Source organism: Pipistrellus kuhlii, unplaced genomic scaffold (assembly GCF_014108245.1).
Source record: "Pipistrellus kuhlii isolate mPipKuh1 unplaced genomic scaffold, mPipKuh1.p scaffold_m20_p_11, whole genome shotgun sequence".
Classification (NCBI taxonomy): Eukaryota; Metazoa; Chordata; class Mammalia; order Chiroptera; family Vespertilionidae; genus Pipistrellus; species Pipistrellus kuhlii.
Window position 1 is genome coordinate 5,860,629 of NW_023425416.1, and position 504,683 is coordinate 6,365,311.

The 504,683-nt window shown below is 43.9% G+C and overlaps 1 protein-coding gene, 2 long non-coding RNA genes and 1 pseudogene across 13 annotated transcripts; 2 read left to right on the forward strand and 2 right to left on the reverse strand.

The window, feature by feature from the left end:
• The first annotated feature begins 6,621 nt into the window (after positions 1-6,621).
• On the forward strand, positions 6,622-6,767 carry LOC118715826 (annotated as a pseudogene).
• Positions 6,768-10,433: 3,666 nt separating this feature from the next.
• On the reverse strand, positions 10,434-21,057 carry LOC123652037. Its single transcript, XR_006741065.1, has 3 exons — positions 19,650-21,057; positions 18,302-18,371; positions 10,434-11,105 (listed from the first exon to the last, which is right to left on the reverse strand). It is a non-coding gene; the product is annotated as an uncharacterized LOC123652037 (long non-coding RNA).
• A 9,817-nt stretch (positions 21,058-30,874) lies between these two features.
• LOC118715042 lies at positions 30,875-291,363 on the reverse strand. Of its 3 annotated transcripts, none has more exons than XR_006741062.1 (4): positions 290,935-291,363; positions 247,580-247,702; positions 175,372-175,441; positions 30,875-31,100 (listed from the first exon to the last, which is right to left on the reverse strand). It is a non-coding gene; the product is annotated as an uncharacterized LOC118715042 (long non-coding RNA). The 3 variants fall into 3 exon arrangements; XR_006741064.1 differs by lacking the exon at positions 290,935-291,363 and adding an exon at positions 257,116-257,385; XR_006741063.1 differs by lacking the exon at positions 30,875-31,100 and adding an exon at positions 146,200-146,521.
• ADAMTS9 (ADAM metallopeptidase with thrombospondin type 1 motif 9) lies at positions 287,927-443,562 on the forward strand. 9 transcript variants are annotated; one of them, XM_036430618.2, is made up of 40 exons: positions 287,927-288,822; positions 289,451-289,860; positions 295,231-295,393; positions 315,929-316,218; positions 318,681-318,764; positions 318,868-318,977; positions 319,901-319,941; positions 320,049-320,154; positions 325,086-325,232; positions 326,658-326,799; positions 328,973-329,089; positions 335,985-336,130; positions 342,835-343,016; positions 343,105-343,241; positions 344,644-344,761; positions 345,001-345,096; positions 353,614-353,780; positions 353,869-353,998; positions 355,054-355,180; positions 364,296-364,506; positions 365,032-365,196; positions 366,886-367,050; positions 371,737-371,859; positions 372,337-372,441; positions 372,570-372,737; positions 374,998-375,267; positions 379,725-379,886; positions 382,344-382,520; positions 406,342-406,509; positions 413,544-413,717; positions 422,989-423,162; positions 426,036-426,230; positions 427,208-427,340; positions 427,758-427,852; positions 427,950-428,044; positions 428,141-428,274; positions 429,821-429,912; positions 434,154-434,258; positions 440,208-440,302; positions 442,551-443,562. In XM_036430618.2, exons 1-39 carry the CDS (start codon positions 288,708-288,710, stop codon positions 440,295-440,297), a joined length of 5,829 nt encoding a protein of 1,942 aa, XP_036286511.1. In that variant the 5' UTR covers positions 287,927-288,707; the 3' UTR covers positions 440,298-440,302; positions 442,551-443,562. The 9 variants fall into 9 exon arrangements, with proteins under 9 accessions (XP_036286511.1, XP_045434911.1, XP_045434916.1 ...); XM_045578955.1 differs by having other exon boundaries at positions 328,976-329,089; positions 442,064-443,562; XM_036430616.2 differs by having other exon boundaries at positions 287,928-288,822; positions 442,064-443,562.
• The last annotated feature ends 61,121 nt before the right edge of the window (positions 443,563-504,683 follow it).

Here is a 504,683-nt window from a genome sequence, read left to right on the forward strand (position 1 = left end):
GCATTTTCATTTTTTATGTTTATTTGCTATATACATATGTGTGTTTGGCAAAATTGTGCCTAAGGCATGCTTGCATTAGGTCTTATTATTTGGCATCAGGGACATGAGGTGGAGGGTACAACTGAAGGCTGGCAATATTATGAAAACAACCCAACTATTTTGCATGGCCAAATGGGCCTACGGTATTTACCAAGTAGTGGTTCCTTTGTTGTAGACTTTATAAAACTAATATTTTCAGGAACACATTTTGGGAAAATGAGTTCTCTCAAACAGGAAGCTAACTTTTTTTAAAAAAATCTTGATTATTGAGAGTATTACAGATGTTCCCCCATTTTTTCCCCATTGGGCCCTTCCACCCTGTTGCCACCCTGCCCCAAGCCTTCAACACTCTATTGTCTGTGTCCATAGGTAATGTATATATGCATATAAGTTCTTTGGTTAATCTATTCCCATTCCTCTTACCCCCTTTGAGATTTTTGAGCCAGTCTATACCATGTTTCTATGCATCTGGTTCTATTTTATTTATCAGTGTAGTTGGTCATTAGATTCCATGTTCATTTATTTTTATTTTTAGATTCCATTGTCGATAGACATGTATTTATTGCCGTTCATTAATCATATTTTTATCTTCATTTTACTAAATGATTTTCTATTGCTGCTGCTTTTAAGTTTCTCTCTTTGTCTTTAATCTTTGGCATTTTAATTATGATGTGTCTTTGAGTGCACCTCTTTTGGTTCCTCTTGTTTGAAACTCTCTCTGCTTCCTTGACATTAAGTCTATTTCTTTCACCAGGTAGGGAAAGTTTTCTGTCATTATTTCTTCAAATAGTGTGAAAAGCCACAGCCAGCATGACTTTTGGGTTCAAAGGCTTTGAGAAAGAGCTGACATGCAAAATAAAACTCAAGACAAGAAATATTAATTTGGAATTATGGGCAGAAGCCAGGGAAATCTTAACTGTAGTAGTCAAGTTCTACTGAGTCTCAGTTCCCATTGGTTTTTATTTACTAGAATATACTATTGCCTTTTTAGGATTGCAAACAGACATATCAATGGTAATGTTTAGTAAACAGTAAGATTATCAGGTTGTGGGGAGTTTGCTTTAGGCTATTGAGTCAGCAGTAGATAATAAAATGCAAATATCCAACCTGTGAATATCAAAGAGCTCAAATTCAGCCTTCTGAAAGGACTTCTCACATTTATATTAATTACTATTGATCTTGGTTCTCAGCAAAATAGATTTCAATATTGTGCTCTCTCTCTTCTCCTTCTGGCACTCCCATAATGTGAATGTTGGTACACTTGAAGTTGTCCCAAAGCCTCCTTACACTATCTTCATATTTTTGGATTCTTTTTTCTTTGTTCTCTTCTGATTGGGTATTTTTTGCTTCCTTGTATTCCAAATAGTTGATTTGATTCTCTAAATCCTCTTGTCTACTGTTGAATCCCTTTAAATTTATGTCAGTTAGTCTATTCTTAATCTATTTATTTCAGTTAGTGCAGTGGTTGGCAAACTCATTAGTCAAGAGAGCCAAATATCAACAGTACAATAATTGAAATTTCTTTTGAGAGCCAAAATTTTTAAACTTAAACTATATAGGTAGGTACATTGTTATTAACTTAATTAGGTTACTCCTAAGCTGGCCTTTGCTAAAAACTCAAGGGGCCAAAGAGCCCCATGTGGCTCTCAAGCCACTGTTTCCCAACCACTGAGTTAGTGTATGCTTAATTTCTGGCTGGTAATTTTTCACGTTTTTGAAATTCTCACTAAGATCCTTAAAGTCTCATTAAGTCCATTGAAGCTCTCATTAAGATCTTTGAGCAACCTTTTTAACCATTGTTTTGAAATCTGTATCTATTGTTTGCTTGCTTCAATTTTATTTTTCTGTAGATTTCTTCTGTTTTTCCCCCCCGAATGTGACATGTTTCTTTTCCCATGCATTTTGTCTGCTTCCCTGTATTTGTTTCTATGTATTAGGTAGAGCTTCAATGTCTCCTGTCTTTTTTACTTCTCTAGTTGTAGGGCTTCCATTCAACCAGTATTCAGGTGGTTCTGAATGATGGTTATTCTGTAATTTAGTTGTAGTTTTGATGTGGTTGTGGGAGGCAGGATTCACCAGTGTTTACCTATACCACTATCTTGATGCTTCATGGGAGCTAATTTCTTAGATGGTATTTCCATCAGTCTTAAGTAGACAGGGACAGGTTATTTAGTTTTCTTTGTTTATTTATATTTTGATTTTCTGATTTATGATGTAACATATAAGCAAATTGTTGGACAGGCATCACAATGAAATCTCATTTGATTTTTCATTTAGTTCACTGCATTTATTGAAAAGAGTAAATTGAGGAAGTTTAGAGGAAATGAAAGACATGGGCATTCACCTATGCACTGATAGAAGATATGTGGATGAAAAATAAAGTTAGACATCATCTGGGAGTCTCTACACATTTAAATGCTCCCTATTTATAAAGTGACAGTTAGATGATTCACTAAAATGTTCACTTTCAGAAGAATGATGCTGTAATGTATATTCTAAGATAGAAACTCTTTTGTGGTGAGAAAATATACTGCTTTTCCATGTCATCTACAATTAGCACTCATCTAGTAATCAAAAGTAGAGCTGCATGTATACTACAAGGCCATTATAATAAAAACAAAACAACAACAACAAAAAAACTTAGTACTGACATAAGAATAGGCATATAGTTGAAACTGGTTTGGCTCAGTGGATAGAGTGTCGGCCTGTGGACTGAAAGGTCCCAGGTTTGATTCCAGGCAAGGGCATGTACTTTGATTGCGGGTACATCCCCAATAGGGGGTGTGCAGGAGGCAGCTGATTGATGTTTCTCTCTCATCAATGTTTCTAGCTCTCTATTCATCTCCCTTCCTCTCTGTAAAAATATCAATAATATATATATATTATATATATACTTAAATATATATATATTAAGTATAGGCATATAGATCTATGGAACAGAATAAAGAGCCCAGAAATCAACCCATGCAAATATGTTCAATTAATATTAGATGCCAGGATATTTCTTGGCATCTAGAAGGGTTTAGGTATCTGGAGAAGGGGCTGTTTGTAAATTATTAAAGAGACTAGACATGAAATATAAATTTAGAAGGCATTTTGGGGAGCAAGAGAAGACCTAGCTTCAGTAACCAAGTTCCCTGAATCTTTGGACCCCTAGCTTTTTATTAACACAAATTGCCCTAAAGCAAAGCAGATATATATACCAAAAGGTAAGGTTTGGTATACAATAGGCATTGTCAGGTTGGGGGTACTACCCTGGCTGTTCAACTGTTTGGCCAGCAGCAAGTAATAACATGTAGATTTTCAGGTTTGGGGAAATGCTTTTAGCTATTTCAGCAGGCAATAATATGATTCATCCCTGCTGAATATGGAAGCCCATCATCCTTTTGAGGACTTCTTGCATTTTATTATGCCCTGCTGGAATTAGCTTCCAGAAATTAGGCAAAGGAGGCAAGAGCATTCAATGGAGTGAAGACAGTCTACTCAATAAGCGGTGCTTGGGAAATTGGACAGGTGCATGCAAAAAAAAAAAAAAAAAAAAAAAAAGAAACTAGATTACCAGCTTACACCATATAAAAGAGTAAACTCTGAATGGGTAAAATACTTGAATGTAAGTCACAAAACCATAAAAATCCTGGAAGACAAAGGCAGTAAAACCTCAGACATCTCTCATAGCAATATTTTTGCTGATATAGCTTCTAGGGCAAGGGAAACAAAGCAAAAAGTAAACAAATAGGACTATATCAAACTAAAAAGCTCTGCACAACAAAAGAAACCAACAAAACCCCTCTATGGGAGAACATATTTGCCAAAGATACATCTGGTAAGGGGTTAATTTTAAAAATAAAGAACTTATACAGCTCAACAGAAGGAAGATAAGCAATCCATATAAAAATAGGAAAAGGACCTCAATACTCACTTCTCAAATAATACTTACAGATGGCCAATAGACATACCGTATTTTTCGGACCATAAGACGCTCCGGACCATAAGACACACCAGTTTTTAGAGAAGGGAAATGAAGAAAAAAAGATTCTGAAACAAATAGTGTCCTAAAATATTTTATGTGCATTAAAACCCAACATCACAGTCATAAACACATGTAATCAACCCTGTAAAGTAAACAGCAGCATTTAGAACCATTTTAGAGCCGGGCAAGCACACAGAGACCACACAGAGCCGGGCAAGTAAAAAAACTTTTTTTAAAAAATATATGTGTAGGCTATATTTGGACCATAAGACGCAGGGACTTTTCCCCCCCACTTCTGGGGCAAAAAAAGTGCGTCTTATAGTCCGAAAAATACGGTATATAAAGAACATTCAACTCACTAATCATCAGAGAAACACACATTAAAGTCACAGCTGCCAGAATGGTTACCATCAATAAATCAGCAAACAACAAGTGTTGGTGAAGATGTGGAGAAAAGGGAACATTAGTGCACTGTTAGTTGGAATGCAGTCTGGTGTAGCCACTGTGGAAAAATAGTATGGAGTTTCCTCCAAAAATGGAATAGAACTTCCTTTTGATCCACATCTTGGAATATATCCAAAGAATTCCTATACACCAATCAAAGAAATATATGCACCCCTGTGTTCATAGCAGTGTTATTTACAATAGCCAAGAAATGGAAACCAGCCAAATGCTCAAATAGATGAGTGGGTAAAAAAGCTGTGGTACATTTACACAACAGAATACTACTTCACTGTAAAAAGAAAGGAACACTTATCTTCTGTGACAGTATGGATGGACTTGGAGGTTATAATGCTAAGCAAAATTAGCCAGTCAGAGAAAGACAAACACCACATGATTTACATGTGGACTCTAATGAACAAATTAAACTGATGAAGAAAACAGAACCAGAGTCATGGATACATGGTACAGACTGACAGCTGTCAGAGGAAAGGTGAGTGGGGCTGATGGGATGAAAGAAGGTGAAGAAAAAAGCCAAAGAGCTTATATGCATAGCCCATGGGCAGACAACAATGTGGTCAGGGCCAGAGGGAGGGGAGGGTGGGGTCTGGGTAGAGAGCAGGAAAGTGGCAAAAATAATATCAAAAATAAAATAAAATAGAAAAATAAAAAAATTAAAATACATATACTCCAGTGAGGATTAAAAAATGAAAACTAAAAAAACAACAAGAAAAGTAGAGCTGCCTGGAATAAATACAGTAACTGACGTCTGCCCAAATCCTTTTGAAAAGAGGAAGTGGAGCCATTCTGCTCTTTGATACAAAAGCACATTGCTTTAAGATGGATTCCACAGAAGAAGCAAAATCCAAACAAAGCTCTAACCTACATCCTATGTAAGTGAGATTCCAAGCATGCAAATGGTGGGAGGAAAGAAATGCATTCACTACCCCAATTATTGAATGTCGTTTGGAATACGAATAGTAATTGTCCTCGATTTAGACAATTAATATGCACCACTTTTTTCTTCTTCCTTTTCATCTTTTTTTGTACTTGGATCTCAGTCATATTATCTAATATTTATTCCATTATTTCTTTTCTATGCAAGGTCGGTGTGTGTTATAAGAACTAGATCCATCTCCCATCAGCCAAAGCTATCAAGGGTGAACTATAATAGCAGTTCTCTCCATCTGGGCCAGTGGTCTCTTTCTAGACTTGCAATAAGACTTTCTCAAGTCTGTCCTGAGTTCAGACTTGAAAAGCCATCTAATTCCATCCATTGATTTTTCTGGTCCGTGCACTGATGCAATCAGTCACATTTTACAGCAATTTCTGCAAAGGGGACACTCCGGAGTCTCAATTTGTAGCTCTGAAGTTGCAGTCCTAGATATTCAGCCTCCACTCCCCACTCCCACCCCCATTCCTCCTGGACCAAGGCCTACCATGATTGTGTTGATCAGCCTAACCCTTTTCACTCTCAGACAGGGACCTTGTTTAACTTCTCTGTTTCTCTCTCCGCCCTCCCCAGGACCGGGGCCAGTGCTTCATCCAAGTAGACGCTAGATGCTTAGTGACTTGTTAAATGCTTTTGGAGGACTGTTTAGGGCACTATTGAGGGGGTGGGGAATTGGCTTTGCTGGAGCTGCACATGAGGGAGGAGGCTTGATTCTACAGGCTGGAATGAAGAAAGTGGGAGGAAGAAGGATGTTGGAAAAACTGGGGGAGGAAGGCACTAGGGGAAAAAGAAATGCAGAAGGGAATTTTGTATTCTGTCTTTGGAGTTAAATTTGAGACTTCATAAACATCAAGGCATTAAAAGCCACCTCATAGAAGTCTTACTGCACTGTCCAATGTGGTAGCCAGTAGCCACATGTGACTATTCACTTAAAGTTACATGCCCAGTGCTCAGCAGCCACATCTGCCTAGTGATGGCTGTGAAGGACAGCAGATGTGGAATGTTTCCGTCAGCCCTGCAAACTGTGTTGGACAGCACTGCTCTAGGCAGTGATAACCTTGTCATTTCCTTTCCCTCTTTGTTCATTCATTCTACAAATGTTAACTGAGCACCTATTTTGTTCCTGGCACTGCACTGTGTAACCTTGGGCAAGTCACTTAACCTCCCTGTGCTTTAGTTTAACCAGCTGTAAAATGAACACAAAATTATACAAAAATTAATCGCTTCTCGGCCTTTTGGCTAAGATCAAGTGTAGTAAATTATACAAAAATTAAATGAGTGTGTTTGCATGTGTGTCTGGGTATATAAATGTAAATACATATGTGTATATATGAGTATACATGTGTATGCACACACATATATATATATACATATATATATATATTCATATGTATCTAGAACAGTAGTTCTAGCAAATATACAGTGCTTGGTAAGTGGAAACTCTTATTTAGTAGCAGGTATTTATTACAGAATGATGAGCAAAACAACTGTGATTCTTGCTGTCCTGGAATTTGCCATTTTGTGGGGGTAGCAGATAATAAATCATTAAACAAATTAATAATTGCAAACTACATAAAAACTACCAGGGAAATAAATGGGATGAAGCAACAGAGAACAACAGAGAAAAAGCTCCTTAAAGGAGGTGACATTTAAGAGAGAGAGAGAGAGAGAGAGAGAGAGAGAGAGAGAGAGAGAGAGAGAGGAAAAGGACATCCATGCGGAGAGAGAAGGAGTGAAAACCCCAGGCATAGTAAAGCACACTGGAAGAAAACAGCATAGCTGTAACAGAGCAGGCACCAGAGGGGCTCCGGATAATTTTGGGAGAAGTAAAGAGCCGCCAGTTCACACGGGGTTGAAGCTAGTGGTAAAGCGTATGTCAGGGGGCATGGATTTATATTTTATGTAGAATGGCCACTCTGGGCGCTGTGTGAGGCACATATTGGAGGGGCAGGAATGAAAGCAGAGTACATTAGAAGGCTATTTTAAGAGATGAGGAGAAGGGAAATGATTTAGACCCGGGCAGTAGGCACGGAAGTGGGGAGAAATGAGCAGTTTCTAGATATATTTGACAGATAGAATTAATGAGACTTGCTGATAGATTACATGTGGTCGATAAGAGGGAGGCATCCCGGCTGATGCTCAGGTTTTTTACTTGATTAACTGGGTCAATGGTAGTTTCATTTCCTGAAATAAAGATGACCTGTATAGAACATTTTTTGAGGAAGAAAACAAAGACTTCTTGATGACAAGTGGTTTGCTAGATATGGAAGTCTGCTATCCAGATGAAAGGCTGGGTTGGAGATAGGCACCTGGGCATCATTATCTAATAGATGATATGTAAGAGTTAAAATACAAGACCAGTTTCTGGGATGATGGAATAAAAAGCACAGCAAACTTTCTCCCTGACAAAATAACAGTTTAACTGAAGAAAACCTGTCTGTCTGTCTGTCTGTCTATCTATCTATCTATCTATCTATCAACTATCTATCTATCATGTATTTATCCACCTAATAGTTATAGGTACCTATCTATTTATATCTATACATCTACCTATCTCTTTAGTAAAGTTGTAAAATATAAAATATTACATAAAACTCATACAAATGATACACATATATAAATCTCACCTTAAAGCCTCTGGACATTATTCTGACAACATACAGCAAATGAAGAAATAGTCATTTAAATAAATTTACTAAATCACAGTAAGAATAGAGCATCTGTAATATTTGAGCCATGAAGTGCCCCTCTCAGCTACATCTATGGAATCACCAAGGAAGGAGCAAGGTATCAGCATTTTTCATCCTCCTCCAAAGCCCCCATTGCAGCAGCTCTATTCAGAGAGAACTAGACCTCCGATCCTCCACCTAGCCCGTACTTGTGGGATATTCCAGACATGGTTGCCACCAATGCTGGACTTGAACATCTTTGAGCAGCTTCCTGGTAGAACAGGAATCCCATGCCAGGAGGGTCAAGCCAGGAAGAACAGGGGTCACCACATCTTCCAATGTCTACTTATAGAATAGGGTGTAACTCCTGGTGTAGTTGGGCATTCCCCTTCATTCTAAACTCTCGTGGAGTGGAATAGTACTTCAGGCCAGCAAGAGAGGCAGGCCACTGCAGCTCTTCCTGAAAGGGAGTAACTCTGTTTGAAGCAAAGCATGGTAAATCCCTTGCCCATGCCTGGTCTTATAGATCCATTGGTGGGAGCATGGTCTTATACATCAAAAAAAGTTACAGGTCTGATTCCTTGTCAGGGCACATACCTAGATTGTGGGTTCCATCCTCAGATCAGGGTGAGAGGGCATGCATTGGAGGCAATCAATTGATGTTTCTTTAGTTTAAAGATCAATAAAAATATATCCTCAGGTTAGGATTAAAAACAATTCCTTGCCTATAGTGTTGCCAAAAACATTGGGGATCTTGGTGGAGAGCAGTTAGGAGGATGCTCATGGTTTCACAATATTTGCAGCAATGAGTAAAAAAAAGTAGAGAAATCAGAAATTTAACAGAGAGAACCACGGAAAGAGACAACCAAGAAATGCCCTCCTGGGTTGGGAATGCTACACACAGTGACAGACTGCACCCAAGAGCAATCAGAATAGGACATGGGTCAGATTGGAAACATTTCCCAACCTGCACACAAATCCATCACTGAGGGAGGCACTGGCACTAGGACAACTTCTAATGAAAATGGTAGCTGAACAATAAGCTACTCCAACCCAGGAGCAGCTCCTAACATGGTAGGCTTAAAAATGAAATCACATATGTTACTAGTAGTCTGAAACTATGTGTATGCCAAAAGCTGTACTCTCTCTGGAGTGAATGGAGAAGGAAAATCAAAGCTACTAGTCCCAGGATAAACAGGAAGCAAAAGTATAAATCCCTTCACCTATAAAAGTAGTCTTGATGCTACTTACTAGCCAGTGATGAAGGCAAAAATCTAATTGCCAATAGAATTTATGCATAACCTTTGACCAATAAGTGGCATATGCCAACTCATGATTGACCACTAAATAGCCAGGTTAAAAAGAAAAAAAATAGAAAGATTGCACACTGGTGGGAAACAGACCTCACAGAGTTAGTTCAGCCAAATAACTGAACAAATAAATCAAGGAAATGGAAAACAACAGCAGCTGATATGAACCTCTGGGGGTAGGGACAGACCTGGAATCAATTCCAGAGCTTCCACAATATATTATCTCAAATGCCCAGTCTTCAACAAGAAAATTACAAGCTATTCAAAGAGCAGAAAAGTGTGACCTATACAACAGGGGAAGCAGGCACTGGTGACGATTTTGAAGGAACTCAGATGTTGAACTTAGCAAACAAAGATGTTAAAGCAGCCATTTATAAATATGTTCAAAGAAATAAAGAAGAGCATGTCTAGAGAATTAAACAGAGACATGAGGACAATGTCTCTCCCAATAAAGAATACTGATGAAAAAAACAGGAATTATAAAAATGAGCCAAATAGAAAATTTGGAGTTGAAAATTATAATAATGGAAATAAAAAATTCACTAGAGTTTAAAAGGAGATCTGGCAGAACAAAAAGATCAACAAATTTGAAGATAATCAACAGGGGCCACTCACTCTGAAGAAAACAGCAAAATATAATAAAGAAAAATGAACAGCACATCTGAGAAATGTAGGCCATCATTAAATCACATCAGCATGTATAATGGAAGTACTAGAAGAAAAAGAGGCAGCAAAACATTTTAAAAATAGCTAAAAATGCCTCAACCCCCCCCCACACACACACACACAAGAAGACCACATTCAGATACATAATTGTAAAACATTTGAAAGTCTAACATAAAGAGAACATCTTAAAAGCAGTGAAGGACAAATAACTCATCATATACAAGGAAACTCCAACAAATTGTCAGCCAAGAATCATCAAAACAAATGATTCTTTTAAAGATGAAGGCAAAACAAATACATTCCTAGATGATGGACTAGGAAACTTTTCTTTGAATAGCTTGTAATTTTCTTGTTGAAGACTGGGCATTTGAGATAATATGTAAACAAAAGCTGAGAGAATGTGTTGATAGTAGACCTGCCTATCACTTAATAATAAGAAATTCTAAAGGAAGTTCTTTAGGCTGAAAAGAATTGGTATCAGACAGTGATGTTAATTTACACACACAAAAACAAACAAACAAACAACCAAAAAAAAACCAACAACAACAAAGAGCAACAGTAATGGTAATTTTAAAAGACAACAGAGTGGTGTCTTGGAAGATGATGGACTAGGAAACTCCAGGAACCAGTCCTAACCCTGGGAAAAAAATACTATTGGAAAGGCACTAATAGTTGGAACCAGCTCTTTGGGAAATCTGGAGTCTTAATAATGTAAGAGGCTGAAAAATTTGGTGGATTTTACATTTTACAGAGAAGTTACCATCTTCCATCCCCCAGCCCGACAGCAGGTGGATGTGGGGATGGCAGCCTATGTTCCTGCTGTACCGTGAAGCTGCCAAGGTGAGCAATGAGCTCCTTGTCCTCCAAATATCAGGGGGTATATGTAGATCTGCCTGGAAGGTCACTTCAGGAGTTGGCCACTGTTTCAGCCTTTCAGACTGATGCAGTGTACTTACCTGACAGTGTCTGTCAGGGGAACTGAGAAAAACAGAATGTCTTCTTTTTCTTTCTTTATTGGTTCCATTCATTGAAGAAATTCTGGTTACACTATTAGTTGACTGTTGAAATAATAAAACAGAGGCTCCAGTGAGTGACCACACATGATAAGAAATGTAGTTCTTCTAAAAATAGTTTAAAGAAATCACTAAAACATCAGAAATTCCTGGAGAAGAAGGATAATATGATTCCTAGAGTCACCACATTATGATATTAGAAATGCCCAGGCACACAGTAAACAAACAAACAAAAGTCAGAAAGGTATGGGCTGTTCATAGGGGAAAATAGTCAATAGACACTGAACATACCTGACAAGAGCTTAAATGAGCTATGTTAATATATGTGAAGAGCTGAAGGAGCCCATTAATAAAGCCTTAAAGAAAATTGTGAGACTAATGCATAAATAAAAAATATCAATGAAGAGATGAAAATTCTAAAAGGAACAAAATAGAAATGCCAAAAAAAAAGTTGAAATAAAAAATAACTAAAGGGGTGTAATGGTAGATTTAAGCAGCCAAGTGAATCTGCAAGCTTGAAGATAAGGCAATTGAAAATACCAAGTCTGAAGAGAAAAAAGAAAGAAAATTTAAAAAAATGAATAGAGCTGAAGGCAGCTATGGGATACCATCAAGAGTAGGATTAAAAAGAAAGGAAAAGAAACTTATTTGAAGAAATAACAAAATAAAACTTCTAAATTTGATGAAATATATAAATATACACATCTAGTAAATTTAAAACTTTAAGTATAATAAACACAATGAAATCCTCACCAAGAAACACTCTAATGAAACTGTCAAAAGCCAAGACAAAGAATCTTGAAAGTAGCAAGAGAGAAGTGACTCATCACATACAAAATATTTCCAATAATATTAACAGCCAATTTCTCCTCTGAAATCATGGAGGCTGGAGACAGTGATATGATATATTTATAATGCTGAAAGGAAAAAGATGCCAACCAAGAGCTGCAAATCTGACAAAACTATCCTTTAATAATGAAGAAAAAATGAAGGCATTCCAAGATAAATTAAAGCTAAGGAAATTCATTGCTCTTAAGTCTGCCCTATAAGAAATACTAAAGGGAGTACTACAGGTAACAGTCCTATCACAGTAAAAGTGATTACATGAAAGCTAGTATTGTGTTTTGGGTTTGTTATTCCTCTTTTGTTTCCTATTTGATTTAAAAGACAAATGCATAAGATAATAATATAAATCTATGCTAATAGGCACATAATATGCAAAAATGTGATTTGTGACAATAGCATAAGGTAAGGTAAATAATTGGATAGGACCAGGGTTCATGTATGCTATTAAAGTTATGTTGTCATCAATTGGAAGTAAAATGATAAAAATTTAGGGTGTTGACTCTAATCCGTATGGTAACTACTAAGAAAATGAATAAAAATTATATAGGAAAAGAAGTAAAGAGGAAGTCAAAATGGTACACTAGAAAAAATTAATCAGACATAAATGAAGGCAGTTTGAGAGGAGCTGAGGAATGGTAATATGATATTAGCAGACATTTAGAAAACCAGTCACTACATGTCAGATCCAAGTCCCTCATTATCAGTACTAATTTTTAGTCTAAATGGATTTAACTCACCAATTAAAAGAAAACTATTGATAGAATGGGTTTTTTAAAATGTTCCAACTACATATATGTACAGAGACACTTTAGATTCAAAATACAAAGGATTTAGAAGCAAAAGGATGGGGAAAGATACACCATGGAAGTAAATATCAATGTAAGTGACACGAAGTAGCTATACTGATATCAGACAAAATAGACTTTAAAACCAAAGCTGGAAAAGGGTGAGGTCACGCAAAGAAAAAGAAAGGCTAGAATAGAAGGTTTTAAGTGAAATTCTGGAAATTCTCAAATTTAGAGGTAAGAAACAGGAAGGGTTTTGAAAGAGAAACCCCCAAGTGAGGGAAACCTCCCAAGCTACAAATTTTCCAGGCTTTCACAGATCATGCTGTGCTATAAACACACATGCTACAACCCTTCAGCATCAGTCCTGAGAATAGATGCAGTTGAACTTATCCACTCACTCTTTACCCACCCCATTTGACAAGTTACCAAATGAACAGTGACTTGTCCAAAGTCAGAGAAATATAAAACACACATCACCACTACCATCACCACCATTACAACCAAAAACAATGCAACATTATAGACACATTGTCTTTCTTCTCTCATACTTACTGTATTTGTTGTGTTTTGAGATCCTCCAAGGGAGACTTATAGGGTACAGTCTGCTTGGAACCCTGGTAGAAAGTTCTTAGGATTTTGAATCAATGGAATCAATTGGGGTTGATTTTAAGGTTATTATGATCTCTGAACGCATAATAATCTGGCCACTCAGTGTGTGTGTGTGTGTGTGTGTGTGTGTGTGTGTGTGTGTGTGTGTGTATTAGAGGCCCAGGGCATTAACTTTTGCATGGGTGGGGTCCGGCCAGCCTGTCCAGCGGGAGGGGACATGAGTGGTTGGCTAGTCTACCTGCTGGTCGAACTCCTGGTGGAGGGGACAATTTGCATATTAGCCTTTTATTATATAGGATATACACCAAGTAGCCAGATTATTATGAGTTCAGAAATCATAATAACCTGGCCACTCTGTGTGTGTGTGTGTGGGGGGGGGGGTGTATACATAGAGGCCTGAAGCACGAAAATTTGTGCACTAAGGGGGTCCCTCAGCTTGGCCTGCCCCCTCTCGCAGTCTGTGACCTCTCAGAGGGTGTTCACCTGCCGCCTTAGGCCTGCTCCCCAGGGCTGCAGATGGACATCCTTAAAGCTGTCAAGGAGGTGGGAGAGGCTCCTGCCACCATTGCTGTATTTGCAACCATCATTCTGGCTTGTGGCTGAGCAGAGCTACCCCTGTGGGAGTGCACTGACCTACCAGGGGCAGCTCCTACATTGAGTGTCTGCCCCCTGGTGGTCAGTGTGCATCATAGCAACTGGTCATTCCGTCCTGATCAATTTGCATATTATCCTTTAGTATATAGGATATGTTGTGTCATTGTAAATGACTGGTTAATTTCCTTGAATCTTAGTTTCCTCATCTGTGAAATGGAGAGAACCACGCTTGAAGGGAAGTATAATAATAAGAAATCAATGAGGAGCACAGAATTCCTTAGAGCTTAGCCTGTACAGCCAGAACCCATCAGATTGATTTGAAAACCACAATCACACTACCTTGCCCTTTGAAGGCACCATGAAACATCCATGATATAATTCCTCTGCAGTGAGAACTTACCTCTACAGATACAAAGAAGTGGCTTTGGAGAGTTCAATGAAAACACCATGCTGTGTTTCCAGTGTCGAAGAACTAGCACAAAATCTCCAAAGTTTCCGGCAGTGATCCTAATCGCAATACAGTTTTCATTAATATTTAGTATGGAACTAAGGTACAACTGCCATCTTGACATGAAAATGCCAGTGATTTTGTACAACACAGAAAACTAAAATGCTTGTGGCACTTAAGCATTTCATAACCTAAATGGCTAAAGACATTTAATATAGTTCCCTGTTTATTTTTTATTTGAGTAAACCATCTACAGTCAGATCCTCTCATTTTCAGGAAGTCAATGAGAGTTTTATTATAGATTAGCCTCATTATATCCTTTATAACTCTTTCCACACTCCCCCTCCCCTTGGTGTCCACTATGATGAGAATCTGACCTAAGTGTTACCCCAGATTCAACCACAGTAAAATCAGGCTGATTTTTTTTTTTTAAAGAACTATCATATACAGTAATCATTTTTATTTTATTTTTTATTTTTAATATATTTTTAATGATTTCAGAGAGGAAAGGAGAGGGAGGGAGAAACATCAATGATGAAAGGGAACCATTGATCAGCTGCCTCCTGCACGCCCCCTACTGGGGATGGAGGCCACAATCGGGCACATGCCCTTGACTGGAATCAAACCTGGGACCCTTCAGTCTGCAGTCTGACACTCTATCTACTGGGCAAACCAGCTAGTGCTACAGTAATCATTTTTAGAAAAACAAATCAATTTTACAATAAACATACATTGAGCTAACTCTGCTCATGATATAAGCTATGATATGAAAGAAGATTCAGTATTTTGAAACCACAGGACCCTGATGGGGACACAGCGTAGAGTCCCACACAACTTACAAATGTGAAGTGACTGCAATTTGGGCCCTTTTCCAGCTTTACCTGAGAGGGTATTAGCAGGTGCTTTTGATTGCTGATGCCATGGGAGATTGAGATAAACATTTTGTTACTTTCAACTAGTTTGCTATGTCATTGCACTGGGCTCCCGAGTTAACCAATAGGGTTCAAATCTGGGCAACCAGAAACAGTTACTATGCCCAGTGGATGCCCGAGATTTGAGTTATGATAAGTTATTTTTTTTAACTGTTGACAATAGAGAAAGAAAATTACTGTTGGAGTAGAAAGTTCTGCTTTCATGCCAAAGAGGTGAATGTTAAGATATGGATAAGTCTAAAATAGTTAAGGTGCTACCTAAAGTGATTTTGACTCATTATTTGACAGTATTCTCCAAAGAACTCTGTAAGTGAAGTTCTTAAATTCATTTTCTTGAAGGAAATTTTCTCTGGCTTTAGGTTGCCTAATGAAGAGTAAGGAACCTCATTACAGGTGTACCTTGCTCAATTGCACTGTGCTTTATTGTGATTCAGAGATACTGTGTTTTCTTACAAGTTAAAAGGTTTTGGCAATCCTGCATCAAGCAAGTTTATCAGTGCCTTTCCCCCCCAAAAGTATTTGCTCATTTCGTGATAATTTTTGCAATATTGCAAACTTTTTCATTGTTATTATATATATACTTGAGGCCCAATGCATGAAATGTGTGCAAGAGTAGGCCTGCCTTCCCCCAGCTGCTGGCACCGGCTTCCCTCTGGCACCAGGACCTGGGCTTCCCTTGGAGCCCTGGCTTCATCTGGAAGGACTTCCAGTCTAATTAGCATATTATGCTTTTATTATTATAGATATAAAACACTAATATGCAAATAGACTGAACAGTTGAACAACCGAACAAGCGAACAACCAGTCGCTATGACGTGCACTGACCACCAGGGGTTGTGCATGGAACATGGCAGGCATTAGCAGCAGGTGACAGAGCATGGAATATGGTGGGCATTGGCCATAGTGGGGTGGTAGAGAAGGTGAGCAGGGCACCAGACCAAGGTGGGGAGCTGGTCACTGTCATCGGGATGAGCCTCTGATGGTTGCTAAAAATTCTTTGGTCCCATACACTGCAGACCTGCCTGGCACTAGCACCTGCTGCTGGTGTCAGAGCTGCCATTAGCACCCACTGCCAGTGCCTGGTGCTGGTCCCAATCGCTTGGCACTGTCAGTGGGTGTGAATGGTGGCTGCTGGCCCCAATTGCAACCTCAGGGCTTCTCCACCTCCCCCTGCTCCTGAGGAGCAATCAGGGCCAGCGGCCACCTCTCATACCTGCTGCCAGAGACGGCCCCACTCGTACCCACAGCCAGCACCATAGCCGCCACTTGCATCTGCTGCTGGTGCCCGGGGCTGGTTCTGATCATTCAGCACCATCAGCGGGTGTGAGTGACAGCTACCGGCCCCAATTACCCCAATGTGCTTCTCCACCTCCCTCTGATTTTGAGGGGTGATCAGGGCAGCAGCCACTGCTCACACCCACTGATGGCACTAGCCCCACTTACACCTGATGTTGGTGCCAGCCCCAATGACTCCGCACCATCAGCAGGTGCAAGAGGGGCCAGCTCCGTTAGCATGTGGGAGAGGCAGTGGCAGGAACAGGGCTGCTAGTAGAAAAGGGACCAGGGGGGCTGTAATGGGAGGGGCTATATGGGGGCATGGAGGATGGGCCAAGACCTGCCCCTATGCCCAGTGTAGCCTCGCAGCCCACAGTTCCTTTTAAGGTGGACAAATTCATGCACTGAGCCTGTAGTATTTGTTATAATGATCTGTGATCAGTGGTCTTTGATGTTACTATTGTAATTGCTTTTGGTTGCCACGAACTGTGCCCATATAAAGAGGGTGAACTTAGCCCATAAACTTTGTATGTGTTCTGACTGTTCCACTTACTGCTGTTCCCCCATCTCTCTCCCTGTCCCCAAGTGTCTCTATTCTTGAGTCACAGCAATATTGAAATTAGGCCAATTAATAACCCCACAATGACCTCTAAGTGTTCAAGCGAAAGGAAGAGTTGCATGTCTCTCACTTTAAAGTCAGCACATCTGTTTAGGACATGGTTTATTGAACATTTTGAGCCCACTGTTGAGACTTACTACTCAGAAAGAAAAGAGATTTTTTTAAATATGACTGCTCATTGACAATGTACGTGGTCAGCCAAGAGCTCTGATGGAGATGTACAATGAGGTTAATATTGTTTCATGCCTGCTAACACAACTTCCATTTTGCATCCTTTTAGATCAAGGTGTACTGTTATTTCAACTTTTAAGTCCTATTATTTAAGAAACATATTTCATAAGCTTATAGATGCCTTATACAGAGATTCCTCTGGTGGATCTTGGCAATGTAAATTGAAACCTCTGGGAAGGGTTCCCCATTCTAGATGCCATCAAAAACATACATGACTTGTGGGAAAAGGCCAAAATATCCGCATTAACAGGAATTGAAAATAAGTTTATTTCAATCTTTATGCATGACTTTGAGGAGTTAAAGACTTGAATGGAGGAAGTGACTGCAGATATGGTCAAAATAGCAAGAAAACTAGAATCTCACAATAAAACTATTGGATTGGAAGTTGCTTCTTGTAGAGGAGCAAAGAAAGTGTTTTCTTTAGATTGAGTCTGCTCCTGGTGAACATGGTGTGAGGACAGTTGAAATGACAACAAAGAATTTGGAATATTACATAAACTTAGTTGATAAAGCAGCTGCAGGGTTTGAGAAGATTGACTCCAACTTCTACTGTGGGTAAACCAGCTATCACATAGCACCACTTGCTATAGAGAAATCGTTCAGGAAAGGGAAAGTTAACTGATGAGGCAAAATTCATTTTTGTCTTGTTTTAGCTATCCCAACCTTCAGCAACCACTCCCCAATCAGTGAGCAGCCAGAGACACCTGGGCCAGAGCCTCCACCAGCAATAAGATTATGACTCACTAAGGGCTCAGATGATGGTTAGCATTTTTTTGTAATAACCTTTTTGAAATTTAGTTATGTATGTATTTTAGACATAGTGCTATTGCACACTTAATAGTACAATGTAAACATAACATTTATATGCACTGGGAAATCAAATCATTCATGTGACTTACCCTGTTGCAATATTTGCTTTATTGTGGTGGTCTTGAACCAAACATGCAGTAGCTCTGAGGTATGCCTCTACTATTTAGAGAAGCAGAGAAAATGAAAGAGAGGGAGAAGAGAAAGAAAAGGTAATCATCATAAATTTCAGTGCTATTATTCATAACATCACCACTTTAGACTTTTTCTATAGCTCTAATTACCTACTTAAATGTGGCAGGTGCACCTGGCCAGCATAGCTCAGTGGTTGAGTGTTGACCTATGAACCAGGAGGTTCATAGGTCATGGTTCAATTCTTGATCAGGGCACATGCTGGGGTTGTGGGCTTGATCCCTAGTGGGAGACGTGCAGAAGGCAGCCAATCAATAATTCTCTCTCATTATTGATATTTCTATTTCTCCCTTCCTCTCTAAAATCAATAAAAAGTACATTTTAAAAATCTGACAGGTATTATTCAAAAATGATAAAATAAGTTTACTTACATTTATGGGCAAAATATTTTCTCACAAACATCATCTATTCTTGCCTGCATCTACGTAGTTTGTTCTTGTAATTGGGTATTTTCAGTTTATGAATATTATAATAAAGTATAATACCATTCTTTTTTTCAATGATATGCATCAGCTTCCCACAATCCACTTGGCATAAACAAAGGAAAACAGAGTTGACTTTTTAAAAATCAATCTAAAAACACAATATATTTTGATTATGGCCTAATCTTATCTTGAGTTTTCCTTATTACACTGTAAGTCCTTTATCCCTCAGATCTCTATTCATTAATACATTAGGCCAAAACCCAGTAATGGAGTCCTGCCTCCATTGGAAAGTGCCAGAACTAGCTTTCCATGCTGCAGATTACACTGACAATAGCTTTTGGGGAACAATACCATTTCTTCAACTGCTCGTTTTATCTGCTCAGCATTATCATCAACAAGTCCCCAAATTGGAGTGACTCCTGAGTGTGCACATTCCAAAAAATATATCATTGCATATTGTTTTGAACAATTGCCTTAAGAGCAAAAGCATTTAATCTTTACCCCACCCTTACCCCCCGGCCATTAACTATTTTATTCTTTCCAATAACCTTAAGGCATAGGCCATTGTAAAGAAAGTAGACATAGAAAAAAATTCCTAAAAAAAAAAAAGTTTTTTTTGTGGTAGCACGTTGCCAATGCCATGTTCTGATGGGAACAGATGATTTCAATGATTCATCTCTTTTGATGGTCAGTTACACCCCAGCGTGGCTGATCAGATCAATAGTGCTCCTTAATTTGCTGGGGAATCTGAGGCTGAGTTGAAAGAGGAACAAAATTATTTCCTTCTCATTTCAGTCAACCCAATCAGCCACAGGCCTCCTACCAGGTGATGGGATTGGCAGGGCAGTGGTGGCAGGAGTCCCACTTGTCTTTCCAGGCAGGAAAATCATCCTTGGGTCTCAGAATCACACCTCTTATAACTAAAAAGGAATGTAATTCACAGGTTCGATCAAAAACCCCTCTGAGTATCTGACAAAACAATGTATGGCATCTCTCTCTAAAACAAACAAAAAAACTTCTTCCAATTAGAGCCCACTGATAAAACTTAACCCCATTATTTCAGGTGAGGCAACATAAACCCAAGAAGGTGAAGTTAAATGCACAAGTTCACATAACTCCTAACCTGGTCCTCTTCAAATTACTCATTGCTGACCCTTGAGAGACTGAGGTAACTTCAGATCTCCTTCATCTGCATTAGGAAATGACTGTACTTTGGTTCTAAACATCCAGCAATATTTGTTGTCCTTCCATGTGCCAGACACTGTGTTATTCATGCTTCTTTCCCATAGCACAGATGTCAAAACCGAAGAAGAATCAAATGGCAGTCTTACCTGTTGCTCTTACCTGTTGAGAATATTGTTTTGCCTTTTATTTTCATCAGATGAAGGGAACAGACCTCGAAAGCCATTCTAATTCCACTAAAAACACTCATATTTCTCTGGTGCTCTGCAGACCCAGGCCAGTTCCCTAGCTGGTGTTGAAGGCCCATGCATACATGGGAACTTATGTCCAGACTTAACTTTCTAGGCCCCTTTGCTCAAAACAAACTATTTTGCACCAAATCATTGTAAAAACACCAATCAGCGCCATTGTTCATTCAAACAATTCTCACCCAGAAACATATTGTAGTTCCAACCATTTTTCAAAGCCTGGGTTGTATCACCTTTCCTCCCTGAATGCTATCCCAATTACTTAACTTAAAATGTCCCTCTTTCTCTTCTAAATTCCTACAGCTCATATGGCTATGCCAAATTGGCGGCTAATAGTTGACGGTCTTCTTTCATCTCTCTTCATGTGTATATGACTTAGCACTGCTAATATACTTAAGTTTTTTGAGGACAGCTAGCATGCCTATAGTTTATTATATACCCTGCCTCACTTGACAGATTTGTTCAAATGAGGGCTGGTAGAAATGGCCTCCCTTCAAAGAAATTCCAAATTATTTCTATTTTTAGTAGTTGCCTATTAACAGAAAGCCCAGTCTACCCACATATTGAAATCCTTGAATCTGCCTTGATTGGGGATCTTTTCGCCAAGAATACTCTCGTTTTTATTTTCTTCCAGAGTCCAGAAAACCTTGGAAGGCTGCCTTATGGGGTGATGGAATGAGAAACCAGACCAAACCAACTAGACATGGGTTCCTTCTATAAATGAACATTCCACAGCCCAAGACGGGGAGCATCTTTCCTTTTCACTGCTCAGCCCCTAAGTGTCTCCTGGTTATAATTAAGAACTTCAAAGTCTTCCAAACACCCTTTTAGAAATGACTGCCCCAAATGCAAAATGATGTCCAGTTAGATGTAAATCATCACATAACAGGGAGGAAGAGCCACTGAAAGCAGCCATCAGCACTTGAGCTGATCAGAAAGTCTAGTCTCTTGAGGATTTTCATTTTCTCATTTGTCATTCTGGACACTGAATTCTCAAGTGGCCAATTTGCTCTCTATTGGTAATCAACCAGTTACTTTTACTCTCATTCCCCTCTCTGGGGCTGTCAGACTCTTTGGAACAATCCATCACCCACATGAGCTAACCCTTCTGTGGTGGCAAGTGGGGGAGAGAAGCTTTTACCCTGGAAAAGATAAGTAGAAAACTATTTCACCATGTATGTTTCATTTTTAAACAATGGTCTCCCCGATGATGTCAGTACAATAATGACACCGCTGGGTAAGAGTGGAACAATGAAAGCTTGAGGGGGGAGAGAAAATTAGGCAATGGAAATGGCCTCCTGCTGTGAAGTTTGTTCCTCTGAAATGACTTATTCTTCCATTGTCTTTACAACTCCCCAAAGGAGCATCATCTTATATTAATTATTTAAGTTTGCAAAGGAAACTGCCTCTATGAAAAGTATAAAACCAGAAAGGAGAGCTTTAAATGTGTGTAACGCATTGGTGGTAATTCTAAGTGATTTCACCCACCAAAGCGGAGGAAAGGGCCTTTGAAGGCTGTTTTGTTTGAGGCAGAAAAGTACATGGTTCTTCCACTTGTTCCTGTCAGGCCTTTTGCCTTTTGGCATCTCACTCTGGTTTGCCTATTGTTCTCTCCTCCTCACTCCAAGTTGCCATCTCTGTCTCTGGGGAATCATTTCCTAACATGGTGGGGGGGATTTCAATTTTTCTGAGTTCACCCCAGGTGCCATGGGAAGGTTGACCCCATCACTTTTTGCAAATAAAACTGCTGTCACTACATTTTATTACTGAGTGTCTAGTTTGAGCTTCTCTCAGGTTTTCCTCAGTCCCTCTGAAGAACCTAATATCAGCCCTGAAGGCTGTCTGTGTTAACCGCAGCCAAAAGTTTATGTTTCCAAAGTCCATGTTCAACCTTAGAAAGACATCAGTGAGACACACACTTTGGCACTTCCTTTGCTCAGAGAAAACTCTTTATTCCTTGGAAGGGAGCTGAGAGTTGAATTGCTCTTGTCACTGTGACCTTGGAGACTCTGAATTGGGGCAGCAACATGATCTGAACCTTGAAATGTTTATCTTCATCCTTTATGCTTCATATAAACATCCACATATGTAACTTCACTATTAGGTGTGTCTATCTCTAAGGAGAATTGAAAGCGACTGAGAAAGCACATTTACACACCCCATATTGAGTTTGCTTGGTTTTCATCTGCTAATTCCCTCCACGCATGGCTGTGTTCACAACGGGTGATATCACCCAGCAGCTGTCTGGAACTAGAAACGAAAATGCTTGTAGAATTGCAGTCTCTTGTCTTACCTACTTAAGTCTGTCTCTTTTCCAAAATACCAAAACAATGAAAGAATGGTTGGCTTGCTTCGGGGAGAAATTATTCCTGTAATTTTAAATAAATTGTTTTACAACTTATTCTTCTAATGTTTTGTTGTAATTGTCCCTAATTCTAAATTTGCTTTCAAGAATCATTAACTATGATTATGTCAACATGAGCTCTTATATTTGGTATTTGGTGAAAGAGGAATACTGAGCTTGTAAAAATCAGTTTCCATCAACAATTTGTGAGTGGCTAAGGTGTGGAAGAATTATCCTTTACCTGCCCAGTATGCCTGGGTTGATCGGAATGAGAACTTAACACAATGAGCACAGACTTCTTCTACTTAATTAATCTGGTTATGTACTGATATCCCTATTATAGAGATAAGGTTTGTGTGCCCCATATTGTAAAAGAAAGGCCAGTATTTAATAGATCAGAGGTTTGGAGCAAGGAAATGTTTATTGATCAAAAAGGCCTAACTTGAGAAGCTGGGAGAACTAATTCTCAAGGTGATATCATTGTAATTAGCTAATCCTATAAAATAAAAGGGCAATATGCAAATTGACAGAACATCAGAACGACCGGTCACTATGATGCCCACTGGGCAGCAGGGGGCAGACTCTCAACGCCCAAGGAGTGAGGGCCTAAGACATCAGTTGGACATCCCTGAGAGCTCTTGGACTGAGGGACACCCCCTCCCCCCAGGGCATGAATGTCATTCACCAAGCCTCTAGTTATTACCGTATTTTTCGGACCATAAGACGCACTTTTTTTGCCCCAGAAGTGGGGGGGAAAAGTCCCTGCGTCTTATGGTCCAAATATAGCCTACACATATACTTTAAAAAAAAAGTTTTTTTACTTGCCCGGCTCTGTGTGGTCTCTGTGTGCTTGCCCGGCTCTAAAATGGTTCTAAATGCTGCTGTTTACTTTACAGGGTTGATTACATGTGTTTATGACTGTGATGTTGGGTTTTAATGCACATAAAATATTTTAGGACACTATTTATTTCAGAATCTTTTTTTCTTCATTTCCCTTCTCTAAAAACTGGTGCGTCTTATGGTCCGGAGCGTCTTATGGTCCGAAAAATACGGTATTAATAGGAAAGGAGCAAAGGGAAGACCGGATATTACAGGCATGTTCCCTGCCAAATATTGGGAGATGGGGACTGGACAAAGGGAAGATAGACATGCCCAGAGAGGTTGGAATGACTAGAGAAAGTGACTGCTGTCAATCACTCCTAGGGACAGAGATGGTTGGCCAGAATGGGCATGGCCATTGCAAGTATCTGAAGATTTGGGATACTTAATTCCCTTGTTAAGGTTAAAAACATTCAAACCTATAAAGAATTTTTGTGAGTTTATTTGAGCCAAACTATCAACAATTGCTGGGAAACAGAATCTCAACATATTGAAATAGTGCTCTGAACTGGAGGTGATCTCCCTTCCTCCAGTTGATGGACAGATGTAAATCCCACCTGTGGCCAGACATTCCTGAGCTCTGAACCACCAATCAGCACCTGCCAAATACCCTAACCCCCCATTCCTAAGTTCCTAGGTCCCTAATCACCAATCAGCATCTGCTGAGTGCCCTAAGCCCCGCCCCCTATTCTTAAAGGTGCTTGTAGCCCCAGCTCTCACTCTCTTAGTGGTAGCAGCCGGCAGGGGTACTCTTCCCTCCAATAAAGCCTGTGTGTGTCCTGCCATCCTGGTCTCAGGCTACTGTCTCTATTTAATCCATCAGGTGGTTTTATACATTCCAATTAAAGGAGGAGACATAAGTGGGTTACATGAAATCTCTTGGTGATAGATTAGGGAGGTGAGAGAAAAAGAGGGAGGGGAGAAGACCTCTGGGATTGGATAAGAGGTAAAATAATAGACATACTATACTTCTTTTAGCTTTGTACAGGATAGCTAAGAGTCAACAATTAACATGATAATAACAATAAAAGAATTGTGGTCTCTGTCCTGGCACCTGGCATTTTGTTGTGCCCTGAGGATTTAGGAAAAAGGGAAGTTACAAGTTATCCTGACTTTGAACTAGTACGTTATCTTAGATGCAACAAGATAATAGGCTCAGGAAAATTCAAAATTGATCTTTGTCAGGGAAGATACTGGCCTAAGACAAGACCATTCACTGTAAACTTCTTTTTAATTAAAGGTTTTAATGTCAGTTCGTCCTTTGTGGTTACTTTAAGTCTCTCAGTTTGGGAGGCTGCCACACAGGCCTTCCCTGAGTTAGTCAAGTTAGCATGTGGCCCTTTTTCGTCCACACCCTGAACAAAGAAGTTTGCTCTCTTGTGCTCTTAGTTACTCTTGGCACACTTGGCTCATGGCTAATGCTTGGCTTCCTGGCATTCTCCTGTGTGGCTCACAGCCATGCAGAACTCCCACTTCTCCCCCCACCACCCTAACTCCACCCCCCAACATACACACAATGGACTAATGGACTGCAACTAGCCTGACGCTGTACTGGACTGTCTCCAACATGGAAAGAAAACTCTGGACACTGGCTCTGCTTCTAGCTTTACTGAAACCCCAGCTATATTTCTTCTATAACTGGACTAAATGAAATGGGATTTTAAAATCCATGAAAGTAAAAATCACTCATTCTTCTGTGTGAGTTTTGGAAATTCCTTTTCTCCGAATATTTCACAGTAGCACCCAGTGGGGAAGAAGACTCCCACTTCTTCTGATAGCAAAGGTAGGATGGGTCAGGCAAATAGATGGGTTGGGACTGTAGATAGCCTGGCAATTTAAAGAGGGTATCTTAGAAAAAGAGGTAAATTTCTAAATCCCTTTGTTCCTGGTCAACTGCCATCAATCTGAGCAGGTTCTGGAATCACTACATTTGGTGCTTATTTTCTCACATCTTCCCTGAGAAAGGGACTGCTCCAGCCTCAAGCAGAATTCCTCCAGTTAATCAGCATATCTATAGCAGGAGCTGTTAGCCTGAAGGCCAACAGAAAGAGGAAGCATTTCACTGTTACATCCCTTAGTCCTACTTCAGGAAAACAGCTGGTCCTACCCTTTTATCATCACCAACAATAGCTTTATCACTAAAATTTTTATTTCTGAGAGAAATTTACTTTCCTACATGTTCTTCCACCCTCTTAAGTCTATATCATCAGTCTTATTCTCAGAAGTCCAAATATCCCGATTCTCCATCTTTTCCCCTATTTTGAGCATTGTGTTAACTATTTATTCCCAAAGAAGAGCACTTTTGGAAGAGCTAGACAGCCTCCAGCCAAAGTGTTTCTAAAATCCACAGACCCCCACTGGCTCACAGTGAGGATGTAGGAAATGTATAGACATTTCATACCACTCCATAGGTTTTCAAAAAACACCTAGATCAAGAAGCAGCAGTTATAAACTTTATAGCCATTTGACAGAATCTATGTATATAAAAGGCTAATATGCTAAGTGTCCATCCTACCAGTAGCTATGACATGCACTGACCACCAGGGGGCAGACACTCAATGCAGGAGCTGCTGAGTTGCAGTGACTTGCCAGCAGTGGTTCTTGGGTGATGCACCACAAAACCAGAGAGAAAGGAGCCTGATTCCTAGAGGGGCTGTGCGATTCTACCTTTGGGTGTGGGTTATGGTGTTGCTGGGGCAACAACGGCCCTGAATCTGCACACTTGCATTTGTGTTCCATACCCTTATGACAGCAACTTTGCAGAGCGCCCTCTCGCACTCTGGGACCCCTGGAGGGATGTCAGAGAGCCAGTTTCAGCCGGATCCCCTCAGGCCAGGCTGAGGGACCCCACCTGCTGGAGGGATCCTACTCACTTCGCAGACATCCTTCGAGCCAAGGTGCCACACCAGGTTTGCCTGGCCAGGGAGGGACCACAGGAGATTGGCTTCTGGCCCGTCTCACTCAGTCCCACCCCACTGACCACCTTCTAATTAGTTTCCTTTCATTGAGCACAACTCCATGCACTAGATCACTAGTAATGTAATAAAAACCAGGGCTTATATTTTGCCTGTCTCTTTATGCAATTTTTAGCCCTTTTCTTTTTATTGTATTTTTAAAACTATATTAACAGGTAAATGATTAGAATTAAAGCAATACAACTGGTCCTTCACTTCTGATCATCTGAGAGGAACCAATCTAGATGATCTAAGACCCTTATCAGATTTTGTGCTTGACTATTTGTAGCTGCTAACTGGGCATTCCTGTGAGAACTGATCTTCCACGTGAGGTCCAGCTCTCCCTACACAGGTAGGAAAACATGTCTACCTGAGGTCGCTCACCAGACTTTGTCTCCCACTCCCAAAGCACCTTTCCTTAGAATTAGAGTTAACACAATGTGTCTCTTTGGGGCCCCAGTCTTGCAAATGTCAGTGAGGCACGAATGCAATAGGAAAAGCTTCCCTGTTGGAGCCCAACATCTTGTGTGAAGAGTACAGCAGGCTCTACATACACCATAGAAATTATTTCCTGTTTCTAATATAGAAGTTGACACGCAGAACTGGACTTTTCCTCCTCTTGTGCCAAGAAGTCTGTGGATGTCAAATTTTCCTGCTATGAATGGGTACAAGCTGTGATGTTGCCTTTCAAGGACTTCCACTGGCCAGAAGAGGAAAAGCACGAACCAAATCCCCTCAGAGAGAAAGTGCCTATTCACACAGTGGTAGGTCTTGAACATGGAAGCTGCCTCCTTCCTCCCAGGAACAGCCTGGTCTCTTGCTTACTATTTGAGTTAGGATGTATGAATTAGCACGACAGGAAGGCTTGGCAGAAACAGCATTTGGCATATTCACACTTATCCCATGAGCACTTGCGGAAAGAATTAGCTATGAGCATTTTCCTGGAAGACAGCATTTCCCTGGTTCATTGATTGTAGCTTTAATTTACAACAAATGCCTTGAAAATGGGATATGTGTGACATTGTAAGCCTTCTATAAATTCTAATAACAAATGACCCAAGGCTCATTCTCAATTTTTTTCCATTGCTTCAGAAATTGGAATGGAAGACATAATACACAGAACCTTACAGCTAGAAGGGCCCTTACAGATGAGCCAGCAAACCTCACTCCCATTTTATAATGCTAAAATTGAAATTCAGAGAAGGCATGTGACTTCTCATCTTGCCAAATATGAGATTCAAAAAACACAGATTAGATTTTAGGGTTTTATGTTTTAATTTTTTTTTTGTAAACTATCGAAGAAAGTAAAATACATGTACAAAGAAGTTACAAACCATAACTGTAAAACTCAACAAGTTTTTATAAACTAACCATTCCCTTAACTGGCTCATAGACTCTGGCACTCCCCAAAGTCTCCACAATGCACCCTGTTTACTGCTACCGGCCAAGAGTAGTAGTTACCCTGCCTTCTAGTGTGGTATGTTGTATGTGCCTGTCATTGAATGTCATAGAAATGGAATTATGCAGGAGAGATTCATCAACATTGTTGCATATGGTTTTAATACATTGATTTTTATTGCCATACAGTATTCTTTTGTGTGAGTATAGCACATTTAGGTGGTTTTCATTTGCTCTTAATAGTGATGCTAAAACTATTCCCATGTATGTCTTTTTGTGAATATATGTGTAATTGGTGGGGATTAACTCATACTTTGTGCCTAATGATGCTCCCAAGAAATGTTAATGGAAGGAAGGGACAGCCTCTGTGCGAGTCTGTGCTGTGCAGGGCTGTCACTGCACCTCTGTCTGTGCCAACCATCCAACGGGAACCCTTTAGGGATTACGGCAGCCATAGCAGTGATTTATGGTTGGGTCTGTTTGCAAGGATTCTCAGAAGTCAAAGTAAATAGTCACTTTCTGTTTTATTAATATTAAAATGTGTTTTGAAATTTGCTTTTATAATTACACAAATTATATGTAAGTACATTCTTATTCTATAAACATACTTAACAAAACAATCATGGCTCCAAGGACATTTGTCTGTTTTCTTGATCACAAAGCAGCATCAGTGCCTGGCACAGAATGTTCTACCAGTGTTTCCCAAACTTTTGACATATGTTTACCCCTTCTATAATTTTTGTAATGCTGAGTACCCCTCATACTCATGAGAACGTAGAATTAGGCGCAGTTAGGCACGGTGCAGTGCATATCCCCACCAAACTCTGGTGCAACGCGTACCCCCACCAAACTCTTCCCATATCCCTGGGGGTACGCATACCACACTTTGGAAAACACTGTAGACAATACTTGCTGAGTGAATGAATGTCCGGTGGTACACATGACCACTGGGTCATCCCTGGAGCTTCCCCAGAGCTAATCTCACTTCTGAGTTTATGTTTTTCCATTTCTTTCTATACATTGTGTGTATGTATCAGGGTGAGGGGGGTGTTAATAACATGTTTGGGTTTTTACCTGAAGCATTTTTATTATCAGCGCATAGCTACTTTTTTATGAGCTACCAGTGTAACATTCCATGGTATGGATGTATAACATTTCAGCTATCTCTAGTTTTTTGACAGCAAAATGATGGTGCAATAAACATTCTCATGAATATGTATAAACATTTCTTAATGGTAGATACCCAAAAGGAATTGCTGGCTCACAGGGGGTGTCCATTTTTAATACTTCCAAAATGACTGTTCCAATGCATATTTTCATCAGCAGAAAATACCTGTTTCTCCTTATTGTTGCTATGATTAATATTATCCAAGTTAGAAATTTTTGACAAATTAATATGTGAAAAATGTCATTTAATTTGCATTTTCATCCCTATTCCTGGAGTTGGGCATCTTTTCATATATCTGTTGATTAGGTTTGGGTTTGAGTCAGCCTGCTGCGAAGAGCATGTGTATAGTCGTAAATCACTTAGTGGGTGGCTGAGGCCTGCCAACCCTCATCAGGGCTGCTTCTTACTGCTGAGTTGCTTTTTATGCTGATCTCAAGGCTGTCCGAAACCTAGACAATCCCAGGTGTGTCTTCACCCAAATGCTAAGACTGCAAAAGAAGAGATTTAAATAAATCTTCAGCATCCCACAGGCTGACGAGGAATCTTGGCCAGTCCACTGTACTGGTATAAGGTACAAGGGCTTGGAGACTGGATTTTCCAGTTAATTATCTTAGTGCTTTTTCTTTATAGATGAGAGCTAGGAGGAAAAAAATCAAGTTCTTCTATCAGACTTATATATCTTTGCCACCAAAATGGAGTCTAAATTCTGAAAAGTGCTCTACGGGTTGTGATATTTCAACTACACCTGCAGTGAGCTTATTTATATTCCTGCATGTGGGCTCATTACCCATTCAGTTCCTGACAAGCATTAAGAGCAGATGTTCTGGAGGCAAATTGTTCAAATGCTGGTCTTTGGTGGCTTAAATAGTGGTGCAGCTCTGGCTGGATGCCTCATTTCATTGGAGCATCATCCCATTCACCAAAAGGTTTTGTGAATTCCCAGTCAGGGTGCACATGGGAAGCAACCAATTGATGGTTCTCGCTCACAAAAATATTTCTCTCTCTTTCTTTCTCTCACTCTCTCTCTCTCTAAAATCAATAAAACATATCCTCAGTGAGGAATATTTTATTTTAAGCTAGCATGTTTCTGAAGCTCACTTTCTCTGTTTTACTAGTATTAATATTTGCAGTAATAAAAGAGAACAAATAATAAAATCCACTTTGTATAATTATCAAGAGGATTAATTGATCAGTAAATGTAGGGTGCATAGCACAGAGCCTGGCATATATTAAGTATTCATTAAAGGTTGTTGTTCTTGTTGTTATTATCAGTATGGTTAGTTTTGACTGATTCATACATAGAGCAAGGTTTAAATTAGAGCTTAGTTCTTTTCTGCTCTTATGCTGGGGAAGAAGATCACATCCATTTACTGCTATCACACCCTGCACACCCACTTACTGCTATCCCCTCACATTGGGTAGAAGTCACATGGGCCTCTGATGTTGACTTTATACCCAGCTTTTTGCAAGATTTAGCCCAGCACTTGCAAATGAGGAGCATTTAACAAATGGACCCACCAGACCACTAAATTCTAAGTGAATTCTTACCCAAAGCATGAATTGATTCAAGTGTGCTCAGACCTTGGCCTCATGAGCCCTTGGCTGACATTTCTGTTTGAAACCTGACACCTTGCCAGAAAGTTTCTTCAGTTTGAATAAAATGAAAAGAAGGACTTAATTCCAATAACAGATGGACCCAGCAGGGCCAGCAGTTGATTCGGATTTTTTTTTTTTTTTTTTTTTGTCCTACAAGAACTCTGCCTTATAGGCTGTGACTAAAGACTGCTTTACGTATGCCTATCATTCAGGAGAGAGTAACCAGAGGCTCACAGGAGATTTGGGTGAAATGAAATCACACCCCAGCTGCTTTTTCTCCTCAGCTTCCTCAAAATTCCCATTCTTTGAGGTCCAGCCACTTTTGATTTTGGTGATGAGACTGATTGAATGTCAAGGCATATGCTGGGGTATCATTTGAGAAAAGCTGGAATGCACTTACCACACTTACTCCAGACCGGGTCTTCCATGTGGAACTCCTTCCTTGTGAATTCTAATGAAGTAAGATGCATCCTTGATTAGAATAGTCTTTCAAAGCGCAGTGTTCCTGGGGAAAATACATTAGGCTATTGTTATTCCATCAGTTCTTCATTTTTTTATTCATTTCCACATATTTGTGAGTGCTTACCAGGTGCCTGGGACTGCTGTGAACCAAAGGGATCATAGTTAGCAAGGCAGACATAGTCCTCTTGGTCCTTATTCCGCACATAGCTCAGTCAGGGGGAGATGGATATTGGACAGAAAAACACATCACAGTGTGATGAATGTGATGAAGTCTCCAGGAAGAGCCTTGGGGGATGAAGGGTTGGCCTTGACTCTGCATGACCTGGATCATCTCTCGCTCTGTGTGGGCCCACAGGGTCATGGAAGGCCTTCTTGGATGCTGCTCTGAGTGAGAATTTTACCTTCTGTGAGGTACCAGTACATGCAACCAACTCAGAGCCCAGAGTAACCCACTAAGTTCTCATTACAGTGTCTCTCTTAGAGTCTCTGACACAGAATCACATTGTAGATGAGACTGAGATAGTGTATGTGGTGAAACAGCTGTGATTGATACTACAGGAACTGTCAGCAAGGAAGTAAGACCATCCCATCCCCCAGATTTCTGGCTTAAAACCCACAGGGACCAGCTCTATCCAACATGGGTGACCAATTTCACTTTATGGTAACCCCAGGCTCATTATGTGCACACTGAAATACACAAGCATGCTGAAAAACACACCCCACACCCCACAAACAGAAAGCCCACATAAGGACACAAAATGGCCAATGGAGCTCTTCCAAGAAATCTCTACTATTTACTTACTAGAAAAATCCTGAACATTCCTTCCCCTTATCAAATGCCTTACCCCTGATTAAAGGAACCTCAATAAAGGAAGAAAGTGTCACTAAAAGGGGGCTGCTTGGTCTATGGTATAGCATACTCTCTGTCCCACTTCTTCACTAATAACTCATTTTCATTTTAGACTCTGTGTTGTCTCATCTTGGAATTCTTTCTGTGTGAAGCCAAGAACCCACACTAGGTCCCCAGACATCCAGAACGCCTGCATCAAGCCACCTTGCAATGAAGCTTCTCCGCACATTTCATCCTGAAATAATCTAAGTTGAGATAAAGAGAGAAAAGGGGGAAAGGAGGAAGAGAGAGAGACAGAGAGGCAGAGAAAGGACCCTGAATAAACAGAGACAGGTAGATGTGATCATACTGTTAGTCTTCTGAATGAATCTGGTACTAAACATTCATCCCTTGTCACGATAGAAACAAGAATTTGGCTCAGGGCACCTGGGCTTGAGTTATACTCTTGTCATTCACCATTTCTGACCTTGGAAAGTCATTGAACTTCTATTGCCTCAGTTTTCTCATTTGGAAAACAGGGTTTAAATCACCACAGTCCATTAACTGGATTGTTTTGTCACTGGAATGAGATTGAACAAGTCAGCACTTTCAGAACATAAAAATGTTAATGAATACTAGTTGCCATTGTTATATATAAATATTCAATATATGTATGTACAGTGGGTACAAAGGGCAGAATCTATGCTTTGGGATTGGCTTGGGATCAAAGGGTAGACTAAGGATGTAAAACTCTGGACTGAGCAGAAAAAAGATTCTTCCTCTTCTTCCTTATTATCTCCAAAGTCTATTTCCTTGATGCTCCTAACTTTTCCAAGTACTTACACATCAGTCATTTTACATTCATGCCTTTTAAGAGACCCACTTCTTTCGCTCACAGACTTCTCAGTGGATGCCATTTGACATGACTGCATTGTTGCCCTTAATAGACAAATATATTACAGGCTGGAGAAATCTGTATTGTGCAAGTAATGTCCTCTTAGACCACTGAGATCCTAATCTCCACTGGAAAGAGAAACTGCAGTGTGAGGAGATTAGGTAATACTTGGGGGAGATCATTCATGAAAGCCACACTTGCCAAGTCAAGAACAAGACTGTCAAGTCTATGAATGGTTCCTTCAGAAGCACCCTGGAAAGATGCTTAGCCTCTTACCTCTAGTGGCTGGGGTGCCACTTTCCTATGTGAAAAAGCAGCCCCAGGGAAGCTTCCAGAAACCACGTGTGTTATGACATTTGCCAGTGGTTTATCTCTTCAGGAATTGCTTCTCCACATCTGTTTGCTCTAACTATTAAAGAATTAGATTTCAAAATCATGTGTGGAAACAGAAGGACATTCGAGGGAGCTGCTACATGGAGGGAACACCATTGGTCAATTGTGTCACCTCCAGTTGTGAACACCCAACCCCAGCAGGAGAGCAGCCTTGCCCCTGAGGGAGTGACCAGGGGGGCACTCAATGCTGTGCCTCCCTGCCCAAGCCCCCAAGTTCCCCACTACTCATCAGCATGGTGGTGGTCAGAGAGCAGGGGATTTGGAGTTCAAGGAGTCAAGCTGAAATCCCAGCCCCATCATTTATTAACTGAATAATTTTGAACAATATTCTTATCCTTTCTGGGCCTCAGTTTCCTCATTTGAAAAACAAAGTTGCTATTGTGATAGAGTCATTAAAGAAATTCAGTGGGCATTTGTGGATATAGTGACCCATAGCAGGTACTTAATTGGTAGTGGTTGTACTAACTTATTCATTCGTGTTAGGGAAGCAGAATGAACATAGTATAATTTAGACCTTCTTAAAGTCTTTCCTTCTTTCCCCATGTGACTTAATCACTGAGGTCTTCCTGATCACCTATGTAAAACTGAAAACCTGTATCACAGACTCTTCCCCCTGCCCTTACATAGTTCCAGCCCATACCCCATCCTTTTGGCATTGCCCTGTTTTTCTCACTATCACTTCCTAGCAAATCACATGATTTACTTAGTGTTTAGAATTGTTATTTATGGTTTGTCTCCTCCTAACAGCACCTACATTTACAAAGCATGGACTTTTGTAATATATTCTTTGCCACTAGAAAACAAACATGACACATATTAGTGCTCAATACATATTTGTTGAATGAATTAAGGCCGTAGAATCATCTGGTTGGGCTGCTGCCAGTGCTAGTCTTTTCTTGTGCTGGTGTTTGTGATCTTTAGCAAATTAATCCCAGCCTCAGTTTTCTTTTCTGTAGGATACTGACAATGCTGATTAGGAATGCTCAGAGTAAAAGGAATTAAATGAGATTATGTCTGTAAAGTACATGATGTAGCATCCAAGGCACAGTAACTTCTAACTACTAGTAAATGAAAGCTATTAGAAAATTTGAAAAGCTCTTGATGTCTATGCTAATGTAGAGAAGGAAGGCATCATCCAGAATCATTCCCAGAAACATCTACCCCTAGACTTGTTCTGAATTCCCTTCCCCAAGAATGTGAATTTCACCACCACTCTGAGCCCCACCAGTTGCCAACTTCCCCCCATATCACAGCATGGTGGCCAGTGAGGAAATCCAGATATTATCACCTGGATTTGGCCCCATCATGTGTATGTTTGACTGGTTCTGGGATCAAGACAATGAATGTTGCTTCCACAAACCTGTCACTAGCTACTGTGGGAGCCAAAGCTATAGTTACTGCCCTCAAAGAGGTTATGGTCTAAAACATTCTCAAGAGAGAACCAAGGAACACCATGTGAATACTCATTATAGTCTGAAAATGTGTGTGTCTGTGCACATGGATTGCATCAGTGGAGGCTGGGAGTATGGAAGAACCAGTTGGGTTTCCAGCATATGTTTGTGGGCAAAGGCAGCCTGCCACTTTTTCCTAGCTTCCCTCAACCCAGTATGAAACCTTACAAACTGAAAGCAACTGCATAGGATGGTCTGAACATAATTCCTAATTAAAAGCAGGTCATAGCAAGTAGTTAAGTCCTAGGCCTGTAGCTTCCTTGACAATGGCCACTCTTTAGCTTAAGTGAGCCTGTCTGTTGTCTTTCTGCATCTAAGGCAACAGACCTTTGGAATGTCAGGATAATTTCTATTTTCCGGATTCCTCAGGGCACAACCACAGCACCAGAGCAGAGACCACAGAGCCCTCATTGTTACCTTGTTCCCCGAACACCATCTCTGTGTGCTGAACTGTGAATTAGTAACTCTTGTACCCACCAGTGTAAAAGAATTAGTGCCTCTCCGTTTTACTTTTATCCAATCCCAGAGACTTCCCTGCTCTGCATTCTCTCACCCCCTTAATTTACCACCAGCAGAGTCCATGTAATCCTCCTTATGGCTCTTCATTTGATTCTAATCCTATATAATAGAAGCCTAATATGCTAAGTGTCCGGTTTTTCAGTCATCTGTTCAACCAATCAAAGCATAATATGCTAAGGCCTCTCAACTACTGACTACGATGTGCACTAACCACCAGGGGGCAGGTGCTCTGACCGGTAGGCTAGCTTGTTGCTGGGGTCCAGCCAATCAGGACTGACTGAGATGGGCCGGACATGCCCTGGAGCCCTTCCACGGCCCCTCCCCGGCTGACCAACCTCCTGCATCCCTCCCTGGCACCTATCATACACCAGTCAAGTCCCTCAGGTTGGCCTGCACCCTCTTGAAATCTGGGATCCCTTGGGGGGTGTCAGAGAGCTGGTTTCGGCCTGATCCTGCAGGCCAGGCCAAAGGACCCTAGTGGTGCACGAATTTGTGCACTGGGCCTCTAGTGTCTAAAATAAACTGCTAAACTGTCATTGTCAGGGACATTTTCTTAATCCATTGAGGTTTTTGCTTCCTGACAACTGTCAGATTGGCTCAAATAAACTCATAAAAATTTCTTTACAGGTTTGCATGGTTCTTATGTCAACATTTATAACAGCCAATATTTGATGCATGTTTACTACATGCCAGATGCTTCATAACTATCAGTCATTTGTCACATAGCTGCTTGTTTGTTCTGCAAAGTCTTTGACTGTTAGGTGCATATGGGCACTGTGGCTGCAGCAGTAAAAAGGACAGATCAGTCCTTTCTCATGAAACTTAAATGCTGATGGCAGACACTGGAATCATTCCACATATAGTTAATCATTATCAATTATGTATTTGGTCTCTCAAAACCCACCTATTAAACCTATTACGGGATGGTCGGTGTTATAAAGGAGAAGTTCGGGGTGCTCCGGGGTCAGTGTGTCTGAGAGGGACACGTGGGGAAGCTCAGCCTGGACTCCCACAGAGAAGTGACTTGAACCTCACACGTGAAGGAGGGAGAGTTCGTAACTGGGTCCCTTTTTGTGGACGAAGTATCTGAGGCTCAGGTCACAGTACTTGTCCAAACAACCACAGTGCATACGTGATGGACCCCAGATTTGAACCCCAGGTTTCCTAGCTCCCTGTGGGGCGGCCTTCCACCAGGCTAGTGGTGTTCATAGACTGGGACGCATGTCAAAACGGCCCAGGCTTTTTCAACATCTTTGGCGTGCTAAGTTCCACCAAAGATACGATTCAGTGGTCCCGGCTGAGCCGGGGGGTGAGGGGCGGTGAGAGCCAGTGCAGAAAGCGGCCGGGGTGTGCTGTGGCTCTGCGGCAGGGAAAGCTGCCTTCGTGCCCTCAGGTAGCACTAGCGCCCTGCCCCTGCAGAATCAGGGGTCTCCTCCCGTCCTGCCTTGCGTGGGGCTGTGGCTGTCAGCACTTCAGCCTCGCTGACATCACCTGGAGTGCTTTACAGTCTTCCTGTGTCCGCCTCCTCACAACAGCACCAGAATCTCTGCTGAGGAAAGGCCCCAGACAGGTATTTACTAGAAGCTTCCATATGATTTAGCTTAGATAATCTCAAAGGTCCCTTCTGATTTGGAATCTTCCACCTCCGTGAAGTCCTTCATCCCCTCTTTCCGAGGATTGAGGCGGTGCAGAAGGCGGCCTGGGGGTGGGGGGGGGTGGGCTGAGGGGGGCTGGCAAGGAGGGGGATGATGCATTGCCAAGACCTGCTGCTCTGCTCTGGCGGCGTCTCTGTGAACATACTGACTTTTTTCCTGACTTGATTTATGTGGTGTTTGGAAAGCAGCCCCCAGAACTGGCAGTTCTCCCCTCAGCGCTATTAACATAAATATGCGCACGGGGCCTTCAGCTCCTGCTTCTCTGTGTAAATGAGGCTTAAGGGGCCCTGAGCCCAGCTGAGGAGAAACCAGAGGAGAGGAAGTGTCCTCAGAGGCACAGAATGAAAGGGGAAAGGACACGTTGCTAAGAGACAGTGTCAAGCTGGGCCAGGGATTAGCAGCCGGTATCAAAGCCAGAGCTTCCCACTGCCTGTCCTCCAGCAGGGCCTTTCCTGGGGCAGAATGAGAGATTATTAGAGCAGCTCTCTTCCAATCGGGAGGACCAGGCCCCTTCCTTCTTGGTAGGAAGAAAATATTGGGTGGGAATCAAGTGATTTAAATAAACATGTTAGGGGGTCAAGTGACACTAGATTGTGCTGTGGGGCTTCTCAGAGTCCAAGAGCCGGTAGATTTGGAGACTCTTAGGGCGGTAGGCAGTCGCAGTGCCAGCGAAAATGTTTACCACCTTTCATTTTGAGGGAGCAGTGCTTTCATAAAGGGTCTGAGAAACTGGTATACTGAACTACTGCGGGAGCACCTGATGTTCTGTGCCAAGAGTTTTACATGGATTCTTTCTTTTCATCTAAGCAACACTGCTGAGTTGGGTATTTTGTTTCCTTCTTTGTGCAGGTAAAGAAATTAAGAGGTAAAGTACTTGCCCAAGATGACACAGGTGGTGGGAACTAGAAGGAACCTGGGTTCTGGAGTTAAAATCATCTGGATCCACAGCCTGTTTCTGCCATTTGTTGGGTGGACACTTTTTGACAAATGAATTAAGGTCGCTGAGCCTTAGTTTCCTTATTTGCAAATTGGGAAGTATAAACCACAGTTTTGCAGAGATTACAAATAATCTTTGTATAGTGCTTAGTAGGTGTCCCATAGATGGCTACAGATATCATCATCATCATCGTCATCTAATATTTAACTAGAGGTCTGGTGCATGAAATTTGTGTATGGTAGGGGGAGAGGCAGTTCCTCAGCCAGGCCTATATCCTCTCACAATCTGGGACCCCTTGGGGGACCTCTGACTGCCCAATCCCATGTGGGATTGGACCTAAACTGGTAGTTGGACATTCCTCTCTCAATCTGAGACTACTGGCTCCTAACCGCTCGCCTCCCTGCCTGCTTGATAACCCCTAACCACTTATCCTACCTGCCTGGTTGCCCCTGACCACCTTTGCCTCAACCCCTGCTGCCATGGCTTTGTCCTGAAGGATGCCCAGAATGACTTCCAGAAGTCATTTGGCTGTCTAGTCTAATTAGCATATTACGCATTTATTATTGTAGATGTTAGAAAAAGGAGTTTATAAGTGGTGTCCAGAAAAGAATATGTGTTTTGGTCAAAGCCCAGCCACAGGTCAGTAAATGGTAAAACTCTCCTAGAAAATGGAAGTCCTTCTGCTGGTCTTCAGGTTAAACTTACTTATTCCTAATTGCCAGCAGGCAGAGCTCTTCCTACTGAGTTCATAAAGAGGGAGGAGGCACATTTGGGGGCCTTGAGGGTGAGTACTTCTGGGGAACAGGGGCTGGGGGAAAGTTTGATTTGTCTGGCCATCAGAATTTCTGAGGTGCTTCTGGAATCAGGTTCCTAAGTCCAGGCCTGTAGATTCTCAGTCCACAGGTCTGTGAGGCCCCTGCAACTATGTACCATAGGGACCTTCCAGCTAATTCTGATGATCTCAATCTGCCATGAAGGCTGAAGGGACACCACCACCCTCCACCCCCACTGATAAGTTACCCAGCAAGGACTCAGAGGAGAGTTACTTATAATTATTTCTGGAAAACAGAGAGTCTGTGGCCTTTTCTTGTACAAGCACCCAAAAGCGTTCAAACATCTTGGTGTTTGAGGGACACATTTTCCCCATGTTTTATGGTTTGTACAGTGGCCTGGGTATTTGGTTCATGTGGTTATAACAGCATACTCTTGGGCACCAAGCAGGCCTGGCTTCAAATCCCAGTGCTGGGATGGGGAGACATAGCACTAGAAAGCCAGGAGCTGCTGAATAGTTAATGTTTGTGCCATCACCTTCAGGGTGCAAGTGAGAAGCCAGGTTGGAGAAATAAAACTCTGAATTACATTTTAGTAATTGTTTTCAGGGCAGCAGGAAGTAAAAACCTTTTAATATCCTTGCTTATTAACATACTAGTGATCCAGTGCACAGATTTGTGCACATTGAAAGGAAATTAATTAGAAGGTGGCTGGTGGAGAGGACTGGGCGAGACAGGCTGGACACCCCTAGAGCCAACCTTCCTGGCTCACCACACCTGGGGTGGTGCCATGGCTCTAAGGGCATCTGTGGAGTGAGCACGGTCCCCCTGGCAGGTGGGTGACACCATAGCTTCAGGTCACTGTGTTTGTAGGGCAACAAAATGCATCAAGAGACATTTAGATCAAGTGTTGTTTTTGTTTGTTTTTTTTGAGATTTCCTGGCATGTGTTTTTGAGTGAATGAATGACTTAAGAGATCCAAATATACCCATCAGTCTTGCAAATGACATTAGCCAGCATTCATTAAATACTTACATCAAGCACTTGGTCCTCAGCCTGACCTACAGGGATTGGGCTGAAACCAGCTCTCTGACATCTCCTGAGGGGTCCTGAATGCCAGAGGGCAGTCTGCAAAATTGCTGTCGCACAGGGTGTGGAACACAAAGACAAGTGTGCAGTAAACCAGATTCAGGGCCAACAGTGCCCCAGCAACAACATAACCCATGGCTAAAGGTGGAATCACATAGCACTGAAAGGAATCGGGCTTCCTCTCTGGTTTTGGGGTGCATCACCTAAGAACTGCCGCTGCCAAGTCACTGCAGCTCCGCTGCTCCTATATTGACCATCTGCCTCTTGGTAGTCAGTGCACATCATAGCTACCAGTTGGATGGGCACTTAGCATATATTAGCCTTTTATATATAGAGATTTTTCTTTGCTTGAATACATTCAGATGAATAACATATTAATATCTGACTATAAATTAATCCCCATTAATTTAGGTCTCTATCAAGTAGACCTAAAACTCACTGTAAGATATATTTAGTAATGATGTCAAGTCTCCTGAATATTTACATCAGTCTTTTTTCTTAAGGGAAGAAAAAGGCTAACCTTGGCTATTGTTATCAGCTTATCATTTTAATATACTCACTGATATATTGCATATTTGGAAAGAAAATTCTTTGTTAAGATATCACTGTAATTAAGTATTCACTGAAAAAGTAAATCCCAGTGCTGCCTTGTTCCAGCTGTGTAACCAGGGAGAGAATTCTTCATTTCCTACACCCTAGTTTCTTCCTCTTTAATTTAGGGCTAATGATAGTGTCCATTATAAGGGGATGGTAGGAGCAGTAAGTGAGAGAACCCAAGTCAAGTACTGGTCAATGGTTGCCTATAGAAAAGGCTTAGTTACCAGTAGCTGTCATTGCAATTATTTTGTCCCAAAACAACTTACTTATTATCAGTACAGCTATGGACAAGTAACTGTGCCTTCAGGAACCTTATTTAAATTCATCCATGAAACAGGAATAACTACATCTACTCACAGTGTTGTTGTAAACATTAAATGAGATATGACCACATGTGAACCACTTAGCACTGTGCTTGACATAAGTATTTAATGAATGCTGGCTAATGTCATTTGCAAGATTTATAGGTACATTTGGATCTCTTAAGTCATTCATTCACTCAAAAACACATGCCAGGAACTCTCATAAAAAACACTTTATCTAAATGCTTCTTGATGCATTTTGTTGTCCTACAAACACAGTACCCTGAAGCTATGGTGTCACCACTTTTTGAGGGCATCAGGGATGAGGTAGGGTCCAGGAGGCAGATGTTGCAAAGCACATCCTATACCTAGCAAGTGCCACAGCCCCTCTGCCTATGGGGTGATGTCAGGGCAAACTACACCTCTGCCACTATCTTGCATAGGTACAGTCTTCCCCGTGGCAATCATCGGCCACCATGCGCTATGCAGAGTACCAAAGATGGGATGATAAAAGTCTAGGTGTGATCTCTGCCCTCATGATTGCTATAGATAAGAGAAGGGACTCCCCCTTTCCTTGAAGTACAAGGGCTTGAAGTAAGGGAGTATATTTGGTAAATGCCTAGAAAGTGGGAGACAGAAAATGGAATGTTTACAGAACTAAAGACAGTAACTATGGCTAAAACATAAAAGGAGAGAAATGAGATTGGAGGGGTAAATCTGGGTCTAACATGCAGGGCCTTCCAAGCCAAGACAAGGACATGTTAAGGATGTTGGGGACCCATTGCAATGTTTTGGGCTGGATGTGACAAGATCAGATTTGGGTTTTAGAAAGATTACTCTGACTTCTAATATAAAAAAAAAAGTGTGTGTGTGTGTGTGTGTGTGTGTGTGTGTGTGTGTGTGAGATGTGTAATGGATATTTAACTTTACTCATGTCCAATGCCACAATAATGGTTCCATCCTGTTGAGGTGAACACAAGGGCAGTGGGACAGGTAGGAGAGCCGGAGAATGTAATGCCAACATGGCCATCACTTACCAGACATGTGACTTATCAGGTATGGTACCAAATAGAGACATTGCACATGATTTTTGTGATGGCAGGTTTCTATCATGACCACCATGCTAGACCTCCTGGTAATCGTACCCCTATGCAATCCTCTCCCCTGGAGTGTAGGCTGGATCTGGTACTTCCTTCTACCAAAAGGAATATAGAAAATGCTCTATGATGTTATATCCATGACGAGGTTACAGAAGGTTGTGACTTCTTTCCTGCTATCACTCTCTCACTTGCTCTCATGAGGCTCCCTATGGTGGGCTCACATAGCAAGGAACCGAGAGCTGCCTCCAGTGATTGGCCAATGATGATTGAAGGCCTCCATCCAGCCACCTCTGGGAACTGCAGCCTGCAACTAGCCCCTGAGCTGGGCGGCAGATCCAGCCCTGGCTTCCCCAGGTGCCTTGATTGTAGCCTGTGAAAGACCCTGAAATAGCACACACTATGAAACTGTTTCAGGTAACCAAACTCAAAAAAAAAAAAAAAAAAAATTGTGAGGAAAGAAATGTGTTTTAAGCCACTTAATTTTGGGTTCATCTGTTACACAACATCATGGAACAAAGACACTGTTATATGATGTCCCAGAAAGACACAGTATTGCTGAAACCGGTTTGGCTCAATGGATAGAGCGTCGGCTTGGGGACTGGAAGGTCCCGGGTTTGATTCCCGTCAAGGGCATGTACCTTGGTTGCGGGCATATCCCCAGTAGGGGGTGTGCAAGAGGCAGCTGATCGATGACTCTCTCTCATCGATGTTTCTGACTCTCTATCTCTCTCCCTTTCTCTCTGTACAAAATCAATAAAACGTATTTAAAAAAAAAAAAAAAAAGAAAGACACAGTATTGAGCAGGGGGAGAGACAAGCATTGACAAATGTGACTGGGAGACCTTAATAGCCAAGGAGATAAGGAAAAAGAAAGCATGGAATCTGATAAGGAAGCAGGCTGAGTATCTGGGGTGGGTGGGGTAGAAAGGGTAGGGATCAAGGCTTCCATGGCTGTATGTATGCATATGATGCAACCAATTTAAACTCCAGTTACTGCTGCAGGTGGGAAGTGTGATCTTTTGAGGATGAATAATGCAATCTGTTTTTATTTTCTATTTCTTGTTTGATTTTTGGTCGCAGTCTTATGATCCTGTGCTTCTAAAAACTCCTAAAGGCATGTATTAGTGAATTCAGCACCTGGCTTTGCAGTGCTGACCCATATTCTTCCTTCCCTTTCTCTGGATTTTGTTACCATGATGCACTCTCTATGCCCTTCAAGTGCGTCTTTTCCACGCATTATCTGTTGTCTTTGAGTAGAATTGGGAACAATGCACTATGACTGAGGCGTGTGAAGTTAGTGTCTGGGTAGAATCAAGTTCAAGTTCTTCCCTTGCTTGACTTTCTTACTTGTGAAAGAGTCACTCTGTACCCAGTTTTCTCTCCAGCTTAAACTTTTCCCATTCAGCACAAAGTAGCAGTAATATCAGTTTGGAGTCACCATTTATTGCTGTGTGGCTTTGAGGAGGTGACTTAAGCTTTCTGAGTCTGTTTCCTTTACTGCAAAGTGTAGGTAGTAGTAACTTTCTCTTGGAGTTTTTGGTGTATTTAAGGCTCTGAGCAAAGGCTTGGCATGAACCCTTTTGGAACCTTGTTAATGATGCGAGAAGCTGCTCACCCATGCAGGCGTCTTCAAACTACGGCCCGTGGGCCACATGCGGCCCGCAGAGGAGTCTGATCCGGCCCGCCAGGTTTTTTAGGCAGTGAGCGCAGCCGAGGTGTTACAGTAGGAATTAGTAGTTCATATAGTCTGGCCCTCCAGCTCTCTGAGGGGCCGTGATCTGGCCCCCACTTTAAAAAGTTTGAGGACCCCTGAAGCTTTCTTACCTACTTGGCAAATCCAATTCACTCTGGAGGCTGCCAGGCCAGCTGCTTGAGACATGTCATAATAGCCTGGGGAGACAATTTGCTTTCATAGAGACAGGCAGAGAGAATAAAAACAAGACAGCCAGCAGCGGCCCAGCACTGAGCCAGGACCATTTGGTACTTGGCAGCAGCAAGCTGAGGTGCTCCGCCCAGAGAGTGTCTCTGCAGGACCTCACAAGCTCATGGCCGTCCTGAAGCCTGAGTGCTAGGGAAGATGTCAGGGCCCCAGGGCACCTGTACCGGCCTCTTCCAACTCCACATTGCCTGAAATTACCTCGCTCTGAGTTTTTCATGCCACCAAGGCCTGCATCTCTTTCTGTCAAAAGCAGTTGACTTTTCTCTTGAGGGGGGTTGAACAGGTGCAGGGCGGCCTGAGAAGAGCATGCAAGACTCTGACTAGCTGTCCCCGGCACCTCATCACACTGACACTTAGAGAGGACCTGGTGCTGCTGCTGGCTTACGGGTTACAGCACAGTATTGAGGTTTGCTGAACAGAGCTCCTGCCCTCCCACTTTGGATGGTGATGTGATTGGCTCTGTCTCATTGTTGAGCTAACAGGTGGCTACTGATCACCTTTTAGGGAGGCCCACCTTGCTAACCCTCTCTAAGCAGCTCCTCTCTCTCTACCCCCTGCATCTCAATAACCCATTACATTTAGCACAATTGGCCATTATTCTGTTTCTCTATATTCATCACAGTAAGTTGTCTATGCTCCCTATTGGAATACAGCTCAGTGTGGTCAGGAAATTCAACCAGTCCACTTATTTATATCTTTTGTTGTTGTTGTTGTTGTTGTTGTTGTTGTTAATCCTTAGCCTCGGATATTTTTCCCACTGTTTTTTGTTTGTTTGTTTGTTTGTTTGTTTGTTTTAATAGGGAATGGTAGGAATGGGGAGAGACAGAAAGAGAGAGAAACATCTGATGTGAGAGATTGGTTGCCTTCTGCACCCGCCCTAAGGTATGTGCAACTGAGGTATGTGCCCTTGATCAAAACTGAATCTGTGACCCTTCAGTGTGAGGGCTGATGCTTTAACCACTGAAGGAAACTGGCTAGGGCATTCTTATCTATATCTTTATCCACTCTATGATGAATGGGTTATTATCATCCCCTTATTACAGATGAGGAAACTGAGGCTAAAATAAATCAGATAGGGTTCCCTAGTTAGTTAATGATGGGACAAGAATTCAAATCAGAGAATATGAGTGTGGTGTCCAATATAGCAGCCACTGCCACATGTGGCTACTGAACACCGGAATTGGTGGCTAGTCCAAACTAAAATGTACTGAAATTGTAAAACGCAAACTGGATTGGAAGACAGTACAAAAATAAAAGAGTGTTAAAATATTCCATGAATGATTTTATGTTAAGTATATGATAAAATTTTATGTTTTTAATATATTGGATTAAATGGATTAAATAAAAACAGAATATTAAGACTAAATTCACTTGTTTCATTTTAGTTTTTAAAATGTGACTACTAGAAAATTTAAAATTATATATGTGACTCATTTATTTCTATTGAATCTCATTCATCTATATTTGCAATCACTTCAACCGATTAAATCCCTTTAACTGATTCAACTGTCAGGTCCACTGACATTTCAGTACAATCTGAAAAACATGACACAATGTTACCATTAGTGTTAATTCTAACACCAAAATGCAGACAGTCATCAATTTAAAATGCCCTCTTCTGCTTTCTAAAGTTCATTTGTTAAAAAAGAAAACAAACAAAAAACAACAACACTGCCTTTTAATTTACTCGCTTCCAGGAGGCATTCCTTAGTGCAGGCCACTGGGGTGGTTGCTTCCCCACGCAGTTAGCACCTGCCTTGGTGGGGGAGTGGCAGAAACCCGACCTGAACTACCAAAGGACTAAAAGAAGGTCATCCTCGGGAAGAATCTTGAGTGGCTCAGGTTTGAAGGAAGAACTGAATGCCCAGGACGCAAAACCTACACCCTTCTTCTCTTGATTTGATCTCTTTTCTGGGCTCCATTTCCTCAGTCAGCTTCCTCCATGGACAGAGGCAGGTTTCGTGGCAGCTTCCAGGCTCATTCTCCCCGGATTCCTCACCAGATTCACCCGGGTGCATCTGTGTCAGCTCCAGGGAGGATCCTCACATTGGGGGCCCTCTGGTACGAACCACAGGTGGGGGTGATTGGCTAAACTGGGTCACATGCTTATATAAACTACTTATGGGTTAAACCACTTGGTAACCTCCATTAGAACCAAAAGCTAAGGAAGGAATGTTTCCCAGATTAAAGGGGGTTCTTGCTTGATGAAGGGAGGTGTGCTGAGCAGAGACACTGTCACAGTGGCCTTGTGGCTGCCATTGTCTTCTCTATGGGACTGAATCTGAGAAATAATAAAAATATCTGTAAAAGTAATAATGAACAAGCTGGTAATAAAGTTCCAAGATTTTAGAGAAATTTGACAGCACAGATATACAAGTTGTTTTGCAGGTGGTATAAAGGAAGTATGTAAGCAGACTCAAAGACAGATGTCCCTTTAAAGGGCCTGCCTTTGGCCATTGTGACTCTCCATGTTCAAAGCAGCAACCCTGAATGCAGAGGTACCGGGGTAATGAAGGGACTCCACTTGTCACTGCTGGAATGCTCATTTGTTGAGTGCTACTAGTGAAGAGCACAGAATTAAAGACAGTTCTGCTCTCCTGGACAAACAGTCTCAGCTAGGTAATATTTCCTGTTGAACATGCCACCAAAGAATCCCTTTCTAGAAATAGAAAACACTCCCACTTACAGTCAAAATGTCTCCCTTTTTCTTAGAAAATAGATTCACTGGTTTCTAAAAAAAAGTGCATCCGTTCATTTGGGGCTTACCATTCACCACCACCTTCTCAGCTTTATGACAGCTCTCAGTTTATTGTCATCTTACACCCGTCTCCAATGCCCTAAGTCATGGGAGTTGCATTTGGATACATTTCATTAAAATTTAGAAAAGTGGGCTTTATGCCCTGGCAAGTGTTAATCAATGGTTAGAGTATCAGGTCTGCACACCACAGGGTTGCTGGTTTGGTTTCCCATCAAGAGCATGAATCTGGATTGCAAGATCTGACCCTGGATCGCTCGCTCTCTCTCTCTCTCTCTCTCTCTCTCTCTCTCTCTCTCTCTCGTGCGCGCGCGCGCTCTTTCTCTCTCTCTCTTCTTCCTCCATCTCCTCCTCATCAATGGAAAGAAATATCCTTGGATGAAGGTTAACAAAAAAGAAAGAAAAGAAAAATGAGCTTCAAAACTTGAAACATAATTAAAATTGAATATGCAGACACTAAAGAGACGATAGAATAAGGTAGTCCATCCATGCCCAGAGTACTCAATGGATATCTTGGAATATATACCTGTATTTGCTTCATAAAGAAATATTTTTCAAAGAATGTGCTCACATTCATTACTCACTCTGCTTTATTTTTGGAAAGACGTAGAATGAGTTGCCCTCTTGTTTTCTTTCTGACTGCTTAGTTTCATAACGACAAAGAGATGAAATTCTAACTTTTCCACTCAGATGGAAGGGTCTTGTCTAAACTATAAGAGCCCAAGAGCTGCTGTTTGCTATGCATGCCTGAAGCATTATGAAAATGAGAGTCAGGTTTCTTGGCTGGCAAGACCTGGTTTGGAAGAAAAGGGCTGGGGAGAGGGGTTGTCTTAGGTGGTAATTCAGGCCTGGAGTACATTGTACATAATCACCATATTCTTAGGAAACCTCTGAGCTTGTGTTTCCACTACTTCACCTTCCCTGTGCCTGGCGGAGGCCCACGACAGGTGGGCACAAGAGACTGCCTTTATGTAAGTAGTTTAAGTAGTTTCCTTTAGAGGGTGGGACTCTGGGGCTTTGTCTGTACCGGTCCTCATTACATAGTCTTTCTGATTTGGGGCACACTGATGCTTTACACAGATCACTAAAAACTAGTTCTCTTTTGTGTGTAGCCTCTGGAATGAAGATCGGAACAGACATTTTAAAAAGTGGGGAGTGGAGGTTGGGGTACATGTTTTCCTCCTGGGAAGCTTTCATGTTTAATTAAATCGGTAAATTAAACATTTTTATCCATCTCATTTTAAATCCCAGCCAACTAGAGGTGAGCCTGCATGTCTAGCTTTGCAGGGAAAGGTGACTCATTGTTGTAACCGAATGGGAGGGAAGAAAACACACACAAAAAAGCTCTCCTTGCTGCAGAACACAGAATGTCATTTCTGGGATGGTAATTTTTAGTTAAACAGTACCAGTTTTCTCTTAAAGGGACCATTACATGGTTTTGCTTTTGTTCATTTATGATTATTATGTCTGAGGTTATTTCAGAGCATGAAGTAGATCATCCATGCATGTATTATAGCTGAGTACCCCTGGCACTGATTTGCCTGTGTGAAATGACAGCTATCATGCAATGGTCATATAATTTAAGTGCCTACTTTACAATAGTTCTTCAGTTGCTCAGTTTAATTTCAGACATTGAGAGCAAACACAGCTTTTATCAATAAACTCTGTTATATTTTCTGTTTCATTTCAGATTTTTTTTTTCTATAGATGTAAGAGAGGTTTTCTTATCCCAAGACACTCTATACAACTTAGCTTTGGAGTTTTCTTGGGTATCTGGGAGATAACGTGCATGTCTTTGTCAGGAACTGAAAGAAAAAATAATTTGATATTAAATGATGAAGACTTCTCTCAACAATCAAGTACTGAGTGAAGTGAATTACAATTATTGGTAACTCCCTAAGTATAGGCCAGACAGTTCAGGATTCAGAATACACTATTATGTTCACATTGAACATGCTGTTTCCTCTACTGACTACTCCCTCCTACTCATCATTTCTCAGTTTAATATCACTTCCCTGGCACGACCTGTCTAATTTTAGTTCTAGTGGCATCCTATAATTTTTCTTGTGAAAAAAATTATAATTAATTAATTAGGTTACATATTTACTAATATAGTCTAGCACTGTGTCTGACACACAGTAAGTACTCTATAAATATTTTGTTGAAGGAATCAGTCATATACTGATGTTCCATTTAATCCTAGAGAGAGGGTCTCAAGCTTAGAAATAACTAGGAAATGGATTCAAGCTAGAGCCTAGATATACTTGAGAGGTCAAATTGTCCACCCACTGCCTCACAACCTGGCCTTCCAATTATTCAAAACTTCCAGACCTTCCCAGGCTTTGATTGCCAAGAGTCCATCTCTCTCCAACATTGCTTCAAATAGGCTCTAACCACCATAATGTGTTGGTGCCTATGGTCGCCAGACTTTAAGATGGTCCCTAATAATACTCACCTCCTCTTATTCAGTCCATTGTATATTTGCCTCCACATTGAATCAGAGTTGGCTCATACTCAGTTCCAAGGCTAGTGTATGATTTGAGGCTGTCATAAAAAGCAGTTCTTTCCAAACTTCAAGCACCTGATCTTGAGTCCAGACACAGTCAACTGCATAAATCAGTTAATTCGTGGAAGACAACACAAAACACAGATGGCAGTAGAAATGGTGGAAAGAGGGGAGATCTCCTCTTGGCATGAAAAGTACTGTGTTGTGCAGGCACCTCACACCTTGCACATTTGTCCCACTTTTATCACTGAGTACTTCCATCCTCCTTTTCACTCTTGTTGCCAAATAGTATTTCTTCCTTGTGCCACCCTCGGTCTTTTAGACACCACATTATACCCCAGGCTTCAGGGTCAGAAGTCATATGATTTGTCTTTCATATAAGTTTATCTTTATTTTCTTATAACATGACCATTATAAAGTTACCTACCAAATGATACAGAAATATTTAAAGCAGAGAAAATTATTCAGTTCACTATGGTTAATAGTTTTTGGTCTTTATCTTTCAAGACTTTCATGTTCATTCTTTTTTCTTGTGAGCAAATATCCTATATAATAAAAGGGCAATATGCAAATTGACTGAATGACAGAACTACCAGAATGCCTGCAGCCCCTTACCCCAGCAGGCGCACCCCTGATCTGGACCCCACCAGTGTACAAATTCATGCACCAGGCAATATATATATATATATATATATATATATATATATATACACACTACTTATTAAGGTATTTCATTTATAGAAAACATATATATATATATATATATATATATATATATATATATGTTTTCTATAAATGAAATACCTTAATAAGTAGTATTATGTAACTTTATAAAAATCTCAGTAACATATAATATCTAATAAAAGAGTAATATGCACTCCAATACACAAGATAGCTGCCCCCATGTGGACACAAGATGGCTGCCACAAGATGGCCAGCAGGGTGAACAGTTGGGAGGGATCAGGCCTGCAAGGGAGGGCAGTTAAGGGTGACCATGCTGGCAGAGGAGGGAAGTTGGGGGCAACTGGTCCTGAAGGCAATGGCAGTTGGGGGGGACCTAGGCCTGCAGGGGAGAGCAGTTGGGGTGGTCAGGCTGGAAGAGGAGTAGTTAGGCATCAATCAGGCTGGCAGGGAAGTGGTAAGGGGGTGATCAGGCGGGCAGGCAGAAGCAGTTAGGGGCAATCAGGAAGGCAGGCAGGCAGGCAAGCAGTTGGGAGCCAGCAGTCCTGGATTGTGAGAGGAATGTCCGACTGCCAGGATCAGGCCTAAATGGGCAGTCGGACATCCCTTGAGGGGTCCCAGATTAGATAGTGTACAGGCTGGGATGAGGGACACCCCTCCCATGCACGAATTTCAAGCACCGGGCCTCTAGTTATGGTTATATTTAGAGAATAGGGGTGACTCACATATACTGGATTACTTAGGTGCCAGACTCTATGCTAAGCATTTCACATTAATTATCTATAGAATTCTACGGGACAAGTACTGTTAATGTCCCCACTTATAGATGGGGAACTTGAGATTGAGAAAATGAATGTAAGTGACTTGCCTAAAACCACACAGCTAACAAGAGATGAGCTCAGATCAGTCTTCAGAGTTGGGCTTCAGAGTCTAAGTCTTAGCTACTACCCATGTCAGTGTTTATAAACCCAGATCTCATTCTCATAATGGCACATGATACTAACCCCCTTCAAACATGCCTCCTTCCTACACTGGCTGTCTGCCCTAGACCTTGACATATTTCCCTTTCCTCCTCCAATCCCCATACCCAAGCTAGTCACATTACTGCTTCATTTGTGGAGTCTGAATAGCATTTCCCTTTTCTCAGGGTGTACTTAATCTTGATAATCTGGTTCTATGCTGGGTTTGACCCATTTAATGTTAAATGGGAAAGTTGAGGCTTAACATATTTTGGGGAACCTATTTGTGAGTCTACAAGTTCTATTCTTTTAGAAATAGACATATTTGAAGGTTAATGTTCCCCTTTTCCCCTTCTTACTCTAATTTTGATTCTGCTCGTTCCTAACAGGGTTTGTGGTCTCTTCCTGAGCTTTCACTAACTGTGCCTTAGTTGTGTCCATACAACTCTTAAATCCTTTTCCCAAGAAAGAAAAGCATCATGATTTATGGGCTAGAGGGGAAATGGGGGAGAAACCAACTGGGCTTGGGGTATGGACTGGGCAGCCAGGGTGGTGGCTTGTTTCTGTCCTAAATACACCATGAGCCAGGGTCCTCCCAGGTACCAGGTCATCCCACTGGGAGAGCGCCCTGCCTGAGGGTAATACCAACTCCTGGAGGGAAGCGGGGTTCCTGGCCTCACTGTGGGCGTGGAGTGGAGAGCAGCTCTCCTCTGTGGGAAGCAATAGACCATCACACAGCGTCAAGACTTCGCAGACGGTGGCTTCTCAACTGGCTTGGTGGCAGAGAGCCTCAGGCCCTTCTGGGGCACCTTCTCTTTTCCTCTCTAAGTAGCGGTTGGGCTGTGGCCTCTGAACCATCACAGGGCAGATGCATTCCGTTTCTGGGAGTTACCACACAGTCTTTGGGAAGTAGCATTCATCCCACAGCATGCAGAATTGACTAACAGTGGTGGCTGTCCAGAGAAACTTGTGCAGAAAGATTCCAGACTCAAAGGGAAGAGGTGGGAGCATGTGCTTCAGGTATGTATGGTCAGAATAGCCTGTGGAGTCATATAAAACTGGGGTGCTGGCTCAGCGGCTCACTCCCTAGCTGGAAGCTAAACCTTGGGGAGGTTTTGGAGTGGCACCTAAAGCAGAGCAAGTGAAGCAGAAGTGACAGCTACTGTGATGTGATTGGCATTGCTGTTCTGATGTACTAGTCTATTGGACTGAAATGATACTTGAGTATCATTGCTTGTAGTAACGAAGATATGTGGATCTGCTACCTACCAGAGAGCTTTCAGGCAGTGAGGTAGGCATTGCCTCTTCCCTGTTTGCACAGAGGATGTAGGCAAGGCCAGAGAGATCACTGACTTGTCTAAGATGGTGCAGCCAGAGCTGAGACTCGATTCTGTCTGACTCTGAAAGGAAGGCTGCTTCTGCACGTCAGGCAGCTGAGATCTGCCATGTACAGACTGGGAGGATGGCCAGGAATTCAGCAATCGCACCATTTGTTAGATGTGTGAGCACTCTCAGTTCTAAAACGTACTATCTGAATAATCAAAATAGTTTCAAGCATATTATCTCCTTTGTTTTCACGGCCTCTGAGGTGGGCAGAGCAGGTGTGGTTGCCACCACGGGGCAGAGGAGAGAGGTCGGAATCCTGGGAGGTGACATGCCTGGCTCAGAGGCACCCAGCAGAATGAGGCACTGCAGCGGGTATGACCTTTGTCCTTGGTTTCAAAGCCCATATTTGTTTCTGACCCATGGCATTTCCTTTGTAAACACATTCCTCCATTATAGCTCCCAACAGGGTCTGCTTTAGTTTTTATTAAATTAAGTGTGGTGTCCTCATCCAAAGACAACTTGACTGTTCTGTCTTATAAAAGTTCCCCCTGCATTGGCGCTTTCTTTCCAGTATATCTTAAAGATAATAAAAACAAATAATTCACAAATCCAGGGGAGAAATTAGCAAAACAAACGTTGCTGTTATTTTTGAGCCACAAGCAGAGCAAGCTCGCGCCGTAATTGCTAGCAAATGTTCCGTAGCCTATATTATCTCATCATGCCGCTCATAAGCAGTGGCCACCTCGCCCCAGAGTTTCTTTAGGAATCACAGGTATAATCCTCTCTGTGTTATTCCAGTGTTTTCAGGTTTCAATTACACGTGCAGCGGTTACTTGGCAGCCGAATGTCTTCTCTGCACCTCTGCATGGATTGCTGAAGCTATTGTGGGTGCTGCATGTGCCGAGACATCGTTAATGTACACTGCTCATCCTTGGTTTGCTTTCCTCTTTAAAAAGGGGCAAGGCAGTTAGATGTTTATGGAAAATGCTGGGTTTGGAGACTTTAAAAGGAAAGTGCTTTGAAAGACCAGGCAGGAGTCCAAGCTGACCTAAGGCCAGCATCTCTACCAAGGCTGATGGTCTGAAGCCCAGCAGCATAGAGCTGAGCTTGAAAAAAACTGTCAGGTTGTGGACATCATGGCGAGCCCCTCGCCCTCAAAATCCCTTCCCAGGAGCAGACAGGCAATGGCAATTCTAAGTATCCAGGGGTCAAGGCAGCAGAAGTTACTCTTCCCGTTCTCAAAAATCTTAGATGCTAATCATAGGCTGGAAAATTCATAACAGGATCAGGACAAAAACAGTGCTAACATTTGTAAGACCCACTTTCATTTTTTAATATATATTTTTTTGTTGATTTCAGAGAGGAAGGGAGAGAGAGAGAGAAAGAGAGAGAGAGAGGGAGGGAGAAACATCAATGATAAGAATCATTGATAGGCTGCCTCCCATACAACCCCCACTAGGGATTGAACTGGCAACCCAGGCATGTGTCCTCGAACAGAATTGAACCCGGAACCCTTCAGTCCTCGGGCCACTATTAGAAATATAAAAAGAAGCATTTGCCCAGCTGGAATGGCTCAGTGGTTGAGCGCTGACCTAGGAACCAAGTGGTCATGGTTCGATTTCCAGTCAGGGCACGTGCAGGAGGCAGCCGATCAGTGAAATGATCCTCTCTCATCACTGGTGTTTCTATCTCTCTCACCCTCTCCTTTCTTCTCTGAAATCAATTTAAAAAAATTAAAAAAAGAGAAACATTGGCTCTTTAACTTCTTGGCCCATTTTTGAGGTTATAGTTGTAGGTGCCCTTTTCGCCTCCTTAACCTTCCTGCCCTGCCCCATCTTTCCATCCAGAAAGCTTGGAATCTACTTCTCTGTTCTTCACCATCAAAAGCTTCAACAATATTAATCATAAGTCTCAGGAAAGAGCATCTTTCAGCAGAGTGGGCCTGGCCCAGCAGCCAGCCTGCCGCGGGTCAACTCCATGCAAACCACACAGATTGAAAGAAATGAGTGCAATCTGAGAGGGGTTCTCTAAAGGGAGGGATGCAGGCAGATGAAAAGTGTACATCCTCTACTCTGTTATGTCCACCTGCTTTCTGTTAGACTGTTTTTCTAAGTGATTTTAAATGAACCTACATTGTTTTATAAGACTTAACAGTTTAAAAAGTTGTTTTGAAACATACTGTGATGTAGAGGAAAGAAATCTGGCAATTCTAAGCATCCAGGAGACCTTACTTCTAATATTGCTAACTGCCTTCCAAGTGAATGGATGTCGGGAAACAGCCAGTGTCCATGGAGCCTACTACCCTGGCCATACTTAGTGGGACCAGAGATATTCACCCCAGCCTAACCATAGAAACAGCACCGTCCTGTTTCTGTGTATTAACTCATTGAGTCCTCACAAATTCCATATAAAGGTAGGTACTATTAATACCCACCTGTTACAGATGAGGAAACAGGCACCCAGAAGTGAGGCAATCTGCCCAAGGTCCATGTCAAGTTCATCCTCACACTCAAACAGAGTATCTGTTGAGGGCCGTGGAGAGTAAGGTCCTGGCAGGAGGACCCAGAGGTAAAGGGAACAGCGGAAGTGGAAGGTGAAGGCAGTGAGATGGGGGAGAGAAACTTCTTCTGAGAGAAGGTCCATATACCCAGCCCTCAGAGCTGCTGTTATGCTGAAGAACAAGAGGCCATTGTTTCAGTTCTTCATGAGCTGTTTTCCTGTCTTGCTCACTCCTGTGTCTCTTGACAATTGTGCTCCATCATCTGATGTAGTGTTGTCTTCCTGAGCCTAAAATAGCCCAACTCACAGGTGAATGTTTCTTTTGGCACCAGCTACACTCTGCCTGGCAGTACCAGGAGTGGCTATGTTTCTTCCCCTACAAGAGAGCACCTAGAGGGAAGGGCCCAGGCCTTACTCACTGACTGGAAGCACCCTTCTTGGCCCCGGCAGGTGCCCAGTAACAACGTGTGAAATAGAATTGCGGCTCTCTGGATGACAGAGCTATGATATTTCTGTCCTTCCCTTCTCCTGACCCTGGTCCTGCCAGAGAGTGAAGACTCTGCCTTTGACCCTGCTAGGCTAAGTGCACTCCTGAGACCTGGTCCTCAGGGCCAGGCGTGGCGGAGCCTGTGTCTGCACCTCTGGGGACTGTTGCCTAGAGTCACCGAATGGCAGTTCGCAAGAGGACCCAGGGAGGTTTGGGGGGGCTGGGTTGAGGGAACCAGTGAGATCAGTTGGTGTAGACTCAGCAGATTTCCTTCCACCAGGAAGTGGGCTCAGTGACACTGGTTCCTCTTTCTTTATATTCCTGCTTTTGGGGACAATAAATCGACATTTAGCTTTTAGGAACTGGTTTTAATTTGTGAGGCCACTAGAGATTTTGGTGGGAGCGGCTGAAGAATGGATGAGACCATTAGGATGTCTGCCTGGAGACAGAACTCGATGAGTTTCTTTCAAAGTTTTCTCGGGAATGTAGACACCTGGGGCCATCATTTGGTGCTCTGCTAATGTTCCCTGATGCTTTTTGAGGTTGTTTCCTTAAGAACAAGGGAATGGATGGAAAAATATACCACATTTCCACCCAACAAGTTCCAGCTGTATCCTGCCTGGTCAACCTTTTCTAGCCACATTCCAATCCTCATGATACTCCCCGCCTTCTTTCAGTTTCCACCTCAGGGCTTTGCACTTGCTGCTTCCTTCTGGCATGCCCTTCTTTCTGTGCCAAGGAGGTGTCAGTTCACATTTTACTTCCTCAGCAACCTCAGTAATTCTCCCCACTGTTCTCTCTCCCATTTTCCTCTTTTATGTCCTCATAACCCTGACCACCATCTATTATTATTTTCTCTGTTGGTTTGTTGATATTATATTATCTAACTTGGCTGGGGACATTGAATGTCTATGTGTTTGTCTACGTTTATATCTCTATCTCTATGTGACCACTCTAGCCTGTGGTGGACATAGCCTGTGCCCTTGGCTGTGGGAAAGACAACTTTTCTTTTTCGAGTTAGAACCTGATCCTAAGTTTGGATCCTTAGAAGGTTCTTCGACGAAGCATCCCTATAGTTATGATTTTCCATGGCTATTTCTGCTGAGCCTTGACATTTGTATGTTTGGTATCTGGTGACATTTATGGGAATTCCCTTTGACATTTTACCAACTATAGCATAGCATTGGTTCTGTGCTTCCAGCTCAGTGATAGCTTCTTGGAACTTATAGAACTTCTTCTATGTCTTGGGGGTTCTGTTTTCCAAATTTTGGTTCTCAGTGTTATTTCTACCAGTTGTTAATGGATGTCCTGCATGGAAAATAAAAAGGTGGAGGGGGACACCTGTGTAGCAGATAGTAATTCCCATCTACCTCCCCTTAGCATTCACCCTGAGCATGACCATAGGAGTACTTTCTCACAAGCTCCTGCTATTCTTTGCCTAAGCTCATTCTCTGGTTGCCATGCAGGGCATATTGGAAGTGCCAGGGAGCTAGTAACCCAGAAGCAGCCATCAATTAAAAAATTTTTTTTTATTGATTTCAAAGAGAGGAAGGCAGAGAGAGGCGGCGGGGGGGGGGGGGGGAACCTAGAAACATCAATGATGACAGAGAAACATTGATCAGCTGCCTTCTGCACACCCCCCTACTTGGGATTGAGCACACAACCCAGGCATGTGCCCTGACCAGGAATCAAACTGAGACCTCTTGGCTCATATGTAGCTGCTCAACCATTGAGCCACACCAACTGGGCAATACATTGTGAATTTTTAAGTCAATTTTTGCTTAGGAATCTTTTACCCTGTTTCCCTGTAGTAGGAGAAGCTATGCTCTGTGGCTACAACCTGGCATTTTTGTTTGGTGACAGTTCTGTAGACCAAAAACTACATATTGCTGAAGAAATGTGAATGCAATAGTCCCTCCTCCATAGCAATCCACATAATCTCCTGGCAAAATTGTTCAAGCTTCTGTTCTAAAAGTAATATAGACCGGAGAAAGCTTCAAAACCTCTTCCTTTCCACGGTTACTCACCCGAAGTCCTACAATTTAGCTGAGCAGTTTCATTCATCTCCTGTCCTTCCTCTTTGTCATGCCCAAAGCCTCAATTAGAAGCTAGCTGATGGGAACTGACCATATTGATGTTTAAAGACTTGAGAATGATGTGTCACTAATGAGTCAATTATTCACACTGTGGGGTGCAATACATCCTGAAGCCTTAGTCTAGCAGTAGAGATGGATATTGAATTCAGAGTTACTGAAAGAATTGATCCCCATAGATGCTCGAAATGAAAATGTAAGTTGCCAAGAGAATATATAATGATTTCCTGGAGCAACTGGCATTTAGGGGAGATGTAAAGAGTGAAGAGGAGGGAGGAATATCGGAGATGGTGCTAATACTGGGAGTGGGAAATAGCTAGGCATTAGGGAAACCAGGTCTCTGATAGCTGGAGGAGACAGGTGTGAACACAGTCAGACCAAGCGAGTACAGGCCAGATCAAGTTCATGTAATCACTATGTGAACTTAGTAAACATTCCTTAGCCTTTGTATCCTCATTTGCAAACTGGGAATATTAATAGTACCAGCTGATGGGGTTCTAGCACTAATTAAAATTAATACAGGTAAGGTCCTTAGCTAAGTGCCTGCTTCATAACAGGTACTCAATAGATATAATAGCATTAATTTTTTATGTATTCATGCTAATTCAGTTGGTTAGTAGAAGAACTAGAATTCAAACTTCAGTCTTCCTTACTGAAGCCATCTCTACTTACTTCCATAATATATTTTTTGGTTTAATTTTGTATGTTTCTCAAAGAGGATTTTGTGGATTAGTAGGTGACATTTGAAGATCAAGTTTTTGAAAATATATGCAAATGAAATATATAGGAAAAAAGGTCACAAGATTTTTTATTTTTTTTAAAAATATATTTTATTGATTTTTTACAGAGAGGAAGGGAGAGAGAGAGAGAGCTAGAAACGTCGATGAGAGAGAAACATCGACCAGCTGCCTCCTGCACACCCCCTACCGGGGATGTGCCCGCAACCAACATACATGCCCCTGACCGGAATCGAATCTGGGACCTTTCAGTCCGCAGACCGACGCTCTACCACTGAGCCAAACCGGCTTCGGCAAAAAGGTCACAAGATTTTTTTAGAAAGAAAACATATTCTGAAAAATTCTATACACCATTATCCCACTTTTATTTTCTTAAATATTTAATTAGGAGACTTGACTTCTAAAAATAAAAGTGGTAAAACATTATTGTCAGTAATAGAATTATAGGTCAATTTCTGAATAAATTTAAAATAAAAGCTTTTATAATTATTTTCCCAAAAGGTTAAAAACCTGGTACAGTTCCAAATTTTCTTCCTGGACAAAATCTAAGGAATTACTCATTTCCCTATTTTAAAAAAATGACATATTTAGGACCCACCTCCTACCAGGAATTGACTTAAAATATTGTTAATCATGCTTGAGAAAGAGTTAAATCTAGTTGTCTCTACATCCGGGTCCACTTTAGAGAGGAAAGGTTGCTTTCCTGTTCCAGAGGAATGTCAATGCAAAAGTACAGGAGTGGTCCATTTCCAGTCCTGGCAATGAACCTGTGCTCAGACCATCTGTGGGTGATACAGGAGAGTGTAGCTGGGAACCTTTGCAGCTGAGATATCCCTTTGGAACTTCAGCCACTGCCTGTGAAAGTGAGGCCAGCCCTTTTGATGTCTCTGCACTTCCTACCAGTCTTAATGTGCTTTCTTCTGTAAATCCTTGGTTATAAGACTCCTTGTCCAGAGCACCAGAGCTGGGAAGAAGCACCCATATAACATCTGGCTGTGAAAATCAGCTGGCATTATGTCCCACCCTTTTAAAGGGCCAATACACAACATTTTGTTCACAGTCACTAAGTCTGGGCTCTGGGGGAGGGAGGACTGATGGGACTTGAGTCAGGTGAGGAGAGTCTGGTTTTTGTGGCTCTGTTGAGAGAGCTAAAAAGACGGCTACCTGGATCCCTGTGCTGAGTCTCCCTCTGACACACAGACACCATCTTTCTTAGGTGGAGCATTCCCCTTCATACAGCAGCAGCCTGGGGCAAAGCACCAGCCCCAGCCTCTAGACTCCCTCTCTCTCCCCACCCTGTGGAGCTTACAACCTGCTGAGGAGTCAGCTACTTTGGCTAGGGTGCAACTAGTGAAATTGAAGCATTAATAAAAATACACTCCCAACAAACTTAAGTCCTGGACCAAATGGCTTAACAGGTTAATTTTACCAAATATTCAAAGAACTAACAACTATCCTCAAACTATTCCAAAATTTCTTAAGTGGAGGGAAGACTCCAAAGCTCAAGAGGTCAGCATTATCATAATTCCAAACCCAGATAAAAACATTACAAAGAAAGAAAATTATAGGCCAATATCCCTGGTAACCATAGATGCTAAAATCCTCAACAAAATATTAGCAAACCAGAACCAGCATTACATTGAAAAGATCATACACCACAATGAAGTTGGATTTATTCCAGGGTGAAATGTTGGTTCAATATCCACAAGTCAATAAACATGATACACTATATAAACAAAATCAAGGATCAGAACTACATAATCTTACCAATAGATGCAAAAAAAAGCTTTGATAAAAATCCAGACTCATTTATGATAAAAACTCTCAGAAAAATGGGAATGGAGAGAACATATGTAAACATAATAAATGCCATATATGACAAATTCACAGCCAACATCATACTTACTGGGCAAAAGCTACAAATGTTTTCCTTAAATTAGGGAACAAGACAGGAGTGTCTGCTTTCACCATTCTTTAATGAATTGGTAAAACAGAAGAATACAAAATAAATATCCAGAAATCAGCTGCGTTTTTATACACTAACTAGAGGCTGATGCACGAAATTTATGCGAAGGGCTTGGCTCTCTCAGCCCACGGCATTATCTATTGGTAGTTCCAAAAGGTCATTTAGCTGTCTGGTCTAAATTAGCATATTAGCTCTTTATTATTCTAGGATAATGAACTATGAGAAAGAAAAACTAAGAAAACAATCCCATTTATAATTGCATTAAAAAAAAAACCAAACAAACCCAACACCTAGGAATAAATTTAACTAAGAATGTAAAAGACCTATACTCTGAAAATTATAAGACACTGAAGAAAAAAATTGAAGAGGATACAAATAAGTGGAAGCATTTACCATGTTTATGGTTAGGAAGAATTAACATTGGTAAAATGTTAATTTGTACCACCTAAAGCAATTTATAGATTTAACATAATTCCTATCAAGATACCAATGGCATATTTCACATATTTTGGACCAAATACTCCAAAAATTTATGTGGACCCACAAAAGACCCCAAATAGCAACAGCAATCTTGAGAAAGAAGAAGAAATTTGGAGGAATCACTCTACCTGCTATCAAGCTATACTAAAAGGCCATAGTAATCAAAACAACATGGTACTGATATATAGATCAATGGAACAGCATAGAGAGCCCAGAAATAAAACCACACGTTTATAGTTAATTAATATTTGACAAAGGAAGCAAAAAATATATAATGGGGTAAAGATAGTGTATTCAATAAATGGTGTTAAGAAATTGGACAGATACATGCCAAAAAAAAAAAAAAGAAAAAAAAAAGAAAGAAAAGAAAGAAAATGAAACCACCTTCTTACACCATTCACAAGAATAAACTCGAAATGGATTAAAGACTTAAACGTTAGACTTGAAATCATAAAGATCTTAGAAGAAAACATAGCTAGTAAGATCTTGAAAATTTCTCATAGCAATATTATTATTTTTTGATATATCACATCTGGCAAGAGAAAGTAAAGAAAAACAAAAACAAACAAACAAACAAATGGGATTATATCAAACAAAAGGTTTTGCATAGCAAAATGAAGATGTTCTCCCACATATTCACCAATGATACATCTGACAAGGGATTAATATCCAAAATGTATAAAGAACTTATGCAATTCAACACCAAAAAAATAATCCAATTAAAAAAATGGACAAAAGACTTGAAAAGACACTTCTCTAAAGAGGACATACAGATGGCCAATAGACATATGAAAAGATGCTCAATGTTACTCATCATCAGAGAAATGTAATTAAAACTACAGTGAGAGATTACCTCACACTTCTCAGAATGGCTATCATTAATCAACAAAGAGCAAGCGCTGGCGAGGGTGAGGAGAAAAGGGAACTCTGGCACACTGTTGGTGGCAATACAGATTGGTGCAGCCATCGTGGAAAGCAGTGTAGAATTCCCTCAAAAAATTAAAAGTGGAACTGCCTCATGATCCAGAGATTCCACTTCAGGAAATTTATCCAAAGAAACCCAAAACGCTAATTTGAAAGAATATGTGTACTCCCTATGTTCATTGCAAGTTTATTTACAATAGCCAATATTTGGAAGCAACCCAAGTGCCTGTCAGTAGATGAGTGGATAAAAAAAGCTCTGATACATTTTACACAATGGAGAACTATTGGGCAGTAAAAAAGAATGAAATCTTACCCGTTGAGATAGCATGGATGGCCCTGGAGAGCATTATGGTAAGTGAAATAAACCAGCCAGAGTAAGACAAATACCATATGATTTCACTCACATGAACAAAATAAACTAAAAATTAAAATAGAAACAGACTCATAGATACAGAGAACAGACTGACAGCTATCTTTGGGGTGTGGGGTTTGGAGGCTTGGTGATAAAATATTGTACTAAGCAAAAAAAACAAAAAAAACACAAAAAAAACAACCCACAAAAAACACAACACTCATAGATACAGACAACAGTATGATGATTTCCAGAGGGAAACTGGGATGGGAGGAATGAGAAGAGAATTTAGAGGGGATAAATAATAATGGAAGGAGACTTGAGGTAGTGAACACACTATATAGGTTATTGTTATGTATTATGGAATTTTACATCTGAAACCTACATTTCACCCCAATAAATTTAATTTTTTTTTTTTTTTTGTAGCTGCATTAGCTTCTTTGGCTTTCTCAGGGATTTATCTCAAATGGTTAAGGCAATTTCCAGAGTGCTTTGGACCCAGGACTGGGCTTGGATAACACCTGGGAAGTATTGTGAAATTCTATATGCACCTTGGTTTTTGTCCCAGAGACAAAGCATTAGCACCAAGGGCCCGTTTCCCCTTTGCACTGTGTTAGCCACAAACATGCCACAGGCATGCTATGGGGCAGACCCAACAAAGCATTCCTTGGGCTTTTCAAAGAACACAACACATTATCCCTTCAGGATCTGAAGTCCATCTTTAAGCATCCATCCATTCTTCTGTGCACATACATCATCGGATCAAAATGTGACACAGACTTAATAATTCTGGGCTGAAAAGATGTTTGGCAAAGCACCTTCAGCAGTACTGAGTCAGAATGTTGATGCAGCACATGCAGCTTTAATGCAGACGAGGATGCCCCCCCTAAAAGAGAATTAAGTATTCTTGCCAAACTGCCCTCCACACATCCTCCCCAAAAGATTTAGCTGCAGTTTCTCATCCTTTGTTCCCAACAGTTACCTTTTATAGCAGCCTAAAGAGTATCCCAAATAGACTCATTTATTAAGTGCCTACCAGGTGTCATAGATTGCAAAGGCGTGCCTCAAAGAGGAGAAACTGGTCATTTTTCTAGCAAGCAGATTCTTGGCAAATGTTTCGGAGGTAAATCAGGATTTATTTGAAACTTCAGATAGGGGATGTGGGCTCCAGATGGTACTTGTGAGTGAAATCTCTTAAGGAAAACAGAGCTGACCTCAGAGTATAAGGAGCACGTTTGTGCGATCATTAGACCATCTGTCACCTGAGGACACTGGAATCATGTCTTTCATAGGAAACCCGGAAAGCTATGTGCCTCTTTTTGAAGGTTTCAGTTCTGAAAGGATGTGCTTATGAGGCTCTCAGTGATTTCAGAAGTTGGACCCCCAGGGTATGTAAAAGGTACGCTAAAATCCTCAAGAACTCATGGTCCCCTTCAACACCATGACCAATCACTGCATTACAATAATAACTAATAGAATATTTCCATGTGTTGGTGTAGGAAGTATATATCTGGAACTCTGGAATTCCAGTGCAGACCTCCTTGGAAGATTCCCAAATCTTTTGGTGGGGGGAGGGGAGATAAAAGGAATATTTGGACTCAAGAGCACAGTGTGGCATATACTTCCATCCCTTCCCTCCTGGATTACCTTTTGCCACCATCCGAGATTCTCTTAGGCAAAGCTGGGTGCCTCTTTGTTTTCTTTTTTTTTTTTTTAATATATTGATTTTTTTTTTTATAGAGAGGAAGGAAGAGGGATAGAGAGCTAGAAACATCGATGAGGGAGAAACATCGACCAGCTGCCTCCTGCACACCTTCTACTGGGGATCAAATCCTCAACCCTGGCATATGCCCTGATGGGGAATGTAACCAACCTTGGTGCCCGGAACCAACTGAGCCACACCAGCCAGGGCACAAATTCCTCTTTTTTCTTAGTGTAGTAGTTAAAAATATGGATTTGGGGTTCAGAATGTCTGGGTTGGGTTCATGATCTTGTGTAAATCAGTTAACCTCACTGAATTTCACTGTAATTATTTACAAAATGTGGATAATTATTTCATAGGGCCATTGTTTTAGTTAAGCAAATTAATATATGTGAACTGCTTAATGTAATAAATGCTTAATAAATATTAGCCATTGTAATTATTAACCAATAACATTTAGCATTTGATAGTCAAGTAAGTTTAAACTAAACATATTTTCCTAAATTCAATCCAACAAAACTCCTTCTGGGTGCCCACTGTGTTGTGTGGCAGACTTGTGTACAAGGGGGCAACTTTAGGAAGTTGAATGGTCCTGTCACTGAAGTCTCACAACTAAAAGTAAAAGGGAAGCAAGCAGTTGAAACTGTGTAATACACGCTACTAGAGTCTAACCAGGTGCTGTGGGAGAGACATCCATAGATTTTTAGTGCTGATGGTGGTCACTTGGTAGAGACTGGTGCTTTGGAAAGCTGCGTGGGAAGGATTCCGAGGCTAAGTCCAGATTCTTCGGAAGGGAGCACTGTCATTCACTAGCACTGCCGTCCACTAGCACTGCAATCCAGAAATGAAGTTAGGGGACCGTGGTTCAAGTGACACACACTAACCATCACAACTTTACCTACTGAAGGAAGGATAACGGGGAAGATGGTAAGGAAAGATATTATAGATTCTTGAGCTGAGCTAAGGAATCATATAAAAAAGCAGACACTCTGGGTATAAATCTGGGCTTTGCTTTCTTAGCTTTGGGCAAATTACTAAGCAATTTTAAGTTTCATTGATCACTAAGTTAAATGGAGTTAATAATACATTCTTATTGTGTGGATTAAAGATGAAAACACCTAGCAAAGAGCCCAGCCCTCAGTAGGTTTTTCACAAATGATATTAACAAAATCATTGATAATGATTGAAGGCTCAGCCCCTTCCACCCCCTCCCCATGGCTGGCTAGGAGTGACCTGGGTGCTGAGGAGGTTCCTGGGACCCAGGTATGTATGCAAATTAACCACCATCTTTATTGGGTTAATTTTCACACTCACTCTGATTGGCTGTGGGTGTAGTGGGAGTACCATCAATTTACATGTTTCTCTATTATTAGGTAAGATACACACATACACACACACACACACACACACACACACACACACACACACACACTAGTGGCCTGGTGCACAAAATTCATTCACATTAAAAGGGGATTAATTAGATAAAATAATTTAATATTGCTATTTGCCCTTCCTCTATAATAGAAGTGACAGAGATGAAAGAAAATTAGTAAAATGTATATGAATACCTTCCTCCTATCAGAGTCTGGGGCACACCATGGAACCCAGAGTCAATTCCCTGCCCCACCCACATGCACCTCAAAATTGCGTGAGATCCAGACCTATGGGGGTATGGCTTGAGGTCCCACATCAAGCCCTGCCAGGTAGGGGGAGACGCAGCCTCATGTCCCCCAGCCCAGCACTGGGAGGTGGGCACAGCCTCAGGTCCCCCGTCAAGCCCTGCCAGGTGGTGGGTTCCGTCTGAGGTCCCCCAGCCTGGTGCCAGTGTGGGGGCACAGTTTGAGGTCACCAGGCCTGGTGCTGGGGTGGGAGGGCGGTGCAGCCTGAAGTCCCCTAGCCCAGCACCAGGAAGGGAAGTGCACCTTGAGGTCCCTCCTCAAGCCCCGCCAGGTGGGGGGCATGACCTCAGGTCTCCTGGCCTGGTGCTGGGGCATGGGGTGTGGGGTGTGGCCTGAGATCCCCTGTCAAGCCCCATGGGGGCAGGGGAGGACTTAGCCTCAGGTCCCTGCTGATTGCTTGTTAAGGATCCTTATGGGAACTTGGCCTCAACTGTGGGTGCAGCCATCTTTGTGATGGAGTGATATTCAATTTGTTTATTCCCTCATTATTATTTTATTAAATATATTTTATTGATTTCTTACAGAGAGGAAGGGAGAGAGATAGAGAGCTAGAAACGTCGATGAGAGAGAAACATCGACCAGCTGCCTCTTGCACACCCCCTACCGGGGATGTGCCCGCAACTGATATACATGCCCTTAACCGGAATCAAACCTGGGACCTTTCAGTCCGCAGACCGACGCTCTACCACTGAGCCAAACCGGTTTCGGCTATTCCCTCATTATTAATAGAAATATATATATATATATATATAAGTAAAATTGATTTCAGAGAGGAAGGGAGAGTGAGAGAGAGATAGAAACCTCAACCATGAGAGGGAATCATTGATCAGCTGCCTCCTGCACACCCCCTACTGGGGATTGTTCCCTCAAACCAGGCATGTACCCTGACTGGGAATCAAACCATGACCTTCTGGTTCATAGGTCAATGCTCGGCCACTGAGCCATGCTTGCTGGGCTTGGCCACAATCCTTTGACACAGATACTGTTATCTTCCTAAAGTTTCAGAGACAATGTATGGTTTAACTTAATTTCAAAGATTTGACTCTAGGTGTTTCTCACTCCAAACCCCATGCCTTTTGTTCCTTCTACTTAAGGTCTACAGTGCCTCCAAATGCGTACATTTTTATTTGTAAATGGAAACATTTTAAAGTTTGTTGTTTAAGAACTCAACAATTTAACTTTGCATAGATCTCACTATATCTGTTCTTTCAATTCAGACTTTTATGGATAAGGTTTGGTTAAAGCAGAGCACCTGGGGTTGCCCACAGACTGATGACACATCACAGACACAATAAATGATGACCATAAGAATGAGTAATCAATGGAATAAAAACATTTTGTCCAGTACAGGTTAGTATGCAAATATCCACATTATGATTTCCAATAACTCTGTTGTTTTCTAATGTTTGTAACCACCAGATTATTTCACAACATTTTTGGGAACTTGGCCCATCCTTATCAGTGCATTATCAGCTCCATGTGAATAATTGAGCACATAATGTGCCCAAAGTTAATGACTGCCCGCCCTCTAATGATTTTTAGAGGTGTGGATCACTTCCTTTTTGGTTAAATGGACAATACTTTTGGAAATTAGTTGACCCATATAAATGGATGTATTTCTCAGCAATACACTCCTATCTATCTGATTTTCAAATCAATTGTCTACCATAAAAGGAGACATCTGAATACCAGGAGTGAAGATCAGAGATTCCAAATAAATTAAACTCACAGCTGCCTTATCAAGTCAGATGTTTACAAAAATGCAGTCTGAAAACATACATTACCTAATGAAGCACATCTGTGACAGAGTCAGCCATGTGGGATAATAGATGTTTAAGCCTTTCACAAAGAAAAAAGTCAGCCCCTTAGTTTCCTTCTAACTCAAGGACAAGTGTTGAAATCCCTTGTGACTATTCTCAGCATAAAAAGCCATCTAGCCTTGGCCAGTGTGGCTCAGGAGGTTCAGGGTTGATTCCCCATCAAGGGCAAGTACCTGGGTTGTGGGTTTGCTCCCCCCCGTCAGAGCATGTGTGGGAGGCAACCAGTCCATGTGTTTCTCTCACATTGATGCCATTCTCTCTCCCTCCATCCCTTCCTCCCTCTTAATCTCTCTGGAAAGCAATGGAAAAAATATCCTCAGGTGAGGGGGAAAAAGCAGTTCTGTTCTGTTCTAAGTATATGCTTATCTTGGATACTTGGCATGGTCTGGGGATATCCATAAGTTTCTATAGATACCATCTGTAGGTGAGCAACTGTCATACAGGCTGACTGCAATACAACACGCTGAAAAAACACCTCGGAAAGATTCTGGTTCTGGTTAAGATGGAGTAGGCGCACTTTCCTTTTTCTCTCTCACTGAATACAGCCCAGAACTCTGGACAAAGGCATCCAACTGTGAGGACTCTGAAAAGTAAGCAGATCTCCAAGTAAACAACCAGACCCTGAGTTTACTGGTCTTTTACTCCCAGGTCTCCAGTCTGGGCTCAAAGGCGACATGAATCCTGAAACAGCACTGGGATGCAGAGAGAAAGAGCCCCAAGAGAGGCCCTTGCTTCTGGCCTTGAGGGATGGAGAGAAGGGGGCCCTCTCTGTGTTTCCATCCTCTCCTTCTCCAGCCCACAGGGGGCAGCTTCCTGGACAGGTGGCAGCGGTGTATGCGGCCACTTATGGCCTGAGCCAGGGGCACCTCTCTGAGCTAGGAGCTATGGTTTGAATTTGTGGGGAAACAATTACTCTTTTTTTCTCTGTCTGCCAGCCCAGAGCAGACCCATGGAGAAGGGGTAAAACACTTGCTATCTAGCAAAATAACCAGGAAGGTGACTTCTAAGAGCCAAAGAGAATACAATAGAGACAATATCTTTTGTCTAGCTTAATCTATGCAATATGCTATCATTTCTACAGATAACCAACATGGAAAATATCAACAAAATAGTTTGTTTTTTTTATTGGTGCTAAGTCTTCAATATCCACTGGCTACATGTGGCTACTGAGCAGGGAAGACATGGCTAGTCCAAAGTGACTACTGAGCAGGGGAGATGTGGCTAGTCCAAACGGAAATGTGCTATGAGTGCAAAACACACGCCAATCCTCCTTAGAATATATTCTTAAAGTCAATTTCACCTATTTCTTGTGGCGGACTGGCACGGCCATGGCATACTCTGCCCCACATTGGGCATCTTATGTGCCGCACCCACTCAGCCAGGTTTGGTGAGCCCAAGGGGGGTTGTGAAGGATTGAGAAAAGACAGGGAATAAAAACTGGGTCTCTGCGGGATGCTTCCCTCTCTGATGGAGAAAGACAGCACCCACAAGCCAATTCTTTATTTTATAGCCAGATTCCACAAGACAAAGTAAGGGCATGGTCAAGATGTTTACAACATTCTCGTGGGTTTCTATCCTACTCAATTACATGCACCTGATCAAGCTTTGTTTACTTGCAGCCTATCTCACTCAGCTCGTGGGGCCACTTGTTCGGACCACAGGTTCAAGCTCTTGGCTATAATTGTGCTGGGAGGGCTCTGCCCTCCAAGCTGGGACTTGTACGTGGCAATGAGAGAACTGTGCCCTCTCATTAGTTCAGGGCTTGAACCTGTCCAAACACTGTGGCTGCTCCCCACAATTTTCTTTAAGTGACTACTAGAAAAAGTAACCTTAGGTATCTGACTCACATATTTTTGTTGGAAGCACTGCTTTAGATGCCGAATTTCCTCTGTAAGACCTGGAAGGAAAGACTGACCCAGGCCGTGGCCCTCAGGGGCAGCTTCATGGAGGTCGAAGGCCTTGGGAGTTGGTTAGAGTTGGAACAGGTGGTGGCCCAGAGGTTCGCCTTCCCATGGAGCAGGCAGGGCTTGTGGTGTGTGTGGGAAAGCCAGGGGAGTAAAGGGAGGGCAGACACCTGAGCCCCCAGAGGGTAATTCCTTCCAGAACTTGCTCCCTATAGGATCTGAGGCTGGCTGAAATCTTCTGAGCCAGGGAGGTCCCCCAAAGGGGAGATGGCCAGAGGCAACCTTCTCAGAGCTGCAGGCCAGGGGCCGGAAGACAGTATGTGCAGTGCTAATCGGTGATTCTCAGCTAAGTAAGTTTGCACATTAGATTAGCACAAAGGCTCCTGAGATAAAAATCTCTTCCCAGGCCAGGCGCAATCAGGGCCTGACACCCACATTTTCTCACTAGGAAACTATGTCTTTCTGGCTTGATGAAGGGAAAGCTGTTTTAGGTGACTGCCTTTCCCTCCATTATGCTGCATTGAGTGTTGAAAAATAGCAATTGTGGCTCATGTTTACAAAAGGCATCCCAGGTGCTTGGGACTGTACCGGGGGCTTCATGGGCACCATCCCATTTAATGCTCCTGACAACCCTATTCCACAGGCATTATTGTTACCCACTTCACCGTGAGTAAAGAGGAGCTCAGAAACACACTGACACAAACCACTCATGAACAGTGAGAGGTGATGGGGATCCAGTGCTGTCTGCCTCCTACCAAACTGCCACTCTCCACAGGAGCAGGGCTGGCTTCCCAGCTGCTTCCGTCTGAAATGTCTATTCCAAGCTCAGAGCCAAGCAGAAGCGACTCCTTTTCCAGCTGCTGGAATTGAGCACCTGCATAGAGATGCTGCTTGACTGTGCCCCTCTTGTGTGAGGGCGAAGTTTCAGTACAAATGCTTGTTTCACTATGTTGAGCCTGGCAAGGACACCTGTGCCACTGTGTCCTGGGAAGAGTCTTGTTCATGGCAAAGGAAGCTTCGCATCACAGGTAAAGGACTGATCCTCACTCTCCGTTCTGACCTCAGAGGCTTCGCACTGACGCTGTGCGCTCTGCTCCAGCACTATGAGTGCGTGCCAGCTCCCAGGGCCATGGGGTCTGGAACACACCATCATCTTCCTCAGCTTCGTGCGGGGGCCAGGCACAGAGCCAAGGCTCCGTCAGTGCAGGTGACTAAGACTGGATGCCAGTTTCCTAGCCACCTGTCCCTCTACTGCCATAAATGTGGATTAAACTTCCCGTGTCTTAGATCAGGTGTAAAGTATGAAGGAAGAACATGCTGCCAGTGCCTGTTCCAGGAAGGCGGGAGCAGTTATAAATACACGGTGAGGCACAGCCCGAGATGAGGCAGCCAAGGACTCAGTGTGGGAACCGCGGCCGCGGGAGGCTTTCCAGGAACTCTTCCTGAGCCGCCTGCCATGTAACCGCCTGCCATGTGAACCGCCTAACCCAGTGTTGTTCCAACTGCGGATCATGACCCAGGTCAGGAAATCACGTCGGTGAGTCATGACCAGAACTTTACAAAAAAGCAAAAACGGAATAAAATCAAATGAAAAATAGCAGAGTGCAGTACTGGCTCGAGTGCTTAGTGTTCATTTGGAGGGTTGCACCTCATAAGGTTTGAAATACTTTGCCCTTTCCTCTGATCTCTGAGAGGGTGCTCGCTCCTATACATCTAAACCCATCAGCTCCTGTTGAATAAAGTCTTCTGTTCTGCTAGGGATGCGTGCGTAGGACAACTTCCTCATCTTCAAAGAAATCCTACCCTTCATTTTTCTATCGTGTTTGTTCCTACGGGCAGTGCTTCATCATGAGAATAACAGCTAACACATATGTAGACCAGACCCAGTATTAGGCAAATTGTATCAACATTTATAAAATTCTCCTCTCTTCCCCTTCTAGCCCATAATAACCCCACAAGGCAGAGTTCGTCATTTCCCTTGCACTGACGAGAAAAAGGGTCAGGGCAAGGGATGACTAGTCACTTGCCAGGAAGTGATTGAGCTGGGATTTGAAGCCACCTCTTCTGACGCCATGCTGTGTAAACCCTCTATGCTATAGCAAATAGTTTCTCTGTAAGATGGATCTTTTACTGTGGAATTACATATTCTAATCACCCAGAGTATAGGCAGTAAAGCTCCAGTTTGTGTCCTTCACAGTGAATCCTTAAGTTTGTACTAAAAATTTTCTAGATTTTTATGGTGGTAAAATACACACATAACATAAAATTTATGATTTTAACCATTAAGTGAAAAGTTATGTGATATTAAATACAGTTATAATGTTGTGCTACCATCACCACCACCCATCTTATCAAACTGAAACTCTACACCCATTAAATCATATCCCATTCCCCTTTCCACCTAGCTTCTCCACCGTTCTCCTTTCTTGTTTTTATGGTTTTGACTACTCTGAGTACCTAATATAAATAGAGGCATACAGTATTTTTTTGCCATTAGCATATTTCATTTAATGTCTTCAAGGATTATTCATCTTGTAGCATATGCCAAAATTTATTTCTTTCCTGAAGGTTGAAAAATATTTCATTGTATGTCTATACCATAGATGCTTATCCATTAATCTGTCAATGGACACTTGGATTACTTCCATGTTTTAGCTATTACGAATAATACTGCTATGAACATGGATGTACAAATATCCTTGAGATCCTGCTTTTAGTTCTTTTGGGTACATACTCAGACAAGGAAATGCTAGATCACATGGAAATATATTTTTGAGAAAGCACTGTCTATTTTCCATAGCAGTCACACCATTTTACATTCCCATCAAGATTCCAACTTCTCCACATCCTCTTCAGTATGTTATTTTGATTTTTATAGTAACATACTAATGAGTATAAAGTGACATCTCATAAATTTGATTAGCATTTTCCTCATAATTGGGGATGTTGGGCATCTATTTATGTGCTGATTAACTACTAGAGGCCTGATGTACGAAAACTTATGTAAAAGGGTAGGCTTTCCTTCCCCCAGCTGCCGGCACCTGGGACCTGGGCTTCCCTCCCAGCCCCGGCTTCATCTGGAACGTCATCCAAAAGAACGTCAGTCTAATTAGCATATTACGCTTTTATTATTATAGATTTGTATGTCTTATTTGGAGAAATATCTATTCAAGTCCTTTGTTCATATTTTAATCAGGTTATTTGTGGGGTTTTCTTGTTATTATTGTTAGTTCTTTATATATTTTGCATATTAACCTCTTATCAGATTTAGAATTTACAAATATTTCCTCCCATATTGTGTGTTGCTTTTTTACTCTGTTCTAGTGTCTTTTGATGCATAAAATTTTCTATTTTTGCAAAAAGAAAATACCATGTGTTTCATTATCTACTAAGAATTTCAAATTCTTCCTTTTTTTGTTAAATTTTCTAATTTTTATGAAGTCCAGTTTGTCTCCTTTTTCTTTTGTTGCCTGTGCCTTTGGTGTCATATTTAAAAAATTACTGCCAAATTCGATGTTGTGAAACTTTTGCCCTATGTTTTCTTCTAAAAGTTTTATAGTCTTAGGTCTTACATTTAAGTCTTTAATCCATTTTAAGTTAATTTTGCTTTAAGTGTTAGGCAAGGGTTCAACTCATTCTCTTATATCAGAATATAAAGTTTTTCTGGCACTTTTTGTTACAAATACTCTCTTTGCCCCAATTGAATGGTCTTGGCATCCTTATAAAAAATTATGCACATATTGTAGTTTTTAAAGCTAAATTTGCAATGTGGCAGTATGGATTTAAATGCTCAATAAGATGGAATTACTTGCTGTTCTCTGTCTATAGAGGCTTTTAAATTCTCACTTCACTTATTTTAGAAAGATAGGGCTGTGTATTTCCTGGTTTTAGATCTAACATGCTGTTTTCTCACCTCAGTTCCATTTGTTGAGTCCACCTCTCTTCACCTTCATTGCCCATCATAGTTGTCCACCACCCTCTCTGGCCAGACTTCCTATAATAGCCTCCTACCTGGGCTCTTCAACTGAGTCTCTTGTGATCTTTTTGAAATGCTCATGGAATTTCAGTGGTTTCTCTTCATGCTTATGTTATTTGACCTCCCTCTCTTGTGCAGCCTCATTGTGGATGCTGCTCATTGCTCTTGTAATCAAGCAGCTTCCTTTCCATTTCTCTGAGTTGCCTTCTTTCCTCCTGCCACAGGTCTCCACAAGTGCTATTCATCCCACCAATCTACTCTTCAAACCCTGTTCCATTTTTCTAAATAACTCCTGCCGATTCTTGATATCTCCACTGATTTTATTAGCTCCCAATGGAAGAATTCCTTGTCTTCCTTATTGACAAATAACTATTACATGATCTCAAAAAGACATGAATCTTTACTTCATAACACTATTCACTGTAATTTTACATTTATGGGTGTGATTTTTTATTTATGCCTATCTCATCCACTGGACAATGAGCTCCATAAGAATAAGCATTGTGTGTCTATCTTTTGCCCCAAGTGTCCAGCTCATGGAGTAGAGAGTAGGACATTCAACTTACTTGACCTGCTCAGAAGCAGGTGTGCTGAAAGTTCCAGGTGCTCAGGTTTGGCCATTAGCCTCAACTCAGAGGGAGGTAATCACGGGTAAATCTCTAAGGATTAAAGAGTTAGGTTTAACAGTACAAAGAGCCTTCTGAGTATAAATGTTGATGTCTCGAAGCCCTGGTATTTATGGTTTCTCCTTTATTTAGTTTGGACACAGAAATTCCTCCATCTCCTTTGGGTACTGTCATTTCCTTGTTTAAGAGTTTAATTAAATCTGCACCTAACATGCTACAAACATTTGGTGGGAAAGGGGTGCCTGGTTTATGGCACTGAGGAAAATGTTAACTGTGCACAGCTTAGCATAGCCACAGGATTTACTGTGTGTATAGTTCTAGAATGGATTTGCATGGCCTCCGGTAGCCTGGTCCTGAATTGCAAGCCATGCATTTCCCAAGGGATCTAAGGATAGGAAGTAGAAAAAAAAAAAAAAAAAAAAAAAAAAGGCACGATAATTCTCCGTGAGCAAAGGCATCTTTTTGCAGACAAGCCACTGGGATATACGGAGGGGACACTATTAATAATAATGGTAGTAATAATAATTATAATTACAGCTCTTATTGAGATTTTGATGTGCTAAGTGCTTTGCCTACATTATCTTATTTAATATTCACAGAGGGACTTGAAGGTCAAGTTCATTTTTCCAGACCACACATGGAGGCACAGGTGGTCAAGGATCTGAAACTAGGTGATATCTTCCAGTCCCATTGCTGGTGGACACTGCTTCACATGACCTCTTTCAGTATTTAACCATTCCTTTAGCAAGACCTTTATTGTGTGAATTGTGTGATGGGCACTGGAGATTCAAAGGAAGATGAGCCAAAGCTGGTCCCTGGTCTAGAGACATCCACACCCTTTAAGGGACATGTCTATCTCATCCCCTCCTTGCTGACATGGGCAGTGCTTGCTGAGAACTGGCTGGAAGCCAATCCTTGTACCTGTGAACTATCCCTAGGCAGGTGCTATTTATTATACCCTTTCTACAGATAAGAAAAGGAAGGCCAAGGTATAGTAAGCTGTCCAGAGGTCCGCAGTGCAAACAGAGATAGTGCATTGGTGTTACCAGATGTCTGAGCCTTTCACTAAAACACTACATTACAGACACATGGAGAATGCCCAGAGGAACGGTTGTGACCCTTGAGAACGTAGGGCAGGAGGTGCTTAATTCTGCCTGGAGCAGCAGTGACTGCTTCTGAACAGTAGGATTTGTAGGGAACTGTGCCCTCTGCCCTCCTAAATACATTCCACCGTCGGCAACAGTATGAGTGGGAAACCAAAGTCAATGAGGTCCTAGAGGACATATTCGTGTTCCATGTGTAGAACTCTCTTACACTTATTCCAGACTTATGGCCTGCTTGCGAAGTAATGCATCCTCACCATTGCAGGTATAAAGGAGGCCAGGGACACCTGCAGAAACTCAGTCACTGGATTGAAGCTATTAGATCAGGGTGTTGGGTTCAGCTGTGCATAGAACTGGTGGGTGACTTGGTTAGACACAAATCTGGGTCCTCCCACCAGACATCCTGGTTTGGGGCTCAGCACAGGAACTTAGGAATCTGCATGTAGAGAGCGGCTACAGTGTTTGGACAGGTTCAAGCCTTGGACCAATGAGAGGGCACAGTCCTCTCATGGCAAAGTCACCTGCAAGTCCCAGCCAACAGCTCTAGTTGTAAGCTTGAACTTATGGTCCGAACACATGACCCCATATGCCTGAGTGATGTGGGCTTGATAGAGTTCAGGTGCATGTGATTGAGTAGGATCGAAATCCATGAGAATGTTGTAAACATCTTGACCACGTTCTTACTTTGCCTCGTGGTATCTGGCTATAAAATAAATACAGACAAGGCTTGTAGTCCATAGTGCTGTCTCTCCATCCAAGAGCAGCATCCCACCAGGACCCAGCTTTCAGTCTCTCGTGTGTCTTTTCTCAATCCTTCACTGCCCCCTCTCAGGGTCATTGAACCTGGCCGAGCTGGCGGCACATAAGGCATCCTGGGGCTGAATATGCATGGCTGTGCCAGCTCACCACATCTGCATTTTTCCCAGGTCCCCTGGTGATTCTGAAGGGTCTGGTCATCTGAAGTCATACTGCCACAAGTGGGCCAGGTGACCTTTACAACATGTCTCAACACTGAGCTTCTCTAAGCAAGTGTACATCTTACAGACCATTCAGCTCCTAAATAGGGTTGACAAACCTTTTCTATGAAAAGCCTGATAGTGAAGAATTTAGGCTCTGCAGGTTATAGGGCACATGTGTCAAACACAAGGCCTGCGGGCCAAATCCGTCCCGCCAGGCCTTGCAATGTGGCCCGCACCGCGCTGTCATCACTGCACTCCGCTGCATTTCCATCACAATGACAGTTTATGACTGTTCAGTAAACCATTCGGCCCGCGATTTAGGCTGGATTTTAGATTTTGGCCCCTTCTCTGATTGAGTTCGACACCCCTATTATAGGGTCTCTGTCACAGCTCAAATAAATGACCAAGTAATATGAAAGCAGCATAAGCAATATGTAAATGAATGGGCATAGCTATGTTCCAATAGCATTTTATTTATTTTTTTATTCATTTATTTTGAAATATATTTTTATTGATATTTTACAGAGAGGAAGAGAGAGGGATAGAGAGTTAGAAATATCAATGAGAGAGAGTTATCGACCAGCTGCCTCTTGCACACCCCCTACTGGGGATGTGCCCGCAACCACGGTACATGCCCTTGACCGGAATTGAACCCCAGACCTTTCAGTCCGCAGGCCGACGCTCTACCCACTGAGCCAAACCAGTTTTGGCTCCAATAGCATTTTATTTACAAAAACAGCTGATGGACCAGTTTTGGATACAGGCTGTAGTTCATCTATTCCTGACCCCTGAAAATTGGTGCCATGTAAAAATGCATTTGTGGAAAACTGCAAACTGTGTCTCTCTTCATGAACAAGCTTGGTGCAGAGCAGCATCTTAAAGACTCCATGGAGGCCTGAGAAGCCAAGATATCTGCTTAATTTAAATGGTTGAATCACACACCCCTCTCATTATGAAATACCTCTTTCCATCCACTTACAACTGGTGTTCCAGAGAACACACTTTGGGAACCATTAATTTACATATCAAAAGTGACTGGCATATGTAATAACTGTTTTCTGAGAAGTTAGAAAGAAAACTTCCCTAAAATACTTGCATCATTCAGGTGACTGGTGCCTAAATTTAATCCATTAGAATACAGTCTGTGTGTGCTTAGGGTGCTGAGCCCAGATTAAAATGCAAACATTTGCCAAAACCAGTTTGGCTCAGTGGGTAGAGCGTCAGCCTGTAGACTGAAAGGTCCCGGGTTCGATTCTGGTCAAAGGCATGTACCATGGTTGCGGGCACATCCCCAGGGAGGGTGTGCAGGAGGCAGCTGATTGATGTTTCTCTCTCATCGATGCTTCTAACTCTCTATCTCTCTCCCTTCCTCTCTGTAAAAAATCAAAATATATTTTTAAAAACAAATAAAATAAAATGCAAACACTCCCAGCATAGAGGAATTTGTCAAGTTCCTTCTTCAGAGGCAGCTTTCAATGCCAATGATGGGAGAAGACATGGAGATATTTGGAAGGGATCAAAAAAAAGACATCTTATAAAGGAAGAAGAGGAGAGGTACTTAATAAGGTGTATTAAGTACTTCCTGTATGCCTACCCTATACTGAGGCCTTTATCTAGATCTATGGTTCTTAATGGGGCACGTGGGACTGTCTGGAGATACCCTGTTGTTGCAACTTGGGTAAAGGGTATAGTAGTGCAGTTATTGGGAGGCCACGGATGCTAAATATCTTACACCATCCAAGACAGCCTCACTCCCATCCCCAACAGAGAATTACCCAGCCCAAATGCCAATTATGCCATCACAGAGAGAGTCTGCCCTACATGATCTGTTTCCATATAACAACTTTGAGAGGTAGATGTGTTGGGACCTTTAAGAAATGAGGCAAAGAGGAAATTTCAGTGTCTTTCCTCTGTGCTCCCCATCATTAGTGACAGTGTGAGCCCACACTCTTAAAAGCTCACATTCAACCACCTGTAGCAAAAGCAACAACTGTCACTTGCTTGGGTGGGCATGAATAGCACATGACTCCAAGAAGCCCTCCCACAGTGCCTCCATATCACCATCCCCTTTGGCTATACCCCTTCCATTTGCTGCCCTGATTTATTAGGTATGCACATATCACCAACGTTATCCACTCCCCCAAAAAAGATCTCTGATGACCACTAAGGAACTCCCTACTGAAGTTTTGCATTTCATCTGGTGCCAATCTGGTACCTATTGTCTTAGTTTCACCCTCTGTAAATGAGGATGATAACAACTCTATAAGCTATAGGTGAAGATTATGCTTGGAGAGTTGGGGGATCCAAAGAATGCAAAACTGCCAGGGAGAGTAGCTGAGGGTGATGGGCTGTAAGGAGGAGGTAGATTCCTGGTGGGTTACAAGCCTGCTGGGCTCCAGTTTTTCCCAGCAGCCTGAAAAAATGCTGCAGTGTGTGAGAGGGGGCTTAAGAGGGGGGTCTGGACAACATCACCAAAGGGCAGTCACTACCCTGATATCTGGCCTGGGATGAGTGGGGCTGGAGTGCATGCGTGCCAACACGTGACACAGTTCCAAGTTGAAAATCCCTAGGCTGAACTCTCTCCAAGAGGGTGGTCAGAACAGACAGGACTGGGACTTCCGAAGAAACCTCCTTAGGGCCTGGCTGGGCTCCTGGAACCATGACTTATTCTTCTCTCTGGTAATCAAGAAACATGAAGCCCTTGTACTTTCTTCTTATCACTGCTAAACTGAGTAGTCATTTTAGATAGCTTGATTAAGGAGGTTGTATCTGGGGAGATGATGTCCCATAGATTATCATAAAGCATTTAAACCAATACTCAGAAAATAAAAGCAACATGACGGCATGAGTATTTAAGATGGTACATCATGGCACCCAGATTGGGGTTTGGCAGAGAGTCAGGCACTCTGGCTGTGGAAGACTCTGGCCTTCCCCTCACGCTCTCTCATCATCCGCTCCCTTTAGAGAGGTCAACTCTTTTGCTCTCTCTCTCCATCCATACTGACCCTGGTTGCTCAATTATTTCATAGTGAGGTCAGACACTCCTGGAAACAGAATGACAAAACAGAATCCACACCATGGTAAAGCTTCCTTTTCAGAACACCAGGTCCTCAGAAGGGAGTGATCACTGATGCTGTGGTCACAAATGCCAGGAATGGCATGTCCCATAAATAGCCACTCCCCTCTTCCCAATGATTAACAAATAAATGTGATGTCAGTGTGGTTTGAGGGTATCTGACTGGGACTTGAATAGGAGACATCAAGGCACTGCCCAAGGGGTCTCATGGGGGCTGACTGTCACATCTGAGTGATGTGAGGTTGTTCAGTTATTTCATAGCAAGAGATATGTCAGATGTTATGGATATTTGTGATAAATCATATTCTACTTGACTAGTCTACTAAATCCCATTCCTCTTTGCTTTTCTTAAGTCCTTTCTCTACAGAGTTTTTAGAAAGGCAATAAGGGGAGTAGAAAGACATGATTTGAAGAAGATAAAAACCTGAGGTTTACATCTTGACTCTGCCACTCATTAGCTGGGTGGTTGTGAATCAGTCACTGGCTTTTCTAGGTCTTCATTTTCTTAACAGTTCAATATGAAAATATTACCTATCTATCATAATTGAATTCTTGTGAGGAATACAGGAAATAATATATGTTAAATGCCAAGAATACACTAGGCACTCAAATGCTGAGTTTTGTTTTCAATCCAATAGAAATGAAATTATAGTGATGCTCCATGAGATCTCCTTCTTCTACTTAAAGAAGGAGAGCTGCTCCTCATATACCTGATAATGAGTAGCAAACATCTTGATTATAATTTCAACTTGTCATTTTTTCCCCTTAAGGGACCTCTGACCATTCAAAGTAGTAAGATAGAGTGCAAAACAAGAACAAGGGAGTCCCATGGTTAATGGGCTTATAAGAATCCAGATTTGATAGTAGGTAAATTACTCTTAAAAGAAATTTACAAACATTGGGTTAACAGTCCTTAGGAGTGCAGTTGACTTGTTTCACGTTAACATTTCCTGGTTTCTTAAAACCAGTGACTCAGACTGGGCTGTCCTCTTAGCCTAGGAAATCCCTAAAGTGGAAACGGGGGTGGTGGTGGGGGGTGGGGAGTCCCTTTGTGATTTTCTCCAAATGAATCAATCATCAGTGATTAGAGCTAATTCAATCTGGATTCCTTCAACTGTGTCACCTTGAAAAGTGGAAGCACCCTTGCCTTTCCCTTTTCCTTTCTTTGTTCGCCAGCCAGCCTGGACTTAGAGGTACACCACACCTACTCACCTCTTACACAAAGAACTTCAGCGTTTGGAAGTTCCAACATCCTCCCTAGGGGAGAGCCCCGAGGAACCTTTCCCTCCGCTCCCACTGGCCAGCCTTTTCTGGCAGGTGCCAGTTGACTAAGTTTTCCCTTTGTGTAATTTTCGGGCTTTGCTTTTCCTCTCTTTCAGTAACCCCTGATTATCTAGGCAGTAATCATTGTTCCTTGGAGTCAGCAGGCGCCTGGGTAGCAAAAATCCCACGAGCCAAAGCTGATCTCTAGCCTGGAGGAAACTAGTCCTCATAGTGAAGAAACTCTGACAGTCTTTGGTTAGTTGTGTTAAAGGCAAAGAGAGCTCTATGTCCACACCTCCCCAGGCTTTCGTGCTGCCTAGAAATCTCTGGGAGAAACCCTAAGCAAGGGAGGCCTCTGGGAGGAGTAGGTTAGACTGGCTCTTCTGATGGTCTATTTGAACTCTTCGGGAATGAGTTGGGGGGAGAGCAGCTGTATTCTTCCTTCCCATTGTTCTGCTTTGCTTCTGTCCCAGGGAGCAGATAAAATTCTGCTCTGAGGAGGCAAAGTCAAGCTGGGACAGAATTTTTCAATTCACCCCTAAGTGTTTCCATTCAGCCAACCACCCCTGAGCCCCGGCTTTGAGGTGCAGAGCTGGGTCAGGCCCAGGCCCTGTGCTCTTGGAGCTGCCTCCCAGGAAAGGAGATGGGCATGAAGAGACTTAGTTACAGCACCTGCCTTTTCCAAATGTCAGCCCAGTCCTCACAAATAGGCTGAATGAACACACCCAGCCTTCAAAAGTACCCCCTAAGACCACAGCACGAGGGCTGCCCTCTTATAAGACTCTTCTTTAAACTTATGTTGTCTCTATTTTACTCAGCCTCATCCTACACAACTCTGTGAAATCATGGTCTGATGCCTTAGTTATATTATTACAAATGCCCATTAAAATAAATGCATAAGCAAATAAACCTGTTCCTGCTTCACACACACAGTGGGCCTCACATCCCAGCAGTAGGTAGGTGCCCGTGGGGATCTCTGCCTGGGGTGCTACGAACAGGTGCATAGCAGAGGTCTCCACAGCTGATGCCATGGAGCAGGCAGGGAGAGGGTGGGAGGCAGAGAGGTAGAGAGTGGGAGCAGAGGACTTCCCTGAAGATTCTGAGCTGAGATTCAACACATAAATGGGAGTTTGCTAGGGACTCTTGGGGAAAGGGTACTCCAGACAGAAAGAGCAGAGAGTCCTAAGCTTGAAGTGTGAGGGAAAGCAGTGAAGAAAGGAGAAAGAGATTCATTCATTCATTCATTCATTCAATATGCATTTTATGACCACTTACCTTCAAACCACATATCTGTTTACTCAATAGTTTTCTAAGTGGCCTATAATATACCAGGAAGTGTGATAACTGGTGTTGTTCTCATGTTGCTTGTAATCTGGTTAAACAGCAATATATGCACATACACACACAGCTATCTAGAGACAAGCACTCAAAGAGAGTATGTGATTTGGACCCAAATAGCAGCACTGATAAGTCACTTGCTGTGCGTTCAGAGGAGAAGGGCTTCCTGAGAGTGAGGATGTGGAAGACTAAGGTAGACTTGGGCATGGGCACGTGGAGGAAAAGTTCAGTCAGGTGACGTAAGCCAAAAGGGCCAGCTGCAGGGACTGGAACAGACTGCACTGGTCTCCACTCCTTGGCTTCTAGAATGAAGTTGATGCAGCCTCTAACTCAGTTTCCTACCCAGCACCCTGAAGGAGGTTAAGACAGACATCTGTGACTGTCTAGTCATTGCATTCAAATGTTTTTGTGAATTCACTTCTGCATTTTTCCAGGGGAGAGAATTTCTAGTTTTGATCAGATGCTCCAAAGAGCAGCTCAAACTTGCTTTGGAACCTCGGGTCTTTCGGATGTGCCCTTTTATTACACACATCTCTGTTGGTGCTTATTTAAATCTTGCTCCTTTATGTTTCACTACAAGGGTACAGGCCCAGGATGACTCAGTAGAACCAAGCCTCCCCAGCGAGGTCAGACCCTCAGGCCCACACGTGCTCTTAACCCCCACGATACTCTGCTCAGTCACGTCGCACACAGAACGAATCTGCACACCTCCCCAGCTGCATTCTCCTCTCTGCTGTGCGGGCTTCTCACAGTCTCAGCCTGCACAAAGCTACTCCAAGTCGTTGGCCCTGGTCACTGACCTTGACTAGCATGTTAATTGTCTCCTCCTGACACCTGACTGTCCTAACCATCATGTTCTACCTGTAAGAGCCGGTCCCTCAGAAACTGTGGGAAGTAAGCCTGTGTTAAACGCTGCTGGCCCTTCCCATCTTTCTAACATGGTGTTTCATTATAGTGGCTACACATGAGTCCCATGTTCAAGAACAGCAGCAGTTCCATTTAAAAATCAATATTTATATGAATCTACTTGCAAATGCACTGCTTATACATAACTTTTAAAATTACTTTTTATTATACAAAAGTAGGGAGCACATTATAACCAAGTCCATGTTCCCATCTCCCAGTGTCATGTATGAACTCATGGCCAGTCCTGTTTCCCCTCCGCCCCACTACTCACTGTCCCCATTTGGATGATGTTGAAGCAAATCCCATATATCACCTACTTTCACCTCAAGTTTCTCAGTGTGATACGGGACTTAGAATAGACTTTGTCACAAATAGCATCTGCCACGTGTCAGGGCATGGAAAATGCATGTACTGCACAGCAGCGTGTGAAAGCCTTTGACTTACAATGGGCCTTGGGGCACTTCTGTTTGTTAATATCTACAGGATACCAGTCTTTTTGATCATGAAGTCTGTCACATTTTTCACAATCAAAATATTGTTGCTGTGAATTCTAGTTGCTGTCAAGTCATTTCAGTGCAATTAACCTCCATCAAGGGTGTTCTGCTATAAGGTATGCTTTTAAAAGATGCGTTTGTTCCAAAGCCATTTTAGGGAACAATTTGGGCACAGCCAAATTTCATGCCTGCTTGTGTGTGATTCCATCCCAGAGATACAGGGTGATTGCAGAAAACTGCACCCTACTGAACTCTGCTGCATGGGACAGACACAAACAGGCATACACACACACACACACACACACACACACACACACACACCTCAGTCATCCAGCATCCACTTCCATTCAAACCATCATGTGGTGTTAAAACTTTTCGTCCAGTTTCAGTACCTGCTTCTGCCACTTCACCATTGCCCACAAGCTGCCATCTGCCAACATCCACTCCACTGGCAATCGCTAGGATTTTTCAAGGAAATGTACAAAAAAAATTTTTTTTGCATTATATATGCATTTTTAACCATTTAACCTGGGTAAAATTGTGTGGCTGTTTTTATTAGATTCATATATATTTTTTAATGTGTCACTGGCCAGTTTTTGAGTGTTGGCTCCAGGGTTCTCAGTATTGCTCTCTTGGCATTGGACTGGATGATTCTATGCAGTGGCCTGGCCCATGCTCTGCAATAGAGTCAGCAGCTTCCTGGCCTCACACACTAGATGCCAGGGCACCTCCTCTGCTTCATCACCCTCCCCCCAGTGTGGACATTGCAAATGTCCCCTGGGGGAGGGGCAAAATCCCATGAAACTCTGAGACTTTGTGAGTGAGAACCACTGCTACAACCCACTTCCGAGGGCCTCGAGGCCTTTGGCACAGCACTTTGTACAGCATGATGGTGTTTAAGAGTAAGTCTTGTCCCAGCAGAATTGATGGGACTAAGAAATGCACGCCTCCCCTGGGTCCTCCTGAGAATGCTATTCACAGCACCTTGGTGGGTTCTATTCACTTTGCACTAAGCTCAAGATGCAAATTCCTACATTAAAGGAATCACCTCTGGCAATGTCTTTACTTTCAAAGTGCATAGACCTTGAACCATACAAGATCTTATAACAAAAAACTAGAGTCCCGATGCACAAAATTCGTGCAAGAGTAGGCCTTCCTTCCTCCAGCTGCTGGCACTTGTTTCCTTCTGGCACCCAGGACTCGGGCTGCCCTCACTTTATATGGGAGGTCATCTGAAAGGACATCTGGAAGGATGTTTGGTCTAATTAGCATATTACACTTTTATTATCCTATATCATGGTCAGCAAACTCATTAGTCAACAGAGCCAAATATCAACAGTACAATGATTGAAATTTCTTTTGAGAGCCAAATATACCTTAAACTATATAGGTAGGTACATTGTTATTAACTTAATTAGGGTCCTCCTGAGCTGGCCTTTGCTAAAATCTCAAGGGGCCAAAGATCCACATGTGGCTCTTGAGCTGTAGTTTGCTGACCATTGTCCTATATAATAAAGATGTATTATGCAAAAAGTCGTTATGCCCTGAAGCATAACAACCAACCACATAATGACTGGATCACAGATTAGCAGGAAGGTGGGGCAGCGAGCTGCAGGAGGGCGGCCTAGAGCTACAGGAATGGGCAGAGCAGCAAGGTATTGGGGGGAAGAGGCATGGAGAGAGCTACAGGAGGACAGGGCAGCAGGCAGAGAGCTACAGGAGGGCAGCAGCGAGCTACTGGTGAGCTACTGGTACACAGATTTATGCACAGGGCTACTAGTTATAGATAATATGAACAACAATAGCTACCACTTTTGGATACTCCTTAAAACCCAAACACTGTGCTGTAAGCATTTTATTCAAAGTCACATTTAACCTTCACCAGAGCACAACCCTGACCGATGTCTGTCAGCCCATTTAACAGGAGACAATTCTCAGAAACTGAGGCCCTGAGGCATGGGTGACTTGCCTGAGGTCAGCTCTGCAGCTTGGGGTCCAGAAGTCTTGGGACACAATTCCTCCTACTCTGAATTCTAATTCTCATGCCTCTGGGGCCTCCTTAATTAAGGATATCAGCAGCTATTTACCGAGCATCTACTTCTTAACCAAGGTAGTGACTGATAATAGAGCAAATTGCTTAAAGGCCAACTTACTCCAACAAAGGGTCTAAGCTCAATAAAAATGATCTCACACCATGCATGAAAGCCTTGTGCTAATGCTAAAGGTCAGGTTCTGGAAAAAGAATTACCCGGAAGAATCTTCATGTGTCTTTGACCCACCAGCATATGCATGTGTTTCTGCAGAAACACAGTGGAATGTGCTAGAGCAAATCAGGAGGCACCATTGTTGTCTATGAAAACTATGATTACCAGTGACTTCTGGGCTCATCCTTTAATTTCAACCTAACTTTGGCATTTTCCACCACGAACACGTATTAGACGTGTGCGCGCGTGCGTGTTCCATAAAGCAGGTTGAGCTGGGTGCAATTTTCTGTCTCACCTAGTGCTTCTCCAGGATGCAACCAGGCATAAGCAAATATACAACACGTTTGTAAAGGGAAAATAGAAGACCAAGATAGCACAAGAGCTAATAGAAGGGGAACTAGACAGTTAATGAGTTCAAGTTGGATTAAATACTAGAATAGAGGGCTTGCAGATGTGATTACAAAACCACTGTCAGCAATCTTAGAGACATTGGAGCCTGGGAGCCAGGCCAAAGAACTGGAGACAGGAATATGATATTCTAGTTTTCAAAAATGTTGGTTCAAAAAACTAGAAGGCAGTGAAGCTAGTATTTGGGACCCGATTATGAAACACACCCTTTAGGAACATTTAGGGAAGAGTAGAGCCAGAGACGCTGAGAGCTTCAGAGGTTCGAGTCATTCTGGCCCAACTCTATTTCCTTTCTTGATCCTTTATTTTTGATAGACCAATAAAATATTCCAGACATCACGCACTTCGATTCCAGCAGGAGCATTTGATAAACAGATGTGGGCTCGTGGAGAGATGGATGGTAATCTGATGAGCTGGAGGCATGACTAACCAAATTGTTCGTACAATTCGGTGCTGAGCCTTTGCACACAGGTCATGTCACATGGATGCCACCGCTCTTCCCCCTTTAGGGCTGGAGACATGGAGGCTTGGAGAGACTGATACATTGTTGGAGACACAGCACAAAAACAGCAGAGTTGGGATTTGTTCTTTCTAACAAGTAAATAGGGATTGAAATTAGGGCTTTAATTGCACACAGCAGGCCTTTATCTCACATAATATATTGACCTGGAAGACGATGCAGAGCTGAGAGTTATCAGATGGACATGCAGCTGTGTGCTTGGCTACCCCGTCTTCGGTCCCCCAGCCTGTCCTTTGGCTGCAGGAGTGGCCTCTGGGACTGGAGGGCTGAGACAGGGCCAGAGAGGCACGGGCACAAGTAGGAACCAAGCTCCAATCCCCTTTTTCCAAACATGTATTTGCAAAACTCACCATGAAGTTCTGCCCTTTCAGGACTTCCCATGGACATTCTGCCCTAATAAGAAAGAGGCCTTTGGCCCACTTTTTTCACCCGTTGTCTTGGCTGCAAATAAATCTTTGGGGGGCCGTGGAATTCCTCTTGTCTCTGAAAATAAAAATAAAGGGTTTATCTCTTTGTTACATTTTCCCCAAGAGTATTTAGCTCTGGAAATTGGAAGGAAGAAAGGGAGGGAGGAGAGAGAGAGAGAGAGAGAGAGAGAGAGAGAGAGAGAGAGAGAGAGAAGAGAAGAGAAGAGAAGAGAAGAGAAGAGAAGAGAAGAGAAGAGAAGAGAAGAGAAGAGAAGAGAAGAGAAGAGAAGAGAGAGAAAATGAGATAGTGGGAAAGAAAAAAAGGAGGGGGGATGCAAAGGAATGTAGATGGAAAGAACGGAAAGAAAAAAAGAATGAGCAAAAGGGGCCTTGTGCTCGTGTGATACGATCACATTCTTTCTAAGGAAGTGGGGAAGTGAACGGGGTCAGTCTCCAGAGCTGCTCGGTGTGGGACACAGTGTAAACAGGCCGGCCCCTCCTCTGGCCCCCAGGAGGCTGCGGATCTCACTGGAGCCCTAGCGTCTTCGTGGCCAAACCACCATGAACTCTCGGGAGTCTCCACTAGCTGAGTCAGCAGGAGCAACCCAAGGAATTTGTTTCCATTTTCACTCTTCTGAGCTCCAAGAGCAGAGGGTGCAGGTGAAGGGTGATGTCCTGGAACAGTCAAGGTCCGCTCCGAGGAGGAGACTGGGACACAGTTCTCAGATCCTTCCTGACCCATGGAGATGACTTTGTGGTGACATTCTTAGCCAGCGCTGTGAAATGCACACAGTGAGGGTTTGGCCAGGGATCTAAGTCAGGGCTCAAGTTCTGCTGGCTGACTTTATTTTCTTCTCGGTTAAGAGTATATTCTGGCATGTTTGCACCAGTGGAATGCTCTGCAGTTATTAAAAAGAGGATACAAACTACAGAACAATACTACTTGGCAGGAAAAGATGAAAGAGATATATTGGTTAAAGGAGCACAGGGTCACATGACACAATTAAATTAATTATCTTTGAATGCTAAGATTGTAGGTGATTTTTAAATCTTACATTTTTATACTAATAATCATTAGCCTATGTGTACAAACGGTTTCCTGTGCAGTGGGTGCCATGCCAGGTACAGGGGTGGGCAAAGGTAAGTTTACAGTTGTAATACAAGTAAATAATGCAATAATTAATAAGTAATAATGTGAGAATTAACTCTATTACATTCTCACAAATGTAAACCTACGTTTGCCCGCCCCTGTATTTCACTTGAATCAACTCATTGGCTTCTTGCAATAAACCTATGAAAGAGGTACTGTGATCAACCTCATTTCACTGATAAGGCAGCATAATTAGGATCCTTGCCCAAGGCTTGAAGCCAGAAAGTGCCAGAAGATAGCACATAAGCCTACACTAAAGCCCATTCTCTTAGGCATCATTTTTTTTAAAACAATAAAACTATTTTAAAAAATGTATCCTGACAATTGCCTAAATCAAATTTTGAACAAAATGAAGCTATTTAAAATGAATTGGTAGACAATTTATTGGTGATGCAAAATGTTCCTGATATTCCATTATATGAGAACACTGGGTAATGGTAGCATTCTGTTATTCTATTATGTGTAACTATGTATGAACCTAGAATACGTGAAAGCATATGTACTGATGCTTTTTGATAGTAACTGCTACCCTTACAGTGTTGGAATTAGGATAACTCAGATTTTCTTTTGGTTGGGGGTGCTGATCAGGGCCCTGATTGGGCTGGTTGGTCACTGCAATGCTCATCATACAACTGATCATTCTGGCTGTTTCGGTCATTCTGGTTGTTCCATCGTTTTGGTTGCTTGGCTTTTATATTTATAGATTTTTGAGGAATCTCCATACTGTTTTCCACAGTGGCCTCATTGTAATTTTAATTTATATTTATCTGATTAGTAGTAATAGTGAACACCTGCACACCCCACACCAGGGATGTGCCCGCAACCAATGTACATGCCCCCGACCGGAATCGAACCTGGGACCCTTCAGTCCACAGACCGACGCTCTATCCACCGAGCCAAACTGGTTTTGGCTATGAATTCTTTATAAATTTTGGAAATTAGCCCCTTATCAGATCTATCATTGGCAAATATGTCCTCCCATACAGGGTTCTCTTTTTATTTTGAGGGTGCTCTCTTTTGCTGTGCAGAAAATTTTTAGTTTGATGTAGTCCTATTTGTTTACTTTTTTCTTTGTTTCTCTTGCCCTAGAAGATATATTGGTAAAAATTCAGCTACATGAGATGTCTAACATTCTACTGCCTACCTTTTCTTCTAGAATTTCTATGGTTTTGTTATTTATATTTAAGTCTTTTATCCATTTTAGTTTATTCTAGGTGTAAGTTGGTAATCTAGCTTCATTTTTAAAATATGTACTTGTCCAGATTTCCCAGTACAATTTATAGAAGAGACCGTCTTTACTCCATTGTATGCTCTTGCCTCCTTTCTCAAAAATTAAATCAACTGTAATGGCATGATACAACTTATGTTTTTTTTGTGTGTGTGTGTGTGTTTTGTTTTTTTTTTTTTCTGTTCCATTGATCTATATGCCTATTCTTATGCCAGTACCAGGCTGTTTTGATCACATGGCTTTGTAGTACAGTTTGATACTCATATTGTGATGCCTCCAATTTTGTTCTTCTTTTTCTCAAGTTTGCTGAGGCTATTTTGGGATATTTTATGGCTCCATATAAGTTGTTGGAATACTTGTTCTAGATCTGTAAAATATGCCATTGATATTTTAATAGGGATTGCATTAAATCTGTAGATTGCTCTGAGTAGCATGGACATTTTAATGATGTTAATTCTTTCAATCCATGAACACGGTATGTGCTTCCACCTGTTTGTATCTTCCTCTGTTTCTTTTTTCAATATCCTGTAGTTCTCTAAGTACAGGTCTTTTACCTCCTTAGTTAAGTTTATTCCTAGGTGTCTTATTTTGTTGTTGTTGTTGTTGCAGTGGTAAATGGGGTTGTTTTTTGTTAGTTTCTCTTTCTGAGAGTTCATTATTACTGTATAAAAATGTCATTGATTGATGGGTGTTAATTTTGTATACCACTACGTTGCTGAATTCAGTTATTAAATCTAGTACTTTCTGGTCAAGTCTTTAGGCTTTTCTATGTACAATATCATGTCATCTGTGAATAATGAGAGGTTTGCTTCCTCCTTTCTAATTTGGATGCCTTTCACTTATTCTTCTTGTCTGATCACTGAGGCTAGGATTTCCAGTACTATGTTGAATAAAAGAGTGAAAGCAGGCATCCCTGTCTTTTTCTTGTTTTTAAAAGAAACACTTTTAGTTTTTGCCCATGGAGTATGATGTTGGCTGTAGGTTTGTCATATATGACCTTTATTATGTTGAGGTATGTTTCCTCTATTCCCACTTTGCTGAAGCATCCATTTACAAAAATGGGTGCTGGATTTTGCCAATTCCTTTTTCAGTGCCGATTAATATGATCATGTGATTTTTATACTTCATTTTGTTTATGTGATATATCACATTTATTGATTTATGAATATTGTACCAGCCTTGCATCCCCAGAATAAATCCCACTTGGCATGGTGTATGACCTTTTTGATGTATAACTGCATCCAATTTGCTAATATTTTGTTGAGGATTTTAGCATCTATTGTATGTTCATCAGAGATATTGGCCTGCAATTTTCTTTCGTTGTAATTCCTTCATCTGGTTTTGGAATTAGAAAAATGCTGGCCTCATAAAAAAAAAGCTTGGAAGTCTTCCCTCCTCTTGAATTTTTTGGAATAGTTTAAGGAGGACAAGTGTTAGTTTTTTTTAAATGTTTCATAAACACGCCTGTGAATCCATCCAGTCCAAGACTGGGAGGTTTTTAATACTGCCTTAATTTCATTAGTTGTTATTGGCCTATTCAAGTTTTCTAATTCTTCCTGACTGGTATTTGGAAGATTGTATATTTCTAGGAATTTGGTTATTTCACCCAGGTTGTCCAGTTTGTTGGCATATAGAAGTTCATGGTATTTGCTTACAATCCTTTGATTTACTATAGTGTCCATTGATATATCACCTTTTTCATTTCTGATTTTATTTATTTGGGTCTTCTCTCTTGTTTCTTATTTAAATTTAAATTTTTAAAATATATCCCATTGATTTTTTTACAAAGAGGAAGATAGAGAGAGATAGAGAGCTAGAAACATTGATGAGAGAGAGACATCGACCAGCTGCCTCCTGCACATTCCCCATCGGGGATGTGCCTACAACCAAGGCACATGCCCTTGACGGGAATCGAACCTGGGACCTTTCAGTCCTCAGACTGACGCTCTACCACTGAGCCAAACTGGTTTTTGCTCTTTGTTTCTTTTTAAGTCTGGTATTGAGTACCTATTATATGCAAGATATTGTTCCAGGTCCTAGGGAAGCACCAAACCACCAAAGTGACCAAGTCCCTGTCCCTGTGAACTTGACTTTATACCTTTCTATCACCTTGCCAGCATAGAGAGCACCTACTCTTGCTTTAAGATGCAGAATTTTAGACCCCCCTACCCCCTTAGAGACTTCCATGATCATCTGGAGGAGAAGGATTAGACACAGTTTTCTCAGACTTCATTGCATTTTCTTGGCACTTATTTTTCTATTATATAACATATTATACATGTGTTTATTTATGTATAATTTAGTTATTTGTTTATGTATCTTTTTCTCTAGAACATGAGTTTGAGAGACCTGGGTTCCACCCCTCAATTACCTATGTGACACTGGGTCAGTTATTTAACTTCCCTGAGGCCCAGTTATTTTCATTATTGTTATAGTGACATTAAAGTTTAACTCAAAAAAAGTGTTGTGGGGTTTACAAAAGAAAAAAAACTATTCATACAAAAATGTGTGTGAATGTTTATAGCATCTTTATTTGTAAGCATACAAAACTAGAGGCAAGCTAAATGTCTTTCAACGGATGAATAGATCATCAAAGTCCTACATTTGTACTATGGAATATTACTCAACAATAAAAAAAAGGATGAGTTTATACAGGGAACAACATGGACGAACATCAAATACATTATGTTGAGTGACAGAAGCTATGGTAGAATCCAAAGACTACTTATCATATAATTTCATTTATATGACATTCTGCAAAAGGCAAAACACAGGGAGAGAATGAAGACCGGTAGTTGCTGGGGGCTGAAGTGAGAGGAGGTGTTGACTACAAATGTGACTTTTTGAGTTGATGGACAATTTCTTGTCCCTAGATTGTAGTTACACAATTGTATTCATTGGTATAAACTTATATAACTGCACACTATAGACTGTTGGATGGATGGATGGATGGATGGATGGATGGATGGATAGATGGGCAGATGGATGGATGGATGGATGGATGGATGGATGGAAGAAAAAAAAGGAAGGAAGAAAGATGCACATAAAACTTTAGGGGATTCAATACCTCTGAACCATTTACTAATAGAAAATAGAAACCAGTGAATAAATTATTATCCAACAGTTCACATGACCTGCCAAGAGATGATCCCACAAGAATACTATATCACACATGATACCAAGAGTTATCTAACTTAATAATGCACACTCATATTTGCTTGCTCTTCTTCCTTGCTGTATTCTATTTTGTCTTCATTTCTGCTTTTTGGTATTGTATTCCCTAATAAAATAGCACAAAAGCTTTTACCCCTGACTTTGCATTCAAAGGAACTTAGGCTAAGGCACTAGGCATGGCCATGTCTTTATGTTCTTGCCAATAGAAGTGGGAGCAGAAATGCTATGTGCTGCCTTTGGTCCTGGGCCTTCAACCTTTGGACACACTCTCCTTCATATCCCTTCCTCCCCTTTCTATGAAATGGAACCTATACTATAACCCAGATTAAAACAGGTAGACAAATTCAGCCTCCTAGTAGATAGTAGAGCAATCATATGGAAGGAACTTTGGTTCCTGAATGATCCCCTGGAGAAGAGACCCTGTCAACATGGACTGTTAAATGAGAAACAAAGAAATCTCTATGTTCTTTAAACCACTGTATTTAGGGAGTTTCCTTTGTTATAGCATAATCTTTGCCTAAACTAAAATGGGGGATAATATCACTTTTCAGTTACTCTTTATGATAATGACTCTTCTAAAAACATAGTAATTACATATATTATTATTGAAATTGTGATACTTTTAGGGGTAAAGGAAGTGCATTACTTCTTGTGTACCCTTGGTGAACATGTATGATTATTTCATGTATACTTATGGTGAACATGCATTACTTGTTTAATGAAATAGGCTTTCTTTTCTAAGATGCTGAACAGAACATACTACCCAGAGAATCAAGTCCCTGGGTCAATAAACAGAGAAAGTGTGCCCTTGAAATAATTTGCATAACTTACAAATGGTAAAAAGGCTTGCAAACCCTCTTTATGAGGACTAAATCCTTATCCACATCCTTTTTCCTATCATTGCAAATCCTGTTGCTGAGCAAGTTAAGATTATCATTGAACTAAAACCTTTATACCTCAATTTGACCCTGTACTTTTTGTTTTGTATTGCTTTCTAATACCTTCCAAGGCTACTGTCCCTTCACTACATGAGGCAATATAGTGTGAGATAGGCTTATAGCAGGCTAGCTAAATTTCAGGCAGGATAGTAGGCACACAAACATTTACAGAACCACATTATTAAAGTTACAAAGCAGTTAGTTGGAGAGAGGAAATGTTAGCACTCAAATACAAGAAATTTTTAAACCATAACCTGCCGTAAATATTCTCCCAGGGACAGACCTGAGGAATCAGACAGCTGCATCTAGTTAAGGTTCCTCTGTGTCACCCCTTCTCCTCTGAATTGAACCAACTCTACAGAAAGCAACAGCAGACCCTTTATAAAGCTTCCCTATTCCCAGCAAGGGACAGGAGTGCAGAGCGAAGCAGAGAGCCCACTGCCATTGAAACTTTGACCAGCTGCTTTTTCCTTATTTCTCCCTCCTCTGTGCACACTGAAATGTCCCTCCTTCTTTATCTGTTTGTAAGCAGTGGATGGGATTGTCATCATCATATATTCTACTTACTGAATACCTGCTATGCTCTAAGCACCCTGTTAGTAATTTTATTTAAATTATCGCATGTGATCCTTACAAAACTTTAATAAAGTAATTATTAATTGTCCCATTTTACTGATGATAAAACTGAGGATTAGAAGTTTAGGAGAGTCACATAGCTAGTAAATGGGATCTTGTAAACCTTAAGCCTCTCTTTTGAAAGACATTTTTGCCATAGTGATAAAACTTCAGAATCATCGTAAAGTAGGTGCAAGTATTTTTCACCCCCTTTCAACTCCCTCTTTTTAAGCTGTGGGAACACCCAGTTGAAAGATCCAAATAAATAATCCCCTCTCCCCCAAGCTGCATTTCAGACAAGCAAATAACAGGAAGCTCTTTATATGTGGGTGATCCTCCCCAGGCTCCTTGCTGACTCCAGAGAGATAGTGGCAACTCTGGACATGTTAACACCCTGGTGTTCTCAGAAGGCCAAGTGCATACACTAGGCTTCTCAAAAATAGGCTACATATTAATAATTTTTCAATTCATTAAAACCAGAAAAAGAAATCATTGCTATGATTTCATAGCATTTTGAGAGGGACGAGAAGCCAAATTTTATTCAGACCAATAGAGTAAAAAGATTGAGATCCCTGACTTTGTTAGGATTAAGTAAACAAGGTGCTTGTTTTCTGAAAACTAAAAATATATTCTTTGGATCCTCTTCTTCCTGAGTCCCTGGGACATGCCTTGAGTTTGCTGTTGAAAATCTAAAGCATTCCAGTTGGCAGGACAATAGACTTCTCTCCGGGTGGACAACTGTGAGTTGAGTTTGGACAATGATTGTTCTGCTTCCAGAAAGTCCGGGGGGGGGGGGGGGGGAGAGCAGAGAGAGGGGAAGGGGACTTGGACAGGAACTCAGGTGTTAGCCACCTCCTCAGGGGGCCCTCCTCTGCCAGGCTCTGAAATTCAAGCCTGGAACAGACCTCGTACTGACTTTTCCCCAAAGTGTGACCTTAATTAGACAGGCAGAGACAAGGGTTTTTTCCATATACAGTTCTTCTGGATCTGAACTCCTGGCTCAAGAGAATATGCACATGCCACCTCTAACATGTGGTGAAACTAGAAAGCAGTCAGTTGTTTTTCTTTCCATAGCCTTTATTCATTTCCAGGAAGAGAGGCTGCATAAAAGGGGAATTTAGGATGTTATTTGGCTTAGAAGCAGGTTTCTAGAAAAGAACGTTACTCTAGGGGTTTTCTATGATAGGTAAATTTTTCTCCTTTGCTAAATGAATAATTAATGTTTTAATATGAAATTCACCCTTAATTTAGCCAGTTTGTATGCATAAATACCCATCCTTTCTTTCTCTCAAAGCAAATGGATCATTTTAACCTACTAGGAAAGTGGTCTAAAATAAGTAAATATTTGGGTAGTCCATTGACATTCACAGAGCACATTTGAAATGAATTAATTTGCCTTAGATGAGAAACAGACGTTAATGCTGTTTTGTCTTTGCATATCTTCTGAGTTGCTTAGGTTATTGTTTCAATGGCAGCATTTACTAATGAAGGGAAGAACGTTGCCAGAACTAGGGCAGAAGACTAGGATGGGCCTCCTGTAGAGAGTGGATCGCAACCACTGGAGTGAATAGATAAATTAACCATATGTTTGACTCCAGGTTCTTTAAACCTAGTTACCCCCCCCCCCCCCCCACACACACACACCCGTCCAGAAGCTGACCCTGCAGGCTGCATCTGGGGCTCCATGGCCAGCTAGCTTCAAGTTGGTTTCAGCTAGAGAGTGGGGAAGAGAAGCCAAGGTATTTCTGTCCCCTTCGCTTACGGTTTTGGGTTTTGTCATCCCCTCTGGCAGTAACTAAGGCTATCATTTATCTCTTCAGCTCAAGGGATGGTTGTCTCAGCTCAGAGCCTATAACAAATTAGCATGGACCCTGTGCCTAAGCAACAGAAATGTATTTTCTCACAGTTCTGGAGGCTCAGAAATCCAAGATCAAAGGCCTGGCAGATCTGGTGTGTGTTGAGGGTACTTCCTAGTTTGTAGATGGCCTTTTGCTGATTGTATCTCACAAGATGAAGAGCGTAGAGAGAAGCAAGCTCTCCTGTCTCCTCCAGAACAGCATTAATCCCTCATGGCCTAGCCACCTGCCAACGGGCCCCCTCCCAGTACTATCACATGGGGGTTAGATTTAACATATGAATTTGGGGGACACACATTCGGTCCATAATAATCATGGCAACTATTGGGCTTACTAGTCTCTGGTGCCTCACACCTCTTGTTTCCCGTGCTCACACCTCCTGTCATCAACACCCTGTCACTGCAGCCAGCTTTGGGGATGCTGTGTATAGCCAGGATCCTGATAAACCATGCAGCTGACTTTTCCTTAATAAGCCTAAGAAATACTAGGAATTGGCCTCCTTGTGATCATCCCAAAATTTATAATCACGATGGGAGCCAACCCTCGCTGAGTGCTTTCCAAGTTCCCACGCACCATGCTGAGCATGGACACGGAGCCGGGAAGTGGTGGCTGAACACGTTTCTCAAAAGAATAGGCTGCAGGGGACAGAAACCACTTCACAGCCAAAGGTTATTTAATCCCAAAGAAAGTGATCCTTTAAGGAATAATATTAGATCCTACTTTTATTAATACTGAATATTCATAAAAAATCATCTTAAATAATCCTTTGAGGCACGGGTGGGGAACCTTTTCTTCTGCCAAGGGCCATTTGGATATTTATAACATCCTTCTTGGGCCACACAAAATTATAAACTTAAAAGCCAGCCTGCTATATTTGGTCAAACATTTAATTAACTCACTCCTAACGCCTTTGCATGGCCAGACTTAGTGATTTCTCGGGCCTTATTTGGCTGTAGGCTGGACATCCTTCACCCCTGCTTTAAGGGCCCTGGATAAACGTGGACAAGAAGACTTTCAGCAAAAAGTCTTTTTCACTTAATACTTGCTACCGATATCCTTACCATTGGTCATCACTAGCTCACAGTGCTCATCTGTATCTCTCCTCCTCTCCTGGCTTTTCCCAGAGGATCCACAGGCACACACCATGATAACTCCATGGCCACCTGCCATGGCAGCCCACAGATTGGCTCTGGGTCCCCTGGGGCTGGGGAAAGGGAAGGACTCCCAGGAAAACTCAGGGCTGCTTTGGGTTTTGACCCTCTTAAGACTCCTTCTTTTTGCTGATGTGTTTACTTATGAGCTTCCTGTCTCAGGGGTTCTCTCTATTTTAACAGGTAAGTTGTTTTAAAATATATGCATTCTGCTAGAAGAAAGAGAAAGTGAAAGAAGTCAGGACAGGATTGGGACAGGGGGGTGAGAGGGGTTTGGTGTGATTGTGTCATGCGTGGCATCTTTGTTCTTTACTCAACAAAAAATATCATCCAAATTGCAAGTTCTGGTTAGTTTTTGGGGGGTGTTGGTGTTAGTGGTGTGCATATGTTTGTACAAGTATGTGCGTCACTTTTTCTGATGCTCTTGATTCTTGAAAGTCAAGAGTGAAGGCTTTTCCTACTAGTTTTTGGGGAAAATGAACCCACAGCCTGTCATCTATCACACATGCCATGCTTTCCCATCTGGGATACGTGTGCCTCAGATGGTACACTGAACTTACCAAGAATAGGCAAAATCAAGATAAACGCACAACATCTTTACTGGAAGAATGTGAGAAGAAATTAAAATGAAATAAATCATGGCTGAGAGTGCAGAATTCACATGAATTTTCAAGATCAGATGGGGAGGCTTTAAATAGAATGCTCCTGAATTCCCAGGAGTGATAATAATAATAGCTTACCTTTATGGAGCCAGACATTATCTAATTTAATGGTCACGTCTATGGCCATACCACCCTGAGTCTACGGCCATACCACCCTGAACACGCCCAATCTTGTCTAATTTAATGGTCATGTCAGCCCTATGATCTACTTGCTATGATTTCCACTGTACAGATGAGGAAACTGAGATGCTGAGAAATCCGATAACTTGCCCACGATCACACAGCTATAAGAGGTAAAGTGCTGACTTAATACTAAGTACTAAATTGCCTCCCTACATATGCAACTTTTGCTTTAGTTTTAATTATGTAGCTCCATGTGCTTTTTAATTTCACGACATAAAACCTACAGTATTACAGAAAGTAAAAAGGAAAAACTTACCATCTTCTCCAACTTTTCTATTTTGTTTCTACTTTCTTCCTGTGTATGATCCTGGCATTAGCGTCTATGGACCTTGACCATGGCTTCAAAACCTAGACTTGGAATCTCAATACTGTGTTGCTGAAAAAGCTAAGAAGCACTTACATAAATTTTGCCAAAAGAACAATCAGCCCAGCATTTAACTTAGACCCTACTTAAATCATATTTTTACTGGGTACATCTGTCCAATTCCTTTGTCGGAGTATAATTCTTTAAAAGTCAGAAACATAGCTCCAGCTGGTGTGGCTCAATTGGTTGAGTGTCTTCCCATGCACTGAAAGGTCTCCAGTTCAATTCCTGGTCAGGGCACATACCCAGATAGCAGGTTCGGTCCCTGGTCAAGATGCATATAGGAGACAAGCAATCAAAGTCTTTCTCTCTCTCTCTCTCTCTCTCTCTCTCTCTCTCTCTCTCTCTCTCTCTCTCTCTCTTCTATAAAACATATTTTAACAAAGGTTAGAAATATAATACATACTCTCAAGTACATAGTGGGCACATGTCAAAGATTTCCTCTAACTCAGTAGTAAGGTACACAGCTTGGCTCCGAGGGAGGACATGTCAGCTCTCTCTGTCTAATGGTAAAGCTGGTTCTAAGCAGGTATATTTAATCAGTTTTTTAAAAAGGCCGATCCTTTTTTTAAAATTTAAATTATTATCTGTGTACATATTTTAACATTGCCCCCCCCCTCCCATACATAACCTCCCTCCCCAAAGTTTTGTGTCCATTGGTTGTAATAAATTAAATAAATAAATAAATAAATAAATAAATAAATAAATAAATAAAAAATAAAGAGTAAGTGGAAGGGGCTTAAGACAAAAATAAATAAATAAATAAAAAATAAATAAATAAAAAGGCCGATCCTGACCAGTGTGGCTCAGCTAGTTGGGCATTGACCCAACCCAAAAGGTTGCTGGTTCCATTCCTGGTCAGGGCACATGCCCGGGTTATGGGCTGGGAACCCCAGTAAGGGACATAAAGGAGGCAGCCAATCTGTGTTCCTCTTTCAAATCGATGTTTCTCTCTCTCCCTCTCCTTTCCTTTCTCTCTCTAAAAATTCTGGAATAAGATTGAAAATTTTATATAAATTTGATTAATTTTCTTCAGGGCAATAAACTATAACCTGAAGAACTGTCTTTTCTTATAGACAAAAAAATAAAAATAAATTGGAATCTCTAGGGAACAGATGCTAGTTTCAGTTTTCCGTCCTCTCCCAGGTGACGGTTGTATAGCCTGGGCTCTAATGTACAGGATCCTTTGAGGCACAGAGGCCTTGTCTTAGAAGAGCTGTACGAGGTAACCCTCTGCAGTAACACATGCCCCATCTGTGCTGGCAAACAGCCGACCCACTAGCCTCGGGACCCATTGGACCCTTAGGATGTGGTGAGAACTGAGGAACTGACTTTCAAACTTTATTTAATTTTAATTCCGATTTCACTTTAAGGCGCTCTATGCGACCAGTAGTTACTGTATTGGAAAGCATCAAATGACCCTGGGGTGGGCTATTCAGGATGGTTCATATGACTTTGAAAAGACTCCCAGTAATCTTTCTGCCTTATTTCTAAGTTTGGCGCATTTTTCTTAACACCTTCGTCTCTTAACACCCTCCATCATTCTTTACTTTTCTTTCTTTGCTGTGAAGAGCAGGCAGGGAGCAAACTGTTTACAGGCTGCTGCCCGCCGATGGCTGCTGTCCAGCTCTGCGATCAGCTGATGGCCCCTGGGAGGATGGGCCCCTGCGGGCGGGATGCATGTCCGCACAGCTGAGGACGCACGGAGGGAGCTGACGTGTCCTCCCACGGAGCCAAGCTGTAAATGTCACGAGAACAGCCTTTGAAAATGGTTCTCATCGCCTTTTGCCATCGCAGACAACCCAGAACAAAGTGTTCCCAAACGTTAAACTTTACTATTCTTAATGGCGGGGAGACTTCTGGTAAGGAGACTCTAGGGCAAGCAGCTCACTAGGTCACTTGGTTATCAAAAAAGCTCCCAAAGGAATAGGTTCATGTAACCTCTAAAAAATGTCATCTCTAGGATAAGGTGATGCAAGAGAGATTTTTGTTGGTTTATTTTGGAAAAGCTACTTAATGAAATGGATGGTTTTAAAGGAGAGAAAGGGAGAGAGAGAGAGAGAGAGAGAGAGAGAGAGAGAGAGAGAGAGAGAGAGAGAGAGAGAGAGAGAGAGAGAGAGAGAGAGAGAGAGAGAGAGAGAGAGAGAGAGAGAGAGAGAGAGAGAGAGAGAGAGAGAGAGAGAGAGAGTCATTTACTCTCAGCTGCACTTTACTAAGAAGGGGACAATTACATTGATTGTGTCTTAAAGAAATGTACTAGGTATGTGTCACCTGCTGTATCCAGCCATTTTAACCTGTTAAAAGCACTTCAGGGTGAATTCCTAGGGCCTTCAACTACCCATTGATGGAGTTAATCCCCCTTCAACACCCCCCTTCAGGTACCCCTGACTAGTTTTGTACTGAAATTGCCAACAGCCTAGAGTTCTGCCTTGGATTTGCCAGGGGCCTATCACTGAAGGGGACTCTGGGCATAAGGACCCAGTTTGGAATCACTTTGCCAGCGCTGGCACCTTCTATAGCTTTGTGCTTTCTTTACTCTTCCCATCTTTCTTATTCGTTCAAGTATCAGAAGCCTTTACTGGAAGATGTAAATCAGAAAAGGATCCAGAAAAGGAAAATTAAAAAGAAGAATCACAATTACTACCAAATTATCTTGAAATTTCAGCCTTTTAATTATTTTTTAAGACCTTGTATTTAAAAAAGGCTTATAAAAACACATATAAACTAGAATGCCCACTTTTTAAGGTAAGTGAAGGCTATCTAGAAATAGGCTTATTAAATCATATCTGTTCAAAAGATTTCTGAAGTATATGTTCACCTTAAACATAAAACGAATCACATTTATTTTAATACCATCCTATATAATAAAAGGCTAATATGCAAATTAACTGAACAGTGGAACAACCAGTTGCTATGATGCCCACCAACCACCAGGGTGCAGACATTCAATGCAGGAGCTGTCCCCTAGTGCTCAGTGCACTCCCACAGGGGAGCACAGCTCAGCCAGAAGTCAGGGGGGGGAGCCTCTCCTGCCTCCATCTATGGCAGTGCTAAGGATATCCAAATGCAAGAGGGTGAAGTCCAGGCTGAGGGACCCCACTCCCCCACAGTGCACATATTTCATGCACCAGGCCTCTAGTATACTATATATCTGTAATTCACCATTTTTGATTCGAGTTTTCATTATAATTTACCTTTTTGGATAATGGAGATTGAATTGAGCATTTAGTAGTTTGCGTATATCTTCTTAAACTCATTAGGGAAATCTTTTGAAATCAACTTTTTGTTGTTATCTTGTTTTCTTTCTCAATAGAGCTAAGTCTTAAAGAGTTTTTACTATAAGCTAGCCAATATGTCTCTTAATGTTCACAACATTGAGTTAGTAGCAGTTTTTCCCTTAGTAAAGATGAAGTAGCTGAGGCTTAGAAAACTTAAGTGACTTACTCTGGTTACTCAACTAGTAATATGGAAACCATGACTAAAATCTATGTGTGTTTAGCTGCACAGACTTGCTCACAGCTCACAAAAGTCAGATGTTACAGATTAGGTAGTTGTTTTGGCCTCTCCAAGCATCTATATTTGTATTTACAAAATGAGGGTACTAATACTTCCCTTCTGAGCGTGGGGTACTAGACTTACTAGTATAAGAAATGCTAAATACATGTTTTATTATTCTTATATGTTCATTAGTTATTAAATTCTCTGGTGAATTGGATTCTAATTAATTGACATATTATGCTTAGAGTACAGGTGGGAAATCTCACTACCTACCATAGCAAAGAAATTCTTATAAGACCTCCTGGCTTTGGTCTTCACCCAGTGTGACCTAGTTATTGAATTACCACAAAGAATTCAATTGAAGGTGGTATGGCTAATCAAATGGCCAACTCACAGCCCCTTGAACTGACCCCAGTTTTGACTTTTTTACTTGCTTCACTGGATGATTTTCTCACCCGCCTTTGAGATGGTCTATCACACATTGCTTGTTTTATATCTGTTTAGGTAGTGAAGTAGGACAATTAGGATGACTTTGAAGGGGCTCACAGTAATATTTCTGCCTTACATCAAGTCTTGTGTGATCTTTTTTTTTTCTGAACACCTTTTCCTCTTCTACATTCTATTTCTATCCAGCTGTTGGAGTGGCCTTCCTAATTTTGAAAGGGACTTTTTGTGATGTGAGCAAAATGGACTTTGTGGAGATGGGTTCTTTATTGGCTTGTGTTCTCTGAAAGCAAATAATGTACTTGGGGTAGGGAGATGCCAGGAAGAGGAAGCCTCGTCCTCCAAAAGTGGCCTTGCCAGCACGGCATGTTTTTGAGGAGCATTTAAAGCCAACATTTCAAGAAATTGCACCACATAGTTCTGCTATTTAACTTTACATTGTCGTTTTTTCTATGAAAAACCATCCTTTCTGAATTCAAACAATGGCTTCTTTAAGGAAAAGTACAGAGAACAAGATAAAGTCACTTAAAGCTGAACTTCCAGGCAGCTTTGCTGAATATTTGTGATGTTTAATCTTTAAATCTCTCTCATCTGGAATTCCATGGAGAAATCAGACAGCGTCATCTAAGAGACAAATCAGTCAAACATATCCACAGACGTTATCAGAGAATCTGATCCTTGCCTGCACAGTCCCCAGGGAGCCACTTCTGAAGATACGGATACACAGTCTGCCCTATCAAATAACTTCCCATTGGTAAGGATCCTGACAGTTGCTACCTATATAAACACTTGCAAAGCAAAACAAGGGTTGCCAGGGACTGGCTGGGTTGAGGGGAATCATTGCTAGCCAAGCCATATTCTTTACTCTCAATTGATTGGCCCTCTTTGCTTCTTTCCCTTAAAGTAGTTTTCAGCAAGTAAAACAAAGGGCTTAAGAAAGTCACAACACTAGCTACAAACTGAAGACTACTTGGTTCTCATTTTCAAACACCTGACCCCAATTCTGAGACATGCTGACAATAAGTAAAGAGGAACAATGATTAAACAAAAAAAATTAAATAATAGAACAAAACCCAGAAACATTTAGCTTGGAAGCCACATCAGGGGGAAGTTAAATAAAATATATGGTCAAAGAAAGAAGTATTTATCCTATAAATCCTACTTGTCACCATTATAAATTTGGTATGAAAAATCCCAGCCATGTGTTTAGGACACAGTGATAGAGACAAGTGAAGATAAACAACCCACTCATCTGTTTTCAGTTAAAAACATACTCAATTTTCCATATTAAGTACTGTAGGTCTGTTTAGAATGTAACCAACACATGCCTCTTCAGGAAAAGCAATTCAGGGGGGGGGGAAATTAAGCCCTTTAAGAGAACACAATGTGTAAAGAAGACAAACCATCGGAAATTTGATGAAGCTGACCCCCCCCCCCCACCCTGCTCCACCTTTCTGAAAGGGGAAGGATATCTTGATTGTTCTTGGTGACTGTAAAACATGGATCTACTCCTATCATGTTTCTTACTGACGATGCCTCAGAGGATAGGAAAAAGATCAAACTTATTATAGAACTTTCTCATTTGATTGATGCAGGAAAGCTGCTTTGAATTGAAGGCTATTTTAGCTAAAGAATTTACACCAAACTTCTTGGCCCACACGAAGCCTGGGACTGGTGGGCCTTAAGGATTTCTTTCAATATTTCTCCTCCTCTCAGCTCTACGTCCACATCAGAACTATCTGTACCATGGAGAAACAACATAAGTAAATCATGTAATAAAATGACCTTTCCAAAATCACGTTTTGGCAAGAAGATGTTTTTTACAGCTGTCTCTTCCCTCTAACTTTAGATGACAGCAACAGTGGGACTTTGACAAGCCTTACCAGAAGTTTGACATCCTGTAGAATTCAGTCCTAGGGAAGCTAGCTTCAGCATGCTTCATTTTTATATTTTTGGCAGCATGAAAACACATATGGCCAATGAACATTATTGTGTACAAATAACAACCTTACCTTCACCTTCAGCCTTAGCATTTGCTTCTGAGGAGAACAAAATTGTTCCAGGAGAAAGACTTTGAACAAGAATCCCAGAGGGACTCTCTCTTACTTTCCTTTCTTTCTTCCTTCCTTCCTTCCTTCCTCCCTCCCTCCCTCCCTCCCTCCCTCCCTCCCTCCCTCCCTCCCTCCTTCCTTCCTTCCTTCCTTCCTTCCTTCCTTCCTCCCTCCCTCCCTCCCTCCCTCCCTCCCTCCCTCCCTCCCTTCCTTCCTTCCTTCCTTCCTTCCTTCCTTCCTTCCTTCCTTCCTTCCTTCCTTCCTTTTCTTTGTTGATTAAGGTATTACATATGTGTCCTTATCCCCCCATTGCCCACCCACCCCTCCACTAATGCCCTCACCTCCCTGGTGTCCATTGGTTATGCTTATATACATGCATACAAGTCCTTTGGTTGATTTTTCTCCCTTACCCTCACCTTCCCCTACCCCTATGAGGTTTGACTGTGTGATCAATGCTTCTCTGTCTCTGGATCTATTTTTGTTCATCAGTTTATGTTGTTCATTATATTCCATAAATGAGTGAGATCATGTGATATTTATCTTTCTCTTACTGGCTAATTTCACTTAGTATAGTGCTCTCTAGTTCCATCCATGCTGTTGCAAATGGTAAGAATTCCTTCTTTTTTACTGCAGTGTAGTATTCCATTGCAGTTTTTTAATCCATTTATCTGCTGATGGGCATTGAGGCTGTTTCCAAATCTTAGCTATGGTGAATTGTGCTGCTATGAATATAAGGATGCATATATCCTTTCTGATTGGTGTTTCTAGTTCTTGGGATATATTCCTAGAAGTGGGATTCCTGGGCCAAATGGGAGTTCCACTTTTAGTTTTTTGAGGAAATTCCATACTGTTACCCACAGTGGCTACACCAGTCTGCATTCCCAGCAGCAGTACACGAGGGTTTTTCTCTGCATCCTAGTCAGCACTTGTCATTTTTTTGATGATAGCCATTCTGACAGATGTGAGATGATACCACATTGGCGTTTTGATGTGTATCTCTTGGATTATTAGTGACTTTGAGCATGTTTTCATATGTCTCTTGGCCTTCTGTAGGTCTTCTTTTGAAAAGTGTCTATTTAGGTCTCTTGCCCATTTTTTAATTAGATTTTTTATCTTCCTTTTGTTAAGTTGTATGAATTCTCTGTAACTGTTGGAGATTAAATCCTTATTGGTGATAACATTGGCAAATATATTCTCCCATGCAGTGGGCTTTCTTGTTGTTTTATTGATGGTTTCTTTTGCTATATAGAAGCTTTTTATTTTGATGTATTTCTTTTGTTTGTTTATTTGCTTGGTCAAGATAGTTGATTGTGTTATCCTGGGAATTGAACACAGTGACATGTCCATAAGAAAAAGGACTGAAAAGTGGCATGCAAGTCCTCCTTTTCAGCAGTGCTTGTCCTCATAAATGAGTGGGCAAAACATTGCTACTCAGGGGTTCATTTTCTATAGGTGGCAGTATTTCATGGTATATCTGACAGACCATACTATTTATCAACACAGCTAATCCACATATCAAACAACATTTCCAATCTGTTTCCAGAGTATGGTGTATCCATGTTAATTAGCAGAAAGGTCAGATTCACAGAAACACATGAATATGAAAAGGGATTGGTTAGGTTATGAAGGATGAGAGGGGCACATCCAGAGAGTCATTGCCACTGTTTTTTCAACTATATTGATTTTCTCATTCACTCTTACTGGGCTCACTTACTGGACACTCAGAGCAGAGCAAGAAGTCCAAATTTTTTTTTTTTTTGAAAACTCTACACTTTCTCTCTCTCTCTCAAAAGGCAGCTGTAGAATGTTCTGGCTCTTTTGCCTTTCCAGTCACAGTAAGTTCTTTTGGAAGGAGGTGGGGAATGAAAAGAAGGATCTCTTACCCTTGAGACAGCATAAAGAGATCTGGAGAGCATTATGCTAAGTGAAATAAGCCAGTCAGAGAAAAACAAATATTACATGATCTCACTCATATGTAAAATCTAATGAACAAAATGAACTGGCATGGAAGCATGGAACAGACTGAGGAATCTCATACGGGGGGAGGGTATGGGATGGTGGGAGTTAATTGGGGAGAGGGGAAGGGAGACATCTGTAATACTTTTAAGAATAAAGATAAATTAAAGAAAAATCAGTAACATTCACTTCATTTCTCCTCTCTTAAAGTGACCAGTCTAAGGATCATGGATTGGAAACCAGGTATTCCCTTCTCTTTCACCAATTCTTCTATTTTTCTCCTCAATTTGTCATCTTCTCCACATTCTTCTAATCCTTCTAACTCTTTCCTTTCTCCTTCTTTCACATCTCTCTCCTTCAACCCTCAGCCTGCAGAACATTTTCTCATCTTCCAGCTTAGAAATTGGATCTGCTTTTCCCCTCAGAACCCAGAGTAGACATGACCAACCAGGCTCCACTGGGTGAGACAGTGCACCCCAGTCTTTCTATTCCCACCTCTGCCTGTGCTGTCACCATCACGGATCCACAGCTCCTACTTTCCTGCACTAGTTCCACTATGAGTTGTTGCAAACTCTACATGAAAAAAGTGGCACAGATGAATCAAGTCTTATACAACTGAAAGGAAGTTGGCCACATGTATTAGCAAACAACTACTCCATAGAATCAGAAATATAACTTTGTTTTTGTTTTCCAGCCACTCATTATAAATATACACCTATCTATTGTTTTCACTTTCAAATCAAGTTATGCTCAGGGTTTAAATGATGGTAAAAATGATTTAAAAAAATAAGTAAGATGAGTTTTTAAAAACCTCAGTGACAACTATTGAATGTGCCATAGAGTAGATACAAATTTTATTTAATAAAAATGCTTCTCTCCAATTAAAGGAGAATGATCTGATGGTTAAACTCTAGGTTAAACTATATAAGTTTGCCAATATTCAACCATTTTTGAGGTACAAAAGTGGAAATTTTGGGTGGTTCAATGTAATAGTTAGGATTGTAGTTTTGGCTAAACATTTCTACAAAGTTTTTCAAGGCTTGGAGAGCCCATAAGACTTGAACCCTGGTTCCTGTTCAAATCCTTTATGACTCCTCAGACTTGGAGCCTTTCTTTCTTATATTGGTGATGTGTTAACCAATTTTAGGTTAACCGCTTAAGTCAGGTCTGCTGAGTATCTGAATTGCAACAGAAGAATCAAAACCTTTACCCAAAGATATACAAGTCTAACAACTATACTTTAAGACATTATTGTGAATACAGAAATGATATTTTTTGGAATCATATATTGTTAAAACTGAAGTCAACTTTCAGTATTATTTTAACAAGTCCTTCGTTAAAAAATAAGACTGAAATGTAGGTACCCCAAGGGCATCAGGATCAGACCTTCCTAAGATGGCTGATGGTGCAAGGTTCTTACCTCTGTACTCTCTTTACTTATTTCTGTTCTACACCCTCCTGCCTGTTTTCTAGTGCTTCCCTCATCCTTACTTCAACTTCCAGCTTTACCTCTGTCAACAGAGAGAGTGGGAGGAAGGAAGAAGGAAGGCCAATAAGGAAAATTGAGCCTACCTTTTCTCATTCTATAATTATCCCTTTTTATTTCCAGTTGGAAACACTTGCTACAACCTTCGCATCAACCTTGAATATCTCAGAAATGTTAGAAAACATGTTTAAAATGAACCTGTACATAGCTGTGCTCTGAAAACCAGGAAGTCATAAAAGTGAGGGATCCCTGGAAGGTAGAAGGTGAGTGAAATCAGACCAAGGAATAAACTAAAGCCCAATATGTACCAGGAAAGTCCATTAACACTCTGCCAAATCCCAAATTTCATCTTCTCCTCTCCACACCCAGGTAAATCTGCATCTGTTTCTCCCTCCATGAAGCCTTCTTTAACTGAGAATATAAATGTATATATTTCAGAGAGGAAGGGAGAAGGAGAGAGAGAGAGAGAGAGATAGAAATATCAATGATGAGAGAGAGTCATTGATCTGCTGCCTCCTGCATGCCTCCTACTGGAGATCGAGATCACCCTGTCCAGGAATTGAACTGGTGACCTTCTGGTGCAAGGGTCGATGCTCAACCACTGAGCCATGCCAGCTGGGTTCTTAAAGGTGTTTTGAAGAAAATGTGTTTTTTTTTTTCTAATCATGCCCGCATACAAATATTATACCACAGGTATATAGTATATCTGTTTATGTACTACATGTACATCTGTGCTTTATGCATAAAAAAAGTAAGATTATTTTGTCTCTCAAGAGCCAGTTTGGCCTTTTCGGGGTGATTTTGCCCCCCTTGAGAATGTATGTCTTATATCCCAGGTTCATGTGAATACTTTTAAGCTGCTGTGAGGGGGACTCTAACAGTCTCAAGTCATACAATGGAAATGGCCAATATGTGTGCATCTTTGGGCTTTCAGCTCTGGGTGGGCAGATACAATGTCTGTGAACAGAATCTTTTTTTTTTTTTTTTTTTTTTTTAATGGATTAGAAGAAAAAATTACAGGGGGATAAAAACCAAGCACCCATATATGGCTTAGCTATGTTTTTTCCTTGTTTTATTTATCCTCACATCCTCAGGACATGCTTTATAGAGATAATAACCTCTAAGGAGTCCACAGAATGTAGCTACGAGCACAGAAGGAAGTCACTGTGGTGGGTTTCTAAGCTCTGAGATGATCCTCTCGATATCCCAGCCCTGTGTAATGCCTTCTCCTGAGTGTAGGACAGACTTACTGACTCACTTCTAACACAGGATTTGGAAGAGTAATGGGATGTTCCTTCCAAAATTAGGTTATAGAAAGACAACTTTCCATCTTGGCCTTATTTCCATTCTCTCCACACCTCCGATCCTGCTCCTGTCCTGCTAGCTCAGTCACACCTTAGGTTACCAAACCCTGGCTGATGCCTGATTGCAGGCTTATGAGGGACCCTGAGCCAGAACCAGCTACTAAATTGCTTCTGATTCCTGACCCACAGAAAATGTGAGGTAATGCATATGTGTTACAGGCCCCTGGGATTTGGGTTAACTTGTTATGAGCAATAGATATCTAAAATTCATTTTACCCTGTTTTATTTTTTTTTCCTTCCTTCAAGATTATTTATTATCATTTGTTGGCTGATCCAACCATTTTATTTCAGATGGCCATTTCTTTCAGACAGACAGTGGAGGTAGGACAAGCAAAAATAAATACCAACACATCAAATCAGAATCCAGTCCCTTATTATTGCTATGAAAAGAGAGATAACATTTTATGGAACATAATGTGACTGGTTCAAATAGAGAAAAGTCATCATAGTCAGTTGTCTTTTTAATTTATTTTTCAAACATTTGACTATATAAAAAGACTTAATGAATTCCACTCTCAACATTTCAAAATTTAAAATTTAAAATTATTTAGATACAGTTTGGGGAGTTTACTATCTTTGAGTTTACTATCTTGAAATTTAAAATTATTTAGATACAGTTTGGGGAGTTTACTATCTCACAAATATATACTGTATATTATATATGTACATAAAGAGTAAATATTTCATACACACAGACACACACACACACACACACACACATATATATATAATGTATAGAGAATAGTAGAATAAGATTGTAAGGGGAATGATTACCAGCTTGTAAGAATTACTTTTTTCCAAAGTAGTACCTTGACCTATATTCAAATAGCTCTTACCTGTTCATCAAAATAGGTTCACATGGTTCTATTTATACCCAGTTCATATCATTTTATATTTCCCATACTCCAGTTTGATTTATTCATTCATCCATCAGCTATCAAAAAGATAATAAGACTTTCCTCCTTTAAACACATGCTTAAATTGACATTTTATTAATTCAGGATTCTCTCTCCCTTCAGTAACTAAATTAGTGAGTTCTTCCTTGGAGACACTTTTACTATCTTTCTTATGTTGGGCCTGTGGTGTTGGACTGGTTTGATTGATTTGTTAAAAACTTACTTCTTTTAAAAAAAAAAAATAGGCAGTTAGAATATTTCTCTGGTGAATACAAAATCAGAAAAAAAAATTGCAGAAATTTTGACGGATCAGTTCATTTTAAGAAAATATTTTGTGTAGCAAAAGGGTGAGAAGATGTCTCACTCATAGTCTGATTTAATGAATTAATATAGCAACAGTACTCAGACCATAAAAAATGACACTCCCATGCCCCATGTTGTCCAATGCAATGAGCAGATCCGAAGTGTGAGAACGAGTATATTCCTGACCATTGACCTGTGTCTATAGGAGGACCGGTGACCAAATCTTTGGAATTCTGCAGACCTGAGTTTAAAACCTGGCTGCACCTCTTCTTAGCATGTTCCCCAAACCCTCTCAGACTCAGTTTTCTCATCTTCAAAATGGAAAAAAATAATACCCTCTTCATACTGCTGTCTTGACGTTTAAGTGAAATGAATTAGGTAATGCTTAATTCTTAACCTGGGGCTGAAACATAGTGAATGCATAATAAATGGCCAGGTGATTATGGGAATGATGAACCTAAACTCTTTCTAATAGACAGATGACCTACCGGTATCAATTAGTGAAAAATCAAATTGAAGAAATAAACTATTCTGTTTCTACTCCTCTCTTTAATGCATTAGTTTTAAATCTTTGGAAATTTCCTTCTTATGTGTAAAATTTGATTCATATCATTAAATCTAGTTATAATTTTATATTCAGAAAGCTTTACTCACCTTAATCTCACAAACCATGAAAACTCTCAAGGATTAAAATAAATTGATGGTTGTGTAAATCCATTAAAAAATACCTGTTTTGTTTTGTTTTGTTTTGTTTTGTTTTTTCCAAGGAAAGATAGGCACAAAGTTCTCAAATATTCATTTAATTATTTTTTCACTCTACTCACATGGTAGTCTGAACCTGGTACATTGCTAGAGTCAATTGTCTAAATGTGCCTATTTAGACATTTGAGGTTAAAACTTGTTACTTTACTGATAGTTACCTATTAATTTGTTTTAGTCTAAATGTTAATAATTAATCTGTTTGATTTCATGATAATTGATCTAAATGTGACTCAAATTTCCTAGAGAAATGTTAAGAGCTTCCTCAGAATTGCCTCACAGTTCCATACACACTCACCACCATCCTGAATAAATCAGGCAATGAGGCTGAAAACTGGTTTTGTGTGCTCAGAGTTTCATTTGTTTTTTGAGAGTTTTCAAGTCCTCAGGCTTTGTTGTCAGAACACATCAATCAAATATGTCACAGTTTCTAGCCTCCCAGTTATCCACCAGGGAAACCCACTTCGTGGTAGAGCACGGGAATAGCAAGCAGCAGGTTTCCAGGTTTCCTGAGGCCGCATCAGCCAATCTAAACATCTTTCGTTACCCAGGCAGTCGAAGCATTGCAGTCCTAAAAGCCATCTAATGTGCTTTTATTATCTGCTAAATGCTGTATTTATAGTGTTAGCCCTATGAAAACCCTATGAAAATGTGTTCTATTTTTCTTTTTACTCCTTTACCAATGAGGAATATTAAGCATTGAAAGCAATATTAAGAAGTGAAAGCAACTTACCCAAGATCCCACCCAGACTATACACCTAGGCTTAGTCTAGAGCAGGGGTCTCAACCAGAAGGACTTTACTCCTCCTTCCCACACACATTTGATACCACCTGGAAACAATTTGGGTTGGTACAACTAGGGGAGGAGGCTTCTGGTGGCTACTGGGTAGGGGCTGCTAACCATCCTCCCATGTACAGGGCAGTGGCCCGCAGCAATTGCCCAAATGTCAATACCGCCGAAGTTGGAGAAACTGGCCCAGGGTCTCCAGAGCTGCCCAACAGAACTTTCTGTGATGATGCGAATGTTCTCTCAAACACTTGAAATGTGGCTAGTGTGGCTGAAGGACTGAGTGTTCATTTTATTTTGAATAATTTAAATTTAAATAACTACATACATCTTTTGGACAACATGGGACTTACTTGTTATATTATTGCTTCTTCACCTAATGTCATAATGTTACATAATATCATAGAGTAATACTTGTTTAGGATTCCTGTAAGAATTAAGTAAGGGTAAGTGTACAATTGGACATTAGCTGATATTTAAGGAAGTAAGTAGTAAATCCACATTATATGATAATTATATTGTTATTATATACTAGAGGCCCAATGCAGGAAATTCATGCAACAGTAGGCCTTCCTTCCCCCAGCTGCGAGCACTAGCTTCCCTCTGGAACCTGGGACCTGGGCTTCCCTCGTAGCCCTGGCTTTGTCCAGAAGGCTGTCAAGTCTAATTAGCATACTATGCTTTTATTATTATAGATACACATATATGAAGGAAGCAATTTACAAAGAAGGATCTAAACAGCTAGTTCACAAACTATTAAAATGCATTAACAAGAATATCTCTGAGTCCCTTCTTGATCAAATATAAGAGACTCCTTTTGCCAGATCAATGAATATCTTAAACTGCTAAATTAAGGAGTAATTATAGCAGAATTCCTTCCCTCTCCCACCCACCATCAAGACCAGGTTTCTTTAAGTATCAATACCCCAATGTTGATAAATATGGTTTGATCTTAAAGAGTAAAATTTCTGTGAACTTTTTGGAAGCACGTCTTTCCATGGCTTCTAGCGTGAAGGCCTAGCCCCTTCTGCTGTTTGAAGAGGCCCTGGAAGACAGGCAGCATGGCCCAGCATGCTCTGTTTACATAAAGACCCAGCGGACATGGTGGGCATGCTAGTGACTGGACACCTGAGACTGACAGCTGGGCCTGGATTCAGGTGTCTGTGCTGAATAAGGTGACCCCTTAAGCCTCAGGGTTGGCACTTGCTTATAAAGATCTGTGTGCACAAACTTGACATTGGAGCCAGGAACAGTTAGTTTCTTCTGGCACCAACCATCTATGTCATTAGCTTCATTCCCCTTGGAACAGGGTCTGAACTCAAAGGAAACAAAGTTCAAACCCAAGCATAGTCAGAATAAAAATAAATAAGATCACAGCCTTCCTTTTCTCCCTTTCCTTGGGTTTTAACTTATATATCACATTTTTAGAGAGGCCTACCCCATCCAGCATACATATAGACTAGATTTCTTACCTCACAATGATGTCTTGCTTTTATCTTACTACCTTTTTCTTTTTTTCAAAAATACTTTTGAGAATTAGCGATTACATATTTACACAATTAGCTACTTAGTTTCGCTGTGTTTCCCTCCCTAGACAACAAGCTCTGGCAGGGAGGAGACTACCTTTGTCTTATTCACCATGGTATTTCATAACGCAGCACTGTGTGGCACCTAGTAGGTGTTTAATATGTATTACCCTATTTCCCCGAAAATAAGACAGTGTCTTATATTAATTTTTGCTCCCAAAGATGCGCTAGGTCTTATTTTCAGAGGATGTCTTATTTTTCCATGAAGAATACGGTACACATTTATTGTTAAATGAAAGTAAAGGAAATGTATTACCTGTATACGGTACGGTAGTACGGTAGTTATCAACACAAACCAGACAAACTGTGAGTGCTACAGTATCAAGAATTTACTCATTTACTCAGTGACAATCATGTCATCATCTTCTGGAACATCATCATAACAATCCAATTCCTGAATTTCCTGGTGAATTTCTTGTGACTCCATTTCTTTCAGAATCAGTGGACCAAATCTCTCATGTTTAGCAATAGCACTGTCTTTACATGAGTACTTCTTGTCAAGGTAGCCTGCTCGCAGTGCATTTGCAATGCAACTGTCAGTGATTTTCTCCCATGAATTTTTCACTCAAGTCACAACTTCTTGCAGTTTAGGTTTCACAAAGTTTTCACGCTGATTTCTCTCCATTCTATTTTCAATGTAGTCATTAATTTCCATGCGCAAATTGTCTTTGAATGGCTTGTTTATTGCAATATCAAGAGTCTGGAGATAGGCCTTATTTTCAGGGGGATGCCTTATATTTCACTCAGAAGGAAACCTGTAAGTAGGTCTTATTTTCAGAGGATGTTTTATTTTCAGGGAAACACGGTAGTTGGATGAGTGGCTACATGAAAACAAAACTGAGTTTAAATATCATTGACTACTCTTCTGGTCAGTGTAAGTTATAATAAATGCAGGAAAAAGTAATAAAAAAATATTTGTCTATATTCCTGGGAATGAGTGATCCCAATTTGTGATAGTCTTCCTGGATCTTGGAGAATATTGGTTCAGAAGCATTTTCGAAAAAGTATTTGTCCCCTTTTTCCTTGAATTCAGGATCCAGGCATGAGACCTCTGAGGTGGGGTCACCAAAGAGAAGGATTATATTAGCAATTACATGAGAAATGTCAAGGCCAGGCAGAGATCCAAGCGCCCATTGGTTCCTGAGGCTTTCCCTCGACAAGAGCACAAGAGACTGTATTAGCTGCCAAGCACGCTGTTACTGTGGTTGTCCCTCTTTGAGGCCTCGAGTGTACAGTTGCTGAGAACTTCTTCCCTTTCACAAACATTGGAAGGAGCTTCCAGTGTGTGCACATTGGAGCAGAGTCAGGCTGAGTTATAGAGAACACCAAGGTGATGAAATTTAGGCTTGTGGGGTTCAGTTCCCATTGTGGACACTTACTGGTGACCTTGGAAATGCGAGGCATCCTCCTTGAGCCTGCGGTCGCTCATTTGTGATCTAGGGTCCTAAGAGCACATATTCCATACTGTTGAACTTTAAATGAGACCTCCTTGGTAAAGCGTTAGCACAAAGCCTGGCACATAAAAAGCACTCAGTAGACATGAATCATACATGGTGATTTTAAAAAACATGGCTCCAAATCCTTTGACACTCCTCACAGGTGGAGTTATGTCCCCTCCTCTTGCATCTGCATGTGCTGGGACTGCTTCAACCCTAGGAATACAGTGAGGTGGACACTGCCTAAGCTGGGTCAAAAGTACATCCGCATCTATCTGTTCACCGGAACCCTGACCCACCGGGAAGAAGTCCCACTTACCTGAGGCCGACCTGTGAATGTAATGTAAATACCTGTGTTTTGCGATGGTCTTAGGTGACCCTGCTAGCGGTTCTTGAGAACTGCTGCTGTAGAGCCTAAGACCATCGGAAAACAGCTATCTACATTACAATTCATAACAGTAGCAAAATTACAGTTATGAAGTAGCAACAAAAATAATTTTATGGTTGGGGGTCACCACAACATGAGGAGCTGTATTAAAGGGCCACAGCACTGGACTATAACGATCAAATAGAGGGGTTGTCATCATTTCAAGCCACTAAGTTTTGTGGTCATTTACTCCCCAGCAATAGGTTATGGAGCTTCACAATTAGCATTCATATCAGTAATTAAAAACAATTGGGGTCGTTATTTACATCTGTTCCCATTAAATAATAATCCTTAAGAGTTATTTTCAATAATTGAGTAGATCCTTACCACTCCTGCCACCTTGTATTCATTCACTCTCTGGTAACTGCGCTGCCTCCAAGAGAAGCCCAAGCTGCTGTATTGTTTCCCTTCCATTGTGAGTGCCTGTGAGCTCCTAGAGGGAAGGCCCTGCCTTGGGAACATGTTTCCCCAGGGCCTGCCTCGCTCAGAAGGGACAGGATCTGGTCAAAGCCTAGAGCTCAGCCACCTGCCGGGAGAGGGCCTCCAGTCCTCACTCCCCATAAAGTTCCTTACAACTTAAAGACAAAAAGATAGAAGGAATGGGGAGCATTTGGGTAAACACTGTATATATTCCAAGTCTTTAATTTATTGATTACCAAATATCACTTATTGGTTTGGCTCAAGACAAATAGACCTGCTTTCTCATTATTTTGGTTATATCTGCTGTTTTCCCTCCTGAACATCTTGTCAGCTTTATTTTTGTTTGTTTGTTGAGATTGGGATCCTCTAGTAATCCCCAGAGCTAACTGTGCACTGCAGGCTCATCTCAGGCTCCTCCCGGTGACTCTGCAGGTGTCAGCGAGACCAGGGACCCGCAGCCTTAATGAGCTTACAGGGCGGCCCCAAGGAGGTGGCCCGTGTGCTCAGCCAGCATCGGGAACACGGACCTAAGATTAGTTACGCTGCTGTTCCTTCTAACTCCTTTTCTCAAGAGGGCATCTCGTACACACAATGTGCCCTTCCAGCAGCAAACTGAAGTCTGGTTAAAGCACATGTCCAGCTGCCATTCCCATCTCCTTTTACGGTGCCCTGTTTCTCCTCCTCTGTCCCCTTGCCTGGCAGTTAGTATCTGACCCCATCCTGTTCACCAAAGGAGCTCTTTGTAGTCAGAGGATGAGCAGCTGGTGGCTCCTTTGAGGGGAGGAGATTGCAAATGAGGGTGATAAATAAAGCTGTTCTCTGAAAGAGGCCCTCTCTTTGGCACATTTTGTACTTTCGCTACCAGAGGGGGAAAACTGAGGCTCATTCATGAGGGAATAAATGAGTGGTCTAAGGATCACTCGGGAGAGCAGAAGCTAATCCTCTTTGCATGTAGGGTTTTCATCTCTGTTTATGAATGCCACAGCATGTGTTCCTAAAACACCATTCTTAGGCAGAGGAGACCTGTAATTCCGGCAAAATTATATTTCCCAATCACCTCGATTTAGTATACATTTTAGACAGAAGGGAGATAGCAGAAAACCAATCCTTAAACACACCTGTGAGATGCTTCGAATGGCACTTTGTGAACGAATTGCCCTTTCTCTCTCTCCCCAGTGATGCTATCACAGCTTAACGGGCACTAACACAGCTGTTCGCAGCTGCAGACAAGATGCTTGAAACAGCACAATGTCAACCATGTGCCCTCAGTGCTGCGGCGTCACTGATTGCCTTTGAGGACGGACTGTGATGTAGTGTTCTAGCAAGAAACCAATCAGCAGGTCTAAAAGAGATCTAGAGGTCAGATTTAAGGGATGACATGAGTTTCTATGTGAGATTCTTCTCCTGGTTAGCTACCCTGGCCCCTGGAAACATATCCAGTTGAGCGCTAATCTTATGGTGAGTTTGTTTGTAATGGACCTTGAGAATAAAGTGAGCCGAGGTGGAACAAATGGTCTCATTATTCCACGGAGAACCACAGCCACACTCCACTTCTCAGCTGGGCCAGCTGACGCCAGGATGCTCTTTACAAGCCAACGCAATGCCATGTGACAAAAGAAGCTTATTGAGCACCTACTGCGTGCCAAGCAAATGTGCAGAACTGCCCCCGCTAAACCCCAGAAAACAATAAAAAAGTTTCATTTCATTAGAATGTAAGTTTCATGTCTTGCTCCCGAATGCCATTAACATTCCTGGACCAGTTCAGATGTTCAATAGATGTTGAATAAATGAATAAATAATGCACTCAGTAAATCAATCTCATAAGCCAACCACATAGATTGTAGCAGCTGCCCAGAGGGCTATACCAAGAAGATTCCAGGCCATATCCAAGCTCCAAGGGAAATGTGAGCTGATTGATTAACCACATCGCTCAAGGTCAGGGAGGCGTGCAATCAGGTGTGCCATGTTTTCATCCTTCTGGGTCTAAACATAGAGCTAAAGCTGCTCATGCCCTCCCCCTCGTCCCCCCAAACCTTCTCTCTCCTCAATTTCTGGAACAAGTGGAGTGGCTTTCAGGGTCTAATCAGAAATATAAATCATTCGCATTCACAATTTCCCATCTCTTCCAAATCTATCTTTTTCTACTCAGGAGAGTAGTTACCACTGAAGGAAATTCTATTTTACCCCACTGTGGCTCTATCTGGCAGGAACAGATGAAAGGCAAGGCAAACTGAAACCTTTGAAAGAGCTGAGAGGAATGGGGCTTACATTCTCTTGATTTAACTTGTGCACACAAGGTCCACCTAATCCTCAGCGTGTAGGACTGTAACTGACCAGTATGTTTGATTCAGACAGTTTTCAGCCCCTCCAGTGAAAAACCACATAGGCCTTTTGTTTCCTTGACTTCACAGTTCAGGAGTTTTTTTGTTTTGTTTTTTTTAATTGTCCAGTGCATCTTGCTAAATAGAAAAACATGAAAATATGTAAATGTGAATGTCAGAATTAATTAAGTTGTCGTGTTGCAATTTGCTCTATCAAAGCTAGAGGAAGAGGTTTTGACATAACTTCCTAGGGGAAGATGTTGTAAAACAATGCACATTTTAAATGTTATCTTGGAATTCATAAAGGGTCCATCTAAATTGACCTGGGATCCTTAGGGTGCTACCTGACCTCCCAGGAATTTGGCAGAGAAGTTTCTCCAACATCCAATGAATAGCTACCAAAAGCAAGCAAGCGTGCCTGTCTTTGGGCAAACGGGTCCAAAGGTTTGACAGCAAAACCCAGCCAATCTTTTTCCCCACACGTTTCATTTGGTTTGCATTTGTGAAAACAAGTTGTATTGCTTTATTAATGGGGAAAAAAATTAATATGAATATAAGTAGATATTAAAAAAAATAGAGGCAGTGTTTCTAAAACATCTTTCTTTGAGATTAGAAGAAAATGAACCAAAATATTCAAAAAGTGGATGTCTTTAAGTAGAATTAGAAGCAATTTTATTCTTTAAAGATAAGCAAGAAAAATGAGGGAAGTAAAAGGAAATAATTTGGTTGATATTCAAATTGTATAAGAAGTTATTCCTATAAAATTAAAGACATGTAATATTAAGATTCCCATTTTTTGTTATTTTTTTTCTGGAAATTTTTGTTAGAGATGTAGTAAACAAGGATAGGAGAAAAATCAGCTTTAATTATGTCTAAATTTAGGAGCTTATCTTTTGGGGGGATATTTGACCCTGAAACAAAAGGTGAATATTCATATAATGGGCAGAGATGACACTGGGAAGCACAGACAGGCGTTAGTCAGACCTGGTCTCCGTCTCCATCTTTTTGAATATTTTACAACAAAATGAATATATAACAATGATGTAACTGATATTCTAATACTAAAAATGTGGTATAATTCATTAGACCCATTACTAAACATTGGGAAATATATGAAAATTCATTCAAAAATTGCCAGTGTTTTCACTTACATTTCTTTAAATGCCACTAAGTAAGCATTGTGGCTAGTAGCCTAGACCAAGGAAAGTATGGAATCCCTTAGCAGTAAACTGGAAACAATGAAAACGGGAACCTATAGAAATATGGCAAACTTGAAAGAAATTAAATTTCGCACAAAGCAACAGTCTCAAGATCTAATTAGTGCCCCCAAGAGATCAATTTTTCAATTAGAACTTGATTTCAATGCCAGGGGCATGAGAATGAATTTGTAAAATGTGTTTCCACCACCTTTTGTGCTTGAGATTTCCAGTTACAAAGAAATGCAAGAAGAAAATAAAAATCTATGACAAATGAGAGAATCCTGGATAATTCATTGAGAATGAGAAGGACATAATTTGGGTTCTAAAACCTAAGAAGTGAGTTTTAAAAACCTCAGCAGACAATGGTTAAAAGGGGCCGGGGTAGGGGCTGGGGGGTGGGATGGGGGACGTGATGTGATGTATAAACAATTTCTGGATGCTCAGAGTGGGCCTTGAACCTTCTAGGTATCTGCTGGCTCCAGGATTATCACAAAAGACGATGGGATAACACTGCTGATTCGGCAGGATTATACACTGCAGTCTTGTTTTGGGGCTTCGCTGAGGTTTTCCTGCTCCATTAAAAAAGGTAGGCAGACTCTTGCTGGTACGGCTCAGTTGGTTGAGCATCATCCCATGCACCGAAACATTGCCAGTTTGATTCCCAGTCAGGGCATATGCCCAGGTTTCCAGTTCAGTCCCTGGTCGGGGTGTGTGTGGAGGTAACCGATAAATGTTTCTCTCTCACATTAATGTTTTCTTCTTTCTCTCTCTCTTTCTCTCCCTGCCCCCCCTTCCTTTCTCTCTAAAATCAATTTTAAAAAAAAAAGTAGCCGACCTTTGTGTCCTCGTGCTTCAGAGGATTTGGACTGAGGTCAGAAAGTGGAATTCCCCTCAGGAGAGCCCTGGCTGCCTGGCTTTGTTTCCAAAAGTCTGCTTATTGGGCCAGCTATTTTGAGGCCTCCATTGCCCATAACCGAACCTAATCCTAATTGACGTGAAAATTACTTCCAACCTGAATGACTGGTGGTTCGGAGTAACATTTAATTTGATTTTAGAGAAATCATGTTATGTTATTTTTGCACACCAGAGTTTGGGATGTAATTCCTATTCCTGCCCTATTAAGTTTGGAAGAATTTACAGTTCTCCTGGAGATATGCTCGGTGCTTCTAACATTCTGGTGTGAGCATGACTCACCTGAAGAGCTGGTTAGAATGAAGATCGCTGGGCCCTTCCCCAGAACTTCTCATGCAGTAGGTCTAGGGTGGGACCAACAATTGCATTTCTAACAAGTTCCCAAGGACTGTTTTAGACTAATTCTCAAACTATCTGAGGTAAAGGACACGATTTATTGTATTTTGTTTTGTTTCAATATTCAGTGTGTCCTAGACTGATGCTTTTTGTAAAATACTAGAAAGATGAAATAATAAAAATGTATTCAAATCCAAGTGACATCTAAAAAAATTGTTTGGATTCAGCATGTGTGTGTGTGCAGAGACATAAAGTTACTCTGCAAACTGCATTTCCAAAGACTATCTCTCAATATCGGTGCTTACCTCCTTGTGGGCAGGCCACAGTACGTCACAGACAGGCCTGATCCACGCCCCACTATGGCAGTCAGGCCTGCCAGGGGCCTTGGATGCTTCCAGTCCGAGAAACTCCTGTGGTAGAATCCAAAGACCCCAAGGCAAGGCTAAACCCTCATTCGCTCCACCCACATCCCAGCAGGGAGTGGCTAACAGTCCTTTTCTGTTGGTCATGGGATGGACAGGGGGAGAGGGAGATCTGTTTCAGAGCGCTTCCTCGCATTGCTCACAGCAGAGCCTGGTAGGGGAGCTTCTACAGGAAAACTCTTAAAAAGAAGTTGACAGCAAACAATCAATGTCATCAAATCGCCCTTCCCCACTATGGGACCAGTCTCCTTTGAAAAATGCTATTTATCCAACATATTTGGCAACATATTTTGAGCACTTGCTATGTGCAGGAACAATGATAAATTGTAATGAATTTATATGCTTTACATGTATGATGTTATTTAAATTCTCCACCACCACACAAGGCAGGTGAAGTGATTGTCCCCATTTTCAAAGGAGAGAGAGAGAAAAAAAATAAGGCCCAGGAAAGTGAGACAGCTGCCTGAGCTCAGACAGTGGGAAGTGGGCATTAAACCAGGCCATATATCTAACCAGCCGTCCTCCTCAGTGCACTCGGCTTCCCCTGCAGAGCTCAGACAGACTCACTGACTCTATGCGCAGCAGCCCAGAGAGGCGCCAGCAGACCCGCTTCCATCTGCCTGTCCGAACCAGCCAGGGCGTAGGAGAAGCTCTGCTCCTCTTTGGGGACCAATGAGTTGTCATCCATGATTTCCTTTAAGAACTGGTTTTCCTCAAGGCTTAAAAGACGTTTTATGGAAAATAGGTTTGGGGTCAAGTAAATTTAGGAAAGACTGCGTAGAATCATCCTCTCGGAGATTCACATTTCTGGCTTATTAAAGGCTCAGAAGGCCCTATGGTGAGATGGTTTTGATTTATTTAACCTGGCATTTTCCAAAAGTCATTGAACAGAAATCCATTTTCATATTACTAATAGTTTAAATAACTGGATATTTATGGATACAGTTCTGGAAACAATATCATAAAGTTTTTCCAGTTCCAAAATTCTGTGAGTCTGTGAATGGTATTCTTATTGATATAGAATAGGAAAAAAAAAATGCCAATAATCATAACAAGATTAATACTAATAGCTAAGCCTATAGCTGTCATTAAACTCTGTGCTTCTGGGTTAGAAATCCAGGCACTATTTTAAATGTTTCACATATTAATTCATTTAATCCTTATAAACGCCCTATCATAATAATTGTAGTCATTATTATCCCCGGTTCACAACCAATGAAACTAAGGCCCTAAAAAGAATAATTTTATGTCTCTCAAAGAGAATAATTTTTTAGACAGGTTTTTTGACATGCCCTACAGAGAGAATCTAGAAATGAAATAGAAGCAAGCCCATATATATCTTTATTTTTTGCCTTCTCTGCTTCATTTGCATATCAAAGAACTGTAATGTGACTGTAATAGGCACTGCTTAATGTCTGACTTTCTTTGACTCTACCTCTGTTTAACTTAGTTCACAGTCATTATCCTCTTGATCAAGTTACAGACAAAAGCAGCCTTCAAATTAGGCCTATTAAGATTTGTTTTTAATGAGGAGATAATTCCTCTAACAACACAAGCCAGATTTGGCTAGGTTCTGATTACACAATCAGACCATTTGCAGAAAAGAAAAGCAGATTTTTGCCTCTTCTTCGAATGAGTTCAGCCAGCCTTGATTAACTTGATGCCACTTAAAAGCACATAGCAAATGTAATATTTGGGACTTGGGACTGATGAAGCAATCACGGGGCCTGTGCTCAGTGGGAGAGTTTCTATTTCAAGGATTTGAACTTCTTGGAAGGCAAACACTCAGCTAACGGTATTGGAAACCACAGGAGGAAAGACAGGTCTTTCCTACAGATCCGAGCTGCCTTGCTTTCCTTGAACTCACTTACCAATCCCTTTGTCTTATAGGAATAAATAAGTACCTGTGGGACTTGAGTAAAACAAAGTGATAATTAGCCCCACCACTGTGGGATTCTTCTGAATGCCTTCTATTTTCCTGTTCATTCTATCGATATTAAATAATTCAGAACAATCTTCTGCACATTCACTTTTAAAATGCCTTTCTGCAATCACTTCTAGACACATTTCTATCCTTTGCACACTCATTCTTGTAAGTCTGAGGTTAAGAAATCTTTATTTGGCCAAAACCAATTTGGCTCAGTGGTAGAGCGTTGGTCTGCGGACTGAAAGGTCCCAGGTTCGATTCCGGTCAAGGGCATGTACCTTGGTTGTGGGCACATCCCTGGTAGGGGGTGTGCAAGAGGCAGCTGATAGATGTTTCTCTCTCATTGATGTTTCTAGCTCTCTATCCCTCTCTCCTCCTCTCTGTAAAAAATCAATAAAAATTATTTAAAAAAGAAATCTTTATTTGTACCTTATTAAATACCTCAAGCAATCATTTCTTTACATTTAGAATCTACCTAATACATCTATTTGTCTGAAACTCTTACTAACAATGTGTAACAGGTCCAATATTAGTCCAAAGCCTCTCCCCTCTCACTGCAGCAGTACTGTGAAGATATGAGCTAAGCCTCCTTAAAGATTTAAAGTTGTTGAGAAACTTTAGATTTTCCAAGTTGCTTGCCCAAAATGGAACTTAGCCTGAATGTCAAGGAATAGCTCTTAAAAACAGGCAGGGGGTGTAACAATATTTTAGCAAGAACAACAGTCACTAGCACTACATGTGATTACATGTAGAACTGGGACTGGTTGAATGACCTGTTTGTTTTGTATAGCATGGCAGAAACCAGCTCATAGACTTGGGGCTGAGTAAATGAATCATAAGAAATGAAATGGCCCAAAACAAGAGGCCAAGGTCTAACTATAATAGTTGAATAGTATCAGCCCCATCACAGCCTAACACTTGCAAAGACACACACTCTCCTACTCACACATATGACGTATACAAAGCAAATGACCAGTTACTGTGGTCTCTTTTTCAGTTCTATAAATACCCCCATTCATTTCCCAGTTACAGTCCTTGTCATGCACTATCCTGGATTCCCAGAATGTTTTTTACCCATTTATATTGGCCACTTCTATTCTTTTCTTTCTTAGCTCAAATAAATCATCAGAGAAGTTTTCCCAGAGTACACTTTCTAAGGCAGGTCTCCCAACCCCTGTTATTCTCCACATCCTCTCCTGGTTTATCTTCAAACATAACACTTATTTGATTTATTGTTTTATTATTTTTAAGCCTGCATTACAGTATATGATCCTTAAGAGACAAAACGCCTGTTTTGCTCACTGCTATATTTCCTATCCATGGAGAATATGATAAAATTGGCATTTTATGTTTTGTTTGCTCAGAAGAATGAATCTTTTTAGTCATATCTCATTGTGAATTTCACTTCCTAATATAAATTTCCCTCACTGGAGGGGAAGTTGAGTTTTATGTGTATTCCAGTTCCTTCATTCTCTGACCCCATATATTTTCAATGTGATTTTACCTATTGCCTCTCAATGAGTATTGTAGGTAAAGACATTGGAGAACCCTCTCCTTTGAGGCTTCACTTAATATTTCTCCCAGATGAACTTACTACCTCACAAAAGGACTCTTTGTCTTTGGAGTTTAGCCGGCTCTTTGTCTCGGCCGGTCTCCAGCACCACAGGAGTAAAATGTCAATGCTCGCTATTTAATCAATGTTTTATTCTTGGCTTGGATTTCAACAGGGGGGATGAAACAGCAATTCAAATGTCATTGCAGGTATATTTCTGTCCCTTTTCAATCCCTTGTCTATGTTATGTGAATCTCAATAATTTATAATTTATTTTCAAGCTGTACAAATTCCATGGAGAAATGTGCTATTCATTTGCTACAAGACACAACAGCTGTGCTGACACTACACCAAATCTGAAACTACTACCCCTCACCCAACTGAAGAGGTTGTTTTACTACAGTCAGCTTTTTTTTGTAGTCAGTTTTCAGACTTTATGGTACATAGAATAGTGGTTCCCAAAGTTCATTATGTGGAACACTAATCTATAGAGATAGTTTGCTACCTCACCCCAATACAAAATGGTTTTAATGGGCTAAATTTGAGAAAATTTAATGGGCTACGCTTTGAGACCTGTTTCAAAATCAACTGTTTAATTTGGTTTAATTTTTAGCAGCTTCTCAATTTAGTTGACTGTAGCAGTGGCTCACAAGCTGTGGTCCCCAGCCCACCTTGGAACTTGTCGGAAATGCAAATTCTTGGACCCCATCCCAGATCTACTGAACCCAGAAGAGCAAAGGGGAGGCCCAGCAACCTGCTTTCTCAAGCCATCCAAGTGAACTTGAAGTAGGCTCCTTTGAGAACCACTGAACCATGGAAGTTTTCTATGGGGACCACCTCCTAACATCCTAAGGGCACTGTATGCAAATCACCTGGGAAACTATTCAGTAGGTCTGGAGTTCTGCCCAAGACTCTACATTTCTCATAAGTTCCCATGACATTGATGCTGCAGGTCTGTGGGGAATACTTATAGTAGCAAGACCATAAAGCACTTCCAAACAAACCCAGAGCAGGGATGGCTGAAATACATGGGGAAGAGTATCTGAGTAGGTTTTTACAATAGAGATCATGGGCAAAATGCTTCCTACTGCCCACCTAACCAGCACTCCTCCCACCGTCCATGGGCCTTGTTGGAATATGGGTGGAATGGCAGTAGGATGTTAGGATACACCTCACCTGGCCAACTACCTACCACAGCAGGTGTTCAAAGACAGGCACATGGCAAAGGAAGAGGTGAAGTCTAGAGCATGGGAATTTTTCTTCCACTTATAGGTAAAAAATTAATTATGTGGTTCTTAATAGCTAGCATAACCACTGTGAGATTTAGTTTCCTCACTGGTCAATTGGAAATACAATATTAATAGCACCTCTTTACTATTTGTAATAAAAGTTAAATATGACATTCTTATAAAATACTTGTTCTGTGGCACATAGCAAGTACTTAATAAATGATGATGATGATCCCATATAAAACAGAAACATCCTGAACTCAGCCTCATAATTCAATGGGAAAAAGGATGTGAAAGAAGAAGTGAAGTCATTTTCTTTTTCCTCTATGACTGGGGAATGCAAATTATATATTTTCATTTTGATTCTCTTCTTACAGCTTCAGGTATCAAACATGTATCTAGTCATCCACCAACTTATTAACTATTGGGTTTGTACTGGAATTGCTACCCATGCTTGTTCTTTTAATATGACTGGGATAAAATAGACTTGTGTAAGGGCTTAAAGCTTTCCCTTATCTCAGAATATTCCAAGGAAGATTTACTATTTGTCTGGGCTCTATGCCTTTTGTTGTGTGGATCTAGGCAATCAGCAAGGCAGCAACATGACAAGAGGTTAAGGAGATCTAAACTAGGAAAACCAGAGAAGCACATGTGCAAGAAGCGAGTCCGTGGGCACCAATGCACCAGCAGGAGGAGGAGATGGAAACCAGCCAGGGCTGGGATTTGGGGTTGAGTTAAAGAGAAAAGAATAGAGACTGTGAAAAAGCAACTGCAGTAATAAGAGAAACTAATAGCTGGTTGAAAAGAGAGTTAAAGGCATTTCAGGGGTCACAAACTGTACTATCTGTTCCCACATCTCTTTGGGATTTTTTGACAAAGACCTCGATTTATTTTCATTGATTTTTAGATGTCATGCTTATTACTTTGTTAACTGTGACAACATGCTGAGACTGACTTTAGGTAATTTTATATTACTGAAATAACATGTGTTTTCATATTTTATAAATATAAGTATTTATACATTTATAATCAGAAAGAATAATGCCCCCTGTCTCCACCTTCTTTTCTCTCTCTTCCTCTCTTTCCCTCTCTCTCTTTCTTCCTCTATATTTCCCTCTCTCTCTTCCCTAGTAAAGGAACTATTCCATAAAATTGTAAACATCCAGACTTGTCCAAATTAATGATTCACAATTAGGGGCAATTTCACCCACTAAGGGACATTTGGCAAAATCTGAAGACAATTTGGGTTATCAAAACTGGGGGTGTTATTAGTGTCTGTTGGGTAAAGGCCACGGATGCTGCCAGTACCATCCCCCATAACAAGGAACTGTCAGGTCCAGTTGTTTATAGTGCCACAGATGAGAAACTCCCCTAAATTATTAGAAAATATCCTTCCTTAATGCCAATTTACAGTGTGTAATTTGAATAATTCCTCTAATTATAATTTGAACACTCCCAATAATCGTATTTCTAAAGGAAAAACATTCTATATATCAGGTAAGAAACATTAACTATTCATAGGAAATTTCCTTTTATCTTATTACCCATCACAGTAAATACATTTGATAAACTACCAATAATCTCTGGAGACTCCAATTATAATAAACTCAGGTAACTAATAAATAAAATGTCTAATTCTACAGCATCAATTACTTTTGAAATTTCCTTGACAGGAACAAAATGTACAGTGATTTTTATGTAATTTGAATGGCCAAAGTTTTCCAGTAAACTGGCATCAGGGAAGGAGCTGTTGCTCAGATTTGAGAGACAGTGAGGTCAAAGGGAAAGGGCCTGTCTGTCGTCCTAAGCTCAGTTCTAGGTCCTGCGGGGCCTTCGTGAGCTCATGTACTTGAGGGATTCACATCACTTATCTGAAGCTCAACGGCCTCAGGTCAAACTGAGTAGGAATTGGATCAAGTATTCTCTGAGTCTCTTCTGGTTCCCTCCAAGCTCCGAGAGCCTCTCCTGCCTGAGAAATAATGCCTTTCCGTTGACCTTGGAAAGACTATTGAATAAAGTTCAGGTCCGCCTCAAGCTCAAGGAAGTGCTTGTGCTCTTTCTCAAACAAAACAAAAAAAAAATACAAGGAGAGAAAGGAGGACGGTATGGCACACTGCCAATGTTAAAGAGAATATATCTAAATGGAAAGTTAGCATTTTCCCCTACTGAGACAAATTTGGATCCAAATAGAATTTGAAAAATAGTAAAAAGTAGATTCCCACAGAAAACAATGAATCAAAACTAACTAACATCTGTTGAACTACTTTTTTTTTTTTTTTAAAGTCAGGCCAAACCATATTAAACTATGGCTGGGATTTGTTCACTCCCCTTATTCCTCCACGCACACCCCCCCTCTTTCAACAACAAGTAAAATAAAAAATTTTAAACAACATAAAAACAATTTGCATTGACTTCACTATAGCAGAATGTAAAACAAAGCACATCTTTGAAGTTCCCAGCACAGATGGCAGGTCCCATTCTCCCATGGTAGATGTGAAGCAAAAAAGTGACTGAACCGCAGGAAGTTGAGGAGACCACAAATATCTGACACCACAGAAATGGCCCCGAACTACCACTGAGAAACATGAAATACATTAAGTCTATGTATCTTTCTGAAGCAGCCCATTTCTGGACCTTCTGAGGGAAGGTCTTCTTTGAATTTGAACTTGTCGGTACATTGCAATATGTATCAGCAATAGAATGTGTTCTCTTGAGCCCCATGTTGCAGGCGTCTTCAAACTACGGCCCGCGGGCCACATGCGGCCTGCAGAGGAGTCTGATCCGGCCCGCCAGGTTTTTTGGGCAGTGAGCGCAGCCGAGGTGTTACAGTAGGAATTAGTAGTTCATATAGTCCGGCCCTCCAGCTCTCTGAGGGACCGTGATCTGGCCCCCACTTTAAAAAGTTTGAGGACCCCTGTGACTTAGGGGGAAGGATGGGATAGTGCTGCTTTGTTGATGCCTACCACCTGGTTCCCATGGTGACTTGTAGCAGACGTTTGTAAGAAAGCTTCCTCAAGTGTGGAGTCATATTGAGCAAGCTTGTTTGACCTCAACACATAGTTAGAAATATATTTTACATCATTACCCAGTACAAACACATGTGCACACGCACACACACACTCGCAAAATACCAAACTTCCTCTGGTCACTCTTGTGTTTAGATCTGTATAATAGCCCCTCTGTCCACACCACCAGCTCACTGTTCCTACCCCACTTTCTGGGCTTATTTGTCGATGATGTCTACACATCACTCAGGCCGGAAAGCCTGCCCCTCTACACTGGGTCTGATCCCTTGCAACAATAACACAAGCTACATCAGTGCATATAGAAAAGGTGAGCAAACCATGCAGGAACATAATTTTGAATCTCTTGATTTATCTCAGAGCATCACAGAATTTTTTCAGCAAAAAGACACCATAAAAATTATTAAGAGCAGTGGTTGCCAACTTAAGCTTTTTATATATCAACTAGAGGCCCAGTGCATGAAAATCGTGCACTCTGGGGGTCCCTCAGCCCAGCCTGTGCCCTCTTGCAGTCCCAGAGCCCTAGGGAGATGTCTGACTGACAGTAGTTGGACATCAGTGCTGCTGTAGAGGCTGGAGAGGTTCCCATGGGAGCACACTGACCACCAGGGGGCAGTTCCTGCTTTGAGCTTCTGCCCCCTAGTGGTCAGTGTGTATCATAACAACCGGTCATTCAGCCGTTGGATTGATTTGCATATTAGCCTTTTATTATTTAGAATGAAAGCTACAATCTGTACCTAAGTAATATGGCTCAATATTATAGAAATCTCAAGGGGGAAATTGTCCAATTACTTGTAATAAGACTGAAGAAACAAATAAAATTATCAAACTTATATATGATTTCAATTAGAGAAAAATAGAAAGATCATTGAATATACTAGTATCTTCAATTAATGCTGTTTGGTGATTTTAAATCTCTCATATCATGGGACAACTAACTTTTAAGGATTCTTAGTAGTTTAAAAAATAAGCCCAATCCCTTAAATTTTACAAATCTAGAAATTGAGCTCCAGAGATGGCAAGTGGTCTTTCTAAGCCCCGATGGTGTGTGAAGGCACAACTAGAATGAACTTTCACAGCCTAAAACATAGACCTCTTCTCTCCATGCATATATCATTACCTCATCAATATGCTCTGAAGGTGATGCATGATCCAGAACCTCTGTCGGCAGACAGTATAACAATCCAACAAATAGGAATCAGGACCCACTGGACTCACAACTGCAAAGGGTTCATCAGAAACTACAAAGCTTAATTCTACACAATCCTTGGCTTCAAGACCTCAGATTTAATAGCAACTGCATTCATTCTCTTGTTTAGCCTACAACACAGTTCTCTGGGGTAAATGTCATATTATTCTTATTTTGTAGATGAGAAAGTCCTGTTGCCAAACAGTGATTCAGAGCCTGATGTCCCTGTCTTTGTGGTAGATTGAGCAGGTACTTTGAGAACTCAGAGGAAGAAAGGATTGAGTCTGGTTGGGAGATTTTGTAAGGTTTCCTAGCAAACGGGGGTTTGAAGCATGTGATGGATTTCAACCAAAAGAGATTCAATGAAAATACTGGCTAAAGAAGATGAAATCAAAGGGCAAAAGAAGGAAAGTGAAGAGAAAATTCACCTTTGGAAAATATTATAGGTGGAGTCAGACAATGGAGGCCTTGGATGCCACTCTAGGAAGCCAACGGATACCAGGGCATGTTCCATAGAGCACAGTTCCTGTGGGATATTAATAGGTGCTAAACACAGTGTGATATGGCCAGCAGGTTTGGAAAATGCTGGATTAAAAGAGTTTGGCAGGTTCTTTGCTGCAGGACCGCTCGGAGCCTTGAATAAACTAGTGTGCATTATGAATATCCAAAAAGGGGTAAAATTTACAGCATTTCCCAGATTTGTTTATTCACAGAGTATTCATTGTATTATTATTTTTGTCTTATAAAGCAGCTGACAGACTAGTGTTCCATAAATAATACTTTGAGAAACAATGAACGGTATTTGGGAAAATTGATCTGACCACAGTGACAAAGCTTTCAAGAGGGAGGTGAAATGGAGATTAGAAGAGCAGGTAGAAGACATGGTTTGGGTCTTGGCTAGGGGTCATGATTACCTGAAGGTAAGTCTGAAAGTGGGAATAAAAGTTCACAGGTCAATGTGCATGGTAAAAACAAACAAATAAACAACAAAAAAACCAATACATTTTGGAAACAATTGAGAAATATTGGACACAGATTGGGTTTTAGATGATTTTTAAGGACTTATGATTAATCTTAGATGTTATAATAGCAGTGTGGTTATTGCTTAAAAAAATCTTTACATGTTAGAAACATATTGAAGTATTTATCGGTGCAATGATTTACTTTAGAAGAATGCAGTTTTTAAAGAGGATTAGATGAAACAAGAATGGCAAGATGTTGATAAGGTTGGTGAGTTATATTATTTTCTTGGCTTTTGAGTATGCTTGCATATTTTCATAATAGAAAGTTACAAATGAAATCAATGTGGGAGAGATGGGGAGGAAACATTCTTCCCATCTTACCTTGGGCTCCCTGGGAAACTGGCTCCCAGGTGAAGATCTGCATGCCGTGCTCTGAGTCAACTCCTGGACACTGCGCACAGCAGAACTGGCCCCAGGAGGCACTGAACTGCAGGGCAGTCCCAGTGAAGGCCTCAGGCGCTCCAGCTGGGATGGTCCTGAAGGTGACTGATGTCTGGGAACCAGGACTATGCAGACCTCGCCCCGTCCTCCACCCACACACCATGTTGACCCATCAGTGGATTGTGAGCTGTCCCTAGGGAACAGGCAAAACCTAGGACAGTTCCCAGAGAGGAACTCCTGTAGCCAAGATTCCAACCTCTCCGCAATGGAGGTCCCACGAGCCTTATTCCTGAAGGGAAATCTGTGCAGACCCCTCACCCCCATGGCACCCTCCATTCCTCATCCCTAAACAGTCACAACCAGGACGTTTCTCTCCTGTTCTCATGCAGTTGATGATTGTGTTTGTGTGTTGTTCAGTTGGATATTATAAAAACGTGACGTATTTGCATAAAGAGGGCGTGTGCTGACAAGAAATATATCTATTGCTTTAAATTCATCTTGCAAGTGGTTTTCATTGAGCTAGCAGGAAACTAATGTTCTTTTAAAACTTTATTAAAATCATCTGGATATACTCAACCTAATAAAACCAGAGTACATGCCGCTGGACTTCCTGTAGGTTTAGATATAGAGCAAAAAGAAGCTTAAGCAATATGCTACTTTTAAAATTGTATAGAAAGATAGGTTACTGCAGAAAAACAAACAAAAAAAAAAACAAAGTCCTTTATGAAACAGGTTCACACCTCTCACCCCTGCTCCATTCCCGTTGGCGTGAGTGTGTGGGCCCTCGGCATTCCAGGCCACTTGGCCTCTCCGTCCTGTCTTACACATCGGCGCTGTTTCTCCGAAGCTCTGCTCGGTCCTGCTCAGGTCAGGAATCACCTCTCTGTCCAGGAGGGCCAGTCCGAAGTGAACCTTTGCAAAGAGCTGTCCACCCCAAGCTGAAGAATAATTTTGATTTTCTCTTCCAAAGAAGCAAATTGAGCCTTCATTATAATTGGATCCTACTTAATGAAGGCATTGTAATGATTAATTAGAAATAGGAGGGATGAGGTAGCCAATTTTTAATGATGTCACTCATGGGGCCAGGACTCTTTCTGGCGAATTATGAACTTTTACTGACTTTTGGCAAAAAGGGGTCAAATAATTTACACCCTGTTGTTGACTTACTTTAGAAAAACACCACCACTATTCATTAAGGATATAGATTCATGGAAATTTGCAAAAAACAAACAAAACAAAAAAAAACACCCCTCTCCCCAATCCAATATGGTTACATTTGACCCCAGGGCTTTGAAATGCAAAGGAAAACACCGAACACAGTGGGGCAAAACTGTGTGGCAACAGGGAACAAGGAGGAAGTCTTGAATAGTATTATTCTGGCCAACATACACAAGCTTAACCTATGGCCATGTGCATTAAAGATAAGTATTTTCAATATGTGAAAAATTAATGTTCCAGAGCTCTTACAACGGTTGTTTCTTTGTGAAACGGAGCATACAAAATATCTTTAAAAAATGCAACCTTTTGGTAAAAAGATTGCTTCTCCTCTTTTGGCTTATGCTACTATTTGGAAAGGCCCCTAAAGGAATTAAGCAAATGGGCAAATAGTTATAGGAGAGCCAACCAGATTCACAGAAGCGTGGAGATGGAAGTGAGGGAGACCAATTTTTGTTCTGTGTGAAACAAACAAAATGTCTCTTCTCCTATTTTCTTTTCTTGATCTTTAAAAAATGTAAAGGCTCATTGCTCTTTTCTTGGTTAGCAGATTAAGTTTTAAAGAAGGCTCCTCTGAAAACCAACATACCACAAGCCCAGTGAAAGGGGCTCTGTGAGTTATCAGGTGAATGTTGTGTCTGGTGTCCAGACCAAGATAACCAAGCCTCATAGGGCCTTGAATCAATTTAATTTTGATGAATGACCAGTTTAGTAAATATTATTTACATTACTACACAAGTCAGGTCTGTTCCATTCATGTTTGAATAACCTACATGGTCTGCTGTAAAATAGCTTCTCACGTAATCTTCCCAGCCGCTCTCCCCACTGTTAATGCATAATTGGGAGGTAATTAGTAATGAGGGAACTTCACTTTTGAACTAAAAGTGAAAACATAAGTGGACTGTTCAAGAATCTAGAATTGCAGCAATTCTTGAACCACAAGACCCCAGAACTACATTCTCAACAATCTACAGTGGTGATGGTCTCCCAGTTTAAACTTTGCTTCTGCTTTTTTTTTTTTTTTTAATGGCATTCTTAAATACAGAATTGAAATTTTTTCAAGCATAGTACTGTTCTTTAGCACTTCACTCTTATTTGCATTTTCTTTCACTCTTCATCCACATTTATATTGATTTATCCATTCACACACTCATCCATGCTATTGTATAAGTGTTTATTAAGCTCTTAATGTGGGTTGGTTAGTGATTTAGATCAGAGATCAGCAAAGATTTTCCATAATGAACCATGTAATAAAGGATGTAAGCTTTGAAATTTGCCACAACTACTCAGGCCAGCCATTATAGGGCAAAAACAGCCACAGACAAAATGTAAACAAATCAGTCTGGTGGTGTTTCAATAAAACTTTATTTACAAAACAGGCAGTAAGTCAAATTTGGCAGCTAGCCACAGTTTGCCACCAGGCCATGAGGCGATAGAGGTAAACAAAACAGGGCGAATCATTGAACATACTCTGCAATTGAGGGAGGCAGTCAATAAATAGCAAGTAATTTCTGAGCGAACTAGTGCAATGAAGGGGGCTTGCACTCGTCACCTTAGAATCCCTATAGACCACATGTGTCAAACACAAGGCCCGCGGGCCAAATCTGTCCCGCCAGGCCTTGCAATGTGGCCCGCACCGCGCTGTCATCACTGCACTCCGCTGCGTTTCCATCACAATGACAGTTTATGACTGTTCAGTAAACCATTCGGCCCGCGATTTAGGCTGGATTTTAGATTTTGGCCCCTTCTCTGATTGAGTTCGACACCCCTACTATAGACCTTCAGTGAGTGGCTCTGCTCTACTCAATACCATGATGTGAATGTTTCCTAAGGAGCTTCTCAACCGCATCTTTACTGATGCTCCTGGCCTCACAATATGCTGCCAAACCCGCATCTGCCCCATAATTTACTTACTCCTTCCTCTATGTTGTACATTTAGCTAACCCTAATTTATGAGCTTAAGACTAAAGGAAGCAAATAAACCCAGGTGTTCATCTTATAATGAACTTTTTCTAAGTTCTTTGCTTCTGCTTTGGATAAAGAAGCCCAGCAATCCTAGGTCAGGAAAAAGACACAAGTGAGGAAGGTGATGTACAATGTGTTTGCCCCATGCTAAGGAAATTCCTGTTGCTGGTGGGTGTCCTGCATTTCTGGGTGGTCCTGAAAATCAGGAAGCAGAAGGATACAGTGCTCTGAAGGAAGGAGCAGACACATGGGGATATACACTTCCTGTTCAGGGCCTATGTTTTGTTGCCAGACAACAGCCCTCACGATTAGAGCCAAAATCTTGCACAGAGAAAGATCTTCCTGTTCAAACCCATCAAGCACTGATTGATGCTTATTGGATGCAAAGCACAATCTGTGGCCCTATGCTAGTGAGGTAGGGCCATGTCATAAAAGCCCCTTCTTTCCAGGTAGAGACGGGAACCTACAGAGACAGGACAAATTCAAGGCCAACTGAGTGGAGTGGTGAAATATATGGGAGATAATCCCTTATTCCCTCTGCTCGGTGTTCAGCATAGAGAAAGGGTGTTGGACCCCTGCCCCAGGAAGGGAATGTATAAGGCAATACTTCTCTTTCAGAAGTACTTACTCCTCCTTTTCTCCTCCCTCAGGAGGAAGAGTAACCTCTCTGGAAGATAATGTAGAGAAGCAATGAGGTCTTTTTCAGATACCAACAATGGCAAATATATATAAGACTTACTCTGCAGTGGATAGAGCATCAACCTTCAGACTGAAGGGTCCCGGGGTTTGATTCTAGTCAAAGGCACATGCCTGGGTTGCAGGCTCAATCCCCAGTAGGGAGCATGCAGGAGGCAGCTGATCAACGATTCTCTCTCATCATTGATGGTTCTATCTCTCTCTTCTTCTCTGAAATCAATAAAAATATATATTTTAAAATAACTAAAATAAAATACTGTTTTCTCTTAAAATTGTTTCCCAATGAATATAAGCTAAAGACCTAGAGTAACTGAGTGGCATACTTTGGCATGATTATAAAGAAGGCAGAGGGAAACCTTTGTGAATATGTTGATATTCGCCTAATAAATGTTAGAAGTGAATTAAAAAAAAAAAAGACTTACTCTGTGCAAGATACCAGCATGTTCATGTATTTAATCCTCATGACAGTTGCATGAGGTAGTACTATTATTGTCCCCTTGTCAGGGGTGAGGAGACTGTGTCACCAACCCTCTGAGAGACTTGTGTTGCTGCTTAGCTGAGGAGTAGCACAGCCAGGTTTACTCATGCACTTTAACTCTGGGATCTGTGTTCTCAGTTTCTCTGCTCCATGATTTACCTGAGGAAGGGGGTGTTCTACTCAGTTCTTCCATGATACAAGCATTCTTGGGTCCGGGCAAGGTCCAGGCCTTGCTTATACCCTCTCTGTCGCTGCTAAAGGCACAAGAGCAATTGTTTTTACGCAGATATACAAGTATTCTTGGGTTATATGTACCGATTGCTGTATTTGGCAGAAATGTGCAGAAAAACCAACCCATGTTCTTGAAATCAGCAATATCTTAGAGGGTTTTAATTAATTCAGAGGGAATTAATTTCCCCCTGAAACCCTCTACATAATATAGCTATAGCTATAAATACTAGCCATGGTTAAAAGCAGCTAACAAAAATTATGACATACCAGGCGTTGTACTAAGTATTTTAGATATGTGTTGTCTCTTTGCATCTTCACCACAATCCCAAATGAGTAGGTAATGGATGTTATAAAAGATAAAAGAGGGATGAAGTTTTAAGTTATCTTTAGGCTTTTGCTAAATAAAAAGATAATGACTATTTTATTGGTTACATGGCATTAATAAGGCAAACCCAACATTTGATTATAATGGTCTCTGATGTTAATATATAATAATTCTAATTTTCATGTAGTCACTCAATAGTTGATATTTAATGTTGCCTGATAGCATTAAAGGTCAAAAGAATTCAGTACTACCAGCCAGCAAAAAATAAATAACTAAAAGAATGAGATTAGGTAACATATTTCATTTAAAAGTTGATTTGATCTGTTCACTTCTTCCCACATTTTTGTTGTGCCCTAGACAAGGCACTATCATCTCTCACTTGTGCTACTGAAACAGCCCCCACATTGTCAACCACATATTCTTGTCCATGTCAGATTTTCTCCATAACGCAGATGCAGGACCTTGCTAAAAGTCACATCCACTGTCTGCCAGTGGATGAAGACCAAAATTCTCAACAAAACCTAGATATGCTATTCAAACCTGTCTCTGCAGCCTCATCACCTCCAACTCTCATTTCTGCACCAACACTGTGGCCACCTGGTGTCTGGTTCAAGTCCTTGGCTATCCCATACTCTTTTCTTACCTAATTATTGCCCCCTTTCTCTGAAATATTCTGCCATATCTCACTTTTCCCATCATAAATAATCATCCTTCTTAAAGGTTGCTTAAAGGTTGCTTCCTCAAAACTTCTTCCCTCCCAGTTTAAAGTAGTAGGTATACTCTTAGAGTTCCTTACCCTAGCCTGTCCCCATACTTCATAGGACCTATTTCAGTTTGTGTGTATTAGTTCTTGTAGTTACTTGTTTTTTTTGTCTGAGTTTGCCTAAACTAGTGGTTGACAAACCGTGGCTCCTGAGCAACATGCGGCTCCTTGGCCCCTTGAGTGTGGCTCTGCCACAAAATACGGCCTGGGCGAGTCTATTTTGAGGAAGTGGCATTAGAAGAAGTTTAAGTTTAAAAAATTTGACTCTCAAAAGAAAGTTCAGTCGTTGTCCTGTTGATATTTGGCTCTGTTGATTAGTGAGTTTGCCGACCACTGTCCTAAACTAAAGATCCATGAGATTAAGAACCAAGCCTGTCTTGCTCACTGCTCTATTCTCAGGGCCTACCACATGCCTGGCACATACTGACCCAGTGTGTATTGTTGAGTCAGGGCCACTGGTTATGGCTATGCAGGCTGTGTACTGCCCAGCTCCAGGGACACCATCCACATAGATAGCAACATCAATAGTGCTGCTGAAAATGCACCACACAGCAGCCCTTATGGAGCGAAAGGATGAATAAATGAATAAATAAGTAGGTATATAAATGAAACCATTGCTATGGAATTGCATTATTGAGAAAAACTATACTGATGTCCAGTATTTCCTAAAAACTATAAAATCTCATCTGATTATAAATACTATTTTGCACATATGTCACACGGAAGCACTTTTTTTTGGCATTTTATATGCTCTGAATGGGATCTCTTTTACCCTTATTTGAATTCCACATATATTTTTCATAATCTTGAACTTGGCCTACAACCCTCCAGATGCCAGTATTAAGTCCCACTTTGTTTTTGAATTGTACAGGGACCTCATTTTTGACTTGCAGGTGAAAAATAAGAGCTGAAGCTGCATTTCATTTGAGAGTTGAAGTACATTTTTTAATGTCCTATTTTAATTCAGTGAAGCCCTTGAGTAAAACCTGCAATGTACTATAATATGCTGGTAAAATATATGCAATCACCAGGAGAAGATGAAAGTGACATTCAAAAGTAGGTTATAGATCACAGTGCTGATGCTGCGTTAGCTGGCACAGGGGACTCTGGTGACTACATGTCTATTGGAAATAGTAAATCTTAGCCATAGTGCCAATCTCCAAACTTCGCCGTACACTACATTCTGTTTATGATTTCAGACTTCCCTGCAACAAAACCAAGGCATGATTCTTGTTAATGCCCAATATAATAAACTTACAAAAAATAGTGGCTTAAAAATAAAATGGAAATTCTGCATGTATTTGGGTTGGGTGTACATGGTTTCTTAAGACCAAGAATTGCTATATCATCCCCAATATTGGGACCATTTCACTTTATAATTCATATTCCTGTGTTTCTCAAAGAGGCTGTAAGTTCTCCAAGGGACAAGACCTGTGTCTCAAATTTGTCGTCTCTAATTCACACATACTCAGCAGTGCCTTGCATATACACGGTTCATGGGTCTTGATATTCAGAGGATGACAATAAAATTATTAAACTAAACTTATTATTAAACTAAAATAATTAAGCCAAACTTAAAATTGCACACTTGCACACATCACCACATTGGTTTTTTAAGCGAGGATAGCATTAAGTTAGGCAAGTTCTCATCTGCCCTAAAACCTATGAGAGGGCAAATGCCCTGATGCACCACCCAGAGACTCCTTCATGAATGAAGGTCTTGGTCTCCCAGAAGCTGGCAGTGATGCCAGAAGGCAGCTATTGGTTGCTTATCCCCTTTGGGGAAAGACTTCTAAGGGACAGCCTCAGCCAATAACTCACCAACACGAGTGGAGAAAGGTTGGGCCCCCTCTCTCCTACTCAGTACAGTGCTGCATAATGACCCAGCTTTGGAGCTTCCTATGGGATCCACTGAGGCCTTTGCTAAGATTGCAACACAGGCGACTTCTCCCAAGGCCCCATCCTGCTCCCATCCCCCACCCATCCACAGGTATTGATCCTAACAGCACTCCCTAATTAAACTCCTCAATGCTAATATTTGTCCCATAGTGTGTTTTGCATGAAGCACAAAGTATAACCCAGGCCTCTGTGTTTTCCTCCTTTGGACAACCTATTAGCAAATGACATGATTGTTTGAGAAAGGGATGATCGTGGTAGCAGCTGCAGTAGAGGCTTGAACTCACTCCATCTGTGTAACACAACAGGCCTACCTCCCGGCCAGGAGTGACAGGCAGCGTTTCCCCACATGGCATGGGAATGCTGCTCCCAAAACAACATTAGGAACTTTGGAAATTTTGGTGGTGGAACAAGCACACACTTAATTAAAGGCGGTGTCAGAGTTCTTGCATTTTTTAATTTAACTCCAGAAAACTGTTTTTCTTTAATGCCTGGTTGTTGTTTATTTATATCTAACTCCCCAAAATATGCACCAGTAAGACAACCCTTTAGGAAACCTCCTAGGCGTAGAGGATTAAAAATCCTATTATAACAAAATATAACTATTGATGACACTCCAGTACAATTATATTGAATAATGTATTGATGAGGCTCTTTATCACACAGAAGTCAGCAAACTGCAGGCTGAGGGAGGAATCCAGGGCACAGGGGGTGAAATTGGACCCATTCATTCATTCATTCATTCCAAGATTGTCTGTGGCTATTTTTCAGAGCTGAGTAGTTGTGACTGACCATGTGGCCCACAGTCTAGCATTCATACAGTTTGGCCCTTCACAGAAACACTTGGCTAACTTCTTCTCTAGTATAGAGAAGCCTTAGTAATCCCACCATAGTACAATATTATATGGAATAATAAAATATTGTTGAAAGAAGTACTCTGTGTGTACACACACACACACACACACACACATACATATGCACACACACAGACATTATCTCATTATTCAGATGAGAGGTGAAGTTTTGCTTTTTTATATTTTCTATAAGAAACAAGCCTTGCTTTTTGAATAAGAAAGCCAATAAATGCTATTTACCATGTAATTTGTGTTTATCTTCAAAACCATTTAGAATCTGTCATTAGCTAGCTGTCTATAGAAAACTAATTTATTTCCAAAGTCTAGTTAGAGAGAAACCTTGCATGTGTGCATACTGATTTGTTTCACAATCCCACCCCTGTCCAAGGAAAATCTGTAAACAATGCAACTTAGAGAAGTTTGTCCAGCTACTGGATTGAGCATCCAGTTGGCCATCAGAAGTTTAAAAAAAAGAAGAAGCAACAACACCCTAGGTTGTTTTGTGACAGCTGGCTCCATTTGGTAACATTATGCTAAGAAATATAGTTTATTCAGCCTCTGGTTTGAAATGCTTTTTAAATTCTCCCTTAGATTAGATAAACAACCTCCATTTTTCCAAGACAGGCCTTTTTTGCACTATAGAAATGACATAATGGCCAGTATAGTAATGCAGCTAACCATTATTGAGCAATTAAAACAATATTTGTATTTTAGAAAGAGAAGGGAGAGGGAGGGAGGGAGAAAGGGAAAAAGAGAGACAGAGAAGCATGGATGTCAGAGAGAAACATCTGCCTCCTACACTCAACCCAGGCATGTGCCCTTTTTGTGCATGGGATGACACCAAATCAACTGAGTCACACTGGCCAAGGTCGTTATTGAGCAATTTTAAAAAGAAGTAGCAAGATTCATGCTCCTTGCTTTTTTTTTTTATCAGCATCCTCTCAATAAACAGATAAGAAATACTCTATTAATCTATGGTTCAGTTGAGGAAACAGCCTCAGGTAGGTTGAGTGGGTGGCCAAGGGTACCAGCTAACACCTGACTTAGCCAGAAGTCAAGACATCCATCTCTGACTTTAGAATTCTGAGTCCTACTCACCCACCTGTACTGTTCGCTGACCATTTGTTTGTTCCCAAGACACAACAATATCCCCAGCATCCATGTCAGTGGAAACTCAGTGAACATCTTAAGAACATCCAACAGACTCTCTTTGGCCTATTAAACAAGGGCCAGCACGTGGAAGTGGGAAAGGTTCCATTAAGAAGCATTAGACCATGATTGTCACATCTCAGTTTTGGGACAGTATATTCAGAGCTGATATAAAACATGAGCAGACTATTTTTTTTTTTTTGAAAAATCAAATATTATTCTTATCTATAATTATCTATCTATCTTATCTATCTATCTATAAAAGACTAAGTGACATTACAACTGGTTGACCAAACGACCAGTTGCTATGTCATGCATTGACCATCAGGGGGTAGATGCTCAATGCAGAAGCTTCCCCTTGGTGATCAGTATGCTCCCACAGTCAACCTCCTACGGTCTCCCCACCCCAACCCCCCACCTGGCTGGCCCCAATTGGCCCCAATCACCAGCTAGGCCAGAGTACCCCAGTGTTCATGATTTCATGCACCAGGCCTCTAGTAAAAGCATAATATGCTAATTAGACTGAACAACCTTCCGGATGACATGGCTATGACACCCACTGGTGCCAGGCCAGCCAAGGTAGATACAATGCGATTGGTTGGGGGCCTGCCATCACCACATGATTGCCCCACAAAGGGAGGCTCAGGCCACTGGCCATTGAGGCATTCAACTGAGGGGCTCCACAATTGCCCCAAAGAGGGAGGCCCAGGCCACTGACCCAGCAGGCTGTGGTGGGTGGGCGGGGCCTCCCTCTGTGGGGGAAGCCTGGGTCTGGGTGCCAGAGGGAAGCCAGTGCCGGCAGCTGCGGGAAAGAAGTCCAATTCTTGCAGGAATTTCATGCATCGGGCCTCTAGTTTTAAATAACAATTTCAAGAAACTTTTATATAACATGTTACAAACCAAAATTGATTTCTTTACTCAAATAAACATTAAATTTTGTAGAGAAGTTATATTTGCTTAACCTGATATTACATATTAATATCATATAGAAAAATATCAGAATATGATTTATATTTCCATTTTTCCACTTTCTTAGGCATTTTAGGGGCTTTTTTGTTTAACTGTTTAAGTTAAAGCAATAGTGTTATTGTAGGTTTGGCTTAGCAACCATGGATTTGTGTCAATGCTAGAAAATGTACATATATTCACAATTGAACCTTTCCTGTTACTCAACCAAAGTAGAATGGGTCTTTGAGATTTTGAAATTAATATTACTTATCCAAACCAATAAAAAGTCAATGATAGCCCTGCCAGTGTGGTTCAGTTGGTTGGGCATCATCTATGCACCAAAAACTTGCCACTAGATTCCTGGTCAGGGCACAGGACCAGGCTCTGATCAATGTTTTGCTTTTGCATCAATGTTTCTCTCTCTCTCTCTCTCTCTCTCTCTCTCTCTCTCTCTCTCTCTCTCTCCCTCCCTCCCTCCCTCCCTCCCTCCCTCCCTCCCTCCCTCCCTCTCTCCCTTTGTCCCTCCCTTCTTCCTTCCTCCCTTCCTCTTTCTCTCTCTCCTTCTCTGTCTCTCTCCCTCCCTCCTTCCCCTGTCCTTTCTATCTAAAAGTCAATTTTAAAAAATGGTATTTTAAAAGTCAATCACTGACAAATCTATTTTATAAAATTATGCATTTTGTATTTTTCCATTAAGCACAAATATAGAGAACATAAAGCTTGGGTTTAAAAGTGAAATTTAAAAGCTGTCATAATTTCCCCTCAATGTATGGAATTTGAATTTCCATTTAAAATACACTAATAGGTGAATTAAAATAAAATATATTTTAAAACCCTTAAAATGCCATCAGAGTAGACATTTGACAGAAGAGAAACCCCAGATTCAGAAAGTTCAAGAAACTTACCTAAGGTCACACAGCCGTAAAGGAGCAAGGCTGGGAAGGTAATTTAAATATATTAATTTATCAACCCCAGCACTATTGATGTTTTGGAGTGGACAATTCTTGGTTGTGGGGCTGTCCCAGGCACTGCAGGGGTGTTTGGCAGCAACCTTGGTCTCTCCTCACAAGATACCAATAGCTAAAACCGGTTTGGCTCAGTGGATAGAGTGTCAGCCTACAGACTGAAAGGTCCCGGGTTTGATTCCGGTCAAGGGCATGTACCTTGGTTGTGGGCACATCCCCAGTAGGGGGTGTGCAAGAGGCAGCTGATCGATGTTTCTCTCTCATCGATGTTTCTGACTCTCTATCCCTCTCTCTTTCTCTCTGTAAAAAAATCAATAAAATATATTTTAAAATTTTCTTTAAAAGGATACCAGTAGCATTTGCCCTCCAACAAATTATCACACAGATGTCTCCAGACATTGCCAAGTTTCCCCTGCTGTAGAACCACTGCCCTTGAGCTTCTGTCCTAAGCACAAGGCCTGCCCTTCAATGCAGGTCAAGGCCATCCTGCAGGTCAAGATCACACTTGCAGCACACGCTCCCAGCAAGCCTGCCACAGTCTGTGCGCACCTGGGCCTCAGCCAATTTAGTTTCTCCCTCATTTTACTTAGGAAGGAAATGCCGGGCGCCCACAATCTGTGGTGGTTTGGGATATGGACCCAAAGCAAAAATTAATTTTAAAAATAATGAATTGCCCTGCTCTCATTACGAGAAATCTGAGCCAGACTGGATCCATGTGCTAGGAACGAGATTGTTCAAGAGGAAGGGTGGTGGGAAGACTAATTCAAGCTCGGAGTGCTCACCATTTCACTTAGATTTAATTTGATGAAGAAATAGAATAAGAATAGCAAAGTCATCAAAGATGATGGCTTTCCTTTATGACCCTTGGCACCAGAACAAAGAGCCTATTTTTGTGGCTTTTTTGGATTTCCAGAATAAAGGGAATAAAAATGTTTAGGTAATGTTTGGATGGTTTAGAGACTTATGTACATTAGTGATAGGTCAATTAATATCTGCACAGTTCAAAGAGGCAATTATTTCAATTTATAAATCACTTCAGAGGTACAGAGCTGCCATCCATTAATGTGGTTTTTACAAATAAGAGCGCTCATTGTTACGTGTGTTTGTGTGTGCGCGCGTTTCCACCCCTGCAATTCTATCTGGTCTGAATTTTCCGACCAGATCGCATGCCTCTGTGATTATGTATTTTTCTCCTGAGCACTGCCAAGTGCATGGAGCGCTGTATCTGCAATTTGACCCCTGGCTGAGACCACCCTATTTTTCGAGTTCTCACTGTGCTGAAAGATACCACCACACACAAGGTTGCTTCCAGGCCCGGCCTTCTTACATTACACTCTAATTGGGGAGCCAAGACTCCCTGGGGGGTTCCAGTGCCTCTCGGTAATCATTCAAAAAGGGGAGAGGGCCTAAGTGATTTCCAGGCGCAGTGGGCTTCTCTGACACTGTGATAGTTGGTGAAAAGTCTCCAAATAACAACTTGGAGCTTTCCTTTGAAGCAGCACAATAAGCATCTCTTCATTTTAGTTTATTTTTTTTAATTATGAAGTGGCAGCAAAGTACCAAGCATAGTGCTCAACACTTGGGGTACAAGAGTATGCAAGACAATTGCAGTCTGCTGGGCGCAGAAGACAGATCTGGACGTGACCTGCAGTCTGTGAGAGCTGCAGTGGCGAGGGGTAATAAGATGCTGGAGAAGCCCAGACTGGAGAAGGTGTGGTGGTTAGGGAAGCTACCCGGAGGAAGTGACCTTTACCTCAAAGCTGAAGGATGCTTAGGTGTTAGTTTGGTGAACTGGGGTGTTCCAGGCAGAGGGAAAAGGCCCAGAGGCAAGAGACAACTTGGTGATTTCTGGAAACTGAAGAAAAATGGCTGGAGTCTAAAGAGAAAAGAAAAGTGAGGGACAAGCAATGAAGCTAGAGACATGAGGTAGGCAGGATTATAAAACATTTTCCAACTCATGCTACGAGTTTGACTTTCTCCTAAGAGGTGTAGGCATGTGATGGAAATGCATGAAGCTGTGGGAAGTTCTGATTAGATGGATGAAAAGTAACAGGAGGAGAGAGAAAAGGCTGGGGATGGGATGAGGGAGTGGGGACAGGAAGGTGGCACATGAGTCCATCTCAGTGGACTCAGAGCTGGAAAGAAGGAGCATAGAGATGATGCTTAATAGAAATAAGAGAATTTAGTTAATACTAAAAATATCGAGCAAATAATAAATTAACTGACAAACTTTCCTATTATATACTTGTGAGCCAGTGCATGAAATTCGCCACGGTGGGGGGATGTCCCTCAGCCCGGCCTGCACCCTCTCTAATCTGGGACCCCTTGGAGGATGTCTGACTACCATTTAGTCCCGATCCTAAGGACATCCCTCTCGCAATCCGGGACCACTGGCTGCCTGCCCAATTGCCCCTAATCACTCTGCCTGCTGGCCTGCTTGCCCCCAACTGCCCCCCCCTCCAGCCTTCTTGCCCCAACTGCCCCCCACTGCCAGCCTGCTCACCCCCAAACTGCCCTCCCCTCCTGGCCTGATCACCCCTAACTGCCTCTGCCTCAGCCCCGCCACCATGGCTTTGTCCGGAAGGATGTCCGGAAGGTCTCCCAGAAGGTCTTCAGGTCTAATGAGCGTATTACCCTTTTGTTAGTATCCATGGCCTTTCCCTTTGAACTCAGAGTACTTCCATTACAAAAAAGGGACAGTTGTATAATGTAAAATTATATAAACTATATTTATGCCCTTATTTTATTAATTAAAAATCACAAGTATATATTAAGCGTCTCCTACATGCCTGGCACTCTTCTTGTGTTAAGGAAACAGTTGCAGACCAGAGACCATTATGACTTTCAGGGAGGATTTTAGTGATGGAGACAGACAGTGACAGGAATTCAAAGCACAGAGAGTCATCAATACTGTGAATATGAGACATTATAAGATCACAGAGAAAGCCATGCCTGCCTGAAAGGACTGCCTGGGCAAGTGACATTTCAGCTGAGATGGAACACGGAGACGTGAACCCTGAGTAGGTCAGTGGGTCAGGCATTCCAGATGAGGACACAGCCGCGTCCTTGAAGTGTGAATGATCCAGACCTCCTGGGGAAGGAGGGACCACGCAGAAGCCATCACGGAAGGCCATGGTAAGGCATCGGGACACTATCCTGGGGGAAGTTTAGATCTTACAGTCTATCCCTTTTCTGATCAGATGTTATTACATCCATCCCAATAGTGGGAACAAATAGTCCATCTTTGAACTGTGGCACATCCCGGTTTTCAAGGATGAAAATGTTTAATTATGAGATTTCTACTTTCTTCCTTGAGATGATATATTTCTGGTGCAATCCACTTTGTGGGGCAGAACAGACCAGATGGCCTGAGTAACAGCCCTTAGTGAGGGCAAGACATGTTTATGCCTAAAGACCAGCTGCCAGGGACCGGCCCGATGTCCAGGCCCCTTCTCAATGGGAGAGCAAAGCAGTGCTCCATGCTATTCCCATGCTATTCCCCACGTAGAGGAAATGCATTCAGTTGGGAGTTTTGCTATGTGCTGCCTGTTGCCTCGTCAACAATTCAGTTCCTTAATCACAGAAAAAGTGTTTAGAAAACCGAAGCAATGAGGAGAGGAACATCATCAGGAATGAGTGTGTTCCAAGGACTCCCTTGTGCATTACCAACTCTCCTCCTGCATTTACAAGCAGAGGGATGCGGTGCTCGCCTGCTTCCACTGCCTGCTGGCCATTGGCCTCAGTTTCCCCAGTCTGTAAAGTGGGGATAATCACACTTGGCTCTGATTGAGCTGAGAGAAAACTGGGGAAGTGACTGGTGCTCTCCTTGGGATACATTTCCTCACTTGTATTTACACAACAGCTTCGCTCCAGTGGGCTCCGCTTGTTTAGGACAGAATATCAGGTTCACAGGCTCCAAAACACAGCGCTGACACTTCCCTGGAAGCCACCACCCTCCACTGGCAATGGGGGCAGGATGTTATTAACTTGCTTCATTTCATCATCACCAAAGGGAGGCAGTTCATCAAGATGCTGTTTATAAGGAAACCCGTGACATTCTCTTTCTCATGGAAGACTTATCTGAAGGCTCGTGTTTGTCACTGAGGTAATATCAGCATCCAGTAAAATTTAAAAGTGCAAAACAAGATGAGGGTTAAAGCAGAAGGCTGAGAGGGGGAACTGTTGGAGGAATCCTATCTAATAAAGAGGGAATATAGTAATTGACTCTTATGCCATAGCAAATATGGCAGCACACACAGCCAATAAGGAGGGAATATGCTAATTGACTGCCCTGCTCTCAAATATGGAGTTGCCCACAGCCACAGGATGGCAGTGCCCAGTCCCCTCAGCCCCGCCAGGGCAGCAGGCACGCAGCAAGTCTGGGCCCACCCCCAGGCAGGACTGGCCACTTCACTCACCTGCCTCTGGAGTTCCCCAGCCCCCTCAGTCCCTCCAGCCACTCAGGGCCGGCCCGAGGTGCAGGCAAGCCTCAGATGTTGGCTGCCCAGCTGCCCAGGGCTGGCCCAAGGCATAGGAAAGCCTTTGGATAGTGGCTGCCCAGCTGCTCAGGAATACCCGAGGCTCAGATAACCAGGGTTAGCCAAGGCTTATGCTGCCAGCAGTGGCAGCAGCAGAGGTGTGATGGGGTGTCACCTTTCCCTGAACACCAGGTTGCCTCCCACCTGAGGGCTACCAGACTGTGAGAGGGGACAGGCCAGGCTGAGGGAGCCCCCACCCCCACCCCCACTCCAGTGCATGAATTTTCATGCACCGGGCCTCTAGTGAAATTATATTTGGCTCATCTCTGCTAAGTTACATTATGTTATTATGAAAACATTATCATGGTATTACAAAACATTTGTGAATGTACCATTTAAAAATTGTTTGTATTCTAGGCATTATTTCATCACATTAAAATGGGGCATGTTTACAACTTGTGGCAGAGATGTTAATAGCTTTCAGCATTGAACTGCATTTATTTTGAAATTTTTCAAATAGTTCGTTTTTGAAGAAGGTATCTTCAGTGTAGTTCTTCCCAGCTTTTCCTTCTGAAGTTATGTTTCATGACAGCCCATCTCAGTAAACAGAGGCAGTGGGAGGCCCTGTGACGCTGAAAGAAATGCAGATGGAATTGCTGTGTAATGAATGGCTAAGGTTGCTAAGACTACACATGCAGGGAAATGTACTCAAGAAAATGACATTGTGTTTCTCTGGAATTAGAAAGACTGGGGTTCAATTCCCACCTCCATCCCTTACGGTGATGTGACCTCAGGGCAAGTTACATACCCTTCCTAAGCCTCAGTTTCCTTATCTATAAAATGGAGATAAAAACAATGGAATCTAACTTATAAGCTGTAATTCAATTTAAATAGTATTAGGTCTAGTAATAATTAATGTCATTTCTAATACTTTTTTAAATCGAATTTATTTAAACAATACAACAAAATTTAATCAACAATATAGTTGCCGTTGTTTTCTACTACTTGTGCCCAACGCTCAGGAAGCATTTTAATCCCTCTGTTGTAAAATTCTTGTGATTTTGATGCAAAAAATTCGGTCAATGCATTTTTGAGGCATTCTTCATTATTAAATTTTTTTCCAAGAAGAAAGTTTTGCAAAGAACGAAACAAATGGTAATCAGAAGGAGCAATATCAGGAGAATATGCAGGTTGAGGGAGAACTTCCCATTCCAACTGGCGCAGTTTTTCAGCAGTGATTCTTGCAGTATGCGGTCGTGCGTTATCGTGGTGAAGAATTACGCCCTTCCGATTAATCAGCGCGGGTTCTTTTTCTCTTAAAGCTTGGGCTAACCTTTCCAATTGGGCACTATACACTGCACTTGTAATGGTTTGGTTAGATGGTAAAAGTTCATAATGAAGAATTCCTTTAAAATTCCACCAAACACACAACATCACTTTTTTCGCATGCAAGTCAGGTTTTGGCGTGGACTGCGGAGCCTCATTTTTGTCCAACCATTGAGGCTGCCTTTTCAAATTAACATACAGCACCCATTCTTCATCTCCAGTAACAATTTGCTCTAAAAACGGCAAACAGTTTTGAAGAGAGAGGAGCGAACTGCAAATTGTGACTCTTTGATTACGGTTGTTGTCGGTCAACTCATGAGGAACCCATTTTCCAAACTTTTGGACTTTGCCAAGTGCACGCAATTGATTGAAAATTGTTTTTTGTGAACAATTTAAAGTTGTCACAAGCTCTTGTTGGGTAATTTGAGGATTTTGCACCAAAAGAGCTTGAAGAGCTTCTTGATCAAAATTGGACACACGGCCTCGACCACTCTTGTCATCTAACGAAAAATTTCCCTCGTGAAATTTCTCAAACCAACGCTGGCATTTTCTGGCGCTAACTGCATCTTGACCAAGAGCACTACAGATGTTTTTTGCAGCCTCACTGGCTTTTCTTCCTAATTGGAACTCGTAAAGCATGCAGTGCCGAATATGCTCTTCATCCGCCATCTTCTTAGCCCTAGTTTTGTAACAAAAACCAAACCAAACACAAACTTTTTCAAGCAAAACTTGTTAACTGCACTTCACACGTTCTGTAGATACCACGTGTTTGAAGGTTATGTCAATACAAGTCAACACCAAGCAAGATTTTAAACGAATGTTTAAAAACGACATTAATTATTACTAGGCCCGATATAAGCCTCAGAAGATGGCACCTGATACTTAGTAAGACTTTAAAAAGCAGCTTCCAGTTAATAAAAAAAAACTTTCCCTGTCAAGTGTTGGGGGGAGTTAAAGCCATTTAAACACAGGCACAGTACCCATTCTAGATCTTACCAAGTACCTAGAGCACATGTGTCAAACACAAGGCCCGTGGGCCAAATCCGTCCCGCCAGGCCTTGCAATGTGGCCCGCACCGCGCTGTCATCACTGCACTCCGCTGCGTTTCCATCACAATGACAGTTTATGACTGTTTAGTAAACCATTCGGCCCGCGATTTAGGCTGGATTTTAGATTTTGGCCCCTTCTCTGATTGAGTTCGACACCCCTAACCTAGAGGAAGACAGTACTATAGCAATTTGATAGGAAGAAAAGTCTGTTACTTTTAGTAGGCTGCTTTACCAACCCACACTTTTTTAAAAAAAATGAATATTCTTATTGATTTCAGAGAGGAAAGGAGAGATAGAAACATCAATGATGAGAGATTATCATCAATCAACTGCCTCCTGTATGTCCCCTACTGGGTATTGATCCTGGGCCTGTGTCCTTGACTGAAATCAAGCCAGAGAGCCTTCAGTCCGCAGGCTGATGCTCTATCCATTGAGCCAAACCAACTAGGGCACCAACCCACACTTTAAATTCCTCATTCATAAAATAAAAGATTTAGACTAGAATCAGTGTTTCCCAAAAGTAATCACTCTTACACAGCCTTCAAAGTTTTAGCCATGGGGTGTGTGTGTGTGTGTGTGTGTGTGTGTGTGTAAATATAGGCCTGAAAAGAATAAAGCCATATGCATAGATATTCAGTATACCTGTAAATGTTAAATAAATCTGTAATTTAATATAGGCATATTGGCTTTAATTTAACAGCATAAAATATCATAGTACTCATCCTCCTAATGTGTTACTGTGGAAGATCCCATCACTGGAAATCTGACTCATCCTTGGGTGCATTTGGGTACCATATCTGTACCGAATGGATTACCAGTACCACACATCCCTTAGGCTTATCCAGAGAAGAAGAAACAGCTAGTAACCTCTTAGTTTCAAATACACATTAATATAGATACACATGAAACCAATAGGTAGAGTGTAGTAACTGAGAGCACAGATCCTGAAGCCAGACAGCCGGTGTTCAAATCCCATTTTTGCCACTTACTTTGTGGTGCTGGGCAAGTCATTTAACCTCTCTGTGCCTCAGTTTTTTCATCTTTAAAATCAGGGTAACAAGAGTGCCAACTTCAGTGTGTTATTATGATATCTTAGGGGAGTCAATATATGTAAGGTGCTCAGAATACAGAATAGTACCTGTACCAACACTTTGTAACCGAGCATGTCTGCTAACATGGGCAAATATATCCCACTTTAACAGACACCATCTTGGACCATCCCTATATTCCATTTTGGTTCTGAAGACTTGAAGGAGTCCCGAAGGAAGTCTGAGTCCTATTTCTCTTTACTTGGAGTACACACTCTGGCTCAGATGTTTCCTCCTATGAAATTATTATAGTTCTGTCTCCCTCAGGTACTTCCTAAGCATGGTTAGGACTAAGAAGGGTACTGTGTCTGTATTTGAATGGCTTTATCTCCCCCCCAATACTTGACAGGAGATGGCCCTTTTATTAACTGGCAGCTTGTGGCTGCAGCCTGAGCAGACGAGCAATGTGAGAACCAAATGCCGGTTGGTGACGCTCCACTGCTTAAGCAAAACCCCCCGAGACGGAAAGCCGTTCCTCTTGTGATAGCTTCTCTGCCAACAACATTGAAGAAAATTAGACGTAACGTAAATTCCATATGTCCAAATATATTACCATTCCATTTGGCCATAAAAAGTAAGTCTCTCTGGTCTCCCATATCTGAAACCCAAATCGTTTATATCTCAAATTCATATCCTTCCTCTAAATCTTCACACACCTGCATCATGTTGACATCCAAAATAAACACAATTCATTGAAAAATGTGAGATTTCTGTACAAGAAGAAACTCCATGAGGATAAGAAAGCCAGTGTGCCCAGAGATGGGAAGTGAAATATGCAGACGGAGGTAGCGTGGCAAATCAATTCCTGCCTTTGTTCATGTTTAGAGAGATTCAGGGGACAGATCAAGTGTTTAAATTACTCAAGCAGAAGTACGATCTGTTCAGTTATTATGTCTCAGATGTGAGAGTTTTTGTAAATCACAATGACCTGGTAATTACACTCTCAGATACACCCCACAGCTTTTTACAGACCAAGAGCCCTATAGCTTCAGGCTGACTTGGGTCAGGTCCCCTCTGGCTGGACAGACAGGTCGTGTGCTAGAGCTGGACATATCTAAACGAAGACATAATACCTACAGAAAAAGGGGGTGTATGGATGGAAGCCAAGTTCAGTAATGGTTTTATCCAATGATGGTTTTATTTGGTTTGGAAAGAAATGACCCAAAGGCACATGTCTGGTTGGATTTCACTTTGGTATCCAGCTGACTGGGACAACGCTGTTCTCATCCGAGGTTACCTAATTCCCTGGAACCCATTTGTAGTGAAGTGACCATGGCTGTGATTATTGTGTCCATTCCTAACAGAATGTGGTAATTTTTTAGATAGGAAAGTTATAATATATATTTTATGCTACTAAATGAAAAACCACCCATTGAATTGGCATCATATTGGGTTACAGCTAGTGTCGGGTTGTTTAATACACTCCTCCAGTACTTTTGTTTGTAATCTGAATCTATCTTATGGACCTAGTTCAGTTCAGATTGTTAACTAGGATGAGATTATTCTTCTGTCTTACTACATCATCTTTACACCAATTTCCTTTCTGGGATGAACTTTTTTTGCTCTTCCCAGCCTTCCCAGACCTGGGTAGGTAAGACTGTGAAGGGTTCTCCATGGCACTGGTTCTTGATTCTGGATCTTTAGACCTACTTACACCACCTTCTAATAAAATGCCTATTTTGCCTAAATTAGGCTAAACCTGTTTCTCTCTCTTGCATCCAAACAAGGTCATCTAATATACGAGAGAGAGAGAGAGAGAGAGAGAGAGAGAGAGAGAGAGAGAGAGAGAGAGAGGAGAGAGAAGGAGAGGGAGAGAGGGAGAGGGAGAAGGGAGATGGAGCAGGAAGGGAGATGGAGAGAGAGAAGGAAGGAGAGGAAGAGGGAGAAGAGAAGAGAGAGAAGAAGAAGAAGGAGAAGGAAGAAGAAGAAAAGAAAAGAAGAGAAAGAGGAGGAGAAAGGAAGAAGAGATGAGAGAAGAAGACAGAAAAGAGAAGAGAGAGAGAGAAAGAGGAAAGTGAGAAGAGGGAGAGAGAGAGAAAGAGAAGGAGGAAGAGAAAGAAGAGGAAGAGAGAAAGAGAACGAGGAAAGAGAGAAGAGAAGAGGATGGAAGAGGAAAGAAGAGAAGAGAGAAAGAGAGAAGGAGAAGAAGAGAAAGAGAAAGAAGGAAGAAAAGCAGAGAGAAAAGAACGAAGAAGAGAAGAGAAAGAGGAAGAGGAAGAGGAGACAAAAAAAAAGAGAGGAAAAGAGGAAAAAGAAGAAAAGGAAAGGAGGACAAGGAAGAAAAAGAAGAAGAAGAAGAAAAAAAAGAAGAAGAGAAAGAGGAGAGAAGAGGAGAAGAAGAAGAATGAGAGAGAAGAAGAAGAAGGGGAAGAGAGAGAGAAGAGAAGAGAAAGAGAAAAGAAGAAAGAAAGAAAGAAGAAAGAAGAAAGAGAGAAAGAGAAGAGAAGAGAAAGAGAGAAAGAGGAAAGAAGAGAAAGAGAAAGAGAAAGAGAAGAGAAAAAGGAGAAAGAAAGAGAAGAAGAAAGAGGAAAAAAAAGAGAAAGAGGAAAAGAGAAGAAAGGAAAGAGAAAGAAAAAAAGAAAGAGAAAAAAAAAAAGAAAAAGAAAAAGAAAGAGAAAGAGAAAGAGAGAAGGAGAAAAAGAGAAAGAGAAAAAGAGAAAGAGAAAAAGAGGAAGAGAAAGAGAACTCACTGTGCTAGGCACTATCTCAAGCTGTAACATGTACTAATACTTTCATGTTACAAGTTTATAAAAGCACCCCTCTCTGTTCATACTTTACCACTTATGTTTCTATTCTCTGCTCAGTGTTTTGTTTTGTTTTTTCTAATGTATGAATTTCTTTCCAACACACCTTATGAATTTCCTATTAAGTCTCCCCCATTAGAATGTAAGCTCTCTGCTGATCTCAAGTGCCCAGGACATCTCTCACACATGGCAGGGCTCAATACATGTGTCTAATTAATTAAGTAATAAGTTAATGAGCTACATGCTATTAGTTGCTTTGTTACAAATATTTCCTTAAACCTACAACCTCCTCCCACTTTCCTAGCGGGACATGTTTCGGTAAGTGTTCTCCTCTCCAAAGCCTTTTAAATGTGGGCTGGACTCTCACATCGGTGCTCTTGCCCAGCAACAGGGGACTAGATCAAAATGACCTCCTGAGAGCCGTCTGGCCCTTGACATTCTAATTCAATTCCACTTAAATGTCCTAAAAGTAATTTGTGAAGAAATTCTTTTCCTCCGCCTCTCTGGGCTGGAGTGCACATTTACCTAATTGTTTCCTTGGTAGAGTGGCCGAACTTTAAAGGAGCACTACGTCAGCTCTCATGCGTTTCCTCTGAGCGCTCACTTATAAAACCAAGAGACTAAAGACTCCGCTCTCTAGGGAATTAAATTGCATTCAAATAAGATTAAGGATTTTTGACTCACAAAGGCAAGGACAATCAGAGGCTAACTAAGACGAGGCAATTGTTCAGCAAACTAATCCAGCCCTGTTATTCACAAAGGGACTCTCACAATTGGTCAGGGAAGACGAATGCTGGCAAGGAATGGAAGGGGCAGGCTGGATGGAGTTAGGGGAGGGTTCTTCCTCTAGGGGTGAAAGCTTTCTTCCTCGGGTCATGGATGGTGAATCTGTGTATTTTTACTCAGTTTAAGTCAACTGTGGCTCTATGTCCTCCCGCTGAACTGGATTGGATTAGAGAAACCCTTATGTTAGAGTGTGAACGCCAAGCACAATGGTCAGCTCCTCCAAAGGACAAGGGAGGAAGCGAGGTAGAGAAGATGGATATTTGTGACTTTTGCTGATCCATAGGAGTGTCTCTGTCACCCACTGATTTTGGAACAGGGGTTCTTAACCTCTTATAGGCCATGGACACTTTAGTTCTAAAATGTGTAAAGAACATAGGATTGCAAAGCAAACTAATTATGCTGAAATCCAAATTACATTTTTCACAAACAGATCAGTAATACATATATTTAGTAACCCATTAAATATCACAGCTAGCAGGAGGACTGATAATTACCATAATTTTCAAGTGATAATGAATTTAAATGATAGTTTGAAGTATCTTGACCACTGTAATGTATCTACAATTTATGTAAGTGGTAATGTCACAGGTACTACTAGTAAGCCTGTCTGTTGCCTACATTCAAAATTGAAGGAAATGTTAAATTTCAGTTAGATGTTACCAAAAATGGCGATGTAATTTCCTGAATGTCCCCCAAGTTCTACCCCTGGTTACGAACTCCTGGAACAGAGATTACAGTGAAACAGCCAAACACTGTTTGTTGGCTCAGATCAACAATGAGGAAGCCCGAAAAGAAGGGAAAATATCAGCACCTGCCATGTGTGTTTGATGTGTAATGAAATGGCTCTTTAGACAGGTGGGCAAAGAGCCACAAGAGAGTAGTAAGAACGCTGGCATCACAGTGTCCAACATATCCTGGTTTGCCCATGACTGTATCTGTTTTAAAATGAGAATCCCAGGCCCCAGCCAACCTACATGGCTGGTGAGTACTTTGGAGTCAGAAATAACAGAGTGATCTTGGTCAATCTGTTTATTTCTCTCAGCCTCAGCATCTCAGGCTCCTAGTGAGAATAAGAATACCTTTCCTACAAGGATATAATAAGGATTAAATGAGGTTATGTATATAAAATGCTTAGTGCGGTGACTGTCACAGTATAAACAGTCAAGAAAAGCAGCTATCATTACTGCTGCTGCTGCTATTGTTACAGCATTAACTCCCTTCTCTCTCTGCAACTCCACCCCCTAGAAAGAGGCTCACCTTCCTCTGTGCCCATGTAAACTATAAAGTCTCCAAGGCCCATTTGAAAGTCTATTTTTTTCATGAGGAATTTGCTAACTTCCCTGCAGGGATGAAATGATGTATCAGTTGAACCGTGTGACCTTGACAGTGTTATAGGTATAGTTCGGTGTAGTGTGTGCACACACTGGGCGCAGGGTGTGGCATGCAGGAGGCTGTCTTCTTCCTTCCTGAATGATTCTGGTATGCCACCAGCCTCTCCTTAATTCATATGCTACAGTCTTCCCAGGTTCCAAGGAGATTTCAGAGTTCGTATCATTATATTCTTTCCAATTAAGGTAAGTTATTAAATGCTTAAGTAAAATGATTGTTTAACCCTCAATAACCTGCATGTAAAAATTTCACAAATCTAAAGGAAAAAGTCTTTGTTTTTGGAACTATATTTGTGCTATCGGTAGATACAATTGCCATTGTGTGCCCCTCATTTTCTGGCAATGAATCATATACTATAATACTTGCATCATTCTTCATCTTTTTTTTTTTTAAGTGTCTTTTATATATTTTGAAGAGGAATGGAGAGGGAGAGAGAGAGAAACATCAATGATGAGAGAGAATCATTGGTCGAATGCCTTCTGCACACACCCCCACTGGGGATCCAGCCCGCAACCCAGGCCTGTGGCCTAACTAAGAATTGAACCATGACCTCCTGAATCATAGGTCAATGTTCAACCACTGAGCCACATCAGCTGGGCCGTTCTTTAGCCTATGTGCGTGTCTTAGGCCTGATCTTGACCATGTTATATTCCCCTTCATATTTTAAAATATCCATTGTTACAAAGAAATACATTAATTGTGACTCAGGGGTTTGGAGTATCATCCCATACACCAAAAAGCTGTGAATTCTACTCCTGGTCAGGGTTCATACCTAGGTTGTAGGTTTGATCCCCAGTTGGGTTGAATATGGGAGACAACTGATGGATGTTCTCTCTCACATAGATATTTCTCTCTCCCGCTCTCTCTCTCTTATAACCTCTCTCTCCAAAATCAATAAAAACATTCTCGGGTGAGGATTTTAAAAAATGCATTAATTGTCGATAATTGAAAAGGGGACATTAAATGTCATAGAAACTGAATGAAAAATTTATATCATTAAAATTTGGGCTGAAAAAAAAATATAATTAAAGATGGTTTCTTTTGCTGTGCAGAAGCTTTTTATTTTGATGTGATCTAATTTGTTTATTTCCTCCTTAGTTTCCCTTGCCCTAGGGGCTAGGAGATGTATCAGCAAACATACTGTTATGAGAGATGTTTGAGATTTTGCTGCCTATGGTTTCTTCCAATATTTTTATTATTTCATGGCTTCCATTTAAGTCCTTTATCCATTTTGAGTTTATTCTTGTGTATGATGTAAATTGGTGGTCTGGTTTCATTTTTTGCATATACTGGTCCAATTTTCCCAACACCATTTATTTAAGAGACTGTTTTTACTCCATTGCATGTTCCTGCCTCCTTTGTCAAGTGTTAATTGAGTATAATGGCTTCAGTCGATTTCTGGGTTCTCTGTTATGTCTCCTTGGTCAATCTATCTGTTCTTCTGCCAGTACCAGGCTGTTTTGAGAACAGTGGCTTTGTAGTATAACTTGATACCTGGTATTGTGATCCCTCCAACTTTGTTCTTCTTTCTTAAGATTGCTGCAGCTAATCAAGGTTTGTTGTTGTTGTTGTTCCATATAAATTTTTGGAATATTTGTTCTAGTTCTGTGAAATACACTTTTTGTATTTTAATAGGGATTGCATAGCATCTATAGATTGCTTTGGCTAGTATGGAAATTTTAATTGATGTTGATTCTACCAATCCACGAACACAAAGTATTCTTCCACTTGTTTATATCTTCCTCTATTTCTTTTTTCAATATCCTGTAATTTTCTGGGTACAGGTCTTTTACTTCCTTGATTAAATTTATTCCTAAGTATCTTAATTTTTTTGTTGAATGGTAAATGGAATTTTTTAAAAAGTTTCTCTCTCTGAGAGTTTATTATTGGTGTATAGAAATGCCATCAATTGCTGGGTGTTAATTTTATATCCTACTTTTCCTTTATTAAATTTAGTAGATTTTTGGTAGAGTCTTTAGAATTTTCTATGCACAATCTCATGTCATCTACGAATAATGACAGTTTTACTTCCTCCTTTCAATTTGGATGCCTTTTATTTTTTCTTTTTGTCTGATCGCTGTGGCTAGGACTTCCAGTACTATTTTGAATAATAATGGTTAAAGTAGAAATCCCAGTCTTGTTCCTAAAGGAAATGGTTTTAGTTTTTGCCCCTTGAGTATGATGTTTGCTGTATGTTTGTCATATATGGCCTTTATTATGCTGAAGTATGATCCCTTTATTCCCACTTTGCTGAGAATTTTTATCAAAAGAGGGTGTTAGATTTTGTCAAATGCTTTTTTGTGTCAATTGACATGATCATTTTGTTTATGTGATGTATCACATTTATTGATTTGCCAGTATGAATCTCAAAAGGAGCCCACTGCATGGGAGAACATATTTGCCAAAGATGTATCTATTAAGGGGTTAATTTCCAATATATATAAGGAACTCATACAACTTAACAGAAGGAAGACAAACAATCCTGTTTAAAAAACAGGCAAAGAACCTAAATAGATACTTTTCCAAAGTGGACCTTCAGGAGGTCAAGACATATGTGAAAAAAAATGCTCCAAGTAATCATCAGTGAGATACAAAATAAAATGACAATGTGGTATTACCTCATTCCTATCAGAATGGCTACCATCAATAAATCAGCAAATGAAAAGTGTTGGTGAGGATGTGGAGAAAAGGGAACCCTAGTACACTGCTGATGGGAATGCAGCCACTATGGAAAACATTATGAAGTTCCCTCAAAAAATTAAAAATGGAACTGCCATTTGACCCAGTGACCCCACTTCTAGGAATATATCCTAAGAAACCTGAAACACCAATCAGAAAGAATATATGCATCCCTATGTTCATAGCAGCACAATTTACAATAGCTAAGATCTAGAAACAGTTCAAGCACCCATAAGTACAATAGATGAGTGGATATAAAGACTGTGGTACATATGTACCATAGAATACTATGCATCTGTTTTAAAAAAAAAAAAAGTTGGATTTTTTTACCCTTTGAGACAGCATGGGGGGACCTAGAGAGTATTATGATAAGTGAAATAAGCCAGTCAGAGAAAAATAAGTATCACATGATCTCACTCATATGTAGAATTTAATGAACAAAATAAACTGATGAACAAAATAGATCCAGAGACACGGAAGTATGGAAGAGAATGCTGAATCTCAGAGGGAAGGTGAGAAGAAAGGGGGGTGGGAAGTGGTTAACCAAAAAACTTATATGCATATATGCATAGCCCATGGATACAGATAACAGGATGGTGAAGGCCTGGGAGAGATGGATGTGGGGTGGAGGGGGTCAATGGGGAAAAAAAGGGGGGGAGGATATCTGTAATACTTTCAACAATAAAGATAAATTTTAAAATACATATCATTAAAGAGAAGGCTGCCAACTTGATCTATAGAGCAGCATGTAGCAGTCCAGCCTCATGTGCTGAATCAGCAGGTGAACTGTGGCTAGGCAGAATTAAGATGTGTTGTTTATATAAATACTAGAGGCCTGGTGCAAAGATTCATGCACTGGTGGGGTCTCTTGGCCTGGCCTGAGTCCTCTCACAATCTGGGATCCCTCAAGAGATGTCAGAGAGCCAGTTTCACCCCAATTGCCACAGGCCAGGCTGAGGGACCCCATCAGTACATGAATCTATGCACCAGGCCAGTTTCGGCCTGATACCCACAGGTCAGTCCAAGAAAATCCACCAGTGAACGAATTAGTGCACTGGGCCTCTAGTATGCATATAAGATCTTTGGTTAATCTCTTTCCCCCTCCCTGTTTCCTTCTGAGATTCCATGCCTTTGTATTGAGTGTCTGCCCTCTGGTGGTCAGTGTACATCATAGCTACTGGTCAAACAATCAAGCAGTCGCTTAGGCTTTTATATATATAGATACTCAGGATTTCAAAAATAGAGTACTCTGTTTTTGAATCCAGGATTTCAAAAACAGAGTACTCTGTTTTTGAAATCCGGGGTATTTATTAAGTATGTAAAATATATTAATAATTTTTACATTGATTATATGTTGAAATGATAATAATATAGACATATTAATTTAAACAAAAATATTAAAGTTAATTTCACCATTTCTTTTGAATTCTTTTAGTGTGGCTACAAAAATATTCACAAACTTATATGTGAGATAACCCAAATTCATCAACAAATGAATGGTTATACAAAATGTGATATATACATACAATGGAATATTATTCAGCTATAAAAAGGAATGAAATGCTGACAGATGCTACAACATGGACAAGCCTTGAAATTGTTATGCTAAGTGAAATGTCAGGCACAAATAGACAAATATTGTATGATTCCATTTATATAATAGGTAAAGTCATAGAGAGGGGAAGTTTAGCAGGGGTGACTAAGGCTGGTAGGAAGGGAACAAAAAAGTATAGCTTCTGTTGGCATGCTGAGAAAGTTCTGGAAAGGTTAGCGGTGATTGTAGCACAGCATTCTGAATGTCTAATGCCACTGAATTAGACACTTAAAAATTCTGAAATTGTAAGTTTTATGTTATGCATATTTTACTACAATTTTAAAAGATCTTTTGTGGCTCACATGTGTGGCTCCTGGGATATTGCCTTTGGATAGCGCTTCTGAGAGCTCAGCAGAGGACCAGCCAGCGTGCTCTCCCAGCTGCATGCTGGTAGTGTTTGAGTGCTCCACCTTTGGAGTCAGAAGATGTTAGGATTGGAGCTCCAGCTCTGACCCTGATTGGCTAAAAAAAAACCCGATCATCCCCAGAATCTCTGACTACTTCAGTTCCCCCTTCTGCAAAATGTGGATTATAAAATGTGCCATATAAAGCTGTTTTAAGTCTAAAAGAAGATATGTATACAGTATGTTTCTACTGAAGCACAAGCAATGAATAAATTGTCACTACAAATGAAAGAAAGGTCTTTCCTTTTTTAAAAATCCTCACCTAATGATATTTTTTCCATTGATTTTTTTAAGAAAGTGGAGAGGAGAGAGGAAGTGAGGAGAGAGAGAGAAACATCTATTGGTAGCCTCCTGCACGCTCTCCAACAAGGGCCAGGGATGGAGCCTGTAACTGAGGAATGTACCCTTCACCAGGAATCAGACCCATGACCCTTTGGCCCGCTGGCCAATGCTTTATCCACTGAGCCAAACTGGCCAGGGTGGGGTCTCCCCTTTTAATAGATACCTACCTATTCTGCTAATGTTTAAGGAATAACCCAAAAGGCTCAACAGCATTTCACTTACCTGGGTGAAAGCCTAGGCAGGAAATGTGGTCCCCCTTTTGGAGACGGTGGGGTAAGAGTTCAGTTCTACTTTATAGAAATTGCATTTGTTGTAGAACCTCCCTTCCCCTGTCGTCTACATATTGTCATCGTGATTTGATATACGCAGTCCTAAAATGTCTACAGTGGGGCAAAAGTATGCACTGAAAATAAGCAAGGTTATGGCGCAAATAGGGTTGGGGCAACCACTCAAAGTCTACACACTTTTGCAACCAGAATACTTGCAAAACAACTGGTCCATGGGGCAATAATTCTGCCCACCAAGTGAACAAGTTGGGATGCCTGCAGGCTGCCATGGTGCTACTAAAAATGCATACTCTTCACCCACACAGATTATGGGGCAATGCGGGCAGTGTGTTAGCCATAGCGGGACTGGCAGGTGCTGGGACAACACGATGGGAGTGAAGCTCTGAGCAGTGGGGCTGTCATCCTTGTGGGCACGGAGGGAGGGCCAGGCGCCTTGAGCTGAAAGCCGAGCAAGGCTGTGAATGCGCATCCTTGAAGAATGAGCCCCAATCTTGGGGACCTGTGATAAAATATTCTTTAAAAACAACTGGGATGTTTCCTCGGCCCAGAGCAGGCCAAGTTGAGAACTGATTGGCTGAAGCTTTCAGTTGGACTCTTGCAGTGCAGTTCCCTTGCCTCGGGAGAAAGAAACTCACATAGGAACCACACAGGACAGCAGTTCCCTCTCATAATAACACATGGCCTAACTCTATATTTACATGTCTATATTTTCTGTGTACATACATGATCCAATTTGATATTCACAACATATCTACACAACTGGTGCTATTATACTCGTTTTAAAGTTGATTACCTTGCTCAAATATCATACAGTAGCATTAGAATTCTCAGTAAATCTGTTTATTTCAATGCCAGTCCATCCTCTTAACCATTGTGCCACATTGCCTGGTCATTTTAGGCTATTCAGTTATGACAAATGGGACCAGACTGTTTAGCAGATTTTAGGTTCAGCCTTGCCTAAGCTCAGCTCTTAGTAATCTTCCACTGCCCTTTCTGAATTCACTTCATACAGTATTAGTGAAGGTAGATTAAATGATCCAGGCATATTTCTTCTCTAAAGTGATGGGAGGAGTAGAAGGCATAATGTCATCTGCTAAGACCTCTAATGCTGAGGCTACTATTTTTGAGTTTATCTCCTATTAGAAATAAAAATCAAAATCCTTTGGCTGTAAGTTTTCTGTGCTAAGGTTTCCAATGATGAGGTCCATGGAAGGGTGTCCAAGCAGGTCAGTTGCTGTTAGGATTCATCATATGCAAACTAGTCTTGAAGGCTAGCAAATAGATTGACGGGAGAGATTGTTGATGAAACTCAGAACTTATTTCCTATCCTGGTATATTCAGTTAATCAGTCCCAGAGCAGCCGCACTGGTTATAAAGGTATCAATGTTTCTGAAGTACTGGGTAAATAGCCACTGCCCGTGTTCACTAAATGCTCCATCTACCACTTTAGTTCCCCTGGCTCCTCCCCTGGATCCCCCAAAACCTCCTCCCATTTCAAAAACAAGATGCCTAGCTTCCTGGGAGTAGAGGGGGTCTGGTTCTTCACTGGCATCATTCTTTCTGGCCGGGCCAGCACCTCACCATACTGCGGGTTAACATTTTGCACACGCCCTGACTGACCCCCATTCTATGGCTGAAGCACTGGCTTATTCCTGACATCAGTTGCCCATCGTTATATTGATGGGAGAGGGAGTAGAGATGGAAGTGAAGAAGTGGAAAATAACCTGACCCTGCTGGATAATGTATCTATTGTTTGAGTATAGGAATATATTTTCAAAAAGTAAATTCATTTATAGGAATTCTCTAAATCAATATTTCAAACTCTTGTGGATTGGCAAAAGTTTTGTTTTGTTTTGTTTAATTTTGTTTTGTTTTCTGAACGGCCAGGGATGTGTAAAAATATTAAGTTCAAAGATGAAGCTGAAAAACTAAAAAGGTTCATCCTTATCTTGTCTGATTGCTCAACTGCACATTTGAAATCACAGGCTGTTCCTGGAAGGCATTCAAACTTGACACCCCATTCTAAAAACAGATAACATCTTCTCGGTTCTATTAGTTTTGCTCATCAGAGAAGAGCAATACCCATCTTCGTCTATGACTTGAGCTATGATGTTTCTGTTTTGTTCAATAAATGGATGCAAAGCTACATTCAGAGGTAGCCAATTAAGATTAAACATTTCACCAGGTCTAACAGATCTACTTACTTAGATTTGATTCATCTCTATTTTTATTACCAGTGAATGTTTCTTGATGACTATTTTATATCTTCTTAACTTCACCACAGACAAATGCTCATCTCTTTCCCTTGTGCTTTTTCTTCCCCTGAAGAGACATGATAGTGAGTCATCACCATTTCCATGCGTCTTGGCGTCCACCTGAGAGCTGAGGATAGAATCTGGAGCACTGGGGCAGCTTCTGGCTTTGGGCCATATCCCTGAAACATTCAGGTTGAGATCCAAGGCCAAGGGGGCAGAGGCTGGTCTGAAGTAACTGAGGAAACCACCACTGGTGCCACTGACTTGGAAGCTCCTATTAGCACATGACTTCAGCTCAGGTTCAGGTGCCCCTTGACTCACCACCCTGCACCCTATTGTTAACTATGAAAGGAGCTCCCTGGAGCCAAGATGTTATTTTATTTTGGTCCTTTGAGTCATTCCTCTCAGTGACCCTACAAGAGGTTTCAGAGAGCCCTGGGATTTGCAGAATAAATAGCAATCCCCAACCTCTAATTTCCCCCCAGCCGATCTCTTGTAATTATGCTAGTGGTGTTAAGTTGATTGCATGTCTTTAGCATATTTACTGAGTAGCTATTATCCATAAAGCACTTATGAGAGTCCTGGTGGGATGCTGATAGGTTTTGGAGTTCCTAGGTTTGGGGATGATACAGACAAGAAAGTTGCCTGGGGTTTAGTGATTTTAGTACATAAAGTAAATCAAGAGTTATTTGTCTCTAGTAGTTATGACCAGGTCACTGAAGGTATGTGGGGAGGATACGTTCTGAAAAAGGCTACAACATTGTTAACACTTTTAATTATGTTTGGAGCACACAGCATTATAGAACCAACTGAGTTGCCTTATTGAAATCGTGTCAGCTGCCATTCAGGGACTCAGCCAGGCAAGGAAGTTCTTGGGAGAGTTTGCTCATTTCTTTATTCAGGTTGTTTGTCTGTCAATGTAATTTTAGGAGTATTCTTTCAATGAATCCAGCAGTCATTAATCCTAACAAACAATAGCTTTAATTCCAGACTATCCTTCATCACATAACAGTGAAGGTAGAGGACAGTGGGGGATTTTCTAGCTATATTTTTACTTCCCTTCTAGAATGTAGTTTTGAGGAAATACAGGGGCATTTGGCAGGAAGCAGAAGATATATTCATTTTTCAGATGAAAAGCCTGGGTATTATTTATTAATTAAGCTACACTAAAAAACATTTTAACACTTAGAACCAAGAGGGTGTTATTTTATTTTGTTGCATATTCATATTTGAATTTAAACAGCACTTCCTTATGTTTAATATTTTAAAGGTTTTGTAGATAAAGGGAAGAAATTTGCATTACTTAGTGGTTAACTTTGTATTCTAGCTGATGTGGGAGGGGATAAAAACACACACAGAACTTGCCTGGTAAAGCCACACACTGATATTTGTGCCAGGGATAGCAGTCCATGTTTCAGAACATCAAGTGTGGCTTAGTTGGTTGAGTGTCATCTGTGCACTGAAAGGTTGCTAGTTCTATTTCTGGTTAGGGCACATGACTGGAATGTGGGCTTGATCCTCAGTAGGAGGTGTGTCAAAGGCAGCTGATTTGTTTCTCTCTCTCTCCCCCCCCGTCCCTTCTCTCTCTAAAAAAAAAATCATTTTTTTTTTTTAATTTGGGCTTAATATGAAAAGAATGAGGAGAGGCTGATCTATGATAAAATGTTTCATTTCATCCCACAGAACCCAGTGGTATTCCCTTGAAAGACAATTCCACCCAGCCGGTGTGGCTCAGTGTTGACCTATGGACCAGGAGGTCATGGTTCAATTCCAGGTCAGGGCCCAGGTATGTGCTCAGTCCCCAGTGGGAGACATGCAAGAGGCAGCCGATTAATGATTCCTTCTCATCATTGATGTCTCTATCTCTCTCTCTCCCTCTCCCTCTCCCTTCCTCTCTGAAATCTATATCTATATCTCTATATCTCTATATATCTCTATATCTATCTATATCTATATCTATATCTATATCTATATCTATATCTATATCTATATATATTAAAGGCCCAGTGCATGAAATTAGGCACAGGATGGGGGGACGTGGAAGGATGTCCCTCAGCCCAGCCTGCACCCTGAATAAGGCCTTATATATTTTTATGTTAAACTGCCTATTTAGGCCCTATCCCACATCCCTCTCACAATCCAGGACTGCTGGCTCCCAACTGCTCACCTGCCTGCCTTCCTGATTGCCCCTAATCGCTTCTTCCTGCCAGCTTGATCACCCCCTAACCACTCCCCTGCCAGCCTGATTGATGCCTAATTGCTTCCCTCCAGCCTGGTCACCCCTAACTTAAGGTGACCAGATGTCCTGCTTTTGGCGGGACAGTCCCTATTTTTAACAATTTGTCCCGCATCCTGCAGCATTTTTAAAAAGTCCAAAAGATTTAAAAGAATCTTTCCAAAAATCAGGACTTTTTAAAAACTCTGCAAGACATGGGACAAATTGTTAAAAATTGAGATTGTACTGCCAAAAGCGGGACTTCTGGTCACCTTACCCTAACTGCTCTCTTCTGCAGTCTTGATAACCCCGAACTGCCTTTCCCTTGCAGACCTGTTCCCTCCCAACTGCTCTCTCCTGCTGGCCATCTTGTGGTGGCCATCTTGTGTCCACATGGGGGCACTCATCTTTGACCACATGGGGGCAGCCATCCTGTGTGTTGGAGTGATGGTCGATTTGCATATTATTATTTTATTAGATAGGATAGAGGACTAGTGCAGTGGTAAGGGCTGGCTGGTTTGCCCTGAAAGGTGTCCCAGATCAGAATGGGGATTCCCTTAGGGCATGGGGTGGCCTGAGCAAGGTGCCTGTAGTGGTTTGCAGGCTGGCTATGTCCCCTGACAACCCAAGCAGAGGCCTTGTATCTGGGATTTATTTATCTTCTATAATTGAAACTTTGTACCCTGAATCAGAGGCCAAGGCAGGCCAGGGCTGGGGAAACTTTGCTTCCTCCATCACCAGAGGCAACTCAAGCCTCCTGCTCTCTCCAGCTCTGTGGCTGCCACCATTTTTGTTGGGATTTATTTATCCTCTATACTTGAAACTTTGTAGCTCTAAGCAGAGGCCAAGGCAGGCCAAGGCAGTTGGAAAGCTTGGCTTCCTCCATTGCAGGGAAAACCCAAGCCTCCTGCTCTCTCTGTGGTTGCATCCATCTTGGTTGGGTTAATTTGCATACTCACTTCTGATTGGCTGGTGGGCATGGCTTGTGGATATAGTAGAGGTATGGTCAATTTGCATATTACTCTTTTATTAGATAGGATTTTGTGTGTGTGTGTGTGTGTGTGTGTGTATGTGTGTGTGTTTAAAAAAAAATACAATCCCTTGTTATTTAAATGTGTGAATCAAACATAAGGTTTGGCTACCCCAAAAAACCTGAGAAAACAAGCTTATTTATCTATCATTAACATTCAGTTAAGAATCCAGCATATCTATCTAAAGAGTTAAATGAAGAACAGAAAGACCAGAGAAAGAAAACGTGATCTTTTTATTTTACTGTTCTAGCTCTCTTCCTTCATCCATTTGCCCCATCTTCTCATCACTCAGAAGTCAACTGCATGAATATTAAGTAAACAGCCAGCAATCAATTCAGTTGTCTACCTCTAACTAATCAAAAATATTTGCCTCAGTTATCTATTGCTGCATCTAAAGCTTGGTAACTTAAAACAGCTATTTGATTTGCTCATGATTGGGATCAGCACTTAGGGCTGGGGTCAGATGGCTGCCTGCCTGTAAGTCTCATCTGGCATGTCCAGCCGACTCAGCTGGACCACAGGTTCTAATGGGGCTTCATTCCCATTCATGGCATTTAGTGCCGGCTCTAAATCACAGTTCATGTGATTCCAGATAGAAAGTCTGAGCTTTCGCATATTGAAGCATCAGAGAGACAGGCCCCAAGGCACAGGCTTTTCAAGCCTCTGCTTGCATCACATGTTCTGATGGCCATTGGCCAACGCTAGTGAAATGACCAAGCCTGATCAATGTGGGAGGCCTACAATCATGAAGTCATGGTTCATTGTTGGCCACACCACAAAATGCTATCCAAGGAGGCAAGAATCAATGGCAGGAAAACAGCTTCTTCTAACTGACCTCGGAAGTGCGGCCGGGCTACAAGGCAGACTGGGACACTGCCTCTGGTTTGACTTCTGAGAATACACAGGAGAATGATGCAGACAGGTTTCTCACACACACTGACATTCTCAGCCCTGTGCCTGAAAACTGGCTACTAAAAAAAAAAAAAAAAAAAAAAAAAAGAAAGAAAATTGGGTTTTTCAAAACATGTACTTCCCTAAGCCAAGCTATGGACAAAGTGACTCCATTTTTCCTCAATTTCTCATTATGATTATCTAAATCTGTTTCTAGCTATTTCCAAAGCACGTGTTATACACAGTAAAAGAAAGCAAAACAAACAAAAATTTTGCTCTTAATGGAGCTCATGGAGGGCTCTTGCTTTGAGCAGAAAGATCTGAATCAAATGTTGGGGGATTTGATCACTTAAAAGTGTTATCAGTGTCTTGCTCCTAGAATTTCAAATACCCACTAGCCCGAGCAGCTCAGCTATGTTCCAGACATTCTAAAACACACTTGCTTCTAAGAGATATGTCAAATGGATCATCTGTGAGATCAGAGAGTCACAAGTTGGAAAGGACCTCAGCAGCTTTCCCTTTGCCTCGTCAACTTGTGGTCTAACTTATTCAAGACAGATGGACCATCATCATATTTTAGCCTCATACTGATGTTTGCTTCATGCCAATTCCTCTGCCTTGCACACATCCTTTTTCTATGATATAAAGGAAACTGTAATATCTGGATTGCATAATCATTTTATAAACCTACATAGGATAAATGGAACCTGGATGTGTTTCAGGACTTGGCTAAATTCAGTACAGATCTCAGTTTTGAGTGGGGGAGAGAGAGAGAATGTGTGCTAACCATTCATAGGCAACATACCTTCCTTGATCAAGCTAGTTATTTTATTTAGGATGCATACACTTCTCTAAAAACTCTTCCTATGTATATGATAGCATCAGCAGCAAGTTACATTGCATGAGTGTTTTTTGTGCACCAGACAATGGACTGGGTGCCTGGGGAGGTCAGCATAGATTGTGTGTCAGGCTGGCTCATGTTGAACAGTAAGCTCACCAACAAATGAGGGGGTATTCAAAGATAAATCAGAGGCAATATGAAGCCCTTAGAGACCAAGCAAATGCCAGTTCTATTATTTTATGGCAAAATGGAAAGTGACAAAGCAGGAAGATTTGCAATGCTTCTTATACTTGTGGAGGGTTTTTTCTCTGAAAAAAAAAAATGGATATACAAAATTTTTCACATAATTCCAGGGACTTTCCAAGAGACTCTGAAACCTAACCTAGCCATGGGCACATTGGACTTCTGTATGAAGAATAGGAGAGAAAGAAAAATCCATATTTTTATTAGGAGCTTCTGTGTGGCAGACACTCAGCTCACATATCACTCCACCTTCACAGAGGCTATGGAAGACAGGGCTTGTGACTCTAGTGAGCAGATTCAGAAATTGCAAACACTTTGATCCCCAGGAAGTTACACATTTACAGAGATCATACTCCCAGCAAGCATTAGCAGGGGCTCAAATTTCTTCTCCTTGTCTACCCAGTCTTAGCATTTGAGTCAATCACAAGATATCTCAAAACACAACAGGGACAGGCATTTTGATGAGAACTCATTTACTAGTATATCAAAAATGACCTAAATATCCCACATTAATTACCGTGAAATGTGTCATAGTTCACCCCTAAATGTAGTACAATAAGTAAGTCATTTTTCCACAAAGTATTTAATGACATGAAGGAATATACACAAGGTTGCAGAAGCAGAATTCAAACATGTATATTCAGCTATCTGTGTGTGTGTGTGTGTGTGTGTGTGTGCCTATGTATACACAGGTACATATATACAGGGTGTCCCAAAAAATGTGTACACACTTTAACAGCTGACTCTATTACATTTTGAAAATAAAATATTTAATAAACACTGCCTTTATAAGTATACATTTTGGGGAACACCTTGTAGATACAGGGTTGTGCAAAGTAGTTTTATAGTTGTTCATATGGAAAATAATAATGCAATCTATATATATAAAGCCCTAATATGCAAATAAACCTAACGGCAGAACAACTGAACTGAACAACTTAACAACTGAACAACCGGTTGCTATGATGTGTGCTGACCACCAGGGAGTGTGCGTGGAACATGGTGGGCATTGGCTGCAGTGGGATGGTGGAGCAGGTGAATGGGGATGCCAGACCAAGGTGGGGTGTCAGTCACTGTCATCGAGGCAAGCCTCTGGTGGTTACTGAAACTTCTTTGTTCCTGCGTGCCAAAGCCCTGCCGGGTGCTTGCACCTGCTGCTGGCACCTGCCTGGTGCCAACCCCAATCTCTATCTCTCAGTGCTGTCAGCAGGTGCGAGCAGGGCCACCACCCTCAGAGTGTGGGAGCAGAGGCAGCAGGAGAGAGGCTGCAGGTAGACAGAGGACCAGGGGCCATGATGGAAGGGCTGGGCAGGGTTGTGGAGGATGGGCCAAGACCCACTCCTGTGCCCACCACAGACTGTCGGCCCACAGTTCCTTTCAAGGTGCATGAATTCATGCACTGGGTCCCTAGTAATTAATAAACAATAATACAAGAATACACTATTTTTCATATATTCACAACTGTAAACCTACTTTTGTCCTATTTCTGTGTGTGTGTGTGTGTGTGTGTGTGTGTGTGTGTGTGTGTAGAGAGAGAGAGTGAGAGAGAGACAGAGAGAGAGAGAGAGAGAGAGAGAGAGAGAGAAAGAGAGAGAGCACTCATCAGGCCTCATCTTCTTAGTGAGAACCAGACTAAAAGCAAAGCACCCTGCAGCCCCCATTCTCAGCAGAACCCACCAGAGACTATTGCTGGCAGGGCTGACCACAGTGGATCTCAGCCTCAAGGAATATTCAGAGATGTGTACATTTGTTTCCATAATCACCCTAAATATTTACATTGTTCTTATCAGTAGATTACATTACATATTTATTTACAACTATCACTTGCAGTGCTCTCCCCTGATTGGGAAATGAAACAGCTGTTTGGCACTTGCAAGAACATGGCCCATTCCTCTGACTGATCACTGAAAGAGAGCGGATTATAAGTGTTTACTCTGGGATTTCTGAAACAGAGCTGACCAGTTGTAGGCAGAAGGAAAATTATTTCCCAGGAATCTTCTGCAGTAGAGATTCTAGATATATGGGAAGGAGTGATGAATGAAAGAGCAGACTCTTGGGGTTAAATGGCATTTGTCACTAATTTAATGAAACTGGGCAATTGTGTGACTGGTAACCAATTTGAACTGCACTTTTTACTTGGTCACAATCCTCAGCATTGAGTATGCAACGGTGATTATGCAATTCTGTGGAGTCACTGATGCATTTGCTAACTAGTTGGCCAGTGAGTACTTCAGAGGAAACCTCTTTAAAACTGTGTATTCCAAAGCAGGGAAGGGGGAACCCACCTCTTTGAAGTTATTCTTGCCACTAATTTAAATAATAAAAACATAAAAAATAAAATCTCATGTATTTCTATAGCTAATTTGTATTCTATTATTATATTGCTTGCAAATGTAAAAGAAAGACAATCCAGTGTATTTGTTTGTTTTTAATTAAACCAGATGTAAAGCCAACATTTTTTCTTGTATGTAACGATAAGAACTATAAAGCACATGGTGAATATTGGAATTTTCTGGCATTGCCCACATAATAATGTATTGCTTATATGTGAAAAAGTGACTATAACTTGGAGAAAAATAAAAGGAACCTTAAGAAGTTCACCCTTAGTGCAACTATGTTAATATAAGAGGAAACAGTTGTGTTTACTCATAGTTTAGCTAGTTAACAGTATGGGAAGTTAAATTTTAAAATCCCATACGAATAGTTTATTGTATACAAATGTGGTCAGTTAAAACAAATTTTAAAGCATGGCAGATTTAAATAGATTTGTGTCAACATAGCTTTCCAGTCCACCATTATCATCAAATTATTTCACATTATATTCAAGGACAAATGGTTTTGCACCCAGTGGTAAACACAGTTTAGCACTCTACTTTGAAGGGTAAGGGGTTGTTTGTGGAGTGCGGAAATAACTTAGCACTCTAGTTCATGGAATTAGACATTTTTGAATAATAGCCAAAGGGTTCTTGTCAGTGTCAGGAATTTACTGAATACACACTTTCACTTTTCAAAAGTGGGCCTGGAATCAAACTCTTAATAGAATGAGATAGCAAATCTGTGTCATAGACTCAGAAATGGGTTGAGGGCTCTTCTTAGAATTTCCACATACTAGGAATGTTCAAATGAGTCATTAAAACTAAACTTGGGGCCAAGCAGTCATGGTGGGAAAATGACCACTTAAAGATTGCTAGCAGAGCCCTGGCCATTGTGCTTCACTGAGTTTGAGCCTTGTGGATTCAATTCCCAGTCAGGGCTCATACCTAGGTTTTAGGTTTGATCCCTGGTTGGGACACATACAGGAGTTAACCTATCGATGTTTCCCTCTCATATCAATGTTTCTCTTTCTCTCTCTCAAAACAAATAAGTAAATAAGTAAGTGACTGCCAACAGAAAAGACAAACATGTTAACCTTGAACTAGTGATGGAGAAACTAGGCATGGAGCAAGACATGGCAGAGTGGTTTCCAATGGTGTTTTCAACCTAACAATGCTGATTAGACAGGGTTCTTCTGGTTACATACGTTGTGACCCAGAACAAGCCACACCCTTTCTTTAGTGAATTATCTTATCACTGCAATGAGTACAATAGCTGCCTGTACTTCCACTGGATAAGTAGCATTTAATACGGCTGTATGCTCCATTTATTTCTGTGATTCTTTGCTTAATATTTATCTCCTCTTTTAGAAATTAAGTTCCTTTACATTAAGGCTCTGCTTATCCTTACATCCCCAGAACCAATCACAGTAGGATTTGTTGAATAATACTTTGCTTCATTGGAAAATTATGAAGTGCAAATGAAAAAAAAAAAATGAGTGTTTAACACTGTGCCTGCACAGTAACCTTCAGTACAAGTGAGATACCATTATTACTATTGTTTTTATTATTGTTATTATTTGCATTAGATCAATGCCTGTTAAATAAAATAATAAAGGCTCTTTTAGGATAAACTCTCAGATAATTTGATTAGGGGAATGCTAAGATACTACAATTTATTACTTCAATTTGCAGTAGTCAAGTCTAAGGAAATTACTAAAGCTTGGGTTCTTACCCAGAATGGCAACTGATCAATTTACATAGGAAGATAGATTTTCCCCTAGGGACCAGGAATTCCTGAACTCAAGATAGTTGAAACACATAATCAATAGTAGAAGGTTGTGAGCTCTGAATCAGCACAAAAGACATTGTCTACATTGTCTTGTGGGATGTAGGATACAGGCTGGAGATTCACCCTGATTCCACCATTCTAGTAGCTTTCTAGTGGTTGAAAAGCCCAAATAACCCAAATATAAGGTCTCTCTCCCTTCCCTCCTTCCCTCTCTCTCTCTTTCTCTAACTTTCTCCCTCTACCCTTCCAGAATGAAAGATGTAAGTGCTGACTGATGTGTCCTATCTATAATGTAATTTTGAAATTGAAAGGGACCTTGGACAACACCTATTTCCCTAAACCCGACACCTATATTATAGATGGCAGAAATGAATCTTAACCAAGTGGCTTCCCCATGGTAACATAAATTGACTGTAACAAAGCAAGAACCTCACTCCAGTTTCCCAGTGTTGAGTTCTCTCAGCTTTACCTAATAATCCCTACGTGGGAATCTTCCTATGACTGTGTTTATCCATTGCATAATCTTAGCTTGTATGTAATTAGCTGGTATTTTTATTACCTTAAAGAAAAGTATCTCTTTCTAAGCTTAAATCTTAAACTTGTACAAAACAGCATCAGAAAGGATGCAATAGTACTGTTAAAGATTGGTAGGCTACCTCCTACTGTCATGAGGAAATACAATTACTTAAAGTAGATGGTAGAGTCGAAACCAGTTTGGCTCAGTGGATAGAGCGTCGGCCTGCGGACTGAAAAGTCCTAGGTTCAATTCCAGTCAAGGGCATGTACCTTGGTTGCGGACACATCCCCAGCAGGGGGTGTGCAAGTGGCAGCTGATTGATGATTCTCTCATCGATGTTTCTCTCTATCCATCTCTCTTCCTCTCTTTAAATAAATCAATAAAATATATATATATATATATTTTAAAAGAGTAGATGGTAAAATAAAAGGGTATTAATTGCTAAGACTAGATATTTTTCTAAATAAATTTTACCTGAGACTAGAATTTTTAATAGCCAGCAGGGTATGGATCAAAGGCTTCTTGTTTATTAATAGGTTACATATTTCTAGGCATTAGTTTCTAGTGAAAATTGGGATTTTACCTTCTGGATTTGTATTGATTTGTGTGAATATATTTAACAGAAGTCTATAGAGTAAATATAGGGTACAAAATCACTGTGATTTATATAATTAATTCACTAATACAAATTTAATATTGTAATAACATTTGCATGCTCACCTATCAGATATTTTATGAAAAATGAATAGAGAAAAATATGGTATTCACTGCTAAAATAAGGAGAAAATATTCCGAAAAAACAGAAAAGTAAACTAAAGTCATATTCTCTTAAAGAACCGCAAGAGTCATCTGTCAGTTAAACCACAGGGAATTGCCATTTTGGAGTCAGAAAACTCTAGAATAGTAGCAATTACTTATGATTCAACTTAATAGTTGGCTTAGACTTGATTGGTCTTGGATGGTATAAAGGTGATCTGATTCAAAGGTATGCCATGGAAACTTGACTCCAGATCTAATTCCACACTTTGTCCCTTTGAACCAATTTACATTTCATAAGCCTAGCAAAGTTGTTCTTATAGGATTTGGTGTGAATATTTAAAGAAAAGAGTGAAGTTTTTCAGCTTAGAAAATGGCTGAAATTCTACATGGAACAATTTGAAGCCCCAAAATTATAAAAACCCAGGAAAAAATAAAAAATCTAAACAGACCAATTACTAGCCATGAAATTGAAGCAGTAATAATAATTTTTTTTAAAAAGCTTCCTACAAACAAAAGACCAAGACCAGAAACTTCAGGGGAATTCTACCAAGCACTCAAAGAAGAAGCAATACCTATCTTTCTTAAACTACATTCAAAAAATTGAAGTGAAAGAAATGCTACCAAACTTATTCTAAAAAGCCAGCACTACCTCATTACCAAAAGCAGACAGAGGCATTGCATATACACACAAAAATTTAATTACCAGGCATTATCCTTGATGAACATAATGCAAAAATTCTCAACAAAAGATTAGCAAACCTGACTCAGAAATACATTAAAAAGATCATACACATGACTAAATAAGATTCATCCCAGCAGTATAAGAATAGTTCAACATCCATAAATCAATCAACATGATACATCACATTAACAAAATAAAGGATAAAAACCATATGGGCTTAGCTATCATAAATAGCACTGCTATGAACATAGGAGTGCATATATTATTTCTGATCGGTGTTTCGGATTCTTAGGATATATTCCTAGAAGTGGGATCACTGGGTCAAATGGGAGTTCTATTTTTAAATTTTTTTCAGGAAACTCCATACTGTTTTTCACAATGGCTTCACCAGTCTGCATTCTCACCAGCAGTGCATGGTGAGAATGTATTGATGATAGCCATTCTGGCAGGTATGAGGTGAAATCTCATTATCATTTTTAATTTGCATCTCTCTGATGATCAGTGATTTGAGCATTTCTTGTATGTCTCTTGGCCATCTATATTTCCTCTATGTTCATAGCAGCACTATTTACAATAGCTAAGATCCAGAAACAGCCCAAGAACCTATCAGTAGGTGAATGGATAAAAACGCTGTGGTACATTTACACCATGGCATACTTTGCAGCTGTAAAAAAGAAGGACCTCTTACCCTTTGAGACAGCATGAAGGGACCTGGAAAGTGTACTGCTAAGTGAAATAAGCCAGTCAGAGAAAGATAAGTATCACATAATCCCACTTATATATAGAATCTAAAGAACAAAATAAACTAACAAACAAAACAGATCCATAGACATGGAAGCATGCAACAGTCTGACAAATCTCAAGGGTGGGAAGAGATTAAGCAAAGAACATTATGTTTATACTAGAGGCCTAGTGCATGAGCCTGGGTAGGGGGTGTCCCTCATCCCAGCCTACACCCTTCTCCAATCTGGGACTTCTTGAGTGATGGCTGACCTCCCTTTTAGGCCAGATCCCGGTGGGCCTAATCCAGGACCGCTGGCTCCCAACCACTCACCTGCCTCTGCCCAATTGTCCCTAACCACTTCTGAATGCCAGCCTTATCACCCCTAACCATTCCCCTGCCAGCCTGATTGATGCTTAACTGCTCCCCAACCAGCCCAATTGCCCCTAACTGCCCTCCCCTGCAGGCCTGATTTCCCCAACTGTCCTCCCTTGCTGTCCTGGTTTCCCCCCAACTGCTCTCCCCTACTGGCCTGGTCTCCCCCAACTGTCCTCTCCTACTGGCCAGGTCTCCTCCCCCAACTGTCCTTTTCTGCAGGCCTGGGTCCCCCACAACTGCCCTTCCTGCAGGCTATCTTGTGGTGGCCATCTTGTGTTTACATGGGGGCAGCCATCTTTGACCACATGGGGACAGTCATCTTGTGTCTTGGAGTGGTAGTCAATTTGCTTATTACTCTTTTATTAGATAGGATATATGACCCAGGGACACAGACAACAGTTCAGTAAAGACCTGGAGGGGACCTGGATGGAGGGAGTCAATGGAGGGGTAATTAAAGGGGACATTTGTAATGTTTTCAATAATAAATATAAATTAGTATATATGCATGTGTATATATATATATATATATATATATATATATATATATATATCATACATATTTAAAAAACCATATGATCATCTCAATAAAGGCAGAAAAAAAATTTACAAAATTCAAAATCTTTGTATAATAAACACTCCCAATAAAGTCAAGTTGAGGAACATCTCAACATAATAAAGACTCTATATGACAAATCCATAGCTAATAACTCAATGAAAAACTTTAAGCTTTTCCTCTAAGATCAGGAAAAAAACAAGGATACCAACTATCACCACTTCAACATAGTATTGGAAGTCCCAGGCATAGCAATTAGACTAGTAAAGTAAATAAGATGCATCCTAAGCAGAAGGGAAGAAGTGAATTATCATATGCAAATGAAATGTAAACCCTAATGACTCCACCAAAAAAAAATTAGAACTAATAAATGAATTCAGTAAAGTTATAGGATACAGAATTAATATACAGAAATCTGTTGCATTTTTATATACCAATGACAAATGATCAGAAGGAGAAATTTAAAAAATAATCTTGTTTTCAATTGCATCATAAAGCATAAAATACCAAAGAGTACATTTAAGCAAAGAGGTAAAAGACCTGTATTCTGAAAACTATAAAACACTGAAGAAAGAAACTGAAGAGAATAAATGGAAGGATATACCTTGCCTGTGAAGTGAATCTTAGTTGACTAAAGAGCGTAGAGCCAATGATGACATATAGTCCATGAAAACCTGTAGCATGGATTGAAAGGATTAATATTATTAAAATATTCTTACAATTGAAAGCAATACTATACATATTCAATGCAATTCCTATTGAAATGCCAATGACATTCATTTCAGAATCAGAACAACTAATTCTAAAATTTATATGGGCCCTAGCCAAGTGGCTCAGTTGGTTGGAATATTGTCCCATACACCAAAAGGTAACTCATCCATGTTTCTGTCTCACATTGATGTGTCTCTCTGTCTCTTTCCATCCTTCTGTCTCAAAAAAAAAAATCTATATCCTAGAGTGAGGATTAAAAGTAAAATTAATATGGGACCATTGAAAATCCCAAATAGCCAAAGAAATCTTGAGAAAGAACAAAGTGGGAGGTATTACACTCCCTAATATCAAACTATACAACAAAGTTACAATTACAAAAACAGTATGGTACTGGCATAAAAACAGATATATAGACCAATGGAACAGAATAGAGAGCCCAGAAATAAGTCCTTGCTTATATAGTCAATCAATCAAAGAAAAAGAAAGTGATTCTATACAATGGGGTAAAGGCAATCTATTCAATGAATAGTGTTGGGAAAACTGATCAGTTACATTTTTAAAAAATTGAAATTGGATCACTTTCTTACACCATATCAAAATAAATTCAAAATGGGTTAAAGGCTTAAATGTAAGACCTGAAACCACAAAACTCCTAGAAGAAAACATAGGCAATAAACTCTTTGACATTGCTCTTAGTAATATCATTTTTAATATATCTCCTCAGGCTAGGCCAGAGGTCGCCAACCAGTGGACCATGAGATCTGAAAGGTTGGTGAACTCTGGGCTAGGCAACAAAAGGAAAATGTAAACAAATAGGAATATACAGCCTAAAAGGTTTTGTACAGAGAAGGAAACTATTAAGCAAATGAAAAGACAACCTACTCAATGGGAGAAGATATTTGCAATTAATACATCTATGAACCAGGAAGCCCTCACCAAACACCAAGTCTGCTGCTGACATGATCTCAGACTTCCCAGCCTATAGAACAGAGATGAATTTCTATTGTTTAGAAATCACCCAGTCAATTATATGTAGTTATTGCAGTTCTAATAGACAAAGACATGCAATAAAGGTTCTAGGTCAAAGGTGAGAGAGAGAGAAGGAGGAGGAGGAGGAAGAGGAGGAGGAGGAGGAGGAGGAGGAGGAGGAGGAGGAGGAGAAGGAGGAGGAGAGAGAGAGAGACCTGCATGATAAGAACCATGACATCTCTACAAGAAAGGAATCTGGGGAATAAAAGCTCTGATTTACTCTTTCCCACCTCCATCTCCTGTTGGCCTCTTTTGCTGAGCTCACCATTGGCCAAAGGACTTGAAAATCTGTCCACACAATCCCTAAAGGCTGGCCACCTGGTCACTGGGCAGAGTGGAGAAGGGTGAACAGTAGACCTGGGAAGGTAAACAGAAGTATCCAGCACAACTCCCAACATTTTTACAGCCCAGTCAGAACACAACTTTGAATTCTGTAGCTAACAAGTAAGTGGTTGCTAGACATGCATTAAAGCAAAGCAAATTCATGTTCATATTGGAAACAGTGTGAGTGTATACCTAAAAATGGGAAGAGAGAATAACTTGTATTTATTGGATGTCTGTGATATCCTAGACATCATTTTGGGTGGTTTGCCTATAGCATCTCAGTTAATTCTCGGAAGGACAACATGCCGTATATACATATGCCATCATCGTACAGATAAAAACACTAGCATCAAACACTTCAATGACTTCTCAAATGTCACACGATAGTTTGTGGCTGAGATGGTATTCTGACCAGGTCTGACCAAATTCCAAATCCCTGTTCATTTCCCCACTGCATGAGAGGTGCCCAGGATTGTCTCTAATTTGAGAGCTGAAGGCTGGCATGCATGAATCTTCAGTTAGTGCACATATATTGATGCCAGGCCACAAGGGTCAGAAATGTCACGTCTGCCAACCAACATGCCCTCAGTGCACACTGGTCTAATGTCTTCAAAAGTGTGCCACCCTTTTAGAAATCTCACAGTGTGTTTGCATATTGCTCTCTCTGCCTGGAATATCCTCTCCCAACCTCCCCTCCCCACCATCTTCACCAATCAAAATTTACTTATCCTCAAGGTACAACACAGTAGTTATCTTTTCTGGAAAAAAAAAACCTGATTTCCAGATTTCTTAGAATTAATGGCTTCCCATCTTTGTTCTCCAAATATCTCATATAGAACAACTATTCCCATTAGGTTTTTATGATAACAATATGCATGAGCGTGCATGTGTGTGTGTGTGTGTGTTTCTCCTTGTTCCTTAGCCTGTGTAGTTGACATTTGTGGGGTTTTCCTACATATTTCCCTGAGTTCTCTTTGGGGAGGGACACCTCCTCCACTCTCCATCCCTGTGGTTACTTTGGTGCCATTTCTATTACAACTCCAAGAGTGCCCATGTGACCCAGGGTTGGCAGGCCAGAGTACAACCTCCACCTGGACTCAGTGATTGGCTTGGGAATGGGTCCATGACCAATCACAGCCAATCAAGGCTAATCCTTAGACTTCTACTGGAATGAGTAAGAGAAAGGAGTTGGTGGAACAGATGGCAGGAATCTTTTTCTTTTTGTTTTTGTTTTAATTTGAATCAGACAGCATAAATTCTGGAGCCAACATATAGAAGAGAACCCGTGTATTAGTGAAGTAGGCACAGAAAAAAACTGGAGAAGAGGCCAAATCCTGATGGCATTTGCTTGAATTGCTCGATTTACCTGGTGCTATTCCATATTTTCCTAAAGTATATAAGCTGATACATTTTAAGTTTCCAGATACTTACAATCCCGAACTCCTAACCATAACTGCCTAACAGACCATCTGGTGTGTTGGAAATGCTCAGAAGTCATTCATTGAAATGATTAAATTGAGTCCTTGGGAACTGCTATTTGTGCATGTATCTACGTCTGGAAACCCAAATCAAGAAGACCTCAGGGTCAGACTCCTCCATTTGGTCTCGGGACTGGACTTGAAAAGTGTCTGCTACATACAGAGAGAACTCACGTTCAGTTCTTCTGGCGCACGTGACAGAGGGAAGGTGCTGAATAATGTGTGGGGTAGCCAGGGCCAAGCCTGATGTCTTCAAGGTGTTGAAAACTTAGGATGAGCCTGCTGATCTTTTCAACCCATCTGCTAAGCTGCTCTGGGGATCACTGGACACTGTGTGTGTGTGTGTGTGTGTGTGTGTGTGTGTGTGTGTGTGTTTGCCAGGGTGGGGAGCGCTGGAGAAGGAGGCGGGGTCAGTGTTTTGAATATTATTTCCTACTTTGTAGGAAAAATAAGAGTAAGATTTTCCTTTCTAAAATCCTGTTATTTATTACTCATCCCTTTTCATCTGTCCCTGGGCATTCTCTTGCAACCATAGTAGACATTTTATTTTTTTAGTCTCTGAACTACTCAGAATCATTTCTCTAGTTTTCACCTAGTCCAAAGCAATGGGCTCAAATAAGCCAGACCAGACCGGGGGTGGGAGCCTGAAGTGAACTAGGTCAGCTTTCCCGGGAAACTGGAATTAGAGCAGAGATAGAGAATGGTGTTGGTTCAGTCAGTCCATGTGCCTGGAACTACAACATGTGGCCTTGGGAACTGTGGGTGGGCATCTTCCTCCACCACATGGGATGAGGAGCAGGGAAGATGAGGCAAAAACATGAAGCAGATGTGTAGATATGAGCAGACAGGGAGTGTGCTCTCTTGCTGTTCCTGCCATCCCTCTGGTTAAGTATTCTAGAATTTTCTGAGCCCTCACTGCATTCCTGCTCACAATTTCAGTGCAACAACTTTGAACTCTGCATCTTTATACTATATCGTCATTTGTGTGTGTGTGTTTCAAGTAACCAAAAAAAAAAAAGCCCTCAAAAAATTCATAAGATGGGGAATTACCTAGGCATAAAGAAATATCACGGTTAATAGAAACAAAACAAAAATTACCAAGCAGAATTGGCTACAGTCATCCTAAAACTATTAAAGAAGAGAAAAAGAAAACTGCTCAGCCGGCCAGCTGTGCAGAACTGAAATAGAATGGACTCATTCCATGGATTCACATAGTTGCTGAAAGCGAATCTCTTCTGCAGCTGAGCCATGAAATGTATTCCCAGTTATAAATCCCTTTCCAAGTCCTGTCCCATGACGCCACGAAGGTGTCTGCACGCAAGAGCAACTCGCAAGCCCAGAGATGTCATGTTTGCATCAGCACTGGCATGTAGACAAGTGTTTAGATGGCCCAATAAGTAAGTGCCTCTGACCAGTATGACATACATCTGGTGATGTGACAGCACAGCCCAGCCTTTCTGCAGTGGTTCTCAACCTTCCTAATGCCGAGACCCTTTAATACAGTTCCTCATGTGGTGGTGACCCCCAAGCATAACATTATCTTCATTGCTACTTCATAACTGTAATTTTGCTACTGTTAATGAATTGTAATGTAAATATCTGTATTTTCCGATGGTCTTAGGTGACCCTGCTAATGGTTCTCAACCTGTGGGGCTGCTGTAGAGCCTATGGAAAACACAGATTCATTAACTATAGTAAAATTACAGTTATGAAGTAGCAACGAAGATAATTTTATGGTTGGTGGTTACCACAACATGAGGGAATATATTAAAGGGTTGCAGCATTAGAAAGGTTGAGAAACACTGCTCTATAGTATTGGGAAACCCCAGCTTGGCCCATTAAAGAGAAACAGGCATGATTGTTGTGTCAAAACACATTATTGTATTTTATTCTGCCATTTCATTTGTGTATTGGCAATTTATGAAGCTCAAGAGATGTTAGGTTATGAAATATGCATTTCCCGCTCCTTTTTGTTTTGAAAATATGTGCCAAGAAGTAGACAAAGAACATAAGCTTCTGGCTAATTCTCCCCACCCCACAAATGGACTAGCATCCTCATCAAAAGTGTTTATCCCCGCTCTTTTTGTTTCAGTCTGTTTTCTGAGCAAACTAGCTATTGAAAAAAGAAAAAGTAAAAGAAAGCATGTCCCTTTTACCCAAAAAAAGAAAAAGAGATGACCTTTTCCTTACATTAATTAAAAGATGGTTGTCCACATTACTTTGCAAATATCTGGACAAAAGTACAGCTGGCACATTATAAAATCTGCAAATGATTTTAAATGGGCACATGCCATTTTCCTTATGGGTGACAGTGGATCAGACAGCTTGACTCAGCACAGCATCAGTGAGGGCCAGGAGGCAGTAGAGAAAGTGCATTTGTGAGAAAGGCAGAAGGAGCTGTGAATATAAACATCAATCTGAAATGCAGATGCAGTGTGAATGGACAGGTGGGCCTGGAAAACTCGCTCATCAAGCCGCACCCCCACACCCACCCCCCGCCTGCGTGGACAGCCAGTTAGACATCGCATCCCTGGGTGGAAGTGAGCACTGAGCTATTTTTAGTCCCACGAGTGGAGGTATTGTGTTTCAAAACAGATAGTCTTTTCTTCCAGAACTTTAATAACACCACACCTGGCATAAGGTACTCAGTCTGGAATGACATTCAAAATAAGAATAATAACTTATATGTAATATTTCAGGCTTTTTATTTTCAAGAAAGAAATGCAGACACCTTTGTTTTTAGCAATTCTTAGCAATATAGACCTGCTTTATTGCCTAGGATCACTTTGAGTGTATTAGAAAGAAATTCGGATGCCTCGTAAGCACCCGAAATTAACATCTTCAAACCCAAGCTCTAGTGTCCTCCCCGCCACTCCCAGCAAACCTGCCCTTTCTTCGGGGTCTGAGTTATTGGAATTCTATCCTTCCAGTGACTCAGGCTTCAGAGCGATCCTTGATTCTGCGCCTTCTCTCACACCACACAGCCCATCCTTTAGCAAATCCTTTGGCCCCCGCTTCAAAACACATCCAGATCCTGCCGAGCGGCATGATCTCCATTGCTGCAACGCCGACCCAGGCCGCCAGCAACTCCTGCCCAGTCGGGCTCTCTGCTTCCATCAAAATGAAGTTCAGATCATGTCACTTTTCTTCTCACAAGTCCCCAGTGGCTTCCCAAATCAGTGTGTCAACGCTAACAATGCCCCTGTGGTCCAAGATCCCTTACCTTACCTCCTCCCCTGTCTGCTCACCTGCAGCCACAGCGGCCCCCTTACGTTCCTATAACACACCGGGGCAATGCTGTCTTTGTACCCATGATTCCTTCTGCCTGGAATCCTCCTGCCCAGATGCCCACAGGGTCCACTCTCTCTGTCTTCACTCGGAAGTCACCTTTGCAATGAAGACTTCCTATCACCCCAATGAAAATTCTACTCACATTCACAGCACACACCCTACCCCCTCTCCCTGAGTTATCTCTCTTCCTTGTACCTCTTATCAGCGAACAAGCTAGGTATTCTTGTGTGTTTCTTGTTTGTCTCTTCTCTGATGGACACACCCAAAACATACATTCCTGCCGTCCTGTGCTCCGTCTGTTTAATTCCCACACTCAGAAGAGTGCTGATCGCACAGAAGGGGCTCCATAAATATTTGCTGCGAAATGGAATGCAACTTGATGCCTGTTGGTATGTTGGCAATGCTTGCTTTCATAATCAAAACACTTGATTAGAGCCAGTAAATTCTAGAAACATCTAAGTTCAAATCCAAAAAGCAAGCTCGATGGCAGAGTGCATTAGGCGTTTAAAACAGCGTCCTTTGTCTCCCAGTGCATGCGAGCTGCACTCAGAGCTAACCAGCATTGTTTCCTAAGTTGGCACCAGTTTCCTGGCAGAAGGCTGCTCTATTGTATTTCTCATCATAGGGAATGGATCTGCACAAGCATGCAGGCCCAAGCTGAGGGATTCTACTAATAAGTTTGAGAAGTGAGGAGAGGGTTGCTCAGAAAAGTGAACTGAGCAGAAAGAATGCTCATCCCAGGATCAGACAGGAGCAAACACCATCAGGCACTGACTTGTTTAGCACTGACAACCACCTTAGGAGATAGAGATTTTTATTCCCATTATATAGATGGGAAAACTAAGGCTGAGGAAGTGGGAATAATGTTCCTAAGGCCCTTCATGTCCTAGAAGATGGTGGTGAGACCCCAGGCAGATCTGGCTCACAGTCCACATTCTTACACATGGCCACCAACCAGGAGTAAGCACGCTTTTTGGTCTCAGGACCTTCCTTCACTATTACAAAGAGTGAGGACTCCATATAGCTTTGTTTATGGGCATCATACCTATCAATATTTATTGTATACAAAATCTAAGCTAATATATTTAAAAATATGTCTTCATTAATTCATTTAAAACTAACAATAAACACATTCTATGTCAACATAACACATTTTAAGAGAAATAATTATATTTTCCAAAACAAATAACATTTGGCAGAAAGAGAAGCATTGTTCCACATTTACTGTCTGACTTAATAGAAGACAGTATGGTGGTCATGCCTGCTTCTGCCTTCAGTCTGCCAAGATATGTTGTGTTGATTAAAGCATATGAGGAAAATCTAGCTTTGTGGAGAGTGGCTACAGTGTTTGGACAGGTTCAAGCCTAACACTAAAGAGAGGGTACAGTCCTCTCATAGCCACGTGCAAGTCCCAGGTTGGAGGGCAGAGCCCTCCCACCACAATTATAGCCAACAGCTGTAGTTGTAAGCTTGAACCTGTGGTCCGAACACGTGGCCCCACGTGTCTGAGTGATGTGGGCTTGATAGAGTTCAAGTGCATGTGATTGAGTAGGATCAAAACCAACAAGAATGTTGTAAATATCTTGACCTTGACCTTACTTTGCCTCGTGGCATCTGCTATAAAATAAAGACACGGCTTATAGTCTGTGGCACTGTTGCTAGCTCTCCATCAGAGAGGACAGTGTCCCACTGAGACCCAGCTTTCATTCTCTTGTCTGTCTTTTCTCAATGCTTCACTGCCCCCTCTCAGGTTCACCAAACCTGGCTAAGCTGGTGCAGCACATAGGCACCCTGGGGCTGAGTATGTCATGGCTGTGCCAGCTCACCACATAGCTTCACATACATCTTTGACTAGAAGAGAAGGAAACAGTTCAATAGCTATTTCAGGTAATAACTGCTGTTCTTTGATAGTACACAAACTTGAACAGGTCCTGTTTTTGTAGAGGCTAATTATAATGTAGAATCTGGAACTATATTTATGAACTTCATCCTCTGTTATAGTAAAACCCATTTGTATTTTCAATGGTTCTCCTACCCAGGCATGACTTTTTAACCATATGACTAGACCCGTGGTCAGCAAACTGAGGCTCTCGAGCCACATATAGCTCTTTGGCCCCTTGAGTGTGAGTCTTCCACAAAATGCCATGGCCTGGGCGAGTCTTTTGAAGAAGTGGCATTAGAAGATTGAGTTTAAAAAATTTGGTTCTCACCAAAATAAGTTTGGCTCAGTGGATAGAGCGTTGATCTGCGGACTGAGAGATCCCAGGTTCGATTCTGGTCAAGGGCATGTACATTGGTTGTAGGCACATCCCCGGTAGAGGGCATGCAGGAGGCAGCTGGGTGATGTTTCTCTCTCATCAATGTTTCTAGTTCTCTATCCCTCTCCCTTCCTCTCTGTAAAAAATTAATAAAATATTTTTTTAAAAAAAATTTGGCTCTCAAAAGAAATTTCAATTGTTGTACTGTTGATATTTGGCTCTGCACTAGACAGTTGGAAGATACTAGTTCACAGAGTTTTAGATCTTCTAAAAAAATTTTTTAAACTAGTTCATTAATGTCACTGCTTTCATGTTAAAAATACTTTAAGAAAGTTGACAAGATCACGATGGCAGAAACAAGTTTCCAATATTTTAACTTTTGCTTGAAAACCCCGACTCTATTAAACACTTGCAGGTTATTGTCCCAGAGGCTTTTATGATCTGGATATCGCATATGTTTCCTGTTACAGTTTTATCTTCTGAAATGTCATTGATTTGTGTGTGTGTTTCACAGAAGTTCTCATATCTCTAGGGAAAATGTTACTTCCACTTACACAATTAATATCATTAATAACAAATTGAATCTTTTTCTGAGACACCAATAGTATTACTCACCATTGCTTTTGAGCCCAAAGTGCAAATGTCAACACAATAGAAAAGGTAAATAGTGTGTTGGTGTTATTGTGCAAAGGGTTTTGACCACACAGTCCCCTGAAGGGCCTTGGGCATGATGACTGATGGCAAGTCCACAGCTCTAAGAACTGCTTCACAAGGTGAATGCCCTCTCACAACCCTATGCCCCTCTCACAAATGGTGCCTTTTTAACTTCTCCAAGCTGCACTTTCCTTACCTGTCACATGCAGGTCTGAAAACTTACAAACTCTGATCTTACAAAAGTATCTTGAAAATTTGAGATGATCATCTGTTAAGCTTGAAAAATAGTCGCTGCCATGACCATTGTCCAGGCCACAGCAAGCCATTGGCAAAGCTGGATCCCAAACTGCTATTGCCAACCTCACCCAGAGCTTCCCAGCCACATCCATCACCATCCATCACCTCAGCAGGAGCACCCTGGCTCCTCCATGCACTTTTACAAAAAGGAGTAAAGTGGGCACACTCTGTTGATTGAATTGATTCAATGGTCTCCCTAGATGATAAACAGAAGCAGTTATGTGGAGGCATTAGGAATATGTATGACCTGCTTTTGGGTCCTGAATTTGCTCTGTCCTAGATGTGTGACCTTGTGTGTAAGTTTTCTGAGCTTCAGTTCCCTCTTCTGTAACATTGGATGATAATAGCTCCTACCTTACAAGGTTGCTATGAGAATGAAATTAGATAATGCACAGAAATAATAAAGTACCAGCCCAATGTAAATGCTAAACAATGGTTAGCTATTTGTTGTTATAACTATTATTGTTATATCTTTCTAGCTCAGCTCAGTATCACTTCCTCAAAGGGCCTCTCCTGACCAGCAATGAAGGTACCCACTATAAGATCTCAACACTCCTTCTTTGGGTTGAATATAGTTGCACTATTATATTCAACTAGAGGCCTGGTGCATGAATTTTTTGCATAGGGTGATGGGTGTGTCCCTTAGACCAGCCTGCACCCTCTCCAATCTGGGACCCCTCGAGAGATGTCCAACTGCCCGTTTAGGCCTGATCAGTCCAGGACTGTTGGCTCCTAACTGCTTGCCTACCCACCTTCCTGATTGCCCCTAACCTAAGGTGACCAGATCATCCCACTTTTGATGGAACAGTCCCGATTTCTAACAATTTTTTCCGCATCCCACAGCGTTTTAAAAAAGTCTCAATTTTTGGAAAGATTGGAAAGATTCTTTCCAAAAATCGGGACTTTTTTAAAATGCCACGAGATGCGGTAAAAATTGTTAGAAATCAGGACTGTCCCACCAAAAGCGGGACTATCTGATCACTTTACCCTAACCACTTCTGCCTTCCAGCCTGATCACCCCATAACCATTCTTCTGCCAGCCTGATTGCCCCTATATACCCTCCCCTGTAGGCCTAGTAACCCCCAACTGCTCCCCCTGCAGGTCTGGTCCCTCCCAACTGCCCTCCCCTGCTGGCCATCTTGTGGTGGTCATCTTGTGTCCACATGGGGCAGCCATTTTGTGTGTTGGAGTGACAGTCAATTTACATATTGCTCTTTTATTAGCTAGGATAGAGGCCTAGTGTATGGGTTGGGGTCAGCTGGTTTGCCCTGAAGGGTATCCTGAATTAGGGTGGGGGTTCCCCTGGGGCAAGGGGTGTCCTGTGGTGGTTTGTAGGCCAGCCACACCCTCTGGTGACCCAAGCAGAGCCCTGGTATCTGGGGTTTATTTATCTTTTATAATTGAAACTTTGTAGCGTTGAGTGGAGGCCAGGGTGGGCAGGAAGCTCGTTTTCTTCCAATGCCAGGGGCAACCCAAGCCTCCAGCTGGCTCCAGCTCCATGGCTGCTGCCATTTTTGTTGGGTTAATTTGCATACTCGCTCCTGATTGGCTAGTGGGCATGGCTTGTGGGCATAGCAGGTGTACGGTCAATTTGCATGTTTCTCTTTTATTGGATAAGACTAGAGGCCTGGTGCATGAAATCCCATGCACGGGGCAAAGAGGGTCCATCCCCTCAGCCTGGCCTGCACCCTCTCCAATCTGGGACATCCCTCTCACAATCTGAGACTACTGGCTCCTAACTGCTCACCTGCCTGCCTGCCTGATCACCCTAACCACTCTACCTGCCTGTCTGATTGCTCCAAACTGTCTCTGCGTTGGCCCCAACCACAGTGGCTTTGTCCAGAAGAATGTCTGGTCTATCCGGTCTAATTAACATATTAACCTTTTATTAGTATAGATATGTGATTATTTGATGAATATTTACCATACACACTAGTCTCTAAGCTCAACAAAGACAGGGATGGGGTCTGTTATGCTCATTATTTTATCCCCAACACTCAGCTCAGTGACCAGCATAAAGCATTCTATAAATACTCATTGATGCCAAAGCCGGTTTGGCTCAGTGGTAGAGCGTTGGTCTGCGGACTGAAAGGTCCCAGGTTCGATTCCAGTCAGGGGCATGTACATTGGTTGTGGGCATATCCCCGGTGGGGGGTGTGCAAGAAGCAGCTGGTCTATGTTTCTCTCTCATTGACATTTCTAGCTTTCTATCTCCCTTATTCTCTTTAAAAAAAAAAAATAATAAAATAAAATAAAATATATTTTTTTTAAAAAAAGAGAGATCTAAAATAAATAAATAAATAAATAAATAAATAAATAAATAAATATTCGTTGAAGAAATTAATGAAATAATGAATTCACTAGCCTGTTATGAGAGAGAGAAAGAGAGAGAGAGAGAGAGAGAGAGAGAGGGAAAGGGATAAAGGGAGAGATGGCAGGAGAGGGGGTTAGAGGAAGAGGAGGAGAGAGAAAGAAAAGGAGAGAAAAAGGAAATAAGGGAGAGGAGACAAGAGGAGATGAAAGGAGAGGAGAGGAAAGGAGAGGAAGGGGGAGAGGAGGAGACGGGAGAGAAGACAATCACTAAACTTCCTGGGTAAAGCAGGGCTCCCTTCCACAATCCCAGGTCTCATTACATTCACAATACAAACATTATTACAAATATTACCATTTCTAAAAGCCAGCTGCATTTTAACTTTTTTCAGCCCCCGCCAGGCCAGGCTGTTCTTATTTCCTATTCACATATGATTTTTTCCAGAAGACTGTTTTGGCCTCAGTTGAATAATTTATTTCAGACACTTTACATTTAAAATATTCTCTGGAGGAGACAGAAACACCATCTGTGCCCACTCCTGGAAAAACAGCCCCACACCATGGAGTGGGGGTATCATGTTTGTTACAGAGTCGCCAGCTTCGAAAGCCTGCTGATCCACCACAACCTCAGAAAGAGGAAGGAAAACATCAGAATCTCTTCTCCTGTAATAGCACCAAAGCAGCTCATTCCAACCTCCTAAAGAGATTCTGTGGCACTATGTGTGGGACCCAGTTGACCCCTGAAAAAATTACAGCCTAGCTTTTTAATGAAAAGGTTTTTATTTTTAGAATCGGTGCCCATTTTTGAATGGTAAAGCCCACCCATAGTAATATACAAGAACTCAAAGAGATCCAAGGAATGGCTCCTTTGCCTGTGTTTGATCTTGCGCCTTATGTGGGACACAATTTCAAAATTCTCTTTGCAGCAGGTTTGCCGCCCCCCAGGAGAGAAATGGGCCTGGCCAGAGGCAACTCTTTGACTGCAGTGTAGCCTTCTTCTATCAGCGCATTGACCCGAGACCTGAATCTGAGCGGGCCGATTGTGGATGACATTTGAATTTGCTGCCACACATTCTCCCAGGCCTTTTACTTACCTGGACTCTGCTCTCTGACTCTCTCCCTTCTCTCTCCTACGGATATAATGAATGTCTGCCCTGAGAAACAATCAAGTTGTAGAATGTGTAGAATTAATCCCTAGAGTGGGTCTGCCCCTCTGGTTATGACGTCCCCTCCCCTAATTGTTCATTTGGGTTCACACAGGGTCAACCCATACCCTCTTATGTTGAGAAGAGGATGACTGGAGTTAGGGTACAAGACAGATCCAAGCTGAAATGACAGCCTGCCCTGATGGTCTAGTCCAATGGTTATCAACCTTTCTAATGCCGTGATTCATAACAGTAGCAAAATTACAGTTACGAAGTAGTAACGAAAATAATTTTATGGTTAGGACCACCACAAGATGAGGAACTGTATTAAAGGGTCTTGGCTTTAGGAAGGTTGAGAACCACTGGTGTAGTCTAACCAGGGTCCCACAGGGCCCATTGTCCCCATCTGAAGACACAACCATCAGAACCATTGGCTCCTTGGGAGAGGGCAGTCCCAGCCCAGTGTGATGTGAAGAAACTGTGCTTTGGAGTCACATAGCTCAGCCTTGGAATCTTGGCTCTCCTTGGAAACGTGCACTCTATTACCTAAGCCTGATTTTCCTAATCTTGAAAAAAGTAGACATTATCACTGGTCTTATGGGGTTTAAAGGAGATTTTGTCACGTAATGCCCCTGGCATGTGGACAACGCTCAGGAACTGTTAGGTGGCCCTCCCTCTCTACCTCTTTGCTGACTGTACCAGGATATATTCCCTTGTTCCTAAAAATGCTACTGGGAAAACGAAAAGAAGAAATGGGGGAGGAGCAAAGGAAAAGTGGGGGGCGGGGGGAGAGGGAGCTGGTATTTTTCTACAGTGTGACTTATAGGAAACTTGGCTGTGTAACAGCTGGAGAAGTAGTGGGTACAAGGAATTCTCTTTTTCAATGTGAACCTACCATAAGCTGTTTACTGTTTGATTTTTCCCATTTGCCATTTTAGCATTATTTATCTTTTAAAATTCCTCAGTGCCTCTCCCACACTTTTACCATTGAAATGAACGCTTTCTGCCACCCACACACTTCAGCATTGGTCCTAACTGGTGCTGGAAAGAGGGCTCATGTGGCTTTCAGTCGAAGCTTTGTGAGTTGCTCTGGTGTCACTTGAACCCTGTCCTAAGAAGCCACCCTCTTGCATCATACTTGGGCTACTCTATCAGAAAAGCAATGTCAAGGAGAGGAAAACACTCAGAAATTGATGAGGAGTCCAAAAAGCAGTCTTCATCCATGGAGCTCTTGGTGCCAGGCCCAAGACAATCTCTAAATTGTGATGGAGAGGACAGCAGGCTCCGTGTCTTCCCGGGATTTTTGCAGCTCAGAATTCAGCTGACAGGAGGCTCCCTCCCTGTAGTCCAGTCCTCCAAGGCAGTATTGAGGGATGAAGTTGGCTTGCCCAGAGGGAGGGCATGAGGGGGAAGCTGTGTGGACTGGGAGACTAAATTGAAAGTTAAGGGCAGTTCAGCTGCTACAAGCTTCATCAATGTGCTATTCCTGATGCTACCTGATTTAGGCATCATTCTATTCCAGAAGTCCCTACCACTTGAATGTTACATTACAGTACACTTCTATAGAGCCTTAATTTGTTTTATTATGCCCACACCACCACAGTCTCACCATACCTTAATTTAATGAAAAATGGCAAGACCATTTCTTAACTACTCATCATGGGAATCACCTGGGAGTCCCGATGCCCAGTTCATACATCATATCAATTAATTTGGTAGTTAGACTAGCATCAGATTTTTAAAAAATGGTTTTTAGAGAAAAGAAGGGAGGGAGGGAGAGAGAGAGAGAGAGAAACATTGATCAGTTGCCTCTTACATGTGCCCCAATCAGAGATCAAACCCACAACCTGGGCTTGTACTCTGACTGGGAATTGAACCCACCACCTTTTGGTGTACAGGATGATGCTCCAACCAACTGAGCCACATGGCCAGGGTAGTTTTTTTGTTTGTTTGCTTGCTTTTGTTTTTGTTTTAAGCATCCCAGGTAATTCTAATGTGAAATCACATTAGAATTTTGAGAACTAATCATAGTTTAATGGTGGTGTGAGTGAATGGAGAGTGAACAGACCCTCCAGCAGGAGTCTCGGTTTTCATCGGTCTTTGCACCAGGCAATGCAAAAATCCTCTGCTCTTTTTCACATTATCTTATGAGACACTCCAGGTAAAGTTATATTTGCTAATCATATGAGTGGCAAGTGTCCCAGAAAGTATTGTAGATAAGCCTACAGTCCTGATCTTTTAAAATTCTTCACAAACATGTACACTCACCTTCTCTGTACCAAGCACAATGCAAGTTGTTAGTGATGGGATGATGGTACTAATATAATTAGCAATAGCAACCAGTATTCACTGTGTACCTATTCTTAGCAGGTCCTGTGCTAAGTGCCATAAACATATTTTTAATTTAATCATCCCATAAACACAGAGGTTTGTACTATTAGCATTTCCTTAATGTGAATGAGACTCACCCAAAATTATACAGCTAACACATTTCAGAGGTGAGACTCAGCCAGAGACTTGAAATCTCACTTGGCAGCAAGAGAGAGGTCAGTGGTCGGCAAACGGTGGCTCAAGAACCACATGAGGCTCTTTGGCCCCTTGAGTGTGGCTCTTCCACAAAATGCCACGGCCTGGGTGAGTCTATTTTGAAGAAGTGGCATTAGAAGAAGTTTAAGTTTAAAAAATTTGGCTCTCAAAAGAAATTTCAATTGTTGTACTGTTGATATTTGGCTCTGTTGATGAATGAGTTTGCCAAACACTGAGGTAGGAAAAGGAGATAGTGTCCCACTTTTTCACCACGATTTTTATTATTCTATTTTGGTGTTATCAGAGCAAACTTCATGATAGGCCCATGGTCTTTTTACACAATCTTTGCTATTAGACATTTCCCTGCTCTCTCGGCCTGGTTTAGAAAATGGATATAAGATGACTGTGATATAATGTATTAGTGGCTGTCTGAAGTGTCGTCAGAACACAAATAAGAGTAATTCTACTGAGGTGGAGAAGATGGTGTCAGGGAGGCTTACAAATAAGAGAGGGCATTTTGGGGAGGAGCTTGCTTGGCAGAAAAGAAAGGAGCATGCCAAGTGCAGGGAATGGGAGGACAAACACACAGGCATCAAAATGTGAGAAGTTCTGGAGAAATGATCAGCCTCTCTCAGTGGTTCTCAAACTTAAGTGTGCATTGGAAGCACCTGGAGGCTGGCTGGGCCCAGTTCCCACCGCTGATTGGGTAGGACTGTGAGAGACCGAGAGTTTGCATTTCTAGTGAGTTCTCAGGTGATTCAGATCCCTGTTCAGGGACTACACTTTGTTGAGAGCCCTGGTCTGCATAGGAGGATCTTCTGGAAACCCCCACAGTGTGTGTGCAGGAGAGGCATGCCAAAGTCAGCAAGACTTGCACCAGAAGAAAATCCCCCAAAGAGAAGAGAATTTCTTCTTTTCCTGCAAGGAGTGGTGGTTAAGTTTTACTGTTGGTTTTGGGAGCAATTCATGCTGAAGCTGCCCAGTGGGAGGAAGCAGAGAAACCACAACTCGGGGCTGACAGAGGGAGGCTGGGATTTTATTGCATTTCTGCCCCATCAGTGCCCCTATTCACATGCTAGTGTGGGCCTGCGGCTACAAACTTGAAGCACACTAGCTCTTTTGTTGTTCCAGCCAATGTTTGTGCCCGATTTGCAGGGAAGATGGCATTTTTCACAGTCCTGCCTCCAGTTTTGGACCTGTGTCTGCCGACCATAGGTGAGTTCCTGTTTTATCACCAAGACGATTTATTGACCGCCAGTGGCCACAAGAAGCAAAGGACGTGTGGGGACTGCTCTCCCATCCAGGGAATGGAGAGGGTGCTGGAAGGCCAGGGTAAGTTGGATGGGGTTGAGACAGATGACATCCTTTTGAAATTCTTCCTTTTCCTCCATTTCTAATTTAATTAGCATGCTTTGCTTCTTTCATTTTCCAGGATGAAAAATCTAGGTTGCTCTCCAACCCTTCAGAGAAAGTCCTGCCTCCAGTACTAGGAGCTCTCTCTCTCTCTTTCTCTCTCTCAACCCCTGACCCACCTGGGACCAATGCCAGCTAGATCCAGAGATCATATTTGTCTCATAATTTGGGAACATGAAGCATCACCCCACTCTTCCCACTAGGTCTCTTGGCTGGCTGAAGGCCAACAGCTGTGCATGTCACATTCCCAGTGGGGGCCCTTCCAGACCCCAACCTTACTGCTAAGATTGACACCGGAGTGCGGATTGACTATCAGAGAAAGAGAAAGAAAACCAACTGGTGTTGTTTGGATTCTGTGTTCCATCTTTGCTTTCACTTCCCATGCAATTACCCATTATTCCATGGCAATCTTCAGGAAAGATGCCTACTTGGTTACTAGCCAGTATGGTACTGGAGACACGGGGTTTTCATTTAGGGATATTCATTTTCTAGAATCTAGATGTTGGCCAGGAAGGAGGAGAAAGATGGACTAGGAAACAAACGTGACTGGACGTGTGAGCCTGGTGCCCCAGGTGCCGGAGCCTGTGCTCTGTTTCGGGGGATGGGAGCTTTATTGCCAGTCCTTTTGATGGGACTCTGGCTTCCTTTCCAGAGATGAAGTATTTTTGTCCTCATGTCTCTTGTCCCTCACAAGGACCCAATTAGGAGAGATTGCCTCAACAGAGGAGGCTGATTAAATTCACAGATTTATTTCAAAACCACTCGGGGAATTGTAGAAAATGAATTTCACTGCTGAGCTTCCTTGCTTAAACACACACACACACACACACACACACACACACACACACTCACAGAAAAGCAAACTGCGAGCCTGCACCTTGCATTATCCACCTCCTGCGGATCATCAAACATTCATTCTCTGCATGCAGAGGCAAGATGCGGCTGCCAGGCTCCCCGTGCCTCCGGGGCAGGCCCTGGCTCTGTATTCACGGGTCACACACAGGGGAAACCCTGACCCAGGATCAGGCGGGGTAGACAGAGGCCTGTTGTCTAGGTGAAAAGGGAGGACCATCCTTTGCACTTAGTGTGAGTAGGCAGTTCTCACTTTCACTGGGGTCCCAGAAAAGCTGGGAATAAAATCAGATTTTTCCATAGAAATGAGGATGGCATTAAGGATGCGTTCCTGATCCAAAAATCTGATGCCCTGAAAGTTACAGAAATAACAACAAGCATTGCTTTCAAACTTAACTTTCTAACCAGGATGTTCAAGATAGACACCCCCATCCAGAATCCACGGTTTTACTTATTTAAGGTGGCATTTCTCAAATTGTTTTTTGCAGAACACTAACCTCACGGGCGGCCCTGGAATAAAAGGTTTGGTGTGGCCAAGTTGGGACAGCACCGCCTACTCCATGCCCTGATCCTTAGTCCTTTTTGACCTCTGCAAAGTCACAGTGAGCTCTCAGTGAATGTCTACCGGAGCCAACCCTTACCAAGTGCTTCTATTTTTTATTATTTTGTTTGTTTGTTTAAACTATTACATATGACTCCTTTTCCCCCCGATTTGCTTTTATATTTTTCATCTCATCAAGTCTTCAAACGATAATCTCTGACGTGAATACTAATCTATCCCAGTTTACACATGAAGAAAGTGAGGCTTGGGTAGTCCCATGTGTTATCCTCCACTTAAAGGTGAAAAGGCAGCCGAAACTGATTTGGCTCAGTGGATAAAATGTTGGCCTGTAGACTGAAGGGTCCCAGGTTCGAATCCCTTCAGGGGCATGTACGTTTGTTGCGGGAACATCCCCAGTAGGGGGTGTGCAGGAGGCAGCTGATCTATGATTCTCATTGATGTTTCTAGCTCTCTATCCCTCTCTCTTCCTCTCTGTAAAATAAATAAATAAATAAATAAATAAATAAATAAATAATCAATAAAAAAAATATATATATTTTTTTAAAAAGTGAAAAGGCTGGGGCTCAGACCCCCATTCCTGCTCTCAGTCTATGCTCTTAACCTCTCCGCTTGAGCACTTTTCCTGCTCATAGACTTCTCCCAGCACAGTTTCTATATTTTCTTCTTAGGCATTTTTTGCACAAAGGAGTCCACTCCTCGCTGTGACAGTTGGTCACCTGTGTAGTGTGTTTAGTTTTTTTTTTTTCTTGCCATCACAGGGAGCCAGCTAGGGTATCATTTCAGGATTTCTCTTCCTCCGCCATGGACTTCCCTGCCTGGGTCTCCTTAGCCTTTGTAAGACTGCTTAGAGCACGGGTTAGTGGGTTTTCATCTGCATCCTTGACAGCTTATGGATAAACAAAGATGCAAGAGAGACAGGCTGTGTCTGTGTTTATTCACCCTGCCTTTGGCAAAGAGTTTGCCACTGCAAAATGATGGAAGTGAGTAAAAAGCAAAAATAAAATGAAAAATAATGCCCACAGGACACTTAGCTCTCAGGATTGAGATTTCTTGCTCCATTGGATCTCAACAACTATTAGTTGATAAGCTGTGTCATCTGAGAGGTGTGAGAGGGGAGGGGGAAGGACAGAATAAAACTATCCTAGGTCCCACAGTGGTCGGCAAACTCATTAGTCAACAGAGCCAAATATCAACAGTACAACAATTGAAATTTCTTTTGAGAGCCAAAATTTTTAAACTTAAAACTTCTTCTAATGCCACTTCTTCAAAATAGACTCGCCCAAGTCGTGGTATTTTGTGGAAGAGCCACACTCAAGGGGCCAAAGAGCCGCATGTGACTTGTAAGCTGCAGTTTGCCGACCATGGCCCTAGGTAATGGGTCATTAAACCTGGAAGCCAGGATGTCCTCCAATCACCTTACCAATACCAGGGTGAAGCACAGAGAGCTGATCCACCGGGCCCTAGCAGAGCCAAACACTGGACACTGAGAATCGCAATGGAGGAAGGTTGGCTATTTGATCCTGAATGGCACCACCTAGGAGAACAGGAAGCCAATGTCAAAGCCTGAACCCCTTGGTAGCCTATAAGATACAGGTCATATAAGGCAAAATCACAAGGCACCATGGGTTAGGGATTGGGATGTGCTGGGAGCTGAGTCATCGGAGGTGAGGTGAGGGTGATGAATCTTCAGGTGGTGAGGACAGCTCTGAGGTCTGTTCCCTCTCTCTGTCTTTTTCATGGGGAAGTAGCCTTAGGGCTGAGCCATAGCCCAGGTCAGGATGCTATCTCTATCCTGCCTAAGGTCCAGGCCCAGGATCCTGTCTTCTGCTACCTCGGGGGTTGCTGATTACTGGGGAAAGGCTAGGTCTCTGAGGGGTATAGACTCAGAGAGAGATGATTTCTAGAACTAGGATTTAAAGCTAAATTAAATCAAAGTCAGAAGGACCATCAGTATCACTGGCACTTGTTCAGGAAATGGACTTTCTGAGAGTGGAGAGAGGAGAATGTGAGGCAGAGACAAAAGGTACTGGAAATGGTGTTCTTGGTTCCGTAAGATTGCACAGGGTGCCTAATCGCTGCCATCAGGCCTGACCCCAATTAAGTTGCTTCCTGGACTGTGACTCCTAAAGTGCACATGTGATAGGATTTGCCCTTCCTCTGCCCCCTTGGTCAGTCAGGAATAATTTAATGAGCATCTACACTGTATTCAGCATTTCCTCTACACACAAAGGCCAGTTGCCTGGGGTGGTGAGGATGACGTTTGAGGAAGTTTTTTGTTTGAATGCTCTCCACGGTTTATCTCCTTCCCTATCTTTAAAGTCTTACAAGGAAGAGCCCACTATTAGTTGTGTTTTACTGAAGAGCAAACTGAGGCCTAGAGAGGAGAAATGACTTGTAAGAAGACACACAGGTAGTCAGGGGCAGAGTCTGGACACAAACTCACTCCCTGGCATTCTAAAGCCTGTACCTGCGTGACTGTCAAATACCAGCTCCTCTTCGTATGGCCCAAGTGGACTCTGTTCAGGAAATGGAAATAAAGAAAAATCTTTGCTTCGCTGAAACAGGTTTGGCTCAGTGGATAGAGCGTTGGCCTGCGGACTGAAAGGTCCCGGGTTTGATTCTGGTCAAGGGTATATACCTGGGTTGCGGGCACATCCCCAGTAGGAGTGTGCAGGAGGGAGCTGATCGATGATTCTCTCTCATTGATGTTTCTAATTTTCTATCCTTCTCCTTTCCTCTCTGTAAAAAATCAATAAAATATATTTTTTAAAAATGTTTGCTTCATGTATTAAAAACAAATGATATTACTAATCAAGTAAATGGGACCTCAGAAGAAAAAACAGGAAATCATTTATTTTAGGGAAAACACGAAGTCTATGGATATAAATTACTCTGGATAAAATGCTAAGAACACCATTGTTGCCTCAGCCTAAACAGACCTTCTCTAGCTTGCCTGTGATTGAAATGCTGGAGTTTGCTCTTCATTTCTGCAGCCTCGAGGAAAGCACTTGAAGCCGGTCTGCATTTGCTTCTTTCAATCAGCTCACACAGCGGGCTCCCTTTCAAAACATAGGGGATGGCTAGTAATCTCTCAGGATCATGAAGATGCGGTGAAGGGGAAGTGAGAGGTAACTCCATTGCTTTCATTCACGGAAAGCTTTACATATTAAGCAGAAGCTATTCAGTAGTAAACAGAAGTGAGCTATCCAACCATGAAAAGCCAAGGAGGAACCTCCGATGCATATTGCCAAGTGAAAAGACGACACATTGTAGGAGTCCCACGACTTGGCATTCTAGAAAAGGCAAGCCTGAGGAGACAGTAAACTATGGGATATGGAAGTGTAGGGCAGCGACCCTATCCCATGTGAGACTGACAGTGAAGTTATGTCATTGTACATTTGTCAAAATCCAGAGAGTACAATGTAAAGAGAAAGCCCTCATGTAAACAATGACTTTAGTTCATAATAATGTATTGCTGTTGGCTCATCAATTGCACACGGATGTAAGATGTGAATAATGGAACTGTGGGGCGGGGAGCAGGCTGAGGGAGGAGATGGGAGTTGTACTTCCCACTCAATTTCTCTGTCAATAGTAAAACTGGTCCAAAATTTTTTTTTTTTTTTTTTTTTTTTTTAGCAGAAGAGAATCGCACTGTTTTTTAGCATTGTGGCATCTCTTTAGATGACAGTCCTCACCTCACAATGCCTCAGAGACCAACCAGCTCTGCCCAGGCTGCGATGACCGAGGGTAGATGAAAGGTCAGGTTAGATGTCTCCCTGGGCTGGGAAGACAGAGCAGACTTTGTGTCACAATAGAACTCATCCCCTGGAACAGGGAGATGGCAGGAGATAAAACAATACTCTTTATCACCAGCAGATTAACCAGCAAGACGGGATCTTTCTATTTATCTTATAGGCTCAGAGGACAATGGGCCTTCTGTCCTTACACCTGGTGAGGGGAAAGGCGCCCCCGGCAGAGAGCTGGTGGGGTTTACGCGAGGCCATGCCGTTCAGATTTCATACCTGCGCCTCTGACAGTGCATCCCGTTTCATCATGTGCCTTCCAGCCACGGTGCTCAGAAGCGGAGCCATCAGCTTTCAAAGGGCAAGAAGCAGACCTGTGGCTTGTTTGGGAAGAATGCTAGAATGTAGACATCCCTGTTGGAGAGCAAGATAACAGAGTTGTGGCGTGTTTCCCCTCTCAGTCAGACACTGGCCAGGAGGCCAGGCGGGCTGCTCCTTCTGTGTGCTCAGTCCTAGCTAAACACCAGGCTCAGAGCAAGTCCACAGAGACAAGGCCTGCTGGACGAGTAAACCCCCAAGACAGAGCACATCAAAATGATTCATCAAGATGAACATCTTGTTTTTCCTGCTTCATTACAGTTTCCAGTCACATCTTTGTGGGCACATGTGTGTTGATAGTTTTCTTCATTCTAAATCCTTGTTTGGAAGGGGACCAGCCAGATTTGACTGCCTTCACTTGGGAACAAAACCCCCAAATTTCTGTGGGGCAACCAACCTTCCTCCTATGGTTAATGTGGGAAGTTTGGATTTACTACTCCCTTTTGGCTCAAGGGGATGGTCTGTGGCCTGGGCCCAGCCAGTCAGAGCTCTGTGTCCCTTGGCCTCAGTGGACTTCAGAGAAGGGCACATACCTCAGGCTGGGCCATGAGACCTGGGATTCTGCAGCCATGATTTGAAATAGAAGCGTTCTTCGTCTGCTGGGGTTGAGAAATTGATCAAATGAAAGCCTAGTTGCTAGTTGGCTGGGAAAAATCTCCCTGAAAATAAAGCCAAAGAGAGTAGAGATGGGTTGAAAGCTGGAGAGAGAAATGAAAATATTTAAGCAACTTGAACTAGCAAAGCCTGAAGTCAACACATTTCCTGGACCTTTCAGTAAAATGGGCCATTAAATTCCCAAGATTTCAACCACCGTATAACCAATTGTAATTTATCATTGTACCCATTTCCCACCTCACATTGAAATTTTGTCTGTTAGAACAAAAAACAGTGCCTGGAATTACGGCTTTATGATTGTAAAAATGACTGAAAGAAGCTCAATCATCATTTAGCCTGATGGGAAAACTGAAGTTGAGGGAGATGACATGGCGAGTCACAGGAGCGGCCCTGAAAGCCAGCTCTGCCACACACACTGCCTTGTGCTCATTAACAGATGGCACCGCCTTCCCAGAGGCACCTCGGTTAAACTGCCCAAACATTTCCCACTCTCCCCATTTCCTGCAGTGGTGAGAGGGGGCAAGGGCATGTACCTCATACCTCACTTGCAGGCTTGATCCCCGGCCCCTGGGTGAGAGTGGGGGAGGGAGGCATGCATGCTGGAGGCAACCAATCCATGTGTCTCACATCTCTGTCTGTCTCTCTCTCTCTCTCTCTCTCTCTCTCTCTCTCTCTCTCTCTCTCCCCCCCCCCCACTCCACTCTCTCTTAAAAAAAAAAAAAAAAAAAAAAAAAAAGAGGGAGAGAGAGAATTAAAAATAAAAGAATATGTCCAGACCAGTTAGCAAATTGAACCATCCTGAGACCAGCCCCTTCTCCCCTCAGGACTCTGGGACCTCTCCACAATTTAATTCAGAAATTAAAGGGGTAATGTCTGTCCCTGTGGCCAACTTCCATTCTCATTAGTCACACCACTCCTCAGAGCCCTTCGTTAGCACAGAGCCAGCACATAGACTGTTTCCCTCCAAATAATGGCAACTTCATAGGTGAATTGCAGGCCACATCTCAGTCATTTGGGATAAAATTGTTATCTCAAATATAAGTTAGATGAAAGCTAATTATGCCAACTGTGCCCAAGACAACATGGGGCCAGAGAGGAGAAAGTTCAGCCCTGGCACTGGGAACTCTGAGGAAGCTTTTTCATCCCTTTCGGTGTGTCCTTTCCATAGAGATGGACATTCAGGCACCTGAGTTGTCAGCCAGGGGCAAGAAGGGTCTGCCCTCCCACTTCCTACTGTGGTTGTGTGTGTGTGTGTGTGTGTGTGTGTTTAAGCATTAAGTTTTTTATTTTCTTTTTTTAAAAGCCTCACCTGAGGATATTTTTATTGATTTTAGAGCAAGGAAGGGAGAAATAGAATAAGAAAAATTCATCAATGTGAGAGAGAAACATCGATTGGTTGCCTCCTATACGTGTCCCAACTAGGACTGAACCTTCAACCTGGGTATGTATGTGCTTGGAGCTGGAATGGAACCCATGACCTTTTAGTGCACGGGATGATGTTCCAACCAACTGACCGTCCTCTCAGGGCCCTTGTTTTTGGGTGAATAGTGGAGACTCTCTTCAAGTATTGGGAGTCCTATCAACAACAAAGGAAATGGAAGGAAAGCAAAGCTTTGAAATGAGAGACATCAGGCCGAGGCTCCTTCTGAAGTCAATGGGAGGTGAGCTGCTCTCTTGACTCCTTAGCAACAGAGCAGGACAAACTGCCGATGGACACAAAGCTCCGCTGCCTGGAATCCCCAGCATGTGTCACCTGTGCACGGCTAGCCAATCTGCACACCTATGGTCTGCCTTTATGAGATGATGAATACAGAGGACGCACTCAAGCCATTTGAACATCTGCTTCCCTTCATGCCTTACCAGCATTTGCAGATCACCAAATAATTTAAAAATATGAATTGAAAAGCATATTCATATTCTACCCACCAACATTTTTTTTATGGTCCTGACATCACTTTAGTGGTAGCCACAGTTTTCTTGTATGATGTTTGAAGCAAGAGATGTTCAGTGGTTTAAGGTATATATTTTTAAAAAGCCAGAAAATTCCCCTCCATCTAGTTATCTCCTCCTCCTTCTCTGCATGTTGGCTTAGAGATCATTCTCTGTTCCAGTCTCCTCCTCAACTAATTTAGGATCTCCACAAAACCTTTGGATTTCCTTTTGGTAGCTTTTATTATATCTGTAATAATTTTCTTAATGCCTACCTCCCTCCCTAGACCCATAAGACCCCCAAGGATTGAGGCTGCAAACAGCCATCAGCCCCTCACCCAAGTTGGCCAGGCACCCCAGCAGGACCCTTCCCCCACCCCCATCCCCTCCCGCTGAAATGGCTGTGGCCAGCCTGCAAACAACCATCAGCCCCTCACCTAGCTGGCCAGGCACCCCACCCTGATCCAGGACACCTTTCAGGGCAAACTAGCTGGCCCCCACATATGCACCAGGCCTCTATACTAATAAAAGGGTAATATGCTAATTAGACTGGAACACCTTCCAGGAGTTCTTCTGGACAAAGCCATGGTAGCAAGGCCAATGAAGAGGCAGTTAGAGGCCAAGAGGGGAGGGCAGTTGTGGGTGATCAGGCTGGTAGGGGTCAGGGTCGTTGGTGGTAAGCAGACCAGCAAGGGGGCCAGTTGGGGGCGAGCAGGCTGTCAGTAGGGATCAGTTGGAAGTGATCAGGACAGAGGGTGGGCAGTTTGGAGTGAGCAAGCAAGCAGAGGGGACAGTTGGAGGTAAGCAAGCCAGTGGGGAGGAGAGGTGGGGAGAGCAGGCCAGCAGGGGAGGCAATTGGGGGCGTGTACATTGGCACAGGGGGCAGTTAGAGGTGATCAGGATGGCGGGGGTGGAGGGGTGCATATGGAGGCAAGCAGGCCAGTGGTGGGAGGCAGTTGGAGACAAGCAGGCCAGCAGCCAGAGTGGTTAGGGGTAATCAAGCAGGCAGGCAGGTAGGTGAGCAGTTAAAAGCCAGCAGTCCCAGATTATGAGAGGGATGTCCGACTGCAGTTTAGGCCCAATTCCTATAAACCAGCAATAGGACATCCTTCAAGGGGTCCCATATTGGAGAGGGTGCAGGCCAAGCTGAGGAACACTCCTTCACCACCATCTCCACCCTGTGCCTGAATATCATGCACCAGGCCACTATTATTATGTTTCTATAGACCTTGATAAAAAAAAAATCAACCACCCACAAATTTAAGGAGTATCTTACAACAATTTAGTTATACTACATTAAGTATCCAGGTCTAATATAACTATGGCCTGCTAGAAATCATAGTACATTCATGTTATTTTATTCATATTATCTCTATTTGTGAATGCTTATGATATATTAAGTATTGGTCTGGATCGAACCCGAACACTTCGCACTTAAGTCCATGTGCTAACTCATTAAACTCATTAAACCCAAGAAAGAGACACATTGTTGCAATAATTAATGAAGAAACTAAAATTTAGAGAGTTTAAATAATTTGGTCAGTGTGTGTGTGTGTTAATCCTCACCTAAGGATATTTTTTCCATTGATTTTTAGAGAGAGTGGAAGGAGGGGAAGAGACAAAAAGAAACATCAATGTGAGGGAGACACATCAATTGGTTGCCTCCTGCATGTGCCCTAAGTCCAGGGATCGAGCCTGCAACCAAGGTACATGCCCTTGAATATAATGGAACCAGGACCCTTTGGTCTGTGAGCCAATGCTCTAATCACTTCACAAAATGGCTAGGACTCACATTGCTTCTTAAGTAGCAAAACCAGGATTTTAAAAAAATATAATTTTATTGATATTTTACAGAGAGGAAGAGAGAGGGATAGAGAGTTAGAAACATCGATGAGAGAGAACCATCAATCAGCTGCCTCCTGCACACCCCCTACTTGGGATGTGCCCGCAACCAACGTACATGCCCTTGACTGGAATCGAACCTGGAACCCTTCAGGCCATAGGCTGATGCTCTATCCACTGAGCCAAACCAGTTTCGGCAAAACCAGGATTTGGTTTCACTCCCCCTGACACCAAATCTATTGTATTTAGCCACCTATTTTGCAATATTACCATCTGCATAAAACATTGGCTGTATATGAATTGGTTATATATCTATATATATTGATATCTATATATCTATATATATCTATATATCTATACACACACACACTAGTTTGGATTTTTATAATTTATTTTTCAATTACAGTTGGCATACACTATTATATTGTTTCAGATGAACAACTTAGTGGTTACACATTTATATACTAGTATTTACGAAGTGATCACCCCAATAAGTCTAGTACCTTCTGACACCATAACTGGTAACTAATATTAAGGTACTATTTTAAACTAAGTAAAGTGTTTCTATTTCCCTTAGCATGCCTTCTTCCTGTACATAAACATAGATAGTTCTTCATTAACTCCTCTCCCCAAGGCAAAATATTAACAATAACCCTTCAGGGTCTAATCTGGACATAACAAGCCAACATTTCCTGCAGCCTGTAAATTCATCACTCCCATGGCCACCTTGCTTTATAGGTTTCTGGAAGAATTGGCTATAAAAATAACCATAGTATTGACCATGTCACAGGACATAGGTCCATGCATTCCTGTTTTACTGCTGACCAGAAAAGTTCCTCTTGGCACAGTAGGAAATTGATGTTGCTTCCTTCACGTGGTTGTGGCCCACTGTATGCAAGGAAGGAATATGTACAATTGTTTTATGTTGTACCTGACACAAAAGTCTTTATTGTCTAGTTATTGTCCAGTAGATCCATTAGGTAATTATCTTGCTTTTAAAACAAAAACAAAAAAAATATCTCAGAGGAACTGTGACCTCAATTTATAATCTCAAAATCATTGGCACTAAACTTTATGTAAGTAACTAACCTAGGAATTACAAAATGAAGTGAACCAGTTTGTATAATGTATGATGTTAGCTCATAGATTTTGGAAACCTTCCCTTAAAGGTCCTTACTATGATACCTTGTAACAGTGTCTTGAACAGCTCAGTCCCAGTGTTTGGAAACAAGAAGATCCCTGTCATTTCTAGTGCTTGTGAGCCATACATTTTTAGAGAATGTAGGATTCATCAGACCGTGAACCAATGCCAGGCCAAATGGCATGCATATGCCAGAAACCTATGTTCTTCTTTCATATTCTCATCTCAGTATCTGGCACCACCATTTCCCAGCTAACCAAAGTGGAAATGATTCTTTCCTCTTTTATTTGGTCCCCATATCCAATCACTCTTTGAGTCCACTTCCATACTTCCTCAATAGCTCTCTAATCTGCTTGTTTCTCTCCACCTTCACTGCCATTCCACCACCATGGACCACCTATACAGCCTCTACTTAATCTAATTGAACTTTTCTGCCTCTTGTTCTTTATGAGACAAAAAGTCTAATCATGTCACTCCCTGGCTTAAACTATTGGATGGCTTCCCGTGGCTCTTAAGATAAGGCCCAAGTCCATTGTTCAGCTTACAAAATCAATAAAAAATAATTTTAAAAGTAGCCGGGATTCACATAATATAAGTTCAAAAATAAATGAACTAGCATTTTATGCACAAAACTATTAAGTAAAAAAGCAAGGCTTAGAAGAATATGAGATAGTGTAATAGTAAACTAATATATTGTTTGGAGATAGATTAGATATAGAAATACTAGTAGATATAGACATATGGACATATATATAGACATATGGATATATAGATATAAACTAGGAGAGGTAGAAAGGGAATGATGAACCCCAAATTAAAAATAGTCCCCCTTATCCATGGGGCAAATGTCCCAACACCCCCAATGGAACCATGAATTGTACTAAACCTACATATACTGTTTTTCACTTAAAGGAAGCAATTCATGGCTTCTCCTTGGCATATCTGAAACCAGCATCATTGCTCTTTCACTTTGGGGCCATTAGTAAGTAAAGTGAAGCTCACTTGTACACAACCACTGTGACTGTGTCAGTTGATCTGATAACTGAGATGACTACTAAGTGACTAACTGCCAGGGAGTGTATACAGTGTGGAGATGCTGGAAATGAAGTAGGACAGTTGCAAGATTTCATCACGCTATTCAGAACAGCATGTGGTTTAAAACTTATGAATTGCCTATTTCTGGAATTTTCCTTTTAATACTTTTGATCCGTGGTTGACCGCAGGTAACTGAGACTATGTAAGCGAAATAGTGGATCAGGGGGCACTGCTGTACTTTCCTGGAAGCTCCATGAGTCAGGGTTTTTATCTCCTTTTTAAAATTGTACTGTTTTGTAGTACTTAGCACAATGCTAGACACATAGTCACTCTCATAAATACCTTTTAATGAATCCATAAATGAGGAGACAGGATTGGCATGGGAGTTACAGCAGGATTGGTAGAGTAGCTCCTTAAGCTGGACAATGGGTACACCCTGCATGTCTTAACAGTATTCCTTATATGCAGCTGTCTCCATTATGAACTATATAAAATATATTTAAAAAATTTAAAAATACACTACTGAGATTTCATATTGAGAAACATTACCAGGATAAGTATAAAACAGACAGCTTCACTCCACCCCCGGGACCCAACTTATTCCTGCCTCCGCCTTGGTCCTCATGGGGGTCACAGGACCAACCTCATAGAGGTTGGTTAACCCTATAGTTTAGGTATAAAACAGGTTAAAAAGAAGCATTTTTACATTATTATTTCACATGAAATAGCATATTGTATGTCCAGCTTTGTGCCTGCATGAAAGCTAGTGAGTGAAGAAGAAAAAGAGCTAGCTAGCTCCATCGGGGGCAATCTGAGATCATGGGTGGCCTATAAGTAGGAGTAGCATTTAATTATTTATTTCCTTTCTTTAACTCCAAAGAGAATTTTCATATTATGTGCAAAAGTCTCTTTTAGATGAGTCAGTAAAAAATACCTATACCAAGGCATCTCCAAAATATAATCTTAGTAAAGGGGGAAATTGCCCAATCTAACCACATGAGATAGTCTGCCAAAAACAGTTTTCTCACTATTGTAAGGTTCAACTGGAGATCAATCCTATTCTTTAGTTTCCTTTACAATTTTATTTTTGTCTTTCAAAAATAAGCCATCTGTTTAAACAGCTTGGAGGATGGATGCTCTTATTAATGTGCCTATTTCTGCAGAGTATATTTTAGTTCATTCCAGCAAGTTCTGGCTGAGTGCCTATGATGTGCCTAGCACCTTATGAAAGTGGAGGCCGCACTAGGTTCTAGTTCACAAACAACTCAAAAGAGCTCCTGGTTCACAGGTTGATGTTCAACACTGAGCCATGCCAGCCGGGCTCTATTCGATTTCAAAAGGCAATTGTACATAATTAAAAAGAAGGACAGAATGTATAAAATAATTCAATTATTAAATATCTCGCACAATGTTAATACAGTTAGAAACAGAGAGGCAATTCAACTATTTAAACAGAAAGCAAGAGAATGATGGTCATGGTATACAGGGTCAAGTGGAACAAAGCGGAAGAACACAACCAGTGTAGCATATGGGTAAATGTTGGTTACTGCAAGATCTTAGCTTTTGTTTTGGGTGGTGAATTTGGGATGGTTATTATGGTATAAAATAACTAGCAAAACAAAGTAGGTCATTCAATGACCAATGACATCTGTGTCATTGAATAGGGATCATAGTTAATCTAATTCTGTGCATCCAAGGTTCATAACAAAGAAAACAAACACCACTTGTTATAAAGAGAAGATAAACATTAAAAATGTAGAACAATTTTATACAGAGAGGAAGGGAGAAAGAAGAGAGAGACAGAAACATCCATCTGTGACCATGGTTCATAGGTCGATGCTCAACCACTGAGCAACACCAGCTGGGCTAGAAATCCATTATATCACATCAATTTTTATTCATGTTACTTATATTTAAAATTTTTCCCTCTAGTTTACCTTTATATTCTTTATTTAAGATGTATTCATGTATTATATTTAATATAGTCATATTCATCAGTCTTTTTCCTTTATTTTTGTGCCTTTATCTTATTTAAAAACTCCTTCCCTATCTCAATGTCATAAAGGTATTGTCTTATATTCTTTTCTAATCATTTTAAAGTTTATCTTTAGCTTTTTTCTTTAATCCAAGAACAATTCATGTTTGTAAGTGGAGTTAAATAGAAATTGAATTTCATTTTTTCCCATATGGATGAGAAGTTATCCCAGATCCATTTATTAAAATGTACAGCTGACTATACTAGAAAAAGCACCTTGATTTCAGAACATTGTTGTTTCTGTGAACTATGCTCCAAGTGTTGGAGGTCTCCATTATCTTAGTATTTATTATGTGTTTCCCCCAAAGAAATGGCCTCTTTCAAAGCTAATCTCCTCAACTAATCTCCTAACAACTTCTGCTTTAATTTTGGCTTCTCTCCCCTCATTATGTTAACAGTATTTGTCAGTCATTACCTCATAAGTTGTTAGCTGTTTTAAAATCACCCTCATACCATACCAAAACAATACAAATGGAGAGCTAAGTAAAATTACCAATCTTGTAAAAGATACGGGGATCTTCCAACTGAGCAGAATTGCTCTAATCATTCCCAAAGATAAGGACAGATGGTGAAATGGCAAAATTAGACTATTTGGTAGCAAAAGAAAGGCCTGTAAGTAAGTAAGATGGCACTATAGATGCCTCAAAAGGGAATCACTTTAACATCAAACTTAGGAGGAGTCCTTGAGAAAAAATGAATAAGGCCTTATATATTTTTATGTTAAACTGCCCATTTAGGCCCTATCCCACATCCCTCTCACAATCTAGGACTGCTGGCTCCCAACTGTTCACATGCCTGCCTTCCTGATTGCCCCTAACCTCTTCTGCCTGCCAGCCTGATCACCCCTTAACCACTCCCATGTCAGCCTGATTGATGTCTAACTGCTCCCCTGCCAGCCTGTTTGCCCCCAACTTCCCTCCTTTGCCGGCCTGGCAACCCCTAACTGCCCTCCCCTTCAAGGTTGATCACCTCCAACTGCCTTCCCTTGCAGACCTGGTCCCTCTCAACTGTCCTCCCTTGCAGACCTGGTCCCTCCCAACTGTCCTCTCCTGCTGGCCATCTTGTTGTGGCCATCTTGTGTCCATATGGGGCAGGATCTTTGACCACATGGGGGCAGCCATATTGTGTATTGGAGTGATGGTCAATCTGCATATTACTCTTTTATTAGATAGGATAGAGGCCTGATGCATGGGTGGGGGCCAGCTGGTTTGCCCCGAAGGTGTCCTGGATCAGGGTGAGGTTTCCCTTGGGGCAGGCGTCCTCAAACTTTTTAAAGTGGGGGCCAGATCACGGTCCCTCAGAGAGCTGGAGGGCCGGAGTATATAAGCTACTAATTCCTACTGTAACACCTCGGCTGCGCTCACTGCCCAAAAAACCTGGCGGGCCGGATCAGACTCCTCTGCAGGCCGCATGTGGCCCTCGGGCCGTAGTTTGAAGACCCCTGCCTTGGGGTGTAGAGTGGCCTGAGTAAGGGGCCTGTGGTGATTTGCAAGCCGGCCACGCCCCCTGGTGATCCAAGCAGAGGCCCTGGTATCTGGAATTTATTTACCTTCTACAATTGAAACTTTGTAGCCTGGAGTGGAGCCACGCCCCCTGCTTGCTCTGTTGCCATTATCCATATCTGTTGGGGTTCATGTATCTTCTATAATTGAAACTTTGTATCCTTGAATGGAGGCCTAGGCAAGCCAGGGTATGTGGAAAGCTTGGCTTCCTCTATTGCTGAGGAAACCCAAGCATCTCAACTGCTCTCTTGGTTGGGGTTAATTTGCACACTTGTTCTGATTGACTGATGGGTATGGCTGGCAGGCGTGGCTTGAGTGGAATGATGGTTAATTTGCATGTTACTCTTTTATTAGATAGGATTTAAATGGCCTTAATATATTTTGGATTATATATATAAGTTCTGTCAGAATCATGAATTCATAACATTTCCCCCAAGTAGCTTTCCCCTTGCTTTTCCTAATCCTATCCTTTGGAAAGCAAAAGTTTTTAATTGTGATAAAGTCCATTGTTCATTTTTCTTTTATGTTTAGTCTAAAAAATGTTTGCTACCCCAAAATTACAAATCTTTTTTCCTATATTTTAGTCTAGAAATATTATAGTGTTGACTTTTTCATTTAGACTTAGGACTTATTTTGTATTAATTTTGGTATATGGCATGAGGTAGATATCAAAATTCATTTTGTAATATGAATGTCCAGTTTTTCCCACATCACTTATTAAAAACAACTTTACTTCCCCATATAACTACTTTGGAACCTTAGCCCAAATCTACCTGACCATAGGTGTATTGGTTTATCTCTAGACTTTATTCTGCTCCACTGATTAATATATCAATACTTTTGTCAATACCACATTCATGTGATCATATTATAAAATGCCTTAAAATCATGTAATGTCACTCTTCCAACGTTGTTGCTTTTCAAAACTATTTGGCTATTTTTGGTCATTGGCATTTTTATGTAAATTCTAAAATCAACTTATCAACTTCCAAAAAACATTTTCTGGAATTTTTACTAGGATGCCATCCTATATAATAAAAGGGTAATATGCAAATTGACCAAACATTGGAACAACGGGTCACTATGACATGAACTGACCACCAGGCTGAAGGCTGGCTAGTGCAGCGTGGTGGCAGGAGTCTCTCCAGCCTCTGTGGCAGCACTAAGGATGTCTGACTGATGGCTTAGGCCTGCTCTCCACGAGAAGCACACCTAAGCCATTATTTGGACATCCCCCGAGGGCTCCCACACTGCGAGAGGATGCACATCAGGCTGAGGGACCCATGCCCGAGTGCATGAATCTCGTTCACTGGGCCTCTAGTTTACTATGAAGAACTCTATGTGCAGCAAAGCAGAGCTGTTATGTAAGTCACAGCGAGTGTTGTGGATTAGCTCTGTCAAGAGCTAATGAAAACAAGAAGGCAGAACCCAGCAAGAGACTTATTCAAAATACATAGAGATAAATATAGCAGCAGCCTTGATTAGCTTCCACTCTTCTGTGTTGTTTTGTTCAGGCACTCTAAGTGCTACTTTTAACACATTATGTAACTTAGCATTCACCCTGGTATTCCCATGTTTAGATGAGGAAACTAAGGCTCCTAGAAGTGATGTAATCACCCTCGGGTCACACAAGAAGATGCAAAGCAGGCATTTGAAGTGGACACTCCAACACCAAACACTGAGTGCTGGCTTTGTTCTGTGCTTGCCAGGGTCCTTCTTTACCAAGTCAGATTCACGGTGACCAGCAGCCCCACTGCTCTTATGCTATTGGTCCCCGTCAGAGTGAATAAGGTTTCAAGTTTAAACAAATCTCAAGGAGGGTCTCAGTGCATTAGCATGGTCACATGCTCACCTCCAGACCAGGGGTCAGAGCACTGTGGTCAGATACTGTACTTTCCCATAAGAAAGGAGGTGGGCATTTTGGCGTTAAAACAAAAATATTCTCCCATTTCACATACAGTACCTCCCAAACTATTGTTTAAAAGACATCTGTGACACTGCATCATCCACTAAAAACATAGTACAAGCCTGAGAGAGACAGTCTGGTCTGTTGTTCAGTCCAGTATAAGGAGGGGCACCAGTCACTGGCAGCAACGTAATGGAAGAGACTGGAGTCAGGGTGCGCTGGCTCTAAGCCCCAGCTCAGTTTCCCCCTCTCTGCATCCTCAGGTCGGCCAGTCAAGCCTTTAATTTTCTAGCTGTAAATGCAGCGGTTCTTAGGAAGAGTTCCCAAAGGCCCTCTGACTCTAGGTAGCAACCATTTCCTTGGTCTAATCTGGATTTTGGAGAGAAATTCCTAGATAGCCATGTAAGGGAAACAACAGGCATTTTACTGCTGTCCTCAGTCCCCATGCCTCTTGCCTAATCTTTGTTTGGCCTCACGGCGCTGGTTTTGCTTCTAGGACCATAAATCCTCTAGTTTTCAGTCTGATTTTCACAGCGGCCACGGGGAATGTATGTGCTGGGTGCCATGCCCAGCTGCACCCAGCCAGAACTGCATGGAGGGCAGATAAAAGACAGGGCAGTGCTCAGCCAACCTGACTCTGTGTGGTGGAAACCAGGGTAAAAAGACAGATTTTAGTAGAAATGTGGTAATGGTCAGTTTCATTTGGTTGGTGAGGATGGGAGTGTCTTAACCATTTACAACCCAAGCTCCCTTTTAATAAACCTAATAAAGACGCCACACCAACCCAGAGCTTCTGAAACCTTGGTCAAGGATGGGGGAGGTGGTGGGGAAAGATGCTCACCTCTTCCTCCCTCTCATTACTAAGATGAATGGCAACATTTGTGAAACTTTACTCTCCCTCAATTGTATTACAAAAACTGTACGTTTTTTAAAATGTTTCCAACAATATTGACTATGCTTTTATAACCTCTCCTTCCACTTCCTCATCCCACCCATGGAGGGTCTGGCATGCCCCCCTCTCCCCAGGGAGAACTGAACTGTAGTTGAGGACCACAAGTAGAACACACTAATGATCCTCACTTAGCACAGGCTATACTTTTATTTCTTTTAATACTTTTTAAAAATACATTTTATTGATTTTTTTTACAGAGAGAAAGGGATAGAGAGTTAGAAACATCCATGAGAGAGAAGCATCCACCAGCTGCCTCCTGCACACTCCCCACTGGGGATGTGTCCACAACCAAGGTACATGCCCTTGACCGGAATCGAACCTGGGACCTTTCAGTCCGCAGGCTTTATCCACTGAGCCAAACTGGCTAAGGCCCTACTTTTTTCTTGATAATGTTGTCTTTTCGTAACTTCCTCAACATCATTTTTGAACCTCAGTTCCCACCTGTGGGAAAGATACACAGTGACAACTGCTAAGATGGTTGTGGAAATGCCTGGGATCATTTTTGGACAGTGCTCAGCCCACCGCCTGCCATATAGTAAGTGCTCAATGCATGTGAGAGGCCGCCCTCCAGGAGGTGCAATGCACAGCTTCATCGCTGCCAATCATACTACGATGGACAAGAGCCTCTGCGAGCAACTCCCATGTGGATCTCTGTCTGTCTGTTCCTGGTGAACCCTGTAACTGCCCAGGCACAGGGTGTCTGATTTACCAAGAATCCTTCTCTGCTCCTGCTGTATAATATCATCCGCAGAGACAGGAAGTCCCGACTAGCCAAGTATGCAGGATCAGGCCAGCAGGATCAAGTCCAAATGATCTCCCAAGCCAGCTCTTGCAAAGGAACAGCATTTATGACCCACAACGAAGGGGAGTATGGAACTGAAGCGTTCAAGGAGGGCCATGTGAGGTTTCCTGCAAACTCTCCAGACTCCCAGGGAAACAGTTTATGTCGTTTTAAATATTGGGTGTTTAGATTAGAATTAGCCTGAGAGCCGCGCGCTGCTATTATTGTAAAGACCAGTGCCCGGGGAGAAGCTCTATCTCTGTTTGTTTGGACTTGAAGCAAACGCCTGCCCTGCAGCCTGCGGGCTGTTAAGTGTTTCATAATGGGGGATGCTTCAGTACTTGGAGGAGACGTGTGGCCACAGAGACAAGATGAAATGATGGAGCAAGTTGAGGAAGCAGAATCTGGAAATCTTGCACTTTGTCACAGGCTCCTGAACCATGTGTTTTATGGCATGAAACACTCAAGGCAGAATGTGACATGATAGAAAATAAAGGGGCCTAGGACCAAATAATTTTAGTGTGGAGGACTCTAGTTGGGCTACCTGGTTAGAGAAGATCAAATACCTCCAGCAAGGGGGAAGTGTATTTCCCAGATGCATCCCTCCATGCCCACATCACCACTCAATTCTCTTTACTAACTACCCCATGGGTTGCCACCCATTGATTGGCAAGGTTCGCCTTTCTCAGCAGGAAATACCTTAGCCATTCAATGAATTTCATAGGACATGCATGCTTACCTAGAATGTGCTAGATGAAGGGATGGGAAAAGATCAGAAGTAAAAATAAGTTTTTGTCTTCAAGGAGCACAGTGTTCAGTCAGAAAACTGCCAGAAGAGGACATTATTGGGAAATTGAAACTATATGCTCTACCAGTGATGCTCACATAGGCCTGAGAGTGATGGCCATAGAGATAAAATAAAACACAAATGATCAAGTTATAACCATATTACATTTAGTCTAAAGAACCCAGTGACACCAAGAATTCTGCATCAAAGCAGAATTTTTTGCTTTGAGAAAAGACACTGCAGGCACTTCCAAAGGAGGTGTTCCTCGGTGGTTTCACAAGAAACTGTTTTCACTTGCAAAGTAGCAATTTACATCAACGAAGTAAAATCACTTTGCCGCAGCCATTATGTCCATGAGGAATTAATTGATGAATGAGAAAGTCATGCTTTACTGGAAGTTAATTCATTTAGTGAGCTCAATTTGTTTGGGAGGAAATATGTCCAGAGAAAACTTTAAAAACAAAAATCTTTCCCCCAGTCTCATTCTCTAATCGCCTGATCTTTCATCCTTCAAAGCAATCACCAGTTTCCAATGAAAAGAGCAAAATGGTTGAATTTATACCCGCTTAAAAGAAAAGTTATCCTCCGAGCTTAATATGTTTGCCATATTTTAAATACTGATTTAGTTGAAAAGACAAGAGTGGAAAATTTAAAATATCTATTAATTCTAGATTTGGGTGAGGAACTGAAAACATAGCTTCATAGTGTCCCTAGTGCACGCTATGCTTGGCTTGTTTGTAGATTTCTGTTGTTCTCCGCTGTGGCCCTCGGGGGTTCTCAGAGTGGGCAGCTGAGCAGGCTCACGGAGCTTGCCTCCCGGTGCTTGGGTAGAGTAGAGAGCCTAGTCCCTTCCCTGGGAACTAAATCTTGTACTTTGTGATCTAAAGAAGAAGCATCAGTTGACCACTTTAATAAAAATGGTCACCATTTCTCAAGTACCTGCGATAGGCCAGGTAGATTTACTTTTTATTCTTCAAAGTCTGATGGCCAATCAGCAGCAGAGTAGGATTGGAAACTCTGAGTGCTAGCTCCATGGAATCATAACTATGTAGGTGGAAACAACAGGTTTCATGTTCATGTTTTGTTTACTCCAAAGCCTGGCCTCTAAGAAGAGAAACCTGCAGTATTGAGTCACTTCAAGAGGTGACTTAGTATTTGCTTAGAACGAGAGTCTTCTGTTATAGGCTAGCAAAGACACCACTGACACCCCTAGCAGATCCTTCAGTACAGGGCCTCATGCTGGGAAATGTGGGGCACACAGACAGGGAATCCATGGCTTGTAATTAAGTCCAAGAATGAAATAAGCATGGATCAATGATCAGCTGGCTACATACATGTACATCAGGGATGAGGCGTGCTCATTTATTTATTCACTCAGCGAGTATTCATTGAGTGCTGCTTTTTGAGCAATGGGGCCTGTGTTGACTCATCTGAAAAATAAGGACAATGATTTCCTTGCCTGCTTCCCCAGACTATTGCAAGGCCTCTGTGAAGAATGTGTGCAATCACTTGGATGGCTATAAAGTGTCCCAAACAGCAATGACTGTGAGGCCACCCCACACGGGTTCAGAACCTGCTGAGTTTGAATTTTTCTGCTGGTGACTTAGGGCAATGTGAGCCCTGGCTATAAGCCCCCATCTCTTTTTTTTAATATATATATTTTTTTATTGATTTCAGAGAGGAAGGGAGAGAGAGGGAGATAGAAACATCAGTGATGAGAGAGAATCATTGATCAGATTCCTCCTGCACACCAACACTGGGGATTGAGCCGGCAACCCAGGCATGTATCCTGATGAAGAATCAAACCATGACCTTCTGGTTCATAGGTCGACACACAGCTACTGAGCCACTCACTGGGCACAACCCCCATCTCTTAAGGGAACCTAGAGAATGCTTGTTCCTTTACAAAAAAAGAACCTCATGAACACTGTCATCAGAGGGGAGAAGGACTCTGTCCCCTCTGCCACTCACTGTTGTGAGGTCTTGGGTGTACTAGTATCACTGAAACTCTGAATTTTGGTTTCTTCACCTACTATATGGAAGTATCAATATCAAGCTTATAGAGTTGTTATAATAATTAGGTGAGAATATGAGTGTAGAGTCTCATGCATTGAAACTACCCCCTAAATTGTATTAGTGGTGTGTTGGGAATGCATGGCTCCTGCCAATAAGAATGTACAGTCCAGTCCTGTTTTTCACCAGCTCTTTAAACTTGCTCTGGCTGCTGTGGCTCTGTTGGTTGGGCACTGAAAGGTTGCTGGTTCAATTCCCAATTAGGACACAAGTCTGGATTTTGGGCTCGATTCCCAGTAAGGGATGTGCAGGAGATGGTCAATAGATGTTTCACTGTCACATGAATTTCTCTCTTTTCCTCCTTTCTTTCTTCCCTCTCTTCCTCTTTCTTCCTCAAAAAATCAATAAAATTGGTGAAGGTAATCTTCAAAAAATTGGGAAAGCTGGAAAGAATGCATAGGGCATGCTAGCTTCATCAACTCTCACCTGCCCTATCAACTTCTCTTTATTAACTGCTGTCCCATAGCAAGATAGAAAGGCATGCTTAGCTGGGCAGAAAGTGTAGACTATTCCAGATGGTCCCTTGTGACCCCTTCCTCAGTCAAGCCTTAGGCCTCCAGTGGGGCACATCTAACCACTTCCTCCCGTGGTCCCCTCCAGGCAGCCAAGAAGAGTCCATGTCAACCCTCTTTCCTATGTCCCATACCTGATCCTTGGAAGGTTTCAGGCATCCGTTCCCCAGCATATTCCGGAAACGCAGGCCCATGCCAGCACAGAATAGCTGGTTGGCTTTTCTCTAGCCTTTGGATTCCATAGAAAGAGGAGGTCCCTGGACTACAGTCCCCTTAGTCAAGTTTTTTCAGGCCTGAATCAAACACTAGTCATATAAGTCTCCCACACACAGGGAATACATTTCCAACTTTCCCAAGTGCCTTTCAAACCCGTGTTTCTCTCACCAAGCTTGTCATCAGAACAGGTGTCAGCAAACTACTTCTGTAAAGACCAACACAATAAATATTTCAGGCTTTGCAAGCCAGTCTCTGTCAAAACTGCTCAGCTTTCCTTTGTGGTGCCATAGATGTGGGCCAGATCTGAACTGCAGACCATGGTTTCCTGACCCCTGGGTTTGCTTTTAGAATTCCACCCACCAAAAACAGAGCAAAATGAGGAGTCATACAGGATGCTCCAACTGTCACTCTACAAACCTCTTCACCACTCTGTTCTCACAATCCCACTCGACACACTCTGGCCTCTTTTGAATCCTCAAAAACGGCGTGGGGTGGGATGAAGGGTAGTCTGCCAAGAGTGCTCGGTCAGCATGCATTGGGCTTGCTTTTCAATATGGGCGTGTGGATTTGTGTTATTTTGGACCTGTCATTCTGACACCTCAATTGAAACTGAGACAGAAAGAGTTCTCCACGCCTGGAATCGGTGGTTACAGGGCACAAAAGAAATAGAGTCAAATGAGAAATGCTGGCAAACTCTGTTTCCTCTATTTGCTCACTCACGCTGCTGATGCAGAGTGATGGGGAAGAAGCAAACTCACTCTATTTAGCTATCGCAGCTAATCTCTCCCCTACAAGGGTCACTTCTTCCCATTAGCCACAGTCATTCTTTGGGATGTTGACGTTGTGGCATCTTTCAAGCTCTGACTTTATCCACAGGACAGAATCTAGCTCTAGGATCAGTTGTCATAATTATTTATGGGGCCAAGATTTTTCAACTTCATGTAGACTCATTTTTGCATATTTTCGACAGCAAGCTAGTTTTAAGTATACAGGGTGGAGCAAAATAGGATTAGAGGTGTGGGGTTGTGAATCAGAGTTTGTTCTTGTTTGATTTATTAATGATTGTATGATTTGCATCCCAACGCTACTTTTGGCCCGCCCTGTATTTAAGTAGCAGATGTACAGATACTCCTGTGGAGGCTGCACTTGCAGAGTGGACGCTTCAGCATCAAGCTTCTGTCAGCTTGGATTGTGTTTCTAACCTTGGACGCTCAGGGATTGACATTAAAGAAGAGAGAAGCTCAGCTTCCGATGAAAATGATAAAGTCTGGGTTTCTTACCCCACCTTTTCCTTCTATAAGCATGGCTCTGTAATAAAACTGTAGTTCATCATGAGGATGTAAATGTGCGTCATAACAAGGGAGCGGCTTCTGGGCCACATTTTTATGTGAACATTCCTGCTTCAGAGCCACAGAAGATCTGCCTTCTGACACGTTCAAAGCGCAGAGGACATGTGACCTCATTCATTTGCTCCACATTTCCAGGGGTCAGGAGAGAAGAGAAATTGTCTTTCTCCCATTTTGCAGGTGATGGAACTGATGTCCAGAGAGGTTTTGACTGAGTGAGGAGCACAAGCAGGTAAGAGGAGGCTGCAAACATTGCTTTCATTTAGGGGATCGTGACAGCTCCTCCAAACAGGCCCACAGAGCAATTTCTCATGGGTAAGTGTACTTACTGCAACGTGTTTTCTAAAACATTATTAACATTCCAAACCTGTGAAGCAGTAACAATATTTTCCAGATTAGAGTCAGGATTTTCAGGTTCAAAGAGACCCCAGGGATCATCAAATTCTATTCATTCATTTTACTTTGGGGGGGAATGAGGGAAACGGAGCTGCTCTCAGGTTATCCACGTAACTGGCTGCAGAAAGACCAGGCCTCCCTGTGACCTTTTTACTGACGCAGGCTGACATACACTTCCTCGCTTGGTGCTGATGGCAGACATCAAAAATTTATCCCCTGCACTTTCCTGCCAAGCCTAGTAGTTCCAGTCTCACAGTCCCTCTAAACATAGCACCCGAGCAGTCATAACTAATTAGAGTTCACACTAGAAATAAAACTGTTTACCATCCTTAATATAAAATACTAAAAATTACATTTAATATTATTTATAAGCATATAGTGCATGCCAAGCATGGTATGCACAGTATGTAACAGCAACTTCACACCAACCCTCTGATGTTGGCCCTGTTAGAGAAATAAAAACTGAAGTTTCAGAGAAATTAAATGTTACTCAAGATCATCCATCCATTAAGTGGCAGATCAAAGATTTGAATCTAGGTCTTTAAAGAATTTATATGTAGATGTAGATAGATAGATGTGCATATGTAAATTTCATTTAAAGGTTTTCTATATCCCAAGTTACTCCCTTTTTTATTTTTTAATAAAAATTACATATGTTTAAGGTATGAACATGATTTGCTATACATATACATAGTAAAATGATAACTATAATCAGGCTAATTAACATAATCTTCTCACATAGCTATCATTTTTTATGTGCTGAGTGTACCTGAATTTACTCTCTCAGCACATTTCATTGTTCAGTGTGTATAGTCATCATGTCTCTTCAATAGATCTCTGGACTTACTCATTCAACATTATTGCAATTTATACCCTTTGACCAACATCTCCCCATTTCCACTGCCCCTCCCAGACCCTAGTACTCTAGTAGCCACTGTTCTATACTCTGCTCCTATGAGTTTGCCCTTCCTAAAAAAAAAATTTCTTAGGTTCCACAGCGAAGAGAGATCATGTAGTATTTGACTTCCTCTGTCTGGCTTATTTCACTTAGCTTAATGTCCTCCAGGTTTATCCATGTTGTTGCAAATGGCAGGATTCCCCCACTTGAAATATATATAATCACCAGGTGTCATGTTTAAGCTTCCTTGTTTGGTCGCCCTGCCTACCCCTATGTCCCATACCTCAGCTTATCCATTTCCAGACCCCTTACACAAAGTCTTCTGCTTCCCTGTCCCCCCATGAACAGGAGCAAATTCAGCCCTCCTGAGTCTGACATTTTTAATGGAGCTGGCCAAGCCATTCATTCAACAGACACTTCTGCTGTTTCCATTACTTGGCTATTGTGAATAATGCTACAATGAAAATGGGAGTGCAGATATCTCTCTGATTCCTTTCATATATAAACTTGAGGCCCGATGTACAAAATTCGTACAAGGGACTTGGCCCTCACAGCCCCAGCTGTCTCTGTCCTTGCAGCCCCAGCTTTGTCCAGAGGGTCGTCCAGATGGTTGTCCAGACAGCTGTTCTGCTGTTTGGTCTAATTTGCATATTAGCTCTTTATTATATAGAATATTCAGGAGAGAATTGCTGGATTGTACGATAGCTCTAGTGTTGTTTATTTTTTGAGGCATCTCCATACTGTTTTCCATAATGCCTACACCAATGTACATTCCCACCAACAAGGCACAGGGTTGTCTTTTCTCCACATCCTCACTAACACTGGTTATCTTTTGTCTCTTTGATGATAGCCATTAACAGATGTAAGGTGACATCTCATTATGACTTTGATTTGCATTTTCCTGATGATTAGTGATGTTAGTACCCTTTTCATAATTCTGTTGGCCATTTGTATGTATTCTTTTGAGAAATGCCTGTTTGGATCCCTTGCCCATCTTTTAACTGAATTATTTGTTTTCTTGCTATTGAGTTGTTTTGAGTTCCTTATGTATTTTGGATATTAATACCTTATGATATGTATGGTTTGCAGATATGTTCTCCCAACTCATAGACTATCTCTTCATCCTGTTGTTTCATTTCCTTTGCTGTGCAGAAGCCTTTATGTTTGATGCAATTTGTTTATCTGTTACTTGTTATGTTGCATGTGCTTTTGGAATCATATCCAAAAAATAATTGCCAATGTTAAGGAGCTGTTTCCCAATGTTTTCTTCTAGTATTTTGTGGTTTACAATTTTACATTTAATTCCTCAATCTATTAGAATTGATTTTTGTGTAAGAAGTGAGATAAGGGTTCAGTTTCATTCTTCTATATCATAGTACTCCCTTTTGAATGCAGTTTTTATATAATCTTCATCCTATTTTTTCCTCTTCATTGATCTTAACTTTGGATAGTGGATTTCTTTCTCCTTGCTGAATTTAACAGTAAGATCAGATGCTTCACGTTCCCTGAGTTAGAAATACAAAGCATCCCTATCTTTGCAATATCCCCTCTGCTGTAACTTGCTGCAGGTTAGAAATGGCCTTTTTCTGAAAGGCATACTTGGTGAAATAATAAACTACCTTTTGTGAGGGATTTGTTTGGCCCTGCCTGCCCCCATGTCCCACGGCTCACCTTATCCATTTCCAAACCCCTTGCACAGAATCCTCTGCTTCCCTGTCCCCACATGAACATGAACAAATTCAGCCTTGCTATGTCTGGCATTTCAAATGGAGCTGGGGCCAATTTGAAAAAAAAAAAAAAAAAAAAAAAGGCATTCCAGCATTTCCCAGTGATTTCCCAGCAAAAAGATTAAGAAGGATTTATAGCAATTTTCAGTTATATGTAAATGCCACCAGGGTAGCCTAAGAAACTAGACATAAATTCTAGAATCCTTTGGCTTTATCTTCCTAAATCAAAAAGAAAAAAATAATAGTAAGACAGAGACCCAGGGGAAGTACAAGTTACCCGGCCGGCCTAAGTGGTTTTTTAACTGTCTCTATATTAGTTAATGGTCCACCCACATCTACAAGGGTAAAGTTCAAGGAAGCTCACAACCAAATGCCCTTTTCTGGACATAGAAATAAATCCTTTGAGATGATCTTTCCTCATCAAATGTGGCCAGACTCTGGTAACCCAGCCTGGCTCCTAGATTGGAACCTGGGAATTCCTATTAATGCCCCACAACATGAACACATGGCCTTAACCTGCTCAGGAACCAAAAGGACCCAGTGTTTAAACACCACTGGCGCATCTCTGCAGCATCTATTTGAAGTCAAGGCAAATAAATGGCCTCCAAAGATGCTCTGAATGAATAAACCGCATCTATCTTCCTGGTAGAGGGGATGAAAACAAACATCCTTAGTGTTTGCAAATGGAGAGCTGAGATTCTAATCCCTCTGGCAGAAGCCAAGCACTTGGCCGGCTTCTAGACGGTAGGTATTTGAGCGGTTTCAGATGCTTGGTCATACCTGGTTTCCTAGAAAGATAAACGGACTCCAGCCTCCCACGGGAGCTGACTGCGCCTGCTTGCTTTGCCGATGTAAAATGTAAGCTACTGAGAAGAGTCCATCCTATCTGGAGGCACAGGCCTCGCCAGTAAACAGTTTGCTCTGCACCTTGTTAATACTATGAGGCATTTAATGTAAACGCTGAATGAGTCAAGCCCTGCACGGTGTTTAGAAACACAGCTGCACCCCCAGGTGTCATGTTCAAGCCTCCTCGCTTGGTCTCCATCAAAATCATGTAGCAGTAATGTGTTGGGAAGAAAAGGTAAATAGTTCTTGGTTTCATAATTTGTATACAGCTGTGTTTGTAAGCATGTGGTTGGTGGGTAGGCAAATGCCATTTGAGAGTCTTTGGTTCAATGTTGTGGCTGCCATCGCTTCAGAAGCCCTGTGTCCACACAGAGTGCTTGTGACTGTGATCAGTGTCAGTATAGACAGCATAGCTAACTAATCACAGTTTTACAGTAAGTGCCATTGGGATCCCTCCTCTTTTGTGGAGCCGGGGCAGGGGTGAAGGAGAGGGGAAGGTGGGAGAGCACTCTCTGTTCAATGATGCTGAAAGAGTTCTCAGAGGACACTGCAGTGGAGGTGGATATCTGGTTTGTTTCACCAGCCAGAGATGACAGAGGACATTCCATTCCAGCAGGGGCATTTAAAAGCACAGCATAGATGTTTAACTGTGTGTAATTGGTACACTGCATCTCCATCGGCTCCTTCCTAGTGTTTTCTGGCTTTCCTTTCTGTATGTTAATACTATGTATGTTAATACTATGCTCCAATTATGAGAGTTCTGTCCTTGTGAGCAGATGCCATACTTGTTGTCCTTCATGACTTTTTACACTCTATCATTGTGCTAGAGTGTGGTATGAGTTTAATAATTATTGATTGAATTAAAATTTGGTCCTCGACCTACGTACGTCTTTTCCTCTCCTTTCCATCCCTGCTCTGTGAACTATTCACATTTGCCTCTTGTCTGCTGTCAAGATATGACTCATCCCAGAAAGGAGCCCCACAAACCTTTGATGGAAGGAGAGATGGAGCACCTTGGTGACACCGGTGGCAGTCACCATGCCCACAGCTCTGCAGACACAACTCACTTTGTTGTATGCGAGACATTTGCGAACAAAACTATGACACCCAGGTACAGGGCTGACCACTTCCTGTGTTATCTGACTTAGTCATCCCAACAATACATGAAGTCAGGACCAGCACCTTTACCGTGCTGCAGGAGATAACAGAGGCTCAGATGGGAATCTCTTGCCAAGGTTCACAGGTTCACATGAGCTTGTCGCTGGGACTCGGGAGACCCATTTCTGCATGTCTCACTTCAGACCCTGAGTTCTCAAATCTATTCAGCAGTGAAACCATTATTTAAATTGTTTCATCCCATAGAAAAGAAGGTCCTAGCTAGACTTCTCCCTAGAGCCCACCCCTACCTCCACCCACCCAACCCCACACACACGTAGATCAGAGCAAGAGAAGCAGGAGGAAGAAGGTGGAGGGAACAGGGACAGGGGACAAGCCTTGGTTAGTAGCTGCCACTGGCTCATGTTTATATCAACTTTCTCTGCACCGCTTTGCTCCTATTGAATTGCTTCCCTACACTGATAGCTGCTTAGTGAAGTGCAAGTTCATTAAGTGAAGTCCAGAAGAGAAGGTGGAAGTTGCTGGGGAATTATTATAGACTCATCTCTGAAGGGCTTGTGCTGCTCTGCTGTGTGAGGTTATTCCTGCCACTGCTTCCCAAATTCTGAGCGAATAATGGAGAACTGTGTGAATACGTTGCCTCTCTCGGCTTCTGATAAGATAGTGCAGTGGTCGGCAAACTGAGGCTCTCGAGCCACATGCGACTCTTTGGCCCCTTGAGTGTGGCTCTTCCACAAAATACCACAGCCTGCTATTTTGAAGAAGTGGCATTAGAAGAAGTTTAAGTTTAAAAAATTTGGCTCTCAAAGGAAATTTCAGTCATTGTACTGTTGATATTTGGCTCTGCGGACTAATGCATTTGCCGACCACTGGGGGAGTGGACTCCCGCCAGTGCTGAGGAAACTGTCTTAGTGAATCACAAGTTTGGCCTCCAATGCCAGCCAGGTGTGTGGCCAATGGACCTTTGACCCCTCTGAATGGAACTTGGACCATCTTCAGGGGAGGGTCCAATCCATATCAGCTAATATTGGGGTTATCACTGAACACTGATAGGGATTGTTGAACCAGGTTCCTGGGTGGGAGGCCTGCCTTATGGCTGCAAGGGCTGGTCTGCGCTTAGAAGCTCAGGGTCTGAGGTCTCTGTCTGGGGAGGCAAGGATTTGAAGAGTCTCAAAGGACTTAAGTTTGGAAATGTTTTAGTACATTTTAAATTTAGTAACTATGTACAAGTGAAGGAACCAAAAATATGCCTCTAGCAAGAATGTCTTATTCTTTTAAATAAAGAAGAGAAGATATCACCCTAAATACATTAAGAAATTATTTAATTGCAACTTGAAAAGAAGAGATAACAGTTAATTATTTTGTAAAAGCATATCATACTTAAAGGAATAAACAGGAAGTACATATTTTTCCTCCTCCTGACTTCCCAGGTCTGATCTATCTATCCTTTCCCATGTCCGCTTCACAGCATGACCATTCAAGTCCTTTCTTACAGGCTGATCTTCTTGCCAGGAAAAATCAATGCCTTCTCTTTCTGCGCATCCGCAATGCCCTTGCTGCACGGGAAGGAAAGTCACTTTGAGAAAAGGGCAATGAGATTCCCTGCGTTGGGCCCAGAATTCTGTTCCTATTAAGTTAAACTGTTTATCCAATTCCTGCCACTTAGATTTCTGTCTGCAGGCCGAGGGGGCCGCACGTGCCAAATGCAGACACGGCCTCTTTGCCTCCCACGTCCCCTGCTGCCGCCCACGTTACCCAGCAGGGCAGGGCAGCCCTGAGTGGAGAAGGACCAGTCCTCCCAGAGCACAGGGCCATGAGGAGGAGTGGGTATCCCAAGGCCACTAGGGCACAGACAAGATGGCTTTGGACATTTATACTGGTTTGCTTCCAAGAGTCTAAATATTTTGAGAGGTGGATGAGGGAAGCATCGGAGGGAAAGGAAGTGGTCCTTTTTTCCCACCCGCTAAGCTACTGCAGAGCAAACTTCCAGAAAAGCAACCCCAATGAGCCCTCCCCTGCTTCAAACCTCCCAGGCTCCTATGACTTCAGAAGAATCCTAACGTGGCCAGAGGCGATACGCTTCCGCTCCAGCCACTCTTACAGTTAGTTCTGCAGAGCCCAGTTGGGCCAGAGGGCACGAGCTCCCTTATCTCCCTGTCATGGCCAGAGCGGTCCTTCTGCCTTGGCTTACCCTGCTTCCTACCTAGCCTTGTTTGGTTACCTTTTGTCGCTTGAGTCTCAACTCCGGCATTGCCTCCCCTTTGCTGCCTCCCCAGATCACACCACCGCCCTCATATCTGGGATGGGTACTCTGGTCTATGTCAGGGACTGGAAAGATTTCTCTAAAGATCCAGACAGTAAACTCTAGGCTACTCAGTTCTGCCATTGAAGCATGAATGCCTACACAAATGAGCAAGTCTGTGTTCTGGTAAAATGTCATTGACCTAAACGGATGGTAAGCTGGATTCGGCCACAAGCTGCAGTTGCCAACTCCTCCTCTACATTCCCATAGCTTCTTAAGCTTCAGTTTATCAAGACCCTAATCAGAGGCCAGGGACTGCACCTTGCAGCTCAGCATTGAGGGGCCAGGGCCCCAGGTAGGCATGGTGTGTGGCAGCTGACATGAATGTGCGGGTGAAGGAACAGGGAAGGCTCCATCAATCAACCTCTGTGACTACGTCATTCTTCCACCATCAGTCCTTTCTCTGTGAGACACGACATAACATATTTCCTAACACACCAAAGCTGTATTATGGCAACAAGGGCTAGATTAGTTAGTCTGAAATTTGTCTTTTTCTGTCCTCTGAGGGGGAAACAAGGACACGGGAAATGTCTTCCTTTCAAATCTTAGGCCCTGACTAGCTGGCTCTTTTCAAGATTCCAGATTGTACTTGGTAACCCTGCCAGCTCCCAGAATCCTGGCAGGGTCTGCGGAGCATCATTCCTTGGGCCTGCACAGAGGGCCCGCAGCAGTCTGACCTCTCCACTATCTCTCTAGGACACATTTCTGTCCACTGCATCCAACTAGCAAGCCTGGGCCATTCCAGGCATGACTTTTTGCTGTTTCTCTAAAGCAGTGACAATTAGCCCTGGTGTTTGGACAGCCCTGGGTATCTCTAGGGACCTTCTGGGGAGAGAGGGAATTCCCTTCCTTCCCCCAGTAGTTCACAACCAAATGAATTTTTAAATGCTCCAATTCTGCAACCACTGAAACCATCACCCTGAGAACAAAAGCTATACATGCCCTGCAGCTGACTGGAGAGGCAGAGGGAAGGAGAAGGGGATTAGCAAAAGACAGTGAACTTTTGTTCTGCTTTCCTGCCCAGCCCACACGCCCTTTCCTCTAGTGTAGGGGTGTCGAACTCAATCAGAGAAGGGGCCAAAATCTAAAATCCAGCCTAAATCAAGGATTTACTGAACAGTCATAAACTGTCATTGTGATGGAAACGCAGCGGAGTGCAGTGATGACAGCGCTGTGCGGGCCACATTGCAAGGCCTGGCGGGACGGATTTGGCCCACGGGCCTTGTGTTTGACACATGTGCTCTAGTGTTTTCAGGCAGAAAACCTCCTCTATCGCTCAGTTCTCCCAGTCTGGATGAGATAAGACCAAGCACTAGGATCCAGGGGTGGGTGTACGATTGATTCAGGATTTACAAATCTGTGTACTCCATTTCCCTGGTCATGGAGACTGAGACAGCGGGAGAGACTTCTGACTCCAGTCAGGCTGATCCAAACCAAGGCCGGTCCTCCTGATGAAAATCCCAGGAAGATTTAGGTGAACTGAGAGGAAAGTACATGTCAGGGACAACTGGTATCCACTTAGTCAACAAAGAGGGATGCAGAGCTGGTAGATAGGGTGCCCATGACTTTATTTGAGCCCTTGATTCAGCCTTAACTAGAGTTTAACATTTCCCTGAAATTTTCACGAGTGTGAACAACAACAACAAAAAATCCTTGTTTTTAGGTAAGTCAGGTAAAGTGAGGTTTCCAGTTCTTGTGGTTAAAAGAATCCTAATAGAAATGTTTATACACTCGGAGGAAGTGAACGTAAAGCACAGCAAGCAATTGTTTGAGCCCAGAGGTGGAAGTCTTAAGTCCTGCTTTGTAAAACAAATCATCCTTCTGGGAAATCACAGTTTCTTCAAATGCTTCCAACCTCCCATATCTCTTTGGTCAACCAGTAAGCTATGCTTAATTAACTATGTATCTGTTTGCACTTACCAAGGTGACAAAAAAAAAAAAAATTAGGTAGAGGTGAACAACAAGTGTTGAAGGGTCAGGGAATATAAATTGGCATATTCTCTCCTGTGGGAAATTTAGCAACGTATTATTTATATCCTTCCACCCAGAATTTCTACTTCTGCATACTTATACTAAGGAAATACTATAATTAAAGATATGCACAATGACTTGCCACACAAATGTTCATGTACCTCAGCATTATTTAGAACAGTTTAAAATTTAAAACATATTAAACATTCATCTGTGTGGAATTGGCAATTAAATATGGTATTTCCACCAGAAATTCCAGGAATGGCTTAGTTTGGGCTGATGTGGTTCATGGACCTATCCCTGAACTAGTCTCTACAGTCAGGAAGACAAATTACTGTCCAGTAAGGAACACTTCTATGCAACCATTAAAAATTATATGTTCACATTTGTCTAGATTTGTCAAAACTCCATGTACTTCAAATGGGTGGATTTTATTGTCTTTGCATTTTATTGTCAATGAAGTTTATTAAAGCAAAACAAAAGATAAAGTGTATTTATAAACATGAGGGATTTTTATTTGGTCAGAAAATGAGTCAGATCATGGCTGTAGTACACAAACATATGACACATATGAACAAAAGTAAATCTAGAAGAATATTCTCCAAAATAATAAAACATTTTCTGAGTAGTGGGCTTAGAGATGAATCTTATTGTTTTTAAGTCATTTTTGCTGGAAAAATTAAAACATGCTGCTGGTTTAAAAAAATTCACAGTACAAGTGGAACACCAAGTAAAATAAGTCTATCTCCTTTAAATAACTTTTTAACAGTTTCTTGGATCTTTTTCCAAAAATGTTTCTGCATGCACAAGCACATACATGAGTATCTGTGGGTTTTCTTAGTATAAATAAGCCTTTTAAGGATACAAATGCAATACATTGTTTGGCACCTTGCTTCCTCCCCCTTTTAATTCAGTCTAAATATCATTTAATATTATCATTTATATAGAAATCTGTCATCTTTTCAATTGACTGAAAATTATTCCATTATAGAAATGCCCTATGATAGTTAATCAATCACTCTACAAATGAACATATAGATCAAGCATGTCAAACAAACTTGCAGCCCTCGGGCCACATGCCTCATTTATTTGGCCCCTATGAGCCTTTGCGTTTGACATGCTTGATGTAAATGGTCCTAAACCTTGCAAGTCTCAAGGGCTTGTGTTCTCTTCCTTTAATGTGCCTTCCATGTAAATATTTTCCATGATCAATGCCTGAAAATGAAATTGCTAGGTCATAGGATATATACATTATTATCTTCATTGCACATTCTATAATCTATATTTTCTAAAGTTACATATCTCATGAGTAATTTTTAAATTATTTTTAAATTATCTCTCTCTTTGGAGAGCCCACAGTTCTTTCAAAAATGAGGATTAAGTGCAACTGCTAGTATTGTTCACTTGATCCTGAGAGAGAGGGGCCCTGTTCTGGACTTGAGGTGCCATGCCCAAAGGGCACATTCTTATCAGTTTGCTTAACTGAAGAGGATAAGGGCTGGAATCTTAAACAACAGCTTCAATATATAGTTCATCTCACGGCCAGAAAATCCCAGGACTCATTCCCAGAAATGCACACCCATTTAATAAAGCAGCCAGCAAAGACAAGCCATTGGCTGAAAGAAATTAGAATGTATCTCTTATATCTTTTGGCATCAAAATGCCCTCAGAGAGGCAAAATGGTCAAGAACCCATAAAACTTTCATAGGCTATTAAGAGTGGCATAGCAGTCTCGGTGGAGGCTAAGAACAGAAGAGGTCAATTTGCCCGGGAAAAAAAAAGAAAAGAAAAAACATGGTTGGACTGAAATTCCATAGATTTTATTGTTTGGACAGAACAGCTTAAAGTCATTATAGAATCTGATGGCAAAGCAGTGTAAGTGAGCCAGGGTTGACGCAACATATAAGTGACAGGCAGACAATTCTCATTGCAGCTGGCATCTTAGTAGAAATCTGTTAATTGTGTGTTCAAAGATAACATCAGGAAAGGGCATTAAAACAACTGTCTAAACAGGATGAAACGAAGCATATTTGGCATGTTTTCTCAACAGACAAGAGGCAAACGTTGGCAACTTCTGTCAAATGGCAGGAGATGCGTTTGCTTAGAACACCCAGACACGGGATTAAAATGACGCAACCCGACTAATTGTTTCCCAGTCCTTGGTATGCTTGTAAGTCTGATAACCTTCTCCAGCTTGTTTAAAAATATATTGTTTTGCTTTGTGATACCATCTCTAAAAATCATTTGGTTTGCAGTATGTTTACACTGACACCAGAAACTAATCTCACAGAGTGAATGTACATGAGGAAATAACCCAGATACTGGATAAAATACATTTAAAAGTCAGGAAGGAGGAGGGTAGTAAAGGTTTCAAAGCAATTGATAGAATGAAGACCATCAGTTATGTGTGCATTTTCAGTGCTGTCCAATGCAAGGGCAGTACACTGGCTATGCATAACTGTATATAAAGTGAAATGTTAAATTCACTTCCTCAGTCACACTACCCTGTTTCCCCGAAAATAAGACAGTGTCTTATATTAATTTTTGCTCCCAAAGATGCGCTAGGTCTTATTTTCAGGGGATGTCTTATTTTTCCATGAAGAAGAATACGGTACACATTTATTGTTAAATGAAAAAAAAGGAAATGTATTACCTGTATATGATATGGTAGTACGGTAGTTGTCAACACAAACCAGACAAACTGTGAATCCTACAGTATCAAGAATTTACTCATTTATTCAATGACAATCATGTCATCATCTTCTGGAACATCATCATAACAATCCAATTCCTGAATTTCCTGGTGAATTTCTTGTGACTCCATTTCTTTCAGAATCAGTGGACCAAATCTCTCATGTTTAGCAATAGCACTGTCTTTACATGAGTACTTCTTGTCAAGGTAGCCTGCTCGCAGTGCATTTGCAATGCAACTGTCAGTGTTTTTCTCCCATGAATTCTTCACCCAAGTCGCAACTTCTTGCAGTTTAGGTTTCACAAAGTTTCCACGCTAATTTCTCTCCATTCTATTCTCAATGTATAATAGTTGTTAATTTCCATGCACAAATTGTCTTTGAATGGCTTGTTTATTGCAATATCAAGATAGGCCATCATTCCTGAGGGAATCATTATCTGATTTATTTTTTTCCCCCTGAAGAAATGTCTTCATGTCTATAGCACGGTGAATGCTGGCTGCATCCCAGACTAGCAGACCTCTTTGGCTCCCTTGCATAACAAGCGGCAGCATTAAATCGACCCACTTCCTTATAACTGCTTGTGTGGCCCAGGCTTTTTCATTTTCAAGAATAAAAACGCCCAAAACACGTTCAATCTTTTCCTTCCTTGCCCTTAGAAATGATTAAAGGTGGGATTTTAGTGCCATCCAGATGAATTGCCAAAATACAGGAAACACGTGCTCTTTCCTAAGCTGTGGAGGGAATGTATGCTAAGGAGCCACCCCCCTGTTCAATTGTTGTTTGAGATGATTGGCCCATAAACACTGCAGTTTCATCCATAGCAATCATGTTGGAAAGATTGTATTTAGAGAAGTCAGCATCATCAGTAAAGGACTTGAATGCAAGTGCTCGCTTAATAACTTGAGTATCTTCCAACCTAAACAATGTTGTACCAGTAGATCTTCTTAAAGACAGTTCACTACGCTGAAGGAAATTATCCAGCCAGTGTTGTGATGCTTTGAAGTCTTCAGGGACTATGTCAAACTGTGGTGCCATTGCAAGGGCAAATTCTTGAATCTGAGCCCTATTCACAACCAAAGCCTTTGTTCTCCTGTCAACAACCCATTCACAGATCAGGTCTTCCAGCTCGGAAAATAATGGTTGCCGACCTGATCCACACTTGCGCTTTTTAGCATTTCCCTTGTCCACTTGTTCAATGAGGTTACCATACTCTGCTTGCCATTTTCAGATATTCAACATCTTCTCTTTGCAAAAAGCAGTAAGATTTTGGCCCCAAGAGTCTTCCACGGTTCCTTTCTTATACTCCATGGAGTAGCTTTTCCTTTTTGCGCTCATTTCTAGGGGTAAAAAAAAGGAATTGAGGTATTAAGGTGGGGGGAAGGGGATCACTTAAAATGACACAGGGGGGATTAGAGGGGGGAATAAAAATGGCACAGGAGAATCATAGGGAGGGATTACCATTTTAGTAACCCCTTTTGATCCTCCTGTGCCACGGAACACCTTCACCAGACATCCCCCCCTACCCCTTTATCAGACATTTACCCCCTGGGGCCTGCCTGGGGACTGTCACTGGGGCCTGGATCTGGGCTGGAGCAGGGTCTGCCACTGACTGAGAACCTTCAGTCATCATGAGGGCGGTCACGAGTATCAGGTAGTGTCACCAGAGACAGACCAGCACTCACCACCTTCGTCGTGTCCAGTCTGCTCTAATCCTCCTGTTCTTCTACAGGCATCTGCGAAAGTCTCCTCCTCTCTCCTGCCCCACACTCACCACTTACTCTGACCTCTGCTCAGCCTCCACACAGCAGTGACGTCAGGACTCCAAGTAACGTCACTGGTTGCTAGACGCCAGTCGGAGTGGCCCTAGCTACCAGTTTACGGTAAATTAATTTTCATTCTGAGACAGAGCCTAGGGGGGGGGCCTTATTTTCGGGGGAATGCCTTATATTTCACTCAGAAGGAAACCTGTAAATAGGTCTTATTTTTGGAGGATGTTTTCTTTTTGGGGAAACACAGTAGTCACATCTTAAGCCCCAATAGCCATATGTGGCCACTGGCTACTATACTGGATAGTGCAGGCCTGGAACATTTATTTCATCATAGAAAGTTTTGTTGGACAGCATTGGATTAGACCTTAGAAACAATTCTCAAAGACTATTCTTCAATTTCAACCTGTCCAGTTTCCACTGGTCCCACTAGTATTTCTGAATGTTACCTCTAGTCAACTCTATCTTATTTTCTTGGTTTGTGTGTAACCTGGTGAAATAATCCTGTCTAATAAACAAGTAATATGCAAATTGACTGTCACTCCAACACACAAGATGGTCGCCCCTATATGGTGAAAGATGGCTGCCCCATGTGGACACAAGATGGCTACCATAAAATGGCCGGCAGGGGAGGGCAGTTGTGTGTGATCAGGCTAGCAGGGAAGGGCAGTTGGAGTTGACCAGGCCTTTAGGGGAGGGCAGTTAGGGTTGACCAAGCCTGCAGGAGAGGGCACTTGGGGCGATCAGGCTGGCAGGGGTGGGAAGTTAGGGGCAATTGGGCAGCAGGGGAGCAGTTTGATGTTGATCAAGCTGGCAGAGGAGTGTTTAAGGAGTGATCAGGCTGGTAGGCAGAAGTGATTAGAGGCAATCAGGCAGGTAGGTAAGTAGTTGGGAGCCAGTAGTCCTGGATTCTGAGAGCAATGTTGAACTGCCCATTTAGGCCCAATCCCACTGGGGGTCCTGATTGGAGAGGGTGTAGGCTGGGCTGAGGGACACTCCCCCATGCACAAATTTCATGTGCTGTGCCTCTAGTATAAAATGATGAAGCTTTAGAAGGCACAAATGATAGCCTATCTTCCATGTCTAATAAATACCTGGAATATAGTCAGTGCTCACTAAGTGTTTATTGATTGACTGAATGATTTAAATAAAGAAGGGAGGAAAGCATCTTACACCAGAACAAAGTTTAATTTTCTAGACAAAGCCTCTTACTTGAAAAATAGGTACCAAATAATAGATGTGAGTCTGAGCAGGGGAGTTAGACATTAAAAAAAAGCGTTGCTGTCAAGCCTGAGTACAGTTTGTTTAATTACACTTTTGTATTTTGAAGTCTTTCCTAGTTAAACACTGGGTCATTCTCTACCCCCTCACCCCTAAGGGAAATGGAGAAATATCAACCCAGAATGCTACTCTAAATCTCTCTTTTTTACCATAATCCTATTTTATTTTGCCTTCACCATCCATTAGCCTTCTTAACTTCAGCATACTTTTATAAAACAGTATAATCTTTCCAAGTTTCAGATTCTAAGATAACTGCTTCATGGTGGCATCTATGGAATCACCTTAATTTTATCAGAAAATCACTTCATCAGGCAGGTTGCATTTATGACACTGTCCTCTACAGAGAAAATCCATGCAAGGTCATGGGATTTCCTGGCAAGGAGGAAGCATGTGGTTCTCAAAAGAACACAGGCCTTGCAATGTCTAGACATGGGTTTGAATTTTGTCTCTGTTACTAGCACCTGTGCAAGTTATTAAGCTTCTCAGTATTTGTTTCCTCTTTGATGCAATTCATTTTGGAGAATCATTGTTAAAACTCAAAATAATGCCAACACTGCCTCCTTCAAAGTGGCTGACTCATAATAGGCCCTTAATAAATAACAGCTACTTTTACAATTATGATTAATAAATAATATGGATCAAAGAACATGGCCTTCCTCACATGAACATTTTTTTTTCTAACTTTGTCCTTAGATTTCAAATACCAGCTAATTCTAAAGCCTCCCACTGCCAGCAAATGGGTAAAACTATTGGTTTTTGTCTCTTATCCACTGTTTTTCCTTAGATTGAGTAGCAGGGTGTGGTAGGAAAGTTCTAAGGTGACTTCCATTAACTCCCTAATGTTAGTCTCATGATTACACAGTAAATGGGATTTTGTTGTTGTGATTAAGGTTACTAATCAGTTGGTCTTGAAAGAGGGAGATTATCTGGATGGGCCTAACCCAATTACTTGAGTTCATTAAAATCAGAGAGTTTTCTCCAGCCAGTGGCTGAAGGGAAAAATCAGAGATATTCAAAGTATGAAAAGGATATGATGTAAGAAAGATATTCTGTTGCTGGCTTTGAAGTTGGATGGGGTTGAGGGGAAGGGACCTGGGAATGGCCTCCAGCAGCTGACAGCAAATTCCCACATGACAACCAGCAAGAAAAGGTTGGTCTCACAGATGCAAGAAATGATTCTGAAATGACGTTGGAACTAGATTCTTCCAAGAGTCTTCAGATAAGACTCTGGTCTGGCTGACACCTTTAATCTCAGCCTTGTGAGACTCAGGTGGAGGACCTGAGACTTCTGATCTACAGAACTGTGAGCTGACAAATGAATGTTAAGACATTACATTTCTGAGATGAACATACAGGAAGTGGACGTGGGGAAAAGCAATTGAATGAAAGGGACCTGGAGTCAGCTCAGGAGTGAGAAAGGAAAGAAGGTAAAGTATAGAGACAGGGCGAGAAGGAATAAAAATGCTCTTGTGAACTTTACACAGTAAATAAAATTTTGTGGAAGTAGAGAGGCCAACCTGAAAAGTCCTAATATTGCCTTGTTATTTGCCTAAGGAAGGAAAGAATAGTTTTCCTTATTTCATAACCTACAAAGGGAAAAGACACTAAGATGCTGAGGACAGCATTAAACATGAATATGGCCATCAACAAGCCCAGAAGAGAACCCTGGAACCTATCCTTCCCTCTTAGCCCTCAGAAGGAACTAACCCTGCTGACATCTTAATTCTGGACTTCCAGTTTCCAGAACTGAGACAATAACTTCTGTTGTGTAAGCCACCCAGGCCACAGCTTGTTTGTTTGTTTGTTTGTTTGTTTGTTTGTTACAACAACCCTCAGAAACTAATACCAACATTTGTTTTAGTCTGCTAGGGCTGCTGTAATGAAGTACCACAGGCTGGGTGGCTTAATCAAAATAAATGTCAAAAATTATGTGTTGGCAAGACTGGTTTCTTCTGAAGCTGTGAGGAAGGACCTGGTCCAGGCCTCTCTCATTGGCTTGTAGATGGCCACCTTCTTCCTTTGTCTGTTTATATAATCTTCCCTTATCAGGGGTCCTCAAACTTTTTAAAGTGGGGGCCAGATCACGGCCCCTCAGAGAGCTGGAGGGCCGGACTATATGAACTACTTATTCCTACTGTAACACCTCGGCTGCGCTCACTGCCCAAAAAACCTGGCGGGCCGGATCAGACTCCTCTGCGGGCCACATGTGGCCTGCGGGCCGTAGTTTGAAGACGCCTGCTAGGTGCATCTCTGTGTTCAAATTCTCTTTTGAAAGAATTCATAATGGATTAGGGTCCACCTCAATGACCTCATTTTAATTTGAGTGTCTCTATTAAGACCCTATCTCCAAATAAGGTCACATCTGAGGGACCAGGAGTTCAAATTTCATCATGTTGAATTTTGGGCAACATATGATTTTTAAGGAAAATATGATACCCTTATAAATATTTGTGGTTATAAATGAAGGTTGTGGCAGGCAAAGCCTCATATTGGGATAGTGTGTCCTGAATCAAATCCCCATAGCTCTGACTCTGTGACCTTGGACAAGTCACACTATTTCTTCATACCTGCTTTTTCATCTTTAAAATGATAACCTAACATTCAGTTGTTTCATTTTATTCTTTCATTCTGTATTTACTGAGGTACTTAGAGCTATTTAGAAATGAGACAACTTAATTCAACTATCATTTACTGCATCTTTTATGAACCAAGCACTCTGCTGGGTTATGAGGATAGAGAAATGGGCCTGGAACAGCACTTGACCTAAAAGAAAAAAAACCTCAAGATTTTTCAACTGCCAAATAAAAGAAAGTCAACCCATTATCTGTGTGAACTGGGTATATATTAACTCTCCTTCCAACTCTAAAGTCACTGCATAAATTTGGGATCAGAAGAATGAAAACATAGCTGAACTGGAGAAATGGGAAAGGAGCTCAACTGTACTGATGACTGACTACCCCTCAGGTACTTACCGTATTTTTCGGACCATAAGATGCTCCAGACCATAAGACGCACCAGTTTTTAGAGAAGGGAAATGAAGAAAAAAAGATTCTGAAACAAATAGTGTCCTAAAATATTTTATGTGCATTAAAACCCAACATCACAGTCATAAACACATGTAATCAACCCTGTAAAGTAAACAGCAGCATTTAGAACCATTTTAGAGCCGGGCAAGCACACAGAGACCACACAGAGCCGGGCAAGTAAAAAAACTTTTTTTTTTAAAGTATATGTGTAGGCTATATTTGGACCATAAGACGCAGGGACTTTCCCCCCCCACTTCTGGGGGGAAAAAAGTGAGTCTTATGGTCCGAAAAATACGGTACCTCCATCCACCTCTTAACTCTGAAATTGCTCCAGGCAGAATTTTTCAAAGAAAAACCAAGTCTCAGAGCAAAAGGCCAGGAAGAAAACTTTAACCCACTCAACAGTGTTATGAAAAATGTCTCAGCATAGTGGAACCATCTATATCAAAATAATACTGGAAAATGTTTGTTAAACCTCTATCCATGAATATAAAAGCCATGAATACCTGAATACTAATTGCGGCTTTGCATTCCATGAGAAAAAGTTTAAAGGCAAATCCTATGCAGACACATAAACAAAAGCAGAGCAAACACTGGAGAAGATCAAGGTTAGATTTAGAGCTGGCAGGTTGATCTCTGCCTAGGACCTTTCTATTATACTTACTGCTGAGAGAAGAGAAGTGATCTATGTCTTAGTTACAACGTGAAGATACATTGGACCCACTAATGGGTAATTTGGGAAATAACTGTGATGATGATAATGCTAATGAAATAATAATAGCATTCCACAGTGACCTTGGCTAGGTTATGGTTCCAGCCAGCTTCCTCCAAGCCCAACCATTTAGCTTGCACTGGCTCTCAACTGCTGATCATCATAGCATCTGCATTCATTCCCAGAGCTGTCAGGGAACCTCCTACCTTTGAACTAAGTAAATAAACATGACAGTGAACCCTTCAACAAATGCCCACCCATGGTTATTATGAAGGCTTTGGGCCAGTTTGTTCTAAAACTGCAGACAGATTTAAGGGGCCTCTGCCATTTTACTGGAAACTGATGTTGAATGGGAAGAATTATTGGGGCCAGTGATTGTAAAATAATAAATACAAAGGACATGGGAGTCAGGCCCTAACCCACATGAAGCTGCCTGGCAGGTTGAGGAGCAAATCTACACACACAAACATGGCAAAAGCCTACCACGCTCTTGTCATCCCAGCCCAGCTATTTATAGACACTCTTCAGTGTTAGCTCATTCCCATGCTCTATAGCTACCTGGAAGTAAAAACAAACAAAAAAATTACCTTTTATCAGTACATACAGACAAACCTTGGGTTGCTTTTTCATTGCCTGGGAACAAACCTGGGGTCAGAAGTTTAAAAATAGCTTGAGTGGCAGTCATTTCGTGAGCTAGAAATATGACACTCTATTGGCTGTTGTCTGAGGAGGGAGAGGTGAGGCACTCGCCTTTATCTTCTTCCTCTCCTCCTGCTCATCTTCATTTTCCCCATTGTAAGACTTTTTATTTGGGGCTGCATATCCAAACAGATAGCTGCTTACTGTCATGCTATTTATCTTCAGTGAAAGGTTGAAGAAAGTACAAAACACACCCTCCACAGCTGTATTTGCCAATAATTTCTGGATCCACTTGGGGCTGATCTCATCCTTATCCTCCCTCCAGCACCGTTCAAAATAATGGATGGTGTAAATTCTCTCCAGCAACGCAGGCATGAACAGCAACATGCTGTGGAAGGGATTTTTGCTTCTGTCTGATTAATAGGTGCTCAGGAATCAGCCCTTCCATTGTTTTCTTTAGGGGGTGCGTGTGAAGACACCACAGTTTACTTCTCTCATGGGGTTTCACCTAATAGATGGTACCACTGGGCTGCCGAGATGTAGGCCTGGGGCTAGATTAGCCAGCCTGGATTCTTGCTCAGTGAAGAGGGAAACTCCTTAGCCTCTTCCCAGGCTGTTCCCTTCCAGAGGTAGGCGTGGCATGAGGGTTAAATGGCACAATGCTGGAAGAGCCATTAGCAAGTGCCAGGCACCTGTAAACCACGCTGCTCATCCAATGCTCCAGGACAACCACGAGGCTCCCTGGGAGCTACTCAGCTCCCAGAGTGAGCTCTTCAGTCTGTGGACATTGAGGGCAGAGAGAGTTTCCAATTGCTTAAGGAAGGTGGGAGTATTTTAGGCTTTTCATATAGACATGATTAAGAAAAAAACTTGAGTATAGACACATAAAAAGTGATCATGGGCTTGCTCTCCTGGTTAGAACTGATCATGCTGTCTAGACAGGGTCAGATTGTCAAAAGGAACATGGTAAGTTTGGGGAAAATCCTTATTTCTACGTCAAATTGTCAAACAGGATCATCAGTGTACAGTGGTTCTCAAAGTACTGTTAGTCCCTGCAGCAGCAGCACCTAGGAACTCATCAGAAATGAAAATTCCTAAGACCCACACCTGCCCTAACAAAGAAGAAATTACAGAGATGGAGCCCCGGAATTTGTGTTTTAACAAATCACCCAGGTGGATGTGAAGCATGGCAGGAAACACTTACTTTATCCTCTTCATGTGTGGGTCCCCTTTTCACTACTATTCTTAACTTAAAAACAAAAATTAAGAAATCATGACTGTAATTCTCTCTTCTCATTAAAATGTGTGTATGTGTGTGTGTGTGTGTGTGTGTGTGTTGATTTTAGAGAGAGGGGGAGGGAGAGGAAGAGAGAGAGAGAAGAACATCAGTATGAGAGAGAAACATCTACAGGTTGCCTCCCACACGCAGCCGCAACTGAGGATCAAACCCACAGCCTTGGTATGTGTCCATATTGGGAACTGAACTGATGACCTTTTGGTGCACAGTGACACTCAAACAACTGAGCCAAACAAGCCAGGGCTCTTCTCATTTTAATAATACTTTATACTTTTTAGTTTTTCTCACTGGAACATAATTATTTTGTTTAGTTCCTTTCTCTTCCACTAAGCAGTAAGCTCCTTTAGCACAGGGGCTGTTTTATTTGTTTTGGTTTCCTGCCCTCTCTAGAAAATAGTACCTACTAGGATCTGGTACAAAGTAGGAGTCAAATAAGTATTGAAATAATGGATGGACCAATAAGTGAATAAATAAATATGAATATGAAAGAAGAATATTAAAAAAAAAACTTAAATATATATCATATATATATATATATATATATATATATATATATATATATATAAATCTTTATGATTGAGAGTTTTACAGAAGTCTCTATATTGCCCCCCTCCACTCAATTCCTACCCTGCCCCAGGCTTCACTACCCTATTGTCTGTGTCCATAGGTAATGCATATATGCATATAAGATCTTTGGTTCATCTCTTCCTGCCCCACCTCCCTTTCCTCTGAGATTTGTCAGTCTATTCCATGTTTTCATGCCTCTGGTTCTATTTTATTCATCAGTTTTGTTTTCTTTTTCATTAGATTCCTTGTTTTGTTTATTTTGATTTTTAGATTCAATTATTGATAGATATGTATTTATTGCTATTTTATTTTTCATATTTTTATGTCTTCTTGTTCCTCTTTCTTCTCCTCCTCCTCTTCTTAAAAAATACCTTTCAACATCTCATTCAATATTGGTTTGGTGGTGATGAACTCTTTTAGCTTTTTCTTGTCTCTGAAGCTCTTTATCTGACCTTCAATTCTAAATGATAGCTTTGCTGGGTAGAATAATCTTTGTTGTAGGACCTTGCTATTCATTACTTTGAATATTTCTTGGCATTCCCTTCAGGCCTGCAAAATTTCTTTTGAGATATCAGTTGACATTTGTATGGGCATTCCTTGTAGACAACTAACCACTTTTCTCTTGCTCCATTTAAGATTTTCTCTTTCTCTTTTACTCTTGGCATTTTAATTACAATGTGTCTTGGTGTGGACCTCTTTAGTTCCTCCTGTTTGGAACTCTCTGTTCTCCCTGGACTTGTAAGTCTATTTCTTTCACCAGGCAAAAGAAGTTTTCTGTCATTATTTCTTCAAATAGGTTTTCAATATCTTGCTCTCTCTCTTCTTCTTCTGGCACTCCCATAATGTGAATGTTGTCATTTGAAGTTGTCCCAGAGACTCCTTATACTATCCTCATTTTTTTTTTTTATTCTTCTTTTCATTTTGCTCTTCTGGTTGGGTGTTTTTTGCTGCCTCATATTCCAAATTGTTGATTTGATTCTCAGAATCCTCTACTTTACTGTTGAATCCCTGTAAATCATTCTTTATTTTAGTTAGTGTATGTTCAATTTCTGACTGGTCTTTTTTCATGTCTTTGAAATTCTCACTAAGATCCTTAAAAATCTCACTGAGTTCCTTGAAACTCTCATTGAAGTCCTTGAGCAACCTTATAACCATTGTTTTGAACTCTGTATCCAGTATTTTGCTTGCTTTCATTTCCTTCATCTGTTACATGTTTCTTGATATCTGCATTTTGGCTGCTTCTCTGTATTTGTTTCTATGTGTTAGGTAAAACTGCTGTGTCTCCTAGAATTTGTATAGTAGATGCCCTGTAGGGCCTAGTGGCTCAGCCTCTATGGTCATCTAATGTGGGCTTTCTAGGTGCCATCCTGTGTGGGCTATGGGCACAGTCTCATTGTAGTTGAGCCTGGATTGGTGTTGGTTGACCTCTAGGCCAATTGGCTGTGAGGACCAGCTACAACTACAGTGGAAGAGCTGCTATTCAGGGGACACCCTTATGGAGCAGGACTTGCTTCAGAAGTGCTTTGGTGCTCATTGAGTTTGTCCTTTGAGTTTGTCACTTGTGGATTTGTAGAGTTGTAATCAGTCTGAAGCTGTCTACTAGGTGCATTGGCTCTGGGGCCTCCTAGGAGGTGCAAAGTCAGCCACTGCCTGGGACCACTGGAACTACAGGGCAATTTGTAGATGGCTGCTACTTGTATTGGGCTTGGACTGCCCAGGTGAGGCCAAGCTGTGAACGAGGCAGGCTGGTGCTAGTGCCAGGTCTTAGGCCTTTTATTGATAGGTATGGGGCATGCTGACACCAGCTGTTTCTTGTTTGAGAGATTTTAGAAAAGTCTGAAGCCTGAGCCAGGACAGCTAGATATCTTTCTTCTTTTTTAATCTGTAATCTGGGCTAAATTTGTAATACCCATTTTTTTTTTTTTTTAATATTTACAATGGAACAAGCTTTGTGCTAAGAGCTTTACATACAATTTCTCATTTAACTTTTAAATGAATCCTTCACTGATGGTAATTTATCTCCAGTTAACTAGCATGTATTCTGAGATCAGCAATTATTTGCTCAAAAGTATACAGCTCATTGCTCAGCTCTGGCCTAGGTGATTCCACAGCCTGCCCTCCCTGAAAAATTTTAGCCAGTGTACTGAAAATTTTAAACATATTCTTTCCAGACCTAAATTTTTAAATTAAGGGGAAGAGTCCTCTGAATGTCCCATGTTTGTTTGCACCCTTTTCATTGCCTTGGTGGTAACAACAGCACCTGCAACTGCTGAGTCAGGAACTGACTTTAGGATGAGGGGTGGATTATCTCCAATTCCTTTGTTGCATAAATACCAAGCTCAGGAAAAGATACATGTGCTAATAAAACTTTGCCTATTTCCCGCTATCAGGGGATTTTCTTTTATCCTATTTCAAGTGGGTGGGGATTATCTTCACATTTCAACTTTGAATTCAGAAATGCATTCTTGCTAAATCAGACACCTCTTTTTCTTTGAAAAGAAAAGTGGAAAGAATTACAAAACACCATAATGAGATGATGGTGCAAAATATTCAGCCTAGATTAAATTTAGTGGGGAGGTACCACTATATATTTAGATCTGTCAAATTACATTCCTGAAACATGCTGTGTTAGGAACTGCTAGCTGTTCCCTAATACTTGCTTTCCCTTTCTCTATAGTAAGAGATTGCTGATTTTAAGTTGGGTATCTAGCCACCCAAAACAAAGACTGTACTTTTCAAAGTTAGTGCTATTTGTCTAAATTCTGGCCAATACTCTGTAAGAGGAACCTTCTTGAAAAGTCTGCTGCTGTGCTTCCTTTGCACCATCATTTTTATTCCTTATTCCCTGATGGCTGGAATTTTAATATGTTGGCTGAAGGTAAAGCTGCCATCTTGAACCATGAGGCAACCTTGTCAATAAAGGCCGAACACAGTGGAACAATAAGATAGAACAAGTCTGCTGAAACAGGTTTGGCTCAGTGGATAGAGTGTCGGCCTGTGGACTGAAAGGTCCTGAGTTCGATTCCAGTCAAAGGCATATACCCTGGGTGAGGGCACATCCCCAGAGGGGGTGTGCAAGAGGCAGCTGATCAATGATTCTCTCTCATCGATGTTTCTAACTCTCTATCCCTCTTCCTCTCTGTAAAAAAAAAATCAATAAAATATATTTTAAAATTAAAAATAATAATAATAATAATAATAATAATAAAAAAGAACAAGTCTGGATCCCTGAGGTAATGAAATAAAACGTTCATTATCTATAATAATAAAAACCTGAGCAACCATTGCAACTGAATGAATGACCGAACAGGCTGCATGGATGGGGCGACTAGGTCAGCAGAGGGATTAGTGAGGGATGACCAAAGGACTGAACAACAGGCTTCTTGGGGTGATCAGGCCCACGGGGGGGGGGGGGGGGGCAGTTGGAGGTTACCAGGCCATCAGAGGAGTAATGAGGAGTGGCCAGGACAGCAGAGAGGGGCAGTGAGGGGTGACCAGGCTGGCGGCGGGGGAGGGGGCAGTTGAGGATGACCAGGCCAGCAGGAGAGGCTGTTAGGGGCGATCAGGCAGGCAGGCAGGTGAGCAGCAAGGAGCCAGTGGTCCTGGATTGTGAGAGGGATGTCCGACATCCCCTGAGGAGTTAAGGATTGGAGAGGGTGCAGGCTGGGCTGAGGGGACACTCCCCCACATACAAATTTCATGCACCGGGCCTCTAGTAACTCCATAATAACTGCCTACCTCCAGATTTTGAAATGAGAAAGAATACATTTCTATGTATAAGCCTTTGTTATAAGTTTACTTGTTAAAGGCAAACCTAATCCTAACTTACATACATGCCAATAGCATTAGACCCAATAGTAATAATGGCTAGTCTGTAAATATGAATGTCAACCTTATACCAACCTGTAACAGGATCCAGTTATCTTTCTATTAAGATATAGGAAGTTTATACAACTGCCACTTCATTTATGATGGAAATAGTGGTCATCTCTTAAGGGCTGAGGAATTACAGAACCAATAGATGAGTGGAAACACACACACACACACACACACACACACACACACAAAAATGTTCAACTAATGGATAAAAGGAAAGGAGAGTTACCTAAGAACTAGAGAAATAAGTGAACAAATAAAAAGTTATGTTAATAGTTCAATAAGAAGTGGAATTTGAAAGTAAGTTTGGTTGGCCCTTTAAGATCTAGGATTTACCTTCTATACCTGAGAAGACAGTGAGTGAGGTTGGGGACCTTATGAGATGACTTTTCCTTGCCCTCAAACATAGATCTTGTTAAAAGAGCAGATCCTGCTTCATAAGGGCTCAAGACTCTTCTAACAAGCTCCCAGATGATGCTCACACTGCTGGCCCACCACTAGACCAGGCTCTGAATAGCAAGGATCTACACAACTGCCAAAGAGATCTCCCTAAAACCTAAATTAGATCATCCCAGTCCCTTGCTTAAAACCCTCCCATGGCTTCCCACTGAAGTTCAAGTAAAATCCAATACCTTATTATACCTTTGACACCTTCTGTGATCTGGCCCCTGCCCACATCTCTTGGCTGCATTTCAACCTGCTCCTTGCCTTCTCCACTCCCAGCTACACTGGACTTACCTCTGCCTCTCAAATATGCCATTTTTATCTCAGCAACTTGTTTAATTTTTTTTTAAATGACACTTATCAATATCTGAAATTCTGATTATTCTAAACATATAGTATGTACTACTGCATTCTCAACACCTAGCCCAAAGGCTCCTACAACATAGATGCTCAATACACATGAATGCCACAAGCTAAAAGCTGGACCACAGAAGTAGAAAAAATAATTGACCCTGGAGCACAAAATGCTGGTGGACAAGAGGCTGTGGATAAATGAGTGATAATGCCATCCTCTGCAATATACATGCAGAGCCTGGTGTCTTAGAGGAACTGACTTCAATGTAAGTGAAATCCCTACAGCATATAGCACCAGAAATGAACCCGAGTCCCATGCAGACGATTGACCCCCAGCAATGTCTGACACAACAAAAGCCCATGACAACAAGTGCAGTTGGGCACCCTTTGGTGTTTGTTGTAAGAGCCGGAGCTTTTAGGACCCAGGGAAGCGCTTTTGTAATAGTGATGATTTCTGTGGCAAAGGACTGAGCCAGGGTCATCCCAACTAAGACAAATCTCTGATGTGACACCATTTCCCAACCAAGCCTCCGGAAGAGCGAAGACACCATCTCTTTCTCCCGTTCTCTGCTTGCAATGCTATAAAATCCAAACAAACATGTACACTCGGAAAGGTTAGCCAGCTCATGCCATGGAAAATGGCCATCATGTGTTTCCTTTCAACTCACCCCTGAGTCCCTCCTCAAGGGTGGAAGTAAAACATTTTGAAGGTCTGAGAACATTCAAAATAAGCCATCATTTCCAAGTAACGGCTGCCCGTGCTATGCACATAAATAAAAATCCATCCTAAAGTTAAACACATTTATAAGACCTTTGTAAAGACTTTGCCTTTTCTCTATAAATGTCTGAAAAGATTAATTAAGAACAGGATGACTCATCCATCTAGATTGATTAAACGTATATTTAAGGGTCAGACTAGAAACAATGCCTAGATACATTAACATACAAATTGTCCACACTGATTAGTCTATTTATTTTACTTGCTGACAATATTTCTGGAATTAAGTCATTGTTAATCTAGGTCTGGAAGGAGAGACAGGACCACCCTATTCCCCATCTAAGAAGTCTTCTTCTCTCACCTCCCAGTACTATCATGTTCCCTCCAAATTTCAGGCTCCTTTAACACTTGGGTACCACAGTCTATAGGGAGAGATACCGGAAGCTGCATCCCAAGCGCAGCCCATGGCTTCCCACTAGCCTTCTGAACAATGTCTCTGCCTTTTCGGAAATTCTTCTTTTTCACACTTTTCTTTTGCATCAGAGTACATTCTCCAAGATCCTTTGGGAAAGTGATGTACTCTGTCCAAAAGCAGAGCATTAAATATGCTGTGTCTAAGCCTAAAGCGTGATCGCTAATGTTGGGTGCTAACCAATTTCAATCTACGGTATTACGGGTGCTGTGCTCTTTATTTCAATTAATATTAGAAAAAGTCCTCAAGGGGCTGGGGATGTAAGTATCCACATCACATTCTCACAGACAAGTGAAATGGGTCCAGAGAAGCTAGAACATGTGGCGATGTTCATCTCACTGGCAGTGATGAAGACCATGGCACAACCTGGTAGGAGCGGCAAACCTGTGCACTTGTACTTGCTTAGCTCCTGGGCCTGTGGTCTCACAGAGGTTGTGAGATCTGTCCAGCAGGACTGCTGGGCCCCCGTGTGAGCAGCTGACGACTGAGAATACATGGTCATCCTCAGCTCTGTTACCATCTATGTCCCTGGAAACAAATCACCACACACCGTGTGCCCAGCCTGCTTATTGATGTTAGGACACAAATTCTTTGGGTACTTTTCCTCTGACTGTTCTTTGGTTATGGTGGCCAATTCCCTGGTACTTACCTGAGCCATGTTTATTAATATAACTGCTGGGAGGTTTTTAAAGAACCAACCATACTTCCAGACTGAACACACAGTTCTAGAAAGGTCTACAAAAGTCTACCAGCACAGCTCTAAAGGTAACAAGGCACTTTGAGTAGAAAGTAAAATGAACCAGGATCCAATATTCCTCATCAAAGTGTGCAAGATTGGGTTTGGTGCAATGGCCACCTCACCCCTGGTGCTGGGCAGCTTCCCAACCTTCTCTGAGGCCTTTTGTCTGCAAAAGGAGGTGCTTGAGAATATTAAGTGAGATAATAAAGGCAAAGCACAAAGACTGTAGAAGAATAAATGCTTAGTCAATGAAAACTATTATTATTATTGATCCCTGCCTCAGGTTCTATATAAAATAAGCAATAATGATGGTCATTGCTCACCATTTATTTATTATACCATACCAGGCACGTTCGTTCGTTCTTTCTTTCTTTCTTTCTTTCTTTCTTTCTTCCTTTTTTTTTAAAAATATATTTTATTGATTTTTTACAGAGAGGAAGGGAGAGAGATAGAGAGCTAGAAATGTCGATGAGAGAGAAACATCGACCAGCTGCCTCTTGCACACCCCCTACTGGGGATGTGCCTGCAACCAACGTACATGCCCTTGACTGGAATCGAACCTGGAACCTTTCAGTCCGCAGACCGATGCCCTACCACTGAGCCAAACCGGTTTTGGCCATACCAGGCACTTTCTATACCTTAACTCACTTAACACTCACAGCAATTCAATGAGAAAGGGCTGTTGTAACCCTATTGTACAGATGGGTATGTTGAGGTCCAGAGAGGTATACTTACTTGCCCAAGGTCACACTGCCAGTCATTCTCCACTGAAAGCAGGCACCTGAACTCCAGAGCACGTGTCTCTTGCCCATATCCGGTATGTGGGCGTAGTTCACAGCCACAAACCCAGTGATGTCTGACATGAACTCTTGAAACAGGAAAGCAGGAGAGGCGGGTTCATTTAGCTGCCAGGGCCCTGCTTGTTTCCCTCCCTACTCTTCCTCCCACCCTACACCACTCTGATTTTTTTTTTTTTTAAATACTCACCTGAGGACATGCTTATTGATTTTAGACAGAGGAGGAGGAAGAGAGAAAAACATTAATGTGAGAGAGAAACATTGATTAGTTGCCTCCCTGGCAACTAATGCCAGACTGGTATGGAACCCACAGCCTTGAGGTGTGTGGGATGAATCTCCAACCAACTGTGTTACACCAGTCAGGACCCACTCCTTGATTTTTTAAGCCATGTAGCTAAGAAGAAAATAGAGGAGAGGTTTGTTCCACCAGGGTTCTTTCTCAGAGCCTCTCGACAAGTTTTAAAATAAAACGATGATGTCATGATTAAGACAACAAGAGAAATAATAGAGAAGCACTAACATGGTTACAGTAAACTGTGGCTCAGGCCCTGCATTTCTCCATTTGAGCCCATTGCCCAGGTTCACTCTCCCCAGAAGAGAATAAAGTATCTTCGGTGCCTCTCCTCTCCCTTCCCACCTCTAATCACCCACCTCCTACAGGCCTCCAGTTTCACCCAATTGACTTAAGCTCATCCATCAGATTTCAGCTTAGGCTGCACTTCCTCCACAGGCCCTCCTGGATTACCATGCCCGGCCCCTCTGCCAGGATTCAGTGCAGCATCTCTCATAGTTTTGTAATGCAATGCTTGTAGGCTCCATGAGAAAAGGGGCTAGTCCACTAGGTATTCTTCCACATCCTGAGTCTTGCCTTGTGCTTGACATGTAATTAGACATGTCAGTAGACATGGTGCCAGGAGAACTACAAAGCATGCCACTTCTTTTACGGTTTGAACTTGTATAATGATAATTTGAAGACCAAATGTTTCATGACCTGAACAATTGCAGAAAGGTAATACCCAGTCTATTTTCTCAGGCCACTCAATAATTTGGAAACCCAGAGAAGGCTTAACAGTGCTTACTACTGGAACAGTCTTTCCTACAGGGACCTCTAGTCCCTCCTCCAGTCATTTAAACTCATTCCACTTCCTCTGGTTCCCTCAAAGGGAATGCTTGGGGACTGAATTATAATTATGACATTTCCCTTCAGCTTTTCCTCTTTGGAATTTAATAACTTCAGCTTCTTAAACTTTTCTTCATAAAAATCTATTAATACTATTCATTGGTTTCTCACTTTTTCATATTACTCATATCTTAGCACTTGCTGTTAAATATCACAAAGAAAAAAATAATTCGAGGCTCACTGAGGGCTTAAAGACAAAAAAAAAGAAAGAAAAACTCAATGATTATATCTATAAATTGAAGAGTAAAATATGGCTTTAATAATAAAAATTTGGTCTCAATTAGTCTATTTATTTATTTATTCATTTATTTTGTTCTTTGAGGCTCATGTTTTGAAACATGTTCTACTTCCTAAAAGAGCATGCTCTAAAAAGGAGAGATGATGTGAAGCCCATGGTTTGACATATAAGTCTTTACATTAAATCATTAGAAATCATCCCACATTTTCCAGAATGGTCCCATTTTAAATATTTGGACCCATTTTTCCATAAATATGGTCAACATGCAAGTAACATATAATCTCTAGGTAATGATGTTATAATCAGTAGGAAACATTAATTGCAGCCTCCCTCTGTAGTTGGGACTATACTAGGTATTCATAGATACTTTATCTTCTAATCATTAAAACATCTCTGAAATAGATGCTACTTTTATTGCCATTTTATAGATGAGGAAACTGAGGCCCAGAAAAACTTAGAATCACCAGCCTGGAGGTGGAAGAGTAGGAAACCCAATAGAAAGTGTTCTGTAAGCTCTAGTCACATTGCTTAAAACTCTGGGAATATTAATTTTTGGTTTTTGTTTCTCTATTTGCTTTTTCATAAATGATCTGATCCAGTTTTGTGCATATAGTAGCTTCATAATAATTCTTTGATATTTGACCTTTCATACTTTGTTGGCAAGACTATAAATTGGTTCAATCACTTTGAAAATCACTTTGACAACACCTAGGAGTATTAAAGATGTACAATATCCTAGGGCCTGGCCATAATTCCCTGGGCAGTATGGCAGGTTCAACTGGTCAACTGAGCCAACCCCCTTCCACAGCCCCACACTATCCAGAAATTCTCTCCCAGTTGGCTGAGGGTTGAACCACATGATCCTGTTCTGGCCAATTGGGTGTAAGTGAAAATCATTAAGTGAGGCTCCTAGGAAACGTGTTTACAGAGACAATATGACCAGATGGCTTTCTTGTACTTCTGTTCCTTTCCCTTCTTCCTGACCGTAACATGACACAATGCCTGGAGTTGCTGTAACTATTTTGTGACCGTGAAACAGCAAACCTGAGGATAAAAGTGTATCCTCTCAGGACAGCAGAGCAGAGAGAGGGACCAAACCTGATATCCGCTTACCTGCCATGCAGCCTTGGAATGCCTGCCTCCAGGCTATTGTGATTTTAGGAAGAGGAACCTCTGAGGCCACTAACTCACTGTTGTTGGATTTCTTTTCCCAGCTCTCCAGAGAAACTGTCACACCTGTACACAAAATGACATGAACAGAAAAATTACAAAAAAGTTAGTGCCCATCACAAGAGAAATGGATAAATCGTGGCATCTTCATGCAATGAGACACCACATCACAATTAAAAGGTAGCGATAATTCTTGAAACCAACTTCCCATTTCCCTGTACTGAAAAGGCTGTGTTGAGGAGAGAACTTCCCATAAGCTCTGAAGAAAGGGTAGGATGAAAAGATTGAGCTAGGCAGTAGTAGTGAAACAGTGTTATGAACTGAATTGTGTGTCTCCTCAAAACTCATATATTAAAATCCTAACCACCAATGTGACTGCATTTGGAGGTAGGACTCTTAAGGAAATAATTAAAGTTACATGAGGTCATAGAGTGGGGCCCTAATCCAATAAGTCTGATGTCCTTACAAGAAGAGGGAAGGCCATGTGAGACACAGCAAGAAGGTGGATGCCTGCAAGCCAAGGAGAGAGGCCTCAGGAGAAATTATCTCTTGAATTTCCAGCCTTCAGACGAGTGAGGAAATAATTTTTAAAAATATATATATTTTATTGATTCTTCACAGAGAGAAAGGGAGAGGGACAGAGAGCTAGAAACATCAATGAGAGAGAAACATCAACCAGCTGCCTCCTGCATGCCCCCTACTGGGGACATGCCCACAACCAATGTACATGCCCTTAACCGGAATCAAACCTGGAACCTTCCAGTCCGCAGACCGACGCTCTATCCACTGGCCAAGCCGGTTTCGGCTAGGAAATAAATTTTTGCTGTTTAAGCCATATAGGCTCTGGTATTCTGTATCGCAGTCTGAGCAGACTACTAGAACTGAGGTTGTCAATAGTGACTGGTACTGTATTCACTGAAGAAATTGGTGAGGATGAGGTAGAGTGAAGGGGAAGTGGGTAATTTCTGGTGGTTACAAAGCCTAAGGAGCACAGGAGCCATTAGTGGACAGCAGCCAGGGAGGCCAAATTTCTTCATGTCTGTTTCAGTCCTTGCAACAAAAAATAATTCTGTCTCTTAACTATCCCACAGGACATTCATGTAGAGGAGAAACCTGTGTATAAGTAATTATCTAAGGTTATGAAAAATGCAAAAGTTTGGGGAGCTAGGAGATATTATACACTGAATCCCCTAGGAAAGTAACTACTATGTAGATGAAGACAGGATTGTGCTTTGTTTTCCTTAGAACTTTGCCAAATGGAACTCATCACCATTTTGAAAAAAATTTGATTGCTAACAGTAATGCTCCTAAAGATGTTTGAACTGTCCACACACCATATTACATCAGGGTTCAGTCATAGCTGTTGTATATGCCAAGTTGGCAAACCATGGTGAGCTGGCTAAACCCAGCCTGCTGACTGTTTTTGTAAATAAAGTTTTATTGGAACACAGCTATGCTTGTTATTTATATACTAGAGGTTCATACTCTGGAGCAGCAAAGACCTTGTTCCAATTTTGGACTGAATATGGTATAAAACTGTCAGGATTTGCCTAACCTCCTGACCTCATTCCCCAACAAGTTACATGAGACAATATAGATAGCAAGTAGAGTGTGTACTAGTTTAGAAGACTCTGGAATTAAAAGGTAAACTGTTAGCAGATATGGACATAAAATTTTCTCCCATCTTTGAATGCACCTCACTTTGTGATAGGATGCTGTAGTAGGGGTGTCGAACTCAATCAGAGAAGGGGCCAAAATCTAAAATCCAGCCTAAATCGAGGATTTACTGAACAGTCATAAACTGTCATTGTGATGGAAATGCAGCGGAGTGCAGTGATGACAGCGCGGTGCGGGCCACATTGCAAGGCCTGGCGGGACAGATTTGGCCCGCGGGCCTTGTGTTTGACACATGTGCTGTAGAGCCTTCCATCAGAAGGTAGTCTATTGCCCTGACTGGGCTGGGCTGATGACTTGCTTTGAGCAATGGAATATAACAGAAGGGACACGTGTGACTTTCAGGCCTAGGTCTCAAGAGGCCTGATAGCTTATACCTAAACTCTCTGGAACTTGCAGCTCCATGTGATGAAGTTTGGTTGAGCTCAGGGACCAGCATAGTTGAGCTCATGAGCCAAATCCACCCCACCACCTGCTTGTGTAAATCAACTTTTACTGGAAAGCAGTCATGCCCATTTGTGAATGTAGCATCTATGACTGCCTTCACATTATAACAACAACGTGGAATAGCTGCACCAGGGACTAAATGCCCCACAAAACCAAAAATATTTCCTGCCTGAGCCTTTACACAAAAGTTAGCTGAATCTTGGTCTAGCTGCCGGTGGATGAGGCCAGACGGAACAGGGAGGTGCTGTCCCAGCGGAGGTCTCCCTAGAATAAGCAGCTCCCAGGTAAGCTACCAGACTGGTACCACCACATGAGTGATCCCAGGTGAGCCCAGCAGAACAGTCCAGCTGAACTCAGCCCACATTGCAAACCCATAACATAAATACATATAATGGTTGTTGTTTTAAGCTGCCAAGTTGTAGGGTAGTTTATTCTGCAGCAAGAAGTAACTAAAAATGGCTCTGCCGTTTGATGTATGTGGTAGACACTTTATTCCCAGCTCGAATTATTTAGGATCACCGCTTCATGCAAACTGGCTGGCTTCTAACTACCAGTATCTGGATCTTTCTGCCTGGGGGCTTTCTCCAAAGCCCTGGCAGGGACTCTGTCCAAGTGGTGAAATTAACACTCCATCTGCACCCTACCCTTTGTCAATGATCAACAGAATTCGGTATAAAAAACTGTCCAGCTCCCTCATGCTCTAGAAGGGATAACTCCGTACGCTATTTCCAGGCTTCCTCACAGGGTGGCATTCTGTTCTCCAACTGGCTTGATATCACATTCTTTATTAGCAGCCAGCCCTTGTGTCTATTTTCCCCATGACTTTACTGGTATTTTCTGAACATCCCAAATAAGCCACATTCACTCAAATCCTTGTCACACGCTGTATTTCCAGTCAGTATGCAAACCAAGAAAACACTGAGCATAACCGTAGACAAGTTTCTTTTTCTCTAAACCTTGGTTTCCTTACCTGTAAAATAGAAATAATAGGAGTATTTCTGTCCTGGGAGGTGGTTGTGCTTAACTTGAGATAAAGTCTGAGAAACACCCAGCTATGCTCTTAGTGGTGACAACACACTTTGGCTAACTCCGCATCCTCTGTGCATTGGCTCTGGTGTTGGCCAAGGCACTTCGAATGACCAGGCTACTAACTGGAGGACTTTCAGACATCAGTGCAGAGAGGAAGAGAGCGCATGTGTTCAGCTGCAATGTGCTGGGGCTTCTACTGGTTTCCAGTCACGTCTCAGTTGAGAAGTCTGAGTCCCATGCCTCAGATCCACGTCTGGAAGACACTGTGGCTCCTGACTTCTGCGTTGGCACACTAGGCTGGAGCCTGCTGCGTTCCTGGCCCCAGGGACCCATCCCCGACAGGAAGGAGGAACGTTGTCAAGGAAGTGTGCAGACCTGACTTCAGACAATTAGAAAAACATCACTCTTCCTGACCTTGGAAGGTGAGCATGAATTCAACTGCAGCCTTAAAAAGACATGGGGTAGGGGAGAATGTTTTTCTTTTCTCCTTTAAGAGAGGAATCTGTCTACGCAAAACCCTCCACTCCTAAAAGCCTATAAATACACACCCAAACCTGGAGAAAAAATTAAGAGCATAACTTCTGCCTCATGCACAAAACATTCCATTTGCTCTATCGAATAGCTTCTGTTCTCTTTTGAAGGTTAACTCCTTAACTCCCCTTCCTCTTGACCTGCCCCCGGCCATTCAGGGATGTTTAGGGGAAGGCTGGACTGGGAAGCTGCTCAGATACCTGTGCAAATCCTCACATCCATGTGAAGGGACTCTGTCAGGCTGAGGCAAGTCCTTTCCAGTGCAGAGTAGTGCACACACAGCTCTGGATCACGGCTAGCCCCAGAATGATGGCAACGTTACAATTACCCTGCAGGACAGGGATGGAAGTGACTATTTTAGAACCTGGAAACATCTCAACGGCCTCTTGGAGTCAGATTTGGGAAAGTCCCTTTTACCACGGTTGTCTTCTTTCATGCAATAGGATGTCAGTGGCGGGGACATTTCCTACCAGAAACATCAAGGGATCCATGTAGACTTTGGAGAAGCTTGAAAGGGTGCTGTGATTTGCAGGGCTTGACTCTGGCTGGAAATGCTATTTTTCTTTCGGAAGAAAATATTTTCATTCTGGGGTTTGTAGAGTCAACACAATTAAAATAGCTTATGGCCAGATGCTCTCCAATCACAAGGCATCAAACCTTTGCAAGATGTCTTTGCACAATCCACACATCTTTCCAAGGCCTGTGCTGATTAGATGCTTGGGGATGTCTGTGGTAAAAAATAGAATGTGTTTGGGATGGAGCTAGAGACCTCCATGGAGCCATTTAACTTTAGGTCATCCAGCTTCTCAGAGATTCTCAGGGCCTCTGTTTCCTGATCTGATACTTAGACCGAACGCTTCCTTCCTCCCCTCCCAGAACTTTTCTTGCATTGAAATGGAGAACAAGTATAATGACAGCACCAAAAAGCCCAGGATGTAGTATGTGCTCAAGGAATATGAAGTCCTATCACTAGAGCATCTCTTGAAGTTCTCCAACTTGTAAAAAAAATGAAAATATGAAAAAAGGGAAATCAAACAGAAGCTATTGATTGAGCATAGACTCTCTAACTAGACAACTTGGCTTCAATGACCTTTGCTATGTCCCAGGAGGCAATTCATCTTTCACTGCCCTGGTTTCCCCAATTATAATACAGTACAAGGACCCAGTAGCATGTAGCATTAGATGAGACAGTTCATACAAATCCAACACAAAATCTGGGAGTCAGTAGCCACCAGTAAAATATATTTGCTTTAATTAGCATCATAATTATATTTTTAAACTATTGTTATTGAAGACTGATCTTCTTTCATGTATAGAAATGCAGACTGTCAATCACAAAGCACAGACTTGATGCCATTCAGAAGGATGCAGGGCACTTGGTAGCAATTAGGGTGACTGCAGGAGAGCACGCTGTTCCAGACCAGTACACCTGTATGAGCGTGGTCTCATAACCCCATCAGTTGGATGAAGATTGACTAAATAGACCTATAGACCTATTACAAATTTTAGTTAAGGTATTAATGTCTATGAAGGCCTCTATTAAAAATAAGTTGGTTGGGAGATCAAGTTATCTAGACCAACCACACTTTTTTTTTTTCTTGTATCTTAAGTAAAGTTTTTGAATACAAGTCCAGGGCTGATTTAAAGCTCAACACCCCTGATATTGCCCAATAACTTGTGTATTACCAGCATTTAAGTACCTGCTCTCTATGTGATACTTATCAGATTTCCCTGTATCACCTCATTCGATCCAAGGAGATGTACTCTTATCATCCCCACTTTAGGGATGAGAGAACCAAGCTCATAGAGGATATGTAACATGCCCATCATCTCCCATCAGTGTGTAACATCTGGGAAACTGAACCCAAACCTGCAAGAAATTAGAGTCTCGAGTTGTAGAGCTGTATCTATGCCGAAGCCCTTTCTTTTGGTCTGCCCTGACTGGCGGGGCATGCAGTAATGAGAAAAGATATGCAGAGAGAACACTTCATTCGTGGATTCCTTCCTGTCCCAGGAAAACTTAGCTGGGAAGTGCTAAGCAGTGAGTAGACTGACAAAAAGTTGATTTCTTAGTCCATCACAACTAGAAAGCAGCCTAACAGACAGAAGAGTCAAATACACCAGGGATGACAGCAATTCGAAGGCCTACAATGTGGACAGGGGATTTTCACTCTCCCAAGGGCTTGCCCCACGTCCTGTCCTGGTCCCTTTAAGCTCTAATGGAAAGGCAGAATGAACATAACCACTACTGGAAGTGTAAGCTATAGAAGGACTGGCTAGAAATAAATTGATTTAGAAACCCTAATATACAGAACTCAAATAAGAATGAAGCTCCATGCCAAAACCAGTTTGGTTTAGTGGATAGGGTGTCGGCCTGCGGACTGAAAGGTCCCAGGTTTGATTCCAGTCAAGGGCCTGTACCTTGGTTGCAGCCACATCCCCAGTGGGGAGTGTGCAGGTGGCAGATTATCAATGTTTCTCTCTCATCGATGTTTCTAACTCTCTATCCCTCTTCCTTCCTCTCTGTAAAAAAAAAAAATCAATAAAAAATATTTTTTTTTTAAAGAAAAAAGAATGAAGCTCCAACCAAGGGCATTACATGTGTGCTAAATACACATTGGTTCAGTGAACAGCACAGTTATATTTCCTAACTTCTATTTTTTAAGTAAAAATGGTTTTAAGGGACTCCAATCATCCTTAAAGTGTATGTCTGTGACACACATTAGGAAATTACCCGGAAGAAACACTTCATTTCCAGAGGTCACTCGGTTGCTCACACACTGGTAAACAGTTCTTATTGCATGTTGGGGGACATCCAAACAGACCTTGGCAATAATCTAAAAACTCAAGCTGAGGTACTTGCTGGACCTGAGGAATTAAGCTGTGTAATTCATTCCAAATTCATATAGCAGTGATGTTTCAAAACATCTACTTTTAAAAATAGCATTGCCCTGGCCAGTGTTGTTCATGGCTGAGAGTGCTTGCCTGTGCACCAGAAGGTGGCAAGTTCAATTCCCGCCGATCAAGGGCACATACCTGGATTGAAGGTTTGATCCCCAGTCCAGATTGGGGCATGCATGGTGGCAACTAATTGATATGTCTTTGCCACATTGATGTTTTTTTGCTCTCTCTTTGCCTCCTCCTCCCACTCTTTCTAAAATTCAATGGGGAAAAAAAAATGTCCTCAGGTGAGGAATTAAAATAAGTCAATAAATAAATAATCATGTGGTATGCATATAAGTTCTTTGGTTAATCTCTTCCCACATCCCTGTCCCCTCCCCTCTAAGATCTGTCCATCTGTTCCATGCTTTTTCACCTCTGGACCTATTTTGTTCATCATATTATTTTGTTCATTAGATTTCATACATAAGTGAGATCATGTGATACTTGTCTTCCTCTGACTGGCTTATTTTGCAAAAAAATATAATAATTTGTAATGCACTGTAAGTAGTGTGGTCTAGTAATAGGACATAAATTTAAAGCAATATAATTAACTTCTTTCGATCTTGTCAGTATCTCTAAGGAGCATTGAATGAAACCTCATTTGATAATTATGTCAAACATCTACATTTGAAACTTTTTGTGAACTTGAGACTTGGTCAAATGGCCCTTGTGAGTCCACTGAGCAAGGCTAAGAGATTAATACCTAACTTACAGATGAGGAAACTGAACTCTTGCTCAAAGTCAACCAGAGGGATAACAGAACTTGTGTTCAGGCCAAGGTGGGTGTTTATGGTTGTTGTTTTGAGCCTAGCCTATGAATTTTCTAGACTGGCTTCTTAGTAATAAAAACACCTTCCCTCACAAAGTGGTCTTACATGTCACCTGGTAGCTCAGACCTTCCTTTAGGAAATACAACTTAATTTAATGGGGTGCTAGGGAGAAATTTTGGGATGTACCCAGTATATATAGAGTTTCTGATCAGTTCACTTGCTCCTAAACTTATCCTTCTGTTTTATGAGATTACTTTTTTTTTAATTACTATAGCAATAACTACAGAGGTGAGGGTCAAGGCTTTGATCCGTGGAGGGGTCAGTTCCCTTTATTCAAGTTCTAAGATATTATTGCTATGATTGGTCCCACTCCATGGGCAGCCCCATTGCAAGTTAGAGTGGAACTGGGTGGATGGATCAGTGCAAACCCTTTACCAGGGAGCTAAGCAGCAGTAGTCAAATCTCCATTCCTTCAGCCAAAAGCCACTGTGAAATTTCTAAAACATGAAATTTCTAAACCATGCTAGATGTCCAACATAGCATAGGACACAGTGAATGGTTAAAAAGTAAGCCTTAGTCTTATTCAATGTTAATCAACTATCACGAGTCTCTACAATATTCCTGACACTGTGTTGGATACAGCAATGAGCAAGGCAGACATATCTGTGGAGCTCATAAACTAGAAACTACAGTAAGTCTACTCCTACAATAATAAGTCAATATCATCTTGTGATGAGTTATTATGTAGTGGGTACAAGGATAAAATACCATTCTTGTTCTTAGGATCCAACATATAAAATTAGGAAAAAATAGGTATACTCTCAAACATGAATATATATTCAAATATTATATATTCAAATATTATATATATATTTGAATATATATAGGCACAAGTTTACAAATGTCAGGGGGGGGGGGGGGGGAAGCAATCAGGGCAATCCAACAACCTGAAGGGAGAGCAGAAAACAGTGAAGTTACAGCTCTACTTTGTAAGGACATATTCATGCAGTGTGAAAACCACTCCATATATGACGAGTAGATGTCTGCAAGACACTATTTTGTTACATACTCTATCTAAGCGGGTTTAATATCCTTAAGTGGTAGAATTTCAGCATGAAATGAAGACTGACTCAAAATGCCCTGAGAAGAATCAGAGCAACATGCTAGCGTTTAGCACTAGTCTCTAAGTCTTGGCTCCCGCATTGTCTAGGAATACTCTTAATCTGTAGCTATTCCAATTTAGCAAAATGTGTCATAAAATCCTCACTCAGAAAAAGCCCTAACAAATTTTAAATGAAGTCAAGATTTAATTTTTAGTTATGTGTCTCATCATATGACATTTTTATTTAGAAATGAGAACACCAATGATTGGCTTAAAATAAAGTCAATCTACTGTTTTTATTGAAAAGTTCATTCTTCAAATTTTAGACATTCTGTATTTTAAACATGATCACATTTTATTATGGGCTGGAAGTTATATGTTCAATGCAAATAATGAAAACTCTGGGGCATAGAAATGGAATTGTTTAGGGGATATATATTAGTAATTAATGTTTCTCTGCTTTAAACTACTTCCCCTAATCATTTTGGTGGCAAGGCTGATTAAAATTGAATTTTAAAATAAATTAATTGGTTAAAATAGTAATTAGTTTTTACTGAGCTCTTCTGATTGCCTAGTTCTATTGTGCTCAGTGTGTTGCAAGCATATCTCACTTAATTAGCACAACACTTTGAACTTAAAAACTGCTCTGAAGTGAGAACAATTTTTGAGCTGCTAACTTTAAATGGCATCATGGGAAAGGAACATCCCAACTCCTGAATACTGTAAAATTTTTATTTATTTTATTTGGCACCCCCTAGTGTGAAGAATGGGAAGAACAATTTCCAACCAGAACTGCTTTCTTATGTCATTCATTCATCACTCATTCATTCCTCATATCTGCATGGATTCTCTATGATGTATTATACAAGACACTGTGATGGCTGCTGGTATTATGTAAGGAATAAAATAGACCTGCTCCTGCCTTCAAGAAAATTGTAGACTAGTATGCGACAAAAATAAGATAAAAGTGTGCAATTACAAACCATGATGAAGACACTGATGGAAAAACCTGTGATGGGGCCCTTCACCGCTGAGTGTTAAAGTTGTGTGCAGAGCTCTCCAAGGTGCAGGTGTGAGGTGCACAGATGCTTGATGTTCTGGGGAAGAATGCACTGAGGCTGGCGCACAGGAGGATGCACAAGACTGGATTGGAGAGAGGACCAGGGCAGGTTGGGAGTGTTTGTTCTAAGTGTGAAGGAAAGTGGGTAAAAGGTTATGGCTGAGGTGTGAACCAATGGGACTCATATGTTGTGGAGACTTCTGAGTGCTCTGTGGAGAGAGGCTTTAATGTGCCTTATTCCTCTGGGGAGAGACCACTAAAGAGGCTTTGAAGAAGTTGAAGTAGGAGATAGTCATTTCAGCTTAGTCAGTGGTTCTCAACTGGGAGAGATTCCCACATCTGGGGGCATTTGACAATGTCGAATGAGGGGTCCCAGGGGCACCCACAGGGTAGAGAATAGGGGTACTGCTAATAATCCTACAGTGGACAGGACAGCCCCCACATCAAAAAGTTATCTGACCCAAAGTATCAACAGTATAGGGGGTGAAAACCCTAGGCTGGAAGTTTGGCAATAGTGATAGAGATAAGGCGATTAATTTAAAAATCTCTTAAACTATTAAATGAATGAGACTTAATAAAGGATGAATATAGAATGTTGGGAGAAAAGGGGGTATCAGGTATAAGTCCCAGATTCTGGCTTGAAAATTTTGGAGTGACATTTATTAAGATGAAGGGAACTGTGGGAGGAGCCAGATTCAATAAGGAAGAAATAAAAAAAACTCATCTTTGAATTTGTCAAGTTTGAGGTGCCTGGGGATAGCCAAGACACATCAAATAAAAAGTTGGCTTCCTGAAGCTACAGCTCAACCCTCATCATAACAGTAACTGGATTTATTGAGCAGTTATAATGTGCCAGGCATCATTCTCAGATTTTTTGTTCATATTTTATTAATCCCACTGACAGTAAAAATCAACTTTCATCCTTCAGACCTTCCCGGTGTACACTTAAGTTTCCACCTTATAAGCAGAGGTTATCGTTCTAGTCTTCAAACGTTTTCCTTCACTGTAGGAAACAGATTGCTGAATACTAACAGTAAATATTATGCCTTCCCTGATAAAACAGAATGTGTCAGTAAGATAAACTACCATCCCATCAAAGATATTCAAAATTATATTTATCACTTTTCAAAAGCTTTCATCATCTTTTATTTTAGAAAATACCCTGGAAGTATTCATCTTCTTTATTTTCTCTGGTTTGGGTAAAAATAACAAAAATTCTCCCCAAAGAGAACACTATTTAGGAAATATAAGCATGATGTCTAGAAACAGTTAAGCGTTCCAAGAGCGCCCCTGCCATTTAATATTCTTTCAAAGCCACCTGGCCCTCCATATCCCCGGCCAAGCGATACAACGTCTTCAAAACCCACTCCCAACCTCAGCAGATGCAGCTCCCCGAAGTCAGGAAGCCTGAGGGGCCTGCGCCCCCCGGCTACGTTACATGAGATGTAAGTCACTCTGTGATCCCCATGATGGATGTCTGGGAGCAGTTTTGCTTATTTAGTCTGAGAGAAAGAATCTTAAATAGCAAGGCTATGAAAGCTCACATTGTTCCAAGGAGCCCCACTGCAGTTATAAGGTTCAGCTAGACCTCGGGAAAAATGGGACTCCAGTTAGGAATTTGTGAACAAGGCCAATTCCTGGTAGGAATTGTAACTGGGCCCAGGCCTAGAGTTTCAGGTCAGCTCACACTGAACTGGAAAATAAAGTGCCTTATTCAGCGGAGAAGGAACGACGCGGCTCACCATCTGGGAATACAAGTGAGTCGTGATCCCCTGGTGCCTGGGGCAGCCTTTCAGAGTTTCCTCCAGCCTCTCACATCCCCGCTCCGCTGGGAACCCAGGAGGGCTGTCAGGTGGGAAGCCGTGCCAGGCCCGAAAGCCGCCTGTCGTTACTGAAGGTGCCCATCCAGCTGCAGAGAAAAATAAGATTTTTCCTCTCACACTGCCATCTATGTTAAGGTATTGCTGGGTTCTAGGTCTCCAAAAAAAAATCTAGAATTTTTCGGTCTGCATTTGGCTAGAGCTAGACCATCTTGAAAAGCCCTTTCTTTGAGCCGCCAGGGTTTCCTGTACCTCATTACACAGCTTCCTCAGCTGTTCTAAAAGCGGCTAAGGGTTTTTTTCCTCAGGGAAGGAGGAGGGCCAGGAAGCTGAGAAGCGAGATAAAAAACACAGTTCTGGGAGCACTGGCCCGTCTCAGGCCCTCGACTGAAATGAGCCACATGTGCTGAGCAGTTAATTCAGGCACCTAGATATTCTCCCCGAGCCTTCCTCGTGTCAACAGGCAAGGGCAGCCGATCAAAGAAACAGCTCTCCCTGGTTTCTATAGCTCCCCAAACGGTATTTTACAGAGAGACCATGCAAGGCCTACAGAATGCTTTTTAAATGGAACTTCAAGGCAGAGTATGTACTTGTCTAACTTGCAACATGTTCTTTCCTCTCTCACCCATCTTTCTGGAAGACAGTGCCCTTTTGTGGGAGGGGGGGCATCCATGATATTTGCAATTCCTCAAAAATATATAACTGATAAATGCTTAATAAACAAAATGCAAGTCTACCAGTGAAGAAAGTACATTACTAATACACTAAGAAGATTAAATTCTGCTCATTGTGAGACCTACATTCCTTCCCCTTCCACTTTCTACCCACATTTTAAAATGTGTTGACTCTTGCCGAAACTGGTTTGGCTCAGTGGTAGAGCGTCGGTCTGCGGACTGAAAGGTCCCAGGTTCGATTCCGGTCAAGGGCATGTACACTGGTTGAGGGCACATCCCCAGTAGGGGGTGTGCAGGAGGCAGCTGGTCGATGTTTCTCTCTCGTCGACGTTTCTAGCTCTCTATCCCTCTCCCTTCTTCTCTGTAAAAAAATCAATAAAATACATTTTTAAAAAATATGTTGACTCTTAGTTTTGTGTGTTGGGTAGTTACAGTGAATATCAGTAGCCACTGCAGGACATCTGTATCCCGTTGTATGGCTGGAGACTAGTCTGACATGTGGAGAAAGAGAATTACCTTGACGGAGCTCATGGTCTGGGCCAGGCACCATACCAGGTGTTTACACCTGGAGGTTAGCTCATTTAACTATTAATGTATAAGAAACTCATATGCATTTTCTCACTGCTGGCAGATACTTTTTAATCATGAGAATAATAATGCTTATGAAAGAAGTGTAGGCACAAATGAAAATGAATGGAGGCTAGGGGAGAAGAGCAGTCATAGTCCCGTTCCCCAAAAGTAATCACTTCCGTGCACTTCCTCAGTACATTTTCTATGGTTAGGCTTAAAAAAACAAACCCAACTGGAACGATACTATATGTATAATTACAATATACATACTCTACATGTAATTATGCATAATTGCAGTAATAATATACATACAGTGATTTAAAATTATTCTTTCAGTTAATACTAAAAATGCTTTTTGATAGTGTGCAGTTATGTTCTTCTTAAACAGCTGCATTTTATTCTATCTACAGCTGTATCATATTTATTTTAATTATTCTGAGGTTGAACATGGACATTTTAAGCAACTTACAAAGGTCAAGAGGAAAAAGAACTTGCACTGTCATTTTAAGTTAAAAAGAAGAAATCCAAGTTAGGCCATGTAAAGAAATAAAAAGCTTTTAAAATATATATGAATATTCTTTAATTTAAATATTATCTTATAGGCCATGCATGATTGAGAATTTTATTAAGCATATTAAAGTACTCTCAAATTAATAAATGTGACTGGTACATTCTCACATCCCTTCCTCTGCCCTCCAGTAACTCTATGGAAACATAGGTTCCCTGAGTTCTGTATGTCATTTTAAAAGATAACTAAGGCCCAGCCGCCACCGTTATTAACTAGAAGGTCATGGTTTGATTCCAGGTCAGGGTAGGTAGGTAGGTAGATAGATAGATAGATAGATAGATAGATAGATATAGGCTCAATCCCCAGTGTGGGAGTGTGGGGAGTGCAGGAGGCAGCTGATCAATGACTTTCTCTCATTGTTGACGTTTCTGTCTCTCTCTCTTCTTTCCTCTCTGAAATCAATAAAATATATATTAAAAGATAACTAAGAACCTAAAGCAAGCCACTGTTCTCTCTTCAAATATGAGTTTCCATGCCCATTAGCAAGATCCTTTGGCAGAAATAGTTATTTGACTTAGAGTGACTTGACTTAGTGTACTAGAGTCCTCTGACTCTAAAAACGAAATGCCACAGACTGGGTGGCTTAAGCGACAGAAATGTATTGCCTCACAGTTCTGGAGGCTAGAAGTCCAAGATAAAGGTGCTGTCAAGGTTGGCTTCTTTCTGGGGCATCTCCTCAGCTTCCTGATCATGCCTCTTACAGTGTCCTCACATGGTCTTCCCTTTGTGTGCCCAGGTCTGAGTCCAAGCTTCCCTTCAGTTGTATTGGATTAGAGATTCCACATAGAACCTCATTTTATCTTAATTATCTCTTTAGAAACCCAACCTCAGTGTACAGCCACATTCTTAGGCAGAGGGGGTTAGGACTTCTACATGTGAATTTGGGGGACAGGGGCATAATTCAACCCATATCACTGAACAAGATTAGCAATGACAAGATCTCTCCTTTTTTCTTTCTTGCTATGATGTCTGATTAACAAAGGACCTTCCTTTAAAAAAAGAAAAGAAAAAGGAAAGGGAAACAGATGTAGCTCCTCTCCAACACTCCCCCACCCTACACCACCAAAAAAGAAAAAAATATATTTTTGAACTTATTTCTTTCACTTGAAGTCTCCAAACACATATCTGCATTTGGGCATGTTTTCAAATCTTAGGCAAGATCTCAGATTAGCAAGGGGCACAACTTTTGCATTAAATTTCTTTTTTTAAAAGTCACTGATTTGCTGCAATTTCAGAATAAAAAAGAAACAAAAGGAGAATGCTAATAAAAATACTGCTGCTGGTATTTGGTGGGAGTGGATGAGAGGTGGACTTTACACAACAAAAATTTATTCTCTCACAATTCTGGTGGTCAGGAATTTGAAATCAAGGTGTTGTCAGGACTCTGACCCCTCTATAGGCTCCAGGGGAGAATCCTGCTTGCCTCCTTCTTGCCACTTCCAGCTTCTGGTGGCTCCAGGTAACGTTGGCTTGTGGCTACATCACTCTAGTCTCTGCCTCCAGCTTCACATGGCTGTCTCTTCTGTGTTTTTCCTTCTGTCTTTTATAAGGATGCGTGTTGGATTTAGGACCCACCCCCCTGCAAAGACCCCTTTTCCAAATGAGATCACATTCATTGGTTCCAGAGGACTTGGATATATATTTTGGCAGCAACAATTTAACCCACTCTTCCCACCAAGAACCCTTTCCCTCGGCTGATCTGGCCTGTCACCATCTCTTGCTTGTCCATCTTGCTTTTTTCCCATCCTCTGTGCATGCCATTCTCACATCTCTGTTCCTCTTCTTTTCATGGACACCCACTTGAGACACAGCCAGAGATTGGGATTGAACCTACAACCAAGGTATGTGCCCTTGCCTGGGAATCAAACCTGAGACCCTTCAGTCTGAGGGCCAAAGCTCCAACCACTGAGAAACCAGCCAGGGTGAGGATACATTTTAAAGCAGCTTCCTGGTACCTGATGCCACAGAACCACTGCTCTTCGATAATATCCTGACTGCCTGTCCCACGAGTGTCCCAAACCAAAAATAAACACTATTTACTCAGGATTTGATCATAGAATTTCCTTCTAAATCCAAACACCCAAAGTCCTTCCTGAAAGGTGTCCCAAATAAGACATAAAATAAAAAATACTTAACTGTGCAAAGATTCTGTTAAATACCATCCAAATAAACCAGTGTAAGAAAGAAGTAGATTTTAAGCGAAAATAGTCCAGGGAAGGCTCTTCTTTGAATAAATGGCCACTGACTCTTTTATTTTTGCAGGAGACACAGTGAAGGATTTTTTATCCCTCTCCATATCTTTTTGTGAAATCTAATCCTGTTTTGCTAGAGGTTGCCTTCCCTGTTCAGTTTGCCATGTGGTGGGGATGGGAGTGCATTTTAACCCAGCATAGGGCTTTCTCAAGTTTATTAACATAGTGCTGCCTAGGAAAGTCAGTCCCTCAGTGACTGCCCAGGCTCCCAGATGAAATATCCACTTTCCCTGTGATATGTTGTTATAAATATAATGCCAGAAGATTATTATATTTTGGACTAAGTGACTGATTCTGAAGTATCTGGCTCTACTGACATGAAAATGAAAGACCACCAGCACTGCGAACTGGAATACATTTGAAAAACCTACTTCCCTTTCCTGTGGATGGTGAGAGCATGGGCTGAATGGAAGGAAGGTTCTCTGTGGGTGGTGAGAGTAAGGGCTGAATGGAAGGCTCTCTGTGGATGGTGGGAGCATGAGTTTAATGGAAGGCTCCAGGGTCTTTTCATATTTCATGACCTTGGGCTACCAGGTTCACCTGCAGGGACCTGAGAGGGCCTCCCCTTTGGTTAGGAGCCTGCCAACAATGGATTAACCCAGGTGACAGAGATGAGGACCCTGTGCTCTTGGAGTCTGCTAATCCATAAAAATGTAAAAAGAGGAACCCCACCAGCCATATCAAATATGGTCATTTCAGGCTGATTCTCTTTCTCCTCCTCCATTGCCCAAGGAAACACTCGAGGGTGGGTGGACTCAGGAAAATGTCTGGGAAAACCACTCAGGCGCAATCAGCACAATGCAATTTAAATCAGCGGTAAGGTAACTGTTAAAGCTCTGTGAGGTCAGGGTCTGATTAAATAAATGAAGAATTGAGTGAAAGAAGGAAAGCTCCATAGAAAAAGAACAGGATTTGGATTTTAGAAGCCTTACATATGAATCCCAAGAGATCTAATTCTATAATTATAATGGATGATTAAAAAAAAAAAGTCTGTGTTCCCTACACTATACTGAATATTTCAATCTTCACTTTTCTTCTCTGAAATAAATGATCAATGTTTCTAAGACAGTTCTCTGAGTTCCTGATTTTTGGCTGACCAGTCATCCCAGTTTGCCTAGAACTGACAAGGCTCTCAGGCTATGGGATTTATGGAGCTAAAACCAGAAAAATTTTGGCAAAACTGGGATGAGCTAGTCACCCTGCACTGAACTAGTTGTTTTTTTTACTCATTTTTATCTCATTATCTGCAAACTACTATTAGATATGAATGTACTTTTTTATCCTATCTTATAGATAAGGCAATGGGAGCTCAAGTATGTTAAACAACAAGTATGTTAAACAACAAAAACCTAGGACTTATTCAGGAGCCCACATCCTAGCTATCATGAAGCTACACTGCCTTGCATCAGAAACATGGGAACCATAGTAACACAACTTGTAGGTCTCACCTGGTTATTGAGATAGTGATAATTAATTTGTGTTGCATTTTGTGATAATTAATTTATGTGTTGCTGTTTGCAAATCCCTTTCTCATTTAACCCACAGTGAAGTTAAGCCATTAAAACTATGTTACGGTCAACTCGGGTTGACCCTCCATCAGGAATTTTGTGGCCCATTACTCTGGGCTCTGGTCAATCATTTTCTCACTCCTCTTTTTAGAGAAGACACAGAAAATAGGAGAAGAAGGGAGAGGGAAATTAATCTTCATCAGCAAGTTATTTCCTCCAAATGCATTTTTAAATCATTAATAAAACAAAGCATTCCTTTCCCCAAAGTTTGTGCTAAGGTTGAGAGAACTTTACCTGAAAAATGAGTGCAGGCCTTCCCTTCAAGTGGTGGGCTGTAAATTGCCCATCAGGCCTAAGGACTCATGGTTGGGTGAACTCCTTTTATTTATCTGAGAGTTGCCGAATCCCAAGGTTATATGCAACAGGAAATTTAATAAGCTGAGGGAGACAGATGCATTCAACAAACCTAATGAAACTTTTCCCAATAGTAGGTCAGGCAAGCTTATATCACTTAATTGAAAATAAATGCCTTATAAATGAAGCCTACAACTATGTACCAGACTCTTGAAGAAAGTGTAGAACACTAACTGATTTTCAGCTGCAGTTGATGATGTATTGTACTTGCAATACGAGATGATAGTGTGGGTTCTTCTTGGCTCCCCACTGCCCTTGACACTGGGCATAAGCAGCTGGCCTTTCTACAAAGCATTTCAGCTCAATGCTTCTGTCTTCCTCAGCCTTCTCCTCAGATTTGACTTTCCTGAAGGACCTTGCCTCCATGCCTTTATGCAGGCTGTGGCTTCCACCTATAACTTCTTCCTATAATATTTTCACCTCCACCTGTGGAGCCTGATATGGACATCGGGGTTCTTTTGTATATATTTTGTTTTGTTGGTTTGTGGTTTGGGTTTTTATTATTCAGCACCCATTTCTCCTCTTTTCTTCTTCCTCCTCCTCCTCCTCCTCCTCCTCCTCCTCCTCCTCCTTTTCTTCTTCTTCCTCTTCTTCTTCTTCTTCTTCTTCTTCTTCTTCTTCTTCTTCTTCCTCCTCCTCCTCCTCCTCCTCCTCCTCCTCCTCCTCCTCCTCCTCCTCCTTCTTCTTCTTCTTCTTCTTCTTCTTCTTCTTCTTCTTTTCTTCTTCTTCTTCTTTTTTCAGTTTAAAGCACTCATTCTTGTCCAAGCTCAATTTGGTGAAGCTAAGCCTATCTTCGACCCCAGAAGTGGGTTTGCAATCCAGACCTGGCCATACAGAGTCCCGTTCATAAATTTTGCTGGGCTTACTGGGAGGCAGGCACTCTCTTTTTGCTCAAGGAATGGTAACAGGGGTGGGGAGGTGCGGGCTGGAAAAGCTGGCGCTCATCCCTGCCTACGTGAGGAAGAAGCTGACCTGAAAACACAGTCAGTACGAGATCACACAGCCAGGACCAGGCACAGCATTGTCTCCATGGCCTGGGCCCACCTGTGCCTGAAACAGAGACCCTGGGTTTGTCCAGTTAGCCAAGCCAACACATTTTTTCTATTTTTGCTTAAACGAGTTTGAGTTGGACTTGTGTCACTGAAAACAAGCTTGATTTTATAAAACCGTACCCATAATTATGGTTCATTTCAAAGATCATCAAATTCCTAAAGTTTCCTTGCCTCAAAAGCTTTATTAGCAACAAAATAATTTTTAAAACTTATGATCACCCCAAAATAGCTTCACACGTATTTTGTTCAGAGGTCAGAAAAAGTTGAATCACAAAAGGTAGAAAAGACAATAGTGGAGAAAAATAGGCATAAACATCTTTATTTCTACATTGTTAGCGATGTGATTACTGTGACTTAAAATCTGTATACAACTCTTGTCTGATAGTCGGCAAGATAGAGACTGAAAATTAGGTGCCTGTGAAAAAACTATAAATTCTTCAGGAAAAGGACAATGACCAACTCTGGGCTTTCCTGGATTTGATCTGGACTGGATTTGATCCCTATTATGTGATTCTGGGATGAATTCCTTAATATTTGCAACCCTCCATTTCTTTGGATCTAAAACAGTACAGATAACTATTGCCAAAGGATGGAGCGAGAAAAGAGATGCTGTGTGTTAGTTAGCATACATGTCCAGCTGCTGTCACCAAGATCCAGAATATTACTGCTTTAAACAAGAAAATACCTTATTTTCCTCCCATGTAATAAACGAGGTACAAGTACTCTGGGGCTGGTATTGTGGCTGCACAGTGTCATGGACCCAAGGTCCTTCTGCCCTGTGACTCTTCCCTCCACCCTGGGGAGTTTTCATCTTTAATTGTCTGGAATGGCTCAGCTCCAAGGTCTCATTCCACCCGACAGAAAGGGGAAAGGAGGAGCGGAGGGCTGCCCCTTCCTTCAAAGACACAAAGTTTCCCACGTCAAGTACTCCCATCCCAGGGGACAGACACAGGCACTGTTTGGTATGGGAGAAGTTAGGAAATACATTGTTCATTCTCAGCAGTAATAACTCAAATAAGTTAGGAGCTTTAATAAATTATTGTTAATTTTAGAAATGAAGTATTAGGAGACATCATAGGACTTACTTAAGCCCCTAGCAGATATTTTGGCACACATGATAATGTCTTTATCCATCCCACCCTTATTTTAAAGATGTGTTTTTATTAGTTTTAGAGAGGGGGAGGGGGACAGAGAAACATCTATCGGCAGCCTCCTGCATGCCTCCTACAGGGATCAAGCCTGCAACCCAGGCATGTGCCCAGCCAGGAAATTGAACCGGTGACCTCTCAGTGCATGGCATGACACTCAACCAACTGAGCAACACCAGCCCGGGCTATCCATCCCCTTTTCGTTACAGGTGTATTAGGAATTCAGAGTTGCATTCACTTCTTGTTAGTGGCCTTGTTAATTGGAGAAGTCCTTTTGGAAAGCAGCATACAAATGCATAGGAAGAATGATAACCCAACTCAAGGATTTATTCAAATGCAATAATAGAAGTAAAGTTGCTACTCCAGTATTACTCAGTAGTCTACAGGAGTAGACCGTAAGCCATCCCTTCCCCGCTTTGACATCCACTAGCCCGGGCCAGTGGTGACTGGATTAAACATTTTAACAGGCTGGTTCCTGGGAGGCAGGTCTCTGGCAGATATTAGATGCAGGAGGTATTTGGGGGTCAGTACATGTGGGGAAGTGAGGTAAACAGAATGCAGCACCAGAAAAAGTGAGCTGCACAGCCATCATTCCGTGTGAGCTGCCCTAGGAAAAGACACACGACTTGGGGTGAAAGGTTATATTCAGGCAAAGACAAGTCCCGGGGAGCTGGCAGCAGTCACACTGCGGTGTCTGGGAGGAAGAGCACCTCGGTCCCGAGTGGGGTTTGCGGCCGGGTAGTTGGGCATCTCCTAGAAGGGTCAACACCGACCCATGGTGAGCCAGCAAGGTACTGACTGTTGTGTAGGAGTCTGAGATGGGAGACAGAGAACCGGAAGTGGGGAGGTGAGTTCACTGTAGTGTTGAAGCCAAAGCCACACACTCATATGATCCTCAGACCAACCTGGTTCCTGCCCTTCTTAGCATCTGGTTGTTGAATGGGTTTAATTTGTTCCTGTTACCAAAAGAACCTTAAAAAAATGTATCAATATGACAGAATATCATGCATAAAAATGATAATAATGTGACTGTGATAGTAAGGTCAATGACAAAAATATGCCCAAGGTTTACTTTTAGGTGAAACTGTGAGAACAGAAAATAATATTTCTCTGTGGAAACACTAGTCAGTAAAAGTAGCAAATGCATCCAAGGACATGATAAAACAGTGCAAAGGCAATCTACACAATGGGGAAAATTTTTTTCAAGTCATATCTGATAGGAGAGTCTGGTATCTATAATTAGTATCAAGGACAAAAAGATAATCAAAATGGGAAAAGAACCTGCATAGAACATTCTCCAAAGAAGATAGACCAATGGCCAACAAACACAGGAAGTGATGTTCAGCATCATTAGTCAACGAGGGACATGCATATTGAAGTCACAGTGGTACCACTTCATCTACACTAAGATTGCTGATTTAAAAAAAATGAAAATAGCAAGTGTTGACAAGTGTGACTTGTTTTTCAGATATATGATATACTCATCATACTGCAACTTGTTTTTTTTCCTTCAACAATTTTTGAGATCTTGCCAACTGATGCCTGCCGAGTTCACGCCTTTGAATTGCTGCACCGTGTTCCACCACCACATGCCACACCACAGTCTGAAGGCCATGCCTCTGCGAATGGTAGTGCCCCTCTTGTCACTACTGCAAACAGCGACTCCATGAGCATCTCCACAAGTGGTTCTGGTTCACGTGAGCAAGTAGTTCTCTGGGCACACCAAGAAGTGGAAAGATTATGCCGTTGCTTCTTTGACAGGACATCTTGGCCTTAACAATAAGGACTCTCTGAAGGTTGTGTACTCTTATTTTTATCTGGTCAGCACAACCCCACACAGAGCCTGCCAGCTAATAACTGCCTTCCATGACACTTTATCTCTTCATTTCTCTGCCTCCTTGCCTATCTGTCATTTAAAAGATTGATGCCCTAACGTCTTTGGTCTTGGCCTTCTCTTGTTTCTCCCATCTCTTTCCCTTGGTCAGAAGCTCTTGTTCCTACTGCACAGTAGAAACAGCTGGGGAGCTTTTCCATGTCCAGTGCCCAGGCCTCCTTCTCAGAGGCTCAACTTCATGGGCCTGCAGTGGGGAGGGTCGGAGGTACGCATGCACATGGCCCTCCATGCCATACTAATGAGATGCTAGAATGGAGCGTCATTGCCTGGGCTCGTGGTTCTTCAAATGGGGTCTCCAACCACCAGCACCAGCCTCAGGACTACTTACTGAATCAGAAACTGGAAGATGGCCACCCAATGTGTATTGTAGCAATCCCTCCAATGATCCTGAAGGGTGCTAAGGGAAATTTGAAAAACACTGAGCTGGGTGATGGCATTAATCTCCCTGACTTTATAAACATGTAGAAGACTTCCTTTTTCTCATCTCCATCTTAGACTCCTCTCCTGGACATTCCACTAGGTGTCTCCTAGCATCTCCAATGCTCCCACCTGCTCCCACATTACCAAACGATTTTTCCCTCAGCATTTTTCATTCCCATGAGTGGCATCAAATCCTCCAAGATGCTAGAGGCAGAAATGTGGATTTTTTAAATATTTAAAAATACATAATTCATTCATGTATCTTAAACCACAGAAGTTATAAAAAAGGAAACAATGTAAATCTCCCTCCCACCCTTATCTGTTATGAACTGAATTATGTCTCTTCCCTCCCCCCCCAAACATATATGTTGTAACCCCAACCCCTAGTGTGACTATTGTATATTTGGAGATAGGGCCTTTAGGGAGGTAATTAGGGTTAAATGAGATAAGTGTGTGTGTGGGGGGGGTCTTTATAAGAAGAAGCAAAGACACCAGGAGTTTGGTGTGCAGAGGAAAGGCCTCTGAGAAACCAATCCTGCAGACAGTTTGATCTTGGACTTCCAGCCTACTGAACTGTGACTTCCAGCCACCCAGTCTGGGATATTTTGTGACGGCAGCCTATGATGGTTAATTTTATGTGTCAACTTGCCTGGGCCACAGGATATCCAGATATTTGATCAAACAGTATTCTAGGTGTTTTTGAGACAGTGTTTTTGCATGTGAGAAACATTTAAATTGGTAGACCAAATAAAGAAGATTGCTCTCCATAATGTGGAATGGCTTCATCCAGACAATTGAAACCCAGAATTTTTTTTTTTTAAACTGACCCTCTCCTAAGAGAATTCTCCCTGTCTGGTGGCCTCCAAACTTGGACATTGTCTTTCTTCTGCCTTCAAACTTGAATTGAAACAGGTTTTCCTGGGCTTTAAGCCTGCCAGCCTCTGGACAAAACTAAACCAGCAGCTCCCCTGGGTCTGAAATTTAGACCGGACTAACCCACCAGCTCCCCTGGGTCTGGGACTATAGACCGGACTAACCCACCAGCTCCCCTGGGTCTGACTTAGACTGGACTAACCCACCAGCTCCCCTGGGTCTGACTTAGACTGGACTAACCCACCAGCTCCCCTGGGTCTGAGTCTTAGACTGGACTAACCCACCAGCTCCCCTGGGTCTGGGACTTAGACTGGACTAACCCACCAGCTCCCCTGGGTCTGGGACTTAGACTGGACTAACCCACCAGCTCCCCTGGGTCTGAGTCTTAGACCGGACTAACCCACCAGCTCCCCTGGGTCTGGGACTGAGACTGGAATTAACCCACCAGCTCCCCTGGGTCTGGGACTTAGACTGGACTAACCCACTAGCTCCCCTGGGTCTGGGACTTAGACTGGACTAACCCACCAGCTCCCCTGGGTCTGGGACTTAGACTGGACTAACCCACCAGCTCCCCTGGGTCTGACTTAGACTAGAACTAACCCACCAGCTCCCCTGGGTCTGGGACTGAGACTGGACTAACCCACCAGCTCCCCTGGGTCTGACTTAAACTGGAACTAACCCACCAGCTCCCCTGGGTCTGGGACTTAGACTGGACTAACCCACCAGCTCCCCTGGGTCTGGGACTGAGACTGGACTAACCCACCAGCTCCCCTGGGTCTGACTTAGACTGGACTAACCCACCAGCTCCCCTGGGTCTGGGACTTGTTGACTCACTCTGCAGATTTTGGCAAACAACAAGCATTGCTGAGGATGAGAAGAAAAGGGAACCCTTCACACTTCTGATAGGAATGCAAATTGGTTCAGTCACTGTGGACAATAGTATGGAGAGTCCTCAAAACATTAAAAATAGAACTACCATATGAACCAGCAATCCCACTTCTGCATATCTATCTGAAGAAATCCAAAACACTAATTTGAAAAATATATGCATCAATATATGCATCTTTAAGTTCATTGCAGCATTTTATATAATTGCTAATATATGGAAGCAACCTAAATGTCCATCGATAGATGACTGGATAATGAAGAGGTGGTACATATATACAGTGGAATATTACTCAGTCATAAAAGAGAATAAAGTCTTACCATTTGCAACAACATGGATAGACCTAGAGGGTATTATGCTTAGTGAAATAAAAGATTTCACTTATATGTGGAACCTAAAGAACAAAATGAACAAATAAAAGAGGAACAAACTCATAGATGCGGATGGTTGCCAGGTTGGAGGTGGATATTGGGTAAAAAAGATGAAGGAATTAAACCATACAAATTTGCAGTTGCAAAATAGTCACGGAGATGCAGAGTATAGCACAGGGAACCTAGTCAATAATATTGTAATAACTACCATGTTTCCCCGAAAATAAGACATCCTCTGAAAATAAGACCTAGCATAACTTTGGGAGAAAAAATTAATATAAGACACTGTCTTATTTTCGGGGAAACAGGGTATGCATAGTGCCAGAAGTGTACTAGATCTTTCAGAGGGATCACTTCATAGGTTATAAAATGTCTAATTAGGGGTGTCGAACTCAATCAGAGAAGGGGCCAAAATCTAAAATCCAGCCTAAATCGCGGGGCGAATGGTTTACTGAACAGTCATAAACTGTCATTGTGATGGAAACGCAGCAGAGTGCAGTGATGACAGCGCGATGCGGGCCACATTGCAAGGCCTGGCGGGACGGATTTGGCCCGCGGGCCTTGTGTTTGACACATGTGGCTCTAACCACTAAGCTGTACACCTGAAACTAATATAATATTGAATGTCCACTGTAATTAAAATAAATTTTTAAATAAATAAATGTGGCCCTAACCAATTTGGCTCAGTGGATAGAGCATCGGCCTGAGAACTGAAGGGTCCCAGGTTCAATTCTGGTCAAGGTGATGTACCTTGGTTGTGGGCACATCCCCAATAGGGGGTGTGCAGGAGGCAGCTGATCGATGTTTCTAGCTCTCTCTCCCTCTCCCTTCCTCTCTGTAAAAAATCAATAAAATATATTAAATAAATAAATATATGTGTGTTTGGCTGTGTGTGTGGGTGTGTGTGTGTCTGTGTATCTATGTATCTGTGTGTCTATGTATCCTCTTGGTTCTGTCTCTCTGGAGAATTATGACTAAATTTCAGCCTTAGCCAACTAACAGATCTCCCTCCGACAAGTTCCCAATCTCCCTCCCAGGATAACCACTGTGCCTAGGTTCTTATGTATCTGTTCAGAGTTTCTTTAACTATATAAGGAAATAAAAACATTTAATGTTATTTCCCCCTGCTTTTTACACATACACAAACACACACCAAAGCACCATTTCTTTTACAGATGCATTGTGCTTCATTGTATGCATGTATCTTATTTAATCGGTCCTCCATAATTTATATCTTTATTTGTGATTTTTTGCCATTAGGAATGATATTGAAATTAATAAAGAATCCTGTGCATGTCATTTTCCACATAGGAAAAAATATCTGATGCATAAAATGCAGAATGCTAAGTCAAGGAGTATATGATTTTGCAGTTTTGACAGATGTCAAATGACCTTCTAAGGGGTTGTTCTAATGTACTCACCCAACAACAATATATAAAAGTCCCCCAAAGACTTAGAAATTGACCATATTCATTAGGATTTTGCTTGATAGCTGGAAAACTGGTACTATGTAGTTTTAAAATGAATAGTCTTTATTATGAGTAAAACTAGTATCTCATCACAGGTTTGCACCATTTACATTTCCTTTGCTGTGAGCTGCCAACTGACACCTCTTATAGGTTTTCTTCTGGATTAAAGAAAAGGCTCCTTTAAGTTATGAGCTGAAAATATTTTTCTCAGTTTGTCACTTGACATTTGATTTTTGTCATCAGAATTTGTTTTTGTTTGTTTTATAATAAAATTGTTTCAACTTTTTCTCTTGTATGGCTTGTAGATTTTGAGTCATAATTAGTAGACCTTTCTTATACTTCAAATATAATTATTCACTCCTGTGTCCTTCTAGATCTGTTTTGGTTTATTTTACCTTCAACTCTTGACCCAATTTATATGAATCAAGTATATATTAAAGTATGAGGGCTCCGGCCAAGGGCTCAGTTGGTTGGAGCATTAGTCCATACACCTAAAGGGTTGTGGGTTCAATTTCTTTCGGGTTGGATTTTCCCAGTCAGGGCACATACCTGGATTGTGGTTTGATGCCTGGTCAGGGTGGGTATGGGAGGCAACCAATTGGTGTTTCCACATCAATGTTTCTCTGCCTCTGTCTCTTTCTCTTCTCTCTCTAAAATAATAAGCATGTCCTCAGGTGAGAATTTTAAAATAATTTATTATAATAAAGTATGAGGTATAGATTCAACTTTATTATTATTGTTGCTACTACTACTACTATTATTATTATTATTATTATTATTATTATTATAGCATTGAGTGGTCCATATTTTCCCAATTAGTTTCAGAAATATTTTCATAGTTAGATCTATTTCTGGATTTTCCAGTCTCCTCTGTTGGTTTTTCTGTTCATTCACAGTCCAGGATCACCTATCACTTATCGAGGCTTTATATTACATTTTAACATCTGTATTAGTAGATTCTCCACAACGCTTTTCATTTTTAAAGTTCTCCAAGCTGGCTTTTTGTTTGTTTGTTTATCATCCCAAATAAATTTTGGCTCAATTTGTCTCATTTGAGCAAAAGAAAATAACAGAAAGACATTGTTGTTATTTGTATTGAGATTCCAAACATTTGTAAACTAGTTTAGGGAGAGCATCACCTTTGTGGTATTAGCATCACCTTTGTCATAAGAATATGGTATTTCTCCATCTCCTCACATCTCCTCTGAAACCTTCATTTAGTGTTTTAAAATATTATCATATAGTCAACGCACGTTTATTTTTCTATTTCTATTCTCTATGATTTTGGTGCAATTGTGTGCTGAGTTTTTATCCTTCTATATGGTTGTGTGTGTGTCTTTGTGTGTATGCATTGGTGCATGTATGTGTATTATGCATAATAATATTGGGACTCAGTCCCACTACAACATCCTTCTTCACCATGTCCTGTTGATTCTCTTTCTAAAACACATTTCTTATGTGTCCAAGTCCTGCCACCTCCACTACCAACCACCCTAGTTCAAGACTCTAGGATCTTCATTTGAACAACAGCCTCCTTGACTCCATAGTCTAAGGAGCCAGAGGGATCTTTTCAAAACAAACAGAGCATCTTGGAATCCCTTTGCCTAAAACATTTCCATGGCTTTCCTTGCACTCTGAATAAAATGGCAGCTCCTCGCTGAAAGGCCCTGTATCACCCTGCCCGGCTCATGCCCAGCCCGTTCTCATTCACTTCCTCCTCATTCACAGAATTCTAGCCACTGGGCTTCCCTGGCTACGAAACACCCCTACCTCCTCCTCAGACCCTGCCCTGCTGTTTTCTGCAGGAATAGGTTTCTTCCTGTTCTTTAAGGAGCTGGCTCCTTCTCATTCTCTAAGTCTCAGCTTCCTTTCACTTCTCAAAGAGGCCTTTTCTGCTCACCTACTCTATCTCCCTTTAATCTCCTTTACAAAGCTTAGAGCAATGTTTAATTACATACATGTTCCTGGGTGTACTCTTTTTGTGTTTCTCTTTCTCACTAGATTGCAAACTCCTCTGCTATCTACAAAGTGCCTGGCATAGAGTAGTTGTTCAGTAAATATATGTTGAATGAATGAACAAATGTCTTCTCTGTGTATATAGTCAGGGGTGGAGTAAGCATATAATTTTTCCTGCTATGCACCTACTATTCTTCATTCACATTTTAAACCCACAGTTACAGAATATCAAGTGCTTATATTTCTAAAAAAAGACACAAGCATTCCTCATATTCCCTCGAGTCTGACTTAACTAGTTTATATCTCTTCCTAGTGTTTGTTCACATACTCATATATATATATATATATGATTATTTTAAAACTCACCCTGAATGCTATAGAACAAGCGCAAGCTAGCCCTGACCGGTTTGGCTCAGTAATAGAGCGTTGGCCTGCACACTGAAGGGTTCCTGTCAAGGGCATGTGCCTTGGTTGTAGGCAAATCCCCAGTGGGGGGCATGTAGGAGACAGTTGATTGATGTTTCTCTCACTGATGTTTTTGACTCTATCTCTCTCCCTTCTTCTCTATAAAAAAAAATCAATAAAATATATTTTAAATAAATAAAAGTATTAAATCAGAGTGGGTATTTCATGGTTTAAGAAAGACAGAAAGAAAGAAAGAAAGAAAGAAAGAAAGAAAGAAAGAAAGAAAGAAAGAAAGAGCAAGCTTAACCTATACATCATTTATGAGTAAACAAATGCCCATCATATGTATATGTATATGTATATGTATATGTATATGTATATGTACATGTACATGTATATGTATAAAAAGCAACTCTTTAAAAAAAACAACTACTTTTCTCATTAAGAAAGTTACTTGTTCTTGTTGTAAAAATATTCAAACAATATGGAACTGGGTATCATAGAAATGTAGAAAGTATAAAATATTTCCACAATTCCCAGTTCCAAAGATCAGAGTCATTGATCCTAATTTAATGTATGTCCATCTTTCTAGACTTCCTTCTGTGCAGATTCTGTCCTGGCCCAGGCTGATGTTGTTGCTGTCTTATTTTGGTTTTGCTACTACAGGTCCCAATTAGATAAATAACACAGTGACTTGCTTGTTTAATAAGTCATGTGTATGTTTATGTGCTAAAAGCAAAACAAAAACAAAATAAAAAACAAGCCATCTCTTCCTTACTCTTTAATAATTGCCTAATTTCATTGCACGTATTGTCTCCTGATCGTGGATTCCCTTCCATTATTACCTGATTAGTGAAGTGGGGAGGAGAGGGTCTTGAATTGTACGTTTTGATTTTGGGGACCTCTGCCACTCCTGGACACAAGGACTAAAGCCCCTGCTGAGCAAGCCATTTCTCTGCTGCAATCTCTGTCTTGTTGGGAAAGACACCATTGAGCCAGGAGAAGTTCTGTGAGGCCCAGGTCTATGTTCAGAACTAATGAACTGAACAGTCGGCTGTCGGAGTGTGGCCGTACACAAACTGATGTGGGTGAACACGTGTTGGTGTTGTAACCGGAATGCCAGCCCCACCAGCACTGTGAGGAGTGCCTGAAAGGAAATGACAGAGCCAAACACTTGCTCTTTGTATCGGCACCTCTTGCACTGAGCCCAGCGGTAGCTGAGGCTTATCCAGTTATGCTTGCCATGAATGTCACCTATGTGTATGGTCAGACCTGTTTTTAATGAAAAAAAAAAAAAAAAAAAAGCCGATTATTTTGCCAACATCTGATAGGGACTTGACTAGGCACTAATTGCTAGGTTTACATTTCAGGAAGCATCCTATTTTGTGTTATCGGTGCCAAGTAACACCAAGGCAGTGCACAGCGAATATACTATTTATAACTGGGATTGATTTGATGTCACATAATCTCATTACCAGGTCAAGGTGATCCATGGCATGAATCTACGTTTTTGCACATTGATTTGGAAAACAAAGGTATTCTCCCCGGGCCCCCAATCTGTCTCCATTGTCCTGGGCAGTCACTCTTTTGAATAGTTCTTTGAAAACCTTCCTTGTAGTAGGCCTCCACCTAGACTTACCACGGGAAACTGAAATCCTGCACCCTTTCATAACTCCAAAGCAGGGCCCTGGGCATGTGCTGTTTGTACAGTAAGGGCCACACATGGTCTAAACAACACAAGCATACTGAGCTGACCAAAGGGCCATGGGAGTTTAAAGGAATGGTGGTAGCACTAAGATCACTGAAGAGCCAGCCTTATTAATTAGACAAATGAGTGGTTTGGGGGTGTAGGAAAGACACTGTCTTCAACCGCATGTGACCTGCTGCCCAGAATGCAACACATGTGACTGACATCCTAACTCAGACTTCCTATTGGCCTTCTCTCCCATTTGGCCTGATGTCTGAGTGTCCGCTTTGTGTGACTGTATCCCTAAGCATCACCATTCATCCTGGATTAAGCTTAAGAAAGCACCAAAACATATGACAGTCAGTATAATGTTATGACCTGGAAGTCAGAAAGCCTGGCTTTGCATACCCACTCAGCTACTCTCTAGCTGTGCAACCTTGGCAGGCAGATTCCCCCGTCTGTGCCTTCATTTCCTCCTCTAAAGAGTGGGCTCATGGCATTCCCATGTCATGGGGCTGTCAGAACTTCATATAGCATTACCCACTGTGCCTAGAAGTAGGAAGCAATCACTAAGGTTTATCATTATCATCAAATACCATTAGGACAGACAACTAACTAAGCATTATCTGGCACAGAAAATTACTATTTTGCACATGTAAAAATGGTTTACCATATAAAACAGGCTTTAAAAAAATGTTCTAGCTATTTTTTTTAAATTCAGCCAGAAAAAAAGATTAGTGGTTGAAAGACTGCTAAATTGAACATATGTGAAATGCTAATTTAAGTAGAGTGTGAGGGTGAGTAAAGCTGTTTTAAAAAATGGAAGAAAAAAAAGGACAAAAAGGCTAACAGCAAAGTTGAGTGGGAAAAACACACAGTGGAAGAACAAGTTTATGCAAAGTTTGTCCTCCTTCTCAGAGGAATGGAGGCTCATGATGGGTGGGATGGAGGGAAGTAGCTGAAGAGGAGTGGGAGGCTGCCAGCACCCTTCTCCATCACTTGAGTCAGGATCCTCCCTGGCAGCTAGGTCCCATGGGACTGCTGATTGGAGCATTCAGAGACCACTTGTTACATGCAGCCACTGTGCCGCTGTGTTCATAGGTCCATCCATTCTCAGGCAGGTAACTATAGTTACCCTGTTTTTGACATATGGAAAGGATATGGGACCTGCCTACAGTGTCGGTCTCTTACTGGCCAATGCTCAGCATCCTGAAATAGCCTTTGGGGAAAGCCCAGCTCTGGAAATGTCTACTCTGGGAGTGTGTGTGTGTTGGGGGGGTGGGGGTAAGGGGAGAAGAATCTTGAGATTCTGATTAAAGCAGGACTTGTGCCCCATGGATAATGATACTGTCAGACACAGAGATGACCTCAGTCATTCCTGAGATTTCATGTGTGTGTGTGTGTATGTGTGTGTGTGTGTGTGTGTGTGTGTGTAAGAATACTTTTATAAATTAAAAGAAATGCTCTAGAAACAATTTTGTGGTGATAGTTAATTCATCAACTTAACAAATATTTATTAAGGGTTGATTAGGTGCCATCAAGGGGATACAGCGGTGAGGGAGACACATTTACCCCTAACACAGGACACTAAGCAACAACAAAAAGTGTGGAACAAACTAGGACAGAAGTTCAGGGCTCAGTGGGCACGTAGCATCCTGGTGAGCCTCAAAATACTCCAAGAGTTAGCAGATTCCATGCCAGTGTTATCACCAACAGCTACCTATGTTGAATATGCCCTTTTAGGAAATGGTGAAACTATGTCTGCACACCTTGTTTTTTTTGTTGTTGTTGTTTTCATTTCATTTCATTTTATTTTATTTATTTTATTAAATCTTTATTGTTCAGCTGAAACCGGTTTGGCTAAGTGGATCAGAGCATTGGACTGCGGACTGAAAGGTCCCAGGTTCGATTTCGGTCAAGGGCATGTACATTGGTTGCGGGCACATCCCGGGTAGGGAGTGTGCAGAAGGCAGCCAATCTATGTCTCTCTCATTGATATTTCTAACTCTCTGTCTCTCTCCCTTCCTCTCTGTAAAAGATCAATAAAACATATTTTTAAAAAAATCTTTATTGTTCAGACTATTCCAGTTATTTCTCTTTTTTCCGCCCATAACTCCCCTCCACCGGGTTCCCACCCCACCCCATGCACTTACCCTTCCCCGCAACTGTCCTCACCCATAAGTGTATGATTTTTGTCCAGTCTCTTCCCACACCCCCCACAACCCTTTACCCCCAAGGATTATCAGTCCACTCTCTTTTTATGTCCCTGATTCTATTATATTCACCAGTTTATTCTGTTCATCAGATTTTTTTTTTATTCACTTGATTTTTAGATTCATTGTTGATAGGTGTTGCTTTTTTTTTCTTCCATAATTTTTATCTTTACCTTTTTCTTTCTTTTTAAAAAAAATATTTTTAATATATTTTATTGATTTTTTACAGAGAGGAAGGGAGAGAGATAGAGAGCCAGAAACGTTGATGAGAGAGAAACATTGACCAGCTGCCTCCTGCACACCCCCGACCAGGGATGTGCCCGCAACCAATGTATTGCATATATGCCCTTGACCGGAATCAAACCCGGGACCCTTCAGTCCGCAGACCGACGCTCTACCACTGAGCCAAACCGGTTTTGGCATCTTTTTCTTTTTCTTCCTCTTCTTAAAAATACCTTTCAGCATTTCATGTAATACCGGTTTGGCGGTGATGAACTCCTTTAGCTTTTTCTTATCTGTAAAGTTCTTTATCTTACCTTCAATTCTGAATGATAGCTTTGCTGGGTAGAGTAATCTTGGTTGTAGGTTCTTGCTATTCATCACTTTGAATATTTCTTGCCACTCCTGTCTGGCCTGCAAGATTTCTGTTGACAGTCACATGGGTGCTCCCTTGTAGGTAACTAACTGTTTTTTTTCTTGTTGCTTTTAATATTCTTTCTTTGTCTTTTGCCCTTGGAATTTTAATTATGATGTGTCTTAGTGTGGTCCTCTTTGGATTCCTCGTTTGGGGTTCTCTGCACTTCCTGGACTTGTAAGTCTATTTCTTTCACCAGGTGTGGGAAATTTTCTGTCATTATTTCTTCAAATAGATTTTCAGTATCTTGCTCTCCCTCTTCTTCTGGCACCCCCATAATTTAAATGTTGGTATGCTTGAAGTTGTCCCAGAGGATCCTAATACTATCTTCATATTTTTGGATTCTTTTTGCTTTTCTGGTTGGGTGTTTTTTTGCTTCTTCATTTTTAAATCATTGACTGGATTCTTGTGATCTTTAGTCTGCTGTTGGATCTCTGTATATTATTCTTTATTTCAATCAATGTATGTTTAATTTCTAGTTGGTCCTTTTTCACATTCTTGAGGGTCTCGCTAAATTTATCAGCCTTTTCCAGAAAATTCTTGAAAAACCTTATAACCATGGTTTTGAACTCTATAACCAGTAGTTTGCTTTCCTCCATTTCTTTCATTTATGTCTCTACATTTTGGTTGTTCCCTATGTTGATATAGTGGCTTTGTGTGGTAGATGTCCTATAGGGCCCAGTGGCTCAGCCTTCCCAGTTACCTGAGGTAGACACTCTTGGTGCACTCCTTTGTGGGATGTGTGCACAATCTTATTGTAGTTAAGCCTTGATTGTTATTGGTATCACTGGGAGGAATTGACCTCCAGGCCAGTTGGTTGTGAGGATCAGCTGTGTCTATGCTGGGAGAACTTCTGTGCTGGAGACACCCTTATGAGGCAAGACTTGCTTCAGTGGGACTTTGGTGCTCACTGAGTCTGCCCCCTGAGTGTGTCCCTTATGGATCTGAGGAGTTGTATTCTGGATGGTCCTATTTTGACCCCTGGGTACTCTGACTCTTGGATCTCCAAGGAGGTGCTAATTTAGCCACTGCATGAAGCCACCCAGTAGGAGCTATGAAGAGATCTGCAGATTCCTCTTTTTTGTTTGGGTTTTGGAGGTGCTCAGAAAAGGCCCAGCTGTGAAGCAATGCAAATTGCTGTGGGACCTTGGTCCTTCTTTTGGATGTTCTGGGTCTCTCTAACTCATCTGCAATTTGTTAGGTAAGTTTAGATTTCAAAGACCAGGCCATTCATATGCAAAAGCATCTGCACAGCTGGGGTGGGGCAGAGTCTCAGGGTGGAGCAAACAGCAATGGCTTCCCGTCAGTCCTGCCCTAAGAGGCCCCAGTGTCACAGTATCCCTTGGTAATTGCTGCAAGATCTCTGAGAGAAGGCCGCCTCTGAGTTCCGGCCTATGCCAAACAGTCCAGTTTCTCCCCTTATGAGTCTGGGATCCAGAGTCTTGCCTGGAACTGGAGTTCAGAGGAATTGGGAGCATTCCTCCCTCCCTCTCACTAAAAATTAGTGAATGTCCTCAGATGAGGATTAAAAAACACTCAGAGTTTGGTGAATGTCTTTAAATCACTAGGCTACTCTGATTAATGGAGATCATAAGCTTTGGAAGTAACCTGACCCTAATTCAAATCCCAACTCAGCACAGTCTGAATTTTAGGCAAGTCCTTTAACGTGCTGAGTCTCATTTTCATCACATGTAAAATGGGGAGAATAAAACCCAGTTGGCAGGACTGCTAGGAGGATTGAATAATTAGGAACTCAATGAAAAAAAATCTTATGTTATTGTCATTAACAGTATAACTTCACTGTTATACTTCTGTATACTCACAGAAAATACTAACATTATGTTTTCTGTACATTATTCTTTGCTTGAAGTCACTATTTGGAAAACTTTAAAAAAATACAGTAGGAGGCATTATTTGCAAATATCTTCTCCCATTTGGTTGGTTACCTTTTTGTTTTGTTGATGATTTATTTTGCAGTGCAGAAGCTTTTTAGTTTGATGTGGCTCCATTCATTTATTTTTGCTTTCCTTTCCTTACCTTTTGGGTCAAATTCACAAAATAACCTGAGACCAACGTCCATAAGTTTAGTGCATATGTTTTCTTTTCTGTATTTTATTGTTTCAGGTCTTAAATTCATGTCTTTAATCCATTTTGAGTTAATTTTTGTGTATGGAGTCAGGCAGTAGTCTACAAGGGCCTAATATCCAAAATATATCAATAACTCATATATCTCAACAACAACAAAAACACCACACAAATAATCCAATTAAAAAATCGGCAGAGAACCTGAATAGACACTTTTCACCAAGAAGACATACAGACAGCCAACAGAGATATATGAAAAGATGCTAACTTCACTAACTATAACTTCAAAACCACATCACCTCACACCTATTGTAATGTCTATGATCAATAAGACAAAAATAAGTATTGGGGAGTGTGCAGAGAAAAGAAAACCATTGCACACTGCTGGTGGGAATAGAATAATAAACTGGTACAGCCTCTCTGGCAAACAGTATGGAGATTCCTAAAAAAAAAAAAATTAAGAATAGAGATACCATATGATCCAGCAGAATCTCATCTATCTACTTGAAAAATTTGAAATGACTTACACACACACACACACACACTCCTATGTTTACTGGAGCATTATTCATAGTGGCCAAACATGGAAACAACCTAAGTGTCTTTCAACAGATGATTGGATAAAGATGTAGTACATATGTACAATGGAATACTACTCAGCCATAAAATGATGGATATAAAACAAAGCAACAAATGAACAACAACAACAAAAACAACTCAGAAGGTAGAGGCAGAGAATAAAGAGAGTAAAGGGGTCAAAATTATGGTGACAGAAGGAGACTAGACTTTGGGTGATAAGCACACAATGCAATATACACGTAATGTATGGTAGAATTGTACACTTCAAGTATATGTAATGTTACCCATTAATGCCACCCACATAAATTTATTTTTTAAAATACTAGGGCCATTCACCCATGTGGTCAAAAAAGATGACATGGTGTTTTCCCACTTGTACTCTGCAAACATGAAACTGGATCAGAAATCACACTGCCCCAGGTCACAGAATTCTGCCACAAAATCCCTGCTTGTACTTGGCTCACAAATCCATACCATGGGCTTGTCTACTTCTAGACGCCCCACACTGCTGACCACTCAGGAAATTATTCCCTTTCATTCTGGCCCCCTGCTCCCTCCTTGGCATTCAGGTGTGGGTTTCCCTCTCTGTGAAATCAGTGGCCTTGCTTCAAATCTCCTTCCTGCTGTTTTCAGTGGAGTTCTGCAAAGTCACATGTGATAGCATCTTTCATATTTCCAGTGACCAGATTGTCTCTCCCTAGTGACTAATGTCAATCACCACTCCCCTGAGATCCAATTTTAATGAGGAGTCTCCACTTAACCTACAATAACATTCAATTCCTGTAAAGCCTGGGAGACAAAAATGGGCTAAGAACTGTCCCTCTGTTAACTCTGGGTAACCTCAGAAAGCTCTGCTTTTGCCCAGTGGTTGAACATTGAGCTATAAACCAGGAGATCAGAGTTCAAGTCCCCATCAGGGCACATGCCTGGGTTGCAGGCTTGATCCCCAGTGTGGGATGTGCAGGATGCAGACAATAGATGATTCTCTCTCATCATTGATGCTTCTATCCCTCTCTCCCTCTTCCTTCCTCTCTGACATCAATAATAATAATAATAATAAAGCTCTATTTCTTTCAAAGCAAACCCTTGTGATGGGCCAACTTATTATAGAAACTATACCCTCTCCCCCACTCAGGTAATTTGATACTCCTATTTATAGGACCAACCTCCAAATTGCACGTTCGTGTGTGTGTGTGTGTGTGTGTGTGTGTGTGTGTGTGTAATAAAGAAGTCATTTATCACAGTTGAACCAAAGTAGAAGGATTATATTTATTCAATAAACTTTTTTTTTTTGAGAACCTACTATGTGCCAGACCTGTTCTAGCTGCTGAGGAAAAAGTTGTGAAATATCAATGAAATAGCTAAGAAGTTATCATAAAATATTCAGCATTGGAAAAAGGAGTTACAGAGCCAAAGAAAATTATACATTCAAAAGAAAACTGAGGCAATTCTATAGGTTATTTTAGCCACCCTCCCCCAAACCAAACCTCCCCAAACCCAGCAATCTGCTGATCATTTATTCATGATATGTGATATAATAATTATGAACTTGAACTAAGCTGCTGAAACAGAAGTTGAATTATGTCTCTCCCTTACCTAGTAGTCAGGGAACCCCTGTCAAATTATTTCACATCTTTAGGCCATAAAATCCTTACCTGTATCATGAAGTTACCAATGGCACCTGCTCATAGAGCTGTTGTAAAAATTACATGTAATGCTTATATTAGCATGCAGTCTGACACAAGGTAAGTACTACATAAAATTTTATTATTATAACTGTTATTATTCAGATAAAATATCTTTAATCTTAATTATTTAGATAGCTCAATTGTTCTATTCATGTCTTATGATTTCGAACATCTTCCTAAGACTCTATGAGACTTGTGTACAGCTGTAAATTCAGAGGCAAGATAATATACTTGAGAAAGGATTAGTAGACTGACTGTCCATGAGAAATTCAGAAACTCGGCCTCTTGGTTACCTCCCGAGGTCACCAAGAGCTACTTTGTATTTCCCTTCCCTTCAGCTCTTGTGGAATGATTGGGCTGTATCAACAGCAATTTTAAACAACAGTAAACAAAGTCCATCCTTTAAAACCAAATCCTAGAAAGTAAGCTAAAGAGAGAATAAACAAAGAAGGCTTCTGTCCCAACATATTAGAACTAGCTTCTCTTTATCAGGAGTGGTTCAAATGAAAATAGAGGGAAATTGTTTAATAGGAAATATTGAAAAGTGCTACTTTTAATCCTTTATAAACTTTAATTTTTAGTTGTGGTATAATTGACATATAACATTATTTTAGTTTTGGTTATATAACATAATAATTTTATTTAAGAATATATTGTGAAATCATCACCAAAAATTTTCATTTCCAATGATGAGATCTTTTAAGATCTACTCTCTTAGCAACTTTCTAATCTACAATAGAATATTATTAACTATAGTGACCATGCTGTATATTACATTCCCCAGAACTTATTTATTTTATAACTGGAATTTGGTACCTTTTGACCATCTTTACCCATTTTGCCCACCCCCACCTCATGCAACCACTAGTCCACTAGTCTATTCTCTTTATAAGTTCATTTTTTAAATTTTTTCTTTAGGTTCCAAATAATTAAGATTATATGGCATCTGTATGACTTATTTCACTTTTCATAATGCCCTTAAGGGTCCATCCATGTGGTCATAGAAGGTAAGATTTCTTTTTTTATTTTATTTAAATATATTTTTAATGATTTCAGAAAGGAAGGGAGAGGGAGAGATAGAAACATCAATGGGAGAGAATCATTGATTGGCTGTCTCCTGCACGCCCTCTACTGGAGATTGAGCCAGCAACCAGGGCATGTGCCCTAACCAGGAATCCAACCTGTGACCTCCTCCTATTTCATAGGTCAATACTCAACCACTGAGCAGGCTGGGTTGCTGCTGATACAATCCAATCATTTCACTAGAGCTGAAAGGAAATAGAAAGTGTTCATCCATTCAAGAACACTTAGGTTATCCAATGCCATGGGCATTTTAAATAATGCTTCAATGAACATGAGGGTGCAGGTATCTTTCCGAATTACGTTTTTTTCATTTCCTTCGAATAAAAAGAAGTGGAATTGCTTGATCATATGGTACTTCTAAACTTTTATTTTTTGGCAAAACTTCTATACCGTTACCAACAGTGTACAAGGGTTCCCTTTTCTCCACATCCTTGCAACACTTATTTTTCATCTTTTTGATAAAAGCCATCCTAATAGGTGTGGGGTAGTATCTCACTGTAGTTTTGATTTGCATTGTTTTCTTTGAAAAAAAATTCAGATCCTCTTTCCACTTTTTAAATCAGTGTGTGTGTGTGTGTGTGTGTGTGTGTTCTACTACTGAGTTATATGAGTTCTTTATATACTTTGGATATTAACCCCTTTTCTGATATATGTGATGTACACATATTTTTTCCATTCCATAGGTTGCCTTTTGTTTTGTGGCTGGTTTCTTTCGCTGTGCAGAAGTTTGTCAGTTTGATGTAGTCCCACTTATTTTTGCTTTTGTTGCCTTTGCTTTTGGTTGGTGTCAAATCCAAAGTATTATCACCAAGACCGATGTCAAGGAGATCACCCAGTATATTTCTTCTAGTTTTATGATTTCAGGTCTTATGTTCAAATCATTGATCCACTTTGAGCTAATTTTTGTATATGATGCAAGAAAGCGATCCAGTTTCATTCTTTTGCATGTGCGTGGCCGTCCAGTTTTCTCCAAACCATTTGTTGAAGAGATTATCCTTTCCCTATCATACATTCCCAGCTCTTTTGTCATAAATAAATTGACCATGTGTGCATCGGTTTACTTCTGGGTTCTCTATTCTGTTCCATTCGCCTAAGTGCCCATAGAGGTGCTATGCAGCAATTTTATAGTGTGAGTTCTACAATACTTTCCCTGAGAATCAGCTAATAGTTTGATTTATTGATATTTTTCTGTTCCTTGGTAAGCTCTCAGCAACTCCCTGATGCTGTGATTATGAGGAATTTTATTTATAAAGAGAAGAAAGATCTTATATTAGAAGAAATGTGTTTTAGTGAATTACTTGGAAGGTTTAAGACAAATACTTAAATGTCATCTCTTAAAAATCTCTTACTGTGTACTACTCAGGTGTTACTATTTTACTGTCTTTATGCATCATTGCATACACCCAGGAGTTACACATTTCAGGAAAAACAGTTGGACAATGGCAATGGTGGTCAGTCCATTCGGATTAACAATTTCTTTAGGCTCTTCCAGTCTTGCCACATCATTTTCCCTTCTACCAGGAGAAATGTGTGCATTAATATTTCCAGGGTAGTGGACATTTCTAGCCTATTGCTATTTGGCCCCCGGTATTGGCAACCTTAAGTATTTTCAACCCTGAGTGCCAGCCTACTAAGTGACAAGAAACTCTGGTTCTGGCAAACTTGGGCAAATGCACATGTCATACCTTTCCCAAAATTTGTCATTTCCTTTCTCTTGAAATCAGCACAGCCCATCTTCCTGAGGCCTGGTAAAGGAAAAGGTGCTTTTGAACCCTCGGGATTAGACAATTTACACACAGACTCACACCTTCACAGACTGGCATCCTCCCTCTCTGGCTTACTTTCTGACTTTCCAATTTGGATGGCAGGGTGGAGGTAAGGATAGTTCAGCTTTGCGGGGCTGGAAGCATCTCTGGCAGAAAGCATGCATAAGTGACTGAGAAACCCCTCTTAGGCTGGTGCTTCCCCTCTGGGGTCAGGACTCTCCTCTGGCATTCGCCCCCACCCCCTGCCCTCCACACCTCTCACCCCTCCCCCTCCCTGGGCAGTCCCAGCGCCAAAGTCCCCGCCCCCTCTGGCTTCCAGGAGTGGTTCTTAACCTTTTTTGGGTTGGAACCTACAGAAAGCCATGGACCCTCTCAGAAGGGGATGAGTCTGGGGGAAAGTTTTTCGAAACTTTCAGGAGGCCAAGGACTTGAAACACACCCCCAACTGTAAGATTAGGAACCCAGTTCCTAAAATTCCTGGCTTGGGGTGATTAGATAACAAATGTAGTCCTCAGTAAGACCAAGAAGCGAAGGCGCTTCTGCACTGGGCCACTTTCACTTGTGAGAAACCAAAAAGAAAGGGTTTGGAGGAGAGAAGACCGGGGAGGAGAGAAGAGGAAGAGGACTGTTGCAAAAAGATGGGAACATAGGAGAGATAAAGAAAAAAGGAAAGAGAAAAATGCGGGGAGTTAGAGGAGCGCTGAGGAAGGAGTGGAGACCACGGAGGGGGTGGGGTGGAGGGAAGCCGATTCCCAGCGGCCTGGAGAGCCAGCGCGGCGGAGAGAGGAGATTGGAAGGGAAAGCAAACGGGGAGGAGAGAGGGCAGAGGAAACGAGAGACCCGGAGAGGGACTGCGGGCGCCAGGAAAGAGACCGCAAATCAGCTCTCTCCCCCGGGTCCGGGAGTCCCCGCAAAGCTCAGCTCCACGCGGCAGCCCTGACCGCGACCCGCAGCCCGCGCGCTCCCGGCGCCCCCGGCCGCCGCCTCCGGACGCCGAGGCCGGAGTCCCGCACGGCCGGGCCCGCGGGGCCGCGGTCTGGAAGGAGGCGGTCCGCACTCCTCGGCTTTCCCCACCCCTCCTCCTGGAGGCGGCACCGGGGTATTTGAGCGGCGGAGGACCTGCGCCCCCCCCCCCCCCGCCTCCGCCCCCCATTCAAGACGCCGCTCCGCTATCCGCGCCAGCACAGGGCGCCGCCGCGCCTCGGAGCGCACGGTCCGCGCCTCCTCCTGCGCGCTCCCCGGACAGTATGCTGCCGAGCGGCGGGGCCGTAGTCCTCCCAGTGCTCCTCCGGCGGCTCCTCCGGCGGCCCGGGCGGCTCGGCTCTCGGCAGGCGGCGGCGGTGCTCAGTCGAGCGCAGGCGGGACCCTCGCGGCGGGACCTCAGCGACTCCTAAAGCCCAGCCCCGGCGGCGGGCGCCGGCCTCCGCGCTCTCCGCGGCCGCCGCAGCCGAGGGGGCAGGTGGGAGGGGGTGAGGGCGGCGGGGGAGGGTGGGGAGCACCATGCAGTTTGTATCCTGGGCCGCCCTGCTAACGCTCCTGGTGCGGGATCTGGCCGAGATGGCGAGCCCAGACGCCGCGGCGGCCGTGCGCGCGGACAGGCTGCACCCGAGGCAAGGTAACCAGGCTCCGGCCCCGGCCCCTCGGCCCCTGTCCCCTCCGGCCCCTGTCCCCTCCGCCCCCGGACCCTCCGGACCCCCCAGTCTCCTCGCCCGGAGCGGGCACCACGCGGCGGGAGCCTCTGTCCTTTTCCTAGAAAGAATAATTTCCCGCTTCGCAGCCTCTCCCTTCTCCAGGTCATCCCCGGCCAATTCGCAGAGAGTGGCATTGGGGAAGGAGCTGATCTCCCACACCCTCTGCTTCCAGCCCGATCTTCCCCCTCCCCGACCTCTGTGCCCCTAACCACCGTAACTTAGTAACTGAGGGCAACGGCTAGCAGCTTGTTTTATTTTGCTGAGGGTTGTGTCAGAGTCTGACATTACTTTTAGTTTGTTGACTTGCTCACTTTTCCTGGCTCCTAAAGTTGTATCCTCAGCGTCTTGCACGTTTCCTGGCTCTTCCTAGCGCACAGTAGGTGCTCAGCAAATATGTGTCCGCTGACTGAGGGTGAAGAGGTTGAGTCAAGTGGGAAAAGAAAACCCCCCGCTGGGAAGCCACTGAGGACAAAGCCCCCCTCACCTTTATTTTAATTTAATTTGAAACTTTTGGAAAACGGAATGACCGGCTGTGTCTGCTTCTCTCCGCAGTGAAGTTACTGGAGACCCTGAGCGAATACGACATCGCGTCCCCCGTCCGCGTGAACGCCCTCGGGGAGCCCTTTCCCACCGACGTGCACTTCAAACGGAGGCGCCGGAGCGTTGACTCCGCCGCTGACCCCTGGCCTGCCTCCTCCTTCTCCTCCTCCTCCTCCGCCGCCGCCGCCTCCTCCCGCGCGCACTACCGCCTCTCCGCCTTCGGCCGGCAGTTCCTATTCAACCTCACCGCCCAGGCCGGCTTTATCGCCCCGCGGTTCACCGTCACCCTCCTCGGGGCGCCGGAGGAGAACCAGACCAAGTTCTATTCCGAGGACGAAGCCGAGCTCCAGCACTGTTTCTACAGAGGCCACGTCAATGCCCAGCCCGAGCACACGGCGGTCATCAGCCTCTGCGCCGGCATGGTGAGTGGGCACCCCGCTCCCCGCGCCCCTCCCGCTGCTGGGAGAAGTCACTGCTCTCCAGCCCGAGACCCTCCCTGCGCGGCCTCCGCTGGGGCCTCGGTGTGAGCTGGGAGCCTGGGGTCGGGGTGGCGAGCCCAGGGCGTGCGCCTACACTCCAGAGGCGAGCGCGCGTCCGCCCCCTCGGGGTTCGGGAATTGGGGCGCTTTCTAGGGTCCTGACCCTGCTCAGCTGCGCTTGGTGACGGCTGGGAAGTTGGTTTCTACACTCTGGTCGCCCTGGAGCCGCTGAGTGTGGGGAGGGCCCGACTCCTTATTGGTGCGCCGTGAGCTGGGGGTGTGGGCAGAGGCTCCCCGGGCCTGGGTGCAGGGACTTCCCTCCGTGTCTCGGGGAGAGCCTTGCGTCATCTGGAGTCCGCGCGTCCTCCCCCGGCCTTTTTTCACGCGCCAGGAACCTCGAGGATCACCAGGATTGACAGGGAACAGGTCCCATCAGCGCTCGGGGGCGGGCAGAAGGCGGCGCTGCCTCGGACACTGAATTAGGGAGGAAACGGGTGGTGGGGTGCGGCGCAGTCCCACTCTGCACCCTAGCGGTGGGGTGGCACGGAGAAGCAGACAGATTGAGGGAGAGGCGGAGACGTCAGTTTTGGGGGGGGCTTCTGTCACTCCTTGGAGTTTCCCTAGAATCAGAAAAGGGAGCCTGCGCCGCGCGTTTCCCCAGAGAGGGAGGGCTAGAGCGCGGGCGGCCACTTCCCTGCGTAGCCAAGCACAGACTCAGCCTGGGATCCAAGCTGGTGTCCTGACTCCCCATCCCCCACCACGCTTACAACCCCCTGCCCCATCGCCCCCCCCTCCCCCCCACACACACACCCGTGGCATTTGGGACCCACAGTGAGCGTCTGGCCGGGCGGACGGCAGTCCTTGACTTTCTCAAGCCACTTGCGTCGCTGCCACGCGGTGTGACGCAGACGCTTTCCCGGGTCAGGCTCTCCCGCGCAGGGCGCCCGAGAGATGCGTTAGTCCTCCCTCCGCACCCGCACGCCCCTGTCACCTCTAAAGTGGGAGCACGGAGACTTACCCTCCCTGGTGCTCGGCTACCCCTCTCCTCCGCGCTGCTGCTGCGGTCCGGCGAGTCCGGCGATCCCCGGGGGAGGTCGCATCCATCTCCGCCGCCGCTCAGCGGAGGAGCGGGGTGGGGAGCCTGGGGGGAGGCAGGGGGAGCCTCCGGGGTGCGGGCGTCAGGATGAGCCCCCTCAGCCCCCAGCACAGAGCCGCGGGGCGTCGGGGAGACTGGGGTGGGCGGAGACGGAGAGAGGGTGCTGGTACGCCATCGCTGCCTGCAGACCTAGGTAGGCTGGAGCCCAGGAATCCTTCAGTTCTTCCAAAGGTTCCAGCCGGCCGGTGTGGGCATAGTTCGGGTGCCGGAACCAAGGACATGCATGCAGAACCCAAGACTGTAACCCCGAATTTCAGAGCCTAAGGGGTAGGGCTGCGCCCACACGTCCAGTTTGTAAACAGCCGTTACTCCTCCCCTTCCCCGCCTCCACACCCACGGAGTGGCCCCTGTGGTTGTAGGAATATTTTGCTGCGCAGGCCCTGCGTTCCTATTGGCAGGTCAGGCAGCAGCTCGCACGTGGAGCTGCGAGTGGTGGTAACTCAGGCAACCTGGGCCTGCTTCCTCAAAAACGGTGCCTAGACCCTGATAACCCTGTTTATACTGCATGTCATTTGCGATCTGCCTCATTTGGAGCAGGGGGCAGTTCTAACATGTTTGCACACGGCATGGCAGTGGTTAATCTATCCCCCAAACCTTTGCCACTTTGTCTTCCTTCTGAAACTTGTCTTTCTCCCCCTCCCTTCCCCTTCCCCCAAGACTTCCCCTTACCATTTTCTGTAGCTGTGGAATTGTGATGTTCCCAGTGGCCTAAAATCTCCCAGGAAATCTCCTAGGAAACCTTTCCCTCTTCAGAGTGGACCATGCTATTTCTGCCTCCCCCATCACCACACACACACACACACACACACACACACACAAACACCTCTCTGGTAAAATATCAATTTCCTTGAATTCCATCTCAGACGTGTCTCTTACCTTTTCTGAGCATCTCTACCCTAACTCTAACCCTCTTCACTTCTCTGCCCTCATTAGGACTGATGTCTAAGAAATATTTGTCTCCGGCTTTTCCTCAGACTCTTCTCTCTTAAGCTCTGCCACTAACAAACGAATGATCATCAAGTGCAAGGCCACATCGTTCTCCTGCTCACCAGCTCTGCACAGCGCATGCCCAGTCACAACTGTGAACTCCTGGTCCTTGAGACCATCTGCAGTACTTCTCACCCCTCTTCCTCCGGCAGGCCCAGGGGCATCTCTCAAGCTTCCCTCCACAAGGCCTGTATTTCAGGCAACCTGCTTTTGCTTCTTTTTCTGAATTTCCCTCCTATCCGAATCCTGCCTCATTGCCCTTGGGCCTCCAGATTTATTTGTTCACCTCACCCAGCTTCACCTTCTCAATGTTGAAGTGTAACTTCAATGTAACTTAGATATCTTCCTTCCCAGGAAACGTCTTCCTGGTCCTACGGATTGCTGTCATGTCTCCCTCTTCACCTTCATAGATGCATATGTGCATGTGTATTTCTCTTATGTTCTTGTATGCGCTCCCCTGTATTATAATTATAGTTATTGGTAGGCTTCTGAGCAGCACTCCCCTGTGGGAACCAGGGTCAGCTCCTGCATTGAGCATCTACACCCTGGTGGTCAGTGCGCATCATAGGGACTGGTCGTTCTGCTGTTCGGTTTATTTGCATATTAGGGTTTTATTATATGGGATAGCCTGTATGTTTGAATAAATGTTCACTTGACCAAGAAAGAATTACTCTTAGATCAAGCAACTACTTGTGAATCAACAGTAACATTAATTTGGCTCCATATAGGTACCATTTATTGACCTCTTATTATGTGTCTTGCCCTGTAATGAGTGCTTTATATAGCATCATCTCATACAAAACCCTCACAACAATCCGATGCTCAACTCATTTTACAGACGGAGACAGTGAGGCATTGAGAGTTGGAGGCTTGCTCAAAATCTCATACTCACGAGTGGCACAGCTGGGGTTCCCACCCGTCTTTCTGACCCATGCATCTAGCCACTCAGAGACTGAATCTGTATCCCTAAAGAGAATGTCATTTAAAAAGGCACTGCACTGCCCTGGCCAGCGTCACCCCATGCACCAAAAAGTGTGGGTTTGACCCCTGGTCAGGGCACATTCCTAGGTTGCAGGCTCCATCCCTGGTTGGGGTGCACACATGGGGCAACCAATTGATGTTTCTCTCTCACATCCATGTTTCTTTCTCTCTCACTCTCTCTTTCTAAGCATCCATAAAGACACGTCCTTGGGTGAGGATTTAAAAAATAATAGTAAAGATAACATAAAAAGGCACTGGACTGAAGATGAGATTCCTGAATTCTAGATTCAGCTCTGGCTCTGTTCAGCTGCTCTGCACCACCAAAGGGCAGCTGTGGACAAGCCGCTTTCTCCCTCAGTTTCCCTTTCACCAGAGGGGCCCGACCCTCACCAGATGAACTCTCGGGTTTTCCCCCAGCACTTGTGGCCTGTGTCCAGTAGGCTTTACATATAGTAGTATCTATGCTGCACTGTGTTCAGGGAACACCAGAGTTGAACATTGGAAACAGAGAGAGCTTCCCGGGTGAGAATACATTTGTTAAGTCACTTGGCCAGAAACCAGCTACTCTTTTGCTTACTCTGTGCACACGAGAGCTGTTCCCCTTTGGAGCTAGTGGCCCCCTAATTCATGTAGAAAACTTAAAAACAAACAAACAAACAAACAAACAAAAACATAGATGCTAAACCTTACCCCTGGAAATTCCAGTTTGCAGATAAGGGATAATGCTCGGAATCTGAATTTTTAAAAAGTTCCCAAACAATTTTGAAGCTTAGCCGGGTTTGGAACCTGCCCAGGCCTAATGCTTCACACACTTCATCATGCATAAGGATGCCGTGGAGTGCTCATTCAAATTCCAGCTCCGCCCTGCCTGCCCTGAGGTTTTGATTCAGTGAGCCAGATTTGGGGTGAGGCGTGATTATTGGAATTTCTAACACATTTCTGGACGATGTTTATAACCTTTATGGACAGTCATTTCCTTTGTCTCCAGGGAAAGGTAAAGGTCTCTGTTTTTCCTTTCCTTTTTTTCCCTACCGTAGTGCAGGAAAGGAAACAATGGAAGATGAAAGAAGGGCTTGACTTCTGACACATTACACAGCATGGGGAACTTTTTCTCGCTCTTGTAACGTTTTGTTTGGGTGGGTCACCCTTGAGGCATCATTCCTCATTGCAAAGTGTGGGTATGTGAGAAGGGGAGGAGAAACACTTGCCTCTTCCAGAGCACTTAGGATGATTGGCAAACACAACTGTATCCTGGCGGGGAGAGGCTACCATCACAACAAAAACCACTCATGTATTCTAAGCCCTTACAAGGTGTCGCTTTGCTGAGCACTTGAAGTGCATTATCTCATTTAATCTGCAGGATAATCCTTTATAGGAAGTATTTTTATTCCTAATTGAACAAGGAAGCTGAGGTTCAGCATTTAAGAAACTTGTCCAAGATGGGTGGGTAGGCGGCTGTGCTGGGGCTGGGACCTGTGACCTGTGCTGGGCAGCCTGGCCCCAAAGCCTGGTGGTACCGAGTCACTCCCTGCAGCAAAGGGAAGGCTGGGGTGCCGAAACTAACTTGGCTCAGTGGATAGAGCATCGGCCTGCTGACTGAAGGGTCCCAGGTTCGTTTCCAGTCAAGAGCATGTACATTGGTTGTGGGCACATCCTCGGTGGGGGTGTGTAGGAGGCAGCTGGTTGATGTTTCTCATCAATGTTTCTAGCTTTATGTCCCTCTCTCTTCCTCTCTGTAAAAAATCAATAAAATATATATTTAAAAAAAGGGGAGGCTGGGAGAGACTCATGTGCCAGTGTCACAGGTGGCACCACCTTGAGTGCCATATGCTTCCTGAATTTGAAGTCATGACAATGCTACCATGGGTCAGCTTTTCTCTTGGGCTCAGACGGGTCCCTAAATTTCCAGGCTGCCTTCACACAGAGATACATGTCTTTCAACAGCCTGGAGAAGGGAATGTGTGATTAGAACTTCCTTAGAGACGGATTTGGTGAGCAGTTACAATATAGTCAAGTCAAGGAGAAGGTACCGGTATGGCTGAGAATGAGAATAAATCGCTTCTCCCAATGTGTCCGCAGCGTTTTCAGTTTAAGCAGCCCTCAGGGCAAAGGGATGGGGTAAAATGGCACCATCTCCACTTTCAAAAGTTTCGTTTTTATGAAGTCAACCTCCCATCTCTTCCTTTGCAGCTGGGCACGTTCCGGTCCCAGGACGGGGATTATTTTATTGAGCCACTGCTGTCCGTGGATGAGCAGGAAGATGAAGATGAACAAAACAAACCCCACGTCATCTACAGGCTCGGCACTGCCCATGGAGAGCCCTCCACGGAAAGGCACGCGTGCGACGCCTCAGGTATTCCTGTCTTCCTTCAGCGGAGGACACCCCCCCCCCCCCCCCCCCGTGAGGGCTCCTTGCCCTGCTGCAGAGATGGAGCTCCTGCATAGCCTAAAGCACTGCCATTGCCACCGTCTTTTATTTGATCTTCAAGTGGGATTGGGGTACCCCCATTGTACAGATGTGAAAGCTAAAAAGATCCTTAGCACCTTGTCCCAGGTAGCAGAGCGAATAAGTGACAAGGCCGGGATTCAGACTCAAATAGCGGTGACTCTGAGCCCAATCTGGGCAGAGCTGCCTCTTTGGTTGAATATGGCTAAGCTTAGTGATGTCCTAGGCCAGGAGCCGTCAACCTTTCCGACCTCATGGACCACCAGTGGCCTGTAGCCCACTGTCCTAGGCTGTTAGAGCCCTATCTTTAGTCAACATTTGCTTGTGTTTCTTGTGTTCTATTTATTTTATCATGTGAGGTTACAGATGGAACTCAGGAAAACTATGTGTTTCCTGGGATTTTTCCTTAAGCTTAGCTCATGCTCTGTGGCTTCAGGAAAATGTGATGGAAGTGTGGGTCGCACGGTAGGGTTTCTTTCAGATGAGTCTGTGCCCACAGCTGATGGCCTTCCATCCTGGCCAGGCGCACTGAGGCTGCATGCTGCCTGGGAGGTGGGCAGCATTCTCACCGCCACTGCACCTGGCAGGGATGCTGAGGCTTTCAGAGATGACACTTAGGATCTCACAGCTAGACCATAAGGAAAACCCTTGTTTGCTTGTCTTATTCCATGGTTCATTTTCTCTGTGCAGGTGTGTGTGTGCGTGCGTGCGTGCGTGCGTGTGTGTGTGAGAGAGAGAGAGAGAGAAGGAGAAGACTTAATAATGCCTTTCAAAATACCCTCAAGGTTTATTTTTAAATTAACTGTCCAAGTCAATGGACTTTGGATTGATTTTCTGGGCTAGAGGACAAGTCATTGTCAAATCTTATTTAAACACAAAGAAGAGGGAATCTAAAACGGTGAAGATTAAGAACAGTGGGAGATGCCTTGCTTTTTCATAAAAGCTTGTTTGGGTTCTGGCCATTGTTGGTATCGGGGCCGTTAAGGGCCACGTTTCAGATCACCACGGCCGGCCTTTATTTTTCCTTCTGACTTGGCTTGTCAGTGACCAGTGTGGTGGGCCCTTCCTTCATTCCAGCAGCTTTGACTGTCCCTCCCAAGGCTGCTGCTGGACTGGCACTCTGGTTTCTCTCCTCCAGCTGCTCCTGCACCCCTTCTTTCAGCTCAGATGCAGGGGCTCACAATAGTTGGGAGAACTTTGGAGTATGGCACAGTTGCCAGCTGCTATTAGAGAGATGGGTCAGCAGGCATGGCACCCTTCGAAACCAGGTAGCCTTCACACAGGAAGTGAAGATAGGTGGGGGGTGAGAGAAGACCTCTGGTCAGAGAGAAAAACATCCTCTCAGTAAGTCAATGCATTTAGCTTCAGGGATGCCCCCTGCCCCCCAACCACAAGACTGGGGTAACCAAGAGTAACCAAGTGGCCTGCCCACGGGAGCCATTCAGGGACCTGTGCTCTTTTGTAAGCCCCTTTCTGCCCATCCTTCCCTTGGCATTTCCAGATGAAACCCCACGTTCTGTCACATGAACACTCTCTATTTGACCCTGAACTTTGCACAAGGGGATGTAGTTGTCCTTATCAGTGAGTAGACATGCTTTCTGATAGGTGAGTGGAAGGCAGGGGAGTGGGCCAACAGGAAGAAGATTGTCTTGTTTGCCTGGGCATAGAAGACGGTGTGTATCTGTTGCTAAAATACCTCTGTCACCCTCCCATCTCAGCAAGGCCAGGTTTTTGTTTCTTAAGGCATTTAGGAATTATACACTTATTAACCCCCCAATGCCACTTCTATGGAAATAATCGGGCAATTGTGTAAAGATATTGTTGGGGGAATACTCAGTACAGTGTTATTTATTATAGAAAAATGCTAGGCACAACCCAAGTGCCCATGGGTAGGGGGTGAGGTGTGCATTTGATGGATTCCTATGCAGCTTTTAACAATGATGGCAGAGATGTATGTTAACAAACACAGAAATATGTATATTAAGTGAACAGGCAGTAATGATTCCATGTATATGGTATGACATCATTTTTTAAAATAATGCAGTGTGTGTGGGTGCATGTGGGTGTAAAGAAAAAATCTGAAGCCAATAGCATGAAAATATTAAGAGGAATTATTTCTGTTTGGCAGTCTTTTATGTTCTTATATTTTTGCCATGATTCTATAGCAGTTTCATAATCAGAAAATGGAGTTTGAAAAGAAATGGGGATGGTGACATGTAGTTATTGGGTAGCCCCATAGCCCTTGTGTCACCAGGGACCAACAGCCAAGCCCAAGATCCTATGCTTGCTTGCTTTCTCTTTTTCTTTTTGGGAATGAGACTGTCAATGCCACACAGATAAAAATCCTGCTTTGTACCTACTTCTTTGGAACACTGAGCTGGTCAGAGCTGAGGGTTCCTTGCCACCTCATTAAATTCCTTGTACCTATTGTATTGACCTGGAGATTACCATGGTTTAGTCTCCATTAGGGATTGGGGACCTGTTACCCCATTAGAATGTACTGTCACTTTTTAGTTAGATCCCCAAGGATATTATCATAAAGGCGGAAAAATATGCTAATTAAAGTCATCATTTGTTGGTCTCATAGTATCTGCATATGGATGGGGTCTCAGAGCTACACATGTGCCATAGATTATCACATGTAATCCAGTCATCAACACTGTGGGGTAGGAATCATTTTCCTTACTTTACAGTTGAGAAAATGACCGCTCTAAAGACACACAGCTGGTAGAAAGTGGGCTGACGTGAGCCCGGATCAGATCCCACTGTGGGCCAGATTGCCCCGAAAACAATGGAAGAAGCTGCCTCTAAAAAATGCATTTTTACTTAAGATTTCAGAGCATCCTTTTTGACTTCCATCTAATCTAATCTCTAAAGGACACTAACGATGGCTAATATTTGTTGAGCATGCGTTTTGTGGCAGGCACTATTACCCATGTTTTACGTGGATTATATATTTTAATCCTTACCCCTAGCCTGGATTGATTTTGCAGTTGGGAAAATAGAGACACAGAGAAGTCCATGAATTTGACTTACCCAAGGTCACAGAGCTCATAAACATAGCCTTTTGTTTGTCCCAGTCTCTTTAGAGCACATGTGTCAAACACAAGGCCCGCGGGCCAAATCCGTCCCGCCAGGCCTTGCAATGTGGCCCGCACCGCGCTGTCATCACTGCACTCCGCTGCGTTTCCATCACAATGACAGTTTATGACTGTTCAGTAAACCATTCGGCCCGTGATTTAGGCTGGATTTTAGATTTTGGCTCCTTCTCTGATTGAGTTCGACACCCCTATCTTAGAGGATTCTTTGGCCCATCCTGCTGTTGATTCGATTGTATTCACATATGAATTGCCTTTTCTGTAGGATTTTTTAAGTACCTTCCCAGAATTTGATTTGATGTGAAGAGGGCTGCCTGGTGCCCGGAATTCCCACCCAGGCTAATGAGTCACCAGGGCCTGGGTCTCCAGCACGCCTCAGTCGGAGGGGAGGCTAGTTACACATTAACCTCTTGAATCCATTAGTAATTTAGCATAGATTAACTGATCAGGTTAGCTGCCCGGAGAGTTGGGCCCAAATGGAGTGAGAGACAGAGCTGAGGAGCAGACCTCTGAGGGGGCTTTGAGTAAACAATTCTGGGACAGCTCAGGGGTTGCAGGCAGTAACGGAAGCTCTGGCTGACCTCACAGTCCCGGCTGGGTCCCACCAGGGCAGTGGTGGTTGGCTAATTAGTGATTTCTGTGAGAAGCTAGCCAGCCTCCATTTTCCCACACACGCTCAAGCCCTCAGACCCTTCCCCCAGCCCCTGGGCCTGTGCACTGGACAGGCAACAGGAGGGGCCATGGTTGCTTCCTTTATCGCAGAGCAGCTTGCTCGGGGGGGCAGGTGTGCCAGTAACTCCCATTTCACAGCTGAGAAGACTGACTGGGAGGGTCAGTGGCCTGCCACAGTGTGTACAGGAAGCAGGGGTGCTCCAGCCAGGACTGGCTCACCGTTCAGGACAGTTCCTGCTATTTGGGGTCTGTTGTGTTGACTTAATTACCTTTCATTTTCCCCATTTTGTTCCCCCTCAGCCTTCATACCTTTTTATCTTGTTTATGTTCCTCAGTGACTTGATTAATAAACAGTCAATATAAGCAATGACCTCTAAAAGCCTTAGTAAGTTATTAGAAAACTATTATTTTAAATAACTGAATTCTTGAGCTTATTTCCTCAGCTTTATCTTCTTTGCGGCATATGTATAAAAATTGCTATTTTTAACATTGGAAGCTATAGAGTAATATGCCAACGAAGTCATTAAAGGAGAAAACAAAAGAAACCTCTAATATAGGAACAGTTTCTTCTCTCATCTGTTCTCATTTATTCATTGAACTTTTCATTTTATTTTTTTGCTTTTCATCTTGTTTTTTTTTTTTTTAAAGCATTTAAAAAGTTAGAGGCAGTGGTAAAGCAAACATACCCTCAATATTTAACAATGACAAAACATTTTCCACATTTGCTACTTAATTTTCCTGTTTGCTGGAGTATTTTAAATTAAATCCAGATATCATGACATCTTCTCTCTAAACACTCCAGTCTACCTGTCTGGATGATGAAGATATTTTCTTTTTTTTAAAATATATTTTTATTGCCGAAACCGGTTTGGCTCAGTGGTAGAGCGTCGGTCTGTGGACTGAAAGATCCCAGGTTTGATTCCGGTCGAGGGCATGTACATTGGTTGCAGGTACATCCCCAGCGGGTGGTGTGCGGGAGGCAGCTGGTCGATGTTTCTCTCTCATCGACATTTCTAGCTCTCTATCCCTCTTCCTTCCTCTCTAAAGTCAATATATATATTTTATTGATTTTCCACAGAATATATATATATATATATATATATATATATATATTTACTTTCCTCTCTAAAGTCAATATATATATATATATATATATATTATTGATTTTCCACAGAGAGGAAGGAAGAGGGAGAGAGCGATAGAAACATCAATGATAAGAATCATTGATCAGCTGCCTCCTGGACACTCCCTACTGGGGATCAAGTCCATAACCTGGGCATGTGCCCTTAACTGGAATTGAACCTGGGACCTTTCAGTCTGCAGGCCTGCCCTCTATCCACCAGGCCAAACCAGTTAGGGCTGAAGATATTTTCATATATAACTGTAACATTATTTATGATGGTGAGATAAATCAATGATAATTTCTCCATATCACCTAGAGAGTTCCTATAGTAAATTTTTTCTAATTGTCCCCCAAATGCCTTTTTTTGTCCTTTTGCTTGGATTGTGATCTAAACAAGATTGCCATTGGTTATGTCTCTTAAGCAACTTCACTTGTTGTTATTGTAGTTGTTAAAGTTGCCATTTTCGTTTTAGTCTTGCTCCCATGGCTCCTTTTCTCCTTTCTCCTTGGTTGACTCTTTGCTTGGCCTTTGTCACCATAAGGTTGGGCTGTGTTTACAACCATTTGAAAGAGCAGAGTCAGCACCCCAACCCAGAGCAGGTATAAGAACTCCGCCAGCGGAAGGAGCCCCTGTCAGTAGCTTCCCTGAGCACAGAGGCACTGTGGCAGGTGGCTTTTCAATGCAGTGTCTGGCAGCGGTCACCAACTTTTCAGATGTCGTAAACCCCTGTTAGTGACCACTGTACTCAACTGAAAATCATTAATGAATAGGAAGCATTCTGAGTATCATGAAAAGGATGAGGAAATGCAAGGTGTGATGGTTTGTGCATGTGTGGGCTGTGGGCTTTGAGAAGGAACAAAGTCATAAGGAGTGTAAATGTGGGCCAACCGCTTCCTTCTGTATCAACCCCCACTTCTCACAGGACGTGGGACGGAAGACAGTTGGCCTGTGGTGCCTGGAAAAACTTCCAGTTGATGTGATTGGCCTCAGCATTTTCCTGTTAGTTTTTGTTTTACAAATCTTTTTTTTATTTTCTAGGTCTCTTTCCCCAAGTTTCTAGTAAGGTATTATATAATTTACATGCACTAACGATCATCCTTTCTAGTGTCCAGTTTTGCAAATTTTAGGAAATATATATAGTCATGTCACCATCATCATAGTCCACACAGAGAGGGATTCCTGGTGTCTTTGGTGGTCAGACCCCCTTTCTGTTTCTGTGGGTTAGCCCCTTCCCAGCTGTCATAGAAGCAGAATCGCTAAGCATAGTGCTGCGGTTCACCTGGGCAGCCTGCATCAGAATTCACCTTTTTTCATTGTGAGCAGTGTTCCTTTGCATGAATACACATACCACTGACCCAGCTGAGGGACAGTTTTGACAATTACAAATAAATCCATGCGTTTTCGTTTCACTTGGGTCAATACTCAGGTGGGAGATTGCTAGGCTACACAGTAAGAATATGTTTACCTTCCTAAGAAACTGCCATCTGTTTTTTAAAGTTGTGGTGCCATGTTGCAGCAGCAGGGTATAAAAGTTCCACTTTTCTGCGCCCTCACTAGCATTGATTATTGCCAGCATTTGGTTTTGCCTTTTCATTTTAGCCCTTCTAATGGATGCATAGTGGTATCCCCTCACAGTTTTAATTTGCCTTTCCCTGATGACTAAGCATCTCTTCGTCTGCTTATTTGCCACCCGTGTATCTTCTTTGGCAAAGAGTCTAAATCTTTTGCCCACATTATAAAGAACTGGAGTACTTATTACTGAATTGAGATTTCCTTATATATTCTGGATATAAGCCCTGCATCTGCTATGTAGTTCAAGTGTCTTCCCCCAGGCACATGCTCGGGGTGCCAGCTGGATCCCAGGTGGGGGAGAGGCTCGGCTCTCCTTGTACTCATTGGCAGACACTATTGCGCCCATGGCTTCCTTACCTGAGTGCAGACATTGCATGCAGCACAGACAGAGCTGTCATTATGATGCTGACCAAGCGCAGCATGGGACTCGGGACTCGGTAGAGAGTGTGTTCTAGATCCAGGTGAAGAGAGATGGACTAGAAAAGGCTTGTTTGTGACTTGTTCCTGAAAGCAGTGTCTGTGCCAACAGAGAAGGCGCTGTTGTTATTACTTCTCATCTGAATATGCAGACAGCTTCCCGCGTGCTTTATGCTGGGCATGTGCTCTCTAGCCTCACAGCGAAGCAGTTACAGAGGAAGCTTTGGGTGCCCGAGGATGTGACTGTGTCCTCTCGCACACAGCATGCACCGCACACAGAGAAAGAGAAAGCCGGGGCAGTGAGGCAGGAGGAGCAGTGGTGTGACTTCAGCTCAGCCCTGTAAGGCCGCTCCTGGGGGAAGAGGAATGGGACACATGACCCCGTGATCTCCCCGAGTCTCTATCTTGTGCTTTGGGGGCAATACAAGAATTTCCCCAAAGGTTTCCTAATCCTTGCATTTGATGCTGGTCCATTGTAACAAGTCGGATGAGAGAGAACGGGAGTGGTTGACAGACTGTTATCTGTTTCAGCAGGCCCCAAATAAAAGCTTCACGGTAAGTGAAGCTGTACTTCCCCTGAGGGTATTTCACTTCAGCCACAGCCACTTCTTTCGTGTTGGTCTCCCTGTTGGGCTTACTCTGTCTCTTACCTGCCCCCCCTGTCGCTGTGTGGTTATTTCCCCTGAGCCCTGAGCCACAGTGGCCAAGAGAAGAGCTTCTTGAGTTTTGCTCCTTTCGAATCCTAGGACTTTGTTTTTCAGCATTATTCACCTTTATCTTTTTTAAAAATATATATATTTTATTGATTTTTTATAGAGAGGAAGGGAGAGGGAGAGAGAGTTAGGAACATCAATCAACTGCCTCCTGCCCACCACCCACTAGGGATGTGCCTGTAACCAAGGTACATGCTCTCGACCAGAACCGAACCTGGGACCCTTGAGTCTGCAGGCCAAAGCTCTATCCTCTGAGCCAAGCCAGTGAGGGCCATCTTTGTCTTATAAATATAAGAACTCATTTTTTTTTTTTTTAATACTAGGGGGAGTTTGGAGAGAACTTCTACCCCAGTTCGTCTCTTTATGAATAAAGAGATCAAGACTTGGGATTTCAAAGGGATTCGCAGTTGGAGCTGGAGCGAGTGGAAAGGTGGGCCCGACAGGCCTCCCACTTCCCAGTCCCTTTCTCTCTTCAGGCTGCAGGTCACAGGAAAGCCGGCTGGGAAGGTGCTTAGAAAGAGGATTTGCCAAAGTGCCACTCCAGCCCTGGCCAGTGTGGCTCAGCTGGTTGAGTGGTGCCCCTCATACACCAGGAGGTCATAGGGTTGATTCCCAGTCAGGACACATGACTGGGTTGGCGGCTGGATTCCCAGCAGGGGGCGTGCAGGAGGCAACTAATCAATATTTGTCTCTCACATCGATATTTCCCTCCCTCCACTTTCCTCTCTCTTTAAAATCAATAGAAACATTTTTTTTTAAAAGTGGGAGTCAAATGACATATTGAAAGTGCCACAGGATTTAAGTATAAGAACAATTAAGAAGAAACCAAAGGGATCATTTTGGTTATCTTAAGGCTGTGGAGAAAGACAACAGACTTTTAATTCATTTAAGGAATTAAGTTGTTACAGGAGAGCTGAATTTACAGCCACTAAATGTTTGAACTGGCCAGGTGCTGTGGGCCAGTGACTTGTGGCTGGGGGGGTTCCTGACCAGGCGCTGGGGGAAGGTGGCCTGTGGCTGGGGGGGGTTCCCAGGAAGCTCCACTGTTATCAGAGCACAGTGTGCCCTGAAGCTCCCTTTACCATAGTGGCTGGAACACCGGAACAACACCGGCATCGGGATGAGAAAGGGTTTGGTACTGCCGACTGATGTGCAAACTTGTCCTCATCCTGTGGGAACTGGGAGGCTGTCCAGCAAAGGAATGTGGGAGATATGCTCTCCAGAAGCTGCTAATTTTTAAAGAGACCTTGCCCAAGGGCTTTTTAGTCTCTGATAAGGGAGTGATACCTAGACCCACCACAGGCATCTGTTCCGCCTCGGGCCACCCAGGAGCTGCTGTCAGATAGCAGGAGGCCCTGGAGCCACTCCATTCGCACCCAAAATGGGTGCTACCCTCAGGAATGAGTCACCACAGCCGACACCATCAGTGTGTATCAAGCCCCAGGCCCTGTTGCTGCATGTTCCATGTATGAAAGCCTGTAACTCCCCTCCTGGGGAGGAACTATTTGTATCCCATCTCACAGATGAGGAAACGGGGACGCAGAGGGCTAAAGTGATTTGCCAAGTTCACACCGATTGAATGTGGAGCAGCTGGGATTTGAACACTCATCTCTCTGACTGCCAGGCCCCAACTCTTATCTATTCACTCTGCAAACACCGAATGCCTGGAATGCACCGTCCTATGGAGCAGCCAGTGGCCCCATGTGGCTCCTGAGCCCTTGAGATGTGGCGAGTGCCACGTGTTGTAATGACAATGTGTTGCATATTAATACATTGACTTAAATAGAATCATAGAGTATTAAAATAATTTCACCTGTTTCTTTTGGCTTTTTCTTTCAATGTGGCTATTAGGCATTCTTAGCTCCCAGGTGTGGCTTACCTTTTATTTCTCCTGGAAAGTGCTGACCTAGAAGATCCCAAGGCATGTTGAAAGTGCAAGGGGAGGGGAGGGCCTGTGGGCAGCTGGCACCCGCCAGCCAGAAGGGCCTCACTCCCCTTTGCTTAGCGATGGAGTGAGTCAGAACCAGCATTCCCCAAAGGGCATTTTGCAGGGTATTAATAGCAAAATCAAACAGCCTCTTAGTAAAATATAGATGTGGGTATGTTCAGCATTTTATAACTTCAAATAGAGGTTCTTTAAATACTTTCTCAAGTTGTTTCAAGTGTGCCTCAGTTTCCTCATGTGCCTTGGAGGCAGCAGTCCCCACTGTGTCTGGGTGCCGTGAGGAATGACAGGCTAACCCACTTGAAGTGCTTAGAGGAGAGCCTGACAGGGTGAGTTGGCTCTGAGGTAGTGGTCATCTCACCATCACTGGCCGGAGGAGCAGCAGGTGCTGAGGGAGGGTGTGCAGCGGGGCCTTAGGACCTGTGCCCCAGCTCTGGGCTCTGAGTCAGCAAATTTAACTCCCAGGTAGCAGGAGGCACCTGCCCCTAGGAAACTGTGATGACCCTCAGACCTGGCTCCCGCCACCCATCTCCCAGCACAGCCCCTGAACTGCAAGAAGCTTCTCACATTCTTCTTCCCTGAGCAGCAGCAGGCAGTGCCCTCCTCCCATCCCTCCCTTCCCAGGGTGCTGGGTCCCCTCACCTGCCCCACAAACTGGCCAAGGTCTTGGGAGTGCCCTAGTTCATGGTTAAATCAATGTAAACTGGCTTCTTTGCTGCAAGATTTCTCAAAGCTCTTAAAATGCTAATGTGCCTGGGAGAGGTCCCAGGTGTGAATGCGCTTAAACGGTTTTTGCAAAGCTACCTGGTTTGTTTTTGGAAATATCTTCTGGGACTAATGTCCTGGAAACCACTCAGGGAAACATAAAGGTTCTGGGAGCCAAAAAGAAGGCTTAGCAATATAATCTCTTCCTCCACTGCCCTTTGCACACATTTCATCAGTAGTGAGCATGGCGGGCCATCAGGCATGGGCATGCCACACACACGCACACACACACACACACACACGCACGCACGCACGCACGCACTCAAGCACGCACAGAGCTCACAGTGATGTACATGGGGACTTGATCTAGTGAGTATCCAAGATTCATTGTTGTTTTTAAAGCTAGCAAATTGAGGGCCCTTTTTAAAAAACTAAACCTTGGTAGTTTCATTCATGCCCTTTAAAGCTTTATAAACACAGAACAACCCTGCCTCCCTCAGCACCCACCACCCAGTTTTTGGAAACACATTGTTCTGTATTATTAGAACATTCATTGTTTTATGGCTGTTTTTGTTTTTCTGTTTATCTCTTCCTCCGCTGTTTATCCACCTTCCACCCACCCGGAAGACTGCTTCTCTGGCCTTCCCTGTAGGCCTCGCCAAGCAGCTCTAGGCACAGGCCCAGAGCCCAAGCTTAGCTCTGAGGGCAGGGAGCTGGCTCGGCTTTCTCTCTTGCTCTTGTGTTATCAGCCCTTGGAGCCAGTTGAGAGGTGCAGATGTTTGCATTTGTTTACATGGAATTACATCGCAGACTATGCCTTCTCACTCTCAGTCCTCATGTTGAGAGTGAGAAGACATTGCTACCTAGATTGAAAGTTCTGTGGAGGCAGGCCTGGCCTTTTCTGTCTTCCCTCTCCTCCCTCCCTTTCTCCTTCCCTTTCTTCCTTCTAACTCTCCTTTCCCATAGAAGGTTCCTTCTAAAGTAAAGTTGTTTTGCTTGAGAAACCCTAATGTCAACATACTGATTTATGAGGGGAGGGTGTTGCATGCTACTAGTAAAACAGTACCAGCAAGTAATGACCACGTGAAATATTTCAAGGTTCCTCCCTGTGTGTCACACACACAGCTCTAGGGGCATTATATGTGTTTTCCCTTTGCATCGGCAAGGTGAGCCTGAGAGCATGTGCTGTATTATCCTCATTTCACAGGGCGGGAAACGGAGGCTTGGAGGCAGGCTGGTGAGCCAGGGCTGGGTGGCTCTAGAACCACGTGCAATGCCCAGGGCTGTGCTTCCTGTCCAGCTTCCTCCTGGCTGCAGGCTGGGCCTGGACGGAGCAGAAGGGACTGGCTCTAGTCCTCCCCGTGGTCCTGGCTGAGACTGTGCTACCCACTTTCGCCGTGAGGTGGCAGGTGGCAGGTTGCCTTGAGAAGTTCAGTCAAATTTTGATAAACCTTATAAAAACAGAGGGCAGCAATGAACTTCTCAGCTGTCACCGTTAGCATGCACACTCCAGCCTAACTGCAGTTGGTGAGAAAGGCTGGATGAGTAACTGCTGAACAAGCCCAGTACTTGGGAATGGAACATGCATGGTGCTGCCTGGCACTGAGAAAGTGAAACTCATTTAAACACTTTTACCAATAAGTAAGCGAATCTTCAAGGTTTTGGTTGTGAAGTTTTTAAATAATGATATCATCTTACATTTTTATAATGGTTTCTCTTTAAGTTTTATTCTTGTTTTGTTGTCTTGTTCAGCTTATCTACAGCTCAGTGCCTTTCACAAAGTAGGTGCTCAAGAAGTAATAATAATTAAATAATAAAGTCAATTTATAATCCACAAGGGATTTTCCATATACTTTCTCACTTACTTTAAAAAAAACAACAGCGTTAAGATGGAAGCAGATATTTTTATGCTAGTTTAAGAGGTCATGAAACTGGGACTTAGAAAAGGTCATTTTAGAGTATAAACAGCTTCTATCTTTGACATTGTTATTTTAAACCAGAAAATTGTTTTTAACAGCTAGTTGAGAGGTCCATAAGTGGTTCCTTTTCGTTCTAACTTACTTTATGACTACTAAAAAGAGGGGAAAAATCACCATATTTATTGGTTTCTTTCTATGTGGTAGACACTGTACCTGTATGATCTACAGCTGTTTTTCAAAACAACTCTACGAGATGGTACTGTTTCTACCCATCTTCACATGTGGGAGAGGGAGGGTGGTGAGTCTCACTTGCCCAATGTTAACCAGATCTTGGAGCTGGCTCCCCTCGGAGCAGGCGATCTTAAAACCCTGGCTGTCTATGGAGTCAGCGTCACCACTTCCCCTCATGGTCAAACAGTTGTCGCATCCTTGGAATAAAACGTAATGGCTGAAATGCCTCTGACTTTCATTAGGAAGCACAGTATGGCCAGTGGGAGCTTCTAAACATGCCTGGATTTTGTTTCCATGAACATGCACATGTGAGGGTTCAAATTGCTAAATAATGCAAATGTGCGTTTGATTTTTAGAGGTACCACATAGCATATTCTTTATTAAGTCTCATATTTTAGAGCAGTTTAAGTTCACAGGAAAATTGAGATGAAGGTACAGAAATTTTCATACATCCCATCCCCACATGCACAGCCTCCCCACCCGTAACATCCTTCACCAGAGTGGTACAGTTGTTACAACTGATGAACCTACACTGATGCATGATAATCGCCCAAAGTCCGTAACTTACTTACGATTCCCTATGAGTGCTGTACATTCTTTGGGCTTGGACAAATGTTGATTGACATGTGTCCATCACTCTGTAGCCCCAACCCCCAGCTGTGACTGATCCTTTTCTGTCTCAATTGTTTTGCCTTTTCTAGAATGTCACATGATTGGGAAATTACAGTATGCAGCCTTTTCAGATAGGCTGCTTTTGCTTAGTAATGTGCATTTAAGTTACCTCCAGATCTTTTCATGTCTTGATAGCACATTTCTGTTTAGTCCTGAATAATATTCCATTGTCTGATGTATCACAGTTTATCCATTCATCTGCTGAAGGACATTTTGATTGTTTCCAACTTTTAGCAATTATGAATAAAGCTGCCAGAAACATCCATGTGGTTGTTTTTGGCTGACACAAATATTCAGCTTCTTTGAGTAGATACTGAGGAGTGAAATTGCTACATTATATATTAAGAGTATATAAAGAACTTTTATAAGAAACACCTAACCTCTCCTACAACGTGGCTGTACCATTTTGCATTCCCACCAGCAATGAGTGAAGGTTCCTTTGCTTCACATCCTCTCCAGCATCTGTGCTGGATTTTGGCCATTCTAACCAGTGGGTAGTGTTATCTCATTGTTGGATTAGTTTTCATTTCCCTGAATACATATGATGTGGAGCACATATCTTTATATGCTCATCTGCCATCTGTATATCTTCTTTGGTTCAACTTGCTACTTTAAGATATGAACTAGATCAGATTGCTCACAGCTATTTAATGAAGTAAACATGATTAATTATTGAGATGTTCTTAAAGAAAAGAACCATAAAAAAAGATTTCCTATTTCTGAGTGGCACATTGGAACGTCAGAAAGAGGCATGAAAATGGTGCAGCCACTGTGGAAAACAACTTGGCAGTTCCTCAAAATGTTAAACATTGTCATCATATGACCCGGGAGTTCTCCTTCTAGGTGTCTGTCCAAGGGAATGTAAGCCTGGCCACACAAAAGCTTGCACACACATGTTCATAAAAGTGTTATTCAGTTGAGTTGTTGTACCCATATGCCCACCAACTGGTGAATAGATCTACAAAATGTGGGACAGCCACACAGCGGAATAGTATTTGGCAATGAAAAGTGATAGAGTGTTGATACATGCTACAACATGGATGAGCTTTGAAAATATGCCAAATGAGGGAAGCCAGACAAAAAAGCCATGTACTGTATGACTCCTCTTGTATGAAGTGCCAGAATAGGCAAATTCATAGGCACAGTTCATAAGTACAAAACACAGTTTAGTGGTTGCCAGATGCTGGAGGGAGAGGGAGGATGGGGAGTGACTGCTAACGAGCACGAGTTTCTGGGATACTGAAAATGTTCTAAAACTTGATAATAGTGATTATTTCACAGGTCTATGAATACACTAAAAACTACTGAACCAAATACTTTGAAGGTGTGATATACAAATTATATCTCAATAAAAGTAATAATAAATGTGTGGAAAGGAAGATAAAAAAATATACAGATCAGCCTTGGCCAGTTGGCTCAGTTGGTTAGAGCATTGTCCCATGCACCAAAGGTGGGAAGTTCGATTCCCAGTCAGGGCACATATCCAAGTTGTAGGTTCAATCCCAGGTCAGGATGCGTGCATGAGGCAACCAAGTGATGTATCCCATATCAATGTTTCTTTCTCGCTCTCCCTCCTTTCCCCCCTCTCTTCCTTTCTTTTAGAATTAATGAAAAACATATCCTCAAATGTGGAAAACAAGGATGAAATTTCATTATGTAGCCCATTCTGATAAAACTATTCCCAAATAGCAATCCAAATTAGAAATATTTGCCCCAATTCCATTATGCTAAAAGATCATTAAAGAGAAATGTGGATGGCTTCCTTTCTAACTTACCATGTGTCACTTGATAGAGATCATTGTCTGTTCAGAGGCAAGAGAGTTGAGTAGGTTTAAATTATAATTTTTTTTAATTCTAAGTAAAATTGTTTATGTTTGTAGTCATAGTGAATATTTGAATCTTCGAAGCTCATACTATTTTTAATGCTAAAATGATTAATGTGATAGAAATTAGTTGGGCTAATTAAGTCAATTAATCTGACTAACTCACTAGGATAAAAGATCAGTTGGATAAAAGATAGGGAAATGTTATGTATTAGAAGAAGACATATCTACTCTGAAGAAGTAATTTTATTCCTGCATTTTCATGTCACAGGTTACTTGTGAATGGAATGTCTTCCAGGCATGTTGGCCTTTACATGGATTATGCTGTGATAGAAATTGTAGCCTTTCGCTGGTTAATGCCTTCTTTCTTTCTTTCTTTCTTTCTTTCTTTCTTTCTTTCTTTTTCTTTTTTTTTTCCCCCCCCAACTTTGCTATTTAAATAAATGTTCTTTATTTCCAAGGAGGGACCTAGATCATCCTTTGGTTTTCTCATGTCCAAAGCCCCCCTGATGACTCTTGAGACTACATATTCCCCCATTAGTGGTCAAAAAGAGTAAATTCTGCACAGCATTTCTCACTGTAGGTATATATCTAAGTAACAAATAAGTCAGAATATTTACAGGAAACATTAAGTATTTACTTTTCACAACCTAAGTGACATATTTTCTTTTTAAAACAGCTTTATTGAAATACTAGTGGCCCAGTGCACAATATTCATGCAGGGAGGGGGGGAGTTCCCTCAGCCCAGCCAACACCCTCTCCAATCTGATATCCCTCTCACAATCTGGGATCACTGGCTTCTAAATGCTCACCTGCCTGCCTGATCACCCCTAAACTCTCTGCCTCCCTGCCTGATCCACCCTAATTGCCTCTGCCTGCCTATCTGATTGCCCCCAACCGCCCTCCCTGCCAGCCTGATCTTGTTCCCAGCTGCCCTCCCCTGCCAGCCTGGTTGCCCCCAACAGCCCTCCCATGCAGGCCTGATCACCCCTAACTGCCTCTGCCTGCCTGATCACCTCTAATTGTGCTCCCCTGCCTGTCTGATCTTGCCCTCAACTGCCCTCCCCTGCCAGCCTGGTTGTACCCAACTGCTTTCCTCTGCTGCCAGTTAATTTGGTTCTAATTGGTTGGTTCCTATGCCAGTCAGTGTCAAAAGCTCCACCTCCTAGGCTGCCATTGGCTCCTCACAGTTCACACAGACTTGGTTCTGATTGGTCTATTTCAATGCCAGTCAGCGTCTCTGGGCCTATCTTTGGGGCTGATCAGAGAGGTGGGGCTAATCAACAGCCCCTGCAGAGGCCCAGAGGGAAACAGAGGCATGACTGCTGGCAAAGTCTAGAGAGAAAGAGAGAGGCAATGGCTGATCAACATGTGCCACAGAGGCTGAAGATCAGACTCTACCTCTCTCTCTGGGCCACTCTCCCGGCCTGATCCAAAGCCCCCTAGGCAGTCAGTGATGGGTCGCCATGGCAACCCAGCACTGATGGCAGGACTGACTTCCAGTGTTCGGTAGAAGCTTTGGTCATTTTGGACATTATGGACCCTGGGTTTTTATATTTTAGGATGACTTCCATACCTTATTATTCACTCATTTAAAGGGTCCAATTCAGTGGTTTTTAGTGTTCTCAAAAATATGTGCAACCAACATCAAGTCAATTTTAGAGCATTTTTTATCACTCAAAGAAGAAACCTTGTATCCTTTTGCTATCACTCCACTATGTCCCCACTCCATTTCCATCCTTAAGCAACTGATTTACTTTCCCATCTCTATAGATTTCCCTGTTCACAATATTTCATGATTACAATCATGTAGTAGGTGGTCTTCTGTGACTGGCTTCTTTCACTTTACTGATAGGATTACGTTTTTCAAAGAGTCTTATAATAAAAAAGTGTCAGTTCATTAGGGGAATTTAACAATTATGAGCATTAGATGCACCTCAGAATAGAGCACCAAAATACATGAAGCAAAAACTGACACGAAGGAAGACATTGATAATTCAGTAATAATAGTTAGAAACTTCAATACTTCATATTCAATAATGGGTAGAACAGCTATGCAGAAGATCAGCAAGGAAATAGGAAACATGAACAGCACTGTAATCAGCTACACTAGCAGATGTCTATAGTACACTGCCCCAGCAGTAGCAGAGGCCGCATGCTTCTCACTGTACAGGCATATTCTGTAGAACAGACTATATGCTAGGTCATAAAAAGCCTCAATAAATATAAAAGGACAGAAATAATACATAGTATTTTCTCTGACCAAAGTGGAAATGAAATTAGAAGTCAATGACAGGAAGAAAATAAAAATACCGAGTAACTAAAACTATGTGGAAAGCAAGTGTCACACTTCTAAATAACCAGTAAGTCAAAGGAGATGTCATAAAATACTTCCAGATGAATAAAAATGGATTTATGGGAGGCAGCAAAAGCAGTGCTTAGAGGAAAATGTATATCTATAGGTGCCCCTATTAGAAGAAAAACAGATATCTCAAGATAATAATATAACCTTCTGTGATAGGCAGCTAGACAAACTAGAGCGGAGAAAGGACAATAGGCCAGGTACAGAAGGTCACTAGGTTAGAAAGCCTCAAGTGCTTAGCAACAGGCAAAGTGGGGAAACAAGGACCTTGCCTCCATCCAGGATAACCTTTCCTCCCCTAGCATATCGCTGGTCATGTGGTTCAGACCTGACCTTTAATATCGCTGATCATGTGGTTCAGACCCTTCCTGACCTTTCTCCCCTGGCATGTTGCTAGTCATGCAGTTAGATCCCCTTAGAGGTCAAATGACCCCCATCAAATACCTCTAGCCTCAGTCGTGTTTCAGCTCCAGGCCCAGAAAAGCAGCAACACGAGATAAGTGACACTCTACCTGTGTTGACTAATTGACTAATGACCCCCTGCCCGGGTGCCTACCAGTCAGTAGAGACCTTGACCTGGAAAGGAAATACCTGGAAAGTTGATGAATAGTCTCCTGGGATCCTCTCTTGAGAAGTCTAGATAAATACCCTCAAGGCAGAGAGCCCACTTGGGCTCTCTCTGCAGAGCACATCCGCATTCCCTTTCCCCTTTTCCTTCTCCCAGTTTTTTTGCCTCTCTTTCTTCTAAGCTCCAAGGGCCCTTCTTTTGCCTCTGTAACCTGTTTTCTAAAGCCCGTTACTTCTATGGCTCACTTCTATCTCTGTGACTTTCTAAATAAACTGTCTCTTATAGTTTGAGTCTTGGCTCTGAATTCTTTCTTAGCAGAATCTCAAGAATTATTGATAAGATTGCTGAACCAAGGTCCTCTCTGACTCCACCTATCTATCACCTGTTGCCATTTTCACAGCTGCCAACAAGTCCACTCAAGACACTGTAAAATGAAGAGAAAATTAAACCTATAGCAAGCAGAAAGAAGAAAATAGAGCAGAAATTAATGAAATAGAGAATAGAAAAATGAGACTTTAAACATTTGAAACTTCACTGATTATAATAAATTGTATTAAAATATTTACAGAAAACGTTAAACAGGGATTATTATTTTTTTTACAAAATATTCAATAATTGACATATTTTCTTATGTATTTAAAACTATCAGATTCAACATAGCTTTTTACATACCTATTATAACAGTGGCTCTCAACCTTTTTAATGCCTTGGTCCTTTAATACAGTTCCTCATGTTGTGGTGACCTCTAATCATAAAATTATTTTCATTGCTACTTCATAACTGTAATTTTACTACTGTTATGAATCATAATGTAAATATCTGTGTTATCTGATTGTTTTAGGCGACTCTGCTAGTGGTTCTCAACCTGTGGGTCGAGACAGAATGCACATGTATTTTGCAGAACTGCAAAATACACATCCTGGCCTAAATTGATTGTTTTAGCAATAAGTTACAAAGATGAAATATTTGCACCCTTAAAAAAACCAAGCCACTTATAGTTTAACTTTTTTGGTGTCATTATACATGTTTAGTGGTGTAAGAAACTGTCTTAGGTAAGCATACTTCTTAGTTGTACAACTCTGTAGACTGTTTTAGACTACAGCTAATGGCATTTGAAAGGGTACAGAACAGGCCCCCAAAGATGTGCCCCGTGGGCACTTAAATTATTTTGAGCTGAAGGCACTTAAGACCCCACAGGCTCATAAGGAATGTTTCCCTCTCCCTAAAAGATCTATATTAAGGGCCTTGTACATATTAGAGTTATCAGCAGAAATGACTTTATGATCTATGCATAGGGCAGACAAAAATGTAACTACTCAACATCTGCTCCTCTTATGTTCCAGTGATTGACTTTTCTCCCCTCTGAAGCCCAAGGCTCGTTACCTCCTCCTTAGCTCAGAATGTCATGTATATCTCATTTTATCTTTTTGTCTCTGAATCTCTCATGTATGTGGGGGGTCTCTGACTCTCTCATGTGCATGAGGTTCCCATACATATGCATGTAACTTAATTTGGCTATCTTGTTAATGTGTTTCATGTTAATTTAATATCTAGGCCAGCCAGAAGAATCTAGGGCAAAAGGAAGCTTTTTCCTGGCCCAAACACAAGCACATTAATACAGTGATAGGCAAGATAACTGAATCATGCTATTACTCAAAGCATATTGTGGCAGGCTCTTTTATGCTTATTCTGTGTATTGTGTGATTGATGGCTTTGAAATGGAATATTCTCACCAGCAATACAAGCTGCACGCCTAGACTGAGGCTAGTGCTTCTGGAAGCATTAACATAAATATAAATCACCTGGAGATCTTGTTAAAATGTAAATTCTGATTTACAGAGAGTCTGCATTTCTAACAAGTTGCCAAGAGTTGCCAGTGTTTCTGATCGAAGGACCACCCTGTGAGCAGTAAGCTGTGTAGAACCCTGAAGGGCGGGCATGAGTTGGAACTGACCAGAGCTATCTGTCGTTGTGCATCATGGTCCCCACTATCTGTTCACACTCTCTGAGTTTAATGAGCCTTCTTAAATGAGCTCTGAAATTCAGAGGCGCTGAGTAGCAGTGTTTCTATTCTTAAATTTTGCATATCATAATGATTAAATGTAGTAATAGAATAATACTATGTCTACCTTGTCATGCATTGTCTATAGTTCCTTTGTGTTGTCTTTTAGGCTGCCCACCCCTCAGACCTCTTTATATTGTATCTTAGTGAATATCTGAAGTGGCGTATAGGAAACATCTCCATTTCCATTCTCTAGAGCTCTCTGGCTGCCATTGGCCCTTACTATATCTACTCCAAAGAACAATGAATAGAATCTGCTTAAATGCCAGCAAGACTTTGGTTACCAAATGAAAAGAATCATTTGCAGTTGTTAAACTCAGGCCTGATTTCTTTTCTAATACCTTAAGGGAGCATTTCTGGAAACTTCAGGGGAGCCTAATTTCACGTCCTTAGTCATTTAGGTGAGAGTCCAGATTGAGGTTCACTGGCAGAGTCCAAAGTGTGTTGAACTTGATTTTATATGCAATTTGACAGTAGCGGCATTATTTCAAGATGTGTCCTGTTCAGTTCTTAATATGAAGTGGCTTGAAATGTAATGCATGCCTTTGATTTGTTACAGAACACAGAGATAGCCACAGTAAAGACAGGAGGAAACCGAGAGCAAGGGAACGGGGAGGACGGAGCAGCCTGGCCGACGACCTGGCAGTGCTCAAGAGCGGCTTCCAGACAAAGGTGCTCTCTGCCTCTGGTAACAAGACGGACAGTGCGGGAGAACAGAGGCCCCACAGAAGAACAAAGCGTTTCATATCCTACCCACGGTTTGTAGAAGTGGCGGTGGTGGCCGACCGAAAAATGATGTCATACCATGGAGCAAACCTTCAGCACTACGTTTTAACTTTAATGTCCATTGTAAGTACACATAAAAGCCTGATTTATGAGCCCCTACAGGTGCCACTGGGGCATGGGGGGCTTCCAGGCAGGGCTTTGGAAGACCATCAGGGCTGGCATTTCACCGACTCAGGCAAGTGACTGGAAAGAACATGAGATTATTCATTGGTTGCTGCTTTGTGACAGTCATGGCTATCAACATTGAGGGTTTGTTCTGTGATCATTTGACAGTGTACTTGTTTATTTAAAAGGCATAATTTCTAAACCTTTGGGAAACGCTGCTAGGTAGGATTATCATCCCTATTTTATGAAACCTCAGAGGAGTTGGGTCACTGGCCTATGGTCGGATGAAGGCTTGGAGACTGATGTGACATCTAGCTGGTCCAGCTGCCTACAGCAGCAGTCTTTGTCTGATGTGAGCGTGTACAGCCAAGTGTGAGGCTAGGCTTTTGATGCTGGCTGTGAATCAGTCACCGAGGCTCTTCCCCAGGATTCTAATTAGCCCTTGGGTGGGGCCTAGAAATCTCTCACTCTATGCCCATTTTTTATGCCCATTTTGAATTGAAAGAGCAATATATATATTTGCATAATTAAAAAAAATCTAACATAAAAGCCCATTGATGAAAAATAACTTGTTCTTGCCCTACCCAGTTTGGCTCAGGAGATAAAGTGTTGACCTGTGGACCAAAGAGTCCCAGGTTCAATTCTGGCCAGGGCATGTAACTTGGTTGTAGGCTCCTCCCCAGCCCGGGCCCTGGTCCGGGTCATGCAGGAGGCAACCAATCAATGTGTTTCTCTCACATCAATGTTGTTTCTCTCTCTTTCCCACTCTCCCTAAAAATCAGTGGAAAAGTATCCTTGGATGAGGATTAACAAAATAAAAAAGTCATTGTTTCCTTAAAAAACAAAACAAAACAAAAAAACTTGTTCCCTACTCATGCTTCTACCCCTTCCCAGAAGCAATCACTAGTAAGCTTTTTTGCATATGTTTCTAAACAGCTCTGCCCCATAGAGATATAATGTGAGTCACATATATAATTTTAAATTTTCTAGTAGCCTCATGAAATAAAACAAATAGGTAAATTAATTTTAATAATGCATTTTTATTTTATACCCAAATATTACTTCAAACATTATCAATGAGATACTTTAATATTTTTCATACTAAGCCTTCAAAACCCAGTATGTTTTATGCTCACTGCACATCTCAGCTGGGACTAGCCACGTTTCTAGTGCTCAGTGACTATTCGTGGCAAGTGGCTACCGTATCAGATGGTGAGGCACTGAACACTTGTCAAGCATATATGTATGCATATACAACTGGTTCTCAAACAGAAACGCAGAATTGTCCTAGACTCTTTTACACATTGCTTTTTTTCTTGAAATATTGGAGGTTGTTTCTATAGCAGTCTCTATGATCTTGCCCCCATTCACTGAACCTAAGATATTTGAACAGGAATCTGCTTTTTATATGTTCCACAAATGAATATGGAAAGCAACCATGTTTATGGACATTACTTTAGAGTGTCTTCTTCCCCCTCCCTGACCTGTGGCTCTCCTCGTCTTTCCCTCACTGCTGTGAACCAACACCCCCCCCCCCCCCCCGTGCTCTCCACCCCACACCAGAGCCTGCCTCCCTCCACCCTCTCATTACCTACCTCTGCCACCCTCAGTCCTATCTATGCCAGCCTTCTCATGTCCTGGAGCAGAGAAAGAAAAATCTAATCAGACTTTACACAGACTCAACTCCATTTCCAACCTATAAATTCAGACCTGTCCTAAGAATTCCAATTGTGAGCTTGGACTTGGGTCAAGTTGACAGAGGTTGAGAGTTCTGGCTCTGCTGCTCGCCACTGTATATAGTCTTAGATGAGTTAGTTAATTTCTCTGAGCCTTTGTTTCCTCATTTGTTGAGTAGAGGTTAGACAAATGCCTAGCACAGGTATTACTGGGACTAAATGCAAATGCATGTGCGGTTTTCAGCACGGTCTAGTCCACAGAAGCCTTCAATGAATTATGAGAAGCCTCTCATAATTTAACAATATGGATGAAAAAACTAGGTCACCAGGTTGTGGAGAACACAGATGTTAGGCATGCAGAGCAGCAGTATCGGCAAAGTCGTGGTCAATGTGAGATCCATAATTTTGCAATCAGGGACTTCAACTGGGATGAAAGAGCTTGATGAAAAGTTAATATTCAGTATTTTGGCATAGAGCTATTAAGATGCATGGCCATGAGATTTTTAAATAAATTACCTTAAAATTTAAATGTGTTATAATTTGTTATTATTTAAAACCTTCATCTATAAATAATTTTATGAAGATAGTTTTAATGAGTGTTTGATGAATGAATGAAAATTCAAAACTGAAAAACGCATAAGTTGCATGAAATATAAGACTTGGTGGAGCCGCACATAAGAAATGAATTGCTTGCTGTTTACACAGAGTTCACAATTAACTTTGCAAAATTTATCTCGGTTGCAGGTAGCCTCTATCTATAAAGACCCCAGTATTGGAAATTTAATTAATATTGTTGTTGTGAACTTAATTGTGATTCATAATGAACAGGTAATCAAGTTTTGTTTTGTTTTTCCTTCTTTCTTCTCTCTGTATCTGAAATGGAGTGTGCAATCGGTACAACCGACCAACCATAATTCTTTTCTGTGCTCAGGAAGGACCGTCCATCTCTTTTAATGCCCAGACGACACTGAGGAACTTCTGCCTGTGGCAGAAGAACAATACAGGTGGGATCCAGTACGATACCGCCATCCTGATAACGAGGTATGCAGTCCTGACGCTCCTCACCTCACAGTTCCCAGGCAAGGTGATGGCAGGTGCATGCTCCTGGCAGCCAGCTCCCGGCACCAGGCTGTTCAGCCTCAGCACCCTTGGCCGTTGGGAGCAGATAACTCTGTCGTGGGGCATTCTGTGCATGTTAGGATGCTTAGCAGTGCCCTGGGTCTCTGCCCTCCACTGACCAGTCGCAATGGTCCTCTCAGTTGTGCCCACCAACAGTGTCCTCAGCCCACAGAGCTTGCCAAAGGCCCTGTGAGGGTGGGGATGGGTGGGGGTGGTGAGGGGAGCATCGAATCACCCCTGTTGGGAACCACTTACCCGGAGGTGCTGAGTGGACAGTGAAAGTGTTGGGCAGGTCCGAAAGGAAGTGGCCGTCTAGGGGGCCAGCGGCTCTTCAGATGGAGCCCGTTGTTACCAGGCTGGGTACAGGCCAGGGCTGCCAACTTCTCTGAATTTGCAAGGAGTCAGGGATATGCATGTGTCTTTGAAGTGAACTCTCCCAATGTTTAAATCGTAGCTCCTACTTAGAAAACATTCTCAAACACTGTGTGGGGCAGCGAAGAGGCCTGCTGGCTCGGGCTGCCCACGACCCGCCTTGGATTCCCTCCCATGCACGCTCTCAGGGGCAGAGAGGAGAGGCCTGTTGGTCAGGAATCTTTGTGCATAAACTAGAATCACGTCCTCGGTGTGTGAGGAAGAACCTGGTGAGAAAGGGTTCAGCTGCTTCCAGGCCGCTCCCGAGGCAGCGGGCGGCCTGTCCACGTGGCTTTCTATCCTGAAAGCAGTGATTTTGTAAACCCCTCCCTGGACGACGGGTAGGCTGTGAGTCCTAGAAGGCTCTGAAGTGGTGACGGGTACTGATGTTTCCTCTCTGGCGTCCTCAAGGCCCTAATGTGCTTTCCTTTCAGACAGGACATCTGCAGAGCTCAGGACAAGTGTGACACGCTAGGTGAGTCAGCTGTGAGATCCTCTGCAGCGCCCACTCTTTCTTGCATGTTTTCCCTCCTTATTCACAACTGCCTGTTCAAGTAAACCCTGCTTCTTTCCTTCCCATAGGTCTGGCTGAACTGGGAACCCTCTGTGATCCCGCCAGAAGCTGTTCTATCTGCGAAGATAATGGAATGAGCACGGCTTTTACCATAGCCCACGAACTAGGCCATCTGTATGTTTCCTTTCCTATTTCCATTGAATTCACAGTGACCTAAAACTCCTTCCTTCGCAGCAGTGAGCCTTTCCTTGCCTTGTGAGGGTGAGACGCTTGTTGGGTCACAGCAGAATCTGCAGGATGGATGCCCTTTGACCCTGGGAGGGAGAAGTGACTGGTTCCAGAAAGTTGAGTGAATGCGTGTACCCTCGTTGGCCCTGTCCCCTGTGGGTCTTTGGTTTAATTACACACGTTTTCTATGAAAATTCTAAATATTCTCCCTTCCCGCTGGGAATTAGAGGAGGGGGGCTTGACATCTCTGTGGAGGAAGGTCCATCATTGCCCAAGCTCATGAGATTTCTCGCAAATCCAGATCCTCCCTGCTTCTAGTTATATGCCTACAATTCAGACTGGGACACCCCTCTGTCATGGGAGAGAATGAACAGAGAGAGAGCAAGGAAAACACTAATTTTGGTTACTACGTGGTCATTATGTAACTGGCTTTTCCTTTTGTTCTTTAGAGGCAGAGTATGGTTAGAACGTGTGGCAAAGCAGTATAAATTTGCCAGAAATTTTTCTGCTATTTGAGCTGCATCCTTTTCTTTCCATAAGTAATAATTCAATTACTTACATCTTTTTGAAATCATTTTCTCTGCTGTCTCTAGTGGAGTTGTATATGAATTTTCATGTCAGATGTTAACTGTGTAACTAAAATCACCTGTTAAGCGAGCTCTGCCCTCCCCCAGGCTTCCGAGGGCTCCTCTGTGCAGTGTGCGGTGCTAGGCATAGAGCAGGCGGATAGATGGGCATCTCTCCACCTCAACTCAACATGGAAAGGATATTTTCAAAACTAGCACCTTTCAAGCATGTTTTAAGAGCATACTCCTTTTCTTTTCTCTGAAGGGGATGCTATCAGATACCCAATATTTATGGCGCACAAAAGGCTTAGTTTTCTGCTAAACAGCTGTGGTGGGTGGCCAAAGTCCCACTAGTCATCTTCCTCTCTGTCCTTTTGGTTTCTCAAATGCTCTCATGAAAACGCAAGGATTTCTTGGAACTCAGTTTGACAACTACTGATCCCACCAGTGTTTCCCAAAGCACAAGGATTTGAACACCGTTTCCAAAAGAATGGTCGGTGAAAACAAAAGGCATTTTGTAGTCGTGATATTTTTGATTTTTCAATTACAGTTGACTTTCAGGGTTATGCTCTATTAGCTTCAGGTGTACAGAGAGGTTAGAAGAGCATGTACTTTCCAGAGTGATCTCCCTGCCACTTCAAGAGCCTACCTGGCCCCAGACTAGTTATCTCATACTATCATAGTTATCATGATATTAGTGACTGTAGACCCTATGCTGAACTTTATATCCCTGTGACTGTTCTATAGCTACCAATTGGTACTTCTTAATCCCTTTACCTTTTCACCCAGCCCTTCACCTTTCACCCCACTCCTTCCCCTCTGACAGTTGTCAGTCTGCTCTCTGTACCTACGTCTTTTTCTATTTATTTGTTCATTAGATTCCACATATAAGTGAAGTCTTTCTCTGTTACACTTATTTCACTTAGCATAATAACCTCTAGGTCTATCTATGCTATGAGAGAGAGAGAGAGAGAGAGAGAGAGAGAGAGAGAGAGAGAGAGAGAGAGAGAGAGATATGCGTTTTGTACAAGTGATTTAAAAATAATTTTTTTACTGAATTTATTTGTGTGACATTGGTTAATAATTATATAGATGTTACATATACAATTCCACAACGCATCACCTATATATTGTACTTTGTGTTCGCCACCCAAAGTCAAGACTCCTTCCATCACCGTTTATCTCTTCTGTACCCTCTTTTACCTCCCCCACATGCTTCTTTCCCTCTGGTAATCACCATACTATTGTCTGTGTCTATGAGTTGTGGTTGTTGTTTTTTGCTTAATCTCTACCTTTTTCACCCAGTCTCTCATCCCCCACCCACTCTGACAGCTATCATTCTGTTTGCCCTCTGTATCTATGAGTCTGTTTCTATTTTGTTTGTTAGATTTCACATATAAGTGAGATCATGTGGCATTGGTCTTTCTCTGACTGGCGTATTTCACATACTCTCCAGGTCGCTCCTCAGATTGTGACTAAGATCAAGTGTAGTATCTGTTAAGCTTTAGCAGTCATGTGATTTAAAAAAACATGTTTTTCTAGTCTATCCCTGGTTAGAGTCATAAGGCTAAATGGTATAAAATAAAGACTCTGACAAGTTCTATAGTAAACTGTTGATTTTGTTTAACTCAGTTTTCTCGAACCTATTGTAACAGAATCTTTTAGGAATATTTGTTTACTTTACATAAAATGTAGTACATTTCTTTGGAACTTTAAGTAGGAGGGTAGATTGAATTGTGAAGAATAGGTGGCATTTCAACAGAATGGCTGTTCCTTTCCTAGGAAATGGGAGAGGAAAAGTTACAGATAGGAAAGCATTCAAAAGCGGAAAATTTCCATTAGCAGACTAACATTTCTCCCCAACATATGGCTAAGGAAAGTGTACCATTTGAAGAAATATTATTAATTTCTTTCCAACAAGAGCTTATAAACTTCTTTTAGACTGTGTATAATGTTGACATTTTGAGGAAAGTGAGAATTTTGAGTAGCAAAAACTAAATTATTGTCAGCTATTGAGAAAATTTGATGCATAGATAACAAATACGTTCCCTACCCAAAACCCAAGTGGGCAGCATTGCTAGAGGGGCTTCTATTTCCATGATGTCCGTTCGTCCTCACCAGGTGCACAGGTAGTGGGTGCTGTTTCTCTGGGCTGGACCTGGCGGGACTAAGCTGGGGGACCTGCTCTCAGGCTGAGGTCGGTTGGGAGCCAGATGCCAGGTTCTGGACTGAATTGTCCCACATTCTGCTTGACTTGAGAAGGCATGCTGTTTCCCTACCTGTGATGTGGGCACAATACATATAGATCCCATCTCAAAAGTATCAGAAAGTGAAATATGAAATAATTGGTGATGTGAGTTATTAGTTAAATGAAAATCATATTCCTAACCCTTTAATGAATACTTTTTGTTTTGATGCTTTGTCTCCTGTAGTTAGGTTTACTCACAGTGAATGAAAGAGAAAATCGCAGATTTTCTACTGAACCTTTTAACAATTACGTGTTAAGGTGTTTCAGTCAGTACTCTCTGATTATAAAAATCCCAACAGCTATTGAGTGTGTGTGTGTGGGGGGGGGGGGGGGATTGCTCTTGTATCTGTTGAGTGTCATTGGATGCTTCATAAAACATCCCTCCCCTCTCGCACAGGAATGTCCATAGACACAGAGTGGAAGAGGAAGGTGGGGAGGTAATCCAGTGTCTTCTGGATATAGAACTCTTTCCATAATATTCCTGACAAATCACAACTCATCTAACAGGAGGGACTATAGTTTATATATACTCCAAAACAAGAGGTTTTAGAAGCAGACTAAAGTAGAGTCCAATCCCAGTTCCCATATTTTAGTAGCCTTATGATCTCAATCAATCAATTAAACCTCTACAACTCAGTTTCCTTACCTGTAAAACATGGAGAGTAATTGTATTATTCATTGGGTCAAATAGGTAATTAAGTGTGTGTGTGTGTGGGGGGGGGGCAGGGGGAGCATCTAACACACTGTCCTGTATGTTTGAATGCAAAAAATCAAAAGCAAAAAACGTTTTGGTTATTATTGGTTAGTAAGTGCTTAATGAATGAATATGCATTATTGCCTAGCCCCTGCTTTGAGCAAATGTTCCTGATATTTGAATGAATATCTGATTACATGATGAAATATACTGGATTTTGTCAAGGTCTGGTGGGGCGGGTCAGGGAGGGGGAGAAAGTAAACACCAGCAGAGAACCCAACAGCTTTAGATGCTTGGTTTGGGTTGGCTTTGGTGGTACAGGTAGTATTACTGACTATGCAGCTGCAACTAGAAACCTGGGCAGTCGTTCTTTTAAGAAAATGGATTTGTGCCCTAACAGGTTTGGCTCAGTGGATAGAGCATCAGCCTCCAGAATCCCAGGTTCGATTCCGGTCAAGGGCCTGTACCTTGGTTGAGGGCACATCCCCAGTAGGAGGTGTGCAAGAGGCAGCTGATCAATGTTTCTCTCTCATCGATGTTTCTGACTCTCTATCCCTCTTCCTTCCTCTCTAAAAAATAATAAAAATTAAAAAAAATCAATAAAATATATTAAAAGAAGAAAATGGACTTATAAGCATTAAGAACTCCTTTTATGTTCAAACAAGACAGTTTGAGTTTTTCTGTCTCACAATTTCCATTAGGCAATTATTCCATCTGGTAATTATTGTGGGACTGAAATGTTTTTTAATATACATTTATTGATATCAGAGAAGAAGGGAGAAGGAAAGAAAGTTAGAAAGATCAATGATGAGAGAGCATCATTGATCGGCTGCCTCCTGCATGCCCCCACTGGGGATTGAGCCCACAACCCAGGCAATGTGCCCTGACCAGGATCAAACTGTGACTTCCTGGTTCATAGGTCTACACTCAACCACTGAGCCATGCCTGCTGGGCATGGGACCCAAATTTTTTAAAGAAAAAGAAAACCAAACACATGAGAAATCAATGGACTGGACCTCCCAGACTTTTATCTCAGCTTTTACTTTTATATGAAGCAAATCTATACACTTTTGATTCACTGATTTCCATATTTCAAGATGAACTTGTGAAGTAAATTTCTCCCTAAATGCTAGATTATTCAGATGCATCAAACTTGTGATTGGAGAAAGTCATGCAGACAGGACAGCCCTCTGAGCTTGATGGGTAGTTATCAAGCTGAGAATGGTATGTTGATCATACAACTGATGTTTCTGGAATGACAAATGCTTCCTATTAGTTAATAAAAATGTTTTTGGACAGGTGCATCAATGATAACAGCCCGATCCCTTGGTATTTATTGACATTCTTGTCCTTGTCTCGTTGGCCTTAGGTTTAATATGCCTCATGACGACAGCAATAAGTGCAAAGAAGACGGAGTCAAGAGTCCCCAGCATGTCATGGCTCCAACATTGAACTTTTACACCAAGCCCTGGATGTGGTCAAAGTGTAGTCGAAAATACATCACTGAATTTTTAGAGTAAGACTTGAATTTTCTTGTAGCACAGACTTCTGGTATCTGGCCTTCGTGTAGTAATCTAATTGTGGGAAAGAAAATGTAGAGCTAAGCACTTTTTTCCCCAGTTGTTTTTTGTTGACATTCCTTGGAGGAGGAAAAAAAAATACTCTCTGCATCTGTGCAGTTCATGTCCTTGCCCAAGTTCAGAAGATTACAGACTGAGCTAAAAAGAAAATTGGACCTTACAGAGAATGTGTAAATGTTGCTTTATTTCTGGTAAAGATAGGAAATCTGATCCGATCTTAGAGGAGGGACCATGAATGTGATTATATGATGAAGAAAGTCCACAAATATTTATGGGCTTTAACGTGGTCATTTTGGCTTGGGGAGGGGTAGGATCGTGAGGCAATCCCAAAGAAGTTATCTGGATTGATGAAAATTGCAGCACACTTTCCTGTTGTTGAATGGAGGACATTTCTCTCTCCCTCTGTCTCTTTCTCTCTTTCTCTGTCCTCTCTTTTCTTATTTTGTTTTTTGAGCTTCCTGCCAGGCTGCTCAAAGATCCAATTACATTATACAGTATCCCTGTGTCTCGGATTTATTGCTTTTCTCTCCCATAAGTACGAGAGGTTAATTGATTGTCCGGAGGTCACTGGGTGTATATTTCTGCAACCACAGGAAAGAGAGGGCTTTGTTAGTCAGAACTCACTGGGTGTGAATTTTCCAGAAGTGTTTGTAGAAAAGTCAAAAGGGCTGGAGGGCTGCTGGTTTTCCTCTTTAACCAGGTGGCCTAAGGTGTTTCTCAAGATAGTTGTTGATTAACTCACTCATCTATTCAATGAACCTTTACTAAACATCTGGTGTTATGGAAGATGAAAAAGACACTATCTTTGCCCCTAAGAAGATTAGTCTTTTGGAAAAGATTATAACAAAAAGATAATTGCCCTGATATGTGATCAATGCTGTAACAGAGTCATATTTCCTACTAGCTGGGTTGTATACATAGCCAATCAGAGTACAAACAAGTATACACCAAATTATATAACTTCAGCTTCTAGATTGAACCCTGGGTAAAAGAATAAAACAGATATAAGAAAGGAACTGTCATGCCCTCGCTGGTTTGGCTCAGTAGATAGAGTGGCAACCTGTGGACTGAAGGGTCCCAGGTTGGATTCCAGTCAAGAGCACATGTTGGGGTTGCAGGCTTGATCCTCAGTGTGGGGCGTGCAGGAGGTAGCCCATCAATGATTCTCTCTAGTCATTGATGTTTCTGTTTCTCTCTCCTTCCCTTCCTCTCTGACATCAATAAAAATATTTTTTTTAATTAAAAAAAAAGAATTGTCCGAACTACCATTACAATGGCAGATGGCTTTCCCTTTCAACTGGAGGTGTTGACAAGCCGTGAGTCACCCATCACACTCACCATCTGTATTTTTGCTTTCATAGCACTGGTTACGGCGAGTGTTTGCTTAACGAACCAGGATACAGAGCCTACAGTTTGCCTTCCCAACTGCCAGGCCTCCTTTACAACGTGAATAAACAATGTGAATTGATTTTTGGACAAGGTTATCAGGTGTGCCCATATATGGTAAGTATTTGGGGGTTGATTCTGGAATTCTTTTTATTCAGAGTTTTCCATTAGATTTTCACCCGAATATAAACCACCCATAGGAAAGTTGAGAATGGTCCATTGACTCTTAATGGTAGTAGAAGTGATGATAGTGATAAGTAGTCACAGTGCTCACTGCTAGATGGTGCTTTCCCTGCACTTCCTTGGGATAGTCCAACAGAGAGATGCTCACTGAGGACAGGGTGCAGAGCTGGTGGTGGTCAAGCTCAGCCCTTTTCTCTCCTGATATGTGATCAATGCCCATTGACCTGTTAGTTGACCTTTATTATAGGAATTCTTCTAGATTCAGTAAAAGTAATTCATGAGACACAGCTGTTTCCCTGTTTTAACTCATCAAAGCTGTTTCTGTAAAATCATGTTGGTTGGTAGCTCAGCTGGTGGGTGTGTGGCATTTTGATGTAAGTGTTGTGGCCACGTGGACCAATGATATGATCCCATGGCTCTCAGATTTCAGAGGAGCTGAACTGTGCTGCTTTGGGGTGCCCCATTCTGTCTCACTGGGTATATGTGTTCGTTTTGCTGGGGGAAATTTTAGAAATAGCATGGTTGGGAAGTACAGTGATTCCATGGAAACACATAATAAAATATTTTGAGTAAAATCTATCCATGATTGTATTCATTTCTGTGTTATCCATGATAATAAACTTTAGGAGTAATCCAAATGCCCAATAATAGAAATGTTCAGCCAATTATGGTGTCTCTAGTTAGTGCAATACTGTACAACAATTAAAAATTAACTACACTTGAGCCTAGCCAGTTTGGCTCTGTGGATAGAGTGTCAGCCTGTGGACAAAAAGGTCCCAGGTTCAATTCCAGTCAAGTGAATGTACCTTGGTTGCAGGCACATCCCCAGTAGGAGGTGTGCAGGAGGCAGCTGATCAATGTTTCTCTCTATCCCTCTCCCTTCCTCTCTGTAAAAAATCAATAAAAATATATTTTTTAAAAATTAACTACACTTGGAAACATGATCCTGACATATCTTTTAAGTTAAAATAATAGGATAAATAATTATTTTGTAAAGTATGTTCTCAACTGTAAAAGGCAAGAAACTAGAGGAAAGACTGAGTAGATTGAGGCTCTTCTATTTTTAAATAAATTAATTATTAGCCCTGGGTGGTTTTGCTAAGTGATTAGAGCATCTTCCTGTGCAGCAAAGTCTTGGGTTCAATCTTGGTCAAGGGCATGTACCTGGGTTACAGGTTCAATCCCCAGCCCAGTTGGGGTATGTATGGGAGGCAATTAATTAATGTGTTTCTCTCACATTAATGTTTCTCTCTCTCTTCAGGTGAGGATTAATATAAAATAAAATAAAATTTTAGTACTTTCTAAATGTCTCTATTATGAGCATGGTTTGGTGTATTGATCAGGAGAAAAGGTCTTTAAAATATGTGCCCTGAAATAGAGTTAAATATACCAACTTGTGTAAATCTAAAACATACTGTGTGTGCGACAAGAGGGAAAGCAAGTTGCAAGGCCTATGAGCATATCCTGAAATGCTGAATGCTATTGTCTGTTTCAAGTTGAAATGTATAATATACATTTGTGGGAGTAAAGAATGATGGCTACCACTCAGGACAGGGTCATCTCTGGAAGGAGGAGGAGGGGATTGGGGCTGAGGAGGGATGTATCAGCTGGGCCTGTGGGGTTTTCTTTCTGTAGTTGGGTGGTGGGTCCATGGTTGTGCATTATGTGGCTGTTTGCACTTTTTGTAAGTCTGAAGTATTCACAAGAGTTTGTCCCTTTTTCCCTCTGATAATTCTTGACTCCCTAGAAAGGAGTCATCTGGTGACTGGAATTATGTAGCCTACTGCGAGAAAGCATTAGTTTTGTGGTGAGGCCAAACCTAAACTGAAATCACAGCTAATCTCAACACACATCCAATGGATCTCCAGGCTCACTGGATGCACAGAAGCCCCTTTTGCACAGCATCTCACATCCTGCCAGCCATAGACGTGTGTCTCAGGAGCTAGCCTCTGTGTCCCTCAGAATATTTGATCACTTTTCATGCCAAGAAATAACCCCCCTTTTCAACCTATACTGTGTCATTGGCAAAATGTGAAATGAAAGTAATTTGGGCCTTGTTTGCCATCATCAAATCATGTTGTCTCTGATTGTTTGTTGCTGGAATAAGCAGGTGCAGTGCCGACGACTCTGGTGCAGTAATGTGGATGGAGCGGATGCAAAGAGCAAAGGCTGCCAGACTCAGCACACGCCCTGGGCCGATGGCACTGAATGTGAGCCTGGAAAGGCAAGTAATGCCCCAGCCCTGCCCTCTGTCTTGGGGCAGGAAGGGGCCCAGGTTGGGCTGTAGGGCCAGTCAATGCTGCTTGCTGTTAGTGCAGCATGCTTTAGCTGCAGATTTTTTTTTTTTTAGGCGAGAGGTTCCGTTTTACTATTGAAAATGATGAAATTTAAAATTGTTGTTTAATACTGATCCAATGGACATGGCTATCACTATTGCCTCCATTTTAAGACATACTTTTTCTCATTTTAACATTTCTGAAACCCCATGTGCTTTTTAATGTATAGGTACGTTTCCTGTGAGGTCATCTTTCTTTTTCTTCTTTCTGTCTCTTTTGGAGGTGGCAATGGAATTCTATTCATCTATGCTGAAGCATCTTAAAACCAAAGAAATGCAGAAATACAGTAATCTTAGTGAGTTCACTACTGGGATGCCAGGCTTTTCCCAACCGTTGTCCCTTTAATAAGTGATTATGTCACCTGGGATGTATCCAAGTGCAAATTCTCAGCTGGTTCCCGCTTATTAGTAACCACACAAAACTGCTGCTTATATAGCCCGGTGATACAGCATCCCATGCACCTAGGAGCAGGATTAATGCAACCTGTTTCACCTGGTACCCATCTCAAAAAAGAGGAACTATAGTAGTGATATCATCAACAAAATTTTGTTTTCTAATCCATATAAACCCTGATTTTTTTTAATCCATATGGAAAATGGATTTCAGCCGAAACCGGTTTGGCTCAGTGGATAGAGTGTCGGTCTGTGGACTGAAAGGTCCCAGGTTCGAATCTGGTCAAGGGCATGTACATTGGTTGCAGGCACATCCCCCGTAGATGTTTCTCTCTCATCAATGTTTCTAGCTCTCTATCCCTCTCCATTCCTTTCTGTAAAAAAATCAATAAAATATATTAAAAAATAAATAAATAAAATGGATTTCACTCAGCATTAGTGCAACTCCTGGGTTATATTTGGAGTCCTTTGTCTTTCTTACATATATGTTTCCTGTCTTCTCTATTCTTCCCACTGTCTACTTTGCTCACTTTTAATATTTTATTCTCATCTCACATTCTTTCCTCCACTTTTCCTTATAGAACCAATAACACCAGTATCCATGGAAGGGGTCCTAAAGAGATGACAGAATGGGATTCTCTTTTCTCCAACCTCATAGATAGGGAACAGAAAAGGAAGCGGCTTGCCCAAAATCTCCCAGTTCATTCAGGGCAGAGTCCCTGGTACTTGAGTCCCTGCCCTCTGGAACCCCCACCTCTGTTTGGTCTGAAGGGGTCGTAACTGAGCTTGAGTTATTGGTCATTCAGGAGGACTAGTGGTTTCTTCTCTCATCTCTCAGGTGGTAATGAGCTAGAGGGTGTGGGATCCCTTAACACGACCCGCGTGGTTCAGGGCCCACTCAGGGTCCGGTTTCTGGAGAAGGCCACACACTAAAATAAAGAGAGAGACTGGAAAAGAGTTAATTTGGGAAAATGGGGGCCAGGCGGGAAGTCTACCTCTAGTGGGAAGAGTAACCACTCTCTGGCCTTTTACCATTCCTTTTATTGAGATTCTGAAACAAAGATATCTCTTAAGGAGGAAGTTCCAACAGCAGAAAATCAATTTATATTTACATATGATTAACAGATTAAAGTTGCCTCAAGCACCACTATCTCAACTATACAAAGAGTTAATGCCTCTGACCATTCAGAGCCATCAAGGTCGCATAGCTCTTTTTACATTTTATCTCCAGTGACAATGCTAGGTTTTGGTTCCCAGCAGAGGGCATGAATATTCTTTGAAAAACATCAAGTTCAATACAAAAGTACAATGAGAATGATTTTTTACTTGTCTTGATGACTAAATTAGTTCAACTTATCACTTCTTAATGGCTAGGACTTCAGGAATTAAGTATACACCTTTCCCCAATGACATCCTCGCCAAAACTACATGCAGACATAGACACAGAGACCTTTGTACCTTTCATTCGCTTAAAAAGAAATATGTCTCCTTGGTCAAAGCGAATCTTTCACTTTTTGTGGGACATTTAACTCAACGTGTTGATGGCCAGAGGGTCATAGCTTTGAGTGGGAATATGGTTCTGGGTTTTTATGGCATCCATGAGGAATTCACTCATCATTACGAAATGAAGAGGCCTCAGAGTCCTAAACACATTGGCCTCGACAGCGGGGACCAGTTGGTGGGAGATGCCAGTAGACATCATAACCTGTTGATGACTTTGGTAAGTTGGCTTGGTTTAGAGCCAGTCAACTACATTACGTAAATTGAAGCTGTTTAATCTCAGGAAAATCACTAGCATTGTGTTGTGGTTCTTAGTCCATCTGATGTACCCACCCATATGTCTATTTCTGACACATGCTATTGCTTTAAGAAGCTCTAACAAAGAAGGATTCTCAGTGAAGTATATCTAGTAAGTTGTCATGAATAGGCTGCCAAGCGCCATGTAGTGACATGGTACCCACTCAATCCCGGAACACAGAACTTTGGAGGACGTCTGTTGTGTCTTTTTCCAAGCTTCTGTTTTTGTAGCAGATGCAGGTGCTAAGGGTTGCAGGGTAATCTGGTGCCTGAGGGATGGGAAATGTGGGAGATCCTTCGGGAGGCTTTTTCGATGTATGCTCGTGTTCAGCAAAGAGTGAGGGACTTCAGGGCATTCCAAGGGCAGATCCAGCACACGTTCCGAGCAGCAACACTGCGAGAAAATGATGGGGACCTTCTGGTTGTGTTTTAGGAAAGTGGGAAAGTGTCCGAGTCTAGAAGCTTTTACGAGAGAACTGGGCATATGTGTGTTTATTCCCCTAAGAGTATTTATGCATTTTACAAATGCCAGAGATATTGGCCTAGAAATTCTGTGTGTTCTTCATTTTGTTTTTATAGGATTGGCAGTAAAACCATACACTTTCCTCCAGCAAATTCTGCCTCCCTTGGCTGAGGGTTCATTTTTTTTCCTTTTTCTTCTTCCCGCCCTGCTCTCTCTGCAGGGCGCTCTCCGGGGCCGCTGACAAATGTTATTTTGATGAACGTCTCTGTCTCTTTACTTCTTCATGCTCTTGTTAAGTCCATTAACATTTTTATTTAAACACTGTTTGTGAGTCTCAGATTTGAAACTTTGTTTTAAGCTTCCCAAGTCCCTTTTCCAACCTTTTTTTTTTTTTTTTTTTAGCAACTTGGAGATTATTCAGATAGAATATTATTTAAATGGTTCTGGACACTTTTAGGAAAGGCTGACTATATTTTGGCTGGGGTTCTACTAGCCACTCAATGATTTGTTATGTAAGGGCTATTCCAACATGTAATTATTATTTGTCAGCTTTGCCTGGAAAAATAGACTGTCTTGGTATATATTTGCCAAACAGCCATGATTTCCAGCCTCTGTCACCTGAGGCAGTCCCCTGTTCTTCTGAGGCTCTTTCTCTCCTTCCGATACCTGTCTGTGATCATATCACTAAGACATATTTCATTTGTAGACCAGTTTTCAATGAGAAGCTTCCTTTTCTAAAGGGGCCATGTTAGGGCATTTGCATGCAGTGCTGAGTGGTAACACTGGCAAAGCAGCACCTGTGTCCTCATTTTGCTCTGAAGCTTATTGTTTGTTCTTCTATGGAAGTAGCGTCTATAGAATAGAGAGAGCAACGGACTGAAGACAGTGTCAAGAGAAGAAAAACCGTATATCCAGGCAATTTCTTATTATTAAACTCCATGAAATATAGGAACTTTTTTCTTACTTTGTAGAATTTATAAACTGTATCTAGCACCAAGACTCGAAGGCTAAATTTGGGCAATAGCTATGACCTCAATTATATATTAACCAGAGGCCTGGTGCGTGAAATTCGTGATTGGGAGGGGCGGGGGGGTCTTCAGCTCAGCCTACACCTTCTCCAATCTGGGATCCCTCAAGGAATGTCTGACTGCCCATTTAGGCCCGATCCCACTGGGCAGTCAGACAACTCTTTCACAGTCCAGGACTGCTGGCTCCCAACTGCTTGCCTGCCTGCCTTCCTGATTGCCCCTAACCCCTTCTGCCTGCCAGCCTGATCACCCCCTAACCACTCCCATGGCAGCCTGATTGATGTCTAACTGCTCCCCTGCCAGCCTGTTTGCCCCTAACTGCCCTCCTCTGCTGGCTGGCCTGGTCACCCCTAACTTGCCCTCCCCTGCAGAGTTGATAGCCCCCAACTGCCCTCCCTTGCAGGCCTGGTTGCTGGCCATCTTGTGTCCACATGGGGGCAGGATCTTTGATCACATGGGGGCAGCCATCCTGTGTGTTGGAGTGATGGTCAATCTGCATATTATTCTTTTATTAGATAGGATTAGAAATTTTGTTAAGGTCAGACCCAATTATCGTAATGTAAGCAAACTGCATCATTTTTTTTTTTTTCTGACACATACAAAAACTACTCCACACTGAAACAGGTTATGGTGCTGTTGTGGCAGCTCCACAAAATCATCAGACACCCGGGCTCCTAATTACTTTCCACTCCACTGTCCTATGCAAATTGTCTTCATCCTCAAAGTCACAAAATAGCTGCTGCAGCTCCAGCCCTCAAATCTGAGTTCCAGGCAGAATGAAACCAAAGGGCAAGGAACAAAGGGGAAAAGAACCTTCCCAGAATCTCACCCAACGAATCCTGCTAACATCTCCTTGACCATTCTTATCTTTTCAGGAATCGGGGGGTATATCGAGTCTGTACCAAGGATGAAAGGGAGAATGGATATCAAGTAGACAACTTAGACTTACCAAACCATTTCATTAATTTGCTTTCATTTTAAATTTCAGTCTTTATTAGATGTCAGAATGGCCCCATTTGCTCACAATGGAGAGACAGGTGGCATGTGTCACAGCTAAGGGTTGCACTTTTGAGTCAGATGGTCTAATGGTTAGGCTCTGCCTCTTACTGAGGTCTGGCTTCCACCCCTTCGTGCCTTCACTTCCTTTTCTTTAGAAATAGGGTGACTAACAGTACTACTTCACAGTGTGCTGTGGGAGTTAAGTAAGTTAATATGTAAGTTAGGTAAGTTAATAATGCTTAGAACGGGGCCTGACACATATTAAGTGCACATGCTTGCCATTATTTTTGCTAACTCTATTTATGTCTGGTCCCTAAGTGCCCAGGTGTGTAGTAGGTGCTTAGAAGCACTTTCTCCTGTGACACCCCAAAACATTTTTGGTCATTTTTCATCTGTGGAAGCAGAATTCAGTGACTCTCCGGAGGCAGAGCACTGTTTGTGGAAACTAAACTTGTGCCTGCTACACCTGTCCCTGCACTGTCCCGAGGGGCAGCCACTAGCCACGCGTGGCTGGTGAGCACGTGAAATGTCAGTCTGAACTGAGATGTGATTACGTGAAAAGACACACCAGGTGTTGAGACCTAGGTGGACAAAAGGATTTAAAAAGTCACTCATCATTTTGTGTTGATTATACATATAGAAACAGTAATGTTTCAGATATGTTGAGCTAAATAAGAGACATTAAAATTAATTTTCATTTTCCTTTTGTTTAAATGTGACTTCCTGGAACTGTGAGATTTGCTTAAGTGTGTGACTCAAGTTGCATTCTCCGTGGGGAGTGGCACTCTAGCTCAGCGGTTGCCAACCTTTCGACCTCACGGGCCACCAGTGGTCCTCGGGCCGCCCGTTGGCCACCGCTGCCTAGACAGAGGCCGCTCTCGTTTATCTCTAGTGCGTGTGCTCCCGGGATGCTCAGGACCAGGGTGGAGACACAGGGGAGGTGACTGCAGGGGTGTGCTGGGCACCTCTGCCTCTGCCCACAGGTCTTGGGTACCGAGTTGCCCAGGATTCTTTGGATGCAGAACCTTTTAGGTCTCAGCCAAACAGCCCAGGGAGAGGGACGTGTCCTCAGATACTCGGAGACGTGACTTATGAGGGAGAAGATGCAGCAGAGTAGACAGTTTAATTACACTTTTAAATACTCGTTCACCAAGTCTTTCCTGGGACCGCCATTTAGACTGGGACCTTCCACTGCCTCTTTTTTTGCCCACTTTCCCCGAATATGCAGCCCCCCCCCCCCCCACTAGCCCCCGGCATTCATGGCTCCAGGCCTGTGCCCTCCTCGTGGATAAGTCACCCTTTCTCTGCATGGAGACCTGAGTGAGCTGTGGGCATCATCCTCCTGCAGCCCGGGCTGCCGCTCTCCCTTTGTCCCCTGCGCAGTGACCTGGGCTTTGTGTCAGGCCTCACGCCAGCCATGGCAGAGGCCTGAGATGGCCTTCTTGGCCTCCCTGTCCTGCTGAGGACTTTGTGTTTTCAGTTGTAAACACCCTGGCCTCCTTCCAGCTCGGGGCTGGAGAACGTGAAACCATTAGTAACGAAAAGGCAGTAAAGTTCAGGGCCCTCTATAATGTGTCCATTTGCTTTCCTGTGTCCTTGTGCCTTGGTGGAGTGACTCTATAGGAATCCTGGAACTAGCTTTTTTTTCTTTCCTGTTTCATTAAAAAGCGGGTTTTCAAATCCATGGGAAGCAGTAAAGCTTTGTATTTCAACAGGCTCGTAACATCGCTGGGCCTCGTTACTGGAGATTTGCTCCGCAAACCCAGGACTCCCTTTGGATCTGTCTCCAGCCAGGCTGCCCATTTCTACCCCTTCTTCTCCCCTGCGACTCACTGAGCCCCCTGACGCTGGCCACCTGGCCAGCCTGGAGCAGACCCCTGGTCGGCCGGTTTTATTGAAGCGAGTTGTCAAGGAAGACTCAGCCTAACATCAGTCAGTAGGAGGTTAGGATCCCTACAGGGTCCGTGCCTCACACTGCCGATGGCATTGCAGCCCTTCCCACCAGCACCTGGCAGGCAGTGAGAACAGGGTGTGTTGGAAGGACAGAGGGTCCTGCAATGTCTCAGCACCGAGCTCTCCCTCATTGTTCCCTTATTGAATACAGCACTGCAAGTTTGGATTTTGTGTTCCCAAAGAAATGGAGGCCCCCGTGATTGATGGATCCTGGGGAAGTTGGACTCCGTTTGGAACCTGCTCACGAACATGTGGAGGGGGCATCCGCATCGCCGTCCGGGAGTGCGACCGACCAGAGTAAGTCCCCTGACTTCCCCCTGTTCCTGCCGGGACAGCGGGAGCGAACGTCTCAGGGGGATCCTTCAGCTGGGGGCAGAAGAAGAGAAGAGCTCTTTCCAAATTAAGAGAGTGGGTGGACTTCTAGCGCTGCCAAACGAATGTTTATTATTTCCTCCAATGCTCCTTTATTATTAAAAGTTTTCCCTCCCCAACAGTAGATGCGTGTGTGTTGCTTGGCCTGTTGAACAACTTACGGGCATCGCTCACTGTCCCCCAGAGCGTGCACGCCACTAAAGTAAACAGATCTTTTTTTTTCTGTGGAAACAGATAAACTGGCCATTTGCACCCAGATTATAGAGAAATGCATCCTTTCCAGGGAGCGTCTGGAATGCTGGGAAGGGTGCCCAGACCCCCAAGGCAGCATCAGCAGATCCAATGGATCTGGAACCCCAAGTCAGGGATTACTTTTTGAATCAATCTGGTGGTGTCACAGGTGAGACAACCTGAGCGTTTACGGAGTGGGAGTGTAACCGTCGTGTGACCAGCCTGGCCTTGTTAGGGCTTGCATGGTCAAATAAAGTCAGTGGGGTTCTTCTCAGCACCCGTCCTGGCATGTGCTGTCCTGTGTTTGCTGGGAGGCTGTTAGCTGCAGGTTTGAAAAATTGCTCTCTTCGTTGTGAGGAATGACACCCAATTTTGCATGGCTAGGAGGTGTATCCAATTTAAAGGAATAGAAAATAATACAGGATATTATTGCCACTGAACCTGTATATGGGTGGGGACACCAAGAAGTCTTCACAGATTCTGCATAGTTTCTAGATGTATAAAACAACAACCATTTTTTAAGAGCCAGCTGCTTTTGGATAATGTAAAATGATGCGCCCAGCTGTACTCATTAACCTGTATTTTCTGGCGTATAAGGCGACTCCCTAATTTTACTGTTAAAACATAGGTTTAGGCCTATACTCACTGTATAAGACTACCCCCCTCCCCCCCCCCACTTCAAAGAAAAGACTTACTTTGCCGTCAAGATCTGCAGGTAATTTTCGTGCAATTTTGGTCCTTTGTCCCCGATTTTCGGTTGACTTTTTTTCGTTTCAAAAGTCATCTTATAGGCCGGAAAATACGGTAGTTGTAACAGCCTGCATGCAGGAGCGCAGGTGGGTTGCAGAGAGAAGTGGGCAGGTAACTTAGCAGTGTGGGCTGGTTCAGTAAAACAGGGTTGCATTGCAGAGCAATGGAGACCAAATGCTGATTGGTAGGAAAGGGGCCTGCTATTGACAAAGCTTCCAGATTTTTTACCAGAAAAATCTGAGTTGTGTGAACCAGAAAACTACATAGCTATAGGTCACTGTTGTAAGCCCTATAAATACTCTGTAGCACAAGTCACAGATGATGATCAATTTATTTTAATATATTTTTGTTCACAGCCCAACATTGAGTTCACGCCAAATATTAGTAGTCTCTATAGAAGACAACTATAGAGCTATGCGATATAGACTCTGGTTTATAAAACTAACACTATAGATATGTATATGAGCTAATAAACATTAGATTTTCCCATATTTAGTATTTTTAAAAAATAATGGTATAAAATAGTACATGCTTTAAAAAATGTAAATACAAAAGTTTATGACATAAAAATTCCTATCATTGTTATTTCTAACCACCAGATATCCCCACAAGAAATAACTGCCAAAAACAATTTTATGTATTGTATGAAATAAGCATTATACAAAATAAAGATCGCACTAGTATATATAGTGATCTACAACTTGCTTTTTAAAATCAAATCTATAGCTATTTGCACTGTTTAAAATTTTTAAATGAAACATTTCAAGATAACAGCAAATAGGAATTTTTTAAAACTAGAAACTAGCGGGTGGTTACAGTGAGCCAAATTATTATCATAGTAAGCTATATTATCACGAGGATATGGGTATTGCACATAGTAGGCACCTTTGAAATTTTGACTCAAGAATATTATATTCGAATGAAATCTTTTTTCTTTTTTTAAAAGCATCAGGGCAGTTCTAGAAGTGCTGTGGAAGGGGGAGAGAGATGAATCCCTGCAGAAATGGCCTGGGCCTGTGGGAAGGTCCCCGCAGAAAAGGATCTTGAGCTTTCCCAATCCATGAGAAATACATAATAGGGCAAAAATTTAAACCAGAACCAGCAGATTCTAGCTTAGAGTCTCAGAACAAGACCAGCAATGGAACCAGAAGAGGCATAGTCAGACCAGTGGGCCCACACTTGTTATTTTGGGCTCTCAGTTTCGCCCCGATCTTCTTAGTTACTGGAAGAAACGATTTATAGAATTTTTAACATCCATCAAAATAAAAAATCAAACCAGTTCTTTAGGAAAGGCAAAATATTTCCCTCTTCTAGTGCTTCTGTTTTGCTTTTAAGTTCGAAGGTAGGTTAAATTTAATAATAAATTCATTGATTTAAGAAAAGACAAGTTTGTGAACTGGATATGTCTTATTTAGGCTTTTACCATAGCAACTGCTGATGAGATCTTATAAGAGAGTAGACAAATATGTCTATTTGGTCTAAGAAAACCAATCTCTCATTTGGCTTAAAAAAAACAAAACAAACAAAAAAAAACTGCTGCAAAGCTCTTTAGGACACTAAGTTGGATGAATTTATTTAAAAATGTCCAAAATAAGCTACTGTGTGACGGCCATGGGCTAATGAGTTAGTACCCAGTCCCAGAGACTGCCCCACTTGGCAGGATTCTCAGTGATGACTAGTACTGCTTCCTGGCTCGTCCAGTCTAATCTCTGAATAGCTTTTCAGCATCCTCTGAAGTTGATCATTTAACTTTTTATTAAAAACCCCCACCAAACTTAGGAAATACAGTACTTTCGGGGGCTGCTGTTGTATTATTAGAAATTTCTGCTTTGTGCTGACCCTAATCTGCCTGCCCTAAATCTTTGTAAGTAAACATAGAAGTCATAATTTCTGTTTAAAGCCATTCTCAAGCTAAAGGTTGACTTCCCTTGATGGTAGAATGCACCTGTGATGGTCCTTGGCAAATGCCTTCATCTTTGGCCATGCAGCATTGCAAATTTCCTTTGTATGTATGAATAAGCATGGTTGTATAATATGTGCTGGAAGGGAAGATTCAGCATGGCTGTGCTGAATATAGTTACTTTCATAGCAATTAATATAACAATTTCCTTAAGTCCTTTTCATCCCTATTTGACATGCAATATTTTTAAAGGATCTTAATGGTTGGAAAATGTGGTTAATATTCAAGTTGCATTTCCTATAATTTTCAGTATTTTCCTACATGGAAAAAGTACTCCTACCCAGCTAAATTACTAAAGTGTAAAATGAAATTTTCCATGCTGAAAGGTAAGTTAAGTTGGCTAAAGCCCTCCCCATTATACAATAGAATGCAAAGCAGGCCAGGATGGCATTGGCTGGGATATAAGGTAAGCCATATATTTCAAAAGGGCAAATTTATGCTTATTAATCAAATACCATTTGCCTTTATTATAAAAAGCAAATTAGATCAGAGGATGAGTTTTGATATGAAAAGAGGCCTATTTCAAGAGAGAAGGTCTAGCAGTGAGGCCGGATGATGATTGAAAGACCAGGGACATGGGGTTGGTCTCAGCCAGCACATCTCACTTAATTCTGTGACCTTGACAGAACACTTAACATTTCTGAGCCCATTTCTCACAGAGTCTCAAACACCAGAATGCCACTGCCCACCTCAGTGTGTCCCTATACACTCAAAAGAATAGCTTGGGGCCAGCACACTCTTTTCATAGACCAGTGTTTCCCAAACTTTTGACATATGTGTACCCCTTCTATAATTTTCATAACGCTGAGTACTCCTCATACTCATGAGAATGTAGAATTAGGCACAGCTAAGCAGGGTGCAGTGCATATCCCCACCAAACTCTTCCTGTACCCCTGGGGGTACGAGTACCACACTTTGGGAAATACTGCATAGACGAATACTTTTTCTGTAAAACATTTCATAAGTATTTTAGACTTTGAGGATCTTAGTGGCTATGGTCCAATAAAACTTTATTTATAAACACTGACATTTGAATTTCACCTACTTTTTATATATCTCCAATTTAAATTAAAAAAATTTAACTATTCTAAAATGTAAAAATAAACAAACTACAACAACATTATTTTCTTGCTGGCTATGTAAAAAACAGGTAGTAGGCCAGATTTTGCCCCATTTGCTGTGTCATTTGTAGACCCTTGTAATAGCTCCGCATTTATTGTGTGGCGGGCCTCGCTCAAGAGCTTTGAATGGATTCACCCAGGTAACTCTCCCTCTGCTGATGAAGCAGACATTAGCATCATCTCCCTGTTACAGCAGGGAGCAGGCTTAGAGAATGAGGCGCCTTGCCTAAGATTGCTCTCTCAGTAAGAGTCAGGGCTGGGATTCACACCCTCTGTTTGAAGGGTCCAACTTTGTAACTTCAGAAACATGGCCTCTCACATAGAGTGTTTCCTATGAGTTGTTTATAAAAATGTCATTTATAGCCGGGCCAGCATGTCTCAATGGTTGAGCACTGACCTATGCACCAGATCATGGTTTGATTCCCCGTCAGGGCACATACCTGGGTTTCAGGCTCTAGCCCCAGTGTGGGGTGTGCAGGGGGCAGCCGATCAATGAAGTTTCTACCTCTTCCTCCCTCTCCCTTCCTTTCTGAAATCAATAGATACATTTTTTAAATGTCATTTATAAAAATAAATCACTAAATGTGATTTGCCATTTGATGGTGGTCACAGCAAGCAAAGGTGGGAGGTGTCACCATCTGCAGGGAAGCCACCTACAAGTATTAACTCTTTGCGGCCCAAAGAACGGCTGCATTTGGCCATTGTAAGAGTCAGCTAAGACTCATTAGGTAACAGAACCTCCCTTCCTTCCCCCCCCCCCCCCAAAAGAAATCAACTTTTAAAATTATTTTCAAAGAGAAAGAGATGTGAATTATTTTCAGGCAACAAATAAAGGATCCATCCACCAGATTTAGTTGGGGCATTTAAAAGGATTCACAAAGTTCATTTCCATTTGAGGGAAAGCTGAAGGGGCTGTTCCTTGTAGCACATTTAAAACAGGTTTCACCTGCACAGCTACGTGTGACCTTGGGCAAAATAATTAACTTCTCTCAACCTCCTCTTGCATGGTATTAAAGCACCTGTGCCTTCTCTTGGGCAAAGCATGCCTGCATTTTGGCCCATCAAATGCACAGTACAGATTAAGAACTTGTGGATTTAATTGTGTTTGATGGGAAAACCATCACACAGATATCGCTGGATTATGTGTCATTTCACATATCTAGACGCAGTCTTCTTCATGACAACTATTCATAACCAGCTTTACCTGTGCAGGACAGAGCTCAGAGAGGCCAGGGCACTTACACAGAAGTCCTCAGCTGTAATTGCAAAGCCCATGCTCTTATCTTCTTACCTTCCTCCACCATCTTTGATCAAGGGACCACAAGGACTGTGTCCGGGCCAGGTGGCCCTGCCTGAGGCCCAGGCACGCTGCAGGAGCACTGCATCCTGCCTCAGGATGCAAGCCACGTTGTCACTCGGATTTGGCTCTCAAACACGCAAGCCGCTGACCTGGATTGGTTAGGTTGGGAGTGCTCAAGTGCACCTCACAGGAGTTACCCTCCCAGGCGTCCACTGTGCGCAGACGTTAAAGGAGGAGAGCACTGAAGTGTGGGGAGACTAAGAGCGGTCACTTGGCGAGGATGGAGCCCAGAGCAACTCTCACCTGCTCCTCTGGGTGCCTCTCTGGGCTTGGACACATCTCCCATTCCTCCAGGGCCTGGCTTACCAAAACAAACCAGAAAACACTTCTTAGGGTGCAGATCACTCTGAAAGCTTCATGCCGCAGAAGAGAGGCAGGAAGGGTAAAGAGACGTCCTCGGGTGGCAGAGAAATCTGAGTGATACCAGCCCTGGGTGGGTGAGCCAGACCGCCTGGGACTCTGATCTTCCCGTTTCCATGATGAACTTGGCAGGCTGCTGACTGCTGGGAGACGTGTGGTATAATTTACTCTCCGGCCACATCTGGAAAGTACATGCACGAGTTGCATGCAAAGATTAAATCTGCACTGCGATGCTTTGTGAGCCAGACTCCATACTCTTGTATGTCCATCCAATGAAGCCAGTGGGCTCTCCTGCTTCTGCAATTAAGTTGGTGGAAATAAAGACACATTCACTCCCTTTGTTCCATCTTATTTATAAAACAAACAAATACAGTGGTCATTCGTGGGAAGAGAGGATGGAGGGCATGAATGGGGGTGGGATGCAAAGGTTTAGGATGGTTTTCCGGAGAATGTCAGTAGGAGAGGCACAGAGGCCACATTCTAACCCCTCACCTATACCTTTCACCTTCTATCTTTTTGAAATCTAAGGACTGACTGACTGACTGGGAGAAACAGGTGAGAAAATGGGCTAATCGATTCCAGGCTTCGAATTTCATACTTTAAGTTCTACACTCTCTTACTTTACCCATCAAATAGCACCTTCCCATTTTACAGATGAGCAGACTGAGGCTCGAGGCTAAGTGACTTGCCCAAGGTTATACTGTTAATGGTGTTGAAGGCAGAATGCAAAGGCAGATTTCTGAGCCGTGGCCCCATTCCCTGTCACCGGCCACTTCAAATGCCCTTCCCTAGAAGACCGGAAGCCACAGGTGAGAGAAATCCCTTATTTTTCTTTCCCTTTGCTCAGGCCAAAGAATGGTGGAAAGTACTGTACCGGGCGCAGGATGAAGTTTAGGTCCTGCAACGCTGAGCCGTGTCCCAAGCAGAAGCGCGACTTCAGAGAGGACCAGTGCGCTCAGTTTGACGGGAAGCACTTCAACATCAACGGGATCCACCCGAACGTGCGCTGGGTGCCCAAGTACAGCGGAAGTGAGTGCGCGGTCCGGGGTTCAGAGCGGTCCGGGGCCCAGGGCGGTCCCATCCCGAGGCGCACTGCATTCACGGCTGTCTCCTCTAGTTCTGCTGAAGGACCGGTGCAAGCTGTTCTGCAGGGTGGCAACAAGCACCGCCTACTACCAGCTCAAAGACCGAGTGGTGGACGGCACTCCGTGTGGGCAGGACACCAGCGATATCTGTGTCCAAGGCCTCTGCCGGGTAAGTCCCCTCTGGTGTTTCCACTCCGCGCTGTTTTGCTGCCAGGCTGTGGGCTGCGGTTTTGACAGAGTAGCAGCCGCTAATACCTGTGCACTGTCTGCGGGCAGTGGTTCTCCAAGCAGGGTCCCCCAGAGCAGCATCAACACCCCTTGGACCTGCTGCCTTGGGATTTTCTTGATATTCTCAGCCTCCGGGGCCTGCACAGAGCCTCCCTGTGAAGCTACTGCAAGTTTCCCCGCACACGCCTTCACTGTAACCTCAGGGCTGCGGTGAAACCCAAGTGCTCCCTGGCAGCAATTTCAGATTGACTAGCTCTGCGCCAGGACGGTCTTGTGAGGAAGGGCTGGCCTCACTCAGATTGTCTTTCTGACTGTAAGCAGGATAGCTGCCGCCTGAGGCACACTGTCATTTACCCTTTGAAGGGAAATGAGACACCTCTGGCCGATGGTAAAGCATCAGAGCAGTGGTTTCTCAGGGGCTGATCCCATCTCACTGTGCTCACCCGGCACAGAGCGTCCCTAGCACAGCAAGGCTAGGAAATGCTGTGGGCTCCTTGCTCTTGGTCCATGGCAGATTGGATTCCTAATCGGAGGGTCCGACTGCCAGACCCCCTGAGGGTGCCACCCACGCCCTGCTCACCGCTGACAGTGTGGGTCCTCCTTGTGATTGTATTTTGCAGCAGCGCTGGAGTTCCTCCCTGAAAACTGGTTCCTCCAAAGGAACCAGATGGGCAGGAATGTGAGTGGTGCCCTCCCCCCCCCCCCGCCCGGGTCTCGGGGTCGCGCTGGTGTCCTCAGACCTTAGGCTGCACTGCCGCTTTGCATTGAGACCTAAGGACATCCAGGAGGCCTTTGGGAGCCTCAGGCCTGCAACTGGGGTCTGCAGCCATTGCGGGCCTGTGCGCATTGACAATAGTTAAACAGGCGGTTTCACTTCAAGTGCATTTTCCAGCTGGTCTTGGACAACTGGGAAGTGTCGGCATTGGGTGCCTGTTTCTGCGTGGCCTGGCGGTGGCTGCAGTGAGCAGGGCTTCCTCCTTAGGATAGGACGTGAGCTCTTTCATTGGATGCCGCCCTCACCGCTCCTTTTCCCAGTCCCAGTGGGTTTTCCATTTACTCAATTTATTTGTGGGCTAGTGCTCCTCAAACTCGAATCTGTAGATGCGACACCTCAGGAGCTTGTGAGCACGCCAGGAAATCTCCCCGAGTCGGCAGATCTGAGGGTGCTCGAGGATCTGCGCATCTCACAAGCTCGGGGTGCCCCAGGCTGCGGGCCTGGACCACATTTTCCATAGCAAGTTTGACTTCATTTTGAATGTCCAGCATGCAAAGAAACGCAATACACGTTGTTTCATCATCTTTGTAATAATTACCATTTATTTCAAATGTTTTCTTTTTAAAAGCAAGCCGGATGCGATCATGTTTTAAACTCAAAAGCCCGGAGAGATAAGTGCGGGGTGTGCGGTGGCGATAATTCTTCATGCAAAACAGTGGAAGGAACATGTAAAGCAGTGCATTATGGTAAGACTTGGTTCCTAACTCCCATGAGAAGGCAAGTGGCCACTGTTTAAAGATTGCTCAATGTGTGTAATATGTAAAAAGTAATAGTGTCAAGCGTAAAATCAGTCTTGTAAAGGCATGTTACCCCCTTGGCTAAAAGGCACGGGATAAATGAGAGTTATAGTGTATTCCTTTGTTGCTCACATTTTATTCCAGGCTTAGAGAAATGGAATACTGAACTTCTGCCCAATTCTTTGCAGGTTATAACCTGGTGGTCCGAATTCCAGCGGGTGCGACCAGCATCTACGTGCAGCAGAAGAGTAATTCAGGAAAACTGGAGGACGATAACTACTTAGGTGAGATGGGTAACCCTGGCATTGGCAGCAATTCTTGTTTCCTGGAGCAGTTGGTGGACACTCCCCTCCCTGCGCAGCAAGCACATGGAGCGCTTTCAGGTGGCATGTATTTTCACAAAAAAAAAATCCACCTATTTTATTTCTCCCACATATATAGACTCTCAGGGTATTGATGTAAGAGTCATGCAGTTATATCAGTCACTATTGAGGGATTTACTCTGTATCTTAGAAAATAGAAAGGCCCTAAATCAAAAATGTTAAAGCACTTTTAAAATTGATTTGAGAGAGAAAGAAGAGAGAGAGAGAGAGAGAGAGAGAGAGAGAGAGAAAGACAACAGATAGGTTGCCTCCTGTAAGTGTCCCTATTGGGGATCAAACCTGAAACCTAGGTGCCTTGATGGAGAATTGAACCACTGCCTTTTGGTGTATGAGACAATGCTCCAATCAACTGACCCACACTGGCCTGAGCCCTACATCAAATTTTGACAGTACTTGTCTTGTAAGTTTAGCATGAAATCATAGTTCTTTGAGTTTCTTTCAAAAAAATCGGTCCTGTGGGTAACTGACTTTCAAATGTTTTATTAGAGGTATTACCTGGCTTTATGTTTATATTCTCAACTCTAACCAAGAGTGGACTTACTCAATATTTGCTTACTGCTGGTCATTTCAAAAGGTTTGATAGTGGCAATATTTTTCTCATGTCATGACTAGCTAGGCCCGTCTGGTTTCTTTACTGATTCTTCATCCTTCTCTCCCCACACTCAGGCACGTGATCAGTTCATACCTATTTCTTACATTGAAACCATAGCACCCTGACAACCTTGTATTCATTTTCAACAGTCTGCTCAGGCTAGTCCCACTTCCATTTATCATGCCAAAAACTGCAGTAACTGACGATGAAATTTGCCAACCATTTTTAATTAAAAGAAGGACATGGGGAATGGGGTCATGACTGAGAGGACCCAGTTTGTCACCTGGCACCACCATAGCCCTGCCCGTGAGAAGCAGCGTGCCGGCACTGCACTCAGATCCGGGGAGATCGGGCAGTCCTATGGGCAGTCAGGTTAAAAGAAATGAGCATGCTAATGGACTTTCTCCTATACTTCCCAGATAGGAACCCTGTTTATCCACCTGAATACAGTCTCTGTGGAGGCTTCCTCCAAACACTCGCCGTATTGAGCTAGTACATGAGTATTAGTTGAATCGGGCTAGTACCTGTGTCTGTATTTTGGAATGTCTGCATGGAATCCTTCCTAAGATAGACAGTGACCCTCTAGTCAAGCAGGCTGTGATGTTGAGAATAGGAGACAGGGGAGGGTGCAGGGCAGAAGCAGGAAGACTGCTTGGGGAGGTGCTGGTGGCTTGGCCCCAAGTGGGGCAGCCGAGGTGTTGCATGTGGTAGAACTCTGGGTATCTTGTGAAGCCAGAGGCATCGTGGTGTGTTGATGGACTGAATGTGGCCTTTGAGAGAAAGAGGGGGCTTCAGGGTTTGGACTGGAGCAACTGAGGAGCGGAAGTGCCATCAACTGAGATGAAATGCTTGTTTCTTCCTTTCCCCATGAGCACAAGGTTTTAAAGTCAGAGGCTGTGCCGTTATATCTTTAGCTCCTGATACAAAGCCTACACACAAAGTAGGTACGTGATTGCTGAGTTGGGAACAACCATTGCTTATGCTGTCTTTACTTACAGAGTTCCCACTGTGTGCTTCTGGGAATTGGGGTTACTATGAAAACAGAGAGACTCGCCCCTTCTTTTATTTTATTTTTTAAATTTCTTTATTTATTATTGATTAAGGTATTACATATTTGTCCTCATCCCATTCCCATCCCAAACCCCTCCACACATGCCTCCACCCCCTCTGGTTGTCTGTGACTACTGGTTAAGCTTATATGCATGCATACAAGTCCTTTGGTTGATCTCTCCCCCTATCTCCACCCACCCCTACCTTCGCTCTGAGGTTTGACATTCTGATCAATGTTTCCCTATCTCCGGGTCTGTTTCTGTTCATCATTTTATGTTGTTCATTATTTCCCATAGCTGAGTGAGATCATGTGATACTAGAAATACACATATAAGAACCAAAAATGAGACAAGCAATAATGTTATGCTGAGAGGCAAATGAATCAGTCTCTAGTGAGTTTCTTTCTGGGCCAACAGTTCTTTTGAGTCCTTATTTCTTTTTTTTCTTTTTTTTTTTAAATCAATCTTTATTGTTCAAATTGTTACAAAGGTTCCTCATTTCTTCCCCCCTCCACCAGGTTCCCATCCCACCCTCCGCCCCCTCCCCATCCCCCATTGTCCTCATCCATAGGTGCAGTTTATGTTCAGTCTCTTCCTCCCTCCCTTTCCCCGATAGTAAATCAGTTACTTAGCATTTTCTCATATCAATAATACCACCACATGCCCAATGATACATTTCACACAAAAGACATTTCCAAATAGGTCAACCAGCCTCAACCGGGCCCCACCCAAGGCACTCACAGATCAACACCCCAGCCCTATACTAACTCAATACATCCAGATCTAAGCCTTCATCACTTGATTCAGCAGACCCTCAAGTTCCCACAAAAGTTTCCAGCCATGTCTGAGAGGCAGACGTGGGGCAGGGGCAGGCGAAGAGCGAGCTGTTCTGGGCCTGGCTGTTCTGGGCCTGGCCTCTGTTGCTCTGGTTCGTTCCACAACCAGCTGCTCCGGGTCTGGTCACCGCCGCTCCCGACCTAGTTGCTCTGGACCTGGCTGCTGCTGCTCCGGGCCTGGCCATACCCGACCCGGCTGCTCCGGGCCTGGCCGCTCCCAGCCTGGCAGCCGCTGCTCCGGGCCTGGCCGCATCAGACCCGGCTGCTCCGGGCCTGGCCGCTCCCAGCCTGGCAGCCGCTGCTCCGGGCCTGGCCGCACCAGACCCGGCTGCTCCGGGCCTGGCCTCTCCCAGCCTGGCAGCCGCTGCTCCGGGCCTGGCCGCACCAGACCCGGCTGCTCTGGGTCTGGCCGCTCCCAGCCTGGCAGCCGCTGCTCCAGGCCTGGCCGCACCAGACCCTGCTGCTCCGTGCCTGGCCGCTCCCAGCCTGGCAGCCACTGCTCCGGGCCTGGCCGCACCAGACCCGGCTGCTCCGGGCCTGGCCGTTGAGTCCTTATTTCAATGTCAAACAGCTACTTATGTGTACACCCTTCTTTTATAGACCATCACGTCTTCCTTGAAATCAGTCACTCAGCTTTCCACATCCGAGTATCTAAATGAGCGGTGACTTCACAAGACACCTAACGAAGTTCTTGGGGTTTTGTTACAAATTATTTTTTTGGCAACCCCACACTCCTCATGCCACAGCCATGCAGAATGGGTCAAGCATTTTCTGCACGCACTGGGTTATTCATTTGAGCACGTGGCCTTCCTACTTCCTAATCACATCCGCAGCATCGCATACACGTCCTGTATAAGTTACTTCCCTGTGAGTGGAAAGCCACATTGACCTCCTCCTTTCTTTTCCTCGAAAGGGAGAACGAGTCTCCCTTAGTCGCCTCCTTCTTGGAAAAGTCATCTCTTTCCACACAGGGGCCTCACTTCCACTCCCGTCATCCCCCAGGTCAGGCACCTGGAGAGAGCAGGGCCTCCTGATAGCCTTTCATTCCTCGGAGAGGAGATGTCTTCATCCTTTGTCAAGAACGCAAGCACAGGGAGAGATTTGCCATCTGCCACAGGCAGTCGGAGGCAGCCATGGCTCTCTAATGGAATACATGGCAAAGTCCTGTGAGCAGAAGGATGTCTCTCTGGTCACACCTGAGAAGGGCGCAGGCCTGGAAGTCACCGTGCACGGAGCGTGACCGCTGGCCCCTCAGAGCCTTCGAGCCCGGCAGTGGGTTCTCCGGTTCGGAAGGAAGGGACACCATCAGATCGGGCGCTAAAGGCTTGCTCTTGGCTTGCAGGAAGGTACAGTCAATGCTCAAAAAAGGTTTGAAAACCCACTGCTGAATCTTGCTGAGTCCGTTCACAGCTGTTTCGTTATTAAGCCTCTTCATCCTTATCCCTCCCGATGTGAAGGCCAGCCCAGCCACAGTTCTTCCCAGGGAGAGGGCCTTCGGAGAGCCCGGCTCTGATGGGGAACTGGGGGGAAGGAAGCCAGGAAATGAGCTCCCCTAATCGCATTAGCGGGAGGCTGGGCAGGCCACTGTTGTTTTCAGGAAATGATTCCTTCACAAGGTACTGAAGCAGAAAGTCTCCCTGTCAAAGGTCACCCTCTCACACACACCCTCCCTCCTGTTGGGCTGAAGGCCTGCTGCCCCCAGAGCCACGAGGATGCTGTTTTTTGGTTTTGGTTTTTTGAGAAAAAAGAGCCGTTGCTGCGATGCTCACTTGCCTCCAGTGCACTTAGCACCAGGTCAGCTGTGGCAGCGGGAAGACGGGGATCGATTTGGCTCGTGGTAAAGCGGGAGCGCCATCTCACCTGGTGACTGCCATCTCACTCCCTGCTCCATCTTTGGGACAAGGAGATGCAGGGAAGGGTGAAGGGTCGAGAGTCAGCAAGAGCATGAGGGGAAGCATGGAGATGTGGGTCAGGAGCCCAGCATCCCCCTAGAATAAGCGGTTGCTCTTGGAATCCGAGCAGAACTGGATCACAGCTTCCTGTGCAGACCGGCCTGCTGACACCTTCCTTCCCCCTTTTTCCTGAAGCATCAGCTGGGTGGCTAGCAGGCGACTTCACTTGAGAAACTGGGTCATGTTGTTGGCAGCATGCCCTGCCATCGTCGTGTAAGGGACCCATATTAGGAGTCTCCGGATGCCCTGGTGCCATGGAAACGACTTCATCTCCTATCAGTGACCCATTGAAACGCGTGCGTCTCGCCGGGCTGGTGGGGCTCGTGCCACAGGAGCCGAGGGTGGGGCGAGGCCGACGGGCTCACGCTGACATGGAAACAGGCATGTGGCTGCCAGCACTCTGTCTCCTCATCTCAATGTCAGAGTCAGCCAGTCACTCCTCCTTGCACATCATTGATTGAGCACCTGCTGGGATCTTTCTCAGCCTTAGAAACGTGCATTTTTAAATGGTCACTTTGCTAAAGGGGCTCCTGCAGTCTAGCAGCAAACAATTTAAATTTTTAAAAAACGTGTAGCTAAATATAATCGGTTTGTATTTGTACACACGAGAAAGAATGCATGAATCCGTTTTTGTTTGTTGACGGCCTTCTTAGAAAACTCTGGTGGTTAGCCACCTTTGGAGACAGGCTGCCTGGACAAGAGGCCTGCCTTGGGAAAGGACTTGCCAGTATTTAAGTCACGCCTTTCTCATCTCTATTAGGCATCAATAGCGGTCTGATTGGGCGACGATGCATATACTAGTAAAGGCATTCTGATTGGCCAGGAATGGAAGCCTGTGTGCCCTGTCATGTCTGAGCAAGAAACTGAGGCTCAGAGAGGTTAAGTAACCCCCCCCCTTCCCCTCCCCCAGATCACACAAACAGAAGGGGAGAATTGTATTGCTTTTTGGTCTGACTTCAGACCGTATACCCTTAGCCACCTTATTATATTGCTTCCCTGTAGAAAAACGTATGGAGACCTGGGGATACACATGACTGGAAATTGAGGTTTATCGGTGGGACTGAATGGTGAGGCTGGAAAAATAGGTCAGGAGAAGATCTGTGAAGGTACAGAAAGTTACCCTAGGGAATGTGAACTAAATTCTGCAGGCAGTAGGGATTGCCAAACAATTTTGAGCTAAGAAGCAGCAGCCATGGTTTTGAAGGGTTTTGTTTTGTTGTTGTTTTTTAATCTTTCTAAAAGCTTTATCCCCTGTCTCCATGATCTTCCCCGCCATTTCAAATGACGACATCATATGCTCCCTCAGGATCCAGCCGGGGCTCCCGGAGTGGGAATCCACAGAGAAGAAGAGCTGGATTAGGGACCAAATCCCATGCAGTTCATTCCTGACCCTGCAGAGTCTTTGCTTTGGGACAGTGTCCAGCGGAGGGAGCTCTGGGAGGTTCCCGGGGCGAGAAGCAAGAGCCTGCTGCTCCTGAGCTGCACATCTCAGCCCCTTTCATCTCCACAGGGGGCACCCGGCCTTCCCCCCAGTCCTCTAACTCTCCTACACACACACACATACACACACACACACACACACACACACACACACACACACACACTGTTTCTGCCCGCGCGGGAAAGTGCACTGTCTGCCTCCATAAAAGACAGGCCAACACTGGGTCCCTCCTCATCTCACAGCCAAGACAGATTGCCATTAACAGGTTGCGGAGACAGGAAGTTTCCAGGGACCCTGTCCTGTGTAGGTTCTTGGGCAGCTAGTACCAACCCATGGATGCTGGTACTGGGGTGAAACCTATTTGCTATCTATGCGTTAAACGTTTGTGTTCCTTTTATTCACCTAAACTCGTGGCCTGGGTATTTCACGGGCTCCCTTCCTGCTGAGATGTACTAATCAGGCACAATTTATAAAAGGCGAGGGGCCTTTTCTCTAGTATTTTCTGCAGAGCCCACATGTTTGTATCTCTGATTTGCTGAGTGCCTGTTTCATGTCCAGCCCAGTCCTCAGAGGATTCATTGTTTAGGGGCAGGGCCATTGGGAAAACCAATTGGTACGTCAAACCAAAACTTCAATGATAAATACGAGGGGAAAAGAGGTGATGAGGATTTCATCTTGAGAAATTAGTCAAAAAGTATGAGAATACAATTATTTTTCTTCTTATGTTTATGTTCAACAAGATTACATTTTAGTTTTTATCGCGCCCAGTTTTGTAGATGGAGACTAACGCAGGTGGTAAATATTTCTGCCAGTTTTCCATTCAAGTCATGATGTCAGAGCGGTGCGTTCTTTCCTCCCCATCTGAATTCAACGGTCACCTCTGAGAGGGATACCCTTCTTAAAATCTTTCTGGGGCTTTCTTCGCTCTCTCCTGACACTCAATAAAGGGTGTACCTTCCTCACAGTCTGACTGTCAGTCACGTTCTGCCTTGGCTCATGTCTCGGCACTTGACTGAGGTAGTTCTCCAACATTATTTTTCCAGCTTCACTGATGGTTTCTCTTTCCTAAGATCTACAGCAGATTCATTCATTCTGCCAAAGAAAGTATGTATTGAGCACCTACCAAGTGCCCTTTGGAAGCCGGCACATACATAGTAGTGAACAGGACAGTCCTCAGGTCCCCGTCCTCAGGGGGCCTACATTCCTGTTTGGGGAGGAAAGCATGAACAGTGCTGTGGTGAGACACAAAGTGGGAAATGGTGTAGGAAATGTGGATCTGCTGGCGCGGGAGGGATGGCAGATTCAAGACGAATGGTTCTGTTGAACAGCTTTTACTGTTTAACGAATGATCTCAAAATGTGTGAAGCAGCCATGGTTTTGGAGGGTTTTGTTTTTTTAATCTTTTTTAAAGCTTCTCCATGATCTTCCCCACCATTTCAAATGATGGCATCGTACACTCCCCTTAGGACCCAGATGGGGCTCCTAGGGTGGAAATCCGCATAGAGAAGTGCTGGATTAGGGACAGAATTCCATGAATTTTGTGGAGACAGGTGAAGAAGCTTTAAAAAAAAGATTAAACAAACAAACAAAACAAAACCCTCCAAAACTATGGCTGCTTCACAGAACAGATACAGAGGGTCTCCAGATTTTGTGTGTCAGGAATTCCGGGCAGCACAACTGCGTGTTTCTGACGTGAGGTGTCTGTGCATCTGAAAGCTTGACTGGGGCTGGCAGATCCACCTCCCAGGTGCCTCCCTCGGACCCGTTGGGAGAGGCCTCTGTCCTCACTGCTGTTTGCAAGAAGGCCCTCCATGGGCTGCTTAGGCTTCCTTCCAATATGGCAGCTGGCTTTTCTCCCTGAAACCAGAGATGCAGGGAAGAGCAGGGCAGAGCCACATGCCTTTGACCTGGCCTTGGAAGTCACAGTGTCGTTTCTGCAGTGTCCTAAAGACTACATGGTCAGTGCTATGCCATGGGGGAGGGGATGACCCACGAGGTGAGTTCACTGGGCCCGATTGGAGGCTGGGCCTCATGGAAAATGTGGCATTTAAGCACACATGTGGCAGATTGGCCATGGACCTTCAGGTCTCCACATCTGTCACACAAAAAAAACTTCATAAGCCCGACTAAAGCCAATGTGAAGTCAGGAGGGATATTTGCGTGGGGATCCGTTTTGTGTTTAATTCATTGTACCTCGTTTTACATCATGACACTCCTATTTCCATGTCAAACCCAGTAATTGTGGGGCTTGTATAACAAATCTTAGACTAATCAGGATGCTTGGACTTCTCTTAACCTTGAGAGGCACCTTGAAGGATAGGTGTGGTTATCTCTGTCTGTGAGATAAAGAAATGGAGACTGAGGTGAGGAGGTGATTTCCCAAGGCCCTGGAGCCTGCAGCTGGCAGAGCTAGGACTGGAGCCCATGCCTGTTTGCCTGAAAAGTCCATGTCCTTTGCACTCTGACTCCTCACCCAAGCGTTATGTCACAATCCTTCATCAGGGAGCCATTGGCGGCAAACCGGTGGAATCTGTTTTCTTACCTACAGCGCTATCGAGCACTGACGGCGAGTTCTACTTAAATGGGAACTTCGTTATCACGATGGCCAAGAAGGAGATCCGCATCGGGAAGGCTCTGATCGAGTACAGTGGCTCCGACAACCTCATAGAGAAACTCAACTGCTCAGGCCGCATTGAACAAGAACTCCTGCTTCAGGTAAACGCGTGGCTGTGAGCCCACGGCCCTTTGCTTCCACTCCCACCAGGCCCACAAACACCGTGTCCATTTTGTCCGCTCATCCCAGGTGCTGTCGGTGGGGCAATTGTTCGACCCCAACGTGTACTACTCGTTCAACGTCCCCATCGAAGACCGGCCCCCGCAGTTCTACTGGAACAGTCACGGGCCCTGGCAGGCCTGCAGCAAACCGTGCCAAGGTAGGAGCTTCCCAGCTGAGTTTGGGGGATGTGAGGTATCCCGTTACTGTGTGCATTTTTCCAGTTTTACAGACAAATAATGGATATTATTATATTGTGTGTTTACGGTACACCGTGTAATGATTGGCTATATTCCGAAAGGATCACCCACCAGAAATTTAGTTCTCACCCGTCATCACACGTAGTTACAATTTTCTTTCTTGCAATGGGAATTTTTAAGATCTACTCTCTGAGCAACTTTCAGACAGACAGCACAGTGCTGTTAGCTGCTGTCACCATGCCCTGCATTACATGCCCAGGACTGAGTTATCTTCCAAGGGCACGTTTGTAACTTTGACCACTCACAACCCATTTTGTCCATCCCTACCCCCAGCCCACACCTCTGGCAACCACTCATCTCATCTCTGTTTCTAGGAGCTTGGTTTTCTTTTTAGGTTTCACAGTTCTTCTTTCTCTGACTTAGTTCACTTTGAGGTGTTTTTGAGTTAAAAAAAAAAGAAAAAAGAATTGCAGTGTTTTATTTATTTTTAAGAATCAGGCAAATACACACTGTTTATACAACTTTCTATCTGCCTGAATTCTCTACTATGCATTCTCTGAGTCTGTCTCACACTGGGCTGCTGGGCAAGTTTCTGAGGGCCGAGGGCTCTGTTAGCTTTCCTCATCGAAGAGTTTCATACACCCTGGGAAGCCAAACCAATTGGCTCTGTCACTTTCCAGAAACATCTATGTAGTAGTCGTATGACACGTTGTTTATTTTGTTTCCTTTACTCTGAATTAGGTGTTGACAAACCACAGTGGGTCAATTTCAGCCTACCTTCTGCTTTTATAAATAAAGTTTTATTGGAACACAGACACACCACTTGTTTATATACTGTCTATGAGCGGCTGGTTTTGTCTCATAATGACTGAGTTGAGTTTCAACAAAGGCAATTGGACCCACAAAACCCAAACTATTTACTATCTAACCCTTTATAGGACATGTTTGCCAACCCCTGGTCTGAACAGTTTATGGAATAGGGTACTCTCTCTGACTAATTTTTCCCCCTGCTTAGGAGAGCGGAAACGAAAACTCGTTTGCACCAGGGAGTTCAATCAGCTCACAGTTTCTGATCAAAGGTGTGATCGGCTGCCCCAGCCAAGCCCCATCACTGAGCCCTGCGGCACAGACTGTGACCTGAGGTAAGGCAGGCGTTTCGTCATGGTCTTTGCTCCTGAGCTGTGGGGGTCTCGCTGGAGGCCTCTGGGTGAGGACCAGGTGCAGGGGATGTTGATCTTCCATCCCCATCCTTATGTTTCTGTGAAATGGAAATTATCCAACACACACATCTACATATTTCTTATTCCTCTTTTTTTAAGAATTAAAAATAGCTAGTAAAGTATGGCACTTGCCAAAAACAGCTTTCATTTGACCCTCACAACTCACTGTGAGGTATGGTATCACTATGATTGCATCACATCTTATGCAAAAGTTTAGTTTGAAACTCAACAGAAAAGAGGGACACTTTATCCCTTGAAATACCTGGAATAGTCTGTAATCACCCAGAGTGTATCCACTCCAGGGGAACTCATGCACATGAAGGTTGCAATGCGCCTTGGCAAACTGCAGCTCGCAAGCCACATGCGGCTCTTTGGCCCCTTGAGTATGACTCTTCCACAAAATACCATAGCCTGGGCGAGTCTATTTTGAAGAAGTGGTATTAAAAGAGGTTTAAGTTTTAAAAATTTGGCTCTCAAAAGAAATTTCAATTGTTGTACTGATGATACTTAGCTCTGTTGACTAATGAGTTTGCCGACCACTGTGCAAGGTGGACTCATAGAAGGAGTTGGAAGGAAATCTGTATGTAGCTGTCTAAGGATCCAAACAATCTGTATTTAAATCTGAAATCTGAGACAAGAAATGGTGGGTGGGTAGAGAATGCTATCGTTTTCCCATTTGCCTATAAGCTTGATTGTGTTATGTTTGAATAGTAAGTAGCCTGGGAATTGCATTGTATAGTCTACATATTAGTTAAATGCAGATAAGATGAGTTGGTGCCTTAGTCTTCTTTGACAGAAAAGGAATGAATTATATAGAATGGTATGGGAATTTGTAAAGGTCTCACCACAAGCAAAATAGGCACTTAAGCACTTTGCAGGTTCCACATCACCATACCAAATCCTGCCAAGTGGTGTTGGCAGGCCTGTGGCTAGAGGGAAGATGATAAGGCATTCTCAAGGTTATGAGAGATGAGCAGTGCTGCGATCAATTAGTCATGTCTGTCATAGGAATAGGAGGGGCAACACGGCACACATGCCACATCTTTGCGAGTCCTGGTCTGAAGTTTCTGATTTCAGAGCCCTGGCTCTCTCCCCACTGCCCTGCCTCTCCATCCGTGTCACTGATATGCTTGCATGAGGGTTTGTCAAAAAGCACTTATTAGAGGTCATTGTAGAAAGAAAAACCCAAGGCCTTAAAAGACTGATATTTACACAGGCAGCATTAATTCTTGTTATAGGCAATATCCATACAAACCCATTGCTTCAGCCAATTGAGTTAAACTAAAGTTCAAGGTCTTTTCAGAAAAAATAATTAGCTAGTCAATGCTGAACTGAATTAATCACTAAAGTTTAGATTCCTTGAAGCACAGCCTCAATAAATTGGCAAATGTGACATTTTACAATTAACCTTATATCAATTATAATTAATAATCGTAACAATAATAGTAATTATATTATTCAGAGTAGTAACTACTCTGCAAGTAATAAAAGAGTCAACCATTTACTAAGGATTTTTTTTTGTATCTCAAACATTTTTTTGCCAATTTTTTTTTTAATATTTATTGTTCAGATTATTATAGATGTTCCTCTTTTTTCCTCCCATAGCTCCCCTGCACCTGGTTCCCACTCCACTCCAAGACTCTTCCTCCCACTGACCTTGTCCATAGGTGTAAGCTCTTTGTCCAATCTCTTCCTGCATCCCACACAACCCCTTCCCCATGAGAACTGTCAGTCTGCTCCCTTTCCATGCCCCTGATTCTATTACATTCGCCAGTCTATTCTATTCACCACGTTTTTTATTCATTTGATTTTTAGGTTCACTTGTTGATAGATATGTATTTGTTGTTCATAATTTTTTATCTTTACCTTTTTCTTCTTCCTCCTCTTCTTAGAGAATACCCTTCAGCATTTTATATAATACTAGTTTGGTGGTGATGAACTCCTTTAGCTTTTTCTTGTCTGTGAAGCTCTTTATCTGACCTTCAATTCTAAACATTAGCTTTGCTGGATAGAGTAATCTTGGTTGTAGGTTCTTACTATTCATCATTTTGTATATTTCTTGCCACTTCCTTCTGGCCTGCATAGTTTCTGTTGAGAAATCAACTGACAGTTGTATGGGTACGCCCTTGTAGGTAACTAACTGTTTTTCTCTTGCTGCTTTTAAGATTCCCTCTTTATCTTTTAACCTTGGCATTTTAATTATGATGTCTCTTTGTATGGTCCTCTTTAGATTCCTCTTGTTTGGGGTTCTTTGCACTTTCCCAACATGTAAGTCTATTTCTTTCACCAAGTAGGGGAAGGTTTCTGTCATAATTTATTCAAATAGGTTTTGAGTATCTTGCTCTCTCTTTTCTTCTGGCATCTCCATAAATTGGATGTTGGTACATTTGAAATTGTCCCAGAGGATCCTTACACTATCTTCAACCTTTTGGGTTCTTTTTTTCTTTTTGCTTTTCTGGTTGGGTGTTTTTTGCTTCTTTGTATTTCAAATCTTTGATTTGATTCTTGGGATCCACTAGTCTGCTGTTGAATCTCTGTATACTCTTCTTTATTTTAGTCAGTGTATGCTTAATTTTTGACTGGTCCTTTTTCATATCCTTGAGGATCTCACTGAATTTTTTGGAGATTTCTAGAAGATTCTTGGGTAACCTTATAACTGTGGTTTTGAACTCTATATCCAGTCTTTTGCTTTCATCATTTCTTTCATTTGTGACTTGTTTCTTTGTCTCTGAATTTTGGCTGCTTCCCTGTGTTTGTTTCTATGTACTGGGTAGCTGCTAAGTCTCCTTGAGTTGATAGAGTGGCCTTGTGTGGTAGTTGTCCTATAGGGCCCACTGGCTCAGCCTCCCCAGTCACCTGAGGTGGACACTCTTGTTGCACCCCTTTGTGGGCTGTGTGCACAGTCTTCTAGTTAACCCTTGATTGCTGTTGGTATCACTGGGAGAAATTGACCTCCAGGCCAATTGGCTGTGATGACCAGCTGTGTCTACACTGGAAGATCTGTTGCACAGGAGACACACTTATGGGGTAGGACATGCTTCAGTGGGACTTTGGTGCTCACTGAGCCTGCCCCTTGAGTGTGTCTCTTATGGATGTGAAGAGTTGTAATCTTGTATGGTCTCACTCTGTCCACTGGGTATACTGCTCTTGCATCTCCAAGGATGTGAAAGGTCAGCCACTGTCTGGGTCCAGCAGAAGCTACAGAAACATCTGCAGATTCCTCCTCTTTGTATGGGGTTTGAAAGTATCTAGATGAGGCTCAGTTGTGAAGCAAGGTAGGTGGCCTTGAGCTTTCTTTTGGAAGCTCTGGGGCTCTATGACCCAGCAGCAACTAGACAGGTTTTGATAGAGAAAGGACAGGCCATTCATATGCAAAAGCGGATGCACACAGCTTGGGTGGGGTCGTGAATTGGGTGGAGCAAGGCCTCTGGGAATCACCAGAGGGAGCAAACAGCAATGGCTGCCAGTCAACCCTGCACTGGAGAGATCCCTAGGCCTGTACATCCCACTTCCTAGTGCAGGAACAATGATCGCTTCAAGTACCTCTGAGAGAAAGCTGCCTTCACGTTCCTGTCCCCATGCCAGACAATCCAGTTTGACCCTGTATGTGTCTGGGTCTCTCAGAGTCTCACTGGGAACTGGAATTCAGAGCAAGCGGGAGCTTGTATTTCCTTCTGATTGAAAGAGCAACACATCCAGGTGCCAGCACTTTCCGCGTCTCTGCACCTCCTACCAGTCTCCATGCACTTTCATCGCCTCTCTAGTTGTGGAACTTCCACTCGGCCAACTTTCCCGTGGTTCTGAGTGGTAGTTGTTTTGCCTTTTAATTGGAATTTTTATGTATTGTGAGAGGCAGCAAGTATAGGTGTTTACATATGCCATCATCTTGGTTCTTCCTCAAGGATTATTTTAAAGTTATATATGATTCTATTAATAGTCTTTTGTTAATAGGATAGTTCATACATAATCACATATCTACACTAATAAAAGAGAATATGCAAATTGACCATCAGCCAATCCAATGAGTATGCAAATCAACCCAACAAAAAATGGTGGGTTAATTTGCATACACAGGCATGGAGCAACTGGGCTGGGTGGGATGCCTGCTATTAGGGGGAGGGCATAGGTGGAGGGAACAACAAGAGGGGCGCTCTGGCTGGGAGCAAGAATTTGCAGGCTCCTGAGCGGCCGGGAGCAAAGCCAGGGGAAGGAAGGCCTATTTCTGCACAAATCTTCATGCAATGGACCTCTAGAATACATAATATTATCCTACTTATTAGTTAATATATTATATTAATGTCCTAATTATCTCATTAATAATCTAATAAGCAACACAGGGTGAGAGAAATTAAGCAAATTGCCCCAGGTCACGCAACTAGTTAGTGAGGGGGCAAGATTTAAATATGTTCTGTCTGACCTTTGGGCCTTACTCTTTGGAGAGGGCTGTTTTCATTTTGAATTCAGGCAAAGTGAGTGATATTCCTTAATCTCATTTTGTGTAGCTTTTCTTCCTTTGTGAAAAGAAACACCTCGTAGGACATTCCTGTTCTCTCTCTTCCTTGACCCCTTCACTGTCATTTGTGCACTGGCTGGGTCAGACCAGGAGACTGTGATGATGGGGGCATCTCGAGTGACAAGTGCAGATATTGTGGGGCTCCTGCTGCAGCACTAAGCATGCTCCTCTCATTGTGGGGAAGACGAGTTTGCGCAAAGCATCTCCAGTACTAGGACATGACCTTACCAGAAAAAAAAAAAAAAAAAAAAAAAAAAAAAAAAAAAAAAAAAAAAAAAAAGATTCTTTAGGAACCTGCTTAAGTGTTCCAAGGAGCAACAATTTGAGGTGGAGCTGATGTTTGAACTGTTACTTCAAGGAACTAAAAATGCTCACTTCAAACAAATTCCAGTCAGCTACCAGGTAGTTGGTAGTGATGCCAGCTAATCTGATGGCCTCCCAGAGTTTCTCCTGTACTGGAAGCTCTCAGATATTAAATCACAAAACAAATTTTAGAAAGCAAATACACTGAATGGGTGCCTCGAATCCATGAGACTTACAAAGAATTACACTGAGTGGCCAGATTATTATGATCTCTGAATGCATAATAATCTGGCCACTATGTTTGTGTGTGTGTGTGTGTGTGTGTGTGTGTGTGTACACTAGAGGCCCAGTGCATGAATTTGTGCATGGGTGGGGTCCAGCCAGCCTAGCCAGGGGGAGGGGACATGGGCGGTTGGCCAGCCTGCCTGCTGGTCGAACTCCTGGTCAAGGGGAAATTTGCATATTATCCTTTTATTACATAGGATATACACAGAGTGGCCAGATTATTATGCATTCAGAGATCATAATAATCTGGCCACTCATTGTATATGGCAGACCTCACCTGGATATCTCCTCAAACTGTGTTGTGGTTTTTGAGGAGGTACGTGATACTTGAATTTGGCCGGAAAATAAAACACCAAGAACAGTAGTAGTAATTAATAGCTACTTTTCCTGTGTGGGTGTCATGGTATTCAATGTACACATGCCTGGCCTTCTCACCTTCCCAGTAGTCCCGTGAAAAGAATCCCATTTTCCCCATTTCACAGACAAGGAAACTGAAGCTTGGGGTTAAATGACCCGCTTAGGGCCTATCGCCAAAAAGTCTTAGAGCACGCGTTCACACCTAAGTCTTTCTGATTTCGTAAATCATCCTCTCGCTTTTATTAAAAATCATTTCCCATGACCAAGGTGAAACCAGGATTTAAAATCTTTTCATTTCATCATATAATAGGTATGTCAAAGTTGCTATTCTAAATCTCCTGTTCAGAGAAAGGCATCTTTTTTTATTCTTAGCTTAAAAAAAGAAATACTTGGACTCTACTGGGCCCAAAGGAGGACAGCAGCTCAGGGCACAGGCTTGGCAGCGCCTGTGGCTGATAAAAGAAAAGGCAAAGGAGTGGTAGCCATCTCTCTCAGTGGAAACGTCTGGTGGAAGTTGTTCACTGAAAATCACACCCAGACACAAACCGAGCCCCAAAGAGGTGTTTCTCTTTCTTCTGTCTCCCTGACGGTTTCTGTGACTGCGATTTATACCGAGTATTGCCAAGTGGCCACGTGCAAAGCGAAGACTGAGGAGCGGATTGTCACTGATGGTCAAACTCTGAAATAGTTTTGCCCAAAGCATGCTTGCGGAGCCCTAGCTCCATGAGATGACCGCTGGCCGGCCAGGATGTTTGACTGTCTCCTCCCCTGTGTGGATGAGGGCCGAGGAGCATTTTGAAGGCTTTGAGAAAGTCTGCGTGTAAAACTCTCCTTAAATCGTAGCTCCCAGAGCAATGCCACACACACCCATAGACACAGCACATTTTTTCTGTTTCCACTTATTAACAGACACTTTGCTTTTCTGAAATAGAGTAACAAAATTCAATTGCTACATGAAATGAATCGAATGAACTCAAAACACTGCAGTTGAGACCACCTTCAAGGGAGAGGCTGTGAAGCAAAGGATCAAAATTTGAGAACTTTCCCAGGGCAGTGTGTGACCTTTGACACTCTTGCAGGTTCTCTGCTCGGATTCCGGGCATTGTGTGACTATCGGGGAGTCTGCACCAGCTTTTCCAGCCTGCGCTGCGGGGGCGGGACTCCTGCCTCCCTCATCCAGGATGGAAAATAACCTTTCCACAAGGAAACGGTGAGGAAGGCAAAGAGGAGGTAGCCAGGAACCAAAGGGCAGATGAAAGTGCCAGATGCCTCTGCTGAACTGGTCCCGGGTTTTGCCTCACTTCCCCGGGGAAGTGAGGGTTCGCCCTGATTAAACTTTGGCAGGATGAGATAAAGCGTTGTTTTACTGTCCCTCGTGTAACATGTTCCGATTAGAGCACAATCCCATCAGCCCACTTTACATGCCAAATGTAAAAGTAGGTCAACTCTGACCTGCTTGTGAGCATGAGTGAGGAATTCCTAGATAAGCACGTGTCCAGAGCTATTTTCTTCCCACGTCCTCGCCCCGGACAGGTGTGGATGGAAAATCCGTAGGGCCTCACCACGCCACCAAATTTCTGAACAAACAGAATTAACAATAAAGAGCAAATCCAAAGGAAGATGATAAAGAAAGCAATCTTTTTCAGTTATTAGAGTTGACACAATATATTTCAAGTTTATTTATTTAGACTATTCTAAAAAAATTCAATTTAAGCATTTTTTTCTTTAAGCACTGACCATGTTCCTGAGCATTGAAAGAATTTATTATCCCATTCTGAGCACCTGCTGTGTGCCAAAAAAAGCTACAGGGATCTGTGGATTCAAAACTAGTTTTTAAAATATGTAATTGAAGAGCAATAAGGAAAAATAACAAGTGAAACGCGAGGAGTTTTAAGGCAGTACATATACTCTCTAGAGCCATGGTTCTCAACTTTCCTAATGCCACGACCTTTTAATATACAGCTCCTCATGTTGTGTTGACCCCCAACCATATAACTATTTTCCTTGCTACTTCATAACTGCAATTTTGCTACTGTTACAAATCGTAATGTAAATATCTGTGTTTTCTGACGGTCTTAGGCGACCCCTATGAAAGGGGTCATGACCCATAGGTTGAGAACTGCTGTCAGGGGTCGCCTAAGACCATGGTAAAACACAGATATTTACATTATGATTCATAACAGTAGCAAAATTACTGTTATGGAGTAACAATGAAAATAATTTTATGGTTAGGGGTCACCACAACATGAGGAGCTGTATTAAAGGGTTGCGGCATCAGGAAGGTTGAGAACCACTGTTCTAGAGTATTGTATTATGTTATAACTAGAGACCCAGTGCACGAAATTTTGTGCACTGGATGGAGGGGAGTTCCTCAGCCTGGCCTGCGCCCTTTTGCAGTCCGGGAGCCTTTGGAGGATGTCCGACTGACAGCTTAGGCCCGTGCCCTGTGGGGAGTGTGCCTAAGCCACAGTCGGACATCCTTAGTGCTGCTGCAGAGGTGGAAGAGGCTCCCAACACCCCCACAGCACTCGCCAGCCATGAGCCTGGGTTCTGGCTGAGCGCCTGCCCCCTGGTGGTCAGTGCGCATCATAGCAACTGATAGTTTTTGCCATTTGGTCAATTTGCATATTACCCTTTTATCATATAGGATGATGAACACATGTCATTACACATTTGTCCAGACTCATAAAATGTACAACACCAAGAGTGAATCCTAATGGGAACTAGGGGTTTTGGGTGATAAGGCAGTATCAACGTAGGTTCATTTATTAAAAAACGTGCCAGTCTGGTGGGGGAAACTGATAATAGAGGATCCAGCGAGGGGGGAGGAGGTCAGGGAGTATATGGGAAATCTCCATGCTTCCTCTCAACGTTAGCATGGACCTAAAACTGCTAAAAATAAAAAAAATAAAATAAAGTCTCTTTTTTAAAAAATTATATAATTGAGTTGTATTGACTATGGTCCTTGTATTCAAGTAACTTCAGGTCTTTACTCGCGGGTAGTAATGTACACAGCTTAACTCCACAATTACAGTGCAAGCAATCTATTCCTTAGCTAGCTGGTCTGGCTCAATGGTGTTCCTTTATTACTCACAGAGAATTCGCTGCACACCTCCTAGCACAGGGCCAATGAGCACAGGGGTTCCAAAGTGGTTCTCTGTTGGAAGCAGCCTGTTTGATAAATGAAATGCTGGGTAGCACAAACCTTTTAAATATGAAATTGCTCTTTTGCTCTGTTGACTTCTGCTGTTTTCTTTTTCCCTTTTGGTTGCTTGAATTTCAGATTGACTGTATCAGGAGAGAACCTTTACAAAGACAGAACCTCTAGTTACCATTCTGTGGCTTTTATGTATGTTGGCAGCCATGAAAAAGACAGGGATGTGTTGGTTTAAAATTGGATTTCAGTAGCTGACCATGGTTTCATGGTATTTGAGTTAAGGGGGAGGGGATGAAATCAGCTCTCCCACCAGCTGCCTGTAGATGAGACATACTTTTTTTAAATTTTAAATAAATCTTTATTGTTCATATTATGATGAGACGTACTTAACAGAAGTCTTGGTGTCTTCCCGGTGTGCGCAGGTGGCAGGTGGCCAGCAGGAGTGAGTGCAGTGCCCAGTGTGGCCTGGGCTACCGCACGTTAGACATCTACTGTGCCAGGTACAGCCGGCTGGATGGGAGGACCGAGAAGGTGGATGACAGTTTTTGCAGCAGTCACCCCAGACCAAGCAGCCAGGAAAAATGCTCGGGAGAATGTAACACCGGGGGCTGGCACTATTCTGCTTGGACTGAGGTGAGTGGCTTCTCTCAGAAAGACAGTCTTTTCCAGTGCTGAGTCTGATCAGTGGATGAGGATGAATCAGCTAATTCACTCCTTAGGGCTGCGTTGAGAAACCCCGTGTAGCTGTGTAGAAAGGGGACCACGATTGATTTATGATGACTGACCCCATTCGAAATCTTCCAAGAAGGGTGCCATAGTTAATCTGTGATGTCTGACGCGGCCATGGCATGTGGGAAGTTGGCAATGGTCTACCTACTCAACAACTCACTTTCTCATACCCCGTGGCCATTCCTAACTTTACTTTTCTGTGCCCATTGATTGACTTCACCGTAAACCTGTTAAGTAAGTTGATAATGTGAACAGATAGCCCCAAAATAACCACCAGATTGGCCAATCTTGGTTGGTTGGTTGATTGGTTGGTTGGTTGGTTGGTTGATTGGTTAGGTCTTAAGGTCTGACAGAGACAAGCTAGCTCAGCCGGGATCTCAAGCATGCTTGGCAAGAAACTTGGTTTTATTTCTTCTTTTGTCTTTTCAGTGTTCTGAAAGCTGTGATGGTGGAATCCAGAGGAGAAGGGCTGTTTGTGTCAACACCCAAAATGATGTCCTGGATGATAGCAAATGCACGCATCAAGAGAAAGTCACCGTTCAGAGGTGCAACGAGTTCCCTTGTCCTCGGTGGAAATCGGGAGACTGGTCCGAGGTGAGAGGGCAGGGCTGTCATCTCTGACATTCCAACTCCAAGCCACCCTCTCCCCACCCCCGGTGGTTCAGGGTTAAACCTGCTGTGCCTTTTCTGCACCTTCCATTGAGGAAACCACCAGAGTCCCCCACCCACCCCAGGACTGCCATACTGGATGGGAGGGCCCACTGGCGGCTTCGGAGGCACCGCCAGGCTAGCTGCATCACCTGCCAGGGCAGCTTTTGTTTGTGATTTTGAAGTTCCAGTCCTTCTCTCTGCTCCCTTCCCCTTTGATCTCCAGCGAGGTCACTGCAAAGGGAATCTAGGCTTCAGGAATGATAAAGACGCACTGGCTTAGGCCTACAATAAATAATGAGGTGTCCTGCTTCCTCATCTGTGACGTAGGAGAATCAGACCCACGCCAGTGGCCTCTCACGTATCTGTCCAGGTGCTAGTGGAAACGGGATAGGAAAAAGGCTGCCTGGCATTCTGGGTTTATGCTTTCTGGCCCCTTACCTGGGGAAGCTTAGGGTGGAGCTCCGTGGAGACGCTTTCATGCTGTTAGGCCTGTTGGTGCTCACCACTGGCATACACCCGGCACTCCACCCAGTGGTGACTCCTTCCACTTTCCTTCTGGCCAGCAAATGGAAGAAAAACCGAAGTTCGCTGGTTTATGGGCCAAGTCAGGAACGCGGGGAAGAGGTTTTCCTGTTAGCTCCCTCTGCGTGCACTCCCTTTACCCCATCTACACAAGCGCAGGGGAGCTGTTCGCTTTTAGCATCACATAGAATGTGACTCTTAAGAGGACACTGTTAATGCCCCTTTAATGACAGGCAAGCTGTGGTGCATGTGATTAGCGGTGTCTTCTTCTGGACAGTGGCCAACAAGCCTGTTAACAACTTTCACTGTGAACAAGCTGCCTTCTCTTAAACCCCTGTATTGTTTTGAAAAAGATGAAAGAAGAGAAGGTACTGGGTTTATTTTTCTTAGATAGCTAGCATGAACTAAAGTAGCATTTCAAAGTAAGTATCAAACTTGGGCAAGAATGCTTGATAAAGCGCAAGCCAGTGTTCTCAAACTATAGGCTATTTTCAGTATGCCCAGCACCCCATAGGTAACAAACAGACAGCAACATGTTAATGATTCTTTGGAGATCACTGTAGATTTCTCTTTTATGTTTTTCTGTACTTTTCAAGTTTCTTACAATGAGCATAGACAATAGTGATTATATTTAATATTTATTAGATGAACATAGGGTAAGCACTTTAGTTGGATTTGTTTTCATTTAGTTTTCACAAGTCTTGGCAGTAAGCGCTATTGTCTCCCTGGTACAGATGAGGAAACTGAGGTACAGAGGGGTCACGTGACCTCTGAATTAAAACCCAGATTGATCTGACTCTGAATTCCCCACACCTGACCCCCTGGCGAGAAAACTGTAAATGCTGCTCTTCAGTTCTTCAGAGCATGCATGGCGCTGTGTTGAGTTTCTTCTGTGCTTGAAACTGGATTTTGTATAAATACAGAGTGAGTGAGTGAATGAATGAATGGGTGAGTGAATGAATGAGGGAGGGAATGAGCCTCGCTCTTTCCCATGGTGCTGGGAGAGAGAAATTGCTGTGGGAAAGAGCACTCCCGGTCCTGCCGGTCAGGAGGGCCCCGGGGCCCCTCCGCGCTGACAAGTGGGCCTGACTGGCTGTGCTTCCGTTGCAGTGCCTGGTCAGCTGCGGGGAAGGGCACAAGCACCGGCAGGTGTGGTGTCAGTTCGGCGAAGATCGATTAGACGACAGAATCTGTGACCCTCAGACCAAGCCGGCCTCCGTGCAGACCTGTCAGCAGCCAGAATGTGCGTCCTGGCAGGCGGGTCCCTGGGGACAGGTATTTCAAAGATAAAGTTCTTAACTGCATTCTTTCCTTTCACCAGGAGAGCGCTTACCGTGGGCATGCCAACTGCAGGCCTCCCCACTGCTCTCACCGCTCTGGGCCTTGGTGCTCTGAGCCCAACAGGAGAAACCCTGCCCCCATTTTGCCCCGCTTCCCAGGGTTGCCCTGGCCCTCCTGCAGCCAACTGTCCCCTTTGCAGACCCGCGTGCCTGTCTGTTCTCTGGGATTAAGACTAGATTGAGACACGAGCGTTGGAACTTGTCACAACAGATCTGGAGTCTGGCTGATGTTCTCTTCTCATGTGTCCTGTGCGTCTGTCACAGATCTTTGCAGGAGGGTCTGGACTGGGATTAGGATGGGACCTTGTGGCTCCCACTGTTATTAGGTCTAGTAATAATTAATTTCGTTTTCTAATACTTTTTTTTAAATCGAATTTATTTAAACAATACAACAAAATTTAATCAACAATATAGTTGCCGTTGTTTTCTACTACTTGTGCCCAACACTCAGGAAGCATTTTAATCCCTCTGTTGTAAAATTCTTGTGATTTTGATGCAAAAAATTTGGTCAATGCATTTTTGAGGCATTCTTCATTATTAAATTTTTTTCCAAGAAGAAAGTTTTGCAAAGAACGAAACAAATGGTAATCGGAAGGGGCAATATCAGGAGAATATGCAGGTTGAGGGAGAACTTCCCATTCCAACTGGCGCAGTTTTTCAGCAGTGATTCTTGCAGTGTGCGGTCGTGCGTTATCGTCGTGAAGAATTACGCCCTTCCGATTAATCAGCGTGGGTTCTTTTTCTCTTAAAGCTTGGGCTAACCTTTCCAATTGGGCACTATACACTGCACTTGTAATGGTTTGGTTAGATGGTAAAAGTTCATAATGAAGAATTCCTTTAAAATTCCACCAAACACACAACAACACTTTTTTCGCATGCAAGTCAGGTTTTGGGGTGGACTGCGGAGCCTCATTTTTGTCCAACCATTGAGGCCGCCTTTTCAAATTAACATACAGCACCCATTCTTCATCTCTGGTAACAATTTGCTCTAAAAATGGCAAACGGTTTTGACGAGAGAGGAGCGAACTGCAAATTGTGACTCTTTGATTACGGTTGTTGTCGGTCAACTCATGAGGAACCCATTTTCCAAACTTTTGGACTTTGCCAAGTGCACGCAATTGATTGGAAATTGTTTTTTGTGAACAATTTAAAGTTGTCGCAAGCTCTTGTTGGGTAATTTGAGGATTTTGCACCAAAAGAGCTTGAAGAGCTTCTTCATCAAAATTGGACACACGGCCTCGACCACTCTTGTCATCTAACGAAAAATTTCCCTCGTGAAATTTCTCAAACCAACGCTGGCATTTTCTGGCGCTAATTGCATCTTGACCAAGAGCACTACAGATGTTTTTTGCAGCCTCACTTGCTTTTCTTCCTAATTGGAACTCGTAAAGCATGCAGTGCCGAATATGCTCTTCATCCGCCATCTTCTTAGCCCTAGTTTTGCAACAAAAACCAAACCAAACACAAACTTTTTCAAGCAATACTTGTTAATTGCACTTCACACGTTCTGTAGATACCACGTGTTTGAAGGTTATGTCAATACAAGTCAACGCCAAGCAAGATTTTAAACAAATGTTTAAAAACGACATTAATTATTACTAGACCCGTGCTCACCTTTCCAGTGCTCACCTTTCATAAATACTCAGACTGTTCAAACAGATTAATTAGGTCCAAGGCTGCAGAATCAGCTCTCTTTGCAAGTCTTTTCTGAGTGGGTTTTAACTCTTGATGAGACCTGCTCTTAAAGGAGAGTGGACGTCTCCCTGGCCACTGCTCTTGAGATTACATCCTTCCCAATATGGAAGCAAAAAGCATTCTGGTCCTATTTAAGTAGCTCTGGGTTCCCAAGGGAAGCAATGCAGCTGTCCGCTGTCACTTACGTAATATCTTGAAGAATGGCTCTCCTTCCACATGGTCCATTCCCAGCTTCAGCCACTTCATTCCTCCAGCTGACTTCTTTGTTTTCATGCCTGCATTTTCTGTCATTAGTATTCACACTCTTCCGAATCCTCCCCTCACCCAGCGTCCCCAGTCAAAACGTGGGCTGATTGCTCTGCACACAGGGAGAGTCCACACCCGCTTCTCATGTCGCCTCCTTTTTGTCTCCTTCTGCATCATCTTAGGGAGTCAGCAAGGAGAGGTGCACAGCTTAGTGTCGTTGGTAAGGTTGGAATTGAGCACCGGTTAGAACTGCTGGGCCTGTTTTTGACCCCTGTCCACACCAGACCAATCCTAGCTAGAGACTGGTTCTTTCTTTGCCTGAATGTGCAATTCAGGGCAACAGAATATTGTGTTTTTTTTAAATATTAAAGAGTCATGCCTGTTCCTAAGAAAAATTTTGCTAAGTGTTATTTATCAAAGAGAAGAAAACCAAACATACTTCTAACTACACTGCAGATATTACATTATTAATATGTATATGATTTTTCTATAATATTTTTATAAGTATTTTTATATTAAGATTAGATTTAGGCTTTTTTAGTTGAAGTAAAATTTATGTACAAAATTAACCATTTCAAAGTGAACAAGTCAGTGTCATTGAGTGTATTCATAGCGTGTAGTCACCACCTCTGTCTACTTCCAGAACATTTCCACGGCCCCAGGACACTCTCTCAGCAGTTACTCCCTGTGGACTCTTCCCCGGAGGTCCTGGAGCCCACAGTCTGCTTTCTGCCTCTGTGTAGTTACTTATTCTAAGTGTTTCATATAAATGGGATCATGCAATATTGGACCTTTTGTGTCTGGATTTTTTAAAAACATTTTATTGATTTTTTTTACAGAGAGGAAGGGAGAGGGAGAGAGAGTTAGAAACATAGATGAGAGAGAAACATCAATCAGCTGCCTCCTGTTGGGGATGTGCCTGAAACCAAGGTACATGCCCTTGACCGGAATCGAACCTGGGACCCTTGAGTCAGCAGGCTGACTATTCACTGAGCCAAACCGGTTAGGGCTGTGTCTGGCTCTTTTAAATAGCATAATGTTTTTAGGGGTGACCCAGGTTTTAGGTGTAGCACACCTCTTTTCTCTGTTTCTTTTTATGGCTGTGTAATATTCCATTGTGTGGATATAACACACTTGTTTATCCAGTCATCCCTCATTGGATATTTGGGTTATTCATACCTCTTGGATATTGTGAATAGTGCTGAATGAGTGTCCTTTTTAGTACCTGATTTCAATTCTTTGGGGTATATACCTATGAGTGGTGCTGATGAGTTATGTGATCATTCTGTGTTTAACATTTTAACCACCAGTTTCCACAGAACCTGTACCCTTTTACATTTCTACCAGTAATACACAAAGGTTCCAACTCATCTACATCCTTGCCAACACTTCTTATTTTCCCACTTTTTAATAATGACACCTAAGGTTTTGACTTACATTTTTCTAAGGACTTGTTGGCTATCTTTTCATGAACTTTTTGGCCATTTGTATATCTTCTTTGGAAACATGTCTATTCAAGTCCTTATCCCATTATTTAAAATTTTGTAATTGTGATAAAATACAGATAACATAAAATTTACCATTCTAACCATTTGTAAGTGTATAGTTCAATAGTCTTGAGTATATTTACATCGCTGTACAACCAATATCCAGAACTTTTTATCTTGCAAAACGAAAACTCTACCCATTGCCCTGGCCAGGTGGCTCAGTTGGTTAGAGCATCAGCCCACACTCCAAAAGGTTGTAGGGCTCAATCTTCACTTGGGGTGCATACATACAGATGGTAACCAATGCATATTTCTTTTTCACATCAATCTCTCTTTCTCTCTCTCCCTCCCTCCCTCTCTCCCTCCTTCCTTCCTTCCCTTCCTCTTTCTCTCCCTTCCTCCCTCCCTCTTTCTCTCAAATCAATAATAAAAAAACACACATATATCCTTGGGTGAAAATTAAATTGAAAAAACTATCCATTAACTAACTGCCCATTTTCCCTCCACCCAGCCCCTGGCAACCACTAGTCTACTTTCTCTATGCATTTGACTATCCCGGATACTTCTGGAAGTAGAATCGTTATTATTTGTCCTATTGGGACTGGATTATTTTATTGGCATAATATCATCATTTTATTCCTAAAAGTTTTAAGGCTGAATAATAATCCATTGTACATATATATCACACTTTGTTTATGCATTCATCTGTTAAAGGACACTTGGGTTGCTTTCACTTTTTGGCTATTGTGACTAATGTTGCTATAAACATGTGTGTATAATTATCTCTCTTTGAGACTCTGCTTTCAATTCTTTTGGATATATATCTAAAAGAGAAATTTTTGGGTTATATGGCAATTCTATGTTAAATTCTTTGAGTATCTACCATACTATTTTTCATGTTACTGGTAACTATAGTGTGAAAGGTGTAAAAATTATTGAAATGTGCTCTTCTTCTTCCATGGGTTCACAGTTAAGGAACTGAACTCCTACAGATATAATTTCAATGGAGATAGAAATAATTTCAAGTTTTTACAAAGCATGATGGCCTACTTTTACCTGCTTTCTTTGGGTGCCTACCCTCTGGCCCACAGTGATGGGACTGTTTTTTTCTCTTGTAGAATGTAATGTGGAAAGTAAGGGAAAGAGAAATGTTGCTGAATTGTATATACTTGTGTTTTGTTCCTTTCCCCCAGTGCAGTGTCACTTGTGGGCGGGGATACCAGCAAAGAGTGGTGCAGTGCATCATTGGGACCTATGGCGTGTCAGTGGTGGATGTCAATGTCTGCAACGCAGCAGCTAGACCAACTGAGGTCCAGGTGAGTCTCCTTCGTTCAACTCTTTTATGGGCTTTGGGCACTGAGATGCCAAAGCTTCCCAGTGGTTCTTTTCATGGGCAAGTCTTTTCACAGGTAAGTGTGTAAGTAGAGAAAACTGTTGATTAAATGGTTCTGGATGTGCTTATTTGTTACATTTTTAATCTAGTATTTTGATGTACCAGTTTTGTTCTTCTCTGGTCATTTGAGATGTATGTAGGTTTGACTCTGATTCTTATTGGATGGCACATGTTGATTGTTTGGTGTTATTTTCTTTGTGGTTTTAATGATTTCAATATGAGGTTCAGCTAATAGTGTCAGGTCCTGGTGCTGGCTTGTTCCTGCTTCTTACTATTGACTGTGCTCTTGAGGTTTTTAGCTGAGTGCATGTCTGTGTGCTGGAAATACTGTATAACAATGGCTACTGTATATCTCTGCCCAATTTGACATCTAGTTGGTGCCCCCCCTTCTCACATCTAGGACTGCGAATTGCCATCTTGTCACCCTCCGCCACCTGTCCCTGAAGCAAGGAGGAGCACGCACACTGCGCCAAGAACCCAGTGGCGCTTTGGGTCTTGGACTCCAGTAAGAAATCAAATGGTCGAAGCTGGGGCGGTGGCAGGTGCTCTCTGATGTGACCATAGAAAGTGGGTCCCTGTCTAGGTAGTGACCGCCTCAGTAACATTTCTGCATGCTTTTGCTCCAATACCCAGTGCTCAGCCACCTGTGGAAAAGGGACCCGGATGAGGTATGTCAGCTGCCGGGAAGAAGACGGCTCCGTGGCCGAGGAGAGCGCCTGCACAGCCCTGCCTCGACCACTGGCAGAGGAGGAGTGTGTGGAGACCCCCTGTGGCCGGTGGAAGGCTTTGGACTGGAGCCCTGTAAGCGAGGGAATTTGGGGGCTGGGAGAGGATTGGGGAGCTGTAAGGGGGATGACTAATAGGAGGTCTCAGAGGTCGATGGGTAATATTTTAGAATCGGACTTAGATTGTGATTTCAATCATTGTGCTTCATCTATGTGCAGCTGGTATAAATCTTAGCCAGGTGTACAAGGAATGCACATTAAAAAAAAAAAAGTAAGTCAATTTACAGTGGACATAAGCCCCTATCCTGTGAGGCTGAATGGAAACCAGTTGCATCAGAATGTCCTAGGTGTGTATGGTACCCCAAATGGTGAAGTCTGGGTGCCTCCTGCGTCCTGCAGTCCCTTGAAGTCCAGTGGCTCTGGGCTCCCCTGCCAAGAGTAGGCAGTGAGAACCCTCCTCTGTACACACCAGGCACCATCTATAGGATTTTTTAAAAGTAGGAAAACCTTTGTCTTCAGGCAGCTTCCGCTTTCTGCCTTTGTCAGTCCAGGAAATACTAACTGAGGACAGGCAAGTTCAGGAAATACAAAACGAGGATAGGCGAGGAGACGTCAGGAGGAAAATGGAAGCTAATATGTCAAAGATATCATAACGTATATAAAAAGTGAGCAGTAGAGTCGGTCCCTTACTGGCTGCATGACCTTGAGCTGTCTGATTAAAGACCTTGAGCCTTAGTTTCTTCTGCTCTTCACATAAGACCAAAAAATACCTACCTTCAAGATTGTTGTGGGAATTATTTGAGATTATATATATATATATATATATATATATATATATACACACACACATATATATATGTGTGTGTGTGTGTGTGTATGTGTATATATATATATATATATATATATATATATATATATATATATTTAGCAACAAAGTAGGTGCTCAATAAATGATAATCTCATCCTCATTCTTTGAGTCTCCAAACATACACACCAGTACATACATATGATGGGTACAACTGTTTACTCACTAGGGCTCACTGTACAAAGAGCAGTGAACAACAAATAAAGTCCTTGCCTTCATGGAGATTATTCCAGTGGAGATGCCAATCACCCAAAAAATAAGAAATAGGTGTGCGATATAGATCAGGTGGTGATACTGATAAGTACAGGGCTACTGTAGCAGAGGAATGGCATAGAGTCCCAGTGGTGGCAAACTGCAGCTCGTGAGCCACATGCGGCTCTTAGGCCCCTTGAGGTTTTAGCAAAAGCCAGCTTAGGAGTACCCTAATTAAGTTAATAACAATGTACCTACCTATGTAGTTTAAGTTTAAAAAATTTGGCTCTCAAAAGAAATTTCAATCATTGTACTATTGATAATCAAATAAATATCAACAGCACAACAATTGAAATTTCTTTTGAGGGCCAAATTTTTTAAACTTTGTACTGTGAACTCTGTTGACTAATGAGTTTGCCGACCACTGGCATAGACAAAGCTGGTATGTGCTCTCAGACAAGGTGGTCGGAAAAGGACCGGCGTCGATTGAGCAGAACTGAATGAATGAGGGAGTAAGCCACATGGGTATTCATGTGGTACAACAGGTGCACCTACCTGAGATAGGAGTGTCCTTGGCAGGTTAATGAAGCATCCAAAAGGCCACTGGGTTGGGATGCAGGGAGTGGAGAGTGATAGGAGGTGCTTCAAAGTGATAGCTGGTGGCTCTTGAATTCAAGTCAGGACTTTGGACTTTGAATAATGTCCAAAGAGAAAGAAGTCGTCCTCTGACATAACCATAGAGAGTCAATTATTGTCCAGCTAGTGGCTGATTCTAATAACATTTCTACACTACTTTGCTCCAACACCCAGTTCACGGCCACTTATGGAAAAGGGACTCGGATGAGGCATGTCAGTTGTAAAACAAAACGAGGATAGGCGAGGAGAAGGAATTGGATAGTCACTGGAGGGAATGACATGACATGACTTTTGTTTGCAAGGGTCACTGTGATATATAGATAGCAGACTTGGGGATGGGGGTCAAGGTTATATGCAGGAGTCCACATGGAAAGCTACTACAATAGTCCCGGCAAGGGAAGATGATGGCTTGGACGAGAGAGGTGACGGAGGAGGAGGTGAGAGGTGGCTGGGCTGGGGTTATGTGTTGACCATTGAGCTACATCATGTCTCAATGAGTGGCTATGGGATGGGAAGAAAAGGGAGGAGTCAAGGATAACACCAAGGTTTTGACCTGGTTGACTGGGTGAGTAGAGGACAATTTACAAACATGCACATTCGTGGGTTCATGACTGCCCTTTCTCTTCCTGAACGTCCCCTGCAGTGCTCCGTGACCTGTGGGCACGGTAGGATGACCCGGCAAGTGCTGTGTGTGGACTACAGTGACCACGTGATTGATCAGAGCCAGTGTGACACGGACTATATCCCAGAAACCTCGCAGGACTGCTCCCTGCCGCCGTGCTCACGCCAGGCCCCCGACAGAGGCCTCGCTCAGCACCCTTTCCAGAATGCAGGCTATCACCCCAGGAGCCTCGGCCCCAGCCAGACCCACGTGCTCGGTGGGAACCAGTGGAGGACCGGCCCCTGGGGAGCAGTGAGTATGACGGAGTCTTTTCCTAATTCGCCGCCTTCTCTCACTGGAGGCGGTGTTGGGGCGCAGTGGGGAATGGACTAGGAACATCCTTGGAGCATTTTTTCTCACAAGGGCTGACATGCATTTTCACTTGTTTGGGGGTGAACCACAGCGGGTTCACTGCAGTCCCTGAGAAGGAGTCACAAGCTCCCTTGACTGGTGGGAGAAGGGGATGTCCTTGGGTGCAGTGGCCTCCAGGAGGCTCTGAAGGCCACAATGCGGAGACCTGGGGGCGTTAAAGGGGCAGAAGCACTTTTCTGAAAGGGAGTGCTTTATGAGCCTCATTTTCCTTCTCGCTTTTTCCCAGGAGGTGTCAGAGTGTGTGGCAGTAGATCCTTGTCGCGGGTGAGGGCAGGGTGACACAGGAAGCTGGGTGAAACCTGAGCTGAAGGGGAAGTAGCATACTCTTCGAGCCTCAGTTTCCTCATCTGTAAAACAAAGTGAACCATCATTTGCTGGGCTGTAGAATTAAATGCAAACAAAGTACTTGGCACTCTGCAAGCCACGGAACGAGACCATAATAGAAATCAGCAATGATCTTTACAACCATCATTGTCCTTCAGAATGAGGAGACCTTGAAAAATACCCAATATTCAAAGGAAAGATATGCTTTTGAATGTGTTTTTTTTTTTGTTTTTTTGTTTTTTAATTTTTACTAAATAATTTTCCAAAAAAGATTACCTTGTGATTACTGGCCACGTCTAATGGAACCGCAGGGAGCGAGGAAGTACAGCCTGCAGGGTGAGGGCTTACCCATCACTCAGGGCCTTCTTTTTAATGATTTACCGCGTTTCCTTCTGGTCCTGCTATAATAATTGTGTATAATTACGTGCGGACTAAAGAGGATTAGGAGGAGGCTGGCTGTTTCTCACGTGGTTTTTCGGGGAGCCACGCTGACGCCCCGGGGTTTCTGATGAGCCGCACATTGGCGAGGGAGGGGGGTTGTCTCCTGGCCAAGTGGCTGGACCTTTGCCATCTCCTGCTCCCGGCTCGCTTCTCGCTTGTCTCCCTTGGCCTGGCTCAGAAGGGACGTCAAAGGGTGACTCAGGGGGTAACCACAGGGTGTCCCACGGTTTTTCTGACTGAAGAGCGTGGAATGCATGTGTGTGTGTTCTGAAGATAGCACTAGAAAGTTTTTAAAAGCCATTTGAAAGCTGTTCTCATTTGGGACTGCATTTGGGAAAGCGCATTCCTTTAAGACTGAATGCTTCTGCCCGGGCAGCGTTCCCAATTAGGGAGGATTAGGTAACCTTTCCGCAGCCATGGGCAGCACCGCTCTCCCTCTGTGTGCTGTTTTTGTTTGGGGTTTTTTTTCTAAGTTAAGGACCGTGATTTCTGAGGCCGGCCTATGCTGCCTGACCTACTCTCTGGAGTATGCAAGGGTCTTTCTGCCTCCATGGCAGAAAAGAACCATGAACACAAGAGAATTCGAATGTCAAGTTTGTATTGGATTCCAGAGTAAGGGCCTCATTTTACACTAGATTCTGCATAAACGTGAACCCTGTGTGAGGTTTCCTGTGTGTTCTCAATTGGGGGTCTCTAGTTGCAAGCAAAAGAAATGAAAACTGACTCAAGTAAAAGCATTCCCTTAGCCCTGGCATAAGTAGAGACTGAGAATCTTCGGGGATCTAGCTCAGGGTTTGGCAGTTTCCTTCTGCAAAGGGCCAGATGGTAAACATTTTTATCTCTGTGGACCACACAGTCTCTGACTCAACTAACCAGCCAAAAGCAGGCATAGACAATACAGGAACAGGCATGGCTGTGTTTCAATAAAACTTTATTTATAAAAACAGATGGCAGGCCTGATTTGGCCCTTGGGCTAGGGTTTGCCAAATCCTGATCTAGATGGACCAGTATCTAAAGAATAACTTATTTAAGGAGTTTCTGCCTTAATGAGTCCTTTTTACCTCCCCTTGAGTTACTCTACTCAGCATTCAAATTCCCAGGTGAGTCTGATTGGTCCAGCTTGTTGCACTTATACCTTGACTGGGGATGGGCAGAGTATCTTAATAGACAGGCCCAACAAGGTTCCTCACAAGAGAATTGTGCTGCCAGATGCAGGGAAGTGCATGAGGCAGGTAAGATGTCCCTTACCTCTTGCTTTTCTAAAGATCATTTTTCCTTGTTTCGTGCAGTGGGGATCATAGGAGCAGGGCTTTTTCAACATCTACCTAGAAAAATATGTCATCTAGAGAATAGAAAACTTGTTAACAAAAGGGGGCCGCAAGAAATTCTGCAGCCTATGCACTGCTGCAGTGCACAACACTCCACGCGTGTGCGGGAGGATACAGACCCAGGCCCACCCTGGGTTTGGAAATGTGCGGTGCGATTCCAGAGCTGGGCGGTTCAATTGCTGCCTCCCGCGGAGCACTTTCTCCAGCTTTCCGGCAGATCCTCAGGAGGAAGCATCTGACTGGCCAACGGGCAGCTTTAGGTGAGCTCGCCTGGGATCAGGGATCCATCCTTGCTCCACTGGGCTATATCGAAGAGGGTGGCCTGTGGCCTATAGAAGTGCCAATTCCAGAAACTTGAATGGAATCTGTAATAAGACCTGAGGCCAGTGCTTTGGGAGTCACAGGAACATGCGTGATGCCACTGAGCCCTCTCTCAAAGAGTTTGCCATTTTGTTGGGCCATCACACTCACAGGAGACTTAATAAAGGAATAATACAAGATTTTATTATGAAGGGGAAAATTCAAGGGCCAGAAGATATATTCCAAATCTATTTATATATGGAAGATCCTCCCAAACATTTTAAATTATGGTCCCCAAACAAAACTAATTAAAATAATAGTTCTCTGTTTCAAAAGTAGAAAACAGATATTTTCAAGTTCAGAGTAAGTGTACCAGACCATCTAAGTATAGAGATAGGATATTTTAAAACATTCAACAATTACCTAAATTGAAAATTACCTAAATATTTTCTCTTAGAATTCATAAATCTATTTTCTTGCTTTATACATGTTTTAAAAATTAAACCTAATATGTTTTTTAAGCCACTCATATTTTAACAATGAACTGAGGCCCAATGTAATAAGCAAACTACATTCACATCATTATAAGGAAAAAGCCGACCGGCAAGAGGCAGGATGGGCAAGTATTTTGGAATAACGCAGGTGTGGCCTGAGGTTTGACGGAAAGCACAAGTCAGTCACCAGAACCCGGAACTCAAAACACTGTTGCCAGTGCATTTGAGATGATAACGCGTGGGAATTGCTTTGCTTTGAAGACCAGATGGTTATCACACAGGCAAACTGTTCAGGGTCAGAGTGAAGAATACTAGCAAAAAACATTGGGTTTCCAAAGATAACGCGGTTATGGGAAGGCAAACACACTGAAGATGCAGATAAATAAGAGAGCTATGAGAAGCCCGCGTGGGAAACGAGCTGCAATGCAAACATAGTTCTAGGAACAGCCATGAGAGGGAGTGCAAGACTGAACTCCATCCGGAGAGAGGTTTGTCCATATGGCATTCAAGGAAACTCAGCCAAACCGGTTTGGCTTAGTAGATAGAGGGTCCGTCTGTGGACTGAAAGGTCCCGGGTTCCATTCCAGTCAAGGGCATGTACCTTGGTTGCGGGCACATCCCCAGTTGGGGGCGGGGGGGAGGGGGACTGCTAGAATCAGCTGATTGATGATTCTCATTGATGTTTCTAACTCTCCCTAACTCTCTATCCCTCTCTCTTTCTCTCTGTAAAAAAATCAATAAAATATATTTTTTTAAAAAGAGAGAGAGAGAAAGAAAGAAAGATAGATAGAAAGAAAGAAAGCTCATTGGGAAATAGAAATAAGGGGGGAAAAATCTTAAGTCAACCCTGTTATGAAGGGAAAGACGGGAACATGACCTGGGAGAGATGGATGTCTAAGTAGCGCTCCCCGCAAGTGAATGAGTTCATATGAAAGCTTAGTTTCAACAACCGGCTCTTCGTTAAGCAGGTCATTTGACTCCCTGTTGTAAGGGAAGTAAGTCCTGGGTTGGTTGTAAATAAGCACTTGGGGTTTTGAAAAGAAAAGGCTTTCTCAGTAGACTGTGGGGTCAGGCTACACGCCTGTGTACCTGTCAGGGGCCTGGAGAAGAGAAGGAAGGGCCATAAATAAGGAAACCACAGCACGTTATCCCTCACAGACATGCATGGAACACCGACACATGTCAGACACCTCCCCTGGACATTTGTCACGGACACCTACTCAAGGCCCAGTGCGTGCCAAGGAGAAGCACGTCTCTGCCCTCGGGGTGTTTATTTTAAGACTTGCGCGTTTAACAGCCTCACAGAAGTTCTTACAATTGCTTTCTGTCCGTGGTGAACGATTTCTGCCGCATTTGCCTCTGGCCTTACTTCCCGTCAGCTGTTTCTTACGGTCCTGACACGGAATCCGAGGTGAGGACTGGCCTGCTGACTGGTGTCTGATGTGTTCAGTGTTCTAGCACCTGTGCTGGCGGGTTCCAGCGGCGCGTCGTCGTGTGTCAGGATGAGAACGGATACCCCGCAAGTGACTGTGTGGAGAGAATCAAACCCGATGAGCAGAGAGCCTGCGAGTCCGGCCCGTGTCCGCAGTGGGCTTACGGCAGCTGGGGAGAGGTGAGAGTCAAGGCCCTTTCTACACGCTTTGGAAAAAACAGTGATTTTGCTGACCAAACTGTGTTGTTCATGTTTATTTGAATGAAGAAGAACTAGCTCCAGTGAAAGCTTCTTTAATTTGGAACTAACTAGGAGGCCTGTCTTAATGCTAGGCTACTTTAAAATTGCATTTTTTATCAATTATAGACAGCTTGATTACACAGGTTAGAAAAGTGAGAAAAAATGCCGACAAATGCTCATTTAAATTGTTAACTTCTGCTGGTTAAAAATGGAGGAAACTTTTAAAGTGATTGAAAATATATGTAAAATTTGTCAATGAGAATGTTGCCATCTTCTTCATATAGTCTTGGGGGTTTTTTTGGTTTTTTTTTATACACTCTTATTCTCATGTGTAATCTGTCATTATTTCAAACTCCGGATGAAAGCATAATTAATAGCTTCTGTTCTTCCTATCAAAGGTGAGTCATTCTAAACATGGAAGTGAATAATTAGCTGTATTCTCAAATAATGAGATTCTTCGGCTGTTACCTTTTAGACCTTTCTAATGAGTTGCCTGCTGTGGCTGATGAAAGACAATAGAGTATTTGGGCCAGAGGAAACTGGGTACCATTCCCGGCCTTGGAACGTTGCCAGACATCTGTATCCTCTTCTATAAATGGGGAAGATAATGGCATCAACTTCATAATATTCATGATTATTATTTGAGATAGTGCATGTCAAATGCCTGGCATATTAGCCTTCAATCAAAGTCAACTACTATGATACAAATTATTATTAGTGGTAATAATTATTATGATTAGCATCACTATCATTATTAAGTGGGCTTTCGACCACTATTACATGTACGACTTATATATTACTGTTTTGTGTTTAATTAATCAAGAAGATATGTCTCTATTTTTGAATTTACAGGGAAATCACATATTTAAAGCTTCTTGAGTGATTCTGTCTTGAGTGTACAATCTATATTAACAAAAGCGTAATATGCTCATTAGACCAAACGTCCTTCTGGACGACCTTTTAGATCACATGTGTCAAACACAAGGCCCGCGGGCCAAATCCGTCCCGCCAGGCCTTGCAATGTGGCCCGCACCGCACTGTCATCACTGCACTCAGCTGCGTTTCCATCACAATGACAGTTTATGACTGTTCAGTAAACCATTCGGCCCGCGATTTAGGCTGGATTTTAGATTTTGGCCCCTTCTCTGATTGAGTTCGACACCCCTATTTTAGATGAAGTTGAGGCTGAGGGAAGCCCAGATCCCGGGTGCCAGAGGGAAGCCAGTTCCAGGAGTGGGGGGGTTGGAGAGAGGGAGGAAAAGGATGGCCTACTCTTGCATGAATTTCGTGCATCGGGCCTCTAGTTTATAAAATAAAACATGGGGATTAACATCTTGGAGATCCTGATGCCAAGGGGGGAGAAGGGAAATGAAGTGGTTGGGCCCACTATGCCCCTGGCTAACGGGAATCGTGTCCACATGTCATGGTTTCCCACACGAGGCCCAGAACTCCTAGACAGTCACATGGCGGTTTCTGTTGACTTTCGCTGACAGTGGGTCATTCTGGAGGGCTTGGCTGAGAGGCAGGAAGGGGAGCCAGGCTTTGAGAGTGATATATCATGGTTTTCCCAAAACTCCTCAAAAAGCCGTGTCCTGTGGGACCCATGATTAAGCTTCTGTCATTGGACTGAAGCCAGGAGAGGGCAGCACTGGCGGGAATGCTTGCTGTCAGCAAGGACCAAACCATCCAGACTCTGCGGGAGCTCTGGCCCTGGCGCAGCAGGAAGGCTGCCTTCCCATCGGTGCTCCTGGAAGTGAGCAGAGCGGTTCTGTCCAAGAAACACATCCGTCCTTTCCTGGGAAGTTCGCATCCAGCCAGGAGTCAGAACCTGATCCAGCCACCTGCCATGCTAGGGGCTCATCCCAGGGGAGGATCTGAGTTGTGCTAAGATTTGGAGATAACATCAAATAGCTTCTCATACAGATTGGCAGCCCAGCACAGCCAGAGGCTGGTGTGGCTTCTTACAGGTTGCCAGGAAGTCAAACTAGCTAAGTCATTAGAGTATTTCCTGTAGGTGGTACTGGGTGGTGTTTTGCATGTTTGATGTTTGATTTTATACTGTAATCTTATTCTAAACTCTTGCTATTAAATGTACCTTATCAGATGAATTAATCTCTCTTAAGCTTAGCTGCCCCCCACCTGAAATAGGGCGAGTAATTATGCTCTCCTCTGGGTGAGATCATGTCTCTGAGAGCTCCCTGGGTAAGCAGTACCCCCGTTGAGCCAGAGCGTGCCTGTCTGTTGTAGGTCGGCTGCAGATAAGTCAGAGTTTTGTCCAGAGGCCTGCTTGCCCTGTGTTATGGCCGGATTTGGCTGAGAAATATTTCTCATGGGAAAAGAAAGTTTGCCATCGGCCGTTCAGACAGCTAACTGCAGCCTTCCTTTGCCTCTGTGCAGTGTTCTCAGCTCTGCGGCGGAGGCCTGCGAACCAGGCTGGTGGTCTGCCAGCGGCCCAGCGGGGAGCGCTTTCCAGATCTGAGCTGTGAGATTCTGGACAAGCCTCTGGACCGGGAGCAGTGCAACCCGCACGCCTGTCCCCAGGACGCCGCCTGGAGCACCAGCCCTTGGAGTTCGGTACGGCCCTAACTCTTACTGTTCATTAGCCAGGCTGTCTAGCTGACCCACCCCCTTCTGGGGCGTTCCGAGGCCCTCCTCTGCGACAGACAGTTGTCATGCTCACAAGGACATTCCCTGGCGATCCGCAGTCTGTGGTTTTCTTCCTGTTGATACACAGCAGAGTGGCTTTTTGTGAGATTGCCAAAGCTACTCTGCAGAATGCATGTGCCTCCTGCCAGGGAATAGCTTCCTTCCCTAGAAGAACTGGGTGAGGTATGTTTGGATTCTTTTAAAGAAACTAAGTGCCTTATGGTAGTTGTTGAGCTCCAAAGTAATTTAAACAGTCAGCTCGATAGCAGGCGGACTTCCTTTCCTTAGTTTTGGCTGTTTGGACTTTGGGGAAAAAAAATACCTGCTTATTGAGGCCAAAGCAATGCTTTCCGCAGTGACTCAGGTATGACTCTCACCACAGTCACCTCAAAGGCTGTGCCCATAAAATAGACTGAAGTCATTTGAAAAATGCAAAAGAGCAACTGTGGACTCCGTGACCTGGTGCTTTTCACGGTGTCTGAAATGTCCTCTTTCTCCCACGAAGACATGAAGCCCATCCGAGACCATTTTTTGCTCTGGACCTGGGCCTCCTTTGCCCTGTGCTTGGCTGGCACTGTGAGGTAGGTTACCGCTCCGCACTGTGCAGGAGTCCGGGGTAGCTCTTGGCACACAGGAGGATCAGCTTTGTCAAAACAATCCTTCGGCGAAGTTGTGCCATAACTTGTGGAGCCATTAGGGCCGTTTCAAGTAGAAGTACTAAAACACACCTGTAAACACATTAATTGCCCTGAAGCTGAAATCACATTATATTAGGTCATATCCAGAATTTTTTATATGGCTCTAGGAGTAGTCAGGACTATTCCTGGAACCAGCTTCTAACAGTCAAGGTTGCTATGTCCCAGTTAATATGTACAAGTTAAGCAAGTATATATGCACAGTGACATACCCAAGCACCTTGTCGTCAGTAGGACTCTGGAGGCGGTCAGCGTGCCATCTCAACGGGCGCTATTTCCCTGGGCTGACAGGGTTTTGCTGAAGAGCTTAGAGGTGCCAGAATCAGACGTACATTCCACTTGGAGCGTTTTGCCCGTGATACTGGCACTCCAGAGTGAGCAGTTTGAAAAAGAATAGAAATGTGCTTAGAATGCCAGGCCCATTCCCTGGCATTCCTAACTTCCCTAAATCACCACCATATCTTATTCCTCATGAAATTCTCCCTCTGGGGCCCCGCATATTTTCACCCTGTTCACTCAGCCCACAACACCACAGCCAGGTTACATTTCAAAAAATCTGCTAGCTCTCTAACCAATTATTTCTTTAATTTGACCAAAAATCATCTAACCCTCAGAGGGTGTATGTCTGTGTGTACACCCAATATAATACAGTATGATAACGTAATATATATTGTATATTGTATAGTATAGATACAGGGTCAGGCAAAAGTAGGTTTACCCTGTGATATGTTATATAACATATATTGATTTCCTATAGCGTTCTCTTTTTAGAATCCATTCTAAATTCAACTAAAAATTTTTTACACAGGATCACCACCCTCCCCCACAGATATTTTAAGAGCTCAAGTGCTTAATTTTTAAGATTATGATCAGCTATTTAACTGAATGCTTTCCATTATTTTTACTATAGTTGTTCTTTTGGGGCCTACAAAAGTTTTCTGAAACACATAGAGAGAAAAAGATAGAGATTTTAATCCTCTGTTACACACATTTTGCTGCCTCTGATTTTAGTGCTTCCTTTGTAAAGCGATTGTTATTCAAATATATATTTAAATACCTCTACGATCTAGTAGCAAGGCCACTCCTGCGTGGCTTTTAACTGATTTTTAAAAATTTAAATCAAAAGCATTTTATTTAAATATATGCATTTGTAATATATTACTCTAAATATATGTAAGTCTTTTAGATTCTTATGGTAGGATTTTTGTTTTACTTTTATTGATTTTTATGGATGGTTTGGTACAATTTCATAGTAATTCTAAATGTAATCATACCTCTGTGAATTGTGTTATTAGCCATAAAGCCACTCCTATGCTGCTCCATCACTGTAACTGACAGTGAAATTAACAACAAGAAAGGTACATTTGAGCTGCTAACATGTTGCTTTCAAAGGAAAGCACACTAGATTTATGAGAGACCAAGGGTAACAGTCCTTTGTCCACTTGCTTTCTCCTCTGTCCCCACACACTCCATGCTGGAGGTAGTGCCAGAAGCAATGGCCGCTGAGCAAGTAGGCCTCTCCAAGGTCAAAATGGAGATAGCCCGTTCAACAATTGCAACAAAGGAGCAATATTTAGGCAAGAAACTCCAAATCCCTGTGAGCATGGCTCCCAGTGTCTAAAAGGAAGCTCCAGTAAACACGGGGTTCAAGCCTGATCTAGACCTTAGTTCAGCCTCAGGTCACTGTGGATTAAGTCATGATTATAAGAAACAGCTTCAAAAATTCAGGCTTCTCTGTCCGCCTTTTCACATGTCTTTGCACTCGTAGTTGGTACTGTTTTGTTATTGAAATCAGGTTCTTCCACTGATGGGCCTTTGGGTGGCTCCTGCAGCCGTCCCAGCAGGACTGTAGTGAGTGTACACGCCCCCTGACTAGAGGGGTGCATTAGAAACAGAGCTCTGTGCTGTCAAATGCAGCACAAAATACAATAAGTTAAAAACCCGCAGCCTTCTAGAGTAAGCTGATTCATCAAGATAATTCTGGTGAAAACGGTGGCTAGGTGAGTGATGTCACCATTGCATCCCTCTTTCGCCATGCTCCGTGTAGCTGCTAGCTGACCGTCTTGCCAGCTGTTCTTGCCTCGGAGAAATTGCTCATTTGTGTTTTCCATGACAAACCTCCTAGCACTCTCTGAGCCTTGCTTTAGGTGATTTGGGATAATGCTTGTCAACCTGAACAATGAGAATTTATGGAGGAACTGTGCTTTTGTTTCTGCGTGGCTGACTTATGAATTTTGTCTACCTCATTTTCATAGTAAAATTTGCAGCTTCTGTAGGTAGAAGGAGGAAATGTTTGACATCTGGCTATTTTATCACCTCACTGAATCTTTCTCTAGCAAAATAATAAAGATTGCAAACATCTCTACCATATTTTCTGAATACAGCTTTAAGCAGCCAAGCCTGGTATTATCTGAATATTTTGAGCAGTACAGATTTCAATTTTATATAATAAAATATAATTTATTTTTCCACATTATTTAATTTTATATACAAATGTTTAAATCGGTGTTTATCAGTAAACTGTAAATTCTTATAGGCTGTGTGAACTAGAAAGACATTTATGTGTTTCTTTTGGTTTTAAAAGGATACATTTTAATTTTGTACTAAAATATCCCCTGCTGCCTGTCCCTTTCCTCTCCAAATCTGAGTAGCCAAATGACAAGCTTTATGTAATTGGACAGTTTAAAATGTATATTCTAAAGGCATACATTAAAAAAATATTTTTGAATTGGAAATGATGCTTATTGATATAAACAAAAATATCTGAGGCTTAACATTTGTTTTCCTTTCCTTTTACTAATATCGCTGTTAGATTCACTGAGTCTGAACGATGAAATATGAATGGTCCACTTAGTGGATTTATGGATAATGATAAGGCATAGCCAGAAGACAAGCGTGTGATTAGAACAAATGGTTCTGCGCATGTAAGAGGAGATAGGTATAGGAAAAAGCTCCCTGAAATTCATCAGACCTTATTCTTGTGTTCAGGTAACTGTAAAATACTTCCACATTTGTCAGTTCTGTTCTTTGTTGGCCTGCAATACATTTCAGAAATCATATCTTATTAAAGGAAAAGAAAGGAAACACTGTAACAATACACTTGGAAGTTTTAAGAGATCCTGCACTTTTCAAAAAAAATTATAAATCATAACGATGAGCGCAGATACCTTCTGGTGCCACATTCCCTCCTGAGTCTCCAGTTTTCATTGTAATTTATTATGATAATTGAGGGTGCAAGGATCCAAGTAAGGGAGTCCCTATATGAGTTTGACATTTTTATAAGGTGCTGACTAGGTGAATATAATAACGTTATAACATTATAAAGGTGAAACTAATACTTTTTGAAAGCAAATGATCATAGCTGACATTTATTGAGTATTAACTATGTACTTAGCCAAGTTAAGCAAGTACACACCACATTTAACCCAGGTTACCCTGTGAGGGAGGTGTTTTTAATGATCTATGTGATAATCTACTTTAGTGATAAGACTTCAGTGTCAGTATACTCCCTGTATTAGTCCTGCTTATTTTGATTGAAACAAATAGTCCATGTTCATAATGAGATTTTTAAACTCCTGTTCATATTTGATAAAGGATATGCCTACCATTCAAACTCCATCTCACCTCAACCTTATTGAGTGAGTATTGATTCTCCCTGTCACTCCAATGACAGAAAATCCCAGTTTAGTCCTGTTATGGGCCAGTTCTCATAACCAGAAGTTATGACCACTTCTAACAACCAGTTATGTTTAGGGAGTGGCAAAACACATTTCTCTTTCATTTAAAAAAAATCATGTTAGACGGATTAGGAGGAGGATGGAAAGATTAGACCATAAGGACATCACATTAAATGCGTATGCATTGTTTATAAATATGATATTTTTTAAACTAACAAAGACACATCTTAAACATACTGCTTACTGCCTTTTTTAAAAAAAGAAATAAGAAACATAGCTGGCTTACCAATATGAAGTATAAAAATGAGATAGTTTTTGAAATCAAAACATTACATGTGAAATTACTAAGTTTACCTGAATTTAGTGTAGATTAAGTCTCTAAAGCACTCATCCCAAAATGCGTTCAAAACAAGCCCAGTGCTGGCCTGCATCTAGTTCATTGGAGATAAAACTTAGCTGACCTTTTTTCCTTCTAGTGTTTTAGTGATTGTTTGCCTGCCTCAAACTCTGTTCCTACCTCTGACAGCTGATATTTTGTGAGAGCTTGACAGGTTTCCACTTTTACAGTTTTAAAAAGTCCAAAGGCGGAGGCAGGAGTGGAGGGCTCCTGGGCCTGAGGAGGAGCTGCCTCTGCCGACCCCCGCAGAGGCGCCCTCTGAAGGGAGCAGACTGGAAGCTGGAATGTGGAGTGGGAGGCGAGGCCGAGGCCAAGTCTCATTGGCTGGAGGGGAACCCTGACCAGTGGAGGCACTCAGGGAATATTTATTTTATGAGGGGGAAGTAAAAAATTCTGGGTCATTCCTTAAAAAAATGGAAGTCATTCATTTCTCAGCAAATACTTTCTGTGAGCCAGCACTGTGCTAGGTGCTGAGAGACAGCATGAACAAGTCAGAGCTATTCATTCCAGTGAAGAGAGAAAATCTGATATTAAAGGAATAAAATTACACATGTAATTAAAGAACTGACCCTTTTTTTTTTTTCCTGGAAGCCTCACTAAACCATAGAAATAAAATACATATTGCTATTAGGAATACACACACACACACACACACACACACACAGGGTGGGCAAAAGAAGTTTAATTATAATAATAAATAAATAATAGTACAAGAATAAACTTTCATACTTTCATGTACTCACAACTGTAAATCTACTTTTGCCTATCCCTGGTTTGTTTGTTTGTTTGTGTGTGTGTGGGGGGGGGGGGCTATATATATATATATATATATATATATATATATATATCTGCTAATGAACTTTGTTTAATAAATACAAATTATTGATCTATCTTTCCTTTTAAATATATACTTGCCCAATCATTTTCGGGGGTAAATGCTTCCCTGATTTGAGAAACAGCTTTTCCAGTTGAAACATGATGGCTCTGCGTACATTCCTTTCTCTGTCTAGCTAAGAAAAAGGAATCAGACCCACCCCAATGGCATGAAACCAGCAGGGACTATGCTTCTATTCGCTTTTACACTGGAACCCAGAAGTGAGTTCGGTGGCTTGGTATCCAGGATAATCCGAGGGCTGGTTCCCTGCCGCTCCCTGCTGAGGCTCCCAGCCCCCAACACGTGTGGGGAGTGTGGCCAAGAGTGAACCCCACACTCACCCCGGTTACTCTGTGGGCACCAGTGTCTGGAACGTGTGCACTGCCACCTACCACCTTTGCTTCTTGTTGTTTCCTCTAAACTGAGGTCATTTCCCTGGGTGGTTTTAATGACCACAACTCTCCTTTCTAGACATTTATAAGATAGAACTTGGGTGGCCTGGGAAAGTGCACAGGAAGATATATGGAAGATAATATATACAACAACAATTAGCCAAAACCGGTGTGGCTCAGTGGATAGAGCGTCGGCCTGCAGACTGAAAGGTCCCAGGTTCTATTCCGGTCAGGGGCATGTGACTTGGTTGTGGGCACATTCCTAGTGTGGGGTGTGCAGGAGACGACTGATCAGTGTTTCTCTTTCATCGATGTTTCTAGCTCTCTATCCCTTTCCCTTCCTCTCTGTGGAAAAATCAATAAAATATATTTTTAAAAAAAGCAAACAAAAAAACCTACAGAGCCATCATTCTTAGCCAGGTCTGCACCCCCTTTCTCCTCAGGAAGAGGCTATGCCTTGGCCAGCACAACCCAACAACTCTCAGCAGAAATGTTGTTGAGGGAAATGTTGTCTGGCTTTGCTCTCCAATATCCAGCCGCTAGCCACATGTGGCTAATCCTGAGCCCTTGAAACGTGGCCAAGTTCAACTGGGAAGTGCATTTTGAATTTTATGTCATTTTAATTACTCTAAGTTCAAGCAGCCAGCTGTGGCCAGTGACCGCCATACTGGACAGAGCAACCTAGGTAACAGTGTGTCTTTAGCAATTAATATTAAACTAGCAAAGGAGCCAATAAACGTATAAAAATAAGTGGGGGAGAATAGCCCTGGCTCAGCATCCAGGGGGCCTAGTAGGATGCCCGTCCCTGCAGTGAGTGGCATTCTCTGGCCTTTCTGTTCTGTGCCTTTTGTTCTGGAACACGTCCGTGGGTGTTCCCTGGCAGCTGGGAGTCAGAAAGAGCAGAGGACAATAAAAAAGAGGAGCTATCAGAACCAGCTGTCTGGGGAGTAGTTACTCCCAGGCCTCGATGTCAAAGCAGCTGTTAAAACAAATGCTCCTCTTGTGCAGCGTAGAGTTCAAGTTCATCCTGGCAGTAAGTTTGGGTCAGGAGAAAGAATGTTTATGTGTGCAGTGGCGGGAAGGGCAAGGCTGGATTGATGCTCGTCAGGAGAAGGCCAAACGGAAAACACCGGGTAGCTACCTGGTGGAAGCCTGACTCCCTAGAGGGCCGTCCCTTGAAGGAGAGTTTCCTGAAGGCTGCTTGACGCAGGTGCTGAACCCAGTAGATAGAGGCTGAGCTGTCAGCTTTGCAGGACTCTGTGTCAAAGACACTTCGAAAGGAACACAGTCGAGGAAGAGTTGCCTCCATCACTGTCATTGTCATCACTTAATGTCCCAAGACGTGGCACCCACAGTGTTAAGAAAACCCTTGGGTTCATTCGCATTCATGCTCCATACTGATGTCCCCCAGAAATTAAAATGTAGGCACCAACATTGGCTGCAGATTGGCTAATGATGTCATCAACTCTTTTCCAGTGGCCAGATACAGTTTGTCTGGTTCTTTCCTTTAGAGCAGGAGTGGGGAACCTTTTCTCTGCCAAGGGCCATTTGGATATTTATAACCTCATTCTCGGGCCATACAAGATTATCAACTTAAAAGTCAGCCTGCTGTTCGGTCAAACATTTAACTAACTCACCCTTAAAGCCGTGGCTGAAGAGGCCCAGTGTTCAAACCTGCTGCCTTACTCAGTGCGGACATACCAGAGGCAATCGAGGAATGAATGAGCCCAGCTTCTCTGGAAAGGGGCTCCTGATGGCACTGGCCTAGAAATGTGAAATAAAGGACTAACTGGTAGAAAGGAATCATTAAAAAAAAATACATAGGATTGGGTGGTGGTGTTGTGTCATTAGTGATTTTCTGACTTGGGGATTTGTGTGGTATTTCTGTAGGAGTGTCCTTGATTTGGGGAATAGAGTGTTTGGAGATGATAGGACATGATGTTTGCAAATTGCTCTCAAATTGTCCAGTAAAAGACAAAATAATATTGGCATATAAAGTGTCCCAAAAATGTATACACACACTTTGAATAATTATAAAGGAAGTGTTTAATTAAAATGTTTTTCATTTTCAAAATTGAGCTATCAGCTGTTATTAAAATGTACATACATTTTGGGGGGACTATATATATATGTGAAGGAAGCAGTAAACATGGTGACATGTTGGAAGTTGAGGAATCTGGATAAGGGGGTTTAATGTTCTTTGTGATGCTCTTATAATTTCTCTTTAAGTTTGAAACTTTTCAAAATAGGTTATTTTTTAAATTTTTCTTTAACATAAATATGTTGAGGGTGTGTATTTTACTTCACAAGGAAGTGAAGAGCAGGTCTGGATTTACTGCAGGACTTTAACATTTTGACACATTTCATGGAGCTGTTTTTAATCTCAGATTTGTGCTGTAACATCAATAAAAGTGGGCACTGCAGCCAGAGCTCTGCATAAACAGAACCTTCCTGGTTTTTTATTGGCCTTTTTCCCGTGGCTTTCTCTTCCTCTGTCTCTGTCTCCCTCCCTCCCTCCACCACCTCCCACCCAAGCAGCTAAAATGCAAGGCCTCTGGGAATGCTGCATTTTCTCCTCCCCTTTTCCCAGGGAAATGCGCTTTTATTGCAAGTCTTGTCAGTAAATACTTGGACATACACAGACTCCTTTATTTTCTACCCGCTGCTCCCGGTCACGGCCCAGATTTCTTTGAAAAAGAAAATGTGTACTGTTTGTTTTCCTTGCACTTAATAAAGGCCCTCTTGCAAGCAGCTCACCTATTCCCACATTGCACGTGGCCCTTTCGTAGTCAAATCTTTCTTTCTTTCTCCTTGGTTGTTTTTTAATCAGACTCGAAGTGCCCAGGATGCCCTCAGCAACAGCTGGCCATGGACACGATGCTTGTTCATGGCCGCTGGCATCTCGATCGCTGTGCATGGGGATTGATTTCACGTTGTACATGTCATGTTCTCTATAGATCAGGGCTTCCCTATCCTTTAGCTCAAAACCTTGACCTTGTTGGATGGATGTTCAGCAGGCCCTTTACCACTCCATCCAAAGGAAGCTGTGTGCCCTGCCTGCATCAGGTCAATTAAAATCAATTCCATTTGAGAGCTTGTTGAAGGACTTTCTCAAAACCTGGGGTTAATCCAATGGTTCTCAGTTGGGAGTGATTTTTACCTGGAACCTCACCACAAGGACACTGGGCTGTGTCTGGAGATGTCGTTTGTTGTCACAAATGGGTTGGATGGAAGTGAATAGAAGCCAGGGCTGTTGCTGAGCATTTTACAGTGCAGAGCACAGCCTCGCCAGTGATGAATTCTCTCACCCAACATGCTGAAATGTTGCCAAGGTTGAGAAACCCTGCAGAGACAGCTGGTGAAGAGACAGAGGACTCCTACTCAAAAGTCAGAGTTGAAGGCACAGTCGCAGGCCCTGTGGAATGACACTGTGACACTGGTTAGCTATCAGAAAGCAGTTCTCTCAGGAGAGTTAAAATTTCCATAAAATACTATCGATATGTGGGACCCCAGGAAGCTATCAAGGTCAGTCAAAGGATGAGCTAAAAATTCAAGGTCACCAAGTTGCCTCACCAGCCTGTGAATCTGCAAACCAGCAAGCAGTCCCACATTCTTTTCATGGAGGAGGAGGGAGTTGTAAAGCTTACAGATGTGCCCACAGGCCCTCCGCACAGCCACTTCGGCAGGAGCGGCCAACTTTGGAAAGGAAGGCGTAAATGAGAATGGGCAACTCTGAGAAAGCCAGGGTTAGCAACAAAATAAAATAAACCTTTTTTAAAAAGAAAAATAAAACCTGTCTTACTCCAACATGTTCATATATTTGGATCCAACATATTCATATATTTGACAGCTCACATGTATATGTTTTTTTTTAATTTTACATTTCAAACAACAGTACCTCCCTCATCCATTATAGAAGGTGCATGTATGTCATGGTCCAGCTCTATCTAGGAATTGGTGTTAGTTGCATATTTAGGCTTTTTTTGGGGGAGGGGGTGGTACGCTTTTAAAAATAGGGTTAGTCCTAGTTTGAATTTTATCTAGGGAACAGCAGACTACCTTTCTGATCGGAGCTGAGACAGGGAGTGGTCCAGAAAGTGTCCCCTGGGCTGTAAATGGGAATTAAGCAGGGTTTTCCCACCTCAGTGCTGCTGATGTTTGGGACTGGATAATTCTGTTGCGGCCGCTCTGTGCACTGTGGCATGTTTAGCAGTATCCGTGGCCTCTGCCCACTGGGTGTCAATAGCATATCCTCTTCCTTGTGACAACCAGCAGTGTCCTCAGACATCACCAGTGCCGCCTAGGCAGCACTGCCACCCCCACCCACAGTTGGATGGGTTTCTTACAGAACTCTTTCCCCATGTCCTCCTGGTAGGGCCTGCAGCATTTCCCCGACATGTTTGATGACAGTCCCTTCCTTCTCTGGGGACGACGAATCTTTACATTGCTGAGATCATTGGGTTTCCCCACCAGTCTTTTTAACCCATCGTGGGAGCCGTAGGCAGCTGCCCAGCTTTCCCAGATGTGAGCCACTAATTGGCTCTTCAGGCCATGAACTTCTGGGGAAGAAGGGTTCTGAAAGTGCTGCCACAGCACACCGCCTTTCTGACACAGCACACACTCTTTCCCCTTTCCCAATTCTCGCAGACAGTGAGTGATGTGCACTCAACTCCACCCCCCACGCCACAGACATACACGCAGGCTCAGAACAGCAGCTCAGCACTGAGGCTGTGCGTCGGAACATTTCAGGTGATGCATCTCCTGGCCTTAGAAGGACAGTCTCTCAACGCTTCTTCAGAAAGGTCACTGGCAATGGCCACACACCTGGCAGTGACTCCAAGGCCCTGAGATGGAGGAGACATCTACCAGTTGAGGAAAGGCAAGCCACATGGACCCAAGACACTGGCATGGATGTCAGAAGTTCTAATACAGGACGTAGCCCTAAGGAAATATGGGTTTTCCCCACAGGGGTAGACTTTGTTTGATGGGAGACCACATACATTTTTATTAAAAGAAGACATGCACATGGGTGTCCACTGTAGTAGTCTTGGTTTTCTAGCCAGCAAATGGGGGCCATCTTCTAGAGTTAACTAGAACCTTAAATTAACAATGCACTATGTAAAAAAGCTAATTATAAACTTACCAGTGATTTTAGGCTATAAATTGGGCACAAGCAAACATTCAAGAATTAAAAAATGAGAAGACACAGCCATCCCTGAAGAGCTCGCTTCCCTGAATAAACAAATCTCTCCACATCCCAGTCACCAAAGGATGATCAGCCTTACACGTCTTGATGTGGCACAAAACGATGCCCATCTGTAGTTGGCCAAATAGATTTGGCCCCAAGTGTAGAACTAATACCAAAGGCGCTGTTTGCTGAGCCCTGCTGCCCGCCAAGCCCTGGGACGGTCCTTTGTGTGCGTAATTGCTAAGCCTCATGTAATCCTTGCAAATGGGCCTTGTTATGTAGGCAGGAAAACTGAACTGTGGGGAGGCTAAGCAAGTTTCCCAACATCTTATAATCAGTAAATCTGGGATCCAGAAATGACTGACCCCCAAGCCCCAAAGCTTTCCCACTTTTAAAACTTCTAGAAAACCTTAGCTGGTTAGGCTCAGTAGATAGAGCATTGGCCTTCAGACTCAAGGGTCCCAGGTTCGATTCCTGTTAAGGGCATGTATCTTGGTTGCAGACACAAACCCAGTAGGGAGTGTGCAGGAGGCAGCTGACCAATGTTTATAACTACCCCTCTCCCTTCCTCTCTGTAAAAAATTAATAAAATATATTTTTTTAAAACCTCTAGAAATACTGACTTTGAAATGTGACACATAAAAGAAACAATCTCTTGCTGAAACCAGTTTGGCTCAGTGGATAGAGCATAGGCCTGTGGACTGAAAGGTCCCGGGTTCGATTTCGGTCAAGGGCATGTACATTGGTTGTGGGCTCATCCCCAGTAGGGGGTGTGCAAGAGGCAGCTGATCTATGATCCTCTCTCATTGATGTTTCTAACTCTTTATCCCTCTCTCTTCCTCTCTGTAAAAAATCAATAATATATATATATATATTATTTTAAAAAAGAAACAATCTCTTGTCTAGAACCCCTTTAACACTCCTTTGCATTTTAAAAACCATAAGAGCTTAGTCCTTAGCATCTGAATATGTCCCAGGGTTTTCACCCAGGTTCCTGGTTTTATTTGTTTTCCTTACCAGAAGTGGGAGGTAGTTGAATATTTGTATTTTTGAATAAACCATTTTATCACTGCACTTGGTTCTGAGTGATTTTTAAAGGAGCTCAGAAGCTGGGCGTGGTCACCTGGTGGTCCCCTGGAGCATTGACAGGCCCAGAATGTTGAGGCGTGGCCTATCTAGGGAGAGTCTGCTGGACTAACACTAATCTTTCCAGAGATGGTCTGCCCCTAGTATTTGGGTAAAATGACCCCCTAAAGGATAGGCTTGTGGTGGTCAATTTGAGGAGAGTGGTCAATGTCTCCAGGTGGAATGGAAATAGATATTACCTGGCCTAGATAGGACCCGTTCTCGTCCATTATGTTTCTTTGTAGGTTATTTTAAATCTGTGCCAGCTATATCTTCATATTTCCATCTGGAAAAAGTGACATATTTGGGGGGAGGAGAAACATGTGACACCATGGTGTGGGGGGTGTCCGTCCTGGCTCTGCAGGTCAGGGTGGCATCCTGAGTCTCTCGCTGTGGCCACTGCCATCTGTTATATCACGTTCTCAGATAGCCTTCCTCTGAGACGTCTGGTGCAGCATTTGGGGCTGTAACTATACATTAAACATTAAACCACAAGAGTACTTAGCCGGTTTCGGACTCCATAGACACAGGAGATAGGCGAGAGCAGTAGTTAGGTATTTGGTCTGTACAGTGGGCTAGGCATTGTGCAGAATGTTAACTTAGTCCTTAAGAATGCTTGGGATGTAAGTGGTTCCAGATTCCAGCAGAGACTCTTCATTCACTGTTTCTTGCACTCATTTGTGTATCTATCCATAAGTGTGGGCGTGTGTTCATAAACCAGGCACTTCTTTAGCCTCTGGGGATATAGCAGTGAACAATACACACAAAAGTTATTGAACTCACTGAACTTACATTCTAGTGGGGCTGAGGAGATAACCTATGAATAACAAACAAAGTAAGAAAAAGCAGACAATATATTGTGAAAGTGATTGCTGACAAGGGTAAAACTAAATTAGAGAAGAGGGATAGAATAAATAGCAAGGAAGAATTGTAATTTGAAGGAGGTCAGGCAAGTCTCCGTTAAGAAGGTGGCATTTGAGCAGAGATTTGGGAAAATTCAAAAGCAAGCCACATGGATATGCAGGAAAAGAGTATTCCAGGGCCAGACCCGGAGGCAGGAGCACAGGAGGCACCTCTCAGGGATAGCAGGGAGGCCTGTGTGAGTGGGAGGTGGGGTTGGGTGGGATATGAAGTTAGAGATGAAGCTGAGGGAGAGGAACATGGAGGTAGATCATGGGAGGGGAGAGGAAAGGTTAGAACATGGTGGTGGTGGTGGTGGTGGGGGGTGTTCCTTATACACCTGGTGAGGTAGGAAACCATTGAGGGGAGAGGGGGATTGAATAGGAGCATAAATGTGTTTTATGATATATATTTATTTAGTATACATTTTTATTGATTTCAGAGAGGAAGGGAGAGGGGGAGAGGGAGAGAGAGATAGAAACATCAATGATGAGAGAGAATCATTGATTGGCTGCCTCCTGCACGCCCCACATTGAGGACCAAGCCCGCATCCTGGTCATGTGCCCTGACCAGAAATTGAACCATAATTCTTAAGTCCATGCTCAACTACTGAGCCACACCAGCCGGCCCATGAATATTTTTAAAAAAAGGATGATTCTGGCTCTTGAAGTTATAAAAAGCTGCAGGAGGAACAATATAGAAGCAGGGAGACTATGAGGAAACCATTGCAGTAGCTCAGATGAGAATGTTCACAATGGGAGCAGTGAAAGTGGGGGAGTCTGATGTACTTAAGGGAGAGGCATCTTCCTTTGCATAAGATCACAAAGGAAGAGGGAGTACTGTTCCGACTAGGTCTGATTGATTCCAAAACCAAGTCCATAACTATCACCCTCTCCTGCCTCAACCATCGTATTTCCATCTGAATAAATCTCAGAGTGGTATGGGAATCATTTAAATTCACAGAAAACCAAACCTCATTCCAGCCACTTTGAATGCTAAGTCTTCCATGTTGGGCGCCATTTACACTTCAGCTGGTTTTTATTTCTTCTAGTCATTCTTTCATAGTGGTACTTTTGAGCCATTCCTTTCCCAAAAGATGAACAGGAGGAGGAGATAAGAAAAGCCACAAAGAATTAGAACAATGCATTTATCTGAACCCCCAAGACAGCAATGCAAAGTCGGAAGTTGGGCATCTAGCGTAATAATGGTGAAAATGACTCTTTCCCTTCTGCTGCGATCTAGTTCTCTTGAGTTCAAACCCAGATAGGTATGCACTTCTCAGCTCTGGGAGTGGGGGGTAGGGGGAAGCATTAATATCTACCCCAAAGCAAACTGATTGCATAAACTACTTTCCCAAAAATTTCGTAAATTTTTTAGCAGTAAGAAGTTTGATGTATGGGCATGTGAAGATGTTCCTTTTACACCAGATGGATGGAGGAAGGGCCAGGCAGGCATAAAAAGCAAGCCTGGAAAATGCAATTAAATGAACTCTGTCCCAGTATCTGTTAAGAACTGAGCAACACATGGACTAGCTCTTTGGGAGTGGAAGTGATTGGAGGGCTGGGCATTGGTTAGGTACGGAGAAGTCCAGAGACCACCTGCAGGGCTCTCTCCTCTACAGAAACATTCCCAGCAGTGACTTAAGCTTCCGGATGTGTTCCTGACTGCCTGTGACATAGCACAAGTCATAAGTGGGTGTTCCTGGCACTGTCATCTTCTAGCACACATGTGTCAAACACAAGGCCCGCGGGCCAAATCCGCCCCGCCAGGCCTTGCAATGTGGCCCGCACCGCACTGTCATCACTGCACTCCGCTGAGTTTCCATCACAATGACAGTTTATGACTGTTCAGTAAACCATTCGGCCCGCAATTTAGGCTGGATTTTAGATTTTGGCCCCTTCTCTGATTGAGTTCGACACCCCTATTCTAGCAGAATGACATTCTGGGTAGCCTTGAGCCCTCCTGCCTCACAGTCTACCTTCAGAATGCCAAGAACTTGGGTCACCATTCCCAAGAGCCATAGCTTTTCCATCAATTACTTCTCAGACACTTCTTCACTTTCCTTTGCAATGATTGAGAGTAAGGATCATCACCCACCGCTCTCCCCAAGTCCCTAACTGCCCTCATAGGTGATCCTGTACAAGCACGAGTGTGGTCCTTGCACCATCCTCACCTCTTCCCTGAAAATGCCAGTATCATTATTCTACTGACGTCGGTTACCATAGCCATTGTGCGTGACACTGAGGGAGAAGAAGTTGTGTAAAGAGTGCATGTGCTTGGGAGTGGGGAAGGCAAGGGCACGCAGCGGACAGGGCTGGCTGGTGGTGTGAGACGCTGCTCATTCCTGAGGTGCCACTGCATGTGGCCACAGTAGATGCTGCTCGTGCAGATTTTCTTGGCTTTTGTTTCCTGTTTTTGTAACTAGAAATGCTATAATATGTATACTCTTGCAGAACAAAAAGCACCCCAATTTGGACTTCACAACTTACATAGCTAGTCGCATATGTTGCTATATTTAATGTTAACATTTACAGCCCCCGCCCACCCCCATATGAAGCTGTTTCATTATGAGGTGGGAAGGGGCAGCTGGGGAGCCATGTGCCTCCTCATTCTTGGGGGTGATGATGGCAGGAGCACCTCTCCTCGGCTCCCTTTACTTGCCTGGTTTCACCCCTCCCTTTGGAGGCCCACGCAGGGCCATCTACTTGGCTGCAGTATTGATGGCAGCCTTCAAGGGTGTGCCAAGAGTGATGTATGCATTTCCCTCCCTTTTCTCCCACAGTCTGAGGCCTTTGCAGCATTGCAAAGGCCGGGGGCTTGGGGGGCAGTGGAGACGGGATGACGGCCTAATGCCGCATCCAACTGGATGACAGTGACTCCCACATCTGAGCTTCCAGGGTGTTCCCTGCCAATCTCGTGCTTTCTTGGTGCCTTTTTATGGTAATCAGTGCCACTGTGGTCCTGGGCACACACAACCGTGAGGCCGGCTGTCAGCACTGGCTTTATGCCCTGAAGTCATGGTTCTTGTTTCCTGGCAAAGCTTTCTCCCCTTCCTCCTAAGGCCTGTGGCTCCCTGGTGCCCCCTGCAGAGCCATTCATGTGCTGTGGGAGCCTGGATGAAAAACCCCTAAATGTGTCACTCCCCCCTGATAAGAAGTGTCTTTGACAAAGCCCTGCAACGTTCCCACAGCTGAGCAGAGCGGAGCAGGGAAGTGAGGGATCTGTTCTCAGTGATGGTGATTACTATGCAGAGTCTGTGTGTCAGGACACTTAAGAAAGAACACAATGAAAACAAGGACACAGGAGTAGCTCTTAGACAATAGTTCTGAGAGGAAATGATGGAGCAGGAAAGACTGGTCTTTCTTTCTTTACTTGTTTCCTGTCTTCTGTGGCTGGAAGATGTGGGGTTAGGAGTGGTCGTCTGTGTGTAGGAGTGGGCACTGCAGCAGCGGGCACGGCGCCAGGCCTGTGCCCTCGGGAAAGGAGAGCTCCTTCCATTCCTGTGGTGAGATCTTGCCAGATTGAGTCCCTCCTTCACCCAGCAAATTCCCAGTTAGAAAATTAATCTTAGGTTCCATTAGTTAACACATAGTTTAAAATACTCACCTTTTTAACTGCATCTTAGGTGACAGTAAAGGACTCTGCTGAACAGAAGTAGTCATGTGATAGTGAACCTGTGTTGATTTTTATGCTGTTCCGCCAAAACAGTGCATGAAGAGCTCAGTCTGCATGCACCGTCTCACTTAACTCTGCACAACCGTACCGTCTCACTTAACTCTGCACAACCGCACCATCTCACTTAACAGTGCACACCTCTTTTGAGTATAGATAGTGCCATTGTCTCCATTGCACAGGGAACAGATCTCAGCTGAGAAATGTTAAGTCACTTGCCCAAATGGCACCAGAGAAAAGTGGCAGGTGGCCCTGCAGCCCAGGTCTGTCAAACCTGGGCCTTGAGACGCTGTCTCTCAGCACACGTGGACAAGAGCCACTGTGTCCTTGTGGTGTGTGCACACCCACCCTTAGAATGGGTTCCTAACTAGAACCTGGGTGTTCACTACCTGTCACAGCCAGAGGTGCCGCGCCTCGCCTGCCTCTCAGTCCCTTCCATCCTGCTTGCTGCTGGTGTGTAGTGCCGACTGGGGTAGGAAGTTAGTCGTCTGGTAGCTGTGGTGCCGAGCAGCCTGTGCAGGACATGGGAACCGGCCACAGATCCCAGGGCAATGGGCAGCAAACAGTGTGTGCGAGGGACAGAGGCTCAGTCCTGCGTCTGCATGGACTTCTCCCTCCCTGTGTGATCATGTCTCCTTCCTTCTAGTGTTGAATTTGTCAAGTAATTAAAGGGACTGGAAATATTTGAGATCTCCACAGCTCAGCCGTTTTAGAGAGCTGTCCTTGGAGAAAGAGCAGGCCGAACTTTACAACCTGCAGCCTTCCATCCCTGACAAGACGGTCCTTCCCCAGGGAACACCCACCACATGGTATCAGCAGGTGCTGGGACAATCAGAGCCTGAAAAATGGCCAAGAGAACTCGGGGTGTGGCTTTGGCCAAAGGAAAATGTGGTTCTTTCCTGACGTGACTGCCCATTTGCTTCCCAGGGTGCCTTTCTTCTTAGCATGCTAATGATGTTGTGAAGAGAGTACTAAGTCGCAGTCCTGACATTAGCGACTCCCCTCTTGGGAGACCGAGAAAGCAGGGGTCTCTAAAACAGTCTTCAGAAACGTTCCTCTGAGATCCTTGCTTTCTCTGGTCGCCCGGGTAAGCAGAGGTGAGCAGCCTGTGTCCCTGGCTGGGCCCTCTCTTCAGGCTAGCGTGTGGAAGACTGTGGTCAGGGATGGAGGGGGCGGGGGGCATGCTGGACTGGAACCTGGCTCCCTCAGTTTCTATCTGGGAGCCTGGGCAAGTGGTGGCCTCTCTCTAATCCTAGGCCTCCTGACCCGGAAAAGGGATCCTGGAGCCCTGAGCCACAGACTGCTGCTGGGTACATTGCAGCCAGGGTCCTGCAGCCGTGGGAGTCGGTGGGAGGTGGGCAGGTTGGGTTCCGCTGCAGTGGAGGCGTGCTCCTGGGAAGGCCACGGCATCAAGAGCCATTGCACCAGATCAGCGGGCACCGGCACTGCGGGGCGGAGCCCAGGTGGCTCTCTCTGCGCCTTTAGGAAAGCATGGCATTTCACCTGCAGTTCACCCCTTACGACGGCTGCAGGGTCCAGGGGTCCATTTGTTTCCATACACACTGGCTGCCTGCCGGCCTGCAGCGTGGACGACAGGAAGTAGGGCTGTGTGAGTCGTAGCTAACTTTTTGCACGGTGACCAGCCCAGTGGTGTTCCAGGCCTTGCACTGAGTAGTATCTGAGACTTTGATCCCTAAATCCAAGTCCTCGTTCTGTTTCTTTGTTCGGGGTAGCAGGCCGGCCAGGCTGTCATCCCTTTGCCGCTCCCGATGGCGCGGTGCTCACGCAGCAGCTCACTTCATTCGTCACCGTCATCAGCAAGGCAGCCTGAACCTGGAGGGCACGCATTGCATCATTCTGATAAAATACTTTCCAGATGAGGTGTGACGTTATGTTTCGTTAAACAAGGTCACAGTGAGAATAGACTCAAGAAGAGCTGGTTGTTGTTATGAACAGACACAACTGAACATTTTTAAATGAAGTGACTGAGATGTTATTTTCATCTTTTGGAGAATCACAGAGAAAGGCCTGGAATAATAGCAAGGCCTCCTGTCTCAAAACTGAGTGGCGGTGAGCTACCAGCTGTCAGAAATCCTAAGCCAGGGAGAGTCTTGACTTACTGGCTGCTGGTGGGTAGCCCTCTGAGGACTGTCTGTGCCTCCCGGCTTCTCTCGTGCTGTCAGCCAGCCTGTGCTGGAAACGCGGACTAGCCAGGCAGCATCCCCTGAGACACAGCTCCTGTTTACAGACCCTCCTGTATCTAGATCACTTGGAGATGAGAAGCCCTGGGCCCACAGAGCCGAGCCAGACACTCCAGGGCCCTCCTCCTGGGCCATCTGTTTAAGCACCTGCTGTAACCCAGCCAGTCCTGTTCACTCCACAATGCGTCAGCCCCATCACCCTCCGGCCCAGGTTTCTGTGTAGACCCCTGACCTCCACCGTCCCCTTCGGATGCCTCCTGTGGTCTCCTTACCGGCTCCGGGGTAATCCTCTGTCTTCATTTGGACGCCCGGTTTCAGCAGCCTCAGCAGTTCCGGGATCTCATTCTCTTGGGTCTCAGCCCTTCCCTTCTAGGCAGACACGCTGTGGTGTTTGCTGGCTTCTCGGTGACTGGGAGACCATGCCCCTCAATAGGAGGGAAGGACCGATGCCCATGAGGTCGAGACAGCACAGCAGACCCAGAGAGCAAGCCCTCGGTACAAGCGATGAGCAGCCTGCCCATGCCTTGAGTCTCGTTCTCCCCAGAGCAGCTGAAATGCAAGGATTTCAAACTCTGAGACCTTAGTTTACGGCGAGTGTTGAGGCTACATCTGAACAACGCTCTGCGTTAAGCATGCCCTTAGACAGGCTTCACAGAAACAAGAGCCAGAGCGGGCGCTGCTTGTGGGCCCTGGTGTCTGAGTGAGAGGCAGGGGTTGCATGTTTGGGAGTCTTGCTCCGAAATGGGGGAGGGGGAACCATTCTAAGCAATCTGGGCTGTTTCCCCAGAGGAGAAAGGTCACATTTCTGTTGGGAAACTAGGAGGCTATTTTAGCTGCAGATGTAAGGAATAAGATATTTCCCAGAGCAAGAACCCTCAGATATGTAGCCAGTAACATGTACTGGCTGACGCACTAAATTTATCTGTTCACTCAGTGACGCTTGTGGATGCAAAAGACAGGGCTTGGGAAAGGACTGGAAACAGTAGGATGGAAATTTTCCTCAGAATATGAGAGCTGAAACCTGTGTTAATTTGATTATCAGAATCACAGCTCCTCTATGAAGTCATAATAGGCCCGTTAATACCCTTTTGGATATGAGAATTTCCACTAGCAGCTGCTTTTCTTCATTGGGCAGTTAGAAAGCATAAAATGAAAGGTGTTTTCTATCAGATTATGTACCTGACAGATTAGGATCTTCACAATGTTAGGCAAGTGCCACGTGCTGTGAGTCATGCTGACGTATTTTGTTCTTTTTTTCCAAGTCAGTTCCGTTTTAGTCTCCAAATAAGGAAAGGCACATAGGCATGTGGGACCTGGCTAATCTGGATGGTAAACAATCTTCTGTCAACTGCTCAGCCATCTCTGTTTCATGGGCAGTCAGGTGTCTGGTGCCCTCAGATGCAGGCAGTTATGTGCTAATGTAGTATTCTCATGGTGCTGTGACTTCCTGGTGGACACCTATCCCCTGGTGTTGGAGTTGTATAGGCAGAGGTATACATAAAGCACTGTGCTTACCCTAGTTCCGTGGTCAGCAAACTATGGCTCGAGAGCCACATGCGGCTCTTTGGCCCATTGAGTGTGGCTCTTCCACAAAATACCATGGCCTGGACGAGTCTATTTTGAAGAAGTGGTATTAGAAGAAGTTTCAGTTTAAAAAATTTGGCTCTCAAAAGCCAAATTGAAATTTCAATCATTGTACTGTTGATATTTGGCTCTGTTGACTAATGAGTTTGCCGACCACTGCCCTAGACTGAAGACACCAGTTGTACCGCGCTCTATGGTTACCGGGATGGTTAAATAAGACAATGCATTACAAGCCTTAGAGAAGTTCCGGGCAGATAAGTAACGTGAGAAAGCTGTGCTTTTTCTAATCCTGCCTCTGAAGGTTGCTGTCTGCTGGTAGGCTCTCTCTTCTGATGACCACTGCAGATTATTAATGTGGCATTTCTCTCAACTCCCTGCTGCCTCTCGATATTAAGGGATAGTTTGTACTGTTTGTGCATTAAAATGATTATCCCTAAGCATAGACTTGCTGTAAGTTCACCCAGATTCATCTGATTACTCTAATCAAACAAATTTACTATCCATGAGTCTGTATCTTTTAAGCCCAATTTTCTACAACTAAATATATCCGTGAACCCCAATGTTTTCCCCATCTCCATAATGTCATTTCTCCATCCTGTTGCCCATACTGTAAACTCAGGAGTCATCCTCCACTCGAACTTCTCCCCACACCCCACATCTGGTCCCTCCTTGTTTTTGTTTGTTTTTGTTTTTGTTTTATTTTTCCACCTCAAAGATATGGCTTCAATCCACCAGCCTCCCATCCCACACTCTGCACCTAACGTAAGCCACCAGCACCTCTCCTCTATGCAACAGCTTCCCAAGCAAGCTTCGTATTTCCACTCACACTTACATTCTCACCCATAGTTCATGCAGTAGTCAAGGTAGAATTTTTTTAAACGAAAATGAGACCATGTCTTATCCTGACTTAAAACTCCAGTGATTTCCCATTGCATGCAGGAAAAATTCCAAACACAGTACTGTGACCTGTGAACTCTGCATGCCCCAGGGGATGCCTCGGAGAGCCCTCTTCTAACTCTCCGGACTTTCTTTCCCAGCGCCCTTCTCAGTGGATGAGCATATATTTATTTTTGTCATCCCTTGATAATGGTTACAGGCTTTATGGGGAGAGGTAGTATATTGGTTTTGTTCATCACTGTATCTCCAACACATTGCATAATTCTTGCGACTTGGTAGGTACTCAATAAATGTGTATTGAATAAACAAATGAACTCACCCCAAATTCTAACTGTGCCCTTGTGTTACTTTCTTGTTAAAGTAACATTTTAAAATATTAAAATTAGTTACTGATAACCGGGTGTACCTGGGTGCAAGTCACTGGATCGCTGGTTTGTAGGGAGGGGCCTAGGAACTTTATCCCGAAAGCCTTCTAGAATGATACCCCAAAGTCTTAATACACATCACAGCACTGTCTGTTGAATGATGGCTAGTTCGGTTTTGGTGTTGATATGCAAAGGGGGCTCCTTCCTTCCACACCTGTCTCCATTAAGATTAACAGAATAATTTCTCCAAATCCTGCATCCATCTCCTAAGGCCAACCATAGCCACACCTGTTAAGATACATTTTTAAATCTATCAGCTACTATTGAAATTTTTATAATGGCTTGTGTCTACTAGCAAAACATGTCTGGCAAGGTTATGAATGGTATAACTTTGAGCATGCTTGGCTGAGAATAGTGGTTAAATTAGGCTGCATGTTTTACATGGAGCTATTTATCTATTTGGCATAAAAGGGCCGTTTAGCGATTTAAGCTAACAAAACCACAAATTTCGTGGAGAAACTAATATTGACTAGAAGGAAATGACACTTGAAATCTATTTTCATTGCATTTTTACATTTCCCCCTTCATTCTTAAACTCGTTTCCCTCTGAAAAGCAGGAATGCTATATTGGGGAAATAATGTGTCTTAGGAACCTGAGCCAGCAAGCTTATGATCCCGTGGTAATGACTTCTGTAATCACTAATGAGCAAGGGACGCTGCCTGTCCCAGCTCACTCACTGGGGCAGCCTCTGGCCTGTGTGGCAAGAAGCTGTCACATCACATTGTTGTCCCAACTCCATGGGCACTTTGATTCCTAGGCCTTCCTGAGGAACCTAATCTGAAATCAAAGTCAAGTTTCCTAGATGTGGTCAGACAAAGTCAAGCTTAAAACAGTCCAATGAGCCTGCTGGTCAAAGGTGAAAGGCGATGCCTCCCTCCTGAACTTGGCAGACTTACCTGCGAGCTTACCTTCCAGTTCCCAGCGTGCCTTTCCCCCTTCTCCCCAGTGGACCGGGCAAATGAGAGGTTATCCTCTGAAAAATGGTGAGGAATGTCCTTCAGTCTTCTAATTGGGAAATGGGACACAGTTGTATTTTGGAAATGCAGCTCTACCCACATCAGTGACTCATGAGGCATGCTGCTGAAGGAATGTGTTGTTGTTTTTTGTTTTTGTTTTTTAACATTTTATTGATTTTTTACAGAGAGGAAGAGAGAGGGATAGAGATCTAGAAACATCGATGAGAGAGAATCATCTATCAGCTGCCTCCTGCACACCCCCCATCGGGGATGTGCCCGCAACCAATGTACATGCCCTTGACCAGAATCGAACCCGGGACCCTTCAGTCCACAGGCTGATGCTCTATCCACTGAGCCAAATCAGTTTTGGCTGAAGGAATGTTTTGATCAGAGATCACAAGACGTGAGATCTGAAAAGAAGTCCTTATTCGGAGTAGGAGCTTTTTAATCGGAATTGCATGGTCATTTCAGGACCGTGGGCTTCATTCTTGGCCTAAATCATCAAGATGTACCCACTCTCTTGAGTGACCCCAAAACACCCCACAAGCTTGGGCTGTGGACGTGCTTCCCTCCCTGCTGCCTTCCTCCCATGTTGTGCTTGAGATGTTACCAAAACTCTCTGGAGAGGGGAATAGTGAGTGACTCTTGCTAGGCATGATCTTAACATCTCACAACATAGGTTTTTTGTTTTTTGTTTTTGTTTTTTTATTAAACTCCATGTGATTAAAAAAACAACAACAACCTTGCCATTGCTTTATATTTCAGTGTTCTGTCTCTTGTGGTCGAGGGCATAAGCAACGAAGTGTTTACTGCATGGCAAGAGACGGAAGCCTTTTAGAAAGTGAGTACTGTAAGCACCTTGCTAAGCCAGATGGGCACAGGGAGTGCCGAGGAGGACGATGCCCCAAGTGGAAGGCTGGCGCCTGGAGTCAGGTGAGCACTGCTTCTCCCTATGACTGCTTCGGGCCTGGGGATGCCAGCGTGCTGGCTCGTGCTCCCGGGCCCGGTTCTGCTTCTTCAGAGGGGAGCGCTGGATTGGGAGGGAAGACTGTGCCAGGACACGTACCAGCTGTGGGACCCGGGCAAGTGGCTTCAGGCCTCGGCACTCTGATACATCCCTGCGGTAGGGTGGAGTGAGGATTAATTCTAAGTGGTAGCAGATGCGAATGTCAGATGCCTAGCACAGAGCAGCCCCTCCTGACTTCACGTGTGTTACACGCACCACTTAGAAGACACGCACTCAGACTGGCAGGAACTGTGTGTGAGTTTTCCTTGGAGGGTCTTAGAGAGGACTGTCCATATAAAGGGTTAGAAAATACTTCTCTGCCCATTTCCTTGTATACGAGAGAGGTGGGGGTGTTATGGGGCCTTGGGTGCTTTCTTTAACCTTCCTGAGCCTACTTCACATAGTTCTTTTGAGGGGTCAGTGCCGTGATGAATGCCACATACTTGCATCTCATAGGCCCTCGAGGATAATAATTTGTTTGGATGAGTGTGAGGTGTGTTTCGGAAGGCGCAAGGGGTTAATACCCAATAAACTATTAATTCCAAACATTTGGTGACTAGTCAGAAATTGAGGATGATGGTTTCGAAGTTGAGTTCAAGAAGGAACTCTCTAGCCCTAACTGGTTTGGTTCAGTGGATAGAGCAGACTCAAGGGTCCCGAGTTCGATTCTGGTGAAGAGCATGTACCTTGGTTGCGGGCACATCCCCAGTGGGGAGTGTGCAGTATGCAGCTGATCAGTATTTTTCTCTCATCAATATTTCTAACTCTCTATCCCTCTCCCTTTCTCTCTATAAAAAATCAATTAATTATATATATATATAATTTTTTTATTTTTTTATTTTTATTTTTTAAAGAAGGAACTCTCAAAATGGCTCTTTACTTTTAAACAACTAAACTAGTCACTGGCATCTAGTCCTTAAAGTAAACCTTGCCTCCCCACACTTGCACCTTTCTCTGTGCGGTCGAAGGCACTCACTGAGACGACGGCTGCCTTCCTTCCCGCGTGTTCTGGACCCCATGCCGCTGCTGCTCTCCGGGCTTTGCTTCAGGGAGGTCTGAGGGAATCTGTGGCTCTCCTACGTACAGGAGAGCCACGCAGATGATTCTGAGAATCAATAAAACACTAGGTTCAAGGTTGGCAGCCATTAGATTGTCTCTGCCAGGGCCTAGGTCTTGATCCCTGAGGCCCCAAAGAAGCACTGGGCATCGGGATTAACATGGGAGGAGATGAGAATCCTCCATTTCTACGTGACCCATAGAAAATTCAAGAAATGTGAATTTTCTTACATGTTTTAAACTGGCATCTCAGTCCCCGAGACCCCCCCTGCCACACTCCACTTCCCTGCATGTTCTCCAGCACAGGAGTCTGATTCCTCTCACAGTCTTTACCATATGAACATGTTTTGCTTTTGTTGTAATGTAAGCCTCAAAGCAATTTCCAGCCAGGGCTAGGCCCCCCTTCGGTGTCCTCAGGGGATGCGATGTCAAGGTGTTTGCCGCAAGTCACCGTAGCGGTTGTCCAAGTGGCCGCTGGCATCCCCACCTTCTAGGTCCTGGACTTACTCCGGGAGCTCTTCAGTTCGCAGGAGGGCTTGCCGCTGACGTGCGTTAGGGTTCCACACCAATGAGCCTATCCTTTTAGACTTCCGTGCTCTCACTTTTCTTTATGCTCCTTACCTCTACTTACCTATCCACATATTGCCCTGAATATTAAGCTCAGAGCATGTAAAATGATGTTCATTTTAAAGTCCAATTCGTTCAATAAAAGGGCAAGGAAAAGAACCCTTCTTTCTTGATTGGTAAGCACAGAGTGAGTTTTACTTCAGTATCCAGTGATCTTGATGGGAAATCTAAAACTGCTCATAAAGCTGCGATGATTAGGTTTTGAACCCAGGGGTGTTTTCAAACGTAAGCTAATAGGATTATCAGAGCTCCTCAGAGAGCACCGCACCTGTTCAAAGTGATTGCTTAGAAACGCCTAGCTCAGTGGTTGGCAAACTACAGCTCTCGAGCCACATGCGGCCTGTTGGCCCCTTGAGTGTGGTTCTTCCACAAAATACCACGTGCTGGCACACTTGTACAGTGCAATTGAAATTTGGTGGTTTTTGGCTCTCAAAAGAAATTTCCATCCTTGTACTGTTGTTATTTGGCTCTGTTGACTAATGAGTTTGCCAACCACTGGTCTAGCTGAAGATGCAAGTAAACACAGCCTGGTCATGGTCTGTGGTCTGCTTTCTAATGCCCTGAGTTGATTTGTGGAAAAGAATTATGAAAGCAGGTAAAACAAGGTGCTACAGAGGTAAAACCAATGTGTGCAGCTTAGAAGTGTGCCAGAAAGTAACCAGACCCAGGGGCTGACACAGAAAGGCAGTCTGCGTGATTAAGGATTATTGGCTCACTAATGATATGGTGGTAGACAGGAATATCCCCAAGGCAGTGAAATTGCAGCCAGAGTAATGATGATCCATTTGCAACAAATTTATAAGATTTCATATCTGGTCCCTGTGTCTTCTTGCTGGTAGCTATTTTCTGGTCATCTCTTCTTCAAGGTAGGAAGAATAATTAGTGCAATTTCTCATCGTGTCAAAATGTCTGATAATAAGACATATGGAATATTGGGATAGGAGACTGGGGTAGTTGTACCAATTAATCTTCATAGTCTCTCCCTCAGAATTGGAGTTTTTGAGGCTTATAGTGGAATGTTTCATTCAACCTATCCTTTTTGAAAATATTAAAATTGTAAAGGAAATTTATCCAAGGAAAGGAATGCTTTTCTTAGGAAACATCCTCACTGTAGTTTTAAAGCATTTTTTTCAAAAGTTCTTGTTCAGGTTGTTTAGATGATTTTGATCAAGAGCTAAAGTTAGATGTGTATGGAATTTAAGACAAAAGTCAACATCAGATTCCTGATTCCTCTGGATAAAAGTGAGAAACCTGTTTTGTCAAAATATGAAAGCATTCCAAGTGATTTTTTTTTTTACTTTATCCTATTCCTATTGAAAGGCTTTTTAAAAAAAAATGAAGGTTAGAAAAGAATAAATAATCAAATTAGAGTTTATCAGTCATGAACTCATTCACTGGGTGCATTCACCAATCCTGAGGTACCCGTCTTTTTTCTGATTTACCATTGCAAGGGTCTGGATGGATCTAGCAATCAATGGCGTGCCATGATGTAATTAATATCCCCTGTTTTCTTTCTTACTGATAAAAACATAATGCTGTGCTTGCTATTACTGGTGTCTTAGATTCAGGGAAATAATTCATTTTTTCAAGCTCTTAGAGCAATTGCCAAAATAGAAGCTGGCGCTTTCAACGTGAATCTAATGGCCGTTTGGGTTAGGATTTTTGTCATGACGACAGTGAGAACAGCTTGGCTGTGGTGTTAGGCTCTGAAGCGCTCAGCACGTGTGTAAGGAAGCAGCATGACAAATAGGTCGCCGTGTCTTTTGAGGAATCAAGGAGACCATATGACCATACACGCATGGTCAGCTTCAGAGGCAGATGTGTGTGCTCTCAGAGCTGTGCGTGTGTTTGGGCCTTAAGCAGAGGTTGACTTGTTGGAATACAGGCCTCTCCCCCACACTCCTGCTGACAGAGTACAGAAGACTGCCTCCTATTTGCGCCATACTTTAAAGCAGGGAGCCACATTCTCACCCATAGTAGCTACAGTCAGTAAGGAGAATATAGGGTGAGAAGCCCTAGTTGAGAGACTGGTCATATTCAATGCTTAGAATATGTTGCTGTTACTGTTGTCACTATTATTACATGGTTATATTATTTCTAGAGGCCCAACGCACAAAATTTGTGCAAGAGTAGGCCCTCGCAGCCCTGGCTTCGTCCAGAAGGTCGTCCAAATAGTCATTCTGCTATTTGGTCTAATTAGCATATTAGCTCTTTATTATATAGGACTAGAGGCCTGGTACATGAAATTCGTGCATTGCTGGTGTATAGGGGTGGGGGAGAGGGCCTCAGACCAGCCTGCACCCTCTCCAATCTGGGATTCCTAGGGGGATGTCCGATTGCTGGTTTAGGCCTCCCTGCCTGATCGCCCCTAATGGCTTCTGCCTACCTACCTGATCTCCCTTAACTGCCCCCCTGCCTACCTGATCTCCCTTAACTGTCTCCCCTGTCAGCCTAATCACCCCTAACCACCTCTGCCTGCCAGCTTGATTGCCCCTAGCTTCTCCTTCCCACCCCTTGCCAGCCTGGTCACCCCTCACTGCCCCCCCATTGGCCTGGTCACCCCTCACTGGCCCCCCTGCTGGCCTGGACACCCCACATAGCCTGCTGTTCAGTCATTTGGTCACCCCCTCACTGCCCCCTCCCCCATCAGCTTAGTCACCCCACACAGCCTACTGTTTGGTCTTTGCATGAGGACGTCCTGACCAATTTGCACATAACTCTATTATTAGTATAGATAGTTGGTTCATATAATTACTTTTCAAGCTAGTCCCTCCTTTAAGTAATGTCACCACAGTAATACTGGGAGAAAGTATCTAAAATTCTCTCCAGGTTTTCAAGTGTATATTATGATTCCCCAAACAGAACTTCCACAGAGATCCTTCTATCTGTGGAAGCACATAGCATCACGTTCCCTCTTTAGGGTGGTGAGTTCTGCACACTAGCTCCGCACAGCAGGGAGCACAGAGATGAAACCCAGCTCCGGCTCATTCGTTCGGAACTGAAAACACCACCTTTCATTCCCACACAGACAGACTGCTGTGCGGAATGAGGGCAGTGGGGGACAGGTTCACACAGGCTGCTTAACTTTTCCCCTTGACAAACAAGAATTAAGCACGCACAGTGCACATGCCACCACCGCCACCACCTCTGGGGTCATGTGGAGGTCTTTTTTATGCTGTTTTATTCATGGGGTTTCTACACAAACCTCTCAGGATTCGCCAAGCAAGCCTGGGTGTCTGTGTATGCAAATCCTCGCATCCCCGAGACAGCACAGGAAAAAGCCTGGAGTCCAGAGAGGACCTGAGGCAGGGCACTCCCTTCTGACACAGATTCCTATGGAGCCACGCATGCGTGCCTGCCCTGCTAAGCATTTCAGCCAGGGGGAAACTTTGTTGTCCTCTCATAGCTGCTGGCTTTGACATTATAAAACTCAGAAGCCACAGCGATGTATGATGTAATTGAACTTTCCCATGCCTTTACTTGCCTCTGGAAAGTTATCACACTTTGTAGGAGGTGATTTTTTAAATGTTGCGTACTTAGGGTTCTCGATGCCCTGCCTTCCTTGAGCTGTGAGTGATGTACTCGATAAGAACAGCATTCAGAAGAGGTTCTGCTGACTGTGAGCCTGAATAATTTTCTTTAGGCTCTTAAGGCACCGTGAGCTTTTGAATATATATCAGCCCTGTGCCCAGCTCAGATTAGTTTGTGTCACTGTCCTTTTTCTGTCTTTGTATTTCCATTTGGGCACATTGTTCTGGAAATGTACGGATTTATATTTTAGACCCAAATTTAAATCGACAGAGAGCTTTCTGGTGGCTGTTGTTTGTTGGTGATAGCAGCCTGTGATGTTTCTGTCATTCGTGTCTAACTCCCCCGTGGCACCGCCCATGCGTTTCCAGGGTAACCAGTGGGAAATACTGTCCACGTGGCTCCCGTGGCATTCTACGGCCACCCCCTGGACACAAGGCCATGGCTCCTGTTTCGATGCTCCCCATTCCATGGGACATAATGACTTTAAAAGTCTGGTTTCTGTGGGTCACAAACTAAGGCAATCCAATGAATACAAATAATCTAAAACAGCACCTGTGTTTCTCCAGAACAATTCCTCTGCAGCCGGCTTTGAGCATTGGGGCTCTGCCTGGCACAGACTCCTCTGAAACAATATGGTTTCCCGAGCTGCCTTCCACACAGTATCACCTATTTTCTTACCAGTAAAACCTGAAATGGCAATGAGGTTCCTATTTAGCAAGTCCCATGGGTGCACGTGAGAGTCAGTTTCCGTGAGCTCAGAGTGAGATGAGTCCTGCTGCAGGTTAATTGGATAAGAATTTCTTTCCAATTTAAGAGCGTAATTCTATTCTTTGTAAAGACTTCCTCCGAGGAATATGGCTTTGATGTCTGTTAAACTTGTTTTCTCCGTGCCAGCCAAATGAATGGAGGCTGAGCTATCACAAAAAAAACACTTGGTAAACATTTTAAGTAGCTAAGGGTAATAACATGTGGTGCCTTCAGTTTCTACCTGTCAAAGCCTTAATAAAGACTATCTTTCTTGGCCTACCCATCAGTGAGATTACAAAATCCAGCAATGAGGAAGCCATTAAAAAATTAATTTAGAGGGAAGTTAATTGCAGATTTAATGTGGTGTTTTGCAACTTGGTCAACCAAATGGTTCAGCCTGATTAGCAGTATTTCTCAGGAGCTGAAACATTATGCCTGTGGAAAGGGTTTTTACTTCGTCAGCTTTTATTCCTATGTATTCATCTTAGACTGTAGATAGACAGAAATACTTCAGTGAATGCCATAGTTTTTTTAAAAAATAAGTCATCCATCTCCAGGAATAGAAAGAGGAAGAAGCTGGAGAAATACTCCTTCTACTTCCTCTCTTTGGGTTATTCTTTCAACCTGCCAAGGAGTTATTCCTGTAGAGTGCTGGAGTGCCCATTTTCAAAAGCCTCAAATCCTCCTGGACAGCCGTTATTTGAGATTCCCATTTCACGTGGCAGCTCTTTTTCTAGGCTGTACTAAATGTGTCCGAATGGTCTCTCCCAACCCCTTCAGTCATCCCAAGAGTTTTGTTCACTTTAGAGATCCCCCAAACTTCCACATCCTCCTCCTCCTCCCCGACACGCGCAGGCAGTGGGTCTCCTTCGCTGGACATTAGAAGCCCTGGTGGCAGCTGGGAAAGGGTCCGATGAGGGTGCCTCTCCAGGTCTGTGCGTCTCTCGCCCCCCTCCACCCAGTGACCCACAGCTCCCACTTACACGGTCTGTCTTCGCAGTGCTCTGTGTCCTGCGGCCAAGGCGTGCAGAGGAGAAACGTGGGCTGCCAGCTGGGACCCCGCAAGGCAGCTGCGGAGACTGAGTGCAACCCATACACCAGGCCGGAGGCGGAGCGCACCTGCAGGGCCCCACTGTGCCCGCTCTACGCCTGGAGGACAGAGGAGTGGCAAGAAGTGAGTAGAGCCATGCAGTGGGCACCTGCCAGGCATTTGCTCAACCCCCTTCCCGTCATCACATCCGTCCCCAGTGAAGCCTTGGAGCCCGATGACAGGGCTGGCTCTGACCCAGAGATCTGCGGTCCAAGGAAGGCAGCTCACTCCCATCCTGGTGGGGTGGCTCCTCCTTTTGCACAATTCCTCTGTCTACATCCTGGAAGGTTCCCGATCCTGCTGCCTTAGGCAAAATGCTTGCAGATAACCATCTTTGGAGGAGGGGGGAATGAGGAAATATCTTAAATATGTATATCCAGACTTGGCCTTTCTGTGTGAGTGCAGACAGCCACAGCCACAGACTGGAGCTGGGACTCCCGTGTACTGTCCTGCTCCCAGGACTAGGCTGTGAGGTAGAAGACAGGCCCTCATCGAAATCCCGGTAATTAGTGAAGTATTATAAAATGTCCCTGGGGAAACATCTGGCTGGCAAAGAAAGGCATTCGTAGGAGGGAACCTTTGTATCAGAAGATTTGATTGAAAAAACGGGGGGAGGGGGCAGAAGAGCTTTAGGAAGCAAAATCACACCCACTGACATTGGAATGAAGTAGAAAATGCATGCTGTTATTCACAGCAGCCAGGACATGGCAACAATCCAAGTGTCCTTTGGCAAATGACTAGCTTAAGGAGATGCGATACACACGCGGGGGTGGGCAAATGTAGGCTTATAGTTGTATTACAAATAAATGATACCGTAGTTCCTAAATAATAATAATACAAGAATAAGCTGTGTTTCACATACTCACAACTGTAAACCTACTTTTGCTCTCCCTGTGTGTATATAATGGAATACTACTTGGCCATAAAAAAGATGCAATATTGCCATTTGTGAACACATGGTTGGATCTTGAGAGTGTTATGCTAAGCTAAGTATGTCAGGTGGAAAAGTACAAGAGCAAATATGATTTCACTGATATGTGGGATATAAGGCTGAAAGGAACAAGTTAAAACAAACAGAAAGCAAACCCATAGATACAGACAACAGAATGGTGGTTACAAGGGGAAGGAGGTGGGGGATAAAGAAGGTAAAGGGGATCAAATATCTGATGACATAAGGAGGCTAGACTTCGGGTGGTGAGCACATAATACAGTACACAGAGACCGGATTATAAGGTGTAGCCCTGAAATTTATATAATGTTATCAGCCAATGTTATCCCAATAAATTTAATTTTAAAAAAGAAAGTGCATGCTGTAAAAGGTTCAGCAATATGGATAATAAGACAGAAATTTCTCACCAGGAATACTTTTTAGAACAGGGAGACATCGTGCCCCGCACTGGGCTAAGTGCTTCAGGTTCATCATCTCACTTAATCTTTGCAACCACTGGACAAAGTGGGTATTATTATTACTACATTTTGCAGTCAAGAAAACTGAGGTTCAGAGAGCCAATGTCATTTGTCCAAATGCCACACACCTAGCAGGTAGAAGAAGCAAGACTCTATCCCAAGTTTTTTCCCTCTTAAACCATCATGAGATACTATACTGCATTCTTTTTTATTATCATTTTACAGTAATGTGACAATGCCACTGTATTCCAGTTTTATTGAGATATTTTTGCATATAACATTGTTTTCATTTTCAATGAAAATATACATTTGTGTATATTATAGTAGGATTACCACAGTTAAGTTTAGTTATTATTAAAAATAGTTATGTTATAGTTAATATCACATCACATACTTATAAATTATTTTTATTGTGATCCGAAGTTTTAAGACTCTCTTAGCAAATTTTAAATATGTGATAGGATATTATAACTATGATTACCAAGCTGTACATTACATCCCCGGGACTTATTTACCTCTTTCTGTAATTGATTTTTAAAGAGAGAGAGAGAAACCTTTATTTGTTGTTCCACCTATTTGTGCATTCATTGGTTGACCAGGGATCAAACCCACAGCCTTAGCATTTTAGGATGACACTCTAACCAACTGAGCTACCCAGCCAGGGCTCAAGTTTGTGCCTTTTGACCAGCTTCACTCATTCACCCACTTCCCCTCAAACCCCCATCCCATCACCTCTGCCAATCACCAATCTATTCTCTATACTTCTGTTTGGGTGTTTTGTTTTTTTTAAAGACTCCACATATAATTGAGGTCATACAGTATTTGTCTTTCTCTGTCCGATTTATATCACTATAATGCCCTCAAGGTTCATTCATGTCACAGATAGTAGGATCTCTTTCCTTTTCATGGCTGAATTATATTTCATTGTGTGTGTGTATACACACAAATACATATATAATATTTTTTATCCATTAATCTATTAATGGACACTTAGGTGACTTGTTGGCTATTATAAATAATACAATGAACATGGGGTTGCATATATTTTTTGAGTTAGTGATTTTATTTCCTTAGGATAAATACCCAGAAGTGAAATTGCTGGGTCATATGATGGCTTTGTTTTTAATTTGTTGGGGAACCTTAATACTGTTTTCCATAGTGGCTACACCAATTCATGCATGAGGATTTTCTTCTCTTCACATCCTGCCAACACTTGTTATTTCTGGTCTTATTGAAGATAGCCATTCTAACAGGTGTGAGGTGGCATTGATTTTGATGGGGGGGACATGGTTTTGATTTACATGTCTGTGATGATTAGTGATGTCAACCACCTTTTCATATGTCTGTTGGCCATTTGTCTTCTTTTGAGAAATGTCTATTCAGGTCCTCTGCTCATTTTTAGTTTAATATACTCCTACTTGTTTAGTTTTGTTTTTGTTGCCTTTGGTTTTGGTGTCAATCCAAAAAAATCATTGCCAAGCTAATGCCAAGAAACTGACCCATTATGTTTTCTTCTGGGAGTTTTATGATTTTAGGTGTTAAGTTTAAGTCTTTAATCCATTTTAGACTTACAATGCTCAGGAGGCTGTATGAATTTGTAAAAAGGAAGACAGGACTTTTCAATTCCCTTGAAAATTACAACCACAAAGGATTTATTTAGTAATAGTATTGTAATCTGACAAATTTTTTTTCTTATAGCTTTCAGAGGACTTTCGGTCAAATTTGAACTGTGAGCATGTGGGTTACGCATCTCTCAGCATTAAGGAATAAACCTCACAGGACTGGCAAACTTTCTTTTTTTCTTCTTTGCCTTGAATGCTCCCTTTCCTCCCTACAAACTCTGGGTCACAGCGAGGCTGCCCTGCTCCTTCCCTTGCTTCGGTTACCCTTGTTGTCCTTCAAGCCTCAGAGGTCACTTCCTCTCAGAAGCTTGTGCTAATCACCCCTCCGAACTAATGACTGAGTCACATACCCTCCCCACAGCAGCCTGAGAACACTCAGCTCTAGCAGCTAGCACTCTGAAGTGCTGTCCCTGTTTCCCTTATGTGTGTTATCAGCTATTTGGGGTCAGAGAGTTTACTCACCCGAGTTACCCCCGGCACTTAGCACAGTACCTGGAGTGTTGAAGGCACTGTGGAATGAATAAAATGAATGGAGGGACAAGACGTTGTTGGAAGGAAGGAAGGAATTATAGACAATGCCTGCTCATCGATGGCCTTTCTTCTTTAAACCTTTGGGATGCCTTTTAGAACAGGCAAGCAAATTCCTGCGTTCCTGTAAGAACAGCTGTTTTGTTTCCCTGTCATACTGCCACGGACAGGCTGTGCTGGGGCATGTGTGGCCTTTGCAAGCTACCATCCCACAGCTGTTTGGCCCGGGGTGGGGGTGGGGGTAGGGGGAGGGAACTTGGATTCTAAGAACTTTGATTGGGATCAGCTGTGCAGTGACTCCCATGTTACTTATCTATCGCCTTAGCTCAGAAAAGTTAGAAATGAGCAGCAGTCCTTGGTCAGTGGTTATAAAGTTTTCATCACGTTTCCAATAGGGAGTGATCAGGGCCTGATACCAGCTCTTTCTTATTCATTCAACAAATCTTTTTTTTTTTTTAAATATATTTTATTGATTTTTAACAGAGAGAAAGGGAGAGAGATAGAGAGCTAGAAACATCGATGAGAGAGAAACATCGACCAGCTGCCTCCTGCACATCCCCCACCAGGGATGTGCCCGCAACCAACGTACATGCCCTTGACCAGAATCGAACCCGGGACCTTTTAGTCCGCAGACCGACGCTCTACCACTGAGCCAAACCGGCTTCAGCTCATTCAACAAATCTTTATCAAGCTCTTGCAAAGTGCCAGGCACTAGGCATCAGGGATGCAGTCGAGATTACGGAACTGCCGTGGTGGATTTGACAGAGAGAAAACAAGCAAACATGTCACATGAAATTGCCAACTGTTAAAAGTGCAGTGGCTGGGAAGAAAGGATGCGCCATGAGAGAGACAGAGAATGGCAGACCGGGCCTAGTCTCTAGGGTGGTCAGGAGGCCAAGGGCAAGCGAAGGTGATTCCAGGTCAAAGGAAGAGGGAGGACAGAGCGCAGGGCCTTTGTACCAAAAACTATCGCCAGAGAGGGGGTGGGGACCAGGCGCTAGGAGGTGGGTGCAGGAGGGGAGGGGATATGACACTCCCTGTAGCCTAGGCAAGTGTTACAGTTTTCTCCAGAGCCTTGTAGGAGGTTGATGAGCCCCTCATGACTGACCTCTGCCCTCCTTGGGAGTCCTAATCCCAGATTGAAGGCTCTCGCAACTCCAAGCTGCTATAGTCACCCAACTCCCCTTCCCCTGGATGTCATTCACTCCCAGCCTCAGGGATGCGGAGCCCCCCTGAGCCAGGGCCAGCTTCCCCTGGCCGCCACTCACCACCTCCTGCTCCCCGCCAGCCGACCCCCAGCACCCCTCCAGCTGCGGGAGCCCACCCTGTCCTCCACTGCGGTCACAGGCTGTTGTTAGCCCACATCTGCTCACATAGCCACATAAGGTGCCTGCCTCAGCTCTGGTTCAGGTCCAGGTGCCAACAGACAAGCTGCTGCGACTCCAGAGCGTCTGCAGACTAGACTCCTTCCAGAGCACGCACATCTTGCTTACCTTCATTTTTCTAAAAGTTAGACTCAATTGTGGGCAAAAAGGGGGCCATACCCTAAACCTGACCGCTCAGGGGAGGCCCGCAAGGCGGCCTCACAGACTCAGAGACCAAAAATAACCACATAGGAAGGTCTGACATAACACTTCGGAACCAAAAGCGAGGCATGTCCAGGAGTCACACCCCAGGCCTGCAGCCTCCCTGACAAAGGTCACTCTTTAGCTCCCTGAGCGTCTGTTGTCTTTCTGCCTCCAAGATAACAGGCCTTGGGATGTCAGCTCATCTCCTCCCCAGACCCGGCTGGGCTCACCCTCTTCCTGCGAGAGCGGAGCCCAGGAGCCCTCACCATTACCTCTTCCCCACACCACCTCCCTGTGCTGGGGCTGAATATGACCACCCTGTACCCACTCACGGAAAGGAAGCACGTGTTTCTCCATTTTGCCTTTTCTCCATCCCAGAGACTTCCCGCTTTGCTTGCTGCCACCCCCCTAATGTACCATAGTGGGCTCATGTAACCTCCCTATGCCTCCCCCTGTGATTCTAATGTATGAAATAAGCTGCAAACTGCCCTGCTCCAGAGCAGTGTCTCCATCCATGGAGATTTTGCTTCTTGGCAATTGTCAGTTTGGCTCAAAGAAACTCATTAATATCCTCTGCAGGTTTGGGCATTTCTTACCTCGACACAAAATAAGTCTTCCAACTCCCTTTCCGCCATTAGCTAAGGAGCGTTGATGGTGGTTACACATTCTTCAAAACCAAGAGAGAAGCACTGAGCTAGCAGGAAGGAGTTAGTCACCTCTGCCCTGCTGCTCTAAGCTGTTATTCATTGATACCGGGAAAACCCTGCGGGTCAGGGAAGGCATGGGGCCCGGGCCCTGGGGCAGGCCGCTGCTCAGCCTCATCCTCTGAGCCACCAAGTCCTGATTTCTAGGGAACTGCTTTTTCTGAGGGGAGTTAAGTATTTCCCCTGCCTGTACCTACACATCCCAAATTAACCACGTCTTTGTTTTGTGTTGTAACAGTCAGTGGCTCCCTAACTTATTTGGCATTTCTTAAATGAAGACACAAAAACAGTATTACTTCGCAGTCCTTCTCAGCACCCGCCAGGGGCCCAGAAAACCCCCAAACCAACGAACCAGGACGGAGCCAGCCCCGGGTCCACCAGCCCCGCACTGGTTGGGAGCAGTCTGCTCCTCTTTGCTCACCTCTAGTGATGTTGATACATATTTGTGCCCCAGAGAAGTTACAAACAACTTCACATTCTAGACATGATGGGTTTTTTCCAAGCAGCAGGAATACATTTCGAGTTAAGTCTGCAAATGATAAGGGGCTACCCGAACAAGCCAGACATCCCTTCTGTATCTCTGAGAGCAAAGCAGCTCACAGAAGTCATGTGGCCCGGCACTTCCGCTCCCGGGAATGCAGCCGAAAGAATTGAAATCAGGCGAAGGTGCATATCCACAGCATTTAGTTACCCACCATGTCATGCAATAATTACCCCTATTTATCCACCAACATTTGAACTAAACATGGCATATCCATGCATTGGACTATTATTCAGCCATAAACTGGATACATGATAGCCTCGAAAACACTATGCCAAATGAAAGAAGCCAGTCACCAAAGGACACATAACTGGATAATTGGATTTATATGAAATACCCAGAATAGGCAAACTCATAAGGCCAGAAATCAGATCAGTGGTTGCCATAGGGGAGGAGAGTAGGAGAGGAGGAGTGACTGCTTAACAGGCTCAGGATTTCCTTTTGGGGCAATAAAAATGTTTTGGGTTCATAAGGTAATTATTGCACAACATTATGGGTAATTTAATGACATTGAATTATACACTTTAAGATGGCTATATCATGCTTATTGTACCAGAGAGAGAGGGAGGGAAGAGGAGAGAGAGAGAGAGAAAGAGAGAGAAGAACAAGAAGAAGAAGAAGAAGAAGAAGAAGAAGAAGAAGAAGAAGAAGAAGAAGGAGGAGGAGGAGGAGGAGGAGGAGGAGGAGGAGGAGGAGGAAGAGGAGGAGGAGGAGGAGGAGGAGGAGGAAGAGGAGGAGGAGGAGGAGAAGGATAATGATAACAATAATAATATCAGGAAAGAATTTCTTTATTTTAAATTGTATTTTTCAATTACAGTTTACATTCAATATTATTTTGTATTAGTTTCAGGTGTACAGTATATTGGTTAGACCATCATATACTTCTCAAAGTGTTCCCCTCAATATTTCAGTGCCCGCCTGGAATTGTTATTCCAGTGTTATTGGCTGTATTCCCTCTGCTGAGCACTCTGTCTCTGTGACTGTGTTTGCCAGTTAGTGCTTATTAATCGCTGCATCTTATTTGCCAGTCCCCCAGCTCTTCTCCCATCTGGCAACCACCTGTCTGTTCTCTGCATCTATGAGTCTGTTTCTGTTTTGTTTGTTTATTTTGTTCTTTAGACCCCACAGATAAGTGAAGTCATATGGTATTTGTCTTTTTCTACTGACATTTCTCTGGGCATCATACCTTCTAGGTCTGCTGCCTCACGTGGTAAGGTTTCATTCTTTTTATGGCCAAAGAACATTCCATTGAATACATGCACCACCATGTCTTTATCTACTCGTCTGCTGATGGGCAATTGGGTTTCTTCCATATCTTGGCTTCTGTAAATAACACTGTGGTGAACATAGGGGTAGATATATTCTTTTGATTTGGAGTTTCTGGATTCTTAGGACATATTCCCAGAAATGGGATCACTGGGTCAAAAGGCAGTTCCATTTTTAATCTTTTGAGGAACCTCCACACTGTTTTCTACAGTGGCTACACCAAACTAAATTCCACCAACAGTACACGAGGGTTCCCTTTTCTCCACATCCTTGCCAGCCATTGTTGTTTGTGGATTTATTGATGGTAGCCATTCTGACAGATGTGAGGTGATATCTCATGTGGTTTAAATTTGCATCCAATGTTTTGTTTTGTTTTGTTGGTGTTGACTTGTATAAGTTCTTTATACATTTTGAACATTAATCCCTTGTCAGTTGTGTTATTGGCAAATATCTCCTGCCAACCAGTAATTGGTCTTTCCCTTTTGTCGATGGTTTCCTTTGTTGTAATCCCATTTGTGTATTTTTTCTTTTGTTTCCCTTGCTCAAGGAGATTTCTCAGAAAACATATTGCTAAGAGAAGTGTCAGAGATTTTATGACTGTGTTTTCTGCTAGGAGTTTTATGGTTTGGGGGTCTTAAATTTAAGTTTTTAATCCACTGGGAGTTTATTCTTGTACCTGGTATATAAGAAAGTGACCTAGTTTCTTTCTGTATTTCTTTCTATTTTGTTTTATTTTGGGTTTTTTTTGCATGTATCTGTCCATTTTTCTCAGGAAAGATTTTTGAGTGAAATTGGCTCCCGAACTCAAAAGGACAGCAGAGATAGGTCATCCCAGGACAACACATACCAGCTGCTGTGTCCTTGCTTGGCTGCTGGGAATACCATGATCGGTCCCTCCTACCACACAGAGATGTGTGACCTGGAGCAAGTCATATGGGCTTTCCAGGTCCCAGTTTCTTCATCTGAAAATGGAAATTATAGCTCCTGCTCACTCACTCCCTGCCTCCTCAGCCAGTCCTACCTGACTCTGCTACTGAAACACACGTGTTCCTCTGGGAGAGCAGGGGCCTCACCACCCTGTCCACGCTCAGCCTGGCCCCGGTTAGGAACCTGGTGGGTAGCTGCTGAATGGCCAGGCGAGCAGGTCACCTGGAGGAGAAAGGGTGTAGGGCCACCAGAGAGCGCTCCTCCAAGCCTGGAGGGGTCACTGGTGAGAAACGAAGCTCGTCCTCTCTGCTACCTGCAACCGGCCACCAGGACAAGAGGCTGGGACCTGCAGTCCTGGTGTAAGATGAAATGGGCCACGTGGACAGGTAATGACTTCCCTGACTTAAGTACTCAGTTACCTCTTGAGTCAGGGAAGGGACTAAATAATAGTTTGAAAACCATTTGGCCATTGTTTGAAAAGCATTCCATATTTGAGTGGGGTAGGTGATTAAAGTAAACAGACCATTAGGCCTTCGCAGACCTGAAATTCATCATCCCATTTCCATTCCTGCTGCAGGCGCCGCACACTGGCTGTTACGGGCTGTGCCAGGGCAGTGCTGTGGGTATCCCCGGCTCATCCCAGGGTGTCAGTCTTAAGGGGTGTCAGCCAGGAAAATGAGCAATTACTCAAGAAGATCTCCTTCTAGACACAATAGGCTCTATCAGATATGGGAGACCAGGACATCGCCTTTCCATACCTTGCACAACAGCCCTCTTTGCTTGGCCTCGCAGTGCACCAGGACCTGCGGCGAGGGCACCCGGTACCGCCGGGTGCTGTGTGTGGATGAGGACAAAGGCGGCGAGGTGCACGGCGGGCTCTGCGACCCCAGCAAGCGGCCTGTGGACCGGGAGAGCTGCAGCGTGCAGCCCTGCGAGTACATCTGGATCACAGGAGAGTGGTCGGAGGTGCGTCCGGGGACTCGGCGGTCAGTGGCGGCCCGAGGGGAGCAGGGTGGGAAGCAGGCATGCCCCTGAGCACAGGCCTCAGACAAGTCCCTCTGCCTTCCCGGCCAAGCCCCGTGTGTGTGCTGGGGAGGGTGCATGAGGGGGTGAGCTCCCCTCAACTCTTGGTTCTGTGAGTCACTTGATGCCCTGCTGGTATGATTAGAGAGACATCATAACCAGGGCTGCAATCAGAAGATCCTCTCCGTGCAGAAGAGAGTTACATGTAAGAAAACGCCTTTGTGCCCGGGAGGTGGCAGGGAGAGGCGGAGACTGCGGCACACTAGCACGTGTGTAACGGGACGGCTCTCTCCCACACGCGGAGGTCGTGCAGAAATGTGGGTCCAATCCTGATTTTTCAGGAACAGATACAGCCCGGGGTTTTATCTGAGGTCTCCTAATTTTAAAATGAGGACTCAGATTACTTGTTTGAAACATTGTGTGGGGCAAACCGAACACATTCATGGCCCAGATGTGGGTTGCCCATTTAAAAACTCTGCTTTAACAACTCCATTTATCAGGAACAAAATAATTTCCCATAATACCCAAGGAATCTCAAGGGTCTGTAACCTCCAGACCAGCTGTGATTTGCCCAGAAGAATCCAGAGGTGCGAAAGGGAGGACCGGGCTCCTGCAGAGGCGCTTGCTGTTGCCCAGGGCTCTCCGGGTCTGCGTGTGTGGAATTGTTTCTATGAAACTGGTCCTGACGTTTTTTCTAGCTTCGCCTCTCCATCCTCCTCTCTACTCCAGCGACTCTGCCTCCCTCCCAGGGGACACTGGGCAACGTCTGGAGACATGGCTGCTGGGGGAGGGGGATGCCCTGAAGTCTGGTGGTGACCAGGGTGCTGCCAAGCCTCCTGCTGTGCAGGGGAGTCAGTGGCGAGTTGTTATTCTGCTACAGGGATTTGGTCTCTAAGTCTGGAGTCCTTATTCCTGTAGCTTTAAAACCTAACCGTAACCCTTAAAGGATGACATAGGGAGAAGATTGAATTTTTAAAATTCCCAGATGTGTCACAGATTGAAAAATCTGCAAATGTACAAGCAAAGTGGAGGGGGCTGGAGACAGGACTTCACACAGGGCCACAGGGCCCTGTGAGGGGAAGGGGCCAGAGGACGGGGCCAGAATTATCTTCATGGCTCCTGGGCTCCTCCCTATGCTTGGCCTCCTGAATTTGGGGCTCCAGGGCCAGATCGGAAAGCGGAGTCCCAGGGCTGGTGCATTTTCCTGTGGGCCGGAAGGTGTCACTGAGGCCAGAAGCCAGCCCACATTCTAATTGTTTCACTTCACTGTTATTTCCCAGTTAGAAAAGCAACCCACATTCATGGCCAGCAGGTGACCCCAAAGCAGGGAGAATCGACAGGACCTCCCCCACCTCTGCACTTGCCCCTCACCCCCGCCCCTATGGGTGAGCTTCCTCCGCCTCTGAGCTCTGCTCTGAAATGCATTCGGGAGCCAGAGGCAGGGTGCATGCTTCCAGATCCTCTTTAGATGTGGAGGCCTCCGAATAAACCCTGACCATATTTGGGTTCAGTTCCACCAGCCACTGCCTATCAGCCACCGTGTCCCCATTCATGGCTGCGGGCTGCTCCCTGAGTGGTGATGCTCAGGACCAGCCTTGGCAGACACACAGCCCTGCTCAGATTCACGCGGACTGAGGTCACCGCACCACGCAAGCCCTGGGTACACGCTCCCACCGCAGCTCGGCCAGGGCAGCCCTCTGCCGTCTGCCCGCACGTGAGACACCCCAGCTGGGCCTCACACCCCCGGCCTGGCGTCAGTTGGGTCTCTGGCGTCTGAACAGCGGCTGCCAAAGAAGGAAGAAACGTGGGCAGCGACAGCTCCGAGCCCCGGGAGGTGCCATGCATGCCTGCGGCAGGCCTGTCCCTCCTGCCTCTGGCAGGCCTTCAAGGACAGCTCCCTCCCTGGAGCAGTGTCAGGAGGAAGCCACGTGGCGCAGAGCACAGCTCGGGGGTGAGGAGAGAGCAGGCTGTGGCTTCCAGAGTGCACAGAGCTAAGGGGCGCTTTGGGCCTTCGGCCCAGAGAAGCAGCCACGCCGGCCACTGCTGGACGGTCCCCGAGGCCCCCCTCGGACAGCTGTGCTCTCGGGCCTCATGCTCCGCTGAACTCAGGGGCACCGGCACAAGGGACGGCCAGTTAGGTGGTGACTTGGACTAAAAATACCTTCAAAATGAAGTTCATTGTCATTCCGATTTACTTTTAAATAGTATCGATACATGAAATACTTCGCTGGGAAAGTTGAACCGCGTATAAAATCAATAACCAATTAGGTGTCCCATCACGGAGGGGGACACTAGTGAGGTACTGTTTCTTCTCCTTTTCCGTGCCATGGGCATGTCCAATGCACGCTGATCATGGCAGATGAGCTCAATGGCTGCATGACTGAGAGACAGACAGACAGAGAAGCAGAAAGGCAACATGTTGGTCACTCTATGTAGCCAGGGAGAGAGAGGGGAGGGAAAGGGTGGCGGTCAGATGGAAAGGCAAACCCCATGGAGCAGAAGAGGGGCCTGTCCCCTGTGGCTACGCGCTCAGGTCGGACACTCGGGCCAGACGGCTCGGGCTCTCTGCGTCCTGCTCGGTCAGCTCTCTGACCGTTTGGGAAAGCCAGGGTGTGGGCTGTGGAGGCTGTAAATGGAGCCAAAGACAGCTGGAGCTCTCTCTCACCCCTAACCCCCTCTCCCCTGGAAACCCACAAAGGTGCTTGAAGCACCCAGGCACCCAGTGGGAGCACAGACGTAGGAGGTCCCTGTCTCCTGCGTGCTGGGGCTCGGCATGGCCACCTGCCCAGCCTCTCCCTCACCCCCTCTCTCCTCAGTGCTCGGTGACCTGCGGGAAGGGCTACAAGCAGAGGCTGGTGTCCTGCAGCGAGATTTACACCGGGAAGGAGAACTATGAGTACGGCCACCAGGCTGCCACCAACTGTCCTGGCACACAGCCGCCCAGCGTGCAGCCCTGCTACCTGCGGGAGTGCCCGGCCTCCGCCACCTGGAGGGTGGGCAACTGGGGCAGCGTAAGTACACGGCCGAGCTGCCCAGTCACGGCGTGTGGGGTGGAAAGCCCCGCCCTCACATAGCCTGCCTGACCCCCCCCCCCCGCCATCCTCCTTCCAGAAGAGACCTGGTCAGGAACGCCCTGAGCCACCTCCCAGCCCAAAGACCTTGGGCAAGGGCCGGACTTCCGGGCCTCGGTTGCCTCGCCTGCTGCGGGAAAGAAAGGTTTAATACAGAAAAGGCACTGACGTCAGAGTGTCGCATGTTAAGTTGCATACAGTTTCCACGATGAAAAAGTAAAAAGCACCTAGAACTCTGTGGCTGAGCAGCTGGTGTGGCCTAGGCCTTCTGCATTGGGAAGTAGTCCTGTCGTGTAAGGGGTACAAGGGAGAATTTTTATTTATGTTTTTTTTTTTAATAGATTTTTATCAGCTTCAGAGAGGGAGAGAGAAACTTCAGTGATGCGAGAGAATTGTTGATCGGCCACGCCCCCCATTGGGGATCGAGCCACGTGCCCTGCCTGGGTGAACTGTGAGATCCTGGCTCATAGATGGACACTCAGCCACGGAGCCACACTGGCCGGGCCGAGGGAGAAGATTTTAAACGGGGGCTGCCCCGGCTCCCTGCAGTTCTGGGTCACTCGCCCGGGCTAACATAGCCTGTTATGGCAGTGATCGGGCAGAAGCATGGGCGTCGCTGAACCCTGGCTCCGCCAGGACCCGGAACCAGTTGGCCATGGGAGCCCTGATCTCTGCTCTGCACGGAGCAATGGCGTCACTCTCCGAGGGTCGCTGTGAGACTGCAGTGAGAACAGAAGTGTGTCACACCCTATGTGCACATGCATGGAACTGAGGGTGGCAGGCCTGCTTAATGGTAGAAGTAAAACTCAGCGCGGGGAGGGGCCCACAAAGTGCTCGATAGTCAGCTGTTGGTTTCAGCGGCCGAGGGTCTGCCGTGACCTGTGCCCGCCGGCCGCCTGACCCCGCTGTCCTCGCAGTGCTCCGTGTCCTGTGGCCTCGGGGTGCGGCACCGGTCCGTGCAGTGCCTGACCAACGAGGACCAGCCCAGCCACCTGTGCCCCGCCGAGCTGAAGCCGGAGGAGAGGAAAGCCTGCCACAACCTCTACAACTGTAAGTCAGCGAGTGAAGCCGCCTCTCTGGAGCCCGACAACAGCGGGTGATGTGTGTGTGTGTGTGTGTGTGTGTGTGTGTGTGTGTGTGTGTGAATATATTTTTATTGATTTGAGAGAGAGAGAAACATCAATGATAAGAATCATTGATCGGCTGCCTCCTGCATGCTCCCTACTGGGGATCGAGCCCACAATCCTGGCATGTGCCCTTAACCAAAATCGAACCTGGGACCTTTTAGTCTGCAGGCCAGTGCTCTATCCACTGAGCCAAACCAGCTGGGGCTAAAGAACGGGGTTTTCTGTTCACTTGTTTGCCTGCCCACTTCAGAAATAAGCCATGTATTTTAGAGAAACCGTCCCCTTTGCCGACACACCCAGCCCGGGGCGTCTCAGCCACGTGGCCCCTCGTGTTTTCCAGGCGAGCTGCCCCAGAGCTGCCGGGAGGTGAAGCACCTGAACGGCGCCACGGAGGATGGGGAGTACTTCCTGACCGTCCAGGGGAAGCTGCTGAAGGTGAGGCGGCCGTCCTCTCCCTCACGCCTGGGGCCCGAGGGGCCAGGCCTGGGGCCCACTCTGAGCCGCCCCCCGGGGAATCCCGTCTGCCTTCCAGATCTTCTGCGCAGGGATGCAGTCCGACCACCCCAAGGAGTACCTGACGCTGGTGCGCGGGGACGCCGAGAACTTCTCCGAGGTGTATGGGCACAGGTAGGCGGCTCGGCCCGGGAAGCCCAGCCCTGCGGGTTCCCGGATGCCGTCCATCCATCCGTCCGTCCTCACCGGAACCTTCTCTCCGGCTTGCAGGCTGCACAACCCGACCGAGTGTCCCTACAACGGGAGCCGGCGGGACGACTGCCAGTGCCGGAAGGACTACACGGCAGCCGGCTTCTCCAGCTTCCAGAAGATCCGCATAGACCTGGGCACCATGCAGATCATCAGTAAGCGCGGGGTGTCCCGTGGGGGTGCTCATCTGTCCTCCCCCTCGGACAGCCTGGCCGCTGAGCCCGGTGCCCAGGAAGCCCGAGGGGACAGGATCCCCTGTCCTGACCCTGGGGGTGGGGGGTGGCTGCTCCCCCGCTGGGAAGGTGCCTGCACATCGGGCCCTCAGACCTGTAATGACGAATGGATGGAGGCGATGGAGACATATTAAAGGGGCCCCTTGCAGTGGGGGAGTCAGAGCAGCACCCCCAAAAGTGACATCAGAATGGAGGCCTTGAGGTCAAGCAGGGGTGAGCAGTGACATCAGAATGGAGGCCTTGAGGTCAAGCAGGGGTGAGCAGGCACTGGGGACCGTGTGGGCACGGCCCCCACACACAGTGCACGCACACACAGGCGTACAGCTACACAAGATAAACGGAGCACACAATTCCCTTTTAAACCGGCCTGCGCGTGGGCTGGTTTTATACTCTGGCCAGCACTGTGTTTTTGTTAGGGACATTTATCATGGGAGTGGTACCGCAGCTCCAATAGCCAAACACGGGCCCCTGAACAGAGGAAACACAGTGATGAATAATTAATTTCCCTCATTAACAGTATTGCACTCTTTCCTCTTGAGGTGTGTTGCACTTGATTTGTACCAAGATATCTCTAATGGCTTTTAGCTGGGCCATTAGGGCTAATAACAGGGGTCTGCCATTTCTCACTCAGATGCCCCCCTGCCCCCAAAGATAAGGCCCAGGGCTCCTGCCAGGGCCCCTTTCCTGCAGAACCAGGTGAGGGGTCCCTCAGACGTCCCTCCCACCACAATGTGGTCAGCTGCAGGAAGGTTCCAGAAAGACAAGGCAGCAAGGTCCCCCAGCGGCAGCTTGTGCAGGTGGATCCAGTCTGCCTCCTGACCCGGTCACCTTCCCCTCCCAGAGCTGGTCTCAGGAGCTATAAGACAGTTAAAAACACGAGCCCTTGGCTTTATAGGCTTTTAAAAAAGACTACAAGTTAGCCTCAAACTTGAGAAACTGCCATTAATACTTTCAAGATGTGGGTTCCAATTGCTCCACATTTTGGCAATAACACAGCGTCCGGGCCACGGGAGGACAGAGGAGGCCTCGCGGAGTCACTCCCTGGAATCACCTTCCTCACTTCCTTCCCTGGTCCCGGGGCCTCGGTGGCCATGACCTGTCTCCCCCCCTCCCCCCACCCGCCCACCTCCCGCCACACACACACACACACACTCTGTGTAAGGGACGCGGTTCACACAGGATTCATACGGTCACCTCCACCCCCTTTGGGGGCTCTGTGCTGCGAGGAGACAGGGCTGACACAACCCGGGGAGAGGCGGCTCTCAGACCCGCCACGAGGGAGAAGCCAGACACATCTGGATGCCTTTGCTCACTAATCACACTGTGTTTTTTCCCTCCCACTCCCTTATTGTTTCTTTCACTGTCCTTATTCCCTTCTCTCTCCTCGCTAACATCCGGCCCCTCCCCGCCTCTTTCTCCCCCCGCTGTCCCCTCTCCTCTGCCTTTGACTCTCCTCCGAACTCCGCAGCCACGGACTTACAGTTCGCGAGGACCAGCGAAGGGCATCCGGTGCCCTTTGCCACCGCGGGGGACTGCTACAGCGCCGCCAAGTGCCCGCAGGTATGTGCCGGCCCGGCCCGCTGGCTGCCGGAACGCAGGCAGAACAGCTGTTCTGGGGCAAACTGGTCTGGGCCCCGGGAGCCCTTCAGATGCTCACAGCTCCCCACCCAGCCTCCTTTCGTTCCCAGGAGTGATTCCTAAGGGACCGGCCACAGCCAAGCGCCAAACCTCCGCATTCAGCAGAACGCACCGATTGCAATGCAAACATTTAGACATACATTACATGTGGGCTAGCTAGCAGCGTGGTAAAGCACATGATAATAAAATTAATGTTACGAAGCCAGGGGCATGCTGGTAGATGCTGAATGGCTGGCTCTCCGAGAAAGAAAAGAACAGCCCTTGCGATTCCCGTAGTGCCCATACCTCCCGCCCGCATGGCTGATTTCCAGCATGGGCACGATGTCCCTCAATGGAGATCTGGGGACACAGGCGTTCAGCTCCCAAAAGCCGGTGCAGAGGACTCCAACACCCCCGCCGACCATTCACAGCCCTGGCTGGTGTGTGGATGGAGAGGCAGTCGCCGACCTCAGACGGGTGAAACGCTCAGACCAGGAGCACACACACACGCACACACACCCTCTCCCCCGCAGGCCTCCTGCCCACGCTCCGGGCCACAGGTCTTAGCCCTCCTTCTGCAGCATCGGCCTGGCTGTCACACCAGCCGGGGCTGCTTCGGGAGGACAGCCGCCAGTCTTTGCAGGACAAGCGAGGAGCGAGGCGGTGGGCAGGAGAAGGTGGCCCCCGGGTTTCCTCTGGTTCGCAGGAGGCCGGAGTCTCCCCTCTGCCTGTGCACCTCGGAGAGCCCGGGGCTGGGGCTGCCTCCGGAATCCCGGGGTGGATTTATACCCCGCCACAGGGACCGTCCACACAAACACATCCGAATCTTCCTTGAAGGCCGTGTTTTCTCAGCCCCGAGCTTTAGAAAGCATTGCTAAAGGTTTCAGAGACCTGAAGAGGAAGCTCTCAGAGGAGAAAGAAAATAAACAAAGGGCGTGAGGGTGAAAGGGGCCTTTTCTCCATTACCGGGGACTGGAGACTTTTGAAGTGCGGTGTCTTTAGAGCAGTTTGGGTCTTCAAATACCCCCTGTGAGGGCTGCCTTTTAGCAGCGAATAGACCGACCCTCTGCACTGCCTTTGTCAGCTGACTCAGGGGTCTCTCTTTTCTGTGTGCGCATCTTTTGGGGGAGCTTAAATAACGAGTGAATTCCCCTTCATCTATCCCACTGACTTAGAGACAAATGAGCAGGTTGATTTGCTAAATCCTGACACTGAAACGGTGAGCAAACCCAAAGCCAGTGAGAGGCTCATTGGTGTTTTTTCCCAGCCCTTTCTCCAAACCATATTGGGGACTTAGAGAATTCTTTTTTCCCCCCAATATATTTTATTGATTTTTTTACAGAGAGCAAGAGAGAGGGATAGAGAGTTAGAAACCTTGATCAGCTGCCTCTTGCACCCCCCCCCCCCCACTGGGGATGTGCCTGCAACCAAGGTACATGCCCTTGACCGGAATCGAACCTGGGACCTTTCAGTCCGCAGGCCGAAGCTCTATCCACTGAGCCAAATCGGTTTCGGCAAGAATTGTTTTCCTTTATAGAGCACCGACGAGATGAATGAGTGAGTTTTCAAATCGGTTTTTCGGGAAAGGTCTGGAAAGCAGGGCTGTGCGAGCTACTCAAGGATGGTTCATCCTCTGACCCAGGATGCTCTGACCGTCTGCTTTTTCTGCCTTCTCCACCGCTGCCACTTGGGGATTCACTTATCATAAGGGGGTGGGGGTCCCCAAGAGCCCTCACCTGAAGATATACCAGAACATGTATATCTTTTAAATCATAGCCCAGTGGATGCCACCTTGTCATTAACTGCCTGAGGCTGGTATTGGTAGTCTTTATTGTTTACTAGGCTCCGGGCGCTGTGCTCAGCATCTGCAAGTCAGCATCTCATCTGACCCCCACAGCGTCCTGTGAGAACACTCCCTGCTCACCAACGGGGACGCTGAGTGTTGAAAGGCTGGGTGACTGTCCTGACGGGGCACCGCGGAGGCTGGGTGTGACCCCAGGTGTCGGAGTGTAAATGGCAGCCCTGCCTGTCTGGCTGATCCTGTTTCCAGGCAGGATTTCTGCTATGTCCACTCGCGTCTGAGCGGAGAGCAAACCCTGAGGGGTGTCCCTCTCAAAGCTTTCTGGGTCATTTAGTGTTTGCGAGGTGCTTCATTGCTGTTTCCCTTTTAAACCGGCCACAGAGGTAGTGGCTAAAACCCTCCTGCCTCCGGACCCTGAAGATGGGCCTTGGGACAAGGATGCCCCTGACTACAGCGAGAAAGGGTAGAGCTTTTGCCCCCTGGCAGTCCTCAGCTTTAGCGCTGGGACACTTGCTGCCAATCAAATCCCTGAACCGGAAAAGGAGGAGAGAGCAGGAGGGCGTGTTCCATTCAGGGGTGTCACCTGCTCGGAGAGGGCAGCCCAGACGCTGGACACCAGGTCAGAGAAGTTGGAGGGGGGTGTGTGGGGGGGTGACTTCCTGGGCTAGTAGCCAGGTCAGCCGCCTGCACCTCCTAAGGGCTTTGGCATCTGGGCAGATCAAGTCCACCTTCTGGGATAGGCCGGGGCCTGGGAAGCAGGATGGGGAGGGAGAAACGAGAGGAGTCCTTGGCAGCGGTGTGGCCTGGGCATGAGAGGGGGTGTGGACCATCCTGGGGCAGAAATGACCGAGAGAGAAGGAAAGTGGCCCGCTGGGCACTCCAGCCGGCAGAAGCCAGTGTCTGGGGACCGCAAGGGCGGCTCTGCCTCGGCACAGCCGCTCAGACACTCAGATTAACCACCACCAACCCTAGGGGCTGTCACAGAGCAATCGCAGGGCACATTTTAAGAGTTCAGCCACTCTGCCAGGTAGCGAGTTACCACCTAACCCCCTCCTATTCACGAGTTAGATCAGATCACGGTTATGTGTGCACCAGGAACAGGAAGTGCAGGCTGCCCCTGGGGTCTGACAAATGTCACAGATCGGAACCTCGTTCAGCCTGGACGTGGAGACACCTGCCAGGAAAGCGAACCTCCCGCTCAGTGTTGCCGATCCGCGGTAGCTGCCCGCTGACCCCAGAAAACAGGACTGTGAATTACCTCCACCGCAGACAGGCAAACCGGGGTCCCAGGGGCTGAACACCGTGCCAGGGTCTCCCATTGCCCTGAAAAAGCGCTGAGTTTACATTCGGGCTGATGGGGCTCTAGCCGCCCTCCTTGCGTTACTAAGGCTTTTGACAAAGGCCTGGGTGGTGAGGTTCAGGAGCAAGCGTTCGCTCTGAGCGTGTTCATGGGGATCATTTCACTCGGGAACTGCTCTCGTGGAGCAAACCTCTAGAAGAAACCATTTTTAATTTTTTTTTTATTAAGGTGTTAACATATGTGTCCTCATCTCCCCCACTGTCCTCTACCCCCCCCCCCCCCCACTCATGCCCTCACCCCCCTGTTGTCTGTGACCATTGGTTAGGCTTATATCCACACATACAAGTCTTTGGTTGATCTCTCCCCCTTACCCCCACCCTCCCCTACCTTCCCTCTGCAAAGCTGTTTTTTGAAAGAGAGAGAGAGGAGACAGAGACGTATTGGGAAAACCAGGAGAACAGCTAGCTCTCTGCGCCGCCTCCTTAGGAGGAAATATGGAAACAGCCTGGAGCCATGTATCCAAAGGAGCCCCAGTAGCCTGGAGAGGGGGCCGCGCGCGCCCTCTGCTGGCCGCCCCGGAGCCGTGCCGCTCCTTTGAAGTCCCGCCCCGCTGTGCTCAGTACCCAGTGCCCTGTATGGGGAGCCAAGCCCGGGAAGCTTTGGCAGCCGAGGTCTTGTTAGAAAAATTACCTTGTGGCATTTTGTTCCTGAAAGAATCTGGTAATTACGGTCCACGTCAGGGTTGCTGCGTTAGTTGAGAGCGAAGACTTTGAAGTCAGGAAAATAACGTGGGTTGGACTTGCATGGCATCCTGAAGAAGCCAAGCGGCTCTGCTGGGCCTCAGTTTCCCCATCTACGAAGAAAGCTCCTTCATGGAGCTCTCTCTGTGATGGATGAGATGATGCTTGTAAAGGGTCTGGCCCAGACCTACTCCCTCTCACCCAACCCCCCCAAAAAAACCCCTTCATAATTAATAGCTCGTTAAGAATTACCACCGTCTCCTTTCCACGTTCCCTTTGACTGTGCAGCCTTTGCTTGGGATGTCCCATGGACTGACAATCATTTTCGCTGGCCATTTTCCAGGGTCGTTTCAGCATCAACCTTTACGGAACAGGCCTTTCTTTAACCGAGTCCGCCAGATGGATCTCACAAGGGAACTATGCCGTCTCCAACATCAGGAAGTCACCGGTAAGGGGCCGCGGGGGGGGGGGGGGGGGGGCGTGCTGGGTGTCTCTGTCTTCCCTCCCTTCCTACCCCTGCCCTAGGTTGTATGTATGTGCTGTCCCTTTCCACAAACCATTTTGCAAAGGGAAAGAGTGTGTGGGTGAGCATTCTCCGTGGGGATGTGAGCGGGCACCTGCAGGCGGTGAGTGGGTGCTGGCCCGGAGGCTGGGAGCAGCAAGAAGCCACCCAGCAAGTGTGAGCACCGGTCACCGAGCAATTAGCCAACATGAGGGTCCCTTTCGTGAGCTTAGGGTAAGGTGACCAGACATCCTGCTTTTGGCGGGACGGTCCCAATTTTTAACATTTTGTCCCGCGTTCCATGGCGTTTTAAAAAAGTCCTGATTTCAAAAATCTGGACTTTTTTAAAACGCTGCGGGACAAATTGTTAAAAACCGGGACTGTGGGCCTGTGACAGGAACCTGGCCCAGGGACAAGTGGGGAACGGCCCATGGTCCCAGGCTGACCCCCGCCATGGCCCCTGTCCAAGGCCTCCTCAGGTCTGTGAGGAGGGGAGGGGGAAAGAAAAGAGAACTGGAAATGGCGTGTAGAGCTGCCAGACAGAATACAGGATGCCCAGTGAAATTAGAATTTTAAATAAACAAGGAAACTTTTTTTTATTATTAAGTCTTCAACATCACATGCGGCATATTTATTGTAAAAAGCATTTGTTGGTGATCTGAAATTCACCCCTGGTGGGGCATCCTGTATTTTTATTTGCTGATCCTATCAAATCAGAATATAAAGGAGCAGCTCAATCTGCTTCCCCTCGGGAAAGACAGCTTCATCCCATTGTGACTTCCCAGGAAAATCTGAGTTTCCCAGTGCCCCTGTTTTAAGCTGCAGTTATATTTGTGTCCATGAAAAAAAGAAAAAGAAAAAGAAAAGAAAAACATATTCTCACTCCGTCTTGTCTCAGCCAATCAGCTACCTCTAATTAGATTGATTGCACATAAATTAATCATTACATCTTTTTCCTTGCACTGAAGGGGATGGAGAGAGCGGAGAGCAGCACACGCCTGCTCTGAAATTATAATGCTCTTCCCTACCCCTGCCCTCCAGGGCCTACATATTATTATGTTTCAATGACCCAGAGGAACAAAAAACTAATTAACTGCCCAAAACATGGTTCGACATGAAGCATCATTATGTAGGAAACCATCTATGTAAACTGTGATACAAGTTTCAATCCTGTTAGGCAGCCAAAGTCAATATCTCAGTTTTGTTCACACAACTGACAATAGTTACAGCCGGGAGCGCCACCTTGTGGAAACAATGATTACTACCGGACAAGATCCCCTGGCTGCGCCCCAAGCTTTGGGCTCCATTTCCCCTGTGCAGGAGGGAATGGGTTCCACAGTTGCCTGTCAGCATTTTCCTTTTAAATCTTGGTGTTCCCCAGCAGTTCAGAGAGCCTGCACTCAAAACAATCGCCAGGGTGTGTGGGGCATTCCGTATGCCTCTGGAGCCAGACTGAGCCACCGCTAGCCACAGGCAGCCCCTGCAGGGAACACCGCTCTTCCCGCACTTGGAAAAAAAACTTCTATCTTATTTCCTTCTCGAAGCATCACAGCAAGCATGGGGCATGAGAGGTGGGACTAAATACACAGGATGGAAATCTGTGACTTTATTCAAATTAACGGTCCCCACATCAGTGATTCTCAGACCAGACCCTGCGTCTGCACCACCTCCGGGGCTGCCTGGGGAGGCCAAAGGGACATCCTGACAGTGTCCCCTGGGGCAGAGGGCTTAAGCTGGCAGTCGGACATCCTTAGTGCTGTGCTCGCCAGCCATGGGCTGGGCTTCTGGGTGAGCAGTCCTCCCCCTGTGGGAGCACACTGACCACCAGGGGGCAGCTCCTGTGTTGAGTGTCTGTCTCCTGGTGGTCAGTGAGCATCATAGCGACCAACTGTTCCGCTGTTCGGTCTATTTGCATATTACCCTTTTATCATATAGGATTACCCAACATTTTCTCAGTCCTGAGGCTGGCCATAGTTTTTAGGAGCTGATGGAGGTGGCAAAGGAAGCAGGCTTCCTTGAGATGATCGTGGAAGGCCAGGGACTGCAGGCTGAGCCCAGGCTGAGCCTGGGCCCTCTGGTATCCACAGCACCATGTGGATTTTGTCCACATGGGACCCCACCCCACCCAAGAAAGGAAAATGAGCATGCTCCAGCCCCAGAGCTGCTGGCTTCGCTAAGGCACCAGGAGACCTCCCCTCTCCCATTGGCTGAGGAAACAGAGAAGGTGGGGAAAGTATGAAATATAAACTGTCCTTAATGGCGCAGAGCGTCATTCATCTTAACATATGTAAGAGCTTACACCAGCCTAGCTACCACATGTTCGTTGAAGTCATGGGGCTTATTTCTAGAAAGCTCCATTTGCTTTAGGGAAGAAATAAATGCGGTTGGTGCTTCTGAAATGCTGGAAAACAGACCCTTATCTCAATAATAGGGACTGTTTCCATGGCAACCACTTTATGCTATGCATCTCCCCAGTACATTTTGTTGTTGTTGTGTAATAAAAATAAGTTTGGGGTTAGTTTTTATCTAAATCACATTAGCAGAGTCCCAATTAGTAAAATAAGATGACAATTGCAAAGTCATTATCAACGGTTTTACAAATACCAGCCTTTCCTCATCTCCATGACAACAGGCAATGATGGAGATGCACAGAGGAAATACACCCTTATGATACAGACAGTGAATATTCCACAAGTACTAGGTTAAGTACTAGGCCACGCACTTCACATGCCTTCATTGATTTACCGCAAACCTGTCAGGAGACACTAATATCACTCCCATTCCCAGGTGCCCCGGGCTTACAGTTACTTAAAAATGCAGCACTGGCCCCACGCTGCCGTCAGGTACTCTCTCCACCGGGTCAGGAGAGAGTTTAGGTGAAGCTCAAGCTTTGATGAGACAGAGGCATTCTAGCATGTTGGCATCCTACGACCACCAGCCCAGTTCTCAGCCTGGGCGAAGGCTCCTGGCTAGAAGCTTGGTCTGGTGCCAGATCCAGTTGCTGGTGTCAGACTCGCTCCAGAACTCACATGGGCCTTAAACCAGAACCATCGGGGTGATAGAAACCCCCAACTCATCTCACTCATACCCCAAGGCATGCACATGTGAGAGAGAACATAATTTGTCCTTTTTACTTGTTAACTTGGCAAAATTCTATGACTACTAAGAGTATCCTCATTTGCAAGACACTTTCCTAATTTGGCCATAAGAACCAAATATCCATGGCCTTTGACCCCGTTCTGGGAATGTAACCCAAATGCAGGCATGCGATGGTCCATCACAGTGTTACTCTCAATAGTGAACGGCATATGGGAAACATCTAAGATGCCAAACGCTGTGCCCAGTGGAGGGGTAGAGGGGTACTGTGATATGATGAACTCACAGTGTGCGAGATGCCGCTTAAACAAGTTCTTCCTTGCATGGTGAAGAGTTAGGAGAACTTAGGAGCAGAGTGATTCGAATCCAAGATCAAAAAGAAGAGTTCGCCTCAGTCTCATTCATTCATTCATTCATTCAACAAATGCATATTTAGTATCACTGAGCCACGCAGGCTCATAATGTGAGTGTATGAAGGTGCTGTTTATTAACTACTAGAGGTCCAATGCACGAAAATTCCTGCAAGAATGGGCCTTCCTTCCCCTGGCTGCCAGCACCGCCTTTGCTCCAGCCAAGAGCTGCCTTTCTGCCTTCCCACACTGCCCAGAGACCCAGAGTAGCTGGGGTGGTGTAGAATGCCTGCATAGTCACCATGGAGATGACTCAAGCATCCCAACCCCACTACTCGGCGCCTGTTTATGCAAATTAACCCACCATCTTTCTTGACTTAATTTGCATACTCACTCTTGATTGGCTGATGAACGTAGCGAAGGTGCAAGCAATTTGTATATTTCTCTTTTATTAGTGTAGATTGCATTGTTTTCCATATTTCCCCTGGAAACCTGTGTTTGCCTACCCTGGAGACTCTGGGATCTTAACTTGGCAATGCCTTGCCAGCCTGGGGCTCACCTTCTGGCAGGAAGACAGATGTAAAGGAGGAACTGCCTAACTTTACAGGATGCTGTATAGCAGTAACTGGGTCAGAAAGGCATGTCAAGGGAAGGACCGCTGGGCTGGGTCCTGAAGGACTTTCCAGTCAAAAGTTGGCCTGACCCAGTGCACACAGAGGGCAAAGGAGGAGAGCGCTCCAGGTAGACGCACATGTGTCAAACACAAGGCCTGCGGGCCAAATCCGTCCCGCCAGGCCTTGCAATGTGGCCCGCACCACGCTGTCATCACTGCACTCCGCTGCGTTTCCATCACAATGACAGTTTATGACTGTTCAGTAAACCATTCGGCCCGCGATGTAGGCTGGATTTTAGATTTTGGCCCCTTCTCTGATTGAGTTCGACACCCCTATGGTAGAGGAACGACATGTGCTCAGGCCTAGGGTAGAGAGCACGTCAGAAAAACAGCCCACGGAAACTCAGAGCTGCAGCAGGGCAGGGTAGAGGGAAGTGATGGTATCTGGAGTGGACACACAGGACTATAGACCAGGGGTGGAGAATGTCTGACCCTGCCAAGGCATTGGCGGTGAGTTAATCACATGTTCGACCAAATGTACAGGCTGACTTTAAAGTTGATAATTTTGTGTGGCCCCAGAATGATGCTATGACTATCCAAATGGCTGCTGGCAGAGAAAAGATTCCCCACTCCTGCTCTAGATCAAGGGTTAGAAAACTTTCTCTGCGAAGGACAGGTTTACTTTCTCTGGACATGTTTATTTGGCTATTACAATCGAACAAGATTTCATGAGTGAACTGTTTCCATTCTTGGCTAACAAAGGAGCCACTTTGAAACTTATTTATTACTCATCACATTTTTTTATTTTTACAAAGAAATTATGCTTCGGTGAGATACTCCCTTTTAAACATTTTGATCTTGGGGCATTGCTTGCCCGGGAGTCGGGAACACTGTGATGAAGGCCGAGTTTGGTAACACCGGTTTAGCAGTGGTCGCCAACCAGGGACCCACAGACCAGTGGCCTGTGGGGTCCAAAAGGTTGGCGACTGCTGGTTAAGAGTGTTTTCTCCTCGCACAGCTGTGATGTCATTGTGAAATAAAGCCCAGGCTTTGCTCTCTCAATTTGATAATGGGATAATCAACACATCACTGTACCTTAAAAGTGTAGCATCCAGAGTCCACTTTTCTTCTCTTCTTGTTTTGACACTAGTAATAAAAAATAAAGCAGAATGTTATGATATAGAATACCCCTGGCACTCAAAACACTGTCGACTGAAGAGGTGTCACTGTGATTGGCATTGTGCAGAGTAGCAATATAGAGAGCTGTCCAAGCTACTCAACACTGGAATGAACAAGGCCACATTTCAATAAAACCTTAGGGGCAGTGAAACTTGAATTTTATAAAATTTTCACATGCCAAGAAGTATTATTATTATTATTATTATTATTATTATTATTTGCTTCATCTAATCTGTTTAAAAGGTACTCATGCCCTGATTGGTAGCTCAATTGGTTAGAGTGTCATTATGATGCTCCAAGGTTGTGGGTTCGATCCCCGGTCAGGGCACATACAAGAAGCAACCAATGAATGCATCAATAAGTGGAACAAGAAATCATTGTTTCTCTGTGTCTCCCTTTTCCTCTCTTTCAACATTAATAAACAAAAAATAAAAGAAAAACGTCAACTCTATGCTTGACCTGTGGGCCATACGGAAGTGGGTGGAAGCTGCACTGAGCCCACGGCCGTCACCCCAGCTTCACCCACAGTGAGGTGCAGGTGCCACTGCTTTTAGGAGGCCTGCTCCTATGTGTGCAGAAGTGATTGCCTGCAGAGCCAGGGCGTGCGCTGGACACGCTAGCCAAGCGGGGAGTCTCATGGCATGCATCTGCTTGCAGGATGGCACCCGAGTCGTGGGGACATGCGGTGGTTACTGTGGGAAATGCACTCCCTCCTCAGGCACTGGCCTGGAGGTTCGGATTTTATAGTTAAGGTAAGTAAGTTCTGTCTGACTGTCTGTCTGTCTGTCTACATTCTTTCTGTAACCTAATGAGTAACAAATGTGGCCAGGTCCGTTGCCCCCAGATAAGGGACTGTCCTGCCTTTTCCTCCCCTGCTCATCTGCCCTCCACTCTGGGATCTGAGGCTTCCTGTGTCAGCTTTGGCTACAGAGCTGGTTAAAGTGCTGCCACTCAGCAGGCCCTGCCTCAGGAGGACCTGAATCTGGGCAGGAATCTGTGTTTTTAGGACAGAGAATTCTGATGTGGGTGACACAACCTTTGCGAATGCTGCTGGGAGTATTGTAATAATAACACTTAGGGAGTTCCCTGCGCCCTGACTGTGTGCCGGGCTCCACGCTCAGCAGGCATCATTTCATGGAATCCTCACAAGAGAGCCACACATGGGCCTGTGATCCTCGTTTGACAGATGGAAGTCGCAGCCCACACAGTAGGCAATTTGCCTGTGGGCACGATGAGTCCCCTTGGCAGAGCCTTGGCATGTCCTGCACCAGAGCCCCTGCCCTCCTGACTGCACTGTGGCACACACTTTGGGTGCAGTTGGGAGCTCGTTAAACACGCAGAATCCCAGGTCTCATCTTAGACCCGTGAAAGCAACATCTGCATTCAAATAATCCCCAGGAGAGTCGTGCTTGTGGAAGCTTGGCAGCCCCTGGTCTAACCGCATTACACCGACAGGTGCCTTCTCTGCTGGGCAGAGGGTGGAGTCGGTCCCCCTTTTTCTTGCCTCAGTGCCTTCAGCCACAAGGGAAGAACTCAACCCGCTCGTGTGACCCACCCACTAGCTACCGTCCAGTTTCCAGCAGCCCATGGTCCTGGGAAGCTCCTTAAAACCCTGACACAGGGGAACCTAGTGGTCACTTATAAAGCAATATTTCCAGGTTCAATTAAACATCTAAATTCAAAATGATGACCTCAAGTTAGGATTCCTTCTTTGCAAGAGGCAAAAGACCAAAAGGAAACGTACTGTCTTAAATAACTCAGCCATTCAAGCAGTGGGCTGGCTTCAGGCATGACTGGATCCAGAGGCTCAAGCTGAGTCATCGGGATTCATTCCTTCTCCATCAATCAGCAATGCTTGCCTCTTAAACGACTTCCTTCGCAGGGAGGCCATCTCTCCGCACTGTGGCCCCTGGCAGCTCCAGGCTCACATCACCCTTAAAGCTCATGGTCCCAAGTAAATGCTCATCTCCAGCATCCATTCTGCACAGCAACTCTGGCTCTGATTGGGTCACATGGCCACTTCTGAACCAATCACAATGTCCAGGAAATGGAGCTCATGTACCCACCTAGAATCGGGTGATTGACAGCTTCATTTAGAGGAGACATAGTTCCTAATGCATAGGGATTTGTTATCGGAAATGGGGAGACGGGATGAAGGCAGACATAGTCAGCAAGTATCCACCAGAGATCCCCATTATATGTGTGTTTATATACTTTACCTAAGGTAAAGAGATGTTTGCATGTGTTTTACATAACATTTACTTGTACATAGAAGGAAATATACCAGTATGAGAAGAGCATTCTCTCAGGTGGGAATTTCCAGCTAGTGACTTTTTATTCTTTATGCTCCCCTGAAATCTACAGGTATTTTATAGCAAACACACATTACTTGTAAAATCTAGGAATAATGTGTGATTGTTCATTCTGCATGTGAAAAGTATGGATTGCTTACGCTTGACTTTTGACATTTGAGACAGAAGATTGACCTTTCTTGGTTGGCTCATCTGTTTCAGGTGCCCTGAAGAGGAAGCCGTGATGGACGGATGAAGGATAGTAATGCAATACCTCCACCTAAAATCTGGGCGTGTGTGTGCGTGCGTGTGTGCGTGTGTGGACTTGTATGCTTGTGTGTGTGTGTGTGTGTGTGTGTACATATACATATGCATATATAAACCTATATATACACACCCATATCTCCGGATATGGGTGTGTATATTTGTGGAATGTCCTAATGATGTAAAGTTTAATATTTATGTTTGAAATTATTTATTGTGATGTAATATTTTTGTACGTAAAATGATTCTATTATGACTGCCTTTTGCAATATTTTGTTCCTTGCAGTCAGACCACTGCATTTTACGTACTCTACATTATATGTAGTATTATGACAAAAGTGATCCTTCATTATCACGGTACACCATTGTTTACTTTCTATATGTAAATCTTTTTATTGCTCATTTTTTTAAAAAAAATTGTAATTTGTTTTTGAAAACAATCTAGCTATCATCAAGGTGCTACAGCGGTATTTGCCATTTCTATGAAAGCGTCGTTAGCCAGTCAGGAATGTAGTGATGTCACAGATTGTTCCAGCTATGAATTACATTAAGTATCTGTTCAGTTTCATGTGAACTCTGGGAACAAAATTGCTGCCTTGGTGCTACTATTGTATTATTTAAGTGATCTTCAGACTCAGAAATGCAAACACTTTTAATAAGGGAGGAACCGAAAGACATTGTCCCATGGACGGAATCACTTGGCCAGAATGAGACCAGCTGTTTACCCCACTTCCGGACATGTCTTTCTTGGAAGAGAGCTGTGCTCTGGTCTTTTCATTGCGATTGTTGTGAATATGCTTTGCTTCAGTTCATGGTGCCTCAGTCCCTCCGTGTGAAAATGGAGGGCCCCTCAAGCAGCGTCATTCCAGAGGCCTTGAGAAAGAGAGGTCCTCTCAGCGTTTCGCTAAGGTTTTCTGAAATGACGCCCGAGTTTACCAGATGCGAGACGAGGGTGCATACGTAGGACGCTGGCTTCAGCACCACCAGAGTGCTGGGAAGTTCAGAGCCAGGTGCTTAGTCATTGCCTTTTGCATGAACACATTGGCTGGCAACACGCCTTTCCCTCCGGCCGCGAGCGCAGGACCCTGCCAGCATTCATGGCTGCTGCGGTGACCGGCATTGGTGACAAGACAGGACCTGTGGGGAACCGGGTTCCCCAGGCTTTCTGACCGTCCATCACCCCAGTCTGCCACGTCTCTCCAAATGGAAGTGCCAAAGCCATCGTCCTGCTGCCTTCCAACCCGACTGGAGGGAAGTCATTGCCAACGCCCCCTGGCAGGCCCTGCCAACGTCCACAAACCAAAGAGATGAAGAAAAGCCTGGCAGCATCCTCCGTGCCCCGGAACTCCAGAGCGTGCCAGGAGAGGGTAGACTCTGTATGAATACGTGCTGTTCTCCATTGTTAACACTTTGCAAAAATATAGTATATATGAATAAATACCGTGACCACGTCCAAACACTTGTGTTCCACGTGGTTTCTGGACTCTCGTTCCAGTGGGAATGAAAATGTCTCTAGTTTTTAAGATTGCCAGGTTGAGGAGAAATGCAGAGTTCCTAATCTCAGCAATGACAGCTGCTATTTTAGAGACAGATAAGGGATGGGGACTGTCCCCAAGTCTGTCTTTTTATCACTCACATCAGTGGAAGTGATTCTTCCAAAAATCAGAGACATAAACCTCTTACCTGTGTGACAGAGAACAAATGAACTAATGAACCAGGTTTAAGTGGGATTTGGGAGCTTAACTGTCCATTTTTTAAAACAGTAATTTCTACACGAAAGACTCGTGGAGTCTATAGAAATGAGAGCTTTTCGAAGAAGTCTAATGGCAAGTGGACATTCACCATGTACCAGGCCCTTTACTGAATTCTTCAGCTCATCCCCACGACTACCCAGGAGAGCAGGTAACAAATTGTCGTCGTCCTATGGAGAAGGAGACAGCGTCTTTGAGATGCAAATAGGCCTCGGTCACAGGTCACAGACAGCTTAAAGGGCAGCCCCCAAAGAGCTCTGACTTAGTGAGACACAGGCCCTCACATTGTGCAGTGGAGGGGGGGACCACATGCCCATTGGGGTCATGTTCAGTGATTGACAGGTTAGGTTGGAACAGGGACAGTTCCCACAACAGGAGAGTTCTGTCATCCGAAAAGGGCAGATGGGATGAAGACAGTCTGGAGCAGCAGGTGTCCAGTCTAGATTCCAATTGTGTGCGTGTGTGTGTGTGTGTGTGTGTGTTATACACACGCCTATGTGCATGTGTGTGTTTGTATGCATATGTCAAGTCTCCATGTCCCATAGCTCACACCACAGTCCCAGTCCCCTTCCGGTCATTCCTCAACATCATCTGAACCTCGCTTCTCATCCTTCCCCTGACACCTGCTAACTGAATGATCTCGAGCCTTGTGAAATGAGGCTATTGATAGTCCTCCCAGCAGCCCTGCAGGATTGGGTGTTTGCCGAAGCCCCTCTGAGCCTGCACCGTGGTGCCAGGAACAGCCCTCAGAATGGGCATGATTGGCAAGGTTAAGCTGACGGCAGAGAAGGCACAGGTTGGGGCCAGTTGGGAGCGGCGTTCAGCGGCTAATCCCAGAGCCTGCCTGTAGCGGCTTACACGCTGGAACACATGTGTCAAACACAAGGCCCGCGGGCCAAATCAGTCCCGCCAGGCCTTGCAATGTGGCCCGCACTACGCTGTCATCACTGCACTCCGCTGCGTTTCCATCACAATGACAGTTTATGACTGTTCAGTAAACCATTCGGCCCGCGATTTAGGCTGGATTTTAGATTTTGGCCCCTTCTCTGATTGAGTTCGACACCCCTACGCTGGAAGGTGCATCTCACTGATGTGTAAATTAAACCTGGAGGAGGGCAGTTCCACAAGATCCTCAGGGATGGAGTTCTTTCTCTGTATTTCTCAATTTTCCATATTCAGTGGTGGCTGCTGGAGCTCCAGTGATCACTCCCAAATTCCAGGCAACAAGGAGGAAGAAGGGATGGTGGGTGTGTAACAGGTGGCCTGGCCCCAGATCTCTGCCCATCTTTGTAAGAGGATTTCCAGAAGCCTCACCCACAGATTCCGCTTGTACCTGCTCAGCCGGAATTGAGCCCTATGGCTGCCCCTGGGCTGGGGACACGGGGGAAATAGGGCATTTCACAGAGAGCACGGTCACACTGCAGGACACGAGGAATCTGTTCCTAGGAAAGAAGGCACATGGATTGGAAAGAGGCAAATAGAAGTCTCTCAACAGGCTCAGGTACAGAGGCTGCGGAGGGAAGGTTTGGAAGCAGCAATCAAAGTAAGAAGAACTCACAGAGGCTGGACTAAAACAGTGAGCATTGCAATGCCAAATAATTACAGTGATGTCCGCGGTGGAATGGACAGGCTCTGGCGGCGGGTAGGTGCAGGGTGGGCTGTGGGAGAGAAGGCACTGACTGGCATAAGAACAAGATGAGGTCCCACTTTGCTTCCAAATAGCAACAGGGGGATGGGAAGGTGACGGGTGGGTGAGTGGACAGATAGAATCTGCTGAAATCCATTCATCTGGTACATTTTTTATATCTCTGCACACAATAAATACTGTCTTTGTATTCTACTCATTTATCCATCTATCCAAAGAACATGTATTTCCTCTCCGCTAATTTCCAGGCTCTGTTCTGGACTCCAGAGGTTCCACAGTGTGTTAGGGTGTAGACCAAGAAGCTGTCCTTTAGGGCTGCCATATGAAAATGCCACAATTGGGTGGCTTAGGTGACAGAAATACATTCCTCACAGGCTAGAAGTGCAAGGTCAGGGAGCCGCTAGGGCTGGTTTCTGGTGAGGCCCCTCTTCCTGCCTTGTAGACAGCCCACTTCTTGCTGTGTCCCCACGTGGGCTCTCCCAGTGAGGAGAGAGAGAGAGAGAGGGATCTGGTGTCTCTCCCTCTTATAAAGACCCCCATGCTACCATCCTGCTGGATTAGGGCTCCACCCTTATGACCTCATTTGACCTCTTAGAAGCTCTAACTCCAGATACAGTCCTATTAGGAGTTAGGGTTCCAACATATAAAATTTGGGAAGACAGTGCATTTCATAACAGAGTCTATGACAAAGAGACCCCAAGATGGGCATTTATTCCTCTTCCGTTTGCTGTGCAGAGATGGGCAGGCAGAGGAAAGGGGAAGGCTGGTGGGTGGCTCTGTCTGCATGGCATCAGAGCACTCGGGCTCCTGCTGTTTGGTGGCTTGGCCATTCTCTGAGGCATCGTGCTTACAAGGCTCATCCTCACCACATCTGTCTCTAGCCTGCAGGAAGGGGACAGCCATTTTAAGGCAAGACCTGGAAGGTATAGAAGAACTTTTACTCACAACTTATTGGCAATTGCCTAGATGCATCTCTTCATGTAGCTGCAAGAGAGGCTGGGAAGTGTGCTCTCTACTTGGCAATGCACACCCAGCCACTGCCCATAGGCGCTTCTGTTACTAACAGGAAGGAGGGAGACTGGGCAGCTGCATCTGCCATAGCAGTGAACAAAACCTGCAGAAACCTCTGCCTTTTGGAGCTGATATGTTAGTGGTGACAGATGAGAGAAAAATAAGCAAGTGAAACACTTGCGGTTCTTTCCTTCAAATAAATCTGACCGAGTTTCCCACCGTGGCCATCCCTATCCCATGGCCACGTGTCATGTCTCTGCCTGAGCACCAGTGCCCTGCATTCCCAGAGCATCCACACACGCTGTTCCTCCCTCTGCTTCAGCATGCTGAGTTTTCTCCCTCTTCGATGGATACAGAAAGAATGAACAGCGAGCGAAACCTAGCGTGGCAGACGAGGGAAGCAGCCCTAGAGGAAGACACGAAGCAGGACCAGGCATCAGGCACACCCAGCGCCCAGGGGAGCGTGTTTTAAAAGGGCTTCTAAGAAGTTCCTTCTCCAAAAGCTTTCACAGCCAGGAACAGAGCTCCTGGTCACCATAAAAGCCTGCCTCCACCGCTGTGGCCTGGGAAACGCTCCCTGTCAACCAGCAGGTGGCAGCAGAGGGCCGGCTCTGCCATTTCAGTCTGGAGTCTGGGCCACTGCACTGTGAAGCCTGCAGGGGGTTTTACTGCTTACTTTTTTTCTTTTCTTTTCTTTTCTTTCTTTCTTTCTTTCTTTCTTTCTTTCTTTCTTTCTTTCTTTCTTTCTTTCTTTCTTTCTTTCTTTCTTTCTTTCTTTCTTTCTTTCTTTCTTTCTTTTCTTTCTTTCTTCTTTCTTTTTTTTTTAAGGTTTTTTACCGTGGTGAAACACACATATGTAAATCTTAACATCTTAACGTATATTTTATTGATTTTTTACAGAGAGGAAGGGGGAGGGATAGAGAACTAGAAACATCGATGAGAGAGAAACATCAACCAGCTGCCTCCTGCATACCCCCCATGGGGATGTGCCCGCAACCAATGTACATGCCTTTGACCAGAATCAAACCCGGGACCTTTCAATCAGCAGATCAATGCTCTATCCACTGAGCCAAACCGGTTTCGGCTACATCTTAACTGGTTTTTAAGTGCACAGTTCAGTGGCATTAAACACATTCACATTGTTGTGCAACCATCACCACCATCCATCCCAGACCTCTTTCCTCTGACAAAGCAGGTTGTTGTGTCCTAAACACCCCTATGTCTCCTCCCGGCTCCCAGCAGCTGCCACTTTACTTTGTGTCTGAGTGTGATTGCCTTAGGCATTCCTATAAGTGGAATCATACACTAGTTGCCTTATTTCCCTAAGCATAACATCCATGTGGCAGCATGGCTTAGAATTCCCTTTAAAAAACATTTTCCACTTACCGTTGACATACAATATTATATTCATTTCTGGCCTACAACCCATGAATAGACATTATGTAACTTACAATGTGATCACCCTGGTCATTCTAGTGCCCATCAGACACCATACGTAGTTATTACAAGGGTATTGACTACTTTCTCCTTGCTGTATTTTATATCCCTGTGACTGTTTTTATAACTAGTCATTTGTATTTCTTAAATCCTTCACCTTTTTCACTGAGCCCCCAACCCCCTCCCATCTGGAGACCATCAGTTTGTTCTCTGTATCTGATTTTTCTGCTTATTTCAGGGGTGACTTTGCAAGGACATTTTGAGGTCCTAGGCCCTGAAAAGATTATATTATTCCCCTCAAACATATAACTCAAAATTAAAAATAAGACCAGACCATGAATTTGCAGTGTGTGTTTTTTTCATGAAGACTATTTTTTTTTTAATATCAAATATCAGTTTCCCCCCCAAACCTGAAGACCATCTTTGCTGCAGCCTGGCACATGTTTCCACTGCTCAGTAGGTGACCTGGCTAGTTTCACGCAATTAATCCAATGATGCCCAATAAGGACTCCGAGCCAGGAGTTTGACATGCTTGTCTTACATGCTATTGATAGGAGTGTCCATGTGGTTGAGGATGGTGTGTGTGCATAAAAAAGACAGCTGATATTCAATTTATTACATTTCCAAGGACAAAAACCTAGTACTTAAAGAGCGTCAGAGTTCAGCTTAAATTCTATTATTTTACTTACTAGCCTAGTTTTTAGCAATTACTTTTTGAAAAATTTCTGAATGATGTTTGCTCCATTCATGACTTAGACAATTAAAACCCTTCTAATATTTTATACACTATACATTTCATGAATTTTATTCCTGTCATACGTCCTTCCATTATCTAACTTATGGAGGTCTTTCTATTTAATCTTTATAAATACAAAAATATAAATATTACATAAATCAGTAGGCTTAAGGTTCTTTTAAATATTTCAAAAGTGGAAATTATTATGGTTTTAACTTAATACATATTTTAAATTGGGCATTATAAACTACCACTCTGACAGTTCACATGTTTAAAATCATGACTATTATATAAACTATCAGCTATCAAATTTTCACATATTCCTTAGCACACACATGTTCATACGGTGGTCCTGATTCCCTGAAGTGTTTTTGGATCTTAGGTCATGCTCTTGGCATGACTAAAAGCCATGTGCTCACTCAGTGCTGCAGACTCAGGTAAACGCATGAGAGCAGCAGATCCCAGGCTGGTTCTTCTCCCTCCAGCTCTGCACTCACTCATTTCCTATTGCTCTGCAACAAATGACCTCAACCCAAATGCGATGTCTCAGCTCTGGAGCCCGGCCCTCTAACATGGACCAGCCAGCGGGCTGTGTTCCCTCTGGAGGCTCCAGGGCAGAGTCTGCCCCCTCCCCATTTCCAGCTTCTGCAGGCCGCCTGCATTCCCTGGCTTGTTGCCCCCTCCTCCATCTTCGAAGCCAGCAGGGTAGCATCTTCAAATCTCTACCTCCCTCTCTGACCTCTGCTTCCATCATCGTGTCACCTTGCTCTGATTTTGACTCACTTGCCTCCTTCTTATAAGAAACTGTGTGATTGCATTGGGCCCACCAGGTAGCCCAAGATTCCCTCCTTATATAAGAGCCTTAATCACACCTGCAAATTCCCTGTGGAATGTCAGACAGATAGCATACTCATAGGTGTGGAGATTGGGATGTGGAGGTCATTCTGTTTACTACACCTTTTCTATGCACTTAAGGGCCAGAGATATTGCCAGGTGCTGATATGATTGCCCAAATCCCTACTAGGCCACACTGGCCTTTCACTTCAAAAGAAGAATGTTCCATAGCCCATGTTCCTGGATTAAAATGCCACATATTGCCTAATGCACCCCCTCCCCCTAACGTCCCACTAACATCTCAAAGTCTGTTAACAAGTAGACTGCTTAATTGAATTTTGCATGTTGTTCTTATTTATAAACATCTTCCTGTCTTGGTCCAAAGACTTAACAAGAATTCTGTTTTTAGATATACTTCCTAGGACACGAATTCTCATGGTACTGAAATGGTGGTCTGGGATCTCTCATGCCTCATGTCTCTGTCCTGCTTCAAGGCTTATGGGGCCTCTCTTAGCTTATGACAGTCTTTCAGGACATGAGCCATTGCTAAGTACAGAGACTTTCTTAGATATACTTGGTAAGGTGCTTTCTTTGTCTTTCTTGATAAGTTAGGACCGTGGTCGGCAAATTGCGGCTCACAAGCCACATGCAGCTCTTTGGCCCCTTGAGTGTGGCTCTTCCACAAAATACCACGGCCTGAGCGAGTCTATTTTGAAGAAGTGGCGTTAGAAGAAGCTTAAGTTTAAAAATTTGGCTCTCAAAAGAAATTTCAGTCATCGTACTGTTGATATTTGGCTCTGTTGACTAATGAGTTTGCCGACCACTGAGCTAGGAATACTTCTTCACTGCTTCCTGCTCAGCCTCACAAGGCCTGAACAGGACCACATCAGGGAGCCTCTGAGCCCAGCAGCCAGGGCAAAGGAAGGAGACTCAGGGGGTTCCTGTGCGGTCCCTGGACGTACCCCAAGCTTCCTCAGCTGGTGGCTTTAGGGATGGGGCCTGAGAACCTGCCTTTTGACAGGCTTCCCAAGTGATTCTATGCACAGTGGGATACCCCCCTTTCTGAGGCTGCTTTTCCCACTCAGCAGTGGGTCACTGGACAGTGGCAGTTCCCTGCACCCCGCCACTCCAGCACTTAGCGTTTGCCCGGGGTGGGTGTGGTCAGTACCCACAGGCTCTGGAACAAGATGGAATGGCTTGTCTTCATTCCCCCACTCCCTGGTGGTGTAACCTTGGCCATGACTCTTTTTAAAAATATATATTTTATTGATTTTTTACAGAGAGGAAGGGAGAGAGAGAGAGAGCTAGAAACATTGATAAGAGATAGACATCGACCAGCTGCCTCCTGCACACCCCCTACCGGAGATGTTTGGCCACGACTCTTAACTCCTGGCTTCCTCTTCCTCTTCAGTGAAATGAAGAATGATAATGATACCCATATCATGGGGTTGCTGTGAGGATCCAATGTGCTATTACATTTAGAACACTGTGTGTAGTGAGCACTCAACAGCTCTCAGCTATTAAAAAATGCATGCAGTGCATGAGTAAATGCATGCATCATGCATGCTTCCATTTGGGAAAGGCTATTGTGGGGAAAGGGTGGCCTCAACTTTTACCTCAACTCCATGTCCTAGAGGTGTAAGATTCCTCCTCAGATACTATTTGCTCACAGAATACTGCAATTCTTTCTTTCCCAAAATGTGAATGAGAGTGTGGATCACGGATTAATTATGTCATGACTTCAGGAACTGAAAGGGTGTTCTAATATAGGTCAATAATAATAATGACTTCATCACCAGAATAATGAAAATTGTATTTACTGACCATTTTGTTATATGTAATGCTTAATTTCATGTGTCAGCTTGGCCAGGCCAGGGTACCCAAGTGTCAGTCAAACACTAGTCCAGATGGAGTGGTGGAGGTGTGATGAGCATTTTGATCAGTAGGCTTTGTGTAAAGCAGAGGACCCTCCACCATGTGGGTGTGCCTCATCCAATCAGTGGAAGTCCTTTAGGAGAAAGACTGTGTCCTCTGAGGAAGAGGGCATTCTGCCTCCCGATGCCTTCAGACTGCACCCTCCACTCTCCCTGGGCCCAGTCTGCAGCTGCCCTGCACCTTCCAGACGTGCCAGCCTCACAGTGTGTGAGACATAAAGTGAGTCTCTTCCTTAAATAAATATTTCTAGATGGTTCGATAAATGGTACAATATTACGTATTCTATATCTACATATAATATAGTAAATTTTATATACCTACACCTAGGTCCATGTCTATATCTACACCTATATCTATACCTATATCTATACCTATATCTATATCTCTCTAATTTTCTCTATCTCTATCTCTACCTCTACCTCTACATCTACATCTACCTCTACATCTACATCTACATCTACATCTACATCTATATCTATATCTATATCTATATCTATATATCTCTGTATATGTATATCTATACCTATTCTACCTATATCTATCTATATCTATCAATATATCTATACATCTATCTAAAGATAGAAAACTCCTGCAGTTCTGTTTCTCTGGAGAAACCTGACGAGTGCACGGTGTCATTCACTTGGAGCCCTGAATGCTTTGCACGCGTCCCCTCAGGACAGCTGTTGAGGGGAGCCACTATTTTTACTCCATTTTAAAGATGAATAAACTGAGGGTAAGAGAGTTTAACAGCCTGGCTCCCAAACCCAGAGTCTTCAGCACTCAGTGGAGGTGAGATGTACGTGAGCAGCTGTGTCCGGAATACCAGATTATTGAATGGGCAATGCGGAGGCTAAAGCCAGCATCTCCTCACTCCCGCCACGCCGACAGGCCACACCAGGAGCTCCCACACCGAAAGAGGAGGAATGAGAACTGCCGCCCCTGAGCGAGCTCATGAGGACAGAACCGCAGGACCTTCCCGGTGGCTGCTCAACTACATCCCGGCTGGGAGCTGAGTCCCGGCCCCTGGAGGTTGCGATGAGGCCGCTGTCCAGTTGGTTAGACTTCCCTCCCATCCCTTTTCTCTGTGGCCCAGCGTTCATTCTGACCGAGAAGCGTTCAGAACTGCCTTCCTCGGTGTCCCGAGCAGCCAGCCATGCTGCAGCAGGAAGGAAAGGGCGAGAGGCGCTGGACTCACTTGCACGCCCTTGATCTTGTCCTGAATTAAAAACTTCGTGGGAAGAAGGAGCCAAGCCCTTCACACAATAGCTGCCTGGCGCAGAGAGATCCCGAGAAGCCCGGTGCTGTCTGAAGGAGGTTTGTTTTCCGTCTCCCTCAGGAACTGGTCCTCTTAGGAAACAGTGTGAAAAGCAATTGCTTGGCCAGTTTGGGCTCACCCGGGGTTGGCAGATCCATGCTGCTTGCGCAATTTACAAAGTGTTTTCTTTGTACTTGTCCTTGAAGCCCCAGTGGGACTAATGGCTCTAACCACCAGCCGACGCGTTTCAAAGCGATCTCCACATCAGGAAGCCATTGTCACTCCGAAAGCTTAATCAGTACAGGATGGGAGCTGCTCCAGAGCCCGCTTCTGTGCCAGGCCCAGAGGAGCGGGTTTTCAGCAACCGTCCCCAAGGCTGCCTCCTCGGGCTTGCAAATCACCAAAGGCTCCAATTTCTATGCATGGAGGGTTTCCTTGGTAATGAAACAGCATTTTCATCAGAGGTCGCTTCGTGGTCACAGAGACCCAGTGCTCAGTGCTGGTGTAACCACAGAATCGGTCTTTGCAAGTGTGCGGTGGTTCCGTGGGTTTCTAACACCTGCACACGTAGCTTCCTTCCCTGGAACCCAGTTCCTCGTTTGTCAGAGTCCATACAGCATGCATCTCCTAAGGAAGTTCAAGGATGACATGACATGATGTGTGCCTGGCTTGGGCCCAGAGACCAGGTCACAGGTTCCATTCTGGTCAAGGGCCCATGCCCAGGTTACTGGCTCAATCCTCAGTAGAGAGCGTGCAGGAGTCAGCCAATCAATGATTCTCTCTCATTATTGATTGGCTATCTCTCTCTCCCTGCCTCTCTGAAATCAATAAAAATATATTTAAAAAAGAAGAAGAAGAAAAATCACTAATTTAATCACATAAAAGTAAAAAATTTATATCTGAACAAATAAACAAGCAAAACCATACACAGAGTCTAAAGATAAACTAGAAGGAAACTATTTGCCAGATTAAGGCATCATCTCATTAACAAATATGAACAACCTGTTAAAGAAATAAGTGCTTACTGAAAAAAAATTAAACAAAATAAAAAATGAAGAAAGAAAAAATGAGTAAGAATAAAATGAAATTTTAGAAAGAAAAATGGTGAAAAGACACAAACAGGTAGTTTTTAGAAAACTTAAAATAAATGACAAGCAAATAATATGCCCAATTTATTTAATAATCAATAATATATAAATTAAAACATCCATGAGAATCTTTTTCATTTGTCAAATGAAAAAAAAGTGACACTGTTCAATATTGCAGAAGTATTCTCTCCGCACTGCTTTCTTTTGTGTTTGTTATTGTTGTTGTTGTTAATTCTATTTTTCCTTTGAATTTTACAGAGTGGAAGGGAGGAGAGTGAGAGAGAGAGAGAGAGAAATGTGAGAGAGACACATTGATTGGTTGCCTCCTGCCCAGGGGATTGAACCTGCAACTCAGGTAAGTGCCCTTGACCAGGAATGGAGTGTGCAACCAGTGAGCCACCGGAGCCAGGGCTCCCCCTGCAATGCTTTTAAGCCGTGTTGATGGGAGTATAAATTGGTGACTTTCAGAAGGACAATTCAGTAATTCCCCAAACTAAGAGTGTACCTTAGGAATACTTTCCTAACCCAGCAGGCATTGCTTAGTAGTTAGACCACCAGCCGATGAACCCAAGGTTCAAGGGTTTGATTCTGGTCAAAGGCATGTATAATACCTGGTTGGGCTACATGCTATGCAGGAAGCAACCAATTGATGTGGCTTTCTCACATCGATGTTCCTCTCTTTCTCCTCCCTTCCCTTCCTGGCAGCTCTCCTTCCCAAACCCTCTCTGACCCATAACCCTGTTGCATTCTTTTGCCGTTTATCACAAACTGACACAATTGAATCTTATTTTGCTTGTGTCTTTCTATATGTGTGTATGGGTTTATTGTCTGACTTTCCATACTGGATGTGAACTGTCAGGGTTAGGGACCTTGTCATGGTTGCTTCCCACTGTACCCTCAAAACCCGGAAAAGTGTCTGATTCTTAGTAGATGCTTGGTCATTTTTTGTTGAGCAAATCAATGCACCTCCGCAGAATTTTTAGGCGGTTCGTGCTAAGATACACCTACCTGGCGAGAATACTAGTAAAAGCAGCAGCGCTGGCCCTGCTTGTGCTTCTGGGTGTGGGGCTGTCTTGTTGCACTGAGGTGTCTGGAAGATGTGTATGTTTTTACACCACAGACTATGCTCCTCAGAGCACGTCCTGATGCTCCTAGGAGCTGGTGGGAAACGCACAATCAGCCCCGCCCAGGCCCACTGAGTCCAAGCTGCCTCCTCCAGCTGCCGGGGACTCACTCATGCACTGAAACTTGAGAGGCCTGGCTCTGAATTCTGGTCGATTCCATTTCTCTTGCCCACCCTGCTCCCCAGCTACAGCCTGCCACCCCCACCGCCAGGCTGGCATGGCCCACCCCAGGAAGCGGCCTCCCAGACTATTTACCTAAAGACTTAACTCCTCCAACTCCCTCCCTCCAGACTTCCTCCTGTTTGTCATATGTAAACCTTGTTAAAGGCCTGCGTGAACTGGGAGGTCTTTACCTCTGCAGGTATCTATTGACATATGTTAAGCAAACAGCTTTCAATGTTGCCACTGATGTCCTGAAACCAGCTTTTCCTTTCATCTTGCCCAGTGAGCAGATTGAAGCCAGCATTTACTTTTAAAGCCTGAAGATTATCAATATTTCTTTTTTCTTTTTTTTTATATTTTATTGATTTTTTACAGAGAGGAGGAGAGAGGGATAGAGAGCTAGAAATGTTGACGAGAGAGAAACATCGACCAGCTGCCTCTTGCACACCCCCTACCGGGGATGTGCCCGCAACCAATGTACATGCCCTTGACCGGAATCGAACCTGGGACCTTTCAGTCCTCAGACCAACACTCTACCACTGAGCCAAACCGGTTTCGGCCTCAATATTTCTTAATCATGGGCTGAAGCCAGGAGCACTGGTCCGTGCAGGCTGAGGGCACAGTCCAGGCTATCAGCCTTGGTGGCAGCAGGGGGCAGTGTTTCACACAATCGCCATTTGTTTGTTTGTCCATCTGTCCGTCCGTTCATCCATCCGTTGGAAAGGCATAGGAAGATGTTGGCGTGGTGTAGAATGGAGAGCTTTTAAGCCCAGCAGAAAAGGAGATGAACTAAGTAGCCTCACCCGGTGAGTCATGTAAACAGAGTAACATGCTCCTTGAGGCCAGTGGGGGGCTTCACAGAGGAGGTAGCCTTATAGATGCCCCTGAAGAGCAGAGAGCCCAGGCAGGCAGGGCCTGAGCCCTGTCCCAGGACCCTCTTCCACTGGTCTTTGTCTCTTCAGGGCATGCGAAGAGCTGAGATCATATAAGGGTGGGGACCCTTTTTTCTACCAGGGGCCATTTGGATATTTATAACACCACTAGAGGCCTGGTGCACAAAATTCGTGCAAGGGGAGGGTGTCCCTCAGCCCAGCCTGCACCCTCTCCAATCTGGGACCCCTTGAGGGATGTTAAACTGCCCCTCAAATTATTGTAAAACAGGCACCCCTCTCACAATCCAGGACTACTGGCTCCCAACTGCTCGCATACCTGCCTTCCTGATTATCTCTAACTGCTTCTGCCTGCCACTCCCATTCTAGCCTGATTGATGGCTAACTGCTCCCCTGCCAGTCTGTTTGCCCCCAACTTCCCTCCTCTGCCAGCCTGGCCATCCCTAACTGCCCTTCCCTGCAGGGTTGATCACCTCCAACTGCCCTCCCTTGCAGGCCTGGTGCCTCCCAACTGCCCTCCCCTGCTGGCCATCTTGTGGTGGCCATCTTGTGTCCACATGGGGGCAGGATCTTTGACCACATGGGGGCAGCCATCTTGTATGTTGGAGTGATTGTCAATCTGCATATTACTGTTTTATTAGATAGGATAGAGGCTTGGTGTACGGGTGGGGACCAGCTGGTTTGCCCTGAAGGGTGTCCCAGATAAGGGTGGGAGTTCCCTTAGGGCGTGGGTGGCCTGGGTGAGGGGCCTGTGGCGATTTGCTGGCCAACCATGCCCCCCTGGCGATCCAAGAGAAGGCCCTAGTTTCTGGAATTTATTTACCTTCTACAATTGAAACTTTGTAGCCTGGAGCAGAGCCAAGCCCCCTGCTCACTCAGTGGCTGCTGCCATTTCTGTTTGGTTTTATGTATCTTCTATAATTGAAACTTTGTAGCTTTGAGTGGAGGCCTAGGTCCGCTAGGGCAGGCAGAAAGCTTGGCTTCCATTGCCGGGGAAACCCAAGCCCCTCAACTGCTCTTTATGGCTTCAGCCATCTTGGTTGGGGTTAATTTGCATACTCACTTTGATTAGCTGGTGGGTGTGGCTGGTGGACGTGACTTGAGTGATGTTAATTTGCATATTACTCTTTTATTATGAAGCATTCTCGAGCCATACAAAATTATCAAATTAAAAATTAGCCTGCTGTAGTTGTTCAAACATTTACTAACTCACTCCTATGCCCTGGCAGGGCCAGACCAAATGACTTTGATGGCCTTATATGGCGCTGGGGCCGGATGTTCCCCAGCCCTGATTTAGGACCTACAGGCAGAAAGTCGTCATCATCACTCACTGAGCATTCTTCTGAGCCCTAGTGTGTGCTAGAAACAGCCTGAAGATGAGATTGCAGCGTAACATGCAAAATATTCCTCTTAGGAGGCTTCCATTATGACAAGGGATAAATATGATAAAGAATGTTTTAGAGTCCTCGGTGGTTTGACGGAATACAAAATGCTCTTCTGAAGCACATCTTGGTTTTAGAAGTTAATGATTAAAAGTCACATGTTAAAAAAGCAAGGGTTTAAGCACAGCCTATAAGAGACATTTGAAAAATGTTTGATTGCATTTGCAAACTTAATTAACCTACATTTATAACTTCTGAGTATTCGGTTTCATTTTTAGTAGCTCATTTGTAATATTGACAGATCTTTCTAGATGTTGAATTTTTATAAAGCTATTAAGTTAACAAATATGGTGATCTTTAAAGTGTCTAAAGTGTTCTAAAACTACATAAGATAAACTTAGGATGATTTTCAAGTCCTAAATCCAGATCAGTTATTGCTCAATTACCGTATGTATTTTGAATGGATGCTAGTTATGTGGCTAACCAGTTCATTCTAACTCACCAGATTCTAATAAACAAGCTAAGTGATTTCATAAGGCCAGTCTGAGGAGGCTGAGCTACTTTCGGGGCACATCTGGATGCCGCCCTTTAAGACACCCCAATAGACAGACAGATGCGTGCCGGGCCCTGCCATTCAGAGAGGCCTCCCCTGGTTAGAACAGGTTTCTATTCCTGGCAACTGGACACACCCGAATCCCTTAAATCTTTCATCTTGTATTTGTTGTTACCTGCCTCTCTTCTAGGAAGGATGTAAAGCTCTTAAGACTGAAGGGTAAACAACAGGCCAGAAAAGTTAAACGTGGGGCAAAAGTCCCTTCCCCTGACTCTCTGCCTGGGTCTGGCCCGAGGACCCTGAGTCCCGTCTCCTGGCCCCTGCAGCTGAGCACTGACCATGCTCCTGCCTTTAAAGTCCGGTACACAGAGGGCGGCAATCATGTTTGTCCAGAGAGTCTCTGGGGACAGAGTTGTGAACTAGACACATACCTTCTCCTCACGGAGCTGCCTTTTTGGAGCAGAAATCACCAGAAAGGATGCCGGCACTCATGGCCTTGCTTTTTATTGGGTAATGCAATGAAATCCTTCCCATGCTCGGCACGATAACAGTGGGGTACTGGTGGTCAGGAGAGCTCTCCCAGGAGCTGAGACGGAGGCCAAGCCCTGGAGGACAGGAAGGCCAACATGCAGAGTGGCTCAGGCTGAGGGGACAGCATGGGGACACCCTGCGTGAGAAAGAGCCTGGGCCCTCGCAAACCCCAGGAAGCCATGGCGGGAGGTGTGATGAGAGGGATGAGCTGGGCTGTGTGGCCACAGAGAAGAGTGTGGGTTTTATTCTGAGGTCGAGAGGGAGCAGGGAAGGATTGTGTGCTGAGTATCAGTTCTGCCCAGTGTCGCCTTCCCCTCTTCCTCACTAGAGCACCCAGAGTTGACCTGGGCTCGTGGCTGCCTGGAATGTGGGCTCCTTGTCCAGCCCCCTTGGTAGCTGTGGGCACGGCAGGTGAGTTCCAGCCCTCGAAGGCAAGCCCGGGTGGGGGATGTCACTCCTGAGACGTGTCTTTGAAAGAAAGAGCGACCCCTGCCTTGCTGCCACATGGGTCACAGACTAAATGGCCAGAGCCCCAGCACCATGGCGGACTTTGCAGTGACCTTGGACATGGAGGTCAGGGAGGGAGGTGCCTCCGGCTGATAGGGCCTGATTCTGACCCCCCATGTGTCTGGATAACCCAGCGCTAAGAAGGGCTTCTGTGAGAGAGGCTGCTGATGTGTTACCTGTCACAGCTGAACTTCATCCTAGCAGATGGATGTTCTCGGGAGGGAAGGACGTGGTTGTTTATCATAGAAGGAGCTCTCTCAGGTTGTTGTGAAGAGAACGGATGAAAGGAGAATAACTGCTCAGAAGCAGAGAGATGGGGCAGAAGCCACTGCAACCGTCCAGGTAAATGAATGAATGAATGAATGAATGAATGAATGAATGAATGAACAAACGAACTGCGCAGGACTGACCTGATCTTCGCCTCCGTTTCCTGGACGCCTTCCCTGCAGGCTGCATTGGTCTGCTTCGGTGGCTGCCTTATCAGCACATCATAGGCTGGTGGGTTAACAATAGGCATTTCTTTCTCACAGCTCTAGTCTGGGGAGTCCAAGCTCAGGGCGCCAGCAGACTGGGTTCTTGGCGAGGGCCCTCTTCCTCCTCCTGTCCTCACATCGCAGACAGAGGAAGCTCCTAAGTCTCTGCTCACAAGGGCACTGACCCTCCGCCCTCACGGCCTCATCTAACCCTGAGGCCCTCACGTTGGGGGTTAAGGCTTTCATGTAAGAATTATGGGAGGGGGTGTGAATGAGGGGAAAACCTAGACTTCTGCTCCTGTGTCTCTCTCCTTTACTCACACACAGAGCACCTCACTTCTGATACTTCTGTTTCTCCCCCCCCCCCCACTCCCCACTGCCAATCAATTCCCTTTCACCAGGTGGGCGTCCTATTTCCTGGATCCACAGGGGAAGGCTCAGTTCCCAGAGCAGCCCAGCCTCAGATGCAATCACAGGGAGGAGGCCCCCGGTTCCCCAAAACTTCCGTTCAACGTGGCCACACATTGGAGGTCCCCGTGTCCCCACCTCGGGTTCCATCAATCTGCTAGAACAGCTTGCAGACAGACCTCAGGACCACTCAGGCTTCCCCGGTTACCACAGGCGGCAGCACAGGGCACGGGCCAGCAGCCAGAGGAGCAGGTACTGGTCCCCGAGGGTCCCCAGCAGAAGCTCCCGTCCCTGCGGAATCGGGGTGTCACCCTCCCAGTACAGGGATGTGCCCCCATGCCTGAGAGCCCTCCGGACCCGGCACATTGGGGGTTTGTGTGAAGACTCCATCGCGTAGACGTGGTAGCTCATTAGGTCCCTTTTCAGACTCCTCCCGTCCAGGGGGGAGGGGGGTGGGCTGAGAAGTCCAAGCTTCTGACAACAGCCTGGTCTTCCTGGCGCACAGCCCCATCCACGGGCCACCCGGAGCACCTCACCGAACAGGAGACATCCTGTCACCCCGCGATGACACGGGTTCCAGGAGCCCTGAGTCAGGAACGGGGCAAAGACCAAGTGTTAGAAGATGCTCCCAGTGTCCTGGTCACGCAGGAGCCTATGGGTGTGACAGCCCTGGGCCAGGCGCGAGGGGCAGGACCAGCCTGAATCCTCCATCATCTCTCAGGGCCACAGACACCCCTCCTCTCTGTCCTCATGGCCCCAACCTCACTAATGGGGCGGAGGGAAGACACCAGGAATGCCCCTGCCAGCCCCACACCCAGCGCCTGCTTGAACTGAACCGCCCTCCACGGGAGGAAACGGTCCCCTCAGACCAGGAGGGGTGGGAGGGGGGGCCTCTTCAAACTTCACCCCTAGAGAGGTTGTGGGGATCCTGGGACCCAGACTTGCAGGTGGGGAAACTGAGGCCCGGAGAGGGGAAGGGACCTGCTGTGCCAACAGCGCATCAGAGGACTCGCAGTCAGAAAGTCTGGAAGCTGTCAGAGGGTGCACAACCCAGGCAGCCCTGCCCCCCAGGAGAGAAAGGAAAACCGAGGCCCTGGGAAGGTGTTAGGCGAGAGGCGGGGACAGCGGGGCCATGGGGCAGCAGCAGGACTGGCTGCACAGGGTGTAGTGCTGTCACTGTCCTGTGTCTCTGTTCTTAGTAACTGCATCTTTACATTGGTGTTCGCTGGCCCCGAGCGTGCTGTCAGGGTTGGGGTTTCCGTTCCTGTGAAGCCCCCCAACCCACCACCTCCCCAGGCGGCTTCTCAGCCACCAGCTTCCCACCCCCTGGCCCCACCTGCCCTCCCCACTCTCCTGGTTCCCTCACCCTGCGCTTATTGGGGCCTGGGCATGGGGAGGGGGGTACTCAGTGGGCAACCCAGCAAGGTGAGCCCCTCGCCACCCCATTGGGTACAGTACTTCCTGGCGGGAAGGCTGCCTGGCCAGTGCGGTGGGCAAAGGGCTGTGGGGAAGGGATTTCTGGCTCCATTCCTGGCTCCCAGCTCCTGGCAGCGGGAGGCCGTGCCCATATGCCAGACGCGGGCAGCTCCTGGGAAGGCCTGCGCTCGCCCGTGCCCAAGGGAACAGGGTGTTAGTAGCAAGTACAGAGCACGGCAGCCCATTGCTGACTGGTTGCCCGCAAACACAGCCAAGTCACAGCTCAGTACCAGCTGCCCTGCCTTCCTGCCTCCGAACACGGGGTCCTGCCTGTCCTCTTGCACGAGGACCTCAAATTAGGCAGCCACTCCCAACCTGGCCTTCTGATGGTCCCCCCTCGGGCTGAGGCTGGGGCTTGGGTTCGGGCTGGCAGCACTGGCTGCTGATGTCCGGCCACCTGGGGTCCAGCCCCAGCACCACCTTTTTCCTATGTGAGTTCCTCCGGGCCTTGCAAAAACCCAGTGAGCATGTACAGTTAGGCTCATTGTGTGTGTGTGTGTGTGTGTGTGTGTGTGTGTGTGTGTGTGTGTTTAAAAATATGTTTTTGTAGATTTCAGAGAGGAAGGGAGAGGGAGAAAGAGATAGAAACATCAATGACGAAAGAGAATCATTGATCGGCTGCCTCCTGCACGCCCCCTACTGGGCAGCAAGCCCACAACCCCGGCATGTGCTCTGACCAGGATCAAACCATGACCTCCTGGTTCACAGGCTGATGCTCAGCTATTGAGCTGGTTTTAAAGGGGAACGTGCCCTCATTCTACAGCCTGTCAGCCAGTGGGCAGGCCTGGCCCTGGGCCGTGGGTGGGAAGGGAGGCACAGTGTCTAGGAGCTGCCTCTCCTTCGTGCACCCGCCATGTGTCCTCTTTCTCTCCACCCCCATTCCTCACCCTCAGCAGGCTCTCCCAGGCGCCCGAGGGGAGGAGACCAGGTGGTCCAGGCCACACTGTAACCAGGCAACCGTTCCAAGAAGCTGCTTTTCCTTCTGCCTTCTCAGTATCTGCCAGGCTACAGGGCTCCGGGGAGCATCCCAAATCCATCCTAAGAAATAAGGCTGGAGAGGGCTGTGCCCCAAGGTCCTGAACTCGCCTGCTGGGGATTCTGAGAGATTGCTGGGGATGCAGGCTGTCCGGGGCTGGAGCTGCAGGGATGGGGCAGGGGCAGGGGGGCGGCCGGCAGGGAGGCTTTGTGTGATGTCACACTCAGTCCTCAGATGTCCCTGGTTCCCAGGACACAGGGTCAGGTGCCCTGCACTCTCAGAAGCAGCTTGAAGCTTCGAGGTCCGCCTTCTGCTCGCACATTCTTGCCATCTGCAGTCCGGTGTGAGATGCGGGGGCAGAGGGATTTACTGAGCTCCCTCTCTGTTCCCTGTGTCAGACACCAGGACAAGGAAACTTAGCAAATCAGACCTGATTCCCATTTCACAGATGGGAATGCAAAGGCTCGGATGGGTAGAAAGAATGGGCATCTGTGACAGCTTCTGCCCTCCCCACTAGCCCAGTGGCTTTTATAAGAGCAAAGAGTGTCAGGTCCTCAGGGCCGCTCCCGCATGTTACAGAAGGAAACTGAAGGGTGGGAGAGGGATTACCTCTCCGGAGGTCACACAGAGCTCTCTGGCTCTGCCCCTTTTAGTCCAAGGGCAGCTTCCTCACCCTCAGCAGGCTCTCCCAGGCGCCCTGTTCTCACTTTCAAGCAGTTCAGAAGGCCACAGCGGCTCCTGCCTTCCGCAGCCCCCTGCATCCTGCCTGTGCGGTGACGGGGGCACACAGAGCTGCAATCTAACAACAGGGACAGGGCAATGCAGTTAGGACCCATCCTGCCTTGTAAGAGTGGTGAGATTTCGGACATTCTCTGATCTCCTTAGGTCTCGGTTTCCTCCTCTGTAAAATGGGGACAATAATAGTTCTTACCTCTTAGGGTTATGGTGAAGATTAAATGGGATCATTTATGTTAGGTGCTAAATATAATCTTGAATATTATTATTTCAAACTTTATTCAAGATGTTTTAAAAATCTGCTGAAACTGGTTTGACTCAGAGGATAGAGCGTCGGCCTGTGGACTGAAAGGTCCCAGGTTCGATTCCAGTCAAGGGCATGTACCTTGGTTGCAGGCACATCCCCAGTGGAGGGTGTGCAAGAGGCAGCTGATCGATGATTCTTTCTTATCAGTGTTTCTAACTCTCTATCCCTCTCTGTAAAAAAATCAATAAAATATATTAATAAAAAAAAAAGATGTTTTCAAAATCTCAACCAGCTGAAGAATAGGCTTATGTCATATTCTTTATTTCTTTATCGGTGTCCCAAAAGCCTATGTCTGCTGAACTGTCAGTGCTCAGGGTTTGCTCAGTGAAATGTTGAAACACCTAGAATGGGCTTCGGGTAGACTTTTCACACTGAAGTGATGACAAACTGTTCCCCTCTTTCAGCCAAGCCTGGCCTGGAGCAAATTGGTGCATCCAGCCTCCTCTTCCTTCCCTCCTTCCCCAACCCCAGCCTCCACACAGGAGACCTCACTTCCTCCGGGTGGAAATGGGAGGTCGAGGTGGCCCCTCCCCGGGCGGTGGCATTCACAGTCTTCTCTGCAGCGAGGAAGTTCTGACCGCAGAGAGAGGGGGACCAGGTGGAGGGCTCCCCACTGAGCTCAGGGAGTGAGGCAGAAACTTGCTCACTGGCCCCTAACCTGAGAAGTAGACTCTCTTTCCAGCTTCCCTGGCAGCTAAGTACAGCGATGGCATTGAGTTGTGGGTCAGTGATGTCCTGGCCTTCAGGCCTGGCCCATCAGCCTTCCACTCTTTCCCCTTCTCCAGCCAAGGTGGGAGTGCCCCCTCCCCTCTCTTGCCCCCCTTCCCCCATCAGGAGCACTGATTTTGGACTTCACTAGAGAGATAAACATTTTTAGGTTAAGATGGGAGGGCGGGCTATCTGTTACAGTGTCTAGTACCTCCGTGCCTGATGTAGTCACGAGGCAGTGGCTGCAGAAGGACTTTGAGCGAGTAACTGTACTGAGCCCGGAAGTGATGGGGGCCATGCAGAAGCAGGTCAGGTCCCGGTCCTGCCTTCTCCACCAACTTGGGCTTTTCTTCCAAATGCTCTGGCCAAGCTCCTGAACAGCCTTAAATGTGGAGGCAGCCATCATTGCGTGATCATTCTTTCCTGAAGAGATAGATGGTAGGAGGATCAGAGAACTTCGAAGGAGGGTGAGGGTTCTTTGATTATAGCTCAGCTCTTCGTTTTTGCTGTGGCTAAGAGTTTCCCGTTAAAATTCCCCGAGGGAAGAGTTCTTCAAGCTCCACCTTCCCTGGCCTTCCCTCTGTCCCTCCGTCCCTTCGTCCTTCCCTCCTTCCCTTCCTCCATTCTCTTTCCCTCCCTTCCTTCACTCCTGTATCCCGGCTGTATCCCACAGTGACTGTGGAAGCAGGCAGCCCGGATCCCTCTGGCTCTGCCCCTGTCAGCTGTTTGCTCTCAGCCAAATCTCTGCCTTTGTGGGTCTTCATTCCCATATCGGTAAATTAAAGAGAAAGCTACTTGCTTTTCTAGGTCATTGCGTGGATTAGAGGCAGAATGTGCAAAGGCCAGCTCATGGCAACCCTGGGGGCCATGGCTCCTGCTCCTGTTGTTACTGAACTTTACCTGCTCTCCTTCTGTGTTCTATTCCAGTCTTCACTCGGTAACCATGCACCGAGACCGCAGCCGCAGGGCCATGAACAGGACGAAGTCCCCGCCTTCACAGGCCCGCACTCCAGAGCGCGTGCGTGCGTGTGAGGTAAGTGCAATAGGCGGGGAATCGGCGCATGGTGAGAAGTGCCGTGAAGGAGAGAAGCAGGTGAGGTGGGGGGACCGAGCAAAAGGGCAAAGGGCAAGTGAGACACGTTGAATGGACCGTCAGGTAGGCCTCTGGGAGGAGGTGACATTTCCATGCACCCGAAGACCGAAAGGCAAGCAGACAAGAGCTGAGTTAAAGGAGGAGCCAGTGGCCGAGACCGGTTTGGCTCAGTGGATAGAGCATCGGCCTGCGGACTCCAGTAGGGAGTGTGCAAGAGGCAGCTGATTGATGATTCTCTCTCATCAGTGTTTCTAACTTTCTATCCCTCTCTTCCTCTCTGTAAAAAATCAATAAAATATATATTTTTTTTAAAAAGGAGGAGCCACTGGGCCAAGGGGGTGGACAGGAGGCAAGCAGGAGGTGGCAGCTGGAGCAGGGGCGTGAGAGCCCCGAGAGAGGAGGGCCACATCCTGCCAGCAGGCCATGGCACAGAAGGTGATTTTTTAAAAATTTATTTAAGCCCTGGCCAGTTTTGCTCAGTGGATAGAGCATCCTGCGGACTCAAGGGTCCCAGGTTCGATTCTGGTCAAGGGTATGTATCTTGGTTGCGGGCACATCCCCAGTAGGGAGTGTGCAGGAGGCAGCTGATAGATGTTTCTCTCTCATTGATGTTTCTAACTCTCTGTCTTCCTTCCTCCCTGTACAAAAATCAATTTTAAAAAATGTATTTAAGTGCAAAGAGAAGCCACTGAAATAGAGTTTTGTGATCCGCTTTATATTTCTCTGGCCGTGGCTCTCACAGTGTGGTCCCCAGTGTCGGCATCACCTGGGAACATGTAAGAAATGCCAAGTCCCAGGCCCAGCCCTGACTCAGACACCCCGGGTGCAACCGGCACTCTGTTCTAACAAGCCCTCTGGCACTACTGCCGCGGCTGGTCGGACTGGAGGCTCATGGCTCTGGATCCTGGCTGCACAAAAGAATCATCCAGAACTTTGAATGAGCTATTACCATTAAGAGATGCCACCACCAGCACTAAGCTCGTTAGTTTGACATCGGCACATGGGTGCTGGTAGTTTGTTAAAGGCCCCGAGCAGCTGACATCTCAGCGCTGGCTTCTGTGCGGAGCCTGGGCTGGAAGGAGGAGAGAGAACACGCAAGAGGTCCAAGTAAGAGGCTGATGCAGTGACCCAAGTGAGCGACCATGCTGGCTTGGACTGGAGTAGAGGGAGTGAACAACAGATGTTAAACATATTTAGGATAAAAAAATCAACAAGACTGTCAGATGGATATGACATGGGGGCGGCCTGGGACGAAAGGACCACCAGCATGTACTTAGTGCCCTGTGCTTGCAGGTGGACTGCAGCTAGAAGGCCTGGACATTGAGAATGGGAGTTGAAGAAGCACATCTCTATCTGCCGGGCAGGTAAGACGGTACAGCGGATCGCAGCAAAGGTAGGAAGCTCCGAGCTTCTCCTGCGTGCTAAGAGCTGCAACGTAAAGGAACACCCACTACCACCCACTTCCTTGATTTCTTGAGTGGGACCTTCCTGTTTTAGAGCCACGTTGCCCTCCAAATAGGATGGGCTCCTTTAGAGAACATCTAGCCAAGTGATGTATCCAGGAGCGACCAGCAGGGGGCGCGCCAGACTCGGAAATCTGAATTGTTGGCCAGGCGAATCTTGCTTGTTTTTCCCAACTCAACTAGCAGAAAAGGAATCACACTCCAGAAATAATCATATCTGAAACCGGTTTGTCTCAGTGGATAGAGCGTCAGTCTGCGGACGGAAAGGTCCCAGGTTTGATTCAGGTCTAGGGCATGTACCTTGGTTGCGGGTACATCCCCAGTAGGGGGTGTCCAAGAGACAGCTGATCAATGATTCTCTCTCATCGATGTTTCTAACTCTCTATCTCTCTCCCTTCCTCTCTGTAAAAAAAATCAATAAAATGTATTTTTTTAAAAAAGAAATAATGATAATATCTACAATTACTAAACAGTTACCAGATACTGTGCTAAGTGCTTTACATGCACTGCCTAAAGGAGTGTTTCGCTCACTGTGGGGAAGATGCCCTGGAATGAGCAAAGGCTCTGAAGTCAAACTGCCATGGTTCTGCCACTCACTTGCTGTGTGATTGTGGGAAGGTGACGTAGCCTCTCTGTGCTCAAGTGTCTTCATCTCTAAAATGGGGTGAGACGTGTAAGGGGGAAGAGGGGCAATGGTGAGATGGTCTTATATAACTGACCCAGAACCTCGAACAGCCCCTAGGAGGTGCTCAATTCATGGCAGCTTTCCGCATAAAGGATTTCCCAGGAGGTAGAAACAGCTGTTGGACAGTGCTCTCTGTGGTGAGGGAAACGTGCGTCTGCTCTGTGCATGTGGTAGTCAGTCTCTGCCCCATGTGGCCGCTGAGCACTCAGCATAGGCACATGGCTCATTTAAAATTTAGAACTGGATTTTAAATTTTATTTAAGTATGATCTTTTTAAATTTAAATAAACACATGGCTAGTGGCTACCATACTGGAATATGTCTCAAACGTGTCTGAGTTCAAGGTTGGTGTATCACTGAAAACCCTTTGGATTGTAAATAAAATGTTTAACATTTAGAGCCTGATTTACAGAAAGTGCGTGATGAATTTGAGTGTGTTGCAAAGAAATATAAGAGACGTTAGCAACGTCATTTTCTGCTTCTGACACATTTTGTTAGTTTGTGGTGAAGCATCCATCTTATATAAAAACTGCTGTTTGAAATTTTAACCCTGCTATTTTGGCTTCTGTAAACGTGTGCTTGCTTAAATAATAAGGAAAATAAGACTACTCCCATTCCAGAGAGGCCTTGGACCATGCCCCAGACAGAGTTGTAGGTGCTGACACCAGGCCAGACCTTGAGATATGGTCTCATGGCCCCTTCCCAGCAAGCAGGCCTTCTTCCTCAGAAAGCCCAGAAGTCTCATTCCAAATTTGGGAGACAAAAGAGCTAGGAAAAGTACAATATAAATAGAAAAGGTTTCCTCCATGTGGGGGTCCCAGAATTTGAAAGGCATATTTTTCTCTGGCCCCGCGCTTAATAAAATGTAACTCCCTTTCTCTAAGCGTGGCTTGGTTTTTTTTCTGGTCTTTTGTAACAGTGGGGCTGGACTCTCAGAATTCCCCAAGGAAAGTCTCCCAGTCGAGCTGGAATTCTTTAAATATTTCTTCAACATATTTAATGGGGATAAAGAGCTAACACATTCTAGTGAATAGATGTTCTGAACCAATTCCCTTCACTCATTCACTCACTAACTTAGGGGTGTCGAACTCAATCAGAGAAGGGGCCAAAATCTAAAATCCAGCCTAAATCGCGGGCCAAATGGTTTACTGAACAGTCATAAACTGACAATGTTAACCAGAAATGTGAATTTAAAATGAGTGGAACAATCTTTTCCTTAACAGTGCTGTTAACCAACTCACATGCTATCAAGGATTTGGCCCGCGGGCCTTGTGTTTGACACATATGCTAACTCAATCCTTCATCTTTTCCATTCCCTTCTCTTCAATTTTCTCTTCCAATGTTATAAACCAGACAACTTTAGAATGTTTTTAGAGACAACATGTAAGTAAAAAAAATGAGTCTCCAGGAAACAGCACTGCTTCCTGCATTCCTTGATTCCAAAATTTCATCTCTTCGCACTTTGCCTTACAGTGGTGGTCAGGAGACACATCCGGGGGTTCGGGTTGAATGGTGCAGCTCAGAGAGGCTGGTGGCAATCCTTTCCCCAGAGCCAGGTCTGCCCTGGTGGACGCTGCGCTGTTTCCACCTGAGAGTAGTTCCTATTCTGACAGTATCCGAACTGATTTGCAACCCAGCCATAGTGTGAGGAAACATGACCTGATGGGCACCTTATTTCCACTGTGTTCCAGAGGTGTTTCGTGTTCCTGGCAGACTGGTACCCGGGTCTGGTGCCCCATCCCCTCCTCTGCCCTTGACCCAGTGTAACACGAAGCCCCTGTCCGCCCTCTGAGTGCTGAAAGCTCACAGGCTGCCTTTGCTGTGTCAGCTGTGGGGGGTCCTTCTAAGTCCTCACCCTCCAGCAGACAGCCTTCTTTCGGGCCCTCATTTGAGGCACAGGTCTTTGAATGAAACCTATGGTTTTAGCAACAAATGACTCAATGTAAGGGCCATTCTTTATTCTTTTTTTTTTTTAATTTTCTTTTCACTACAAGTCAAACCCCTCTCCGATCAAAGAGAATCCTCTACCAGAATGATTGAAGTATAACTGACATGAAACATATTAGTTTTAGGGGTACAACATAATGATTTGATATTTGTGTATTTTATGAAATGATCACCCCAAGTCTAGTTAACATCTGCCACCATACATAGTCACAAAATTATTTCCCTTGTATCTTTTTCTTCCACCTTAACTATTTCTGTGTTATATAAGACCAGAGAAAACTAAGCAACACTTAGAGAAATGGAGTTACACTTCATTATTACACCAGTGGACTCAGAGAGAGAGAGAGAGAAAAAGAAAAGTCTTTCAAATTCTGAGCAACAACAAGGAGGAAGCTGTCCCTTTTTATATCTTTCCCAATTCTTTGTTTCCCAAATATGGGGTTTTCCAGTCCCCTTTGCAAGTTCTTAAAGAACCCTATGTGCTGGGGCAGTGGTTGGCAAACTGTGGCTGGTGAGTCTCATGAGGCTCTTTGGCCCCTTGAGGGTTCTAACGCCACTTCTTCAAAATAGACTCGTCTAGGCCAAAAACCAATTTCTGCGCATGGGCCACGAGGTTTCAATTGCACTGCACATCCCCGCCAGCATGTGGTATTTTGTGGAAGAGCCACACTCAAGGGGCCAAAGAGCTGCATGTGGCTCGAGAGCCACAGTTTGCCAACCACTGTGCTGGGGCTTTGAGACCTCAACCAAAGGCTTGGCCTGGAGCCAGCATTAACTGATAACTTCACCTGGGGAAGGTTTATGGCCTCTCTAACATAAGAGTAAACAGGTCTTGCAGGACCAGACAATTAAAGCGGCAGTGGCTAGATCCAGATTGCTAACCCCCAAAATGTCTCTTTTTCCCCATCATCTGAATATACTCATTCACAACCTATCCCCAAAGTCCCTTGGAAGTGGGGATCAGATATGAGGGAGATTCTCCCCCCTGGACTGCATGGAGTCGGGGGGGGGGGCGGTCCCTGGCTCTGACTCTCACCTGTCCATCTTCCCCTGGGTCCCCGAATGTTGGGTGCCCTTCTTCCGAATAGCCATTTCCAGCACTGGCCACATGAGCAGTGCTGATACACACCCTTTAAGGGCCTGTCTGCGGGGTCTCTCTCAGGTAACCTCTCCAGGGCTCAAGAACCCGCCCAGACCATGAACAATTCACCCAGACAGTTTTCACCCAGGGCCGGATGTGGGATTTCAGGCTAAGTTATTACTCCTTAGTGTCCAAGTCTGCAACTGGGCTCCCCTGCCCCTCCAGCAGCTCCGTGCACCTGACTCCAGGTAAAAGTGCTGCCTTATCCTCTGAGCTGGCGTCTTGGCTTCACCCCTGAGCCCCCTTCCTGGTGCCCGTGGCTGACCACAGGGAGCCTTTGCACTTTGGTATCCCATGAGGGACAGATTCAGCCAAAGCAGAGCCCCCAGAAGGAGGTGGGGGGAGGGAGAAAGTGCAGCAAGGGCTTCCTTGGCCCTTCCTCTCAAGGTCACCTTGGCCAGGCCGCCCCTCGCTAAGGTCTGTGCCCCTCCCAGGCTGCTTCACGGAGAAACCCTCAGACTCAGCTCCCTTCCCTCCTGAGCGGGGCCATGCCCTCTGCTGCCACTGCCTGGGTCATGGCACAGCCTCACCTTCCTCTGCACCCGCCGCTCTGTAAACAGCCCCTTTCTAAGCACGCCTTCCGCCCATTGTTCCGGCAGAGTGGTCATCTGTTTCCATGACTCGTCTTCCTTCTCACACAGTGAATGCAGTCTGGTTCCCTGTGTTTATATTCCTGGCCGTGCTTGGAACCTCACTGCTGAGATTTGCCTCTGTTCAAGATGCTTGCCAATTGTTCCAAAACAATTTCTCATTTCCAGCCTCTTCCCTCTCCCGCCTCTACCCCCATAGCTGCCTCCCTACTGGGTGTGAACACCAGAGTCACACTGCCTGCCTTAAAACCCCAGCTCCTCTGCATAATCATGTGACCTGGCCTCTCCTAACCATCAGCTTTCTCACCTGTAAAAGGGGGTAACAGTTGGGTTGTCATGGGAATTAAACGAGATCTTACATGGAGTCTGCACAGCCTGAGCTCCCTCCATCTCAGTGGACCGTGGCATTTCTAAGTCCCCGAGGCTCTGTAACTGCAGTTCCTGAGGTCTCAGGCCTCTCTCCTGCCTTTCCAGCCAGTGGATGACTCCTCCATGAGACGGCCTTCTGATTCCTGAACTTTAAAGAAACCCTTGATTTTTGCGGGTTGTGATATAGTCAGAGAACAAAGTTACCCAATGCTCACAGCTTAGTTTGCTCATTCCCACAGATACCAGTAAAGCATAGCAACAAGGGGCTTTAAGTGAAATTATTTTTCATATCTTCTGTGAAGCCTGAGCTATTAGAATCCTCTAGAGCTGTGGTTCTCAACCTTTCTGATGCTGCGACCCTTTCATACAGTTCCTCATGTTGTGGTGACTCCCAACGATAAAATTACTTTTATTACTACTTCATAACTGTAATTTTTCTACTGTTTATGAATCGTAATGTAAACATCTGTGTTTTCCGATGGTCTTAGGCTCTATAGCAGCGGTTCTCAACCTGTGGGTCGCAACCCACATGCGCTTTACACATGAGAGCGCATGAGCATTTGTGGGTTCCCAGGGAATTTAATCAAGATTGGAGAGGAAGTGGTTGAGACCAGCAGTAGGCTCGGAGACTTAGGAAGATCTGTGGCTATAAATTCTCCGTTACATTCTCATCTGTTGACAACTTTCAAGTGTTGATTATATGATTTTTCACCTCTAATCTCCTGAGAATTTTGGGGCAGGAAGGAGGTGTGTGTGTGTGTGTGTGTGTGTGTGTGTGTGTGTGCGTGCGCGCGCGCGAGGGAGGGAGGGAGGGAGAGAGAGAGAGAGAGAGAGAGAGAGAGAGAGAGAGAGAGAGAGAGAGAGAGAAATTCAAAGAGAAAGCCAGGATGCAGTTACAACAGCCCACAGCTGGACACACTTTCTTGGTGCTCTGATATTTCCTATTCTTATTCTATCAAGAGTCCCCCAAAATAGTGATTTATGCGCGTTTGTCTTTCCATCTAGTTCTGCTTTAACAATAGTTGGGAAAACACTACCAGATGCTTTCTCTAAAAAAAGAAATCTGCATGTTGATATCAATGTCAAAATTAGAACTCAATCTGCAGAAAGCCACTCTTTCAGTTGGGTTAATCATTACATTGGCCAATCCGCCTCCTAGTTCTGGGACCCCACCATGGGGGCTGCACCCTACCCTGGCCTCAGGGAACTCCGCCAGCTAAACTCTTTCTTGCTGTTCCCTCCCCTCTAGCCCCCTCTGAAGCACGCTCTACGCCAGGTTTCCTATTTAAAACTTAAACTGTAATCACCCAAGTAAGAGATGAATCCCTCTCCTTTTCAGAAACCTCATGTGTCACAGAGTCTGAAGTTCCTCTGGACCACCCCTGCCCATTGTGGTCCTAATCCTCTTGCCTGGAGGTTATAATTCAGGGTGTCCTTCCCAATCTTTTACTTTGCATTTGGAGTGTATTATTCCTGACCATTTTCTTTGCATTTTCCTTGCATTCTGGCCAGGAAACCATCACAGCCCTGACTCGAAGGAAACAAGGTTGGGAGCCCCTCGTTCTTACTGAGGTTTGAAATGTGCCACCTCTGCCACTCCCCACCCGCGTGGCATTTCCTTTTAAACAGACCAAACTTGTAGGTATGACCTTCTTCCTGGCATTTCTCTGCCCTGGGCTGCTGCCCCTTCCTCAGGCATCTTCCATGTCTATGGAGCCTTTCGGCCTGAATGTGAGACATCAGTCACCATTTGCCACACCTCCTGGGGGCAACCTGCACGTAGCCCCAGTAAGGAGGCAGCAGATCATGCGATCCACCGCGACACCTTCCCATCCATGCTGGACTGGTTAGGGTGAGCACTTGGTATTCAGGGTCATAATGTAGTGCTGGGACTGGTTACATGCAACATAAGTGAGCAGATGGAGAAGCCCACATGAGATGGCGAGGGAGCGCCGCGCACGAGCTCCAGGTTAGGGCCACAGCAACGGCTAAAACGGCCGTGCGGGAGAAGAAAACCGTGCGGGGAGGGGGGTAAGCCACGGAAGTCAGTCCGGAAGAAGTAAGGATGGAATGGACGTAAACGACAAGCACCACTCATCAAGCGCGATCTCTCTCACTCTCTCTCTCTTCTCGTCTCTCTCTCTATCTTCCCCTCCCTCGTCCTCCGTACTTCCTTCCTTCATTCCTTTATTCCTTCCTTCCTTCCCTCCCTCCCTCCCTCCCTCCCTCCCTCCCTCCCTACCTCCCTCCCTCCCTCCCCCCTTTCTTTCTTTCTTTCTTTCTTTCTTTCTTTCTTTCTTTCTTTCTTTCTTTCTTTCTTTCTTTCTTTCTTCTTTCTCTCTTTTTTCCTTACTTGAGCTAAAGTGAGGTTTCTGCTAAGCAGATCTCAAAGAGCTTTTACTATATCTTTCCTGACCAGGTCATTAAATTTTTTGAGGCCATAGGCCTTTGTGCCTCAAAGCATACAATGCTGCTAGCACTTGTAAATGTTTAATTATTAAACAATACATACATATATATTGATAACAGAGATTTTTTTGGAAAAAGATTATCTTAATTTGTGGATTTGGATTTTACTTTGTTTTCCTGAGGGAGAGAGGCCGTGTGACAATAAGAGAAGTCATTCAGCCAAAATCAGTTTGGCTCAGTGGATAGAGCATTGGTCTGTGGACTGAGAGGTCCCAGGTTCAATTCCGGTCAAGGGCATGTACATTGGTTGTGGGCACATCCCCGGTAGGGGGTGTGCAGGAGGCAGCTGGTCGATGTTTCTCTCATGGATGTTTCTAGCTATCTATCCCTATCCCTCTCCCTTCCTCTCTGTGGAAAATCAATAAAATATATATTTAAAAAGAGAGAGAGAGAGAGAGAGAGAGAGAGAGAGAGAGATCATTCATTTGTTGATCCAAAAACATTTATTCTAGGATAACAGAGATTTCAAAGTATAGTGAGGCTCAGGGTCTGACCTAGAGTGCTCCCTGCCTGCAGGAGAGATAGCGTGGACAGCAGATAAATTACAGTTCGACTGGCTAGTATAACCTGAACAAAATGTTTCCTCCCTCCATCTGCCCTGGTTGTTGTTTCTTCTTGCAAATGCCAATGGCTGACACGCTCAGGTGGGAACACGAGTAAGGTCCACCCAAGCATCCTTGACTCAAAGAGCAGCCTGTGGAGATAAAGCAAGTATCCCGCGCCCTCTGATGCTAGTGTAGCATCCTTCCCTGTGTGATATCACTGTACACTTTAAGTGAATCAGACCCTTGTTCATCCCAGGCTCTTAGTCATGTCCAAAGTTCAAGGCTGGTTCCCAATAATCTCTATTTGCATGTGAAGGATTTTTTACAAAATTCTAGAACACATGTGTCAAACACAAGGCCCGCGGGCCAAATCCGTCCCGCCAGGCCTTGCAATGTGGCCCGCACCGCGCTGTCATCACTGCACTCCGCTGCGTTTCCATCACAATGACAGTTTATGACTGTTCAGTAAACCATTCGGCCCGCAATGTAGGCTGGATTTTAGATTTTGGCCCCTTCTCTGATTGAGTTCGACACCTCTATTCTAGAATGTCTTTCAGTCCCGTATCCTGGATTTCACAATGATTTGGACTATGTTCCAAGTTGAAGGAGTTTCTGTTCCCCTTGCCCTCCCCTCATATGGTGCACCCACCTTATTTCCCATGGGATAGGCCCAACCCTCTGCCACCTATTAATGCATTTGTAATTGATTATTATGATTTATTAAATGATGAGATCACAATTTAACACATTTTTTGGAATTATCAACCATGTGCCATCCCTTGGGCTAGGTCCTGGGCACAGTGGAGAACACAATAGACCCAGTCAGTACCTGCCTCTGAAGCTGGTCTGGTGGGGAAGATGATGGTCGACAGACAGTTATACAGATAAGGAGAGGACCGGCAGTGTTGGATGTGGTGTGAAAGAAGATCACCAAGTAACATGAGGGCATATTACCAAAGGGTCAATGGATTTGGGGTGTCTAAAAAGGAATCCCACAGGCATATCAATGCTGAAAACTCCAATGGAGTGAAGCAAGCGAAGGAGGGGGCAGCGTTTGGATGCAGGGAAGAAAGTGTCCCAAACAGGGAGGAATACCTGGGGACCTCGGTGGCCACGCCGGGAAAGCTAAGGAAATGAGAGTAACTAGGCGTCTTACTGTCGCTTTTCAGAAAACGAATTCCCTGCTTTGACCCCAATAACTGGCTGGTGGGTGAGAAACCCTCAGTTAAAATGAATGCCTCAGTTATCACGGAATTAGAAACTTTTTTATAGACACCAAGATGCACAAAAATATGAGTGGTGATTCTAAATGAGTCCCTCCCTGTTCCCTGCCTCCTCTTCCCCAAACCAGCTGTAGGAACGTCACACCCCGGGGGCCAGAGGACCTCTCAGTACAGAAGAGCCACTGAGGCCTGACAACACCTGGTTTATCTTTGTGGACCCTGGGGCCCTGTTTGTGAGACAAAAACACTGAAGGCCCTAAAGTGCCAGACTTGGGGGGAAATAAGCAGAATTGTCAGTTGAGCCCAAACACCAATGCTGACAACTGCTGCTTTTACTTTTGCTTTGACTTGTGACTGTTTCTTAACCATCACCACCAATACCATGACTATCATGACCACCACCACAATCACCATTACCACCACCACAATAACCACTACCATCATGATCACCATGACCACCACCACCACCACCACCACCACCATCACCACCATCACTACCGCCACCACCATCACCACCGCCACCACCAACTACATCACCATCACCACCATGACAATCATCACCACCTATACCATCACCATCACCATAACCAACATAACCACTATGACAATATCATACCACCATGACCACCACCACCGCCACCACCTGTACCACCATCACCACCATGATCACCACCACCACTATGACCACCACCACCACCTATACCACCACTATCACCATTATCACCATGATCACCACCACCACCATGACCACCACCACCACCACCATCTATACCACCACTATCACCATCACCACCATGATCACCACCACCATGACCACCACCACCACCACCACAACCACCACTACCATAGACTTCCACCACTACGGCCACCACCATCATGACCACCATGACCACCACCACCACCTATACCATCACCATCACCAACACGACTACCATGACCACCACCACCTATACCACCATCACCACCATGACCACCACTACCATCACCATCACCACCATCACCATCACTACCACCACCATACTGTGATTACCACCATGACCATCACCAGCATCATCATTGTTTTAGAAGATGACACTGATCAGCTATTAACTCAGTGCCAGGCATAGTGTTAAGAACTGCACAAGTATCATCTCACTTAATCTTATCAAAACCCCATAAGGTAGAAAGTGTTGGTTGAACAATGTGAAATTATCAATAATGAATCACTTTTGACCTATAAAAATGACCCTTTCATATGGTTGTATTAGAGGATGTATAACTGTGGAATGGCCAACCTGAGAGTCACACCCAGATGGGGAAGGACCAAAGGTGCTTTTGCCTGACTGTGAGAGGGAGATAGGGAGGTGTAAGTACCATAGGCTCTGGCCTCCCCCACCCCCCCATCCTACTTCACTGCTCCGAGTCTCATGGGTTCAGGTCTGAAGATACTCCAACAGTTTTTACCCTTTTCCCTCTGCTGCCCGTCCCCTGCCCTGACTCTATAGAAAACTGGTTTCCCTACAAAAGGAAATGCACACCCAGTCCTCAGACAGTGCTGATAGAAGTCTTTCTCTGGACATCTCAGGCCTCCTTTCCTCTAGTGCTCCAGGCCCACAGCCCCAGGTAACACCCACCTGTCAGACAATGAGGTGGGGGGAGAGGGAGAGAGAGAAACAGAGAGACAGAGACGAAGAGAGGGAGGGAGGGTGAGAGAGAGCAAGAACATACTTGCTCAGCTACTTCCAACAAAACCCTAGCAAAGATTCCCATCAGTTTGGGTCTGTCAGGTGCCCATACCTGGACCAATGGTGATCACAGTGGTGTTTTGTTGGGGGTATGTACAGTGTTCTCCATATGCATTATCTTAAGGCTTCCTCATAACATCTCTAGAGAGCTGGGGAGGAGGATGCTATTATTATCACCCCATTTTACAGATTGAAGCACAGAAATCATTAGCTAAGTGGCTCAAGGTCACACACTCAGTAGGCTAGCCCCACTAGGCTCTGTACCTCTCTGACTAAGGTCATGAACTGCAGGGATGGGCAGCCCAGCTCCCAAGCCCACACCTGGGGTGCAGAGCCGGGGTGCAGGATCAGCCGTGTTCCACCTCAGGCACTTGGACTGTGGGCTGGGGGAAGGTGATTCCCTGAGGGAAACCTGGGTGCTCTATGGGAAGAGAGGTTTGATGCCAGGCAGCGGCAGCCACAACTGCCCTCTACAGTAAGACTGCACGAAGGGTTTAGAGAGCAGGCTTTCCCTCCCGTCTGATGAGGGGCCTCGGTTTCAAAGCGCAGGAGGCCATAAAAAGGGCCAGGAAAGGAAGTGCTAATAAAAAGGTCCCTGTGGGCTCCGGGTCAGAAAGACAAAGGGGCTCACAGCTGGGTGTTAAGTGCGGGCTCTGGGCAGGACAGAGGGTCAGCACCAGGACCTTTGGCAGGAGGCGGTGTGTGGAGAGGGGGGTGTGGACTCTCTCTAACTTCATCCTTCTCATTTGCACTGACTTCTCCAGTTTCTTAACAGGATTGGGTGTTCTAACACATGTCAGGTCATCAGCACAGTGCTGGTTCTCAATAAATGGCAATGGCTTAGTTAATGTCCTTGCTAGGGCTAGCCCAGTGGTCGGCAAACTATGGCTCATGAGCCACGCTCTGTTGACTAATGAGTTTGCCGACCACTGTGTAAGACATTACCCGTACCCAGAAGTTTTGACTTCAGGTTAAAGACATTAGTACATTATTAAAATGTTTTTTAAGTGTTTTTCCCTAAGGCAGTGGTTGGCAAACTCATCAGTCAACAGAGTGGCAAACCGCAGCTCGTGAGCCACATGTGGCTTGAGAGTCACAGTTAAATACCAGCATCCTTGAGACTTAGCCAAAAGCCTCAGTTGCTGCCCTGAGATCTTTGGTGACTTTTTTAGATCAAAGACTTTCTCTAGCGCCAATGATCCTAGAAGTCTTTGTGGCGCTTGTGTTGTTCCTGCTCTGGGGGTGAGGAGTATGGCTCGCTGTGTTGCTGTGGCCCACTCTGACATTCTGCATCTGTTTCTGTCTGCTGCTGGAGAACAAGGGCCCTTTGGTCCAGAGTGTTCAATGGCGGTGTCCTCCGGCGCTCCCTGCACACCGATCGGCTTTCTAAGGGCTCCATGGAGAAGGCTTCATTTCCCTTCTGCTCGTTCCAACAAAATCCCAAGATTGATTTCAATGAGCCAGTGGCCTCTGGCAACCATTCTAGGCTCAGCCTCCAGCACCATCTCTCTCCCGGCCTCCCTTTTGAGTCCTGCCACACTTCCTGAGCCTCCTGGCAGATACACATCAGTAGGGCATCATTGTTTGCAAAACACAGCAGTTGAAAGAGACTTCAACCGCTAGGTAAGTGAAAAGCCGGCATTGCAGGGCCCAGGGACCCCAATGACAGTAGCAGGTCTCAGGCTCGAGCTATGGCCTAGGCTCTCCTTGCTGTTGGCTTCATTCCGGCAGACTTATCCCATCCAATGGGAAACTGGCCACCAGTCCAGGAGGCTCGTACTGTGCGCTTGAGTGGCCGAATGTCCCCAGTTCTTCACCCCTCCTGCAGGCTTGCCCTTGGCAACTTTTCTATTACTGGACAATCAATAGATCTGAGCTGCCTGTCACTGCTCGAGCCAATTAAGCAGAGATAATTTTGAATAATATATGAGCGTTAATTCCAATACTGCTGGTAGTATGGGAGAGCAGCAGGTCATCCACAAAACTCTGCTCTGCCCCTACCATAAGCCAGCTGCTCTTATTGAGTAGAAGGTCACATGGGGAAGTAGCCAAAAGGTATGCCAAATGGGCAGTTTGCAGGTAATGCAGGCTGGGGATTTGCAAAGGCCTGTGGGTATGCAAAGGGCTGGGAGTCTTCAAAGGACTGGGGGCTCTGATTTCTGCAACACATTGTTAATCTTTCTGTGCTAATGGGCAGCTCCTGGTGGAGAGGATGGGCTGCACTTCCTGGTGAGCCCCCAGGTCCCACATGCAACTCCCAGCCAGGTTACAATGTGCCTTCTTTAATCAGAATAAAAATCACAGTGAACAGAGCGTGATTAATATTTCTTGCAATTATAGCCGGTCCCCGATATTCTATTTCTGCCTCTCTCAGTTGAGTGAGTGAAGCACCGAGCTGTAGTTGAATGAAAGCACAAGCTGTTCTCCCAACAGCCACCACGAGACAGCTTTCCCTACTGATCATTCCAACCAAAGCCCAAGGTGGATTTCAACTGGCCAGACGGAGGTCTAGTCCCAGTGCTGGGAAAAGGGTAAAGAGAAGCATCTGGAAGAAACAGCTCCCTTACATGCTGAATGGGAAGAAGTGGCTCCCCACAGGCAAGTCATGGTGCCGTTACCAGAAGCCAGTGGGAAGCGCGCCAAGGAGGCAGAGTGACTGACTCTCATCACCTCGTCCTAGAAGGGGATGGAGGCACCTGTGTCTCCTGCCCTCACAGCAAGCCAGGAGCCAGCCTTGCTATGTCTACACCATCGGCACAGGCGGAACTCAGCTGGAGCCAGGGACCAGTCCCCAGTGGGTCAGGTAGGGAGGCCCATTGCACAGTGCTTGCTGGCTACCAACATGAGGAAGACCTTGCCCCTAACTTCTCACCCTGTTCAGGCCAGAATGGGTTGAGGTGGCTTTGGCTGATGGGCAGGCTCCTTGGCACCTCGTCTTCCTTCCCCGCAGTGCCAGCTCAGCTTGAAGGCAAACACCAGTGGCCGCCATGATTGCTGGGCTCATACCTGGACTGACTGCATGCGTGATCCTCTCTCACAGCTCAGCTTGTCCCCAATTGCACTCAGGGGTTTAACTCCCAGTGGGGTTTGTGTCCCGCCACCTCTGTCTTTGAGTGAGGAAAGACCTGAGTTGGAAGCATGGTGTGTAATAAATGCAGCCGCTTTGCCCTGTTTCAGGGGTCACTAAACTTCTTGCTGAATATGGTTTGAAATTAAGTTGAATTAAAAACTGTGATGGCTATATTTTGCTTTCTTGCTCAAATCCCACCTCTGGAACTTGCCCTTTTCCCCGTTCCTTGGAGCAGTCACTTTTCGTAAGGAGTGCCATTTGGCTCCGGGGTGTTGTGGGGCCTTTTGGATGGACAGTGCCCTGGATAAGGGCAACGTCCTACCTTGCTCTCAGTCCTTCCGCCAAGCTGCAGGAAACCTATGCTTTCTGTTAGGAGCGTTTAGAGATGCAAAGAGAAGGCTGTGTTTTCTCTGTCCCCCAGTCACCCTCCATCCCCCACCCGCCTGTACATGCCAACCTCCCCGTGCAGCTGGGGAAGTGCTGGGAGGAGGCACGAGGGCAGGCTGGGGGAGCAAACACTGATGAATGTATTCGCTCTGATTACACCGTTATGGACGAGACAATAGCTTCTGTGAACACAAGCAGCCAGGGTTCAATGCAGCTTTCTTCCCCTCTTCAATGCAGCTTTGATCCAGCAGGGCCAGGGCTGCCCAGGAGGAATCTCTGTCTAACTGGGGCAGCCCGGCCTGGGAACTGGGAACCATGCCTTGCTCTGCAGGGTGGCTCCTGTCCTGATTTGGGGCGTTATCAGGACTCAGCTTGTAACGTTCCTTGAGTGTGGACCACTAACACCCCTTGAGCGCCTCCACACACTAACCTGATTGAATTTTTGACCCACATCCTTGGTATGGGGTATGGTTGTTGGTGCCAGTTATCAAACTGTTGCCTCTGCGTCACCGTGGTTGTGTATTGCTGGGGCTGTAACTGCCTCTTCTCCAGTCAGCGGTGCCAGGCTAGGTGCTGCCGCTAGGGGGCACCGGAGGGAGCTCGCCCGCTAGAGAATGGAAGGCTTTCTGGTCCAGTGCCCAGCAGCTTCATTCTGGCATCACGGTTTGTTCCTGTCTCCAGCTTTCTTCAACCTCCCAGTACCTTTCTCTACTCCAATGATTACAAAATTCTCCTTCCTAAAAAGCAACCACCTCTGGCCTTTAAAAACCATCCCGCTCTGTGTTCAGTTTCACTCCAAACAAAGAAGAGAAGCCTCCACAGGGTGCGGTGTGGAGCTGGACTCTGCCTGCATAACGACTCAATTTCATTCCTTGCTGGTGGATAATGCTGAGAAGATAAGAAACGACCTTTCACCTCCGGGAACAGTAATGTCAGATTAATTTGAGGCTTTGAAACTAATGAGTTGGCTCGTCCCAGGGCTGCCCCGGCGAATAACACGGTATTTGCAGAGGCAGCAACCCAGGGATCTGTCTTCCTCTTGTGGGGCCTGGGAAGGAGGAGGGAGGAGAGAGAAACTAATTTTTTAAAATAACCCTCGGAGAAGAGAGATCTGCTAGTCCCCATAAAGCTGGCATTAGAGAGGAAGGGAGAGAGAGAGAGAGAGAGAGAGAGAGAGAGAGAGAGAGAGGGAGAGGAGGAATTATGTACTGTTAATCTGCTTAGATTTTCACTGTCGACTGACTGGAGGGCTCAGACAAGCAGGAGTATTGTGAGATGGTTAAATCCATGACCTTGGAGTTAGGCCTCTTAGGGTCTAGGTCTGATCTGTGACTCCCCAGCTGTGTGATCCTGTGCATGTTTTTTTAACTCGTGTTTCCAGAAGGTCTGAATCAGATAGCGTATGGGAAACACTTACATGTAGTCTAGGAATCTGGTTAACTTTGCATTTTTGATGATGATTGAGGGAGGCGGGTCCCACTTGAGGGTGACTTACCCACAGAATGGGAAGGCTGAGGTCTCTGCTCAGCAAGAGGTAATGACCAGGAGCAGAAGACAAAAGCAGAGCCAGGCTGGTGGGAGTCATAGGAGACTGGTTTCAGCACAGCCTAAGAGAACTGTCTCCCGGGGTAACTGACCGACCACGGAGAGGCAGTGAGCACCCTGCCCTGGGACTGTGCGAGCAGAAGCTCTGCACTGTCTGCAAGGAGGAGCTAGATTCTTTCTGAGCAGCTTCCACCCTGTTCGCTGGTGGCTCTTCTGTTCGCTAAGTGTGCTGCCTGGGTTCGTGCCCCCCGGGGAGCCTGGGTTCCTCATCCCTGAATCAGGCCAGGGGTGCCCCTGGCCTCCCCCTCAGGATCTCTCTTTCTTTCCCCTTTACTACTTCCCTCCAATAAACTCACACACAGGATGGGCCAGGCACCGGGCCAGGCTCTGGAAATAACAGAAGGAGGAGGATGGCATACAGACGCTGCCTTGGAGCCAGCTAAAACACATGGTGAGGGGCACAGGCAGATGGCCAGGAGGTTCTAAAGCAGTGCCATAGTGGCGCCGGTTCAGATGTGCATCGAGAACTCTGGGAGTGTAGAGGAGACCTATCTAACTCAGCAGTGGGGAGGTAGGGAGGTGGGGAGGTGGGGAGGTGGAGAGGTGGGGAGGTGGGGAGGTGGGGTGGGACAGTCAGAGCATGCTCCCTGGAGGAGGTGGTGGTGCGATGATTGGATGGTGGGAGTACAGGCTTTGAAAGCAGAGCAAATAGTGTGTGTGGCCAAAGGCTCCGGGGGAGCGAGCAGCATGGTGGGCAGGGAGCCACACCAAGGCCAGTGCCAGTGGAATGTGCAGCATGAGGAGACACTGACAGCAGACGAGATGGAGAGGCCGGCAGAGGCGAGAGGTTGGCGGTCTTGTCTTCCGTGCTGAGCAGTGTGCACTCAGACCCTGTAAATGAGCCAGGCTGCCGATTCAAACCCGAGCAGCGTGTTGGGGTTTCTGAGTGAGAGCAGCCTCTCTGGAGCCTGTGTGGAGGGTGGATTAGGAAGAGAGAAGGCTGGACCACTGGTTGGCAGGAGGCTTGAAGTCCTGAAGGCATCTAAGCCGGCAGCGACAGTGCCAAGCCCCGGGCCTCGGAATGGAGTTGTGGGGAGAATCCTGTGGCGGGATGCCCAGCGAAGTTCGCAGTAAAACATGACTGCTTCCCAAACGCAACCAGTTGTGATGCTTACGACCACTCTATAAAACCTTGGTTTGGGGGCCATGATGTAAATTGGACTCCCTCATCACATACCCAGGCAGTGGCAATAAAACGTGTGCATTTGGTCCAAACCAGTATAAATGGCACTTGTGCTTAACGAGAGCCTTTAAAAAGGCAATGAAACCACTGGCTTGAGAAATAATTTTGCAGATGCCTTTCGGACACAGGTTTTCCGCTCAGAGATGAATTTTGGTGCCGGGGAAGGATGGGAGACATTAGATTTCATGCAGGCAAATTAAGAGGGCAGACAACGCCCTTTGAGTAAAAATTCTAATAGACTTGGCACGAGAGGGCACTGGGTATGGGCTCAAGTGTCTCAAATGTGCTCAACTGGTCTGGCAGAAAGTTTGAGAATTGACCAGCATTGTGGTCGTTTTGTTGTTGTTTTTTGTTTGTTTGTTTGTTTTGTTTTTGTTTTTTTACCAGAACATGTGATGCTTTATATGAGAGCTGTGCCCGGGGAGGCCTCGCCGCGGGGAGGGGGAGGGGAGACTCTGAAGCCGGTGTGGTGTCTGCCTCTGGTGCTGTTTATGGCAGAGCTGGAAGCTGCCTCAGGAATTAAAAATAGACGTGCATAAATCTCCTGCAGTTTCCTAGCAACTAATAGGTGACAACGCAGAGGTTCCGAGGACGGGGTAGGTGAGCCTGCTGCAAGGATACCTGGAGCATTCCCAGGACACCTGAGGATTGCCGGGGAATTACATGTGTGGGCTGGCAGGCTCTGGGACAGGCGGATGGTGTGGCTCCAGGACAGGGACATTTCCCCTGGCATGCCCGACGGGTATGGAGCCTTCCCTTCGCATGGCCACAGCGTGATCTGTTAGGGCCTGACAAACCCCACTGGCCTCACCCTAAAGACCCCGAGACCCTGGCCCACAGGTGACATGTGAGCCCCCAGCAGGTGGCAGCTAGACTCGGCAGACCCTGCGCATGCTGAGTGGTCTCAGGCCCAGCTATACCGCTGAGTTTGATCTTGTATCAGCCTGGTGAACGCCACTCACCCCCGCCTGGCGCCTCACTGAGGCCCTCTCATGCAACTCAGTATGTGCATAGGCTCTTCCAGCGCCTGAACTTAACCCGCAGCTGAAAGGTGGAGGCAGGCAGAGGCGGGTCTCAGGTTTGCGGGCCTGCCCCTGGGCCCAGCGCTGGTAAAAGCCAGCCGTGGTGCACAGCTTTGTCAGCCCCGCACACACCCAGCCACAGAGGCAGCCGCAACTGTGGGTCACTTTGTAGCTCCAAACAGGTTGCCCAGGACCAGACACAAGTAGCATCTGACATTGGCCTGCACCAGAGTGCCCCCTACGAGGCCCCAGAAACAACACCCAGTTGTCAGCTTCAGCCAGCACCAGAGCAGGAGCCAATAAGCTCCACAAGCGGCACATCCAAAGGGAGAACTCGGCTGGGGCCAGGCCTGAGGAGGCAGCTGCTCCGTGGCCAGCACCTGCACCACAGCTCAGACACCGTGGGCAGGGCTGCTTCTCACAGGCAGCCAGCCTGCAGGTCCACCCCACACAGGAATGAGCCAGAAGCAATCACGACTCAGCTACAGAAGTCAAAAACATGTGATGGACAGGACTGCAATGAGGGGGAGAGTGTGAGGGAGGGAGGGAATGAAAGAGGGAGGGTGGGCAGGCATGCATGGGTGTGTGTGTGTGTGTGAGAGTGAGTCCAATTGTGCGGGGACTTGAGAGCGGGTGGTTCAGGCTTTCCTGGCCTGGGAGCCACTGCTGCCTCCTCAGCCACTGGACCAGTCCTTCTCCCAGCTCCAGCTGGAGGCCATGCCATCTTATAGATGGTTTCGGAGGGACTGCAGCCAGTGCCCAGCCTCACCGCCACCCGGGCTCCACATGGCCCTGGCCCAGACCCAGTCTTGCCACCATCTGCTCAAAGTGGCCCTGGCCTGGACCCCACACCTGCTTCAGACCCCACCTGGACCTCAAGTGACTGCCCGGGACCCACCCTGGAACATGATGAGGCCCAACCCTGGACTTACCACCGCCGCCACCACTGTCACCATCATTATGTGACCACTGCTGCCCTAGAGCTGAGCTGCACAGCCCCACCGCCAGAGGTAGGGGCAGGAACTGAGCTGGAGGCTGGGGAGGGTAGTGTAGCCCTCCCCTCCCCCCCCCTTCACCACCACCACCACACACACACACACACACACACACACACACACACACACACACACACACACACCGATCTGCTGGGGCTGAGGACTGGGCAGACTGAAGAGGCTGCAGGATGAGTGAGATAGGAGTGCCTGGAACAGAGAGGTGGCGGGAGGCTGCTGACGGTGGAGACCGCAAAGTGGGCGCAGCAGAAGCCTGTGCTGAGGTCCCTGGATGGAGCTGCGCTAGCACACTGCCTTCAGCCAGTCCAGGAAGACCACCCTGGTCTGTGTCAGGGGGAAGGCCACATAGTGGAACGCAGGGCCAGCCCCAAGCAGAGGGGTCTGAGGCACGACCAGCACTGCATCTGGGAGGACCTGTATTTCTTGGAGGAAGTCCTGCTGTTAAGCAGAAAGGAGATTGGACAGCAGGACCAGGAAGGAGGATCAGCCCTGCCACTTGGAGGGGAGGTGCCCTCTCATCACTGGCAGAACAGCTGCTTCTGACCCACCTTGCAGAGACCTGAGGCAAAGAGAAACAACCTGGGGCTGGAATCTGCACCCCTGCAGGTGGCAGGGAGGAGGTGCCAGCAAGCCAGGCAGAGCTGAGGCATTGGAAAGAGAAGTGCCCGGCCCCCACTAATATACTGACACCACCCCAATAGGAGACTGATCAAACCATCCTGGCCAAGATCAGGCTGCCCATGCAGAGTCCAGTTTTGGGGGTGAGGGTGGGGGGAGTGAGGGGGGGGAGTGGTAAGGGAGGGGGAGGGGGGGAGAACAGCTCAGAATAGGGACACTCCAGGTGTGAGACCCAAGGCAGACCCAGCCTCTGGGCTAAGGAGGTCCTGCCTATCGGGCCTCAGTCAGGCTGCCCAGGGCCAGGAAGAGGCAGTGACTCAAACTGGCTGCAACAGAGAAGCTCCCGGGCCCAGGATGGACGCACCGAGGGAGCAGATTGAATATCACAGCAAAACCCAGGGAGCACCACACATACCAGACCCAAAGGGCCCTTTCTGTGTGTGTTTCTCTCTCCCCCCACCCCCCTTTTTTAATTCCTTCTCTTTTTCTTGCATATCTCTAATTTCACTCTTTCCTTTTATTCTCTTTTTTGTATTAACTTTTCATATTTTCCTTTTCCATTTTACTTTTCCTATTTATATTTTAATATACCCATTATTATTACATTCTAAATTCATCATTATTTCATTTCTTTTTCCTTTCATTTTATTTTTTATTTTTATTTGAGGTTTTTTTTGTTTTTGTTTTTTACCTTCCTTCTTCCTTAAATGTTTTCTTTTTCTTCTTTCTCCCTTTTTCTTTTGGTCCCTTCTAAGACTTTGGTCTCATGTTTTTAGTATCCTTTTTATTTATTTATTATTTTTTCTTTGCTCTGCTTTCTTTTATTTTTCCTTCTGGTCTTCTTTGTAGTTATTGTTTTGCTTAGTTTGATTTTTGTGATGTTTTTTGTTCAGTCCTGTTGTGTCTTGTACTATTCTGTCACCACCTGTATTAAGGTTGGGGTTGAGCCTCACATTTGGCAAGTCAGAGGGGAGATTCCACCCATGAATGGGACATCAATGATCAAATCCCAATTATAGCAAGAAAGCCAAAATAATGCACGCCAGGGAACTTCCTAGAGCATTCAGATCAGGATATCAAAGAGACTGGGACAATATGAAATGAAACAATATCTGCATCATAAGGTCACAGAAGAAGAAGAATGTGAGTAAGGAACAGATAACCTGTTTGAAAAAAATAATGACAGAAAACTTCCCTAACCTGGTGAAGGAAAAAGTCACACATGTTCAGGAGGCACAGAGAGTCCCAATGAAAATGAAACCGAAGGGGCCCACTTATAAACATCTTGTAATAAAAAATGGCAAAGATTAATGATGAAGAAAACATCTTCATCAAGAAAAAGATAATTACCTACAAGGGGGTTTTTATTAAAATGTGAGATCAGCTGAAATTGGTTTGGCTCAGTGGATGGAGCCTTGGCCTGTGGACTGAAGGGTCCCGGGTTTGATTCTGGTCAAGGGCATGTGCCTTGGTTGCGGGCACATCCCTGGTGGGGGGTGTGCAGGAAGCAGCTGATCGATGTTTATAACTATCTCTCTCCCTTTCTCCCTGTAAAAAATCAATAAAAAGTGTTTTTTTTAAAATATGAGATCATTTCTCAATAGAAACACTTCAGCCAGAGGAGTGGCATGAAATAGTCAAAGTAATGAAAAGCAAGTGCCTGATTTAAGATTACTGTATCCAGCAAGGCTATCATTTAAAATTGGAGATTAAATAGTTTCACACACACACACACACACACACACACACACACACACACACAGGCTACAGGAATACATTACCACCAAACCAGTATTGCAAAAAATGTTAAAGAGACTTTTGTAAGAAGAAGAAGAAAACCAAGAGGAATATAAGCAAAAAGATATAAAAATAGCAACAAAAAATAGCATTAAATAAGTACCTCTTGATAATAACCTTAAATGTAAATGGATTAATGCTCCAATCAAAAGACATAGGGTATTTGAATGGATAAAAATGATGACCTATATATATGCTGTTTACAAGAGCCCCACTTCAAAACAAAAGATCCCCACAGACTGAAAGTGAGGGGATGGGAAAAATATATTTCATGCAAATAGAAATGAAAAAAGCAGGGGTAGAAATACTCATTTTTGATAAAATAGGCTTCAAAACAAAGACCATAAAAGAGACAAAGAAGGCCAATACATAATACTAAAGGGATCCAAGAAGAATGTATAACCCTTGTAAACATTTATGCACCTAATATAGGAGCACTCAAATATATATATAACAAAAAACATCTCTTGATAGACTTTAAGGGAAAGATCAGCAGCAATACAATGATAGTACAGGAGTTTGACATCACTCTGACATCACTGGATAGATCTAACAGATGAGAAATCAACAAGGAAATAGTGTCCTTATTAGTAAATGACACACTAGATCAGATGGCTCTAACTGTTATTTACAGAATATTTCACCTCAAAGCAGCAAAATATATATTCTTCTCAAGTGCACATGGAACATTCTCAAATACAGATCACAGCCGAAACAGGTTTGGCTCAGAGGTAGAGCGTCGGTCTGCGGACTGAAAGGTCCCGGGTTCGATTCCAGTCAAGGGCATGTACCTTGGTTGTGGGCACATCCCCAATAGGGGGTGTGCAAGAGGCAGCTGGTGGATGATTCTCTCTCATCGATGTTTCTAACTCTCTATTCCTCTCTCTTCCTCTCTATAAAAAAAATCAATAAAATATATTTCAAATACAGATCACAAAACAAGTTTATACAAATTCAAGAATATTGATATCTTCTCAGTTCACAATGGAGTAAAGACAGTCTCTTCAACAAATGATGCTGGGAAAAGTGGATATACACATACAAAAAAAAAAAGATGAAAATAGGCCAGCAACTTACACTATATATAAGAATAAACTAAAAATGGATTTAAAAAAAACTTAAATGTAAGATATTAAACTATAAAAATCCTAGAAGAGCCGAAACTGGTTTAGCTCAATGGATAGAGCGTCGTCTTGGGGACTGAAGGGTCCCGGGTTCGATTTCGGTCAAGGGCATGTACCGTGGTTGCGGGCACATCCCCAGTAGGGGATGTGGAAGAGGCAGCTAATAGATGACTCTCTCTCATTGATGTTTCTAACTCTCTATCTCTCACCCTTCCTCTCTGTAAAAAATCAATGAAATATATATTTTTAAAAATTTTTTAGAAGAAAATACAGTCAGTTAAATCTCAGACATCTCACTTAGCAGAATTTTCACTGATATATCTCCTGGGGCAAGAGAAACAATAGAAAAGATAAACAAATGAGATTACATAAAAATAAAAATCTTCTGCACAGCAATATAAACCATCAAAATGAAAAGGGAGCCCGCTGTGAGGGAGAACATATTTGCCAATTATACATTTGGTTAATTTCCAAAATATGTAGAATACACATACAACTCAACAAAGGGATTAAATATGTACTTAATACAATTAAAAGTGGGTAAAGGATCTGACTATAAACTTCTCCAAAGGGGATAAGAAAAGATAGAAAAGGCACCCAAAAGCAGCAGCAAAAAGAAGAAGAATTTTTAAAAGTGAAGATAATTTAAGGACATTTGGAACAACATAAAGCGAACCAACATATGCAGAATAGGGATACCAAAAAGAGAAGAGAAGAAGCAAGAGCTCAAGAACGTATTTGAAGAAATAATGACCAAAAGCCTTCAAAACCTGATAAGCTCTGACTATTTTGGCTCAGTGGATAGAGCATCGGCCTGCGGACTGAAGGGTCCCAGGTTTGATTCCAGTCAGGGGCATGTACCTTGGTTGTAGGCACATCCCCGGTGGGGGTGTGCAGGAGGCAGCTGATCAATGTTTCTAACTGTCTATCCTTCTCCCTTCCTCTCTGTAAAAAAATCAATAAAAATATATTAAAACACACACACACACACACACACACACACACACATACACAACAAAACCTGCTGTAGAAAAATGACACACATTCTAGGAAGTGCAGAGAGTCCCAAACAAGTTGAATCCACAGAAACCTACACATAATACTGGCAAAGGTTAAAGACAGAGAGAGAATCTTAAAAGCAGCAAGAGACAGTTACCTAAAATGAAACTCATGTAAGATTCTCAGCTGATTTTTCAACAGAAACATTGCAGACCAGATGGGATTTGCATGAAATATTCCAAGTGATGAAAAGTAAGGACCTATACCCAAGACTACTTTACCCAACAGGGTTATCCTTTAAAATTGAAGGAGAAATAAAGAGCGTCCCAGATAAGAAAAAGCTAAAGAAGATAGTTAGCATCAAACCAGTATTATAATAAATGTTAAAGGACCTGCTAGGAGAAGAAGGAGGAGGAGGAGGGGTGGGAGAGGGAGAAGGAAAAGGAATTCCTCTTAAGAACTGGTAGGAAGCTGCTAGGAAGCTATATTAGTTTGTTAGGGCTACCATAACAGAGTATCACAGACTGGGTGGCTTAAACAAGAGTAATTTATTTGCTCACGATTCTGGAGAGACCTCATGAAGTCAGAGATGGAGGTGTCCATGGGTTGGGTTCTTAGGTTTGTCTCCTGAGCGCGTAGACCATTGTCTACTCCTACGTCCTCACTTGGTCTTCCCCCTGTGTGTCTGCATCCTGATCTCCTCTTCTTATAAGGACACAAAAGAGATTGGATTACAGTTCACTGTATGACCTCATTTTGCTCCAATAACCTTTTTAAATCACCTGTCTCCAAGTAGAGTCACATTCTGAGGTTCTGAGAATTAGGGCTTCAACATACAGATTTTTGGGGGGTTGGGAGTGGAGAGAGACATAATTCAGCCTATAACAGGAGCCATCTGTTTTCTTTTCCTCCCTTGTCCCTTTCATAGTAGAAGTCATATTGGAGGCACTGAGAGAAGCCCCCTGAGTCTGGAGCCAGATGTAAGGCTGGGCATCTGAGCACCCGAGGGCACCCTTCTCTCCCCACCCCAGGAGGGCTGACCCAGCAGTGCAACCGCCGCGGTCCAGCCCCAGGAGCTGTTGGTGTGTTCACACTTGAACCACTTACCCCATTCTCGAAGCCTAGCCGCAGTGGTGTGGAATGAATAAAACATGAGGCATTGAGCAATGTCATCGTTTTACTTAGCATCACTGTGTCTTGATTTAAAATAATATTGATATGGACAAGTGTCATTATTTATTTTCATCAGAAATTGGAAATAACTTCAATATTCAACAAGAGGATTCTTTGCAGCCTTTGGAAACTAGTTTGTGGAAAAAATACCTGTAACGTGAGAAAATCCTTGTGCTAGGTGGAGAGAAACAAAGCAGGTTAAAAAGAAGTATGTACAGTTTGATTCCAATTTTTTGAAAAGTCTTTTTATTACATGTGTCTATGCAGACATGTGTGTGTATGTGTTGGTTTACCTGGAAAGGTATAACCCAAAATATTTAGAATAGCTCTCTCAGTGGTAAAGTTATACATATTTAAAATGTTTTCTTCTGTTTTTCTAAATGTTTCATATTTTCTACAATAAATATGTATTATTTTTGCGACCAGGAGAAAAGCATTAAAAATGTAAACCTTGCTAGGGAAAGATGTAAAACTGTGAACCTTGGAGCCTTGTTACGGAAAGATTCGCCTAACAGCCTTTTTCATAAAGAACCGCCCTTACGGCTTTTCACACAGGACTGCATTTACAAAATTTAATTTACTTGACATTTTCCAGATACAACTCTCAGCCACGATTACCTGGGTTGCAAAATAATTTTTGTGGCGGCCTAAGAACCTCTCCCTCTTTTATTTGTGCCGCTGATGTTCTTTTTTCATGAAAGGGGTTTTAGGAGTGGATTCGGAGAAAGAGAGGCCCCCACAGAGCTGGACAAAGGGTGTTTAACATAAGTAAGTGGGCTAGCTTAATGTGTCTAGAGTATCAGCCAAGCAGACCCCAAAGAAGCAGGATGTGACTTCATGGGAACTTTGCTCCTTCTGTTTCTTCCCTGATTGCCATGTTGGGGAAACTCTACAATACTGCTCTGTGCCCCGTGGCTCATAGTGAAGCGTAGGCCATGTATATAGAATCCCAGCCTCTGCAGCAGCCAAACCTGGCTTTCCACCCCAGCTCCGCCCTGTGCCTGCTCGCTGACACTGTCTCTGCGCCTGAGCTCCTTCTCTGTAACTTGGGGACAATCACAAAACCTAATTACAGAATTGTGAGAAGGACATGAACTTTAGTTAGCCCAAGGAAAGTACTCAGCACAGCAGAATGTTGGTTCTGTGCATGCACCAACATTTCCATTTTTCTTTTTACCATTCTTTTTTTGGGGGGATGGGAAGAAGGAAAAGGTGGTTTTGCTACAAAGGGAAGAGGACCTGGTTAAAAACTGGGAGCAGAAGTTGGCAAACTAAGCCCACAGGCCAAATCCGACCCTCACCTGCTTTTGTAAATAAAGCTTTATTGAAATAGTCACGCCTCCTCTTCTATGACAGCTTTTGCACTACAAATGCAGAGTTGAGTCACTGTGATAAAGACTGCGTGACCCACAGAACCTAAAGTATTGACTCTGATTCTTTGTAGAAAGTTTGCCAGCCCCTTTTGAAGATAAAAAGAGAACACCTTTTCCACATGAACCGCCGTTGCTGAGGTAAATGCTGTAAGTATTTTTCTGTCAAGTGGAGTGGCTATTTTTAAAAATCCCTTGCACCTCACTAATACTTTTATCCCCCTGTTTTTTCCCCACCAAGAACGAACATCTACAATGATGAGAACAAGGCAGTGTTGGTTAGAAGCTTGGCAAGTTCTAACAGGACTGCAAGAAATGGAGCACTGCACACGGATGAGGCACTAGATGAGGCTGCCCAGGGGCTCGCCCAGGTCTGCACTCTGTCCTCTTCCTGGCACGAAGCCAGTTGACACTCCCAAGCCCTTTGCAGTAAAGAGAGCCACGCCTTGAGCTTTTACCAGTGGAACTGGAGGACATATGTCCACCATTGCTACACCTCTGGGCCAGATGCAGATTACCCAGTGGAGGACCCTGAAGTTTAGTGCTCTTTTTGGTAGAATTTTCTGGAATAATGGAAAGCTTCTATTCTGCACTGTCCAATATAGTAGCTTCTAGTTTCATGTGGCTACTGGGCACTGAGAATTTGGCTAGCATGACTTAGGGAGTAAGTTTTTACTTTTGATAGAGCTAAGTGCTTACATAAGACTAGCGTCCGCCATACTGGCTGGTGCAGGTCTGGAAGGGGCCGCCGCAGAAGCCAGGAGTGTTATGGGCTCAGATGTCTGCAGGGAGCAGAGCACCCCTCCTATCCCCTCCTTTGTGGTGTGAGCAAGAAATCACAGTAATAGCTCTTTGGATGGGTCTAAGCAGTGAGAGCCACTGTTCATGACTAGATAGGCTGCCTAATGCACACACATGTCCCGGCCACCACTTTTATGAAGAAAGGACAATTTAGTCTCCTACTCACCCATTTACAGCATTGAGGATCCTGTCTCAAAAAATGAAGAGGCAGTATGTGTTCAATATGAGTACCCTGCGCTGGGCTGCCAGTTGCGAATGTCCCCCACACATCCCGCATGGTTCAGGGTTCGGGCTCTGGAGGAGCCCGCACGCAAATGAAAGAGACTAGAAAATATTAATTTGGAAATATCAGGGGCCAGGCGGGAGCCCAACTCAAGGGGAAGGCCTCTACCCCGCTCTGGCCTTGCTATCCCTTTTATTAAGACTATGGGATACACCCATAGCCTTTAGGCGGGCAATTCCAGTAATAGCTCCATGGTAGCCCGTCGTCAGCAAGGATTTATATAAGACTAAAAGGTGGTGGTTGCTTTAACTCCCTTTGTCTCACCTAGACAGTGGGTGGTTGGCTCTGACCTTTCAGAGCTTCCAGGTTGACCTGCCTTCCGGGTTCCTTGTCCACCCCTCTCTGCTAGTGAAGGCAACGGGCGGCTTCCCACAGTTCAGAGGTAAGAGCCTCCCTTGGCGGCATGGCCACACCAACCCCAGCTGCATGCCAGTAGGAAGGTTCATTCCACTCAACAAGACTTCCAATTGTCTTTTTTACAACCATTTAAAGCTGTGCATGTCTGATACATGACAGAAAAAGGCCCATCTGGTTTGATGATTTGGGGCTTAGGAGAAGCGATCATGAAAGGGAAGTAAACGTTTTAATACTTCAGACTCTGCTGAGCAGGAAATGAGCTCCATGTCCAGGGGGCCCGCCAAGAAGAGGCTAAGCAGACCGGGCTCCCCGGGGGTTGGTGGCAGTGTGAGAACAGCACTCCCGCGCTCCTTCCAGTCATGTCCAAGGTGAGATGGTGACTCAGCGCTGCAGTAGGACAGCTGGTCTCTCTCATATCAGCAAAGAGAGAGTCTTTACAGTTTTGGTCCAGAGCAGAAGGGGCTAGACGGCAGGAGCGGTCTCCCCTGATCTGTGTGCCCCTGCATTTCGGTGACACCTGCTTTCCTGTAAAGAGAACCAGCTTTGGACTCAAACTCACCTCTGCCAAAATCCTGAGCCCGTCACGTGCCAGCTTGCACAAGTCACCTCACTTCTCTGAGCCTTGTTTTCTTTCATTTAGGGGTTCATAAAGCGACCTCACAGAGCACCACAAGGATGGAGTAACCGCATCTGAGGAGACATTTAGGACGGGGCTTCGTGAAGAGTCAGGACCTTGGGGGGATTGGTCCAGCCCCGGCGCATCACAGAAGGCCTTCGGGGCTGACCTGGGAGGGAGTGGGCTAATGTGTTAACAGTGCTTCTCAGACTCCAGTGTGCATTCATGTCAGTGGGAGAGTTTGTTAAATGCAGGTTCTGAGTTACCAGGGTTATGTACTTTAAATGTTTCCAGGTCATTTCAAGGCTGCTGGTTACTGACATCACCTCTGAAGAGTAAGGAACTGAAGGTCTTCTCCCGACCATTGGGTCCCTCTCCTGTTCCCGCACAGAGGAGAGGCACTGTCGGCTTTGGGGAGGGGGTGGGGGCATGTAGGATGAGGCTCATGCCTAGGGCAGACCAGGGAATCTAGGCAGATGCATAAAGAAATTGTGGAAAAAGAGGTGGATTTGAGGTTTTCAATGCTGATCGAACTTTACAGGCACCTGGAGAGCTTTAAAAACGACCCACTGTCACGCCTCACCACAGGAACGCTGGTGTAATTGATCGCGATGGGGCCAGACGTGACATGTTAAAGACAGTAACTCCTCAGGTTCTCCTCGTGTGCAGCCAGGCTGAGCGCCGCTGGGCTAGACAAAGGAGGCAGCTTCCCAGCTGGAAAGAATCAGGACAGGGTCTTTCCAAGATATTAGACCAGGTCTGGTTGGGGGGCTGCTGGTGTAGCGGGGGAGAAAGCCTCAAGGGGATTGCGGGTGAGAAGCCAGCTGGTTGGAACCTTGAAAAGTTAGATCCATTTGCTGAAGCTGTTGAAAAACCCGAAATCTCTGCTTTACCTGAGTGATAACGTAGGCTGGGTCTTTGAAGTGATGTGTGTCCGTAGACAAGCCAAGGGCAAATGGGAGATGTGATGTCCAGGCCCTTTATTGAGATTAGAGTAAGGTGACCAGACATCCCACTTTTGGCGGGACAGTCCCGATTTTTAACAATTTGTCCCGTGCCCTGCAGCGCTGCGGGACAACCTTTAAAACTCTGCAGGACATTCTCCAGAACTTGCCTCCATCCAGTGGTCTCTATCAGGCGGTGTGAGCCCAGCACAGCTGCTCCCACCAATGAGCGTCATTCATTTGGCCACGATTGAATTTGTACTCTTGAAGCCCAGGTGTGAGCTGCCACTTGTCACCAGAAGCTCGCTCAGAGTTGGCCCTTTGCCAGCCTTGACTCAAAGCTCAGCCCCCTTCTGGGGTCTAGGCATGCCAACCATGTATGAATGTCATGGTTCTGTGGGAGATTCCTTATGTCTTGGGCTCGGGACGGCCTGAGGCACATTTCACTCCAGCAATCCCCGTTAGACATTCTGGGCTCCCCCGCCAGCAAAGGGGTTCTCCTCCATTGCCATCTCCCCTTGTCTCCTACCCCATCCTCACCCCAGTCTTTACTTCCTGGGAGCAGAATTTAGCTGTGTCCTAGCTGCTCCACATTTGGCTGCGTGGATACAGGTCTGGGAAACACAAGGCCCTCTGAAACTTAGACCCACCCTCCTTAGGTCCATGTTATAATCTGTTACCTGGATGCTGAGCGTTTTATCCTGATGGATGTGCAGAGCTGGGCGCAACTTCTGAAAGGAGGAAATCATAGCTAACGAAGCTGGCCAGGGGAAGTCTGCCTGAAGAGTCACACAGCCGATACTTTTGCTGTGTGACTGCATGTTGAGATCACGGGGGAGTTCTTACAATGCTAATGGCTGCTCACCTCCCTAGAGAGGCTGATTTAATTGGCCTGGGCACTGCGATTCTTAAAAGTCCCCCTAATCATTCCTAATGGCCAGCCAGACTAAGACACACTGTTCTATTCAAACTGTTTAATACTAAAGGACAAGTGAAACGGACACATGATTCTTGTATTATTATAGCAATTGAGTCGCTCTGATTGCTGACCTATTTAGTCTTGTCCTGGGTATTTTATTGCCTTCAAGAGAGCTCCCTAAAATTCTTCTATCAGAAAGTACAGACGCCCCCTTTTACCCACAGGGAATACACTCAGACCTCCAGTGGATGCCTGGAAACCCCAGACAAAACCAAAACCTATATAGACTATGTTTTCCTCATACATATTTATAATAAAGCTTAATTTGTAAATCAGGCACAGTAAGAGATTCACCACAATAAGTAATAACAAAATAGAACAATTATAACAATACACTCTAACAAAAGTTATGTGAATGTGGTCTGTCTGTCTCTTTCTTTCTCTCTCTCTCTGATAACCAAGATGGCTACTCAATGACCACTGGGCGGGTGGTATTTACCATGCGGAGAAGCTGGACAAAGGGATGAGTCATGTCCTGGGTTGTATGGAGTGGGACAGTGTGAGATTTCATCACACTACTGAGAATGTCATGTCTTATAAATTATTTCTTTTTTTTTTCATATAATATTTCTAGCCTGAGGTTGGTTGACCACAGTTAACTGAAACCATGGGAAGTGAAACCTTGAATGGGGTGGGGGACTACTGTATAAGCATAGAAAAGTTGAGAACTTCTGAGTAATTATGTCTTGCTGAGACAAAGAGGCCATTACAGCAGACAGAGAGGAAGAGAGGGAGTGAGAGGAGATAAAGAGAGAGAAGGAGGAAGAGGGAGGGAGGGAGGGAACGAAGGAGGGAGAGAATATTTATTTTTGAGCCAGGAGTGAGAAGATATATCATCAGCTCCTTGTACCAAATCAGTAGCCTGTTAACAGGATGTTTCTTAAGTCTGGATTAGGGTGGTGGTGGTCTCTCTCCTTTCCATGGTTTCTGTTCATTTCACAGAAGGCATTGCATGACGATTGTAACCACAGAACCAGCTCAAACTGGCACTATCCTGTATCTAACAAGACCTGGGACAAAATCATGCCACTCATGAGAAACCATTGTGAACCCTTCACTGCTCCCCCCAGAGAACCAAAGGCCCAGGACACTTCCTGGACCTGAACACCAAACCCCTTTCAGAAGCAAAGGGCCTGTTGCCGAGGAAGAGCTGATGCTGAGACCCTTTAATCCAGCCCCGGACCCTGGGTCAGGGAGACGGGTCTGAGCGGTGCCTCCAGAATCCTGTAAGTTCACTCCCAATGAAAGCGCTTCCTTTCCCTAAAGCTGTGCTGGTGCCCTGGTGTTGGCTGCCATGCCCATCAGCAGCAGCCCTTTTGGCAACCACGAAGGGACTTCAATCTCGTGACTTCCTGCCTGGGGCACTGTGGCCCCAGGGGATGTGGGCTTTGGGGCCACCCATAGGGGCCACCTAGAGGGGTGTGTCTGAGTCTTCCTAAACTGTCTAATAACCTCATCAGAACTGTGGGTTACAGCCCTCACTCTGGGGAGGTTTTGTCAGGTTAGGGTCCTGAACAGTTCCTAGGCTGGGATTGTGGGTTAAAATTTCACCCTAAGAGACAGAATATAAAAGGTTACAGTCATGCCGGGACCGGTTTGGCTCAGTGGATAGAGCGTCGGCCTGCGGACTGAAAGGTCTCGGGTTTGATTCTGGGCAAGGGCATGTACCTTGGTTGCGGGCACATCCCCGGTGGGCGATGTGCAAGAGGCAGCTGGTCGATGATTCTCTCTCATCGATGTTTCTAACTCTCTATCCCTCTCTTCCTCTCTGTGAAAAAAATAAAAATAAAAATAAATTATATATATATATATATATATATATATATATATATATATATATATATTAAAAGGTTACAGTCACCAAGGTATTCAAAGGATCAAGTTAGAGTCCCAAACTTGGTTTAGAGTCCTGTGTTTTTATTGATCTGTTTGTTTGTTTGTTTTTTAATATATTTTATTGATTTCTTACGGAGAGGAAGGAGAGGGATAGAGAGTCAGAAACATCGATGAGAGAGAAACATCAATCAGCTGCCTCCTGCACGTCCCCTACCGGGGATGTGCCCACAACTCAGGTACATGCCCTTGACCAGAATCAAACCTGGGACCCTTCAATCCACAGGCCGATGCTCTATACACTGAGCCAAACCAGTTTGGCTAGGGTCCTATGGTTTTAGATATTGTTTGTCTATGTCTGATTGTTTTATCTGTGTGTGTGTGTGTGTGTGTGTGTGTGTGTGTAATATGCAAATCAACCAGTTGGCTATGACGTGTACTGACCAGCAGCAGCAAGGGTTGGGGCAGGTGAGTGGGTAGAATGGTCAACCTCTAGGTTTCTCCTCCCGGCCGGCAGGGTGGCAGCGGGTGGTGCCAGGGCCTTGATTGCCCCGCCGGTCACCCCATACACAGAAGATTATTAGTGGCAGGAGGCAGGGCTGGCTGCTGGCAGCCAAGGAAGATGGGCCCTGATCCCAGGTCTCTACCCATGCATGAATTTCATGCACTTGGCCTCTAGTTGGTTAATAAGGGTTAACAAATGACTACAGCAACACTTCATTGAATTTGTGCCTTGTCATGTTTGCTCCAATAATCCTGAGAAATCTTTCAAAAATGAAGAATGCTAATGGTTTACCTGATGCAGTCTTTTGAGATATATTCTTTAAAATTGGTCAATATTTATCTATGAGCCTAAATAAGAGGAAAATGGTTTGCCTTTGTATTAATAACACTATCTGGCCCCAATATATCAGTTGGAGTCTTAACCTGTGATATTATTTTACAATTAGCTCTGCTTTGCAAAAGAGAGGGGAAATGAGGTTAAATTCCACGTGCATAATCTTTTATGTCTTTATATCAGGACGAAAATTTACAAAAGAGATGTAAAATTATGGTTCAGAAGGAAGACCCTCAGAAAAAGCCTGTCTCGCCTGGGTCAGAGCCCAGTGATTTACTACATCTGCCCCTTCCTCAGCCCCTCCCAGGTTCCCAGCTGTGTGAGGTGGGAATGTCCCTGAGCAGTGACAGTCCTCTGAGGCCCGGGGTCCAGCCCTCCACCCTTCCTGCCAGACAGTCAGAGGGGATGGTCCCCCTCCCTGTACTCACTGGGGGACTCAATTTAGCCCTGGGATTACTCTGCCTCAGGCAGGGCAGTATCTGCTGTGACAAGTCCCTGCAGGTCTAGATGGCTAAGGTCAACCTTGGGGATTTGTTTACCAGTATGTGCACTCCCCTTGTCTAACTTATTTACATAATTGGAAGAATAACATGCCATCCTACTGTGATGGTCCTAAAGGCATGGGAACTCTCTCCACCTCGATTTCTGCGACTCATCATCCTAACGGGGCTGACATCTAGGCCCTCCTGAATACCCTCCTCACTCTGGAGGAATGTAGGACAGTATTAGAGAAGGACCACCAAAAAGCCAACAGGCTCTATGAATTACAACCAAACAATCCAGTCAGGACACTAGCATGAACAGAACCAGGGTGAGACCCGAGTGACCCAGGAGACCAGGCAAATCTAAACCACTGTAAGGGATGTTTGACTGTGGGGCTTCTCAAAGGAATCCCAAAAACAAAGGGTTTGAATAAGATCCAGGAAGTATAAGGTCCAAAGGAGAACTCACCCACATTCCATGAAAGCATTTATTAAGAATTGATTTTAGCCGAGACCAGTTTGGCCCAGTGGATAGAGCGTCGGCCTGTGGACTGAAATGTCCCAGGTTCGATTCTGGTCAAGGGCATGTACCTTGGTTGCAGGCACATCCCCAGTAGGGGTGGTGCAGGAGGCAGCTGATTGATGATCCTCTCTCATCGATGTTTCTAACTCTCTATCCCTCTCTCTTTCTCTCTGTAAAAAAAATCAATAAAATATATTGAAAAAAAAAAGAATTGATTTTAGAGAGGGGAGAGGGATAGAGATATAGAAACAATGATGAGAATCATCCATCAATTGCTTCCTGCATGCCACCTATTGGGGATCGAACTCACAACCTGGGCATGTGCTCTGACACAGAATCAAACTGGTGACCTCTTGGTTCATGGGTCAATGCTCATGAACTACTGAGCCACTCCTGCTGGGCCCTTGAAAGCATTTTTCATGCTTTCCAACAACATATGCTATTGATCTGGAACTCTCAGATAACACCACTGGTCAATGTGAACTTTATCTACCACGGTGTTCCAAGTACAAAAAAAAAAAAAAAAAAACTGCAAAAACTGGAAGGGAGATTGGGGATACCAACATTCAATTGGAGATGGCATTTACAGTGTTTAACAGCTGAAATGAAATATAGGAAAGGCAGAAGCTCGGAGACATGAGATGACAACCTTCTCTGCTCGCTGCAGCCCTCAGCCAGGACCAGCCAAGACCCAGTGGGGTGTCTGCAGGGAAGAACAAATGTAAGACCCCAGATGCACAATTAGACCGAGAAGGCCACCCATCTCTTACACCACGGCAAAGTACCCTTTGCAGACATGAAGCACTCTGGAAATGGGCGTGTCCCAACCTTCTTTGGCCAGAAGGAAAAGGGACTAAGGGACTTGCTCCAAAACCTCCCACAGGATACCATACCCTGCTGATGTTGACCAGAATGATGGAGCCTGGGATCTTTCTGGAGCCATTAGTCAGATTGTAGATATCCATTGGTGCCTACAGTTTTATCTGGAGACTGTTGCTGGTTTACAGCTCTGGACTTAAACACTGCCTCTTGCTGTATACCCCTAAGTCCTGAGTTGAAGGAACTCTTTGCCTTTGAATGAGATGATCCAGATACTATCATGAAACAACAATATTGCTGGGTGATATTTCCACAAGGATTTAAAAATGCTCCCACCATCTTTGGGGAAGTCACAGTCAAGGTGGCATGGGGGTGCCTGGGACCGTGGAATACAATGAAAAGAACTTGCTTCATGGAGGTCTCAGTCTACAGGAAATACTGAAAAGATCAATATGTCAAGAAAACAACTTCAGCCGAAACCGATTTGGCTCAGTGGATAGAGCGTCGGCCTGCAGACTAAAAGATCCCAGGTTCGATTCCAGTCAAGGGCATGTACCTTGGTTGCTGGCACATCCCCAGTAGGGGGTGTGCAAGAGGCTACTGATCAATGTTTCTCTCATTGATGTTTCTAGCTTTCTATCCCTCTCTCTTCCTCTCTGTAAGAACTCTAAAATAAAATAAAATAAAATAAAATAAAATAAAATAAAATAAAGTAAAATAAAATAAAATAAGAAAACCACTTCACTTGGGGTGAGGTCTTATCAGTTCCCCTGCTTAGGGTGAGAGCAGCCCCTGGAAGCAAGCTCCAATGGGGCCCATAGGGAATGTTACTGGGAGACCCTTCCTTAAGCATATTGTAAAAATAGTCGACACTATAAAATATGTGCAGTCTCTAGCTGCTACTTTATCTGGCCCTCCGTGAGGGAAAACCCACATTGAGGTCAGCTACAACCTAAGTGCAAGGGACCCTGTGAAGTCCCTCTAGTTAGTCCCTTTTCAAATGAATCAGGATGACAGACCCCACTCGGCCAAGAAGAGAAGACAGGCAACTCAGAAGAGGACTACTCCGCCCAGGATCCGGACCAGGCCTGCAGAAACCTAAGTGACCCATCTCATCGTGCTACCATGCTACCGGATGAGTTTAAACAATGTTTTTCTTTCCTGGTTGTGATATTTGCTTGCACAGACCTAGTCCTGACTTTGTCCTCTTATCTGTAGGGAGGGGCTAAAGTGGTCGTTGCCCCTAGGGATTTTTAACTGCAGAACCAGTTCAAACTGGTTCTGTCTGGCTTCTAAGAAGACTCAGAACCAAAGTTACATCACAAGTAACACTTGTAGCCCTTACCTGCTCCCCTCCATGGAATTATAGGACCAAGACATGTCTAGAAAGAAGCTGAACGCCAAAACCCTTCCAGAAGTAAAGAACCCATTGTCTAGGAAGATCTGGTGCTGAAACCCCTAAAATCCTGCCCTGCACCTGGATCGGGAGACAGATTTGAGTGGTGCCTCCTGTCTCCTGGAGGTTGACTTGGCAATAAGAGCCCTTTCTTTACTCAGAAGCTGGTGCCATACCATTGGCTTCCACGTGTGTAAGCAGGGAACCCTCGCTAGGTCACAAAATGATACAGCAGCCATGGCTGGGTGGCTCATTTGGTGGAGTGTCATCCCATATACCAGAGGTTGTGGGTTCGATCCCCCTGCAAAGGTGCATATGATAGGCAACCAATAGATGTTTCCCTCTATCTCTAAAAAATCAATAAAAACATATTCTCAGGTGAGGATTTAAAAAATACGATACAACAGAGACTTGAGAGCTAAGGGGAAAGGGAAGACTGGAGCGGTGAGCAGGGTCAGGTGAGGGTGGAAGATGGGGAATATGTGGAAACGAGGTAGTTAAGGAGGAAGGATGCTCACTGTCCACTCAGACCTAAGCCAGCCCTGCAAGTCAGTTCACCTGTGGGTGCTTTAAAAGGTGCCCGCCCACTCGAATGCACTTAGCTGCCACCCCAAGGCCCATGAGGCACCCTGAGCACTGCTGTGTGTGTCTGTGTGAGAGACAGAAAGAGAGTGTGCACTTGAATAGAAAGCTCTCCCCAAAGGCAGGAAGGGACCATGAGACCTGGGCCTTCGAAGCTGGCTTCATTCCTTCTGGAACCATCTCTAACAGCCTAGGATGTCAGGCAAATCCCACTACCTCAGGGAGCTCTGTTTCCTCCTGACCTTCTGGTGACCCTCAGGGTTCCAATAAGTTACCTACTGCGACATGAGTGTGAGCGATTATTAAAAAGTCACCTTTGCATCTGTGCTTTTATGGGGAGCCTGGGACAATGAGGAGCACAGGATTATAAAGCCTTCAAATGCGTGGTTGATGGGAGTGACAGAAGAAGGGAAAACAAACATTTATTTCCTGTTATTACAAAGAACATATCCTAGGGAGAAACACTTAGAAAATTGTAAAGAAATAAAACTGTAAATTTCTCCTTCCAAAAGAACAATAGTACTTGTCCTATAAGACAATTATTTATGCATACCGGTATTTAAATCCCACTTATATTTAAAATTTTTAAAGTTTCTTAATTAATTGTAGAAATTCTGCATAGATAAAAAGAGAAAAATTCACCTACATATTCTATCACTTAAGAACCTCGAAACTCTTTTAGAATATTAAAAAGTCAAATGATTATTTATATACTTTACATTTTACCTTTATCCATTATAAAAATAAATATTAGATGAGCAAAAGGGGAACTATTAAACCACTTGAAATTCAAACCCCAAATCAACTGAACACAATCTGCAATATTTTCATTATAATCTGGACTTTTCAATATTCAAAAATATGTGTACTTTTGAAAGCATAACAAATACCCCAAATCTTACCCAAATATGAACTCATATTGCTATTTTGTAATCTGCTACCCAAATGGAACAGTATTCATACAAATTATTCCATATTCTATGAGATTATTTAATGTCAAGTAACTATGGATCATTTGTAATTTATCTTTTTCCTCTTAGAAACAATGCTGTCATAACTATCCTTTAACCACGTATTTGTGCTTTTTGTTATTTAATTTTTAGGATAAGTGGGGCCAATGGCTCTGCAGAATTCTAAGGTTGGTTTTGTTTTGTTTTTTTCGAAGAGAAAGATATACGCTCTTTAGCGTAGTACTTTGGATCGTTTCAAATATTTTTGCTTTAAATATATGTGAATATGTTTATACATGTGAGACAGTATAATGCCCTGTGAAATATTTAGCCCACCAACGCTGGGTATTGCAGTTCTCTCCTCATTTAATTTCCCCCCAATTATGTATGGTGTTTCATGCTCACACTAAAATGTCTGTGGGCAACAGAGGAGTGTGCATTGGGAAGAGAGAAGTCCTCCATAATCTCACCATTGAGAGAGAATCATCCCTCCAGTCATCCCATCACCTCCTTCACTACCCCGCTTTACACACACTTTTTCAAAACTCTTGTGGGCTTCTGATGAGGAGGATGCTCTGATGGCGCTAGTAAGCATGGGCTGCTCTGAGGGAGACTCGCTCCTTTTGCAGTCCTCAGAGTTGT

Bases quoted from the DNA above. Each gene is read 5' to 3' on its own strand.
- ADAMTS9 (XM_036430618.2), top strand. From the start codon at position 288,708: ATGCAGTTTGTATCCTGGGCCGCCCTGCTAACGCTCCTGGTGCGGGAT. The intron at 318,978-319,900 runs GTATGCAGTCCT...CTTTCCTTTCAG, and splicing joins ACCGCCATCCTGATAACGAG to ACAGGACATCTGCAGAGCTC. The intron at 319,942-320,048 runs GTGAGTCAGCTG...TCCTTCCCATAG, and splicing joins GGACAAGTGTGACACGCTAG to GTCTGGCTGAACTGGGAACC.